Source organism: Pseudorasbora parva, chromosome 16 (genome assembly GCF_024679245.1).
Source record: "Pseudorasbora parva isolate DD20220531a chromosome 16, ASM2467924v1, whole genome shotgun sequence".
NCBI classification, from domain to species: Eukaryota; Metazoa; Chordata; class Actinopteri; order Cypriniformes; family Gobionidae; genus Pseudorasbora; species Pseudorasbora parva.
The window spans coordinates 18,997,831-19,574,546 of NC_090187.1; the positions used below are offsets into that span (position 1 = coordinate 18,997,831).

At 39.4% G+C, this 576,716-nt stretch overlaps 9 protein-coding genes and 3 pseudogenes across 12 annotated transcripts; 4 read left to right on the forward strand and 8 right to left on the reverse strand.

Annotated features, from left to right (window-relative positions):
- Nucleotides 1–12,807: 12,807 nt before the first annotated feature.
- On the reverse strand, nucleotides 12,808–232,192 carry tcf25 (transcription factor 25 (basic helix-loop-helix)). 2 transcript variants are annotated; one of them, XM_067419910.1, is made up of 19 exons: nucleotides 231,891–232,192; nucleotides 216,615–216,716; nucleotides 216,397–216,453; nucleotides 184,185–184,309; nucleotides 184,027–184,092; nucleotides 174,473–174,555; nucleotides 154,761–154,891; nucleotides 154,539–154,638; nucleotides 112,531–112,624; nucleotides 112,191–112,283; nucleotides 111,329–111,434; nucleotides 83,477–83,636; nucleotides 74,737–74,824; nucleotides 74,444–74,602; nucleotides 73,211–73,301; nucleotides 66,201–66,280; nucleotides 65,589–65,664; nucleotides 60,709–60,774; nucleotides 12,808–13,686 (listed from the first exon to the last, which is right to left on the reverse strand). In XM_067419910.1, the coding sequence occupies exons 1-19, from the start codon at nucleotides 232,053–232,055 to the stop codon at nucleotides 13,528–13,530; spliced, it is 2,001 nt and encodes a 666-aa protein (XP_067276011.1). In that variant the 5' UTR covers nucleotides 232,056–232,192; the 3' UTR covers nucleotides 12,808–13,527. The 2 variants fall into 2 exon arrangements, with proteins under 2 accessions (XP_067276011.1, XP_067276012.1); XM_067419911.1 differs by lacking the exon at nucleotides 60,709–60,774.
- LOC137043752 (uncharacterized) lies at nucleotides 208,855–212,219 on the forward strand (annotated as a pseudogene).
- LOC137043753 (uncharacterized) lies at nucleotides 214,017–214,911 on the forward strand (annotated as a pseudogene).
- A 12,764-nt stretch (nucleotides 232,193–244,956) lies between the features above and the next one.
- On the reverse strand, nucleotides 244,957–260,458 carry cyba (cytochrome b-245, alpha polypeptide). Its single transcript, XM_067419918.1, has 6 exons — nucleotides 260,301–260,458; nucleotides 259,824–259,893; nucleotides 259,587–259,661; nucleotides 259,346–259,429; nucleotides 259,167–259,248; nucleotides 244,957–247,149 (listed from the first exon to the last, which is right to left on the reverse strand). The coding sequence occupies exons 1-6, from the start codon at nucleotides 260,356–260,358 to the stop codon at nucleotides 246,958–246,960; spliced, it is 561 nt and encodes a 186-aa protein (XP_067276019.1). The 5' UTR covers nucleotides 260,359–260,458; the 3' UTR covers nucleotides 244,957–246,957.
- A 109,728-nt stretch (nucleotides 260,459–370,186) lies between these two features.
- LOC137043238 (uncharacterized) lies at nucleotides 370,187–379,584 on the reverse strand. Its single transcript, XM_067419428.1, has 2 exons — nucleotides 379,298–379,584; nucleotides 370,187–371,737 (listed from the first exon to the last, which is right to left on the reverse strand). Exon 2 carries the CDS (start codon nucleotides 371,384–371,386, stop codon nucleotides 370,187–370,189), a length of 1,200 nt encoding a protein of 399 aa, XP_067275529.1. The 5' UTR covers nucleotides 371,387–371,737; nucleotides 379,298–379,584.
- Nucleotides 379,585–396,336: 16,752 nt separating this feature from the next.
- Nucleotides 396,337–408,947, reverse strand: LOC137043623 (uncharacterized; annotated as a pseudogene).
- A 7,738-nt stretch (nucleotides 408,948–416,685) lies between these two features.
- On the reverse strand, nucleotides 416,686–524,955 carry mvda (mevalonate (diphospho) decarboxylase a). Of its 3 annotated transcripts, XM_067419926.1 has the most exons (11): nucleotides 524,751–524,883; nucleotides 517,210–517,272; nucleotides 494,355–494,425; nucleotides 494,114–494,228; nucleotides 493,873–494,019; nucleotides 493,592–493,791; nucleotides 473,574–473,648; nucleotides 470,790–471,008; nucleotides 426,913–427,028; nucleotides 426,710–426,818; nucleotides 416,686–416,900 (listed from the first exon to the last, which is right to left on the reverse strand). In XM_067419926.1, the coding sequence occupies exons 2-11, from the start codon at nucleotides 517,253–517,255 to the stop codon at nucleotides 416,811–416,813; spliced, it is 1,188 nt and encodes a 395-aa protein (XP_067276027.1). In that variant the 5' UTR covers nucleotides 517,256–517,272; nucleotides 524,751–524,883; the 3' UTR covers nucleotides 416,686–416,810. The 3 variants fall into 3 exon arrangements, with proteins under 3 accessions (XP_067276027.1, XP_067276026.1, XP_067276025.1); XM_067419925.1 differs by lacking the exon at nucleotides 517,210–517,272 and having other exon boundaries at nucleotides 524,751–524,955; XM_067419924.1 differs by lacking the exon at nucleotides 524,751–524,883 and having other exon boundaries at nucleotides 517,210–517,450.
- LOC137043754 (uncharacterized) lies at nucleotides 428,445–432,995 on the forward strand. Its single transcript, XM_067420170.1, has 2 exons — nucleotides 428,445–428,707; nucleotides 428,938–432,995. Exon 2 carries the CDS (start codon nucleotides 429,135–429,137, stop codon nucleotides 432,993–432,995), a length of 3,861 nt encoding a protein of 1,286 aa, XP_067276271.1. The 5' UTR covers nucleotides 428,445–428,707; nucleotides 428,938–429,134.
- On the forward strand, nucleotides 433,012–435,518 carry LOC137043290 (uncharacterized). The gene is made up of 2 exons (XM_067419503.1): nucleotides 433,012–435,203; nucleotides 435,434–435,518. Exon 1 carries the CDS (start codon nucleotides 433,074–433,076, stop codon nucleotides 434,982–434,984), a length of 1,911 nt encoding a protein of 636 aa, XP_067275604.1. The 5' UTR covers nucleotides 433,012–433,073; the 3' UTR covers nucleotides 434,985–435,203; nucleotides 435,434–435,518.
- A 6,445-nt stretch (nucleotides 524,956–531,400) lies between the features above and the next one.
- LOC137043629 (uncharacterized) lies at nucleotides 531,401–533,633 on the reverse strand. The gene is made up of 2 exons (XM_067419927.1): nucleotides 531,930–533,633; nucleotides 531,401–531,734 (listed from the first exon to the last, which is right to left on the reverse strand). Exon 1 carries the CDS (start codon nucleotides 533,136–533,138, stop codon nucleotides 532,158–532,160), a length of 981 nt encoding a protein of 326 aa, XP_067276028.1. The 5' UTR covers nucleotides 533,139–533,633; the 3' UTR covers nucleotides 531,401–531,734; nucleotides 531,930–532,157.
- Nucleotides 533,634–535,485: 1,852 nt separating this feature from the next.
- Nucleotides 535,486–538,413, reverse strand: LOC137043626 (uncharacterized). The gene is made up of 2 exons (XM_067419923.1): nucleotides 538,335–538,413; nucleotides 535,486–538,140 (listed from the first exon to the last, which is right to left on the reverse strand). Exon 2 carries the CDS (start codon nucleotides 537,957–537,959, stop codon nucleotides 535,494–535,496), a length of 2,466 nt encoding a protein of 821 aa, XP_067276024.1. The 5' UTR covers nucleotides 537,960–538,140; nucleotides 538,335–538,413; the 3' UTR covers nucleotides 535,486–535,493.
- Nucleotides 538,414–553,182: 14,769 nt separating this feature from the next.
- On the reverse strand, nucleotides 553,183–556,050 carry LOC137043239 (uncharacterized). Its single transcript, XM_067419429.1, has 2 exons — nucleotides 556,047–556,050; nucleotides 553,183–555,050 (listed from the first exon to the last, which is right to left on the reverse strand). Exons 1-2 carry the CDS (start codon nucleotides 556,048–556,050, stop codon nucleotides 553,183–553,185), a joined length of 1,872 nt encoding a protein of 623 aa, XP_067275530.1.
- Nucleotides 556,051–576,716: the final 20,666 nt, after the last annotated feature.

Sequence of the window (576,716 nt, forward strand, 5' to 3'; positions counted from 1 at the left end):
CCGCGGGACGAGCGGTAAGTGAGTGGGTTGGACGCAGATTAATAACACCTGTATCTTGTTCCAGTAATGGGCGTGGAGAGAGGATAAAACGCCAGTGGAACCGGAAGCCTGGGAGAGAGGGAGGCGGACTGTTGATGCGACACCCTGACCCTGAGTTTACCCGGAAGCCGGAAGCACTGTGAACCGGAAGTGATTGTCTATGAGTTTGTCTGAAGCAGACGCTGAGTGTGACACTGAGTTTGATACAGAAATAAAAGAGAGCATCAACAGTCCAACCAAACCCCCGTGTCCTCTTCCTTCCACACACACACGAACTTGTTACAAATATGAATGAACCGTCTTGTTTAATCTTTAAGTTCTGCTAGTCGCACTCGGCTCAGAGAGATAATAGCAAATAAATAATGGCACTGAACGAGCAATAATTCATTAGTTCAAAAGGGCAAACAGTCAAAGTTATTATGCGAGTTAACTCATAAATCCGTCACCGTGAAATAAAGTTGACTTTTACAGCTGAAATGATGAGTGAATTAAGCATGCTTGGAACAATTGCAGAGGAATGTTGTAATACATCACAATCAACTACAAGGAAGGGAGACAACGGCTATATAATTAGGTAGGCTGAGACAAAGTTATTTTTCGCAGCTTGTTTATTAACTTGTTAACAGCAGTTTATTGTGTAATATGATATACGCGGAAGACAAGTAGTTATTTCGATTTTTTTTTTTGCGCACAAAAACAATTTTCATCGCTTAGTAACATAACTGTAAAGCCACTGCAGTGAGATGGACTTTGTAATGACGTTTTTAGTGCCTCTATAGGTCGAGTGAGTAAAAATGTTTACTGAATGTCAATGAAGGCCTATCTGAAGCCTTTCTCAGCCATCAGCTTTCAACTAAAATATCTTCTTTTGTGTTTCGAAGATGAACGAAGGTCTTACAGGTGAGGGTGAGTAATTAATGAGATAATTTGGGGTGAACTAACCCTTTAAGCGCGAGATACAGCTAGTCATCTCGTTGTCATGTAAGGGACCTGTTCATGTTGGACAGACATTTTAATTGCATTTTGTGTCTTTTAAGAGGCACAAAGACACCCTTTACGTTTATGCCCCCAAAGCTGCCGTTTTAGCTGGGGGGGGGGGGGGGGGGGGGGGGGCTCTGGGCATTAACTGTAATAACTCTGTGTTGTTTTTTCTTTTCTTTCTATAGACTGTACTCACAGAGATATAACGATCAAGATAAACTTAAAAATTCGTCGGAGTTGTCCTTTAAGTTCAGAGGTCATACAATAATAAAGATGTTCAGGGGGTTTATAGGATTCAAAGTTAGGTATATTACTTTTAACATAGCTTTGTACTTGTAAATACCTGAAAAAATGAGAAGGGGATAGTCCAAACTTTTGTCTAAGCTGGGCAAAAGAAGCAAATACATTGTTTATGTATAAATCACTCAAGGATAAAATTCCTTTTTCTTTACAAGATAAAAAGTTTTATCTGTCTGCGAGGGAGGGAATGCATGGTTATAGGCTATAGGAGTAAGAGAACACGATTGAGGAAGTTTAAAGACCTTTCTAAGCTGATACCAAATCTTAAAAGAATTTACAGTAGGGGTTACATTTCTTAAATGTTCTAATAGATTTATTTCCTGCAAAAGGTAATGCAGGAAGGGAGGAATTTTGAATATCCCGCTCAATAATGAGCCATGCAGTAATGGTGGTATTCAATACCTCGGGATATGCACTACGGCAATACATTAAGGCCCATCTTCCCTTTTTAGGAAGGACTTCAGTGCCGTTCGTTGTTCTTTTCTCACTTAACTCCAAAGCTTAACTCCAAGTCTTCCAGAGTTGCGGTCAAAGCCGATTCGAAAGAACGCTGCTCGCCAGCTTCTGTGTTTACTAGTAGCACGCAAGCGCAACTCTGCCATCATTATGTTAAGACCCGCCCACCGACTCTATACACCATGTGATTGACCTGACTAGTTTGGTTTTTACAGCTCAGAAGTGTATTGAGAGTTGCTTGACGACACTCGCGGCAGATTACATTTGGTGCTGCCAGGGTGCGTCTAGATTTCTAGGCTAGGAGTTTGCATCCATGAATGCTAATCTTTCCCTGCTGAAAACAGAGGCAACAACTACAGGTGCTGGTCAGAATATTATCAAAAAGTTGATTTATTTCACTAATTCCATTCGAAAAGTGAATAGTAAAAAAATCATTACACACATACTGTATATTTCACATGTTTATTTCTTTTAATTTTGATGATTATAACTGACAACTAAGAAAAATCTCAAATTCAGAATCTCCGAAAATTAGAATATTAAGACGTGTGTGAAATGAAAGAATTTTTAGAAATGTTGGCCAACTGAAAATAATGAACATGAAAAGTATAAGCATGTAAAGCAATCAATACTTAGTTGGGGCTCCTTTTGTCTTAATTACTGCAGCAATGCAATTCGATCAGTCTGTGGCACTGCCCAGGTGTTATGAGATCCCAGGTTGCTCTGATAGTGGCCTTGGGTCTAGCATATCGCATCTTCCTCTTCACAATACCCCATAGATTTTCAATGGGGTTAAGGTCCTTAAACTAGGTACTGGTTGCTTTGGCACTGTGTACAGGTGCCAAGTCCTGTTGTTAAAAGAAATCTGCATCTCCATAAAGTTGGTTAGCAGCAGGAAACATGAAGTGGTCTAAAACTTCCTGGTATACGGCTGCATTGACCTTGGACCTCAGAAAACACAGTCGACCAACACCAGATTCATGGCACCCCAAACTATCACTGACTGTGGGAACTTTACACTGGACCTCAAGCAATGTGGATTGTGTGCCTCTCCACTTTTCCTCCAGACTCTGGGACCCTGATTTCCAAAGGAAATGCAAAATTTACTTTCATCAGAGAACATAACTTTGGGCTACTCAGCAGTCTTTTTTTGTCTTTAGCCCAGGTGAGACGCTGTCTGTTGTTCAAGAGTGGATTGACAAAAGGAATGCGACAGCTGAAACCCATGCCTTGCATACGTCTGTGCATAGTGGTTCTTGAAGCACTGACTCCAGCTGCAGTCCACTCTGTGTGAATTTCCCCTACATTTTTGAATGGGTTTTGTTTCACAACCCTCCAGGGTGCAGTTATCTCTATCCGGTTGTTAAGGCTGACGTCACGCAGCAGCATTTCCAGGTCCACACGCTCTATCTTATACCACAAGAAAAACTACAAATGGTGCTAATATACACACACAATGTGATGTAATACTACAAAAAAAGTTATATTAATAATCTTTTTCTCCATACCAAAATTCCAGATGGCCAGACAGTGATTCATCTTTTAAAAATCATTAAAATATTAATGTCTGTAACGCCGTGACCATAGAGAATGTTGTGTAGACTGTAAGTATTTAAAAAGTTTAATTTTTTTTAATGTTTGATGTTTAATATGAAAAATTAGAGCTTATAAACGGGCGTCAATGGCGTCAAGTGAAATTAGTTGAGGCTTGGACCCAGAAACGGCGTTAACAAGCGGATTGCTTGTACATTACATTCTATGCGTATACATTACATAACATACATTATATTATACAGTCTATTTGTAGTGAATTAATATAATATACAAGTTTCCCTTTATGAACAGATTTAGTGAAATAACAAAACTTTTTGATGGTATTCTAATTATATGACTAGCACCTGTATAAGATTGTGATGATAATCCCCCCTGTCTGAAACAGAGGCTAACTTTCATTTCTAAAACTTTTTTTTTTCAGAGGACAACTTGGTTAACCAAACTCTACAGCAGTTTGATTACTATTCTGATTACAAGACTCCAATCCTAATCTAATCATCTTAACGATTATAGGGGCTCTGAGAATTATTAAAGACAAAAGTTGAGAATTTGACTTTTGACTTACAATAAAGAGAACAGGAACTGGCCTGGAAACCTTGCATAACAGATTAATTAATCTGATGTAATCATCTTTAATTCAAAATACATAAGTGTACTTCACTTAGTTTTAAACATATTCTTAAATTTGCAATCCCACACCACCATCTCCTTTAGCTTTTGGCTTGCTCAGTCGGGGACACAACTTTCAACTAAAGTCTATTACCGATCTGCCCGCATTGACGCTATATAATGATTGAAATTAGCTGGATGACATTACCGTTTTCTCCAGAGCGGCTGTACAGCTAAATCAAATTCTGTTGCATTATTTTCATGCTTAACACTGTGAAGATGCTTTGAAGCAATCAGCATTGAAAAAAGCGCTATATAAATAGAGGTGACTTGAGTTGTCCCGTAGCCACTCCTTTCTTATCTGTGTGTTTGGGGTCGTTGGCTTGTTGGAAGATAAACCTTTCCCTAGTCTGAGATCCAGAACACTCGAGCAGGTTTTCATCAAGGATGTCTCTGTACATTGCTTCATTCATCTTTTCCTCAATCTTGACCAGTCTCCCAGTTCCTGCCGCTGAAAAACATCTCCACAGCACAAGGCATCTCTGCCACCACCATGCTTCAGTGTAGGGATGGTTTTGGCCAGGTGATGAGTTTCTCATGGTATGAGAGTCCTTCAGGTGCCTTTTGGCAAACTCCAGGTGGGCTGTCATGTGCCGTCTGGCCACTCTACCATACAGGCCTGATTGGTGGATTGCTGCAGAGATGTTTGCTCTTCTGGAAGGTTCTCCTCTCTCCACTGAGAAATGTTGGAGCTCTGTTAGAGTGACCATCGGGTTCTTGGACACCTCCCTGACTAAGGCCCTTCTCCCCCGATCATTGTTTGGCTGGGCAGTCAGCTCTAAGAGTCCTGGTGGTTCCAAACTTCTTCATTTTATGGATGATGGAGACCACTGTGCTCATTGGGAACATCAATGTTTTTTTTTTTTTTTTTTTTTTTGTGTGTGTACCCTTCACCAGATCTGTGCCGCGATACAATTTTGTCTCGGAAGTCTACAGATTATTTCTTTGACTTAATTTCTTGGTTTGTGCTCTGACATGCACTGTTAACTGTGGGACCTTATATAGACAGGTGTGTGCCTTTCCAAATCATGTCCAATTAACGGAATTTGCAGCAGGTGGAGTCAAATCAATCTGTAAAAAAAATCTCAAGGATGATCAGTGGAAACAGGATGTACCTGAGCTCAATTTTGAGCGTCATGACAAAGGCTGTGAATACTTATGTACATGTGATTTTTGATTTTTAACCAATTTTATTCAGCAAACAAAAGTCTCCATCTGATGTTAATGTAAACATTTTTGCTAGGAGAAACATGTAAGAAGTTAAAAAGATCTAATTGTAGTTTTTTTCTTTCCTATGGTTGAGTTGTGGCATTCAGAATATTATGAGCGCCTTACTGAGAATGTGACCACTTTTCATTATTAGTCTATTACTAGGGGGTAAGCACTGAAGGTGTAGAGGAACCTACTTGAAATCTTTAGATTTCTTATTATTATTTCACCAGTGCGCATATATGATCTATGATAAATAAATAAAAAACACTAAAATATTATTACACATTATAAATTGGGCATGAACATTTTTAATGTGGAATTGGTAACTGCATAATTCACACAAAACTGGATAATGCATACAAAACATCTATAATTAGCTCACAATGCAGCCCTGAAACGCAACTAGACTACCATGTGAAGGCCTCATTCACTTCACTTTCATTCTGTACAGATGGAAACGTAATTTAAATGATCAGAAACGACTACAATCACTGGATTATGCATGCTAGACAAGTAATTTCGCAGTCATTTTGTAAAAAAAAACAAAAAACGTTTAGATGAAGATAATGATGGTTTCAAGGATTGCGTTCTCTAGCCACTGGACGCAGTTGCCGTATGGATGAGCAGCCGGAATTATGTAATTTTACTCTAATTCATATACTTAAGAATAAGTGTGATTCATAAAGGTTCTTAAGTGTTAAGACTAGGTCTCAGCTCCTAAAGTATTTAAGAGAGCTGAAGAGGTAACAAGATGGGAGCAGAGAGAACACACTTTCCTACGAAAATATATTGTATAAGAGTTAAATGATGGCATTGAGTTGATTATGCATTATTTTCTGTTATCACTGGCTTTGAAACAATCTGTAATGTAAAAAGTGCTATATAAATAAAGGTCACTTAAATTTGATTAAAGCTTGATCATCAAGGTATTCTTTTTGTAACTGATATAGTACGAAATGTAATAACTTTTCCTACTCTAACTACAGAAATGAAAACAATAAAAAAAATTGGCAACAGGAAAACAGCAGTGCATTGGTGATGACTTTGACCCATCAGTCGACAGTAAGCAGGGTCTTAAATAGGACTATTTTGGCACTGACCACAACAAACATACTATACAGGTCCTTCTCAAAAAATTACCATATTGTGATAAAAGTTCATTATTTTCCATAATGCAATGATACAAATTTAACTTTCATATATTTTAGATTCATTGCACACCAACTGAAATATTTCAGGTCTTTTATTGTTTTAATACAGATGATTTTGGCATACAGCTCATGAAAACCCAAAATTCCCATCTCAAAAAATTAGCATATCATGAAAAGGTTCTCTAAACGAGCTATTAACCTAATCATCTGAATCAACTAATTAACTCTAAACACCTGCAAAAGATTCCTAAGGCTTTTAAAAACTCCCAGCATGGTTCATTACTCAAAACCGCAATCATGGGTAAGACTGCCGACCTGACTGCTGTCCAGAAGGCCATCAGGGTAAGACACAGAAATAAATTTCTTTACTAATAGGCTGTTCCCAGAGTGCTGTATCAAGGCACCTCAGTGGGAAGCCTGTGGGAAGGAAAAAGTGTGGCAAAAAACGCTGCACAACGAGAAGAGGTGACCGGACCCTGAGGAAGATTGTGGAGAAGGACCGATTCCAGACCTTGGGGGACCTGCGGAAGCAGTGGACTGAGTTCTGGAGTAGAAACATCCAGAGCCACCGTGCACAGGCGTGTGCAGGAAATGGGCTACAGGTGCCGCATTACCCAGGTCAAGCCACTTTTGGGCTACAGAGAAGCAGCACTTGACGGTTGCTCAGTGGTCCAAAGTACTTTTTTCGGATGAAAGAAAATTTTGCATGTCATTCAGAAATCAAGGTGCCAGAGTCTGGAGGAAGACTGGGGAGAAGGAAATGCCAAAATGCCTGAAGTGCAGTGTCAAGTATCCACAGTCAGTGATGGTCTGGGATGCCATGTCAGCTGCTGGTGTTGGTCCACTGTGTTTTATCAAGGGCAGGGTCAATGCAGCTAGCTATCAGGAGATTTTGGAGCACTTCATGCTTCCATCTGCTGAAAAGCTTTATGAAGATGAAGATTTCGTTTTTCAGCACGACCTGGCACCTTCTCACACTGCCAAAACCACTGGTAAATGGTTTACTGACCATGGTATTACTTTGCTCAATTGGCCTGCCAACTCTCCTGACCTGAACCCCATAGAGAAGATTCTGTGGGGCTCAATCTTCTCTATGGGGTTATTGTGAAGAGAAAGTTAAGAGACGCAAGACCCAACACTCTGGATGAGCTTAAGGCCGTTATCGAAGCATCCAGGGCCTCCATAACACCTCAGCAGTGCCACAGGCTGATTGCCTCCATGCCACACCGCATTGAAGCAGTAATTTCTGTAAAAGGATTTCCAACCAGGTATTGAGTGCATAACTGAACATAATTGTTTGAAGGTTGATTTTTTTTTTTTTTTTGTATTAAAAACACTTTTCTTTTATTGGTCGGATGAAATATGAGATAGGAATATTGGGTTTTCATTAGCTGTATGCCAAAATCATCAGTATTAAAACAATAAAAGACCTGAAATATTTCAGTTGGTGTGCAATGAATCTAAAATATATGAAAGTTTAATTTGTATCATTACATTATTGAAAATAATGAACATTATCACAATATGCTAATTTTTTGAGAAGGACCTGTAGTGGCCCAAAAAAGTGATGTGAAGTTTTTTTTTTTTTTTTAAATGTTCCTACATGTTTTCTTAAACCATCAACAATATTTTTATATTCATATATTTTTAAATATGAAGGAAGAACAAAACACTAAACTTAGTGAAGGTATTTATCTGAAATCTATTTGGCAAAGAAGGAAAACTATAGACACATGTTCTAGAACAACAAAAAAGTTCACAGGTAAAAAAAAAAATTAAAATAGAAAATAATAATAGAGTGCCGAAGTTATGACGTCACTTTGTAGGCCAAAACGCGGAAGGGAGTTAGCATTTTCCGGTTCCCTCGCTCTAAAGTCTATGGGTTTTTTGAATGGGTGTTTGCTAAATTGCCTGAAATGAGGTCTGTGGTTAAGAAAGCCTCTAAATATTTTCATGTTTTGATCTATGACATAAAACACACTATTTCTAACCTGCTTGTGATTTTTTTTTTTTTTTTTTTTACTTTATTGTGTCTTAAAAACGGCGGTTGCTACAAGGGACTACATCCTTTGGCCGGGACTTTAGACGTCATCGTAACAAACAGTTTCATTCACTTTTGAATTCTGTAAGTAAATGTTTAATAAAAATAAAATAACTAGCCCGCATTTCAGCCTCACATTCTTAGAAACTTACCTTTCAGTTAATATACATAGTTATATATTTAGTCCTTTCAAATAGTAGTGTTTCAAAATGTTGTTGTACACAGAAATCTGTGATATTAAGGTAACCGATTACCTTCATTTCTGTAGAGACTGTATTGTTTTGTTTTGTCCCGAGATGGAACCACAAGTCGTCGAATGAAAGCTGCGCTGTTCTACATGTCCAGATTTATAGTGGTTCTCTCCTCAATATATGATCAATCGTCTAAGGAAAATGACATACGATTGTAAATTAATACAGCAATAGCTTATGTCGTTAGTGCTTCTGAGGTGGTAAAAACACGTTTTTTTTCTGGCGAATTAGCAAATGGTATGCAAACATACAATCAAACATAATACAGTGAAAGATAATCTTTAAAGTCTATTTGGGGCACGAGTATCAGGCATAATAGCCTAATCTTAATCACAAAGACAATAATATTACGGTTTATATATAAACTAACAAAATAAAAAACAAATAAATAAAACATTAACAAACAAGAAAACAAATCTCAGAGAGGCACGCATAAACCCAATTAGTTTCTAACATTTTTTGAAAAAAACGAATGGGCAATATTTCTCATGAAAAAGTGGATATGTTCATACACAGCGGCAGCGCAGATCATAATGAGCGAACGTGTTTTTTAAATAAAGTTTGAGGAAGCTTGATGATGACGTAGATCTGTGACTGTGTGCTGTAGTCCGTTTGTAGCCTACCGTTAGCATTTTATATCTGACGGCTTTATTTAGGCTTCAAATGGTATACATGTTGGATTCACTTGTAAAGATTACCTTGATAGACAAAACGTGTAAGGGTCATAACTCTTTGTTGAACACAGATCTTATTTTTTGCAATTGTCCAAAAGTCTATGGGGAAAATGCATAGGCTTTTGATCGAGGGAACCCATGCGCTGCTAACTTCCGGGTTGGCCTACAAAGTGACGTCATGACTTCGGCACTCTATATAATCAGCCAGAGAAATTATGTCCGTACAATTAGGCATGTTTCATTGAGTTATCACAAATAAAAAAATGTACATTTTTTAAAGAATATTTGGCCTTTTTCTTAGGCCAGGCATCACTTTTGAACACTACTTTATTTATGTTTTAATAACTAAAAGAACTAAACTTGAAACAATGCTTGAGCACAATTTCAGTTAATTTTAAATGTTGAGTTCCATGAGAGAGAGGTTCCTCGTATTGCGTAAGGGAAAAACTCCTTTTCTCGAGAATGTGAAGCAAAACTTTATTAATAAAGGTATCTATTTAAAGCGCAGTGCAGCTGCACGGCCTTAGCCCAGCACGAGGAGCGCTCTGATTGGCCGGGCCGCGGCAACTGCAGGAACCTATGGTGAGGCGGCCGAGAGGAGCGAACCAATGGTGGCGCTCCAGAGACCGCCGAAAAAGGGGGCTTATATTAGCATACAGGAGGCTATACAAGACCCTGATTCACCATAGGTGTCAGATTTTATCCCCTTCAGCGACACCGTCACTGACCTCCGGAATCAAGCAATCCAGCAGAACATTCCTGCAGCCCTGAGGACACCGGATTCCCTCCAGGTCTCCATCTTCAGCCACCTGCATTCCAGCTGCGCCATCCGGCATTAAATATCCTTTATTCTATGTGTCTATGTTGAGTGTTATGTGTGTGTGTGTGTGTTGCCACTACAACGCCACTTCTAGAGCTTACAGGCTTGTTCTATGCGAGGACTCTCTCGTTCCGCCGCGCCGTATAAGCGCCGCGGAAAGACAGAGCACTTCTCTCTCTCGTTTGCTGACTAGAGCGCGACCTACGTCATAGCACGCGCTCACTGTCAGAGCATAAGGGCGGAATATGGCTGGAATATGGCTTTTTTCACTCTATCACTTCCAGTCCCCTTTATTCAGGCAGCTGGAAAGGTTTTTACAATGTAGACAAAGTGTCCACTACACAGTGTGCACCCCTACATAAGCGCTGTTAATTCAGCCCCACAAAATCACAAATAAATCCCGCCGCGGCCGGATTACACCATGTAAAGTCAACTAGCCTTATTGCAGTCAACTAGCCTGTGGTCAAACACGCTTGTCTGCACACGCACTTTCAGTCTAGACTAGAGCATAACGGCCACTACACAGTGCGCGCCACTGCACATTGTTTACAACTACACACAAAAGAGCTTTTCTGTGTAGGAAATGTGCCCACTTTACAGTCTGCACTCCTGCACCCAAGCACTTTTCACAAAGCCCACTCTCGCGCACACAATATAAATGTGAGGCGCGGGCCCACTGCAAAGCCTGCACCGCCAAAACCCTATCCTCACAGTGTTACAAGCTCAGTTTTACAGCACAAGCAACCGGGTTAACAGCCTATTACTAAGCTGCCCGCCCCTGAATCTAATGATAAGATTCGCCTTCGAGGGGCAGGCTTATCAGTACAGTCACTGTCATAGACTCAAGACTCAACGAGCGGTTTACGTCATAAGAACCACCACGTCTTGGTAACGTACATAAAATCATCAGGGCAGCCGAGATCATATTCTCTTCACTGCATGGCTAAGCATCTCCTTTTATGGGCAGAGCACAATCTGAGCTCCCTAAGGGTGGCTCACGTGCCAGGTATTCTGAATCAGGGTCCGGACATGTTATCCAGAGGACCCATTCCCCCAGGACACCCTGGCCCATGTTTGGCCCAGACTCCCTCTATATGCTCCCTCCAATCGTGATGCTGCTACAAACCATCAAAAAAGATCAGGGAGACAGTATCCACAGTGCTTTTAATAGCCCCACTTTGGAAGAACCGCACATGGTTCTCCGAACTGATTCAGCTGTCAGACACAGCCCCATGGCCCATTCCGCTGAGGAAATACCTCCTTACGCCAGCGAAAGGGAAGATCTGGCATCCTAGTCCCGAGCTGTGGGCCCTCCACGTATGGCCCATCAACGGGTATCCGGAATCTCTCTGACAAGTTATGAACACTATTTCGGAAGCTAGAGCCCCCGTTATCTGGCAGCTCTGCTTTGAAGTGGTCAGTGGTTTTCTAATCGGTGTGCTGCGCGAAACATCGACGCACACTCATGCGAACTGGCGGAACTGCTCGCTTTCTCCAAGAGCTAATGGACGCGGGCCGTTCACCCTCCACGCTCAAAGTATATGTCTCCGCCATAGCAGCTAACCATGCTCCGATCACGGCATATTCACAAGGGTAAAGTGATCTTATTGTATGTTTTCTTAAAGTTCTTAAATCTGGAGATTTAACCCGCATTGCCCCTTCCTCAGTCCCTATTTGGGACCTCGCCGTGGTTTTATAAGCCGTGAAGGGTCCCCCCTCCTAACCACTTCAGACCATGAGCTTGAAAGCACATATCACTCAAAACTGCTTTTCTGCTGGCTTTGGCCTCGGTTAAGTGAGTGGGTGGCTTACACGCATTCTCCGTGAGCCCTTCCTGTCTTGAGTTTGGGTCCAGCAACTTAAAGGTTGTGCTCAAACAGAGGCATGGTTTTATACTCAAAGTGCTATCAACCCCTTCAGTATGCAGGTCTTTACACTGCTTCCTTTACCCGCGTCTCAGAGACAATAAGACACAAACCTATTCTGCCCAGTCAGAGCATTGAGATTGTATCTAGAGCTACATTGTGTTCCCATACGCAATACGAGGAACCTCTCTCGAAAGGGAACGTATTCGGTTACTTTCGTAACCTCGGTTCCCTGAGAGAGAGAGGGAACGAGTATTGCGTTCCGTGCCGTTTTTGTGCTTCTCAGGTGTCACTTCAGTCGATTTTAAAACCTGACACCTATGGTGAATCAGGGTCTTATATAGCCTCCTGTATGCTAATATAAGCCCCCTTTTTCGGCGGTCTCTCTGGAGCGCCACCATTGGTTCGCTCCTCTCAGCCGCCTCACCATAGTTTCCTGCAGTTGCCGTGGTCCGGCCAATCTGAGCACTCCTCGCGCTGGGCTATGGCCGTGCAGCTGCACTGCGCTTTACATAGATACCTTTATTAATAAAGTTATCTATGGCCGTGCAGCTGCACTGCGCTTTACATAGATACCTTTATTAATAAAGTTTTGCTTCACATTCTCGCAAAGTTTTTTTTGGGAGAGTTTTTCCCATACGCAATACTTGTTCCTTCTCTCTCAGGGAAACAAGGTTACGAAAGTAACCGAGTACGTTTACTTTGATTCAAAGAATTTAGAGAAACCGGGTCTGGTACATGCCTAACAGCCATAGAAAATCTGAAGTAAAATTTGTCTAAATATTACAAAAAAATTAAACAAAAAAACCCTGTCTTTATTTGGTCAATTATTTCAAAATACAGAATATGAATTATTATATCAGTTAATCAGTTATATCAGTTACATAAATCAGTTATTTTGGGTGCTATACATTAGGATGTCTAAGATCTTCAAAAAATAAAAATGTGACCTGCTGTAGTTGAAGCTGTCATAGTTGTCTATAGAAACTGGCTCTTTTCTCAAGACGATCAACCTTTAAAATTACAACGTGTACCTCATCCTTACACAGGATATACCCAACGCCTTACCCAAACATGAAACTCAAAATATAAAGATTTAATTTGACATTGCTAAAACAGTATTACTGCAATTACTAAAACAATTTTGTTTAATCATTTAATTCAGCAACATTGTTTTACTAATGTTTCCTGCTGATTGTCATGGTGTACAAATTATGGTCACTCTACTTTATGGTTGGTGCTTAGATATTATGCTTTCAAGCCTGAAAATAGCAGCCATATTACAATTTTCTGAAGACATGGCTTAATTGAATATGTTTGTCTTCATGTACCAAAAGAAGGGATGTGAAACACAATTAAGTTTGTCAAGTAGCATGAATTAATTGGATCTTTTAATATGTAGGGCAAGCAGAACATTGTTCCTCTTTACTTTACAGTTCCTCTTTATTTCTTCAGCGTCACTTTTTTTTTTCTTTCTTTTTTTCTTTTTTTTAAATCATGCCCTTGATTATCCATCAGTCCCATTCCTCCTCATCTCTGTCATGGTTGTCCTCCCACTGAGGTTCACGAAACTGTATGTTAGCCAACATGTCCCTCATGGCCACCATGAGTCTATTCACTTCCTGGTTCAATTCATGGCCGGCACGGGCAACTTCCTGTCTGTCTTCTGGCCTCTGAACATGAAAAAAAAAAATAGTTAGAAGATGCAATTAGTAGAAAAAAATTAAGTAGATGCAAATTATGCTTTGCCCTTTTCAAATAATGAATAAAGCTGATCATGGTAGTATGGCATAAAACTTAGCTTGCATAACAAGAGGCAAAAAGAGTTCAAAGGCTACATGACTTTGAAGGTATTTTAGTGTTAAAAATGTTTGCTGTAGTCCTTGATAGGATTTCTTAGAATAGTAGAAATAACCACAACTACAGTATTGTTCAAAATAATAGCAGTACAATGTGACTAACCAGAATAATCAAGGTTTTTAGTATATTTTTTATTGATACGTGGCAAACAAGTTACCAGTAGATTCAGTAGATTGTCAGAAAACAAACAAGACCCAGCATTCATGATATGCACGCTCTTAAGGCTGTGCAATTGAGCAATTAGTCGAAAGGGGTGTGTTCAAAAAAATAGCAGTGTCTACCTTTGACTGTACAAACTCAAATCTATTTTGTACAAACATTTTTTTCTTCTTCTGGGATTTAGCAATCCTGTGAATCACTAAACTAATATTTAGTTGTATGACCACAGTTTTTTAAAACTGCTTGACATCTGTGTGGCATGGAGTCAACCAACTTGTGGCACCTCTCAGCTGTTATTCCACTCCATGATTCTTTAACAACATTCCACAATTCATTCACATTTCTTGGTTTTGCTTCAGAAACAGCATTTTTGATATCACCCCACAAGTTCTCAATTGGATTAAGGTCTGGAGATTGGGCTGGCCACTCCATAACATTAATTTTGTTGGTTTGGAACCAAGACTTTGCCCGTTTACTAGTGTGTTTTGGGTCATTGTCTTGTTGAAAAATCCATTTCAAAGGCATGTCCTCTTCAGCAAAGGGCAACATGACCTCTTCAAGTATTTTAACATATGCAAACTGATCCATGATCCCTGGTATGCGATAAATAGGCCCAACACCATAGTAGGAGAAACATGCCCATATCATGATGCTTGCACCTCCATGCTTCACTGTCTTCACTGTGTACTGTGGCTTGAATTCAGAGTTTGGGGGTCGTCCCACAAATTGCCTGTGGCCCTTGGACCCAAAAAGAACAATTTTACTCTCATCAGTCCACAAAATGTTCCTCCATTTCTCTTTAGGCCAGTTGATGTGTTCTTTGGCAAATTGTAACCTCTTCTGCACATGCCTTTTTTTTAACAGAGGGACTTTGCGGGGGATTCTTGAAAATAGATTAGCTTCACACAGACGTCTTTTAACTGTCACTGTACTTACAGGTAACTCCAGACTGTCTTTGATCATCCTGGAGCTGATCATTGGCTGAGCCTTTGCCATTCTGGTTATTCTTCTATCCATTTTGATGGTTGTCTTCCGTTTTCTTCCACGTCTCTCTGGTTTTGCTCTCCATTTTAAGGCATTGGAGATCATTTTAGCTGAACAGCCTATCATTTTTTGCACCTCTTTATAGGTTTTCCCCTCTCTAATCAACTTTTTAATCAAAGTACGCTGTTCTTCTGAACAATATCTTGAACGACCCATTTTCCTCAGCTTTCAAATGCATGTTCAACAAGTGTTGGCTTCATCCTTAAATAGGGGCCACCTGATTCACACCTGTTTCTTCACAAAATTGATGACCTCAGTGATTGAATGCCACACTGCTATTTTTTTGAACACACCCCTTTCATCTAATTCAACTAATTGCCCAATTGCACAGCCTTAAGAGCATGCATATCATGAATGCTGGGTCTCATTTGTTTTCTGAGAATCTACTGAACCTACTGGTAACTTGTTTGTCACGTAGCAATAAAAAAATATACGAAAAACCTTGATTATTCTGGTTAGTCACATTGTACTGCTATTATTTTGAACAATACTGTATATAAACACATTCTTCAATCATGTTTCACAAGAATATATATTCTGAAACACATTAACTAAGCATAAAAAATAAACTTTTTCAGGATAAAGCAGTTTAAAGATAATTTTTAAAAAATCAAAATAAGCTTTAGAGATATTTTTTTTCCGAAAAGGGTTTAAAAAAAGCTTGTTCAAAGATCCATGCACAATTGTTGCACATGCACCTGTGGAACAGTCCTTAAAGGAATAGTTCACTTTAAAATGAAATGATCTCATCCAAGATGTTCAAGTTTTTTAAGGAAAACATTTAAGGATTTTTCATCACAATGTTTTCAACTGCAACCAAAATTTCGAAGGGCCAAATCAATGCAGTTTCAAATGGCTCAGAGTAGCTTCAGAAGCTCTGCACGATCCACGACAAGGATTGGGTCTTATATAGAAAAATCAATCTGCTAATTTCCAGCAAAATTAAAATGAATATACTTTTTTAACCTAAATTGACTAATCCAAACTCCCTTTACCAAAAAACACTCCATCTTTGTCTTCAAAATCTGACATTGTTGCTTTACCTTTTTTGCTAAAGGGCGTATTTATTAGTCTTCGCATGTGCATTTTGTAAACAATTGGGCGGTACTTCTGCCTGTGTAGTGTTATGCCTTGTTTATAGTTTTGCCTGGCTCCACAGCACAAGCCTCCACTGACTGCGCACACTCCTCCTGAAACGGACGAGGCGTTTATACTTGACGCGCTGGCCATTGTGCCATTCTTTGAAACGACAGATGGTGACTCGGAGTAATTTTTCTATAAACCATCAGGAAAAAGCGTTGAGAAGTGGGCTAAATGTACACAGGTGATGATATTTTTTTAATACACTTCACCAAAAACCACACTACAAAAGAAGCGTGTAAAACTCAGTAAAATATATATGCAAACATGTATACAACTAAATTAACGATCTCTTAAATATTTCGTAATTTCACTAACACTTAGTTTCATTAATTATTATTTTTTATTACACGGCTCTGTGAAATACTTGATTCTGATTGGTCAATCGCGCATTCCAGGGGTACGTTATTCCCAGATAACACCTTCCCATCCGGGTACTACGAGTTATCTTGACCGGTACTACTTCTATGCTTAACGCTGGCGCCATCTTGTGACTTAAACAGCCATGGGTTACATTGGAAGACTTCAAGGCAGGTTTCCTTTATAAAGTTTTAAATATGGATATTCTTCTTACACAAACGCATCGATTCAAATCAGAAGGCTCTATTAACCCATCGGAGCCACGGAGCACGCTATTTGACGGACAGCAGCAGTTTTTTTTATGGACTTCAAAAACAACTACAACTACTGCTTGGATTAACGTTAGCCAGGACTTTTTAAATATGACTCCGATTTTATTTGTCTAAAAGAAGAATGTCATATACACCTATAATGACTTGAGGGTGAGTAAATCATAGGCTTGGTTTTATTTTTTGCGAGACTGCAAGATTTTATTTGAGACTAGTAGCCGTGTAATAAGCGGGATAATGTACACCCAGCTGGTTGTTATCGCAGAATAAACCCCTTCAGAGTGATGCATTGCAATCACTCTGATCACTGTCTGGGTTTATTCTGCGATAACCGGCTGGGTGTATATTATCCCTTACATAAACATGGATCTTTATTTAAAAGGGCTCATTTCTGCTTTTGTAGGCGCATTTTGTAACTATAAGCATCTAATTTGCATGTGCAAAGTGGGTGCCAGTATGAGGAGACGTCATGCTCGGATAGATTTGCCTAGAACTCGTTCATCTTTGGATGCGGAGCTGCGCCCGCTGTTACAAAAAATGTGCTGCACACCACCAGGCAAAAAGGCCCAACGCGCACGACCGGCCACTCCGCATTGATGTCATTTTTGCTGCAAGCGCCCTTGTGCTTGTGCGGAGGCGTCAAGTATAAAAAAGGCTTAATGTTTTCAACATTATTGCACAATCACTGGCACGTCGCAGCAGGGAGACCGGACAGAGAAAGGACAGCTGATCGTCCCTGCAGTGGCAAACCATGTGTAACTATATGTCCCCCCTAGATATGCTTGAGAACTTAAAAATGCCTTAGTGGTAGCAGGGCTCCAGACAAAAATTTAAATTAAGGAGCCATTGGCTCCAATAGGAGAAAAAGTTAGGCACCAAATATTATTTTTTAAGTGCCACAAAAGAATAAACACATTTTAATTTTTCACGTGCAGTTTTTAGCTCTTTTTATTTTTTCTCATAAGTAAAAATCTTTTGTCGTCTTTTTTGCCTGTGTAGAACTGAAGCACTAACTTAAAGAGTTACTTCAGTGATTTAGCATTAAGTTTTGTATTTAAACTGGGTCATAAATGTAGTAGAAATGTCAAATTATTTTTGAATTTGGTGCCTTCTAGACTGAGAAAAGACAGAAAATATATTTTGTCTCATGGGGATGAAAAACAACAACTCCAAAAAAGCATGCACTTGCTTAACTGCCCTACGAGGCCACTCCCAAAGCCACTGCAACTGGATTACTGGATCACTGCATTTATTTTCATAACATCAGTTCAGTTATAGAACAGACAATACAATTAAAAACTGAACATGTCTGTTCAATATAGTTTGAGTGAGTCAAATGAGTCACGACACAAACGCAGTAGAAGCAGTGTTGGGCAAGTTAGTTTAAAAAAGTAATTACGATAGTTACTTGTCACAAATAGTAACTAAATTTGTAACCGAGTTACATAATTATAAACGTAACTAATTACCATGGAAAGAAACAGTTACACATTTTTTTTTAATGTTCAAATATGTCAAATAACTTGGATGCTTCCAATATTAAATATGTTAAATGATTGAAATGGACACTAAATAGAATAAATTATCATTATAAAACATTGTTTTATAATGTGCAACCTAAGTGCCTTTTTTAAGTGCAAACCTAAATCTACCAGGTGGCAAAACTCAGTCACTCGTGATCAAAGACAAATTTGTAGAAAGGCTGAACACAAATGGAAAGAAGACTTTTGTTCAAAGACTCTCTAACATCTTATCAAAATGATGCTAAGTCTGCAAAAGCTGCCTATCGTTCAAATTTAATTGAATCTAATCATTCTAACCCAAAGAAGTTTTCTGTCACCATCAGCTCTGTTTCTGTTCAGTTGTCTGTGTTGGTTGATTTTTTTGTATTATTCTATATTTTTACTTGTTATTCTTTTTTTTCTTTTTTTGTTGTTGTTATTTCTTACGGAAGCCCTGAACCGCATGGTGAAAAAAAAAAAAAAAAAAAAAAAAAAATTGATGGTGGGAGAAAAAAAAAATTAAACCTTATCTCGTTATTTCAACATAATAAGTCGTTATTTCAAGATAATACGTTGTCATTTCAAGATAATAAGTCGTTATTTCAACATAATATCTCGTTATTTCAAGATAATAAGTCGTTATTTCAACATAATATCTCGTTATTTCAAGATAATAAGTCGTTATTTCAACATAAGTCGTTATTTCAACATAATATCTCGTTATTTCAACATAATAAGTCGTTATTTCAACATAATAAGTCGTTATTTCAACATAATAACTCGTTATTTCAAGATAATTAAGTCGTTATTTCAACATAAGTCGTTATTTCAAGATAATTAAGTCGTTATTTCAACATAATAACTCGTTATTTCAAGATAATTAAGTCGTTATTTCAACATAATAACTCGTTATTTCAAGATAATTAAGTCGTTATTTCGACATAAGTCTGTATTGTTTAGCTGTGTTGTTATTTCGATATTAGCCAGTAGAGGGCAGAATAAGACAGGGAATCAGTTAACGCATTGTAGTTATTGGCTACTGATACTGTTATGAACTTTTGCAAGTGGTGCTCCAAAATCCCTGAGGTTTAGCCTCTCATGGGAATTTTAACATTAATGCCAGGCATATGCATGCAGGTTAACTCTTATTGAGGTTACATTTATGCTTCCATACTATTACCAAAAGCCAAGGTGGTCATATAGGAGTAACGTTATATACTATCAAAAGCGAAAACTGCCTATGAGCACGCTTTCAAATGAAATAAGTTGTTGAATATTTGTAAAAACAATAATATAAAATCTTAAGATATAAGGCCGGTGACACACTGCAAGCGTGGGGTGATCATCTCGGCTGCGTGGCGTGTCCGTTTTTATCTCGGCTCCCGCCCGCATTTTTATTTCGGCTCCCACCCGCCGAATTACGTTATAATAATAATAATAATAATAATAATAATAATAATAATAATAATAATAATAATAATAATAATAATATTTAAAATTATTATTATTATTATTATTATTATTATTATTATTAAATTGTTGAAATAACCTTATAATAGGTTAACCTAGAGACTTTCAAACATGAAAATGTCATATGTAGGCTATTCGTGTCAAAATGACATATAGCCTAGACATCTTTTCCTATTCTATTTTGCCTGGAAACGCTTCCAACACACTTGTCTCGTGAAAAATAGTCTCTTCTATTTCTAGCATGCAGGCATTTTCCGCGCTGGCTCAAGCTTGTCACGCAGGCAGTGTGCAACCTGTTAACATGGGAGCCGAAATAAAAACGGACACACTTGCAGTGTGTGCTTTATGCTATCACAGCTTTTCAAACTCTTGCTCGCGAGATTTAAAGAGGGCCAGGCTAAGCAATATTTCTTTAAAAAAAGTATAGTCTATATATAAAAGTATTAAATACGCAAAATATATTTAACTTAATAGATTAATGAACACATCGAAAGAAAAAGAAAAACTGTGACAAATAATTCAAATAAGTTGCAAAAACAATAATTTTACAGAAATTTGCATTAAAGGTTTTAGTGACAAACACTGTTATTTTACAGATGTTTAAATTGAGATGTTTTACTTTAATTTTACGGTTTTTGTTTGGCAGCCATAGCTGCCAGTCATTTACCATTTTTTACGCTTTTTTAATAGTACAGTGTTAAATAGTTATTTTACAGATTTTCTTTGTTTAAATTAAGATGTTTTACTTTTATTTTATGGTTTTTTGTTTGACAGTCATTTGATCGTTTTTTATGATTGTAAAAGTGAAAAACTGTTATTTTACAGATTTTTCCTATAATGATCAAACACCTTCAATAAAGTGACAGTAGTCTATTAAAAATTCTGCAGCATAATTGTTTGTAATTTTACATCGTTTTAAACGTAGGCCTAATTCAAAATTACAAAAAAATACTGTAAAAAATGTAGTGTTATTTTCCATAACATTAGGATTATTTTTTCCGCTGTTCAGTCGCACCGGGCCTTACGCACACATATAGCGTCGCATAACTTTGACGCAGCCTGTTAATTATCAAAAGAAAAAAGAAAATCAGTCAGAATACACACACACACACACACACATGTTGTGTTTCCATGTTTTATGGGGACTTATAGGCGTAATGGATTTTATATTGTACAAACCGTATTTTCTATCCCCCTACACTGCCCCTAAACCTACCCATCACAGGAAACATTCTGCATTTTTACTTTCTTAAAAAAAAAAACTCATTCTGTATGATTTATAAGATGTTTTCCTCATGGGGACCAAAAAAATTTCGCCACAAGGACAAGGGTTTTGGATATTGCCATCTTTGTGAGGACATTTTGTGGACTAAAACTTGTGTAGGCCCTCTGCACTGTTATCAAAAGTACATGGGATCAAACGCGATTGAATGTAGAGTTTTGTATCTCGTTATTCTATTAAAAAATCAATAATTGATTTTTCATTCCTATCAGAAATGAAGAACTAATTTTATTGTAAATAGTGGTCAAATATCCAAGATATGTAATATATCTAATACTTCAAATCTCAAGGTTAAAACTGGTTTATGATTTATTTTCAAGATTAAAAAAAAGAAAAATATATATATTTTCATGCCTGGATATAAAGTTGAATTAAATTGCTTGCCCTGTTTTAAAAAAAAAAAAGAAACACCATTTAAAACTTCTTTCTTTGCTGTAGCACCGTTCATTTATGTTCACGTGTGTATGCTTCTCGCATTCGTTAACAACATTAAAATGATAAAATAAATGACCACTCATCAGCAATCTTCTTTTGAAAAAACATCTAAACTTCACAATAAATCGTTATTTAAGTCGTGTCTGTGCTTTGTTTGTTATGATGAGAGGATTTGTAGGCTAGCCTAATTGGAAGATCTGGTAAATGTAAACTTCATTCAGCATTTTTAGTCATAAAACTTGCTTTGATCAATACTGAGAGGATTATTTTCATTATATATCCGTGATAAAGATTTAAAAATGTTTTCTTCAAACTACGCAGAACAATAGGCTATTTATTCAACATTTAAACGCGCGATTAACATTGCGATTGCATTTTCTTTTTGATCCGCCCGTAGGCCTATTAGAGAAATTTAGATCAGCCATAGGCGCAAAGGATGCTGCAGCAAACATTAATAGGAAAAAAAGGGTTAACATTAACATTACTCTGAAACAAGTGCAGTTATTGCCTTCATAAGCTACCATATTTTCTGCTTAACTTTTATTAGGCTCCGCAGGTCGAAAGAAAATTGTTTTTTCACAAAAAACATTCTCTGCAGTCCGAGCGCGATGCACACTGAAGCTCACTCTCGCTCATATCTGAAGTAAATCATTAACACCATCATCACTACTACAGTACATGTGTTTTATTGAACTAAATACATTACAATCGGCTAAAACGAATAAGCAGCAGGTTACTTTTCTGGACAAGAGCGCTCCCGAGTCCATGTTTCTCTCACTGCGGCACAGCTCGGCGCACACACAAAATACCGGCAGGAACAGACATATGGGCAGGCACGCGCATCTCTTAAAGGGGCCACACTATATTCCTACTTGTGCAATATGGTGTGCTCACAGGTCCGCATTACAGCTTTTGAACTGTGCCGTGTTCTGAATTAAACTGCCAGTGTAAAAATTCCCTTTATTTATATTCTTAAAATGAGAGAAATCACTGCTTATTCTGAATTGTTGGCTTAAGAGACATGAACAAGTTCTTTGAAAATCATCTGTGACCTTTGGTACATGTCTAGTCTTCATGCTCTGAGTATGGTTTATAATAAACATACATTTGCATAAAGCATGCATTTTTCTCCATACCCATGTTGATTAGAGTATTAAAAACTTGAAACATGTTCATTTAAGGTAGCTACATTTAGAACTGATAAGAATGTGCGATTAAATTGCGATTAAATATTTAATCGATTGACAGCCCTAAAAAAATATAAACATAAGAATTACTGTGCCACACTATGAACGTTGGTGCGCATTGCTTCCTTGCGTTCAGCTGGAAGCTGTGTCCACTGTATTTTTTGTGGGTTCGCATGAGACCCCCCCATTGAAATAACCAGGACACCCCATTGCCCCCCCAATCAAAATTGTCTGGAACCGCCACTGGCTGCGCATAAAATCACGCACTCTTGTTGTGACCCGAAGAAAATAACCAGATCACTCAATAAAAACATAAATTATATATTCTACCTCTCCCCAGAATAAAATGCTATAAGCCTATAGTCATGCACATATTGTGTTAATATTTGCCAGAAATTGCTGCAAATATAGTGAAACCTGCTTAATTCTATTCAAATAGATTGACAGAGCTGAATTGTTTAGAACTATTGAGAGATATGAACCACGTGACAACGTGGCGGCGAGATCAAAGCGTGTCGCAACTCTCTTTTTATGGCTCTGGGTTGGTCTGGACCACTCTTAAGCTAGGTCTATCACAGTTTACAGTCTACTAGTACTACACGAATGTAATAACCTAAGTAAGCTACAAATACACCCAGTGTTCATTTAGGATAATGGTAAATAATAAAAAGCAAAGATTAGGCCTGATAAATTAAAATCTGCTATGGCGCTGCTGAACCAGACACACTCCCGATCAGCGCTAGCCATATTCCATACACAGATGTCTATAAGAGCTGCTGCTGCTGCTTTATAATTTTATAAAATGTTATTTGATAAAATGCAATTTTGCTGTTAGTCTTGAAATTATATAATAATTTAAGTGAAACTGTTGTGTATCCGCTTAAGCCATTCAAATGCATTGACACAGATAGAAGTATTGAGCGCTCCATGAGCCACGTGTCCGCGCGCGCCGCCGGGAGCGAGAGCATTTTGCAACTCCGCTTTTCAACGCCTCTGGCTTTAACATTATGCCACATTAGCGCCACAACGCTATTTATTGTTTGAATTTCGCATTAAAACTTAATAAAAAGAAAAAAAGCTATAGCTTTGTTTTAATATCAAAAGCAGGTTTGGCAATTTGGCGTGAGATTAAGCTGGGCAGAGTGAGAGTGTGACACGGAGCCTGAAAGCGTGTGTCTCACGCCAAATGCGTGTGTGTGTGTGTGTGTGTGTGTGTGTGTGTGTGTGTGTGTGTGTGTGTGTGATGGGTAGGTTTAGGGGCAGTGTAGGGGGATAGAAAATACAGTTTGTACAGTATAAAAACCATTACGTCTATGGAGAGTCCCCACAAAGATAGTGAACCAATGTGTGTGTGTGTGTGTGTGTGTGTGTGTATTCTGCATTACAACATTTGGAGGTGATTTTGTTGTTGTTGTTGAAATATGATCCCCAGAAGATGCACCTCATGCAATATGAGCCGAAATAATAAATTAATGCACCTGGTTGATGCGACGGCAGCCATAGGCCTATGGCATGGAATGAATACAGATGCGTATTCACTAGCCTATATGTATTTGGATGCTAAACTATTAAACTGAGTATTGGATTGAACAGTGTAACTTTAAAATGTTTGATTGACTGATTTTCTTTTTTCTTTTGATAATTAACAGGCTGCGTCAAAGTTATGCGATGCTATATGTGTGCGTAAGGCCCGGTGCGACTGAACAGCGGAAAAAATAATCCTAATGTTATGGAAAAAAACACTACATTTTTTACAGTATTTTTTTGTAATTTTGAATTAGGCCTACGTTTAAAACGATGTAAAATTACAAACAATTATGCTGCAGAATTTTTAGTATAGACTACTGTCACTTTATTGAAGGTGTTTGATCATTATAGGAAAAATCTGTAAAATAACAGTTTTTCACTTTTACAATCATAAAAAACGATCAAATGACTGTCAAACAAAAAACCATAAAATTAAAGTAAAACATCTTAATTTAAACAAAGAAAATCTGTAAAATAACTATTTAACACTGTACTATTAAAAAAGCGTAAAAAATGGTAAATGAATGAAAAAAAAAATGGTAAATGAATGACTGGCAGCTATGGCTGCCAAACAAAAACCGTAAAATTAAAGTAAAACATCTCAATTTAAACATCTGTAAAATAACAGTGTTTGTCACTAAAACCTTTAATACAAATTTCTGTAAAATTATTGTTTTTGCAACTTATTTGAATTATTTGTCACAGTTTTTCTTTTTCTTTCGATGTGTTCATTAATCTATTAAGTTAAATATATTTTGCGTATTTAATACTTTTATATATAGACTATACTTTTTTTAAAGAAATATTGCTTAGCCTGGCCCTCTTTAAATCTCGCGAGCAAGAGTTTGAAAAGCTGTGATAGCATATATAAAGCACACACTGCAAGCGTGTCCGTTTTTATTTCGGCTCCCATGTTAACAGGTTGCACACTGCCTGCGTGACAAGCTTGAGCCAGCGCGGAAATGCCTGCATGCTAGAAATAGAAGAGACTATTTTTCACGAGACAAGTGTGTTGGAAGCGTTTCCAGGCAAAATAGAATAGGAAAAGATGTCTAGGCTATATGTCATTTTGACACGAATAGCCTACATATGACATTTTCATGTTTGAAAGTCTCTAGGTTAACCTATTATAAGGTTATTTCAACAATTTAATAATAATAATAATAATAATAATAATAATAATTTTAAATATTATTATTATTATTATTATTATTATTATTATTATTATTATTATTATAACGTAATTCGGCGGGTGGGAGCCGAAATAAAAATGCGGGCGGGAGCCGAGATAAAAACGGACACGCCACGCAGCCGAGATGATCACCCCACGCTTGCAGTGTGTCACCGGCCTTATATCTTAAGATTTTATATTATTGTTTTTACAAATATTCAACAACTTATTTCATTTGAAAGCGTGCTCATAGGCAGTTTTCGCTTTTGATAGTATATAACGTTACTCCTATATGACCACCTTGGCTTTTGGTAATAGTATGGAAGCATAAATGTAACCTCAATAAGAGTTAACCTGCATGCATATGCCTGGCATTAATGTTAAAATTCCCATGAGAGGCTAAACCTCAGGGATTTTGGAGCACCACTTGCAAAAGTTCATAACAGTATCAGTAGCCAATAACTACAATGCGTTAACTGATTCCCTGTCTTATTCTGCCCTCTACTGGCTAATATCGAAATAACAACACAGCTAAACAATACAGACTTATGTCGAAATAATGACTTAATTATCTTGAAATAACGAGTTATTATGTTGAAATAACGACTTAATTATCTTGAAATAACGAGTTATTATGTTGAAATAACGACTTAATTATCTTGAAATAACGACTTATTATGTTGAAATAACGACTTAATTATGTTGAAATAACGAGTTATTATGTTGAAATAACGACTTAATTATGTTGAAATAATGACTTATTATGTTGAAATAACGAGATATTATGTTGAAATAACGACTTATTATGTTGAAATAACGACTTAATTATGTTGAAATAACGAGTTATTATGTTGAAATAACGACTTATTATGTTGAAATAACGACTTAATTATGTTGAAATAATGACTTATTATGTTGAAATAACGACTTATTATGTTGAAATAACGACTTATTATGTTGAAATAACGACTTAATTATGTTGAAATAACGACTTAATTATGTTGAAATAACGAGTTATGTTGAAATAACGACTTATTATCTTGAAATAACGAGTTATTATGTTGAAATAACGAGATATGTTGAAATAACGACTTATTATGTTGAAATAACGACTTATTATGTTGAAATAACGAGATATTATGTTGAAATAACGACTTATTATGTTGAAATAACGACTTATTATGTTGAAATAACGACTTATTATCTTGAAATAACGAGATATTATGTTGAAATAACGACTTATTATGTTGAAATAACGACTTATTATCTTGAAATAACGAGATATGTTGAAATAACGACTTATTATCTTGAAATAACGAGATATTATGTTGAAATAACGACTTATTATCTTGAAATAACAACTTATTATCTTGAAATAACGACTTATTATCTTGAAATAACGAGATAAGGTTTAATTTTTTTTTTCTCCCACCATCAATTTTTTTTTTTTTTTTTTTTTCACCATGCGGTTCAGGGCTTCCGTAATTTCTTCCCTTTGATGACCTTTGAGATTCTTCAGAATGAAAAGTGCATTATAAATAAAATCTATTATTATTATCCAGTCTGTTGTGAATCCATCCATTAATGGTTGCTTCTGATGCTCTATTTGAGGATTTTCAAATTCTTCATTGATAAAATTACTAATTTAAGACCTAGTGTCTGCTCTAATTTAACAGTCGCTCCTAGCTTGTCGCCTGCTTCTGTTTTCTGGGAGGTTTTTGAACATATTAACTTCCAGACACTGAAGGACGTGATAGTCAAGATCAAACTGGCACTTTGTCCCTATGATATCATTCACCCAAAAATTTTAAAACAAATCATTGATTCAGTTTGGCCAGGAATGGTCTCTTTTATTAACAAGTGTCTCAAAACGGGTTCATGGTGTATCATGGTGTATCACAATTCTATAGCTTTAAATTCTCTTCTTATATGCTTAGAGATTGACCTTTTCTATTTTTAATGAATTTCTTTTTTTGTGTGTATGTCTATTAAAAGTCTAGGCAATCAAATATTTCTTACGAAGAGATCACTTTATATGATAAAGCTTAAGCTTTTTTTCATAAACATTGATCAATTACCATTACAATTATCTCATAAATATGCTTACAGTGCATGTTCTACGGAGGGTGGGGGGTGGGGGTATTGTGTTGCAGTAGCTTACATATAGCACAAGAAAGCTTGACTTCAAATGGTAAAAAGAAGAGAAAACCGTAATAAAATAAGAACTAATAAGCAAAAACAATAGCACAAATAAATCAGGTATGCCTAGGTCTAACAGTATTCAGGTGAGAAACTGATTTAAAAAAATAAACAAGTTATCAAATTTAAAATAACATTGGATTTTCATTGTAAAAATTAAATACATATGAATCTGTTAAAGTTACACAAGTTACTCAGTAAAGAGCAGCAAGTGATCTTTTGTCTTTTTGTAGTTTGAATAACTGCTGCCCCTTTAAGACCTGACACAAGTGTGGAATAAGCTGGGAAAAGGAGCTATTTTTTATTTTATTTACTTGTATGTCAGAGGTCGGCTTTATAACGGTATGTGCGCACTTCAGATATGAGCGCGAAATCTGCGGGAATTTGTACAATTATGTGCGGATTCAGACCGATCACACACAAACACACTGTCATAAAGAAAAATCCAGTAGAACGAGATGGCACGTTAGTGCTCAGAGGGTTAACCTGTCGGCCGGAGAGGAGAGCAACAGGTGTAAAGAGGAGGTATCTTTTCGGATATTTCATTATCGATGCATATTAAAAAAAAATATATTTTTGACAGCACTAAGTTAGGCCTACTTGTATAACCATCTGAGACAATTTTTATGCACTGAGCTAATGTTTGTAGGTTTTAATTTGCGGATTTGTGGCTACGTTCACTGCCTATTCCACAAATGAACATGCCATAACGGACACTCTAATCTTACATTATCACATTATACATATAAGTAAGTTACTCTGTCACTTATGCAAATTCCTAGCTAGCAGTTAATAGCACAAGTTAAACAAATAGGCGCTAATGTGTAACGTCAGGCTACAGTAAACTACTTAAGTTAGCTTACTTAAAAAAGTCTATGAATTAGTCTTGCTTTCATGTGACTCGAAAGAGCACACTCGAGATGTTTATTTGGCAGTGTGAATACATTTCCATGGCTTTTCCCTGACTTTTAGACAAATATTTATGACCTAAGCTTCCATGAAACGTCCTGTGTATACATGTAAAATAAGAAAAATCCATGTTTAAATGTCAAATCACAGCATATCTTTAACTAATTAATTAACGATAAGCTATGTGGTTTAATACAAAATACAAAAGATGGTTAGAAAAAAAAAAAAAAACCTAGCAATGAATTAAAGGGATAGTTCACACAAAAATGAAAATGTGATGTTTATCTATGTGAGAAATCAATCCATATATATATATATATATGTATTTATTTATTTTTTTACCTCAAATACAAGGCTATATCCAAAGCCTTCATGCAATTCACTTATACATATACCCAGAGCGTGTATATTGACCTTACCGGAAGTGAAGGCTATTGGATATAGCGTTGTGTTAAAAAATGATATAAATACGGCTCGATTTCTCAAACAAACTGATCGTTTTGTGTCTTAAGATATGTTGTCTAAGCATGTGTTTTTTTTTTGCTCTCATAGAATTGTTACCCATTCAATATAACATTCCCTACTTTTGTTCACTAATACAACTTGAAGGAGTGAATGAAGACGAGTGCGTGAAGTCGGACACTGTTGTGTGTAAATCGGCTGTACACTCGTTATTGCGGCGCAACGTGAGACTGAATGACTGCACTCAAACATCTCCACTATGGTGTCGGACAACACTACAAATGGCCGTCCCTTCAAATAATGCCCTATTTCAGGGTATATGGGGTTGATTTCAGATTCAGTCCCTTTCGTGGAGACTAAGCAGCCCAACATCTCCAGAGCAGTCTGTCAGGTGTGTGTGTGTGCGCCCGCAGATCTGTTTGTGACTTTGAGTAGGTGAGTTTGTGTGCACATGTATGTTTGAGTGTGTTTTAAGTACAATTACAAAGCAATTAACTAGTTTTGTTTAACTTTGAAAAAAAATTCGAGTTGCGTTGTGGTAAAAATAGCTACGGGTAACGCCAGCTGATTGCCGAGTGCAACCATTCTACGTCATCAACCTAGAACACAAACAAAATGGCGCTGCCCATGGTCAAATATAAAATCGATTTTTTAAATAACGTAGATCTTTCATGGGTTTTCTACTACATATTTTAGTAAGAGACATAATTTATGTTATATTAAGCCATACAAGTCTCAACACCAGGGGATCCCTTTAAAACAATCGTCATTGTAAAAGAGCTATATAAAAAAAAGTTGATGAGCGCACGCTCATGAACCGCTCACCAGACCAGTTCCGTCTTTCTTTTAGCTGCGCTTACAGTTTTGGCACGATTCTGTCAATGACTGAGTTTTTCAAGCACAAGAAGGAAGGCGGGTCCACCTTTATCTGGAGCCAATCAAATGAGCTGCTCAAACAAGAAAAACCTCAGACGCCAGAACACATCTTTATCTTCATTTGGCTCAGCATTGTTCTTGCTGCCAAAATTTTAAGGGACCTTTAAGAGATGCTGGTTTTGAAAACATAAGTGAAGCACTTTTGTTGCATTTTATAGTGAAATGAGAGTTCAGTGTCTTTAATAAAATCAACTCATTAAGTATTTATCTCTCATCCATCTGCAATTAATTACAAAGTTAATGTTATGTTTTATTCAGGGTTCATACACATTTCTATCAATACATTTCCATGATTTTTCCGTGGCTTTTCCATGAATTTTAGACAAATATTCATGACCTACACTCTTATAAGAAAATATTCTATATAGAACGTTAACCTGTCACGATAAATTTTGCTGGACGATAAATTGGCCAAGAAATTATTGCGATAAGCGAGACCGTTTTCATCTAAAATAATGATAATGGCATAAAAATGCAGGTACACCTTTTCAAAGATCAATAAACTTTAATTCCTAAAGACTATTTAACACTAAAAGACTATTTAACACTAAAAATGGAAAATATTTGAAATAACCACAATAAATGAACAAAACAACCAAAAACAATAAAAGCATGGACTCTCAGTCTGTTTAAAAAATGCATTTAAATAATTACCAAAAAAAAAAAAAAAAAAAAAAATGGAAGAAAACTGCAACGGATGATTGTGTTTTAGGTGCATATTAGGGGCGGCATGGTTCACAAAACCCACTGTTCGGTTCGTATCACAGTTTTAGGCTCACGGTTTTCCGTTCTGTACGGTTCTTGTTGTTTTTTTTCTTTTAATCCAGAAATGTACTTCAGCATATGATATATTAATTATCCACAATTTAGGATACAGTATTAAAAAAATGTTTTATATCATAGCCTAACCATGCATAAACTGAACTTGACCATCTCTGAGGAAAGTGATATTTTGATTCAGCAAGAGAGGAGACTTATGACGCTTTTCATTTATTTGGCAAAAAAAGAACGTGTATTCTGTATTGCTATCTCTACAGGAACGTAATGTGCCTTTTTAGCACACAAAGACTGAACTGAAGAATTAACTTGCGTTTATCAAACTTCAGAGTAGCTTTAAGCCTCGTTTATATGAGTCTGCTCGAGCGCGAGGGTGCCCGCGGCAAAAATTATGTCGACGCGGAGTGCGCGAGACCCCATTTTGCTTGGCATTGTGCACGTCAAATATCGTAACTTTGCGTGTGGCTCTGCAACTCGAAGAGCCATGAGTTCCAGACGAATCTGCTTGCCGAGAATGACGTCTCATCACGACGCACCCGGTCTGCACGTCAAGTATAAACACCTCCCCAAACGGATGTGGCGCGCGCAGTCAACGAGAGACGAGGAAAACAAAAAAGCATCCAAATGGCAATTACTGCGGCCGGAAAAATTAGAGCTCATTTTTTTTATTTTGCAATTAATTGATTTATAGACTATCGCGACAGGCCTAGTAGAAATGTTAAATTATTTTTGAATTTGGTGCCTTCTAGACTGAGAAAAGACAGAAAATGTATTTGTCTCATGATGATGAAAGACTACAATTCCCAGAATGCTTCGCTGCCCTGTGAGGCCATACCCAAAGCCACCTACTTGATTACTGTGACTGAGTTGGAGAAGACACTACAATTAAACTGAACGTGTCTGTTCAATATAATGAGTGAGTCACCGCGCGAGTATCACAGCACTGAGCACTAACTGCAAGAGTGAGATAAATGAGCTGAATGAGCTCTCATGATGAGAGCTGAGGTAATCGCGACTACACTCGCGGCATACATTCACAACACGAGTTCAGTCTGGCGCGTTTCAGTTCATGCCTTTGCAAGCTTAACTTTCATAGAAATTAATTTGAGAAGTTAAAAAAAAGTTTACATTGCTCATCATAGCAACTCACTCACTGCTCTGTTTAAATGAATGCCTGAAGCTGCGAGCTAAGCTGTGAGTGATGTCCCATCCTCCATATGCGGGTTCAAAACATGCAGAAATGGCTCCCTCTGCTGGCTGTAGTCTTTAGCCGTTGGCCAAACATTCCTCCTATAATGCAAATATCGTCAATTTGCGTCATAGGAGGAATTTTTCCAGAAATCTCTTGTCTCAGGGGAAGGGCCCTATAATTTCCCCGATCACGGAATTGCGGATGGAATCATGGAATTGCCATATTAACGCGGAATCTGTATATTAACGCGGAATCTAGTGTTAACGCAGATTTTCCCGGAATTGTACATATTTGTAATGAAATTCTGTTTTGTGTGGGAGGAGAACGTATGTCGGAGGAAAATGCAGACCGGGGAAAGCAAATCTTCGCAACACAACCCCTCCCGTCATTTCAGCTTCCTCTTTAAACAATGAAAGTATGGCGAAGTTGGTCTCTGCTTTTGTCAGCGAAAAAGTTAAGAAACTCGACGCTAACGTCGGTTTCACACTGCAGTGCAGAAGCTTTGCATATGAAGAGCGGGAGACGCGCACCCACAGCATTGGTTGCGAGCAGCTGCCTGAATTTGAGGCTTATGTATTGCAAATACAGACAAATATTGTCCATTCTGCCAGATTTTCCGGTGTTCTGCTCGACCCCTGTCATTCTCGTGCTTTGATTTATGATAGGCACATTAGGCAGCATATCTCTTGCAAATGCAAACGTGTTCCCCTCTGTTCCAAACACATATGCATAAAAAAAAATCTGAATTCCCAAAAAAACTTTAAAAAAAATGGAATCTGCAAAAATTAAAACGGAAAAAACGAAATTTGCAAAAATGACAACGGAAAAAACGGAATTTGGGAAAAAAAACGGAATTTGGGAAAAAAAACGGAATTTGGGAAAAAATAAAACAGATTTTATAGGGCCCTACATAACAGGGGGATATGAGGGGGTAAACGAACAATCATTTGAATATACTCCAGGGTTTCTACTGATACCAAGCCATATGCTAATCGCTGAAGTAACCCTTTAAAAAGGGTTCTATATACAGGGTATATACAGCAATCCTTAAGTTAAATTTACTACTTTTAATACCTTATTTACTGCCTTCAGAATATTTTTTAAAACCATCACGACACTGAATTGCAAGTGTTAATCAGCGACCTTTCTATTATTTACACAGATTTTGACATATAAAACATACAAAAAAGAATAGATTTAGAATCGACACCAGGAGGAAATCTGTTATAAGTTATCATTCAGACACAGTAAAATAGATCTCAACATTCACAAAGGTTGGTTAAGGAGAAGCATTACTGCATACACATTTGATTTCAATTAATAATTGGTAATTCAGCAATTAAATTTAGTGTTTTTTTTCCAACAACAAAACCTGAGGCAAATATTAAATTTCTATAACTGTGATAAGTTGTGGAATTTAACAAAATACTAAAAACTAGTGCTGTCAATCGATTAAAAACTTTAACTAGATTAATCACACATTTTTTCTGTGATTAATCGCAATTAAAAAGAAATGTTTTTGTACGTTTTTAATATATATTTTTTTTAATAAAATAATGTCACAGTTAATCAGATTAATGTAGAAACAACATAAAGAAAGTATATTTTAAATACTTGTTTAAATGGCATCTTTTTATGAATGAAGGCCACTATTACTGATATTAATACAGCTACTGATTATTATTATTTTTTTACATTTATTATTAGGCTTCAAAAATATAACAGTTTTTAATTTAAGTAAACTTAAAACAAATGATAACATAAACCCATAATAAATGTTATGTTTACTCCAGCCCTTCCTGTCTTAACAGTTAGGAAATATACAGAAATGTAATAAAGTTATCAAAGTTATATGCAGTCTGCACTGCATAAACTATAAATTAAATAGTTAATCCTTATTAAAGCTACAAAAGTTATTTAGTCAAGAGCAGCGAGTCATTTTCTCTGTTCCCTTTGGTCTTTAACTTTGCTGACAGGAAGCTTTATTGGCTGCTGTCCCTTTAAGAGCAGACAGACAGACGAAAGATCTTTGATTATGTGCCCAGATATGCTAAAGCCCATATTTAAACGAACTAATGCAAACGCAGATAGAATTTCAATCAGAATAGGACACCTGATAGTCTGAAAAAATAATACCTAATTTGGAAAAAAATAATACCTCTGAGACCACATTTAACACTTTTAATGGCCTTAAATTTGACAATTTTGATTTATCACTTTTTAATACTTTTTAAAACCCCGCGGACACCCTGATATAGAACCTTTTAGGGGTTCCAAATAAGTAGCGATGATTTAACTTAAAGGGTTAGTTCACCCAAAAATGAAATTAATGTCATTAATGACTCACCCTAATCGATCAAAGATTCAGGTCGCCAATGTTACGTGATTTCAGCAGTTTGGCGCTTCAGAATTTTGCTGAAATCACATGACATTGGCGACCCGAATCATTGATCGATTCACTGATTCATTGACTGTTTGATTCTTTTTGGAGGCACATGGGGGAGAAGACAATGCTGAATAAAATCGTAGTTTTTGATATTTTTGGACCAAAATGTATTTTCGATGCTTCAAGAGACTCTAATCAACCAACTGATGTCACATATGGACTACTTTGATGATGTTTTTATTAGCTTTCTGGACATGGACAGTGAAGTGGGCATTGACTGCATTATGCTCTGGGACAAAAATTTAAAATATCTTAAACTGTGTTCCGATGATGAACGAAGGTCTTACAGCAGTGGAAAGACATTAGGGTGAGTTATTAATGACATCAATTTCATTTTTGGGTGAACTAACCCTTTATGGTTATATATAGAACCTTTTCTTCTAAGAGTGTAAGCTTCCACGAAACATCTGTGTATACATGTCAAATAAGAAAAATCCCCGATCAAATGTCAAATCACATCATATCTTTAACTAATTAATTAAAGGTGCACTATATAGTATTTATGCAGTAAAATATCCAAAAACCACTAGGCCGGTGTTATATATTTTGTTCAGTTCTACAATATCCCAAATGTTTCCAACTATTTGTAAATTGTGAGAAAATTGCTATTTTAACTAAGGAACGGGACGTTTCAGCTTAGCGTCTGAGGAAGTCGCCTGTCAACTGCGTCATATCTGCGCTACCCTCAGTTTCTGGTTTTATTTGGCAGGAGTGCTTTACTCTTAGCAGTGTGAACAAGTGAACGCAGGGAGTAACATATAATTTTCAACACAAATAATGTATCTAAAATAATAAACAGAGCTGCATTACCTCATAATCATAACCGGAAGAGCGGATCAGTATAGGTGCCCGGCGAATGTGTCCCGTCCCGTCATAATAAAAGTCCCAGTGTTCGCGAGCCGTGTGTTTGTATAACAATTGCTCCAGCGGCCATGCTCAGCTCCACAACACTTGGTCCTACTCATAACCGCATGCATGAACGTGATTTCTGCCCAATTCCTATTTTCCACCAGCTGTGAGGTGAAGACCACATGTCCCAAGATGCTGTGCTCAAACTTTGCGTCATCAAACTACGCATTTGTTTTGAATAGGCACCCTCCAGTGGACAGAAAGTTGCATTGTGCACCTTTAATGAAAAGCTATGTCCTTTAATACAAAATACCCTAGCAATGAATATGAATTAACTGTCCAGTAACACTGACAGTAACTTTACAAGGTGGCAGTGTCAGAAACAAACTTTTGTAATACAAAATTGGGTAACCAAGAAGATTTTAAAACAGCTTTGCTTCCTATTTACCATTCATCTCATTGTAAAACTATCAATCATTAAAAATCTTTAAATCATCATTTTTATTTTTTATTTCTGCAATTTACACCTATACAATCTCTGCCAGACATTCCCCCATGCAAGGGTCAGAAATTACATTTTCCATTAAGGCAATTCATTTTCAGGAGCATTTATAAGTGCAATTTGTATTGATTACCTGTGTTATCATTTGTCAAATACATAAATTTAACCAATTACTTAAATCAATCAGAATACTATATAGACCAGTGGTTCTCAAAGTGTGGGGCTCCCTTAGGAGGCACGGGACATAAAAAAAAAAAAAAAAAAAAAAAAAAAGGCCAAGTTAACTGACGTCGCATGGAAGATGGATTCCATGGCTGGGTTCACACAATGGTGTCAAATTCTCGTCTATTGGATTCTTGAACATTTTGAATCCACTCGCATGTCCACAGCGAATTGGACGCACGTTTAAAACGAGCATTTGAAGCAGAATAGACGCACATTCAAGGCACTCCAGGAGCTGCGTCTGGATGATGGATGAGATATTTACATCTTTTACAGGTTGCTCCATAAAGAAGCTATATAAAGCTTAAGCGCCTGTCTCGCGTTCAAGTTCGATTTGGGAGAACGGATTCCCGAAGACGGGAGGACACAAGTTCACTGTCACTCTATATATTTTGCATATTTTAGGCTACAATAAAACGAAATGTCATAAAACACCACTCTGCCTCTTTTCATTTAATTAAAAAACATTAATAGCCACACAAATGTAGTTCAGGCAACACATATTGATCATTTTCACTGCATATATTTATAACAAACGAAATATAAAACACAACCCTACCTCTTTTCGTTTACATAAAAAAAATATGAAACATTAATATGTGGTTTAGGCAATAAGTGTGCATATATATGATTATCACAATAATAAAATTAAATATGACATAAAACACAACCCAGTCTCTTATGTTAAATGTCAGTTTGTGTGATCAATAATAGCCATTATAAAAGTAGGCCTATAAGTAAAATTGCTCTAACAAGGACAGTTAAAGCATATGTGCGCTATATGCCTGATCAGTTTTAACGGCAACACAATTGTAATTTCAAAATGTTTAATTTCACTGAAAAAAGTAAGTCAATTTTCATGATTTTTTGGTTTTGTTGTGAAATTAAATAGATGGGGGGGGGGACATTTTTTCATAGGTTGAAAGGGGGCGTGACAAAAAAAGTTTGAGAAGCACTGATATCAATAAAATGTGATCTTTACACGTCAATAAGTTTTCGGTACATATCCTAATGTCAAGGATGGATTATTGTTCATAAGAAGAGGATCTATGATCTCTGGAAGCATCTCTTTTAATAGCCTAGTTGGTGTAGGGTCAAGCATACATGTTGTTGATTTTGATGATTTAACAAGTTTAGCCAATTCTCCTATAGCAGTGAATGAGTGTATTTTTTCCTCAATGACACTACAATGCTCTGTCTGATGTGACACTTTAGTAGACAGCTGCATGGTTATAATTGTATTCCTAATATTCCTTATCTTACTAGTAAAAAAGTTCATAAAGTCATTACTGGTGTGCTGTTTACAAACGTCAGAAGTTGAAGGTTTATTTTTGGTTAATTTAGCCACTGTATCGAATAAATACCTAGGGTTGTGTTTGTTCTCTTCTAAGAGAGACAAGCTAAACTAATATCTGATGATAAAAAACTATGACGAAAATCTTTTTCGTTAACGAGACAGGACTAGAATGATAATAGAAGATGTGAAATTACACATTAAACAAGAAAGTAATTTAACATTAGGAAGCATAGCTTTAGTATTCATTGTTATGCTGACGATACTCAGCCCTATATTTCTTAAAACTGCATTCTACCATCTTAAAAATATATATCTAAATTACGGCACATGCTTTCAATGCAAAATGCTGAACAGTTAGTTAATGCGTTCATGAGCTCAAGGCTAGATTATTGTAATGCTCTACTGGGTGGTTGCCCTGCTTGCTTAATAAATAAAATGCAGCTGGTCCAAAACGCAACAGCTCGAGTTCTTACTAGAACCAGGAAGTCAACACTGCACTGGCACCCTATTAAACATTGCATACATTTTAAAATCTTACTTATTGAACAAGCTCTTAAAACATTATACTCCATCACTTCTATTGTGGGCTCAAAACTCTGGCCAGTTGATAATACCTAGAATATCTAAATCAACTGCAGGCGGTCGATCCTTTTCCTAATTTGCACCTAAACTCGGGAACAGTCTTCCTAGCATTGTTCGGGAAGCAGACACACTCTGTCAGTTTAAATCTAAACTAAAAACACATCTCTTTACTATGTCATACACACAGAACATTTTTAACTTAAATTATTTAGATCAATTGACTATTGTTAGGCAGCATTAACTAGGTCAGCTGGAACCGGGAACACTTCCCATAACACCTGATGTACTCGTTACATCATAAAAAGAGTGGCATCCACACTAATGTTAGTCTCTCTGTTTATCCTGAGGTTTACACCAGTCAGTCGGATCCAGGCCATATCCATATCAGATGGTGGACCTGCACCTGGACATGACCAACACATTCCTGGAGTGTCTGCTGAGACCGTGTCAATTGGCGTCTCCTCTGAATTTGCCTAAAAGACACGTCATCCCAAATAAAACAGTCTCCGGCGCAATGACTCCATTCCTTTAAATATTCATATTTTTGTGTAATCAATGTGTCATCCTCAAGGATTATCTTTTTACATCATGCCCTGAAGGAGTTTTGGTTCCTTGCTACTGTCGCCTTTGGCTTGCTCAGTTGGGGACACTAAAAGTTCAATCTAAGTTATTCAACTAAATGTCCAAATAAAATTATTACTAAATTACCTGTATCAACTTTATTACTGATCTTCCCACATTGTTGCTATATGATAAATTGAAATGAGCTTATCATTTCTCCAGAACGACTGTACAGTCGAATCAAATTTTGTTGCATTATTTTCCACTGTGAAGGTGCTTTGAAACAATCGTCATTGTTGGGAGACGGAGTGATGGCGCAGCTGTGTATGGCTTGCCGTCCTCTTCTGTTGAGTTTATCGTTGTTTATTTTGTTCATATTAATTGCAATTCAAAATGTGTCATCGCTGCTGGTTTATGATCGCCTGACACTGTTAAAGATCCGTGACTCCGTGAACAATTTGCCCGTTCACGGCATCAATGAATATTCATTGTCATAAGTCGCCGTCACCTCTCCTAGCATCTATCCCGGCCTATCTACGGTGGTCTATCTTTCCGTTACCACGGAATAAATGCTACAAGAGACGCGGAAAGAGAGGAGTCCTCGTTAACTTCAAAGTAGAGGGCTGCATTGGGATTGAGTCCCGCCGGGACCCAACGCAAATTTCGCGGGAGCGGGCGGTTTGAATTTTGCTACGGGTGGGAATTGGCGTCTAAAAAAACACAGCGGGATAGGGAGGTTGCCTAGCGCCATGATGGAGATGATGTCATTAGATGATGTAGAAAAGAACCTCAAACGAGGTATTTACAGCACAAAAGCAAGGAAAGTCTGACATTTGGAGAAGTTTCTAAATTGTTTGTGATAAAGAAAGAAGGAGCTGGACTTTGTTCATTGTGACAAATGTGCAAAAATACTCATCTACAATGGGCACAAATCCGGCACGTCTAGGTTGAGGCGACACACCTGCTCTGTTCTCCCCGGTCAAAGTTTTCATGTAGCCTAGTTTACCATATGTATGTATATGTATGTATATATATGTATATACAGTCTTGTTCAAAATAATAGCAGTACAATGTGACTAACCAGAATAAACAAGGTTTTTAGTATATTTTTTATTGCTACGTGGCAAACAAGTTACCAGTAGGTTCAGTAGATTCTCAGAAAACAAATGAGACCCAGCATTCATGATATGCACGCTCTTAAGGCTGTGCAATTGGGCAATTAGTTGAAAGGGGTGTGTTAAAAAAAATAGCAGTGTCTACCTTTGACTGTACAAACTCAAAACTATTTTGTACAAACATTTATTTTTTCTGGGATTTAGCAATCCTGTGAATCACTAAACTAATATTTAGTTGTATGACCACAGTTTTTTAAAACTGCTTGACATCTGTGTGGCATGGAGTCAAACAACTTGTGGCACCTCTCAGCTGTTATTCCACTCCATGATTCTTTAACAACATTCCACAATTCATTCACATTTCTTGGTTTTGCTTCAGAAACAGCATTTTTGATATCACCCCACAAGTTCTCAATTGGATTAAGGTCTGGAGATTGGGCTGGCCACTCTATAACATTAATTTTGTTGGTTTGGAACCAAGACTTTGCCCGTTTACTAGTGTGTTTTGGGTCATTGTCTTGTTGAAACAACCGTTTCAAGGGCATGTCCTCTTCAGCATAGGGCAACATGACCTCTTCAAGTATTTTAACATATGCAAACTGATCCATGATCCCTGGTATGCGATAAATAGGCCCAACACCATAGTAGGAGAAACATGCCCATGATGCTTGCACCTCCATGCTTCACTGTCTTCACTGTGTACTGTGGCTTGAATTCAGAGTTTGGGGGTCGTCTCACAAACTGCCTGTGGCCCTTGGACCCAAAAAGAACAATTTTACTCTTATCAGTCCACAAAATGTTCCTCTATTTCTCTTTAGGCCAGTTGATGCGTTCTTTGGCAAATTGTAACCTCTTCTGCACATGCCTTTTTTTTAACAGAGGGACTTTGCGGGGGATTCTTGAAAATAGATTAGCTTCACACAGACGTCTTCTAACTGTCCCAGTACTTACAGGTAACTCCATACTGTCTTTGATCATCCTGGAGGTGTTTATTGGCTGAGCCTTTGCCATTCTGGTTATTCTTCTATCCATTTTGATGGTTGACTTCCGTTTTCTTCCACGTCTCTCTGGTTTTGCTCTCCATTTTAAGGCATTGGAGATCATTTTAGCTGAACAGCCTATCATTTTTTGCACCTCTTTATAGGTTTTCCCCTCTCTAATCAACTTTTTACTCAAAGTACGCTGTTCTTCTGAACAATGTCTTGAACGACCCATTTTCCTCAGCTTTCAAATGCATGTTCAAAAAGTGTTGGCTTCATCCTTATATAGGGGCCACCTGATTCACACCTGTTTCTTCACAAAATTTATGACCTCAGTGATTGAATGCCACACTGCTATTTTTTTGAACACACCCCTTTCAACTAATTCAACTAATTGCCCAATTGCACAGCCTTAAGAGCGTGCATATCATGAATGCTGGGTCTCATTTGTTTTCTGAGAATCTACTGACTTGTTTTCTGAGAATCTACTGACCTGGTAACTTGTTTGCCACGTAGCAATAAAAAAATATACGAAAAACCTTGATTATTCTGGTTAGTCACATTGTACTGCTATTATTTTGAACAAGACTGTATGTATATATATATATATATATATATATATATATATATATATATATATATATATATATATATATATATATATATATATATATATATATATATATATATATATATATATATTGCAAAGCAGTCTGTTGTTATGTGCAAAGTTTTTGATAAAAATGAAATTATATTTGAATGTATTGTGTGTTTTTTTTACATGCAGGCCAGGGAAACGAAACAAACAACCCCATGAATCTCTTTAATAATATCAATACAAATAGGCCTACATGTTTTTTTTTTTTCCTGCGGGTCGGGAGAAGACAAAATCAATGCATTTCTATTAGGGCCGGGACTTTAACGCGTTAATTAAGATTAATTAACTATGGGACTTTAACGCGTTAATTAATTACGCAAAAAAAAAAAAAAAAAAAATTAATCGCACTTATTTTTGCCCCGCGGAACGTTTTTCAATGAATGAGTTTTGACGGACCGATTATACTGGAACACCAACTAGCGCTCATGAGTCACGACAACAACCATGACAACAACAAACCATAGTGAACATGAACGAAGAAGCTGATGAGACCGCTTTGCTTGGCCCCGTGGATGGGAAATTTAGTTTTAAAAAACGAAATGATGGAAGCGTTGACAAGAGCATGGTTGTGTGCAAGCTATACAACAGGGGTATCCAAAGTCAGTCCTGGAGGGCCACTGACGTCCTGCAGAGTTTAGCTCCAGCTTGCCTCAATACACTGCTAAAGTTTCTAGTATGCCTAATAAGACCTTAATGAGCTGGTACAGGTGTGTTTAATTGGGGTTAGAGCTAAACTCAGCAGAACAGTGGCCCTCCAGGAGCAGGATTGGACACCCCTGCTATACAACAAGGAATTAGCGTATCACCGCAGCACATCGAGCCTCAAATATCACAAATATGCTTTTGCTACACTTAATGGCAAACATTGCACTGGTCTGCTGGACTGAAATAAATAAACAATATTTTGTTGATTAAGCTTATGTATTCAGTCATTATTCAATGGTATACTAAAAATCCATGTGAAAAATTACTTCTCATTGTTCTCAGGTAAAATATTTATATGCGATTAAAATGCGATTAATTTCGATTAATTAATTACAAAGCCTCTAATTAATTAGATTAATTTTTTTAATCGAGTCCCGGCCCTAATTTCTATTATTGTGCTGGAATAAATTCTCAGAGTTTTGCGGGTGCGGGCGGGAGTGGGCATACATATTGCGGGAGCGAGCGGGAGTGTAACATACGTTGCGGGAGCGGGCGGTAATGGTCAGAAATTCGGCGGGCGTGGGCGGGAGGGGGATGAAGAAAACTTCAAAGCTTACCAGGCTTCCTCCGGTGAACATGATCCTCACTGTTCACGGAACGGATTACCATCGAATCACGGCATGTTTTACTACTGCCGCTCTCTGAATTACTCCCACCGCTGGCTCACGCTGGCTATCCCTGATGCCTGCTGCTCACTTCCGCGTTGCTGGCCTGTCAGGCTTCAGAGACTGGGCTGTGTGCTGGAGCACCTCCGCCCGCTCAACCGCACTGCACTGCAGTCTGAGAGCTGCACAGCAGTACTTATGGCTCTCCTAAACACCCGATCGCTCACAAATAAGACTTTTTTTCTGAACGACTTCATCTCCACAAACGATCTGGATTTTCTTCTGCTGACTGAGACCTCGCTGAAACCAGGTGACAACAGCACTATCACTCAACTCCTCCCCCCCGGCTATTTCTTCCTCAGCACTCCGCGAGCATCTGGCCGCGGTGGTGGTCTGGCCTCTGTATTCAAGCACACATATAACTGTTGCATAATTCCATCAAATAACTTCAGTAGCTTTGAGCTTCAACTATTTCTTATTGAGATAGGGCCCCATGTTCTATGTGCAGTTGTCTATCGTCCACCACAATTTAATAAGGCTTTTATTCAAGAATTTTCTGAGCTCCTAGCTGAGCTCATGCCAAATTATGACAATCTATTGATCTGTGGTGATTTTAACATTCATGTTTGCTTACCATCTAACCCAATGGCAAGGGAGTTTCTAAGCCTTCTTGACTCTTTTAATTTAATACAATCAGTTAATGGTCCCACACGTCACTTAGGACACACTCTGGACCTCATTATCTACCATGGTCTCCCTGTGTCCCTCACTAAGATATGCCATACTTCCATCTCGGACCACTTCCCTATTATATTTGATTTTGTAACCCCTCCCAGAACGAGGTCTATTACTCCTGCCTGTCTCCGCCGTGTCATTACGCCATCCACGGCTGGGCAATTTACAGCTGCCTTCATGAACACTAGCTTATATACCCAGGTTGATCTGGCCTCTCCTCTATATCCGGATGACCTGATTTACGTTTTTCATTCTTCCTGTTCAGAGATTTTGGATTCTATTGTGTCTTTTAGGCGTAAACCCGCCAGCACTGCACTGGAACCCTGGCTAAACGACACCACCCGCACCTTTAGGCGCTGCTTAAGGCAGGCCGAACGCAGGTGGAGGAAAGATAGACTGCATGTGTCACTGGATATACTAAGAGACAGTTTGGCTAACTACCAAAAGGCTGTTAAAGAAGCCATACGTCAATATCTGTCTAACATTATTTCCACCAGCTGCAATCGTCCAAGGACTTTATTTGACACAATAGAGTCTGTTATAAATCCACCTTGCAATGTCCTGAGCAAGGTGTCAGAATCCATCTATGAAAACTTTTTGAATTATTTTATTGAGAAAGTGTCCTCTGTTAGGCAGAATATGAACAGCACTTTTTACATCAACGCTGACCCTTCTGTTGTCTCCCCTGCAGTGTTTGAACGATTTGAACCTGTATCTTTATCACGCCTTTCTGAGGTGGTGCAGGGAATGTCACCCACCAACTGCCCCCTCGATATTGTTCCAACCAAGGTGCTCAAACAGGTCTTTGATACTGTTGGGCCATGCGTCCTCTTGCTTATTAACAGCTGCCTCAGATCAGGGACTGTCCAAATTGTCTTCAAGCACCCAGTCGTCAGACCACTGTTGAAAAAACCCAACCTGGATCCCGACATTTTGTCTAATTTTAGACCTGTTTCTCATTTACCATTTTTATCAAAGGTCCTAGAAAAAGTTGTTCTATCACAGTTACAGCCTTTTTTAGAAAATAACTCCATTTTAGAAAAGTTTCAGTCCGGTTTTAGGTCACGACATAGCACTGAGTCTGCGCTGCTGAAAGTCCACAACGGCATCCTTTTATCCCTTGATGCCAAAAGATCTGTGCTGTTGGTGATGCTCGATCTAACAGTAGCTTTTGACACTGTGGACCATTCAGTCCTTATCATCCACCTTGCACAACAGGCCGGCCTCAAGGGTTCAGTCCTGCAGTGGTTTTGCTCCTACTTGAACAACAGGAGCTTTCAGTTATGATCGATGAATTTTCGTCGTCCACTGCTCCTCTGTCCTCTGGAGCGCCACAAGGATCCATTCTTGGCCCTGTTCTATTTTCACTGTACATGTTGCCTCTTGGTTCCATTATTGCTAAGCACAATCTTTCTTTCCACCTATATGCAGATGACCTCCAGGTCTATATGCCTGTGCTTCCAAATGATGGCTCAGCTCTAGACTCATTGCATAGTTGCCTGTCTGATATTAAACAATGGGTTTCACGAAACTTTCTTCATCTGAAAAAATATATATCAATATATCATCAAGCACAACCCCTCAAGTTAGTGATGCCATAAAGAATCTGGGGGTGATTTTTGACAGAGATCTAAATTTTAACAAACAAATTAACTCTGCAGTAAAAGCAAGCTTTTTCCAGCTGTGCCTTTTAGCCAAAGTAAAGCCTTTTCTGTGCCGCAGTGATCTGGAAAAGGCAATTCATGCTTTTATCAGCTCACGCATTGTAATGCACTCTACATTGGCATCACACAGTCTTCACTCCATCGTCTCCAACTGGTACAGAATGCAGCTGCTCACCTTCTAACCAGTACATCTAGACACAGCCACATTAGCCCAGTTCTCTGTTCCCTCCACTGGCCCCCGTTTCGGAACCGTCTTGATTTAAAAAATTTAATGCTTGCCTTTAAAGCTCTTAATGGCCTTGCGCCACCTTATTTATCAGAGATTTTAAGTGCCTACCGACCTTTACCTGTAGACCTGCGTGTTCTTACAGACCTGGCCCTGTTCAAGTTCAGGTTAAAAACACATTTATTTAGACTGGCCTTTACTACACTGTAGCACTATAGCACTTAAAATTTTATTGTTGTATTTTGTGTATCTGTTCATTTGGTTTTTGCTTAATGTATTAATACATTATTTATTGTAGATGTCCTTCTGTTTTAAATGTAAAGCACCCTGGTCCTCCTTTTGGTTGTTGGAAGGTGATATACAAATAAAGTTTGATTGATTGATTGATTGATTGATTGATTGATTGATTGTAAAATCGCTATAAAAATAAAGTTGACTTGACTTTAAAACTTGCTGGCGATCATGCATTGCACACGTCTCAAAAATAAACCAGAACTCAATAGTTTAGGATAGTTTACAAAATCAAATGATTCAGAAAAAAGTTGCCACTGAAATGACCTGAATTCACGCTATAGTCTTTTTGAAATCCTAATTGCATTGCATTGTTGTTTTAAATCTAAAATATTTTACTTATAACATTCATCATTACCAATTATTCAGTTATTTGCATTTACTGAATACTGAATTGTGTTCAATGTCACAATATTACTGTTTTTTTTTAGCATGAGACTTCTTTAAAAAAAAAAAAAACATTAAAAATAGTAGACTGCAAAAATGCTCTTCTTACTATTTTTGTCTTGTTAAGTCTAAATACCTAAAATTTCTTCCTTCAAATGGAGATGCATTTACTAGATAAATAAAATTACATAAGATATTTTTTTCTTGTTTTGTTGAAAATAAAATCAAAATGAAGTGAGTTTTTGCTTAAAAAAGCTAAAACATCTGCCAATGGGGTTAGAAAAATAATCTTGTTTCTGATTGAAATCTTCTGTCACAAACCGAAATAAGATAATTTGTCATCCCCATTGGCAGATCATTTTGCTTGTTTTAAGCAAAAACTCACTAAATTTAGATTTTTTAGAAAACAAGAACAAATATCTTCTGTAATTTACTTATCTAGTAAATGAATCTTGATTTTTAGTAAAGGTCTCTTGCCTTTTTGTGCTTTGGAAATGTAATATTTGGCAGAATAATTGTGACATCGACCTTTTTCCCATGGGAAGTGTCCAGTATACGATGTCCAGAGTAAGTGTGTCCAAAAACAAGCAAACTGGTAAAAAAAAAAAAAAAAAAGCTATAGAACCTTTGTTGTTTACATCCTGAAATCTACTAATCACGAGGGGGCTGTCCTGTTTATTCAATGAACTATCCGCATCTAGCGCATTATTCAATGAAATGTGACGCATCTATGTATTTAGTAGAGTGTCTGGAATCAAATGAGATCAGCCCAGGAAATATCTGATGGAAACTAGCCACGCAATTTTAGAAAAGATTGAAAGATGACAGGCTATTCTGGTGATGCATGATTATGCATAGGCAAATCTGTTTGGTAAAAAAAAAACACCAATGGGAAAGTCTCGTGGTGTCATCTAACAAGTAGCATTTGCAATGACGAATACGCCCATGTGTGGATTAGCATAATCTTGCGTGCATTACATAGTATTTTTGTTTGCGTAACCATTTGATTCCTGGAAAATTACGCACATGCCCCTTGTAACGTACAGAAGTTTTCCCACACCTGCTCACTAGCGCTCTCTGTAAACATTAGCCTGCTATGGATCCACACGTCGAGGACAGAAGTTATTTTCTCCTGCTGCTGCATTGGAAAAAATTGCAGCGAAGCAGTGATGGAGAAAATGTGGAATATTCAGAAGAGAGTGCTGTATCCAGCATTGACTTTGAAGAGGAGGATATATTTTTGGAAGGTCTCGATCCTGTTTTAGATTGGTAACGTTAAGTGTCTAACGTTACATTTAATGAGTTTTTGTTGTCTAGTTTTGAGTAGGCAAATAATGTAAAGCAAGTAGTTTTGTGAGAGAAGAAAATGTTTTGTGGTATCTGAATGCAGTCTGAGTCTTTAGCTGGTAACCTTAATGTAAATGTTTCAATAAGGGAAACAATAGTGTGTATGGAGGTAGATCACTGTATGTGAATGATTCTTTGAATTTGAATAGAAAATATGTAAGCTGGTGTTAATGTGCTATCTGGGCAACAATATAGTGGGTATGAAGGTAAATTGCTGTATGTGAATGAATCTTTAAATTTGAATAGAAAATCTGTAAACTGGTGTAAATGTGTCACCAAGACAACTATAGAGTATATATATATATATATATATATATATATATATATATATATATATATATATATATATATATATATATATATATATATATATATATATATATATATATAAATTTGACCAAAATTATGGCAATAAAACTGACAAAATGCATGAATCTTGTTTGGTATTACAAAAAAAGGCTGGTTCAGTTGTGTGCTATCTATCTTTAATAACACGATCGCTTGGGGTGGGAAATATGACCAACATCTTAAAAGTAAACCACAGCAATAATTACTTTATATAAGTACAAAGTTTTCTAGTAATTACGTAATCAAGTAATCGGTCAGTAATAAAATGTATAGTTATAAACAAATGACAATAGGACAAATAAATACAACAAAGATGCATATCTACATAGAGGAACACTCCACTGTTTTTAGAAATACGGCTTATTCAACTTCTTTAGACATTTAGATATGTGGGCAAATGCATTTGTCTCAGTGCATACATTGTTTTAGTTTGGCTAGCTTAGCTTAAAATGCATTTCCCCACATATCTAAATGTAAAAAAAAAGTTGAATAAGCCCCATTTTAAGCCCCAAAAAGTTGGAGTGTTCTTTAAGTGTAAGTGCTGTTTTCCCATAGACAGTAAAATAAAGTGTTTTCCCCGTCTGTGTTGTTGTTAAGCTAACGCTATATTAGTTTGCTTTCAATTTGAGAACTTACTAATGCACAGATCCAGTGCTTACTGACACGTCCCAAACTTTTTAACTCAAATCAGGATATAGACATATGCATAATGTGTATATTTGATCGTTCAAGAGTACGTTAACCTAAGGCTAATGAGCCTAGAAATAACATTCAATACACTCGCGCGAGCGCTGACAGGCAGCAAACACGCAGCCTGACATCGGAGTTTACATCGATTGCATCGATTGACTTCCTGCTTCGCTACTTTTCGGACGCTCTTGCTTACTGCTCCGCACTTTGCTCTATCGCTTCTAGGGCTGGGCGATATGACGAAATATATCGTCTGGACGATAGAAAATGTCTATCGTTTTATATAAGGCTCTATCGCTTACGCCACGATAAGGCGTTTATGGCAGAATTTTACCTCAAGATGCATCTCACGCCACGGCTTGCCCATGCACGCTGCAATACATAAACAAACGTGGAGGAAGACGGTAGTAGACGCGGTTCAGACCAGGGTAATTCTCAGAGTAATTATGCCAGCGCATAAGCGGCATAAGCGCTCAAAACAAACTTCAGACACAGACGCTGCAACGAGCTTTTACACGTGGCACACCATACAGCCATATATTGAAATATTTTAATGGCAGGTGTTGGGATGGCGAAAACTAAACATTTTCTTGACCGACCACCGAACCTCATTAGCCGGTTGAAACCGGTTAACCGATTAGTTTAAAACATGCTGCGCTATTTGAAATAACAGCCGCGAGCCGCGCTCCCTCTGTCTCTCTCTCGCTCTCTCACACACTCACGCGCTGCTGCCTCCCTTCCACTCACGTCACTTTTTTTAAATCCCCCACAGCGCGAAACACGAGTCCCGCAAACGCGCCGCAGAGGAGCTTGTTTGTAATCAGAGGACAAATGGCTCCTTAGTTTCGAAATGGTTTAGGTACAAGGTGATCGCGTTGTAAATAAAGGCGTTTTTACCAGCGTTAGAAGCTCATTTGAATCATTGCCGCGGCTCATTTAAGAAAATGACAGCTCCGAAGAGACGCCGCTTTAGTTCGAGGTAGTGCTAACAATAATAAAGAAAGACGATCAACACCTTATGTGTTACCACTGAAATGAAGATGTAATATATTTCCAAATGTAAGCCCATCTTAAGCGAAATGCAAGCTTCATACTGTCGTCTGCCCTGACTCTAACCTCGAGTGTTTACTTTTTGCAAACCTTGTGAGCGCGCAAACCCAAACGCTGTGACCTCGCGCCAAATGTTTTTATTGGTTTATTAAGTACAAACAGGCGAGTTATGAAAAATTGAGTGCGAGGGATATGTTCAATCACACAAAAAGATTTTGGAATGAGACGGCCAACTGTAGTAGCGTGTAGTAGCGTCCACTGTCTATAATAGCCTAATTTAGAGATCACTTTTTTATTTGTTTTAACCGACAACTTTGATCGGTTAACATTGATACGGTCAGCCATCGGTCAAACGGTCATCGGTTAACATCCCTAGGCAGGTGTTAACTTTACCAACAGTCTTGCTTTAAAAAAAGGTTCTAAATAAAATAAAAATGTAGTCCATACTACCTTTATTTGTTTTGTATATCATTTTGTGATGCCGAGCACTTTCCCAGAGAAGCAAACAGGAGGCTCGAATCCGGTATTCAGACACCCAATGGGCTGTAGTTTTATTTCCTGAATGTATACAACCTAAAACACACGGTATAAGGAGGTGTCTTAACTTTCCCAATATAACAAAACGCCAGAGGGATCAAGACCAGCCTAACTCAACGCCACTCAACTAACTTCCTCACGCGTCCCGCCCCTTATACTATTTTCCTCCGAGACACCTCCCCCCAACAGCAGGTGAATCAAGTAACAATCATAAGGGAGAATCATAATCAGTGTCAGCGCCACAATTTCAAACTGCATTTCCACATTGCAATTTTGTATAGACTATTCATAAACTGAATTAACAGAAAAATTGCTATATCGTTATGTATATCGTTATCGGGATATGAAATTTTGGCCATATCGCCCAGCCCTAATCGCTTCTATATTTTATCTCATAATTTTAACTTCAGAAAATCAACACAGTGCTCAAACAACAAAGCTTGACTTCAACGATAAAACTAGAAACTCTGTTGACTGAATTACTACAAAAAAGTGGAATATTTCATCCGACCAGCCTCCACACTGCCATCAGCTTATATTCCGGAAGGGAAAACACAGCTGCCTACTATCGAAAGGATAAGAAAATGCCTCTTCTAGCTAAGGAATCTTCTTGCTGCACAAACTGCCACAGACTTTTACAAAGGATTGCAGTTCTTGAAACAAAGTTATTTGCGGAACCACCAAACCGGACGAATCACACAGCAGAGCTTCATCACGAACGCCCTCTGCACACAGCCAGTGAGTCCCATAAATTTAGTGCTACTCAACAGATAGAGAAACAAGAAACTGATCAACACATTAATCAATGGCAAAAACAGGGGACAAGACCCAAACGCACTCGAGACATCAGATTGTCACGAGCTTCATATATTGCTGTTGTTGCATGCTCTACCCCAGACACAAGGATTGCAAACACTAGTTTCCGACCACCATCGATACATCTCGAAAACAGATTTGAAGTATTAATGAATGTGGGTGAGGAATCCCCAAACGTGATGAATATGATCGAACACAGATTGCATCAGCCCACAGCTAACACTAATGCTAACAGGCGCTCAAGGTCGAGCAGACAGCGTCGCTCAGCTCAGAGAGCAGCCGAGCCAAGGACTCTGATAGTGGGTGACTCTACAGTCAGAAACATTCGCAGCAGAGATACAACTACATGCTGCCTTCCACAAGCAACCATTTCTGATGTAAACAGGGAAATTGAGAACATTCTGATGAAACATAAGACTGCAAATCAACTAATCATTCATGTGGGGAAGAACGATATTCAGAGAGAGCAGTCAAAACTCATGAAGTCGGACTTCAACGAACTTTTTGAAACACTTAGAAAACTGAAAGTTCAGCCGTTCATCAGTGGACTGTCAGCAAGAGGAACAAATAGGTTCTCAAGGTTGCTTGGGCTTACTACATGGCTGCAAAAAAACTAACATAAATGGAGTGAACTTCATTGATAACTTCAATCTCTTCTGGAGTCAGAGACAACTGTTTACATCAAATGGCCTCCATCCAAACAAACTTGGTGCAAGTGCTAAAGGACAATATTTATTTTTCCCTTCATCATCCTTCAGCTGTGTGTTTTAACCCACTCAACTTGAGTATGGATGACCACTGGACTTCATTTCAGCTCCTGAATGGACATTCGGTTGACACATCCCAAAAGGACAATGATAAAACCATGCAGCCACAACAATTGCTCAAGGACACACTCCCAGCTGAGCCCTGCCCACAGAGCTCACCACAGACGGACTGTGATGGATTAGAACTGTTCCAAGATTCAGCACCCAAAGATGACTTTCTTGAAAATGGACAGCAAAGCCAGGACAACATACTTCAGCTTCCGATAACACCAGAGCAACAGCCCCTCTCACCGGACATGTCATTCCTCTCTCCAGCATCCCCGCATCTGGGCTACTCAGAGAAAATGGAGGAACTAATTTTTGTTGGAACTAGACTATCACACAATTGCTGCAAGCCCCCAGATGTCAACCAAAAAGCGTCGAGCTCCACAACCACCAAAGCCTGTGGGCCCAGCTGCCCCTCCTCCAGTGAGATTTCTTCGGTCACAACGCCAGGGCCCATACCATCCTCCATCTGTTGTAGGTGAACCAAAAACATCTGATTCCAGCTCTCAGTGATGGGTTTTGGGTCCCCACTATGATAACAGTAACTTTATCAAATGTTTACAAAACAAGTGGGAACTTTATCTCTGTTCTGTTACGTGAAAGAAAGTCTAAGGCCTTGTCAAGCCGTTTAACAAACCAATATAATCTGCTGCCTGTCACTTGTCAAACTAAGACTAATGTGGGTGAAAAAATGAATACTGTTAAGTTAGCACTTTTAAACATCTGTTCACTTAAGAACAAATCATTTCTAGTCAGTGACTTAATAACCACAAACAATCTAGATTTTTTGCTTCTAAATGAAACGTGGTTAGAAGAAAACTGTAGTGCAACAGTCCTAAATGAAGCAGCCCCTCCTAACTTTACTTTTATGAGTGTTTGCAGAGCAGTTAGGAGAGGTGGGGGTGTTGATGCTCTTTTTAAAGATGTCTTTCAATGTAAGCAAGTGTCATTTGGTGAATATTTGTCTCTAGAATATCTGTGTATTGTGTTACAGTAATGCTGTACACAGTAAATGCTGTACACAGTACAGCATCTTAAAACATCAACCTGCACCCTTGACGCACTCCCCACTTCTTTTTTCAAAAGTGTGTTTAACTGTTTGGAAGCAGAAGTGGTGAACTCCTAACTTCTCTGTGGGACTTTTCCAACCGCCCTTAAAACTGCAATAGTTAAGCCTCTTCTGAAAAAGAGAAATCTGGATAACTCCATACTGAGCAACTACAGACTAGGGCTGCATGATTTGGGGAAAATATATTATTGCGATTATTCTGGATAAAATTGCGATTTAAAATGCGATTATTGTTATAATATTTTTTTTTTACAAATGTAAAGTGTGCGTATATAACATTTTGTGTTTTTATATTAATGTGACTAATAATAATAATTATGATTATTATTACTGCAAAAATATTTTAAAAAATAAGAAGTATTACCATTACAATAACATTTTCATAATTACAAATAAAAAGAGTATGTCAGAATAAATATAACAATATAATACTAATACTAATTATTATTATTTTTGTAATATTTTACAGAAAACGTATTTTACAAAAAAAAACTGCTGGGTTACCTATTAATATGCAGACAGCCTATAACTAAAAACATTAGAAAGGTCTAAGCCTAAGGAGTTACTGTAAAAAAATAAAATAAAAGATATATGTGTGTGTGTGTGTGTGTGTGTGTGTGTGTGTGTGTGTGTGTGTGTGTGTGTGTGTGTGTGTGTGTGTGTGTGTGGTTTATCTGTGATTTCAATTTCTTAAAGTCTGTCTTTAATATGAAAAATTAACCTCTTGTGCATCCACTGTGGGGGGATAAACTCATGTACATTGAAGAAAAACATGGATTGTCCAATAAATTTATAATTTTTTAAGTTTATTAAGTTTTAAAATGTATTAAGTATAATTTTTTCTTATTATTGATTATCCAAAGTTTTTAATTCATACTGAAAGCTAGAGGGCGCCCTTGAGCGGAAAACGCCAACATTTGCCTCAGAGAAGTAATGACATTCTGTAAACAGAAGATAAGCTGTGTCCCAAAGTGAAGTGCGCGCACTTCGAAGGCCACATTTCATGAGCGACTTCAAAATGCGCCCTTCGGTTCTCAGGCAAAGGAAGGGTACAGCAGATGGGACCTTCCCATAACTTCGCAGCCTTCCCTATCCCAGAATTCATAGCACACTGGTGACTACAGGATTTGACTGGTCCGCATTCCCGCGGCACTCGATCAGATTCCAGTTAAAGACGGTAGCGGTCAGTAACTCAAGTGTAGCCTGGGTACTATTGAACACAACAGCGCAAGCGCTAGAAGTAAATAAAAACGTTCAACGTTAGTGCATTCACACAGTTCCCAGTTCCCTGCCATGAGCAAGATAAACTTTAATTTCCCAATTTTTAAATGCTATTTATTTCTCAACCATTATCTCAAGAAGAGGAATCAGTCCATTATCACCCTTTTCTCTGTTTCTTTTTTTCCCATACACTTTCTTTAAATAGCCTTCAAAATATAATCTGCGTGGGGCTGTATTTTCGTCCTGCTCCCGCTATTCCGCACCGCACCATTCCGCTCGCGCAAAATTCACTCCGTGCTCACCCGCTATAAATTATTTTATTCCCGACCCGACTGATCCAGCTAAATTTAGATTGTTTCCAGAATCCATCTTTTAAATTTCCCTTACAGAAAGAGAGACACTGGATAGGAATTGTCCGTGCAATCATTTATTTTTCTTACAGCCTAGGCTGCCTATGTTAACACCGTAGCTAAAACAAATATCACAGAAAAATAGGCTAAATCAAATGTGACATCTGTCACTCAGAATTATAAGAAAAAATACAAACAAACGAAAACTGCTGACTTAGATGCTAAAATAAAGTTTTTTTTAATATAAATGAATGAATGAATGAATGTTCACTGACGACGGTCAACGAAACATCGATCCTCCAAAGGCTGAATCCGACACAGAACAATTTAAATGGCTAGCTTATTATTTTTTATGCAAGTTATTTGTAAATTAAACGAACTGCTGTCTATTGTTCATTTTCGTTAACTTCAAACGTAGGCTAAATTAAAGAGAAGTGGTTTTTCTATAGCCTTCTATAAGTAGTAGTATATGCTCCATTTCTCTTTTAAAATCTCCTCACGAACGTCCGCTGTCAGTTGTCAGAACCTGCTAGTCCATTAACGGCGCTTTGGTTCATTGTTGCCAAGTCTGGAATGGGGCTGCATTTATGCTACTGTTGCTTTGGGGTGTTTGTAGCCTATAGTCCACAGGTTAAGTTGTCTTTACTTAAGCAATATTTCTACTGCCCGCGCCCCGCATTTTGGGATATTTTGGCCCATTCTGGCTGTGATTCCGATAATTTTGAATAACAATTGGAGGGGTTTTATTATTCAGACCTGGCAACCTTGTCCCTCGGTTCGCCCTTCGTGCCGCTTCGTGCACTTTGAAGGCGTGGCCTGGTCTGGCCTTCGAAGTGCATGGCCTTCGAAGTGCGCACCCTTCACTTTGGGACACAGCTATAGAGACGCTTTGATTAAAGATGACGACAATAAACACAACTGCAGCAAAATGTGGTGTATTTGAGTTCTTCAAGACGTCAAAGGTATTTCCATAGTAATAAAGTGTATTATAATGCAGTGCTGATTGACATAGAATACTATAAAATAACGCATCGTCTGCCTCACTCTATGAGAAGCCACATCAGCTCACAAACACTCGACTGACGATATGAAGTGAGGTAAAACATGTTATTAAACGCTGTCTTTTGCTTCACTAGTTTATGAAGATGTTTCACTTGTGTTGCTTTTTCAAACGCACATTATAAACGACTCAAACTCGCAGTCTTTCAGACGGAGCAGCGTTGATCACAGAGCCGCTCTTCGCCAACACACTGGGCATTTATTTATTTAATTTAAATCGCAGCCTTTGAGCTTTCATAATCGCACACAAGCCAAATCGCGATTGCGGTTCGATTTCGATTAATCGTGCAGCCCTACTACAGACCAATCTCAAATCTTCCCTTCATAGGCAAAATCATTGAAAAAGTTGTTTTCAATCAACTGAACGAATTCTTAAACTCAAACATTTTCAATTTTGGATTCTTTGACAATTTTCAATCTGGTTTCCGACCGCATCACAGCACAGAGACAGCGCTCATAAAGATTATAAATGATATTCGCTTAAATACTGATACAGGCAAAACATCAATTCTGGTTCTACTCGACCTCAGTGCTGCATTCGACACTGTTGACCACAACATAATAATAATAATAATGCGTTCGATTTATATAGCGCTTTTCAAGGCACTCAAAGCGCTTTACATTGAAGGGGGGTATCTCCTCAACCACCACCAATGTGCAGCATCCACCTGGATTAACATACTTCTTAGCAGGCTGAAAAACTGGGTCGGGCTTTCTGGGATGGTCCTCAAATGGTTCAGATCATACTTAGAAGGGAGAGGCTATTATGTGAGTATAGGTGACCATAAGTCTAAGTGGACGTCCATGACATGCGGAGTCCCACAAGGGTCAATTCTAGCACCACTCCTGTTTAACCTGTATATGCTGCCACTGAGCCAAATAATGAAAAAGAACAATATTGCTTACCACAGCTATGCTGATGACACCCAGCTCTACTTAGCACTATCACCTAATGATGACAGCCCCATTGACTCCCTGTGCAAATGCATTGATGAAGTTAAAGCTACACTGTGTGATATTTTCTCCCATCTAGTGGTGAAAAGGTATATGACCATCCAGTGAATAATTGTTTCTGCTCCTCTCAATTTCGATTTCGTTTCAACTCCTACGGTGGCCGATTTAGTCATGGCTTTCAGTTCGACCTCTTCGGTGAGTGTTGCGTCAACTCAAGTGATGAGGTAATTTTTGAAAACTATTATAATTTGCAGTTATTTAATTTACCAAATGATCTATGATCAAGTTAATCTATGTAAAATGAATAATAGAACTGAATAATAACCAGTTCATTGCTAACATCAGCTATCAGGTTCCCAGACGAATGCAAGCTCTTAGTTAAGTAACTTTTATCAGTGCTATCATTATTCTGTATATTGTACAACACCACTAGCGTAAGGCAAACAAATTATAATGCAATTAAAATATTAATCTCATGTTATCCGTCATAGAACACGGATTTATGTTATAAGGTAAACAATACTTTTTCATCATTGACGCGAGGAAAACTATCCTAGACGTCGTTCTAGTGTTATGCACAGCACACCATGATATAATTAGCCAAGCAACAATAAAACTTCCAATATACACAAATAGGCTGAATTAATATTACCTGTCGAGAAGAAAGCAGGCAATGTCGGCGTTCTTTTTAAAATCGTTGCTCCTCATGAGCTCTTTCCATCTTGGAAAGGCCACTCCAGTATTTACTTTTTTGTCTTGTTGATTTGCCTGTGGCGTTGCCGTCTTAATTCTCTTTTCCGCTTCCTTGGCGACTCTGATACAAATCCCGCAATGTTACTAGGTCCCCGACCGGGGTCGAATTCGGTAATCAATTCCGGGACGTGGTTGCTTTTACACAGAAGGCGACCCGGCAATGTTCCAGGAATATTGCGGGTCCGACGTGCAGTGTGAAAGGGGCTTAAGAGTGATCCTCCATCATCATATAGCAGCCTCAAGCAATCCTCCTCTTCACATTCGACACAGTGCCATCGAGTGTAAAAACGCGAAAAGCGAAGCTTGAATTTACGGGTATGTCCCTCTTTGGCAAATGTACTTTCAAGATGGAGGAGCAACATGGCGACCGCCATCCGAACCCTCAACACTTATGTATTTTCAATGGTATATTATAAAATTATGAGAATGCATTATTACTTGAAAGAAGTAAATATACATTAATGAGCACATATATTTTTGAAAGAACTAAGTGATTTTAGCTAAGAATAAACTAAAAAAGTTACACAGTGTAGCTTTAACAACTGTATGTGCCAAAACTATCTTCAGTTAAACAAAGATAAAACTGAAATCACTACATTTGGAAACCAAGATGAAATTCTCAAGGTGAAAGCATATCTTGAGGCTAAAGGCCTGATAACAAAAAATAAAGTCAGGAATCTTGGAGTGATTTTGGAGTCAGACCTGAGTTTCAGTAGTCATGTCAAAGCAATAACTAAATCAGCATACTATCATCTGAAAAATATTGCAAGAATTAGATGCTTTGTTTCCAGGCAAGACCTAAGGCATCTTTACACAGCAAACGCGGCACAGAAACCGATTCTGAAGCGGCATAAAATCCCAAAAACGTGCATTTACACAGACCGTTTAATCCTTCTCTGAAGCGGCATAAATGCATTTACACAGGAATTAAAATCGCGGGTCACAATGCGTTGAACATTATTTAAAACTACCGTTTTAACAAAGTGTTATAAATTAATTTAAAACAAATAATACAAATGTATAAAAATAGACCTAAAATAAAAATACGAATTTTAAATCATTTTTTTCTGCCTTCTATAAAGCGCTTTTAATGTTTGGCATAATTCTGTAGGTCTACTGTACTTCTGCAATTCTTCTATTGTAGGCTACGGTATAGTTATTTTATATTTGTTAATAAAATTGTACCTGATTGACAACGCTATAAAGAAAGTATAGCCTACATTATTACGGGTAGAATACCGCATATTAAAAGTGGTCCAAAGTTTTTTTCAAAGAAACAAAGTCACTTTAGAGCATTCACAACATGTAGACTAGGCTACAGGGGCGTCGCATCCGTGGGGGATACACCCACTCTTTTCTCGGCGACAGGTTTCAACACCCGCTCTTTTTCTGCAGTTTTTCTGCTGTTTTGCACAAACACTATAACCTACTGCAGTCGCTCCTCAGTTTCTCTGGTCGCTCTGTGTCTGCACTCGCTGCTGTTTCGGTGCATAGGACGGACCTGTCCGTGGTTGTTCTCCGTGGTTCTGACCAAAGAAGAGCGATCTGGAATCTCCATTATAGCACCAGGCTGCATAGGCTACCCCATCTCTCTGAGCCCATAGACTGTAAAAGTGGTCAGGATTGTAATATTTCCCCAAAACGAAGTTTAGTTCTCAGCTCGTATAACATGAACCCGAATATTTGACAATTCTGTCTAATTGTAAACAGAAAAACGTTACACACGTCAATCCATTACCGACGATTTTTGTTCGCGTCCTTATTAAATAGGCCTATAGCCTACAGAGAGTTAGGCTATTTAATTAAAAAATAATGTTATAGGCTAATATTTAAACATAGCCTAACTATGACATTATAGTTTTCTTTAACCTTTTGTCCAACGAAATTAAGCGCCGACGCATTTTGTTCCTTCATGACAGCGGGAACAACTCACTCTGTAATTTTTTGCCATATGATACAGATAGCCTAGGTGATATACATAATTATAAACTATACATTTTCTACTTTTATGTCACAATAACAACAAAGATTCTGGGAATATTGTTTATGCACTTCAAAATTTCCAAACGCTGTCTTAATTCATTTTTTTATTATTAGGCTAATAAAAATTGTTTAAAAGCATTTCTAAATTCAGTTAATATTTCCACACAAAAAAAAAAAAAAAACGATTTTTTTGAGCCAAAATAACGAAATGGTAAAAACTACCACCATGCAAATTAAATTTAGCCCTTCTCTGGCAGTTAGGCTACAACCCGATGGGTCACGAACGGTAATAAGCTAAATGTTCTAAATAAATATGCACATAGCCTAATAATAATGATAATTAAAAAATACACAACTTTAAATAAACTCAAATATTCTACAATGTTGCTTATAGACAAATTAGCCTACAACCATAATGATTAAGTAGCTATAGCCTATTTCAAGTTGTTAGGCTGCACTATGCCTAAGGGAAAAATTCAAACTTCAGTCTATTTTAACGAAATGTAGGACAGCAGATAGAATATATCAGAAAATATCAAATCTAATATAAAATATCGTTCTCTTCAAGAGATTATAATTCTGGGTTGCAGTGACGCCGACTGGGTTAAGCATTTACTGTTTCTGAGGGGAAATGTTGCAGTGCGTTGATTTGCCAGTCTCTTCAAAGGAAGATTACAAACGGCGAACACTACAGTGGTTAGCTTGACGATGTGAGTACAGAAAGCATTTACTTGAATTCCTAGATGGTTTGTCTCCTTGCTGCTTCTTGATTCTCGCGCCTAGTGAGCTGGCTGACAGGTGGTTGTCATGACAATGATGTAGTTTAAGGCGGCACAAGTTCGCGTTCATTTACACTGAATCAAAACCGCTTCTATGTCGCCTTTGATACTAGGGGCCGAGGTGGGTCAGACCTGGCATATTTTAAGTCTGCTTTAATGCGGCATTGCGTCTTTACACAGAATTTTGAGCAGACACAGACCCGCGTTAGACCCGCCTTAACTCGGCTGTGTAAAGATGCCTCTAGAGAAACTTGTTCATGCTTTCATCACCAGTAGGGTGGACTATTGTAATGGCCTTCTCACCGGCCTTCCCAAAAGGAACATTAGACAGCTGCAGCTCATACAGAACGCTGCTGCCAGGATTCTGAGCAGAACCAGAAAATATGACCATATCACACCAGTCCTCAGGTCTTTACACTGGCTTCCAGTTACATCTAGGATCGATTTTAAAGTACTACTTGTTTATAAATCTCTCAATGACCTAGGACCTCAATACATTGCAGATATGCTGATTAAATACAAACCCAACAGATCACTCAGATCAGCAGGATCAAATCAGTTAGAAATATCAAGAGTTCACTCAAAGTGAACTACAAGAACCATCAGACTCAGCTGAAGAATAAAATCTGTTTTATGCGTCTGTGGGGTACGATCAGAAAGAGGCTCGTGCCAATAACACGAAAGCTGATTGGCTGCAATATAAGTGGCATGCTTGTCTAATTTGTAGTTGTAATAGAGCGAACAATAGTTTGTCTAGCGAAAGAAAGAACAACAAACACCACGGAAAAAACACACACACGTGCGCGCGTGTTGCGGGAGGCGAGAGCATTTCAATGAGGTAACGTTACATAGACTTAGGAAAATTAAGACCTGTTTAACATTATTTAAGACCTAGAACGCAATGCTTCCGCGAATTTAAGACTTTTTAAGGCCTTACATTTTGATTTTGAAATTTAAGACTTTTTAAGACTCTGCGGGGACACTGTGTCATTATTCTAAACCTTTAAATAAATCGAAGTGAACAATCGAAGACTTTGGTAAACGTCTTATACATTACCAAGTGATCACTTTTGTGTTCTTTTGGAGCTCTTTAAAAAATTGCACATGCATGCAACTTTATAACATTTAGGGATGGAAAATATACCAGAGCAAATATATAAATTGTGCTTTGTCATATTTAATGAGAAAATATGTGGAAATGATCAAACAAACGTGTTATACCTCTTGGTAAAAGGTGGTTACCACGTGTCCCTTTGGAGTCTCCAAGTGGCCTTTTTGGAAAGGTGCCTAGACATACGCAGAACTAAATGCTGGTAAAAAAGTAATTTTTGCTTGTATCAACTTCAAATTTGAAACATACATTTACAAGACATGTGGCTTTAGTTTGCATGTGTTTCCTGTTTCCAGGTCCGTATATATTTCTGCCTTGTGTATTTTTCTTTTTAATAAACAGATAACTTTTTTTTTTTTTTAAATCCATTGTGTTTTAGCTTATTTATCTCTCTACTAGTAATTTTTAGAGTAATTACGAGTCTTTCCTAGTAAACTGTCAAGTGTCAGCTTTCAAATGATACCTTTGATTTGTATATAGTCAGAAGGACTCATTAGCAGCAACAATTTTATTTTGGATATGTCATTTTGCACTCCCTTGCCAAAATGTAGGGTGACTGATAAGGGGTTAAAATATAATAGGCCTTTGTAATGTGCCTTTGTTGACTATATTCTAAATTAACTACAACAACATATATTTCCTTTGTCCTGTTGCTTAGCTCCGTCTCAGTCACATACCTGAAGCTCTTTTATTATGCAGCTCATTATGCGGGTCTTTTGTTCTCTCAGGTGTGAAACTGTAATATTTATGATCGTTCATGCCTCAATGTATTACACAAATCAATGTATTGTATTATGTGAATTAGCAGGCTCAACAATTCTCACACAAGTTTGAAGCAAAAACTCTAGGCAACCACACCAATTAGTCTAGTCTTGTGGTCGCATATCTATTGTGTTTTGAGGCTTAAATTAAAGAAAAAAAATTGGTAACACTTTGCGGTAAGGGTACATGAATTATCATGAATTCATGCATTAATTAATGCATGACTTATGCATTACTACATGCATAAATATCTCAAATCATCAGGAACTAACAGGAATTCAACGTCTTTCATTCATGACATGGATAAACAACACCTTAATTAAAACATTAACTAAGGTGAGTAAATCATCCTACATTATGGTTTATTACTCATGATCATGATGTTCTCTATGTTTAAAAATTGGTCTAATTCATGCATGTAAGACTACTTTCGAAACCAGAATTTATGTATGTTTGAATTTATTTATGTAATTTGTGTATATTTTACCTACTATGATGTAATGTTGTTGCTGTAGTTGCAATGTAACATTTTAGAATGGACCCCAGGAAGGCTGATTACATAGACTTTCAAGCTATCGGATCCATTAAAATAAACAAATAAATGAAAATAATAATAATACTTACTCTAGTTGTGTAATGTAAGTGTGAACTTGTGAATTATTAAAGGAACATTCGAAAATCAACGTTACCTTATGCTCAGGCTAGACCAGTAAGTTATATAAACTAATGTGATTAACTAAAGTTTTTTATTAATCATGATCTCTGAGTTAGGCATGTTCATTTCTTTCTTCTTCATAGTAGCCTGCAGGTAAATGGTCAGACCCCAAAACTGGCCACAGGCTCAGCAGATAGCACATGAATTCTGTTGACATTATAATACAGTAGTCATCATTAACTAAGCATTAGCTTCTCATGACTTCATCATGTTTGTGGCCCCTCAACTAAAGTGGTGACATGGTCCTTTGAAACAATGATGATGTGTATTAATGATGGCATTGTGAAATGACACGGATATGTATATGAAAGTTCAAGCCTTTACACACAGTTATCGTAAGTTTTTTCATAGTTTAATGTGAAGTACAGATGAATATTAAAGTTGATGAATTCAAGTTCACGTAAACTCTTCCCTCCCTCTGCTACGGCGTCGGGTTATGACAGTCAACTAAATGATGACTCAATATTTCTGTTATTATACTTAAAATAGTTTACAGAAAAGGCTTAACAAACTATTGCATAGATAAGCTATATTAAGCCTACAGTACACATCAATATCTCTTTCCCTTGTGTGTTTCTTTTACTGTCTATGGTTTAATGGTGTGAAGCGTAAGCTTTGCCTCTGCACCTGTGCGCAATATGACTCCATGTTGCTTCAAGCACATCATTTGCACAGGATGCGTATTAGCGCATGCGCGCTTTGTGCTGCTCTATATTGAAGTCTTTCATATTATAATACTATTGCTCAATAAAAGATTATCATTTCTTTTTCAGTCCTGTATATAAATATATTTTTTGTAGTTTATTTATTTATTTTGAATAAACAAAGGCACATTACAAAGGCCTATTATGTTTTAAATTATCAAAAGATTTGACTACACTGAAAAAATGATCTTCTTATTTGGAATTTGTTTCTTGTTTTCAGTCCAAATATAAATCAAAATTAAGTGAGTTTGTGCTTAAAACAAGCAAAATGATCTGCCAATCGGGTGACGGAAATAATCTTCTTTCTGTTTGGGACAAAAACAAGAAACAAGATTTCAATCAGAAACAATATTTTTCTTACTTCATTGGCAAATCATTTAGCTTGTTTTAAAGGGTAACTAAACCCTAAACCAACTTTTTTTAGTTTATGATCTGTAAGACTGGGGCTTTATTAATGCTGTTTATTGATTAGAGTAAATATTTTGACATTTGGGTATAAAGTGTTTTAATATTATAATATATGGTGTAAAAACGTCTTAGTGCTGCCCTCTTAAGGTTGAACGGTGGCTACAGCAGTTGAATTTTCATATTGGACGTTGTGGTACTTCGTGACGTAGGATGGTACTTCCAACGGCTCACTATCCACGCCCCTGGCACGAGCTCACCACGCCCTAAGAAATGTTTTCCGTGATCACATGATGAGAACGGCTTCAGTCCAGTATGAGCGCTCATGTTAAATGAAGTAGAAACATTATGAATGAAACGTTCTCTTCACTTGCTTTTAACATCCTAATGAAGAAAATACAGATAAATAATGCAGTTGTAAGTACATGTTAAGCTTTTCTTCTGATATGTTTGCCACCCGTCATGTCTACAGATAATTTTCATACTTCAGACGCTTTCAAACAAACCCTGACACGCAAATGGTTGCCGTGGTAACGAACAACAAATCCGTAACGTGCTAGACTGCTGGCGTATGTAGTCTAACTTTTATTTAATGCATGAGGAATATTTAATATGAGGAAATCTGTTGTAATAGGCTATTAGGTTTGAACTTATTGGTCCTGCGCTTTTTTAGTGGCATTCAGTATAAGGATATGGCTGTTCAGTGTTCATAGATTAGTTAGTGATCTCATTCTCTCTTGCGCTGCTGCTTCGCTAGCATTAATGAATGAATGAAAGCATCGTAGGCATCGGGAGTTAACGCAGTTTGAGCCAGCGGCTCGATTGATAAGGCTCTGTGTCTACAGACATTTCACCCTCCTCCACTTCAGGTGAAGGTGGTAGAGAAAAGTCCTCTAGGCTACTTTAGATGACCGCTCTGTTGCAAAGCTGATGTCCTCACTCCAGTTACTATCCATCTTTGCGAGTCTGACAACTGTCAAACAAGTTGTCACTGCGGGTCTCAGGTGCACAGACCCCCCCCCCCCCCCCCCCCCCCCCAGCCCCGCCCTCGTCTCGTCCCCTCTGTCTCCGCTGGGCTCTGCCCACTTTTGCAGCATTTTTCAAATATTGCCAGAGGGCGGAGTCAGGCTGTGAACAGGGGGTTAATTACCCTTTAAGCAAAAACAAATTGGATTTTATTTTCAACAAAACAAGAAAAAATATCAAATGTCATTTTACTTATCTATCTAGTAAATGCATATTGCTTTAAGAATGTTTATGTATTTAAACTAAACAAGACAAAAATAGTAACATAAGATACACCGGACTGAAAAAAGAAATGATAATCTTTTATTGTGCTAAAGTATTTAATAATATGAAATACTTCAATAGGCAGCACAAAGCGCGCATGCGCTAATGCACATCCCGTGCGCAGAATGATGTGCTCGAAGCAACAGGGAGTCATAGCGAGCACACGTGCAAAGGCAACGCTTCAGCTTCACATTAAGCACAAAGGAAAGAGATACTGATGTGTACTGTAGGCTTAATATAGCTTATCTATGCAATAGTTTGTTAAGCCTTTTCCGTAAACTATTTTAAGTATAACCAAAGATGTGGATTTGAAGACATTAAAAGGCTATTCATGCATTTATTTTCTCAAGATTAGACTACTTTATTATGGTGTTCAAACTAAAATCTTGGACAAATTACAGTAAATCCAAAATGCGGCCGCAAGGCTAGTGACAGCCACTCACAAATATGATTATATTACCCCATTAACCTGGTATTAACATCGTTGCACCAGTTCCTTTTAGGATTCATTTTAAGATTTTTTTTATTTTTTGTTTTAAATCCTTACATGGTACAGCCCCTCCATATATTACTAACTGATTCAGGAGCAGAAGTCAAAGGGACTTATACAATGTTTATTTATTTGTTTATTTATTTTATTGTTTATTTTTACAGGGACAATGCACAATTAATAGTAATTGCACCAGAGTTAGCTAACAGCTAATTTACATCTGCTGTCCCTGGGCAGGTAAACAAATAAAATAACTTACAATAACATACACACATACAAAAATTTTTTTTTTTTTTACATTAGCTTTGCGACGCAGGCCTGCAACACAGTTTTCATTCACTTGGCTACTTTTAGGCAAGTGCGAGTCAGGGCTAACAAATAGTCTCGGACCTCAAGCACGAGGTCAAAATCAATTGCGTTTCCACTGTCGGACCAGTAGCTACGCAGCGCTACCCTAAAACTCATCCTTAGAGTACACAACCTCACCAGCTGACTGAAAAATAGCTAGATCGCAAATTGAGCATGATATAAGTGTTTCTGTTCAAAACAAGTTCTGCTTGACATACTGTGGATATTCACTTACTGTGTATAATACACATACTGTGGATACACACATTCACTCACCTGCAGGTTGAAGTTGGGTAGCAGTGAACGGAAAAACAAAGACAATGTGCTTTCATTTGAGGCCCCCGTGTTCTGCCTGAAATCAGACATATTTTAATAAATCAGAATGAAAAGTCAAAATATGTTTTTAAAATAAAACCTGTTGGTTAAACCTGATGCATTTTATTTACTAGCAAGCAATGCTGTTAGAATTTGTTAGATTACTTAAGTCTATCAATTTAAATAAGCTAATTGATGATAATCATTCTGCCATTTTCTTAAACTACTATTCCTGATGGAATGCTAATCTGTAGACATTTTGTTTATATGTAGGATGACCTGTGTAATAGAGCAAAATATTTAGTAGTGCATAGATTATACATTAGTGCTTATCACTTATTACCTAACAATAATAGAAAAAAACATGATAATGTAATATGATTTCAAAAACCTGAAAGAATTTCCAGCAAAAATAACTATATTCTAAACGTGAATTTTATTTCAAATCTCCAACCCACGTATTAAAACAGTGGCAGAGAGAGAGAGAAACATTTAAATGTGTCATTCATAGAGGTTATAAACCCATGTATATTTGTTCATTTATATGCATATATAAACCCGTTATTAAGGTACCTTTCTGGTCTGGTGTAAGACACAAGGGAATCCAAAGGAGGGAGAGGGTCAAAACCCATTCCTGGCTGTGTGGTCACTTCCTGAGAGAGAGAGAGAGTGAGAGAGTGAGTGAGAGTGAGAGAGAGAGTGAGAGTGAGAGAGAGAGAGGGAGAGAGAGAGTGATATATATATATATATATATATATATATATATATATATATATATATATATATATATATATATATATATATATATATATATATATATATATATATATATATATATATAATACCAATTAAGGATCTTTTCACATTTTATTGCTAATACTTTTGGCAAATTTTTAATTGTGTTGATATAATGCCTCTATATTTGTGACAATATCCAACGACTGACCATGCACACAGACTTCAACATTTAGCATGCAAAACACAACAATGGTAACATTTTTTTTTTTTTTTTTTACACTTAATAAGACCATTACAAGTTCATTTGCTGTCATTATTGGGGTTATACTTACAAAAGACAGCAAATAAAATGGTAAAATAAAGCCAAAAATAATAAAACGGAGTTACGATTGCCCTGTGATTAATTTATTCATGCTGCAATGCATTCTGGGAGTACACTTCCTCAGCTCACAGATAGAATGATGTCCTTGAATGGTTTAAGTAAGATCAACTTGATACAATTAAGCTTACTTAATTGAGTGTTAAGTTCAGCTTACTTGAGATTTTTAAGGCAATCAGTTTCCACACATTCTTCTAGTAAAATGAACAAGTAGACATTAAAAGAACTAGTTAAAATAACTATTTTGTTTGAGTTCTGCTTACAAACCCCAACTTATATATGTAAGTTGGCTGAACTTTTGAAATTGAGTTACTTGTACTCAAGTTTTATGGTAACCCAGGGCTCTACATAACGCCCATTTTGGGCGCATTTACGCCTTAAAATTACTGCGTGCGACTGTGAAAAAATATTTAGGCGCACCGGTGCGAGTGACCCGATCTATTCTCATGAATGGATGTGTAATACAATCGGAATAAAAACTACAACACTGAGTGAATCAACACTGACTGAGAAACTGATAGGCTACATTTCCTACTTCAATCAACTGCTCAGTCTGCAATCAGTCAGCAGAAGAAGTGCAAAAACATGTGCAACGGACTACACTTCAAACAACAATTGTTTGCAAAGTGAAACCATAGACAGAGTGAAACGTGTGTGACGACGCAGCCATGCGCACTTTACCAGACGCCTCGCGCGGTTTATTTACAGCCAAATCAAAATGAACTGGAAATACCACATTTGGATTATCATAAACAAGCTCAGAAATTAGCGGATGCTTAGCGGTATAAATGCCATCAAACAATAATGTATTATTAATACATTTAAAAAAGCCATTGAGTTAATCTTTATCACTCATGCTGTTTAAAAAAATACTAAATGTATATAATGAGCAAGTGTATCATGAAGACTTTTTCCAAACCGGGTTTTCTCTTATTCTGAATCACTGTACACACAAAATAAGTTATTCCCGCTGCGGATTAGCACAATATCTGCGTGACTCGTATTTTTTACGGTCTCTATGGACTCACCACAAACAGAGAGAAGTAGATCTGGCTGCAATGTTCTTCCGCGAGGCGCATGCGGTTCTGTTTATAAAGCGCCAGAGCGCCAAAAGTTACGGCTTGCTATAGCTCCGAGTATTGGCATGATTGCATGTGTGATACTGATCTCGTACAAAAATCTAATAGACAAGTTAATATTGAGTAACAACGTTTTAGCCACAACACTGTCTATTTGTGAAAATCAAAGCCACACCAGAACTGATTCGCATCTCCAAGCGATTCGATTCAAATGAATCTGTTTTGAATTATTGACTGAACTATTGACTGAGAATGACTTGCCGCCACCTACTGGCGGTTTTATTTTCATAATTATACTTTGCATGGACTTTTTATTTAAAATATTAAACTTTTAAAGTTTAATTTGTACATATTTCTAAATTCAAAAACTTATATGTAAAACAGTCATACAACAATAACCCATGCATTAATGCATTAAATGCATAGGTGTTTGATTGTATGAAGTCCAGTTCTGCTTTTTGTGTGTGTGTGCGTGTGTGTGTGTGTGTGTGTGTGTATTTGTGCCGTACTCTCAGAAGTTAATGATAATATTATGTCAGAATTATGTTGAATTTAAGAAATTGACAGATGATGCATACATTTAATAAGATTAGAAAACATTTCTCTTATTATGGTAAAAATGACCCTGGACATTAAAGGACAAATATCGTCCTGTAATGGGAAAGTTATAATTGGAATGTGTTTGATGGATTAGAATGTGCTCCTAAATTTTTGACTGTGCTCCTAATTTTTTTTAATTAGGAGCACAAGTGCTCCTCAAGAAAAAAGTTAGCGTAGAGCCCTGTAACCTCTACAAATACACAAGTTAACTCTACAAAGTAGTAGTAAGTAGTAGCAAGTCAAAAATGATGACCTAATTTGCTTGAAAATTAAGGGCAAACAGTTTCCACAGCTTTTCTAAGTAAAGTCAACTTATTACTTTTTACAGTGTAGGTTGCAGTAATAAAGGCGATACCTATACCAGCATCTGGGTAGCTTCTTTGGAAAGCTATTGAGATTTCCATTCTTCCTTAGAAATGGTGAGACCCTTTTGAGGCAAAATCATATTTCATATTTGCATAATATTTAGGGGAAAGCCATAATTACAAGATTTAAAAAACAACAACTTTTTAACCAGAACAGCAGACACATTGTGAAGGGCTTTTTTCCTCCTCAATTGGCAAGTTTCTATCCAACAATTTTTCATGTGAATTTTGAATTTGCATTATAAAAATTAACTAAGTTTAACCCACAGCTGCAGAACAATTTTGAGTAAATTAAGCTCTCCTAGATCTAAACTTATTTTGCATGTATAACAAAATAACACTATATAAGTGATCCAGTACAGTGTAACAACTTAAGGAGGTCTTTAACTGCTCCAGGTCACCAAATTAATTTAGACTCCAGGTAATGCATGTAAGAACTGATGGAAACATGTAACAATAAAGGGGGTCGCACACCGGACGCGGAGCTCGGCGGAGCTCGGCGGCGCGCCACGTCTTTAAAATTCGAACACATTGTTTTCAATGAGTGTACGCACACCGGTGGCGGCATTCGGCGCCTGTCCGCGGCGACTCAGGAAGTTGTTCTAAATCCTGCCGCGCCACAGAGCGCCATTTCAAGGCTTTATATTAAAAGTATATTATCGTTAAGGTATACTGATTTCAACCTTTGCTACAAGACACATTTGTTTTACATTCTGAGTTCAACAGCTTGAATAAAGTCTAAACATATTTTGGGGAAATGTATAATAAACGTAGCCTTTTAAAATGTGCGCGTCTGGTGTGCGATACCTGAGACGCTGCGTGGCGCGCCGCCGAGCTCCGCGTCCGGTGTGCGACCCCCTTAAACCGGCAAACGCAATTAACCAGTAGAAATTTGTCAACCGGTAGAGATAGTGGATTATCACATCAACTAAGGTTACACTTCTTTGATGTTGCTGTGAGAAAGCTTATCGTTTACACGTGTTAATCACTGCAGTTTAAAAACATGATTGAAAAAAAACGCAAACTTCAAGCAGATTTAAATGCATCCAGACAGAGCGAGCTAGTGTTTTGCATGAAATAAGGACATATATATCACAAACGCAGACTCTTTTAAGACCCAGGAAATTGTAAAGATGTTTTCATCTCATGCAGCAGAAGTAGAAGAGGTTCTGTAACATGAGAGAATAATATGAGCTGTAAATCTCCTGCTGACACAGTGCACACTTTATTTAGCATCACAACTGAAGTAACATTTGAAATACTCAGAGTCAGAAACGGACATTATTATTTTTTTAAGTCACTACAAGAAACCACCTGGTTTATTATTAAAGTAAACGCAGTTTACTTGCGTTGTCAGCTTACTGGTTTGCACGTAAACGGGGAAAACTGGTTAATTCAATAAGCAGATATTTGTGAGTTATCAGCTTACTGGTGTGCATGTAAACGCACTCACTGTGTGCTGAAACACTGCCTCAACAGTTAAAATATGTACGCCTGCTTCTTTAGCCACACCCATTGGGCACGTTTACATGCCCATTCTTAAGCTGATTATGCCTAATAAGCCGACAATGAACATGGTCATGTAAACGCGGTAACCCGTTTTCTTTTATCAGAGAAAGGTCATAAACGGCTTAAGGCGGCATAAACTGGTCGGGACGGGTAGTTTTTTTGCCTCTTACCCCGATTTCACACTGTATGTAAATGCATTAATCTGCTTTCTGTCGGCTTATTGAAGTGCGCATGTGTGAAATAGCAGCAGAAATAGAAGAGGTTCAGTCAAGTTCTGCATCTGTAACTGCATGAGGGAATAATATGAGCCGCAAATCTCTAGCTGACACGGTGCATGCTTTATTTAACATCACAACTGACGTAACATTTGGAATACCCCAAGTCAGATTTTTATTATTTTTAGATTATTATTTTTTACATAACTACCAGGAAATAACCTGGTTTATTAAGTCATGTAAACGCAGTTTACTGGTTTGCATGTAAACAGGGAAAACTTTTTATTTTAATACACTGATATTTGTGAGTAATCAGCTCACTGGTGTGCATGTAAACATGCTTAAAGTGAACATGTATTTGCAGGTCAACAGAGTAATTTATGTCTTGAGTTAACATAGACAGAGTTTAATTGAACACACACATACAGGTCCTTCTAAAAAATTGCATATTGTGATAAAGTTCATTACTTTCCATAATGTAATGATACAAATTAAACTTTCATATATTTTAGATTCATTGCACACCAACTGAAATATTTCAGGTCTTTTATTGTTTTAATACTGATGATTTTGGCATACAGCTCATGAAAACCCAAAATTCCTATCTCAAAAAATTTGCATATTTAATCCAACCAATAAAAGAAAAGTGTTTTTAATACAAAAAAAGTCAAACTTCAAATAATTATTTTCAGTTATGCACTCAATACTTGGTCGGGAATCCTTTTGAAGAAATGACTGCTTCAATGCGGTGTGGCATGGAGGCAATTAGCCTGTGGCACTGCTGAGGTGTTATGGAGGCCCAGGATGCTTTGATAGCGGCCTTAAGCTCATACAGAGTGTTGGGTCTTACGTCTCTCAACTTTCTCTTCACAATATCCCACAGATTCCCTATGGGGTTCAGGTCAGGAGAGTTGGCAGGCCAATTGAGCACAGTAATACCATGGTCAGTAAACCATTTACCAGTGGTTTTGGCACTGTGAGCAGATGCCAGGTCGTGCCGGTAATATGAAATCATCTCCATAAAGATTTTCAGCAGATGGAAGCATGAAGTGCTCCAAAATCTCCTGATAGCTAGCTGCATTGACCCTGCCCTTGATAAAACACAGTGGACCAACACCAGCACCTGACATGGCACCCCAGACCATCACTGACTGTGGGTACTTGACACTGGACTTCAGGCATTTTGGCATTTCCTTCTCCCAGACTTCCTCCAGACTCTGGCACCTTGAGTTCCGAATGACATGCAAAATTTGCTTTCATCCGAAATAAGTACTTTGGACCACTGAGCAAAGGTCCAATGCTGCGTCTCTGTAGCCCAAAAGTGGCTTGACCAGGGGAAAGCGGCACCTGTAGCCAATTTCATGCACACGCATGTGCTCGGTGGCCCTGGATGTTTCTACTCCAGAATCAGTCCACTGCTTCCGCTGGTCCCCCAAGGTCTGGAATCGGTCCTTCTCCACAATCTTCCTCAGGGTCCGGTCACCTTCTCTTTGTGCAGCGTTTTTGCCACTTTTTCCTTCCCACAGACTTCCCACTGAGGTGCCTTAATACAGCACTCTGGAAAGAGCCTTTTCGTTCAGAAATTTCTTTCTGTGTCTTACCCTCTCACTTGAGGGTGTCAATGATGGCCTTCTGGACAGCAATCAGGTCGGCAGTCTTACCCATGATTGCGGTTTTGAGTATTGAACCAGGCTGGGAGATTTTAAAAGCCTCAGGAATCTTTTGCAGGTGTTTAGAGTTAATTAGTTGATTCAGATGATTAGGTTAATAGCTCATTTAGAGAACCTTTTCATGATATGCTATTTTTTTTAGATAGGAATTTGGGGTTTTCATGAGCTGTATGCCAAAATCATCAGTATTAAAACAATAAAAGACTTGAAATATTTAAGTTGGTGTGCAATGAATCTAAAATATATGAAAGGTTAATTTTACATGGAAAATAATGAACTTTATCACAATATGCACATTTTTTGAGAAGGACCTGTATGTTCGCCTGCACATCCTTAATAGCCGTTAACACACCACTAATTAATGTATGAAGGTCATGTTTGAGGGTTTTGAGGAATTTGATGGCTTGCATAATATCAACGCTGGTTACATCATTCATCTGCGTGCTGTCCGTGTCCACCAACATGGCGCCTCCTTCACTGTGTTCGGGTTCTGAGACACTGTCCTCGCTAGCTTGAAAGTACAGAGTTAAGCGATTTCTTTGATATTCCCCTTGGCATGTTTAACTTACAATGACATTGGGTTGACTTTAAGTAGTTTTAGAATAGAAGTTGGGCAGATTTTGCAGCGATAATCTGAAGTTCAGTGAAGGAGCGGGGAGAAGTGCTGCCATTCAGCACGACGCCATAACCGCCGTAGATCATTTGTAAGAAAAATACCGGCTGGCAAGACAGCACACTGCAAGTGTGCAATCAAGGGAAATGTGCAATGAAGACTACACGTTCTTGTAATTCGCTTCAACCTTTCCAAACTTTATAAACTAACATAACGTGTGTGTGTGTGTGTGTGTGTGTGTGAGAGAGAGAGAGAGAGAGAGATCAAAAAACGCATTTCAAAGGACACGCAGCATCAAACGGACCTACGGTTAAAAACTAAGCTCAGAATCGATTATGAAATCCACCCCTAGTTTTGATTATTGCATTCTTACTGCCATTCAATGAAGGTGTAGCTAGTGTGGTATGTCTCTTACTAGAGGAAGAGTAGCTGTTGCCTCCTTGATCTCAGACATCAGCACATGTCTATGGATGTTTCTGGGAGCACTCTGGTATCTTTGCTTCCTCCTGTCCAGTAAAGACAGACAGAAAAACATCAACATTCTCACCATGTCTTTCCTGTCAAAGATTCTTACACATGCATAAAAAGAAAGGCACCCAACACAAAAAGTAAGCCATGTTGGCTCCTCTTTGCTGTTACTTAGCCAACAAGAGGCTATTTTTGCTGCCTCCCTCATACTGCAAACTGTTCTCTTCTCTTTTACTATAATTCAAATGGCTGTAAACATTCTTTATATTGACTAGGTAGGGAATCCTCTACGACAACTGGAAACAGCCATCCTTTTTCCCAACACTGTGCCAAGAGATTCTGGGGTATGTGGTGCTCTGTCTTTCAAAGGCTTGGCCCCATACTTTTTTCCATGAGATCATAAGTTTGATCAGGATGATGATCATCATCTCAGACCTCAGAACCAAATATGGCATTAGGGTTGTTTGGACAACCTGGTGGAACCACAGCCTTACCCCAGGTTTACCTTCATTTCTCATGATTGGACCTTATCCCAAGGATGTCCCTCTCAAGAAAGCTTGCAGCCACACCGGGATGCTAGCTCCACAGCCCTTGATCTTTGTATTTCCTCACCCAGGTACTGTACTTCTTCCCAGATCATTGCACTCCTCACCTTGGTCTCTGCCTACCCTCATTGTAGGAAATGTGAAGTTTGAGACCATTTCTGCCTGTACATGGTATTCCAATAACATCACATAGCATCAGCAAGCTTGTGCAACAGAAGTGTTCGCTGCCTATCTTGATCTTTTAAGTAATGCCAGCATATCTGACTTGTAGTCCCTGTATGTCATTGTCACGCTGCAATTTATTATTATTATTATTATTATTATTATTATTATTATTATTATTATTATTATTGTTGTTATTAATAATAATAATTAAAAAAATATGATTATTACTACTACTATTCAGAGTAAAATACTGTATGTGAAAGCCATGATGTCAGATATCAATGGAGCCAGAGAAAGACATTCATGATCATATTCTCCTGATCAACATGACCTTTCAATGAAGATGGAATCATCAGCACCTCAATTACAGTAAAAGTGTAATCTGGTATTGAAAAGGTAAAATAAAAATCAGCACATCAACACATTATAAAAAAGGCACAAAAACACATCTGCGTTCATTGGTTTCTTACTTGTTTTGGCAGTCCTCCACATAAGGGTCGTGTGTGTCGACCCTCTTTATCACTTTTCTGACATTCTCTTCCAACCAGAGCATCTGTCCGGCCTCTTTCCACAGGCTGTGACAGCGGCCCACATACAGGGACACTAACTCTGAGAGTGCAGGAGGCTGCCTAAAGGGAGCAGAACAAGTAAATACAAAACTGCATTCATGCATGCTGCAATGACTGTGTCAATTAGATACCTTTGGATCTGACTATTTCAAACACATGAATAGAGAGTGTGTGCATGAGATAGAATGATTTACCCAGTTTGGGTTGAAGGTCCAAAGAATGCATGAGAAGACACTGCAGCATCAGGCTGAACTGTGCACAAGTCCAAAAGGGGCATCAGTGCTGCAAAATACATCACACAACCTTAAAACACACTGAGATATGCAGCCAACAAGCCTGAGGGATAATACCAGAAACAGGGCACTGAAAGGGCTGTCACACTTGGGTTGGGATATAAAAGGATATAATCCTAGCAGTATTTGCAACAAGTATTTATTAAACAGAACTGAAAATACTACGAAACTACACAACCACAGTACACACAAAGTAGAATGAACAACTGAACAAAGAAAACTGAGGACAGAGGTATAGTGAACTAAATTAATAACAGGTGAACTTAGTGATTAACTGGCACACAAAAGGAAACTGGGGCTGTGTTTGAACTCACCCACTATACCCTCATTCACCATTTCCTACATTACTTTTCACATTACACCATATAGTCCACTTGAAGGAGTGATTGAAAACAAGTGAGTGAATTCTGACACTAATTGCACCTGAATGGCTGTCACTTTTGCATTGTTTGTGCTTGGCGTTTAATAATCATTTGAAATTCAACCTGATGCACTGTTTATATATGCTGCGTCTTTGGCATGCTCAAGTTCATAATTTTAAATGTAGATGCGCTCAAAATGAGAGACAAAATAGTTTTTGTTCATCTTGCACTGTCCCTGTTTGCCATGAATGTATTTTTTTACACCACTGCTCTGTATTGTTTTCTTGTGTAAACCCAAGTATACACTACCGTTCAAAATAGGGGTGCTCCGATTGATCGGCAACCAATCTCAATCGGCGATAATCGTTTTTTGGTTTACTGATTGACAGTCTCTAAAGGCCGATCTCATAAACCGATCTCATGCTGACGACACAAAGACGCGCGCCTGCCGTGAGAGCTAGTGCATGACATGCAGCAGCATAGTCTCATTCTCTTTCTGGTGTGAGTAAAATAATTATAATGCTGAAGGTGAGAGACAATTCATATTTCTGAATTAAATAACAAGTCATTTGAAAACTTTCTGTGAGATGTAAGTTCACAAACAGCACGAGTAAATCACCAAGTGCTCTCTCTTTCCCTCTCAAAGTACTCAATGGCTTCACATAAGCACTTCGCATCTGCACTAAAATCGAGCTGCACAGTTGACACAGGATTTGCCACTTGCTCAATCGAGGCAGTGCCGCATTGTCACTAAAGTTTAACATTTGCATTCATTTTTAAGTCTTGCCAGTGTTCAATCAGCACTCATGAGCTCTCCAAGAGACCGTGATCTCATGCACACCTTACACACACACACAGAGGTCATCTCAAAAAAAGCTTGCGAGTACAAATTGCGCTGCAATGGTCAAATACACACAAAAATGTATGTACTAAATTAGAGAGACACACAAGCTGAAACGTCAAGACTGGTCCAAGAAATATCTCAAGACTGATTTTTCTAAGTTTTTATGGACTGATGAAATGAGAGTGAGTCTTGATGGGCCAGATGGATGGGCCCGTGGCTGGATTGGTAAAGGGCAGAGAGCTCCAGTCCGACTCAGACGCCAGCAAGGTGGAGGTGGAGTACTGGTTTGGGCTGGTATCATCAAAGATGAGCTTGTGGGGCCTTTTCGGGTTGAGGATGGAGTCAAGCTCAACTCCCAGTCCTACTGCCAGTTTCTGGAAGACACCTTCTTCAAGCAGTGGTACAGGAAGAAGTCTGCATCCTTCAAGAAAAACATGATTTTCATGCAGGACAATGCTCCATCACACGCGTCCAAGTACTCCACAGCGTGGCTGGCAAGAAAGGGTATAAAAGAAGAAAATCTAATGATATGGCCTCCTTGTTCACCTGATCTGAACCCCATTGAGAACCTGTGGTCCATCATCAAATGTGGGATTTACAAAACAGTACACCTTTCTGAACAGTGTCTGGGAGGCTGTGGTTGCTGCTGCACGCAATGCTGATGGTGAACAGATCAAAACATTGACAGAATTCATGGATGGCAGGCTTTTGAGTGTCCTTGCAAAGAAAAGTGGCTATATTGGTCACTGATTTGTTTTTGTTTGGTTTTTGAATGTCAGAAATTTTTATTTTTTTGAATGTTAAGATGTTATATTGGTTTCACTGGTAAAATAAATAAATAATTGAAATGGGTATACATTTGTTTTTTGTTAAGTCGCCTAATAATTATGCACAGTAATAGTCACCTGCACACACAGATATCCCCCTAAAATAGCTAAAACTAAAAACTAAAACTTCCAAAAATATTCAGCTTTGATATTAATTAGTGTTTTGTGTTCATTGAGAACATGGTTGTTGTTCAATAATAAAATTAATCCTCAAAAATACAACTTGCCTAATAATTCTGCACTCCCTGTAGTTTTGGTGTATTCTCGCGGTGTGTGTGTGTGGAGGAGTTAGCATTTGTTTGGTCATTGCCACGTTGTGAGTGAGCATTTGTTGGGGGCGTGGCCAGCGAGGTAATAAAAGCCTTGTGTGTTTGTAGCATTAGGCTAGAGGTGAAGCATCGATTGACTGATAGACAACTACTCTGTAAGTGTCTGTAACTTCTCATTTGATTGTTTGTTCATTTGTTGTTGGATAAGTGTGTCTGTGTAGTGCAGTGGTGTGTATTATTAGTTTTGGTGTATTCTCGCGGTGTGTGTGTGTGGAGGAATTAGCATTTGTTTGGTCATTGCCATGTTGTGAGTGAGCGTTTGTTGGGGGCGTTCCCAGCTGCTTTCAATAACGATACTCAGGTGAGTGTAATTAGCGTGATAGTCAGCGGCAGCGGCAGCGGCAGTATGAAGCCCTCCTTGTGTGAAGAACGACGAGTGTAAATTCTTCAACTCTTCCCTGTGCAAGACCGACGAGTGTAAAGACTTCAACTCTTCCCTGTGCAACTCCTCCCGAGCAAGGACCCTGACAAGGCACTTGAGTATCATTTTCCTTTTCGGTTTTCTTATTTCTATCTAGGGGTGGGCGATATGGCCAAAATTTCATATCCCGATATAGCTCATTTGATATCCCGATAACGATATATATAACGATATAGCAATGTTTCTGTTAATTTAGTTTATGAATAGTCTATACAAAATTGCAATGTGGAAATGTAGTTTGAAATGATATAAAAAACAAATAAAGGTAGTATGGACTACATTTTTATTTTATTTAGAACCTTTTTTTCAAGCAAGACTGTTGGTAAAGTTAACACCTGCCTAGGGATGTTAGCCGATGACCGTTTGACCGATGGCTGACCGTATCAACGCTAACCGAAAGTTGTCGGTAAAAAAAAAAAAAGTGGTCTCTAAATTAGGCTATTATACAGTGGACTAAACGCTACTACAATTAGCCATCTCATTCCAAAATCTTTTTGTGTGAAGTGAACATATCCCTCGCACTCAATTTTTCATAACTCGCCTGTTTGTACTTAATAAACCAATAAAAACATTTGGCACGAGGTCACAGCGTTTGGGTTTGCGCGCTCACAAGGTTCGCAAAAAGTAAAAAGGCTAAAACACTCGAGGTTAGAGCCAGGGCAGACGACAGTATGAAGCGTGCATTTCGCTTAAGATGGGCTTACATTTGGAAATATATTACATCTAATTTCAGTGGTAACACATAAGGTGTTGATCGTCTTTCTTTATTATTGTTAGCACTACCTCGAACTAAAGCGGTGTCTCTTCGGATCTTTCATTTTATTAAATGAGCCGCGGCAATGTTTCAAATGAGCTTCTAATGCTAGACAAATGCCTTTATTTTCAACACGATCACCTTGCACCCAAACCATTTCGAAACTAAGGAGCCATTTGTCATCCGATTACAAACAAGCTCCTCTGCGGCGCATTTGCAGGACTCGTGTTTCGCGCTGTGGGGGATTTAAAAAAAATTACGTGAGTGGAAGGGAGGCGGCAGCGCTAGGACAGTGCGTGTGTGTGTGTGTGTGTGTGTGAGAGTGTGTGAGTGTGTGAGTGAGTGAGAGAGTGAGAGTGAGAGAGAGAGAGAGAGAGAGAGAGAGAGAGAGAGAGAGAGAGAGAGAGAGAGAGAGAGAGAGAGAGGCTTGCGGCTGTTATTTCAAATAGCGCAGCATATTTTAAACTAATCGGTTAACCAGTTTCAACCAGATAATGAGGCTCGGTGGTCGGTCAAGAAAATGTTTAGTTTTCGCCATCCCTACACCTGCCATTAAAATATTTCAATATATGGTTTGCCACGCGTAAAAGCCCGTTGCAGCGTCTGTGTCTGAAGTTTTTTTTGAGCGCTTATGCCACCACTATGGCATAATTACTCTGAGAATTACCCTGGTCTGAACCGCGTCTACTACCGTCTTCCTCCATGTTTGTTTATGTATTGCAGCGTGCATGGGCATGCCGTGGTGTGAGGTGCATCTTGACCTAAAATTCTGCCGTAAACACCTTATCGCGGCGTAAGCGATAGAGCCTTATATAAAACGATAGACATTTTCTATCGTCCAGACGATATATTTCGTCATATCGCCCAGCCCTATTTCTATCTGCCCTTTTCTCTGATCTGTATTCACCATGTGCTTTCAAATCTCAACTATTACTACTAGCACTCGTAAATCACGCTCTGTACGTGTGAGACGCCGCAATCCTAATAATTTGCGCAGTCTACAGAAATCCTCTGCTACTTTACTCTCTATTCCAATTGGTCTCTGGAATTGCCAGTCTGCTGTAAACAAAGCAGACTTTATTTCATCTATTGGGACTCATTCTCAGCTCAGCCTCATGGCCCTAACTGAGACCTGGATCAAACCAGAGGACACTGCCACTCCTGCAGCCCTCTCAACCAATTTAACTTTTTCACACACCCCTCGGCCTATTGGGAGGAATGGGGGTACTGGTTTGCTCATCTCAAATGATTGGAAATTTGAACCTTTATCTCTATCGGCCAGTTCATTTGAATCACACTCAATCACTATTGCTCACCCTGTTAAAATCCATGTGGTAGTGGTCTATCGTCCTCCAGGTCACCTCGGTAACTTTGTGGAGGAGTTGGATGCGTTACTTTCTAGCTTCCCTGAAGATGGCACTTCTCTGATTCTGCTTGGTGACTTCAACATCCATCTTGATAAACACCTAGACACAGACTTCAGCACTCTACTGACTTAATTTGACCTTAAGTTAGTATCTACTACGGCTACTCACAAATCAGGTAACCAATTAGACCTCGTCTACACACGCAACTGCTCCACGGACAACACTTTAGTTACTCCATTACACACCTCAGACCACTTTCTCATCACTCTTAACCTCATACTGACTCCTGATACAACACGCACTCCTATACAGATTAGCTTTCGGCGTAATCTACGCTCACTTTCTCCCTCTCGCCTATCCACTATGGTTTCATCTTCACTCCCTCCACCTGCTCGGTTCTCAGCACTGGACGTTAACAGTGCTACTGACACTCTTTGCTCCACTCTAACATCCTCCTTAGACATTGTTTGACCCCTTTCATCCAGACCAGCCCGCCCCACCCCATCTGCGCCCTGGCTGTCTGATGTTCTCCGTGAACATCGCTCTGGACTCAGAGAGGAAATGGCGGAAATCTAAAAACTATACTGACCTTACCTTGTATCAGTCTCTTCTCTCTTCTTTCTCTACAAATGTCTCCACTGCTAAAACAACATACTACCACAACAAAATCAACAATTGCTCTGACTCTCGCACACTCTTTAAAACATTCTCCTCTCTCCTTTGTCCTCCTCCTCCTTCATCAACTCTTACAGCTGATGACTTTGCTTCATTTTTCACAAACAAAACATCTCTCATCAGCAACCAGTTCTCCTCACCACAAACTGACATGCACATCTCAACAACTAACGAACACGCTTCCATCCTTCTCTCCACTCTCCGAGGAAGATATTTCTAAACTCATCCTTTCCAATCACCCTACTACCTGTCCACTTGATCCTATACCCACTCACCTCCTTCAGGCCTGTTAGCAATCGCACTCGCGATCAGAGACATAATAAGACCAAGGTGACAGGAATCCCAGTTGAGGTGAATTTATTGTGCAGACAGTGCAAATCCCACAGCGAAGTCAAAACAAAGAACTATGTACAAACATTAAAAAAAAAAGAAAATAACAAAATAACTTGGAAAACTATAAGTCCTTTGTTGGCAAGTTGCAATTAGTATTGTTTGAGTAACAAATGTTCTTGAGCAGAAGCTTTTTTCTTTCTACTTTGCGTCAACTCCACTCAACCCAAACTGATCCTCTAGACTCAACTTCACTCTGCCCTCCATGTACAAACTCCAGCAGCCATTTATAACCTAGGCCACACCCTGGAGTGTACCATTCTAGGAGGTAAGTTTTATGTCTCACATATGTCCTTCTTATCACCCTAAGTACATAAACATCTATCCATGATTAAGTTACACTATAATACAATACAATAATACAACACATGATTTACCAAAGATTACCATTGTTTTACAGGGATACCGGAATACCCCCCATGACATCACATAACATGTTCTCTCCCATTCAGACAGCATGTCCACCATGTTTAAATACTCCATTTTTAAAACAATACAGGTTTGGTCACTTGTGTCCGGTAAGTCCTATTTGTTATTGTGCTGACTGTATGACCCCATCTTGAATAAAGACTTAAAATCAGACAACTGTGTATTGTGGTTATTTATAATAACAATGAATGAACAATGTTAACATCTACTTTTACCCAAACACATTGTACATGTATCCACTACACATTACAAACCAATGCACATTGTACCCCCAAATATCTTAACCACATGCAACACAAAGAATTTAAATATTTGCAAACATTGCACAAGTCAGAGCATGTAAGGTATCAGTGTCAATAACCAGACTGTGTTAATGCTGCAACAACCTAGGCCTATGTGTGTGTTAGATATTTGGTATGTGCATGCACATGCAGTCCATTCATGATCACGGGATTACTCCGTGACAAGGCCATTTCTTCTTCAATCACTCCTGCACTCACTCACATTGTCAACACTTCGCTTCACACAGGAACCTTTCCCACAGCATTTAAGCAGGCTTGGGTAACCCCACTGCTTAAGAAACCCTCTCTGAATCCAGCACTTTTAGAAAACTACAGACCGGTATCCCTTCTGCCTTTCATTGCAAAGACACTTGAGCGAGTTGTGTTCAATCAACTCTCTGTGTTTCTTGAACAGAACAACCTCCTGGACAACAACCAATCCGGCTTCAAAAGTGGCCATTCGACTGAGACTGCCTTGCTCTCGGTAACTGAGGCACTGAGACTGGCAAAAGCAGCTTCCAAATCCTCAGTGCTCATCCTGCTGGATCTGTCTGCTGCTTTTGACACAGTTAACCACCAGATCCTCCTGTCAACACTTAAGAAGACGGGGATCTCAGGAACTGCTCTCCAGTTGTTCAGGTCTTACCTCTCTGGTAGGTCCTACAGGGTGTCATGGAGAGGTGAAGTGTCTAAGTCACATCATCTAGCTACTGGGGTTCCCCAGGGCTCAGTGCTTGGACCACTTCTCTTCTCCATCTACATGTCATCATTAGGCTCTGTCATTCAGAAACACGGCTTCTTCTATCAATGCTATGCTGATGACACTCAACTCTACTTCCCATTTCAACCAGATGATCCTACAGTCAGTGTTCGTATTGCTGCCTGTCTGACAGACATTTCTGACTGGATGAAGGAGCATCACCTTCAACTCAATCTTGCAAAGACAGAATTACTTGTTTTCTCAACCAACCCAGCACTTCATCAAAATTTCTCCATTCAGCTTGGTTCATCAACCATAACTCCATCCAGGACAGCCAGGAACCTTGGAGTTGTGATTGATGACCAGTTAAACTTCACTGACCACATTACTGCAACAGCCCGGTCCTGCAGATTTGCCTTATACAACATTAGAAATATTAGACCCTTCCTATCAGAACAGGCTGCACAACTCCTGGTTCAAGCTCTTGTTCTCTCCAGACTGGATTATTGTAATGCTCTTCTGGCTGGGCTTCCAGCATGCACTATCAAACCCTTGCAGCTGATCCAGAATGCAGCGGCGAGAGTGGTCTTTAATGAGCCGAAGAGAGCTCATGTTACGCCTCTCTTCATCCGACTGCACTGGTTGCCAATGGCTGCTCACATCAAATTCAAGGCACTAGTTCTCGCCTACAAAACAACCACTGGCTCTGCACCAATATACCTAAACTCGCTTGTTCAGACTTACACACCCTCCAGAAGCTTGTGTTCTGCGAGTGAGCGACGCCTCGTGGTTCCATCCCAAAGAGGCATGAAATCGCTCTCACGGACATTTTCCTGGACCGTTCCCACCTGGTGGAATGACCTGCCGATCTCAATTCGTGCGTTCGAGTCTGTAGCCATTTTTAAAAAACATCTTAAGATGTCCAATTGCACCTGACCAATAAAGAATAGCTCTTAACTATCCATTAATTTTTGTTTGTTTGTCAAAAAAACAACAACAACTGTGTACTGTGCTAATTAACTGAGACTTCCTACAGGCCTTGTTTGTTTCGTTGCTTCTATTGCTCTCCCCTTTTTTGTAAGTCGCTTTGGATAAAAGCGTCTGCTAAATGATTAAATGTAAATGTGTGTGTGTATATATATATATATATATATATATATATATATATATATATATATAAAATCCATGTCATGACCCCCTTATTCAGTTCAAAGACCCCCAAATAATGTGGGAAATATGTAATAAAGTGATTTGAAACTCACCACCAGGAAACATGATTAGAGCGTTTTGCAGGAGCACATTGGATTTCTGCTTTAGTTGTTGATTCTCCACAGGTGAAATGTCTTCCTGTTGGCTCAGGTGATAGTAGGAAAGAGCCACGGAAAGGGAAAAGTTAGGCAGCTGGGATAGATTTCGATGAACCTGAATCAGAAGTACAGAAAAAGTAAATGTGATGAATAGTAGTGTGAAAAGTGTATTGTTTTGGCACTGAGAAAAAATATTCACCAAAAAAGGAATTTTTGTGGTGTGACAAAGATGTTGAGAAGATATTCCTAGTAACTTTAAAGTAAGTACACAGATAATTAACGTCAGATTTTTAAAAGACTTAAAATAACCTGGTTTGCACATCTTAATTTGTTCATTTCCCCCCCCACTTTTTATTTCAAACGGGGTCCTGATCACTCTGTCGGGGTTTATTCTGCGATAACAACAGGCTGGGTGTACATTATCCCGCTTATTACACGGCTACTAGTCTCAAATAAATAATTATTAGACACAAAATATTGTCTTGAGATTAAATATTTTATTAGCTCTTACGCAAAGCTTCCGCGAAGAAAAACAGTTCCAACCTGCCTTAAGCCTTTATCTATTGCTGAAGATTTTGCCATATGCCCTTGCTAAGTATTGAAAATTAATGCTGAAAGGGTTAGTTCACCCAAAAATGAAACCAAGCCTATGATTTACTCACGCTCAAATGATCATAGGTGTATGACATTCTTCTTTCAGACAAATACAATCAGAGTTATATTTAAAAAGTCCAGGCTAACGCTAATCCAAGCAGTAGTTGTAGCTGTGTTTGAAGTCCATAAAAAATGCAGCTGTCAGTCAAATAACGTGCTCCACACGACTCCGATGGGTTAATAGAGCCTTCTGATTCGAATCGATGCGTTTGTGTAAGAAAAATATCTATATTAAAAACGTTATAAAGGAAACCTGCCTTGAAGTCTTCCATTGTAACCCACGGCTGTTTAAGCCACAAGATGGCACTAGCGTTAAGCATAACATAAATAACAAATATAAATAAATAACATATAAATAACATACTGGTGGAATGCGCGATTGACCAATCAGAATCAAGTATTTCACAGAGCCGTGTAATAATGTTAGTTAATAAAAATACAGCTATTCACGTTAGTTCACAGTGCATTAACTAATATTAACAAGATCTGAATAATGTATTAGTAAATGTTGAAATTAACATTTACAAAGATAAATAAATGCTTTATAAGTTGCAGTTCATTATTGGTTTTTAACTAATATTCTTAACTAATGTTAACTAATTAACCTTTCTGTAAAGTGTTACCTAAAAAAAAAAAAAAAAAAAAAAAAAAAAACACTTTTCCCCATTTTTAATTTTAGGTCATGTTACTTTATTGTTTTATTATTATGACACATTTTACTTTTATTAAAAGTCTATATAAAGCCTATATTATCCTATATAAAATGGCATTTGTAGAAATTTACATTTTCCAAAATTTAAAAAGGCTTTAAAAGTATTGTTAGTTAATGCTGACTATTGTGTGTGATAGTGTTAACCTTATTAAAGTGTTCCAGGCAATAAACATGCAATGCTTCCATGTAGAGGAAATATCAGGCACGTTTCCAGCTAATCCTAAACTAACTTTTCTTTACGGAATAGAAAGAAACGCCTTCTTTGTTCTCTTTATTGGGAACATTTTCCTTATGATGATGATTCTGAAAGTAAACGCGCTGGTGTTGTTGCTATAGTATTGGACGCAACTTCAATGCGCCTCTGATTAATAGATAAACCACACGCTCTTATTTCAGTGTTGGTAATGTTGTAATTACTTTGGCAGTTCGCTTCGTATATTCAGTTAAACAACATTAAGTTACATTTCATGTATTATTCATCAGAACTGTGCGTATGCATTTTAGACACTTACAACAGTGTTTGCTCCGGCCATGCAATAAATGTGCTTCCTTGAATAAGCGGGGTTGTATTTCAAATGCTCAGGTATGACCCATTTCCCTAAAACTTCAGTATTTTATTTGATATAAATGAGCTATAATACGAATTCTGCCCGAGCAATCCATTGAAGGCGGCAAAGAGCGCGTGTCTGTGAAGGAGATCAGCTGTGAGGGTGCGGATGACGCAGCTGTCGTAACAACTTCTCAATTAATTCACGCACATAGTAGATATAATCAAATGTTTATTTTAAAGCACTAAATCGCGAATTAATCACGATTCATCCGATTCTTAGCATTATAATAGGGATATAATTTTGACCTAATATCGTGTTGGTCCCCGTTTTGCGAGCCAAAACAACCATGACCCGTTAAGGCATGGACTCTACTAGACCCCTGAATGTGTGCTGTGGTATCTGGCACCAAGAGGTTAGCAGCAGGTCCTTTAATACCCCTTTTCCACCAAGGCAGTGCTGGTGCTAAATCGGAGCCAGAGCCTAGTTTCAAATCGGTTCTTTGTGTTTCCACAGCCAAAGCACCAGCTCTGAGCCAGGAAAAGTGGTTCTTAAGTAACACCAAAACATTGCTGGGCTAGAAGTAAGAACCGCTTGCGTCACCGGCTGGGGGCGGCGTTACCGTGACCAACAAGATGAACACAAACCTGTGACCGCCATTTTTTCAATAGCAGCTAATCGAGCTAACAGCTGCTGGATTGTAATCTCTGTCTATACAAATCATGGAGAGCTGCACAAATGCGTTGGATTTGTGGCGTTTTAATGCTGATGTAGGATCATTAAGCCATGAGCCACTGAGGGAAGGCTTGTTCGAGATGCATCGGAGCGCGCTGTGCAGACTGATTGCGTATGACATCAAAGTACAGCGAGCGCCAACGACTCCTTATGCTTTTGAATCGCTCACGCAGTATTTGGATCATATGTGGGTTGGTCTGCGCAGCGTCAATGCATTAGATAGAACACGCCTGGAAATTGTGTGTGTGTGTGTTTCCCGCTGCCTCGCTAGCAGTAGAGTCCTGCAACGGGTCGGGTACCCGCGGGCATAAAAGTGGCTTAAACAGGTGGATTGTGACATAAATTATAAAATACACGGGCGGGGTGCGGGCGGATAATTAATTCCGTGCGAGCGAGTAGAAGCGCGGATGAAAAATATGTGCAATATTTTTCTGTGGCGAGGCGGAGGAGCGAGCGAGACCGGGGCGTGATGGCGAATGAGTGTCACCTGTGAGCCACACCGGTCTCAAATCCTCTCACGAGGGAGCTCGGCGGCATATAAGGACGAGAGATCACCAGACCTGGTTTTTACGTTGAGTTGTGTTTGTTTTATTATGTGTGTGCGTGGCAGATGTCCGTGAGGGGCCGCGTTACTTTCGCTTTGTTTGGTTAAGTCTTTTAAATGTTCGCCGGTTCTCGAAAAACGATCAAAACAAAAGCCCAGATGGAGCGAGCGTTGCAGGATTAGCAATGGATGAAGTAAAAGTAAAGTTGGTGAGTGAAGTATATAAAATTGTTGACAACGAGTCTATAAAGGCACTTTAGCCTGTTTCTTTAGCCCATTCATGATGCTGTTGATGTTGAGAGAAGTGCAATATAAAAAAAAAATAAAGCATTTTAATTGGAATGATTTTAGTGTGTGTGATTTATTGCGGACACGGATCGGGTAAAGTGCAAATATTAACGGGTCTGGGATGGACCCGTGCAGGACTCTGGTATGACGTAAGACCTGGCTCTGTTGTGGCTCTTAGCATGTGGAAAAGCAAACGGTTCTTAGAAGGCTCTCAAGTCGAACCAACTTAGAACTGACACTAGCACTGGCTCCGAACTAGCACCCGGTTCATTCTGGTGGAAAAGGGGTATAAGTCCTGTAAGTTAAAAAGTGGGGTCTCCATGAATCTTACTTGTTTGTTCAGTACATCCCACAGATGCTCGATTGGATTGAGATCTGGGGAATTTAGAGGCCAAATCAATACCTCAAACTCATTGCTGTGCTCAAACCATTCCTGAAAAACGTTTGCTTTGTGCCAGGGCGCATTATCATGCTGAAAGAGGCCAAAGCCAGCTGGGAATACCACTTCGATGAAAGGGTGTATATGGACAGCATAAATGCTTAAGTAGGTGGTACGTGTCAAAGTAACATTCACATGGATGGCAAGACCAAAGGTTTCCCAGCAGAACATTGCCTAAACATCACACTGCCTCCACCAGTTTGCCTTCTTTCTATAGTGCATCCTAGTGTCATGTGTTCCCTAGGTAAGTGATGTGCACGTTTCATCAGACCAGGCCACCTTCTCCATTGCTGTTGGCACTTTTACTTGCCAATTTTTCCTGCTTCTAACACATCAAACTTGGAGGACAAAATGTTCACTTGCTGCCTAATATATCCCACCCACTAACAGGTGCTATGATGAAAAGATTGTTATTTACTTCACCTGATCTGTGTATATCAATGATGCGTGGGTCAATGTATAAACAACCCACACCCGACCAACGTTTTCAACTAACAACTCGCAACAAGTTTGCGCAACTCGGACCGCAAAAAAGAAAATATTGTAGGCTACCCTACCCGCTTCCTGACCCGCATTTTTCAAAAGTAGTAAATGCTCCCTGGCATAGCCTAATATCCATTAATCCAGCCTGTGGAGGAAAGAAATGTTTCAGGCCCTGACATGGTGATTAGAGGTGCAGCGGCGAGAGCAGGCAGTTCTTGAGCCGGCCCATCATTTTCTATTCCAGATGTAGCCTGACAAGCCAGACCCACATCAAGATGTTTGGTCTGGAAACTCATCATTGACACGGCTCAATCCGAGGGGCGGGATAAACAGTTGTCTTTCAAACTCCCTCTGCACGCGATAGGATAGCGCTACCACCAACCAGAGGTGAAACAGAGCTTGTTGATAGATTAAACATTCGCCATATCCGGTCAACAAAACTCCGAACATCTTCCCTTTTTAAGAATGACTTCAGTGCCGTTCTTTGTTCTTTTCTCAGAGAATAATTTAACTCCAGAGTCGCGGTCAAAGCGGATTCGAAAGACCGCCGTTCGCCAGTTTCTGTGTTTACTAGAAGCAGGCAAACGCAACTCGGCCGTCGTCATTATGGCCATGTCCACCGACTCTATACACGATGTGATTGGCCCGGCAAGAGTTAGGCGAATACAGCTCAGAAGGGTATTGAGAGTTGCTAGACGACACTCGCAGGCAGATAAAATTTGCTGCCGCTAGGGTGCATCTAGATTTCTAGGCTAGTCTAGATGCATATTATTGATGAATGTGATGTTTATGTTTCAACCCTGCATGGAGAATTCATCAGCAAGTGAGAGAAAAGTGAGAGAAACAGAGAAAGCCCACTATTGGAAAAGTTTGAAAGCTCTTAGGAGCGCAAAGTCGCAAACTGTTATTTTTCTAAATGCTGTATAATATAGCCTAGTTTTATGTAATAAAGGCTTGACTAAATTCATTTATTTCATTTAGTTTTCTTAACAATTAAGACGCTGCCTGTGTTTATCCAGTCTAATTGAAGTGTGCGTCTCTCCCCCGACTTTCCCAACAAAAATCCAGCCCTGGAGTGTATACGCCAAAATAGGGCTGGGCAATAAATCGATAATTATCACAATATAATTTTCCTCAATAAAACGATAACAACAGTTTGATAAATTATTGATATAATGCTTACGTGCTATGCGTAATGCTGCGCATGCGTATTAGAGAGCAGGCATCTGAGTGCTGCAAAGACGGTGTTGTTTACAGTCAGTGGCTGACAGGCTTGGAGGATCAGAGTGAAGTGAAGCAAGAAAAATGAGAGGGAGTGAAGACAACTCAGCACTCACGACCAGCTCGGAGGACACAAAAAACAGTGTGACGTACGTGGACTGCTTATTATAGGTTCATAATTAAATTATTGTGCTTCTTCAAAGTTCTACCATATAACAATGAGCCCAATACAGCGGTAAATTTACATTAACTACATTCACGCACAGGATTATCACCTTGTTAGTTGTAGTGAGTGACGTACAACAATTTAACGTTACCAAACTATAATCACGTAAACATCGGACTTGTACATCGCTATCATAATGGTTTATCTTTGGTGATGCATTAATGACTCAGCATCGCCTGTATCAAAAGATAAATAATTTCATCCAATGTTGAAAATGAATAAAATAGACAGCCCTTACTGGAGTTCCACATCTACTGAACTTTGCTCTCTCCTGACCAGCCCACTGTCGGTGAGGTATGTGCGTGTGTGAGAGATGCACGGTGGACCAATCCACTTTTGCCCATTTGCGTTTTTAGTGTTTTACTTAGGGTTGTGCCGATGGACATATCACGATGGAGAAACACCATTGTGATGCCCCGCCCCCGCCACGCTGCGAGTCAACACAGAGTAGCTATGTGAGCGGAGTGGAGCGGCAGCAATTTCCCCTCCATGCACTTTCTAAGCATTCAAGAATCCCTCCGCTCTAGCTCCGCTCCGGGTTCACCATCTCCCGCTCCCCGCCTCGCTCACTGCATTTACATTTACATTTAATCATTTAGCAGACGCTTTTATCCAAAGCGACTTACAAAAAAGGGGAGAGTAATAGAAGCAACGAAACAGACAAGGCCAACAACCTGTAAGAGCTGTAAGAAATCTCAATTAATTAGCACAGTACACAATTGTTTTTTTTTTTTTTTTTTTTTTTTTTATAGACATCTACAACAAAAACTCACGTACGCAAAATGCCGAACACTAGATTTTGATATAACTGATATCAGAAACACCGCTCCGTCTTTGCTCCGAGGAAATTTGCGGCTAATAACTGCTAAAGTATTTTAGTAAGCTCTGAAATATCACTATAAAGTTCGTTTTATAACCTGCATTAATTGAAAAAAACATATAACAAATAAACAATAGGAGATTAAGAGCCTAGTTTCAACGTGGTTGGAACATTTGTGTGCATTTTCCCCCCACTATGCCAAACTGGCTTTATCAAAAGTTAACTATCATTGATGCTTTTTGCAGTGCAAATTTGTTTGTATGTTTGGAAAGATGAACGTTTTCGTCAGTTATTTTATCTACGGATCAATACAGATGTCTGCTCATTCAAAATCATATAATAGAATATAATAACTTAGGCTATGGCTACTAATAACTGTATGCAGGTATAAGCACTACAAGATGTTTTTGAATGCATTAGAGAGAACGATTAGTTTGTGTGTGAATAAGTGCTACCTGTTTAAAATGTGCTTTCACCCGAACATATTCAGTATGAGGTAAAAAAAAAAAAAATCCCTTAAACTTTAACATCCCGCTCATGCCCATCGCCGTGATCATCTGTATCAAGCTGGTTGTTTACCGTGAGCTCTGAACACTGCACTATGCTTATTTAAATATTTTCGTTTCTACTCATATTAGGCTACATATTCCTCATGTCTGTGAGGCAAGCCTGCTGAGTTTCAGATTATTTGAGACGTGCTCCAGTTCATGATCATTGAAAGCGATCGATTTCCGCGACCTCATAGTCTAGGCTACTTATTTGCTTCTTATTAATTAAATGCATGCAATTGGCCAAAGAAACCTTTATTAAAATTAAGAGAGAATTTGTACAAAACGAAAGAGAGGCTTTTTACGAAACAAAACCACCAAAATCATTTCTGACCCACTCGCATCTTTGCACTTATTGCCTATCATAATCAGGTGAAATTAAAAAATAATATTAGGCTATAATATTTAAGCATAAATTAAAAACATTGTTTAATGGCTAAGCTACAGATTTATGTCATGTCTGAGCTGGATTTGAACGAACATCATTTTACCGGCGGGTTCATGAGCGCGCGCCTGCGGATTATTGAGCTGATCACACCGGCTCCACTCCGCTCATTAGTCATTACAGGCTCGTTCTCGACAGCCCACGTATTCAAAAATGGTCGGGTTTAAATGGGGCTCGGGCTCATATACAGTTAATGTGTCGGGCAGGGCCGGTCTCTCAGGTGCATTGGCTTGGGTAGGGTCGGTCTTGATTTTTTTTAACCGATTTAATCTGTAGTTCGAAAAAACGAAAACGAAACGAAAATATTCGTTTTTCGTCTCTCCCCCCCCGGACGATATCATCGTCCATCGCGATGTTTTACTGTACACATCGTCAGCTGCCGATTTAAGTGACATCGCCCAACCCTAGTTTTACTACTTACACAATTAAGTATATATAATGATATTATTTATATATAGTGTAGAGTAAAAAATTGCTGACCACAGTTAAGATTTTAATAAATAAATCTACCTCAGTTTTAATAAATTGTTCACCTGTTTGGGAAGTGTTCGTCATCTTTTGACAACAAAGGATAGTTTACAACCACAGTTAACTGTCTATTTTCTACATCTTTCACTAAGGAGCAAAAATATGCCTTTAAACTTTAAAGAAATAAAGATTTTACATTTATCGTGATATTTATCGATATCGACTGATATGGAAAATTATATCGTGATAATTCTTTTGGGCCATATCGGCCAGCCCTTTGCCAAAATGAGTTTTATGCACGCAGTTTTTTACGTGCATATGATACGCACTTTATGGCGTATTATACGCAGAAACCACTCATACCACCACCCCCATCCTACCCAAGAGCATGTCATATACATACCATAAAGTGCGTATCATATGTATGCGAAAAACTGCATAGCATATGCTTGTCAAAACTTCTTATGGCGTATACATTCCACGATTGCACACTCACTCATACTATTGATACGCATGTGATCGTGTTGGACATTACTGAGCTATATGCGTTTATAAAAGGATAGCCTATTAAAATGGTACAACAGCATTGCTCCGTTCAACGTGTTGGGAAATCGGGCATTTTGTCCTGCGTCATCTTTATTTCAAACGACCTGACTGACCACGGCCAAAATATCATTAAAAATATTTTTGGATGACCCGTAACCGCAGGTACCCGCGGGTGACCGCAGGCAGCCGCTTATTTTGGATCAACCCACGCATCAACTGTCGCCTTTGGCTTGCCTTGCTCAGTTGGGGACACTAAAATTATGATCAAAGTTATTCAACTAATTATACAAATACAATTTATGAATTAGGTTTTATTTCTATAAACTATAATACTGATATGCCAACATTGTCGCTATATGATAAATTAAAATATGCTGATAACATCACTGTTTTCTCCAGTACGACTGTACAGCCAAATCTAATTTTGTTGCAATATTATCCTGTTTGACACTGTGAAGCTGCTTTGACACAATCATGATTGTAAAAGCGCTATATAAATAAAGTTGATTGATTGATTGATTGTTCACTGGTGTATATATAGTTTTGACAGGTTTTAATATGCTCAGACATTTGTTTTTTTCAGTTGCTTATAAACATTCTAATGGCAAAAATGTAATTATACTGTATTCAGCACAAACTGGGCTATCATAATATGAGAGCAACACGTATGTACATGCTTGTATTTGAGAGAATAACGTTTGTGCATGGTTGTTGAAAAAACTAAATGTAACTCACTGAATTAAGGCCTCACAACACACAATAGACACGTCCACAAGACTGTTGAATAATGTGTGTTGTTGCCTTGGAATTTTGCTTCAAACTGATGTAAGAATCATTGTGCCTACTCATGCACATAAAACAATATATTGATTTACATTTTGAAAGACACTTCTTTACAAAGGCCATACGCGAAGGGGTGTGAATGATCATGAATAACTGTGTGTTGGAACTGCCGCTGCCCAAAGCGTCAAAATTCGCTCTGGCTGCCCTGCCAACGACCGAATGATTGGTCTTTTTTTAAAAACTTTATTTAAATAGACCACAAAGCAAACAAGCATGTTGATCGGCACACTGACCACAAGTATAAGTCAAAGTCATGAAATCGTTTAAATGTGAAAGTAAGAATGAATTGCATTCCCGCTGAAAAACAAGTGTTCTAACGCCTATAAAATAGTGTTGCGCGCCTTCTTAACAAATTACACATCACTATAAATGATCACGTCATAAATGATAGGGAAACCCACACAGCAAAGATCAACTTCTCTTACATTTTGCTTGGGGAACTAATGTGGTCGAAACCAAAGTTTGCAGGCATGCGTTCCCTGGATTTCTCTCAAGCAGAGCACTTCTATATTCCAATTGGTTGTCGCCAGCTGGCGCTGAACCGTGTCATAGCTCATTACCATAAAGTTGACCTGATTTTAACTCTCCTCGATGCCCAAATTGTCCACGATGCGCTATGTGTCATCAGCGCTCGCCGCCGGCTCCCATAGTAAATTAATGACTTCCGGCCACTTTGACGCTCTCGCCACCGGCGGTGTGAACGCACAGTAATGCTGTGAATCACACCTGAGACAAAAGAACCCATAATGAGCTGATAATTACCTGCATAATTAATGAGCTTCAGGTATGTGACAGAGAGCTAAGCAACAGGACAAAAATATTTTAATAATATATTATATATATATATATATATATATATATATATATATATATATATATATATATATATATATATATATATATATATATATATATATATAATATATAAAAATGAATATTTTAAATTATTAAAAGATTTGACTCCTATTTCTAAAATTCTAAGTTTTTTAAAGAAGTCATGCTTTAAAAAAAAAAAAAAACAGTAATATTGTGATATTGAATACACTTGGAGTATTCAGTAAATACAAATAACTAAATAATTGATAATTATGAATGTTATAAGTAAAATGTTTGGGATTTAAAACAACATAATACAATACAATGCTATTTTGATTTCAAAGAGTTTAGGGTGGATTCAGGTTGATTAAGACCTGTGAATTCAGATTCATTTTTGTAAACTATCCGATGCACACAGTACTCAAATATCATTTCGAGCTTCCATTTATTTAAGCATGATCGCGCCAGCACTTAGGCTATTGTCTCCTATATTTGCTTTTTATTAAATAAAAAGCAAATATATAAAAAATGTTGATTAAAAATAAGATACAATTTATTCAAAACGAAATTAATTTTATTATAACCTTTATTTTACCAGGAAAAAAAGCACACCGAGATTAAGAATCTCTTTTAAAAGAGCGTCCTGGCCGAGAGTGACAGCAACAAATCTCACGTGGGATTATCGACTCACCATCCCTCCTCATACTCCTCGATCTATCAGCTGCTTTCGATACAGTGGATCATGGCATACTCCTTAAGCGGCATCAAACCACTGGACTCCCCTGGCACTGATTTAAACTGGTTTAAATCTTACCTCACTAACAGATCTGCAAAAAAACCTCTGCAAGACATCTTTCTACCATCTCATAAATATTGCTAAACTTTGTCCAGCACTAACTTTTACTGTATTACTGTAATGCACTTCTCATCGGGATCCCAAACAATAGCTTGCAGAGACTGCAGTGTGTTCAGAATAGCGCAGCAAAGAACCTGTTGATAGTTCGAAAATTCGATCACATCACAGCCATTCTCCATTCACTTCAATGGCTTACTGTTTCCACCAGGATTGAATATAAGGTCTTCAAACCCACCAGTGCAAACCCTCCCTTCTAACCCACCAGTGCATCTACTGAAATGTCCCCTTCTATCTAAAGAACTACTTACACCTTCAACAACAGCTGGATCCCTTCGTTCAACAAATTCAAACCTCCTTCATCTTCCCTCAGCACTATGGGTGATCAGGCTTTCTGTTCTGCCGCTCCTCAGATTTGGAATGCCCTACCCGACCATCTGAGGGCACCTCAAGCTCTTGAGACTTTTAAAAAAGGTCTTAAAACATTTCTTTTTGGGAGAGCTTATGTCTTTTAGCTATTATATCTATTAGTATTTTCCCTTTATTAAATGATCTTAACTGTAGCACTTTGAAATTTGATCTAAATGTAAAGTGCGATACAAATAAAATGTATATTATTACTCATAGTAAAAAAACACCTGCTCATACGTTATTCTAAATATACTTAGAATATACTGAATATATTTAGAAAGGCAACACTTGAGAGTTTACAGCTGAATACTCAGAATTACTCAGACAGTTATTAATATAGAGATATCTGTGACCCGTCTGTGAAACCCCGGTTAAAGTCGCAAAATTTAATTATGAGATTTTGATCGTCAAAGTGCCAAAATGACGAAAATAGGTAATTTGTGTTTATTGCTGTAAATTATCAATTATACCAAGGGGTTTGCGAAACAATACTCAATTTTTAATTCATAACATTATAAATACTGAAATTAGTGATTTTATTGACACTACACTTTATACTTTTGCACAAAAAAAATATCGGATGCGGGCTCCCTAAACATCGATTTTAATCATCTCAGGGAGTTTTCATTACAACAACACCAGCTGATTCGTATGATAGATCGGTTCAGGAATATTTTAACAGAATGTTCTTTACATTATGTAGAATGATTTTATGTAGAAAACAGTGAATCACAAAAAAAATGACTTTAGGAGGGTTTTCTCAGGCAGGGTCACATATAGGCTTAAAACAAAAATAAAAACATTAAATATTTTAAATATTTTTCTTCATGTATAAAAATATTATGTGAATGTAGTATAACGACTTATAACTACAGGGTATATACAGCAATCCTAAAATAAACAAAAAATTATGGCATTTTTTGTACCGATTGAAAGATTTAGTGGACTGTTTACATGAGACGTTATCTAAACCGATCTGGTGTTTACATGTGATGACTTTCAATCGCAATCATTTTGTGACGTGCAGTTTGTCTGCCGCATCAAAAATGTTACCACTGTTTTCTCCACCAGCTGGAATGTGTTAACTGTAGCCATAGCAATTCTTAACGGCCACCAGGACTAATACCGTATTATATAAGCTATTTATTTGTTGTAAAGTCTAATCATCTCAGAGAAAAAAAAAATTCTTCTGTCAGGCGCAGTTAAAGTAAAAACTGCCTGGGGCAATATACACTGTATCATTATTCCCCTCAGAAAAATTAGCTTTCCTCTCTTGTCAAATTGAAAGCGGCGCGCGTTGTCACGTCATGTAAGGACGCACATTTAAAAGTAATCGGTCAGGTCGTTTACATGGTGAAAAATAGACTGTACTACAACTAAACTGAAGGCACAAGTGTGGATTTTTTTTTAGATGCTTTTATCAAATACGTTTGTTGGCCTGAAGACACGTTTGCAGTCTTTTGTCTAATGTCTGGGAAGGAGAACAGCTCAATTAATGCTTCAGTGTGCTCACTCGACCATCGTTTCACACTTTTGAATATATGAGACATAATCCTCATTATTCTTTTGTTATGAATCATTTGTTTTTTTAACAGCCATTATTCAAATTCATTATAACATGTATGCCTGCCTAAATGACACATTAACAGTGAAGTATTTCATTTAGTAGTCCACATTATCTAGTCTTTTTTTAAAATTAAAATAAAAACTAAACTAAAAGCACATTATGTGAATTATTGTAACGAATAGACAAAGCTCCTGGTCCATTAGATGCATTAGAGCTTCAGTTAGCATCAAGCTACATAACACAAATTAAATTATTAAGATTACACCTTCATTCATGTCACCTTAGACCACCTTCGAGTGTCTGTATTAAGCCCTGTTTCCACCAAAATTACCCGGAACAATTTGTACCAGGAACTTTTTTAAAGGAACTTTTCTCCCCCCAGACCTGAAACTGTCTGCGTTTCCACCGCGATCTAAAGTTCCAAGAGATTAGGCAAATTAGTCCGGTGATGTAGGACTGCGCTCGACTGCTCCTCCAAGTCACTGACGGACAGTAATCATCTTTGCGCGACCGCAAAAATAAACAAAAAATGATGGCATTTTTTGTACTGATTGAAAGATTTAGTGGACTGTTTACATGAGACGTTATCTAAACCGATCTGGGGTTTACATGTGATGACTTTCAATCGCAATCATTTTGTGACGTGCAGTTTGTCTGCCGCATCAAAAATGTCACCACTGTTTTACTAACCCAGTTGGAATGTGTTAACTGTAGCCATAGCAATTCTTAACGGCCACCAGGACTTATACAGTATTATATAAGCTATTTATTTGTTGTAAAGTGTAATCATCTCAGAAAAAAAAAAATCTTCTGTCAGGCGCAGTTAAAGTAAAAACTGCCTGGGGAAATATACGCTGTGTCATTATTCCCCTCAAGCTAAAAATTAGCTTTCCTCTCGTCAACATGAGCGCGGCGCGCGTTGTCACGTAAGGACGCACATTTAAAAGTAATCGGTCAGGTCGTTTACATGGTTAAAAATAGACTGTAAAAAAAATGAATAACGAGTATGGAAGAGATTCAAGCTGTGCTGCTTTTGCTGGTTATGTATAGGTTTACTAAAGAGGTAATTAACAACGACAGAAAAGAGCACTAATACGCAGATTCAGCAGCATGCAGCATATTCAGAAAGCTTGTAAAGCTAGATTTAAAATGACAATGTATATTTTTATCAGCTATTACGGACATTGCACGTGAGATGGCTGAGACTAATACGCGCCATCAGACAGAGAGCAAGACTGATATTTACTGAACATATACCGAACCCTTGCAAAAGACTTTTAAAAATGCCGGTTGAAATAAAATGGTAAACCAATCAGCATGTTCAGCGCCCAAATCCCGCCCTCGAAAGTTCCTGAACTTTGAAAAAGTACTACCTCGCGAGCAGGGCCGTTTGGAGGGGGAAATATTTACCCGGAACTTCATTTAGACCCTGGTTCCTGCGGTCAAAACACACAAAGTGAAGTTCCTGGTTCCTGGGTAGAGTACCTGCGGTAGAAACGCGGCTAAAACCGTGAGACCAACGGTTATAGTTAAACACCGTCAATAGAACTCTATAACCACCAAAACTGTGTTATTAAAGTATTTTTTACAAACATAAAAAAAAAAAAGATGCACTCCTGGGGGAAATTGTATTAGCTGACGAGTGAAACGGAGGGCGGAGTTAGTGGTGCTTTGGAGGCTGCTACTGCTGGAGATGATTCGGGAGAGGTCTGTGCACCACCCCCTACCAAAAAGAGAAGAAATCTTGGGGATCTCCTTCATAAATGGAGGTCTGAAATCTCTGCCCCTTTACCAATCAGCGTGCGCTGACACAGAGTTAACCCGCTATCTCCAAGAACAACCAATTCACTCTATGGCTAATCCACTAGCATGGTGGAGAGACAATGAAACGCGCTATCCGCTCTTAGCAAAATTGGCATGTAAATACACCAACATGCTTCACCATGTACACGACCTGACCAGATTACTTTTGAATGTGCGTCCTTATATGACATTCACTGCGTGCCGCTCACATGCACCAAGCTATAATATTGACAAGAGGGGGATAACCTTTTTATTCCATAAGAAGTTATGAAGATAATGTTGGCATAATGACACTGTCCCTAAACCTACACATGTAAGCAACCAATCAACTACTTCAACTCCGCCTGACATTAGAATTTATTTTTTTCTGAGATGATTATTACACTTTACAACAAATAAAAAGCTTTTATAAAACCGTATAAGTCCTGGTGGCCGTTGAGAGTTGCTATGGCATCCATAAACAAATTTCAGCTGCTGGAGAGGACGGCGTCGACATCTGATGCGGCAGACAAACTAAAAACTGTGATGATTGAATAGTGGCACTTTATATCGATTAAGTTAATAACCTGCTGTTTCAAACATTAAGTTAACAATTTATGGACTCAGCTGTGGCCTGAGTCCGGTTTATGACTGTCAGACTGTTAATGCATTTTTTATTCAAACTAAGTTGTCCTACAGACCACTTTAACATTTCAATTATTTCAAATACATGAAACATGCGTCTTCATGAATAACATTACATGAAAATCGCGCTGACCATATTATTTACAGAACGTGTCAGTGCGCTCTTTGCAGAAGCAGAACATTCGTGCATGGCGGGCCATCTCTACCCAAAGCACGTCAGCCAGGTGTGTAGTGTTTGTGTGAGTGAGTCTGCTGCCTGTTGAACAGAGGGTCGCAGGAAGAAGGATCTGAAGTGCCGGTGCTTCGGCTACAAAAAACCCACCGCACTGATCCAAAACCAGCCCAATTTTTATCCACCCGCCCAAACCCATTTTTGCCCACAAATTAGATTGCGAAACCGCCCAATTGGGCGGGAAACCTCCCATTATGGCAACCCTGTATCTGATGCATATCATTAAGAAAATACCCAGAGAGAGCTCTTGGCATGTTTTAACTCTTTTAGATCAAATAATTAACTGTTCACTGTTCACTCTTCGATCTGTGTGAACACAAATGAGCCAGTACAGACAAGAGAGAATGAATGTGCGTGTGATAATCTATTCAAAATATCGTTCATAACGGATCGATTACAATGCACTCCTGACATAAATTAAGAAATGAATGTCACTGCAACCCAGTTTAACATAAACAGTGTTTAAATATCGAAGCTGGAGTCTTTAATCAGTCTGATGATACTGAGTTTTTCCAGTGCTTTGAACATGCATGTTTTAACGTGCATAGAATGTTGACATCAGTAATCTGAGGCCGTATACGATCTTTGAATGGTAAGTCAACTAGCTCTTAAAACATTATACCCCCTCACGTCTATTGCAGTCTCAAAACTCTGGCCAGTTGATAATACCTAGCATATCAAAATCAACTGCAGGCAGTCGATCCTTTTACTATTTAGCACCTAAACTCTGGAACAGTCTAGCATTGTTCGGAAAGCAGACACAATCTGTCAGTTTAAATCTAGACTAAAAACGCATCTCTTTATTATGGAATACACATAGAACATTTTTACATTCTGTTTAACTTACATTATTCAAATCAATTGAATGATTGTTAGGCTGCATTAACTAGGTCAGCCGTAAACCGGGAACACATCCCATAACACCTGATATACTAGTACATCTATGCCATGTTAGTCTCTCTGTTTATCCCGAGGTTTACTGCAGTCGGCTGGATCCGGGCCGTGCCCGGATCGAATGGTGGACATGCGCCCAGACATGACCAGCGCATCCTGGAGTGTCTACTGAACCCGTGTCAGTTGGTGTCTCCTCTGAATTTGCCTCACCGGCATGTAAATACAAAAAAATAAACCCGTCTTCATGATGAATCTGATCAGCGAACAGTTCAGCAAACTGCTGAAATTACGTGACATTTGCTACCCGAATCTTTGATCAATTCACTGATTCATTAACCGTTTGATTCTTTTTGGAGGCACATGGAGGAGAAGACAATGCTGAATAAAATCATAGTTTTTGATATTTTTGGACCAAAATGTATTTTGGATGCTTCAAGAGACGCTAATCAACCAACTGATGACAAATATGGACTACTTTGATGATGTTTTTATTAGCTTTCTGGACATGGACAGTGAAGTGGGCATTGGCTGCATTATGCTCTGGGACTAATATATAAAATATCTTAAACTGGGTTCCGAAGATGAACAAAGGTCTTACGGTTGTGGACAGACATTAGGGTGAGTCATTAATGACAATCAATTTCATTTTTGTGTGAACTAACCCATTAAAAGGACATATATTTTCTCTTGATAAGGACAGTGCCGTAACTTTAACCTAGTAATGACGGACCCCGGTGCAACCACAAATACTATATAGGCTTAATGTAATTAAGACATACAGGTCCTTCTCAAAAATTAGCATATTGTGATAAAGTTCATTATTTTCCATAATGTAATGATAAAAATTAAACTTTCATATATTTTAGATTTATTGCACACCAACTGAAATATTTCAGGTCTTTTATTGTTTTAATACTGATGATTTTGGCATACAACTCATGAAAACCCAAAATTCCTGTCTCAAAAAATTAGCATATCATGAAAAGGTTCTCTAAACGAGCGATTAACCTAATCATCTGACTCAACTAGTTAACTCTAAACGCCTGCAAAACATTCCTGAGGCTTTTAAAAACTCCCAGCCTGTTTCATTACTCAAAACCGCAATCATATAAGACTGCCGACCTAACTGCTGTCCAGAAGGCCATCATTAACACCCTCAAGCGAGAGGGTAAGACACAGAAAGAAATTTCTGAACGAATAGGCTGTTCCCAGAGTGCTGTATCAAGGCACCTCAGTGGGAAGTCTGTGGGAAGGAAAAAGTGTGGCAAAAAACGCTGCACAACGAGAAGGTGACCGGACTCTGAGGAAGATTGTGGAGAAGGACCGATTCCAGACCTTGGGGGACCTGCGGAAGCAGTGGACTGAGTCTGGAGTAGAAACATCCAAAGCACAGGTGTGTGCAGGAAATAGGCTACAGGTGCCACATTCCTTAGGTCAAGCCACTTTTGGGCTACAGGGAAGCAGCACTGGACTGTTGCTCAGTGGTCCAAAGTATTTTGTTCGGATGAAAGCAAATTTTGCATGTCATTCGGAAATCAAGGTGCCAGAGTCTGGAGGAAGACTGGGGAGAAGGAAATGCCAGAATGCCTGAAGTCCAGTGTCAAGTACCTACAGTCAGTGATGGTCTGGGGTGCCATGCCAGCTGCTGGTGTTGGTCCACTGTGTTTTATCAAGGGAAGGGTTAATGCAGCTAGCTAGCTACCAGGAGATTTTGGAGCACTTCATGCTTCCATCTGCTGAAAAGCTTTATGGAGAAGAAGATTTCGTTTTTCAGCACAACCTGGCATCTGCTCACAGTGCCAAAACCACTGGTAAATGGTTTACTGACCATGGTATTACTGTGCTCAATTGGCCTGCCAACTCTCCTGACCTGAAACCCATAAAGAAGCTGTGGGATATAGTGAAGAGAAAGTAGAGAGACACAAGACCCAACACTCTGGATGAGCTTAAAGCCGCTATCGAAGCCTGGGCCTCCATAACACCTCAGCAGTGCCACAGGCACTGAAGCAGTCATTGCCTCCATGCCACACCGCATTGAAGCAGTCATTTCTGCAAAAGTATTCCCGACCAAGTATTGAGTGCATAACTGAACATAATGATTTGAAGGTTGACTTTTTTTGTATTAAAAACACTTTTCTTTTATTGGTCGGATGAAATATGCTAATATTTTGAGAATTTTGGGTTTTCATGAGCTGTATGCCAAAATCATCAGTATTAAAACAATAAAAGACCTGAAATATTTCAGTTGGTGTGCAATGAATCTAAAATATATGAAAGTTTAATGTTTATCATTTCATTATGGAAAATAATTAACTTTATCACAATATGCTAATTTTTTGAGAAGGACCTGTATATTCAAGAAATGTATTAAAACAGAAAGAGCTATAGCTTCAGCCTTACTCAAAGGCAGAGGAAACAGATCAGCAACGCACGTCAATCCATTCCAGACGATCTTGGTTTGTTTCTTATTTAAAGCAACACTGGGTAACTTTTGCTCTCGGGGTCCCCCTACAGTTGGGAAAAAATAATGTCCTCAACTACTGTCATAAGCTGTCATCCTACAACAGGGGATGCCATTGCGCGTGTATTTGTTGACATGACAACCCTGATAGCCCTGATAACCCGCGGACCCCATATGTCTATTTAATGGTAGCGGGTGCGGGGCGGGTTGTAAAAATATATACAGTGGTGCGGGGCGGGCCAAAAAACTTCATAAAAGCGTCCCCGCGGGTTGGTGCAGCACTAACAGTTACCCTGAACACTGCAGGAGGAGTTCACATGCAGGTGTTCTTCTGGCATCGCGTGTGAAATGTCTTCATCCCAGGTACAGTCAGTGGCATATGTTTCAGCATGTCATATGAATATAATTTCATGGGTTCATGGGTTTTATTTTTTTCAAACGCCAAATAATCGCGATGCTCTTGTTTACAAGCGTCATTATAGTAGTCTATTGGTTACCGTTTTACAGAATCTATATGATACTTCAATTTAATGTTTGAGTGGTAGGTAATCACCATAACAAGCATGACAGCATCGGTCGGGCACGCCTCCTTCAGCTCACGCCAACGAGCTGGTCCAGTGTTGATCCTTGTCCTGCCTTTAATCACATCACTTTTTCGTTTCCTCTTATTGCGTTCCTCCAACAAAACCTTTTCTTTCTTATTTGTCTGTGCTGCTTCGGACATGACTATATTATCCGACGAACAAAGTTGGGCTTGCACGTCCGAATTTAAAGACGTGTGGGTGTTGGTGGAAGTATCGTATATGCCGTAAACAGTCAAATTTTTTAGTTCTTTTTGTTCTCGTGTTACTACCCGAAACCCGAAGTTTAAAAGTATGATTAAAAACGATACAGACCCCATCAAGCTATGGCAGACGTGTCATTTAACCTATTGTAAGTCGATGTATCATCACAAGAGTCTTGAAAATATATTATGAAGGTTGAAAAGTTACCTGGTGCTGCTTTAATATCCAGGCAATTAATTGCTGAAATATCGATTAAAATAAAAATACAATTTATACAAAACTAAATCATTTTTTTTAAGAAAGACTTTCTAGAAAATAAAACTCGAAGTGGTCAAAATCATGTGACTCCCCATCTCAAACATATTGTGAATCTTAGGCTATATCTTACTCATGCTACTCATGCTAAAAATAAAAATATTACTAGCTAACTTAGGCCTGAAGATAGCCTATTTAGTTTCGTAGTTAGGCTGTTTTCTTTAACCCATCACCGATAAAAGCGCCAACGTTTTCTCATTTTTTCCTTCTTCCTTTAAGACAGCGGAAACAACTCGTCATTTTTAGCTATACAGATAAGTTCAAGACATAATTATAAACTGTCTACTTTTATTTGTGGACTCACTAATTATTTTGCAAGCACTCACTCCAAATGCTGTCTTCATTTAAAAAAAAAAAATGTGTTTATTAAATGCCATTTTTTTTCTTTTCCAAAGCATTTCTAAATTCAGTTAATATGTCCAACAAAAGAAATGTCTAGCCAAAATAACAAAAGTAGTAAAATACAAAAAATAAAAAATAAAAAAACATTTGAGTTACCATGCAAATGCCAACATTTCGCTCTCAACCTGGTGCGCGTAAAAGTCGATCATTCTTTACAGATGACGGTTTGTTTGGAGAGAAGACTAGACAGACTTCTTTATTAAACTCATAAAAGACAATAGAATTACAGGAATACTGGATTCTAAACACATAAATGCCACATTATCATGAAGACCTTGAAGCAGATCTGACACACACATACACACTTCCGTGCCGCTTAAGCATAAAGGGGCTTTCCTTGCCATTGATGCTTGGATAACACACACGTGGGGGGTGGGATATACAAACCTACCAAGTGCCATCATTTTGGAATGACATATTGCGAGAGGAAAATAATACGTTTTAGTCGCATAACTGCAGCTATGGAAACGCTGTCATTTCGCAATAGTTTTTTATCGACATTTAAGAAATATCGCAAAAGTTTTTCGCAAATCTGTAATGGAAACGCAGCTACTATCGCCTTTGGCTTGACTTGCTCAGTTGGGGACACTAAAATTTTGATCTAAGTTATTCAACTAAATATACAAATAAAATTAATTATTTATGTCTTATTTAATTATATAAACTATAATACTGATCTGCCAACATTGTTGCTGTATGATACATTGAAATGAGCTGATAATATTACTGTTTTTCTCCAGAGCGACTGTACAGCCAAATCAAATTTTGTTGCAATATTGTCCTGTTTAACACTGTGAAGCTGCTTTGAAACAATCATCATTGTAAAAGCGCTATATTAATAAAGTTAATTGATTGATCGTAAAGAGGAAAGTCAAAAATAGGACATTTTGCGTCCATCCTACCTGGTTTTGTGAATGCAAAGCCTGTGTGTCTAATCTGCAACAAAGCTACACATGGCTTTTTGTAAAGAATTTAATATCAGACGGCACCACAAGAGAGAAAAAATAGCGCCTTTTTGCTGGTTGTCTTGTCAATATTTTTTTATTTTAGAAAAAGGAAGCTGAATTTGAGTTGATATGTTCATGTATGTTGGGGCTGAAGCTCCACGATGTAAGCAAATGTTTCAATGGTCCAACGTTCGTTTTTTTCATACCACACATCTCATGACGGCTATTTTAGAGACGAGTCTAGCGATCCATTCCACTGGACTCTTTTGAATGTCTTTCAGAACTTCTTAAATTAAAAGCTCTCAATTCATCCCAAAATAAAACATCGATGCAAATACGTTTTCACACTTTTAATTTCTTGTTTGCACCGACCGCTCGAACTCGGGTCATACCGCATGAGAGTCTGGCGCTCTAACAATAAGGCTAAAGGCTGATTGCTTTTGATAAGGCACCACTAAAGCGTCTCTTGACATGAGGGACGTTTACTTGTACAGCGCTCACTTATCCGCCTCCGTTACCCTATCATGACATATATTTCAGAACCAGTATCAAAATGCGGGCCAGATATTATTGCTGGTGTGCCAATATTGGCCCACAGGCCGCAGGTTGCCGACCACTGGTCTAGGCCTTTTTTTCTGCCAAATAAAGGAAATCTAGGCCTTTTTTTCTGCCAAATAAAGGAAATAATGGAGCACGCAATTTAAGTGCTTTGTTAGGAATGAAAACTGGTAGCATTTGAAATGGGTATAGAAGGCAGGATAAAATATTAATTTTGACCAGGTGGAGATGACCTAATTGAGATGAAATAATATTACACCATCTATTTAGATCTAATCTCATTTTAGTTAAAATATGGACAAAATTGCTTTTATATAGACTTTCCAGCCTCTGTGTAATCTTTATACCCAAATACACAAAACTTGCAGGAGACCATTTAAATGGGTGAGAGACTAGAAGGTTGTGGGAGTGTGACTTACTTAATGGCATTGCATCTGACTTGAAAGATTTATTTTAGACCCAGAGAAGGAGCCAAAATTAGAAATTGTATCAATGTCTCTAATGGCCGTAGCCACAGGCCGCAGTGCGACCAGCAGTAGCGACATTGGGCATCCTTGCCTGGTACCACCCACCTGCTAAAGTAAACTTAGGGGATTTAAGACCATTAGCAATGACTCTCGCTGTGGGGGAAGAGTACAGTTTCCTAACCCATTTAATAAATGCATCACCCAAGTAACATTTCTAGAGTATAGAAAATAAATATGGCCATTCGACCCTATCGAATGCCTTCTCAGCATCTAATGAGATGACTAATCCAGAATTTGCATACTGATTTGAATATTGAATTATGTTAAAAAGCCTTCTGCTATTATGAGCTGAGGATCTGCCATTGACAAAGCCTGTCTGGTCAGGATTAATTATTTTGGGAATAATCGATTCAAGTCGGGTGGCTAATATCTTCGCCACAATTTCTATGTCAACATTAAGAAGAGAAATAGGGCAATAAAAACCGCACTCCTCAGGGAATTTACCTTTTTTTTTTTTCTTTTTTTTTTTAATAAAAAAAAAACCACGTTGGCTTCTGTCATGTAATACCTTTGGGGTTCTATTGTCTATTGAATACGGTTAAAATACCTTAATGAATTCCAATGCAAAGAGGCAAATTTAGAGTCATTTTGTGGCTTAAAATATAATAATTTTCATTTGTAATCCCATGGTTTACTAGCCTGACAAGCCAGACCCACATCAAGATGTTTGGTCTGGAAACTCACCATAGACAGGGCTCAATCCGAGGGGCGGGATAAACGGTTGTCTTTCAAACTCCCTCTGCACGCGATAGGATAGCGCTACACCAACCAGAGCAACGAAGGTGAAACAGCTCGTTGAAATATTAAACATTCGCCGTATCCGGTCAGCAAAACTCAGAATACATCTTCTCTTTTTAAGAATGACTTCAGTGCTGTTCTTTGTCCTTTTCTCAGAGACAGAAAAAAAAAGCCTAACTCCAAGTCTTCCAGAGTCGCGGTCAGAGCTGATTCGAAAGACTGCCGTTCGCCAGTTTCTGTGTTTACTAGAAGCACGCAAACGCAACTCAGCCATTGTCATTATGGGCCCACCTACCGACTCTATACACGATGTGATTGGCCCGGCAAGAGTTAGGGGAATACAGCTCAGAAGGGTATTGAGAGTTGCTAGACGACACTCGCGGGCAGATTAAATTTACTGCCGCTAGGGTGCATCTAGATTTCTAGGCTAATGATTTTTGACACATTTTGTGCCTGTATGGTAGCCTGACAAGCCAGACAAGCCAGTCTGGAAACTCACCATTGACAGGGCTCAATCCGAGGGGCAGGATAAACGGTTGTCTTTCAAACTCCCTCGCCGTGCAAGCAATTGGATAGTGCTACAACCAACCAGAGCAACGAAAGTGGAGCAGAGCTAGTTGGAAGATTAAACTTTCGCCGTATCCGGTCGGCAAAACTCAGAACACATCTTCCCTTCTTAGGAATGACTTCAGTGCCGTTCTTTGTTCTTTTCTCAGATAAAAGCTTAACTCCAAGTCTTCCAGAGTCGCGGCAAAGCCGAATCGAAAGACCGCCGTTCGCCAGTTTCTGTGTATACAAGAAGCACGCAAGCGCAACTCTGCCGTCATTATGTTAAGCCCCGCCCACTGACTCTATACACGATGTGATTGGCCCGACCAGCGTTTACAGCTCGAGGTGTATTGAGTGGCTAGACGACACTCGCGGCAGATTAGATTTGCTGCCGCTAGGGTGCGTCTAGATTTCTAGGCTACCTGCATGACTCTTTAATAATAAATATACATGTATCTATACTAGATTTCCTTAAATGTGAAATTTTAAAACAATACCTTGTATCCTAATAGTTTAACTTTATTATACTTATATAAGCACATAAGTGAATATTATTAAGGCAAACAAATATAATTTAACCCAAGAAAATTTTAAAAGAGTTCTTACAAAAGCAAACTTATTTTCCCTTATAATGTACAGTAGGCTATATGAATTGATACTGATAGAAATTGATAAATTTAACAAAGTTGCATTTTGCATTCAGCAAAAATCATTAATCAAGTGTGTTTTTTCTGGTAATTATGACATTTAACCAATATTTGAGATGTGTGAAACACTATTTGACTACAATGGTATTAGAAATGATCTCAGAAATAATTTATGTAAAAAAGACTATGTTTTAACTAAAACTTGACTAAGATATATTGAGTTTTCTTTTGACTAAAACTAGACTAAAATGACAAGACTTAGTTGACTAAAACTTGACTAACTAAAAAAGAAATGACTGTGGACAGGTGGACAAAATTTCTCTCAGAAAAAAAAAAAAAAACAGAAAAAGAATTCAGCTAGAAACAAAATTCGGCCCCACTTTATAGTGCCCTTAAGTACTCTGTACTTACATCAAAAAATAAGTACAATGTACTTGCTGTGTTCAAATTGTATTGCAAAGAACTTTTGCTGATATTGAGTTGGGATACGGGTAAAGTTAGGGACAGGTGTGGTGGTGTGGGTAAGTTTAAGGGTAGGTTTAGGTGTAAGGGAAGTGCCAACTGTGTAATTACAATGACTAAAGAATGACTAAATATATCAAACTAACAAGGGCATTTAAGACCAAGACTAAATTAAAAATAGGTGACAAAATTAACAGTACAACAGAATAACCTCGAGATACCAAATTGCAGGTTGGCAGTTGGAACAGACGTTGAGGAGAAAATAGAGGGATGAACGAATTTGACTAATCTTATTTCTAAAGGAGGTCATGAAATAGTTACGTTGTTGTTCTGTTGACCCAATGAGTGGAGCAATTTGAGGTTTAAGGAGATGATTTAGTGGAATAGTATATATATATATATATATATATATATATATATATATATATATATATATATATATATATATATATATATATATATATATATATATATATATATATATATATATAGCAGAGATTTAGGTTAAATTCAATGTGTAAAGGTTAAATTCCAGTGAGCCTGGGCTTTCTTTTTAGTCATTGGCTTCAGTGAAGGACACAAGTTGAGCATTTTGGTATCAGCTGCTTTACATCTGCTAGGACTATTGATGCATCTGTAAGCATAAATTACTTTACACATAACATCACTCACGGATTTATTACAGTTTTTAAATGTGTTTGTCACTCCTGAAACTGCACTATACGTGGACATTGGTCCTCTTAGAAGCATGTCAAACAAAAACTTTCTTCAAGATGCAAATGGATTATATACAAAAAGCGAGCAAAGAACACAACTTTCTAGCACAACTTACTGAGCTCATTCATGGGAAAACTCCAGTTATAATGAATTAATTAAAACTACAACACTGCACAATGAATCCCCCGTTTACATTTACATTTGCAAGTGTGTAGAACTAGTAAACTTGAGCTAAACGAAAGAATTGCGTGTTTTGAGGTATATTGAGTGGATTTTACAGTTAACACCTTTGACTGGCCATTGCTTTCAACAACCATTCCAAGTATTGACTACAAAACTTAATGCATCAAAAAAATTGGTAAACAGAAATATTTCCCTTTGTAATTAGAAACCAGAGCACACTGGGGTTGCACTGACTAGTCGACTTATCGTCTAGTCGACTTTAATGCTCTGCCATGACGCTTTAAGCTTGACGTTGACTAGTCGCTGGCCTATAGAGGGCACAACAGGATAAGCAATTTCCTGACACGCAGGCTCTGTTTTCAACAATTAAAAATGACAAATGAATGCATACTCCGAGAGCTCTCCACAAGACATGTTTGATTATACCATCTGGATGCTCAAAATTGATCGGGAGAATGCATGCTTATTGTACACAAGTTAATCATCGTGCTAAACTAATGTGTGCTGCATTGTAACGCGCACACATAGCCGATCACACATCACGTGGAGATCGCGCGAGCCTCACACAAAACCATTCAGTAGCGCAGAAATGTATCAACACTGTTTTGTGATTTAGGAATAAAATAGCGTAGAAACTGATAAGTTCTAGCATATATTTCTTGATAATAAAACTCACAACTTCACTAATAGTAGAGAGACATAACAGGTAGAATTAATTCACATGCAATCACTCACTAATGCATTAATATACATGTAATCTTTATTGTGCTACTTTATTTGTATCTTATTCACAACGAGCAGAAATCTCTGAGAAATACAATGACCATAAGACAAAAGAACTGATACAAAAGCTGTTATGTAGGACCAATAACCTTATGGGCAGTGCTATGTCATAAGCTATAGCTGTCCTGTGCTCAAGAAAATCTGTGTTCGCGTCTCAGCTCAAGGTTCAGGCTTATTTGTCTATTAATGACGTCATCAGCGACTAGTCGACATCGACTCGACTTTCATCACATAAATGTCGACTTTAAAAAAAATGGAAGTCGTTCAACCCCTAGAGCACACACACATACACAAATACACACAGAAGCTTAAAAAGCAGTCTTTGAGCAAGTTAGTGTTGTCAAAAGTACCGACCACGATACCAAATCGGTACTGAAATGTTAAAAATGTGATGGAGCGGAATCGTAAACACCTCTGACTGGCCATTGTACTCACAAGCTCATTGATGTCTGTGATTGGCTACTACGATCAGCGCTTCACAAACATGTAAAAATACATCAATGACACTTTTCACAGTGTGCTTGCACAGATACACACAGAGCGTTTGAATGCAGGTGTCTATCAGCCTACCGGTCTGCTGGTTGACGGCTGCTTGTGATTTCAAACGCTCCTGCTTTCAAAACGCTTTCAAACACTTCTGTGTTCTTTCAAACACTGCTGTGCATTGATCCTCGTAGCCAATCACAGGCACATCTGATGAGCGTGTGAGTACAGCCAGTAAGAGGCATATATGATTCCAGCTCAACAGTGCTCGAAGCGTCACATTTTTAACATTTCAGTACCGATTTTGTTTCGCGGTCGGTACTTTTGACAACACTAGAGCAAGTATGAGCAAGTACAGAATTAAGTTGGTATTATTGGTATTGTAAAAATGCTTTTCCACCGCTTAACACATTTTTTAAAACTCTTCAGACTTACACAAATACATATTCTAAATTCGAAATAAAGTTGATAAGTTTTTATTCCTGACATGATGAAAATGCTTTTGGCTTGAATTAAGTTGAGTTCTTTACCTCCCATTCCTCATAGAGACGGATGAGGGTGGTGTACTCGCGACAGCGCAGGCACAGGAAGTCAAAGAGCAGCAGCATGCAGAGAGGGTCATTATCTGGATCCAGACTGAAAGCGTTAAAAAAAAAATCTGACTGTTTAACACTCTAAAACATCTGACTGGTTGAATGTGGTGGTACCATGGTACAGTCAGTGCCATGCACAGGGGGGTGGCCTGGTGGCTAGAGCCACTGCCCCTCTGCCCTCATTGGCTGAGATGCCCCTCTTAAAATTGAATTAGCACTAAAGGTTTGCAATTCAATCTCTACATTAAGATGATACTCAACCCTCTTATAGGGCCCCTTTTTTGGTTTGGGCCACTACCCCTCAAAATGTCTGTGCACGGCCCTGGGTACAGTGCTGTTGTCAGATGGTATAACCACAGTCTCAGTGTCTCAACAAACACAAACAGCACCATTTCAGACATTTTAGTTTTCCTTGATAAATATAATTAATTATAAATAGTACACTATACTACACAATATAGATTTGTTTTATGGCTAATGATGAGCAATGAATATGATATCACAAAATACAATTTAAAGATGAGTAGAGTAGTAAAGAGTAAAACATGCATAACAAATGCTGAAATTAAATGTATATTTCAAAAAATATGTATAATCAGAAAGCATTCCAATTGATGTGAAAAAAAAATGTAATATCATTGAACTTGATAAAAATACATCTGTAAAATAAACCGATTTATACTTTAGTTGGCAACTTAACATATGTTCAATTTATCAGATGTATTGTGTTTGGAACTCTGGATAATGGATTTTGTATTATGAATGATAAGTTCAATCACATTCTAATGTGGTCTGATACCTCAGAATCAGTTTGCAGTACTCTAGAGCTGTGCGGGGACAACCTCTCTTCTCCAGAAATATTACATGCTTGAACAGCACCAAGTAAAAAGCCCTGCAGATACAGAAAAGAGTGAGAGAGAGAGAGATTTTGTCAGAAGTTTATCATGGTGCTCTAAGGTTCTTTAACCACTTCAGCTCTGCAGCATATTTTGAATGATGATGATGCAATATTGGACCCACGAATCCAAAGTTGAATTGGTTTAAGAAAATCTTGAAAATATACAATGGTATTCCGAAAAACATTAATACATGTAATAATAAAGCAGATCTTAAATTACATTTTTCCAAATCGGTCTCACCTGTTCTCTGGTCTGCGATAGTCCAGTCGACACATGCCTGACGTCAGGCTGAAGACAGGGTGGAATGAACATTCAAAACTATACAATGCCCTTTCTGCAGAGATGAACAAAACAAATAAATGCTGTATATACATACATACATACATATATATACATACATACATACATACATACACATATACATACACACACAGACATACATACGCCCACCTTTTTTAGGATTATTAGGAACACCATACTAATACTGTGTTTGATCCCCTTTCGCCTTCAGAACTGCCTTAATTATACGTGGCATTGATTCAACAAGGTGCTGAAAGCATTCTTTAGAAATGTTGGCCCATATTGATAGGATAGCATTTGCAGTTGATTGAGATTTGTGGGATGCACTTGGGTTGAGATCTGGTGAGAGTGGGGGCCATTTTAGTACAGTGAACTCATTGTCATGTTCAAGAAACCAATTTGGAAATGACTCAAGCTTTGTGAAATGGTGCATTATCCTGCTGGAAATTGCCATCAGAGGATGGGTACATGGTGGTCATGAAGAGATGGAAATAATCAGAAACAATGCTCAGGTAGACTGTGGTATTTAAACGTTGCCCAATTGGCACTAAGGGGCCTAAAAAGTTCCAAGAAAAATCCACTACACCATTATACCACCACCACCAGCCTGCACAGTGGTAAAAAAGGCATTATGGATGTTCTCATTCTGTTAACGTCAAATTCTGTTTTACTGGTATAAGTGTGTTGCACCATTTCTGTCATGTTTTAATCTCAATATGTCTTCAAATCCAGTGTGAAGTCAATCAAACTGTCTTGTTTACAAACAATTATCTTGCTATCTTTGGCATGTTTATTGCTTGTTTAGCTGCAAAAGGCAGGGCTACAGAAGCAGGCGTACACATTTATCTGTAGAGGCGGTGTTTCCCCCTTCTAATACGTCAATGATTTGATTTGTAAAGAAAATTAAAAATAAAATAAAATGGTCAAATACACAACAGTGGTCTGAAATAAAAATAAACAACAACAAAATGTAACCGTGTTCGTAGATGGGAAGGAAGGAGGCGGGAACCGGCGAACATTAAATTACTTTAAATACAAAAATAATAAACAAAACGAAAGTAACGGGGGCAGCCCCTCACGGACGACTGCCCGCACACACATAAAAAACAAAACTCAACGTAAAGTCCAGGCCTGGTCCTGTCTCGAGACAGTGGTGTGACTCGCAGGTGACGCGCTTTCGCAATCACATCCCCGGTCTCACTCACTCCTCCCATGTCTCTCGCTCGTTCACCTCGCCACATCACCCCTCGCAGGCCGGGGGGTACACCTGAGACGTCGCCTTCTCCTACCGAGGGGCCCAATCTCCGCATCTCACGCGACTGGGATATGGAAAGACCAGACGAAAGAAGCGGGAGACTGAGACCGAGCGACAGGACGAGAGAGTGGAGAGAGGAAAAAAAAAAATATGTTCCGGTTCCCAGACACACTGCCGCTCGGTCCTCAGTAGCCTAGAGGCTCTTCCTCATGGTGCCATGCGATGGTGCTGGATGCCCAGTGGACGGCCCGGCGGTGGCTCCTCCGCTTGAGGGAGTCGGCAGCAAGCTCCGCGTTCCCTGCTCCTCCCCATTACGGCAGACGGCAGCAAGCTCCGGCCCACGGCGAACGTCAGCAACTCCTCCACTCCCTCCAGGACGGCCACCACCTCAACCCACCAGTCTTTGCTCGCTCCAGCACCACTGCCTCGCGGTCTTTCCTCATCCGCGCTGCCTGAACTCCTCAGCACTGCGTTTCCCCTTAGCCATGAGGGCTCTTCGACAGCATGTCCCTCCTTCCTCCGGGTTTCGGCACCAATGTAATGGGGTTCGTAGATGGGAAGGAAGGAGGCGGGAACATTCAAATACTTTTTAATTCAAAAACTCAACATAAAGTCCAGGCCTGGTCCTTTCTCGTCGTTGACTGGTGTCCCTCATGAGAGGACTCGAGACCTGTGTGACTCGCAGGTGACGTGTCTTCGCAATCACGTCCCCGGTTTCGCTCGCTCCTCCCATGTCTCTCGCTCGTTCACCTCGCCACACAAAATAAATAGACAGAATAATATCTAAATTAATTTAGGCTCTACATAAAGCATCCTTCAGTTTACAGTCTACATACATGTACCATTTTAATTAGATCACCTCTCATTTATTTATTTCTCAAACACGTTCATGAATTCCATTTCAATCACTATTCCCTGATTTTTACTCGAAGAACCTTCTTGTTAAACCCATTTTCACTCATACCTTTCCAGATTTCCACATACTCAAACCTTTTTGTCAAACTTGCTATTTCCATCAAACCCATTTTTTTACTCATCATACTCAACTCAAATTAACATATAAAATAACAATAACCAAAGATAAGAACAAAAGTGATCTGTTGGGTTTGTATTTAATTAGCATATCTGCAATGTATTGAGTCCTAGGTCATTGAGTAATTTATAAACAAGTAATAGTACTTTAAAATCGATCTTAGATGTAACTGGAAGGCAGTGAAAAGACCTGAAGACTGGTGTGATATGGTCATATTTTCTCAGAATCCTGGCAGTGTCTGGTGAGGGGGGCTGTTGCTCTGGTGATATCAGAAATATGTTGTCCTGGATTCGCTGTCTATTTTCCAGAGTATTGTCCTGGGTGCTGAATTTTGGAGCAGTTCTAATCCGTCACTGTCTGTCTGTGGTGAGCTCAGGGCTCAGTTGGGAGTGTGTCCATGTTCAGTGGTTGCTGTGGCTGCATGGTGTTATCATTGTCCTTGTGGGATGTGTCAACCACCTGTCCATTCAGCTGCTGAAATGAAGTTCATACTCTGTACAGGTGTGTTTGTGTGTGCCATCCAGGGTGAGTGGGTTGGCACACACGGCTGAAGGATGATGAAGGGAAAAATAGATATTACCCTTTAGAACTCTTGCACCAAGTTTGTTTGGGTGGAAGCCATTTGATGTAAACTGTTGTCTCTGACTCCAGAAGAGATTAAAGCTGTTGAGTAAGTTCACTCCATGATGCAGATTTTTGCAGCCATTTATTAAGCCCAAGCAACTGTGAGAACTAGGGCTGCACGTTTTCAAGTTTTTCCATTAACCGTTAACCGAGGCCCTTAGCGCTTAATACTCGGTTAACCACAGTGTGCGTCAGGGTTATTATTTTTAGTTTATTAATTTGACGACCACCATCTTCGTAGTGAACTCGCCTATTGAGAGAAATGCACATCATGGATTACATAATCAGAGAGTAGCCTATTTCTTTTCGTTTTAAATTGTTAAAAGACATTTCAAGCTTTCTTAAGATATATTTCATGTCTTATGTCTCACGACTTATGTCTTTTTTCATTTTCATGACGCATTTTTTGACTGATGCGACTTATACTCACTCCGGAGCGACTTATAGCCTGAAAAATGCGGTAAGAACTGCATTGCAATACTTGCATTTTCCCCCGTCACTCTCAATTTTAAAGTGGTCCCACGTTGTACTTTTCTTTGCCCGCTTCATGTTAGAAAGCTGGTCATGACTTCTTCTTGTGGATATTACAAATGTCTGGGAGCTCTCTGGCGGTCTCTAGTAGTGCAAAAATATATTACAACTAAATTCAAAGCACGTCATTGACGCCACTTAACCGAGCAAAATGTTTCACTCGGTTACGCAATTTTTAACAGTTAATCGGTTAACCATGGACACCCCTAGTGAGAACCTATTTGTTCCTCTTGCTGGCAGTGGTCCACTGATGAACAGCTGAACTTTCCATTTTCTAAGTGTTTCAAAAAGTTAATTGAAATCCGTCTTAACCTCTTAACCTGTGGCCCTATTTTTTTTTAGAATTTTCTGAAAACGACATACCCAAATAAAAAGAACCACAGTTCTTAAACCCTATGTTCTAAATCAGTGGTTTTCAAACTTTTTTAAGAGTGGCCCTCTTTTTTTCTTTTCTTTTTTGTCACGACCCTATATAGGCCTACAACCATTTACATTAAAATAAGTCAAGCCAAGCATAACAATACACAATGGGCCATTTGACTGTATTCTCCATTAAACCACTAGATGGCACAAATATTCAGCTCAGCACTTTTCCACACAACAGTTTTTGATCCTTGATGCGTTTGCAACGCAAAGTTAATTCTGCACTAATTTAATAGCAAGGCCTATGGAAAGCTCATTAACTGGTTAACAGTTAACCAACAAGAGTTTTGAGATAGAGAGAAAAACAGGTAAGTCACGTACAAGTCACATTTGATTGCATTCAGAAATAATACCAGTAAATAAAGCAAAATAATGTACATTACAAACATTTAACACTACAAACAGGTTATTTTAGTTCCCCTTACTCTACAACAAATCCTTCAAATTTAACTATATTCAGAACTATATAAAGCCAAAACGAAATAATTGAATGAGGAACTGAAAGTAACCAGCGTTGGACTACGTGTCTAACTCTCTCATTCGAGTACAAATGTTTCCATATTTGTGATGTATTTGGATGCTAAACCATTATTTATTATTGGCTACTTAACTCGCGTTCAATATTGATGGAAAAAAATCATCCTCTTCACATGCGCAAAAATGTGCTTGAGAATAGAGCACTCCTATTAGATTGGCTATTTTATTTTGATAATGAACTGTCTGCGATGCCAAGTTTGCAATGACATTGCAGCATGTTGTGTGCACGTGAGGCGTTTGTGCGAAAGAGCAGAGGAAACAAATAAAATCTGTAATGGTCATACAGATAATAAGAGAAGGACATTGTTCGAAATTGCAAAAGTGTTTACTTACATTGTGCTATTGTAAAATAGCCTAAAGAAAACAAGATTTGCTCTCTGTCATCTGGGTTTCAATTTCGTGAACTTGTTTGGAGGAGTGTCGCGCCTCATGATAATGAACCAAAGTCCGCAGCACCTGTCGCACATTTCTTTTTCTTTTCTTTTCCTTATTTTGTTTTTTTGTTAATCTGTTAATTATTTAAGTCAAATATATTTCATGTATTTATTCCTTTTATATAGGCCTACAGGTACTTCTAAAAAGATTAGCATATTGTGATAAAGTTCATTATTTTCCATAATGTATAACTTTTATAACTTGGTTTAATTTTAGAATTTGGGTTAAGAGATTTGAGAAAACCTTTATGGTAAACGAAATAACCATAGTGAGAGTCTGATTCTGATTCATCGTGACTAAGATATTTCTGGGAGAAAGTGAATTCACATGGGTGATTAAAATATTTCTGGGAGAAAGTGAAATCACGCCAAAGGGTAAAATATTTCTGGGAGAAATTGAGACCCATTAGATGCCGCTTGGGAAGCGTCCGACCCGTCTGTCCTGGGTGAAGGAGCAGCTCTGTACGAGACGTCCTACAGATTAATAGCGTGCACGTGAAAGATCACAGAAACAGACTATCAATATGGGGAAATCTCAAAGCAAGCTAGCAGAATATACACCGGTATTTTGACAAATGAGAATTTATATGGCCAAAAATGCATGCAAGGTATAGGGAAGTAAAATGTGACCCCGTCTGTGAAACCCCGGCTAAAGTTGCAAAATTTAATAAGATTTTGATCGTCAAAGTGCCATAGCCATAAAAATGACGAAAATAGGTAACTTGTGTTTATTGCTGTAAATGATAAATTATACCAAGGGGTCTGAGATACAATACTCAATTTTTAATTCATAACATTATAAATACTGAAATTAGTGATTTTATTGACACTACACTTTATACTTTTGCACCAAAAAAATATCTGATGCGGTCTCCCTAAACATCGATTTTAATCATCTCAGGGGGATTTCAGTGCAACAACACCAGCTGATTCGTATGTTATGTAATTCAGGAACTTTTTTTTTACCATTAGGAAGAGAAAGACATTAATATCAATCGGCACGAGCTGCAATCAGGTCATTGCGACTTAAGCCGGGTTCAGATGTCTGGCGAGATATTTCCGTTTCATCGCCAATATTTTAATATTTTCTTCTTTTATTTGTAGCTCAAAATTGTGCCAATAATAACCATCTTAATTTAAAGTCAGTACGCACTTTGCATCGTGGTTCATCTCACATCTGATGACGCATCTTAAATATAGGTTGTAACTTGAAAATAATGCTTTATGTATGTTTCTGTCGATCGATACACGTGCTGGCTCCTCAGTTATACATTACAACAACAGCGATAATAAAAGAAAAACGTGGGCAAACGGTCTCTCTTAGTAAACTTTGTTCAATGCATGTGAGTGCTGCCGTATCTTCGAATATGAATAGGGGTGTAGAGCCAGAAGACGCGATTGAGAACTCACATGCGATCGCGATGTGAGAAGATTTGTCTCTGTGCGGTCACCCGAAAGCGCGCACATGTACGTCTCTCAGCGATTAACTATTGAGTTCTCTTTCAAGTCTTGCGCTTGAACGGACAAACTCACACAACAAGTAGCCTATGTCAACATGTCCATTTACTGTTGAATTACACCACAGTCGCCGCATATATTGCAGGAGACCTACTGGAGCCAGAATGGATCCGAGATTCACCCAGAAAACAGTGAAGTTTGGTGGGGGAAAAATCATGCTCTGGGGTTACATCCAGTATGGGGGTGTGCGAGAGATCTGCAGGGTGGAAGGCAACATCAATAGTCTAAAATACAAAGAAATCTTAGCTACCTCTTATTCCCAACCATAAAAGAGGCAAAATTCTGCAGCAGGAAGGTGCTCCATCGCATACTTCCATCTCCACATCAAAGTTCCTCAAGGCGAAGAAGATCAAGATGCTCCAGGATTGGCCAGCCCAGTCACCAGACATGAACATCATTGAGCATATGTGGGGTAGGATGAAAGAGGACGCATGGAAGACGAAACCAAAGAATATTGATGAACTCTGGGAGGCATGCAAGATTGCTTTCTTAGCTATTCCTGATGACTTCAATAAATTGCATGAATCCTTGCCAAACCGCATGGATGGAGTCCTTCAAGCTCATGGAAGTCATACAAGAGATTAAATTTGGATATCACAGCACCACAACTTAATTTGCTGACATATTTTTGTATTTGCAGTAAATTTGTTCAATTTCTGTATAGGCGACAAAACTTTTGTTTTGCCAAAATTTGACCTTTCTGTCTTGATTAAATGATAAATATTTTTTCTATGAAAATTATTTATTTCAGTGCATTAATCATCATTTGGGAGGGTTTTAGCTTTTCATATGAGCTATTTCTAACACCAATTAATAAAAAGTCAGGTTAATATCAGGTATTTCTAGAAATAGATAAGCGACAAGACTTTTGTCAGGGACTGTAGTCCTTTTTGCCATGAACATAGCAAATACCGAACCATACAGAAACCGTGAACCTGAAACTGTGAACCTAAAACCTAAAACTGAATTGTGAGCAATCTGTACCGTTACACCCCTACCGTAACGAATGCGAGGGGGTGCCACAAAATTTAGCACATTTTCAAAATGCGCCATGACTGAAAAAAGGTTGGGAAACACTGGATTAATGAATTAAGTTATCTAGGCTATTTGACATGGCAGCACTTAAACGAGAGCAGGAACAGAAAATAGCTAATTGCTTAAACAGCTTTTCCGATATTAATCTCGGTGGAATTACCCCGAATAATGATATACCCGGGTTTATTGAAGAAAGTGCAGGTTGAGGGTACATGAGGGTAAATAAATGATGACAATTTTCATTTTTGGGTGAACTATCCCTCTCTTTATTTTTACGCCAGTACTGTACTTAATGTAGCCCAGTAAAATAATTTAAGTTAGAGATTTTCTACTGAAATGTAATATATTAATTGTTTTATATATTAATGACATGGATATTTAATTTTATTAATAAAGTTATACAAATAATTTCAATTAATTGACTTGGTAATTGTTGCTACAATCAAGATTGTGTACCCCCAATTCGTTTGAATGTTTTTGTGCTTTTTGGACATACGCATCATAATAAATAGGCCTGTTTTACAAACCTTTAAGAATTTTCCCATAAATGTGTCATATATCACTGAAAATGGGAGAATCTCAGCTTTAATGTGGTATATGTCTCATATTCAGGATAATTATGCATCAAATGTGTTGCAGTTTTAAAAAATAAGCTTGTGTTTACATTGGAATTTCTCAAAAACATGATTTTCTGAGCCTGAAATTCAGCAAATCTTTAACATAGCCATACACAGTTAATATTAGAGATATCAAGGTTATATTTTAACAGAATGTTCTTTACATTATGTAGGATGATTTTATGTAGAAAACAGTGAATCACAAAAAAATGACTTTAGGAGGGTTTTCACAGACAGAGTCACAAATAATTTGATTATGATTCCCAAAAGAGGGAATAATGTGTGTCACCAGACTGAGAGTCTGTTGAAGAGGGGAGATAAATCGAAGAGCTGTTGTGGGAAATGTGTGTGAGAAACGTGAAATGTGCTATGTGAAGCAGATAACAGGGAAAGTGAAAGTGTTGTCTCATCACACAGAAGCCACAGCTGTTTAAAGATCACTGGAGAGTATGAACTTTGATTAAGCTATGGATAACAATTTGTGTTAACTAAATTAGCTAAAAATTTGAATGAAATGATCAGTGACATGATCAGTAACATGATCAGTCCAGTAAAAGATTGAGACGAGAGAGAGCAAATGCTGTAAGCAGCTCTGCTCTGAAGCCCACAATTTAAAGATATAAGCAGAACTTAATAAGGAAATGAGCAGCAATGTTTTAATTCTGTTTAAGAAAAGTAAACAGCAACTTAACAGGCTATAAATAAATTGAGAACAAGAGAAATTAAAATTTCTAGATGTTAGAGCTAATTCATGGATTTTAAAATGGCTGTGGTGTCATTAAACCCCGGAGGAAAAATCCCAGTAACAGAGGGATTGTATAATTGGATAACCAAATGTGATATTTGTTTTGAAAAAGCAGATGCAAGATACAATTAATAGCAAGGCATTGCATGTTTTAATGGACCAGAGCTCTTCTCTGACTGTCCGAGCAGTCGCTGCTTTAGGCACCGCTTTAAAGACCGGAAACAAGACTGAAAAAAAAAAAGCAAGGTTCCTGAAGTACAGAGAGGGTTTTAATTGTGGTCAGCAGGACCATTTTACACATAACTGTGTACATGCACCCATAAAGTGTTGTGGCAAATGTGGCAAATGAAGCCACCAGACTAAATTCTGTAATGAAACCCAGCAAAAAGAAAGAAACAGATGAAATTTACACTCTGTCTAAGAAAATAATGAGATGATGATAAGGTTCATAAATGTAATTATTTTTGGGAAGGAAGGAACTGTGATAATTTTGAGGTAAAATTAAAGACGATAAAACGTTGTAAGGATATGATTTTGTAGAGAGTTTAAATAAAATAAAATAAATAATAAATATGTTCTTGCTCTTCTCACTTTTGCAAAACTCTAATAATGCTTATTGGAATACTGGTTGTTGTTGAAATAACTGTAGGTAGGTTAATATGTTGGAAACCAAAGAAGCTGAAGTTTTGGTTTCAAAAGATAAGCTTGTGCTGAGCTAATAAAACAATTCGCTTCTCTGAATCTGCCCCCACCATTTCATTTCTGACTGGTGCTGTGGCCTAACTTGAGGAACAGAGACTCAATCTGGAGTGGAAATCGATAGATTTATGCAAATACAAAATTATGATTATTTGAGAATGAGACTTTAGTCTAAGGATAGAGTTAAAAGGAAAAGGACGTTTTAATTTGAAAACAATTTTAATTCCTAGCCAGATCTTACGCTGAGCTAGTGTGAAGAGTGAAACGTTTATGAGAATGCAGTGTGCCAGCCCTGAAGGCCTCAGTCTCTCTCTCTCATTCCAAATCAGCTCACACCTGATATTCGGGCCAGTGTCACAAGATAAAGGCACAGGGCAGGAGTTTTAAAAAATCATAGAGACAATGATTTGGTAAAAATAAATGATTGCCATTAACAGGGCAATGATAAATATTCATGATGAAACAAAATGTGATGTTTTTCAAATTTAGACTTTTAAATTAACTGTAATTTGAGACTAATGTGTTATATGACCAGTAACGTCCGTGTCTACTCTTAGCCACCACCATGTACAGAACTGATGGCCTTGGTCACAGATGTAGTTGAATATTAAATTGTTATGGCTAGATGCACTATGTGTAATTCTAAGCACTGCTATGTTGCAGGTTTGAAGAGGTACAATGGATTTTAGTGATTAAGTTGTGTTGTAATAAACCTGTCTCCATGTTTTACCAATAGTAAGCAGACCAAACGGCTCTAGTGACTCTTGAATGCACTTTCCCCAAAGCTCCAAAACACTTCAGATCCTGTTGAGGGTCAAAGATCTCAAGCGGGGAGTGGGCATGAGGTGGTTTCCCAATGACAGGTAAGATTCTGTGTGGCCTGACGCAGAGCAACCTAAGCCAGGGTTTTCATCGTAGACACTCGGACCCTGCCCAAAATAAGTTGGTGGGGTCCATCTGAGGTGTGTATGAGAGTTGAACGGATGTCTGTGTGAGGTAATTAGACTCATTGTTTGGGGGGGCCACGTGTTTTGTAGTGGCCAAGAGCCCAGACAGAGATACAGCAGTCTGCCCCAAAGAAAGGTTCCTCTATACCGCTCACCCAAAAAAACACATCCATGGTGTGTTTGAATGCCAGAGACCACCCTAAAGGGATGGTAAGGGGCATTCAAGAGCCAGCTGAGAACATGAGGTGATTGTCATTAACTATTGTGGAGATCAGAACAAAATTATTAATTGATATCAGTAAAACTGTGTGATATTGAACTAATATGTCTCTATCATAGTTTTAAATTCTGTAGGTTATTAGATATTCAGAGGATAATTTGGAGACATGGTGATGGCTTTGAGATGAGGACGGTTTTGAAGTTTAGAGAGAAGGTCTGGAAAACAAAAGGTATTTAAACTAAAGATAACTTGAAAGAAAATTTCATAGAATTAAATATTATAGTTTGTTCTGAGTAAAAGTCTCAGAGGCTGTTGAAAAAATTATCTGTGTAAGAGACAGAGTGAGAGAGAGGCTGGTTGTGGTGGCAGGGATGGCACAGTGACTGTTAAAACTGAGACAAAACAAAAACAATGGCATCAGCTGACTTGTTACAACAACCCAGCTGACTTTTCTAAAGACAACTTAATAGTGAATTTGAAACTTGTTAAGAGACCAAGTAAAAGCAAATTTTGAGAATGAGCAGTTGATATTTATGTGTCCTGATTGAGTGTAGTGTTTTAGCACAACAGATAATTAAGTTAAAGGAAAAAACTTTGAGTGAGTCAGATAAAAAGATGATCCAGAAGAACATTAGGATGCGCTTTAAGTGGATTAATATCCAGCTCTGTCTGTTAAGGGTAGTTGACTACTTTTGTCATTTATGTTGAATTACATCCTGGATTAGTAAAAGTTATAGACTTGAAGCAGAGACAAAGTGAAAAATTGGCTGAAGTCACTACTGAAATTATCCAGAGAGTCCATCACATTTATGAAAGACTGGAGGGCGAACAAGAGAATAGAACCTCTAAAAAGTTGTATTTGTATGCTTCCTCAGAAGGGAAGGAAGACATTTGATTAATATAGAGAATTACAATTAATGTAAAAGAAAAAAATAGGGCTGTTAGGCTTTCTGTGTGAGTGGGATTTTATATGAGGACAATAATATTTTGGTTTCTGCAGAGCAGAAGAGATAAGTGAAACCTAAACAAGAATGATCACATGGTGCAGCCACGGACTAAGAATTTGATAGAGGAATAATGGGACAAGAGAAATAGCCCCAAAGATTAATAATGACAAATTTGAATACTTTATAAAGACCATAAAAATGTGTACGTTCTTGGTAAAATTATACAAATTTTGGTGTAAGTGCTAAGTTGGTCTAGTGAGGATTTAATGATAAGTATCACTGTTAGATGACAGGAATCAAGAGGTTTAAGATTTTGGTAATTTGGGGCATACATCTAAATCGTTTTAATGGATGAGACATTAAAAGATAAAGGGTACTTTTTAAAGGAAATCCTAAATAGATTTAATGTTTTACTAATAACAGGGGGTTAAAAAGTGATTTTGAAAAATAATTGGATAAAGAGCTGATTGAATGTTTTTTCAACATTAACACATTTAAATCATAAATGTTTGAGGATGTATATCAAGTACAAATTAAATTTGGTAATAGAAGATAGAACCAAAATGGGCTTACAAATGGCGCACAACCAAAACTGAATGTGCAAAGTGAATTGGGGAAAAATAGAACACTGTCATTTGATAAAGATGTTATGATGCCTGACAATTGAAATTGGACGTCAAATGTCGAAACAGAAAGAGATCAATTCTATAAAAAAAATTTTTTAAAAAGAGTGGTTTGAGAAAGGGACACACTGATACTTGATCAAGTGGGGGTGTTCGTGAAAACCACTGCTCAAGTAACAGACTGGAGTTGATAATGCAATATACAGTGAGAAACTAGGGGAATATAGATCTGAATGTAAACAAGAAAACCAAAAGATGTTTTACGAGACAAAGTGCTTAGGTGGATTATCATCTATCTTGTTTTTGTCAGCTAGTTTGAGTTGGACAACTATTGTGTATTGTATTGTGTACCCCCAAGGGTCTGTTATGATTTTGATTAATTAAGAGAACCATTGATTAATTGTTTCTTCATTTATGTTTTTCTAAAGTGTGTATTTGGTCTCTTTGTAGACTGAGGGTCTTGCCTAGGGATGTGTGTTTGGATGTTGGGGGTAGTGCACACCCCTAACATGTCGAGATTGCAGAAACAGTGTTTTGAAGACTTAGTCTGGGTTTTTAGATGTGAAATATGGATTTGAAACACAAAAGAAACCAGATGAATATTGCCTGTGATACTGTCTGTACCTCTCCCTGAGGGAGAGCACGTTATCAGTATGTTTTGGGAAACTTTTTGAGTAGAGTTCGTGGCCCTGACAGAAACATGCAAAACTGCTTGAGGGTAAAAGAATTGCATTATGTGGTCGGATGTGCGCATGATTTTGGGGCGCTGAAGATTGCCAGAAGCGCGCCAATCTTAATGTTTGTATTGCGTTTTCTCTTCTAGACAAAATTTTCTTGCCTGTCCAGGTTGGTTTCTGTAAATGCGCACCGAACGCTAATAAAGATTTTATTTAAACAGGAAATGAGAGAGCAGACGCTGCGGCCAAGGCCGCGGCAGCAACGAAGTCAAAGGAACCAGAACATCTTTTACTATCTGAAATAAACACAAATGCTTTGACTTCTTTACAGAGTGTGAAGACCTTCGCGACCACAGCGGAGAAACAGTGTGGCTGTACCATCCAATATGATGTGTGGTTGAGGAGGATGGCAAGTCTTGTTTACCTCGATACTTTTTTCAAAATTATGCTAAGTGAAAATGGCTAAGATGGTATGATAAATGAAAATATGATAAATTAACATTTTTAAAGTAGATGCGTAATTCGTAACACACACAGTGACTATGTTTACATGGACAGCAGTAATCTAATTATTGACCTTATTCTAAATAAGACAATATTCTGATTAAGGTGTTTACATGATTTGCTTTTAGAGTACTCCGTTCATGTTCCCGTTTTAAATGTTCTAGAACAGATCGATTATGGCACGTCATTACGCCCCCATGCCACGCTACGTTCTCCAACATCCAATCATAGCGTGACTTTGGCAGGTCTGTTAATTTTATGGGCTCAGGAAACCCGCTGTAACTTCACCTGTGGGTGTCGCTGTTGGACAGTGTTACTTTACATTAAGAAGTATTAAAATCACTTGTTTTTATAATGTTTTATATACATTTACGTTAATTTATTTTTATAACATTATGTATTGTCTCTTTCTGGTTTTTTTGAAGACACTGCCCCTCTTTCCTCCTTATTGACAGCCTACATTTATAATAACAGCTTTGATTAATGATGAAAAAGGTTTAAAAATCGTAAATGTTTGGATTGTTTTTCCTGCCGTCGAGCCACAGGCGTTTACTAAATGACTCATCTGGTTCGCGATTACAAATACAAACTTATTGTATTTTACTTTTACAATCAGCATAATTATTACAACAAAAATAAAAAAAATATTGAGGGGGCAGTGTTGTTCAGAATGAACAGTCAAGCAAAACACGCCACCCATAGCTAGACATGTGCCGATTTTCGATAATGCGATTTATCACGATAATGAATATGCACGATATTGTTATCGTGGGCACTTTAAAATATCGTAAATAATAATTTATTAACAATTTATAATTTTTTTTATAATGCATTCAAGAATACTTTGCCAATCAACCGTATAAATGCTCAACACCGCTGTATTCTGCGTCAAAGGGACACGCGCTCAGATATAAACAAGCCCAACGTGCGTTTGCACATGACTGAATGGGTGAAGGAGACGCGCTGCTGAAGTGCCGCCCAGTGACAGCAGAGGGCGCTGATGAACTGCAGAATGCGGCTGTTACCCCGGGAACCCCGCAAACAAACAAAAACCGCGTGTAGTTTTTAAAACATCCATTCGTTTTTGTAATCTCAATGTTGTTCATCAAGCACCAAATACTTAATAGGCTATTTATTTTCAAACTTAAACATTTTTATGTTTTAATCTGGACTACAACATGCCCTAATAATTAGAACGTTCTGTTATTGTTCAGTAAAACTTTGAGATATGACTTCATTAGTTAACATGTTAATTCATTATTACCAAACTGACAATGAAAAATACTTATAAAGAATGAATCATTCTATGTTAATTTCTTAGTTACTGTTTAATAACATTAAAATCAAAATCAAAATAACTTTGTTAATGGACCTAAGATAAAACTAACAATGATTAGTATTTCTTAACTAACATTACCAAAAACATTATACTTTCTGTAACAAATGCAGCTATTGCTCAATCTTAGTGAATGCATTAAATAATGAGACCTTATTGTAATTTGTAAGCCTACCTGTTGTTCTTTATAGCCTAATTTTTTTGCAATTTAATCTGTTTGAAAATTGTACTTCTACAGCTCTGAAAAAAATCAAGAGACCACTGACACGCTGACACATCTGATGCGCGTTTAAAACACCAACAGAGAAACGGTATGAATACAGAACACTTCAGTGTATGTTGCCAAATCATTATAAAGTAATTGATTTGTTGACTAGATGCTTTATCAGGGGAAGAACAGTAGTAAATGTACTTAGTCGTCGAGGCTGACAGGACGCTAATATTAGCAGCAACGGTTACCTCATGCATTTAAAACGATGTAACTGAGAAACTTTTTTTGATGTGAGAAACTATCATGCATCCAACAGAAATATAAACGCATTAGATGTCAATACATGTTGTTATTTTGATAAGAAAACCGGCGTGTTCTAAAGAAACTGATTGGATTTGTTTGGATTTATATGAAATGATAACACTTAATATAATACAATAGTATTCAATTTGTAACATTAAGTAAGGTTAATAAATGCTGTAGAAGTATTATTCATTGTTAGTTTTATCTGTTAACCTTTTTATGCACTATGAACTAACATGAATGATTAAGGTACAATTGTATTGCTCGAATATTAATATATGCTGTAAAATGTACATTACATAATGCATTTAGTTCATGTAAGCTAAATAAATACATCCTTTTTAACAAATGGGATTTGCAGTCTGTTACCTGGCATTTACATACATGTTTCTAGGTTATAGCTTAAGAAACATTTATTTGTAATATTTTAATGTTTTAGTTTTTTTAATTTTCTGTAGAATTTTGTTTCCGTTAGAACTTCTCATTTTAATATTTTCATATTTACATATGAAATTTAACACATTTTCATGGTTCAGTACTTTTTTTTTATTTCTTGTAATAAAGTTCAGCACTGCTTTTTTTACCTGTTATTTTATGTATTATTATTATATTTTAATCCAACCTAGCTATCGGTATCGGTAAAATCCACTATCGGTCGACCTCTACTAAATATGTTTTAACAATGGGGAATGAGGAAGTGAATTAGTTTAGATGTGAACAGCAGAAAAAGGGGGAGTTTGAAAAATGTTGGGACTGTCATGTTTTGAAATTCCAGATTGCAGCAGTTAAATCACAAACGTTATTGATCATATGAGAATGGCAGTGAAGGAACCTGTCGAAGCTGATGACACATGGTTTGGGTGGATAGCAAGCCTAGAGGGATGTTAGGATACACTGTATTGCATATCATGGGTGTAATTGTTTGATATTGATATGCTTACCAGGGATTTAAATGTAGGACTGGTGAGAAGACTGGTGACATCAATAGTATCACCTCAAATGGCTAAGGTGGCAGTAAATCACGAATATGAAAAATTGATGGACAAATTTTATGATATGACTGACGACTTAGATGGGCCTTATGACGAGAACCCTAAAGATTAGGGAATTACTTTGCTTAATTTTTCTTCTGACTTTAGACTATACTATGCTTGCTACAAAAATAGAGACTCTCTCGCAAAAACAGCCTATGCATATTTTCTAACTTCTTTCACAGATTTAAGAGGGTGACCACTTATGCAAAAATCGATGAAGGGTATAAGTGTGATCTGCTTGTATTATTGATTGTATTTTATTTCAATATTCATATTTTGTCATTTTTATTGTTGTTTTTATTTAACTAATTTTCTTTGATAGCATTTAACATTAATCTTTAGATTTGAATTTAGTTTAATTTTTTTAATAACATTTTATCTTTAAAGTTTTTACCATTATTTACATGCTTTAATTTTCTTAGAAGTTTATCAACATGTGATAAAAAGGGGGTAGTTTCTTGGTATAACCATACGTTTACCTTCCCAGGGTGTGAGATATGCAGTACATGACATACGTGTACTATGAGCTATACATGGCCTACATGACATCCTGACTTAAAGTGGGGTGAAATGCTGTTTCATGCATACTGAGCTTTTTACACTGTTAAAGACTTGGATTTCCATCCTAAACATAGACAAAGTTTCAAAAACTAATGTTGGACGTTTGATGGAGTATTTCTGTGTTAAAAATACTCCTTCCGGTTTCTCACAAGTTTCGGAGATTTTTTTTCGAGTATGGCTCGGGTTGATGTTAATAGATCGGAAGGTCCTTGTATGGGCCGTACAGGCTTTTCTCCCGGTAGGGTGAACCTGCTCTAGGTTTCCTACCTGCGCGCGTTAGAGCGAGAGAGGAAATGCACGCCCATAAACACTCTCACACACCCGCGCTCCACTTTATTCCTATGGGTGAATTCAACGCTTCAGCACAGCATTCCGGGAAGGCAGCGCTGCATTTGACCCGATTTGAATGCAGAAATGACGGGAAGCTTCACAACATCGCTTCAGTCGCGTCGCAAAAGTGGATCTCCACCGTTCACTGCTGTCAGAACTTATACCAAATCACACCAAAGAAGTGTGTTTTTGACAGAGCGGTCCCAGCGATAAAGGTTCGGTCCTGCTTTGGAAGCAGCCGGTGAGTAAAACTGCTTCAAATGTCTATGCTGTTGGCTCATCGTGTGAGTAAACATCAGTAAACGACACGATCACGTGCTTCGTCATTCAAATGCGCTAACGGACTCTATTGTTGTTCTATGTAAGTTATAACGTTACACTAGTCTGACGTGCAAAACCGTTTTGCTTGCTACTGCTAAGGTTTAGTCGCATACAATAGTCCATTACCCTAATCATGTCCTCATAAACTGCGAGTAAAGACACACAAATGTTGACAGGCCACTAAATACAGTTACATACCACAGAGACGGACGTCCTGCTGTTGCTATCTCTCCTGTTCAATTTATTTCAGCCTCCGAATGATTCTGGATCATCATCTGTATTAGCTGAGCTCGATAGCCATGAGTTTCTCCACGCTTGAGGACGTCACCGCTTTGCGTGCTTGTCATTCTTTAGCTCCGCCCACACGATACGCCTCCAGTAGGGCTGTAACGATACACCAAACCCACGATTCGGTTCGCATCACGATTTTTGACCCATGGTACGATACAAACCTCGATATGGGGGGGACAAAACTGTTTTATTCTGTACAGTATTCTGTAGCCTATTTTGCCGTCAATACCATATATCTGTATGGTCAATAGGCTACTGCCAACGTTTTCTTTGCGGTACCAATAGGCAATATATATTTAACATGAAGTATAGGGCCTCCTGTACATCAATACCAACAAAAGCGCCGCGTCAGACACACTTCTGGTGTGCAAAGAAAGAGAAAACGCCACGCAGCCGCCCCGCAGATGACACGCAACAGAAACGCCACGCTCACACCACGTTGCCAGCCGGTTGGGGAAGCTTCTTGAAACACTTACGGCAAATTGTGTGGGTCAACTACACGATTGCCATCCTTGTTCTCCACCGGGTAGCTGAAATGTTGCCATACTGCTGACTTAAAAGTTGGACCTGGACAGGAAGGATAATTCTGGGAGTTGGAAGGGGTGTGTCGCGATTCTGCCTTCTCACATCGCGATACAGGTTCGTGGACCTGCGTATTGCGATTTCGATTTCATATCGCATATCGTTACAGCCCTAGCCTCCAGGCGCTCATTTTTTTTTCCGGAAAGACTCGGTACAGCCCATATATCTTTTATAAATATAATAAAACTAAAGACTAGCTAAGACTAGTTATTTTAGATAGAGTAGCATGCAATACTACTCTATAGGTACTCAAGATTGACATGAGACTGAGTGTTCCACCCTCCCTTTAAACAACGGCCTGTATGGAAATGTACTGAAGGGGGAGGATGCTGCCAAAAGTATAAAGAGATTGCAACTTATGTTATTACTTCACTCAAACAGAGATCAAGTTAGAAGCGACCAAACACCTCCACGTGTTCCCTATTTAAATATAGTTACACGAATAGTTGAACGACCTAGTATGTTGACATAAAATAAAACATGGCGCTTTTCTAATAGGGATTAAAAAGGAGAACTATAACGTATGGCGAAATAGCACTTCTGAGAGTACTTCAACTCGGTGCAGTAAAAAGTCCTGGCTGAAACATCCTCCCTCACATCCCGGTTTCCCTGTTTACATCAGAAGCTGCTCTCTGAGCTGAGTGCCGCTGTCTACTCGACCTTGAGTGCCTGTTAGCATTAATGTTAGCTGCGTGCATCTTTAATCTGTGTTCGATAGGTCCTGGTAGGGTCCATAGCGGGGCTATTAAAAGCATTGGGTGTTTGCTCCGTGATCCTCCTAATTACCTGAGGTATCAGCACGATCGGGAGAAAAGCATACTGGGGAAGTCTGGGCGACTCATGGGCCAGCGCATCCCTGTGTTTGGAGAAATATATTGGCCAATAAGTGGTCTTCTGAGGCGAAAATGTCTACTTTTCCAACAATTGTCTACTGAAAATGTCTACTACCAACAATTTAATCAACTACAGGCACTTTGTGGGTAATGGCATTACAAATGAAAATTATTATTTTTCCGGCCACAAAATGACTAATTTGCCTCTTTGCGTTGGAATTCTCCATTTGAACCTTAATTACTATACTAATTGTAATATAAATAATATAAACTATATAATAAATAATTAATAATTATTGCACAAATAGTATTTAGTACCAAAATACTCAAAATATTAAATAAATATTACTAAACTAAAATATAGTTTATTTAATAACATTTATTTAATTGAAAAATAGTTAAGGCGTACGGTCACATTTGACTATGATAGTAAGGAATAGCTATAAGGAATATACCGTAAATCCTCTAATAAAGGCCTGGGCCTTTATTTTACTCAAGCGCATCGTGGTCCAGGCCTTTATTGGAAGGAGGCCAGAATTAGAGGCAGGCCTCAATTTCTATTTGAGCAAATCAAACTACCAGTAGAATGAATAAAAATGAGATTCTGCGTCTATTTCAACCTATAAAATACTCGGTTCATTTTTTGAAAACGTACAGTTACCATAACATTGAAGAGGAGGAGGTATGCATTATGGTATGCATAGAGAACATTATGGTATGCATACAGAACATTAACAACAAATACCGGTAATTCAGGCTAAATTCCAGTGTAGAAATATGGTAACAAATACGTAGCAAACATAGGCTACCAGAAGTGCATTGTAAACACTTAACCATACACGGTGATAATTAGGTTATTGATTCATAACAAAAGGCAACAGACACCTTATCGCTCCAAAGTTTAACCATTCCTGTCTCGTTTGGTTTGAAGTAAAAAGAAAAAAATCCTCCAATTCTGTTTAATCCTCATCCTCCTCAGTTTCCTACTCCTCCTCTTCATCTCTTTCTGTAAACTCCTCATCTCTGCGCCAGCCTCTACAACAAGTTCATTATTGTACAGCTCCTCTTCGTCCTCCTCATGTTCCGCTGCGCGTTTGTCATCCCCGCGCAGGCATTTGAAAAGTCTTAACGTTACTTGCGGCCTGATGGATGGGTCTCTCTTCCATGTCAACACGATTGTTTAAAGCCCTTTTTATAGAATTTTGCATTGCTGCTGTTTCTCTATCACACAACTGCAAATTACAGGCTAAGTGAATAGGTAAACACACTTCATCACACTTCACAGGCGCGAGCCGCGTCACACACATTAGACAGCCTATTGCCTTAACACAGCTGTCAATCAAACATGCAAAAAAAAAAAAAAAAGACTGTAAAAAACTTTTTATTTATTCCAGTATTTGAGATGTTATAATAATTTTGTAATTATGTTAAAATAATTTAAACAACTTTTATTTACCAAATATTATTATATTTGTATAATAAACTGAGGGGGCCTGTCATCATAGTGGGCGGGCCTGGGCCCGTCAGGCCCATCCGCTGGCTATGCCCCTGAACGTTGGTTCTAATAACAGCCCCGGCCGCTATTAGAGACCGGCCTTTATTTACCTTTGGGGACAGCGAGACTGGCCAATGTTTGAGACCCGGCCGCTAATGGAATACAGGCCAATATTAGAGGATTTATGGTAATACAAGAAGAGCATAACATTACAATGTTGCATCTCCATCACTCCATTTTAAAATGGCACTGTAAATGCGGTTGATGTAATAATCAATGCTAAGCTGTACTAATTACCAAAAATTGCTGCAAATACCTGTATAGTGAAGCCATTGTATGTTCAAAAGTATTGATTGACACAGCGCTGGTTTGTTAAGAACGATTGAAATCGGCATGATCACGTGAGTGAGTGAGTGCGTGAGTGAGTGCGTGAGTGCGTGAGTGAGTACATGGTGATCATAAAGGGATGGACATGGTCAGAAACAATGCTAAGGTAGCCTGTGGCATTTAAACAATGCCCAGTGGGCACTAAGGGGCCTAAAGTGTGCCAAGAAAACATCTACCACACCATTAACACCACCACCAGAAGCCTGCACAGTGGTAAAAAAGCATGATGGATCCATGTTCTCATTCTGTTTACACCAAATTCTGACTCAACCATCTGAATGTCTTAACAGAAATGGAGACTCATCAGACCAGGCAACATTTTTGCAGTCTTCAACTGTCCAATTTTGGTGAGCTTGTGCAAATTGTAGCCTCTTTTTCCTATTTGTAGTGGAGATGAGTGATACCCGGTGCGGTCTTCTGCTGTTGTATCCCATACACCTCAAGGTTGTGTGTGTTGTGGCTTCACAAATGCTTTGCTGCATACCTCAGATGTAATGAGTGGTTATTTTTAGTCAAATGTGCTCTTCTATCAGCTTGAATCAGTCGGCCCACAAGGCATTTAACAAACAAGGCATTTTCGCCCAAAGGACTGCCGCATACTGGATGTTTTTCCCTTTTCACAACATTCTTTGTAAACCCTATTTGTTTTACTAGGGTTGGTTGTACGTGAAAATCCCAGTATACTCAGACCGGCCCATCTGGCACCAACAACCATGCTGCGATCAAAATAGCTTAAATCACCTCTTTCCCATTCTGACATTCAGTTTGGAGTTCAGGAGATTGTCTTGACCAGGACCAAACCCCTATGCATTGAAGCAACTACCATGTGATTGGTTGATGAGAGCTAAGGTAATCGCGACCACGCTCGCAGCATATACATTCACAGCACGAGTTTAGTCTGGCCCGTTTTCAGTACATGCCTTTGGAAGCTTAACATATATCTCAAATATATTGATATAGTCAAATATTGTCATCAGAGGAATTTTTTCCTCATCAGAGGAATTTTTTCCTCATCAGAGGAATTTTTTCCTCATCAGAGGAATTTTTTCCTCATCAGAGGAATTTTTGAGCGTCATCAGAGGAATTGTTCTACAAATAAAATGCATAAATGCGTTGTCTTAGGGGGACATGGGGGGACACAATCATTTGAATATACTTTAGACTAAGACTAAATTAACATCAATTATTGTTGACGAAAAAAGACGAGACTAAAATGTTATGCATAAAATAAAAACTAAGATAAAATCTCTCTTCATTTTTCTCTACAATCTTCTCTACTTTTTCATCACAGGACAGAATAGCTGTTATGCCTTCAAAATAGTCTGAAAGAGTTTGCGCTTCTGTTGCTGACTGCGGCTGCAACACGAAACTACATGGAACAAGAACTTTGAAGTTGGAGTTGCCAACTATCCCGCTCACACATTTTGTGTGAGGGATACGCTTTCAGGCTCTGTCTCACGCTCTCCTTCTGGCCAAGTAAATCTCACGACAAATTTGTAAAGTGTTAAAACGAAATTCAAACAATAAATAGTGTTTTGGCGCACAACTCTTTCCCCGCCAGTTTTTAAAAAAAAAGTTGCCAGCCACCGCCAGGGTTTTAGACCATTTTTACCTAAATTTAATAGCCCATAGAATATTTTGTTTTATGAATATCTGAGCATGCAAAATATAAAAAAAGAGATGACCCTCTTCTTTTAAACAAAAAAAAGCAACATTTTGAACAAAAAGCTGAGAAAATATTTTTTTTGTGAAAGACTGTTTCCAGATCAGATTCAGAGCAAGGATCAAACACAGATGAAGTAGATCAAGCCCAGCAAAACCCCTAATGCTAACACAATCCTGTAGCCTGTCCTGGGTCCACATTTCATTCACTAACTTTAGGCAGTTTTGATTCATATGATGTTTAATGATGATGATCATGTTATTTTTCACATGCATATTACTACATACTATCTCTTGTTTTACTACCTCTTACTCACGTATGTTTTGATCAGGATAAAAAAACAGTACTCATTACTAAAACAGTACTAAAACAGTACTCAGATTCAGTACTCATTCAGAAGATGCATAATAGCACCCACTTAGCGTCTGACAGTGAAAACGTGTTTTCTCATAAATAATTAAAAATTCGGTGTTTGGTGGGGAAATAGTCAAAGGTGCCCTAGAATGAGTTGAAACTAGGGATGTCAACGATTAATCGATGATCGATTAATTGTAGATAAGACATTTGATCGATAAGACTTATCGATCATCGATTAAGCAGGGTCATGCGCGTGCGTGAGGAAACGGGAGGAAAAATGATGCGAGCGCGCCCGAGTTCTATTTCGAACCATTTTACTGCTGGAGTTACACCTTCATCATGACTGCAAGCTTGCTTGTGCATTCGCAGCCTTTTGTTTTGTGCAAATGTAAGTTGTAATATTGTGTTTATTTTGTGCAGGCCAATCTTTAGCTGATTTATCTCATAAGTATGCATTTGGTTAATAATTAACGTTAGAGGAGCGGTAGTAAAAGCGTGGCGGTGATCAGCTTCAGCGTGCAGCTCCAACAGCACTAATAATGACTGATTGGGACTGTCATATTACACCACATTAATGAGAAAACTATTGTAGCCTAATAAAACATTGTGATTGTTAATTATTTGGGTTTATTTGCCGTGTGTTTTATTGCGTTGATCCAGGAAGAGCGCATGCACAACATCACGCATTCTGACTCGCGCATGTAACTTAGTTCAAGTTCACTTGTGCATTCGCATCAGATTGTGCTGAAGTAATTTGTAATATTACATTTATTTTGTGACGTTATATATGTGATCAATCATATAGGATGCGTTTCTTTTAGCGAAATAAAACGCACTAACAAATGGCTTCAGTCAGTGATGGCTACCGGTTTTCATTCAGTGCTTTGGCTTTAGCGCATACAGAGCAATGCATAATAACGATGATTGGGACAGTCATATTATATAACAGAAATGAGAACACTATTTTAATAAATGGTTGTAAAGTCATTGGGTTTAGGTGCCGTGTTCAGAGCATTGTTCCTAGAGCGCGTGAACACCACGCGTCTCCCATTCTGAATATGAATATCAGCAACTCAACTCAAGTACACTTGTCCATTCGCATCATTTTGTGAAGATATATAATTTGTAATATTTATAATTAACTTTATATATATCTGATTAATCTCATATAGGAAGCTTTTTGTTGAGTTAAATAACGTGCTAGCAAAGTTTCAGTGTACCTTACCAGTGTTGATTCAGCGCATCGGCTTCAGCTCGCGCAGTTCAAACAGCAACGCACGACTAATAATAACTTTGATTGGGACTGTCACATTACATAACATTAATGAAAACAATATTTTAATAAATCGTTTTGAATTAACTGGGTTTAGGTGACGTTTCAGCACGTTGCTCTTGCAAGTGCGTCCACAAATTCTGAATAACAGATCTGAGGCGGCGTTCGTGTTACATGTTGTATTCGGTTATTAAATAAGTAATTTAGTTAAATTATAAATAACATCGACTAATTTTACAATCCCATAGCTCTTTGTTTAGATAAAAAAAATCCTTCTCATTCATTTGGTGAAGAACATGGCGTTTTGAGCAGCACTGCACATAGGCCTACTGTCATGTTGTCGGCTATAAGCCACTGCTGTAGACGCATATTTCAGTATTATGGTTAACGATTAATCGATTAATTGATCGTTAATTTAAACGACGATCGATCATGGGAATTTGTGAAAATTGACATCCCTAGTTGAAACAATGTTAAACTGTTCTCTAATATCTACATAGAGGGTATGTGGCTTATTTAAGGGCAACAATTATCCAGATACAGTTTTACAGGGCCATTTACAACCCTAGAAATTGTCCCTAGGATATAATGCTCAGTTTTTGCCCTATTTGGAACAGTCATGAATATTAATGTTGAGCTCTGCTCTGATTGGCTTATTTCAGCAGCTCACAAGTTCAGTTGTTCAGCGAAGCAGTGTGAAAACTTCAGTTCAAACTTCAAAAACACACTTCAGTTCTCAAAAATATAAATCTATATTTTAAACAAAATGAATAGAAGCCTTGTCAAATGACTCTTTTTAACTTATATGGTGAAGAAGGTGATGTTAGCTATAAGGATTGAGTGATTGATCTGTGAGCAACTAAACTAACATAGTATGACATGTATCTACAGTTGTATTTTGTAATACAAAAAACTATTAACCTGTCATTAGACACTATTTAGCTGTGTATGGTACTTGGAGTTTCCTATCGTTACTGTACTGGCATCTTGCGTTATCTAGACAATGTCTCTAAAAAAACTTTAAATTCAATCTGAAATTGTTTAGACAGTCAATAAGTGGATAAAATCACTACTTATTGCTTGCAGGAACATAGTTGGAATTGCCCCTTTCTTCAGTTTTAGACGCAGAGTGAATCTTGATTGATATCGTCCCAGGTTAGAAAAACTGTCCTCTTTGAAATGGGCAGAGTAAACAAACGATTTTGATTTAAATTGATGTGGTATTTGATTATAATAAACATCAACCATATAACTGTTGACATTTTTTATCTGTGGGAAGGGTATGAAAAGTCCTCACGTCTCCTGCACAGCCTAAGAACATTTGTGATCACGATTTGCCACTTTCGCGATCCTCGGGTGACGCTTCTTTACCTGCAGAACTCCTGATAAACTGGCTGCGTAGTTCTGCCTGACAATGGACATGGGCTGGCATATGCAAATGTTGGGGGTGTACATATTAATGATCCCAACGATTGCATCACAGTTGGTGTTTGTGGCAAGGGGGGCGTGGTTCAGCGAGGTCTGCAGCGGGAGAGAGAGCCGCGGGACGAGCGGTAAGTGAGTGGGTTGGACGCAGATTAATAACACCTGTCTCTTGTTCTAGTAATGAGCGCGGAGAGGGTATAAAACATCGATGGAACCGGAGACCAGGAAGAGAGAGAGATCGGACGGTTGATGCCAAACCCCCACAGAGACTGAGTAACCGGAAGCCGGAAGTGCCGACCCGGAAGTGATCGTGTGTTTATGTGAATCCACACCGCAGTGTGTGTTTTGAGTTTTGAGTTAAATAAAAGAGAAGCATCAACCGTCCAGCCGACCCCCGTGTCCTCTTCCTTCCTCATACTATCGAACTTTGTTACAGTGTTATGTTGAGATTTGCCTATTTTTTCATGGTGTTTTTCATGCACAATATTCACATAAGGAGGAGGAGGCAATGGCGTTTGAGACTCACAGTATGTGATGTCTATGTACTGAAATCTCATTATTTCACTATGGCAAGGTTAAATACATTTTCAATTAAATGTTCTATATCTTAGTTCAATAATATTTATTGAACCTTTTGAGGAGATCTAGTAAAAACTATTTGTGCAATAATTATGGTCCATTAATGAGCACCTAAAATATTTGTATTATTTACATTACTATTGGTGTATTGATTAAGGTTAAAATAGAGAATTCCAATGCAGAGGCAAATTTAGAGTCGTTTTGTGGCTGAAAATATAATCATTTTAATTTGAAATCCCATGGTTTACCGACCGACCGATGACATTTGTGTATTTGAAACCTTTCTAGTGTCAAGGCGTGCAGACAAATCAACAAATAAGTGTTCTCCACCCAAACAAATATATTTCTGTATGTACACAATTATACAGAAAATATTAAGCATGAACATTTTTCATGAAATTGTGAAGCGTACATTTCATACATTTCCTGATGATCAACGTTTTGACCAACGTTCACTTAAGACTCTTGGAGATCTTGGACAAACAATGACATTTAAAGAGCTACAGGACAGCACAAATAATCTATTTTGAGATTAAGGGCTCTATTTTAACGATCTGGAACGCAAGTGTCAAAGCGCGAAGCGCAAGTAACTTTGTGGGCGGGTTTTGGCGCTGTTGTTATTTTCCCGGCAGGATAAATGGCTCTTGCGCCCGCGCGCAAATCTAAAATGGGTTGGTCTGAAGTAGCTTCATTATTTATAGGTGTGGTTTGGGTGTAACGTGAATAAACCAATCAGAGCGTCATCCAACATTCCCTTTAAAAGCAGGTGCGCAAGTTCCATTATGGGATTGCTATTATTATGGCGTATTTACCAGGTGCACGCCAGGAGCGGTTCACCCCGAACGAAACAAAAATATATTGCAGTATATTGGGAAATTTCATGTAATACATTAGGCAATATATTCACATATATGGGATTTAATATTTATATTCTCCAATATATTACAATATATGAAAGCGGCAATCATTTGTATATTTTGCAATATATTACAAGAATATATAATATATTGTAGGCTATAATACCATCAATATATTATTCCATGTATTTACAAAATATTATAATATATTTCAAAATAATATATTGGTAAATATATTTTCCTTTCGTAAGGGACAGCCGAGGAGACTGATGTTCTTGTAAGAGTGTTGTATGGGAATGGGAGAACCCCACCCAAAATAGCTTCGGTTAAACAGTTTCAGTTTTTCAGTCGATTTTTTTTCCTGGTTTTTGACAGACAAACCAATTTGTCAGATGTCCAATTTATATATATATATATATATATATATATATATATATATATATATATATATATATATATATATATATATCTTGCCACTATTGGGCAAACAGGTCTGATCCTTAATTACTACAATTAGCCTGAATATTTTTGTAAGCTAGATTTATGCCTATTTTTTCACATCTTCACAGCACACCATAATGATTTCAGTCATCTTATGTGTTGATATTTTTTTGTGTAACAATTTATGATTTGCAAAAATAACTGTTGCATCTGTGTAGATTACATGAGCAAAGTGTATGCGCGTTGTACATTATGGTCAAGCATGCGCCCTTAAAATAGCATAATGAACAACGCGCAACTGACTTTAGAATAGGTTTTTTCTGGTCAGTGGCGCAATTGTTTAATGGAACAGCAAAATAGCACCAGGGATTGTTTGCGCCGGAACACGCCTCCTTTTTTGCGCTGAACCGCCCAGGGAGCGCAAGTTCATTCACTAGTTTAGCGACGTGCTTCTGTGGAGGGAAAAGCGCGCTTTGCGCGGGTGCAAAATAGGAATGACACATGCGTCGGTGTACAAAGTCAATTGCGCTGGGTGCAAGATAGGGCCCTTAATGTTACAGATTTTTATATTAAATGTTTTTTTGTTGTTTTTTTACTTAAATCAAGGCTGCCAACTTCAGATGTTATTGAACTAAATACTGTGTTTAGACTGCATGGATGTTTTATATTACTTATTTGAATGAATTAAAAGAGCCGTTTCATGTCTATCTTTGAATCACTTAATATAGGTTTTAGAAAGTAATTAGTAATAAGTAATGAAATACTTTTTGGAGAGATTAATTTGTACAATAATCTAATTACACTATTGAAGATGTAATTTGTAACTAGTGATTAAATACTTTTTTAGAGTAACTTACCCAACACTGGCTGTAACATAACAAAATGTGGTAAAAAGTGAAGTGCTGTGAATACTTTCCAGATACACTGTATACACAGAATTAGTTTTTCAAAATATTTATCTTTGTGAGACATTTGAGAAGTGAGAAGTTAACATTTGGTTAACTGTTGGTGAAAAATATCTGATGTGTAACATATTAAATCCATACATTACAGTAGGTCTTAACATATAGACATCTGACACAATGTTAATCAAACAATTGTTGTATCATGGAAAAAAAGCTGTATATTTTATTCCTATATATTTTTGACTTGATGTGTGCCAAATTTGGTGCTTGAAAACACTGATGTTATATTTTCTCATTAAAATCAGGTGATTTCCTTTAACTCAATAGAATGTGTGGTAATACCAATATGGTGGTGATAATTCGTAATACTGAATGATTCACAGTATTTTGAAGTGACCAGCAATGACAAGGCCATGCATCCTGCTATATCGCATTATGTCAGCACATCTAATCTCCAGTAGTTTGTTGTTGTTCCATCTCATTTGTTTCTTTTGTGCTTGTTGCGGAACCTTGCGCAAACAAAATGGTGCAAAAAAATGTGCATGTGTGACCCTGTACTACATTTTTTGTGGAGTTTTTGTGTATTTATTTTTACGAGTGGGCTGTTTTGTATTTTTGCAATCTTTTAAATTAACTTATCAGAAGGTAAACTTTTACATAACTAATTATCCTAACTGATAAGCTCCATTCTCTCATACCTACTTGTGCATATGTATTTCGTGTCACTGACTTTAACTGTGCTTCTTAACTCTTCCCACGCCAAACACAGAATTCTCCGTTATTTGTGAGAAAATACTTCCCTGCAAAACAGAATTTTCAGTGTTTCCGTGATTCCACCAAATTGTGACCAAATTGATGTGGTGTGGTCAGCGTGACATGACAATGACATGCACTGTTTGGTGTCAATATGTCAAAAGATTGCAGAGTTACAACATTAAGTGTCATTTTTGCATCATGCCTCAGCTTCGTCGCTGTGGTAAACAAAAACAATTTCATCTATTGATGTGAAATCCATAACTTTTTGTCGGGATGGTCTGAATGTGATACAAATCAATTCTGGTGAAAATTAGACAAACGGCCTAGGAGGAGTTCAAAAAGTATCTTATAGTAACTAATAACAAGATGGAGGAGAGGAAGTCAGAGTCCTGCACGGGTCCATTTCTGGAGACCCGCCCTCGCCCGTACCCACAAGGTTTAGCACCAGATCCGACCCGTGACCGGGGAAAATATCAAAATTAAAACCACACCCGCCCAGACCCGTTAATATTTGGCCCGTTACCCGAACCCATAAGCAGGTGAATACTGTGAAAAACACTGGCTTGAAAATTCTCAGGCTCCTTCAGGGCATTGTGCCAATGACATATACTGGGTTTGCAATACGCCAGTGTCCTCATAGACTATCATGGCATCTAGGATGAAGACAAAGAATGCACATTTTCATCTGACTAATGTTTGGGTGTGTATATTGCCAGTTTCATGTGTTTGTCCCCTGGTTTAGTGCAACCAAGTGGTCAATTGTTGTGATTTTTTTCATGTGATCTCAGACTGATCTCACACACGTGACCTTAATTTGGTGAAAATATCTTACTCTGTTCACAAGTTATAGCCATTTTATTAAAAGAGGTCCCGGTCACATCAAACCTCGCGCCCCTTAGCGACCATTAATCAAAATGTTTTTGTTTTTTTGATAATTATTGATATTCTCTCTCCAGAGAACATTTCTGCAGTGGTTTGGTTCCGATCAGTCAAATAACCTGGGAGTAATTAGCAAAAGTAGTTTTTACAAAAAACAAAAAATATCTCGAAATTGGCAAATCCGAGGAATGCATTTTTTCCGTCTTGAGCCAAGGATTGCAGTGATATAAGACACTCAAGGCTATGCCTTATGGTTGAGGAGTTATGAGCTGTTTTGTACTTTTGATCGCTGTTTTGTACTTTTGATCGCCGTTTTGTACTTTTGATCACTGTAGCCGTCAGGCCGATCGGGGCGGGCTTCTGTGACATCTGCAGTCGTTGTGAATACTACCAGCAATGAAAGTTTCAAGTCTCTACGATTTATGGTTTGGTCTGCCCAAACAGTTTTAGCTGGAGAATGATACATCATAGGGAAATGAACAGTTCCAATAGGGTTTCAGCCTGACAGCTGACTTTAATTGGATTTTACTACCCCTTACTATCAACATTTTGACATTTGGGGCTCGCGGAGGTTTCCGAACTTCTGACACTGGTTTCGTCTCGATTGGACTAGTGGTTCGAAGATATTGGCTAATTTTTTTAAAGCGCTAAATTACAATGGTGCACAAACCATAAGCCGAAAACTGGCACATGTGGTATTGTTGGAATCTGACGAGACCACTTTTGTCATTTTTGGACAAACAGTTCAGCAAAAAAGAGCAAAAATAGCCATTTTTCCTATCTCCGGACAAGTAGGTGGTGCTGCGCCAGAATGCAGCATGTTGCCTCAAGATATGCTTGTGCCAACATGTACCAAGTTTGGTCTAATTACAATAAAGCATTTTAGAGATACAGCCTTACCTCCATTTTCGCAAGCGCTACATAAATTTTTTTTAAGCGTTTATCAGAAATGATTTGAAGAATCAACTTGAATTCCATAACTTTTTGTTGGCACTAGCTGAAGATGATCTGGTTAAATTTTCGTGCAAATCAGACGAACTGTCTAGGAAAAGTTCGAACTACGCCATTGTTTAGGATAGGCGCCCTCCAGTGGATGGAAAGTTGCATAGTGCACCTTTAAGGTTCAAAAGTTATTACCATAAACATGAGTGCAACTTTGGACAGGTGGTGGCGCTAGAGGGAATGAGTTAGAGACACAAAAATTGGTGTATTTAATGTTGGGACTGCCCTCTATCAGAATGTCAAATCGTTACATCTTTCCTGCAAACGGTTCTATGGGTTCCTATAGACTTCAATGGTGGAAGAAAAAAGTGCGAGAGCGGATACAATAGGTGACTCTGCACCGTCGGTGCTTGGCCCCTAAATATCTCACTAAATATCTCACTTCCTGTTGGTTTTTCAGATTTGGCGCTCAGACACTTTTTTGTAGGTACTGGTCTATTGAAATTGAGAATTTTCATACTCATTCATGAAACGGCACGAATGACGCTTAATTGCAATATTATATGTGGCACTATTGAACCATTTTGCCTAATTCTGAGACCCATATTAGAAATAAATTTTCACCACTACTGATGCGTGTGCAAAATTTCATGAGTTTTTGTGCATATTAAGGCCCTCAAAAATGTGATTCATTTGGGAGAAGAAGAATAATGGGCTAGGCACTTATAATAGGGTCCTCACACCCAAAGCCCTAAATATCTGACTTCCTGTTGGTCGGAGCTAATGACTGTAAATTAGAAAGTTGTCCAGCTCAAAGATAACAATATACAGGTCCTTCTCAAAAAATTTGCATATTGTGATAAAAGTTCTTTATTTTCCATAATGTAATGAAAAAAATTAAACTTTCATATATTTTAGAATCATTGCACACCAACTGAAATATTTCAGGTCTTTTATTGTTTTAATACTGATGATTTTGGCATACAGCTCATGAAAATCTCAATCTCAAAAAATTAGCATATCATGAAAAGGTTCTCTAAACAAGCTATTAACCTAATCATCTGAATCAACTAATTAACTCTAAACACCTGCAAAAGATTCCTGAGGCTTTTAAAAACTCCCAGCCTGGTTCATTACTCAAAACCGCAATCATGGGTAAGGCTGCCGACCCGACCCTGTCCAGAAGGCCATCATTGACACCCTCAAGCGAGAGGGTAAGACACAAAGAAACAAAAAAAAGAGTGCTGCATCAAGGCACCTCAGTGGGAAGTCTGTGGGAAGGAAAAATTGTGGCAAAAAACACTGCACAACGAGAAGAGGTGACCGGACCATGAGGAAGATTGTGGAGGAGGACCGATTCCAGACCTTGGGGAACCTGCGAAAGCAGTGGACTGAGTCTAGAGTAAAAACATCCAGAGCCACTGTGCACAGGCGTGTGCAGGAAATGGGCTACAGGTGCCGCATTCCCCAGTCAAGCCACTGTTGAACCAGAAACAGCGGCAGAAGCGCCTGACCTGGGCTACAGAGAAGCAGCACTGGACTGTTGCTCAGTGGTCCAAAGTACTTTTTTCAGATGAAAGCAAATTTTGCATGTCATTCGGAAATCAAGGTGCCACCCTAGTGAAAAAAAGTATACTTTATTGTATTTCAAATATATTCTCTTTTCCGATAGTACATTAGAAATATACTTACAAAAAATGTACCATTTCTAAATATATAAAAAATATATTAGCATCATATTTCACAATACAACTTTTAACACACTTTAAAATAATTGTATTTTAGTATATTTTCTAAAAATAAATTTTAGAAAAATATACTTTAAATGAAAGTTCAGTGTACTTTTGTAAAGTGTACTTATTTGAACATTACTTTAAAATATATTTTTTATATATTTTAAACTTATGCTCAAAATTGTCATTGTTAACAATGCACTAAAAGTATATTTTAAAAATACATAATTAATATCATTAAGCTGTATAAAAAGTTATAAATACTGTTTAAGGTTATTTATTCATGCTTAACTGTTCAAGCTTAAGCATTAATAAATAAGTGATAAATTATTATTATATAAATAAATTATTATATAGACTAAAAGCCCATTTTTAAATATATGCAGTGTATGCTATAAGCCCTACTTTAGTTGTGATTTAAGTGTAAATATGTTTAATAAGTTTACACTGGCAAAGAAGAATCCAACAGCACACTTAAAATACAACGCAAGAAAATATGAGTTAAATAGTTGTTTCTTATCGGAATTCAAATGTCTCTTCATTGATCTGTGACCAATCAGATTGTGTTGCTCAATGCCTGCAGCCAATCAGAGGTAGAGCTCCTGACATACTCGTCTGTATGACGCTCACTCGCGGGAGGTTTGCAGCCTTGCAGGTGAAGTACAATGTTGCGTTACATTAATTATTAAATAAAACACTGAGAGCGGAAAGTACATTGCTCATTCTTCGGACCAGTTCAATTACGCCACATCACAGCCTGACCTTGATGGTGACGATAAACTGTTTTGGAATAAAATGGCCAAATGTTACGTGATCCCGAAAAGCACTGGAAAAAGTCCTTCTGTTTGGAGGTAAGTAAGTTAATATGTAATGTCACTAAACGTGAATAAAAAGTTGAATGAACATGCACCTGACCTTATCTCGTATATTCTGTTAACAGATTGCGTTCTTCACGAGTGTTTGCTGTCAACTGTCCCTGTGTAAGCGGCCATCAGACGCAGGTGTACTGAGCAGCTCACCAGAAAATTGAATATAATGTGTAATTTATACATACGTAGAGATGGTCAGTGGAATTAGTTCAATGATATGTTTTCCAACATCTTCCAGTGTTAATTTAATGAAAAACATAGTAAGTTAATTTTGTTAAGCTTTGCTGAAACCATGTGAACCATTTATAAAAATCGTTGGGCTTGTTTAATGAAATGTCTCTTCATTAGTTATGTGTGTTAGATTTGATTAATTTATTGTAATGTCCTTGAAAACAAATGCATTAAACATTGGGAAAGTAAGTCAGTAAGTAATTCATTAAAATGTAAGGTAGCACATTAAAATACTGTATTGTGTGACATTATGTAATTCAAAGTATACAATGTACAGCTAAGTAATAACACACTGTATTGTTATTGACTACAAAGTGTATATTTTTAGTCATTTGAATGAGTCAAGGTAAATAAAATATATATTATAATCATAGTATATTGTTTGTGTGTTCTGAATATACTGGTAATTAATTTGTAATTTATTAAAACACAAATAAAGTATGCTATAACACAAAGTGTACTTATAATACAAATAAAGTGTACTATAACACGAATAAAGTATACTTATAATACAAATAAAATATACTTAACACAAATAAAATGTACTTATAATACAAATAAAGCACGTTTAATTTCACTAAAGCATGTAATTAGTCACTATACTTAAAGTGTACTAAGTATACTTACAGTTGTTCCAATTTAGCACACAAAAGTATACTAAATACACTTAAAGTTGTGCTTTAACACTTTTTAATTACAACTTAAATATACTTAGTACAAAATTAGTTGTGTCAAAATAGCACACTTCAAGTTAACTAGTCATTAACACACTTCAAGTATACTGAAAATGAGTCTGGCCGCAAGTATACTTGGTATACTTTTTTTTCACTAGGGAGGGTCTGGAGGAAGACTGGGGAGAAGGAAATGCCAAAATGCCTGAAGTCCAGTGTCAAGTACCCACAGTCAGTGATGGTCTGGGGTGCCATGTCAGCTGCTTGTGTTGGTCCACTGTGTTTTATCAAGGGCAGGGTCAATGCAGCTAGCTATCAGGAGATTTTGGAGCACTTCATGCTTCCATCTGCTGAAAAGCTTTATGGAGATGAAGATTTGGTTTTTCAGCATGACCTGGCACCTGCTCACAGTGCCAAAACCGCTGGTAAATGGTTTACTGACCATGGTATTACTGTGCTTAATTGTCCCGCCAACTCTCCTGACCTGAACCCCATAGAGAATCTGTGGGATATTGTGAAGAAAAAGTTGAGAGACGCAAGACCCAACACTCTGGATGAGCTTAAGGCCGCTATCGAAGCATCCTGGGACTTCATAACACCTAAGCAGTGCCATAGGCTAATTGCCTCCATGCCATGCCGCATTGAAGCAGTCATTTCTACAAAAGGATTTCCGACCAAGTATTGAGTGCATAACTGAAGATAATTATTTGAAGGTTGACTTTTTTTTTGTATTAAAAACACTTTTCTTTTATTGGTCTGCTAATTTTTTTTAAGATAGGAATTTTGGGTTTTCATTAGCTGTATGCCAAAATCATCAGTATTAAAACAATAAAAGACCTGAAATATTTCATTTGGTGTGCAATGAATCTAAAATATATGAAAGTTTAATTTTTATCATTACATTATGGAAAATAATGAACTTTTATTACAATGTGCAAATTTTTTGAGAAGGGCCTGTATATACATAGTTTGGTGACTGTAGATCCAGTGTAAAGTTTACACAGTCAGTGATGGTTTGGGATGCCATGTCATCTGCTAGTGTTGGTCCACTGTGTTTTCTAAGGTCCAAGGTCAAGACTGTTTACAAGTAAGATTTAGAGCACTTTATGCTTCCTGCTGCTGACCAACTTTATGGAGATACAGAATAGGACTTGGCACATGCCAAAGCAACCAGTGCCTGATTTAAGGATCATAATATCCCTGTTCTTTATTGGCCAGCAAACTCTCCTAAACTTAACCCCATAGAAAATCTATGTGGTATTGTGAAGAGAAAAATGTGATATGCCAGACCCAACAGTGCAGAAGAGCTGAAGGCCACTATCAGAGCAACCTGGGCTCTGATAACACCTGAGCAGTGCCACAGACTGATCGACTCCATGCCACATGCCACATTGCTGCAGTAATTCAGGCGAAAGAAGCCCCAACTAATTATTGAGTGCTGTACATGCTCATACTTTTAATGTTCATACTTTTCAGTTGGCCAAAACTTCCTTTCTTTCTATTGGTCTTAATATTCTAATTTACTAAAATACTGAATTTTGGATTTCCTTAGTTATCAGTTATAACCATCAAAATGAAAAGAAATAAACATGTGAGATATATCAGTCAACGTTATCAATAAATATATTATAAAAGTTTCACTTTTTGAATGGAATTAGTGAAATAAAGCAACTTTTTGATGATATTCAAATTATATGACCAGCACCTGTAGTTTGATGTGTTGCCATGGCAACAATATTTACAATATCAAGAACTGCTTACCAGCTTTATATCTATGTTTTGACATCATACTGAAGTTTGAAGTAAATTTGTGTAAAAATAATGTGCTACAACTTTTACTCACATTAGTCACCCCCCACCCCCACCCCACCCAGACCTGCAACTGTCTATCTAAAGTTCCGTGAAGATTAGGTCCGGTGATGTAGCAAATTAGGTCGGTGATGTAGGACTGCGCACGACTGCTCCTCCAAGTCAGTGACGGACAGTAATCATTTTTGCGCAACACTAGCCGCGTTTACAAGCACACTTTTTTTTTGTCATTCCGATTGAAAGATTTAGTGGACTGTTTACATTAGACGCTATCTAAACCGATCATCATTTTGTGACGTGCAGTTTGTCTGCCGCATCAAAAATGTCAACGCTGATTTCTCCACCAGCTGGAATGTGTTAGCTGTAGCCATAGCAACACTTAATGGCCACCAGGACTAATACAGTATTATACAAGCTATTTATTTGTTGTAAAGTGTAATAATCATCTCAGAAAAAAGTAATTCTTCTGTCAGGCGCAGTAAAAGTAAAAACTGCCTGGGGCAATATACGCTGTGTCATTATTTCAACATTATCTTCATAACTTACTAAATAAAATGTCACGTCATGTAAGGATGCACACTTAAAAGTAATCGGTTCAGGTCGTTTACATGGTGAAAATAGACATTAAAAAATTAATAACGAGTATGGAAGAGATTCAAGCTGTGCTGCTTTTGCTGGTTTACTAAAGAGGTAATTAACAACGACAGAAAAGAGCACTAGCATATTCAGAAAGCTTGTAAAGCTAGATTTAAAATGACAATGTATATCATTATCAGCTATTACGGACATTGAACATGAGATGGCTGAGATGAACGCGCGCCATCAGACAGAGAGCAAGACTGATATTTACTGAACGCAGAACGAACCTCGCAAAAGACTTTTAAAAATGCTGGTTGAAATGCTGAACCAATCAGCATGTTCAGCGCCCAAGTCCCGCCCTCAAAAGTTCCTGAACTTTGAAAAAGTACTACCTCGCAAGCAGGGCCGTTTGGAGGGGCAAATAATTACCCCGAACTTCATTTAGACCCTGGTTCCTGCGGTAAAAACACACAGAGTACCAGACCAAAGTTCCTGGTTCCTGGGTAAAGTTCCTGCGGTGGAAACGCGGCTAAAGTTTGCAGAATTTATATCACTTCCTGTTTCCTTTTTCTCGCCATAAATTCGTCTCCTCCCCACGGCCAAACCGTTTGAGATATCAAAAATCTGCTCGCAATTAAGCTTCCTCAATGACTTGACCTCATGCTGATCGAGTTTGGCAACGATCGGGTATAGCTGACTTCCCAAAATAGCAGACTTCCTGTTGAGCTGACGTATAACAGACCACGAAAGTTGTTCAGCCCGATGAAGTCTATATGTGTAGCGAGATTCATAAATCTATGTTCAAGTTTGGACCTAGGAGTTAAGCTTTTCTTTGAGAAAAGAAAACAATAAATGGACCAACAATAAATGGACCAACAAATGGAAAACAATATATGGACCAAGTTTTCAGACCCCAGACGCTGTCGAGCCCCCCTGCTATGCCAGATTACCAGCTTTGGTCTGGCCCTAATGGCCTTAGATTCCGTTGTGTGTGCAGAGTTTCAAGAGTTTTGAGCATGGTAAGGGCATACAAAAAGTGCCCGAATATTCAGGGGGAAAAAATATTGTCTTTAGAAGAACAATAGGGCTCTTCACCCTTTCAGGGCTTGGGCCCTAATAATACTATAAAGAACAATATGGCTCTTTGCCATTTTAGGGCTTGGGGCCAAATAAGAATTCTAACTAAAACAATAGGGCTCGTCGACCGTTCAGGGCTTGGGCCCTAATAAGAAAAAACGGAGCAACAGTTTGATTTATATAATGTTTAATGTTGATGATTGCGTTATTAGGGCCAAAGCACAGAATGTGTGAGGACCATATTGGTCCTCACACATTCTGTGCTTTGTGCCTAATAACGCAATCATCAACATTAAACATTATATAAATCAAAACTGTCTAATGTTACTGAATAAAATGTTTTCACAGAATAAGATTTTTATTGTTCCGTGACGACTGTCTCCGGTACACATGACAATAAAGTTTGAATTGAATTGAGTTTTTTATCTGTGAGAAGGGTAGAAAAGTCCTCATGTCTCCTGCACAACCTGGGACAAGACGTGTGTCCATTAAAGAAGCTTTTTTACCTGCAGTCCCGATTATTCGGCTCCGTCAGTTCTGCTTGACAATGAACATGTTTGGACATAAGCAAATATTGCAAGTACAAGTACATATTAACGATCCCCAACGCTTGTGTCACAGTTGGCCTTATGTTGAGAATCACTTATTTTTCTGTGGTGTTTTTCATTCACGAGATTTAGATATGAAGGAGGAGGCAATGGTGTTTAGGACTCACAGTATGTGATGTCCATGTACTGAACTCTTATTGTTTGCAAGGTTAATTACATTTTTTATTCTAGGGCACCTTTAAACGTTCACTGTATCCGGTCGGCAAAACTTTAAACACATCTTCCCTTCTTAAGAATGATTTCAGTGCCGTTCTTTGTTCTTTTCTCAAAGAAAAGCTTAACTCCAAGTCTTCCAGAGTCACGGTCAAAGCTGATTCGAAAGATCGCCGTTCACCAGCTTCTTTGTTTACAAGTAGTACGCGGAATCTCCGCAACTCCGCCGTTATTATATTAAGCCTGCCCACAGACTATACCCAATGGTCCTCATTTATCAATCTTGCGTAGAAACGGGCGTATATGTTGGCGTAAGATTATGCTTACACTCCTCTCACCGCCTGATTTATGAAGCTGTGTGCACTTCTGCAATCCAGGTGTACGCAATACCTGCCCTTGATAAATGCCGTGGCTGAAAACAATCGTCATTAGAATAGCACGCCCCTATATATTCAAGTCTCCGCCTCCCCCACGCGCTCATTTTACACCATGGACAAACGGAAGACGGCAAAAGAACATACTTCTCCGTGGAGATTGGGCGCGTCTCAATCATTTTACTAGTCCAGGGCACGGATTAGGATATAAGTCAATGGGCTGACTCCTGATCAGTTGCCTGACTACTGAACTAGTGAGATGATTGAGACGCGCCCAACGAGCCGATCACCAGGGAAGTGGGGAGTTTAAAGAGTGGGATTAAAGGCACCCACAAAAACAAAATATGGACCTAAATTACGAGTACTGTTAATAGTGTGGGGGTTGAGAAGCGTACTCCAGCAGTTTAAATAGCTGTTTGGATGAGAAATAATCAATGCATTATTTTACAGAACATGTTTTGAAACAATTAGCATTTAATTTCGTATCACGGCACATGTAGGCTATTGGGTGTACGATATAGTGATGATGACGTGATGTGGAGTACCATTCATTCACATTAATAATAGCATGACAATTTGTAAGATTCTTATTATTATTTGGGTATGATTTTTATTATTAATGACGCTTATTGTTATTTATAAGAAGAAAGCCATTATTATTAATTTTATTATTATTATTTAAAAGAAAAGAATGTCATTATTATTTTGTCAGTCTGAATTATTTTCAGTCCCAGTCCGTGCGCAGCTGCCGGGCCTAACCCTGAAGCGTCAGGTAAAGCACACATGCCTACAAATCAAATGCTTTGGTATAGTCACACAAATTAAACATTGAAGTCCATGTTGCACAAAAATAAACACTGAAGTTAATAATTAATATGTTGTTGTTTTTTACAGTGGGTCATAATATAGCATATCTTTGTCAGTGCGTTTTGTGGTGTTATTGTTTTCCTGCACATTTCCGCTCTAACTCAAACGTGCGTACACCATCTCCTTAGCTGGCGTAGTATTTGAGCGTGCCTTACGCCAACGTCCATATTGATAAATCTCAAAGTCACCTTAAGGTTGGGTGTACGCAAGGTGTACGCTGGAAATTTGGTGTACGCACTTTTGATAAATGAGGGCCAATGTGATTAGCCTGACAAGAGTTTGGTTTTTCCAGCTCGCAAGTCTATGAGGAGTTGCTAGACGACACTGGCTAATTCGATTTGCTGCCACTAGGGTGTGTCTAGATTTCTAGGCTAGATTTTCTCAGCTTTTTGGTTCAAAATGTTGATTTTTTTAATTAAATGTTTAACCCATATTTAAGTATTGATAAAAAAGGAATGCATGAAGCTAGAATAAGACAATTATCAAAAACCTTGGTGGTGGCTGGCAACGTTTTTTTTTTAAACGGTGGTGGGGAAAGAATTCCAGATTGGCTGTGCTCAAATATTTTAAATTAAAAAATTTTTTTTTTTTTTTATTTATTAAGTGTAGGGCTTCTCTGTAAAAACACTGTCTCACAAAGGTCACTGGTAGGCATGTGCCGATATCAATTTTTCATGTTGCGATTAATTGATGAAGTTTTATCACGATATACGATATCACGATATTGAAATAAGTTGCAAAAAAAAGTGTTGCCATAGCATAACAGCTTTAAGAACTATTTTTGTAAGAACAAAAATAACTGAATATTTAAATACAATAATGCACCAAAAATATATACAGCTCTGGAAAAAAAATTAAGAGACCCCTCTTGAGAAATCAATGTTAAGTGGTCTCTTGATTTTTTTCAGAGCTGTAAATGTACAATTTTCAAACAGATTAAAGTGCAAAAGAATTAGGCTATAAAGAACAACAGGTAGGCTTACAAATTACAATAAGGTCTCATTATTTAATGCATTAACTAAGATTGAGCAATAGCTACATTTGGTACAGAAAGTATAATGTTTTTGTTAATGTTAGTTAAGAAATACTGATCATTGTTAGTTTTATCTTAGGTCCATTAAAAAAGTTATTTTGATTTTGATTTTAATGTTATTAAAAAGTAACTAAGAAATTAACATAGAATGATTAATTCTTTATAAGTATTTTTCATTGTCAGTTTGGTAATAATGAATTAACATGTTAACTAATGAAGTCGTATCTCAAAGTTTTACTGAACAATAACAAATAATTAGAACAGTTCTAATTATTAGGGTATGTTGTAGTCCAGATTAAAACATAAAAAGGTTTAAATTTGGAAAAAAATAGCCTATTAAGTCTTTAAGTATTAAGTATTTGGTGCTTTGATGAACAACATTGAGATTACAAAAACGAATGGCTGTTTTAAAAAACTACACGCGTTTTTTTTTTTTTTTTGCTGGTTTCCGGGGTAACCGGCTGCATTCTGCAGTTCATCAGCGCCCTCTGCTGTCACTGAGCGGCACTTCAGCAGCGCGTCTCCTTCACCGGTTCAGTCATGTGCAAACGCACGTTGGGCTTGTTTATATCTGAGCACGTGTCCCTTTGACGCAGAATACAGCGGTGTTGAGCATTTATTCGGTTGATGGGCAAAGTATTCTTGAGTGCATTATAAAAAAATTATAAATTGTTAATAAATTATTATTTACGATATTTTAAAGTGCCCACGATAACAATATCGTGCATATTCATTATCGTGATAAATCGCATTATCGAAAATCGGCACATGTCTAGTCACTGGTCTCATTCAGCACATCAGAGAATTTCCTCACCAATGAGATCTCTGGCTGTCTCTTGATCTTCCTGCATGCGACATACATCTGACAGCTGGAGGAGGGAATCAATATGATAAGGGTTCAGCTGCAGGAGAGCCTGAAGGGAAAAAAAGAGAAATAGAGCATCACATACATATTTCTCTTGTGCGCATTAAAGAAATTAAAATAAAAACATCAAATCAAATCAGTCCGTAGCTAATAACATTAGAATAAAATTACCACAATGTTGTTGGGGTCCATTGACTCGACCGCATCAAAAAACTTGAACTGGACTTGCTGATATTCACGATTATGTTCAAAGGTGAAGTGCTGAATGCCATCTTTAGACTCCACTAGGCTCATGGAGATACCTGAGGGACACAACTACTGTCAGCTATATTTCGCATTAAAGGGTTAGTTCACCCAAAAATGAAAATTGTATGTTTATATTCTTACCCCTTTTTGTCTTTGTTCCTTTAGTAGAACACAAATGAAAATGTTTAACTCCAACCATTGTCATACAATGCATGTCAATGTTTTTTTTTTGTTTTTTTTATAAGAGCCACTATGAGAGTAAAAAACACATGCATACAAATCCATATTAAACCCTGTGGCTCGTGATGATACATTGATGTCTTAAAACACGAAACGATCGGTTTCTGCGAGGAACCAAACAGTATTTGTTATTTTTTTACCTCATAGCAGACAATTTTATCTAGTGTTCCATCCGTCAGTACTTCCGTCGAATAAGGTCAAAACCCGCTGCGATCATAGAAATATGTACATAGATGCCTCTCAATGAGGCATCTATATTTATGTACTATATATATATATATATATATATATATATATATATGTATGTATATATATATATATATATATATGTATATATATATATATATATATATATATATATATATATATATATATATATATATATATATATATGGTATATATATACATATATATAGTACATAAATAATATATACAATATATTATATATATATATATACAATATATACACACACTGATGTATGGGAACACTAGATATAATTTGTCTGCTGTGAGGTAAACAAATACTGTTCGGTTTTTCCGTACCAATCGATTCGTGTTTTAAGACATCAATGTATCATCAGAGCTGCAGGGTTTAATATGGATTGATATGTATGTGTTTTTTACTCTCCTGTAATAATCATACACTGTTTGTTAATAGGCCAGAGGAGAATTCGCACCCCAACTGAGCCTGGTTTCTGCCTAGGTTTATTTTTCTTCGTCATGCCCTGATGGAGTTTTGGTTCCTTGCCACTGTTGCCTTTGGCTTGGCTTGCTCAGTTGGGGACACTAAACTTATGATCTAAGTTATTCAACTAAATATACAAATAAAATATATTTATTTAATAATTAAATAATAATTATTTATGTCTTATTTAAATCTATAAACTATAATACTGATCTGCCAACATTGTCGCTGTAAGATAAATTGAAATGAGCTGATAACATCACTGTTTTTCTCCGGAGTGACTGTACTGCCAAATAAAATTTTGTTGCAATATTGTCCTGTTTAACACTGCTTTGAAACAATCGTCATTGTAAAAGCGCTGTATAAATAACATTGATTGATTGATTGATTGATTGATGGATTGATGGATTGATGGATTGATGGATTGATGGATTGATGGATTGATGGATTGATTGATTGATTGATTGATTGATTGATTGATTGATTGATTGAGGCTCTCATATATTAAAAAAAACATTGGCATGCATTATATGGCAACGGTTAGATTTAAAAATCTTCATTTGTGTTCTAGTGAAGAAACAAACAAACATACAGGTTGGATGCACTGGGGGTAAGCAGATAAACATCAAATTTTCTTTTTTGGGTGAACTAACCCTTTAATGGGGTTAAGAGTACCAAAATGTAGTTATTGTGTGAGGAGAAACAATGGATTATGACATAGATATACACTAGCTAACAATATGAACACTGTGCTCAGATCACAATACTGTAAAGACACTAATATCTTCATCTGTGTCTTAAGATTAACAAAGGTCTGACAGGTACCCAACGACATTAGGGTAAGTAATTAATAACAGAACTTTCATTTTTGGGTGAACTAACCCTTTAAAAAAGTGAAAAGACAATATATAAGTACCTGTCAGTAAATTACAATCATTTGGATTTGGATTGTAAATACTCATGTTTAGTAAAATACATCATGGAATCAAACAAAATTGTAACTTCATAAAATGATTTATTTTTCACTTTTGCCAACAGTGTTTGAAACATTTTAAATTTTCAATATTGAGTCCATAAAACAAATAACAGCTTAACATCCAACAGCCTCCTCTCTGAACACCTCCCTCTCTCTCACTCACACACTCGCAATTTTTTCCCCACCCATTTAACATTGTAGAATATTGTGTGTGTGTGTGTGTGTGAGTGTGTGAGTGTGTGTGTGAGGGATGGAAATTAACTTTTTTGTCCACCGGCCACTGTGGCTGGTGGATTTCAAAATCTACCAGCCACTCAATGTTTTTACCAGCCACTTTCTTGTTTTTAACCGACAATGTGTAACTGCACGTGAAAATTAATACTACAAGCTCTACAATACTTAAGCTGTTTATTGACATTTTTTCACTCTTATACACACACAAACCATGAACTGATATACATTTCATTAAATGAGTAGGGCTCTATGTTCTCTCTTTTTTTTTTTTTTTACCTGGATGTGGCATTTGGATGATTCGTGGTCTTTTATGGCTTCCAGTTTTAGGTTTTTAGTACCAACAATGAAACTACTAGTTTTGGCATCTCCTGAAGCGTGTTGACGACATACCGAGCAGAACATTGTCAGTAGGGATGCACCGAAATAAAAATTATTGGCTGAAACCGAAGCACTAAAAGAAATTATGCCAATTATCCATTGCATTTATGGCTAATGCTATGACTGAGAAACTTTACTTAAAATTGCATTAATTAATATTAAAGTTTAAAATAATAAATTAATTACAAATTATGCAAATATTTATTTAGCACATTGCAACATCAAACAGTATAAAATAAAATTCAAAGTAAAATGTTTAACTTGACCTCACTCATGTGTACATTAAATAATAATGTACAGGTCTACTAGCCTACAGAAATGTAATAAAGTAATCAAATGTAAAATAACTGCATATTTAACTGTTTAAATGAAAGATTATTCCTTATTAAACTTACAAAAGCTATTCAATCAAGAGCAGTGAGTGATGTCCTTATTGTTTGTTTGACATTAAACATAGCAGTAAAAGCTACTGCCCCTTTAAGACCTAATAGAGGGATATGCGTCATCTTTCACGACTGTATAAAGTTCACTTAAGGCATATTCAGACTATGTCTACTAGAATTCTCATCAAGATGAACATGTTGGCATACTTTTTGTGTGAGTTTGTCCGTTTAAGCACAAGACTTGAAAGAGATCTCAATATTTGTGCGCTGTGAGACGGGTGCGCGCTTCCGGATGACAGTGACGGATCTTCTCTCAGCGCGCGCGAGTATTCGCGTCTTCTGACACTACATCCGGGTAATGACGGCGAAAACGACTGGTCATATTCGGACATACGGCCGCACTCGCATGCACTGAACACAGTTTATAAAGAGGGGAAACAGTATGCTATTTTTATTTACCCGCCACGGTGGCCGGTAGGTGAAGCGAGTTTATCCGCCACAACTCAAAATCACCCGCATTTGGCTGGTGGCGGGTGCTAATTTCCATCCCTGGTGTGTGTGAGTGAGTGTGAGTGTGAGTGTGAGTGTGAGTGTGAGTGTGTGTGTGAGTGTGTGTGTGTGTGTGTGTGTGTGTGTGTGTGTGTGTGTGTGTGTGTGTGTGTGTGTGTGTGTGTGTGTGTGTGTGTGTGTGTGTGTGTGTGTGTGTGTGTACTTGTCTGCCTATCTAACAGGGGACCTTGGCGTCGTTACACACTCACCAACAGGGGACCTCTGAGCCAAGTGGGGACATTTTTCAAGTCCCCTGTTGGTCATGCTTTAAATCATGTGAAAATGAAGTAAAAAACTAAAAGAAACCTCTGGTGATTTTTTAAATATTTGACCAAGTAGGGACCTACATGTGTGTGTGTTTAAATTAGTGTTGTCACGATACCAAAATTATGACTTTGATACGATACCAGCCTAAAATATCGATATATCGATACTAAATCGATACCACAGTAAAAAAAAATAAATAAATAAATAAGATGCTTAATATGACAACAGAACTTGTTATTATTCATTGTTATTTTTACTAAAAATTCATGTGGCCAGCATGTTCCTTAGGGTTGGGCATCATTTTGATTTGAACAATTATTGATCAATTGATCAATTACTATTAAAATTATCTCACAAATTTTTGCTATCTCAATGTATTTTTTACGATGGGGTAACATAATTGTGTTGCAATAGCTTACACACAGCACAAGAAAGCTTGATTTCGAATGGTAAATTGAATTTAAAAAGACGAGTATACAGTAATAAAATAAGAACAAATAAACAGATTACAAACAATAGCAAAAATAAATGCAATAGAATAGAAGATACAAATTAAATAGACTGCTTTATTTTTTCAGGTAGGTCTAACATTTAGATAAGAAACTGAATAAAAAAATGCATAGTAATTACATTTAAAACAACATTGGATAATGTTCTTTGTAAAAAATTCAATAGCGTACAGATGAAACTATTAAAGTTACACAAGTTGATCAGTAAAGCGCAGTGTGATCGTTTGTCTTTTTGTAGTTTGAATAACAAATGACTGCGGTCCCTTTAAGACTAACGGACGCATGGATCCTAAACACTGTTCCTGTTACTCGTTCTTCCTGAACTGTTTGTGACTGTGTTTACGTTAATCCTCTTCCAGATGTGCACTGATAATTCTTTGAGTGTATTTGACCAATAATAAGCTGGAAAAAGAAGCAAATGTTTGCACTTGTATCATGTCAGAGGCGGCTTTATTACGGTAGGCTATGTGTGTGCGCTTCAGATGTGAGCACGAAATCTGCGGGGATTAGTAGAATTAATTTATGTGCAATCCCGCGAGAAATTCAGACCGATCACACACTAACACACTGTCATGAGGAAAAAGTCCAGCAGAACGCGTGTTCGCCGTGCTCAGAGGGTGCTGAGTGAGAATATGCCGGTGTGTGTCAATTCGCTTTCGGTCGGAGAGGAGCGCGCAGCTGGTATCGATACTGTAAAAACTGAGAATCGTATTGTTTCAGATATTCCAGTATCGATATATATCGAAATATCGATATTTTTGACAACACTAGTTTAAATCATGTTAAAATCAAGAAAAAACAATTTTTAAAAATTTTGACCAAGTGGGGACCTAAGAGTGTGTGAGTGTTTAAGGCCATTCTCAGCAGCTCCCCTGTAGGCTGGAGCAAGAACTGCAATGGCCCTTAAACACACATCGTTCACACACACACACTCCTCTATTGTTTGAATGGCCTGCTGTCCTCTGACTCTACAGCTGCTGTTTAACAGGCTGCTTACTAAAGGAACAAACATCATGTAGATTATATCTCTTTACTAAATACCCTGACTAGTTTTGAACTTTGCATTACTTTAAAATTAAATACTACAGGATCCAAGAAAAAACTATTAAAAAATCTAAACAACCAGGATGTAATTAGAAATACATCTGCAATCAAAATGTGTGTTGCTTCAGTTTCAACAAATAAATATTGTAAATACCATCCATCATGGCCGTGGACAGACCGTAAAACTATTAAATTATTAAGGGATCTCATTTAATGCTTTTGTAAATAGTTTATTGTTTCTGTGTGTGTATATATATACATATAACATTTTAATGACAGTAGCCTATATTTATTGAAAAATAATGCATTCTTATATTTATCAAAATAAACGGTACGGTAAATGGTACAAACTTTGCATCTAAAGTTCTTTTAAACAAGTGTTAACATAGACATTATTAAAAACATTTTATTTTAGCCAAGTATTTTTAAAAATAATGTGTGACTTTTGACCCATGTAAAAGGCCCATGTTTTACCGCCTTATACATTTATGAGTTTTTTTTAATTAACCACTTTTGATTTATTTATGATTTACAAAATGACTCAGGTCCCCTGTTAGAATCCAGTACCTGTCCTGTAGACCCGTTCGCAATTTGGTGTTGGGGGAATTTCTCATTTGAACTGAGTTAGTGGGTCCCTAGACATGAAAAATCACAGAGGTGCTCGTCCGCCATAGTGCCACGAATGACGTAGTGGTCAAATCAAATATGGCCGCCATCGGATGATGATGAAAATCCAACTTCTATGTTTCTGAATGTTTATACAGTTGTAATACCTCCATTTAGACTTACTATTGTATGTGGAATTAATTACTGATATTGTTATGACCATAATGGGTGAATTTTGACCTTTATCAGGCATGGTCAAGGTAATTTTCCTATTCAGAAGACTTTGGCCATAACTTGGCCATTATTAGGAATAAAAGCCAGATGCAATAAGTTTAATTCTACTAAATCTGACATTTAACATTCATTGCTAATATTTTTTTAACATTAAGGATCATCTTGTCATTGAAATATCAAGGTCAACATATTTTTTTTTATAAAAAAATATTTTTTCTTTATAGTCACTTATTATTGTTTCCCTCAATGATTTGTTTTAATTATAACAAGACATGAAGAGACGAAATGTAACAATTATAAACATCCCCTTTGAAGTTTTAGTTTAATTGGGTGTTTGTACAATGATATAAAATAAAACAATTGGGTGCAAATAAAACTATGTAGCAATAGCCTGACAAGATGTTGGGCCTGGGAACTTCCCATTGGCAGTGCTCAATCTGAGAGGCGGGATAAACGGTTGTCTTTCAAATTTACTCTGCACGCAATAGGATAAAGCTACAACCAACCAGAGCAACGAAGAAGGTGAAGTTGAACTAGTTGATAGATTAAACTTTCGCTGTATCGGCAAAACTCCGAACACATCTTCCTTTCTTAAGAATGATTTCAGTACCGTTCTTTTCTCAAAGAGAAGCTTAACTCTGAGTCTTCCAGAGTCGCGGCCAAAGCCAATTTGAAAGACCGCTGTTTGACAGCTTCTTTGTTTACAAGTAGCACGCGGAACCTCCGCAACTCTGCTGTCATTATATTAAGCCCGCCCACCGACTCTTTACACAATGTAATTGGCCTGACCAGAGTTAGTTTTTTACAGCTCACAATTCAACGAAGAGTTGCTAGACTACCCTGGCTGCAAATTAGCTTTGCTGCCACTAGGGTGTGTCTAGATTTCTAAGCTAAAGAAGCAATAAAACTGATACAAATGACATCATATCAAATTAACTAAAAGTGCACCATATAGTCTGATTTCTCTCAAAGTGTACTGTATGTGTTCATGCATGTTAGTGGGATGGGTTTTTACAGGATGATTTTTCCATGGCAGAATATGGTGCATGAAACTTCAGCAGCACAACAGCCACATCGGCGATTGTCACACTTGCCTGCACACTTACAATGTGAGCAGACTTGGTGGTATGGGCTTCAGACATTTTGATGGCAGGGGTGTGCCAAAGTTGCAAGCAAGTGGCATGTCGTATGAACCAGAAAAGCCCCTCGTTGGATGTGGCCTCTGATCCCACTACTTGTGGAAGGGAGAGCATCAATTCCAGAACTTCCACTGGTGTAGATTTCTATCCTGAAATCATCAAATGTCTTAGCTGCATCTTGCTCTGTCAAGGTGTCTGCCTCTTCAAAGTTGGCTAAGTATTGCACTGGGTCAGAAGCCATAGCAGCATGTTTAGTCCCCACGTTGCTCATACAGTCATCTCCAGTCAGAATATGTCCTTTAATCACTGTCTTTGACAGTGACGCATCAAGATGATAGCATGCTCACTGTTGATCAATTGGTGTGATGCTCAATAGTGAGATGAAGTGAGAAGTATCTTTTGATACTCCTGGTAAAATACAAGAAAAGTTAAATCTTGTCCTCTTATTTTTTGTGAACTCTGTCTAGTATTGTATACACAATACACAGTATAAGGGCAGACTATAAATGTAGTTAGTTCGCATGTACATGTCTTTTGAGATTCTTCAGAATAGGAAAATGACTATGACCATGCCATTTTAAGGGGGGGGGGGGATGCTGTTTCATTCATACTGAGCTTTTTACACTGTTAAACACTTGGATTCCCATCCTAAACATAGACAAAGTTTCAAAACTAATGTTGGACGTTTGATGGAGTATTTCTGTGTCAAAAATACTCCCTCCGGTTTCGGAGAGTTTTTTTCGAGTATGGCTCGGCTTGACGTCGACAGAGCAGAAGGTCCTTGTATGGGCCGTACGGGCTCTTCTCCCAGTAGGGTGCGCGCGCAAGTGACTAGAGCGAGAGAGGAAATGCACGCCCATAAACACTCCAAACACTGCGTCGCAAAGTGGATCTCTACAGTCACTGCTGTCACAGGACTTCACCAAATCATACCAAAGAAGTGTGTTTTTGACGGAGCGGTCCCAGCGATAAAGGTTCGGTCCTGCTTTGGAAGCAGCCGGTGAGTAAAACTGCTTCAAATGTCTGTGCTGTTGGCTATCGTCGTGTGAGTAAACATCAGTAAACGACACGATCGCGTGCTTCGTCATTCAAATGTGCTAGTGGACTTCATTGCTGTTCTATGTATAACGTTACACTAGTATGATGTGCAAAACCGTTTTGCTTGCTACTGCTAAGGTTTAGCCCCTTACAATAGTCCATAAACCGAATCAAACTGCGAGGAAACACACACATATCCTGCTGTTAATATTTCTCCTGTTCAATTTATTTCAGCCTCCGAATCTGATTCTGGATTATATCTATTAGCTGAGATCGATAGCATGGGCTTCTCCACGCTTGAGGACGTCACCGCTTTGTCCGCACTCGTCATTCTTTAGCTCCGCCCACACGATACGCCTCCAGGCGCTCGTTTTTTTCCAGAAAGACTCGGTACAGCCCATATTTCTTTTATAAATATAATAAAACTAAAGACTTTTCGGAGATATGAAGGATGCAATACTACTCTATAGGTACTCAAGACTGACATGAGATGACTGAAACTGGGTGTTTCACCCCCCCTTTAAGGTCAAAATCACCCAATATGGTCATATCAATAGCAGAAATGAATTCCACATACCATAATTAGTCAAAATAGAGGTATTACATGTGTATAAACATTCAGAAACAAATATGTTGGATTTTCATCATCATCCGATGGCGGCCATATTTGATTTGACCACTACGTCATTCGTGGCACTATGGCGGACGAGCACCTCTGTGATTTTTCATGTCTAGGGACCCACTAACTCAGTTCAAATGAGAAATTCCCCCAACACCAAATTGCGAACGGGTCTACAGGCCAGGTCCAGGATTAAATCACGACGCCTGTGTGTTTGCTGTGACATTTCTTGCCATCACAAACACACTAGAGCTGCAACTAACGATTATTTTTTCTGTTGACTAATCTAACGATTATTTTTTCGATTAGTCGACTAATCTAACGATTAATTTTTTTACCCTTTGAAATTTTTCACAATTCTGTGGCACCCCCTCACATAAGTTACGCTAGAGGTGTAACAGTACAGACTGCTCAAAGTTCGCTTTGTATCGCGGTTTTAGGTTCACGTTTCAGTACAGTTCGGTATTTGCTATGTTCAGGGGAAAAAGGACTACTGTCAAATGAAAATAAAGAAAATAAGAACAGATAACTTAAATAGAAGCAGCAGCACAAATAAATACTATTAAGCAAAGATGAGCATAAAATAAACAATGCTTTTCAGGTAGGTCTAACATTAGTTTTTAGAGAAATGGAATGAAGTAATCAAAAGTAAAATAACCACACATTTAACTGTTTAAAATTAAAAAAATAATAATCCTTATTAAACTTACAAAAGCTATTCAGTCAGGAGCAGTGAGTGATGTCTTTATCTTTTGTTTGACATTAAACAGACAGCAGTGAAGGCTACTGCCCCTTTAATCAGACCCACGGATAGTCGTCGTATTTTCTGTATAAAGTTCACTTAAGGCATAGAGTAGGCTATGACATTTTGACATATTTTTTGTGAGTTTGTCCGTTTAAGCACAGGATTTGAAAGATAACTCAATATTTGCGCGCTTTGGGACGAGTGCACAGAGACAGATCTTCTCATTCGCGTCTTCTGGCTACACGGGGGTGATGACGGTGAAAATGACTGCTTATATTCGGACGTACAGCAGCACTCGCATGCGTTTTATAAAGTTTACAAAGAGGGACCGTTTTGCCCACGTTTTTCTTTTATTATCGCTGTTGTTGTAGTGTACCTGAGGAGTCAGCACGTATCCATCGACAGAAACATACAAACAGCATTATTTTCAAGTTACAACCCATATTAAAGATGCGTCATCAGATGTGAGATGAACCGCGGTGTAAGTGCGTCCCGGCATCTTTTGCTCGGGATCCCGGTTGGGAAACACTGGTCTGTATTGATTGACACCGCGCTGGTTTGTTTAGAATTATAATGAGCGCCATGACCGCGCGCTGCCGCGTGATGAAGGCGTGTCGCAATTCTGTTATTCAACTGCTCTGGTTTTAAAAGCTATGTCACACTAAATGCGCCAAAATGCAATAAAACTTGTTTTACGGTCGATTCAACCCACGTGTGTGTGTGTGTGTGTGTGAGAGTGAGTAAGAGATGCGCAAAAGGGCGGAGAGAGAACTTAAGGAAACGCAGCTAAACGAATATGCGTGCGTCTTTTAAATAGCGTAAAAATGAATGAATGACGAATGTGGCGGCCGTTATTGATTATGTGGCAGTCCGCCACAAATTAGTCTATGTGTGGGAAACACTGTTTGGCCTCTGTTTAAAGTATTCCCATACTTTTGATATTCGCTGTCTAGGTTTTTGTGATAGAACCAGGAGCAGAAGCCAACATTACGCGAGATGAACATCTGACACGACGCGTCGACGCATTTCACGAACGTCGACGTATTTCCGTAGTCGACGTCATCGATAACGTTGACGCGTCGTTGCAGCACTAAAACACACTGTAAAGATTTAGAGTTTTTCCAGCAAAACCTGAGTTTAAAGGGTTAAATCAAGCAGAAATAGCTCTCTAATGTATTAATTGCAGGTCAATATTGAATAGTGATTATGTTCCACACACACTGACTCAGGTCCCCTGTTAGATAGTAAATCACGACGCCTGTGTGTTTGCTGTGACATTTCTTGCTGTCACAAACACACTGTAAAGATTTAGAGTTTTTACAGCAATACCTGAGTTTAAAGGGTTAAATCAAGCAGAAATAGCTCTCTAATGTATTAATTGCAGGTCCTTATTGAATAGTGATTATGTTCCACACACACGGACTCAGGTCCCCTGTAAGAAAGAAAATCACAACGCCTGTGTGTTTGCTGTGACATTTCTTGCTGTCACAAACACACTGTAAAGATTGAGAATTTTTACAGCAATGCCTGAGTTTAAAGAGTTAAATCAAGCAGAAATAGCTCTCTAATGCATTAATTGCAGGTCATTATTGAATAGTGATTATGTTACACACACACACACTGACTCAGGTCCCCAGTTAGATGGGAAATCACGACGCCTGTGTGTTTCTCTCCTCAACCCCCACAACCCCCCCACACACAATTTACATTTCAATAAGGGAAGACTTGAAAAACCAGTTTGTGAACCACAGGCCAATAGAGCTCAAACTACCAATGTGGCAAAACCCTTCCCAAATAAACTAGAGAAGATGTTGGGATTTGCCCTGCCAAATTAAACTAAATTACAGTTTTTACAATCGCTAGGACACATTTCTCAATACTTTGGTCATTTTCAAAACTCTTCACACAGTTCTCCAAACCAACTTTCTGCTTCACAGCAGTTATTTCACATTCAAAATCCACAAAAACCAACAAAACACTTAATTCATATCTCAAATCAAGTGCCAATGATCCACAGTTTAGCTTGCACAGACTGGAGTTGTGATCACTGTCTGAAGAGTTTTGAAAAAGTGACCAAAATTTGTTTGACAAATTTGAGAGTGCCAGAGACTTTAACTAAGGAGAATATTCTGAGCACAATGTGCGATGTTATTGAGATCTTTTATGAAACTTTAGAGGTGACAAAAGTGAGAGTTCCAGAGTATCTAGCTGAAGAGACAAGTCTGAGCACAGCGTGCGATACTGTTGAGATCTCTTCTGAAACTTTAGAGGAGACACATATGAGCAATCCAGTCTCTCTAGCCAAGGAGAAAAATCCGAGCATAGTATGTGATGTTGTTGAGATGAAACTTTAGAGGACATAAACATGAGAGAATGTCATTTTTTGTCTCGGGATAAACATGTGAGAAGCAGGAGACTTAAGCCCCTTTCACACTGCACATCGGACCCGGAATATTCCCGGAACATTGCCGGGTCGCCTTCTGTGTGAAAGCAACCACGTCCCGGGATTGATTACCGAATTCGACCCGGGTCGGGGACCTAGTAATATTGCGGTATTCGACCCGGGACGAGCGCTGTGTGAACAAAAGCCGAAACTAATGCCGCAACGGATGTGACGTAGTGATGACGTAGTTATCGTGCGACTCCTAGAGCTTGTTTTTTTCTATAATACAACCCTGTAGTGCCAGAGGAGCTAGTCGGTGTTTTAAACGCAGAGAGTTTTCGCACACAAATTAAACTTAAACACGCAGAAATGTGCGCAAACTGGACACAAGTTGAGACCACGGAGCTCCTTACTCTCCGCGCTGAAGATGAGATCGTTTGCCAGCTCAGTGGAACGGTACGTGACGCGGTCGTTTATGAGCACTTCATGAACCAGAGTACAAACAGTCGACAGCCCCACACCAAAAAGACAACCGATTGTGCGGTATTCGCCAGGGGTAGCATACCACCGCAAAACAATAGCCAATCTACGGCGTGGTTCAAGTGGCTTTCTCCAGTTTGTAGACTTTAGTCTCAGACTTCGCTCAACAAGTTGCAGAACAAACTCGAACGTGGTGCGTGACATGCGAAAGTGCTGACGCCACTGATCGGCGGTGAAGTTTTCGAGGACATTAGTCCAAAACACAGCACCTTGAGGTCTTTGTAGCATCCACATTCTTCTATCAGAAACACCCAGTTGCATGAGCCGTGTACACAGAGTGGTAGCTTTTAGCATCCGATGGCGCCTCTGTGCTCTAAGTCTCGCTGCTTCACTTTGTTTCCTACTCTCAGCAAGCTTTTCTTCCAGCGTACGCGTTATCGCATTAACTCTTCGGAAAGAAGTCAATATAGAAAAACATAAAGTAATTTGGGCATTTAGCAAAAACAACAATGCCGCCAGTTGCTGGTCAACAGCCATGTTTACAAAGCAATGAGATCACTTCTGTTTTGCCTTTCTTTATTCTTTGGCGCCAATCTTTTTCGACTCGTACATTATACGTCACATCCGGACGTCACGTGTCAACTCGACCCGGGACCGTTACGGGTTGTGTGTGAAAAGCGCACATATTACGGTATTTCGCTGGCAGTGTGAATGGGCCAAATCTAGCGACCCGGGAACAAATGCCGGGTCGCATTATCCGTGTATTTGCCGGAATCGCAGTGTGAAAGGGGCTTTAGTCTTATGTCTCAATTTGATGTTCACTTGATCTCATTTCTGTCTAGGAGAAAGATGTGAGTTGAGAAAGAGATCTCATGTTTGATTTTCCTTTCCTCTAGGTTGGCCTTTGGCTCACAAACTGAGTTTTCAAGTCTTCCCTTATTGAAATGTAAATTGTGTGGGGGGGTTGTGGGATCTACTGTGTTTGTGGGCCCAGTTTACAGCAGTTAGTTCACCCACAAATTAAAATTAGCCCATGATTTACTCACCCTCAAGTCATCCCAAGTGTATATGACATTCTTTTTTCAAATGAATAAAATCTGAGTTATTTAAAGTTATATTAAAAAAGTCCTGGCTCTTCCCAGCTTTATAATGCCAGTGCCTTGTTGGTCCATAAAAGTGCATCTGACCATCATATAACTGATCCACACAGCTCTGGGGGTTAATAAAAGCCTTCTGAAGCGGTACATTTGTGTAATAAAAATATCCATATTTAAACATTTATAGACTAAAATACTAGCTTTCGGTTTTCAGTGCTACACGAATCAACTTGTGCTTAAAGGACAACTCCGGTGAGAAATGCCCCTAGGGGTCATTAACAGATGGTTACCGAGTAGATCGTTCTCTGGAATGCGTTTTCATGAAAATCGAATTTAAAGAGTTTTATCTCTAAAAACAGATTAGCTTATAATGCTTGTCTATGGGGCATGGAATAAGTGAAATTAAATCACTAGTTAATACCACTAACAAGGCTCAAAATAGCCTCACACTAACATGGTAGCATAGTGCATTACGCGTTTGCAGACGGCAGCCATCTTGGAAAACAGTCTCGACGAGTCGAGCCACGAACGCTGTGCTAAGTGAGCTGGTCGATAGCAATTAAGTTTGTGAAATCTAATTACATAGACTTTTTTATTTTTATTTATTTATTTTCTCTGTCCCGTTCAGTGCTTTCTTCCAGAAACGGACCATATGAGATTTCAAGTCAAAGTTCATCACTTAAATCTGTTTTTAGAGATAAAACTCTTTACATTTGATTTTCATGAAAACGCATCCCAGAGAACGATCTACTCGGAAAAACCACCATCTGTTAATTACCCCTAGGGTCATTTCTCACCGGAGTTGTCCTTTAAAGAGTAACCCTTCTTCACCCATGAATCCTTGACGTATGTGCACTGACAAATGCAGAAGAGAGAAGATAGAGCTAAACAAAACTTAGCGTCAGGGGTTACTCTTTTCATAATAACGCAATTTCTTTCAATAAAAATAGTTATTTTAGTCTATAAAGTTTAAAATATGGACATTGTTCTTACACAAACGTGCCCCTATGCTTCAGAAGGCCTTTTTTGCTTTAGTAGCCTCTTCATTACTCACGTGCTATATGCATAAACATCTGAAGCACACGCCCCAAAAGCTGTATCTCTGACAGTCCACGAATGCTAAACTGAGCTATCCTTCAGGACTTTTTGCTCTTAAGTGGACAAATTAATACAAAATTATTTCAAAAAATAGGAAGTATACCAGTAAACATAGTTGCTTATGTCATATAGAAACAATTAAGTGAACATACACTTTGAGAAAAAGTAACTTTAAAAATGATTAACTAATAAAAATTAGTTAATTTAGACTTTTTTTTTTTTTTTTTTTACAGTGAGGACAATACAGTGTTATATTACAACTACTGACAGACCGTCCTGAAAAGCACTGTTTATTTCATGTGGATCATATCTTTTGTATTTATTTGTGCTTTCACTTGTAATGTGTCTGGGCTAGTGGTTTAGATGTGCTCTTGAAATTGGAATAGAGAATAGTGTGTGTTGAGTTTGCTGCTCAACCCCCCACCAGTAATTTACATTTCAATGCATGAAGACTTTCACAGGTGATACAAAGAAGGTCATTACCAAAGCTGTTACCTACGTCCTAGACCAAATACCCCACCAAATTAAATTCAATTACAATCACTAAGACACATTTCTTAATATTTAGGAGAACTGAGTGAGGAGTTTATAAATTTACTAACCAACTTTCAGCTTCACAACAGTTAATTTTACATTTACAAATCAACTCATTCTTACAGAGCACTAGCAGCACAGGTTTACATCCAACACTAACATCAGGAACATTATACAATTAAAATGTCTTTACAAAACTAAAATGACACTGTACTGCTTATAATTCACTGCATGCTTACATTACAGTAAAACTTTATTCCTAAGTTTTCTCTTTTGAATGGATGGTAATGGTCTAACACTTGTGTCGGTGTTCAGTTTCATCAAAGTTGCTTTGATAGTGTTTGATTTTTTTTAGCAGGATAAATTGCATTACAATATTACTGTATAAATGTTGCAAATTGCTGTCTCTTTCAGTTTTGTATTATGTTATTGTTTTGTCCATAAGTTTAACACTTTTGAAAACAGCATGTAAGGATGTGCAAATTGGCCTGTAGAACAAAGTTTGGATTGTGTTTGTGTCAAACTGAGAAATTCAGGTAAATTGAAAGATGTTGCCATTGAATGCATTTTGTGCTAAAGCAATGTTGATCCACAGTTAAGCTGTGATATACAATTTTCTTTTATAAAAAAAAAAGTCACTTTTTCAAAACTCTTCACACAGTGATCACAACTCCAGTCTGTGCAAGCTAAACTGTGGATCATTGGCACTTGATTTGAGATATGAATTAAGTGTTTTGTTGGTTTTTGTGGATTTTGAATGTGAAATAACTGCTGTGAAGCAGAAAGTTGGTTTGGAGAACTGTGTGAAGAGTTTTGAAAATTACCAAAGTATTGAGAAATGTGTCCTAGCGATTGTAAAAACTGTAATTTAGTTTAATTTGGCAGGGCAAATCCCAGCATCTTCTCTAGTTTATTTGAGAAGGGTTTTGCCACATTGGTAGTTTGAGCTCTATTGGCCTGTGGTTCACAAACTGGTTTTTCAAGTCTTCCCTTATTGAAATGTAAATTGTGTGTGGGGGGTTGTGGGGGTTGAGGAGAGAAACACACAGGCGTCGTGATTTCCTATCTAACAGGGGACCTGAGTCCGTGTGTGTGTAACAATCACTATTCAATAATGACCTGCAATTAATACATTAGAGAGCTATTTCTACTTGATTTAGCCCTTTAAACTCAGGTATTGCTGTAAAAATTCTCAATCTTTACAGTGTGTTTTTGACAGCAAGAAATGTCACAGCAAACACACAGGTGTCGTGATTTCCTATCTAACAGGGGACCTGAGTCAGTGTGTGTGTTCAACATAATCACTATTCAATAATGACCTGCAATTAATACATTAGAGAGCAATTTCTGCTTGATTTAACTCTTTAAACTCAGATATTGCTGTAAAAACTCTAAATCTTTGCAGTGTGTTTGTGGTGATAAGAAATGTCAAAGCAAACACACAGACGTCGTGATTTACTATCTAACAGGGGACCTGAGTCAGTGTGTGTGTAACGTAACACTATTCAATAATGACCTGCAATTAATTCATTAGAGAGCTATTTCTGCTTGATTTAACCCTTTAAACTCAGGTATTGCTGTAAAAACTCTAAATATTTACAGTGTGTTTGTGATGATAAGAAATGTCACTGCAAACACACAGGCGTCGTGATTTACTATCTAACGGGACCTTATTACCCTAAAGAACAATTTCTGTTGTCCAGTCCTTGATTTATTTTATTTTTTTAATTGGTGCAAGAAATCAAATCTCACTCTTAACATCTCAAGAACAAAGGATTTTGGGGGGGATTTTAGAGAGCAGACATTATATTTTAATAGGCAGCTAATACAATCAGGCACAAATGTAAATAAGTTGGTGTACTTGACAATAATCTTAAATGAGAGATGTGGACTGATCATATACTGTAATTATGAAGACACAACAAAGAATGAATTTCTTAAAGAAATGACTTTTCTGTAATGTATTAGGTATTATGCACAAGAAGACTTGTGGACTAACTAAGTGTAGTGTGTTTCTTGATGTTACATATTGTAACTTCATTGCAACTGTGTAATGAAAATATTTAAAAATAAGCTTCAAAATAATTGGCATTAAAGTATATTTTAGGTTACAAATAAATACTTCTCAGTACGTTCAAAAGAACAGTTATTATAAAAAGACATATTACTTGACACATTATATAGTCAGTACGAAGCTTAACTGCATTTAATATAAATAAATAAAAACAATGTTATTTATTTGTAAATGAAATGTAATGGTGGAGATGGCATATATATAATGAAGACAGACTTGACTGCCAGCTCACTTCACATTCACACACACAGCTCCACTGCAGACTATGGAGGTCCCCTGTTGGATAGGTAGACATCGGTCACACACACAGCTCCATTAGAGTCTATGGAGATTCCGTTGGATAGGTAGACATCGCTCAGGTCCCCTCTTGGCATGTTTTTAAAAAAAATCTTATTTGAAGTTATATTATGAATAAGGAACTTAAAAGAAAATGTTTTATGTCATTGTTGTTTCTTCAAAATGTCTAGAAACACAGGTCCCCTCTTGGATAGTGTAGAGTGATAGTCGCCTCGTGTGTGTGTGTGTGTCTGTGTGTGTGTGTGTCTGTGTGTGTGTGTGTGTGTGTGTGTGTGTCTGTGTGTGTGTGTGTCTGTGTGTGTGTGTGTCTGTGTGTGTGTGTGTCTGTGTGTCTGTGTGTCTGTGTGTCTGTGTGTCTGTGTGTCTGTGTGTCTGTGTGTCTGTGTGTCTGTGTGTCTGTGTGTCTGTGTGTCTGTGTGTCTGTGTGTGTGTCTGTGTGTGTGTCTGTGTGTGTGTCTGTGTGTGTGTCTGTGTGTGTGTCTGTGTGTGTGTCTGTGTGTGTGTCTGTGTGTGTGTCTGTGTGTGTGTCTGTGTGTGTGTCTGTGTGTGTGTCTGTGTGTGTCTGTGTGTGTCTGTGTGTGTCTGTGTGTGTCTGTGTGTGTCTGTGTGTCTGTGTGTCTGTGTGTCTGTGTGTCTGTGTGTCTGTGTTCAGGTGGCAGACTTAGGAAAAGTAGCCAAGTCTCGTACCACTCAGATCAGGAGAAGTGTTTTTTATTTTTTTAATAAATCAAAATTATTTTGCCCACATTTGTCCCCAACACGGTATGAGGCTAGTTGGCTACTTTTGCTATTACTACTAGGGCCGGGACTTTAACGCGTTAATTAAGATTAATTAATTACGTGACTTTAACGCGTTAATTAATTACGCAAAAAAAATTAAAAATTTAACCGCATTTATTTTTGCACCGCGGAACGTTTTTCAATAAATCAGTTTCGACGGACCGATTTTACTGGAACACCAACTAGCGCTCCGGAGTCACGACAACAACATGGGTGCGTCTCAATTAGCTCCCTAGTTCAGTAGTCAGGGCACTGATCAGGGAGTCAGCCCATTGACTTATGTCTTGATCAGTGCCCCGACTAGGGAACTAGGGAGCTGATTGAGATGCAGGGCATGAGTGAACATGAACGAAGAAGCTGATGAGACTGCTTTGCTTGGCCCCGTGGATGGGAAATTTTGTTTTAAAAATGAAAGAATGGAAGCGTCGTCAAGAGCAGGGTTGTGTGCAAGCTATACAACAAGGAGTTAGCGTATCACAGCAGCACATTGAGCCTCAAATATCACAAATATGCTTTTGCTAAACTTAATGGCAAACATTGCGCTGGTCTGCTGGACTGAAATAAATAAACAATATTTTGTTGATTAAGCTTATGTATTCAGTCATTATTCAATGGTATACTAAAAATACATGTGAAAAATTACTTCTCATTGTTCTCAGGTCAAATATTTATATGCGATTAAAATGCGATCAATTTCGATTAATTAATTACAAAGCCTCTAATTAATTAGATAATTTTTTTAATCGAGTCCCGGCCCTAATTACTACATTTGCTAACTGGCTTTCTGGCCGTGATTTTAATGTTGCATGTCTTGTTAATGTGTGTAACGTTCGTCTTTTGCAATCTTGCGAATAATTGTTTAAGCCGAAAGCGACGACCCTCAGTTTCCCTCCGGCTGACATGTTGATGTGAAATCTAATCTAAGTGGGTTTGGTGTGCGTAAGGTACGTGAGGGCATGACTGATGGTAGTGTCGTGATTCAGTCATGACAACGCTTTTCCCAGCCTGCACTTCAGCTGGGTCAATTTTTTTTTTAGAAATTTAGAAATTTTATATTCAAAATGAAAACATGATGTGATTAACACTCAAGTCATTCAAGTCATTGTGTCTCAAGTCAAGTCAAGTCTCAAGTATTTTCTTTTTTGTCAAGTCACAAGTCATAAAAATAGCGACTCAAGTCCAAGTCACAAGACCCCATGCCTGGAACAAACATTCTGGGAAAATTAGATAATTTGGGAAAGGTCTGACCTGGTCGACTGAAGCGGGGCCATGGTTCTTTATAAACAGTCATCCAAGTGCAGCGATGAAACTGCCTCTGTCTCTGTTTCGATCTGAATGTGAACACAATCAAAAAAGACATTCAACAGAAGAATTATACTTAGAACTTTCACACTATGATGCACTATGATGTTGTGGTTGCTATAGCCATGACATCAACAACACTTGGCCACTTCATGCATTTCATTAATTGGATAGCCAATTAATAGTCTCCATGTCATGAAAAGACCAGATTTGATAGGTCCTAGATCTTCTAATCGTAATCTGGCTAATTTGGTTCTACAAACAAATTTGTGGGTGGGATTAAAATATGTGAATTAAGTTGTCTGAGATTACTGCGAATTCTAAAGTTCCCTGAAAAGGGCAGATGCATTGATACTCAAAACCAAAATCATTGGCTGGCATCACGACAGCAATGTAGTGACATCATATAACTTGACAAGAATATAACTTGACAAATATCTGGATCTTTATATGGATACAGCCAAGCAACCAAAATGACATAAAATTTATAATAGATAAATGAAATGTGCAAATGTTTTTTTTGTTTTTTTTTGTGATTCCAACAATTTATATTAACAATTGAGTATTTGTACAGGCTTTACATTTTTATTTCAATGTTGTAATTATTGCTTTTAAAGCAGATTTGTTACGTGACAGCATTATACTAAAAACATAACAGTATTATCCATCTAAAGTTTCTTTAAAGTTTTGCATGTAATTTGCTGCTTCGAGCCACTCCCATAATAGCTGTCATGGTTCAAATTAATGCACACACGGCATAGACTAACTGGTCTAGGTAATTTAAGTAATTAATCCTAAATATATCAGAGTTAAAATGACTGTGTCTATATTATGATAGACTACACAACCTTATATTATTTTAAATGTATTTTTAAATAATTATTATTGTCCCTGGTTCACATTAGGGTGAAAAAGCATCAGTGGCTAGACAGACTTTAAGAATCACCTCTGCTTAAATATATGCAATCTAATCCTGTTTACATGAGATAAGCCTGCTCCTGAGCAGGTTTAAGTTTACGGACCAATCCAGGATTAGCTTCAAAGAACCGAATAATACAAGATCAAGTGAAATCGTCAACCATCAAATCCAGCTAACCGAGTTAGCAACGTAAGAAAAACGAGCCCCAGTTGTATATGCTCTTCAAAACGTATTTGAGATGTATTGCACCCAATCAGTTAAACCACTTCAAACGATGCGACTCGGCCAAGTGCAAATAGATCTGGTTGTTCAAGGAACATACTGTATTTATTTATTTATTTATTTACTTAAAATGTTGGGAGGAGTATTATTTAAAGACATTTAAAGAGAGTATGTTATATCCAGAAACCACATCTATTGTAACACGCATCCATAGATATAGTCAAACACAGGCACAAACTGCCTCAACACATAACTGTCGGTCCATGCAAATTGGAAGCAGACAGGAGAGTTCAGCTGTGACAGGGCATGCACAAATCGACTCTAAATTCTGGATTTTAAGCTATGCTGCAATATAACCATTGTTATAATCCCTTCATGGGCCAGACATGAAGGGCCCACAAGTCAGGACGGGGATGCCAGATTTTCCCTTTCGCCTGCATGAGGAGGTCACTTGTCAGCGTTATTGGCCACAGGGCCGTGTCTGACATCTGACTCAGTTGCAAGAACCATAACTGATTTCTCCAGATAGGGGCTATTAAAAGCACAGTGCATTTGCTTTCCCTGATCTTCTCGATGGCCTGAGGTAACATCAAGATTGGAGGAAAAGCATAAGAGGGTGACTGGGCCAGTAGTGGGCCAGCGCATCCCTGTGTTTGGAGAAATATGTTGGGCAATGAACATTGTCTTCTGAGGCGAAAAAGACAACTTATCCGGACATTGCCTCTGGACAACAAATCCGGACTGATTCAGAATGCCTGGCACATGAGCCGCTCTTAGCAAGCTCAAGTTGTGATACGCCTATATAAGGAGCTGTTTTACCACTGTGTACAGATCACAAGATCTCAGGCCACCTTGGTGATTTATATAGGCTAACACCGACATGTCTGTTCTGACCAGGACATGGTGGTGTTTTATGTAATATGTGTTTTAAGCTATTAACGATAGTGTGACCGCTTTCATCTCTAGACAGTTTATGTGAAGGCTCTTCTCAGAGTCTAACCAGAGGCCGGAGATTGGCCTGCCCTTGTGAAAGGCGTCCCAACCCAGGTTGGATGCATCCGTCAAGTAGACATGGGCCGATTTTCGATAATGCGATTTATCACGATAATGAATATGCATGATATTGGTATCGTGGGCACTTTAAAATATCGTAAATAATAATTTATTAACAATTTATAATTTTTTTATAATGCACTCAAGAATACTTTACCCATCAACTGTAAAAAAGCTCCACACACGCTCAGATATAATATGAGAAGCACATGAACGAGTGAAGGAGACGCGCTGCTGAAGTGCCGCTCAGTGACAGCAGAGGGCGCTGATGAACTGCAGAAGGCAGCGTTTACCCCGGAAACCCCGCAAAAAAAAAAAACGTGTGTAGTTTTTAAAACAGCCATTCGTTTTGTGTAATCGGCTATTTAATATGCTATTTATTTTCAAACTTAAACATTTTTATGTTTTAATCTGGACTACAACATGTCCTAATGATTAGAACTTCTAATTTTTTGTTATTGTTCAGTAAAACATTGAGACATACGACTTCATTAGTTAACATGTTAATACATTATTACCAAACTAACTATGAAAAACACTTATAAAGAATTAATCATTCTAAGTAATGTTAATTTCTTAGTTTATGTTTACTAACATTAAAATCAAAATAACTTTTTAATGGACCTAAGATAAAACTAACAATGATCAGTATTTCTTAACTAACATTAACAAAAACATTATACTTTCTGTACCAAATGTAGCTATTGCTCAATCTTAATTAATGCATTAAAGGTGCACTATGGAGCTTTCCGTCCACTAGAGGGCGCCTATTCAAAACAAATCGTAGTTTGATGACACAACGTGTGAGCGCAGCATCTTGGGAGATGTGGTCTTCTCCTCACAGCCGGTGGAAAATAGGACTCGGGCAGAAATCACGTTCATGCATGCGGTTATTAACGTTACTGTAGTCTAAAGCAGAGCAGGACCGAGTGTTATGGACCTGAGCACAGCTGCTGGAGCGATTGTTAAACAAATACCCGCCTCGCAAATACCGGGACTTTTATTATGAAGGGACGGGAGACATTCGCCGGGCGCCTGCACAGATCCGCTCTTCCGGTTATGATTTTGAGGTAATGTAGCTCTGTTTATGATATTAGATACATTTAAGTGTGTTCAAAACAATGTTATGACTTTACTCTGTGCGTTCACTTGTTCACACTGCTAAGAGTAAAGCGCTCCTGTCAAATAAAAGCCGAAACCGAGGGTACCGCAGATATGACGCAATTGACAGGCGACTCCCTCAAATGCAATGCTGCAACGTCCCTGTCCTTAGTTAAAATAGCAATTTTCTCACAATTTACAAATAGTTGGAAACTTCTGGGATATTGTAGGTACTCAACTGAACAAAATATATAACACCGGCCAAGTGGTTTTTGGATATTTTACTGCAAAAATACTACATAGTTCACCTTTAAGTAATGAGACCTTATATTAATTTGTTACCTGTTGTTCTTTATAGCCTAATTCTTTTGCACTTTAATCTGTTTGAAAAAAATTTTTACAGCTCTGAAAAAAAAAAATCAAGAGACCACTTAACATTAATTTCTCATTGATTTCTCAATGTTAAGTGGTCTCTTTTTTTCCAGAGCTGTATATATTTTTTTGGTGCATTATTGTATTTAAACATTCAGTTATTTTTGTTATTACAAAAATTGTTCTTAAAGCTGTTATGCTATGGCAACACTTTTTTTTTGCAACTTATTTTAATATCATGATAATATTGTATATCGTGATAAAACTTAAATTAATCGCAACATGAAAAATTGATAACGGCACATGCCTACTGTCAAGTAGAGCTGAAAAAACGAATCGATCAAAATCAATTATTAAAATGGTTGTCAACTAATTTAGTCTATTATTATTTAGTCCATCTATTAGTTGGTAAATAAATTTTATTTGCCCTAAGCGCCTCATTTCATGCAGATTTTAAATCCGCGGTGACCAAAGTGTGGCAGTAATGAGCCACTGAAGGCTTTACTCAGCCAGTACAGCAGGAGAAGTAGCGAATAGCCAATAGCTGGCCTTATTTTATGTAACGTGCTTCACGCACAGCGTCTCTCTGCAGCATTCAAAGTCATGCTCTTGACGGGTGTGCGCGCGTCTGGGTCCTCAGCGCAAAACGGTCATTGTACAGGTTATCCTCTGATCTATAGAGGACAGTAGTTATATCGTCATCTGTAAATGCTACTAATTCACACGAGTATTTCCATTTCACATTAAAACGTGTTCTGACAGTGTTAAACTTCACTGAACGAACGAGCGTGTGCGTGCGCGTATAACACAGAAGAGAGACCATTAATATTCAGCGGGAAAAAAATTATTTATCTGAAATATCTGCTATTGGATACTAAATTTATGTTTAAAAGTCAACATATGACAGTAGTAACTTTAAAGGGATTACAGCATGACATTTAAAATGTAAGATGTTTCTACAGGATAAAGAAATGACAGTAACAGTTACTGTGTCCATAGAGAAAGAGTGTGTGTGTGTTCCTGCAGAACCTCCTCCCTGGTAGCACTGAATTTGTGTTTTTGTTTTGTTTTTAATATAATTTTAATGTAGGGATTTACTTATGCTTAGTAACTTTTATGCAAATAATGTAGGCTACAGCACTGATACACCCTTATGGAAATTAACCATGGTTTTAATAGATAGTAAAACCATGTTTTTATTATAATAAAACCATGCTTTTGCCGTATTGATTACCGTTTACCACTGTCAGTTTTGGCATGTGTTCATTTTGTTACAGAGAGGAAAACGTACAGTACATTCTATCGAATAGCTTCTCAGCAGCGCGGGTGATGTCAGGATGTTAAGCGAGCTCTCTGTTTCAATGTGTTTCCCGAGTATTAGATAATAACTTGGCCTATTTTGCAAACAAAATGATTCTTGTCGATTTCCTTAGTGGCTTCTTTTTAGCTGAAGCCAACATGAGTCCACACTTCAGCTCTGTATACTGCAGGAGCGGAATAATGCTATCGTCTTGAGAGCTTGGTTTGCTAATGTAAAAACTATGCACGCACCTTTACCTTGCGCTTCTCCGGCTACGCGTCAGATATACGTTCTGAGATAACACTGCCATCTAGCGGTTGGGTGTTATACAGTCTGTGGTTTAAACCGAACACAAAGCCACAAATCTTGGATGTAAATAAATAAATATATAAATATCGATACAGCGTTTTTGAGAATCGATACAGTATCGCCAAACATAATATCGCGATATTCACGTGTATCAATATTTTCTTACACCCCTAGTTTTTAATACAAAAAAGTCAACCTTCAAATAATTATGTTCAGTTATGCACTTAATACTTGGTCTGGAATCCTTTTGCAGAAATGACTGCTTCAGTGTGGCGTGGCATGGAGGCAATCAGCCTGTGGCACTGCTGAGGTGTTATGGAGGCCCAGGATGCTTCAATAGCGGCCTTAAGCTCATCCAGAGTGTTGGGTCTTGCGTCTCTCAACTTTCTCTTCACAATATCCCACAGATTCTCTATGGGGTTCATGGTCAGAAAACCATTTACCAGTGGTTTTGGTGCCAGGTCGTGCTGAAAAATGAAATCTCCATAAATCTTTTCAGCAGATGGAAGCATAAAGTGCTCCAAAATCTTTTGATAGCTAGCTGCATGGACCCTGCCCTTGATAAAAAACAGTGGATCAACACCAGCAGCTGACATGGCACCCCAGACCATCACTGACTGTGGGTACTTGACACTGGACTTCAGGCATTTTCTTCCCCCCAGTCTTCCTCCAGACTCTGGCACCTTGATTTCCGAATGACATACAACATTTGCTTTCACCCGAAAAAAGTACTTTGGACCACTGAGCAACAGTCCAGTGCTGCTTCTCTCTGTAGCCCAAAGTGGCTTGACCTGGGAAATGCGGCACCTGTAGTGCATTTCCTTCACACGCCTGTGCACGGTGGCTCTGAATGTTTCTACCCCAGACTCAGTCCACTGCTTCCACAGGTCCCCCAAGATCTGGAATCGGTCTTTCTCCACAATCTTCCTCAGAGTTCCTCTTCTCGTTGTGCAGCCTTTTTTGCCACACTTTTTCATTCCCACAGACTTCCAACTAGGGATGGGTACCGAAACCCGGTATTAAACGGGCCCCGGGGCTGAATTTTGAAAGACCGTTGTATCGATAAGCTCGGACGTTATCGGTTCTGCTGTCGGTACTTCTGAAAATGGACGTGACGTGACGTGACGTGACGTGACGTGACGTGACGTGACGTGACGTGACGTGACGTGACGTGACGTGACGTGACGTGACGTGACGTGACGTGACGTGACGTGACGTGACGTGACGTGACGTGACGTGACGTGACGTGACGTGACGTGAGAAAGAGAGAGAGAGAGAGAGAGAAAAAAAACGACAGCCCACGGAGGACAGAACTAAACATTCAAATATAGCCTAGTTTCACTTTACACTAGATTGTGATAATGTGATTTTATTTTAGATTTGGGCTTCTTTGGCAAAGATTATAATTTTGATATTTATATCTAGCGCAACTTAATTCCCCTTGCAGCAGTTGCCTACGCTGTCATTTCTCCCTATAACTCCAACGTAATGACAGAATCAGCACGATCGGTGATTGTTGTAAAATACAGTCTAGCTACTGTTGGTAAATTGTGGGACGCATTTAATAATAAAAAGAGCGATTAAAAGCACAAAAATGTGTGCAAGAGATTGTTCCCAAGTCAGCGCGAGCTCCGAAACAGCCCGCACTTTCAGTTTCACACTCGCGTCTAAACAATCTAATGTACTCAAACATCTATGTCAAAATGACCGGCTTGGAGAGTCTCTTAAACACAGTTTGTGTCTAAAATGGACGTTGTTATTATGGATAGTTGGGAGAAAATGTAGTGCATCTATTATCAGTCGCCTATAGATCTGCACGTCTGTCTTAAAGAGGCAGCAGTGTAAATAAACATGCTGATGAATTACAGCGAATTAAACAACCAAATGCAAAGATAAAATCACTCACAGCTCTTGAATGAATAACTTCAGCTTTAATAAGCATTAATTTATCCTATCTATGATAAACTATGCAGTGTTATTTTACATTTGATTAGCCTACTAGAATTCTTCCTGAAATTAAAGCACTGTGCACGCCTATATAATGTGTATCTTTGTTAATTGTGTATATGTATATATATACAGTCCCTGACAAAAGTCTTGTCGCTTGTGTACAAATTGACCTAAAGTGCCGCTGAAATATATTTCTAATCAAGATTTTTTTTTTTACAAGAAATGGCTCATTTTAATCCCACCAGCTTTTGTGATAATGTTTCATTGAAAAACTAAACTTTCAAAAAGTATTCTAATATTCACAGCTTGGTAAAGCCCATTGAGTCAATTTTTGCAAAGACATAAGTGTTGTCACCTTGAGCTTCACCTGTGACTAATAATGGATCAATTAGGTCTCAAGTGTGTATAAAAAGAACCCCAGTACACTAGACCTTCACATCAACTGCAACTAGACTTCTGCAAACATGCCTAAGATTCACCCTGAGACTAAAGTTTTGATTATCAAGATTCTGAAGACCAGATCCACTGCTGATGTGGCAGACACCTTCAATGTGTCTCAGCATCAAGTACAGAGGATAAAAAAAAAGATTTGAAGAGACTGGAGACGTTTTTGACAAGCCCAGGTCAGGCAGACCCCTCAAGACAACTGCTCGAGAGGACCGTTTGTTGGCTCGAAAATCCAAGGACAGCCCATTTTCCACTGCAGCAGAGCTCCACGAGACCTGGTCACCTGAAGTCCCTGTGTCAACCAGAACAGTTTGTCGGATTCTGTCTCGAAATGGCCTCCATGGTCGAATCAGTGCCCAGAAGCCAGCACTAAACAAAAGACAATTGAAAAACCGTGTGGCTTTTGCCAAGGCCCACAGCCTGCTAAAAGGATGGACGCAGGAAAAGTGGCAGAAGGTGGATTTTTCAGATGAATCTTCTGTTGAATTACACCACAGTCGCCGCAAATATTGCAGGAGACCTACTGGTGCCTGAATGGATCCGAGATTCACCCAGAAAACAGTGAAGTTTGGTGGGGGAAAAATCATGGTCTGGGGTTACATCCAGTATGGGGGTGTGCGAGAGATCTGCAGGGTGGAAGGCAACATCAATAGTCTAAAATACCAAGAAATCTTAGCTACCTCTTATATTCCCAACCATAAAAGAGGCCAAATTCTGCAGCAGGACGGTGCTCCATCGCATACTTCGATCTCCACATCAAAGTTCCTCAAGACGAAAAAGATCAAGATGCTCCAGGATTGGCCAGCCCAGTCACCAGACATGAACATCATTGAGCATATGTGGGGTAGGATGAAAGAGGACGCATGGAAGACGAAACCAAAGAATATTGATGAACTCTGGGAGGCATGCAAGACTGCTTTCTTAGCTATTCCTGATGACTTCATCAATAAATTGTATGAATCCTTGCCAAACCGCATGGATGCAGTCCTTCAAGCTCATGGAAGTCATACAAGATATTAAATTTGGATCTCACAGCACCACAACTTATAATTTCTGTATAGGCGACAACACTTTTGTCTTGCCAAAATTTGACCTTTCTGTCTTGATTAAATGATACATATTTTTTCTGTAAAAATTATTTATTTCAGTGCATTAAACATAATTTGGGAGGGTTTTAGCTTTTCATATGAGCTATTTCTAACACCAATGAATTAATTAAAAGTCAGGTTAATATAAGGTATTTCTAGAAAATAGATAAGCGACAAGACTTTTGTCAGGGACTGTATTATATATATATATATATATATATATATATATATATATATATATATATATATATATATATATATATATATATATATATATATATATATATTATTATTATTATTTTTTTTTTTTTACTCAAAAAGTACCGATAAGAATACCGTTAAAGTACCGGACCGATAAGCAGTATCGTTAAGAGTAGTAATACCGTTAAAACCTTAACGATACCCATCCCTACTTCCAACTGAGGTGCCTTGATACAGCACTCTGGGAACCGCCTATTCATTCAGAAATTTCTTTCTGTGTCTTACACTCTCACTTGAGGGTGTCTAATGAACTTTTATCACATGCTAATTTTTTGAGAAGGACCTGTAGACTTTCGACTATCGTTATGAAAACTGTGAAGTTGTATGTAGTCAAGCACAAATGAAACAAACTCAATTGGACATATACTCTCAGATAAACTGTAACTTTGGAAAACTAATTTGAAAAAAAAAAAAAAAAATATATATATATATATATATATATATATATATATATATATATAAAAACTGAAAATATTACCTCTGGTCTCCCAGAACGGCCCGCGCTCCAAAATACCTCTTCAACTCGGTCTCTGGATTCAGATTCCTTTAAAGCCCAGAAGAAAAATAGATAATTTGAGATCAAATATGTCTTACTACATTTGAATGGCACAGAATGATGACATGAATGCATCTCACCTGTGTTCCACGTACAACACAGGTCTGTGTTCAGAGGCACTGTTGTTTGTGCTCCTATGCGACAGACCTTTGGTCTTCTCCACGGATTCTAAAATAGCATCAATATCTCCCGCACCCAAATTGTCCTGCAATCACAAAAATACACTAAATTAGACATCATAAACATGTGAGAAATATCTACAGCATCATTTTGATTGTGATATTGCTTTTATAAACCAGATCAATAAAGGTTAATAACATACATTTCAGACATTTTTTATTTTATTTTGCCAAAGACCAGTGTTTCCTACATATAAACTAATTTGTGGCGGTCCGCCACAGAATCAACATCAGTCGCCACATGTTGCATTTCGTCATTTTTTTACGCTATTTAAAAGATGTACGCATATTCATTCAGCTGCATTTCTGTGGGTGCGTGCACTATGTGAAAGCATGTGCCGTAATTTAGATACATTTTTAAGATGGTAGAATGCAGATTTACAGATGCTAGAAACATGGCTTTCAAATGAAAGATTGGTATCAAAGAGCACACCCAGGGTTTCATTAGGGCGTGAAGAAATGTAGAGCTGAGTATTGTCAGCATAACAATGAAAACTAACGCCATGCTTCCTAATGATATCTCCCAGTGGTAGCATATACAGGGTGAAAAGCAATGGTCCTAACACTGAGCTTTGCGGTACTCCATACTAGGCCTGCACGATATTGGAAAAAATTACATTGCAATATTTTTTTTCCCAACGATATATTTTGCGATATTGAGAGCCATCAATCCAGGCTAAAGTCAATAATTACCGTTCCGTGATATGAATAATTTCACTAATAAGCAAGCTTCATTACAAGTGACAAAAATAAATGTTGGAAAGTATGTGTAAACATGAAACTAAACCTCTAGTAGGTGGCAGCAGGTGACCGTCTTAATGAGTGAGTCACTGAGTCGTTCATTCAAACGATTCATTCGAACGCTGAATCGTTCACACTTGTTGCTGTGAGTGAGACGTGTTACGGGTCTGTTATGAACGATTTTCACTGCTGAAATAGAACAACAACACTAAATATTGCATCTAAAATGTAAGTGAGTAAGTGAATGTTAGTTGTTTATGGAACTGTCATATGAAATCAGTGTCATTTTCAGTTGTGATGGTATTCAGGAAAACGCTCTAGTGTTGTAATTTCTCCTCAAGAGGCTGCACGAGCGTGAACAGCACGACCTTATTATCGTCAGTTCATTATATATTATCCACAATCGATCGCCACTTACACTAAATAAATGCACAAACATTCTTGCATTTTGGTGATTCGCTAGTTTTTTTTTGTTTTAATCAGGCTCTTGTCCGTCAGTCAAGTAAAATTCTCTTTCACTTGTCCCTTCAAAACACCCACACGTCCCGTACAAGCGTTAATGTCGAGCCCTGCTTTATATTCGTTGTAAAGATCTTTGTGGTGCCGTTTTAAGTGATCAGACAAATTGGTGGTGTTTTCTTGTTTTGTGGCCACAAGAAACTCCATGCAAAGTGCCTCTTTTTGTTCAACATCCTCCTTTATGTAGCCAAAATAGTCCCAAAAAGATGATTTCTGGTACAAACCTTTTTTTTACCTCTTCAGATCCTCTTCGGTGCGCATTTTAGCAGTGAATGTTTGGCCGTGAGCGGTGAGCAGCGGCACAGCGAACCAATCACTGTGCAGGCATGAGGAACGTGCATGTCACTCCAGCAACAAACTCGTGTTTACTGTGTGCTTCCTTAATACACCATGGGCTACAACCATAGACCATAAAAAAATACTACTACCCTTCACATCGCATGTTCCGGCGATGTGACTATCGCACACGCGCACATTGCGATGTCGATGTTAAAACAAAATATCGTTCAGCCCTACTCCATACTGAACTTGTGATCGGTGTGACATCTCTTCATTTACAGTTACAAACTGAAAACGGTCAGATAAGTACGATTTAAACCATGCCAATGCAATTCCACTAATGCCAACATCATTTTCGAGTCTATTCAATAACTAGCCACTGTATCGAGGTCGAGTCACCTGATATCCAATTTTAGTCGGCCATCTTGAATTATGTGCCAAAATGCTGTATTCTATGAACGGATTGTTACGAAACTCAGTATGGGTCGTCACCACGATGCCCTGAAGTACCCTGAGAAGTTTCAAAACAGCGCCACCTAGTGGAGTTTTTTTTTTTTTTAAAGTGCTTATAACTTTGGGTGTGGTTGACTTATTTTCACGGGACTCATCTCATTAGACTCCTGAATCGTTGCAGAGTCCAACGATACCACACTTGCCAGGTTTCGGCATATGGTTTGTGCACCGTTGTAATTTAGCGCTTTAAGAAAATTAGTCCATATCTTCGAAACCACTGGTCTGATCAAGATGAAACCAGCATCAGAAGTTCAGAAACATAGATCGCTAGGCACAATCGCGAGGCCAAATCTCAAAATTTTGAGAGTAAGGGGTAGTAAAATCCAATCAAAGTCAGGCGTCAGGCTGAAACCCTATTGGAACTGTTCATTTCCCCATGATGCATCATTTTCCAGATAAAACTGCTCGGGCAGACCAAACCGTAAGTCGTAGAGACTTGAAACTTTCAGGGCTGGTAGTACTCACAACGACTGCAGACGTCACGAAGCCCACCCCGATCGGCCTGACGGGGGGCGCTACAGCGATCAAAAGTACAAAACGGCTCATAACTCCTCAACCGTAAGGCGTAGCCTCGAGTGTCTTATATCGCTGGAAACCTCGAGACGGACAAAATGCATGCCTCGGATTTGCTCGCCCTTCAGGCACCAATTTCGAGATATTTTGTTTTTTGTAAAACCTACTTTTGCACATTACTCCCAGGTTATTTGACTGATCGGAACCAAACCACTGCAGAAATGTTCTCTGGAAAGAGACTATCAATAATTATCCCCCCAAAAAAAAACATTTTGATTCATGGTCACTAAGGGGAGCCAAAATGTTTGATGTGACCGAGACCTTACTTAATAAAATAGCTATAACTTGTGAACAGAATGAGATATTTCCACCAAATTAAGGTCACATGTGAGTGAGATCAGTCTGAGATCACATGAAAAAAATTGCAACGATTGATCACTTGGTGGCACTATAACAGGAGGAAAACACATGAACCTGGCAATATACACACCCAAACATTAGTCAGATGAAAATGGGCATTCATTGTCTTTATCCTGGGTGCCATGATAGTCTATGAGGACACTGGCGTATTGCAAACCCAGTATACTTCATTGGCACAATGTCCTGAAAGAGCCAGAGAATTTTCAAGCCAGTGTTTTTCACAGTATTTACCTCCTTAGACTCCTGAATCCTTGCCGAGTCCAATAATACCAAACATGCCTGGTTTCACCTTATGGTTTGTAAAAAGGTGTACTTTAGCACCTAAAAAACCTTTGCGAATGTAGGAAACAGTTAGTCCAATCAAAACAAAACCACAATAGGAAATTCTGAATTCTTACATAGGTAGAAACAAAGCCAAATTTTTTGAAGAAGAAAAAAATCCAATCAATGCAGCCCATGCTCTCATAAATATAATTTGCTATAACTTTAAAAGAAAATTAGATATTTACAACAAATTTGACATATATTTATGGACCCCAATTAGGGCTGCAGCTATCGATTCTTTTTGTAATCGATTAATCTACCACTTAATCGATCGATTAATCGATTAATCGGATAATAATTACTTTTTCTTTATTAAAGAGCAATAAGAGACAATAAGACGGGTATCTTAAAATTAACATCTAATTTGTCTTCTTTTTAGAAAAATTAAGTTTTATTGCTGAAATTGCATACATTAATAACTGTGAAACTAAACAATTTTAATGCATACAATTGCCATATTATATTAAATAAAAATCTATTTCAAATTACTTTAAAAAGGTAAACATAGTTCAATCTAAAACTAAACCTACAACCAATAAATCTAAATAGTAGTAATATAAATAACAATAATGCCAATATAAATAATATAAATATTCTATAAATTCTATATAATATAAATATTCTAATATTCTATAAATATTCTATAAATAATATAAATAACTAAACATTGTATTTATGTTGTGCAACTTAACTTTCATGTATCAGCTTCAGCTCAGGCATGACATAAGCATTTACTGTCTTATTTACTCCTTTACTGGAGCAAAACATATTGGACAGGTTAACTTGGAATAAGAGATGTGCGGATCAGCTCTATCGTCACCGAATCAGCTGTTAGAAGCAAACCATCCACCCGCAGGGGCTCCCAAGATGGCAGCGTTGTAGGAGGACGTGTGCTTGTCGCTCTGCGAGCAATTTCGAAGGGTTTATGATATTACTGCCATTTTTTAAAATAATTTGATGGCAGAACCTTGAAAATTAGGGGAGAGAAGAAAACAAAAACGGAAAAACGATCATATAGCAAGACGTAGTAATTGTAGGCTACCACGAATGCCCAAGTCTAAAAAGAAAAAGAGAAACTTTGAAAGGTCAACGATTTCTCTACACGTGCCGCTAAACATGGACGATAACCAGTCTCAAGAGTCGGTAGCCCAGAATCCTTTGAGTGGAGACGAAATGTGCTGGTATGAAACCACCCGAGAGCCACTGTCAGACACCGGGCTGTTTCCCATTTTGGCGGTGGAGACACCAGAGAAGCCTGCCAAGAAAAGGAATCGTGAAGCTCAGTCAGGTGGGCAAAACTGGGAGATGGCTAAGGCTGAACTCATGGAGGCGATACGAGCCATGACCAGCAAGCAGGATGAAACACTCCGGAGAGTCTCTGCTATAGGCATAACCACTGAAGCCACTTCCAAACGTGTTGAAGAGCTGACGACAACTGTCAAACAGCTGTCACTGGATGTTCTACAACACAAGCAAACACTGGAGAAAATAAAAGTTGCCAATACAAAGCTCCAAGAAGAAAATAAGCACCTGAGAGAAGCTGTTGCCGAGTGTCAACGCTATAGCAGAAGGTGGTCGCTTAAGATGCACGGCGTAAGGGAGTCAAGAGATGAAGACATCAGAGGCAAGATAATCGACATCCTTGGGAAAATGGCACCAAAGCTTCGTGAAGACTTGAAACAAGGCATTGACATCGTCCATCGCGTGGGAAAACAGAGATGACGGCGCTGCGAGATCAACTATAGTTTTGTTTGCCTTGCGTCGCCTTCGTGATGCCGTCTGGAAAGAAGCTAAAAACTCTCAGTATCTGCAAGAGAATCGTCTCAGGATTACCGAAGCTCTTTCTCCGGAGGACAGAACGGCTCGGGAGAAGCTCTGGCCTTTGATCAAGAAGGCGCGTGAAGAAGGGAAAAAAGCTTCATTCCGAGGTGCTTCGGCTGTCATCAATGGAAAAGTTATTGACTGTCCGGAATAGCCTCGTTGGCTGAGCATCTTCTTTTACCAAGCCATAGGTAGGCTATGAACACTTTGCCAGCGCCCGAACTGATTGAGATGGTTGAGCACTTAATACTAATGCTACCTTAACAGATTTTGCTCTTTTTTTCTCTTTCTTCTCTCTCTCTCTTTTCACAACTATATATTATGACTTGTCAATGTCGGGCTCTAAGTTCATGTTGGTTTCATTTACTAAAAGGGCAGTCGTCTCGAACATTCTTGTTTCTAAGTTGACGACTACTTGTACAACAGGGTTCTGCTATTTTAAGGCAGGTTATCATCACCTTCTTGTAAGGTCGTTGCATACTTTTTGCGTTCATTAGCACTTTCAGGTAATCTCTGTTCTATATCTCTGTTCCTTATGGACTTTTTGTTTAAACGTTTTAACGTCTTGTCTTTAAATGTGAGAGGTATTCGGGACTTAACAAAAAGGAAAGCATTATTTTTATTTTGTAAAAGGTCTGAAGCTGACTTGATTTTATTACAGGAAACGCACTCTTGTGACTCTGATACAAGGTTCTAGAAAGCTCAATGGGGTAATGTTGTTTACTTTAGTCATGGCTCTAATCATTCGGCGGGTGTCTCAATTCTTGTGCATGGTTTCAAGGGGGATATTTTGGAAGTTGTGCCCTCTAGTGACGGAAGATGGATAACAATAGAGGTTAAACAGGACAATACAGTTTTCATAGTTTGCAATGTATATGGATTTAATTCACACTTTGACAACAAAAACTTATTCAATTCCATTACTGGCAAGCTAAGGAATCAGAGGAAAATACGTGAATGCCTTTATAATTCTTTCTGGGGATTTCAATGAATGTCCCGACGAAATGGAGGATAGATACCCACCTAGAACGGCTCGCTCCTCCCAAGGAAGTGATTTAATCTCTTCTCTGTGCTCAGACCTATCCTTAACTGATGCATGGCGTTTTTTTAACCCAGGCATCCAAGATTTCACCTGGAGTAATAGAAGTCTGACTTTGAAGTCGAGAATTGATTTATTTTTAGTTTCTTCTTCTGCTCTTCATTTTGTTAATGAGGTTAAACATGTTTATGCTCCCCTTTCGGACCACAAATTAATTATTTTAAAACTAGGCTCCATTGACCCGCAATCGGGCATAAGAGGTTATTGGAAATTTAACAATACACTTTTGAATGACGACTCCTTTAATGAATCTGTTAAGCTTATAGCGAAAGAGATCTTCGAGATTGACATTAATAATGGACATAAGAATAAGTGGGAGTACTTTAAGTACAAAATTAGACAATTGGCTATAAAAAGATCTAAGGAAATAAAGAAAGAAAAATATGAGGCGGAACATATCTTGATGAATAAGTTAACTCAATTAATGTCAAAAGGAAACATTAACCCAGAAGAAGAAATTGAGCTAAAAGCCATCCAAATTCAGATAGACCAAATATATACAGAAATGGCAAAAGGGGCATTTATTAGGTCAAGGGCTAAGTGGTTGGAAGAGGGTGAAAAGAACACCAATTATTTTTTTGCTTTAGAAAAAAGGAATGCTAAAAGAAATTCTATAACTGAGCTCTACATTGATGGCACCCTTTCTAAGGATCTAACTGTCATTTCTAAATTTGTTAGCTCGTTTTATAGTAATTTATATCAATCTAATTTTAACAGAGAAAACACTGTACATTTTTAAAAATTCAGCACAATATCCCTATTATTAGTGAAGATTATAACGCATCTTGTGACGCTGATATCTCTTTAAATGAGGTTAAAAATGCTTTGTTTGCTATGAAGAAAGGGAAATCTCCCGGGATAGATGGGCTAGGTGCGGAGTTTTATATTCATTTCTGGGAGCTTATTCAACTCCCTTTAATGCACATGTTTAGGGAGTGTATTGATCAAGGGGAAATGACCACAACAATGAAGCAAGGCATCATCTCCTTGATCCCGAAACCTGGTAAAGACCCTCACTTAATTGATAATTGGCGTCCAATCACATTATTAACTATAGATTATAAAATTCTGGCCTCTGTATATGCAAATAGATTAAAATCTGATTTAAATTCAATAATAGCAGAAACTCAAACAGGATTCATGAAAAACCGCCACAGCAATAACATAAGGCTTGTTAGCATATAATATAAGGCTTTATATTATAATATAAGGCTTATATATATATAATATAAGGCTTTATAATATAAAGCAATAACATAAGGCTTGTTTTAGACTTGCTTGACTATGCTGACAATGTTGATTCTGACGCCTTCGTTTTGTTTCTTGATTTTTACAAAGCGTTCGACACAATCGAACATCCCTTTTTAATACAAGCCATCAAGGCATTTGGTTTTGGAAGCCCTTTCATCAACATTGTCAGCATGTTCTACAAAGATATAAACAGTTCTGTTATAATTAATCAAAATACTTCTCCACGATTTCAGATTAATAGGGGGGTCAGGCAGGGGTGCAATATTTCTCCCTTTTTATTTATCTTAGTAACCGAACTACTAGCTATACACTTAGTTAAAGAAGCTCATTTTGAAGGAATAAAGATTTTTGGAAAAGAAATAAAGATCTCACAGCTGGCGGACGACACCACCCTTTTTCTGAAAAACAAGGACCAGTTGAGCATTGTCTTTGAACTGGTGGAGAAATTCTCTTATGCGTCTGGTTTAAAGCTTAATCGATCCAAGTGTGAGCTGTTGCCACTTCATTGTTGTGATGATTCTACTATTGATAACATTCCAGTTAAACAGAATGTAAAATATTTAGGTATCATGTATGTAAAAATATTATAGTTAGACAGAACTTAAATTTTTCAAATAGGATACAGAAAACCAAATTAATTTTCAACTGCTGGTTACAAAGAGACTTGTCCGTCTTGGGAAGAGTATTGCTCTCCAAGGCAGAAGGACTTTCTCGCTTCGTTTACCCTTCTTTGTCTCTATTTGTAAAGGACTCAACTGCTAATCAAGTCAACAAGACTTTCTTAGATTTCATTTGGAAGAACAAATCTCATAGGCTTAAAAAGAATGTTCTCTCTAACCCAAAAGAAAAAGGAGGTCTAGAGGTTTTGGATTTTATAGATGTGGTCAACACGTTCAAAATTAATTGGTTAAAAAGGTGCATTCGAAATCCTGATTCTATCTTTTTCTTCATTCCGAACTTTATTTTTAATAAGCTGGGTGGGCTCTCATTTCTTCTAAAGTGCAATTTTCTACCTAATAAACTGCCTATCAAACTGTCCAACTTCCATCAACAGTCCCTCTTGGCCTGGAAATTATCCTTCAGTCACAACTTCTCACCACACAAGTCTCTCCTTTGGAGCAACAGTGACATTCTTATTAGGAATAAATCAGTATTCTTCCCTAAATGGTTTGATAGAGGAATTAACCATGTACTCTGCTTATTTGATGATTCTGGCACCATGTTCTCTTATGAACAATTTATGGAGGTTCATGATTTCCCAATACATTTTAAAGACTTTAAATCTATCACTGATGCCATCCCTGTCGGAATTAGACAATTAATTAAAAATCATCTGAGCTATGGAAACAAAGATATCAGACAGCCTTCACTTATGTTGGATGGTGTAGAACTGTCTGATAAAAAATGTAACAATAAGCATATTCGCAGACATCTGCAAAGTGGTGACTCTGTTAATCCAAGGGGGAAGTTTTATTGGAATTCCTTAATAAGTGAAATAAATTGGAAAAAAACATGGTTAATTCCTCACAAATACTGTATCTCTAATAAAGCTAAAGAGGTCCATTTTAAACTTTTGCATAACATTTACCCTACAAATTGTTTTATTGCTAAGTTTCGAGATATTGACACATCCTGCAGCTTTTGTAAACAAGACACTGAAACCATTCCTCATTTATTTTTTAATTGTCCAGTTACCAAAAGGTTTTGGGAAGATTTGGGTACTCACTTTCTCCAATCTCAAAATATAACTCACTCTTTTACCCTGAAAGATATTATTTGTTACTTTTGTTTCCCAAAAAATGGCACTCTGGAGTTTGTATTAAATTTTATAATCTTAAATGCTAAGTTCTTTATACACAAGCAGAAATTTAATAAGTCTTCCTTATATTTTAAACTTTATATTTTGGAACTTAATATGCTTCTTAAATCACTCAAGCTTGTTAAGAACAAGAAGAATGGAAAACTTCTGTATAAATATTATGACCTATTTCCCGAATCCTCTTAATGTTCTCTTTTTTCTACCTCTATGTATGTTTGTTTTTTTGTTTTTGTTTGTTTGTTTTGTTTCCGGTATGGTATATCTGTATTAATATTTGTTTGTATATTGTTGGTTTTGCACCTTTGTACCCAATATCACCTTCATTAAAAAAAAAAAACATCCACCCGCACCCGATCGTCACATATTAGCTACACTGAAGTAGGTTGCTAAACAAAACAAAAAAAATTATTTATTTTGGCAAAATTACATTTACATAAACCAGGGTCGACAACCTATACATCACACGGAGGAATAACCGCTAGAACGTGATCAAACGCGAGATATGTTTAATTCAGATAAAGTAGGCCTACATCACACATGCTGATCTTTTGAGCTAATCATTCATCATTGTAACACAGCTTGCTTTAAGTTAGTAGCTATAAATATGATTAAAGTGTGATATTTAAATTACACAAATCAATGAAAGCACGCAGCTCTGAGCTCTGAAAGCACGAGCGCTGCTAATCACACACACACACACACGCACACACACGCACACGCGCGCGTTACAGATTGTTCTGATATTTGTTGCGCCTAGTATTGAGAACATCTAATGGTGCATTTCGAAGATATTATCAAGTAGGATATATAAAGTCTCATTAAAGATTTCACACACATCACAATGACGGTGATCCATGTGCAAAGCTGCAAACTCCATCGAGTTCATGTGTTTGGAGTTGCTCGTATCTCCTCAGCTGACGCGTGTACTGCCGCAAATGAAACTTAAATGTTCAGCGTCGCATCCTGAAGCTCAACACACAGTTTTCTTCATTTAAAAACAGCGATATTAAATGATATTACCAGTGCTGATGCCCGCCCGCTCTCTCTCTCTCTCTCTCTCTCTCTCTCTCTCTCTCTCTCTCTCTCTCTCTCTCTCTCTCTCTCTCTCTCTCTCTCTCTCTCTCTCTCTCTCTCTCTCTCTCTCTCTCTCGCATTGCGGTCTTTGGATCTCGACATGAGCTGAAAACGAAAGTTAAAGAACGACACGCATTCATTGCGTTTTAGCGTGATATGAGAGTTCCGCGTCTTTATTAAAATCAACATATTAACGATTTCTCTCATCCACCTGCAATGTTTGGGATGTTTACGCACCTGAACCGCGGATATAACCGCAATCCGCTCATACTCCGAGTCCTTACACAAAAAATGTCTTTCTCCAATATCTGTGTGTAGTTAAATGGACTAAGCGAAGCGTCGAGGCAGATGATTTTGCCTCGAGGATTTTTTTGATTCGATTAACTCGAATTACTCGATGAATCGTTGCAGCCCTGACCCCCATTGAGTACACCTAAAAAATCTATGATATGTTATAACTGTCAAAAAACATATTTTTCCTTAGTTAAATTACCCATGAATGCTCTTTCCCATCTATGATCTAAGTTTATTTGTTTATTTGGATCCCCATTAGCCAATACCTAGGCAGTGACTACTCTTCCTGAGGTCCCAAAAAGTAAAAAATACAAAACTACATTAAAGCTGCAAGAGCAATGAAAGGGTCCTCGCAACCCAACGTAATCATTTGTATTTGCCACACTTCCTGCTACTGGGCTGTATTCTGATCAGAGGGTGGACCTGTGCCAGGACATGACCAATGCATCCCTGAAATGTCTGAAGAGAGTGTGTCAATTAAACTCTGCCCTGTAAATGCAGACTCGAAAAGACATCCTTATAAACCTGTCTCCGACACAACAACTCCAATCTATCAAATAATCTTATGAATATCTATTTATCTAAAATGACTTTTTAACTGTAATGTTGCCAGTTTAAAAGGTAAAAAATAATCATACACTGATATACGCAAAATAATAATCATACACTGTTTGTTCGTCGGCCAGAGGAGAACTGGCACCGGCTGAGCCTGGTTTCTCCCAAGATTTTTTTTTCTCCATCCTGGCCCTGAAGGAATTTTGATTCCTTGCCATCGTTGCCTTTGGCTTGGCTTGCTCAGTTGGGGACACCTACATTTCAACTATATTACCGATCTGCCTGCATTGACACTACATGATAATTGAAATTAGCTGGATAACATCACCGTTTTCAACAGGGCAGCTGTACAAAATCTGTTGCATTATTTTCCTGTTAACACTGTTAAGCTGCTTTGAAACAGGACTTGTTAAAAGCGCTATATAAATAAAGGCAACTTGACTTGACCAGCTAGTGGCACTATGAATAACTAAAATTTTGCCGAAACATCAGACTTTGTCAGGATACCACGGACACGACGTTCAACAAAACTCAAGATCTTTGAAATTTCAATATTAGCATTTTTTATTTTTTAATACACAAAAGCATAAAACAGTAAACAACATAGGACAACCAAGGACACATCACACCACAAAAAAAAAGGACTGGATTGCCTCAGTGAGCGAATATATATATATATATATATATATATATATATATATATATATATATATATATATATATATATATATATATATATATATATATATATATATATATATATATATATATAAAACAATATACACCGTTGTTTTATAAACCAGATAATTCACCACAGGAGAAGAAAAAATAAGTAAAATAAAATAAAATAAAATGGAGGGGTTACTGAATATATCATCGTTACACTTCCAAAAGTCTCAAGATAGGTCCCCAAGTGTCTTCAAATCTTTCTTGTGAGCAAAGCTCACCAACATGTAACTGTTCCATCTGGAGAATATAAAGCATCTCATTTAACCATCTCAGGAAACAAGGGGGATTTGGAGATCTTTGAAATTTAACACCACTAAGGCTATTAACTATTAGACTGACCAAATATGTTGTTGTTTTGGTTCAATCTTAATGAGCAGTTAAATCACAGTTTACTCTTGCCCACAGGTGACAATATAACTGACTAAATATTGACATGTAGACCACCATCAGTGCTTGGGCCCTAACTAAATCAACAACAACAAAATGAAACGTACAAATCCCATTAAATTTCCCTTCCTTTTAAAACTCATTTTACTTCTTAGAATATGTAATATCTAATAGTAGTTCATTCCGATATCAATATTTTCATTCTGATCAAGACGAAACCAGCATCAGAAGTTCAAAAAAAACATAGGTCGATAGCTATACACTAATGCCTAAATGTCAAAATATTGATAGTAAGGGGTAGTAAAATCCAATCAAAGTCAGGTGTCAGTCATTTTTTACGTGTTTTTTTCATACAACTGTTTCTAACTCCAAAACACCAAACTCGACACACATATGTACGGGCTCACTCTGAGGATAAAAAATGGTGGGATTCTGCCTCTTGGTGGCGCTAAAATAGAACAAAACATGACACTTCATTGACTTCAATGCAGTATCAGGGTATAAAATGCTTATGCTATACTTTATGAATGTATTAGTGTATAATTACAAAACTCAGTATGTGTCTACTGCTTCATGCTCTGAAGTAGGCCTGCACGATATTGGAAAAAAATTACATTGCAATATTTTTTTTCCCAACGATATATATTGCGATATTGAGAGCCATCAATCCAGGCTAAAGTCAATAATTACCATTCCGTGATATTAATAATTTCACTAATAAGCAAGCTTCATTACAAGTGACAAAAAGAAATGTTGGAAAATATGTGTAAACATGAAACTAACCCTTCAGTAGGTGGCAGCAGGTGACCGTCTTAATGAGTGAGTCACTGAGTCGTTCATTCAAACGATTCATTCGAACGCTGAATCGTTCACACTTGTTGCTATGAGTGAGACGTGTTATGGGTCTGCTGTGAACGATTTTCACTGCTGAAAAATTTAACAAAAACACTAAATATTGCATCTAAAATGTAAGTGTCTAAATGAAAGTTAATTAGTTGTTTATGGAGCTGTCATATGAAATCAGTGTCATTTTCAGTCGTGATTATATTCAGGAAAACGCTCTAATGTTGTGATTTCTCCTCGAGAGGCTGATCGAGCGTCAACAGCGCGACCTTATTATCATCAGGTCATTATATATTATCCACAATCGCCACTTACACTAAATAAATGCACAAACATTCTTGCATTTTGGTGATTCGCTAGTTACTTTTTGTTTTAATCCGGCTCTTGTCCGTCAGTCAAGTAAAATTCTCTTTCACTTGTCCCTTCAAAACATCCACATGTCCCGGATAAGCATTAATGTCGAGCCCTGCTTTGTATTCGTTGTAAAGATCTTTGTGGTGCTGTTTTAAGTGATCAGACAAATTGGTGGTGTTTTCTTGTTTTGTGGCCACAAGACACTCCATGCAAAGTACCTCTTTTTGTTCAACATCCTCCTTTATGTAGCCAAACTAGTCCCAAAAAGATGATTTCTGGTACGAACCTTTTTTTTTCCTCTTTCCTCTACGTCGCGCATTTTAGCAGTGAATGTTTGGCCGTGAGCGGTGAGCAGCAGCAGAGCGAACCAACCACTGTGCAGGCACGCGAAACGTGCATGTCACTCAAGCAACAAACTCGTGTTTACTGTGTGCTTCCTTAATACACCATGGGCTACTACCATAGACCATAAAAAAATACTACTACCCTTCACATCGCATGTTCCAGTGATGTGACTATCGCACACCGCGATGTCGATGTTAAAACAGAATATCGTTCAGGCCTACTCTGAAGGTACTCAATAAGTTTTCGGGCAGCGCCACCTTATGCTAATAACTTTTTATTCAATTAGCCTATTGTAATGAGACTGGTCATAATACATTCATTGGCTCCTGCCGAGAACATAGATACCAATTTGGTCCATATTTGGCAAACCTCTCTAACCTCTATCTCGTTATTGGTTAAAAACCTACTTTTTTAAACTCGTCCTAGACCGTTTGTCCAATTTTGACCAAAATTTAATCGTATCGTCTTCAGACCATGTGAACAAATGGCCCCACTTTATATTAGGTGGCCTTAACTTCTATGTACTTACATCAAAAAGTAAGTACAATGTACTTATAGTGTTCATATTATATTGCAAAGCACAATTACTAGCTGCTTGCAGCTATATATAGGTGCCAAGCCCCTATTGTATCTGGTAGTTTCCCATATTAGGCCATCCTTAAAAATATTCTTTTTTGCCGTAACCCGACCGACCCTGTCAATTTAGTGCCGACTCAATTTTTTTTTTTTTTTTCTTTTAGTCCGACCGACTTGCCGACTTTTTACTCTACAAACAACTAATACAAAAGTAATAAAATAATATAAATTATATTTTAGTAAGTATTATAAATATATAAATTGTCTGGGCCTACATACAAACGAAGGCTACGTTCTTTCTTTTATAGAAAAACCCGTGACGTCATCTGTTTACACAATGGTTAACGGATGTCACACACTCACACTATGGCCTGTGCGTTCATTTCGGCTCATACTCTCATTCACTGTAACGTTAGACTATTAAAGCCCTGTCGGAGATTTCGCCGCATTTTGTGACAGGAGTCAGGACCATGGACACGTTACACACACCAGGCAAGTGCACTGCAGAGGGGAGGGCTTTGGGGGTTTGAGCCCCGGCCCTTTTTGAAAATTAATCAAAAGTGCCCCCCTTAACATTCATCATTACTATATTGTGGCTAATAAAACAGAATTTGAATTATAATTAATATAACGACGTGTACAAAACAGTAACAAATGGCGGAAAAGCCGTTTATCTTGTCTCTGGCAGTCTGAAATGTCGTAGTCATAACGCGTTGCTATGGGTAGCGTGTGTTTTGCTCGACTGCGCGCAGTGCGTGCTGGGAGCGGCGGCACTGGTTGTAACTTGAAAAATAATGCTTAATGTATGGTTCTGTCGATGGATACACGTGCTGGCTCCTCAGTGATAGGCTACACTAAAACAGCGATAATAAAAGAAAAACGTGGGCAAAACGGTCTATCTTTGTAAACGGTATTATTTAGTGCTGATATTAGATAGGTCAGCGGCTGCTGTCTGGCTCTTGTGTAACGATCGCTGCGCCGCTCGTGTGTGTGTGCATCTGTGAGAGTGAATCACAGTTCACCTTAGTAGTTTAACTTATGTGATCTAGTTTACTAGTTTGAGGCGGCTGGTCCGGTCCTATGGCTGTTGGAAGAATTAACAGATCAGAGAATAAAAAAAAAAACACTTTAAAGACGCAGTGTCTCGTCATGTTTTTGTCTACCGTATATGAGAAGGTTGTGATATGATTCTAGAGAAGTACAGATGCTGCAGTGTACGAGCATAATAACATTTTCGTGCGACTGCCACTAGGGGGCAAACTCCGACAGTCGTGTCCGAATGTTGTGTGCAGTGGAAAGGCGGCTTAAGAGAACTGTATACAGTCAAGAAAGACGAGCATATCCCTGTATTAGGTCTTAAAGGGGCAGTAGCTTTTACTGCTGTCTGTCAAACAAAAGATAAGGACATCACTCACTGCTCTTGATTGAATAGCTTTTGTAAGTTTAATAAGGATCAATTTGTAATTTAAACAGTTAAATATGCAGTTATTTTACATTTGATTAATTTATTAAATTTCTCTACCTAAAAACTAATGTTAGACCTACCTGAAAAATCTGAAAAGCATTGTTTATTTTATTAGTATCGTTGCTCAATAGTATTTATTTGTGCTGCTGCTTGTATTCAAGTTTTTTGTTCTTATTTTCTTTATTTTAATTTGACAGTAGTTCTTTCGGTCCCTGAGCATGGCAAATACCAAACCGTACTGAAACCGTGAACCTAAAACCGTGAGACAAACCGAACTGTGAGCAATCTGTATGGTTACACCCCTAGCGAACGTATGTATGGGGGTGCCACAAAATTAGAACATTTTCAAAGGGTGGCATGACTGAAAAAAGGTTGGGAAACACCGATTTAGTGAACGACAGCAGGAAAAACAATCCAAACAATCACGATTTTTAAACCTTTTTCCATCATTAACGTTAATCAAATCCATTATTCTTAATGTAGACTGTCAAGAAGGAGGAAAGAGGGGCAGTGTCTCTTCAAAACAAACAGAGACAATACATAATATTACAAAAAAAAAATAAAGTCTGAAAAAATATGTTTGTTTACTGTAATATTTACCAGTAAAGTGTTGGTTATAGCTACTTATTAATTGAATTCATAAAAACAACTTTTTGCTTTTTAATATTCAAATACACTAGTCTATATCACCAGATGCGTTGGTCTAGCAAGAAGTGCAAGCCACTTTTCATTGACACAGATAGTTGCGTGTTCTGAGTCAACACAATCGAGAGTAAAAATAAGAAAACATATCACGGGAAAATACTAAAACGGGAAGACAGCGGGAAAAGAGCTAAAATACGTGAGAAACCCGGAAAAAAAGGGAGGGTTGACAGCTTTGAGTCAATGACAGCTAGCTGGTGGTTGGAACCTTTTCTTAAAGAATGCACCTGAAATTTATGCAATAAACATGCTTTTGACAAATATTTCAATTTGTTTGTGGTCTATATATCCTGCAATTAGCCTATGCGCCCGAAGGCACGGCTTTCACAACCCAGTCAGTGACGTCACGATATGCCAATTTGTTTAAATTCATACCTACGTAATCACCATTACCAAAAATGTACTTTTTTTTTTTTTAATTTGAAAAAAAAATAGACCTACCTACCGACCCTTTATTTTATTTATTTTACTGTTACTGCAAACCAAAATATTTTTAAGGATGGCCTTATTATTATTATTATTCCTCCCCTATGGGAGTCAATGGCAGCCCTTTGAACCGTAAGTAGGAAAAGGATGAAATTTGGCACACTTTTAGAGACGGTCATCAATAATAAATGGACCACATTTGGAGCCTCTAAGACCAACTCCATAGCGCCACCACCAGTTCAAAAATTCAACATTTAAACTGTTATAACTTTTGAACCATTTATAATAGAGAAATGAGACTTAGTACATCTGATTCCTCTCTTCATGCTAATCACAATCAATATTATACATTAATGTGATATTTTTCTTTTCTTCTGGCTCTGCACTGCCATTTGTCCAATTCTTACAAAACTTGGCAGAGATGAGCTTTCATCCAAGTCACAAATTAATGACGAAACAGAATTTGACCTACTGGGGGGGAAAAAAAGTTGTCACAAACTTAACAAGGCTAAGCCAGAATGGGTTCTGAGGCTGTATCTCAGCCAAACATTGATCAATCAAAACGAAACTTGGTCCACTTCAGCAGACCCATACTCTTAGGATCCATACAGAGATTGGGAACTGCACCACCAACAAGTCTTGAGGCCATTTCTGCTCATAACTTCTGGAGACCTACTGGTGAAAAAAAGTTCCCACAAACTTAACAAGGCTGAGCCAGAATGGTTCTGTGGCTGTATCTCGGGCAACCATTGATCAATCGAACCAAAAATTGGTCCGCTTCAGCGGACCCATACTCTCAGGATCCATGCCGAGTTTGGGAACAGCACCACATATGGGGTCAAATCAAGTGTTTATTAAGCTTTAAACCATGTGAACTATGTAAAAAAAAAATCATGATGAAAAAACATACATCCAAAATATCCAAATATTCCAAAACAAAACCCAAAAGGGCTTGGCCCCTCAACTGCTGCTAGCAGCTATATTTTAGCCTATATTTCATCAACAAAACATTACTCAGGAGCTAACACTTAGTTTAGTTGCTTACAGATCGCTCACTCAATCCTTCTAGCTAACGGCATTTACAGGCATCCATCGTCAATTTTTACCACAAAAAAATAAAAAGTACTGTACAAACAAATTTGTGCGCACAGTACTCTGTTTAGAGTTTGTGACTCAAAGTGAACAATATAATTGAAAAATCATACGGTGATGCATTACAGTGATTAAAATGTGTTTAAAATGCTAAAAACAAAAGTTGTGACTGCTGACGATACGAGTTAACAGGTAAAGTTAATGTTATATGCTAGTTCACATGTAGGCTTAAGTTATAGTACTGATGTTACATTTTGCAGGTCTTACTGAAAATAAAGACTAAACTTGCCAATCAAAAGCGTCCATTTTGAGAAACAACCAATCTCTAAACAATTGGTTGTTCCTCAAAACCTTTATCTTCGTCAGAAACAGGATCAAACATAAGGTTGGATACATAATCTCTCCATGATGAATTGTATAGATGTGTTTCTGTAACTGAAATAAGCCGCACAGTGAAACAGACAATCAGAGCCGAACTCTACATTAATATTCACGACCCAAAAACAGGCAAAAACAGACCATTTAATTCTAGGGACAATCTAGGGCACATTTAATAAATAGACTGAATTAGGGGTGTAACAATACACCCGTGTCATGATTCGATATGTATCTCGATACTAAACTCACGATAAGATATGTATCCCGATATTTTAACCCAAAATGTTTTTTTTTTTTTTTTATTTTGTACTTTTTTATTATTATATATTATTATTTGTTTTATTATCAGGACCCACAAATATTCCCCCATTGCATTATAATATTATATTCAACATTATATATAGCTGTTGTATGATTCTCTGTAATAAGATTAATAATGTAATAATGTCACTGAAACTCTTTAATTTTTTTCCCTCACGCACTATTCACGCTTTCAATGCAGGCAGCACCTCTCCCCATGCCTGATATGCTTTGCCTCTCCCGCTATTAATGCAGTATGTTAGAATGAACCATCTAAATACTTTGAATATACTACTAAAACTAAATGTGATCTGCTGATTTAAATGATGTTTGTGTTTTCACTAGGGAGTGTTGCTTTAAGTGATGTCTGTGCTCTCACTGAGGAGCACCGTTCAGGCAGTGCATGCACTTCAGATGATCAATGCAATCTGTCACAGCTCTAATCGCAAGAAAGCTCGTCAGAAAGCTTGTCAGAATGGCCGCTCTCAAACTGTAAACGTTTAGTTCATCCAAGAATTTTAATTCTGCATTTACTCCCTCTCATGTTGTTTTTGCACGCCACGCAATCATTTGAACGTCCGTGTTTACTACAGTATGTGCGCCGTGTTAAATATATGTTCATCACAAAGCCATTGTGTCTCTTCAGAATTTGGATTTGGAAAGATTTGGATTAGACACACAATTAGTTATTTTTACATGCCTTTATGACAATTTTTGCATCTTTTAAGTTTGAGAGGAATGGACTTTAAAAACGGAGGGACATAAATCCCTCAGGTTTCATAAAGAATATCTTGTTTGGAAGTTAAATAAAAAATTTAAAAAAATGACATGATGGTGAGTACATGATGACAGATTACATTTGTGGTAGCCAACATTTGTTCATTTGTGTTTGGGTGAATTATACCTTATAAATATGCCTACTACAGCAAGTTAATCCTTGGATAAAACAACTATATCGCAAATCATATCGTTTCCATCAACGATACAGTCATATTTTTATATTGCGATATATCGTTTAACGATATATCGTTCGTTACACCCCCTACTGACAATTCAAACAAGATCGGGCAAAAAAGTAACTTCTTTATTCTTTTTGTGTTTAACTGACGCTTGTCATTTGTTCAGAGACTGTAGTGTTCTTTAATGTATTGAAAATTTCCATAGACATTTTAAATGTTCTTCCACGTTTTGGCAGTTTGTTGTTATATAGGGTTAGAATTTTAAAATGCTTGAAGTGCCCTCAACGGTCTCATAGCCTGCGCGTTCACGGCAGGCATTGTGATGGGGAGGAGCTGTGGAGGGAGGTCTGTAGCGCAGCAGAGAGCAAGGGGGAGTGACCTGTGAGTTGTCCGTGTTCAAATGTCAACGTTTTCTAAAAAAACTTCCTAATGCAGTTTTAAGACTTATTGTTTCAAGTCACACACATACACACACGCATAGATTTAAATTTATAAAATTATAGTTGCTAAGTTTTAAACAATAGTTGATTATTTAGTTGATTTTTCAGTCTTTGAAACCATCAACCACCCCTTCCAATGGATGAATTTATGCTACATTTTTTGAGAATGTGTTTTGAAGTTAAAAATTGAAGCTGTTAAAAAAAAAAAGTGAAACAGGGCCGCTAAACACCGCGATCAACGTTTTTTTTTATTAAAAGAACATTTTTTTAGTTACATATAACGTGCAACATTTTCACATATAGCCTAACTTTACAAATTTATATGATAAAGATATGCAGATTTTTGAAATGTTATCTGAACATTCTGAAAAGTAAAATGGATTTCTGAAACCGTATGAAACTATATGCTTTAAAATTATAAAATGTGAAAAGTTTTTAAGATTAAACGCTGGAGTCATGGAGGTTGTTTTTATAAAAAAAAATCTTTTCTTATACATTTGGGCTGGTAAACTGCAATTAAGGGGTATTTTTTTATTAAATAACTTTTATTAAATGCATTTGAAGAAAGAAAATTTTCACATGTAACTTTAAAACTTTAAAGCAGGGTCTTACTTCTCAAGCTCCTTCAGGACATCGTTGCTCATGACCCATACCAAGTTTTGTAAAAAATCTGTTCATGCATTCATAAAATACAGCATTTTAGCACACAATACAAAATGGCCGACATCCAAAATGACGTCCCGAATCTAATCTAACAAGACCAATATGATTTTGGACCAAATGGTTCAGAATTTCTAAGCAAAAATAGCCATTTTTCATATCTCCGGACCAGTAGGTGGTGCTGCGCCAAAACACTGCAGGTTGCCTCAGGTCATGCTTGTGATGAGACGTATCAAGCATGGTTTGAATATATTTTTATATATAATATTTTAATATTTAATATTTTGATTCTATAATAATGTTATCAATTCTGTGATATAAATCAACATTTCCCCCCCAAGAAAGTATCTAATTTTAAGCCGCGAGTATCAATGCCCAAGTCCCATTCAAATCCCCAGTGTTTACCCCCGTCCACGTTGCAGGAAGCGCGATTTGGTCAGCCAGCCGATAGTGTCGCTGTAGAGCAAGTCACCCGTACTACTAACTTTACAGTCTACCTCTTCCTGTTTACGGAGTCAGAGGAAGAAGATTCAAGAAAATTACTGCGAATAATCCAGCACCTTCAGACACATTAACACATTATGGTCACTATAATACTTTGAGAATAAAAGAGGTTAAAAAACAATGCCATTGTTTTTTAAAAGGCTTGTAAGCTACAATAAATTAAACTAATGTTCTCAACACATCTTCGATTTATTTTGTCCAGCATTTGCAAGCTATTGACCTGGGGTCTCCAAACTCAGTCCTGGAGGGCCACTTTCCTGCAGAGATTAGCTCCAATTGCAATAGAGGGAACGCATCCACGTCACTTTCCCGCCGTAACACGCCCCCTCAGCCGGGGCTGAGTGGCAGAAGAGCTGCTGCGCGACTGGAGTTAATGAAGGAAAACACGAGTAGAGCAAACGATCCTTACAATTTACCAAAGATTCAGTGATCCATGGATAATGATATGCAGCCAGGAATCGTGTTTTCATGACATTTTTAGGAGCCTCATTTCGACAAGAATGTTTATAACTGTCATTCATCACATTTTTCAAGTGAATCCCGCATGTATATGTGGATGTGTCAGTGTTTTGAAGCGTGTAGTGGTGGTAATATACTTTATATTCACTAAAAGCTGTCACTCATTCAATAAACGCAATCTCAAAAAGTTCCGCAGTGATGTTGGTATACAATGAATCTCTTATTTTCACATTGTCTGCACTTACAGAGGATGGTTGCACGTGTTTAACTGAACTCCACACCTGGACAAACGCTCGATCGGTTAGTGATTCCAAATTCAACACCTGTGATTGTTCCCAATTCCATTGTAGAAGTCTACAAACATGTCTATGATTGGCTACATTACTCAATGAGGCGAAAACAAGTTGGAAATGTAATCATTTGATGAGTGTAAACCAATGCTGCCTCTCAGTCTTTCTGCCCCTCAGCGGGGCGTAATCACAGTCACTCCAGCTGACGATGACTTCACGTGCATTCCCTCAATTAAACACACCTGAACCAGCTAATCGGTGTATAACTAGAGCCTTATAATACACTGATTAGCAAGTTCAGGTGTGTTTAATTGGGTTTGGAGCTAAACTCTGCAAGACAGTGGCCCTCCAGAACAGAGTTTGGAGACCGCTGCTTTAGACGCTCTGTCCAGTCAGAGACAAATATTGTGTAATTGATGTTTTTAGTTTTCAGTTCAATGAATTCAATCCAAGTAAATGGAACACTCACAAGATGTCACTAAAATCCCCATCCCCTTTAACCTCTTAACCCTCGCCCTGCTTTAAAAAATAAATTAAAAAAATGACATACCCCAAATAAAAATGTCTGCAGCTCTTAAACCCTATGGTCTATATCCATAAATGTGGTCTTATTTTAAACTAGACACTTTAAATGATGTTACCCAAAAGTCATAATAACTCAGTAGTATAGGGACAGATTAAAACAAGGGGAAATATGCATGTAAGTGACTCACGTTTTTATTTTTTTATTATTCCCTTATGGAAAAAATATGAGATTTTAATTTTAATGCCCTGAAAATAACCTAAATATAAAACTGAATGTCTGATCATGCTTTGATTAAAATTTGAGGACGATTCTCTCAAAAATGTAGCTTCTGTAAGCTTTTATGTCAAAAAAGACTAGGCGTCCTTTCAATAAAGTCAAATTATATTAGAACATTTGTGTAATAGTAAAGAGTAGTTTTTATTCAAATAAATCTGCAATAAACTGCTAATTATAATCCATTTGCAGTCCCTGATAACTAAAACAACTATTTACAGAATTTACAAGAGTAAAAAAACTCATTTAGTTGATAAAAACAGTCTCTAATTTAGTCTGCGCATTGTATGGTAAAGTGTGTGCGGCGCTTACACTGGCAGGCGGTGGATCCCTTGAGACGCTAGAACAGCTGTATTCAACAATGCTTCTTACGGCATCTCTTTCAAACACTATGCAAAATATTGTCTTTTGATTCGTTACTACATCCATCAATCAAATCTATGCTGGCTATGCATTGACTATGCATTGGCTAGGGATTGACTGGCTTATCCAACTAAAAGGGCCGACGAGTTTGACTGACAGATGTATCACCCAGTGACGAGCTCCCTTTCTATTTATGTATCCTAGTGAGCTTTTGATTGAAGGAGAGAGACCTGGGAGGGTTTAATATGACTGGAACAGTCCACAGTACAGGGGAGATTGTCAAAATAAGGCTTACAATCGCTATTTCATTGAAAATGGACATGATTGATTACTCTTAACGCAAAACGCTTATGCAAACAACGGAGGATTTTTAGTTTTTTCCCCTTATTTTTTCGTTGTTTTGGATTAAAAGTGGGATGCATTTTGAAGAGTGGACTCTTACACAGACATGTATGCTGTTGTTTTGTGGATTCGTCCGGTCTGATCTGAACGTCAGGAGATGAAAGATGAGTACCGCGTTCATTATGCTAATGTTTAAATAGCCACTGCTTTAGCATTTAATTTAACCCTTTCCTCTCTGGTGTATTTATTACAAAAACGAGTTCAGAACATGAATCTTGAGTGTTTTAGATTTCAAATGATGCATAGTTTGTGATAGTTGATTGAACATTTTGTATAAAACAAAAGTAATTATAAGTAGAGACACGCCCACTTGCCCACGATCCGGTGTGGATTAAGAAGTTAAAAACTACAAAGTTAAATTCGTGTAATTGTGACCCTTTGTAATAGACATGAATGTTTTAATTATTTTCTTTCTTTAAGTGGTTTTCTTTATGTTCATTTTAAACTTTATCATTTACAACGCGTCATGCATTACTGCCGCGCACTGCTCTAAGGGCACCATAAGTCCTCATAACTGTATTATTTCGGGGACATTATTTATTGTTGCATGTTCTTAAAACATGTTTGTGTAGAACAATTCTGTGATCGTGGAAATCAGGGCCCTAATATTAGCAAAACAGCTAGTAATGACTGGTCAGTTTTATGGCTGTCTTAATTACATTACATGTAAATGCTGATTCATTTTTACATTAATTACATTAATTTACATTGTCAATAAATTACCTTCATATGTAAGTTTTGGCCACTGCCTGACATCATTTACCCAATGTTCCCTTTCACCAGACATTTTATTTAATGTGCAGGATCCGCTTTCATTGAAATGTCATTAGACATTGGCAAGTGTCACACAGTCACGCACTTTGCAGGCATGCAGTAATGGCGGCAGGCAAGATGATGGCGCCCATAAAGTTTGCGGCAGATTTGTGTATAGGGTCCTCACTCCGTCGGTGCTCGGCCCCTAAGGCCAGTTTCACACTGCACACGTTAGCTGCTGCGTAATCAACGCATATTTTTTTCCGGCACCCATGTTAACAGATTAGAGCCAGTCACACCCCACGTAGAGGTGGCGCAGCAGCGCATCGCAGTAGCAGAGCAGAAATGGCAGCGCGGAAATTGTATCGGCGCAGAGTCTATGGCGCTGACAAATTCCACTATAAAATCATTTAGTGAAGTGTTCCGTGTGTTTCACTATCACCATATGACATCCAGTGCTGTAAAAAAAAAAAATGGGGGGAAAAAAAAAACCTTGAAAACACATCACTGACAAAAGTTTTTGCCCAAACTTCAACAGGCCATTTAAATTATTAAAACTAGCGCTATATCTTAACTTTGAAATTAGTTTTATTATGCAAACTACCAATATACAGTTCGTTATATGCATGTGTGTTTAGGACAGAGGGGAACACCGTTTCATTTGCACCAGATACATGCTTCCCACCATAAATCAAAGCACGATAATGACAGATGTCAGGAGGAAAACACCGGAAAATGTGAAAGAATGGACAATACTCGCCTGTATTCGCAATAGACACGTCGTGGTTCAGCTGCGCGAGACTAACTGTAAATGTACTTTGTAAATGTAAATTGTAATGAGTGTAAATGTACACTGCTTGCGCGTAGTGTGAAGTCGGCGTAATAATGCTTCATGAATAATAAAACAAAGATGATTAATAATAATAATAATTCATTACATTTATATAATGCTTTTCTAGGCACTCAAAGCGCTTTACATAGAAGGGGGAATCTCCTCAACCACCACCAATGTGCAGCATCCACATGGATGATGTGACGGCAGCCATATTGCGGCAGAACGCTCACCACACACCAGCTGATTGGTGGAGAGGAGACCGAGTTATGAAGCCAATCAGGATATGGGGATTATTAGGAGGCCATGATGGACAGGGGCCAGTGGGCAAATTTGGCCAGGATGCTGGGGTTACACCCCTACTCTTTATCGAAGAACATCCTGGGATTTTTAACGACCACAGAGTCGGGACCTCGGTTTAAAAGCTCATCCAAAAGATAAATAAATAAAGAAACATAAAAAATGTACATACAGTACACGAGTAAATACAAAAAAAAGAGTTCGTTGTTAGTTGCCAGCAGCACAGCAGCTCCAGCAAACTCAAATCCAGTGTATGAAGTAGAAACAATGCAACCTCTGTATCCGTTTTCAGATCTTCCCGCTTAGCTGTCTCCAGAACTGGAAAGCTTTTCTAATATTTACATCTTTTCTAATATTTATAAGTCATCGCCCTTCATTTTGCAGGGATATTGTCTGCTTGATTGTCCTGTCTGCTTGATTGTTCCTGATCGATTGCTCCTGTCTGCCTGCTGCTGCTGCCTGCCTCAGCGTTTGTTGCTCCGTATAGCTGCGTTTGAATCTCTATTTGATACATTTTCTTTGTTATCTACACTGCTAAATATAACTTACTCATCACCATATAGTGTTTAATATAGCCAATCAAGTTAAACTTGACATCACTAGCTTTTAAGCTAAATCACTACCACGCGTTAGCTTTTCGCTAGCCTGGTTGCTTTCCATCCTGGCATCCGGGTCTCCTGTTTTCTGAGTTCATTAGACAACTGTGGTGATTTGGATTATTAAATAGACTCTATCAAACAACTGTGGTAAGTTTTGGATTCATCAACAAATACGGTAAGCCATGTCTTCTCCTGTCATTGTCACTTGCACTGCATGCTACATGTTTAGCATATCTATCTCCGTTGGTGAACAGGGCTTCACATGTGAAAAATGTAAGGAATTAATCAGGCTGACGGAGAAGATTTCAGATTTAGAGACACGCTTCCAAGCTTTATGTGAGAGTAGTGAGAATGTAACAGCTTTAGATACTCCTTTGGATGCGACTAGCTTAGTGAACACTCATTGTTTGGTTCCAGCTGAGCCCGCGCGGATCAAAAAAACACTCTTCCGTTCCAATTAGAACATCAAACAGGTTCTCCCCACTCAGTGACGCATCCACTGAGGATCCTTTTGAAAGTGCCCTAGTTATTGGCGATTCTATTACACGGAACGTGAAAATAGAGACACCAGCCACCATAGTCACATGTTTACCGGGTGCCAGAGCGCCTGACATCAAAGCAAATTTAAAAGTGCTGGCTAAAGCTAATCGTAAATTCTCTAAGATTATTATTCACGTTGGCACTAATGATGTTCGACTTCGCCAGTCGGAGATCACCAAAATTAACATTAAAAAGGTGTGTTAACTCGCAAGTACGATGTCAAAGGCTGTATTTTTCTCTGGCCCCCTCCCTGCTAAAAGGAGTGATGAAATAGTAGATTATCATCACTCAATGGCTGGTTGTCTAAGTGGTGTCTGCAAAATAATATAGGGTTCATAGACAATTGGAAAAGTTTTTGGGGCAGGCCTGACCTGTTGAAGATAGACGGCATTCATCCCTCCTGGGCTGGTGCTGCTCTTCTCTCTAGTAATTTGGCACATAGTCTTAGAGCTAAACCTTGACTCACTAGGGCCCAGGTCAGGAAGCAGACAAACTGGCTAAACCAACCGTCTGCTAGCTGTCTCACGTCACCAAAGTCAGCTAAATCCCAGAACATAGAGACTCTTTCACCTAGATATTATCACATAGAGACTGTGTCTGTTCCCCGAATTAGTAAATACAAAAAAACCATCAAACCATTCAACAGTAAAAATTTAATTGATGTCCAACAAATAAACAACCGATATAATACGGATAAACAATTGATAAAGCTTGGGTTTCTGAATATTCAATCCCTTTCTCCAAAAACTTATTGTTAATGATATGATTATAGATCATAACTTAGATGTGCTGTGTTTGACAGAAACCTGGCTAAATCCTGACGACTACATTACTTTAAATGAGTGCACCCCCGAGATTATTGTTATAAACATGAGCCACGTCTGAAAGGTAAAGGGGGAGGTGTTGGTGTAATTTATAATAATATTTTCAGTATTACTCAGAAGTCTAGTTTCAAATATAATTCCTTTGAAGTTTTGGTGCTTTATGTAACATTGTGTAGTGTAAATGATAAATCCCGTTTGACATTTGTGCTGGCTACTGTATACAGGCCACCAGGGCACAATACAGACTTTATCAAAGAATTTGCTGGTTTTGTATCAGAGTTAGTATTAGCTGTAGATAAAGTACTAATTGTTGGTGATTTTAATATCCATGTAGACAATGAAAAAGACGCATTGGGATTGGCATTTAAAGACATTCTAAACTCTATTGGAGTTAGACAACACATAGATCTAATAATGTCACATGGAATAAATGTTGATAAAGTTAAAATTCTGCAGCAGAGCGATGACATCTCAGATCATTACCTAATATCATGTATACTTAATTTACCTAAGGCTGCAAAGCCATCCCCTCGCTTCAAATATGGCAGGACGAGAACCGCTGCGACTTAAGATTGCTTTGTACATAATCTTCCTCATCAGTTCCATCTCCTCAGCATTTCAGATAGCCAAGAGGAACTTGACGTTGCAACAGAAACTATTGACTCTCTCTTTACATTAGACATAGTTGCTCCCCGGCGCTTAAAGAAGATTAAAGCAAATAATCCAACGCCGTGGCACAACGAGCACACTCGGGCCCTTAAAACAGCAGCCAGAAAAATGGAGCACAGCTGGAAGAAAACAAAACTGGAGGTTTTTCGCAATTTGTGGAAAGAGCATGATTGCATATAGAAAGGCCGTAAAAACTGCTAGATCTGCTTATTTCTCTACTCTTTTAGAAGAAAACAAACACAACCCTAAGTATTTATTCGATACAGTGGCTAAATTAACAAAAAATAAAGCTTCAACTTCTGATGTTTGTAAATAACACAGCAGTAATGACTTTATGAACTTTTTTACTAGTAAGATTGATAATATTAGGAATAAAATTATAACCATGCAGCCGTCTACTACAGTATCACTTCAGACAGAGCATTGTAGTGTCACTGAGGAAAAATTACACTCATTCACTGCTATAGGAGGAGAAGAATTGGCTAAACTTCAAAATCAAAATCAACAACATGTATGCTTGACCCTATACCGACTAGGCTACTAAAAGAGATGCTTCCAGAGGTCATAGATCCTCTGCTTATTATTATTAATTCATCCTTGAAACTAGGATATGTACCGAAAACTTTTAAGTTGGCTATAATTAAACCACTTATTAAAAAACTTGATCCTAAAGAATTAGTCAATTACATGCCAATCTCGAATCTACCGTTTCTATCAAAAATACTAGAAAAGGCAGTGTCTTCACAATTATGTTCCTTTTTAGAAAGAAATGGTTATGTGAGGATTTCCAGTCAGGATTTAGACCGTATCATAGTACTGAGATTGCTCTAATTAGAGTTAGAAATGATTTACTCTTATCATCTGATCGCGGTTGTATCTCTCTATTAGTGTTACTCGATCTTAGCGCTGCATTCGATACTATCGATCACAATATTCTTCTGAATAGAATCGAAAATTATGTTAGGATTAGTGGAACTGCATTGGCATGGTTTAAATCGTACTAATCTGACCGTTATCACTTTATAGCAGTAAATGAAGAGATGTCACACCGATCACAAGTTCAGTATGGGGTACCACAAGGCTCAGTGTTAGGACCGTTGCTTTTCACCCTGTATATGCTACCACTGGGAGATATCATTAGGAAGTAGTGATGTCCGGTTCGCGAACGAATCGTTCTTTTTAACCGGATCTTTATAGTGAACCGGTCGAACCAGTTCACCAAATCGAACTGAATCGTTCTAAACGGTTTGCGTCTCAAATCAGGGCTGATCCCACAAGTTACTGTAGTTATTAACTTTCTGACATCAGTGACTGTTGTGTCAATTCATGATTACAAGCTATACTGAGCACTCCCAAACTGCAGGGGTCAACCATGCAACCGGAGCTGTTGGAACCAACTTACAGGAAGTGCTCTGGGGGACCATATTAACTGTGCACCCACAAGGAGAGCATCTGCATGGCATTGAAATGCTTGATAAAAGCTTGCTTGGTTCTCTTACTCATTCCTAAAAGGAGATACTAATGACCACAGCTCCTGATCATCCAAAGACGCAACTGGTAGGACAGTTTGATCCTCAGAAATGCTTGGGAAAATGTAACGTTAGCTTGTGTGGACGCTACCGCACTACTTGGTCAACAGAAGAGCTTCGTTACTGAAAAGCTATTTCATTGAGAAAACAGCGACGCTACCACCACGCTACTGAAAAATGTAGTTAAGCTAGTAGCGTCACTACTTGTAGCGACGCTACTGCCCAACACTGCTAACACTTGATGACTGCTCTGTCAAGCCCTCGTCATCAGTGAGGAAACTGGGTGTGCTCTTTGATACCAATCTTTAATTTGAAAGCCACATTTCTAACATCTGTAAAACCGCATTCTACCATCTTAAAAATATATCTAAATTACGGCACATGCTTTCAATGCAAAATGCTAAACAGTTAGTACATGCGTTCATGAGCTCAAGGCTAGATTATTGTAACGCCCTACTGGGTGGTTGCCCTGCTCGCTTAATAAACAAACTCCAGCTAGTCCAAAATGCAGCAGCTTGATTTCTTACTAGAACCAGGAAGTATGATCATATTCGTCCAGTTCTGTCAACACTGCACTGGCTCCCTATTAAACATCGCATACGTTTTAAAATCTTGCTTATTACTTACAAAGCATTAAATGGTTCAGCTCCACAGTACTTAAGCAAGCTCTTAACACATTATACTCCATCACGTCTATTGCGGTCTCAAAACTCTGGCCAGTTGATAATACCTAGAATATCTAAATCAACTGCAGGCGGTCGATCCTTTTCCTATTTAGCATCTAAACTCTGGAACAGTCTTCCTAGCATTGTTCGGGAAGCAGACACACTCTGTCAGTTTAAATCTAGACTAAAAAAACACATCTCTTTACTATGGCATACACATAGAACATTTTTAACTTTCATTATTCAAATTAATTGACTGATTGTTAGGCTGCATTAACTAGGTCAGCCGGAACCGGGAACACTTCCCATAACACCTGATGTACTTGTTACATCATAAAAAGAGTGGCATCTATGCTAATGTTAGTCTCTCTGTTTATCCCGAGGTTTATCCCGGAACCGGGCCGTGTCCGGATCGGATGGTGGACCTGCGCCTGGACATGACCAAAGCATCCTGGAGTGTCTGCTGAGCCGTGTCAATTGGTATCTCCTCTGAATTTGCCTCACCGGCACGTCATGCTCAAAAAACCCGTCTCTGGCACAATAATTCCGATCTTTCATGTTTTCATACTCTTGTGTAATCGACGCACCATCCTAAATAAACCTGTCTCTTGCGTGATACCCTGCAATTTTGAATAATCCGATCTAATATGATTTCTGACCTGTAAGGTTGCCAGAATAATAATCATACACGGAGTGTTAATAGGCCAGAGGAGAACTGGCACCCCGACTGAGTCTGGTTTCTCCTAAGGTTTATTTTTCTCCATCATGCCCTGATGAAGTTTTGGTTCCTTGCCACTTTTGCCTTTGGCTTGGCTTGCTCAGTTGGGGACACTTAGTCAACTTGCTCAGTTAGGGATCAAATTATGATCAAAGTTATTCAACTAGTTATACAGATAAAAATGTATGAATTAGGTTTTAATTAATTCTATAAACTATAATATGGATCTGCCAACATTGTCGCTATATGATAAATTAAAATAAGCTGATAACATCACTGTTTTCTCCAGAACAACTGTACAGCCAAATCTAATTTTGATGCAATATTATCCTGTTTGACACTGTGAAGCTGCTTTGACACAATCGTGATTGTAAAAGCGCTATATAAATAAAGTTGATTGATTGATTGATTGATAGATATTCTTAACAGTTTTTTTTTTTTTTTAAGTCTCAAAAGCATCTCTCTTTCAAGTCTTTCTTCAAATCTCCCTCTTGCTCATTCTCTCATACAATGTCATACTCCCCCTAACAATGATTTCTTGCTGCTGTTTTCTCACCACTGTTATTTCTGTTGTGAGTTTATTTTGTTATTGAGAGGAAAGCATGCAGTACATATTTACATATTGTATAAAAACGACACTCAACAGTGCCAATGTTGTCTGGATGTTAAATAAGCTCTCAGAATCAACGTGCTTCCCACGTATTGGATTTTAGCATTGCTTATTTTGCAGACAACATGACTTGTCGATCTCCTTAGTGGTTACCTGGTATAATTTTATGGTCTTGTGAGCTGGGTCTGCTAACACTAAAAATACTCCCTTGTGGTTTTCCCCAACACAGTTTACGTTCTGAGATAACTACCATGTAGCAGTCAAGTTTGAACCAAATACAAAGCCACTGTACAATGCACTGTAGAAATTTTAAACAACAAGGAGCTTATTCTGAAAGTGAGAGGATTTTTTTTCCCTGAATTTAAATACATAGTCCCACCTTTCCATTCTCAGCTGGTGCCTTTTTCTTCTTCTTCTTTTTGTTTGCCTTCTCATTCTATAACAAAGAACATTAAACATAAAACTAACAAATTTGAAAATAATGAAGATTAAGTTAAAACATTATCAAATGTTTACAAAATTGTATTTAACAAAACTCCTGAACCAGATGAAGTAATATGTACGTGGATGAAGGTAATGTATAAAGGTTCTACACACCTTCACAGCATCTTTATCAAGTGGAGCTCCTTGATGTCCATTATTGATTCCTTCTGCCAGCTCCTTATCTGACAAAGATGGGTCCGCATCAGCCTCACCTATCTGACACACAGACACCAATACAGACTATATAACATGAAAGCTGCATCATGACTCATGACACACAACATAGTAAATACTAAATGATCTTTGAGGAGCAGTAGGCACGACAGCAGTATGACAGGGTGTTTGAAGTAATTTAATTTGGAGAAAATCATTTGTTCAATTGTTGCACAATTTTTACAGGGCTGTACATGTCGCACAAGCTACAAAAAAATTGGTCTGTGCACAATACAGCATGTATGCGAGAAAGCTACTTGATTGCATGAAGTGAGTTTTGTTGTTTGCTTGTTTGTGTGAATTTATTCTAGGGCTGCAGTCAAAGTGATCGCAAAGGCTGCTGTATCTACATGTTAAATATATGATCGTTTCATGGTGACCTGGAGCCCCGTGATTATTAACACATATGTGCATTTGAAAAAGTAACGCACCAAACATCTTTCTACGGAAGCTCTGAACGGCCATGGATAATATTTTTTTTCTGTCTTATGCCGTTCATTTTCTCGTGATCTTGAGATAACAAAAGTTCTCTTCTCGTGATAATGTAAGGCTGGAAAAACCTAGTAGATGCCGGAATGTCTAATCGCTCCTCACGATACAGTATTATATGTGTTTGATATCATTTGAAATGTCTCAGTGCGACTGGTACAAATATCTCTACTCCACAGAAGTACACTAGAACAGCATAAATGTTTTAAGGGTTTAAAGATATCTTTCCTTGGTGTATGGTGGGTGTGGCTTTCAGCCATTTGGCCTCTCTTCTAATCAAGTCTATGGGATCAAGTCTAAGGACTTGATCAATGCAAATTCCTATTGTGAACTGGTGTTTCCATTTGAAAGAGTTTCAAATGGTTCTGGGTATGTATCTGGTTCTGGGTATTTAAGGAAATGTTGCAAAGAGCTCAGGGCTCGATACTGTACTCAGGTCAGCCCGTAATGCTGGACGTTTTAACCCATGCAGCATTATGTAACCTTGATAAGTCAGGTATACATCTCATTCTTTACTTTAGAGTATTTGATGTGAAGTATACCTTTAAATTGATTATGTAATTGACATTATACATTTACCTGATTGTTAATAAATTGTTAAACTTTGATTGATTCTGACTTGCTCTGGAATAATTCAGGTTGGATATAATTTCAACAAAGGGTTAAATGGAATAATTAAATGTGTACTTAAACTATTAAATATAAATGACCAAATAACCAATTGGCATTCTAACCTAAATTCTAAATTATGATTAAATGGAGTCAGATAACGAGGAATTGGAATAAAATCCCTTTTGCCCCGCTGAAAAGACGAACGCGCAGCGACCTTCAACTGCCGATCATTGGCCTCCATTGGGACGATTTGGGCAGCCTTACAATAACGACAATTTTCTCATGATCTCAAGAAAACAAAGGTTGTCGTGATCACAAGTTCATATTTTCTAAGTTACACAACTGAGCCAACAGGTAGCAGTATAGAACCAACTAACTGATGCGGTGCGGTATAGCATATCCACCATACTGTGTTATATTGGTCTAGATTGAACTGCAAGATTCTTGAAGACCTTTTGTGATCACTATAATTTGTGCATTAAGCAATTAATTTGTAACTAATTTGTAAATTAATAACTAATGTTTGCGTTCAGTGTGATACTAAACTTACTGGTTAATCATTTTGATGTCACCTTTTTGTGCATCTTTAAGATGCCATTTTAATCAGCAGCCTAAATAACCGTTAGTTTGCCACATTGTGTCACTCAATGCATCACATAAATGTAATGTATAGCCTTTGTAAAGATGTGTATAACAATTTAATTCAGTGATACTGTGTAATTAAAACTATTGTATTTTGTACATTTCTTTGTAGCAAACCACATACACAACTTCTCAAACAACATGTCAACTAGATTAAACGTGTTTTTATAAATATGGAGTACTGCACCTCTTTTTAATGGAAAAAGGCTAGAAGGAATGCACGATACACGTCACAGTCTATCCTACAGGATATTATAACAAACAAATTATGTATCATGTAATGCAATTTCAAACGAATAAGGAAAATAAAATGGATTGAATCGAAACTAAACGATTTTCACTTTCGATTTTCAGTGGGCACTCCCACTGCTTTTTTGATTATTTAAACATGTGAATTACACAAATAAAATTATGCGAAGCAAAGATTTTGCTGAAAGATCCAGTGCACGGTTTATTACCCGTTGATCAGATGCGAGTGAAAGATGGGTTCGTTGCTACAGCATCAGTAGACTACGGGTGCAGTGCAGTATTTCAGAATGAAACTCGTGATCACAAGAAAATTGTCAGCACAACTTGTTATCTTGAGATCTTGAGAACATTAACTTGTGATCACGATATAAGACAATTCAGGGCTTCAGTATCTTTCCATACTTGTAATGAGAAGTTTGTAAAGGTGTGCCTAAAATGTTTCCTAGGTCGCACAATGTCCTTGCATCCGCTCAGCTGCCTCCACAAACCAAGCGTTTTTTTTCTCCTTTGACGTAACACACACACTCATGGTTTAAACCAATAAGAGACAGAGATTAGGCGGGTCTTTGCCTCTGATTGGCTGTGGTCCAGACTCTGAACTGATATTCCATTTACATTTAATCATTTAGCAGACGCTTTTATCCAAAGCGACTTACAAAAAAAGGGTAGAGCAATAGAAGCAACGAAACAAACAAGGCCAACAACCTGTAAGAGCTGTAAGAAATCTCAATTAATTTGCACAGTACACAACTTTTTTTTATATAGCCAGCTACAACAAATACTCACGTACGGAAAATACAGAACACTGGATTTTGATAGCTATGATAACAACCCATTAGGACTAAGGCTGATGCCCCAACTGTTGTCGTTAATGCGGATTCAGTGGCCCAATGGGTTGGTTTTGTATGGCATTCTAGCTAAACGCGCAGCAATAGCTATCGACAGCAAAAACTCACGTACGCAAAATACAGAACACTGGATTTTGGTAGCTATGATAACTATGTAACATACCCGCCTGAAGGCACAAATCCGGATGAGAGACGTAGATATGATCAGTAAGTGCTATTCTGTATTGGTCAAGTGCAATAGGAAAAGTGAAATTGGAAAAGATGTGTCTTAAGATGTTTTTTAAAAATGGCTACAGACTCGGCAGCACGAATTGAGATCGGCAGGTCATTCCACCAGGTGGGAACGGTCCAGGAAAATGTCCGTGAGAGCGATTTCATGCCTCTTTGGGAAGGAACCACGAGGCGCCGCTCATTCGCAGAACGCAAGCTTCTGGAGGGTGTGTAAGTCTGAACAATTGAGTTTAGGTATATTGGTGCAGAACCAGTGGTTGTTTTGTAGGCGAGAACTAGAGCCTTGAATTTGATGCGAGCAGCCATTGGCAACCAGTGCAGTTTGATGAAGAGAGGCGTAACATGCGTTCTCTTCGGCTCATTAAAGACCACTCTCGCCGCTGCATTCTGGATCAGCTGCAAGGGTTTGATAGTGCATGCTGGAAGCCCAGCCAGAAGAGCATTACAATAATCCAGTCTGGAGAGAACAAGAGCTTGAACCAGGAGTTGTGCAGCCTGTTCTGATAGGAAGGGTCTAATCTTTCTAATGTTGTATAAAGCAAATCTGCAGGACCGGGCTGTTGCAGTAATGTGGTCAGTGAAGTTTAACTGGTCATCAATCACAACTCCAAGGTTCCTGGCTGTCCTTGATGGAGTTATGGTCGATGAACCAAGCTGAATGGAGAAATTTTGATGAAGTGCTGGGTTGGTTGAGAAAACAAGTAATTCTGGCTTTGCAAGATTGAGTTTAAGATGATGCTCTTTCATCCAGTCAGAAATGTCTGTCAGACAGGCAGCGATACGAACACTGACTGTAGGATCATCTGGTTGAAATGAGAAGTAGAGTTGAGTGTCATCAGCATAGCAGTGATAGGAAAAGCCATGTTTCTGAATGACGAAACCTAACGATGACATCTACATGGAGAAAAGAAGTGGTCCAAGGACTGAGCCCTGGGGAACTCCAGTAGCTAGATGATGTGACTTAGACACTACACCTCTCCATGACACCCTGTAGGACCTACCAGAGAGGTAAGACCTGAACCACTGGAGGGCAGTTCCTGAGATACCCATCATCTTAAGTGTTGACAGGAGGATCTGGTGGTTAACTGTGTCAAAAGCAGCAGACAGATCCAGCAGAATGAGCACTGAGGATTTGGAAGCTGCTTTTGCCAGTCTCAGTGCCTCAGTTACCGAGAGCAAGGCAGTCTCAGTCGAATGACCGCTTTTGAAGCCGGATTGGTTGTTGTCTAGGAGGTTGTCCCTTTCAAGAAACATAGAGAGTTGATTGAACACAACTCGCTCAAGGGTCTTTGCAATGAAAGGCAGAAGGGATACCGGTCGGTAGTTTTCTAAAAGTGCTGGCTTCAGAGAGGGTTTCTTAAGCAGTGGGGTTACCCGAGCCTGCTTAAATGCTGTGGGAAAGGTTCCCGTGTGAAGAGAAGTGTTGACAATGTGAGTGAGTGCAGGAGTGATTGAAGAAGAAATGGCCTGAAGGAGGTGTGTGGGTATAGGATCAAGAGGACAGGTAGTAGGGTGATTTGAAAGGATGAGTTTAGAAATATCTGCCTCGGAGAGCGGAGAGAAGGATGGAAGCGTGTTCGTGTTAGTTGTTGAGATGTGCTTGTCAGTTTGTGATGAGGAGAACTGTTTGCTGATGAGGGATGTTTTGTTTGTGAAAAATGATGCAAAGTCATCAGCTGTAAGAGTTGATGAAGGAGGGGGAGGAGGAGGACAAAGGAGAGAGGAGAATGTTTTAAAGAGTTTGCGAGAGTCAGAGCATTTGTTGATTTTGTTGTGGTAGTATGTTGTTTTAGCAGTGGAGACATTTGTAGAGAAAGAAGAGAGAAGAGACTGATACAAGGTAAGGTCAGTATAGTTTTTAGATTTCCGCCATTTCCTCTCTGCCGCCCTGAGTCCAGAGCGATGTTCACGGAGAACATCAGACAGCCAGGGGGCAGATGGGGTGGGGCGGGCTGGTCTGGATGAGAGGGGGCAAAAACTGTCTAAGGAGGATGTTAGAGTGGAGCAAAGTGTGTCGGTAGCACTGTTAGTGTCCAGTGCTGAGAACTGAGCAGGTGGAGGGAGTGAAGATGAAACCATAGTGGATAGGCGAGAGGGAGAGAGGAAGCGTAGATTACGCCGAAAGGTAATTTGTGTAGGAGTGCGTGTTGTATCAGGAGTCAGTATGAGGTTAAGAGTGATGAGAAAGTGGTCTGAGGTGTGTAATGGATAGGGATGGGTATCGTTAAGGTTTTAACGGTATTACTACTCTTATCGATACTGCTTATCGGTCCGGTACTTTAACGGTATTCTTATCGGTACTTTTTTTAGAGAATCGGAGATTTATATTATATATATATATATATATATATATATATATATATATATTATATATATATATATATATATATATATATATATATATATATATATATATATATATATATATATATATATATATATATATATATATATTCTAGTAATCAAATGTAAAATAACACTGCATGGTTTATCATAAATAGCCTAAATTAATGCTTATTAAAGCTGAATTTATTCATTCAAGAGCTGTGAGTGATTTTCTCTTTGCATTTGGTTGTTTAATTCGCAGTAATTCGTCAGCATGTTTATTTACACCGCTGCCTCTTTAGACAGATGTGCAGCTATATAGGCGACTGATAATAGGCAGATGCACTACATTTTCTCCCGACTGTATCCATAATAACTACGTCCATTTTAGACACAAACTGTGTTGTGTTTAAGAGACTCTCCAAGCCGGTCATTTTGAGATAGATGTTTGTGTACATTTGATCGTTTAGACGCGAGTGTGAAACCGAAAGTGTGATTTGCTCGTCTCGTTGCGGGCTGTTTCAGAGTGCGCGCGCTGACTTGGGAACAATCTCTTGCGGACATTTTTGTGGTTTTAATCGCTCTTTTTATTATTAAACGCATCCCACAACCAACAGTAGCTAGACTGAATTTTACAACAATCACTGATCGTGCTGATTCTGTCATTACGTTTGAGTTTAAGGGAGAAATGGCAGTGCTGCAAAGGGAATTAAGTTGCGCTAGACATAAATATTATTATTATAATCTTTGGAAGCCAAAATCTAAAATAAAATCAGACTATCACAGATCTAAAGTGTAACCAGGCTATGTTTGAATGTTCAGTTCTGTCCTCGGCTGTCGTTTGTGTCTCTCTCTCTCGCTCGCTCTCGCTCTCTCTCTCTCAGGTCACGTGTATTTTCAAAAGTACCGACAGCAGAACCGATAACGTCAGACCTTATCGATACAACGGCCTTTCAAAATTTAGCCCCGGGGCCCGTTTAGTACCGGTTTTCGGTACCCATCCCTATTAATGGAGTAACTAAAGTGTTGTCCGTGGAGCAGTTGCGTGTGTATACGAGGTCTAATTGGTTACCTGATCTGTGAGTAGCCGTAGTAGATACTAACTTAAGGTCAAATGAAGTCAGTAGAGTGCTGAAGTCTGCAGCTAGGTGTTTATCAAGATGGATGTTGAAGTCACCAAGCAGAATCAGTGGAGTGCCATCCTCAGGGAAGCTAGAAATTAACACATCCAACTCCTCCACAAAGTTACCGAGGTGACCTGGAGGACGATAGACCACTACCACATGGATTTTAACAGGGTGAGTAATAGTGATTGAGTGCGATTCAAATGAACTGGCCGGTAGAGATGGTAATGGATCAAATTTCCAATCATTTGAGATAAGCAAACCAGTACCCCCACCCCTCCCAATAGGCCGAGGAGTGTGTGAAAAAGTTAAAGGGGTACTTCAGCGCTGGGAAGATGAATCTGTATTTAAACTGGGTCATCAATGCAGTAGAAATGTGAAATTATTTTTGAATTTGGTGCCTCCTAGACCGAGAAAAGACCGAAAAATGTATTTTTGTCCCATGGGGATGAAAGACTACAATTCCCAGAATGCTTCGCTGCCCTGTGAAGCCATTCCAAAAAGCCACCAACTTCATTACTGTGACGGAGTTAGAGAAGACACTACAATTAAAAATTGAACGTGTCTGTTCAATATAATGAGTGAGTCACTGCGCGAGTATCACAGCACTGAGCACTAACTGCACGAGTGATGAGAGCTGAGGTAATCGCGACTACACTCGCGGCATACATTCACAACGCGAGTTCAGTCTGGCGTGTTTCAGTTTATGCATTTGCAAGCTTAACTTTCATAGAAATTAATTTGAGAAGTTAAAAGACTTACATTGCTCACCATATCTCTGTTTAAATGAGTGCCTGTAGCTGTGGGCTGAGCTCTCCCTGCAAGCTGAGTATTATCTCCCCATCCCCCATGTGCAGATTCAAAACATGCAGAAATGGCTCCCTCTGCTGGCTGTAGTCTTTAGCCTTTGGGCAAACATTCCTCCTATGATGCAAATATCGTCAATATGCATCATAGGAGGAATTTTTCCAGAAATAAAATGCATAAATCTCTTGTCTCAGGGGGATATGAGGGGGGAAAGCACAATCATTTGAATATACTCCAGGGTTTCTACTGATATAAAGCCATATGCTAATCGCTGAAGTAACCCTTTAAATTGGTTGAAAGGGCCAATTGTGGCAGTGTCCTCTGGCAGTGTCCTCTGGTTTGATCCAGGTCTCAGTTAGGGCCATGAGGCTGAGCTGAGAATGAGTCCCAATAGATGAAATGAAGTCTGCTTTGTTTACAGCAGACTGACAATTCCAGAGACCAATTGGAATAGAGAGTAAAGTAGCAGAGGATGTTAGGATATAGCGCAAATTATTAGGATTGCGGCGTCTCGTGCGTACAGAGCGTGAATTACGAGTGCTAGTAGTTATAGTTGAGATTTGAAAGCACATGGTGAATACAGATCAGAGAAAAGGCCAGATCGTAATTAGAAAAGAACCGAACACCAATAATGAAAGGAAGATGATACTCAAGTGCCTTGTCGGGGTCCTTGCTCGCGAGGAGTTGCACAGGGAAGAGTTGAAGTCTTTACACTCGTCGGTCTTCACACAAGGAGGGCTTCACACTGCCGCTTCCGCTACCGCGGGCTATCACGCTATTTATACTCACTTGAGTATCGTTATTGAAAGCAGCTGGGAACGCCCCCAACAAACTCACTCCCAACGTGGCAAAGACCAAACAAATGCTAACTCAACAAATGCTAACTCCCACACAAACCGCCAGAATACACCAAAACTACTGATACACACCACCACACCACTCGAAAAAACACTTATCCAACAACAAATTAACAAACAATCAAAAATGAGAAAAGTTACAAAAACTCACACAGTATTTTTCTATCAGTCAATCAATGCTTCACCTCTAGCCCACCTCTATTCCTGCTCCTAAGCACCAGAAAGCCTCTATTCCTGCTCCTAAGCACCAGAAAGTCAAACAGCATCAGCAAACTAAACACGACAGTTTGTGAGTCCATTTTACTGAAAGTAGGTGTGTGAGTGTGAGTGAGTGAGTCCTAAACTACGTCATTGTTAAGACAACCGCCTGTCAGTGTCAGCTCAGATGGCAGAAGAATCAAAACATCTAGGAATATACGTTTTAGGCTAATTTAAAAAAAAAAAGTCTTACGTTATTACCATTAAAGTAAAAGAGTCCTATACTCACGTTGTCAAGGAAACCACCAAAACAAAATCGTTGATGTTCGTTTGTAATCTTCCTTTGAAGACACTGCATACTGCAAAAAATGTTTTTCTTACTTAGTATTTTTGTCTTGTTTCTAGTCAATTTAAAAAAAAATCTTACATTAAGAAACATTTACTAGACAAGTAAAAAATTGTCGTCTTGGGAAAAAAATAACTCAATTAAGAGTTTTTGCTTAAAATAAGAAAAAATCTGCCAGTGGGGTAAGTAAAATAATATTGTTTTAAGATAGCAAAAAAAAAATTTGAGTAATTTTTTCCCAAAACAAGACCCTTACTTTTGCTTGTCTAGCAAATACTTCTTCATGTAAGAATTTTTCAATGTTTGGACTAGAAACAAGACAAAAATACTAAGAAAGAAAAGCATTTTTTTGCATTGTAACAACTCCCTCATCTACGGTAACGCTTAACGTAAACCCAGTCGGCGTCACTACTGTGATTGTGCAATGTTTTATTATATTCCAAATATAATCTCTTTGAGAACGATATTTGCTGATATATCTGCAGTCCTACTTGAACGCTAAAGTTATTACCCATAATTATATATATATATATATATATATATATATATATATATATATATATATATATATATATATATATATATATATATATATATATATATATATATAGTGCTGGGCAACGCAAAAAAAATGTAATCACAATTAATCGCATGATTTTCTGTAATTAATCGCAGTATGGGCTAATAAATTCAATAATGAATACAAAAGTGCTGCTAAATGAACAAGTGTGCAATAACATATGGTTTGCAAACTCTTTAAACAAATAAGGTGATTTTTACAGCAGTTAAAAGTTAGTAACAGTTACAATATTTCTTGTAAATATCAACTTAAAACATTAATTTAATCAAAATAAATTAAATTGGTGGTATACATATTGATTCTGTAATAATATTCTCATCAGTGTTCTGTCAGCTTTTATATAGGCCTACTTAAATCTGCAAATTTGTGATATTCACCCCAGGGCGTTATTTAATTTTATAAAGGCCTTTTTTTTTAATCTTATTAAATGTATGCATCATCTTTCATGTTAAATTCTTACATTTGATTAATAAATTCAGGTATAATAGTAAAAACACTATAGGCTGTTACCAATCAAATTAAATAATTTAAACTGCAAAAAATACAGCTGCAATAAATAATGTTAATAAGATTGATGTTCTAAATAAAACATGAAATCATACTTTTAAACATAACCGCCAATAGGGGGCAGCAAGAGATTGTCTTCATAAGTGAGTCATTGAGTCTATTATTCAAATGATTCATTCAAAACACTGAATCATTTAGTTACAAAACACTGCGCTGAGTGTTGCTTTCCTCTGGAACTATTTTTGTCGGTGAAATCATGGGTGAAATGGAACAAAAAAGGTTGTTTGGATCTAAAATGTAAGCAACTTGATATTAATTAGGCTACTTTCTTTATTGAACTAGGCTACACCATTCATGCTTCACAATTCACGATTGCAAAGTCGACTTGTGCTATTAACAATATCATAAATCATAAATATCAACAACTACAAAAAAAAACAAGAGTTTTACCCCAGTATGTTTCTTTGGTGAGTTCATATTGCTGCTCGCTTGTTTTGATTTCTCCACGAATGTCTCTCACAAAGAGACAGGCAGCGCGAGCCTGCCCTCAACGCGACTTGTTAACGTACCAGAGGCAGAGACACACTCATCAATCGCTGTTTACATTGAATAGAATAAAAACAACAAAAAAATCTGAATCATTCTCGCGCTTCTGGTTATTTGTCCCAGACAAAGAATGTCAAGCCCTTGGCTTAGGCTACAGACAGCCCTGTATTCTCCCATGACCAATGGTTTGTCTGTATGTGTATTCAGAGGCAGTGAGCAACGGCCTTTCAATAATAAATAACTACGTTAATGCGCAATAAAATAATTATCGGCATTAATTAATTAATGCGTTAACTTGCCCAGCCATAATATATATACATATTACAAAATTACAACATACACATATTATATATCTATATATATATCTATATATATATATACACATGTATACATATATGTGGTGAAGGGGGCGTGGTTCTGCGAGGTCTGCAGCAGGAGAGAGCGCTCAGAGCGGAGCGGCAGGTAAGTAGGTCAACCAACTGATGTCACATACGGACTACTTGGATAATGTTTTTATTCCCTTTCTAGACATGGACAGTAAAGTGGGCATTGACTAAATGCTCTGGGACTAAAATGTAAAATATCTTAAACTGTGTTCCGATGATGAACAGAGGTCTTACGGGTGTGGAACGACATTAGCGTGAGTCATTAATGACATCAATTTCATTTTTGGGTGAACTAACCCTTTAAGCTGTCAACACTGGAAACTCCGACAGCACTCCACTTCACATATAAAACCATTTTATTAAACTGTATAAATAAATGTATTTTATTCACAAGTTTCGTGCTTGTTTGTTCGTTTATTTTTTATCCGTTGCACCGATTTCTGAATATTGCTTTAAAATTATACATGCCACCACTTTGTGCACTCTTACGATATCTGCGATGTAACTGGAAAACAAACTAATAAACAGTGTTGCCACAGTTACTTTGAAAAAGTAATCTGATTACTGATTACTCCTTTAAAAAGTAACTTAGTTACTTTTAAAATCAAGTAATCTGTAAAGTAACTAAGTTAGATTACAAGTTACTTTATTAGTAACATTCAGCAGTTGCCGACAACACCGCTGCCACCTCAAACTAGAAATGACAACCGTTTTTGGCAACACACTTTATTGCATTTATGCCCGACCCTGACGGCCCGACTTTTTTACGCCCCCTTTTTTAGGCTTCTCCTTCGTTTTATATTTATTTTAATAATTAAAATGAACAATGAGATGTGCTGGTGGAAACAACTTGAGACCATAGCTTGCGCCACTGTCAAGATATGGCTCGCGCAGGGTTAGAGTCTGTGTCTTCAGTGCAGCTGCTAGAGTTATGGCCTTTTTACAACTGGTTCCTTCATTCGTTTTCTCTGACCAGCTAGACCTATCTATCTGATAGCGAAATGACCAGGAGTAGGCCTAAATGCCTTCCGAGAGTCTTTCCAGACGTATTTAATTCCAATCACCCAAACAAACCAATTCAGAAGGTGCATGAAAGCATTTCAAACTAAACCGGACAAATGTAAATGTATCTGGTTGTTTAAACCAAATGTGTAAATTTTACTCCTGGCAAATAATTAAAAAATAAATGTGTGAGAGCGTGTTATGTTGTAGTCAGATAGATATGATGGTGCTACTGCAACATCGCTGCAAATGAGTAAAGCAAGCCAACTAGGGCTGGGACAACGCGTCAACGTCATCGATGACGTCGACGCAAAAAATACGTCGACGCAAAATATGCGCGTCGATTCGTCAGACTCAAAATAAAGATGGCGGCGCCGGAGAGTAGTAGCAACCATAGATGTACATAATAAAGTATATTATGTAATTAAGTATATTATTTATTATGTATATCTATGGTTGCAACACGAGTGGCTCCTCAGACTTTCAGAAGTGCAAGGCTTGCGGGTTGGCCACAGTCTATGGGGTTGGCGCGCGGTGCGCACGGAGCATCACAGGCATGCGCGCACGCGTTTTGTTGTCACGGCTACATAAACAAATTTCTGCACACAGGAAGACAGATGTTTTGGTAATATTTGATGTATTTTAATCACAAAAACAAACGTTTGCATCAAGTGAAAGCATCGGACACATTGGCTACGTTACCTACATAATAAGCTGTTTTAAATGTAAAATGTTCAATGTCTAATCGCGCTGATGTGACCGAGGGTATCCATCCTCTAAGTGAGCAGTTTCATCCCAGGACTATTCCGGTTTTAAACGGAATATTGGCGCCCATAATGCACTCTACATGTAACTGTTTTCACTGTCATGCCGCGGATGCGCGTGGCGTTTCTGTTGCGGGTCAGCCACGGGGCTGTGTGGCGTTTTCTCTGCTTTTGCACACTAGAAGCGTGCTAGACGCGACGCTGCTGCTGCTATTGATGCGGAGGGAAGCCCTATTCCTAATGTTAAACATAAATAGCCTACTGATACAGCAAAGACAACGTCGGGAGTAGCCACATATCTATGGTATTGACGGCAAAATAGGCTACAGAATATTTCGTTCTGTTGACAGTTGCAATATTTCAAAATCGATAATTGTCGTTTTTTATTACAATTAGGCCTATATCTGCATTTATGTAAACCTACAGACTTTCAAACATGAAAATGTAATTTAATAATATGTATTCGTGTCAAAATGATATATAAACATCTTTTCCTATTCTATTTTGCCTGGAGACGCTGCCAACACACGTGAAAAATAGGCGCTCTTCTATTTCTAGCATGCACGCGGTTTCCGCGCGTCACAGGCAGTGTGCAAACTCCAACCTGTTAACAAGGGAGCCGAAACAAAAACGGACACGCCACACAGCCGAGACGCTCACGCTTGCAGTGTGTCCCTGGATTTGATTAACCAACTTGTTGAGATTTAATCGATGGGCATAGCCTGTAGGCTGAGTTGCATACATAGAAAAATCGTATAATATGTTTCTTTGTTGTAGGTTAATACTTAGTTATTTGTGTGTGTGTGTGTGTGTGTGTGTGTGTGTGTGTGTGTGTGTGTGTGTGTGTGTGTGTGTGTGTGTGTGTGTGTGTGTGTGTGTGTGTGTGTGTGTAGCCTACTTTATGTTTTCAAAGTTTTATTGAATGCATTGCTCTTGTATAGTCTTACTTTGGAATTTTAAGAGCAATAAACATATATTGCAATGTTAAGGAATTCGTTTTTTCATTCAGATAATTAAATCAACATGTATAAATTGCTATTAGGCAATTAATGGGGAGATAATCGGTAATCGAATCGAATCGTAACCGAATCGGACAGGAAAAACGAATCGTTAGATTAATCGATGCATCGAAAAAATAATCGCTAGATTAATCGTTTAAAAAATAATCGTTTATCCCAGCCCTAAAGCCAACGCATATGGCCGTAAATTAAACTTTAAAATAAGTCACACAAAACACAATCATCTTCAATATAAATTAATAAGACTAAATGATCTTACCAGTGCTTAGGTCGCTCTCTCTCATATTGCGAACTTTGAATTTGAAATGGGCTGCTGAATAAAATGCTGGAATCTTTTGCTTTGATGTGAACTCCGTTAAATGAGCATATACCGCGGGAATTGAAGATCGGATTTATATTAATTTTGCTGAAGTGTAAGGTAGGCTATAAGACAACCTGCATGTACTTTTTTTTTTTTTTAGATTGTGTAGCCCGTTTCGGGTTTTTTGAGCGCCGTTGCGAGCAGTAGGCTAATCTATCAGCCTGCCTCAGCTTGTCAAAAACGCCTTTGTGGTGTTATAATAACTAGCCTACTTTGTTTTTAATGTCAAAGTAGTTATATTTTCGTTTCGTTCATTTAGAAAAATGTTTAGAGCAATGTTTTGTTTGTTAAATAAAGTTTTATTTTTTTTATGTGATGACCCAGTGAGTTAACCGCATGTTTAATAGCCTAGTCTCTCAAACCAACTTTTGAATTGTCTTGCCTATATAAACTTTAATTTAACAAACAAAATATTGCTCTGAACATTTTTCTAAATTAGGTTAATAAAGAAACGAAAAATAACTACTTTGACATTAAAAACAAAACTGAACTATTTTAATGGCTGCAACAATGTAAAAAAAATTTTTTTTTAAATAAAAAACAGGCTCAGCCGAACTCGGGCTGAGAATTTTGATAAGCTGTCGGTTTTTACTAAGGAAAATGACTAAAATAGTAACTCACAGTGACTTGGATAAGTAACTTTAATCTGATTACTGGTTTGGAAATAGTAACGGGTTAGATTACTCGTTACTGGAAAAAAGTTACTATGTAACGCGTTACTGGCATCACTGCTAATAAAGAACACCAGTTTTTAATTTACATGTTGATTTTAATTCCCCTATTGTTATATAATAAACCGTATTTAGTTCAATTACATCAGAACTAACTAATTAAATTACAGGAAGAAAAAATAGAGTAATCGCTTACTTTTTCAAGGTGAAAGTAATTATATTACAGTAACTATTTACACCCAACACTGCTTGAGAGGGCGTTGTTGTCCACTTTTTAACTAGAAAACTCGTTTTTACGAATTACGAAAACGTGAAGACAGCATGTTGAAAAGGTTTCACGTTTTGTGAACTACACGCATGAAGCATAATATGTTGACGACAAACACTAAATCACACATAATTACTATGGTATTTTGCACATTTATTCCAAAAAGCTTTAGACTAAATATCCTGGTACGTAAGTTAAGTTCCATGCCACTTCAGGCACATTCAAGTAACTTAACGTTCCCATTAAGTTATCATGTAACGTTAACGTTAGTAATCCTTCAATACCACATCAAAGTACCATCTGATCCCACCTCAGTACCATATAATCATAAATGCCAGATGTTACCAGCTCAAATATGTTGCTGATGTTCTTCTGCGTATGGGCTGTTTGTGTGTTACTCTTCATCTGCTCGTCTACATCTGTGTCATCTTCCTCAGTAAGTTTCAGCGCGTGTAAAGCGGCCTGAGCGCGCTGCTCGCCCTTCAGCCTACGCAGAGCACGACTCGACATGATGAAAGTCAAATCAACTCTAATACTCAGCTATCAATAATCTCGAGCCCAGATATATCGGATATATCATAAACTTGTGGCTGTTCTAGAGCAGACGCTGTAGTCATTTGGAAACATGTGACGTCACCTTAAACGGAAGTGGGTGTATTAAAAAGTTGGCGACCCGGATATATACCTTGTACTATTGATTTATACCATTTTTTTACAGTCTATGATTTATACCTATGATTTATACCTTGTTTTACCCTTTGGTTTTTCCTAATTTATTATTTTAATTATTATTTTTATTATTATTATTATTATTATTATTATTATTGTTGTTGTTGTTGTTGTTGTTATTATTATTATTTAAACAGATGTAATGAATCCTTTTAAAAGTAAGATGGGTTACAATCGGTTACAATAATACGAGAGAACGGACCTTTCACAATTCATCGCAGAATATGAACCCTTTTTCTTAATAATTCCACAGTGTTCTGGTGACGTGGACTATGAATTAATATAAACAACAAAAAGTTACAACTGCTTCGGCCAAATTAAGACGTCAGATATGAGATAGTACCATAGTACTCGCAGCTTATGAGCATGCTTTTGAGCCACCGAGCGCCCTCTGCATGTCACAATTAAGACTGTAGCTTTTAGTACAGCTATTAAATATTTTTGACTCTCCGTCACCCTGTTTTTGTCTCAAGTTTTCTTCTGTGAGAGAGCCTGGCTATGTTCTAAATGGCATACTATCATACTTTTACTATTTTTGCAGTAGTATGTAGCCTATACTGCATGTGCACATTACATGGAATACATATGGAATTGGCCTACTATTTGCCAGCATCTACAAACTAAAACTAAAGAACACTGAAATTAGTATGGATGGAATCTGCATTCAGAATGGAATACCATACAACTCTTAGAGGTGTGTGTACGCATGGTTTTATAAATAAGATTTTTTTTTTTTTTTTTTTTTTTTTTTTTTGCCGAACACAATTTATTGATCTGCTATATCATGTTGGAACATATGTCAGGGATGTAGTGTTAGAGGTCATTTTACATTTTTTATAACAAGGTTTGGAAGGAAGGAAAATTACCAGGATGTTGGAAGCAAGCAGTGTACCCATCAGGAAACCAGGAAAAGATTCCACCAATCCATCTAAATATAGACCAATAGTATTGACATCTCACATGTGTAAAATTATGGAACATATGATAACAGACAGATGAACATATTATTCAGAAGCAGATGTATCTGAGCGACAAGTAATAATCACACTTGGTCCGACTACGCCACCGGGGCTTTAATACTACACATAAGATAATGAATAAAGAACAGGGAAAAGAACAGCTCAAATGGTATCTTAACATCAGAACCCCCAATTTCTATTATATAAGGTCAGCCAAGCCTGCGGGGAGAAAAGAGAAGTCACTAGGCCAAAGACCCACAGCCTGAAGAGCACACATTACACGTGCATAAATGTACACAAACCAACAAATGTAGAAGTAGCAGTGCATACTGCAAATAACTACACTCCCAATATCCATGCAGTTCTGGAAACCTCACACCACACGCAGAAGACCCCAGAAGAAAAGCACTCCCACACAGGTTGGTTCCTAAAAAAGAGAGACATGGTGTTAAAACTCCTTTCAATGTACACACATAAACCCATAGCGGTTGATACAATTGATATACAATTGATTTAAAAAAAAACAGCTTAACTTATAAAAAATAAATAAATAATAAGCAAAAAAGCAGTGCCTAGACATCAAAGGGTCGATATGCATAAAACTCCACAAAGAAATCTGTCAAACAGAAAAACACAAACAACACTTAAAAATCAATAAAAATAAACAGTACAAACACAAAATAAAACACCTGTCACGGCGCAAAGCTATCAGCATTGTGGCCACTCAAAACACACAAAAATGATAAATATACCAAACCTAATACCAACATACCCCTGCCGTAATCCAAGAGTGGACTAACAACGTGGCGCATAGAGTCAATCAATCAATAAATCAACTTTATTTATATAGCGCTTTTACAATGACGATTGTTTCAAAGCAGCTTCACAGTGTTAAACAGGACAATATTGCAACAACATTTGATTTGGCTGTACAGTCGTTCTGGAGAAAACAGTGATGTTTGCTTATTTTAATTTATCATAGAGCTACAATGTTGGCAGATCAGTATTATAATTTATAGAATTAAATAAGACCTTTTTCATTTTTATTTGTATATTTAGTTGAATAATTTGAATAATATTTTTTGTCCCCAACTGAGCAAGCTAAGCCAAAGGTGACAGTGGCAAGGAACCATCAGGGCATGATGGAGAAAAATAAACCTTGGGAGAAACCAGGCTCAGTCGGGGTGACAGTTCTCCTCTGGCCTATTATCAAACAGTGTATGATTATTATTCTGGCAACCTTACAGGTCAGAAATCATATTAGATCGGAATATTCAAAATTTCTGGGTATCACGCAAGAGACGGGATTATTTAGGATGGCACGTCGATTACTATACTTAAGTTCCCGAGATGGGCGTGGCATAACCGTTAAAAATGGCAGATGGGAGACGAATTTCTGCTGTGCCAGGTGTTTTATTAGTTTTTATTCCACAACAATTTAATTGTCTTGTCTTGTCGTTAAAGTAGTACATATTTACATAAATTCATAATCATTTGAAGCATATTTGTGTATTTTAAACACATCGAAAATCGCATCTAGTTGACCATCATTCCAGAATAGTGGGCAAGCTGACTATATAGATAGTGTAGTAAAAGTAGCTATTCAATAGGATCATGTATGGCTGAAAACTATTGCCATTTTAGTCTTTAAGCAGCCTTTATTTTCTTTATTGTCCTACATTATGCATTTATTGTGAATATGATTAGCCTATAAACTATATGTTTTTGTGTTGTGCTGTGCTGTTATGCCAGTGATTCTATCATTTTCTGGGACCGGGAAATGACTGTAATGGTTATAGTGTTAAAATAACATTTTCCAAAGACGCACAAAAGTATGAACCTGGCGTCCTCGATTCTTTCCGACAACAAAGCACCTGAAAACAACAAGCTCGTAATCACGACTTTTAAGGTGGGAAGAAGGAAACTTCCGATAGCACGTGAAGGCAGCATTAGTGTGGATGCCACTCTTTTTATGATGTAACGAGTACATCAGGTGTTATGGGAAATGTTCCTGGTTCCGGCTGACCTAGTTAATGCAGCTTAACAATCAGTCAATTGATTTGAATAATAATTAAAAAAAACAAATTATATGTGTATGCCATAGTAAAGAGATGCATTTTTAGTTTAGATTTAAACTGACAGAGTGTGTCTGCTTCCCGAACAATGCTAGACTGTTCCAGAGTTTAGGTGCTAAATAGGAAAAGGATCGACCGCCTGCAGTTGATTTAGATATTCTAGATATTATCAACTGGCAGAGTTTTGAGACCGCAATAGACGTGATGGAGTATAATGTGTTAAGAGCTCGCTTAACGGGGGGGGGGGGGGGGGGGGGGGGGGTGAAACACTCAGTTTCAGTCAATCTCATGTCAATCTTGAGTACCTATAGAGTAGTATTGCATCCTACATATCTCCGAAAAGTCTTTAGTTTTATTATATTTATAAAAGAAATATGGGCTTTACCGAGTCTTTCCGGAAAAAACTGAGCGCCTTGGAGGCGTATCGTGTGGGCAGAGCTAAAGAATGACGAGCGCACACAAAGCGGTGACGTCCTCAAGCGTGGAGAAACCCATGGCTATCTCAGCTAATACAGATAATGATCCAGAATCATTCGGAGGCTGAAATAAATTGAACAGGAGAAACGGCAACAGCAGGACGTCCGTCTCTGTGCACTGTAACAATTTGCTGTAGTTTTTACAGCAAAATTTGACAGAATATTACTGTTTAAGCATTTTACAAGATGCAGCTGTAGTACGCAATGTATTATGGGTAAATAATTGTTTTACAGTTGTAAACTGTATATTTCCATATCAACTGTAATTCATTTACAAGAAGGATGTATTGTTTCTGTAGCTTATACGTTTTCACAATAACTTACTGTGCTGTGGCATTATGGGATAGCGCGGGCATCGTTCAAATTTGAAATCCATGTTGACTGGAGCAGCGCGCAACCATTGAAGATGAGTCATTATTCATAATTCCTGGTAAGTCCTAGAAGTATACTCTTTTATATGTATTTAATTTAATGTATAAGCAATATCATGTCACAATATCTTGCTAACACGACATATAGAAGTTACATGTAAAAGTTGTCAACGTCAATATGTTTCCCCAACACCCCGTAGTGTTTAACTACATTTTAAAGTAAAACCCAATCCGAACGACTGTCATAGTATCTTTCTTTTGAAATAACTGACGAACAGTAAAATATGTGAAATTTCTACTTGGTTGTTCCCTTGTGTTAACTGTCCCATATCGATCTCAAATTAAAACCTACATGTAAATGAGAAATTGTGTTTCCACCATAGCAATAACATTCTGCTTCTACTCTATGCATCACTGTAAAAACTGTATAAAGATAAACATTATGCATTTTTCGGGAGTGTATTTTGATCACATAATAGAAATGCATTAAAAAATTCACACTATCTTTTTATTTGTTTTAGGTGCAAAGAACAGCAGATGATGTGGAGAAAAGTTTGACATTACACGTTTCTGAAACTTATTATATAGGTAGGCAATTGTAAATCATTATTAATTCTATTGTAAATCATTTAATAAGCTATTGTATTTTAGATTACATTTTATATTGAAATACTACTGTTATATTGTAGGTTACATTATTGCTTTTATTTATTCATTTCAGGTGAACCCCGCAGATGATGGCTATTCAAGGGTCAGGTGGTTGTGACTTCGCATGTGACTTCCTCAGCTTTGTGGCTGGATTTATTTCAACTTCAGTCTGGTGTCCCGGGAGCAGGCATTTTTGCACACTTGAATCTTTTTTCAAAGGTAACATGCTTTACTTGACTACTTTTATTTCTAAAAAAGGTCACTTGGTTTGATTACTGGTACATTTAAATGTGTGTACTGTACGATAAACAGTTAGATCCCCAAAAATGTAAATTCTGTCATTAATTACTCTCTCTCATGTCATTCCAAACCCGTTAGACTTTTGTTCATCTTTAGAACAAAAATTAAGATATATTTGATGAAATGTGAGATCTTTCTGTCCCTCCATTGACAGTCAATAACTATCCCTTTTTAAACCTTAGAAAGGTAGTAAAGACCTCATTAAAGTATCCATGTGACTTCATCGGTTAAACCTTAATTTTATGAAGCGATGTAAGTGTAAGTTTGTTTGTGTATAAAAACATAATTTACCACTTTAAATTCATGTAACAACGTCCGCTCTCGTGTCAACACAACACGCATGCATGCGTTGAGGTGCTCTCGTGAACATGGTTGGAAAATAATATTTTGTATAATATTTTATTTTTGCACAAACAAAGCACTCGATTTGCTTAATAAAATTCAGGCTAAACCACTGGAGTTATGGATTACTTTAATGATGTCTTAACTCACTTTCTGGACCTTGAAAGTGGTAGTTGTGTAGACTGTCAGTGGAGGGACATTAGCTCTCAGATTTCATCAAAAAATATCTTCATTTGTGTTTTGAAGATGATCAAAAGACTTATGGTTTTGGAACGACATGAGGGTGAGTAAATGAAAACATTTTGAATTTTGGGCTAAACATTTAACAGTACTTCATACATTAGTAGTGCAACAAATGCTGATGTATTGTATTTGTGGCATTTTGCGTTTATTTTTTTGAGCTAGTTTTATTCCTTTTTTGAAAAAAAATCTAAAGTTTTTTTCTTATATTTTTGTGCAGATGTTTTGTTGGAATCACATCACTCACTGCCTGGAGCCAAGACAACAACCACAGAGGCAAAACAAGTGGAAAGGACTGAAGAGAGGAACAAGTCAACCCTCATGTGTTGCTCATGAAGGTTAATGAACTTTAAGTATGTGTATATTAAGTTGTCTTTTGATGAAATATTCTTAGTTTAAAAGAAGATAAGCTCAAACAACAGAATTTGTGGAATAATGTTGATTTTAGCATTTTATTTTAATGCTTTTCTTTAAAAAGAAAAGACTTTCCAGTGAATTTCAATAGGATAAAAACTTTTTGATTGACTTTCATTTTTATTGAAAGTTAATATTCTATTCAAAATATGTCTTAAAATGGTTTTAGTTATTTTTACTTTGTTACTTTGTGGTTATTTTGTAATACTATGTAATTTTTATAGTAAGATTTTAACAGTTTTGGAAGACTGAAATTGTTGCCTATCAATGCCAGTTTTAATAAATGCACTGCCTTGCTGCTAGTTTTAATAAATATTTACTTGTGTAACACCCTTGACTTGTTTTTTTTTCCATTGGTAAATGTATTCAGATAGTGTTTATTCTGCATTTAAATCAGTAATTCAGTTTACTGTTAAAATGATTATTTTCATTATTTTTTAATGTTAAACTATTACAAACATCATCTTGGATGGGGGTATTTACAGGATTTTATTGGCAACTTTAGTTGCCAGGTAAATACTGTACTTTTGTGAAATTACAAAAAAAAATGCTGTAAAAATATTTACAGGATTTTATTGGCAACTTTAGTTGCCAGGTAAATACTGTACTTTTGTGAAATTACAAAAAAATGCTGTGAAAATATTTACAGGATTTTATTGGCAACTTTAGTTGCCAGGTAAATACTGTACTTTAGTGAAGTTACAAAACAATGCTGTAAAAAATATTTACAGGATTTTATTGGCAACTTTGTTGCCAGGTAAATACTGTACTTTAGTGAAAATACAAAATATTGCTGTAAAATAAAATACAAGTTTAATTCAATTTTACTGTAAAAAAACACTAAAAATTACTGTATTTCACATACACTAATTAGCTGTAAACTGATTTGCAGTATTATACTGTAATCAATTTTACAACAATAAATAACATTTTTACAGGATTTTATTGGCAACTTTTTTGCCAGTAAATTCCTGTAAATTCTACAGTACATTTTTTACAGTGTATGTATTGCGTCTGAACTCAGTGTGTTTCTCTACTGTCCACCACAGTAACCTCAGCTCAGTGTGTGTGTGTGTGTGTGTGTGTGTGTGTGTGTGTAGGCTGTGTGTATATATTATATATTATTATTATGATTAATGTTCATATATGTATTATTATTTATGTTCATAAATAAAACAATAAAACAAATCTGAATCTGATCTATATCTGTAAGATATGGAGAAATAGAGAGATATTATATATCATGTATATAATGTATATGTTCAGTTGTTGCATGATTTATTGTTATAATTTTATCATTGTTATTTATTTTATCATTAATATTTTATTAAAATGTATTATTTTGCTATATCTAGCCATCTGCACATAGCCTACTATGTATGTCTTTTTATTTTAGTTCTATTATTATTACTAATATCTCTAAATATATTCAGATGTTACAAATCATTTTCTATTGTTTGAATGCCTTGGCAATACAAAATGTATTTTTTGTCATGCCAATAAAGCTTCTTGAATTGAATTATAGAGAATGTGTGTGTGTGTGTGTGTGTGTGTGTGTGTGTGTGTGTGTGTGTGTGTGTGTGTGTGTGTGTGTGTGTGTGTGTGTGTGTGTGTGTGTGTGTGTGTGTGTGTGTGTGTGTGTGTGTGTGTGTGTGTGTAGTTGTATATACAAATCCCACCTTCTTTATTAGAATTAATTAAACGGTTTCATATCTCAATAACATTTAACTATTTATCTTGGCATGTTATTCATATACAAAACATTCTGGTATTTTTACCCTAACTCTTTTCATTATCAAGTAAACCCATAATCTATTCATTTTAATAACATCATAAGACTTGACATTCTTGCTGAGAATATTAAACTTTTATTTATATGTTAATGCATGCGTGTAACCATAAAGAATATACTAAAATAACAATATAAACAACCAAATAAGATATATAACTTACAAATAAGTTATAAATAAATAATATACAGTATACAAATAATTTAAAACTATTGCATTGTAACATTGCAATTGCGATGTGAAAAGTCAAAAGCAGTAACCTAACCTTGTTAGGAAAGTAGTCTACATACATAAATCGTTTTCCAAAAATTAACCAATTTACAATGTGTTGTGTTTGATACTATATATTATCACCAGGTATAAGTAATTAACAGATTCACCGTTTAGTTTTTTATGCATGCTAGTACTTCATAAGTATAAGAAACAATATTATTAACCGCATTTCCTGTTTGCCGTCAGACTTGACACCACTAACCAATGAGAAGAGTTGCGGGCGGGACGAGTCGTGCAGTCCCGCTTCAGGTGCAACCCCGCCTCAATCGACATCATACTTTGGCACTAACCAATGAGAAGCGTTGTGGGCGGGACGACACGTGCACCCCTACCCCCACATGCCGCCCCGCCTCGATCTGCAGGCTGCAGCCAGGTGCTTCTCGCTTGTCTTGCGAGAAGTGAATCTCAGTTCCACAGCGTGTGATTGGCTGTTCACTGCTGATGTCACTGTTAAACTCCTGAACTCAGGATAAAAGCCTGAGTGGACAGAGAAAGCTAATGATCAGCATCATGGGACCAACAAAGCCTTAATACAATGGTTTGGTTTTGTCAACTCAAAACTAATCCTGTAACCCTGAGTTTGTTAAACTACCTTCATGGTACAGGCCCCAGGTTAGTGTAATGTCAGTTACCATGGTGATAAACACAGATAAAAACCAATCCACCTTCTTGAGCCAAAAAAACTGAGTTTGCTCAAACTAATCTCAAGCTTACCTGGGTAACAACTGAAACCAGCTTTGTGCAACAGGCCACTTAACTCTCAGTTGATTAACCCAAAATTTGCTTACTCGAGGTATGCTGGAGGCCTGGATTTAAAGGGTTACTTCAGCGATTAGCATATGGCTTTGTATCAGTAGAAACCCTGAAGTAAATTCAAATGATTGTGCTTTCCCCTCTCACATCCCCCTGAGATTTATGCGTTTTATTTCTGGAAAAATTCCTCCTATGATGCAAATTGATGATATATTCATCATAGGATGAATGTTTGGCCAAAGACTAAAGACTACAGCCAGCAGAGGGAGTCATTTCCGCATGTTTTGAACCCGCCCATGGGGGATGGGAGATTACACTCAGAGCTCAGCTCGAGGCTGCAGGCACTCATTTAAACGGAGCTATGGTGAGCAATGTAAGTCTTTTAACTTCTCAAATTAATTTCTATGAAAGTTAAGCTTGCAAAGGCATGAACTGAAACGGGGCAGACTGAACTCGCTTTGTGAATGTATGCCACGAGTGTAGTCGCGATTGCCTCAGCTCTCATCACGAGAGCTCATCAGCTCATTTATCTCACTACTGCAGTTAGTGCTCAGTACTGTGATACTTGCGCGGTAACTTACTCATTATATTGAACAGACGCGTAATCAAGTTGGTGGCTTTGGGAATGGCCTCACAGGGCAGCAAAGTAGTCTTTCATCCCCATTAGACAAAAATACATTTTCTGTCTTTTCTCAGTCTAGAAGGCACCAAATTCAAAAATAATTTCACATTTCTACTACATCGATGACCCAGTTTAAATAGAGATTCATCTTCCCAGCGCTGAAGTACCCCTTTAATGCTGTGTTTTGCTTTGTTTTATTGTGTATGCACGGTAGTCGTTCATGAGGAGGCTGCCGTTTTTACTTTAAGTTTATTTATTTATTTATTAGACTTTGTTAAATGTTTGCGGTTTCTGCCACCTTCTTCCCATAACAACGAACTGAGTTACACAGACCTTCCCACTGACTGCTCCAAGCTGGTGGAATGACCTACCCATCTCAACCCGAGCTGCTGAGTCTTGAGCCATTTTCAAGAAACTGCTGAAGACACTTTTTTTTTTCAGCAATACTTGACCCATTAAAATTAACACTTACTATTTTATATCTATTTAATAAAAACATTTTTACAAAACTTGCTACACCTACAGTGCTGAACTAACTGTGACTGGTCACGACACTTGCATATTGTTGCTCTGCTGTTGGTTTGATTGCTTCTAGCTCTGCTCATTTGTAAGTTGCTTTGGATAAAAGCATCTGCTAAATGATTACAGTAAATGTTTTACGATGTGGAGAGAAATATTTTCATCAATGTGCAGTACTAGACTTGTGTGTTGTGTTTTGTTCATGTACTTTGACTATAATCCATGGGGGGGGGGGGGAATCCAGACTATATCATTATAAAAATATATGTAATTAAAAAAAGAAATTGTACACGTCTTTAAGTTTGAGCAGCACAGCAGTGTGTAAGTGGTTCAAACAGAATCAGATTGCATGAACCATGTGTGTGCCATACGATTTTGTTCGATAATTATTTGGATTTAATTTCAAACTGTGTTCTGCTATGTGTGTAGTATTTTGCAAAAATGAGCCTTGTTTTTAAAGTTTGATAATGAAATTCTGCTGAAGGCTCAGAATGTTCAAAACCTTGAAAGCTCATTACATATAGCAGAACTAACATTTCAGAGCATTGTAGTTCAATGGTCACAGTCAGGTCTTTCCATTCATCTCTACAGAGCACTTTATTTATTCACATGTCAGTGAAATTCACATTAGACACAAGCATTTCCTCGTTGTACCTCATTTAATCAAATAAGTGGTTAATTTGTTCATAAACAACAAATTCAGTTGTTCATAAAATTAAAACTAAGTACAATGAGGTTTAATTTTTTAAGCAAGATGAACTTCCTTGTGAGTAACAGAACATTATTAAAACAAAGTGTTTTATCAGATTGACCCTTTTCCATCACATAATGACTATTGTGCATTTCTTTGGTTATGAACACAGGTCCTTCTCAAATAATTAGCATATTGTGATAAAAGTTCATTATTTTCCATAATGTAATGATAAAAATTAAACTTTCATATATTTTAGATTCATTGCACACCAACTGAAATATGTCATCTCTTTATTGTTTTAATGCTGATGATTTTGGCATACAGCTCATGAAAACCCAAAATTCCTATCTCAAAAAATTAGGATATTTCATCCGACCAATAAAAGAAAAGTGTTTTTAATACAATAAAGTCAACCTTCAAATAATTATGTTCAGTTATGCACTCAATACTTGGTCGGGAATCCTTTTGCAGAAATGACTGCTTCAATGTGGCGTGGCATGGAGGCAATCAGCTGAGGTGTTAGCTTCGATGGCGGCCTTAAGCTCATCCAGAGTGTTGGGTCTTGCATCTCTCAACTTTCTCTTCACAATATCCCACAGATTCTCCTTGGGGTTCAGGTCAGGAGAGTTGGCAGGCCAATTGAGCACAGTAATACCATGGTCAGTAAACCATTTACCAGTGGTTTTGGCACTGTGAACAGGTGCCAAGTTGTGCTGTAAAATGAAATCTTCATCTCCATAAAGCTTTTCAGCAGATGGAAGCATGAAGCGCTCCAAAATCTCCTGATAGCTAGCTGCATTGACCCTGCCCTTGATGAAACACAGTGGACCAACACCAGCAGCTGACGTGGCACCCCAGACCATCACTGACTGTGGGTACTTGACACTGGACTTCAGGCATTTTGGCATTTCCTTCTCCCCAGTCTTCCTCCAGACCCTGGCACCTTGATTTTTGAATGACATGCAAAACTTGCTTTCATCCGAAAAAAGTACTTTGGACCACTGCGCAACAGTCCAGTGCTGCTTCTCTGTAGCCCAAAAGTGTCTTGACCTGGGGAATGCGGCACCTGTAGCCCATTTCCTGCACACGCCTGTGCACGGTGGCTCTGGATGTTTCTACTCCAGACTCAGTCCACTACTTCCGCAGGTCCCCCAAGGTCTGGAATCGGTGCTTCTCCACAATGTTCCTCAGGGTCCGGTCACCTCTTCTCATTGTTCAGCGTTTTTTGCCACACTTTTTCCTTCCCACAGACTTCCCACTGAGGTGCCTTGATACAGCAATCTGGGAACAGCTTATTCGTTCAGAAATTTATTTCTGTGTCTTACCCTCTCGCTTGAGGGTGTCAATGATGGCCTTCTGGACAGCAGTCAGGTCGGCAGTCTTACCCATGATTGCGGTTTTAAGTAATGAACCAGGCTGGGAGTTTTTAAAAACCTCAGGAATCTTTTGCAGATGTTTAGAGTTAATTAGTTGATTCAGATGATTAGGTTAATAGCTTGTTCAGAGAATGTTTTCATGATATGCTAATTTTTTGAGATTTTGGGTTTTCATGAGCTGTATGCCAAAATCATCAGTATTAAAACAATAAAAGACCTGAAATATTTCAGTTGGTGTGCAATGAATCTAAAATATATGAATGTTTAATTTTAATCATTACATTATGGAAAATAATGAACTTTTATCACAATATGCTCATTTTTTGAGAAGGATCTTTATAGTGCATTCAGGGGCGTGTTCTTCGTATGTGGCTAACTCAGTTAGCTGGACGACTAGGCTTGATCTCGAATTGTTTGGTTCTTCGAAGCTCATCCTGGACTTAGCAACAGGTCCATTAGCTTAAACCTGCTCGGGAGCAGTCTTATTTCATGTAAACAGGATTAGATTGCATCTTGGATTAGAAATCATCCCCCTCTCCTGATTGGCTTCATCACTCGATCTCTTCTCCACTAATCAGCTGGTGTGTGATGAGCGTTCTGCCGCAATATGGCTGCCGTCGCATCATCCAGGTGGTGGTGGTGGTGGTGGTTTGAGGAGATTCCCCCCTTCAATGTAAAGCGTTTTGAGTGCCTTGAAAAAGCGCTATATAAATCGAAAAAATTATCTTGAGGTGATACTTAAAATCTGTCCCAGCCACCGCTACTTTATTACAAGAGTTCATTACTGAACCAGGGGCAATAATAATATAAAATAATAATAAATACAAAAGTTTATTTGAAAATAATATTTTAATGTTGTGTAAAATTTGTGTATAATACTATAGACACAGTCACTTGATTGAGAGATTTGTGAATTGTGATGGAATGATAACCTTTATAGATTTATTGGAGGTTTACACACATTGTGCAGTTAATCTTTTTTTTTTCTCGACAATATAAAGTTGTATTAGGAGTAACAGTGGGAAGGAAAGGAAATTTTAAAAAAATTAAATACAGAGGCAAGAAGTTATATCATTTTAAAAAAATCCTTGTATAGTTCCACAAGTTTGACAGTGTCCTAATTAAGTGCCCTTTAAGTGTCCTAATTAAATAGTTTAAGTCACAAAGGTAATTATTCAATTTGGGTATTAATGATGAAAAATTACATTTATGAATATAGTATTTTGCCATCAAGATACATACATTCCCAATGTACTCTATACTATGATTGTAATGAGAAAAATAACAAATTATATCACAAATGGTAAAATCAATGACAAAACTGGAATTAGAAGCAAGACATTTTGACAAATCAGAGCAGAATTCTTTGATAAAGGGGCACTTGAAGAAAAGATGATCCACTAACTCAGTATTGGAACTACAAAATTTACAATTCAAATGAACATTACCAATTTTAGAAGTAATCTCCTTGGTTGAGTAAATGTTATGTAGAATTTTTAAATGTAATTCTTTAACTTTAATTGGTACACAAAATTTATAAGGTAATAACCATGCTTTTTCCAATTAACTTATCTATTAAAGAATTCCACAAAAAAAAAAATCCCCTTGGAGTGATTCTTTTTCTTAACTGAAATACATTTCTTTATAGATGTATTACTTCATTTTGGGTCATGAATGCTCTTATCTTCAATCAGAAAGCTAAAATTGGACAAAATTATCTCATTAAATGACCAAGTCCTTTCGGTATAGCCTTTACCACTGTGAGAAATTCTCTATGTACCACAGTGAAATTGTATTTGGAAATGAAATCATAATAAGAATAAACATCCCCTTGAATATTACAGAGATAATCAATGCCCTTTTCATGCCAATTTTCAAGGAAAATCGATTTGTTCTTAACCAAGATGTCCTCATTATTCCATAGCTTCACTGTGCAGTTAATCTTTGTCGGTTATTAATGTGAGTGATGATGGATAATATGGGAGTGGCTTGATACAGCTCAAGAGAAGCAGATAATTTGATCTTGACTGTTAAGAAACTTTAATTAATATTGTCACATAACAAATCTGCTTCAAATTGAATTAAAAATGAAATTACAACATTAAAATAAAAATGTAAAGTGTGTACAAATATTATAAAATCGTGAATATAAATAATTGGGAATCATGTTCATCAAAACAGTGCACTTTTAATGTATCTAACTTTTATGTTGGTTTGGTCGTTTGTCTGTTTCCTTATAAAGGTCCAGAAATTATGAAGAACCAAATTAGCCAGAGATCAGTTATCAGGATTAAAAGATCTGGGATATGTCAAATCATCTCAGATGTATTAAGCGAGGTACGAAGAACGGGCCCCAGGAAGAAAATTTTTCCTACATTTTGAAAACGTTTATAAGCCACACAGAATTAGGTTATATGCACAAGAAAAAAAAAAAAGGAAATGAAACTTAGCAACATTTTAACTTTAAATGACAAACTGAATGAAGCAAATTCTGAGTAACAAATGAAGTACAATTTGTAAGTACAATTGAAGACATAACTATATACACTACTTAGTAAAACTATTAATTGTCCTTCTTGATTATATTAGATGATAAAAACTGTTCTCACATAAAAACCGCTCCTCTTATCAGTGACAATAAAAAAAATTAAATATATGAAAGTAACTGGGATGTATCAAATTGATCAAGAGGTACATACCCTAATCATTTCTAGTCAGTGCCCTATCTGTCTCTCTCGCTCTCATCTATCTATCTAAATGCTTCATATTACAGTTACTTGTTGCTGAAGCCTATACTTGAATTATAGGTAAACGTTTTTCACACTGCATTTTTATTCATTGATAGTCACAGACATGGGATTGTCATATGCAGCAGTCTCTAGGTTATCTACTTTCTTTCGGCGGAGTTCGGGAGGAGGTCGAGGTGGAGGGTTTTGAGGAGGTTCTTTGATGCTCTCCCCAATGCGCTTTGGTGGCTCTTTCCGGGGCAGTATTGGCTCCCAATGCTCTCCGTGAATAGCTGCCTATGATACCAGTTCAAAATCATACAAAAGGCTGAATTTCATGTGAATACTCTCTACACAACCAAATGCATCCAAACATTGAAGTTGTACCAAGACAACTTCTGCAAGTGACAGTTCATATGAGTCTAATGAAGTGAAATACACTGTTCTAAAATAATGTGGGATGGATCATCATATTACACTATCATCTGTCAGCATCATTTGTCAGCACAAAGAACCATATTCATTTTTTTTAAGATTAAGTTCACTCAAAAGGGAAAATACTCATATATTTTACATCATTCACGTTTTCTTTCTTCAGTACCCTAGTGAAAAAAGTATACTTTATTGTATTTCAAATATATTCTCTTTTCCGATAGTATATTAGAAATATACTTACAAAAAATGTACCATTTCTAAATATATAAAAAATATATTAGCATCATATTTCACAATACAACTTTTAACACACTTTAAGATAATTGTATTTTAGTATATTTTCTAAAAATATACTTTAAATGAAAGTTCAGTGTACTTTTGTAAAGTGTACTTATTTGAACATTACTTTAAATATATTTTTTATATATTTTAAACTTATGCTCAAATTGTCATTGTTAACAATGCACTAAAAGCATATTTTAAAAAAACAATTAATATCATTAAGCTGTATAAAAAGTTATAAATACTGTTTAATGTTATTTATTCATGCTTAACTGTTCAAGCTTAAGCATGAATAATAAGTGATAATAAATTATTATTATATAAATAAATTATTATATTGACTAAATGCCCATTTTTAAATATATGCAGTATATGCTATAAGCCCTACTTTAGTTGTGATTTAAGTGTAAATATGTTTAATAAGTTTACACTGGCAAAGAAGAATCCAACAGCACATTTAAAATACAACGCAAGAAAATATGAGTTAAATAGTTGTTTCTTATCGGAATTCAAATGTCTCTTCATTGATCTGTGACCAATCAGATTGTGTTGCTCAATGCCTGCAGCCAATCAGAGGCAGAGCTGCTGACGGTCCTCGTCTGTATGACGCCAGGGTTGCCAACTCTCACGCATCTGGCGTGATTCTCACGCTTTCAGGCTCTGTGTCACGCTCTCACTCCGCCCAACTCAATCTCACGCCAAATTGCCAAACCTGCTTTTGATATTAAACAAAGCTATAAGCTTTAATTTTTTTAAATGTGTTTTAATGAAATTCAAACAATAAATAGCGTTTTGGCGCTAATGTGGCATAATGTTAAAGCCAGAGGCGTTGGAAAGCGGAGTTGCATGCTCTCGTCTCCCTGCGGCGCGCGCTGGTCTCGTGGCCCATGAGCGCTCAATACTTAGCGCTGTGCCAATGCATTAAAATGGCTTAAGCGGATACACAACAGTTTCACCATATAGATGTTTGCTGCAAGTTTTGGTAAACAGTACAGCATAGTGTTAGTGTTTATTGATTATTAAGTCAGCCATATTTACAGGATCGTTTTTTTATGGAGAGTGAATAACATTAATGTTATTCTTGTATTTAGCCCTCAGGTATTCCTTACTAATAGGCATAGACTGTAAAAAAATACACTAATAGGTCACACTCATACTCATTAAATGATATTTATTGAATATTTTGAGGAGATCTTTTGGTACTAAATACTATTTGTGCAACAATTATTGTCAATAAATGACCACTTAAAATATTTTTCTTCTAATATTTGTATTTCTTCTCAAATTTATATAACAATTAGTGTAGTAATTAATATTAAAATAGAGAATTCCAATTCAAAGAGGCAAATTAGAGTCATTTTGTGGCTAAAAAATATTAATGTTTATTTGTAATACCATTAGGTGCCTTATGGCTCTTTAATAAATATACATGTATCTAATCTAGTTGCTCAAAAATATATTGCAGTCTTTGCATTCTAATAAATATTTAGATATGATGATCAAACACTAGATTTCTTTAAATGTGAAATTTCAAAACTTAAATAACTTGCATCCTAATCTTTTTAATGAATAATGATACTTATATAAGCAGTCACAAGTGAATATTAAGGAATGGCACATATAATTTGACCCAAGAAATCTTTAAACTAGTGCCAAAACAAACATATTATTATGTACAGTATATATACTAGATATAAACTGATACTGAATCAAGATCAAAAGCAAAAGCAAATCTCACTCCAACCTGAACTTAAAAGTTGGCAACCCTGATGACGCTCACTCGCGGGAGGTTTGCAGCCTTGCAGGTGAAGTACGATGTTGTGTTACATTATTTATTTAATAAAACACTGAGAGCGGAAAGCAAATTGCTCATTCTTCGGACCAGTTCAATTACGCCACATCGCTGCCTGACCTTGATGGTGACGATAAACTGTTTTGGAATAAAATGGCCAAACGCAGGGCCGTTTCTAGCCTTTCTGGCACCCTAGGTGAGATTCATATGTTGAACCCCCCCCCCCCCCCTTTTTTTTTTTTTAAACTACAACTTATTAAGTAAATATGACTTCCATATTTCATGGGCATATTGTACATGCATTAATCGAATAATGTAGCTAGGTTTATTATCACTGAGATCACAGATTTTGGGGGGTTCGGGGGAATGTTCCCCCGAGAAAATTTTGATTTCTATGATCTACATATGTGTATTTTAAGATGTTCTGAAGGCAAAAAATAGAAAAAAAAAAATTAGATAACAATAGCTTGAAAACCATGTCACTCGGCGCCGCTGCGGATTGAAGAACACAGTGAGTGACACAAAGACTAAAAGACGGGACGAAGCAGTAGCCGAAGCCTTGCGCCAGTTTCATATGTTTTAAAGGTTAATCTCATATTTTTTTAGGGGGGGCTGATGCATAAGTTCATAAAAAAGGGCCTAGTGACGCCCATGGTTATGACAGTATTAGCCTACTTGATCAATTTACACTAAACAGCTATCTCTGATGTAAAAAAAAAAAATTCAAATTAACTGCTATAATGTTCTGCACCTGAAATGAGCATGGCGTGTGGTCCGTCCAGTACTAATATTCAGTACTAATATTTCGCTTTCTTTTTTATATTTCCTCTTTTTTCTTTTTACGATACTGAGCCCGTGATGGCTCTGACCTTTTCATGATGATGAAACTAAGGGTGCTTTCACATCTCTAGTTCAGTTCATTTGGTCCGAACCAAGGGCAAACAATTATACATTGTTGCATTTTTCAGATTTTTTGGTTCCTTTTCACACCACACTGATTGCTTTGGTCCGAACCAGTTGAAACGAACCAAAACGCAGGCACGTGACAACATCCACATCACTCATTGGCCATGGCGTATTTCCTAAACTGCTTTTCGATTGGTCAGAATTTACGTGTGGGAAAATTCCAACAGAAGAGGCAAAGCCAGCAAACTATAATAACACTATGGAGACGACTGCGCGGGCCAGTTTTGTCCCTGGCCATAATCTACTACACTCTGTGTATTTACCACAGTATGCAAACAAAGCATTTCTATAATGAAGCGCGGATGCGACATGAAAACAACGCTCTAATGCACTGCAGACGGCGAGCGCACATCACTCGTCACTTCAAGCGGAGGCGTGTATTAATTATTAACTCTTGACATGCTTCAATCTTCCGAAAATATTGCCAACGATCTATCAGGTAATAATATCATGCACACAATGTCAGCGCAGCTAACTACGGCAGCTGGTTCAGTCCAAAAATGATCAGTACTTTTGCAGTTGGTTCTGTTCGAGGTCGGATCACGTTCTCACCACAAACAAACCGCTCCAGAGTTCGTTTGAGGGTGCTTTCACACCTGCCTCATTTAGTTCGGTTGAATCGTACTAGAGTTCGTTTCCCTCTTTGGTGCGGTTCGTTTGGTCAGGTCTGAAAGCAGCAATCGCACTCGGGTGCGCACCAAAAGCGGACCAAACAAGCGTACCGAGACCTCCTTGAAGAGCTGGTCTCGGTACGATTTCAAACGAACTCTGGAGCGGTTTGTTTGTGGTGAGAACGTGATCCGACCTCGAACAGAACCAACTGCAAAAGTACTGATCATTTTTGGACTGAACCAGCTGCCGTAGTTAGCTGCGCTGACATTGTGTGCATGATATTATTACCTGATAGATCGTTGGCAATATTTTCGGAAGATGGAAGCATGTCAAGAGTTAATAATTAATGCGCGCCTCCTCTTGAAGTGACGAGCGATGCGCGCTCGCCGTCTGCAGTGCATTAGAACGTTGTTTTCATGTCGCATCCGCGCTTCATTATAGAAATGTTTTGTTTGCATACTGTGGTAAATACACACAGTGTAGTAGATTATGGCCAGGGACAAAACTGGCTCGCGCAGTCTCTCCATAGAGTTATTATAGTTTGCTGGCTTTGCCACTCCTGTTGGAATTTTCCCACATGTAAATTCTGACGAATCAAAAAGCAGTTTAGGAAATACGCCATGGCCAATGAGTGATGTGGATGTTGTCATGTGCCTGCGTTTTGGTTCGTTTCAACTGGTTCGGACCAAAGCAATCAGTGTGGTGTGAAAAGGAACTAAAAAATCTGAAAAATGCAACAATGTATAATTGTTTGCCCCTGGTTCGGACCAAATGAACCGAACTAGAGATGTGAAAGCACCCTGAAATCGTACCGATACTTGTTTGGTCCGCTTTTGGTGCGCACCCGAGTGCGATTGCTGCTTTCAGACCTGACCAAACGAACCGCACCAAAGAGGGAAACGAACTGTAGTACAATTCAACCGAACTAAATGAGGCAGGTGTGAAAGCACCCTAAAGCACGCTGTAAAGAGTAGACATATAGCGTGGCCCCTTTAAGAGTTGCGCGCGCTCCCTGCAAACGAAGTCTGCATTTTGTGTATGTGCGCACTGAGTCTTGAGCTCCCATGTGTGGGGATTATTTTCTGTTTTCTGTTGCTAACAGTCAGTTATTTTGTTTAATTAAGTAATGCTGTGGACGACGGAAACGGAGTTTGTGATGAGAGTTCAGCGGGGAATAAAGTGCGATCTGTTTGATGTTAATCGCCTCCGTGTTTGCAGATCCAGTTACATTAAGTGAGCTATCCGCATTTTTCACTCGGACACAAGCGTTACAACGCCACGGATGACGACGTTCCCTGCCGCCCTCTACATGATCTCATTTCATTACAGCGGGGCCACTATCACCATGGCGACTTCACTCCAATAATCGCAACTAATCATAATGCCTTGAAATAGCAAAAGTACGAAATATTAATAATAAAATATATATGAAATAACTAAAAAATCTTGTTGGGGCGGGGGCTCATTGGCGCCCCCCCCCCAGCTGTTGGCGCCTTAGGCGACCGCCTAGTTTGCCTATGTCTAGAAACGGCACTGGCCAAACGTTACGCGATCCCGAAAAGCACCGGAAAAAGTCCTTATGTTTGGAGGTAAGTAAGTTAATATGTAATGTCACAAAACGTGAATAAAAAGTTGAATGAACATGCACCTGACCTTATCTCATATATTCATTTAACAGATTAAGTTCTTCACTGTCAACTCCCTGATGATGTGTAAGCGGCCATCAGACGCAAGTGTAATGAGCAGCTCACTAGAAAATTGAATATAATGTGTGATTTATATTTATGTATAGAGATGGTCAGTGGAATTAGTTCAATTATATGTTCCCTTTCGAGAGAGGTTCCTCGTATTACGTATGGGGAAAACTCCTTTTCTCGAGAATATGAAGCAAAACTTTAATAAAGGTATCCATGTAAAGCGCAGTGCCGCTGAACGGCCATAGCTCAGCGCGAGGAGCGCTCTGATTGGCCGGGCCACGGCAACTGCATGAACCTATGGTGAGGCGGCTGAGAGGAACGAGCCAATGGGGGGCGTTCCAGAAGCCCGCCGAAAAAAGGTGCTTATATTTGCATACAGGAGGCTATATAAAGCCCTGATTTCGCCATAGGTGTCAGATTTTATCTCCTTCAGCGATACCTTCGCTGACCTCCGGAAGAAGCAACCGCCGTCGAAAAGGCACCAGCGGAACCTGCAGCTGAGGACGACGGACTCCCTCTCCGCCTTCTCTGCCGTTCCAGCTACGCCATCCGGCGATCGTATCCTTTTAAACTCCGATACCACTCTGTCCTCGTCCAAGGAGCCAAAGTTTTGACAACGCTGTGGCTCACTTTGACGGGAAAACGGCCCCATTTCCATGCATAAGGAGGGACACGGGCGCGTAGCCAACGCTGGAGGGGACGCATGTGTAGCAGTCCCAGCCTGAGCACTGACGATGCCGAGGCCATAAAGCCGAGCATTCTCTGAAAGTGTTTCAGGGGAACGCGAGTTCCGGCTTTGAATGAAGTCGCCATTTTCTGGACGGATAGCGCGCGCTGTGACGTCAGCCGCGCGTTCATGAGTCTCGAGTCTAGAACAAAGCCCAGAAAAGATATCTTTTGAGTGGGTGACATCGAGCTCTTGGCGATATTGATCCTGAGACCCAAACAGTCTAAATGGTTGAGGAGCCAGGATCTGTGTGTTAGTAGTTCTGCTCGAGACTGGGCTATCACTAGCCAGTCGTCGAGGTAGTTGAGCACCCGCATCCCTTTCAGCCTGAGCGGGGCTAATGCCGCGTCCATACATTTCGTAAACGTGCGGGGCGCCAGGGATAAGCCGAATGGCAGGACCGTGTACTGATAAGCCTGCCCCTCGAAGGCGAATCTCAAGAATGGCCTGTGGTGGGGGGCTACCTGCACATGAAAGTACGCATCTTTCAGATCTATCGTGAAAAACCAGTCCCCAGGGCGAATGTGCGCGAGGATCTGTTTCACCGTTAGCATTTTGAACGAGCGAGTCATTAGAGCTTTGTTCAAATGCCTTAGATCTAGGATGGGCCTGAGCTCTCCGTCCTTCTTCGGAACGAGAAAGTATCGGCTGTAGAAGCCCGACTCGCTTTTGGAAGGGGGAACGGGCTCCACCGCTCCCTTCTTTACCAGTTTCAAAATCTCGGTGCGAAGCACGTGACTGACGCTGCTTCTCACCGAGGTCTCGACCACGGCGCGAAAGCGCGGGGGCCTGCGAACGAACTGTAGCGAGTAGCCCCTTTTTACTATGTTCATAACCCAATTTGATACCCCGGGCATGGCTTGCCAGGCCTGAGCCCGACACGATAGCGGCTGGAGCCGGTGCGGATAAGGGTCGCCTACTAGAGGGAACTCGGTAGCGCTGCCATGTTGTGCTTGAGACATAGAGGGGGTAGTGCTTATGTGTGGCGGCGTGCACTGTGGAGTGGGCGCCGGGACATTTATAGCATGGGTGGGAGGGGTGAATGAGTGTAGGAGTGCAGACTGATGTGTGGGCACATTTACTACAGAGAAAAAGCTCTTTTTGAGATTTATTTGGGTCGCCGTGATAACGGCGTTTGTGTGCAGGCGAGTGCGTTTGACAACGGGCTCGTTGGCTGCTAAACTGAGGTCGGCAGTCACCTGAGTGCAGGGAACTGGGAGACCGGGAGGGAGAGATGGGGGTCCGGCCGAGGCGAGACCTGACCATCTCCTTTTTATCCCTGCGGCTAGGACGGCTTCGGAGGCTCGGGGTTCAACACAATCCTGGGTCGAGGTCCCCGGCGTTCAGGCCGACTGCTGCGGTTCGCGGAGCGGGAACGTTGGCGCGGTCCAGAAGAGGAGCGAGGCCGGGAAGGTGGCTCTGCCGGCTTAGCGGGTTGAGAAGGCGGGGGTCTACCTCGAGAGCGTCCCTGGCCTGAAGACGAGCTGGAGCGCTTAGGCAGGAAATGCCTCATAGCCTGCGAAGCCTTCTGCGCTTCAGTGAAACGCTCCGCGAAACCCACGACTGACGGGCCGAAGAGACCGGTAGTGGAGATGGGGGCGTCCAAAAAGGAGGCTTTGTCCGCGTCCTTCATCTCGGTCAAATTCAGCCAAAGGTGCCTCTCTAAGACCGTCAGGTTAGCCATATTTTTCCCAAAGGCTTGTGCAGTGACTTTAGTGGCGCGAAGGGCCAAGTCCGTCGCGCTGCGGAGGTCCTTCAAAACATCGGAGTCGGGGACAGACTCATCCAAGGAGCGGAGAAGTCTGGCCTGGAACACCTGAAGGACAGCCATGGTGTGAAGGGCCGCGGAAGCCTGGCCAGCGGAGGCATATGCCCGGCCAGCGAGAGCAGAAGTGGTGCGGCAGGGCTTGGACGGGTGCTGAGCCCTGGACTGCCATCCTCTGGAGGAGGAGGGCGGGCAGAGGTGCGCGGCGACAGCCTCCTCGAGGGGTGGAAGAGACTCATAGCCTTTTTCCTTAGCGCCGTCGACAACGGAGAGCGCTGGGGAAAAGGCGGATCTGGCGCGAGCAGAGTACGTTTACGAAATGTATGGACGCGGCATTAGCCCCGCTCAGGCTGAAAGGGATGCGGGTGCTCAACTACCTCGACGACTGGCTAGTGATAGCCCAGTCTCGAGCAGAACTACTAACACACAGATCCTGGCTCCTCAACCATTTAGACTGTTTGGGTCTCAGGATCAATATCGCCAAGAGCTCGATGTCACCCACTCAAAAGATATCTTTTCTGGGCTTTGTTCTAGACTCGAGACTCATGAACGCGCGGCTGACGTCACAGCGCGCGCTATCCGTCCAGAAAATGGCGACTTCATTCAAAGCCGGAACTCGCGTTCCCCTGAAACACTTTCAGAGAATGCTCGGCTTTATGGCCTCGGCATCGTCAGTGCTCAGGCTGGGACTGCTACACATGCGTCCCCTCCAGCGTTGGCTACGCGCCCGTGTCCCTCCTTATGCATGGAAATGGGGCCGTTTTCCCGTCAAAGTGAGCCACAGCGTTGTCAAAACTTTGGCTCCTTGGACGAGGACAGAGTGGTATCGGAGGGGCGTGCTTATGGGCACAGTCACGAAGTTGAAAGTGGTCTCGACAGATGCCTCCTCTCGGGGGTGGGGAGCCCTGCACGAGGGCAAGCCGATCTCTGGCCTGTGGGCAGAAACAGAAAAGCGGCTGCACATAAACTGTCTAGAGATGAAAGCGGTTGCCTTATCGCTGAGAGCTTTCCTTCCACATATAAAGAACCACCACGTCTTGGTTCGTTCAGACAACATGTCGGTGGTAGCGTACATAAACCGCCAGGGTGGCCTGAGATCATATTCCCTTCACCGCATGGCGAAGCATCTCCTTTTATGGGCAGAGCACAACCTGAGCTCCCTGAGGGCGGCTCACGTGCCAGGTATTCTGAATGTGGGTCCGGATATGTTATCCAGGAGAACCATTCCCCCAGGGGAATGGTCTCTTCACCCGCAAACGGTTCTCTTAATTTGGAACACCTTCGGCAGAGCGAAAGTGGATCTCTTCGCCTCAGAAGACAACACTCACTGCCCAATATTTTTCTCCAAACGCAGGGATGCCCTGGCCCATGTCTGGCCCAGTCTCCCACTGTATGCTTTCCCCCCGATCGCGATGCTACCACAAACCATCAAGAAAATCAGGGAGACAGCATCCGCGGTGCTTTTAATAGCCCCGCTCTGGAGGAACCGAACGTGGTTCTCCGATCTGATCCAGCTGTCAGACACAGCCCCATGGCCCATTCCGCTGAGGAAAGACCTCCTCACGCAGGCGAAGGGGGGGATCTGGCATCCCAGTCCCGAACTATGGGCCCTCCACGTATGGCCCATCAACTGGTATCGGGAAACCTCTCTGACAGAGTTATGAACACTATAGCGGAAGCTAGAGCCCCCTCGACGAGGCGGCTCTATACTCTCAAGTGGTCAGTGTTTTCTAACTGGTGTGCCGTCCGAAATATCGACGCACGCTCATGCGAAATAACAGAAGTGCTCGCTTTTCTCCAAGAGCTACTGGACGCGGGTCGTTCCCCCTCCACGCTCAAAGTTTATGTCGCCGCCATAGCAGCTAACCACGCTCAGGTCGCGGGACATTCACTAGGGAAAAGTGAGCTCATTGTACGTTTTCTTAAAGGGGCCAGGAGATTGAACCCCCCTCGCCCCCCTTCGGTCCCTATTTGGGACCTCGCGGTGGTTCTAGACGCTATGAAGGGTCCCCCCTTCGAGCCTCTCCAGACCGCGACCATAAAGCTTTTATCATTCAAAACTGCGTTTCTGCTGGCTCTGGCCTCGGTTAAACGTGTGAGTGACTTACACGCACTCTCAGTGAGTCCGTCCTGTCTCGAGTTCGGGCCCAACAACTCCAAAGTTGTTCTTAAACCGAGACATGGTTTTATACCCAAAGTGCTTTCTACCCCTTTTAGAGCACAGGTTATTACTCTGCTTCCTTTACCCGTATCTCAGGGTGAACAGGACGCGAATCTACTCTGCCCGGTCAGAGCTTTGAGACTGTATCTGGAGCGCTCCTCCCCCTTCAGGCAGTCGGACCAGCTGTTTGTCTGCTTCGGCGGCCGCACTAAAGGTTGTGCTGTCACGAAGCAAAGACTCTCACACTGGATAGTGGACGCTATCTCGCTGGCATATGAGTCTAAAAACCTGACTTGCCCTATAGGCGTTAAAGCCCACTCCACTAGAGGCATGGCCTCATCTTGGGCTTGGTCGTGTGGCATTTCTTTGGAAGATATCTGTGCGGCGGCAGGCTGGGCCTCTCCGTCCACTTTTATCAGATTCTATAAATTGGAGGTTCCAGCTCTACAAGCAGGGCTTCTCTCCATTTAGGCTCTATCTTGACCCTGGTAAACAGATTGCCTTTAGTTTTGGCCTGTACACATCAGTCCTTAAGCACTTTTCATTTATCATAAGATCCGACTATGTCCGATCAGCCGTTCAAATGAACCGACTCTTCCGGTTCTTCATCCCCCCTTATAGCCGCCTCTTCGGTGTCTCGGGGGTTATTTACATGTGCTTTGGGTATACTGGGTCAGTCAGCACACACGGCGCTTTACATTGTGTTCCCATACGTAATACGAGGAACCTCTCTCGAAAGGGAACGTACTCGGTTACTTTCGTAACCTCGGTTCCCTGAGAGAGAGGAACGAGTATTACGTTCCGTGCCGTGTTTATGCTTCTCAGGTATCGCTTCAGTCGATCTAAAAACCTGACACCTATGGCGAAATCAGGGCTTTATATAGCCTCCTGTATGCAAATATAAGCACCTTTTTTCGGCGGGCTTCTGGAACGCCCCCCATTGGCTCGTTCCTCTCAGCCGCCTCACCATAGGTTCATGCAGTTGCCGTGGCCCGGCCAATCAGAGCGCTCCTCGCGCTGAGCTATGGCCGTTCAGCGGCACTGCGCTTTACATGGATACCTTTATTAAAGTTTTGCTTCATATTCTCGAGAAAAGGAGTTTTCCCCATACGTAATACTCGTTCCTCTCTCTCAGGGAACCGAGGTTACGAAAGTAACCGAGTACGTTTTCCAACATCTTACAGTGTTAATTTAATGAAAAACATAGTAAGTTAATTTTGTTTAGCTTTGCTGAAACCATGTGAACCATTTATAAAAATCGTTGGGCTTGTTTAATGAAATGTCTCTTCATTAGTTATGTGTGTTAGATTTGATTAATTTATTGTAATGTCCTTGAAAACAAATGCATTCAACATTGGGAAAGTAAGTCAGTAAGTAATTCATTAAAATGTAATGTATCAAAAAGTTGTGCTTTAACACAATTTAATTACAACTTAAATATATTTAGTACAAAATTAGTTGTGTCAAAATAGCACACTTCCAGTTAACTAGTCATTAACACACTTCAAGTATACTGAAAATGAGTCTGGCCGCAAGTATACTTAGTATACTTTTTTTTCACTAGGGTAGATATTAAACTGAGAATGTGAATGTTTCACAAAATGAGATGTTATATGGACTATAACATCATATGAGTTTGAAAACATGGGTGAGTAAAATTACATAATTTTCATTATGGTTGAACTGTTCCTGTAACAGTCTGAAAGTGAAAAAGGGGATTTTATAAGAGGAAGCAAATGAGCATGAAGCAATAAGATGTTCTTTTTGTGTCATATCTTCTTTTAGTTTCTGTTGCATTCACATTTATTCAGTCACGATGTTTATCTGGAGTTGAGATAATTCAGTAGGCTATACTGAATTATTTTGAAGGAACTTACCGAAAGGTAGATTACACTGGCAATTGCTAAACACACACTTCCCAGAACTGTGGCTAACATGAACGCTCCAGGAACACACAGCCTGCAGGGTAACACACACAGAACAATGCTGTCTTATGTCCACAACAATTAAAGTTCAACATGTACAAGTGAAAACACTTGAAGAACAGGACACTTACGCAGCGTGCAACAATGCTCGGATGTAATAGTTTCTGGTCAGGGGTCCAAAAGCCTTTACACACACTGTAAAGCAGTACTGACCGCTAAAAAAAAAAAGTATTATTCAAAGCACACAAGGAAGTTTTCACTACACAAATGACTCAGTCCAAAAAAAAAATTCATGGTGTGGTGAAATAACCAGACTACTTCCTGTAAATAGTTACAGTTTCAAACGAGGTCAGATTGATATAAAACACTTACGTTCTCTCAACACTGGTGCCTTTGCCCCGTTTGCTCCGCGGATATTCAAGCAAACACACAAACACACCGGCAGCACTACCACCGTCAAGGATATATAAACTAGAAATACACTTGGAAACTTTACCAATAAAATGTTATCAACAGAAAGACTAAAAGAACACACGAGGAAAAGAAAATGAGGGCAAATCAAAGCCATTTAGGCTATAGAACAGTTCCATGCAGATTCTGTAAGGATACATGCCGAACGCGGCGAACTGCCAGCCTCTGAACTGACCGGCAACTCCGACGATTCCACCAGTCGCATAAACTGCAACAGGAATAACAATTTAATGTCCTCATGTTTCTTTATAGTCACACAAGCCTGCATTAACTGACTTTTATTATTATTATTATTATTATTATTATTATTATTATTATTATTATTATTATTACTATTATTATTATTATTTAATAAAAAATTGTAGGGAATATACAAATTTAAACATCAAACAAACTTCTTTGTTTTAAAAATATATAAATAAATAATGACTAAAATACAATAATAATAATAATAATAATACATCACGGAATGAACGATCAGTTGTATATGCCTACGTTAAAACCATAGTTAAGATGTCAAACATTAATGTAGCACAAGCATAGCTAACTTCCTCGTTTAAATGTTTTAGACAGTCAGAAAAAGAGAATGACATATAGAATGGAGTGTGTTCTTACTGAGTCCAGCAGCCAGAGCTTGCTCGTTAGCCCACATAGCCCACTCAATCTTCCCCATGATCACTTACGTGCGTGCTGATACTAATACATGAAGTTTATTTTCAACTTAATTCTATAATACAAGTGGGTAGTCGTCGGTATTTCATAACCCCACCCCTTTCATTTCATCACTTCCGCTTTTACATTGCGCTGCGGCTGTTTCATCATGTAGTAAAGGCTTTTTTGGGAGATGCGCCTGCCTATGGCAAGCCGTTTTGGCATTAAATACACCTTCCCATACTAGTCATAAATCAGTTTTGACTACCCTAGTGAAAAAAAACTATACTTGCGGCCAGACTCATTTTCAGTATACTTGAAGTGTGTTTAAACAGCACTAGGTAACTTTTCAACCTTCATAATCTATTTTCAAGACTCTTGTGATCAGTGGTGTAGTCTACGTGATACGCAGGTATACGCCGTATACCCACTAGGAAAGGACAAGGATTTCCGTATACCCACTTAAAAAAGCGTGAGGATACGTAACAATATCGTTTTGTGACAGAACTCTAATTCATAATTCACCACGTCTGTGTTGCGTACACAGACTGTGGTTGCGATTGCGAATCACTAACGTTTTTGGACCATTGGGGCTTCCGTGGCCTGTGACCTTGATCTGACGTCACCTACCAAGGAAAATCAGTTGCTTGGCGGTCTTTTTTGGCGCAAGTTTGAAATTAACTAATGCAAAAGAAGATATGAAACGAAAGTAGACTCTTTGAGTGTTTTCGGAAGCCTGCCCTTAGAGCTACAGCAGCTTTGCGTGACACTTCAGCTGTAGCAGATGACACGGACGTTACAGAAAATCCAGTGCGACTCGCAATTTTGACCAATCACCGCAACTTTTCTGCACTTTGATCAACTATTCGCTGCGTCCTGATGTTTACACGAGCACATCTCTGCAGTCTGAGCGCGATGCACTGAAGCTCACTCTCGCTCATATCTGAGGTAAATCATTAACACCATTACCGCTTACATTACATGTTTTATTGAACTAAATGCATTGCAATCGGCTAAAATGAATACGCAATTTACTTTTCTAAACAAAAGCGCTCCAAGTCCGTGTTTTTCACACTGTTCGTGTGAATCGCTGCACATTCTGCACACACACACAAAATACCGGCAGTTCAATGGGGGACGCGCATCTCTTAAAGGGGCCGCGCTATATTCCTCCTCCAGGTATGGTGTGGTTCTGGTGCGCTCCCAGGTCCGCATGATAGCTTTCACATTACCAATTGTTCATAAAAACTGTGCCCTATTCTGAACTAAACTGCCAGTGTAGAAACTCCGAAACTCAGAAGACAACAATCTTCAAGATACAGTAAAGCTCCCATCTATAACGGATTGGCACCTCAAAATAATATGTGTGTGTGTGTGTGTGATGGGTAGGTTCAGGGGTAGGGGTATTTGTGTGTCTGTGTGTGATGGGTAGGTTCAGGGGTAGGGGTATTAGTGTGTCTGTGTGTGATGGGTAGGTTTAGGGGTAGGGGTATTTGTGTGTGTGTGTGTGTGTGTGTGTGTGTGTGTGTGTGTGTGTGTGTGTGTGTGTGTGTGTGTGTGTGTGTGTGTGTGTGTGTGTGTGTGTGTGTGTGTGTGATGGGTAGGTTCAGGGGTAGGGGTATTAGTGTGTCTGTGTGTGATGGGTAGGTTTAGGGGTAGGGGTATTTGTGTGTGTGTGTGTGTGTGTGTGTGTGTGTGTGTGTGTGTGTGTGTGTGTGTGTGTGTGTGTGTGTGTGTGTGTGTGTGTGTGTGTGTGTGATGGGTAGGTTTAGGGGTAGGGGTATTAGTGTGTCTGTGTGTGATGGGTAGGTTTAGGGGTAGGGGTATTTGTGTGTCTGTGTGTGTGTGTGTGTGTGTGTGTGTGTGTGTGTGTGTGTGTGTGTGTGTGTGTGTGTGTGTGTGTGTGTGTGTGTGTGTGTGTGTGTGTGTGTGTGTGTGTGTGATGGATAGGTTTAGGGGTAGGGGTATTTGTGTGTCTGTGTCTGTGTGATGGGTAGGTTTAGGGGTAGGGGCATTGTGTGTGTTTGTTTGTTTGTGTGTGTGTAGTAGTGGGTAGGTTTATGGGCAGTGTAAGGGGAAAGAATGTACAGTTTGTACAGTATAAAAACCATTATGCCTATGGAGTCCCCACAAAGATTGTGAACCAGGTGTGTGTGTGTGTGTGTGTGTGTGTGTGTGTGTGTGTGTGTGTGTGTGTGTGTGTGTGTGTGTGTGTGTGTGTGTGTGTGTGTGTGTGTGTGTGTGTGTGTGTGTGTGTGTGTGTGTGGTAAACAGAATACAATTTTATATCTCCTTGTTATTTCAGATGATGAGAGAAATGAGAACTTCTGACCAGCCTTGTCGACAGAAAGGCTTGGGAATTTAAAAGCAAGTATCCTTGGTTAGAGTGGAGGCAGGAGGGACAGTACGTTAGGTAGATAACAGCTGATAAAACCTCTGTTTCAGGTACCATTTTCATATAACATTTAAGGCTAAATGTAGCTCTTAAAGGTAGGCTATAGATCACCCAAAAATGTAAATTGTTATAATTTCCTCACCCTCAATTTGTTCCAAAACTGTCTTCTGTTTAATGCAAAAGATGATATTTTGAGAAATGTTGGTAATCAGACAGTTGGCAGCATGCATTGACTTTCATAGTCTTTTTTTTTTTTCCTACTGTGGATGTCACTGGGTGCTGCCAACTGTCTGATTACCAATATTTATACTTAAATGTTATATGAATATGTCACCTGGACCACAGGTTTCTCTTAAAATGAGCAAAATAATCTGCCAAAGGGGGGAGATAAATAGTCTTAAAATAAGTCTTAATTCAAACAGAAAACAACATAATTTTTTTTACCCCAATGGCAGATTAGTATCTTATTTTAAGCAAAAACCAAAAACAAGACAATAATTTTTACTTGTCTAGTAAATGTTTCTAAATATACAAATTTTATATATATTTTGACTAGAAACAAGACGAAAAATACTAAGAAAAGCATTTTTTGCATTAGTGAGTGTGGTGGTGCCTGTTGTGTGTCGCTCTGGGATGGGTGTGTATGGGGGCGGGGGGAAATCACAGTATACTCACTACAAAAATCTAGACTACACCACTGCTTGTGATGATACATTGACTTACAATAGGTTGAATGACACGTCTGCCATAGCTTGATGGGGTCTGTATCGTTTTTAATCGTACTTTTAAACTTCGGGTTTCGGGTAGTAACCCGAGAACAAAAAGAACTACAAAATTCGACTGCTTTACGGCATATACGTCACTTCCACCAACACCCACACTTCCTTACATTCGGACATGCGAGCCCAACTTTGTTCATCGGATAATATAGTCATGTCCGAAGCAGCACAGACAAATAAGAAAGAAAAGGTTTTGTTGGAGGAAAGCAATAAGAGGAAACGAAAAAGTAATGGGATTAAAGGCAGGACAAGGATCAACATTGGACCAGCTCGTTGGCGTGAGCTGAAGGAGGCGTGCCCGACCGATGCTGTCCTGCTTGTTATAGTGATTACCTACCACTCAAACATTGAATTGAAGTATCTGTAATCTGTAAAATGGTAACCAATAGACTACTATAATGACGCTGTAAACGTGAGCATCGTAATTATTTGGCGTTTGAAAAAAATAAAACAAATGCACGCGCGATGGCATCCCCTGTTGTAGGATGACAGAGCTTACGACAGTAGTTGAGGACATTATTTTTTCCCAACTGTAGAGGGTCCCCGAGAGCAAAAGTTGCCAAGTGCTGCTTTAATGACAAGTTAACTTGAAGTGTGCTATTTTGACACAACTAATTTTGTACTAATTTAAGTTGTAATTAAATTGTGTTAAAGCACAACTTTAAGTGTATTTACTGTACTTTTGTGTGCTAAATTGGAACAACTTTAAGTATACTTAGTATACTTTAAGTATAGTGACTAATTACATGCTTAGTGATATTAAATGTGCTTTATTTGTATTATAGGTATATTTTATTTGTGTTAAGTATATTTTATTTGTATTATACAAAATTTTGAGCTGCAAAAAATACATTTGCACATAATTGAAAGTGATATCCTAATACTTTTAATTGTTTTCTATAACATGGGCTTTAAAGAAGGTCATGTGCTGTGTTTTCAAAGATCACGTATGACACCTCTTTAAACTAATTATTTATTGATAGAATTCAAATGGATAAAAAAAATAATTTCACATGATTTTACAAAAGTGGCTGTTTATAATAAACTTCCATAAATTATATGCACGCATATTACTCTTACCTGACACTGATATTAAAATCATTGTTGCGGTCTCTGTGATTTGGCTTAATTTATTTTTAAGAGAAGTGTAAGGATAATATAACTTCAGCATTTGGACAGTATTCTGCACTCATATTGAAATTGACATTTGACATCATCTGACATAAAATTAATGAATAAAATGTAATTGATCTCAGAGATGTGACTGTTGTGTTCCTGGTCATAGCAGCACCAGTTGCTGCAGTTAATGAGGTGAATTCAAATGACTTTGACATAGTCCCTTTATTTAATTTTTTTTCCATATTAAATGCCTATTGGCCTGCTATGCACAGTTAAGCCGATGCCACCGGGGTGGCGGTGCCCCCGGCTTGGGCCCGTCATCGCTGCTCGCAGCTTTAATAACAATTAAAGTTGTTTTAATAATAAAAAACAACTACTTTGGGCATGCCATGGATGTAACAAAACCATCTAGCCAATACAATCTTGTAATGTAAAAGGTTTTCTAAATGTTGTAAAAAAAAAATAGATAAATATTAAATATTATAATAAAAATAATCAATTAAACAGGAACAAGTGTTTTGTTTTTTTATATTCATTTCAGATTAATCAAATGTAATAGTTTTGGACAAAATTAAAAACTTTAACCTGATTTAACTTAACTTATCTGTTCATATTAAATGAACACAAATATTTCAAGCTGGTTGAACATCATCCATTGTTGTTAAGATAATGTGGCGTAATCACGTGGAACCACTGTCCACGATTAAATCATGTTCAACCAATGTGCTATTTTTTTTGAGTGGTAAGAGATAACAAACTTTAATATTGTTAATATCATTGATACTTTTTCCTCTGAATTTTTCTTTTAATAGTAATATAATAAGTGTATTATTGTACAAATAACTGTTTTAGTTCCTTTGGCATTGCTGGCCTTTATTAATTTGCCAAAGGTTTGTCTTCCTTCAGTTTCCAAGAAATTTGATCTTCCTATTATTTATGTTAAAGTCTTTGATGAATCTAATACAGAAGTTGATGAGGAAGCATTCGAATATCTGCTGACACAACCAGACCTTGGTGTCCTTGAAATTGTGATCCCGGGTACAGGAAGTCTTAATGGTAAATTGTTTGACATGCTTGTCAAGTGTTGTTTATTCTCAGCAATGTTCACCAATTTGCATAGGCTAATGTGTCTATTGGACTAATTCTCAATAGCGGTGTACCATGCTATCAAAGTAGCTTGAATAGATAATAAGATCATTCATATGATTTATATTTAAGAGTCTTTAAGCTCAAGCTCATACTTAGGCGATACTGATGACACGTCAATGTTGATTAGAGGTCCTCGTGAAAAAAATCAAACTGATGAACGTCGCCTTGCCCAAGTAAGGATTACCAATCTTGCCACTGAATTACATCTATATAGAATGACTTAAATAGTAAAGATATTTGAAGCTACATATATATACTTGTCAGTGTTTAATTTCTAATTTCTGCTAAATATTACATAATTTCTCCCCTCCAGTTGATTGAAGATATCCTAAAGAGCAGCCAAAAGACGTGACATGGTGAAAATCTTGGTAGCACATTTGACAAGTGAACATAGGTAGGTTGTTCATACAGTAGTTTGTAAATGATATTTAGGATGTTATGGGTTGTAATTAGTTTGTGTGTGTAGAACAAGCCCTTCCCGACGTTTGAAGGAAGAATATGCAAAGGGAATCATCTCCCTATTCCCATACTTGGCTGACCCCAGAAGCAAGCTTGGTTATGTAAGAAGAAGTAGCTGTTCTCTCTCAAGTGTTTTGTAAAGATTATCTGCATTATAATTGATGTGGCATTATTTCCATGCAGAAGATGGAAGTGGATATTTGTCGTGGAGAATAAAAACTCGGCAGAAAGAAGCATCAGAGGGACGGATGAAACGCCCACGGCAACCACAAACAGGTGCAATATTTGATGTTTAGTTAGTGATTTTATTAGCTTGGCTGCAAAGCTTGATTAACCTTTTTTATTATTAACATAAAACTTGCTTATTTTACTCATCTTAGCATTTGTGACTTTCTTTGAAGTATTTTTTTGTTCCAAATTGTGAATGAGGTCAACACTAGTTACATAGCATCTCTACAAAATATAATTACTGTTCTTTTTAAATCCAAACTTAAATGTTACTCTGAGATATATGCATGTTTTCCATGTTATTTCATGTCATGCATCTAGTTTTGGTATGAATGTGTTGAGCTTTGGAAAGAAAGGGAACTACAAATGTGGTTTTCATATTGTCTTAAACACTTTTAGGTGGACCAACTGCTGACAGGGATCCCTACAAAGAAGCTAGCTGGTTGAACGATGAACGTCAGTGTTAAGAAGCAATTGCCCTGATGAAGCACGCAGCTGACGAGGCAGTGGTAAAGGAAAAGATGAGGTTAACACTTGCCTATCGCCAGAAGATGCTGCATGACCCTAAAGAGTCATCGGATATTCTATCTATTTTCCCGCGATTCCTGGATATATCAGGCTTGGTATGTGAGACTTTAATTCTTTAAACATGAAAACATACAATATGAAATCAAGTGCTATTGGTTCCTACTGGGGTACCTACTTTAATTATCTTTTGCATTTTGTACAATTGATCAAGATTTTGGACTTTTATTTGGTGATGCGACCTCCGCAAAGTTGTTGGAGAAGTGGTCAACCAACATGAAACCAAAGGTTATTGCACAATGTCGTGGCCTCACACAGACTAGTGAGCTCCAAGACCTCACCCAAAATGCTGAAGCCAGTGAAGTTGAAGAAGGTAACTACATTGTGCTATTCCTTTGATTATTTAAAAGGAAGTTTATTCAGATCTATAGAGTTTCAATTGTGGTCACAACTTTACCCATTAGACATGCTTCATGATTCATATGCAACACAGGCTTGCAAATGTGTAAACTGTCAGAATAAGATCTTTTTTTTCCCCTGTCTCTTCAGGTTGGGACTGCGACATGTCTTCTGTTCTGATGCTGGTTCACCTTTTGCCACCCTCAAGTCAAGGCCGCAAAAGACCGGGAAAGATCTCAGCTAGACAAGCATGTGATTGTCTTGTGAAATTCATCAAGGTGATGCTACTGATGGAGCAGATTAAATGACACCAGTTCTGTCACGTCACAGACAAGGGAAAATGGTGCGAGGACTCATGTGCAGGAGAAAGATGATTTAATACAAAATAAAACATAAACTCAAAACAACAACCCACGAGGGGGAAAAACACATAATAGAATAATAAAATATAAACTTAAACAAACCAACAGAATCACGGGGAGGACGGAAGACGCAGACATTACACAAGGATCCAACACAGACTGACAAACACAAGGAGATTATAAAGGGAACAAACAAGGCAGATAATGAGGGAGAACAGGTGGGGCAAATTAACCAATAATCAGATAACAAGAAGGGCGGGGTTGACAGTAGACCGGAGACAAAAACCCAAATGTGCACACAAGACAGGACAGGCATATGACATTACCCCCTCCTTAAGGAGCGGCTACCAGACGCTCCACTAGGGACGGGCGGGACAGACCAGGGCGGGACGGGAGGGACAGACCAGGGCGGGACGGGAGGGACAGACCAGGGCGGGACGGGAGGGACAGACCAGGGCGGGACGGGAGGGACAGACCAGGGGGGCACGGGAGGGACAGACCAGGGGGGCACGGGAGGGACAGACCAGGGGGGCACGGGAGGGACAGACCAGGGGGGCACGGGAGGGACAGACCAAGGCGGGACGGGGAAAACAAACAAGGAAGGAACAGACAAGGGAGGGGACAACAAGGGAAACATGAGGAAAACAAAAAGTTCAGGAGACCATGGTGGCCCACAAAGTTTAGACACCCAGGGAGGCGTGGTCAGAGCAGGGTGCCGGTTTTGCGCGGGCAGGGCAGGGCGCCGGGGCGGCGCAGTCAGAGCAGGACGCCTCAGCGGCGCACGGAGAGCAGGACGCCTCAGCGGCGCAGGGAGAGCAGGACGCCCCAGCGGCGCAGGGAGAGCAGGACGCCCCAGCGGCGCAGGGAGAGCAGGACGCCCCAGCGGCGCACGGAGAGCAGGACGCCCCAGCGGCGCACGGAGAGCAGGACGCCCCAGCGGCGCACGGAGAGCAGGACGCCCCAGCGGCGCACGGAGAGCAGGACGCCCCAGCGGCGCGAGCAGAGCTGGACGCCTGGGAGGCGTGAGCAGAGCTGGACGCCTGGGAGGCGCGGTGAGAGCTGGACGCCTGGGAGGCGCGGTGAGAGCTGGATGCCTGGGAGGCGCGGTGAGAGCTGGACGCCTGGGAGGCGCGGTGAGAGCTGGACGCCTGGGAGGCGCGGTGAGACCTGGACGCCTGGGAGGCGCGGTGAGAGCTGGACGCCTGGGAGGCGCGGTGAGAGCTGGACGCCTGGGAGGCGCGGTGAGAGCAGGACGCCTGGGAGGCGCGGTGAGAGCAGGACGCCTGGGAGGCATCTCCGGCCCAGCGGCGTCCACCGGAATGCGATCCACCAGCACAGGGACCACCGGAACACTAGCCACCGGAACAGAGACCACCGGCATCGGGACCACCGGAACACGATCCACCGGTACAGGGACCACCGGAATACGATCAGCCAGTATTGGGACCACCGGAACACAATCCGCCGGCACTGGGACCACCGGAATACGATCCGCCAGCATTGGGACCACCGGAACACGATCCGCTGGCACTGGGACCACCGGCACAGGGACCACCGGCACAGGCACGGAGGGAGACTTCCTTCTCCTCCTCCGTTTCAGGACCACCGGAACACGATCCGCCGGCATCGGGACCACCGGAACACGATCCGCCGGCATAGGGACCACCGGAACACGATCCACCGGCACAGGGTCCACCGGAAGTGGATCCACAGGTACCACCGGACTCCGGAGAGGGGCCCTCCTCCGCTGTCCAATGAAATAATCCACAGTCACCTCGAATGTTGCCCCCTCCAGTGCCCTCATTACAGTCCAATCGAATGGTTTGTCGAGGGCATAATTGAAGAGCTCCTTAAGAGTCTCATCTCTGTATCCCAGTCCCTCTGCAGCCCTCTTAAACTCCTGTGCAAATTCCCTCAGATCAGTTCCTTGTTGCCGCATAGCTCTAAGGGAGCTAAACTGGACTATACGGTCCCAGAGGGGACAGAAGATAGCAGAGGGAGGGGATTGTGGTGACCTCTTTCTCCGCTGAGTCCTCATATTGGTTGGATCCTTCTGTCACGTCACAGACAAGGGAAAATGGTGCGAGGACTCATGTGCAGGAGAAAGATGATTTAATACAAAATAAAACATAAACTAGGGATGGCTGACGCGAACCTGACGTTCCCTGTAAGGCCTCTAATTCACTGGCCTGTGTTGATGAGCTTTTCAAAGCTCACTTTGTCTTTGGCACCTCATACTGCCAGGAACTGACCAATGTGTATAGCTTTCCACAAACCACTGTCTACGACATAGATGTCGAAACCACCAAGGTGAATCCTAGAGTTTCTGAGTTAAGAGCTAGAATGTTCCAGTGAGCAGATAATTAGTTTCATTTGTAAAAGGGGGCATGATAGTGCCAATGCCATTATAAGGCACTTTAAGTTAGTTCATGGCCTTTGTCCAGGAAAAGGTCTAAAGTTAAAATGTGCTCAAAGAGGATGTTCACATGTTTACCATAGTTTTTCTGGATTACGAAAACATCTCAGTAAGTGTTGTGCAATTGGCAGCTCATGCGCCGATTATAGTGAAAGCTCATCCACTGCTAATTCCATTTCATTAGGGGATGTTGGTGTTTTATCCAACCAAAATTCACCATGTGAGTCTGTACTCCTAAAAACAAATATAGTAAACAGTTGTGCAACAGTAGTGGCTGAACTTAAAGTCGCTGGTGTCGCAGAAACAACTATTAAATATCTTGTCAATTCTCTCAAAGAAGTTATGGGAGACATTCATAGTCAAACTCAAGAATCTGTGAAAAACAGTCTATCTTTAGAGGAGCCTCTAAAAAGTGTTGAGTCTCAAATTGATCAGTGTTTTGAAAAAATGCAAAATCCTTTTGTGACATTAAACAGTGAGAGCAAGAGAATGCAGTACTTTTCAGATAAATGGGGAAAAATAGATCCTGTTGAATATGTTCTTGGAACAAGATTCGCTACACAGCGTAACAGAACCACTGGAACGTTTGCCCAAACCATTGTCAAGGATAAGTTTGCATATATACCAATTCTTGAGACATTGCAGTCCATTTATAAGCACCCTAACATTAAAGATATGATGATGAGAGACTCTCAACAAAAAACAAATTTTCTTTATGACATACACGGAGAATTGAGAATTCTTGTGGAGAATTCTTTAACAATCATGCTCTCTTCTCAAAACAAAGACATGCAGTTCAGATCCAGCTATTTTTTGATGAATTTGAATGCTCAAACCCCCTTGGATCAAAACGAGGAATCCATAAATTAGAAGCTATCTATTTTACCTTAAGAAATATTTACCCTAAATATAACTCGAGTTTACTAAATATCCATTTAGTCTCTTTATTTCATGCCCAAGATATCAATACTTATGGTTTTGATAAAATTCTAGAGCCTCTTGTCAAGGATATCTCAACACTTGAAACCAACAGAATTCAGATTCCTTTATTTAATCACACAGTTCATGGAACCATTGTCCAAGTTACTGGTGACAACCTTGGTGTCCATTCTTTATTTGGTTTTGTAAAATCGTTTAGTGCTAGGTACTGTTGTCGCTTTTGCCTACTAGAGAAAGAAGACTTTCAGACAGAGTTCACTGAAGATAGACCAAAAATGTCAGTGTGAACTAAAGAACTTCATGCTGAATACTGCCAGGGAATGCAGAGTAACCCCAGTCTACCTGTCACAATTCACCAGTGTGAGTGCCCGTGATCACCACCAGAGGGCACTCCACCCCGGACTGTCACTCCATCACAAACTAAATTACCCATAATCCTTGGACTCATTAGCACTCACTGTTTACACCTGTGTCTCATCACCTCATTACCTCTGCCTATATATACCTTGTTCACTCTGTTATTCATTGCGAAGTCTTGTTTAGTGTCACAGCTGCATTTCTGAGCGTTTCCCTGTTTTCATGTATCTTGGTCTTTGATTTCTTGCCTTCTCCGTGGATTACCCTTTTGCCTGTTCCTTCTGTTTTGTTTGCCTTTTCGGACTGCTTGCCTGTGTATGACATTTGCGTGTTTTATGGACTACGACTTTGGATTACCCTTCAATAAATACTGCATTTGGATCTCCAACCTTCTGTCTCAGAGCAGTTCGTAACAGAAGACTTCGACACCATGGATCCAGCAGTATGTCTCGTCCGTCTATGCCAGGGAACTCACTCACTTGAGGACCACATCATAGACTTTCTGAACATTGCAAACTTCACCAACCTCCCGGACTTTATGTTGTTTGACTTTTTTTGCCATGGACTCAATAAACAGTTACAAAGCAAACTTTGAGTTCCTTGATTATGCCCTTCAGGTAAGCGGCTCTGCTTTCACAGTGGGTGTCATGGAGGAGGATTGTGACATTTCCACTGCACCTGCTGTGCCTGTGTCCTCGGGCAAGATGGCCGCCGAGCCAGTGTCCTCTGACAAAATGGCCACCGAACCTGTGTCTTTGGACAAGATGGCTGCTGAGCCTGTGTCCTCTGACAAGATGGCCGAGCCAGTGTCCTCTGACAAAATGGCAGCCGATGCTGTGTCTTTGGACAAGATGGACACCACTCCAGAACCTTCAGGCATCATGGACCTCAATGCAGAGTTTCGGGTTGTAATAAACGGCACACATGAAACCAGTAAGGTGGTCCCAATGCAAGTGAGACTGGCATCCAGCCTGGAGGACTCACCGCTGATGTCAGTGCATGCAAGTGGCATCCCTAGATCAGCGCCATCCAACCCACAGGCCTCTGCGCTCTCAGACCTTCCAGAGCCTGGTGTCTTCTCAGCAGACCTTCCAGAGCCTGGTGTCTTCTCAGCAGACCTTCCAGAACCTTGCGTCATCTCAGCAGTCCTTCCAGAACCTTGCGTCATCTCAGCAGTCCTTCCAGAACCTTGCGTCATCTCCGCAGACCTTCCCGAACCTTGCGTCATCTCAGCGGACCTTCCAGAGCCTCGCGTCATCTCCGCAGACCTTCCAGAGCCTCGTGTCTTCTCAGCGGACCTTCCAGAGCCTCGTGTCTTCTCAGCGGACCTTCCAGAGCCTGGTGTCGTCTCAGCGGACCTTCCAGAGCCTGGTGTCGTCTCAGCGGACCTTCCAGAACCTCCAGCCACTGACCAAAGGCCAGAGAGGGCCCCGGCCCGTGCCCCGAGTCCAGAGAGGGCCCCGGCCCGTGCCCCGAGTCCAGAGAGGGCCCCGGCCCGTGCCCCGAGTCCAGAGAGGGCCCCGGCCCGTGCCCCGACTCCAGAGAGTACAGTTTTACAGTTTATTGGTTTTATTTTCAGACTAAAAAGCAAGTATATATTATATATTAGGGTAAATATATATTAGGGTAAAACATGTGTAACTAGAAATGGAGTTAGTTATTCTTTATATTTCACTCATAATTGATGATAAACTGCTCTTGAGGGGAAGTAAATTGTGGCAGAGTAAATTTAAAGTTCCTCTTTAAATTTACAGAATTAAAAAGTAGCAGAGTTCATTTCTGGTAACTCTAAACTGAGTAAAATAGTACGAGAGTTGTAATTTATACTCTTTTTAGAGAGGGACCAAATGTCATCTGGCATAAAGTATTTTCTTCAATTTGAGTAAATTTTACTCAGACAAATTTACTGTGTACGGGCTCTTCTCCCGGAAAGGTGCGCGGACGCGTGACTAGATGCACGCTGCCCATAAACACTGCTCTCAAGGTGCAGCAGATCAACTAGTCCGTGCAACACGTCTGTCGCGCTGCGCGCCACTCTCCACTTTATTCCTATGGGTGACATCAAGCGACTTCAACGCTTTAGCACAGCATTCCGGGAAGGCAGCACTGCATTTGAACCGATTTGAATGCAGAAATGACGGGAAGCGTCACAACATACGCTTCGGTTGCAAAAGTAGATCTCCGCTGTCAGGACTTCACGAAATCAACAGTTAACTTACCAAAGAAGTGTGTTTTTGACGGAGCGGTCCCAATGATAAAGGTTCACGGTCCTGCTTTGGAAACAGGCGGTGAGTAAAACTGCTTCAAATGTTGACAGGCCACTAAATGCAGTACATACCACAGAACGGCCGTCCTGCTGTTGTTGCTTCTCCTGTTCTATTTATTTCAGCCTCTGTATCTGATTCTGGATCATATATGTATTAGTTGAATCTGAGAGCCATGGTTTATTTAGGGTAACGTTTTCATCTCCACGCTTGAGGGTGTCAGCTTTCAGAAGCTCTCCTGCAGTAGCTGCGCGCTCGTCATTCTTTAGCTCCGCCCACTGAATATGCCTCCAGACGCTCGTTTTTTTCCGGAAAGACACGGTACAGCCTATATTTCTTTTATAAATATAATAAAACTAAAGACTTTTCGGAGATATGAACAGAGCCGGCCCAGCCACTAAGCGACCCTTGCAATTGCAAAGGGCCCCGTGGCCTGCAGAGGGCCCCCTAGAGAGCGCACGCACCTCACCTCATCTGTTTGGGGAGGTGTTTATTGGTTATTATACTCGAAGCGCAGACTGGGTGCAGGCGTGATGAGACGTCATGCTCGGCCAGACTCGCCTCGAGCTTCTTCGGTTGCGGAGCCGCACGCAAAGTTGCGAAATTTGACGTGCACACCGCCAAGCGAAATTGGGTCTCGCGCACTCCTCGCGTCAAGTATAAACAAGGCTTAAAGCTACACTGAAGTTGGCCGTTTGATAAATGCAAGTTAATTCTTCAGTTCAATATTTGTGTCTAAAAAAGGCACATAAGTTCCTGTAGAGATAGCAATACACATTCTCCTTTTTTTTTGCCAAATAAATGAAAGCATGTCATCAATGTCTTTCTCTTGCTGTATCAAAATCTCACCTAGCTTTCCTCAGAGATAGTCAAGTTCAGTTTGTGCATGATTACATGATATAACAATTGTGTTAATACTGTATCCTGAATTGTGGATAAGTAAGCTATATATCATATTATGCTGAAGTAAATTTCTGGAGTGTTAACAAGTAAAAGCAAAAACAACAACAACAACCGTACAGAACTTAAAAACCGTGACCCTAAATCCGTGATACGAACCGAACCGTGGCTTTTGTGAACCGTGCCACCCCTGTAATGTGTACCTAAAGCAGTTTTCATCAATTTTATTTATTGCTTTTGGTATTTATTCAAGTGTATTTTTTGTTAACAGACTGAGTCCATTGCTTTTCTTGTTTTTTGGTTGTTTTGTTAATTTATTGTGGATATTTAAAATGTTTTCCGTATCAGAGTCTTTAGAGATAAAAGTTTATTGATCTTTAAAAAAGGTGTACCTGCATTATTATTCCATTATCATTATTTTAGATGAAAATGGGTTTAGAACGAAAAATCGTATCATTTATCGCAATAATTTCTTGACCAATTTATTGTCCAGCAAAATTTGTTATCGTGTGCTGTTTTTGCCTTTTAAACTCTGGTGTCAATTAAAAATGTTTCTTTGATGGTCAGTGAAAATCACTTTATCAGTCTTTTTATTCAGCAAATTCATCCGTGTGTGTTCATTGCACTGCACTGCCATTCAGCTCAGTGGTATCATCATTTTCCTGTTAGACATCAAACATGGAACTCAACTCAAGAACTCAAGGTCTTTTATTGACGTTCTGTACATGTTACCACATAAGAACGAAATACGTACTCAGGACCAGCAGCGTAAAAAAAAGATAATTATCATACAGTAGGCTACATAGAATAATTAAAACATAATTTAATAGACTACAAAATTTTAAAGTAACATAGTAGATATATGTACAGTATAGTTATAAGGTAGTCATTGCTTTTCTTTAGGCCTTACTTAAAACGGTCAAGGGCCTCCAACCAAATTTTGCTTAGGGCCCCCAAAGGTCTAGGGCCGGCTCTGGATATGAAGGATGCAATACTACTCTATAGGTACTCAAGATTGACATGAGATTGACTGAAACTGAGTGTTCCCCCCCTTATGAAATATGCGTTCATAAAGGGATCATCATTTCAATGATTAAAACATTAAGATCAACTCTGTTCTTCACATAAAGATATCGTATGACTTCTGTAGGAGCCATTTATACTCACTTTAAGACAAGTTAATTTTATTTCCTATTTTAGCCACTAGAGGGAGCATTGCACTAGGCGTAGCACTTCACTGAGAGTTGAGTATATTTACAGGTGTGGTAATTTAGTTAGACAAGGTGTGGATGGCGGGGAACACATGGTTCTTACCATAGCCGTGAACACCCTTTCCACCAACAGCACAACAAAACTTGTTTATAGCCACACTCAAGAGCCATTCGATGGAAAATACTATTTTTACTTTTATAATAAAAGCAAAAAGAAAGCTAACATCTGAGCTTGGATTCCTGTTGCTATGAGTTGAGAACACCACGCCATCCATGCCGAGGCTTACAGGATAGCCTCAACAACTTCAGAAAACTTTGAATGCAACATGAGCTAATACTTTTATACTGTTTTTGGTCAGTTTTTGCAATAAAAGTAGCCTATTTATATTTATAAAATCATGTCTACTTTTACAAATTTAAAGAATTAAATGCGTATTGATCTGATGCATTGGGATATGCATCAATACATTATATAGGCTACTCATCATTTACTAATGGTTTGGTCTGCATTTCCCGAAACCTTCTTAACACTACGTCATTCTTAAGTTATACCTTAAGGTATCCCTTAACATTAATATGTGTTTCCCGAAACGAACTTAGTTAAGAATACCTTCTGTAAGTCATACTTTCGTAAGGTTGGTCTGGGCCACTCTTAGCTATACCTTATCACTATTAACAGTTCATTCCACTAGTGGCCACCACTGTGCAAAAAGCTTCTTTATATGTCAGTCTATACGAATATAATTCCGAAGTTGTAATATGAGCCAGATCTCACGAAAATGCGTATACATAGTACGAGTTTGCAATCTCGTGGAATGTATACACCAAAATGAGTTTTGGCATGCATATGGCATGCGGTTTTTCGTGTGGATATGATACACACTTTATGGCGTATTATACGTACGAACTCCCCACCCCACCACCCTAAACCTACCCAAGAGCGTGTCATATGCACGCCATAAAGTGCGTATCATATGCACGCAAAAAACCCCATAGCATTTGCACGCCAAAACTCATTTTGGTGTATCCATTCCACGAGATTTCACACTCGTACTATTTATACGCATGACCATGAGATTGTGTTGTGTAAGATTGTGACAGTGTTCAATTAGGCTAGTTGAATTGTTTTTTTGTTTTTTATGCAAGGATTAAAATTGTCATTACAAACACTAATGGTTGTTAGCTTTTTAATGATATTATTCAAAGGTACATAAGCTGGCAAACCATTAGACAGGAAAAGCTTAGGAGCCTATTTAAATGGAATGATTGTGGAGGGGAGTTTAATCAAACTTTGGCAGCGAGGCAGCAAATAGAATTGTGCTAAATCAAAGATGTTTAGTATATGTTCACTTTCACTATATTTCATACGTGAAAACTTTAGTCCCCTGGCTACCATGTCAGAAGCTGCTGTTAAAAATAAATTTCACCTACCACGACAGCAAATTCAGCAGCTTTTAGATTTTGTTGGACCAAACAAACTGGACAAACTGGACGGAGCTACCCGCTCAGCCCTGAAATCAGCTGCTGGCGGCTCTCCTCTTTCTTTCTTTTTTCTAGTAGAAGCTGATTATATGTTTTGCGTGTTGCGTTTTTATTGACTAGGCCATCTAATAATATAAATTAGTTATTTACTCAATAATGTGATGCAGCTGCTGCATGGGCAATCATCCCTGGTTGTGGAGTAAATCAAGACACTATGGAAAATATATTGTAATAATTTAAATGAAGCGTGATGCTCATGATGCGGTTGAGCATGAGATTGCTGGTTCGTGCACTCATTTCAGAATTATGTAAAATTTAGGTGCAATTTTGTATGATAAATGAAAGTTCAACTATTTCTGAAGTGCTTCTTTTATAAAGAACAATTTTTTTCGCATAATGCAGTGAAACAGCCTCTGCATAGAGTAAATAATCGAGCCATCGATATAAGCCAATTCAGCACCGCGGCCACGGACAGCACCTGCTAACGTTGCACTTAAGAAGGTTTACCTTAGGCGACCTACTAAGGTATAGTTCGGGGAACACACCTAGAAATGGTATACCTTCAGTTAAGTTATACCTTTTACAGTCTTCGTAGCGCGCTAAGAGACAACGTTATTGGGAAATGCAGCCCAGATCATCATTTGTTCATGATTAAAAATGTATTGAGATAATGGTATATTGACATTTCGGTGATTAATATTATATTAACTAGTAACTAAACCATTTACTAAGGGTCTGCTTGATTATTTTATGAAATGTTTTTTTTTTTTTTTTTTTTTTTTTTTTTTTTAAAGATAGGCCTAACTTATGACAGATTCTTGCGTGCAAACTCATTTTGGCGTACATTCCACGATTGCACACTCATACTATTAATACACAGTCTCATGTGATTGTGTTGGAATATTACATCATTGAATAGAAGTTACTGGCGAACAAAGCCCAGGTTGTACTATTAAATGTATAAAAAAATGCACTTGAAATTCAAGTAGTATGTTTTTATTACATTTGAATTGTACTAAAAGAATACTTAAGTACACTTTTAATACATTTAATAATATGTCTTTTTCACCTGGGAGTGCAGAAGTGAGAATGCATTTTTTCTTTACAATCAAGCCTGCAAATGTCTTAACCAAACAGAGAAAGAGAAGAGTTTAAATGCCACCCTACATCATCTTCAAGTGGATGATCACTTCTTTGAGTATGACTTGCATTTTCTGCAACTGAGGGCTTGCAATTCAGACACTGTAATGTTTGAAGACTTCTTTATCACAAGATCTGTGAAAGTGAAAAAATAATTTATATAAAATTAACCAATGATTATTATACCACTGATGTTGTTATTTGAAGCAATAATGCAACCTGTGTATATCAGGGTAGGTTGTATGGTGATAATAGAGTGCTGCAGGTGTGACATTACTTTATAAGCCAAAACATGGAAGCCAGTTAGCATTTTACACTCCCGGTTCTCTCGTAGCGAAGTCAACGTGTTTTTTTAATGCTATTTTGTTCAAATGGCTGAAATAAGGTCTGTGGTGAACACAAGCTCAAGACACTTTCTTGTTTTATTCTACAAAATAAAACACATCAGTATCACCCCTGCGCCACTTTATTGTGGTTTATTTAAACCTATATTTCCCATGAATGTGTATACTGTGGTCATGAAAACATGCATGCTTCACCTCTTTTGCAGATATTTAAGGAAAATAGAAGTTGTGCAAAATGCTGCATGCTAGGACGACTATGACAAGTGACCTGTGGCTTTACCGAAAATAAATAATTAAATAATTAAATAAGAGACAGATTTGACTCAAAGGAAGCACAGAAATGAGCCATTTGGTGCCAGTTGCTATCATTTTCCTATCAAGACTTCTATCATTTTCCTAATAAGACTTAAAGGGTCATGATTCGGATCGCCAATGTCACAAGACTTTAGCAGTTTGGCGGTTTGATATACGATCCGAATCGATTTACTGATTCATAACGGTTCAAAGCTTTGTTTTGAAATCCGCCCATCACTATACAAGTTGTTTTGTTTGTTTTTCCCGCACAAAAACTAAATTCTCGTCGCTTTATAAAACTATTGTAGAGCCGCTGTAGTGAGATGGGCTTTGTAACGACGTCTTTAGTGCCTTTATGGGTCTTGAGAGAGGAAATGACATTGTTGCCAATGAAGGCCTTTCTGAGCCATCGCATTTCAACACTAATATCTTCATTTGTGTTCCAAAGATGAAGAAAGGTCTTACGGGTGTCGAAATACATAAGGGTGAGAAATTAGTGACCAAACTTTCTTTTTTGGGTGAACTAACCCTTTAACGAGTCACCCTCCATTAGGCCTGATTCAAAATCTCTACAACAGAGGTGATCATGCGATTAATTCATACTTACTACACTGTAAAAAATTGTGTCGTAAAATAACGGTAATCTACTGGCAGCTGTGGTTCCAGCAATGTACTGTTAATTTACAGCCCTCTACTGTTTATACACAGCTCTCATTTTTTACAGTATTTTACCGTAATAATACCATGAAAGGTAACTTTTAATTTGGAAAACTGATCGCTTCAAACAGTTCTCATTTTAAAACTAGTATTTATAGGTGTTTGTATCGTAAAACTTCATTTGAGTCATTACACATGTGTAAGGTGTAGTAGTGAAAGAATTTAGAAACATGACTTTAACTTCAATCTTTGCAGTTCGTTGTGAGCAATAGCACACACGTATGTGATAAATTACTCAACAAACGGCTCATAACTGCATCAGCAAACACAGTCACTGCCGTTAAATAAAGCATCAGGCAGCATATCATCAATATTTCTCTGCTCATCCTGGACTGAAGCACAGGCTCTACTCTTCACAGCAATGGCAACCCACAAAACTAATGAATTCAACTAAAAGATCTCTTCTATATCATCTTGTGCAACAACACATAAACACAGGTCATTTTAATATTTACTCTCCTTATCAGTTACTGACGTTGCACAACTTTTTTCTATTAACTTTCACTAATATTTCAGTGAAAATATCTTGATTCATCTGGTAAATCTGACTGTTACGTTTTACAGTATATTACTGTTTTTCCCTGATTTAACGGTAATCTACTGGCAGCTCTGGTTCCAGTAAAGTGCCGTTTTTTTTACAGTACTTTTCCGTAAATGAATTTACAGTTTCTTACTGTTAATTTACGGTTCCCACTGTGGGTTTTTTCATCTAACCCCTTTAACCCTTTTAACCCCACAGCAAAATCTTCAGTTTTAAATGAACACTGAAGAGTGTACACACTACAGAGTGTTGGAGTAATTGAAGCATTGATAAAGTTAATGAGATAATTAAGAGATTAATTAAGTGATAACTGAGAACACCTGTTAACAAGAATCACTGAAGGACAGAGAAACACAAGAACTACAACTGACTTCAGCCACAGCTTTAGATGAAATCAACTGAAGATAAAAGAAGAAATTACATCTCTGAAGAGAATTGAACAACTCCACAAACAGCATTACCAGCTTCACACATTACTAACCAGACTGACTTTATTTCAGTCAGACGTCTACAGAAGCTCTTATTGAGAATTATCAGATCTTTAGGTGTTGATTTTTGCTTCAGTTGGGCTCTTGGCCCTTGACTCTGTAATGATAGTCTTTCTTTGTCTGCTATAACTGTGTGTTTCTTAAACACATTTATTGTAGCAAAAAAGGCAAGAAAAAAATGGTCAGAAATGATTGAAAATGTTTTGCTATAATTGTAATAGGATGTTTAGTTTGTTAATCTTGTCCAGTGTTTTTCCCTAAACAAACCCATTCTTTTAAAAACACATATCAACTCTTATTTTATGTTATTAAACTGGGACCCTTCTGAAATTATCAACCACTGATTAGGAATTAGTTATGAATGATTTATTAAGTCATAATTTTAACAGATTGTTAGCTCTCTGCTGTCATATAGACTCGCATAGACTTGAAGAATCAGCGTATGAATCTCAACAATGGTGACAATCAATAAAAAAAATGAACAGATCAACTCTGAACATCACAAAACACTACTTAAAGTCAACACAACAACAGCAGCAAAAATAAAGGCAAATAGTAAGAATTAAAGAAAATAACCAGGCTATTCAGCAGCATAATTTATTCGTGCCGCAATGCATGCTGGGAGTTTTGAGTGTCACCACGGCTGAGATTCATACGCCGATTCTTGATGTCTGTGTGAGTCAGATTGATTTAGATGTTTTGACCAAAAGCTGTTCCCATGCTCTTCAAATTATCTGGTTGTTGCAATACTGATGTTATAAAATTATTGGGTTCAAGTTTTACAAAAAATTAGGCATCAGCTATATGTTTATAGATAAGACTAGTAAATTATTAGTGAATTAAACCATTATTAAATAGTCAACATGACTAACTGATGTTTTTTTCTCAGCTTTGCTTGCTAAATCAAATGTATTGAAAACACACCGTTACAGCAGCGAGAGAAAAACTAATGTTATTGTGTCAATGTTCAAGAGCCCAACTAAAGCAAACACTGATCACCATAATGGTAACGTCAGAAGAAACAATAAAACAACATCTGATAATTCTCAATAAGAGCTTCTGTAGACGTCTGACAGAAATAAAGTCAGTCTGGTTAGTAATGTGTGAAGCTGGTAATGCTGTTTGTGGAGTTGTTTAATCCTCTGATGAGATCTTCACAGATTTAATGTCTTCTTTTATCTTCCGTTGATGAAATCATGTTTCTCTTTCCTTCAGTGATAACAGCAGGTGTTCATCAGTGTCTGAATTCACTCTCTTCTTTCCTCTCTCTCTGTCGAGTGGTCTATATCAGTGAACTAGTGTAGGGAATAGTGAATAAGGGGATAGGGAGTGATTTTGAACACAGCCTCTGAGTGTCGACTTTAAGTGTGTTAATTCACAGTATATTACTGTTGGCTATTTTCTCGAAAATGACAAATATTACCCAGAATGCATTGTTTTCAACAGTATATTACTGTTTTAATGGACAACAGCATTTTACTGTCAAAATGTGGCCGTTTTTTTACAGCATTTTTTTACAGTGTAAGTAATAACACATTGTATTGTTATTGACTACAAAGTGTATATTTTTAGTCATTTGAATGAGTCAAGGTAAATAAAATATATATTATATTCATAGTATATTGCTTGTGTGTTCTGAATATACTGGTAATTAATTTGTAATTTATTAAAACACAAATAAAGTACTATAACACAAAGTGTACTTATAATACAAATAAAGTGTACTATAACACGAATAAAGTATACTTATAATACAAATAAAGTGTACTATAACACGAATAAAGCACATTTAATATCACAAAGCATGAAATTAGTCAATATACTTAAAGTGTACTAAGTATACTTAAAGTTGTTCCAATTTCGCACACAAAAGTATACTAAATACACTTAAAGTTGTGCTTTAACACAATTTAATTACAACTTAAATATATTTAGTACAAAATTAGTTGTGTCAAAATAGCACACTTCAAGTTAACTAGTCATTAACACACTTCAAGTATACTGAAAATGAGTCTGGCCGCAAGTATACTTAGTATACTTTTTTTTCACTAGGGCATGATAGAGTGGAAGTAATATGTATGCCCAGAAACCGGAAATTGTCGACTATCTCCACAGGTGAATCAAACAAGCAGAGAGGAAGAACTTGTGCATTCATAAACCACTCTGCTAGTTTTGATTCACCTGTGGAGATAGCCTATTACTTACCTCCAAACAGAAGGACTTTTTCCGGTGCTTTTCGGGATCACGTAACGTTTGGCCATTTTATTCCAAAACAGTTTATCATCACCATCAAGGTCAGGCAGCGATGTGTCGTAATTGAACTGGTCCGAAGAATGAGCAATGTACTTTCTGCTCTCAGTGTTTTATTAAAGGGGGGGTGAAACACTCAGTTTCAGTCAGTGTCATGTCAATCTTGAGTACCTATAGAGTAGCATTGCATCCTGCATATCTCCGAAAAGTCTTTATTTTTTAAATAATTATATAAGAAAGATGCGCTGTTCCGAGTCTTTCCGAAAAAAGCTGAGCGGGTGGGGGCGTATCGTGTGAGCGGAGCTAAATAACGTGTGCGCGCTGCTGCTATTGTGTTGAGTGGAGTGCGTCGTAAAGCTGTGTCATCCCTAACAGCGGGAAAAAAACTTTATTCAAAATAAAAATATGGCTTTTAATCAGATACAGCCATACATCTATGATCCGGAATCAGACCCAGAGGCTGCAGTTGAACAGGAGCAGCAGCAAAAACGACTAGAGCAGGACGTCTCTAGTGGTACAAGTTATACACTAACTATATAATATGCTTAGCGACTTGTGTTATTTACATATTTATACTTGAATTATATCGTCGTATTTTTGTCTTTGAAGGTGTACATGTGGGAAGTGCAGTTGTGCATGTGTGTGTGTGTTCACGCGTGGTTTGTGTAGACAATTGTAACGTTATTAAGCGGACTGGTTTTGCAAGGCAGGCTAAGTTAGTGTTTACATAGAAAGACACGGAATAGTAGCGCATTTGAATGAAGAAGCGCGCTTATTTAGTTCAACATATTTCCCCACTCTTTGTGTATTGTTGTTTGGAGTGCTTTTACAATACACAAACATAAAGTTACACTCTCATGACCCAAATGAAGATTCTCTTCTTTATCTCTCCTCATAATTTTTTTTTTTTTTTTTAATTTGAATAAGGAACATATAACAAACATAGCATAGTCATACAGTATATCACAAAAGTGTGAAGCATTAGTTCGTAGCAGGGGACCCAATAATTTTCTCATAATATTTTAAACATGTTAATGACTTATTATTTTTTAACAATTTCAAAGATGATATAAATGAGTCTAATTCCGCTATAAACATCTTAAAGTTTGGGGATGAATTTAAATACTTTTGTTTATGAATATGAAACTTTGCCAGCAGTATAAATAAATTAACAATGTATTCAAGATCTTTGTTAACATTGTTTTCATAATATACAATAATATCCTTTAATGTAAAATAATAGTTAATCTTCACTAAATTAAAGATAGAATCTGCCAATTTCCTCCAGAAACTTTGGATAATTTTACAATCGAAAAACAAGTGTGTCAACAGCTCTCGCTCACTTTTACAAAAAGAGCATAAATGATCAATATCAACATATCTTGAAATTAAAGATTTAACAGGGTAGATGGTATGCAAAATTTTAAAATGTATTTCTTTAGTTTTATTATTAATACAATATTTAAAGGGTATTAACCAAGCTGTCTTCCAATTAATATTATCAATAATGGAGTTCCAATTTTTTTTCCCTCTAGGTACTATTTTATTTTGTTTTTGAAAAATAGTGCAAATATGTTTGTTGTTGCATTTTTTATCAACCAATTCAACTCCGTTTAATATTAATTTTGGGTTTGTCATTATTGTTGAATTATATTGAATATGACTTCTAACAAGCTGAACCAGAGTAGGGGGAATAGCATTGACAACCAAATTAAATTCCTTAAAATGCACAGGGAAACTATGGGTTTGCATGAATTGTTCATAAGTTAAAATATTACCACAACGATCAAACATATTCATAAGATGATTAACATCCCTGTTAAACCAATTCCTTAAAAATAAGGATTTATTGGCAACTAATATATTAGCATTATTCCAAATAAAGGAAGTGTGAGGGGAAAAATTGTGAGTAGCAAATTTTCCAGGCTTAAAGTACTTGCTGGTGATATTTGGACAATTTGAAAGGGAGTTTAGAGATATTATAGTCACAAGTTAGCACAAATTCTAGACCACCAATTTGGTTAAAGATACTATGTGGAATGTGGTTCCAAAGGGAGTTACAATTAATCAAGCATCTTTTAAGCCAATTGACTTTAAAAGTTATATTAACATCTTCAAAGTAAAGTATCTCCAGCCCCCCTTCAGCTTTTTTATTAGTAAGAACCCTTTTCTTAAGTTTTTGGAATTTGTTTTTCCAAATAAAAGAGTAGAACAAATGATTGATATCTTTACAATAAGAATCTTTAACATATAAAGATAGAGAGGGATAGACAAATCGAGATAATCCTTCTGCTTTAGATAACAGGACACGACCATAAACAGAGAGATCACGTTGTAACCAACAGTTTAACAACGCTTTGGTCTTTTTTAATCTAGAGGAGAAGTTTAAGCTTTGTCTTTCTATAACATCTTTTGTTACATGAATTCCTAGGTATTTAACTGAGGGTTTCACTGGAATTTCATTAATACATTTATCATTTAAACTGTGTAAAGGAAGGATTTCACATTTGGATAAATTTAAAGTTAAACCAGAAGCCTTAGAGAAATTATTGATGAAGGAGACAGCATTAGGAACAAAAGATACATTTAAAAATAAGGTTGTGTCATCAGCCAGTTGGGATATCTTAATTTCTTTACCAAAAATGTTGAGACCTTGAATTAGTTCATTATTAACGATACCAATGGATAATAATTCGACAACCAATAAAAATAAAAAGGGGGAAATAGGGCAACCTTGACGAACTCCTCGATTAATGTCGAATCTTTTAGAGGTGGAAGTATTAAGTATTACAGAACTATTAATATCATTGTAAAACATTTTAACTACATTCAAAAAATTATTTCCAAAACCAAAAAGCGTCATAGTTTTAAACAAAAATTTGTGTTCAATTGTATTGAACGCTTTATAAAAGTCCAAAAAGAAAATGACTGCACCTTCATCAACATTCTCAGCATAATCTAGCAGGTCAAGCACAAGTCTAATATTATTAGTTATATGTCGACCTTTTAGAAAGCCTGATTGATATTCACTAATAATTTTATTTAAACCTTTCCGTAATCTATTAGCAAATACTAAAGTAATTAATTTATAATCAATAGTTAGAAGAGAGATCGGTCTCCAATTTTCTATGAAATGTGGGTCTTTATCAGGTTTAGCAATTAACGAGATGATACCTTGTTTCATAGTAGTAGACATTTCACCACTACTAATACATTCATTATACATATTATAAAGAGGAGCCTCAATCAGTTCCCAGAAATGTAAATAAAATTCTACTGTCAACCCATCTATACCTGGTGCTTTTCCTTTTTTCATTCCAAGAAGGGCATCTTTAATCTCGGAAGTTGTTATATCGGAATCACAGAACTCTTGAAATTCTTTATCAATAGAAGGGATATTTTGAATAACTGTTTGAATGAACTCTTCACAATTATATAGATCAAATTTAGAATTATATAGTTCTTTATAAAATGAAAAAACAAAGTCAGAGATTGTTTTGGGATCTGAACAAAGATTATCATTGATTATCATATATTTAATGCTGTTAAAGCATTTCTTTTAAAATTTCTTTTCTCGAGAGCAAAAAAATAACTTGTATTTTTTTCACCCTCTTCAAGCCATTTTGCCCTGGAGCGGATAAAAGCACCTTTAGCTAAGTCTAAATAGATTTGGTCAAGATAGGATTGAATTATAACCAATTCAGCTTCTTCCTCCTTTGTGAGGTTTTGCTTCTGTTCTAAATTCCCCAATTTATCCAGTAATTCTAACTCTTTTTGTCTGTTATTTTTTTTATTTCTTTGCTACGTTTAACAGCGATCTTTCTAATGTTATATTTGAAAAATTCCCACTTATTTTTAAATCCTTCATTTAAACCTCCCAAAATATCAATGGCATTTTTTTAACACAGTTATTAAAATACTCATCATTAAGAAGATTATTATTAAATTTCCAGTACCCTCTGAGACTAGCGTTCCCTTGTGTGCCTGTAAGCGTTAAAGAAATAAGCTTATGGTCAGTTAAAGGTGCATAAGAATGAAATATTTCCTTAACATATTGTAAAGCAGAAGAAGAAATTAGAAACAAGTCAATTCTAGATGGTAAAGATTTGTTCCCTTTCGTTCAGTCACTCCGACGTAACGTCAGTGACTGACGAATGGGGGTTTCGCTTAGAAGCCTGTCATCTCCGAGACTAGAAAGCGCCCAATGGCAGTGCCAATGCCATGGGCATGCGAGATTTGAATGCGTAACTCCGCCTACCCACGTGGGTATATAAGGAAGTAGCTGGCATCATCGCATTATGTTTTAATGCTTCGGAGCCAAGGGTTACATACCTTTCACTCCTACAAGCCTTCTGAGTTAAGTCAGTTCTTCGAGACGATCAGGATCTTCCAGTCGGTGTTGGTGTTCGGCGCGTTCCAGCGGTCACATACTTCCTGCCTGCTGGTCAGACGATTGGTTTCCAGTTGGTGTGTGGTCCCCTGGGCGCTTCGGCATCGACTGCGAGGTTAATCCTCTCACAAAAGAGCTCACACGTGGCACGTCCTTTTCAGGATGTCTCGCCCGTGTGCTTCTGGGTGTGGCCGGTCTCTACACTCCTCTGATGGGCACTCGCACTGTCTGGCATGCTTGGGCTTCCAGCATGCTCAGGCGGCGCTTGTGGATGAGTCATGTTCTCACTGCGGGAACATGGCCATCTCCGTGTTGCGGTCGAGACTCAATGATCTCCGTGCGGCCGCCGGAGTGAGACTCCCCTCCGTCACCCCCCGATCTGACGTGTCCGCGGCCTCGGTCTCATCCGGTCCGCGGGGCGTCTCTTCGGCTGGTGGCCAGGGTGACCTGAGGGTGATGGTGTGGAATACAGCTCCGACGCTCACGCCTCGGCCCACACCCCCCTCTGTTGCACCGGTACCCGCGAGCGTTGCGATGGAGCCCGCGGCCTCGGTCTCGGCCGGTCCGCGGGTTTCGTTCGGCGCTCCAGAGGAGGATGAGATGTCGGTGACCGCATCGCAAGGTGGGCTAGAGTCCTCCGAGGATGAGGATTCGGCTGTGCTGCCGCCTCCGGGCGCGCCAGCATTGTCCGAGTCGGACCCGGAGTTGACAGCCATGCTTGCCCGGGCTGCCGCGGCGCTCGGTCTGGAGTGGAACCCTCCACCCCGGCCTGAGCGTTCGCGGTTAGATGATTGGTTTTTGGGTGCGCCACGACAGGACAGCCGTCCTGCCGTGCCCCCAATTCCTTTCTTCCCGGAAGTGCATGAGGAGGTTGCGCACTCGTGGAGGGCCCCCGTGTCTTCTCGCGAGCGTTTGGCAACCTCTTCCGCCTTCTCCGCCCTCGATGGGGCGGCGGCTAGAGGGTACACTGGGGTCCCCCCAGTGGAGCGTTCTGTGGCGATGCAACTGTGTCCCCAGAGCGCCTCCTCCTGGCGTGGCGACCCTAAGCACCCCTCCAAGGCCTGTAGATTCACATCTTCAATGGTGTCGAAGACCTACAGAGCTGCGGGGCAGGCCGCCGCTTCTCTGCATGCCATGGCAACCCTCCAGGCCTACCAGGCCAAGTTGCTGTGCGACATGCACGAGGGTGGAGCCGACCCAGGGCTCAGAGATGAGCTGCGTGCCGCGACCGACCTCGCTCTCCGGGCGACGAAGGTTACCGCACGCTCCCTGGGCCGGGTGATGTCCACATGCGTGGTCCAGGAGAGACATCTATGGCTCAACCTGGCCGATATGCGGGACGCCGAGCGGACTCGTTTCCTCGACGCCCCCATATCCCAGGCTGGGCTATTCGGCGGTGCGGTCGAGAGCTTCGCCCAACAGTTCTCGGCCGCCCAGAAGCAGACTGAGGCTATTAAGCATATACTGCCCCGGCGGCCCGCTGCTGCACCCCAAGCCCCGCCGGCACAGTCGCCTCAGCTGCCTCGCCGCCGAGGGCGGCCTCCTGCGGTCCCCCCCGCTCCCGCGCGGCCACAGCAGCAGCCTTCACCCGGGCCGCGCCGCGGAGCGCGCCGCAAGAAGCCGCCCCAGTCCGCGCCAGCCCCGCGGCCCGCTAAACGCCAGGCCAAGCGGCGCTCCTGACGCGGACAGCTCAGAGATGGGCAGTTCTTTCCAGGAGACGGCAGCAGGGCCGCTCCTTCCCCCGGTGGAGGGCCGGGGGAGAATCTTTCGTTCCGCTGCCGCCCCCCGGGGTGGCAGCACCCTAATGTGGTTAAAGAAAGAACTGACATACCCATCTCTGAGCACACAGAGACCGGTGACGGCAGTGTGCGCCGCCCCCGGGCCACGCCGCTCTCGTCCCTCTCTGTCGCCAGCCCCCTCTCAGAGCAGACCCCAGTGGAACGCGAGTCCTTCCCTGGTCTCCTCTGTCAGGGCGCAGCGGTTACCGCCGCCCCGACACCGGGCCGCTACGCCACCCGAGTCCGGGCCGGTAACGCTGCCTCGCTGCCCCACCGAGGGTACGCCGGTGATCCGCATGACCCCGTTGGTACACTCCCTGGCAGCGTGGCTACAGCTGCCGGGACTGTCCCGCTGGGTCGCACGGACCATCCGGCTCGGCTACGCGATTCAGTTCGCGCGAGCTCCTCCCCGCTTCCGGGGTGTCCGGTACACCGTGGTGGGGTCCAGTGCCCCAGTCATGTGTGCGGAGATCGCAACCCTACTGGCGAAGGGTGCGGTCGAGCTCGTCCCTCCAGCCGAGATGAAGTCCGGCTTCTACAGCCCTTACTTCATTGTACCGAAGAAATCCGGTGGGTTACGACCGATCCTGGACCTTCGCGTCCTGAACCGATCCCTTTACAGGCTTCCGTTCAGGATGTTGACTGCGAAACGCCTTTTCGAATGCGTTCGTCCATGCGATTGGTTTGCAGCGATCGACCTGAAGGACGCGTACTTCCATGTGTCCATCCTTCCGCGACACAGACCGTTCCTACGGTTTGCGTTCGAAGGGCGGGCATATCAGTATGCTGTACTACCATTCGGGCTAGCTCTGTCCCCTCGCGTCTTCACGAAGATTGTCGAGGCAGCCCTTGCGCCACTCCGGCAACAAGGGGTTCGCATCCTGAACTATCTCGACGACTGGCTCATACTGGGCCACTCTCGGGACCGGGTGTGCGAACACAGAGACCTGGTTCTCCACCACTTAGCTCGTTTGGGCCTTCGGGTCAACTGGGAGAAGAGCAAACTCTGCCCCGTGCAGAGGATCTCTTTTCTCGGTATGGAGATCGACTCGGTCACCATGTGCGCGCAGCTTACCGGCTTGCGCGCGCAGTCGCTGCTGACTTGCCTCAGGCAGATAGAGAGCAAGCGTGCGGTTCCACTGAAACTGTTTCAGAGGCTCCTGGGGCATATGGCATCTGCAGCCGCGGTAACGCCGCTCGGATTGCTTCATATGAGACCGCTTCAGCACTGGCTTCGCGATCGAGTCCCGAGATGGGCATGGCGGTCTGGCACGCTCCGGGTCCCAGTGACTCAGGCCTGCAGACAGACACTCACCCAGTGGTCGAACCTCAGTTTTCTACGGGCAGGAGTGCCCTTAGAACGAGTTTCCCGGCATGTTGTTGTATCAACAGATGCGTCCACCACGGGTTGGGGTGCCATGTGCAATGGACATGCAGCCGCCGGCTCTTGGTCAGAGAGCCAGAGCCGCCTGCATATCAATTGCCTCGAGTTGCTGGCAGTACGGTTCGCCCTGCACCGCTTCCGAGCGTTGCTGAAGGGTCAACACGTACTAGTCAGATCGGACAACACGGCCGTAGTAGCGTACATCAACCACCAGGGCGGTCTACGCTCCCGCCGCATGTCTCAACTCGCCCGCCATCTCGTTTTATGGAGTCAGAAGCGCCTGAGGTCCCTTCGTGCTGTCCATATCCCGGGGATCCTGAACCGTGCAGCCGACGAGCTCTCACGGGTTCAGCCAATCCCTGGGGAGTGGAGACTCCATCCCCAGTCGGTCCAGCTGATTTGGGATCAGTTCGGGGACGCACAGGTAGATCTGTTTGCCTCCCACGACTCGTCCCACTGCAGCCTGTACTATTCCCTGACCGAGGGCACGCTCGGCACGGATGCACTGGCGCACAGCTGGCCGCGGGGCCTACGCAAGTATGCGTTTCCCCCAGTGAGCCTTCTTGCACGTGTTCTGTGCAAGGTCAGGGAGGACAAGGAGCAGGTCATTTTGGTCGCCCCGTACTGGCACGGCCGGACCTGGTTCCCAGAACTAGTGCTCCTTGCGACAGCCCCTCCCTGGCCAATTCCTCTGAGACAAGACCTACTCTCTCAGAGACGGGGCACCCTGTGGCACCCGCGTCCCGATCTTTGGAACCTCCACGTGTGGCTCCTGGACGGGACGCGGCAGGTTTGAGTACCCTACCACCTCCGGTGGTGGCTACCATCACTTCCGCTCGGGCCGAGTCCACGAGACAGGCCTATGCGTTGAAGTGGAACCTCTTCGTCAATTGGTGCTCTTCTCGCCAAGAAGACCCCTGGAAATGCCCGATCGGGTCTGTGCTCTCTTTCCTCCAGGAAGGGTTGGATCGAAGGCTGTCTCCTTCCACCCTGAAGGTTTATGTGGCCGCTATCGCCGCCTACCATGACCTCCTGGATGGGAAAACGGTAAGTAAGCACGACCTGGTCATCAGGTTCCTGAGGGGTGCGAGGAGACTACATCCTCCTCGTGCTCCTCTCGTACCCTCTTGGGACCTCTCAGTAGTTCTAAGTGCTCTGCAGAGGGCCCCATTTGAGCCTTTGCGGTCAGTAGATGTTATATCTTGTCTATGAAGACAGCGCTCCTGACCGCACTGGCCTCCATCAAGAGGGTAGGGGACCTGCAGGCATTTTCGGTTGACGAAGCGTGCCTGGAATTCGGGCCGGCCGACTCTCACGTGATCCTGAGACCCCGGCCTGGATATGTGCCCAAGGTTCCCACCACTCCGTTCAGAGACCAGGTGGTGAACCTGCAAGCGCTGCCTTTGGAGGAGGCAGACCCAGCCTTGGCACTGCTCTGTCCAGTACGCGCCCTTCGCGCTTACGTAGACAGGACGCAGTGTTTCAGGACCTCAGACCAGCTCTTTGTCTGTTATGGTGGGAAGCTGAAAGGGAAGGCTCTCTCAAAGCAAAGGCTGTCTCACTGGATAGTGGACACCATTGTTTTGGCTTACCAGCAGCAGGGACGCCCATGTCCCCTTGGGGTCAGGGCCCATTCCACCCGGAGTGTGGGCTCCTCTTGGGCTTTAGCACATGGCGCTCCGCTGACAGACATCTGCAGAGCTGCAGGCTGGGCGACACCAAACACATTCGCCAGGTTTTATAACCTCCGAGTGGAGCCTGTATCCGACTATGTACTCGCCTCTACAAGTGGCCGGTAATGGATTGGCTCAGGTGTCTTCGCTTGCTCGCCATTCCACTCCACGGACTGGATACGTGCGATATTCTTCTCAGGTGAGTTCCCCGAGAGCCCTGAGCTCCTCCAGTACTGACGACGCCGACGCCAGTAAGTCTGCCCTTAGCCCAGACACTCGTGTCCGGCCAGGTGCCCCATGTGCATGGTTCCCCTCCGGCGACCCCCACATGTGTATTTCCACCGTAAGCCTCCCTGAGCGGGTGTATTCCCTTGGCAACCTTGCCACCTCCTGGGGTTAAAAATCCACCTTCGGCTGGTACCCCAGTGATCTTCCGTATGCAGCCCCCCGGGGTCATACGTGTATCCCTAAGTCCTCCCTACGGGTAGGCATCTTGGCGCATATCTCCTCCTGGAATATGCCTCCCAGTGTACCTTGGTATTCCTGCGTTAAGTAGAGGCCTTTGACCGTCCTAACTTGCATCAGGGTTCTCACGCTTGCGCAGGGCACTGGAAGACAGCCGAGTGGCGTTATTGCATTGGGACCCCCATTCGTCAGTCACTGACGTTACGTCGGAGTGACTGAACGAAAGGGAACGTCTCGGTTACGTATGTAACCCTCGTTCCCTGAGGAGGGAACGGAGACGTAACGTCCCGTTGCCACATCCGCTGTACCGCTGGAACGGAGTTCAACTTGGCTCCTCAGCAGGTAAAACCTAATGCGATGATGCCAGCTACTTCCTTATATACCCACGTGGGTAGGCGGAGTTACGCATGCAAATCTCGCATGCCCATGGCATTGGCACTGCCATTGGGCGCTTTCTAGTCTCGGAGATGACAGGCTTCTAAGCGAAACCCCCATTCGTCAGTCACTGACGTTACGTCTCCGTTCCCTCCTCAGGGAACGAGGGTTACATACGTAACCGAGACGTTCTTGTTTGACCATGTGTATTCTAAACTCCCGGGGTTGTAGAATCGCCAAGTATCGCTAAGCGATAAACTGGCACACAGAGATGTCAGATTAGATTGTGCGTCACGTTGAGAAGAACGAGGAGGATATCTATCATTCAAATTATCCAAGCATTCATTAAAATCTCCTGAAAAAATAACATATGAAGCTTGGAAAGTATCAAATTTACATTGAATAGTATCAGAAACCTTTGCAAAAAAGGACTTTTTCAATGCACTGGAATTATGACCGTACACTGTAAAAAAATGCTGTAAAAAAACGGCCACATTTTGACAGTAAAATGCTGTTTTCCATTAAAACAGTAATATACTGTAGAAAACAATGCATTCTGGGTAATATTTGTCATTTTCGAGAAAATAGCCAACAGTAATATACTGTGAATTAACACACTTAAAGTCAACACTCAGAGGCTGTGTTCAAAATCACTCCCTATCCCCTTATTCACTATTCCCTAGACTAGTTCACTGATATAGACCACTCGACAGAGAGAGAGGAAAGAAGAGAGTGAATTCAGACACTGATGAACACCTGCTGTTATCACTGAAGGAAAGAGAAACATGATTTCATCAACTGAAGATAAAAGAAGACATTAAATCTCTGAAGATCTCAGCAGAGGATTAAACAACTCCACAAACAGCATTACCAGCTTCACACATTATTAACCAGACTGACTTTATTTCTGTCAGACGTCTACAGAAGCTCTTATTGAGAATTATCAGATGATGTTTTATTGTTTCTTCTGACGTTACCGTTATGGTGATCAGTGTTTGCTTTAGTTGGGCTCTTGAACATTGACATAATAACATTAGTTTATCTCTCGCTGCTGTAACGGTGTGTTTTCAATACATTTGTTATAGCATACAAAGCTGAGAAAAAACCATGAGTTGGTTATGTTGACTATTTAATAATGGTTTAATTCACTAATAATTTACTAGTCTTATCTATGAACATGTAGTTGACGCTTAATTTTTTGCAAAACTTGAACCCTACAATTTTATAACATCGTTGCAACAACCAGGTAATTTGAAGAGCATGGGAACGCTTGTGGTCAAAACATCTGAATCAATCTGACTCACATAGACATCAAGAATCGGCGTATGAATCTCAGCCGTGGTGACACTCAAAACTCCCAGCATGCATTGCGGCACGAATAAATTATGCTGCTGAATAGCCTGGTTATTTTCTTTAATTCTTACTATTTGCCTTTATTTTTGCTGCTGTTGTTGTGTTGACTTTGAGTAGTGTTTTGTGATGTTCAGAGTTGATCTGTTCATTTTTTTTATTGATTGTCACCATTGTTGAGATTCATACGCTGATTCTTCAAGTCTATGCGAGTCTAAATGACAGCAGAGAGCAAACAATTTGTTAAAATCATGACTTTATAAATCATTCATAACTAATTCCTAATCAGTGGTTAATAATTTCAGAAGGGTCCCAGTTTAATAACGTAAAATAAGAGTTGATATGTGTTTTTAAAAGAATGGGTTTGTTTAGGGAAAAACACTGGCCAAGATTAACAAACTAAACATCCTATTACAATTATAGCAAAACATAGTCAATCATATCAGACCATTTTTTTTTCTTGGCTTTTTTGCTACAATAAATGTGTTTAAGAAACACACAGTTATAGCAGACAAAGAAAGACTATCATTACAAAGTCAAGGGCCAAGAGCCCAACTGAAGCAAACACTGATCACGATAAGGGTGACCAAATATTTTCTATTAAACATCAACACTTAAAGATCTGATAATTCCAAATAAGAGCTTCTTTAGACGTCTGACAGAAATAAAGTCAGTCTGGTTAGTAATGTGTGAAGCTGGTAATGCTGTTTGTGGAGTTGTTCAATCCTCTGATGAGATCTTCAGAGATTTAATGTCTTCTTTTATCTTCAGTTGATTTCATCTAAAGCTGTGGCTGAAGTCAGTTGTAGTTCTTGTGTTTCTCTGTCCTTCAGTGATTCTTGTTAACAGGTGTTCTTAGTTATCACTTAATTAATCTCTTAATTATCTCATTAACTTCATCAATGCTTCAATTACTCTAACACGTACACTCCTCAGTGTTCATTTAAAACTGAAGATTTTGCTGTGGGGTTAAAAGGGTTAAAGGGGTTAGATGAAAAAACCCACAGTGGGAACCGTATATTAACAGTAAGAAACTGTAAATTCATTTACGGAAAAGTACTGTAAAAAAACGACCCTTTACTGGAACCAGAGCTGCCAGTAGATTACCGTTAAATCAAGGAAAAACAGTAATATACTGTAAAACGTAACAGTCAGATTTACCAGATGAATCAAGATATTTTCACTGAAATATTAGTGAAAGTTATTAGAAAAAAGTTTAGCAAAGTCAGTGTAAGACTGAAAAAACTAGTATATGCCGAAATGTCTGAATGAAGAACAAGGACTCTCTGAGAAAATAAAGGAAATTAGCATCTGAGCTTATTCATAGAGTTAGAGTCTCTGTCCGAGACGACATCACACTGAGTGAATCATCTATGAATGACTCTAATTTACATGCCTTTCCTTTCACATGAAACTTCCCCCAAACTACTGCTCCCACAAACTTGAGATCACCTGAAATGCACCAGAAATCTCTTTGTTACAATGTCAATCCTCACAATGCAGTATTATATGTGTTTGATATCATTTGAAATGTCTCAGTGCGACTGGTACAAATATCTCAACTCCACAGAAGTTAACCAAAAGATAATCAATGTTTTAAGGGTTTAAAGATATCTTTCCTTGGTGTATGGTGGGTGTGGCTTTCAGCCATTTGGCCTTTGCATCAATACAAGTCTTGATCAATGCAAATTCCCATTGTGCACTCGTGTTTACATTTGAAAGAGTTTGTGCATTTGTTTCTGGGTATTTAAGGAAATGTTGCAAACAGCTCAGGGCTTGACACTTTAAACCGGTCAGCCCGTAATGCTGGATGTCTCGAGATAGCCAGCATTATGTAGTTTTCAGAAGTCAGGTATACATTTCATTCTTTACTTCAGAGTATTTGATGTTATATATGGATTACCTTTGAATTGACTATGTAATTGGCTTTATACATTTACCTGACTGTTAAATAAATTGTTACACTTTGATGGATTCTGACTTGCTCTGGAATTATTCAGGTTGGGTATAATTTCAACAATGGGTTAAACGGAATAATTAAATGTGTACTTAAACTATTAAAAATGAATGACCAAATAACCAATTGGCATTCTAACCCAAATTCTAAATTATCATTAAATGGAGTCAGATAACGAGGGATTGGAATAAAATCCCCTTTTCCCCGCTGAAAAGACGAACGCGCAACGAACTTCACCCGCCGATCGTTAGCCTCCATTGGGACGATTTGGGCGGCCTTACAAAATGGTGACCAGCCTCCGTGATGTTGCAACTCTCTTACGAGCAACGTCTTTTCAGCGAAGTATTCGATTTTAAAATCAACAAGAGGTTTGAACTTCTCTTTCTTCAGCTGTTCTGGTAAGTAAAATTCTTTTTGCCTTTTTAGAAATGTTTAGGGAAAAACAGACGCATCCCATATAGACACATTAATAGAATGGGTCGGAATACCCAATGTTAGACCGGAACCGCAATCCGGTGGGGTTTAAGAATTTAGATACAATCACATATCAGGGACATGATAGCGACAGCGCAGTAGAGGAATTGAAACTCGTGTTATGGATTTTAAAATATTTCTTTGTCGGCGTAGACCTACAACAACTAAACCTAAATTGGAAAAACATCTTCCAAACTATTTCCTGAGACTCGATAAGCATTTGTAAACTAGAGCGTTTTTAAAATCAGCTAAATGCTTTCTCCGTTGTTTTATTAGCTGCAACAAACTAGCAACACACGATGAGAACGAGCAAACAATAGAATGAGAACTCTAAGTATGTAAACAACTGGAATACATTTGTGATTTGATAAATAGCAAAGTTTATATTTGTTTATGAAAAGCAAAGTAGGAAAACAGGCTGATGTAACATTTAAAAGTTAAGAACTTTTTGTTTGATCAGAATTGGCTATAAATATTATTGCTACGCAGCAAATTACTCGTGACTAGAAATGATTAAGAGGTGGTAAGAATTTAAATCTAAGAGATTGATACACAGAATGATAGTGATGTTGTTACTGTATTTTTGTTAAGAAACCTCATGATGTTTCTGAGTGGCTCAGCGAGCACACGGGGCGTACCACGCCCACTCGGAGAACAAAGACTTTCTCTCTATGTTCAATGGGAGCGTTTAGCCAAATAAGTAACACCTAAATCTATCACATTTTGTAAATTCAGTTAAAATTGCCACTGTGCACTGAGCAGATTAGTCTGTAAATAGACTAAATCAAGCAATTAGGCATTTGTAATCTAAAAAGAGATACAACGAATGTGCTTGCATCAGTCTTGAACCAGTCTTTCATATTCAAATGTATTGGCATGAAAATAAAATCCGAAACCTCACTCAAAACAGAATTCAAGCAGGAATTTGACTGCACTCAGCATGTGCTGCTAGTTCATTGGATGTTAACACCAACAGAGTCGCTCATTGGCCTTAAGCCTGACTGTTGTTGTGCAAGCAATGTACATGCCAGCCAGTTGTGACTGCAGGGCCCAATCAAAATCATTATCTTTAAGACACTTTGATAAATATGTTGTTGCGTTCGATTTAATTTTGATTTACTCTGAAATTATTGATTTTAGTGCATTGGGATGTATTGTTACCGCAAATCTGTCAGGTTAGTAACGGACTGGAGTTCAGTTTTTGGGTGGAGCTTTGAGGCACGCCGACTGAGATTTTAGAGTTCCGCCTAACGCTTGGTATTAGTTCGTATGCATTTTCAAATTTGTAATTGTACTAAACACGTGCGCATTGAACACACGATAGTTGTTTGTGTTAATAAAAACACCTAGGCTATTTAAGTTTATTCTTTAAAACACAAGATTGCTTTACTGTAAGTGTATGAAACACTTAGGATAAAGGTTGTAGATGCTATATGCATTCTAGACCATGTATCTTGAGAAAAACTGAATAAATGTGGTTCTTTGTTGAATTTGTTTGTCTCCCAGGTGGAGCATAGGATTGCCATGTGGCTACAGTGTTATTCAATTGCATTAACCATGAAAATGCTATAACGTATGTTGTGTTAATAACTCAGTGGATCATGTACATCCATGACACCACAAGACTACGCTCAGGTTAGTAACATTGACTAGAACACAGTTTTTCGGTGGAGCATAAAAGCACACCAGGCTGATGTTTTAGAGCTCCGACTAACACATTGGCGTTCAGATACGTAGACTTGGACTGCGGGTTGAACGACTAAAGACGTCTTCCGTTTAGAACAATAAAAAATTGTTAGACCAATCTAAATAGGGCAACCCTAATTCCTGATTGTTGTAATATTGCTCTAAATTACGTAGACGTGGAAAACCACGGCATGATTATAGAAAGTCACCATTAGAGATAGTAAGTTGGTCACTTGAATCTGTGGTGATGGTCATGGGCCTCTGATTGAAAGCAGTTTGCATTAATTACGAGAATTCAAACCCAAGGGGACTGAAAAAAAAAAATATCTTGGAATGATCAACGTGTAGCACGGGCGTCCAAGATATCAGTCGTATGGCCTCTACTGACGACCAAGACTGACGAGTTTGTGAATACTCATGTTATCGGAATCTTGGTTTACTGACTATAACGCAATATAAAAGATTTAACCTCTGTCTACTTGACCAAGACTGATAAGTTTGTGATTATGGGCCCGCATACTGGAAAGTGCGAAGACCCTGTGACTCTAAGAACCTAATGAATGATTTCAATAAAGTAAAGAGTTAAGCAGAATAATCAGACGTTTATTCATATTTATAAAGTATTAGAAATAATTAAAACGTTTACATTATTGAGTCAGATAAAATATTGAGGTAATGCATAAAGAAATGTATTGGATTTTAATCTTAAGTTGCATTGGGTTAATTCCCAGTGCCAAAAGGGAGGGGTTGTGCTGTTATCTTTTGCCTTTACAAGAACACAGCTATATGTGTGGCACTGATAATCGCAAACCAATTCACCCTTCACCACAGAAGTACCTCAATTTTTTTTTTACAGGTCACAGAGACCTCAAATAATCAAATGTGTGTGCGACACCGTAAAACTAAATTCAAAACAGACAACACCAAAACAGGTGAATCAATTTCTGCCCACAGATCTGACTGTAAAGAGAGCAACTGGAAATAAAGCCATGGGAACCAACCCATCGGAATTCATGACAATATGAGCGATAAAAGCTCTGATTAATCCAGAAAAATTCCCCAGCAGAACTGGGGTCTCTAATGCTCACAGCAGACTGTGAAGGCTCGACTGTAAGAACAGTTTTAAGGTGTCACACACTTTACTAAAACAACAGCAACAATTCAGACCTGGCCGATGAAACTCTGTTTCATGTGACAGCCAGGATGAAAATTGCATCAGGCATAATAGTGCCATTCAAATAAATCCACACCTGACTGTGAAGCTGTTGACAATGTCAGAATTAACTGTGATTCTCTGCATTATTTTTGTCTCAGGTTTACAACTGCAATTCCTTGTAGGATGGACACCAAGATGGGGCTAACACCCCCATCAGAGCCAAAACAATGTGATTGTCAGAGCAACTTGAAATGATGGAGATGGGTGCGAATACACTTGATGGGGCCATTCACACTTCACAAACTGTATACATAACCTCCCAGTGTAGCACTGGAACTAAATTATGCAACACGGATTGTTATTGATAAGTCTCCACCCATCTCCCAGACACGAACGCAGAACACACACCTCCTTCACCAGACCCTCATATCACCATCACCTAAAACAGATCAAATCTATCCAGGTTGTTCACTACACATCATAGATGGCATAGAGTCCAAAAGTGTTACTTCACTAAAGATCTATTGTCCATCTTTTCACACCAACAGATCCAAATAGCTTCACACACACAGGACAGTAGAGTTGGTCACATGATGACAATCTAACGAAGACACACACACACACACACACACACAGACACACACACACACACACACTCACACACACACACACACACTGTGACAAGGAATACACAATCTCCATTATTGTATGACTAAACATATTTAGATCTGCCTTAATTGCATTGGAAGATTCCTGAAAACACACAGTGGTTATTATATATATATGTATATCTTCATAATTGTGATTGAATATTGAATATTATTGATGATGTTATTATTATATGCATATCATCTATTTAAATATATAAACTGCACTGACTTTTTGCTGCATTTCCTTAGGTAATTCAGACCAAGAATACTTAAATTCCGCTATCACTTTATCCCAGTGACAGTGAAGAATTAGGTGATTAAATATATTTAATCCACCCCACCAATTATGACCTTAAAAAACATTTGAGAGAAGGTGTACCAATCGCACTGCTGACGTGAACCCACATTGTTCTTCCTTTTATGTTTTCTTGCATTATATGTTCTTATGCATTTCTTTACGGCTTCAAGTTCATCAGTGTTCAGTCGTTAAGTGGCCATTAAGACTCTTTTCAGGTGTCAACTACGGAGAAGCCTTCCACCTATTGAAGGCAACCCAGTGAACCACACCATTGGAGGTGTGAGGATTACACAAGGAGAGTCAGATTATCGGGAAGGTGCTACAGAAGCAGAAGCTTCCCCATGAAGAAGTGACATGTTAACTGAACATTCACCAAGGTCCGAGACTGACTCTATGAACATGCTGTGCTGAACTACAGGTAGAACACCTGAACACATTCACCCACCAGCTGAAACTCAAGCTACACACACCTGGTGAGACGGTGTCCTGCAGGTGAACAAAGAGCCTTCCGACAGTCTCTACAGCTGCTAACATTACAAAGACAATTTCTACATCTCAAGGATTACAAACCAACATCTAACTATGATCCCATAGGACCACCAGAGTTTGACCCAACGGGATCAAGAGGTGGAATCTGTAAGGCTGGAAAAAGCTAGTAGATGCCGAAATGTCTAATCGCTCTGAGAAAACAAAGGAAATTAGCATCTGAACTTATTCATACAGTTAGAGTCTCTGTCCGAGACGATATCACACTGAGTGAATCATCTATGAATGACTCTAATTTACATGCCTTTCCTTTCACATGAAACTTCCCCCAAACTACTGCTCCCACAAACTTGAGATCACCTGAAATGCACCAGAAATCTCTTTGTTACAATGTCAATCCTCACAATGCAGTATTATATGTGTTTGATATCGTTTGAAATGTCTCAGTGCGACTGGTACAAATATCTCAACTCCACAGAAGTAAACTAGAACATCATGAATGTTTTAAGGGTTTAAAGATATCTTGTCTTAGTTTGGTGGGTGTGGCTTTCAGCCATTTGGCCTTTGGATCAATACAAGTCTTGATCAATGCAAATTCCCATTGTGCACTCGTGTTTACATTTGAAAGAGTTTGTGCATTTGTTTCTGGGTATTTAAGGAAATGTTGCAAAGAGCTCAGGGCTTGACACTTTAAACCGGTCAGCCCGTAATGCTGGATGTCTCGAGATGGCCAGCATTATGTAATTTTCAGAAGTCAGGTATACATTTCATTCTTTACTTCAGACTATTTGATGTTATATATGGATTACCTTTGAATTGACTATGTAATTGGCTTTATACATTTACCTGACTGTTAAATAAATTGTTACACTTTGATAGATTCTGACTTGCTCTGGAATTATTCAGGTTGGGTATAATTTCAACAAAGGGTTAAACGGAATAATTAAATGTGTACTTAAACTATTAAAAATGAATGACCAAATAAACAATTGGCATTCTAACCTAAATTCTAAATTATAATTAAATGGAGTCAGATTAACGAGGAATTGGAATAAAATCCCCTTTTCCCCGCTGAAAAGACGAACGCGCAGCGCCCTTCACCCGCCGATCGTTAGCCTCCATTGGGACGATTTGGGCGGCCTTACATCAGTAACTGATAAGGAGAGTAAATATTAAAATGACCTGTGTTTATGTGTTGTTGCACAAGATGATATAGAAGAGATCTTTCAGTTGAATTCATTAGTTTTGTGGGTTAACGTTGTGCTGAAGAGTAGAGCCTGTGCTTCAGTCCAGGATGAGCAGAGAAACATTGATGACATGCTGCCTGATGCTTTATTTAACGGCAGTGACTGTGTTTGCTGATGCAGTTATGAGCTGTTTGTTGAGTAATTTATCACATACGTGTGTGCTATTGCTCACAACGAACCGCAAAGATTGAAGTTAAAGTCATGTTTCTAAATCATTTTACTACTACACCTTACAAGTGTGTAATGACTCAAATGAAGTTTTACAATACAAACACCTATAAATACTAGTTTTAAAATTAGAACTGTTTGAAGCGATCAGTTTTCCAAATGAAAAGTTACCTTTCATGGTATTATTACGGTAAAATACTGTAAAAAATGAGAGCTGTATATAAACAGTAGAGGGCTGTAAATTAACAGTACATTGCTGGAACCACAGCTGCCAGTAGATTACCGTTATTTTACGACACAATTTTTTACAGTGTAAATATTACAAAGAATAAACACAGTGTTGTCCAATTTCACAGTCAGAATGATCCATCTCCCATTATCACGGTCCACAACAGAGTTAAGAACGTCTCCTTTAAATCTGTTCATCAAAATCATAACTCCTGCTGAATGTGACATGCTGTGACTGAAAAAAATAGTGTTTCCCCACTGAGAATTCCAAAATCTTTCATCCATGTCCGTAGAATTGGTCTCTTGACAGAAAATAATGTCAGCATCAGTCCGTTTAAAGAACAAAAATAAAGCCTTTCGCTTCGTGATTTCTCGAATGCCCCTTACATTCAAAGATGCTATGCTCAAAGAATTGAACTTAAAGTCCATACTAAGAACAACACAAAAACAAAAAATATAAAGAAACCAAAATAAAAAACAAAACAAAACCTATTTTAATTCACAACGTACCAAGCTTCAAGACCTGTGTCTTGAAGCTGAAATTGACTAAATCCGAGAACTCAGAAATGCAGCAGGCAATAACATTCCGTGAAAAAAAAGAACTTGAAAAAAAAAGGTTTGAAAATGCCTCTTGTGGTTTTTCACTCAGATTTTAATCAGTCATTAGTTTCAATTCTTTTCCCCTCGATGTACGCATAGGACCACGGAAAATTGCTCTTTTTCCTTCCTCTCGTGCCTTTTTCACCTTTGGCCACACTTTCTCTCTTGCCGCTTTGTCTTCAGGAGACAGCAACTCAGAGATGCGAAGTGCGTTGTCCAGTAAGAATTAGGAGTTTTTGGCAGCCCTCCAAATTTCGTCCCGGTAATGGCGCATCGAAAAGAGAATGACAACGGGGCGCTTATGAGACGCATTCGATGGTGTAGATTTACGACCAAGGCGATGAACCACATCAACCACCCGATCAAGCTGGTCGTGAATATCAGGAACAACCATGGCAAGAGCATTAATAGTTATCCTTCTGACGTCCTCACCGTCAACCTCTTTCAGGCCATGCAGTTTGAGAGACCAACGCCTAGTGTAGCGCTGAGAATCAGAAATATTAGCCTTCAAAGACACGTTTTCAGCCTTAAGCGTTTGAATTTCTTTCTCCATCACGGATAACCTTTCATCGTGAGTGTTAACTTTGACGATGAGCTGTTGCACCGAAGTTGTTAAACTGTCCACCTTGGCCGAAGTGAGCTCAATAGTTCTCTCAATCGCCGAAATCTTTAAATTAGTTTGATCGAATTTCAGGCTAAGCGCCTGAATAGCTTCAAGCACTTCCGAGGTATTCTCTGATTCAGATTTGGCACCTGCTCTATTCCTTTTTTTTGCCGGAGAATCATTTTTTTGGGGTGTTTCAGGCAGACGAGGAAAATCATCCAGGCAGCGAGACTCCATAACGGACTCACCCGTAAGTTCCATCTCGTTAGAGTTTTGAGGAGGGGGGTGTTGTTTTTGACTTCTCCTTTTGCCCATTTAAATGGTCTATTTCTTCAATCTCGTTTAGTCGCAAGAGGTATCTTCATAAGTGTGTTCAGATTTAAATTATACAGGCTATAGTTTCCTGCTGCAAATTCCAAATTTACCGAAGACGGAAAAAAAACATGTCTGTCTAGAAGGACGCCATCTTGGCCCCCCTCTCCTCAGAATAAAATGCTACTGTAAAGCCTTGGCGACGTCAATTCACATATTGGGCCCTATCTTGCACCCAGCGCAATTGACTTTGTACACCGACGCATGTGTCATTCCTATTTTGCACCTGCGCAAAGCGCGCTTTTCCCTCCACAGAAGCATGTCGCTAAACTAGTGAATGAACTTGCGCTCCCTGGGCGGTTCAGCACAAAAAAGGAGGCGTGTTCCGGCGCAAACAATCCCTGGTGCTATTTTGCTGTTCCATTAAACAGTTGCGCCACTGACCAGAAAAAACCTGGTCTAAAGTCAGTGGTGCGTTGCGCGTTGTTCATTATGCTATTTTAAGGGCGCATGCATGACCAAAATGTATAGCGTGCACAACACAAAATACACTTTGCTCATGAAATCTACACAGATGCAACATTTATTTTTGAAAATCATAAATTGTTACACTAAAAAAAATATTAACACATTGTGGTGTGCCACGAAGATGTGAAAAAATAGGCATAAATCTAGCTTACAAATTATTCAGGCTTATTGTAGTAATTAAGGATCAGACCTGTTTGCCCAATAGTGGCAAGACATATATATATATAAGGACATCTGACAAATTGTTTTGTCCGTCAAGAACCAGGAAAAAAAATCGACTGAAAAAATAAAAAACTGTTTAACCGACGCTATTTTGGGTGGGTTTCTCCCATCCCCATACAACACAACTTCTCTGTCTTTCACTCCCTTACGAAAGGAAAATATATTTACCAATATATTAGTTGAAATATATTTTAATATATTGTAAATATATGGAATAATATATTGATGGTATTATAAAATATATTATATATTCATGTAATATATTGCAAAATATACAAATGATTGCCGCTTTCAATATATTGCAATATATTGAAAGATATAAATATTAATTCCCATATATGTTAATATATTTCCTAATGTATTGCATGAAAATTTTCGCTCCTGGCGTGCGCCTGGTAAATACGCCATAATAATAGCAATCCATAATGGAACTTGCACACCTGCTTTTAAAGGGAATGTTGGATGCCGCTCTGATTGGTTTATTCACGTTATGCCCAAACCACACCTATGAATAATGAAGCTACTTCAGACCAACCCATTTTAGATTTGCGCCGGGCGCAAGAGCCATTTATCCCGCCGGGAAAATAGCAACAGCGCCGAGACCCACCCACAAAGTTACTTGCGCTCCACGCTTTGACACTTGCATTTCATATCGTTAAAATAGGGCCCATTGTGTTAATATCTGCCAGACATTGCTGCAAATAGCCTATAGTGAAAAGGCCTGCTATATTTAAACAGATTGACAGGACGGAGTTGTTTGCAACTTTCGAGAGCAAAACTGACCAAAACGTGATTGGTTGGAGCGAGAACGTGCTACGATTGGTCAGCACCAGAGCTGTTGAAAAACAGAGTTACGACACTCCCATAGACTGCCATAGGAACTGAGGAATGCGGAAGTAAAGCGTGCACGGAGCGACCAATAGTTCCAAACAGGACTTCCGGGCAAGATGGCGGACCGGGTGCACTTCATGTTTTGAGCTCTCTAGGCTTGTCCCAGATTTTTGCAATTCTTTTGCTATCCAAGCTACCATTTTTTTTTTCATGTGGAAGGATAAATAAAAGGGAATTAAAAAAAACAAAAACGGAAAAACAAACGAAAATAACTTGCTCCATGACGACGAAGAAAACTCTTGCTGCATCCCGATGCTTCGACACAACTGATGACCATGATTACGTCGAAAAGATGATAACAGACCCCAGCGAGAAAACTAAAAGAAAAGATCCTTTCTCGCCATTGAAGAACACACCAACAGCTAAAAAGAAGGACACGGGGACCGAAGGGAAAGAAGGTATGATTGCAGTCTTAGAAGCAATAAAGCAGCTAACAACGAAGGTAGATACATTAAGTACCCAGCTGCAGCATAACTCCAACATGTTGATGTAGCGTCTGTGGTCTCTTACAATGAGGATCAAAGAGGAACCCAATGTTGATTGTAAAAAGGGGGGGATAGCTTTTAGCCGCATGTAAATTAAGAGCCACGCCACAGAGTCTGGGGGAAGTGACAACTTCGGCAGTTTTACGACCCCGTCCAATAACACAGGCCCTGATCGGGTCACACGACTCGAACCCTGTTTCCCCCCCCTTTTTCATTCCCCAGACCGAAAGGCGCCAAGGCTCCTGTCAATACACAAGGACTCACACACACACACACACACACACACACACACATTCCTTATGAAGCTTTAATTAAGACTATTCTAGACTGTATACGAGGTAGCTTTGTGTATATGCATGCTCCTTGACTCAGGCCTACTCAGTCATGGCATAGAAACAATGTAAGCTCATTTTAAATGCTTGTATTCCTGTGTAAAATTGTATCTCTGTTTTAATATCTCCCAGCCATAAGGTGTTTGATACCTAAATATTCCTATTTCTTTGACTCACTCAATGATGCACAAAATGGGATTGTGAAATGTATCATTAATATGTTTAGCCGACTTGGGAGTAAAACCATACAAAATCAACACCCCCTTTACGACACCTCAGGAACATGCAAAATAGGCCATAAAATGAGACAAAGAGAACTTTTCCCGCTACCGAATTCACCCTCTGGATTGGGTGAATTAGCCAGAAGGGGGCGTGGATTAATTCTCTTAAAAGACCAGTGGAGGCCACAATCTACCCTCTTGACTTCCCCTCTTCGCTTCTGAAACTTCTTCCCGGCTTGACTTCTGAAACTCTCCTCTGAACTCTTCTCTTCTGGAAACTCCTCTTCAACAATCCTTTGTTCCTCGTTCCATCAACTTAAGCCACAGGCTTCTTCAGGAGGTAGACCCGAAGCGCCGCTAAAGGAAAACTACGTCACCTCCCGACCTCGGAGAGAACTACCTGAGACGCAGAAATATATACACACACACACAAGCGAGAAGCCAAAACGAAACCAAAAGAAATGCAAGTATTCTTCTTCTTATAAAATTTAAACTGCTGTAAAGAAGGTGTGTATTGTCCCGTTGGGACAAGCTCCGTGAAGGTCGTAGTTGTTGAACTGAAGGAAAGTTGTGTTTTTACCTCTAAATGCTTTGTCTCATCTCTCTCTCTCATCTCTCTCTCTCCCCCATCTCTCTCTTTTATCTCTCTCTAATTTCATTCTATTCATTATTCTCTTTTATGTATTCTTTCGTTAATACCTACATGTCTACTTTCTTGATGCATATTTAGTGTGTACTCTCTGTGTGAATCGTAGTGTTATTTTTAGTCTGTGTTTATTAAACCTCCAAAAAAACATTTAATGAGTTGGGTCTGTTGTTCTCCCACATACACAAAGTCAATGAAACTTGCGATCTAAGTTACCTAACTGCTTATGCTACTATGTTAGTAAAGTAAACTGTATGACCATTTGAAATATTGAACTTGTCCTGATCAGTAAAGTTAATGTTTCTTATGCGCTCGTAAAGCAGTGATCCCTTATGGAGAATTGAGTTGAAAAGTCTATAACTAATTTGGTGGACGAACTTAGTAGGATAATTTCAAGCAATTTCATAAAGGGTTACTTGTATTTAATTAAACAATTTTCCCTATCGGGAAATTTTTAATACGTAATGAATGACGGGCAAATTATATTCATAAATTCATGAATATTGAATATTGAACCCCTTTTGAGTTAATTATTCCCCGAGACATTAAACTCATAAACTCGTTGTTGTTACATATTTTATGGTGGAGAAAAATGCGAGCAAGTTTCAAACGTTTGTGTATGTGTGAATGATATTCATATTCTATTCATTGTGTATTTTTGGAGTATTAATAACCTGCACGCGCGTTTTTGTTTCGTTTTGTTTTGGTGTTGTTTTGTGAATTGAGCGGTACGCGCAAGGCGAACCCAAGCATAAACAGATGCTGAGAAATGTTGAAGTAGCCGGATTATGTTAATGAAAATATGAACGGTACAAAAATCCAATTTTGAAACGAAAAACTGCAGCCGTGGGCGCAATAGGGTTATCCGCGTGATTTCCAAACGAATGTATTGTAGAAAATCCATACATTTGACTCGAGCAATATATTATGTGTTCCATCAAAATAATGAGATTTTGATGATGTCTGTAGACACGTACGTTGCGTTATCCCGCTTGATCTGAACTACAAAAGTTTCTATCTGTGCGGAAGATTGGGACAGGACGAGACTCTCCTGTACAATATAAGGGGCCTCAGAATAATTATTAGATCGTTAAGATAAACGATAACTCCTGGTTTAAGTCTGGCTTAGCTAACCAAAGACTTGAGACCTAAAACATTTGAATCAGAGATGCTGAAAACCGTCAGCCATATTGATAAATGTCTATTGGAGTCCATGTAAAATGCGTGAATAGGCAGACGGAAAATTCCTGCATTCACCCGTCTTGTTACGCGTGCATCTAGAGCACCAGTCATTTGTAAATGATTTGCAAGAGCCAGTAAAGCGAAGAACGCCAGGGCGACCCAGAAATTGCAACGCCGCTTGCAAACCGCCAGAGGGCGACTCAAGAATTGCAACGCCGCTTGCAAAACGCGAAGGCGACTCAGAAATTGCAACGCCGCTTGCAAACCGCCAGAGGGCGACTCAAGAATTGCAACGCCGCTTGCAGCACGCCGGAGGGCGACTCTAGAACCAGACAAAGCCATCTGGTGAGCATTTCCGCCTAACTAACTGTAGTCTAGGGCGGGCGCAATAGCGCCATCGTGTGGATAAATTCGGATAGTTTCACTCTCCGTTATGTGATTCTGCCTTAACAAAATAAGTTTGAGCCTATAAATTGTTTATTGCTTACTGTTGTACACAGTTTCATTTATACAATTTTTCTAGCAACAACCAAATCTCCTTTCTCGCTGATTAAACACCCTTATTCGAATTTGAAGTTTAAAAAGAAACATAACTTCCTCTAACCCAAAGTGAAATTAGGTTTAAGTCACAGACAGTCCAATTGGAAGGAAGGACGCCACCGTGTGGCTATACCCTGTTAAGTCAGCGCAACACTAAATCCCTACGCCCTTCCTGATTAATTCTTTTATTTGGATAACTCCCATTTAGAGATTAATCGTTATAGGGTAGGATTTTTGATTGGCTTTCTTTTATTTGATTTTCCTTACAGGCTTAGTTAAATTTTATTTAAACTTGCTTTGAATTTAATTTGAATTAAGTTGAGCTTCTAATTTTTATTTTTATCTCATTTTTTTTTTTTGTATTTAATTTATAATTTTATTTTAATTTTTAATTTTTAATTTTTAATTTTTAATCTTAATTTTTAATTTTAATTAATTTTTTGATTAAAAATTATTATTATTAATTTTTTTTTTATTTTTTTTTTATTATTATTATTATTATTATTTTTTTCCTCTCTCTGCAAAAGTTTTCTTTTCCCCTCCCATCGGGAACAAAGCTCAGTCTGGTAATTACAAACAGTATCAAAGGTGCTTTTTGTTTTATCACTACTTGACAGAAACTTTTGCCTTTTTGCTAAATTGCTCTTGATATTTAAACTTCCACTTCCTTCTCACCTACAATCAAAAGGCCTTTGATCCGGTGAACAGGGGAGCTTTTAATTCATTTTAATTCCACCTGTTTACCCTCTTTGTGTATCCATTGTAGGGCTCACGCGTCCGAGGTGCATTGAGAATCGTCACAGGCTGGTCTCCGGAGGGGGGGGTGGCCCGACCGACGTAACCGACACCGGCTGTGTGTGAGTCTCGGTTTCTTGTATCTCTGTCCGCGGCTGCGGCACGCAGTGGCGACATCAGCAATTCGACACTCCAAAGAAGTCAACCAGTCCAGCTCACGCACGCAAGGCAATCTCTGGGACTAATCCCTAAACCGGGGCCTGAGCGGGGCCACTCTTGAAAAAGAGGGTTCTGGGGACGTTCCGATTTTGCTGCGCGGGCTGGCGGTTGATGGACTGGTGTGTCGGGTTGTGTTTAAAGTCATAAGCTGTTTGAGTGGGCGCAACGCGACACAGAGTGGCAGGGGACCGGGGACACGGCAGTGGGTGTTTGGAAGCGTTTGAAAGGCCAACCACACCGCTGGGTTTCCACTTGAGCGACCTCAATTCACCCCGGATGAGCTAAATGGGACAACCCATAGTACAAGCCGAATTTTAGTATATCTTGAGCATTAAGCCTATTAATTTTCCCTAACACTCCCGGCGCGCACGCTGACATTCCTTTCATTACAGACCAATTCATCTTGTGTTTGTTTCCACTGTGCTCTTTCCTATCCTCACTGTTGGACTATCACGTTTGTGTTTCTTTCAGTTCACCAAGAGACCCCAAGGAGAATTAGATAGTCCCGGGACGACCGAGCAGCAGTTCACCAAGTGACAACCAGGGCTACCGCCCACCTAATTGTCTGAATGGTCTAATTATCTAACTGTCTACATCAGTTAGCCAAAATTCCCAGCTATCCGTACGATAGCTCGTTAGCTTAGAACAAGCTTGCATTGGCTCTCTCTCTGTGTGTGTGTGTGTGTGTGTGCTGTGTTTCTCTCGTTCGCAGTAATGTCCCGTGCCCCCAGCCCTGCCGTCCCGTGGGACCGCCTAACGACATGGCTGGAAGCGCTAACGGCCACCAGTCAAGGAAGTCTGGGGCAGCTGAACCAGGGACAACTGGACACAGAGCTAGACCAGCTGATGACACACGACCCCACGCAGAGCTACTCCAACAAGGAAGTGGCCAAGATCCTCGGAAGCCTCGCCCACGTCCTCATCGCACAGGCACGGCTAAGCGAAGGGAGCTACGCCAACCTGGAACAGGAGGCAGCAACGCTAAAGCTTCAAGCCGAGGAGGCCCGGAGAGACCAAGCCCTCACCCAGCTTCGTCTAGATCAGCTTCTGGACACAGAGAAAGATGACGAAACAGACAAAGAACAAAGAAAAGAAATAGAAAGACTTCAAGAGACCCTGGAGGAGCTCCGTCGTGACACCGACCGACGAATACAGTCAGAGAAAGACGCCAGGAAACACCTCGACGAAAAGCTTCGGCGTGGCGAATCCCTCCTGGAAAGAGCCCATGATGAACTTAAAGACAGAGACATTAACGCTAAAGTCTGTGCAAAACATTTGCAGTCGGCACAAGCCGAGATCGACGAGCTCATCCAGCAAAGACACGAGCTCAAAGATGAACTTGACATGGTGCACAGAGAACTGAGACAATCATATAAAGTGCAACGTGACCGGAAGGGGGAAACACACAACACAGAGTTTCCCCTGACCGATTACTCCGCACCTTTGCACCAAGAAGCAAGAACTACGAAGGGGGATGACAGCCCCCTGTGTAAAAGATCACCTGCCAGTCTCCACGAATCCCCGTCAGCAGCAGAGGAAAGGACGCCCTTCCAGGAAGTCAAGGTCGACAGCCACAAAGCCTCAAAGAACCTTGACAAGCTGGCCAGAAATATTCCTACCTTTCTTCTTCAGCCCAGACCCGGCAGGAGGACACGACGTCCACGCATACTTAAAAGACATAGACTTTTACTTGCAAACTGTCGCTCACGCGAACAACTGGGACAGACTGTACCTGCTCAGGGCCACGTCTAATCGTGACGTACGCAGCTTTCTGGATCGACAACCAGAGGCCATCAAAGCGGACTACTGGCATCTACGACAAGCTCTAATTCGTGAGTACTCCGATCCCGAGTCAGACCAGGGGCTCATCACTGCCATGGAACTCAAGCAAGCCCGACTCGAGACCTCACAGAACTTTTATAACAGACTGCGATGTGCTTACTTCGGGGCACGTAACGACCCAGGCATGGAGGAGGACATCAACTTCAAAACTCTTTTCCTCCGAAACCTGCACCCTACCATCAGTCACCACCTGGGGGTGCTGGCGTGCCCGCGCAGCATGGACATGCAACAGTTAAGAGACTTGGCTCACAAAGCTTATGTCAAACAGAAAACCATTTCTGAAAAGACTGTAAAACAGCCCACCATCTGCCCTGTCTCTGAGCACCACCCAGAGCTAACCCTAGAGGGCGCCCAACAGAACCACAGTTACCGACCCGTCAACAGAGAGTCCAAACCACTCCACGCCAGCAGAGGGCAGCGTGGTCATAATGGCGACCGGCCACGGTACCAGAGCGATCGCTCTGAAAGATCCTGGGAACCGCCTCGCCCCTTTCACAACCAAAAGGGGGTGGGCACCTGGGAAGCCGGCCGACAACCCAGACGGAGCCGAAACGAACCTCCGGGTCCACCCAGCCCAGAAAGCCAGCGACGAGGCCACCCTCGACGGGACAATGGCAGGCCCAGACCTGAACCCACGTCTGGCAAAGAAAGTGCAGCTGCTTCTGAGGTCACAGAGCTCTTAAAAACCCTGAAAGAGTTCCTCCGACAGAAACCTCACAAGGAAGACAAGAAGGACGGACCAGGCACAGCATGACTAGACATGATACCTGAAATCAACCTGCCTGACCCTCCTGCAACTGAATCATCCACCCTGAACACTGTTCCCCAACCACAGACTAATGAACTAACTTTTGCACCCCCACACGTCAGCAGCACACCCACACAACAGCTGACAGCAACAGCCTCTGATCAAGACAGCATCATGGGGCAGGCCAGCGTACCAGAAAGCGCTGTTTTGATTATTTGCACGCATAATGAGACACTTGACACATATCCAGACGGCTTATTAAGCAACACACAGGTCCCCACACCAAGACTCCTGGGAAACCTAATCGAGAAGGGGATGGCTCGAAAACTCTATCTGACTATCACTATGGAAAGGGAATTTAAGCTCGAAGCCCTAGTTGACACTGGCTCCGACCTCACGCTTATATCCGCCCAACTGTTTGAAAGACTCAGATTTGAAGCACAGAGGCAAAATCGCACCCTTAACCTTCACACTTGTAAGCTAAATGTGCAGTCGTATAGCCAAAACGACATCCAGCTCAAGCACGTAGCTTCCATCCACCTGACAATTGGACCAATGAGCCTGATACATCCCGTCTATGTCTCCCCTATGAACGCTTATCCTTTTCTCATCGGAAAAGACCTGCTGGACCGCTTCGAACCCGTATTGGACTTCAAACAGCTGAAAGTCTGGGCTCAAGTGCGTGACCCTCTGCCCCTTCAGACACACACATTGTCTGAGCAAGACTGTCAAGTCACAGAGGTCACGGGAACTCCCGCAGAGCCAGACTGCCAGGTCACAAAGGTCACGGGACCCCCTGCAGCACACTGTGACAACCCAGCCTCAGCCCCAAAGCCAAGTGCAAGTTCGCTACTCTGCACATTTCAGCTAACCAAAGACTCTGATGCCTTCTGCCCCCGGGTCATGAATGACCTACAGCTGAATGACATCACCACCACAAACATTATTCTCGCACTATGGGCCGATAACTCAGCCATTAGTCTCTCACTGTTCAAGTCACTCAGTGAAAAGGCACCACACACTCTTTACGCCAGCAAGCGCACCCGCTTTCCTTTGAACTCATACCCCTCCTCTATGGAGTCCGCCAAAGGAGTCTGTGCGTTACACCTGAAATGGAACCACAGGTGCCGTACCCATTATTTTCTGGTCCTGCCGGACCCGCCCCACGATGTTTACATCGGAGCAGACATTCTGATTCGCCTCCAGGCTCATGTGGACGTATGTAACGAAATGGTATGGGCTCCATTAACGTCACAGCCACCCTTTCCCATCAGCCTTGACAATCTCATGTCGGGACAGACCATCCCTGAAGTCTGCACGCTTGTCAGTGAACAAGGAACTGCAATACCAGCATACACCAAAGGGGTCGCTGTGCGGCTCAACATGCGATGTGGTCAAACCTTAAACCACACGCTGAGTCTCTTCCAACCCTCACCCGAGTGTGTGGAACTCGGACTCACACTTGAAGCCACACCCCTCACTGAAGTGTCATCTCGTATTGTTTACATCCTGTTCAACAACTGCACAGCAATTGACATCAACATCCCAAAAGCCTTTCGACTGGGATGGCTAATCAGCAATGACTTTCATGACTTTGAACTTGTGTTACCCATCATTGGGCCCATTCCGCCCGCACTGATACCAGCAGAATGTACAGACAACACCCTGTTCACTGTACCCTTCAAGTTCATCGCCATAACATCTGTCATGCCGGCGGCCAAAGACCAGGTCTGCCGAACGGAGCTGACAGAGGACAGTCACCTTGTAATATACACAGTCTCCCAACAGCCTGTCATGGAAACGGATGAACTAGCTGCACCCCTCCATACCAAACTGCCTGATGACACCCAGGTGGAGGAACCGTACCCCGGTTTTGAGTCTCAAGTGCAACAAATTCTACAAGACGCTAACGCGCTCCAAAATGAGACAGAACGTCAGGGACTCAGACGAGTCCTCTATAAGTTTAAAGAATCCTTTGCCAAAGACTCATTAGACTGCGGGCTCACAAACCTCCACACGGTGCGCATCCCAACACAACCTGGTGCGCCTCCCACGTTTGTCAAGCAGTACAAGATCCCAATCGCTTCATACGAACCAGTGCAGAAGATTATCGAGTCCATGCTCGACAAAGGTGTCATCCGTCCATGTAACAGCACCTACTCCGCCCCAATTTGGCCCGTGCTCAAACCCAACGGCACTTGGCGCCCAACAATAGACTATCGGAGATTGAATCAACAGGTGCCGCTCTCAAGGTGGCCAATGACTCAGTTGGAACAAGAAATACCCCGAATAAGGGGGGCCACAATCTTCTCTACACTTGATGTGGCCTCTGGATTCTGGACCATCCCAGTGCATCCAGAAGATCAACACAAGCTGGCCTTCACATTTGGCAACCGACAATTCACCTTCAACAGGTGCCCGTTCGGATATGCTAACTCACCAGCTGAGTTCAACATCTTCCTTAACAAAGCCTGCCCGGATGCCAGAGTAAGAGGCAACTTAATCTACGTAGACGACGTTCTCATGAAGAGCGCCACGGTGGACGACCACCTGAAAGAAATAGACTATGTTTTGAACCAATTATCCGCAGCCGGTGCCAAGATTGCCCTCCACAAGGGACAATGGTGCCGAACCAAGGTCAACTACGTTGGCCTGCTCATCGGATCCCAAGGCATTGAACCTCAATCTAACCGAATTCATGCCATTCAAAACATCAAGCCCCCTGCTAATGTCTCTAAGCTACGCAGTTTTCTTGGGGTATGCAATTACTCCCGACAATTCATCGAGAACTATTCAGACATTGCCAGACCGCTCACAGCCCTGCTAAAGAAAGACTCACCGTTTGTCTGGACAGAAGCTCAGGAACATGCCATGGCAGCACTAAAAAGACATTTATGCACAGCCCCATGCCTTGCTTACCCAGATCCACAGAAGGAATTCTACCTGGAAGCCGGGTTTTCCGACCACTGTCTTAGTGCTGGCCTTTATCAACGACATGACCAAGACAAAAAGGTGGTCGCATATGCCAGCAAAACGCTTCTCCCACCGGAGTGCAAGTTCTCGGACTGTGAAAAAGCTCTGTTCTGCACGGTGTGGGCCATACAGCGGTTCTCCAACTACATTGGGGCACAGAAGGTTATCATAGAGACTTGCCACCAGCCCGTAATGTTCCTCAATAGCCAACGCATCCGAGATGGCGTAGTCACTAATTCACGTATCGCCACATGGCTGATGGCCCTCCAAGGCCGCAACGTTGAGGCACGATATGCACAGAACCACAAGTCTGCGCTGGGTAATGGCCTGGCTGCATGCCAGAACTGCTCCGATGACACGCCTACAGCTGCCGCTGATGAACAAGAACCCCAACAACAACAACTCACCTGTCACAGGTACTTTGAACTGAACGCGTGCCAGGACATGCCCACGGCCTACGTCGATGGGTGCTCCTACAACCACGACGGCACCCTCAAAGCAGGTGCAGGTGTGCTATGGGTGAACGATCAGCCGTGCCCACCACGACACTTCATGCTGGGCCCCCAGTCATCGCAATATGCAGAAATAGCAGCCATTCTCATAGCCTGTCAGATCGCGTCAGCCCATAACTTCAAAGAACTACTCATCTGTTCAGACTCTAACTACGCCAGGCTCAGTTTCATTTGCCACCTTCCAACCTGGAAACAAAATGGTTTCAAGACCGCTAACAACAAGCCAGTCAAGCACCAACACCTGTTCCAGGAATGTGACAACATCACAAGTACACATGAACTGACGGTGTACTGGAAAAAGGTCAAAGGCCATTCGAAACTACCCGGCCCCGACAAAGACTTAAATGACCAGACCGATGCCCTCGCAAAGATGGGCACACTACACGGCGAGATGTGGGAACCTCCAAACCCCACACCCAGCCCCGCCGTGGCAGTGCTAACCCGCAGCAAGCAACCAGCACCTGCCACGATGGCCGCCGCACAGTCACTAGCGCTCACGCCGCAGATTTCACACAACGACATTGCGGAAATGCAAGCCTCTGACACGGCAATTAAGACAATTTTCGACCACCTCTCTGACCCCTCCGACCACCCACTGCATGAAAAGTGGGATTTTCGTCAGTAAGCGGCACTGTAGATTGTCGTGGAAGATCAGGTTTACGACTGTACACGGCAGTTTGCAGGCGACACCGAAAACTGCCGTGAATTGTCAGAAATTGATGTGGGCCTTGCTTGGCAGTTGTTCCCCCCAAGACCCCCCTTCCCTTAACTCCAGGGGAGGCTTTAACATGTAAATGAACATGCTGTGAGCTATACAAATGCAAATCAGGGTAGCAGGAGTTTCAACCCATGTGACATTTTTCTAAAAGGTATTAACTTCCTTCTAAGAAAATCTCTTAGATAGATCAGGCTCAGTATAGCCTAATTGTAAAATCTTAAACTTAAGCTTGAATTTATATATTTGATGAAAGTATTCTAGATTATTTATTGTGTGTCATTTGCAATCAGTCCCCGTGAATTCAGTGCGACTCGCAATTTTGACCAATCACCGCAACTTGGACCGCAACAAACTTTATATATCATATATCATTGCCTGTCAAAATTAACGTGTTAACACAAAAATTAATTTTAACGGCACTACATATATATATATATATATATATATATATATATATATATATATATATATATATATATATATATATATATATATATATATACATACAGGGGTTGACATTAACTTTTTTGCTCACCGGCCACCGTGGCTAGTGGTTTTCCAAAGTTACTAGCCACTCAGCATTTTCACATTTTCACTGGCCACAATTTTGCTGTTTGGAAATTACATTGTATATGTTTAAAGTTGACTTTGGCATATATAAATTACTTGATTTTGAATCATTTTACTTTATTTAGAAGATTTAAAACCCTTTCAAACTTTCAAATGCAGAATGACCCCCCAAATCTTGTATATCAGCTGGGATGTGCAGGTGGGCAAGGGGTGGGCAATATAATAGATTATAATAGAATACAATAGGCTAATATGAGAAAGGTAATATGACAGGCTATGAGTTATTTTAGTTAGGATATATATATATATATATATATATATATATATATATATATATATATATATATATATATATATATATATATATATATATATAATTTAAAAAAATACCCTAAGCAAATTACAAAAACAATAGTTATTAAAAATAAAATAAAAAATCCGATACTAATACGACACAATGTAATTTATTGAATGTAATTGTCATTGGATACGACTTTCATCGAAAAGAATGTAACAAAATGTGGGCGTGGTCTGTGTTGTGAAATGAAACCACATTAAAAATTCCCTTAAACTGCGTTTGAAACATACAGCAAAGCAGCGACAGAGGAAAACACAGAGCCTGATATTATGCAAACATTTACCAATAATGTGGAAAGCGTTTTAAATCTGTTCAATGGAAAATCCGCTGTGACGAATCTGTCCTCGTCTAACATCTGCTGTAAATCCAGGTAAAACTAGCTGCGTGCACGCGCCCGTCCCCAGATAACATGATCCCCAGTTGATCCGTAACACCGGCGGGAAGAAACAGCTGAATGCAATCAGTGGGCTATCTCGTCAGCTTGCTCAGTTTGCTGCCGATTTTAACGAGCAGTTAACTTTAGTAATCTCCAGGTTGCTGTCCATAGATGATAGGTTGCTTGCTTTGGAGTCGAAAAACTGTGTGGAAGATACTAACTTTAAGAAGAGAAGACGAAGACCAGTCCTAAGATTGCGGTAAGACTGTTATCTAAGCTAAAGTAACCTAAAGCAAAGCTTTTTAAGTAGCACAAGCTGAAATTAGCCTTGTAAAAGAACAAATGTAAGTTGCTTTATAAAAGTGTTTTCTTTTTCTGGTCATTTTACAGGAAGCAGTACGCCGTCTTCACAACTTCGTCATAACACTCATTTAATTGTTTTCCAGCTGCATGTAAGACATAGAGACAGTACAGTACGCAGGAGCTTCAGGTACAAACATCCAGTTCTTGCATCGCAAGCAAAAGCTGTGAAGAGTTCAGCTCGGTGTCGATTGAGAAGAAAGAGGGTAAGATTTATTAGATTAAATCCGTTTTTGGTCAGTGTGACTATTTTTCAGGTCCATTTTACGCAGTACATCGCGCAATACTGATTGTCTTTATTGTTTGTTTTTACAGCTGCTACAAGCAAGAAAGAGTGTGTTAGCTGAGGATGAGGTGGGCCTTTGGAAGTGCGCTACCATAGACCAGATGTCTGATGAGGAAGACGGCATCGTTCGCGCGGTGTCTGGATGGACTGTTTGACCAGCCAGGAGCTCGCCGATCTCTGTGCCACGCTGCAATCGAGATTAGAGGCGATTCCAAAGAACAGGGCAACGCACGACAGACGTCTGAAAAATGGACTTAAAACAGACAGAATGGCGCTAGTTACCTACAGCTCTGAAGCGGAAAACAGAGACTTCATGGTGCTGTAGGATTTTGGGCTTCTCGTGAGCTTCCTATTGTTGTGTGGGCAGATCTCAAACGTTTTGCATTTGGTTGTGTGTTTGTTCTAATAAAGCTCTTTCTTTGAATAAACTGCACGTCCCTGGCATATTTTCCTTTCCTCAATAAATGAATGTCCTTGATGGTTATAATAGCGTAGTCCATAGGATAACAATGACATGAATATAAAACATAATAGCATATCACATGAATATGAATATATACAATTGAAAAATAATATGCAAATCATAATTATATATATGTGTGTAAAATTATTATAATTTGGGGGTTTAAATTTATTAATTTATTACCCAGGTTGACCAATAGTAACAGATCTGCCAACCAATCACGAGTGATATTTCTTGTTTCAATGTAGTAGTTTCAACCAATACTGAGTGAGGAAATTCAAGCCATTCCGGCAAGGCGCCGCCCAGAGCTGCTATTCATATGCTAATTAGAGCCATTAGCGCCGGCGCCAGCATGTCTCCGCAAGCTCCACATACGTCATGGTTCGTTTCCGTCAATATGTGGCACAGACGAACGCGACGTTCACAGGCTGTAAACTGACGTTAATTGTCGAAAATCAGGGAGATTTCCGGCCGTTTACGGGGACGAAAATCCCACTTTTCATGCAGTGACCCTATCTCTGACTCTGACCTCTCCGAGGATTCAAGCCTCAAGCAACTATACAACTCCAAACACATGATGCGTATACAGGACGACATTCTGTGGTTTGCACCCGATGGCAGCACAACGCCACGGCTTGTGGTGCCACGATCGCAAAGGGGGGTGATGCTAATGTACGCCCACGACACACCATGTGCGGGACACCACGGCACCAGAGCCACGTATGACACACTGAAACAGGTGGCATATTGGCCCGGCATGCAGCGAGATGTTGCGGAGTACGTCAGAGAGTGTCTGGTTTGCTGTCAGTTCCAACCGGCAAACCCGAACCACAGAGCCCCACTGCAACGCAGAGGAATCACGTTTCCATGGTCAGACCTACAAATCGACTGGGTAGGACCCCTGCCCAGGTCCACAAGAGGCAACAAGTACTTTCTTACAGTGGTGTGCCAGTTTACCAAGTGGGTGGAGTGTCTACCAGCACCCAACGACACCGCCCAGACCACAGCATACCTCCTGTTAAACCACGTTTTCTCACGGTTCGGATTGCCACTGAAAGTCAACTCAGACAGAGGCACCCATTTCACTGCCGAGATCATGCAACAAATCTGGAAATGCCTGGGGATACAGGCTAGACTGCACGTCAGTTACCATCCAATCGCATCAGGGCAAGTTGAACGATCGAATCGCACAGTAGTCGCCATGCTGAGAAAGTACGTGTCTGCTAACCAAAAAGACTGGGATATGAAACTCCCCCTCGTGCTGATGGCCCTCAGAGCCACCCCGCAGGAATCAACACGGGTATCCCCTTTTGAACTCATGACTGGGCGGCAGATGACTCTGCCACTACACCTGCTGTACCAACCCGGCGACTCCAACCTGGTCACCGCGTACACCACATTCCAGTACCTCGATGAGCTCCATAGACATTTAAAAACAACTTTTGCCTTTGCTCAGCAACACTTGCAAAAGAGCGCTGAAGGTCAGAAAGCCTACTACGACCGCAAAGCCTCACACCAAGAACTGGAGGTGGGCAACAAGGTCTGGTATTACAACTTCAACCCGCCACCTTTGACAGGCTCCCGACGATTGTCAAAGAAATTTCTGCCCCACTGGACGGGACCCCATGAGATTATGAACAAACTCTCTCCCGTCGCATACCAGATTCAGCTAAACCAGGGACAAAGAGAACCAGTTCTCAAATGGGTTCACAGGAACCAGATCAAGAGACATGTGGCCACTAACAGAGAAAGACAGTTAGGGGCCAATGCAAGCTGAACACAACCGCCGTCCCCGAAACGAGAAGACTGTCCCACCCACCTGGGACAAATCTCACTGACACACACTCTCTCTTTCTCTCTCTCCCTCTCTCCCTCTCTCTCTCTCTTGCCTGTAACAGGATGCCACTGTGGATCCTGCTCCTGTGCCTCCAGACAATCAGAGGCCAGCCACCACCAGACATCATCACACCGGGTCCAGCCTCGGGCATCGTACTGAGAGAGCAACCTGGACTTCTGATCACCAACTGCCGAACCCACACTCAGAAGGTGTATGTCCGACTTGACCCCCGCAACGTCTACAACGCACACTACCCCCGTACAGTAGCCCAGTACAGCTGGGCCGGTGCTCGCTGGACAGAGGACTCTCTCCGCCACGCCGATGCTGATGTCACGCACATGCTAAAACAACTAGAGAAGATGACCGTCACCCAGGCAGAATTAGGTGGACACAACCGCCGCCCCAAACGGTTCCTGGGAGCACTGCTCGGAGCCGCTGCCGCCGTCGGAACTCTGTTTAACATTGGTATGTCCAGTGTCAACGCAGTGAACATCGCCACAGTAAGACGACATGTGGCTGAAATCCAAACTGAACTTCCACAGCTCAAAGAGCAACTCACCACACAGAGTGCCGCTCTACAGACTATCGGCAAGACGTTGAGAGGAACTGTGGTAATTCTAAACACCCACAGTGTCCTGTTGAACCAGACCGTGAACTCCATGAAACAGTTATTCACCGTCTTCCAAAATGACTTTGCCCAAACACAGCTAGTTACCGCCTTAATGACGGACATGTTACGGGAAATAAGCTCGTCCATCGACAGCTTAGCCATGGGTAGAATCCCACCGTACCTGATACCCTTAAGCCTGGTGCAAAACGTGTTGGCATCTGCGATCAACGCACCCACTGACCCGCTGCAGATACACCTGGCCTACTCGTTGGGAAGCGCCATTCCCCTGTATGTGGATCCCGAGCAGAAAGAAATGGGTTTCCTCCTTAATTTACCCATCATCGAGTCGAGCCGAATCTACCGACTCAAAGACATTATTAATGTAGGCTTTTGGAAAGGTAACACCCACCTCAAGGTGCGCACTCCTCAGGTAGTCGCGTACCATGACAGCGACACACAGCTGTACCTAGCCCCAAACCTACACATGTGCACCCTGACCAAAGACATTCATTATCTCTGCCCAAGCAAACCTTTCCTCCGAGACAACACGGAGGGAATCTGCGGGTTGCAACCTATGCTCAGCAATACCCGCTGCCCCACCGACGCAACGCCTCGTACCCTAGTCACCGAGACGCAAGCAGAGATCGTAGGTGACAGGTGGCTCGTCAACACTCCCGTGCGCACCGCCACACTGATCTACGACCAACACGACACTGCGACTCGTATCAACCTGCTGGATCAGAGCATGTGGGTCCAGGTACCACGAGGAGCCATCCTCCACCTGGACGACTTGGCCTTGTACCACCTCCCGAGCGAAGAATACCAGTCGGAACTGGAAATCCCCGCCTTCTTCAAGGACCACAACTTCACCCTCGCTCCCGAGTTAGAATTGTGGATTGAGAAAGGGGGGCCCCAGCTCATTGACATTGCTCCCCTTGATACAGCCCTCCAAGCATTGTCCCGAATACCCATCCTGAATAACTCTCCTGTGGTCCAAACCTGGACCGCAGCTGACACTGCGCTATGTGTCTCTATGATCTTCGGCAATACCCTAACCCTGGGCATCGCTTTCCTCCTGTACAGAAAATTCAACCAGATGAGAACCTCCACAGCCAAGCTCACAACGGCCGTGTCCGGGGGTCTCCGATGGAAACCCCGGAGGGAAATTACAACGCCCGGAGCAGAGACGGACCTCATCGAGCTGGCGCCCCAGCCGTAACAAACACCTGCTCCCGACTGCCCGACTCACCTACCATCCATCCATCGTGATGGGAGGCTGTCCGAGAATAACCTCAGGAACCGAAGGCTGAAGAAAAACAACAATTAAGAAACCACTAGCCACTTGACCCTCATGATCCACCTGTCATCCGACCAAAACGATAACTGTCATCCGACGATGTCATACGGACTTCGTCAGATGAAAAGGGGGAACTGTAGCGTCTGTGGTCTCTTACAATGAGGATCAAAGAGGAACCCAATGTTGATTGTAAAAAGGGGGGGATAGCTTTTAGCCGCATGTAAATTAAGAGCCACGCCACAGAGTCTGGGGGAAGTGACAACTTCGGCAGTTTTACGACCCCGTCCAATAACACAGGCCCAAATCGGGTCACACGACTCGAACCCTGTTTCCCCCCCCTTTTTCATTCCCCAGACCGAAAGGCGCCAAGGCTCCTGTCAATACACAAGGACTCACACACACACACACACATTCCTTATGAAGCTTTAATTAAGACTATTCTAGACTGTATACGAGGTAGCTTGGTGTGTATATGCATGCTCCTTGACTCAGGCCTACTCAGTCATGGCATAGAAACAATGTAAGCTCATTTTAAATGCTTGTATTCCTGTGTAAAATTGTATCTCTGTTTTAATATCTCCCAGCCATAAGGTGTTTGATACCTAAATATTCCTATTTCTTTGACTCACTCAATGATGCACAAAATGGGATTGTGAAATGTATCATTAATATGTTTAGCCGACTTGGGAGTAAAACCATACAAAATCAACACCCCCTTTACGACACCTCAGGAACATGCAAAATAGGCCATAAAATGAGACAAAGAGAACTTTTCCCGCTACCGAATTCACCCTCTGGATTGGGTGAATTAGCCAGAAGGGGGCGTGGATTAATTCTCTTAAAAGACCAGTGGAGGCCACAATCTACCCTCTTGACTTCCCCTCTTCGCTTCTGAAACTTCTTCCCGGCTTGACTTCTGAAACTCTCCTCTGAACTCTTCTCTTCTGAAAACTCCTCTTCAACAATCCTTTGTTCCTCGTTCCATCAACTTAAGCCACAGGCTTCTTCAGGAGGTAGACCCGAAGCGCCGCTAAAGGAAAACTACGTCACCTCCCGACCTCGGAGAGAACTACCTGAGACGCAGAAATATATACACACACACACACAAGCGAGAAGCCAAAACGAAACCAAAAGAAATGCAAGTATTCTTCTTCTTATAAAATTTAAACTGCTGTAAAGAAGGTGTGTATTGTCCCGTTGGGACAAGGTCCGTGAAGGTCGTAGTTGTTGAACTGAAGGAAAGTTGTGTTTTTACCTCTAAATGCTTTGTCTCATCTCTCTCTCTCATCTCTCTCTCTCCCCCATCTCTCTCTTTTATCTCTCTCTAATTTCATTCTATTCATTATTCTCTTTTATGTATTCTTTCGTTAATACCTACATGTCTACTTTCTTGATGCATATTTAGTGTGTACTCTCTGTGTGAATCGTAGTGTTATTTTTAGTCTGTGTTTATTAAACCTCCAAAAAAACATTTAATGAGTTGGGTCTGTTGTTCTCCCACATACACAAAGTCAATGAAACTTGCGATCTAAGTTACCTAACTGCTTATGCTACTATGTTAGTAAAGTAAACTGTATGACCATTTGAAATATTGAACTTGTCCTGATCAGTAAAGTTAATGTTTCTTATGCGCTCGTAAAGCAGTGATCCCTTATGGAGAATTGAGTTGAAAAGTCTATAACTAATTTGGTGGACGAACTTAGTAGGATAATTTCAAGCAATTTCATAAAGGGTTACTTGTATTTAATTAAACAATTTTCCCTATCGGGAAATTTTTAATACGTAATGAATGACGGGCAAATTATATTCATAAATTCATGAATATTGAATATTGAACCCCTTTTGAGTTAATTATTCCCCGAGACATTAAACTCATAAACTCGTTGTTGTTACATTGACTAGCATAGCCAAGGCAGTGGAGTTCAATGCGGCAGAAATTAAAGACTGCAAAACTCAGTTGCAATCTTCTGTTCGTGAAGTGTCAGCTCTGAAGAAGGACAACGCGGAGCTAATGGAACGCGTCCTAGACCTCGACCGATACAAACGCCAATGGAATCTCAGGATTCGTGGTCTAAAAGAGAAAGAAGGTGAAGACATACGTGAGGTGGTTACTAGTTTATTGGTGAAAATCTCCCCATCATGGTCTTCGATCATCAACCACATTGTGGACACAGTTCACCGAATAGGTAGACATGAAGAAAACAAAACAAGACAAGTCATTGTACAATAATGTTAATGACTTATATATGCTAATAGATTAAAAACGTTTTTACACAAAATAATAAGTGACTCCCAATCCGGTTTTATAAAAGGGAGATCTATACACAACAACATCCGTCTAGTGCAGGATCTTTTAGATTACAGACATCTAATAAAGGATGATTCATTGATTTCTACAAGGCATTTGATTCAATTGAACACCCCTTTATTTTTGATTGTTTAAAGTTGTTTGGTTTTGGAAATAAATTTAGGAATATTATAAAATCCCTTTATGATAATTCCACTAGTTCAGTTTCACTAGTTCAAATTAAATTAGAGAGCTCTGTAATTCAATTATAGAGCTCTGCAATTACACATATCCTTAATGTGTATTTTTACTAGTAATAAATCATTTGAAGAGCTCTGTAATTCAATTGTTACTAGTAACAATTCAATTAGAGAGCTCTCTAATCGTAATTGTTACTAGTAACAATTGAATTACAGAGCTCTATAATTGTAATTGCTCTTTTAGCAGAGCTTTTAATTGACTTGCTACTTCTTTATTTTATTTTATTTTATTTTTCAGTTTTATTTACTTATTGTTGTTGATTGTTTTTTTTGTTTTTTTTAATTCTGTAGCACTTTGAGATTTTGTTTAATATAAAGTGCATTATAAATAAAATGTATTATTATTATTTATTATTATTAGTAACAATTGAATTGCAGAGCTCTATAATTGTAATTGTTACTAGTACAAATTAAATTAAAGAGCTCTTTAATTGAATTGTTACTAGGCCTAGTAAAAATATAATTACGACGAGTAACGCTGGAACGTTTTTATGCTGAAACGGCCTCCCATAAAACAGCCAATAGTTCCAGCACTGAACCCCATTCATTTCAGTGTATCTCAAGCACACTCGCTGGCAAATTGATGGAATTACTGCATATTTTGAGATTTTATGGCATTATTGACTTCTCAGGAATATTGATAAAATATGTATTTTATGACGCACGTTAGAGTTTATGTTTATTGTTATATAATAGATCGTTAGACGCTAACTGCAGTTAGATAACGTGAGCGGTGCTGCTAAAACTAGTATATCCAGATGTTATCTGTCATATTTGAACAGTTTTTAGTCTCTGAGATCTTTCTGTCAAATGTGTTCCTATGAAGTCGACCCATTTAAGGAAGAACGTAGTGCCTGATATGAAGATTGAGTTGAATTAAATTGGTTGCCCTGTTTTGATTTGAAACACTATTTAAAGCTTCTTTCTTGTGTAAATTCTGTATATGCTAGCATCATTTATGTATATTCACCTGTTGTGTATGCTTCAAGAATCATAAAATAACATTGGTAAGTTAAGAACATTAAATTGGTAAAAGAAATTACCACCCCACATGGAAAGAACCTATATAAACATATATTATTCAATATAGGATTTGATATAGGTTTTTAATATATGTGACATATATAAAATTGGCCGTTTTCCTATATTATATGTACATGCACATATGTACGCACATATATGTAGGCTACACATATACCTATATATATATATATATATATATATATATATATATATATATATATATATATATATATATATATATATATATATATATATGCACTTATATGTGTGTATAGGCCTATATGCACCTATATGTTCAACTACACTGTAAAAATGTAATTACGGTATATTGACGTTAATTATAATTTATTAAACTGTGGAAAATGGATCAATTATGTCAAATTACACATAAAACAACAAATTTTCAATCAAATTTATTTTACAAACCTGCTCTGTCCATCTACAGTAATTTAATTTTAAAATATAGGTTTTTCATGTACTAAAATAACTAAGATATCATTTATAAAAATGCAGTAAGCACAGCAATTCAAAAACATGTTTGCATATTCACTGTATTAATCTTTATTTTAAAAGAACCACTCACAACTTCAACCTCTAAATTAAGTAGACCTGCTTGTACATAAATAGCAACCTTTACAGCCAATTTTTTGTTAAATTTACAAAATATAGTACAGAAACTGCATATTTACATTGTTAGTCAATCAATCAATCAACTTTATTTATATAGCACTTTTACAATCACGATTGTGTCAAAGCAGCTTCACAGTGTCAAACAGGATAATATTGCGAAACAATTAGATTTGGCTGAGCAGTCGTACTGGAGAAAACAGTGATGTTATCAGCTTATTTTAATTTATCATATAGAGACAATGTTGGCAGATCAGTATTATAGTTTATAGAATTAAATAAGACCTAATTCATACATTTTATTTGTATAATAAGTTGAATAACTTTAATCATATTTTTAGTGTCCCCAACTGAGCAAGCCAAGCCAAAGGCGACAGTGGCAAGAAACCAAAACTCCATCGGGGCATGATGGAGAAAAATAAACCTTGGGAGAAACCAGACTCAGTCGGGGTGCCAGTTCTCCTCTGGCCTATTAACACACCGTGTAAGATTATTATTCTGGCAACCTTACAGGTCAGAAATCATATTAGATTGGAATATTCAAAATTTCAGGGTATCACGGAAGAGACGGATTTATTTAGGATGGGGCGTCGATTACACAAGAGTATGAATACATGAAAGATCGGAATTATTGCGCCGAAGAAGGGTTTGGAGCATGTCGTGCCGGTGAGGCAAATTCGGAGGAGACACCATTTGACACGGCTCAGCAGACACTCCAGGATGCGTTGGTCATGTCCAGGCAGGTCCACCATCCGATCCGGACAGTGCCCAGATCCGGGATAAACAGAGAGACTAAGATTAGCGTAGATGCCACTCTTTTTATGATGTAACGAGTACATCAGGTTTTATGGGAAGTGTTCCCGGTTCCGGCTGATAGTTAATGCAGCCTAACAATCAGTCAATTGATTTGAATAATGAAAGTTAAAAATGTTCTATGTGTATGCCATAGTAAAGAGATGTGTTTTTAGTCTAGATTTAAACTGACAGAGTGTGTCTGCTTCCCGAACAATGCTAGGAAGACTATTCCAGAGTTTAGGTGCTAAATAGGAACAGGATCGACCGCCTGCAGTTGATTTAGATATTCTAGGTATTATCAACTGGCCAGAGTTTTGAGACGTGATGGAGTATAATGTGTTAAGAGCTTGCTTAAGTACTGGGGAGCTAAACTATTTAGTTTAAAGATTTTAAAATGTATGAGATGTTTAATAGGGAGCCTGTGCAGTGTTGACAGAACTGGACTAATATGATCATACTTCCTGGTTCTAGTAAGAACTCTACCTGCTGCATTTTGGACTAGCTGTAGTTTGTTTATTAAGCGAGCAGGGCAACCACCCAGTAGAGCATTACAATAATCTAGCCTTGAGCTCATGAACGCATGTACTAACTGTTCAGCATTTTGCATTGAAAGCATGTGCCGTAATTTAGATATATTTTTAAGATGATAGAATGCGGTTTTACAGATGCTAGAAACGTGGCTTTCAAATGAAAGATTGGTATCAAAGAGCACACCCAGGTTTCTCACTGATGACGAGGGCTTGACAGAGCAGACATCAAGTGTTAGACAGTATTCTCGGTTACTTCTTGTGGAGCTTTTCTGTCCAATAATTAAAAATTCAGTTTTATCTGAATTAAGTTGCAGGAAATTACTATTCATCCAATTTTTTATATCAGCTCTGCATTCCGTTAATCTTGTGAATTGGTAGGTTTCGTCAGGGCGTGAGGAAATATAGAGCTGAGTATCGTCAGCATAACAATGAAAACTAACGCCATGCTTCCTAATGATATCTCCCAGTGGTAGCATATACAGGGTGAAAAGCAATGGTCCTAACACTGAGCCTTGCAGTACCCCATACTGAACTTGTGATCGGTGTGACATCTCTTCATTTACTGCTACAAACGGATAACGGTCAGATAAGTACGATTTAAACCATGCCAAAGCAGTTCCACTAACGCCAATATAATTTTCGATTCTATTCAGAAGAATATTGTGATCGATAGTATCAAATGCAGCGCTAAGATCGAGTAACACTAATAGAGAGATACAACCACGATCAGATGATAAGAGTAAATAATTTGTAACTCTAATTAGAGCAGTCTCAGTACTATGATACGGTCTAAATCCTGACTGGAAATCCTCACATATACCATTTCTTTCTAAAAAGGAACATAATTGTGAAGACACGGCCTTTTCTAGTATTTTTGATAGAAACGGTAGATTCGAGATTGGCCTGTAATTGACTAATTCTTTAGGATCAAGTTGCGTTTTTTTAATAAGTGGTTTAATTATAGCCAACTTAAAAGTTTTCGGTACGTATCCTAATGTCAAAGATGAATTAATGATATTAAGCAGAGGATCTATGACCTCTGAAAGTATCTCTTTTAATAGCCTAGTCGGTATAGAGTCAAGCATACATGTTGTTGATTTTGATGATTTAACAAGTTTAGCCAATTCTTCTCCTCCTATAGTAGTGAATGAGTGTAATTTTTCCTCAGTGACACTACAATGCTCTGTCTGAAGTGATACTGTAATAGACGGCTGCATGGTTATAATTTTATTCCTAATATTATCAATCTTACTAGTAAAGAAGTTCATAAAGTCATTACTGCTGTGTTGTTTAAAAAAACGTCAGATGCTGAAGTTTTATTTTTTGATAATTTAGCCACTGTATCGTATAAATACTTAGGGTTGTGTTTGTTTTCTTCTAAAAGATTTGAGAAATAAGCAGATCTAGCAGTTTTTATGGCCTTTCTATATGCTATCATGCTCTCTTTCCACAAATTGCGAAAAACCTCCAGTTTTGTTTTCTTCCAGCTGTGCTTCATTTTTCTGGCTGCTGTTTTAAGGGCCCGAGTGTGCTCGTTGTACCACGGCGTTGGATTATTTGCTTTAATCTTCTTTAAAGGGTCATGAAACCCCCTGCTGCAGCGGTGTTTTTTCACACCTTCGATTTGAAAAGGCTTGTTAAAAGGGGAGTGGTCGACTGTGAAAAGGTGGGATGGTATTGTGTGAAAAGAGGGAATGGTTTGCATAAATAGGGGAGTGTCAGTAGGTGCATTAAGATTAGTGATACCAACAGTTACAGCGGTTCTGAGACATGTTCTTGGTTCACATTGGCATTGTTTACCACAGTGAGATTAAATGAGGGATGAGTACAGCGAATGAGAGAGCTATGAGTGGCGTGCAGCAGAGATCACTAATCATTCAGCTCTTCAAACCAGCATAATTCAGTGAGAAATGAAAATAAATGTTATTCTGCATGACGAAATATTTATCAGCAAACGTGATAAAACTATATTTGTCCAAATATGCACGCTGTTTGGCAAGATGAACAACGCGCCGACGTGATAAGAGAACGTGAACCACCCAACATGCGATGCGACAGAGATGTGTAATTCTAGATCGGGGTAAAAGCGAAGGGGTTTGAGGCTTCATAGTCTCGACCGTGCATCTGAAGCACAGAGCGACGCGCGCTGGGTTGCCGTGACGATCCGCGCGGTCACTCGGCAGCTAAATCTATATTTGTCCAAATATGCAGCACACTGTTTCACTAAGAGCCCAAACATATGCGGTTTAGTGCATGGCTGTGACCACAAATAAAACGGAGAGGACGTGGCTTTTGTTCATTGGCCTACAGATCGTTTATTTTGCACTCCTGACATAAATTAGATAGTCAACACTTGAAGGTTCGGCGTGCGATTCCTCAGGTTAATTTTACTTTACCGAGCCTTTGTAGCAAAGGCTTCCACAGACGGTGCCGGTTACAGCTCGCTCGGCGCCCTTTACGTTATTTCGTATCAGCACAATGCCTAGCTTTCCTCCGTGACTCTTCCGCATGCTGCTTCCAAAACTTCCCCTCCATGTCTCTACAATAATGATGGAAGACGAGCCTGACAGAAGTGACTGTCTCATGCATATGACAACTAAATTATCTTGTATGCATACTACAGCGCAGGGATTGGACTGAATGAGCTTTATGTCATGAATATATATCGAGAATTGCTCGGAGCGGTCGACGTCAGCATGTGCCCAGCAGCCCATACTTGGGCCGAAAAAGCCGCGCCGACGTCAGCATTTGTGACGTTGCTCCGACTAAGCTTTTCAAACTGGAAGACAGAAATCGCTCTGAAAAATGCAAAAATAACTATTTTCTCATATAAATACAATTAATGAGTACCCTTAGTGTTTTCAATGATGTGCAGCCTATACATATCTGTTTACATCTCAAAAAAAGTGTTTTGGGGTTTCATGACTGTGGTGTGGCAAGCAGCGGGGCGAGGGACCGCGAGAGCGGGCCGGTGATTAATGTTAACGAGTGCCAGCTGCGTGGCACACCGGTCTCGTCTCGCGGCATGTGACGGGAGCATAAAAGGAGGAGCATGGCAGCGGAAGAGGAGAGAGGACCAGGCCTGGAATTTTATGTTATGTTTTGTTTATGTGTTTGTGGGCAGTCGTCCGTGAGGGGCTGCCCACGTTTTATTTTGTGTGTGTTTGCGGGCAGTCGTCCGTGAGGGGCTGTCCGCGGTTTTACTTTCGTTTTGTTTATTTATTTTGAGTTAATAAATGTTTGAAACGTTCGCCGGTTCCCGCCTCCTTCCTTCCCATCTACAAACCGTATTACATTGGTGCCGAAGCCCGGGAGGAAGGAGGGACGCGCTGTCGGAGAGCCCTCGCTGCTGAGGGGGATCGCGGTGCTGAGGAGTTCGGGCAGCGCGGATGATGAAAGACAGCGAGGGCTGCCCGAGGCGATGGTGCTGGAGCGAGAAAGGTGGGACAGAGACCTCGCTGCCGTGCCCCTGGGTCGAGGTGGGGTGGCTGCCGTCCGAGAGGGAGCGGAGGAGTCGCCGCGCTTGCCGTGGGCCGGAGCCTGCTGCCATCCGCCTGAGAGGGGAGGAGCAGGGAGCCGGGGCTCGCTGCCGGGTCCCTCGGAAGGAGGAGTCACCGCCGGCCGCCAGGGGGCGGAGGAGGATCGAGCTGCCCACCAGGCGTCCAGTGCCATCGCACAGCACCGCGAGGAAGAGCCTCTCGGCGGGCGGAGGGCCGAACGGCAGTGTGTCTGGGAACCAGACCAGAATTTTTTTTTCTCTCTTTCTTTTTTTTCTTTTCCCTCTCTCCCCTCTCTCGTCCGCGGGCTCCTCGTGCTCCCGTCTACATTTCTCTCGCCTCTCTGTCCTTACCCCCAGGTGCCGCGGCCGCCGTGATCGGGCCCCGGGGAGTAGAGCGCAGTCTCGGGAGTGCCCCCCGGCCTGCGAGGGGCGATGGGGGTATGTGGTGTGGCAAGCAGCGGGGCGAGGGACCGCGAGAGCGGGCCGGTGATTAATGTTAACGAGTGCCAGCTGCGTGGCACACCGGTCTCGTCTCGCGGCCATGTGACGGGAGCATAAAAGGAGGAGCATGGCAGCGGAAGAGGAGAGAGGACCAGGCCTGGAATTTTATGTTATGTTTTGTTTATGTGTTTGTGGGCAGTCGTCCGTGAGGGGCTGCCCACGTTTTATTTTGTGTGTGTTTGCGGGCAGTCGTCCGTGAGGGGCTGTCCGCGGTTTTACTTTCGTTTTGTTTATTTATTTTGAGTTAATAAATGTTTGAAACGTTCGCCGGTTCCCGCCTCCTTCCTTCCCATCTACAAACCGTATTACAATGACCCTTTAAGCGCCGGGGAGCAACTATGTCTAAAGTGCTAGTAAAGAGAGAGTCAATAGTTTCTGTTGCAGCATCAAGTTCCTCTTGGCTATCTGTAATGCTGAGGAGATGGAACTGATGAGGAAGATTATGTACAAAGCAATCTTTAGTCGCAGCGGTTATCGTCCTGCCATATTTGAAGCGAGGGGATGGCTTTGCAGCCTTAGGTAAATTAAGTATACATGATATTAGGTAATGATCTGAGATGTCATCGCTCTGCTGCAGAATTTTAACAGTATCAACATTTATTCCATGTGACATTATTAGATCTAAAGTATGATTAAGGCGATGAGTGGGTCCCGATATGTGTTGTCTAACTCCAATAGAGTTTAGAATGTCTCTAAATGCCAATCCCAATGCGTCTTTTTCATTGTCTATGTGGATATTAAAATCCCCAACAATTAGTACTTTATCTACAGCTAATACTAACACCGATACAAACCCAGCAAATTCTTTGATAAAGTCTGTATTGTGCCCTGGTGGCCTGTATACAGTAGCCAACACAAATGTCAAACGGGATTTATCATTTACACTACACAGCGTTACATAAAGCACCAAAACTTCAAAGGAATTATATTTGAAACTAGACTTCTGAGTAATACTGAAAATATTATTATGAATCACAGCAACATTGTTATAAACATGAGCCACGTCTGAAAGGTAAAGGGGGAGCCCTTTACCTTTCAGACGTGGCTCATGTTTATAACAATAATCTCGGGGGGTCTCATTTAAAGTAATGTAATCGTCAGGTTTAAGCCAGGTTTCTGTCAAACACAGCACATCTAAGTTATGATCTATAATCATATCATTGACAACAAGCGTTTTTGGCGAAAGGGATCGAATATTCAGCAACCCAAGCTTTATCCATTGTTCATCCGTATTATATCTGTTGTTTATTTGTTGGACATCAATTACATTTTTACTGTTGAATGGTTTTGATGGTTTTTTGTATTTACTAATTCGGGGAACAGACACAGTCTCTATATGATAATATCTAGGTGAAAGAGTCTCTATGTGCTGGGATTTATCTGACTTTGGTGACGTGAGACAGCTAGCAGATGGTTGGTTTAGCCAGTTTGTCTGCTTCCTGACCTGGGCCCCAGTGAGTCAAGGTTTAGCTTTAAGACTATGTGCCAAATTACTAGAGAGAAGAGCAGCACCAGCCCAGGAGGGATGAATGCCGTCTATCTTCATCAGGTCAGGTCTGCCCCAAAAACTTTTCCAATTGTCTATGAAACCTATGTTATTTTGCAGACACCACTTAGACAACCAGCCATTGAGTGATGATAATCTGCTAACTATTTCATGACTCCTTATCGCAGGGAGAGGACCAGAGAAAATACGGACTTTGAGATCGTACTTGCGAGTTTACACACCTCTTTAATGTTAATTTTGGTGATCTCCGACTGGCGAAGTCATTAGTGCCAACGTGAATAATAATCTTAGAGAATTTACGATTAGCTTTAGCCATAACTTTTAAATTTGCTTTGATGTCAGGCGCTCTGGCTCCCGGTAAACATGTGACTATGGTGGCTGGTGTCTCTATTTTCACATTCCGTGTAATAGAATCGCCAATAACTAGGGCACTTTCAACAGGATCCTCAGTGGGTGCGTCACTGAGTGGGGAGACTAACATTGTTAGACTAACATTGTTAGTCATTGTACATAACACATAGGCCTATGTCAAGTTACTTCCGTTGTAGAAAATACAAGCTTAGTATAAAATTTAGAATATGCAAAAATATCTACATTAAAAGAATGATCTTTATATTTTTATACTGTAACATTTTAGCTATTATGTTATACATGTACAATTACATTTTATCCAAAGCAACTTACAAATGAAGAGTATGGAAGCAGCAATTAGTGCTGTGACAATTTTTAGTTAGTCTAGCGGTTTACCATTTATTTTCTTTTGAGTCAATTTTAGCTATAGATGATCAAATCACTAATATAACACTATTTTTTATTTTCCAGAAATTGCTGCAAATATAGTGAATCTACTGTCTTTCCTGCTTAATCCCATTCAACTGGATTGACAGCGCGGAGTTGTTTGGAACTATTGAGCGCTCTATGAACCATGTGACACCGTGGCGGCGAGATCAAATAGTGTCGCAACTCTCTTTTTCTATGGCTCTGGTCAGCACGATATGGCCGTGATCTGATTGGCTTAAGTAGACAGTGGGTGGAGTCTACGTAGAAATGTTTCAAAATCCACGTGCTGTGCTGCGATCCACAAATGTGCAAGATGAGATCCACAAATGCAGAGGAAGCGATCCACAAATGCAGAGGAAGCCATCAACAAATGCACAGGAAGCGTGTAACGAATGTTCGTGGGGGTGTGAAGGAAGAAGACGGGGTCGGCTTTGACTGGGACTCGCTCTCTTTATTCAGTCTTGTTCAAAAACAAATAACGGTCACACATGTGTGTGTGTGTGTGCAAAACTCAGTTTCTCCACGATATGGATCGCTCCTTCTTTAATTCACTTTCTTTCTCAGTGTCTTTCAGTTCCTCTCAGTTTCTCCCAGTTTCTCTGCTGTGCACGCGAAGTCCCAGTCCAGGTCTCTCTCTCTCTCTCTGTACTGCTGGGGTTTAAATGCTTTCTCTCCACGCCAATTACTGCAAACAGACACAGGTGTTAGTGATCTGCACTTGACCTACTTACTCATCGCTCGGCTCCGCCTCCTCTCTCCCGCTACGGACCTCGCGAAACCACGCCCCTCCTGCCACATACCCCCACCGCCCGACTCAGGCCGGGGAGCCATCCAGCCTGCAGCCCCCCCCCCCCCCCTCCTCCTGGAGAGGAAGTCAGCCACAACCATCTGAACACCCGGCCTGTGGACCACCTTGAACTTAAACGGCTGTAAAGCGAGATACCAACGGGTGATCCGCGCGTTGGTATCTTTCATGCGGTGGAGCCACTGCAAGGGGGCGTGATCCGAGCAGAGGGTGAACTCTCGTCCCAGGAGGTAATAGCGAAGGGTGAGGACGGCCCATCTGATGGCCAAACACTCCTTCTCTATGGTGCTGTACATCATCTCTCTCTTAGAGAGCTTACAACTGATGTACAGCACCGGCCGCTCCTCCCCCTCCACCTCCTGGGACAGGACTGCGCCCACGCCCCTGTCCGAGGCGTCAGTCTGTAGGGAAAAAGGGAGAGAAAAATTAGGAGCTTGTAAGAGCGGCCCACCACACAGAGCAGCCTTTATCTGGGTGAAAGCCTGCTGGCACCGCTCCGTCCACTGGACCGTATCTGGTACTTCCTTTTTAGTTAAATCAGTCAGCGGGCTAGCGAGGTCCGAATAGTTAGGCACAAACTTTCTGTAATATCCCGCTAGCCCCAGGAACTGTCTAACCTCCTTTTTGGTCTTGGGCCTTGGACAGGTTGCAATCGCTGCCGTCTTATCAATTTGGGGACGCACCTGTCCATGACCCAAGTGGAAGCCCAGATATCTTACTTCCACCCGCCCAATCGCACATTTCTTAGGGTTTGCCGTGAGTCCCGCCCTTCTCAGCGACTTCAGGACAGCCCGCAAATGCTGCATATGTCGCTGCCAGTCTGTACTGTAGATGATGATATCATCCAAGTACACAGCGGCATACGCAGCATGCGGCCGGAGAATTCTGTCCATCAGACGCTGGAAGGTTGCGGGCGCCCCGAACAAGCCGAAAGGAAGGGTGACGAATTGGTGTAATCCGAACGGCGTGGTGAAAGCGTTTTTTTCTTTAGACATTGGAGACAAGGGGATCTGCCAATAGCCCTTTGTTAAATCCAGTGTCGAATAAAAGCGAGCGGTTCCTAGCCGATCAAGCAGTTCGTCAATCCTCGGCATTGGGTACGCATCAAATTTTGACACCGCGTTCACCTTTCTGTAGTCTACACAGAACCGGACCGAGCCGTCAGGCTTTGGAACCAAAACTATCGGGCTCGCCCAATCACTGCTAGACTATTTATTAATTATTACGCCCATATCCAACATAGCCTCTAATTCTGCCTGAACTACTTTTTTCTTGTGTTCTGGCAAACGATACGGCCGGCTGCGAATGACCACGCCCGGCTCCGTCTCAACGTGGTGCTGAATGAGGTCGGTGCGACCCGGTAGGGGCGAGAACACGTCCGCAAAAGCTGCCTGTAACGTTCGTATGTCGGTGAGCTGCGAGGGTGAGAGGTGATCCCCCCCCGGGGCCAGAACGAAAGATTGAGGTTTTTGAACCGCTTCTGGCCCGAGATCCTCCTCACCGCTCACTACCGTCGCTAGCATCACTGACTCCGCCTCTGACCACTTTTTTAATAAGTTGAGGTGGTAAATTTGACGTGCCCCGTCCCTATCGGATCGTACCACCTCATAGTTGAGGTCTCCCACTCGCCGTGTAACCTCAAAAGGCCCTTGCCACTTCGCGAGTAATTTTGAACTGGAAGTGGGGAGTAATACCAAGACTTTATCTCCCGGTGCGAATTGACGTAACCTAGCTCCCCTGTTGTACAGCTGCCTTTGTCTGTCCTGGGCCTGTAACAAATTCTCCATTGATAGCCGCCCCAACGTGTGGAGTTTTGTTCTCAGGTCCAGGACATACTGAATTTCATTTTTTGCCGCGGAAGGTCCGTCCTCCCAAGCCTCTCTAAGGACATCCAGCACCCCCCGAGGCTGGCGCCCATAGAGAAGCTCGAAGGGGGAAAACCCCGTGGAGGCTTGCGGGACCTCGCGTACAGCAAACAACAGAGGTTCTAGCCACTTATCCCAATTTTTGCCGTCCTCGTGAACGAACTTACGAATCATGGTCTTCAACGTGCGATTAAACCGTTCCACCAGACCATCTGTTTGTGGGTGGTAGACGCTGGTGCGAATCGATTTAATGCCCAATAATTCGTATAGTTCGCGGACGGTCCGTGACATGAACCATGACCGTCCGTGCCTTGGTCGGTGAGAATCTCTTTCGGGATTCCCACCCGGGAGATTAAAGAAAACAGTGCGGCCGCCACACTCTTCGCCGAAATAGTGCGGAGGGGCACTGCTTCCGGGTATCGCGTTGCATAGTCCACTAGGACCAATGCAAAGCGATGCCCTCGTGCAGATCGTTCTAATGGCCCGATGAGGTCCATACCAATTCTTTCGAAGGGGACCTGCACTAGTGGAAGGGGGCACAATGGTGCTTTTGGGGTGGCTGGTGGATTCACCAACTGACATTCACGACAAGACGCGCACCACCTGCGCACAGTCTCGTGAATGCCCGGCCAAAAGAAGCGGGCCATTAGACGGTTAAGTGTTGCTTTTTGTCCTAAATGCCCTGCCATCGGATTACAATGAGCTGCCTGGAATAGCATTTCCCGACGGCTTTTAGGTATTAACAACTGGGTTGTATCCATTTTTGTCTGGGTATCTTGGGTCACCCGATACAACCTATCTTTCAAAACTGCAAAATACGGATAGGTGAGTGGTTGTCCCGGTTGGAGGAGGTGGCCGTCGATGGAACGGACCTGCTCAAATGCATTTTTCAGCGATTCATCTTGGGACTGTTCCAGGGGAAAGTCATCGCGATCTGTGAGAGGAGCCATCTCCAGACCACTCGGTTCCCCTGAAACAGCTTCCCGAGGTCCCGAATCCACCTCTCCCAACTGAGCGACCGCCTCCCTCCGCTGCATATCTTTCCCCCAAGAGGCATCCGCATATAACTGCCCTAATAATTTATGGAATGCTGGCCAATTGGTTCCCAGAATCAACGGATGCTGGAGATGCGGGTTAACTGCAGCCTCCACACTATGCTTTTGTCCCCGAAATTGAATAACGACTGGCACTAAAGGATACTTCACCACTTCCCCGTGTACACACCTCACCGTAACCGTGCGGCTGTTACCCAATGCCTTGGGTTGTATCAGGCTTTGGTGGATGGAGGTCTGGTTACAACCTGAATCCACCAAAGCCTGATAAGTACCCCCCTTGATACTCACAGGTATTAGGTACAATCCAGCTTGATCGAGGGCAGCTTGCGGCGCGTCGGGGACCCGGACCAGCGCGCCCACCTCCATGATGGGGCACTGATCAATGAAATGTCCAGGATCCCCGCAGCGCCAACAAGCTGGCCCAGACCTCACCGCCGCCCTAGTGGCCGGAAGCAGGTCAACAGATTGGCGTGGAGAGAGAGCGGGATTGGAGGGAGAAGAGACAGTGTCCGCCGCTGTCGCCCCTCCCCTCGGTGCCGGGCGGGGAGGTGGCCGAGGCTCCCCAGATCCACCCGTCCGCCATCTTGGGGCCGGTTTGGGCAGCACTCCCCCGCGAGACCTGGGAAAAGGGATAGGGCGAGAGAAAGGGGGATTGTTAGCAGGAGAGAGAGAGAGAAGCAGATGGTAAGTGTTCGCTGACCCCGAGGCACGCCACCAGCTGATCCTCCGCCAATTGGATGGCCTGGTTCAGCGACGTCGGGCGGTGGCACTGGACCCATTGCGCGGTCTGTTTGGGAAGCCGCGCGACGAACTGCTCCAGTACCACTCGATCTATGATGCCATCGACGTCGCTTCCACCTGCCATCAGCCACTTGCGGCAGGAGTCCCGGAGCTGGTGTGCGAAGGCGAAGGGCCGGCCCGAATCTCCCGGTCGATCCAGCTCCGGAACAGCTCCCGGTCTTCATGCTGAGCGCGAAGGAGGACTTTAAAGCGCTTTTCGTGGTCCTCCCTCACGGCCAGCAGGTTTTGATGTTGCTCCTGGTGAAGACCGGCAAGCGACTGGACGATGTCCGCAAATGGCGTCTTCGGCGGGGTCTGCATGGCAGCGGCGATCTTCTTCCTTCCCGGGTTTCGGCACCAGTGAAACGAATGTTCGTGGGGGTGTGAAGGAAGAAGACGGGGTCGGCTTTGACTGGGACTCGCTCTCTTTTTTCAGTCTTGTTCAAAAACAAATAACGGTCACACATGTGTGTGTGTGTGTGTGTGCAAAACTCAGTTTCTCCACGATATGGATCGCTCCTTCTTTAATTCACTTTCTTTCTCAGTGTCTCTCAGTTCCTCTCAGTTTCTCTCAGTTTCTCTGCTGTGCACGCGAAGTCCCAGTCCAGGTCTCTCTCTCTCTCTGTACTGCTGGGGTTTAAATGCTGTCTCTCCACGCCAATTACTGCAAACAGACACAGGTGTTAGTGATCTGCACTTGACCTACTTACTCATCGCTCGGCTCCGCCTCCTCTCTCCCGCTACAGACCTCGCGAAACCACGCCCCTCCTGCCACAAAGCGATTCACAAATGAATGCAACTTATGCAAGGCAGAGTTGTGTGTTTTTGACATGTGTGGGCTTTTTTGTTACTCACAAATGTCATTGTATTTATTTGTGAATCTAATGCATTTTTGTGAAACTCCTGCATATATTTGTGGATCTCATATATTGATTTGTGAAATTATTTATTTTTTGTGAATCGCTTTACATTTATTTGTGGATAACAATATATTTGTTTGGAATAATGCAACAATATTACCCCCATAGTTCAGCAGCTAGAACTTGGGGGTAAATAAGAGATTATGGCCCTTCACACCATTTGACATGATGTCACTGAATTAAAGGGGCAGTCCATCAATCTGCTGCTTTCCACACCTTCCAAGTCCACAGGAGAAGTACAGCCTCACCAATGTGTTTACTGCTCCTCTACTTACATTAACTGAGCAAACTTATCCCATCAAGAGGCTCCAGCGATGCTATTACCACCTCAGAGGGATTCCTCTTCCATCCTTTGATAATGTGCAGCCCCTTCTTCTAATTGGGTCTGACTACCCCAACCAGATAACAGGGAAGGAGCCCATCAGAATAGGACCAGCTGGTGGACCAGCTCGGTTGGGTTCTCCAGGGACCAGATGGACTTCTTCCACATCAGGTACCTTCACAACAGTGCTTATTCACTTCCCTTACCCCAATTCGAGATCCTGTCTACCAACATGTTGAGCGACTGTGGCAACTGGACGTCCTCCCATACTGCAGTGAGAAGCTACAGTGCAGTGACACAATCTTAAAAGGATCAAGCGGCTGTGAATATGCTGGAGACAAGAACACAACGGGTGGAAGTTAATGGTATCTGGCGTTACGCTACTCCACTCCTTTGTGCATGGGATGGCCCACCTTTGGAGTCAGTCTTGTCCAGCCTCAGGAACACCGAGAAGCATCTCAGCAAAGACACAGAGAAAGCCAAAGTGTATGAAGCTGAAATACAGAAACTCCTCAATGCAGGGTATGTTGTCAAGGTACCACCGGAGAATCTGCAGCCGAATGAGGAGTCATGGTTCATACCATATCACCTTGTACACCACAATGGCAAAGACCAGCTGGTTTTTAACTGCTCCATTGTGCATCTGGGTTATCCCTTAACCAGCAGCTGCTTCCTGGTCCCATTCTTGGTGCCTCATTGCTGGGAGTTCTCCTTCGGTTCTGGCAGTATACAGTTGCCATTAGTAGTGACTTACGCGGTATGTACCACCAGGTGTGACTCCTACCCGAAGATAAACCCCAGCTGAGGTTTATTTGGAGGAACATGCATAGAGAGGATTCGCCTGACATCTACAAGTGACAAGTCTTGACTTTTGGCACGACCCGCAGTCCCTGCTGCGCCACCTTTGCTCTACAGACACATGTTTGCTGCCAGCAGCCTGGAAATGAAGAAGTGCTGCAGTCCATTAGAGCGAAGCTTTTTTGTAGACAACTGTCTACAAAGTATTGCCACTGCTATGGAAGCTAAGCAACTGATTGACAAAATGAAAACTTTTCTAGCCTCAGGGAGCTTTGAAATAAGACATTGGGCTTCTAATGTCCCTTCAGTCAACCAGCACTTGCTTTCAACTGCTCGTTCAGAAAGCATTGAACTGTGGTTGCAGCAGTATAATTCTGATCCTCTGGAACCAGCTCTGGGTTTGATGTGGCACTGTCTAGAAGATCATCTGGGCTACCGTCATTATGCAATGGGAGAGCACCCTCCAACCATGACACACATCTATGAGGTCTTGGCGTCACAATATGACCCCCTAGGGTTTATTATTCCATTTACCACCTGGGCCAAGATTCTTGTCCAGAAACTCTGGGCCAAACCAAGGAATTGGGATGATCCGAAACTTCCCAAAGACTTGCTATAGAAGTAGAAAATGTGGGTTGCCTGACCTCAGTGAGATAAAGCTGCCAAGATGCTACATACTTTCAAACTTTGATGTGGAGAAATCAAAAAGTAGCTTGCATGTGTTCGGTGATGCTTCAGAGGTGGCAAATGGATCAGTGGCTTACCTCCTGGTTGAGCAACATAGAGAGATCCATACCTCCTTTGTCATGGCCCGCTGTAGGGTAGCCCCCAAACGGCAGCTGTCAGTGCCACGTCTCGAACTATGCGCGGCTCTGACCTGTGCCCAGCTCGCCAATCTCCTCACTCAGGAACTGACCATCGCGATAGAGGAGGTAACATTATGGACTGACTCTACAACTGTCCTGGCCTGGACAGGTTTTCGTTGGGACGAGATTGGCGGAAATCCAAGAGTTGATCGAACCTCACTCATGGAGGTATGTGGATTCCTCCAATAACCTGGCAGATGACATTACGAGAGGGAAAATGCTTAAAGAGCCGGTGAATCCAGGCAGGTGGAGTCAGGGTCCAAAATTCCTCCATGAACCACCGGATCGCTGGCCAGTTAAGCCCTTGACGGAGGCGCAAGAGGACATCTCACTCTGAACACAACTGCACCAGAGTCTCAGTGAACGCACACTGAGACTCATCAATCAATCAACTTTATTTATATAGCACTTCTACAATCACGATTGTGTCAAAGCAGCTTCACAGTGTCAAACAGGATAATATTGCAACAAAATTAGATTTGGCTGTACAGTCGTTCTGGAGAAAACAGTGATGTTATCAGCTTATTTTAATTTATCATATAGCAACAATGTTGGCAGATCTGTATTATAGTTTATAGAATTAATTCAAACCTAATTCATACATTTTATTTGTATAATTAGTTGAATAACTGATACGTGTGGGAGGAAGGTTGCGGAAACTGGATGGCTTACGTCAAGCTGAGATCCAACCAGTAGTTTTAGACCCCCAGCATAAGGTGTCTAAACTTCTTATAAAGCACTTTGATGAACACCTTCTCCATCCAGGACCCGACAAGGGTTTTCGTCAAAATGTGGATCCTGAGAGGCAGACAAGCAGTAAGGCAACATCAGAGAGAGTGCGTGGAGTGTCAAGTGGAGAGCCAAGCCGACTGTGCCTATCATGGCTGACTTACCTTTAGCCCGCCTGCGACTGTACCAATCGCCTTTTTACTCAACTGGAGTTGACTGCTTTGGTCCCTTCATGGTGAACATTGGCCATCACACTGAAAAGCGATGGGGAGTCATCTTCAAGTGCTTGAAAACCAGATGCATTCACCTTGACCTCCTCAATAGCATTGAAACGCATGCATTTTTGATGGCACTTAGACGCTTCATAGCCCGCAGAGGAACCCCATCCGAAGTCTTCTCGGATCAGGGGACCAATTCCCGAGGAGCTGAAACCGAGCTAAGGGAAGCATTCAAATGAATGGAACCCAAACTGCAAGAGTTGCTGGCTGGTTATCAGATCAACTTTAAGTGGAATCCTCCCGCTGCACCACACTTGCATGTGCATGGGAAAGAGGGATCAGATCAGTGAAGTCTGCCCTGCTGGTGGTTGTGGGGAGCCAGTCTGTTCCATAGGAAGTACTACGCACAGTACTGATCGAAGTAGAGGGCATTCTCAACAGCAAACCACTGGGATATGTCTCATTCGATGTAGCAGACATAGACCCGGTTACCCCTAATATGCTTCTTATGGGGCGGCGTGATGCTTCACTCCCCCAGGTAATCTATACTCCTGAACTGCTATCCAAGCACCGCTGGCATCATTCTCAAACCATTGTTGACCACTTTTGGTCATCCTATATCCGGCATTACCTCCCAAGTCTCCAGACTCGCCAGAAGTGGTAGCGAGAAACCCAAGACTTAACTGAGGACATGGTGGTGATGATTCGCCGCTGTTAGTCCATCTCTGTGACTTGGTACATGTATAACATGTCAGTAGTAAGCTAGTGTTGATGTTTATGTAAAGCAACGTTATTAGACATAAACTGATGTATGTTTTTATTCTGTTTATTTCAGAAAGTCCACATTTAATACCTTTTGTATATTATGAGACTGAGTACAACTGGATGATGACAATGCATGTGGCCAAACATTATATAACGATTTGAACAGTTTCCTGTCTCCTGTCACGCTTCTTACCGGAGCCCCGTAGTGGATGAGCATTCGACTAACTATACACAAATACAGCCCGCAACAAATAAATTTTAAATCTTTAGGCTAAGCATTGTATTTGGCCTTATTTCTGGTGCTAAACAATGTCATCAGTGCATGTCAATGTCATGTAAACATTTATTAACCTATAATCTTTTTAGTCAACTTTTTTACTGGGTCTGCCTTGATTCTGAAGCATTATTCTTGTCCATCACACATTTATTTTCATGTTCTCGGGCCGAGGGTTAAATTCCATTTTTTTTAACACAGACGAGCAGTTTGCAGTCTTTATTAAACATTACACTTCAGGTCCATTTTGCAAAATGATTCAGGGAAAAATCACAGCGCTAAATGCATGCTTGCTGGAGACATTTTAACATATGCTTCCAGATGTATATCTCACATCGATTATTGGTGGAAAATTTCCTCACATCACATCCCTACACAACAGCAGATTTGACTAGGAGCAGGTACTATTGAGATATCTTAAAATCAAATTGTTACTAGTCGAAATTGAATTAGAGATATGGGTGGCAAAAAAACAGCACAACAAGAAGAGGTGACCGGACCCTGAGGAAGATTGTAAAGAAGGACCGATTCCAGACCTTGGGGGACCTGCGGAAGCAGTGGACTGAGTCTGGAGTAGAAACATCCAGAGCCACCGTGCACAGGCGTGTGCAGGAAATGGGCTACAGGTGCCACATTCCCCAGGTAAAGCCACTTTTAGGCTACAGAGAAGCAGCACTGGACTGTTGCTCAGTGGTCCAAAGTACTTTTTTTCGGATGAAAGCAAATTTTGCATGTCATTCGGAAATCAAGGTGCCAGGGTCTGGAGGAAGACTGGGGAGAAGGAAATGCCAAAATGCCTGAAGTCCAGTGTCAAGGACCCACAGTCGGTGAGAGTTTGGGGTGCCATGTCATGAAATTTTGGAGCACTTCATGCTTCCCACTGCTGAAAAGCCTTATGGAGATGAAGATTTCGTTTTTCAGCACGACCTGGCACCTGCTCACAGTGCCAAAACCACTGGTAATGGTTTACTGACCATGGTATTACTGTGCTCAATTGGCCTGCCAACTCTCCTGACCTGAACCCCATAGAAAATCTGTGGGATATTGTGAAGAGAAAGTTGAGAGACACAAGACCCAACACTCTGGATAAGCTTAAAGCCGCTATCGAAGCATCCTGGGCCTCCATAACACCTCTGCAGTGCCACAGGCTGATTGCCTCCATGCCACGCTGCATTGAAGCAGTCATTTCTGCAAAAGGATTCCCGACCAAGTATTGAGTGCATAACTGAACATAATTATTTGAAGGTTGACTTTTTTTTGTATTAAAAACACTTTTCTGTTATTGGTAGGATGAAATATGCACATTTTTTGAGATAGGAATTTTGGGTTTTCATGAGCTTTATGCCAAAATCATCAATAAAAGACCTGAAATATTTCAGTTGGTCTGCAATGAATCTAAAATATATGAAAGTTTAATTTTTATCATTACATTATGGAAAATAATGAACTTTATCACAATATGCTAATTTTTTGAGAAGCAGGACTCTTCCCAGTATTGTTATGGTCAATAGCTCTGTAGGTGGCCACATATCTGCGGAGGTCCTTTTTCCAATCTAGGCCTTCTGCCTGAGCAATCCGTATGCGTGTCAGTATGGACACATTCTGTCTCTCCACCTCACCATTTGCTTGTGTGCACTTGTTGCTGAATGCCATTCGTCTCACAGAATTGTTGGAATTGAGCAGACATAAACTGTGGATCACAATCTGATCTGAGGGTAAATGGCAGACCATGATGGCTAAAAACCTCCTCCAAACAGTCTATGATTGAATCAGTTGTGGTAGACTTGAGTATAGCATACTCATAATAGCGGCTGTAATAATCCAATGTAACTAGTAGGGACTCTCCTGTGGGCAGAGGACCTAATATGGCGGTGGCTAGATCCTGCCAAGGGCCTTCAGGTAAGCAAGTCATTCTCAGAGGCTCTGGATTATCGGGTCTCATCACAAGTTGGCATGCCTAGCATGACCTGACATGCCTTTCTGCATCTTTTTCCATGGCAGGCCACCATAATTTTCTTCGTAGGTTCTGCTTGGTGCCTACTATACCCAAATGTCCTTTGTGAGCTAGATTTAAAGCTCTTGCTCTGAGTGACTGTGGTAGTACAATGCGTGTACCTCTTAAAACCAAGTGTCCGATCACACTTAATTCACTGGCAGTGTAGGCATATGATTTGCATTCATCAAAACAACCAGTTTGTATGGCATGTCTGACCTTTCTTAACTGATCATCGACCCCTGATGCTTTTTCCACAGCTTGTGTCGTGAGTGCGCTTCGAGTAGCATTTATGGCCACAAATCGCACATACTCCTCAGCTCCATGTTTGTGTGTCTGTTTTGCTATCTTTCCACAGACCAGACGGGAAAGTGAATCTGCTATGTTTTGCTTGCCGGGAATGTGGACTACACAAAAGTCATATGGTTGTAGTCTTAACACCCACCTCTCAATGCACGCACATGGCTTTGACCGCAGCCCATAGATAATTTCAAGTGGCTTATGGTCAGTGACCAAGTCAACTTTTGGCCATATATGGATGGATGGAATCTCTCACATGCCCATACTAGGGACAATGCTTCACGTTCCGTCTCTGAGTATCTTTGTTCGCATTCAGTTAAGCTGCGACTGGCATACAGGGACATTTTCTCTCATTTTTGTTCTTGAACCAACACAGCTCCAATGCCTACCAGACTGGCATCTGCAATGACCTTGGTCGGCGCTCTCTTATCAAAGTAAGCCAGGGTTCCGGCTTCGGCTAGCCTCTGTTTTAAAGCTTGAAATGCCTGTCTTTGTTCAGCAGCGAACTTGAATGGAGTATCCTTTTTTGTTAGCCGCCTTAGTGGTTCAGTGATGGATGCAAATTGTGGAATGAAACGACTACTATATCCCACCATTCCTAAGAAGCTTCGTACCTCTGATGCATTCTCTGGTTCTCTGGCCTCGATCACTGCACAAACCCTTTCAGCTGTTGGGCCAATCCCTTTTTCTGACAGAAGCATTCCCATGAACACAAGCTTATTCATATTGTATTGACACTTTTCCTCATTGAGTGTCAGTCCACAATTCACAAGCCTCTGTAAGACAGCATGTAGTCTCTTATCATGCATTTGCTGGGTTGGAGCATGTATAATAATGTCGTCAGAGATATTCTCTACTCCCTCTATACCGGCGAGAGCTGATGCAACTTCATGCTGATATTGCTCGCTGGCTGATGACACTCCGAAGATAATTCTCTTGTACCGATATGTGCCATTGTAAATGCCAAACGTGGTAATACCTCTGAACTGTTGCGTTAGCTCTAGTTGGTGGTAACCCCACTTAAGGTCAAGCTTACTGAAAATGGAGGAGCCGTTCATACTCTGAAGGAGCTCATCTACAGTTGGAATAGAGTATCGGCCCCGAAATATGGCTTTATTTGCCTGCCTCATATCCAAGCATAGCCTAATATCTTTGTCAGTTTTAGGTACAATTACCACTGGATTTACCCATGGGGTGGCGCCAGAAACTGGTTCAATGATGTCCATCTCTAGAAGCTGTTAAATCTTATGTTCCACTGCTTCTCTCAAGTGAAGTGGAGTTCGGCGTAATGGTTGAGCTATTGGTGTCACGGTGTTATCACATGCTTATCTGTTTGGTGTTAAATTTTCCAACTCCCCTAATCAGAACTGGATACTGTTCTCGAATTCGGCTTGCCACGTCACTGATTGTAGCTACATTGACCCCGACTTACAGCCGTTTAGTAGTTTAGTAGTGGTCTCTTTACCCAGTAGTGGCTCTCCTTTTCCTTCAATCACCGTGAATTCAGCCTGGGCACTCCGTTTTCCACATTTTATTTAACACGTGAAAGCTCCTTTTATGGGCAGGGGTTCTTCAGAAGCATAAGCATATAGCTTTTTATCTGACTTGTAGGAGTGCCACACAATTCTTCTGCTCTTCAATGCCTCCCATGTAGTTTCATCTATTATATGACTTGTGGCCCCGGAATCAATCAACATGTCCAACTCTAGATTACTCCAACCCAACTCTGCTAGATTCACAATCTTTCACCACAAATGCATATTGATTATCAGCAATTTTGTTAATTTCCCCACTGACATATTTTGCTGTCTGTTTAGTTGCATTTTTGGTTTTGCACATTTTGGCAAAGTGATCAACTCCTTTGCATTTTCTGCATTCTTGGCCCCTTGCCCGACAGGTTGGGTCTTTGGCCATATGATCCAGTCTCCCGCATCTACAGGTCTTTTTTTTTTTAATTGCATATTGTGAAGTTAATTATTTTCCATAATGCAATGATAAAAATTAAACTTTCATATATTTTAGATTCATTTCAGACCAACTGAAATATTTCAGGTCTTTTATTGTTTTAATACTGATGATTTTGGCATACAGCTCATGAAAACCCAAAATTCCTGTCTCAAAGAATTGGCAGGCCAATTGAGCACAGTAATTCCATGGTCAGTAAACCATTTACCAGTGGTTTTGGCACTGTGAGCAGGTGCCAGGTCATGCTGAAAAACGAAATCTTCCTCTCCATAAAGCTTTTCAGCAGTGGGAAGCATGAAGTGCTCCAAAATGTCCTGATAGCAAGCTGCATTGACCCTGCCCTTGATAAAACACAGTGGACCAACACCAGCAGCTGACATGGCACCCCAAACACCCCAAATGTGGGTCCTTGACACTGGACTTCAGGCATTTTGGCATTTCCTTCTCCCCAGTCTTCCTCCAGACCCTGGCACCTTGATTTCCGGATGACATGAAAAATTTGCTTTCATCCGAAAAAAGTACTTTGGACCACTGAGCAACAGTCCAGTGCTGTTTCTCTGTAGCCCAAAAGTGGCTTGACCTGGGGAATGCGGCACCTGTAGTCCATTTCCTGCACACGCCTGTGCACGGTGGCTCTGGATGTTTCTACTTCAGACTCAGTCCACTGCTTCTGCAGGTCCTTCCAAGGTCTGGAATCGGTCCTTCTCCGCAATCTACTTCAGGGTCCGGTCACCTCTTCTCGTTGTGCAATGTTTTTTGCCACACTTTTTCCTTCCCACTGAGGTGCCTTGATACAGCACTCTGGGAACAGCCTATTCGTTTAGAAATTTCTTTCTGTGTCTTACCCTCTCGCTTGATGCTACGTTCACATCAAACGCAAATTGAGCGTCAAAATCGCGTCTACCGCATCTCGTTTGACACTTGAACATTTTGAATCCATCCGCAGCTAATTGGACGCGCTTAGAAATCGAGCATTTGAAGCGAAATAGACAAGCGTTAAAGGCACTCCAGGTGAAATATATTAAGAATTAACAGCCACACATGTGGTTCAGCCAACGCACTACCTGGATTATCTTCACTGTCTGCATGTATATTTAAATAAAATATAAAGTTATGAAACTTGACTTTGCCCTCAGTCAAAATGATTTGGTAGGCAACAGTATATTAATCGGACCAAAGGTCGCCCATTAGATGTACACAAGACGAAGTATATGTCATGTTTAAACTCTACATAGACTTCTGAGCCAGCGGCAAACGCCAGAAGGACTGGCCGAGGAAAGGCTGCTCTCGCTGGGGTTAACGAGCGCTGAGCGCCCTGAGACCGCCTGGATCTCACAACTCCAAAAACGCAAGAGTGTTCTTTTTAAATAGGCTCTGTCTATGAGTAAAACATCCTAGGTAAACCACATATTTTAGCTTGAACAACTACATTATCAACTGAAAGGCATTAAAACTACATTCAGTGACAGCATATCAGTATTTTTTTTTTAATTTATATGCAGGGTTTCTCATCACGTGGCAGCAGCAAGCAGGCTCCTCATTGGTTAAAGGAATAACGCCGGAATTAACGCCAAAGTTCAAATTTTTTTAACTCGTGCATAGATGCGAATTCGCTTCAAACGCGTGAATGCACAAAAGCACCACTCGTGCAAGATGCTCAATTCGCTTCAAATTCGCGTTATTCACACGAATGAGGTGGAATCGCGTCCATCGCACCACACGAAACGCGTCTATTGCGCCGAAGGACCTCCAGACGCGAGTCAACGCGCCTTTCCATTGACTTAACATGGAAATCATTCGCTCCAGATGCTCTATTTGTGTTTGGTGTGAACGTACCTTTAGGGTGTCAATCTCTAGGGTGCCTTCTGGACAGCAGTCTGGTCAGCAGTCTTACTTACCCATGATTGCGGTTTTGAGTAATGAACCAGGCTGGGAGTTTTTAAAAGCCTCAGAAATCTTTTGCAGGTGTTTAGAGTTAATTAGTTGATTCAGATGATTAGGTTAATAGCTTGTTTAGAGAAAATTTTCATGATATGCTAATTTTTTGAGACAGGAATTTTGGGTTTTCATGAGCTGTATGCCAAAATCATCAGTATTAAAACAATAAAAGACCTGAAATATTTCAGTTGGAGTGCAATGAATCTAAAATATATGAAAGTTTAATTTTTATCATTACATTATGGAAAATAATGAACTTTATCACAATATGCTATTTTTTTGAGAAGGATAGTATAGCACTGTCACTGTCTTTCTCTCTTTTCTGCCCCTTGTTTTGAAAGTCTCTTTTGATATTTTCCCCCTTTTTTCACAATCCGATGTACTGATTCAATTTCACTTTCTGACTGACTGACATGCATGGCAGACATTTGGACGTGTAAGCATTAATGTTAGTTCTAGTCCTTCTTCTAACAGTTTTCTCCGGATGTAATCAGAGCTGCATTTGCTCAAAACTGCATCACATAGCTGATTAGCCCTGTCAATGCCAAAATCAGTCTTTTGCAGCTTGTCTGAGTCTCGTGACGAACTGTTCAACAGTCTCACCTTGTTTTTGCGTGATCTGATAGAAAGACTGTCTCGCCAGTGCCGTGTTTACTCGGGGAACAAAATAGGCATTTAAAGCGGCCACAGCAGCGTCATAATCTTTTGCAGTTCCCGTATCCTCCAATGTTGCAAATATATCTTGCAAATCTGTGCCCTCATGATGAAGTAACAGTGCCCTTCTCCGTTGTTTCGTCGCGTCATTTGCACTTTTTCCTAACAGCAATCCTTTTCCATCCGCGAACAGTTCAAATGCCGACAGCCATCTCGTCCAGCGTGGTCCCAGTATCGCAGGTTCACTGTAGCAATCGAACTTCTGCACTGATTCGGCAGAATCCATTTTCTGGTTTGAAATAACTCGCGATCAGATTTAACTTGGTAATCATCTACTTTCTGTCCTCGTCGCCATTGTTGTCTCCTTACTTTAACTAGCTAAAGACATCGAATTTAATCAGAATGGAGACCGACTGCTCGTGAACTCAACTTGTCTCTTTACTCGTGCATATTTAAGTCATCATGACATCACAAGTATTACACGTTGTACACGTTGTCCATATATTATCAAGATGGCGGATATATTATCAAGATGGCGCCGCCGTGTTCGGTCGCCATTCAGGTCGCTCCTTTGAGACTTTGCTTTTATGTATTATTCTACACTCTTTTGTTCTCAACTTTTACTAATCAGCCTTGGTCTGCTATGATAGCAAAACACTTTTGGATATAAAGCCGCCACCCCGATGCGGCTTTCATCGTCGCGGGTGATTTTAACAAAGCCAACCTTAAGAAAGTATTGCCTGACTTTCACCAGCATGTCTCCTGTCCCACACGAGGAGCAAACACACTGGATCACTGCTATTCTCTGTTTATGAATGCCTACAAGGCTCGTTCACTTCCAGCCTTTGGTAAATCGGACCATGCCGCCATTTTCCTTACACCTGAGTACAACCAAAGGCTCATTCAGGAACCCCCGGTGAGGCGGGAAGTTAAACGCTGGTCACCTCATTCAGAGATCAAGTTACAGGCAGCTCTTGATGACGTCGACTGGGACATGTTCCGGGCGAGTTCATCGGACGTCAGCGAGTTCACTGATGTGGCGCTCTGCTTCATCAACACACTGACAGAGCAAGCCACACAAACAATAACTATAACGTCCTTCTCAAATCAGAAACCGTGGATGGACAGTTCAATCCGCGCTGCAGTGAACGCATGCACTGCCGCATACAACTCCGGTCTACTAACAGGGAATATGAGTGATTATAAATCATCCTGTTATGCTCTCCGACGCGCTGTTAAAGCCGCAAAGCTCCGTTATAGGGATCGCGTGGAGTCTTATTTCCAGCTCAACGACTCCCGGCGGATGTGGCAGGGACTGAGGACCATCTGTGCTTTTGGAACTAAATCCTCTGCAGAAGTGAGAGCTGATCCTTTGCTTGTGAACAAGTTAAACTCTTTCTACGCTCGCTTTGATGGCAAACCGCCGAGTGACGCGTCAGAGAGAATCACTCAGAGCTGCAACAATCACGTGATCTCTGTCTCGGAGGATGAGGTTCGTAGGACACTCAAGCGTGTGGATGTTAGGAAAGCTGCTGGGCTGGATGGCGTTTCAGGTCGTGTTCTGCGGTACTGTGCTGATCAGCTCGCCGGACTCTTCACATCCATCTTCAATGAGTTCCTTGCTACATCTGTGGTCCCAACCTCCTTCAAAAAATCCACCATCATCCCTGTCCCTAAGAACATTAAACCCTCTTGCCTAAATGACTATCGCCCAGTGGCTCTCACGTCTTTAGTCATGAAGGTCTTTGAGAGACTCATTGTAATACAGTTCGTAGATGGGAAGGAAGGAGGCGGGAACCGGCAAATGTTCAACAAACTTTATTAACTCAAAATAAATAAACCAAACGAAAGTAAAACCGCGGGCAGCCCCTCACGGACGACTGCCCGCAAACACACAGAATAAAACGTGGGCAGCCCCTCACGGACGACTGCCCACAAACACATAAACAAAACATAACATAAAATTCCAGGCCTGGTCCTCTGTCGTCTTCCGCTGTCCTTGCTCCTCCTTATATGCTCCCGTCACATGGCCGCGAGACGAGACCGGTGTGCCACGCAGCTGGCACTCGTGAACATTAATCACCGGCCCGCTCTCGCGGTCCCTCGCCCCGCTGCCTGTCACACCACACTCATCAAAAACAACATCTGCTCCTCCATCCCTGACACCTTGGACCCTCTTCAGTTTGCCTATCGTCCCAATAGATCGACTGAAGATGCCATCTGTCACGTCCTTCACTCCTCCCTCACACACATCGACAGCAAGAATGGGAACTATGTAAGACTGCTATTTATTGACTATAGTTCAGCCTTTAACACCATAGTTCCCATTAAACTAACTACCAAACTCCTGGATCTCGGACTGAACTCTTCTCTCTGTCACTGGATTGAAGATTTCCTCACTGGCAGACCTCAGGTGGTGAGAGTAGGAGAGTTCACCTCCACGTCCATCACAGTGAGTGTGGGAGCTCCACAGGGCTGTGTCCTCAGTCCCCTGCTCTACTCTTTCTACACACATGACTGTTTGTCCACACACAGCTCCACACTGTAAAAAAATGCTGTAAAAAAACGGCCACATTTTGACAGTAAAATGCTGTTGTCCATTAAAACAGTAATATACTGTAGAAAACAATGCATTCTGGGTAATATTTGTCATTTTCGAGAAAATAGCCAACAGTAACATACTGTGAATTAACACACTTAAAGTCGACACTCAGAGGCTGTGTTCAAAATCACTCCCTATCCCCTTATTCACTATTCCCTACACTAGTTCACTGATATAGACCACTCGACAGAGAGAGAGGAAAGAAGAGAGTGAATTCAGACACTGATGAACACCTGCTGTTATCACTGAAGGAAAGAGAAACATGATTTCATCAACTGAAGATAAAAGAAGACATTAAATCTCTGAAGATCTCATCAGAGGATTAAACAACTCCACAAACAGCATTACCAGCTTCACACATTACTAACCAGACTGACTTTATTTCTGTCAGACGTCTACAGAAGCTCTTATTGAGAATGAACAGATGATGTTTTATTGTTTCTTCTGACGTTACCATTATGGTGATCAGTGTTTGCTTTAGTTGGGCTCTTGAACATTGACACAATAACATTAGTTTTTCCTTTCGCTGCTGTAACGGTGTGTTTTCAATACATGTGTTATAGCAAGCAAAGCTGAGAAAAAACCATGTGTTGGTTATGTTGACTATTTAATAATGGTTTAACTCACTAATAATTTACTAGTCTTATCCATAAACATGTAGTTGACGCTTAATTTTTTGCAAAACTTGAACCCTACAATTTTATAACATCGTTGCAACAACCAGATAATTTGAAGAGCATGGGAACAGCTTGTGGTCAAATCAATTGAATCAATCTGACTCACATAGAGATCAAGAATCGACGTATGAATCTCAGCCGTGGTGACACTCAAAACTCCCAGCATGCATTGCGGCACGAATAAATTATGCTGCTGAATAGCCTGGTTATTTTCTTTAATTCTTATTATTTGCCTTTATTTTTGCTGCTGTTGTTGTGTTGACTTTGAGTGTTTTGTGATGTTCAGAGTTGATCTGTTCATTTTGTTTATTGATTGTCACCATTGTTGAGATTCATACGCTGATTCTTCATGTCTATGTGAGTCTAAATGACAGCAGAGAGCAAACTAATTTTTGAACTCATGACTTTATAAATTATAACTAATTCCTAATCAGTGGTTGATAATTTCAGAAGGGTCCCAGTTTAATAATATAAAATAAGGGTAAATGTATGTGTTTTTAAAAGAATGGGTTTGTTTGGGGAAGAAACACTGGACAAGATTAACAAGCTAAACATCCTATTACAATTATAGCAAAGCATCGTCAATCATTTCTGACCATATTTTTTTTCTTGGCTTTTTTGCTACAATAAATGTGTTTAAGAAACACACAGACAAAGACAAAGAAAGACTATCATTACAAAGTCAAGGGCCAAGAGACCAACTGAAGCAAACACTGATCACGATAATGGTGACCAAATATTTTCTATTAAACATCAACACCTAAAGATCTGATAATTCTCAATAAGAGCTTCTGTAGTCGTCTGACAGAAATAAAGTCAGTCTGGTTAGTAATGTGTGAAGCTGGTCATGCTGTTTGTGGAGTTGTTTAATCCTCTGATGAGATCTTCAGAGATTTAATGTCTTCTTTTATCTTCAGTTGATTTAATCTAAAGCTGTGGCTGAAGTCAGTTGTAGTTCTTGTGTTTCTCTGTCCTTCAGTGATTCTTGTTAACAGGTGTTCTCAGTTATCACTTAATTAATCTCTTAATTATCTCATGAACTTCATCAATGCTTCAATTACTCTAACACTCTGTAGTGTGTACACTCCTCAGTGTTCATTTTAAACTGAAGATTTTTCTGTGGGGTTAAAAGGGTTAAAGGGGTTAGATGAAAAAACCCACAGTGGGAACCGTAAATTAACAGTAAGAAACTGTAAATTAATTTACGGAAAAGTTCTGTAAAAAAACGGCACTTTACTGGCAACCAGAGCTGCCAGTAGATTACCGTTAAATCAAGGAAAAACAGTAATATACTGTAAAACGTAACAGTCAGATTTACCAGATGAATCAAGATATTTGCACTGAAATATTAGTGAAAGTTAATAGAAAAAAGTTGTGCAAAGTCAGTAACTGATAAGGAGAGTAAATATTAAAATGACCTGTGTTTGTGTGTTGTTGCACAAGATGATATAGAAGAGATCTTTTAGTTGAATTCATTAGTTTTGTGGGTTACCGTTGTGCTGAAGAGTAGAGCCTGTGCTTCAGTCCAGGATGAGCAGAGAAACATTGATGATATGCTGCCTGATGCTTTATTTAACGGCAGTGACTGTGCTGATGCAGTTATGAGCCGTTTGTTGAGTAATTTATCACGTACGTGTGTGCTATTGCTCACAATGAACCGCAAAAAGTGAAGTTAAAGTCATGTTTCTAAATGATTTCACTACTACACCGTACACATGTGAAAGGACTCAAATGAAGTTTTACGATACAAACACCTATAAATACTAGTTTTAAAATGAGAACTGTTTGAAGCAATCAGTTTTCCAAATGAAAAGTTACCTTTCATGGTATTATTACGGTAAAATACTGTAAAAAATGAGAGCTGTATATAAACAGTAGAGGGCTGTAAAATAACAGTACATTGCTGGCAACCACAGCTGCCAGTAGATTACCGTTATTTTACGACACAATTTTTTACAGTGTACATAATATGATTTTACAGTGTTGAGTGTTGTAGCCAATCAACTGCATTTCTATAGAAAATAATAACCAATTAATTTACAGTGAATGAGAATCCTCTCAGTATCGATCAAAACAAATTTCATACAGTCTCAAAATGCTGAATTAATTTTAGTGCAAGTTTTTACAGGAATTGTCATGCTATCTTCAAATCTTCTCACATAACAGACAGCACAGACATGATTTAAATAAAGATTTATCGTGTAGTCAGATATTTTTGTTTTTCATTAGACTTTGTAATGTTCCTTAATTAGCCTATGTATTTAACATTCCAGTACAAAAAAGTAAGAAAAAATATTACTTTAGTGGTATAAATCGGACTAAATATAAAAATTAATTAAAATAGAAAAAAAGGCTAATGAGCCAATAAGTGTTCCTCTTCCGCCATCTACTGGCTGTTTTATTTTAAAATTTTAAAGTTAACGTCCTAAATTATGTTATTTTGATACTCGAAGCATACACCCCAGGTGAATATAAAGGAATGATGCTAGAATAGAGGCTGTATATAATTTACCCAAGAAAGGAGTTTTAAATGGTAGTTAAAAAAACAGGGCAATCAATTTATTCAACTCTTTACATTCAGACGCTAGAGACGTTATTCCTTGAATGAATATTAACGCATTTGACAGAAAGATTTCAGAGAATCTAAAAACTGTTGAAATGACAGATAGCATCTGGATATAATAGTTTTAGCAGTGATCTCACGTTAGAAACTGAAGATCTAGCTTATATAACAATATACATCAACATGCTTCATAAATTTTTTTTCCCAATATTCCTGAGAGGCCAATTAAGCCATAAAATCTCTAAATATGCAATAATTTCAGCAATTTTCCAGCGAGTGCACTTGAGATAGCCTACACTGAAATTTAAGGTGTTTATTGCTGGAATTATTGGTCACTCGTGATACACGCTCTGCATTCCTCAGTTCGGAAGTGTCCTAATCACTGATCTATATAGAGTTATATAGATATATAGAGTCAGATATATAGAGAGAGTTATAGATATATAGATATATATAGATATATAGAGTTGGATATATAGAGAGAGTTATAGATATATAGAGTTATATAGCTATATATATTTTTATTATAAATAAAATCTATTATTATTATTATTATTATTATTATATAGATTTATATAGATCAGTGGTCGTAACTGTTTTTCGGCACTGGCCAAAACGTGATTGGTTGGAGTGAGAACGTGCTACGATTGGTCAGCACGATATGGCCGTGATCTGATTGGCTTAAGTAGACGGTGGGTGGAGTCTATGTATTTGTGGATTGTTTTGAGTCTAGACGCTAGAAATGTTTCAAAATCCACGTGCTGTGCTGCGATCCACAAATGTGCAAGATGAGATCCACAAATGCAGAGGAAGCAATCCACAAATGCACAGGAAGCAATTCACAAATGAATGCAACTTATGCAAGGCAGAGTTGTGTGTTTTTGACATGTGTGGACTTTTTTGTTACTCACAAATGTCATTGTATTTATTTGGGAATCTAATTCATTTTTGAGAAATTCCTACATATATTTGTGGATCTCATATATAGATTTGTGAAATTATTTATTTTTTGTGAATCTCTTTACATTTATTTGTAGATAACAATATATTTGTTTGGAATAATGCAACCCCCATACTGAACTGCTGCTGGAAGAACAATGCTCCGCTGGGCCCCATCATCCAGGATAGCATATGTTGGTACAGACCTCTTGCCTTTCCACAGTAACACTGGGACAACTTTCAGGTAAACACATCCTGTTGAGCTAGGGGAAGTAAGATATGCTCTGCGTGGAACTTGAATTACCTCAGTTTGGTAGCGCTGTACCATTTTAGATGATAGACACTGTGCCTCTGCCTTTACTTTCAACCAGTCAGCGAAGTCATGGAGGTTATACGGATTGAGACTGTCGGTGCTCAGTCTGCCTCGTAACTGGAGGTGTTCAATAAAGCTATCCCTGTAGTGCTTGGGTAGTCTGTTGACATGGCCTGTGCAAGTGAGTTCTTGTCCCTGTGGCCCCTCCAGTGACATCAGCATGCCTACTAACAAGTCAACATTGAGTGCAAAACTCTGGAAAGCCTTTGCATCTCTAGCTCTAATATCAGGCGAATTCAACAGGGATGCGATTTCACTTTGTGCCAAATGATGAGGTTGGCCATACTGATGTTGCAATGCTGCCATAGCTGCTGCATAGGGCGCAGGATGATGCCGGCATGCTTGGGCAATTAGCCTTGCTTCCTCCAGGACTAATTGTTCCATTAGAACCCTGTATTTATAATGTTCAGTAAGCTCAGTGTGAGGATTGAGAAGATTGTCAAAAGCCATCTTCAGATCAGAAAACTCTCTCTCACTGTTATTCATAAGCTTAGATAATGTTGGGATTGGAACTGGCTGGAGCGGGAGTGATGCAGGCGTCAGCTGATAAACAGGGGTTGGAGGTGATGGCGGGTACATTGCTGGAGAGCCATACCAGGTCTGTCCTGGAATATAAGTAGAAGGCTGAGTGACATAATACCCTGTGACTGGTGGTGGAGGTCGATAAGGGTCTGGCACAGAAAATGACTGTTGTTGTAGTTGGCATGGCATGGCACAGTAGTCTGTGACTGATAGGCAAATGGAACATGAGTTGTGCGAGCTGTTGTAATTAAAGGTTAGCCTGACAAGCCAGACCCACATCAAGATGTTTGGTCTGGAAACTCACCATAGACAGGGCTCAATCCGAGGGGCGGGATAAACGGTTGTCTTTCAAACTCCCTCTGCACGCGATAGGATAGCGCTACAACCAACCAGAGCAACGAAGGTGAAACAGAGCTTGTAGATAGATTAAACATTCACCGTATCTGGTCGGCAAAACTCAGAACACATCTTCCCTTTTTAAGAATGACTTCAGTGCCGTTCTTTGTCCTTTTCTCAGAGAAAAGTTTAACTCCAAGTCTTCCAGAGTCGCGGTCAGAGCTGATTCGAAAGACCGCCGTTCGCCAGTTTCTGTCTTTACTAAAAGCACGCAAACGCAACTCAGCCTTCGTCATTATGGCCCCACCCACCGACTCTATACACGATGTGATTGGCCCGGCAAGAGTTAGGGGAATACAGCTCAGAAGGGTATTGAGAGTTGCTAGGCGACACTCGCGGGCAGATTAAATTTACTGCCGCTAGGGTGCGTCTAGATTTCTAGGCTAATTAAATGTAGCTTCACTGATGTAACAGTACGTGGCAACGATGTGGTAAGCTGACATGACGGACGAAAATCTAGCGTACTCTAAAACGTTTGCTGAGGCAGCGTTGTATGTGGAGCAGATAACGGTGAGACACCAGGATGTGGGATATGTAACATTAGGTGTAGTTTGTGTCATGTGCCATGGCGCTGACTGTGGAGAATTGTCTCTGGTTGTCACAGCATCTGGGAATGGCTAGCCTGAATACAAGATGGGGATAGATGGCACTGCAGTAGCTTTAAGTCTGACCATAGGTGGTGAGATAGTTCTAGCCTGTTCTTCATCATGTAGTGAATGTGAAACAGTGCCACTCCTGAGTGACCCACGTTCAGATTGACTGTGATATTCTTGTTGAACTATTTGTGAACTAAAATGCCTAAAATATCTTTCTGCACCTAGCTGTCTTGCACGAACACCAGATCTATTATCAATGCTGCCCACATAACCTGTAGCATGACCTGCTCCATACTGCACCAGGGATAACTCACTCATGGGAAGCTGCTCCACAGTCGAGACTGGCGCGGCCTGTCCACTGAGGTTTAGCTGTGCTGTTGGATGATCCATCCTTGGCTGGTGGTATGAACTGTCATACAGCGCAGGGTCTGGTATGAGAGATTTAGGTAATGTGTGGTCATAAGCTTGCAGACGTGTTGAAAGCTGACGTACTCTGGCCTGTGGTCGAACAGGTTGTGTAGTATTATGTAGAGTAATGTTGGCTCTGTTGCTCCAAATTACCTTAATGAGTGTAGCGATCCGGCTCGAAGGACCATCTGGTGCGGACTGTATTTGTGTATAATTAGTCGAATGCTTATCCACTACGGGGCTCCGGTAAGAAGCATGACAGGAGACAGCAAACTATTCAAAACTTTATATAATGTTTGGCCACATGCATTGTCATCAACCAAAACAAAAAAAAACTAAAAACTAAAAATATGATTAAAGTTATTCAACTTATTATACAAATAAAATGTATGAATTAGGTCTTATTTAATTCTATAAACTATAATACTGATCTGCCAACATTGTCGCTATATGATAAATTAAAATAAGCTGATAACATCACTGTTTTCTCCAGTACGACTGTACAGCCAAATCTAATTTTGTCGCAATATTATCCTGTTTGACACTGAGAAGCTGCTTTGACACAATCGTGATTGTAAAAGCACTATATAAATAAAGTTGATTGATTGATTGATTGATTGATTGATCATCCAGTTGTACTCAGTCTCATGATATACAAAAGGTATTAAATGTGGACTTTCTGAAATAAACAGAATAAAAATATACATCAGTGTATGTCTAATATAACGTTGCTTTACATAAACATCAACACTAGCTTACTACTGACATGTTATACATGTACCAACGTCACAGAGAGGGATTAACAGCGGCGAACATATGCTCGCGAATTACCGTATATAACTAGATAACACAAGGCAAAATTCGATTGCACAAGCTGAATAATTAACTTACCAATGTAATGAACATGCATCACTTATAACTGTGTATTATTAAATCAACTTACATTCAATCACGCACATTAACACCTGTAGAAATGGCGGAGCAAACGGCTGGTGAAAGTGAAAGTAAACACGATATCAGAATAGCAGAAACTAACGCCACCTGGTGGCATACACAATAAGATCGTTCATAATAAAAATCTGTCCTTCCTGTGTACTCATACAGGGAATTTAGAACATTATTCTTTTGGAAATAAAGGCTAACCACATTTAATCGACAGCATGCATATCTCAACATTATTTATTACTTTAATATAAGATAACAACCTTATTGAGTCTTCTCTTCATATAGTCTATGTCACTTTTACACATGTCCCAGCTACATTTTTATTTTCATACGTTTGATGTCCTTCTGTAGCCTGACAAGCCAGACCCACATCAAGATGTTTGGTCTGGAAACTCACCATAGACAGGGCTCAATCCGAGGGGTGGGATAAACGGTTGTCTTTCAAACTCCCTCTGCACTCGATAGGATAGCGCTACAACCAACCAGAGCAACGAAGGTTAAACAGAGCTTGGTTGATAGATTAAACATTCGCCGTATCCGGTCAGCAAAACTCCGAACACATCTTCCCTTTTTAAGAATAACTTCAGTGCCGTTCTTTGTTCTTTTCTCAGAGAAAAGCTTAACTCCAAGTCTTCCAGAGTCGCGGTCAAAGCTGATTCGAAAGACCGCCGCCGTTCGCTAGTTTCTGTGTTTACTAGAAGCACACAAACGGAACTCGGCCGTCATTATGGCCCCGCCCACCGACTCTATACACAACGTGATTGGTCTGGCAAGAGTTAGGGGAATACAGCTCAGAAGGGTATTGAGAGTTGCTAGACGACACATGCGGGCAGATTAAATGTGCTGCCGCTAGGGTGCATCTAGAATGCTAGGCTAGTCCTTCTGTATAAAGGAGTTTAAAATTACCAAAGAAGCAAAACGTTTAACTGAAATCAAGAACAACAAGACTAACAGTTTTTACTCACAGGCCATTAGGCTTGTGTGAATGACACACACCCACTGCCCCTTCCACCTACACTACAGGCTGCTCTCTGATCTTGTAATGATTTATTCCACCTTGCATACACATAAATGCACACACACACACACACACACACACACACACAAAAACACTTAGAAACACAACATAACATAAGTACTGACAACCTACTACCTATGTGAATTTTGCACTGAACATATGCATACATACACATTGTTGTTATATGTTTCTTGGTTATTTATGTTACTTGTTATTTGTTTAATTGATGTTTAATGCTGCTGGGAGGATTCACAGAATAAGATTTGACAAATGTGACAACTGTCTCCGGTACACATGACAATAAAATTTGAATTTAATTTTATTAAACAATTCTTAAACAGAATGGCAGATGACAACGGTTTCCAGGATTGGTTAATAAAAAGTTTAAGGTGTGGCTTAGCTAAGGCATATTTGCATGCATGTTTAAGATATCTGAATTTTGACTAGTCAGAATGGTAATTCCAGATATCTACATTAAAATTCTTCCTAGTCACAAAGCTAAATGCAGATATCTCCAAAGAAAGATGTCTCTAGTCAAAAATCATACAGAGATATCCATAAATAAATTGCAGATATCTTTAAATGAGTTTTGACTAGGAAGAATTCCAATTCAAGATATCTTTAATTATAATTTGACTAGTAATAAATTATTTGTAGATATCTACATATGTATTTTAGATATCTTTAAAAAAAAAAGATGAATTAAAGATATCTCTAATTTAATTATGACTAGTACAATTGTAATTTGAGATATCTCTAATTAGAATTATGGCTAGTATAAAATCAATTATAGGTATCTTGAATTACAATTTCTACTAGTCAAAACTAATTTGAAGATATTCAGAAATATTTTCCAATGTAAGTCAATGGAAGAATATGACTAGTAAATATAGCATTATAGATATAATGAATGTCTATTGTGACTAGTCAAATTAACATTGTAGATATTGTTACGTTCCCATTTTTAGATTTCTAGGGGAGAAAGGGAAGTAATGTTTTTAAAGAATATTTAATAGAAACAAAGAAGGTTTAAATGTTCTCAGTCCCAGCACTCACTACACAATATAAGATTTAAATAGATTTATTTACAATAAATGAGTGAAAACAAATACAGTGCCAAAGGAACAAACAAAACACAATCCAACATAAGGGAAACATGTTCAAGAGCGGGTGCAGCCAAAACAAAGAAACAAAAGATTACTAACTAGTGGTATAGGATCTAAGTAACCTGCACAAAATAAATACAAATAAACAACAACACGCTTACCTTACTTCACTACTAACAAAAACAGGAGAGAATGAGAACAAAAGAAAAATGGCCCCCGTCTCCCTACTGCTTCAACATAGCAGGCAACGAAACTTAAAAGCTGGGCACACAGCCACAACACATTTAAGTTTGGTTTTAAGTTTAAGCTTAACACATAAAAGCTGCACACTACAGCAATGACACCAATTTAAGCTTAAAACACAACAAGAGCAACACTCTGGGACTGGCAACATCAGAACCCTCTCATGCTCCTGGGAGAAGGAATCTCTCTCTGGACCTTTCTCCTGTTCTGCTTAAATACTGGCTCCTCCTGACAATGATGAGCAGCTGGTAGATCCAATCACCTAGATTAGAACAGGGAGGAGCACAGGAACTAGGGCAGAACACACATCACAAAAAACTACAATTGCCAGCAGGCCGTTGGGTCCATTGGCAAGAACACAGTACAGCAATAAATGACACAAACACCATAACTATAAAACATACACATACGTCCTGGGACGTAACACCCCAACCCACAAGTCACAAATACCACTGTATTTTGTAATCAATGCAAGGTCAGTAAAACAACACTTACAGTTCACCTCGAGCACCACGGGTAAACTGGCTAAAATTCTCGTGGTGGAAAACAGATAGAGACCAAACACCTGGAGCAACCATGACACGAACTGATTAGTTTTTCACCAATGTACATGCACAAATCTTACACCTCAAAAGCAACCACATTCAAATTACAGAGCAAAGTCTGCGAATTGTCCTATGAAATTTTCTGCCACATTTTGAAAGGGATTTTACCCAAAGGAGGCTGGGACAGTGCAAAAATAGGACAGTCTACTGGGTGATCTACACCAGCAACATGCTCATATAACACTACTGCACGCAACCCATTTGGATTCACCTTCAACTGACAAAGTTGGTAAAAAGTATAGGAGTACTAGTTTCAATGCTTGTACACAGTAAGCAGTGGTCAGATCCATCTCAGGACACTGCACAGTAGCCAAAGGTTCGCTCCCAGCCATTACAGGCTTCTGTTTAACCTGAAGAACAGTGGGAATGATAGGAGTGTCTAGTTTGGGAATTTTACACTCAGACTCCAACAAAGGGATAACAGAGTCTGAAAAATCAGAAGTGTCCACGAGTTTCTTGACTTGAGAACAAAGGACCAGATCACTAGGAACCATACTGGAGGACCTGGTAACCAGAGCTGCTGGACCACAAGAGTCAGGGTTATCCACCATGGTCGAAGAAGAGAACACCTTGCCACCTGCGAGGTTGTTCCCTAAAATGACACTGATACCCTCCACAGGCAGTTCAGAACACCCTGCTATCTTGACAGAAATAATTCAGAAGTTAACCATACCAAGTGTACAGGTACTTGCACACAGCTTTGTCCAACACCTCGAACAAAGACACTTGTACCCGTTTAGGATTCTCCTGAAAACAGGATTTGACTGTCAAGCATCAACGACTGGGCAGCTCCTGTGTCTCATCAAAATAATGTGAGGGGGAAAGTCAGGAGAGTAAAACAGTTTCAGGGAATACAAAAAAGTTGGTGATTAGATGGATCCGATAGTAAGGAACATGTATGGGTGGAACCAGACTGCACCAGAGCAACACTCTTCACTTTAGCACAGTTACATACCTCCACGCCATGCACTCAGCTATCATATGACTGGGGTCAAGACAATGAAACCACACACTGTTCCTGGTTATGTCTTAAACACTGCTTATGACCTTTTTCGACCTTTCCCCTTCAAAAAGTTCTCTCAGCACTGTCAGTGGTCAGAAACTTACTCTGCACTACATTGTTAACCAGGTAAACAGTTAAACAACATCTCACCACCCCAAAACTAAACCAGTCAAGTAAAGCATACGCTCTATGAACAAATTTCACCAAATTTCATAAATGCGAGCCCAATTAGGGGGGAAAAAAGTGCTTTAGACGAGCCCCCAAATGTTACGTTCCCATTTTTAGATTTCTAGGGGAGAAAGGGAAGTAACGTTTTGGGGGCTCGTCTAAAGCACTTTTTAGTGCTTATCCCGGACGAGCCCCCAATTGTTACGTTCCCATTTTTAGATTTCTAGGGGAGAAAGGGAAGTAACGTTTTTAAAGAATATTTAATAGGAACAAAGAAGGTTTAAATGTTCTCAGTCCCAGCACTCACGACACAATATAAGATTTAAATAGATTTATTTACAATAAATGAGTGAAAACATAAATACAGTGCCAAAGGAACAAACAAAACACAATCCAACATAAGGGAAACATGTTCAAGAGCGGGTGCAGCCAAAACAAAGAAACAAAAGATTACTAACTAGTGGTATAGGATCTAAGTAACCTGCACAAAATAAATACAAATAAACAACAACACGCTTACCTTACTTCACTACTAACAAAAACAGGAGAGAATGAGAACAAAAGAAAAATGGCCCCCGTCTCCCTACTGCTTCAACATAGCAGGCAACGAAACTTAAAAGCTGGGCACACAGCCACAACACATTTAAGTTTGGTTTTAAGTTTAAGCTTAACACATAAAAGCTGCACACTACAGCAATGACACCAATTTAAGCTTAAAACACAACAAGAGCAACACTCTGGGACTGGCAACATCAGAACCCTCTCATGCTCCTGGGAGAAGGAATCTCTCTCTGGTCCTTCTTCTTCTTTAGGATTTAACGGCAGCTTGCATCCATTAGTGTTGCACTACTGCCATCTTCCGGTTTCACTTTCCTGTAATATCCATTACATCATATTCTTTTCATCAGACCTGTCGTTCTTAAAAAAATTGAAAAAACGTCCTCTTCTTTGTTAATTCGCCCCACTTTCCAGTATTTCCTTCATTCCTGTCTCTTTTCCTAATTCTTCAATCATTTCTTTTCTTTGTTCATCATACTGTTTGCAACTCATCAGCACATGCTCTGTAGTTTCTGCAACCTGACAATACCCACAAAAACCCGTTGGATGCTTCCTTATAATATGTAGAGTGCTATTCAAATTACTGTGACCTATCCTTAATCTGGTCATAACTATTTCTTCTCTTCTATTTCCTCCCCTATTCTTCACATCTCCAACTTTATTTTGAATATTATACAAATGTCTCCCTTTAATTTCCCTGTTCCACTGACTTTGCCATTCTCTAATGGTTTCTTTCCATATAATACTCTTCCCTTCTGATTTTGACAACTTAATATTTCTTTCAATACTCTCTTTTTTAACAGCTTGTTTGGCTAACTTGTCCACTCTCTCATTACCCACAATGCCGATATGCGCTGGAATCCAAATCAGTTGAATCTTACTACTTTTTTCCCTTATTCTTGTGTATATTGTCAATATTGTATACAGTAAGTCCTGATGACTATTTGACTTGCCTATCCTGAGACTGTACAATGCTGATAAAGAGTCACTTCCAATTAATGCTTTACTTATTTTGTTTTCCTCAATCCATTCTAATGCCATCATAATAGCGTATAATTCCACTGTATATACACTCAGATCATTGGTAGTTCGTCTGCAAATCTCACTTCTTTGATTAAAAATGTAAACTGCAGATCCAGTTTTCCCTGTTTCTGGATCCTTTGATCCATCTGTATAGATCTGTATGTAATCTTTATATTTATTTCCTGTATATCTATAAAATTCAGCTGCCAAATCTATACTATTGCTAGCTGTTTTGACTTGCAGTAACTTAAAATCAACTTCCATGATTTCTAGATTCCAAACCGGGATATCAGGCCATGTTACAGTTGAACAAATCTCCTTTTCATACACTCCCAAGTCTTTAGCTGCCGCATCTCCTATCCACCCAAAACTTAACTTTTGTGCTCTCTCCCTTTCCCAGTTATCTTGCAGTATTCTTTTGATAGGATGACTATTTCCATGTCCTTTTATATTTATCCAATAATTTACAAGCAACTGTTTACGTCGTATGTTCAATGGCATTTCTCCTGCTTCAACTTGAAGAGCACATACTGGTGATGTTTTTACAGCTCCTAAACATAATCTCAGTGCTTTCGCCTGCATTACATCAAGCCTCATTAGTACAGATTTGGCTGCTGATCCATATGCCACACTTCCATAATCCATCCTTGATCTTATTAAACTTAAATATATATACTTCAGCGATTTATAATCTGCTCCCCATTCTAGTCCTGTTAAACATCTCATTATATTTATTACTTTCTTACACTTGTCCTCCACATTCCTGACATGCTCTACCCATGTTAACCTTGCATCAAAGTGTACTCCTAAAAAGCTAAATGTTTTAACTTTCTCCAAATTACTTCCATATAGTTTTAAATGGATATTGTCCTTGATTTTCTTCCCTGTAAAAAACATCACTTTAGTTTTCTCTATAGAAAATTTAAAACCCCACTTTATTCCCCACTTCTCAACCTGCTGGATCCCTTCTTGTACTTTTTTAACTATATGTTCTACATTTCTTCCTTTTTTCCAGATTGCCCCATCATCCGCAAACAGTGATCTTCCCATCCCTACTGGTATATTTCCATATATGTCATTTATCATTATTGAAAACAAAGTGGGACTTACTACACTTCCCTGAGGTGTTCCGTTCTCTATTATATATTCACTTGATAAGTCTGCCCCTATCTTGACCTGAATTTTCCTCCCTTCAAGGAAATCCTTTACCCAGTTAAATAGTTTCCCACCAATTCCCATATTATGCAATTTAATCAATAATCCCTCTCTCCATAGCATATCATATGCTTTTTCTACATCAAAGAATACTGCCACTACCATCTCTTTATTTACTTGTGCTTTCCTTATGTCATCTTCCAAGCTTAATACTGCATCCATTGTATTCCTCCCTCTTCTAAATCCACTCTGACATTCAGCCACCATACCTCTTTTTTCTACAATGTACATTAGTCTCTCATTTATCATTCTTTCCATTAACTTACATACATGGGATGTTAAGGCAATAGGTCTATAACTTGTTGGTTTACTAGAATCTTTCCCTGGTTTTCTTATAGGGACAATAATTGCTTCCTTCCAATTCTTTCGTAGTTTCCCTTCCTCCCACACTTTATTGTATAGCATCAACAACTTCTTCTTTCCCTCTTCGCTTAACTGTTTCAGCATGCTATAGCAAATGTCATCTTTTCCTGGGGCAGTCTTCCCAGTTTTGTCCATTGCTCTATTTAACTCTCCCATATTAAATATTTAATTTAGTTCATCCTCAACATTTCTCACCTTCCTTAGTGCCTCTATATTTTCAGATTTAGTTTTTCCTCTACCTTTCTTCCCTTCTTCAGATAAATTATTAGAGCTGTGCACTTTGACAAATGTATTTACTAACATTTCAACCTTTTCCTTATTCGTCACTGCAATTTCATTTCCAGTACTCAAGACTGGGTAATTCCATTCTCTCCTGTCTCCACCCATCTTTTTAATCATTGTCCACACCTCTCCAATCTGAGTTGTATTCCCAATTGAGCTACAGTAATTCCTCCAATATCTTCTTTTTGACTGTCTTACTGTTTTCCTTACTATTGCCTGATCATGCTTATATTGAATCATGTGTGTAAAATTATGAGTCCTTTTCATTATTTTAAATGCTTTATTCCTATTTCTGACTGCTTCTTTACATTCTTCTTTCCACCAAGGTACTGTTTTCCTTTTAACATTACCTTTACTTTTTGGAATGGATTCTATTGCTGCTGATATTATACCTTGCTTTATTTTATTTTCAATTGTTTCTATATCCTCATTATACTCAACCTGATTCATACATTTATCACTTTCTTTCTGAAATTTTTCCCAATCAGCCTTCTCAAATATCCATCTTCCTCCTCTTTCTTCTGCACTTTTAGATATAGAAATATTGACTTTACATAATACTGGATAATGATCACTTCCTACTGTTCCATCTTTATATACACTCCAATTACATATAGCTGCCATACTACTGGAAACCAGCGTAAGGTCAAGTACAGACTCCTTCCCAGTAGTAACCTCTATCCTTGTTTTACTTCCATCATTTAAACATACTAAGTTGTTCTCCTCCAATAAATCTTCTATTACTTGTCCATTAGCATCAGTCTTCTCACTACCCCACAATGTATTATGTGCATTAAAATCCCCACACCACACAATATTACTTCTATTTTGTCCCTCTATTTCCTCAAGCTTGCTTATCTCTAATTTCCTACACGGATTGTAATAATTTATGACTACAATCTTTTTTCCTTCACCCCATGCTTCTATTACAACATATTCTTGTCCATTCCCTGTACCTAACACCCTGTGCGGTATCCCCTGTCTTACAAACGTAACACATCCTCCTCCACTACTATTTTTCCTATCTTGTCTAACTGATTCATATCCATATATGATAAAATCCAAATTAGGCTTTAACCATGATTCCTGGACGCAGATAATATCTGGCTTTACTCTTCTACTTTTAACAAATTGTTTAAAATCCTGCCCATTTGCCATCAAGCTTCTTGCATTCCATTGCAGGATTAGCATTACTACTATTAACCTACACATGTTGTCTCTTGACTCGACTGTACACTGAGTTCATCCCTTACTTCTTCCCATTTCAATCCTGTCATACCCATATGATGTATTGCTGCTTTAACAATAATCTGAATTCTTTCAGTTTTAGACCTGATTTCAGCTGTAGCATTTATCACCCCTGCTATGAATATCACTATTTTCTTTCTTTCCTCCTCCCATTGTTCCTTCTTTTCTTGTTGGCACTCCCTTACCTCCCTTACATGTCCTCTGCTCTGCTCTTTTTCCTGCTCAGTTCTCTTAACAGCCTCAACATACGAAAGTTTTTCTTTTGTTTTTATCTGTTGTATTTTAACTTCCTTTCTCATCACTTCACATCCCCAAAATGCCACACTATGACTCCCTCCACAATTACAACACTTTGGCCTTACTTCCTCACCACACTTTCCATACTCATGATCACCACTGCACCTAGCACACCTTCTCTTTCCTTTACATACCTTAGCCATGTGCCCAAACTCCTGGCAGTTATAGCATCTCATTGGTTTAGGTACATATTCCCTTATGTTGTATACCATAAATCCATAATACAGCTCTTTTGGTACATCCTTTGTTTCAAACTCAACCAACACAGACTCCGTTTCTATTTTTTCAATTCCTCTTGTCATTCTTACTGCATTTTTAACTGACCTATTCTGCCTTTTCAAGTTCTCCACCATCTCTTTCATACTTACTGTACGTGGAATTCCATATACCACTCCCTTACTACCACCTGTTCTTTTTTCACCCACTCTTGCTACTTTTACTACCTTAACTTTTCCAATGCAACTCATCTTCTTTGCTTTTTCCATCTGCCTTTCATTACTACATCCTATCAGTAAATTTCCATCTCCCAAAATCCTTGCATATTTTACTTCTCCTACCTGTTCCTTTATTATTTTGGTTAACTTAATCGGATCAATTCTCTTAACTCCTCCTTCTCCCTCAAATCGCACCACTACATTAAATAGCATGCTTTTGGGATCCTTCCTTTCATCTTCTCTTTCCTCACTTTCCGTCCCATTTGAGCAAGCATCTCCTTTTTTCTTTCTTTTACGACTAACTGCCTTCTTATCCCTGCGCACTCTCCCTACCTCCTCCCAATCACTTTCCCTCCTCTCATCACTGCCATTCCCCTCTATTCCACTATACTCCATATCATCTTCTTGCCTCCCTGCCATCCCAGCGAAATGATTAGCTTAATGACCGACTAGAAGCTGTGAGAGAGCACCGCTTACGGACCTATACAGGCCGTCGGCCGATGCACTCCCACACCACTCCCCAATCGACTCACCAGCCAACAAGATCGCACTTCGTATTCCAGATAGAGGGGAGAAAAAAGGGTCCAAAAAAAACTTGTATCCTTTCGCCGTCCACTAACAGTTTCTGCTGCTCTACTCCAGCTACTCACACTCCTCTCTCTGGTCTTCTTCTTCTTCTTCTTTTAGTTTTTTGGCAGATTACATCATTTGTGTGATTGTATACCGCCACCTACTGTACAGGAGTGTGTAGACTAAAGTGTTGCAGTATTCCTTTGGTTATACATGGAAAAAAAAAAAAAAATAAACTAAACCATCTTTATATTCTTCTTATTAAATTACTATCTTTAAGGAAAATAAACAAGGTCCTAATTCTTTCACTTTGCATTCCTTGTTCCCCAAGAATATCCTCAATGTTATCGTCCATTTCTTTCCACCTTTGTCTCTGTTCACTGTACCTTCTACATCTAAATAAAACATGTTTCACATCTTCCTGTGTTTGGCATTCTGTGCATAAACCATTTCCTTTTCCTATCAACTTCAGTGTTGCATTCAATCCAGTATGTCCCATTCTTAGTCGTGAGTATATTATTTCTTCTTTCCTATTTTTCATATTAATTCTTTTTCCTCCAACTTTTTTCTGATTATTGTAATATTGTCTAGCCTTAGGTTCTGTATCCCATTCCTGTTGCCATTTTTTTGTTATTTCCATCTTTATTTTTGCTTTCGCTTCTCCTTTCCCTATTAGAACATTAATTTCTATTTCTTTATTTTTTAGTGCCTTTTTAGCTAAATCATCTGCCTTTTCATTACCTCTAATTCCAATATGTGCCAGAACCCAACAAAATTGAACTGTTATTCCTAGGCTTTGGATATTTAACAATATATTTCTAATCTCTGTTATTAAATCATCTCTGCCTGAAGCTCCACTTTCTAAGCTCTGCATTACAGCCAGATTTTAATGGTTTTATTTCTTCAATCCACCTTAATGCTGTTATTATTCCAGTCATTTCAATTGAGTATACTGAAAGGAAATTATTTAATCTATATTTTAAACTTTTTTTAAATTCAGGAATATAAATTCCTATACCACAATGACCATTTTGGTCTTTTGATCCATCAGTGTAAATATTAATAAAACCATAAAATGAGGAAATCAAATATCTTTCACTATAACATGCAAAACTCTGTTCATCTGAATGTTCTCTCTTTTCTTTCAATAATTCTATGTTGACTTCTGGCATTGGGAGCATCCAGGGAGGAACTTCACTCAGAGCTATTGCAGGACTAAACTCTAGCTCTTTAATGCCGTACTGTTCTACTAAATGATGTATGTTCCATCCAAACCCTTTTCCCAGTGTTTGATATTCCCAACAATCGTTTAATACTGATATTGCTGGATTATTTTTACTCCCCAGCAATCTAATCCTATATGTCAATGCCAATTTAGTGAATCTTAATGCAAGTGGGGCTTCTTTGGTCTCTACTAGTATAGCACTTGTTGGAGTTGTTTTAATAGCACCTATGACCATTCTTAACGCTCTAAACTGAATTCTTTCTATCTTTGTTAAATTTGTTTGGCATGAAGTGCTATATACTATACAGCCATCATCTATAACTGACCTGATTAATGCTATATATATATCCATTAAAGATTGTTTATCTGCACCCCAGCTATGTCCAGTAATCATTCTCATCATATTTATGACTTTTTTACATTTAGTTTCAATGTGATTAATATGATGCTTCCATGTACATTTTTCATCCAGCCAAATTCCTAAATATTTAAATTTCAGGACTCTCTCCAGAGTTTGTTTGTAAATATACATTTTGTGATTAACGGCAACTTTCTTTTTTGTAAAGAACATAACATTAGATTTTTGTATAGAAAATTTAAATCCCCAATTGACTCCCCATTGTTCTAATGACTGAATATTTTTTTGCATGATTGTTGTTATGTGCTGAATATTTCTGCCTCTTTTCCATATTACAGCATCATCCGCATACAGTAAACCTTCACTTTTGGGTTCTAGTTTTACAAATATATCATTAATCATCAAGTTAAATAAAATTGGACTGATCACACTTCCTTGAGGGATTCCACTCTCGACTGTAAACTCATCTGAATTTTCGAATCCTACTCTAACTCTAAAAGTGCGTTGTGAAAGAAAGTCCAATATATAATTGTACATTTTCCCCCCAATTCCCATTTTATCTAATTTGATTAATAGTCCTTCACTGTAAAAAAATGCTGTAAAAAAACGGCCACATTTTGACAGTAAAATGCTGTTTTCCATTAAAACAGTAATATACTGTAGAAAACAATGCATTCTGGGTAATATTTGTCATTTTCGAGAAAATAGCCAACAGTAATATACTGTGAATTAACACACTTAAAGTCGACACTCAGAGGCTGTGTTCAAAATCACTCCCTATCCCCTTATTCACTATTCCCTACACTAGTTCACTGATATAGACCACTCGACAGAGAGAGAGGAAAGAAGAGAGTGAATTCAGACACTGATGAACACCTGCTGTTATCACTGAAGGAAAGAGAAACATGATTTCATCAACTGAAGATAAAAGAAGACATCTCTGAAGATCTCAGCAGAGGATTAGACAACTCCACAAACAGCATGACCAGCTTCACACACTACTAACCAGACTGACTTTATTTCTGTCAGACGACTACAGAAGCTCTTATTGAGAATTATCAGATGATGTTTGATTATTTCTTCTGACGTTACCATTATGGTGATCAGTGTTTGCTTTAGTTGGGCTCTTGAACATCGACACAATAACATTAGTTTTTCTCTCGCTGCTGTAACGGTGTTTTCAATACATGTGTTATAGCAAGCAAAGCTGATAAAAAACCATGAGTTGGTTATGTTGACTATTTAATAATGGTTTAATTCACTAATAATTTACTAGTCTTATCTATAAACATGTAGTTGACGCTTAATTTTTTGCAAAACTTGAACCCTACAATTTTATAACATCGTAGCAACAACCAGATAATTTGAAGAGCATGGGAACAGCTCATGGTCAAAACATCTGAATCAATCTGACTCACACAGACATCAAGAATCGGCGTATAAATCTCAGCCGTGGTGACACTCAAAACTCCCAGCATGCATTGCGGCACGAATAAATTATGCTGCTGAATAGCCTGGTTATTTTCTTTAATTCGTATTATTTGCTTTTATTTTTGCTGCTGTTGTTGTGTTGACTTTGAGTAGTGTTTTGTGATGTTCAGAGTTGATCTGTTCGTTTTTTTTATTGATTGTCACCATTGTTGAGATTCATGTGCTGATTCTTCATCTCTATGCGAGTCTAAATGACAGCGGAGAGCAAACTAATTTTTGAACTCATGACTTTAAATTATAACTAATTCCTAATCAGTGGTTGATAATTTCGGAAGGGTCCCAGTTTAATAACATAAATTAAGAATAAATGTATGTGTTTTTAAAAGAATGGGTTTGTTTCGGGAAGAAACACTGGACAAGATTAACAAGCTAAACATCCTATTACAATTATAGCAAAGCATAGTCAATCATTTCTGACCATATTTTTTTCTTGGCTTTTTTGCTACAATAAATGTGTTTAAGAAACACACAGTTATAGTAGACAAAGAAAGACTATCATTACAAAGTCAAGGGCCAAGAGCCCAACTGAAGCAAACACTGATCACGATAATGGTGACAAAATATTTTCAATTAAACATCAACACCTAAAGATCTGATAATTCCCAATAAGAGCTTCTGTAGACGTCTGACAGAAATAAAGTCAGTCTGGTTAGTAATGTGTGAAGCTGGTAATGCTGTTTGTGGAGTTGTTTAATCCTCTGCTGAGATCGTCAGAGATTTAATGTCTTCTTTTATCTTCAGTTGATTTCATCTAAAGCTGTGGCTGAAGACAGTTGTAGTTCTTGTGTTTCTCTGTCCTTCAGTGATTCTTGTTAACAGGTGTTCTCAGTTATCACTTAATTAATCTCTTAATTATCTCATTAACTTCATCAATGCTTCAATTACTCTAACACTCTGTAGTGTGCACACTTTTCAGTGTTCATTTAAAACTGAAGATTTTGCTGTGGGGTTAAAAGGGTTAAAGGGGTTATATGAAAAAACCCACAGTGGGAACCGTAAATTAACAGTAAGAAACTGTAAATTAATTTACGGAAAAGTTCTGTAAAAAAACGGCACTTTACTGGCAACCAGAGCTGCCAGTAGATTACCGTTAAATCAAGGAAAAACAGTAATATACTGTAAAACGTAACAGTCAGATTTACCAGATTAATCAAGATATTTGCACTGAAATATTAGTGAAAGTTATTAGAAAAAAGTTGTGCAAAGTCAGTAACTGATAAGGAGAGTAAATATTAAAATGACCTGTGTTTATGTGTTGTTGCACAAGATGATATAGAAGAGATCTTTTAGTTGAATTCATTAGTTTTGTGGGTTACCGTTGTGCTGAAGAGTAGAGCCTGTGCTTCAGTCCAGGATGAGCAGAGAAACATTGATGATATGCTGCCTGATGCTTTATTTAACGGCAGTGACTGTGTTTGCTGATGCAGTTATGAGCCGTTTGTTGAGTAATTTATCACATGCGTGTGTGCTATTGAACCGCAAAAAGTGAAGTTAAAGTCATGTTTCTAAATTATTTAACTACTACACCTTACACATGTGAAAGGACTCAAATGAAGTTTTACGATACAAACACCTATAAATACTAGTTTTAAAATGAGAACTGTTTGAGGCAATCAGTTTTCCAAATGAAAAGTTACCTTTCATGGTATTATTACGGTAAAATACTGTAAAAAATGAGAGCTGTATATAAACAGTAGAGGGCTGTAAATTAACAGTACATTGCTGGCAACCACAGCTGCCAGTAGATTACCGTTATTTTACGACACAATTTTTTACAGTGTTCTCTCCACATAGTATCATATGCTTTTTCTATATCTAAAAACACAGCCACCATTACCTCTTTCATGATAAATGTTTTCTCCACTTCATTACACAACTTTATCAAAGCATCTACTGTAGATCTACCTTTTCTGAAACCAGTTTGGTAATCTTTGAGTAAACATTTCTTCTCCAAAAAATAATTTAGTCTGGCCACTATTATTTTCTCCATTAACTTCCCTAAGTGTGATGTCAGTGCTATAGGTCTGTAATTCTCTGGATTGCTTGGGTCTTTTCCTGGCTTAGAAAATGGAAGAATAATTGCCCTCTTCCATATCTTTGGAAGTTTGCCCTTATCCCATACTTCATTAAATAATTCTAGAACCTTATTCAGCATTTCATCTGGTAGTTTCCTAAGCATAGCATAACATAAATTGTCTGTTCCTGGTGAGGAGTACCCAGTGTTATTTAAGGCCATTTTAAGTTCTGTTATAGTTAATTCAGAATCTAGTATAGTATTCGTCTTTTGCTTTGCATTTAGTATATCTTTATTTTCTTTTAATATTTCATCTTTTCTCTTTTTAAAGATTTCATCTAAGTGGTTACCTTTATGAATGTCAGCAAACTTTTTACCTAACATATTTGCTTTATCAACATCTGATATGGCATGATTTCTTCCATCAACTAACACTGGTATTTGTGACCTTTTATATTTTCCTGTCATTTTCTTTACCATCATCCACATCTTATCCAAAGTTGTTTCTCTCCCAATTGTAGAACAAAACTGTCTCCAAGTTTCTTTTTTGGCTTCTTTAATTACCTTCCTTGCCATAGCTTTTTTCTTTTGATAATCTACCAAGTTATCCATTGTTAATGTTTTGCGTAAGTTCCTAAATGCTTTATTTCTATCTGTAGTTGCTTCTGTGCATTTTTCATTCCACCATGGTACATTTTTTCTTTTGTTTTGGCTTTTGCTGATTGGAATACTCTGACTTGCTGCATTTAGAATGATGAAGCTCAAATAATCATTCTTTTTATCTATATTTTCATCCAATCCACATGAGGAATTTTTTATTTCCTCATTAAAACATTTTTAAAAAAATTCCCAGTTAGCTTTCTGAAAGCACCATTTTTGACGTATATTATTTTGTTGTATATATATATTTGTCTCTATTTTGCAGAAAATTGGGAAATGATCACTACCAATATTTGTATTTTGATCTACTTCCCATTCACATCTGTTAGCTATTTTCCTATCTACAAGTGTTAAATCTAAGCAAGATGTTTCATTTCTATATATATTTATACGTGTGCCAGTACCATTGTTTAAACATACCAACCTTCTATTATCCATCATTTCTTCCACCACTTCTCCATTTAAGTCTGTACTTCTACTTCCCCATAACGTGTTATGGGCATTAAAATCCCCACACCATATTTCTTTATGGCCTTTTTTATGAATGTTTTCCATTAATTCATTTGTTAATGTTTTACAAGGATTGTAATAATTTATAATTATCATTTTACCATAATTCTCATTATTAAACACCTCAGTCACAACACATTCATACTCTTCATCTATCTTGATTGGGCTGTATGCTATTCCTTCCTTAATCAACGTCAAACATCCCCCACCTCTATCTTTTTGTCTGTCACATCTTATACTATTGTATCCATTTAACACAAAATCTAGTTGTGGTTTTAACCATGTCTCTTGAAGGCATATAATATCGGGTTTGCTTGGTAATTTACTAACATATCTTTTGAATTCTTGTCCATTTGCTACTAAACTTCGTGCATTCCACTGAAGAATAGATAACACCATAATCAATTCAACTATTTTGTGTTCCTTCATGATTAATATTTAAGATTTCATGAACTTCATCAGCCTTTGCTATGATCCCCAAATAATTTTTTGCTGCTTCCACAACTGATTTTATCCTATCACTTTTCCTAGTGTGCTGTATTGTAACATTAACTATTGAACAGATAAATGCAACAAAACTGTTCTTATTTACCAGCATTGTCTCTTCTGATATTTTTCTTTTATATTCATTTACTTCTGGGGTAATGTTTATGCTAGCCTGTTGAGTTTGCTCCTTGGCATGTCTTCTGTCATTCCCTCTATCTTTATCCATATTTTCAGTATTCTCTTTCCTTCTACCCTGTTCTGGTGGATAGGTAGGCCTCTCACTGTTTCTGTTGTTATCATTGACTTTTTTAAGTGCCTCTGCATATGATATCTGATGTGTAATCTTACATTTCTGAATTTCTCTTGCTTCCTTTTGTTTTTCACAACCACCATAAGCTGCACTATGTTGACCTCCACAATTACAACATTTTAATTCAGCTTTTTCCCCACAGTTACCATACTCATGCTCCCCTCCACATTTAGCACACCTACTCTTGCCTCTGCATTGAGCCGCAACATGACCAAATCTTTGACATTTAAAACATCTTAATGGGGGTGGGATGTATTCTCTCACTGGATAACTCATATATCCCAATTGAACTTTATTAGGCATTTCTGCCTTAAAGTATAGTAGGATTGACAAACTGTCATTTTTCTCTTTTCCTTTAGTCAGCCTTTTTGCATCCATTAAGGTACCTCCTTTCAAATTGGTCTTGATTTCTTCAATGGAAACTGATATTGGTATTCCTGTTATCACTCCTCTTGCTTTTGCTGCTGTACCTGGTATGTGTGAAGTAATCTTGATCCCATTTAGTGTCTCTTTGCTTAAAACTTGTGCACGCTGTTCTTCTGATGCTGCAAAAATAAGCAATCTACCATTTCCCATGAACCTAGCATGAGTAATTTTGCCTATTTCTTTCACAATTGCTTTAGTCACATGTATCGGATGTAAATCAGGCCCTCCATGCTGGTCAAACACTACAACTACTTTAAATGTTTCACTTGGTATTTTATTACCATTAATCCTTCTAGGTCTGCTTTCTTCAGTTTTGCTTCGTTTGACAGTATCTACTGACTCCACACTACTACTGGAGTCTGATCGTTGTCTAACTTGTTTCTTCTTTCTTACTTCTTCCCAAAACATCTCATCATCTTGATCTGCTCTCATAGGATCTAAATCTTTGAAATCCTTTACATAACCATCGGAATGTTCTGCCATTTTTCCACTCTACATTCACTGTACAGTAATGTTTTTACCGGCTCCTTGTGATTCGAATTTTGAACGATTCCAAGCTCCACTCCGTCCCTCACACTCCCGTCAATGCTCCTGCTCCTTCTCCTCTCTCTGGTCCTCTCTCCTGTTCTGCTTAAATACTGGCTCCTCCTGACAATGATGAGCAGCTGGTAGATCCAATCACCTAGATTAGAACAGGGAGGAGCACAGGAAATAGGGCAAATTTTATTTATTTCCATTCGAAAGACCTGTTTATCAAGCATTTTTACTTTAATTATATACATGTTTATATTTATTTTTTATAAATATGACAACAATCACTTTACCCACAGAGAGATCGCACTGTCCGGTAGGTCTATAATATATCACATTAACATTAGTTGCCAAGAAATAAAATAAAATAAATACAAAGGACATAAAGTCCAGTGCTTTTAAAGCATTACATGTTTTCATTGCTTTTTTGTTTTTGCTTGTTCCAAGAGGTTTACATATCATTTAAAGTCATTTACAAAATGTGAAAAGCTTGGCTTACATTGATCCCACTTCTTTGTATATTGTATTTTCCTAATAAAATCAATAATTGTATAATATGATGTTTAATTAAGAAAGTTCGAGAGGAATACGTTCAAATGATCTATCCAAATCATCAGGCTTGTTTGAGAAGCGCCTTGCTTCTCCTGAAATACAGTAAAGGCGATACTAGTCTGCTGCAGTGAGGGGCGGAGTAAAAAAAGGGCAGGCTTCTTTATTCTCTTTTTTAGCCTGTACGCGGAGGATTCGCAAAATTCAAGTATCATAAACACATTAACATAGCATGATATATTCCTTAATATAGGAATCTGTATCTGTCTGTTGTGGGGCAGAAGTTTCCTCTTTTAAACTTTCTCTGTGTAACGAAACTGTGTGTCTCGCTCCATGGGGGAAATTAAAATGTTACCCTGGATGACTTGAGAGTGAAACGATCTTGGTCCCCACTCTGGTGCTTTGAGTCTCAATTATGCACAATGGTTTATCTTACTCTATAGTATAATATACTACAGGAATAGATAGGTTGGGCTTCAGGTCGTTAAATCTCAACATACTTCCTGAAGTATAAACATGCAATAACACAAACGCACCCCCCCCCCCCCCCCCCCCGCATAAGTGAGACGCCCCAACTCCAAGGTAAGTAAAAAAAATTTAAACCTTCAGCTGTATTGTTTTTAACAATTATTTATTTTCCCCTTCCTTAGGAAACTGTATTTTTGCTGGAAGGATATTTTTCAATAGGATAAAATAACAAAAAGTAACAAAAAGGGAAGTAAATAGACTTCAGGTTTTCTAGTTAACCACTCAAATATTTAACACTTTCAAAAAAGACTCTTGTAACAGCTTATATATAAATTTCCCAAAATGAATTTCAATGTCTATGCACCAACTGATTTACAAACAACACTGGACATTTCAAACTCTGACGACTCTTATAGGTCAAATCAAACGACTCAGTTGAAACAACTTAGTTCAAATGACTCAATTCAAATACCTCAGTTCAAGTGACTCGTATGAATCTTCTTATGAATCAGTGTATCATTCAATTTCCAATTGACTCAGTTTTCACACAAAGTTCAAAATGACAACTGAAACCCTGTTCATTCAAACACTCAGTTCAGTTCACTCTATATCAGTAAAATGTCCGTGTGTGTGTGTGTGTGTGTGTGTGTGTGTGTGTGTGTGTGTGTGTGTGTGTGTGTGTGTGTGTGTGTCGAACTGTTATACCAGTCTGTGGCAACGATAACTTTGATGAGATGACTTGCGATGACTTTGCGATGACATTGCGTTGACTTCCGATGACATGATTAGTGATGACAAGATAACAGCTGAGACAGGACAGTGAGATGTCGTGAGGATGGCAGGGTACTATACAGAAAAAATGAAAAGTTTCAGTGCGGCCTAGAGAACTCAGGGATTTTCTGGAACGAAATGGCGTGGCCTAGAAAAACTCAGGAACTTTCTGGCACAAAATGGCGTGGCCCAGTTCAGCTCACCCACGGTATGCCCGGGCCATCAGGTCTGATTCACACAAAAAACTTCCATCAAAAACAAATCTTGATCGTTGGCGATCGTCAGTCTCTTCAAAATACTAAAACATTCAAAAATAATCACTCCTTCAAAAACGATTGTTCAGTTCACGGGCGCACGGGCGCACTCTCGTGCACTAAAAGCAGATGAGTTGCGAGCAAAAAGCAGATGAGTTGCGAGCAAAAAAAGAAAAGCAGATGAGTTGCGAGCAAACACTCGTTACCTGTATGAGTACAGGGAAGCCTGTATCTTGGCCTTCTCTGAAACTTGGCTTAATGATACTGTGCCAGACTCTGAAGTTTGTCCTGAAGGATTCAGTTTAGTACGTTTGGATCGATGCAGCATGGCTACAGGCAAGGAACATGGAGGGGGCGTGTGCATCATGATAAACGACAGATGGTGCAAAACAGCTGTGGTAAGAAAAAAAATTTGCACTAAGGATATTGAACTTTTGTCAGTTTCCATGCGCCCCTCGTATCTTCCTCGTGAATTCCCACAAATATTTGTGACTGTTGTCTATATACACCCAAAAGCAGACATGAACAATGCAGCAGACATTATTTTCAATATCACCCAAGAGTTGGATAAAATCTCACCAGATGCGCCCAAGTTTATAACTTTAATAACTGTACCCTCAAAAAATCTCTGTCTACCTATTCACAGTATGTCACTTGTCCTACACGAAAAAATAAAATCATTGATTTGTGCTACGGCTCCATCCCTAAGGCATACTTATCCAGTGCCAGGGCTCCCCTGGGTGGCTCAGATCACAACACTATCCTTTAAAGACCCACTTATAAACAGGTTTTGAAAAGGGTCAAGCCTGTGGAAAAGCAGATTCAGGTGTGGGATGAGAACAGTATTGAGAAGTTGAAAGGATGCCTGGAGTGTACATCCTGGACTATTTTCGAGAACTCTTCAGCTGACTTGCACGAACAGACAGAAGCTATCTCGGGCTATATAGACTTTTGTGTGAGTGCGGTCATTCCAACTAAGATCATCAAGGTGTACCCAAATAATAAACCGTGGGTGACGAAAGAACTAAAGGACATATTAAATGAGAAAAAGAGAGTTTTCAATTCAGGAAGCTTACAGAACAGAAAAGATATGCAAAGGAAGGTTAACAAGGAGATCTACAAGGCCAGGTGTCAGTACAAGGATAAGATGCAGAGTACCCTGACTGCGGGAAATTCAAAGGCTGCATGGACTGGTATAAAGTTGATGGCCAACGCTCCCTTTAAGACAGGGAAAAAAATTGATTTTATAGATGACCCATCATCCCTTGTTTTGGCCAACAACTTAAATGAACATTTTACCCGCTTTGAAATAAATGGAAATGAAAATATCTCTGCCAGGCAACAGATTGTGATGGAAGATGATGGGATGGAGAGCACTTTGATTATCAAAAAGGAGATGGTCCAGCGTGTGTTTGAGAGGACTAACGTACGGAAAAGCCCGGGACCGGATAACATTGGAGGCAGAGTGTTGAAGTACTGTGCTGTTCAATTAAGTGGAATTTTCTGTTCCCTCTTCCAACGTTCAATAGACACCCAGGTTGTTCCACTACTTTGGAAAACAGCAGTTGTGTATCCCCTTCCAAAAGTCTCCCACCCATCCTCATCCAAGGATTACAGGCCCATTGCCCTCACCTCTATTTTAGTTAAATCACTTGAGCGGATCATTAAAACATACATCATGAATTCCTGTAGACATGCTCTCGACCTTCTACAATTTGCTTACAGATTTGGGAGGGGGACGGACGATGCCATTGTAGTGCTCTTAAATTATTTGTATACACATCTGGAGGGTTGTAAAACACATGCTCGTATTTTATTTGCAGACTTTTCATCAGCATTCAATACAATCCACCCACAAATTTTAGCGAACAGACTGAGAGACAATTTCCAAATAAAGTCAACACTAATTAAATGGATCTTGGACTTCCTGAGTGGCCGGCCACAAAGAGTAAGGGTGGGGAACACATTATCTGGGGTCCGCTTCAGTTCAGTTGGGACACCACAGGGTAGTGTCTTGTAACCACTATTATATATATTGTACACTGACTGTTGTCTTAGTAGTTACCCTGGACATTATATAATCAAATTTGCAGATGATACTGCTGTGATTAGTTTATTGGAGCAAGGTGAATCTGAACATGGTCCGGTGTTGCATGAATTTGTTGACTGGTGTAAAATCTCCAATTTGTATTTGAATGCGTCCAAGACTAAAGAGTTGGTCTTTGATTTTAGACATGGGGCTCCCTCACCTACTCCAACACTGATTAAAGGAGAGGAGATAGAGATGGTGACGGAGTATAAATATCTCGGTCTTATCATTGACCATAAATTAACCTGGGATCAGTGTGCGGATGCCGTTTTTAAAAAGGGTCAACAACGTTTATATTTTCTTAGCAAACTTAATTATTTTAATGTTGATAACAAAATGCTGTCTCTTTTTTATAAGTCTTTTATTGAAAGTATTCTCTCTTATTGTATTATATGCTGGTATGGACATTCAAAAATCACCCATAGGAACAAATTGGGGAAGATTGTTAAAGCCTGTGGAAAAATTATTGGTACACAACAGGTAGATCTGTACCAACTATATCTGATGAGATTGGCACAGAAGGCAGACAAGGTTTGCATGGATACCACCCATCCACTTTCAGTGGAGTTCAAGCCTCTCCCTTCTGGTCATAGATATAGATATCCTAAGGTTAGAACAAACCGAGCTAAAAACTCATTCATTCCAATGGCAATAACACAATCGAATAAGGTATGGGGGAGGAGTTTGACTGGAGAACATATGTGAAAGTTTTTTTTTTAATTTTTAAAAAAAAAAAAAATTATTATTATTATTGTTTTTATTATTATTATTATATTGTGCATGTGGATAACGTTTGTATTGTGGATTGTGTTAATATGTCTGTACTGCATAACAAATTGCCTCTCTGAGGACATTAAAGTTTTCTAAGTCTAAGTCTAAGTCTAAGTCTAATAAGTGCACTTAGAGATTTGCAGGAAGAAATGTCTCTCGCTCGCACATCACAGTTCAAGGCTGACCCAAAAAGCAGTAGGACTCTCAAAAAAAATTGTAGCCAGAATAATGCCAAAAATAAGTGTTCTGAATAAATCTCACGGCTCTAGAAACTCTCTCTCTCGTGCTCTCAGCCAGTCTCCAACACCGTTCACCCTCTGATGACGCAATCGACCTAACTTCTGCTTTAACTATGCACGATAATGTTAATGCACTAAACTCGCTAAACTTAAACTGTGCACCACTGTTTTATATTACAGAAAATGTTGACTCCTTGTACAGCAATCATATGGCGTGTCTGTCACTCAACACCTCTCGCTCCTTTATTTTATTTTTTATTTTTTATTGCATTTTCCAACAAAACATACAATAATATGAAACATTAAACAAACAAACAAAACAGAAAAATAAATAAATAAAAGTAAAAACATAAACATAAACAGAAGTTGGGGATACACATTTCAGATCTTACATTGTACAAGGTAAATTATTACATTTTGCTAATTACTTTTTTCAATATGAGAGATGTTTTAATACACTTCGTATATCTAGTGTAAGGCTGGAAAAACCTAGTAGATGCCGAAATGTCTACTCGCTCTGAGAAAACAAAGAAAATTAGCATATGAACTCATTCATACAGTTAGCGTCTCTGTCCGAAACGACATTACACTGAGTGAACCATCTACGAATTACTCTAATTTACATGCCTTTCCTTTCACATGAAACATCCCCCAAACTCCTGCTCCCCCTCATATTGAGATCACCTGAAATGCACCAGAAATATCTTTGTTACAATGTAAATATAATACTGTATCGTGTACACTCACGATACAGTATTATATGTGTTTGATATCATTTGAAATGTCTCAGTGCGACTGGTACAAATATCTCTACTCCATCTTTCCCTTTAGGGTCTAATTTCAATTTGGCAGGTTTAATCAGTTTTTAAGCAGACATCTTGAAATTAACAGTTTAGTGGACAGCACATTCCAGGGCCCAGTTTATGGCCGGGCCCCTCTTTGCCACATTTTGATTGGATCTTGTTGGACTAGCACAAACAAGATGTCCAACGTCATCAGATAAAGATGCTTGGACAACAGCCAGACAACGCTTTGAGGGCAAGAATAAGACCTCTAGTACCAAGCCCAGGAAGGACAGGACTTCTCATTGGTCCACATGCAGTTTCTGCCCTTCACCCACCTAGAGACTGATATCTAATGTCCTGGTTTGTGACGGCCATAAACATTCATCAGGACCTCAGCAGTAGTGGGTGAAACCAGGGGCGTTTTAAGGATTTTTATTTTAGGGGGGTTCAGCCCCCAGTGAGGGTAGGTCTGTAGAAAAAATGGTAACACTATTTAGTTTAGGGTCCAAATTGCGCTATTAACTAATAGCTTACAAGCATACCCAGAAGATATTGGCTGTTTATCATTACTTATAAAGCAAATATTAATACCTTACTGCATGGCCATACTGTACATGCATTAATCATACCCAATAATGTAGGCAGGTTTATAATAACCAAGATCCCAAATGTTAGGGGGTTCTAACATGGTCCCCCGAGTAAATTCTGATTTCTATGATCTACATATGAGCATTTTATGATGTTCTGAAGGCCAAAAAATTTGATAACAATAGCTTGAAAACCATGTCACTGGGCAGTAAATTATTTGTCTTTCTTATGTCCACATCTCTCTTTTTCTCTGTTTTTATCTTGCCCTGTCTCTTCATAACGCTGAGCTTTGACTTTTATTTTCCATTTTCGTCAGTGAATAAAGTGAACATATGGTTTACATATTAACATACTGATATTTATGTTTCATGAATAATTTTCTTAGACACGTTAATTTACTGTTTATCAAAGTTTTAAGTTTATTAAAATCACAGTAGCCTATGAACATTCATTAAGCTACTAATCTTATGCCCAATACAGGCTGAAAAAGCTGATGTTTTTTAAAATTTACTGAATGTTACAAATTATATTAACTTACAATATATACACATTCATTATTAAACTTATGCCTAATCTGATGAAAATGGCTTTGTTAATATTTTCTGTTCATTAAGGCCTACATTATGAATCACATAGGCATATTTCCAGTTAAAAATGTCTAAAAATTATACACAACAAGTTTATTCATTTGACTAAATATTTTTTTCTTTTGATTAACATTTCTGACTTAAAGCAGAAGCTGTCAAACATGAATGTTTAATTTAGCTGCATTTATCTTACTTGACGTCGAGTTGCTCTGCTAAAATTTGTGCTCAGCCGTTCCTTTGTGACCATAAAGCCCGCCTACTCTGATTTGATTGGTTTTTATCAAATATTTTGACATTGACAAGCGGTGACAGACCAATGACGCTCAGATTTACACACACACACACACACACACACACACACCTCTGCTTCTGACGTGCGCTGCGCTCTGCTAAGAGCCGCTGCGGATTGGAGAGACGGACTAAAAAACTAGCGACGCCTATGGGTGAAACAAAGAAAGACCAAAACTGATCCACCCAAATCCATTCACAACTATGTTTGGAAACCTTAAGACTGATGTAAACTACACACATCCATTTCATACTTATTCAGAGAAATAAGTTTCCTTATCTCGAGGGAACTTCGAGCTGCGTCGAAACGCTAGGGGACGCCTCTGCGTACCATGTCATGAAGCACTTGTGTAATCAGTCCAATAGCGGGACGATACGTCACGGGCGGGTGATGTCATCGACCAGGAAGCTATAAAGCATACCCGGACCAAACAGTCACTAGCTTCTGTCTTCACAAAGCGCTCTGTGTGATATTGTATGTCCATTTATTGTGTGTGTGCCAAAAAAAGAGAAAAGAGAATGTCTAGTCAGTTCAGGCGATGTGTTACTCCCTGCCCTCGTTTCATCATGGGTGGGGATACACACGACCTGTGTAATGTGTTTGGGGCTTGAGCATTGCGAGAGTCTCCCAATGCGAACACTGAGATCACGCCGGGCACTCTTCGAGGAGAGTGCTTTGGCTCGTGGTCCTCAGGGCTCGGGTCCCGCTGTTGCCGAGGTGCAGCGAAGGCTCGCGTCCTGGGGATCGCAGTTAGATCTAGTGGCGGGGTTAGAGACGGGTGATCCCCTATCTCTGCCCTTACCCGCTGGATCTCAAGCCTCAGCTCGAGAGTTGGACGCACGCTCTGCGGTTTCTTCCGCTCGCGCTGAGGCACAAGATCAGCTGCAGCACTCCAGTTCCGAGGAACTGGATGTTGTAAGCATAAATGAAACTGACGAGTTACTTCCACCATTACACACGCACGCACAGGAGGAGCTTATGGAGATTGTCACTCGCGCCGTTGCCAGATTAAGTTTAGACTGGCCGGCCGAGCGCTCTGAGTCACACAAACATACAAGCAGGCTAGAAGAGAGATTTTTACCGTCATATACACAACCTCCTAGGCGGGGCTTGCCATTTTTCCCAGACCTCAACACAGAGGTGTCGAGGTTCTGGGCTAGACCAGCATCAGCCAGAGTCTTTAACCCGTCCACATCTGAATATTCCAATATAAATGGGTTGAAGGCTCATGGTTATGCGGCGATGCCGCGGGTGGAAGAGACGCTCGCAAGCTATCTCTCCCCGAGTCGGCATTGTCGCTGCAAGCCCCGCAGCCGCCCACCAAGTCCGTGAGAACAGCATCAGCGCTGGTGGGCAGGGCGTACTCGGCAGCAGGGCAGGCGGCCGCCTGTTTACATACGGTGGCCGTCCTGCAAGCATATCAAGCTGATCTGTTGGGGGATATTAATGAAGAAACAGAGGAAGTGGGGAGAGAAACGATCGCCGAAATTAGGTGGGCGGCAGATTTGTCTCTTCGTGCCACCAGGGAGACGGCCACGGAGAGACATTTATGGTTACATTTGTCAGATATTAAAGAACGTGACAAAAAGTTCCTTATGGATTCGCCCGTCTCGCCTACTGGCCTCTTTGGTGACGCTGTAACAACAGTCGTCGACCGTTACCAGGAGGCCAGGAAGCAGGCGGCGGCATTTCAAAAAATTTCTTCCCCGCAAATCATATCCCCCAGGGGCTGCCGGGCAGGGGCAGCCCCAGCCGAGTACGTCCTCCTCCGCAGCGCATCGAGCACAACAAAAAGAGAACGGCGGACCGGGCGACGCGCTCAGTCGGGACCTTCCCGCGGTAGGACGGATTTGAGGACCTTCCTTATCGCTAGGAAGGCCTCGGCTAAGAAGTCCTGACGCCAAGAGCGCAGGACTTCCGATGGCAGTCCCCTCCGGGAAAGTGCGGCTCGCCAAGGCCAGTCTGCCAACCCTGCCACCATCGGTGCTTCAGGGTGCGGCGGTCCCCGGCGAACGCATATCTCCATGTCCGCCCAGAAACGTAGCGGCTTGGGGATGTTCGCGCCCTCTCGGGAGGGCCCCTGGGCGGTCAGTTCGGTTGCTACCTGCCGGTTATCCGTTACAGGACACCGGGCTGACCACACAGGAAAATCCAGAGACCAGCCTCGAGAGGCTGGTTCCCTTAGTAGATTTTCTGGCAGTGTGGAAACTTCTGCCGAATGTCTCAGAATGGGTCCTGCGTACAATAGAAAAAGGGTACAGAATTCAATTCGGGTTACACCCACCCGTGTTCAACGGGGTTACTGCCTCGGTAGTAAGCCCCGAGCAGGCTCTGGTAATGTAACAAGAGGTACAGACTCTTCTGCGAAAAGAGGCTATAGAACGGGTCCCTCCCCACTGCAGAGAGTCTGGGTTTTACAGCCGGTACTTCATAGTTCCAAAGAAGGATGGGGGGTTAAGGCCTATCTTAGATCTGCGTCATCTAAACAGAGCAGTAAAAAGATTGAAATTCAAAATGCCCACAATAAAACAGATCGTGTGTCACATCAGGTCCGAGGACTGGTGCGTCACGATAGATTTAAAAGATGCGTACTTCCACATCTCCATCCTTCCGCAGCACAGACAGTTACTCAGGTTCGCTTTTGGGGGAAAAGCGTACCAATATCGAGTGCTGCTTTATCGCCCCGCACTTTTACGAAGTGCGTGGATGCAGCTCTGGCTCCGCTGCGATTCCAGGGCATCCGCGTGCTAAATTACATCGACAATTGGCTAGTGTTAGCACAGTCGAAACAACTGGCGGTTCAGAATCGAGATGCTGTTCTCGCCCACATGAAGGTGTTGGGGCTAAGGTTGAACGAAAAGAAAAGTATGTTGGCACCACAGCAGAGCATTACTTTTCTGGGGGTAGTTTGGGACACGAGAACGATGTCGGCTCGGCTATCTCTGCCCAGGGTAAAAACGATCCTGAATACCGTCAACCAGATAAAGCTAGGCCAGTCACTCACTGTCAAACACTTTCAAAGAGTGTTGGGTTTGATGGCAGCAGCGTCCAACGTGATACCTTTTGGCCTGCTGTAGATGAGACCCTTACAGTGGTGGCTCAGGACCAAGGGGTTCTCCCCGAGGGGAAACCCTTTTCGCTTAATCAAGGTCACGCGGCGCTGCCTACGTGCCTTGGTGAAGTGGAAAGATCCTTGGTTCCTTTCCCAAGGTCCAGTTCTGGGGGCTCCTTGTCGTCGCGTAATGCTAACGACGGGTGCCTCCCTAACTGGCTGGGGAGCGGTCATGAGTGGCCGCTCGGCCCACGGTCTGTGGAGGGGCCATCAGCTCTCCTGGCACATAAACCAGCTGGAGCTGATGGCTGTGTTTCAAGCACTCAAACACTTCCTCCCAGACCTGCGGGGCCGCCATGTGTTAGTTCGGTCAGACAACACTTCGGTGGTCTCGTATATAAATCACCAGGGGGGATTGAGATTGCGTCGGTTGTGGAAGCTCACGCATCACATGCTATTATGGGCCCAAGGCAAGATGCTCTCGCTCAGGGCGATGTACATCCCGGGGGTCCTGAATGTAGGGAGGAGGATTAGACTGTGACAGAGCAACCAGGTTCTGAGTCTCTTCATCCGAGAGACAAACAATTCATCAATTTCTGAGTCTGTCCACTGAGGATTAGACTGTGACAGAGCAACCAGGTTCTGAGTCTCCTCATCCGAGAGACAAACAGTTCACCAAGTTCTGAGTCTGTCCGCCGAGGATTAGACTGTGACAGAGCAACCAAGTTCTGAGCCTTGGGTTAAACCAGAGACAACACAAGATCCAAGGATCTGAATCTACAGCTTGTGAGGCAGTGACAGGTACAACAACGTTCTGAGCCTCCAGCCTGTGAGGAAAGAGACATTAACCAACTCCACGTTTTAGAGTTTTAGTCCAGCGAGACGACTACAGCACGTCCCCAGTCTCCATGCTAAAGAGACCAGAGCAGATTGACCAACTTCTGAGTGTCTGGTCCAAAGAGACAGAAGACACACAGAGACATTTGCAACAAGGTTAAGCTCAGGAGAGCAAACCTTCACTTCAAGGTTCCTTCGTCTGCGTGTTCCAGATTAAGGACCTTCTGCATCTACTTCAGGGCCTCATCTGCGTGTTCCAGATTTTAGGACCCTTTGGTGCCCCAGGAGATCAGCATCCCACAGACCTTCGTGTTCAAGGCTGTTGAAACGGATTCCAGTTACTTTCTTCACTGCATTGTCTCCCAGCAAAACCATTGGAAGAAGTCATCACCATCGGACTGCTTACTCAACCACGTGGAATGTAAATATCACTTAACCAAACCTCTTTCTAGAGACCTTGGCATTGTTGTATATTATCAGTATATAATTTTGTAATTTACATTACAAGTAATATAACTGATGCTAGTTAATAACAAATAATCTTTTGTTTATTTGTTTGATACATAAAAAGGTTCTTCACCTTAATTTCAGAGAAACAACAGTTTATCTTTCCATAAGATAACGTAAGGGGGACTTCCGGTGGCGCGAAATGGAATAGACGCATTCTGTGACGCTCTGCATCACCTACCCTAAATATCTCACCTAGATCATTCATCTGTGAAAAAACAACAGCAAACCAGTCGCGCACAACTCCTCGGATAATGACAAAGCCAAACAAAGCTAAAAAAGGCGACAAAGGCGCAGAGGAAGAAGAAACAAAGACGATGAAAGCTAACGAAGGTGCTGGGGCAGATGCTAGCACGAGCTCCTCTGCTCCATTAGTTAGTAATGATGACCTCCTGATTGCTATTAATACACTCAACGCCAATATGGACAAGAGGTTTAACGATATTTCAACCTCACTCTCCACAGTAAAAAATGCTGTTGACGAAGTTGTCGTGCGAGTGGAAGGAATAGAAAAGCAATCGAATGCACATGAACAGCGAATTGAGGCCTTAGAGCAGCTGTGTTCAAAATTGACTACGGATTCGTCACAACTGTTTGCAAAATTGGATGACCTGGAATCTCGCTCTCGTCGCCAAAACATTCGAATAGTGGGTACAAAAGAAAAAGAGGAACAAGGACAACCTACCAGGTTCGTCGAAATGCTGCTTCCGAAGCTCTTGGGAGAGGAGCATTTTCAAACACCGGTACGAGTGGACCGGGCGCACCGTAGTCTTAAACCAGCGACTAACGGCAGGCCGAGAGCAATTATTGCTAGGCTTCATCACTATCAGACCAAGGAGCTTGTCTTGCGTTTAGCCAGGCAGATCCAACCGTTGATCTATATGGGCACACGGGTGTCAATCTACCCAGACCTGACAACGGATACCCTGAAAAAGCGACAGGTGTTCAACAGCCTCAGAGAGAAGTGTAGAGCTATGAAGATTCGGTGTGGTTTCCGTTTTCCGGCAAGATTCATTGTAACGGCGGACGGCACCACGGCGACATTCGAGAACCCAGAAGCGGCTAACGAATTTCTGAAGGACAAGGTGGCTAACTGGTCTGGCGGCAGCTAATCATTCAGAACTTTTGAATCATCGATGTGTTCAGCTATTTGGATGATCCATTAGGCAGATGAATGACTAACTGAACTTGTGTAAGATACCAGACAAATTTTTGGTGAGATTTTTGGTAACTTTTTTTTTTCTCTCTCTCAATAAGATATACAGAGGGAGGTTGGATGAAACTTATTTTTGTTTCTGTTATGGTTCAGCGTCGCAAGATAACAAATGGGAACCTACATGCACAATACCTTGATGTTAGGTTTGAGCGAAGCAGAGGGTAAAAACGGACTTGATGGGAGTGTGGGAGAATGTTCTTCGAGTTCGATGAGGGACTATGCACTAATTATTATGTCAGCGTTCTTAAGTTATGTTATATAATTGTTGTTTTAAGGGCACTTTATCGCAATCATTTACTAAATGGTTACAACTCTGAATAACTCGGCAGAGGGGCTGGTTAGACTTCTAAGCTGGAATGTACGAGGCTTAAATAGCCCAATAAAAAGGGGGAAAGTATTTACACTCTTAAAGACATTTAAAGCAGATATACATTTTCTCCAGGAAACACATTTGAAAAAAATTGCACAGAGATATTTAAAGCCAGTTTGGGCCTCCCAGGTATACCAGTCCAACTTTACAACAAAGGCTAGAGGAGTTGCCATCCTCATTAGGAAGAACTTTCCATTTATACATAAACAAACAATTTCAGATCAAAACGGCAGATATATTGTGGTTCAAGGGATGATTAATCAGATTCCAGTTACACTTGTCAATTTATATGGCCCAAATTTTGACGATCCTTCATTTTTCACTAAAGTAATTGAAACCATTCCGAATCTGCATGACACAAATGTCATCATTGGGGGAGACTTTAACTGTGTCTTAGACCCAGCTCTTGACAGACAGCCAAGTCAGTTAACTGTATCAAAGTCTTGTACAACTATTAATAATTATATAGAAAACCTTAATATAGTAGATATTTGGAGATTACTTCATCCTTCAGACAGAGATTTTTCCTTTTTCTCTTCTGTGCATAAATCTTATTCGAGAATTGATTATTTTTTGATTGATTCTAAATTAATATCTATGGCTGTTGCCTCAAAATATCATAATATGTTAATATCAGATCACTCCCCGCTTTCATTGGATTTAAATTTAGGCATAGTTAAAGGTGAATTTACATGGCGAATGAATAATAACTTATTAAAGGACACGCACTTCTGTGATTATCTTAGGGAGAAAATTGATTTTTTTATTTCTACAAATGACAGAGGTGATGTTCATGATACAACTTTATGGGAATCTATGAAAGCTGTGTTGAGAGGAAATATAATAGCATATGAGGCCGCAGAAAGAAAAAAGGAAAAAGGTAAATTGAAAGAAATCGAGGACGAATTAGCACAATTGGAGGAAGAATATAGAGCCACTCAAAATGCTGAAGCACTTAACGAAATTATAAAATTAAAATATGAATATAATGCATTTATGTCAAAAAAAGTATTAAAAATGCTCAATCAAATTAAACAAAAATACTTTGAGTTAGGAGACAAGCCACAAAAGCTGCTGGCTCGTCAGTTGAGACAAGCTCAAGCATCCCGAGCTATACACTCAATTAGATCAAGTAGTGGTAAACTCATAAACGATCCAACTGATATAAATAAATGCTTTGCTAAGTTTTATGAAGATGTTTATAGGTCTCAGGACAATACAACTGCAAATACTGCAGCTAACTTCTTAGCCAATTTGAACCTTCCTAAATTAAGTGAAGAGGCAGTTAAAAATCTAGATACAGACATAAGCCTCAAAGAGATTGATAAAGCCATTTTTTCTTTTCAAAACAATAAATCTCCTGGCCCAGATGGGTTAACCATTGAATTCTTTAAAAAATTCAGTGATGTAATTTCCCCCCTTCTTTTACGAATGTATAAACATAGTCGGGACATTTCTGAACTGCCTCTGTAAACTCCACCTGTTTGGCCCAACGAAGGAATCCAACAGCTGGTCGAAGGAATACTGCGTGTTCGTCTTTTCGGGCGCTTCTATAAAGGACACTGTAATTTATTAAAGTGTGAAGATCCAATTTTAAATCTGACTCCATGTTTTAATTTAATCTGACTCTAATTGTATGTAGTTTCCTTGAGTTTGTTACATTTATAAATTACGGCTGATCGTATGATTAGTTGTGATTTAATTTAGATCTTTGATCTCTCTGAGTATCTCTACTTCTCACTATCTTCGTTCATCAAGGGACAACTCTTAGAGATATGTTTCGCGAATTACATTCTCAAACACAGACGAGCCGGTTCTGATATTAGTCAGAGGATTGCAGAGTGAATATTTTACCTTTAAGTGGTTGCGTCTGCTTACTCATCTTAAAGCGTAATGGGAATAATAATCACAGGAACTGCAACTTGCTAATACAGTGATAGTCAGAAATCAGATTATCCCTAATGCTGTGCTCCATGCTCCAGTCATTGAGTCCTGCTGTTTGATCTACGCCGAGACAACGTTTGCGGAAATACCAGACTCCGTTTGATCGTACTAAAAGAAGCGGCCTTAGAATAATACAAGATTAATCAAAGTTAATGTTTATTTAGCCAGGCAAAATCAACAAAATATAGTCAAATTAAAAGACAATGATACATAACTGATCAGCATACAATGTTACTCAAGTATAAAATAGTATAAACATAGTTTCAAAGAGTCATCATTTTACCTGGCTTCTAGAAACACACGGGAACAGTGTGGGAAGTTCTGGATACAGATGCTTCCTTGAGCGGTTTGCTCCTTTCCCTTAAATACTCCCCCAGATCAAAGAACAATAAACATTTAGCACCCAAATATTTATGCAGATCTTGGTTCTTTTCTCAGACCCAAATGGTCCCACCTATCCTTGAGGCCTGACAGCAAATGTTTATCAAAAGATCTTTATGAGCATCTCCTACAACAGAGGAACAAACCCAGTTGTCCTTCTTTTACGACCTGTTTTACTAGAGCTGGAATGTCACCAGTTCCCCTGATGTGAGAATGAAACCTGTTTACCAATCACACCAAAAGTATTTGTATTGACCATACAGAAACAGCTTGTGGCAGTATCTGTGATATTTGCATGTGACCCAGAGGGTGAGAGGGTCATGTCTCGGCAGGGGTGAGGAAATAGGATTGGGCCAGGTGCAGTCTTGTTTACTCTTGCATTCAGATAGTGAAGTTTTATTGTCTTTATTGCAGCTTTAATCCCTTTAGTTTGTTCTCAGGTGAAATCCATTCTTACAGTTCCGCCCTTGGTCCCTTGGAGCAGAGACAGAGCAGTCTCCGAGGGGCCACCACCAGGGATTTCTTTTTTTTTTTTACAGCTGCACTTTCCGTAGGGCTGGTATCTGTAATGGGCTGAGTGCAATGGCCATGTTGGTTGAAGTGCGCATTGCTCGAAGAAGACATCTGAAGTAGGGCTGCAGCTATCGATTCTTTTTGTAATCGATTAATCTACCACTTAGTCGATCGATTAATCGATTAATCGGATAATAATTACTTTTTCTTTATTAAAGAGCAATAAGAGACAATAAGACGGGTATCTTAAAATTAACATCTAATTTGTTTTCTTTTTTAGAAAAATTAAGTTTTATTGCTGAAATTGCATACATTAATAAATGTGAAACTAAACAATTTGAATGCATACAATTGCCATATTATATTAAATAAAAATCTATTTCAAATTACTTTAAAAAGGTAAACATAGTTCAATCTAAAACTAAACCTACAACCAATAAATCTAAATAGTAGTAATATAAATAACAATAATGCCAATATAAATAATATTAATATTCTATAAATTCTATATAATATAAATATTCTAATATTCTATACATATTCTATAAATAATATAAATAACTAAAAATTGTTGTGCAACTTAACTTTCATGTTTCAGCTTCAGCTCAGGCATGACATAAGCATTTACTGTCTTATTTACTCCTTTACTGAAGCAAAACATATTGGACAGGTTAACTTGGAACAAGAGATGAGCGGATCAGCTATCGTCACCGAATCAGCTGTTAGAAGCAAACCATCCACCCGCAACCGGTAGTCACAACTTCAAATCCTCCGTGTTAAGCGCGATGCTATCGTCACATATTAGCTACACTGAAGTAGGTTGCTAAAAAAACAAAAAAAACTTATTTGGCAAAATTACATTTACATAAACCAGGGTCGACAACCTATACATCACACGGAGGAATAACCGCTAGAACGTGATCAAACGCGAGATATGTTTAATTCAGTTAAAGTACATCACACATGCTGATCTTTTGAGCTAATCATTCATAATTGTAACACAGTTTGTTTTAAGTTAGTAGCTATAAATATGATTAAAGTGTGATATTTAAATTACACAACTCAATGAAAGCACGCAGCTCTGAGCTCTGAAAGCACGAGCGCTGCTCATCACACACACACACACATACAGCTTGTTCTGATGTTGTTGCGCCTAGAATTGAGAACATCTAATGGTGCATTTCGAAGATATTATCAAGTAGGATATATAAAGTCTCATTAAAGATTTCACACACATCACAATGACGGTGATCCATGTGCAAAGCTGCAAACTCCATCGAGTTCATGTGTTTGGAGTCGCTCGTATCTCCTCAGCTGACGCGTGAACTGCCGCAAATGAAACTTAAATGTTCAACGTCGCATCCTGAAGCTCAACACACAGTTTTCTTTATTTAAAAACAGCGATATTAAATGATATTACCAGTGCTGATGCCCGCCCGCGCTCTCTCTCTCTCTCTCTCTCTCTCTCTCTCTCTCTCTCTCTCTCTCTCTCTCTCTCTCTCTCGCATTGCGGTCTTTGATCTCGACATGAGCTGAAAACGAAAGGTAAAGAACGACACGCATTCATTGCGTTTTAGCGTGATATGAGAGTTCCGCGTCTTTATTAAAATCAACATATTAACGATTTCTCTCATCCACCTGCAATTTTTGGGATGTTTATACGCACCTGAACCGCAGATATAACCGCAATCCGCTCATACTCCGAGTCCTTACACAAAAAATGTCTTTCTGCAATATCTGTGTGTAGTTAAATGGACTAAGCGAAGCATCGAGGCAAATGATTTTGCCTCGAGGATTTTTTTGATTCGATTAACTCGAGTTACTCGATGAATCGTTTCAGCCCTAATCTGAAGTAGCAGCACTGACAGAGTGTGAATAAGAAGATGAACACACTGGCCATGGCACATCCACGGAACATCCAGTCCCACCATGTGTACGCATACTGTGCTGAACGCGTCGAAGAACTATACAGGATCTCGGCAGTCTTTTTCGCCAGATTTGCCTCCACTTGTGCTTGGTTGAGATGGTATTCAGTCTGCAGGATCATTTCTTGTACTAAGTCCATTGTGTTGACCAAATCTTGTGTGCTTTGTTCATAAAAAGTGTCCTCCCACCACGGGGAAACATCCGCGTCCATTGGTACCCTTCCCAGGATGTTGATCTGACCCATTGAAAAGTCCTCTTTCACTTCTAAACAGAAAGTGTGGTTAGCAGGGCAGGTCAGACCTCAGTAGGTGAAGGAATTCATCTCACTGACGATGCACCACTGTGTGTGAGACACTTGAACAGCATCAGAATGTCCATGTAATGACTGGACGTTAACAAGCCTAGAGTCATTGGCAGAAAAAGGCTGTAAAGTGTTGCAGGTGCAAATAACGTAACTTGATGTTTCATGACAACAACTGCGAGTGGTAAACAAGGTTTCAATGCCCCTTAAAGTCATATACCCCGTAAGATAGTCCCATTTTATGATCTGATCCTTCACTACAACGCCAATAGAGCGTATGGTAGTGGAATTTAAGTAAACTTGATCTGGGTGAATTAAAGGGAAAGTGGCAAAGAACCCAATACAGCCAGTACATTCATTTCCAGTATACATCATTAACGTTGATAATAATTCAGAGTATTTAATATTTTTCATTTTCTCTGATGCAAGCCATCTATGCAGATCTAAGATTTCCATAAGATCATTTAGAACATGTCTAGGTGTTTTATAGAGACGAAGATCTAAAATCTCTTGTCTCGCTGCAGTAAACAAATCCTGTGCATACAACCTACAGGCTAAGTCATGCTCGATGGTACGGGTCTGATTAAAAATTGTCTGGCTGGTCGTCAGAAGCGCCTGCGCCTCAGATCTGACCGCTTTAATAATATTTTCATTACTATTAGTGATGTGTTGAAAACCAGTGGCCACCTGATTTGCCAACCATGTTGAAAATTGAGATTGACCTGTTATTTTGTAATTGTTGGATATAGAATTTACTGAACCAAAAAGGCCTGCTATATTTCCAAAAAGGTCTCGTTTAGTGCGAACAGGTGGAATTTGGACTGCAAGTCTATTTTTGTAATCAGAAACTAAATCATCGATGCGTGACTGTAGCCATGTGTATGTTTTGTCATTAATATCACAGTGCTTTTCATAGGCAGACAAAATATTAGAGATGTTATACGTCACATGTGTTATCACAAGATTGACATCATGAAGCAAAGTCTTATTCACATTTCCTTTGATCAGACCACCTGGAGGAGTGGGATGTAATTTTGGACACTGTGTGGGTTTCCTGTATCCACAGGTAGTCAAATTAAAGCAATGGTGTAAAGTCCATGAGCAATTGTGAGGGCTAGTAAAATTGTCCAGATTTGCCTCACATTTTCCCACACAGTATGTTCCTTCTTTCCGACTAGTCCAAACAAATGTTTTTACAATACTGCTCGGTGTCCGTTTTGTCAGATTGAACAGAAGTTCCGTAAACTTCAAATGTGTGTCGTTATGTGATGTTGTGTGAGTGCACCTATATGTTGCTGGTTCCAGATCCGTACTTGAATAACATTTTTTAGGATCTGTGCCATAATTATTCTTCTCATAAAATGTGTGCAGTTTACCAATTTCTGAATCTGGGAAAACTTTAAGTTGCTCCCAGGCCGTAATGTTGTGGTAAAATCGGGGTGCATGTGTGTAACCAGTGAGGTTTTGGTATGGGAGATGGGTAGAACCTGTGCTACAGCAGATTTTTGTGAAGCAATTTGGTTCCGGTGCTAATCCGGGGGGCCATGTGACTATTTCTTTGTATGTGATTGAAGTATAAGATGTGAATGGCCCCTTGTTATATTTCCATACCCATCTCTCGCATCCTAGGGTGTGTGTGAGTGTGATGCGTTGTCCCAGTTCGATGCAGGTTGGTCCGGATACCAACCTGGCGTCCGGACTCCATGGAATTGCAGTGATTGTCCTGCGAAGGAAGAAGATCATAATTAATTCACTGGACCTTTGAATGGTTTACACTGGGACATGTGGTACCATCTTAATTTTCCTCTGATGGTCACGGCCACGCAGCTGTTGCAAACAGCTTTAATTTCATAGGGCCCGTGCCATCTAGGGGAAAATGCGTTTTGTTTCACAAAGACGCGTACCATCACCACATCCCCTTCTGAAAATTTTCTTTCAGTGATTGGGTTAAATTGTGCATCATTTGACAGGTCTGACTGTTTTTGTTTCAGTGCAGCCTGTGCGTGCAACACCTTCAATCTTTCTTGCAATTTCACCAACACAGTTTGCTGAGTCGCAAGCATGAGGGGCCCCAGATCTGCTGGGGAAATTTCTGGATCAATGGGTAACTTCATCACCCTTCCAGTCATAAGCTCATATGGGCTAATGCCTGTCGCTTTTGATGGGGTTGCTCGCAGCACAGTCAGAACTGTGGGTAAGACATCAATCCACCTGTTTTGGTGTTGTGCTATCTGCTTTGCAATATTTTCTTTTATGGTGCGGTTAACACGTTCAACATTTCCCGAACTTTGTGGCCTGTAAGACACGTAAAGTCTTTGCTTGATGTTTAGCATTTTGCACATGTTTTTCATCACTTGTCCAGTAAAATGAGTCCCCTGATCAGATTCAATTTGAATTGGTGCTCCCCAAAGAGGGATGATTTGGTTCGCTATCACACGTGCCACAGTATTTGCCGTGTTATTGCGAGTGGGAATTGCTTCAACCCATTTCGAGAATTTATCAATTATAACAAGGCAATACTGATACCCCCCTTTGGTACTGGGTAGCGGACCAATGAAATCCAATTGTAAGGATTCCCAGGGCCCTTTCTGTGGTTCTGGCCTACGTAGGTTTGTTCGGCCTGGTTTTCCCTGGTTAATGGTAGCACACACCATGCAGGTGTTGCACCACCTTTCAATGTCCGCCATCATTCCCTGCCACCAAAACTGAGTTTGTATCAACTGTGCTGTTTTTGTTGCTGATACATGCGCATAATCATGATATAATTTGATTATTGGTTTTTGGAGGGCTTCCGGAACGACAAATTTCCCATCTCGGAGTACTATGCCTTCAATTACGTTCACCATCTGATCATGTTTCAAGTGTGGCACAAGTTCTCCCTCAGAGACCCACAGCTCTTGTTGATACTGTTTGAGGTCAATGGGTGTGACTTGGGCAGCACTTGCTACAGAAGCAGAGGATGTCTCTTTTTGCCACTGGTCGCCTTTGACTGCGGCCAGCTTAGCCAGTTGGTCAACAACATTATTGTTTTCCTCGTGCACATCTGGATTTTTGCTTATGTGTGCGCGTACTTTCACAATGGACATGGGGTTTTTCCGCGCTTGGACTGCTTTCCATATTGACGTTATGGTGTTGAAATGTTTTATAGGCGTTCCAGCAGAAGTGAGGAATTTTCTCAATTGCCATTGAGCCATAAAATCTGTTACAACCCCAAACGCATACCGACTATCTGTATACACGCAAAGTGGTTCAGGGTGTGCCTTAATTGCTTCTAGCAATGCAATGAGCTCGGCTTCCTGTGCGGATACGTTAGACGGTAATTTAAACAACAATTGTTGTCCAGCATCTGTGTCTGGAAGATTGGGGGCCCACACTGCACATCCAGCATAAAAATGACCATTCTGACAGAATCGTGAACCATCTATGTATACAGGTGCTTGGCCTGGTAATGGTTGGTCATGAACAAGGCTTTGTGCCTCTTTTACAGGCTGGCATGTGTGTGGATTTCCCTCAACATCCCCGAGCAGATGTGGCAAAATTTGTGTGTTTTTTATGGTAATGTCACGCGCTTGAATGTCGGCTAGCCATCTCGCTAATCTTTGGGAAGAAACTCCCTTGATTCGGCCCTGTACCAACATTCGTACAGGCGTGTGCATTGTGTGTACAACAACAGGTTGAAAACCGACAATGGGCTCTGTTGTTTTTAGCATCCAATGCACCGCTAGCACGTGCTGCGTACATGGGTCGAATCCTTGCTCGACCAGAGATTTTTTCCGACTGTAATACTCGATTGGACGCAGTTTTCCCCCATATTCCTGAGCTAAGACTCCACTTAGTGTTATTTCATGCGTGTCTACTTGAATGTGGAAAACTTTGGATACATTGGGCAATCCAAGGGCAGGCGCGGCGCACAAACGCTGTTTTAAATCACTAAATGCTTGTTCATGCTCGTCAGTCCATTCAAGGACATCATTTGGTTTTGTTTTTCCTTTTAGAAGCGAGTACAACGGCGCAGCGGTGTTTGCATAATCAGGGATGAAGTCTCGTAAATAGTTTGCTGTTCCCAATACTTTTTGTAACGAGTTTAAAGTATGTGGTCGAGGCAGTTCGGCGATGCATTTCTTTCTATCGTCTGTTAAGGCTCTGTGGCTTTTCGTCAGAGTGTACCCTAAATAGTGTACCTCTTTTAGTGCAATTTGGGCTTTTTCTTTGTTCATTTTAAAGCCTGCGTCACCTAACCTTTGTAACACCTCGTCAACCAGCTGCAAATGGTTCTCAATTTGTTTTCCTGTAGCTATCAAAATGTCATCCACATAGTGAATGACCTGGCCAGTCCCTAGTAAGGGACCGAGGACATCTGCCACAGCTCTGTGGAAAATGGCTGGGCTGTTGTGTAGGCCTTGTGGCATCCGCTCCCAGGTATACTGCATTTGATTTACAGTAAATGAAAATTTCCATTGGTCTTCTCGTTTAACTTTAAGAGACCAAAAACCATTTTTGATGTCAAGCACTGTGAACCATGAAGCATCGGTTGAAACTTGTGATAAGATGGTAGCTGGATTTGCCACTATTGGTGTCGCTTTAGGTAGAACTTTGTTAAGACGCTGATAATCTATGCACAGACGCCATTTTCCATTAGGTTTTGGCACTGGCAAGCACGGTGAATTCGTAGTGGAACTGCATTGTCGAACTATTCCTCTTGCCTCAAGCTATCTCATGAACAGCGACCTCTGCCTCTGGCTTGATGCGGTACTGCTTTTGCGGGGGAGGGGGCTCTCCCTCGATGCATACCTCAAAGTCAACAAGGCCGCAATCGTGCTCATGATTAGCCCAAACATTGCTGTGTTTGCTGATGAGAAGTTGAATTGGATCTGTACTGGACATGGACATAATGTTTGCATTGCCTTTAGGCAAACTTCCCTTTGTAGTTTTATATGTTTGTAGTTCAATTTGTTTTTCAAAAACAATGAATCACAAATCCATGCTTTCTCATAATGTCCATTCCCAGCACAGTTCCTTCACTATTGTCTGGTAAATACCAGAATTGTTCTGTTAGCACTACCACGCCCAAATCAAGTTTAACTGGTTGTGTTTGCGTTGCGGTCATCAAAGTATCGCCTATGCCTTTAATTTGAATAGTTCTCGTGTTTAGGGGTAACGGAAGGTTTGTACAAGAGCATGCGGCTCCAGAATCAATGAGAATGTTAACTAACCGGCCTCCGAGATTAGCTCTTATTTTGATTCGGTTACCGCTTGTGACAACGCTTCCCATAGCAACGGAGGCCACGCACCCCTATTGGGGCCTTTTATGTTTTTCTATCAGGGCAGCGAGCTCTGTTTGGAATGCGTCATCTTGGGTCAATTTTCTTTCTTCAGATTGCTTTGCGCTGTTTTCTGAAGTGTTATTCTTTGCAATCAAATCCCCTAAACGCCTGAGTATTCCATTGTCGTCCTTAGAAGGCGTTTCCTGATTTAGTTTGCGTTTTAATTGAAAACAAGTTTTGATAGTATGGTTGTTTTTCTTACAAAACTGGCATCGAGGTTGAAATTTAGGGTCAGGATTTTTAGCACCTCTTCCTTCGGTTAACCATTGTGTTGTTGCCACAAAACGGTTTTGTTTTGTTTTAGTCTAGCCTCTATTTTGGAAGCCCAATCCACCAATGACCGGTAGGTATTCTCTGGCGGATCGGCTCCGTGAACTAATGCCTGCTGTATATGGGGACCGGCGTTATTTTTCAGGAGTTGTAATAAAACTTCCTGATCGCGTTGTGCATCCTCTAAACCTGAATGCTCTTTGTATGTCACCCATAAACGTTCAGCATAAATTTCAAATGGTTCTTTGTTAGTCTGTTTAATCTCTAAAATCCTATTCCACTCAGCGTGTGTTGGTCCCCTTAACTCTAATAAAGTTTCCTTTAATCTTTCATACACGTCGTCGTCATCCTCATCTTCCTGTTTGATTATGATTTCTCCATTTCTTAATTCACTGGGAATTTTTGGTTTTAGCTCGTCTGGAATGGTAAGAAGGGCTACTTGCCAAACATCTCTGACCTCTAATTTGTACACCGATGCCTGTAACATTAAGTTGTCCCAGTAGGGTTGGAAAGGACCTTTTCGTGGCATCATTCCCACAACTTCTTTGTGTTTAGTGCATTCTTCGCAAGTTAAAGGGCGGCTAATGGTAGTGACTTCATCATCTGCATTCGTCATTGTTTTAAGCACAGCAATTTTCACCGGTTTTCGGAGAACCGAGCCTGATTTAACTCGAGTTATTATGGGACTGCGTTGTTTTCGCTCATCGGGTAATTTTTGCTCTTTCGCGGGTCCTGGAGAAAGCTCACGCTCTCTCAGGTCCAGATGGCCTTGCAAACTGCTCGACACAAGTGCAACATCATCTTCGTCACTATCGCTATTTTGCCCGTTAGCGTTGCCCGTTTTACGGCTTATCGCCGCCACTACCGCAGATACAGGAAATCCTGCTGATTCGCAGCAATTCTCAAGCGCGGATGTGTAATCTTTATCTAATTTAAGCTTCTTTTCAAGCTTTTTCATTTGTGATTTGATCGCGCTGCCCTGTCTTGCCCATGTTTGTTTATCATACACAAATGCTTCGACCTGCGCTCTTAGCTTTTTTAACTCGTCCGATCGTTGCATTTCTAGCTCTTTTATATTGGCTATTACACGTTCGTTTTCTGCAATAGTTGCCAAATCATTTCGACGCAGCAGATAAACGATCGCGACCAGAATTTTCTTAAAAGGAGCCTTTTTTTCCAATTTACGGCCCTCAGTCTGGTACCAAGCTAGAATTTTCTCATTGTTCCACTCAAAATCTACACCTTTGTTGCGCAAGCTAAGGAGGAGATCTTTAATGTTCACTCCAAGCGTTTCCATTATCTCCTTATCTACACTCAAACTGCCGCTTCCCTGATAAGCCATGTTGTTTTCTAATAACCTTAAACACCACCGGATTTCTACGGTCTCCGGTCTATTGTGGGTATACCGACCCGTTCAACAAATGTGTCTATATTGGGTGCGTCTAGGCTTTCCCTCAACACTTTCTAAAAGGTAAACAAAAATGGACTTACCAGGACATTTGTAGACAGAAAAGTAGAACTTCAAACCTCATGCTCACTCGGGTGGATCTGAATTGTCGCGCCAAAAGACGTCACTCGCCTGAGACTGGGAGATCACGTCGGGGTCACCACTTTGTAAACTCCACCTGTTTGGCCCAACGAAGGAATCCAACAGCTGGTCGAAGGAATACTGCATGTTCGTCTTTTCGGGCGCTTCTATAAAGGACACTGTAATTTATTAAAGTGTGAAGATCCAATTTTAAATCTGACTCCATGTTTTAATTTAATCTGACTCTAATTGTATGTAGTTTCCTTGAGTTTGTTACATTTATAAATTACGGCTGATCGTATGATTAGTTGTGATTTAATTTAGATCTTTGATCTCTCTGAGTATCTCTACTTCTCACTATCTTCGTTCATCAAAGGACCCGATATCTCTTAGAGATATGTTTCGCGAATTACATTCTCAAACACAGACGAGCCGGTTCTGATATTAGTCAGAGGATTGCAGAGTGAATATTTTACCTTTAAGTGGTTGCGTCTGCTTACTCATCTTAAAGCGTAATGGGAATAATAATCACAGGAACTGCAACTTGCTAATACAGTGATAGTCAGAAATCAGATTATCCCTAATGCTGTGCTCCATGCTCCAGTCATTGAGTCCTGCTGTTTGATCTACGCCGAGACAACGTTTGCGGAAATACCAGACTCCGTTTGATCGTACTAAAAGAAGCGGCCTTAGAATAATACAAGATTAATCAAAGTTAATGTTTATTTAGCCAGGCAAAATCATCAAAATATAGTCAAATTAAAAAACAATGATACATAACTGATCAGCATACAATGTTACTCAAATATAAAATAGTATAAACATAGTTTCAAAGAGTCATCATTTTACCTGGCTTCTAGAAACACACGGGAACAGTGTGGGAAGTTCTGGATACAGATGCTTCCTTGAGCGGTTTGCTCCTTTCCCTTAAATACTCCCTCAGATCAAAGAACAATAAACATTTAGCACCCAAATATTTATGCAGATCTTGGTTCTTTTCTCAGACCCAAATGGTCCCACCTATCCTTGAGGCCTGACAGCAAATGTTTATCAAAAGATCTTTATGAGCATCTCCTACACCAGAGGAACAAACCCAGTTGTCCTTCTTTTACGACCTGTTTTACTAGAGCTGGAATGTCACCAGTTCCCCTGATGTGAGAATGAAACCTGTTTAACTAATCACACCAAAAGTATTTGTATTGACCATACAGAAACAGCTTGTGGCAGTATCTGTGATATTTGCATGTGACCCAGAGGGTGAGAGGGTCATGTCTCGGCAGGGGTGAGGAAATAGGATTGGGCCAGGTGCAGTCTTGTTTACTCTTGCATTCAGATAGTGAAGTTTTATTGTCTTTATTGCAGCTTTAATCCCTTTAGTTTGTTCTCAGGTGAAATCCATTATTGGAAACTTATTGGAAAAATAATGGCGAACCGTTTAAAAAGTCATATTTGCACCATAATACACCCAGACCAGACAGGCTTCATGCCTGGTAGATGCATGTTTTTTAATTTGCGCCGCCTCTTTAACGTTGTATATGCCAAACACTGCACAGACACAGCTGTTATTTTCCTTGATGCACAACGTGCCTTTGACCAAGTTGAATGGTCATATATGAGGTCTGTCATAGATGCATTTGGCTTTGGGCCTGTCTTTAGGCGCTGGATCGATACTATATATGCCCATCCTGTTGCATCTGTAATCACTAACCAAAATGTGTCCTTACCTTTTAAAATATGCAGAGGAACAAGGCAGGGATGCCCACTTTCGCCTTTTTTGTTCGCACTTATTATCGAACCTTTAGCTGTAAGTATTAGGGAACACCCAGAGATTTTTCCTATAAACATTAAAGGTATCCCCCATCATCTTTCACTATATGCGGATGACATTTTACTCTACATCTCTAACCCTCAAAAGTCTGTCCCTTCAGTTTTGTCCTTGATTAAAACATATGGAACATTCTCAGGCTTTACAATTAACTGGGAAAAGAGTGAATTACTGCCCATTACAACAAAAACTGACCCACAATTTCTGAAATCCATACCTTTTAAAAAAACATATAATTCCTTTGTATATCTTGGAGTTACAATTACTAAAGAACCCAAAGATCTGCTTAAGATAAACTGGCAACAAATGTTAGATCAGTTAAAGAAAAATATTGAATTCTGGAAGACACTGCCCATGTCAATGGCAGGGAAGATTAACTCAGTCAAGATGGTGGTACTGCCACAATTCTTATATATTTTTCGAGCACTCCCTTGTTTTATCCCACAACGTTTTTTTTAAACAATTAGATGCGATAATTGTGCCTTATTTGTGGGATTATAAAAATGTGAGAATATCTAAAAAGCATTTATGTAAAACTAAAAGGGAAGGAGGTTTTGGCCTGCCACAATTTAAATATTACTACTGGGCAGCTAACTTAAATATTTTAACATGGTGGAAAAAACAACCCCTTGACACAGATAGTGATCCATCCTGGCTTAGAATGGAACAAGCATTTTGTAATAAGACATCTCTTATTGCTCTTCTTAATAGCCCTACTAAAATTGGCCCGGCCTTATATGATAACCACTTTATTATAAATAATGCACTTAAAATTTGGAAACAGATCAAAACCTATTTAAAGGCTCCCAACATGTATCTAGACAGTCCTATATGTAAGAACCACGCTTTTTCTCCTGGCTTGCTGGACTCTGGTTTTACACAATGGGAGAAGAATGGCATACAAAGCATTAAAGATTTGTATGTAGATGGGACATTTGCCTCATTTGAGCAACTAAAGAAGGTATTCAATATCGAAAGCTACAATTTTTTTAGATATTTACAAGTTAGAGATTTTGTTAAAAAACAGATGTCGAATTCTAACGTGATGATTCGACATGATACGCTTGAAGAAATTAATAAGTTCAATCCTTTACATCGGGGAGCAGTGTCATATTTCTACAATATTCTATTAAGACAAGATGCTGTAGATACAACTACGGTTAAACAGGCCTGGGAGACAGAATTGGGTCTAGAGATTGATCCAGAGAGTTGGAAAGAAGGCCTTGAGAACATGCACATGTGTTCAGTTAATATAAGGCATAATTTAATTCAGTTTAAAACCTTGCACAGAATATATTTATCCAAAGTGAAATTACACAAAATTTTCCCAGAAGTTTCTCCACTCTGCAATAGATGTAAAGTAGCAGAGGGATCTCTAAGTCACACACTACGGTTGTGCCCTAAGTTACAGGAATATTGGGAAAATGTATTTGATTGTTTTTCTAAAGCATTTAAAAAGAATCTTGAACCATGTCCACTTTCAGCTATTCTTGGAATATCTAGTAATCTAGGGATGTTTGATATACACGAGAGACAAGCTATATTATTTGGTATGATAATTGCCAAGCGGTTGATTTTACGAATGTGGAAAACTGATTTTGTGCCTAAATCTAAAATATGGGGTAAGGATCTTGTAAACATGCTTGCATTGGAGAGATTGAGATACATCAATAATGACAAATCTGAGGTATTTGATCAAACCTGGGGACAGGTCCTAGAACATCTTGCGGTGATTGATGTAGTAGATTCAGCCAAGGACCCCTGTTAAAGCCGTAATGGAGTGTAATCTGTTTTTCATTGATGATGTATTTAATGCTGTGCCTAAAGTTTTACTAGACAGCTGACAATAGTCAGGATAATGCACTTTCATTCTCTTTTTGTAGTGTACACAATCATTATTACCATTGCCATTCTTATGACTCTACAACATGAACAAATTTGTATCCTGTTTAAGCATTACCTGACCAGTCATAGGATAACTTGTCTCTGTATGCATTTGTCCCTCAAAGGTTTTGTTGTTTTGTTATAGGTTTATTTATTTTATTTTAATTTTTTCCTTTTTATTGTCACTGTTCTGTTTGTTCTGTAGAAGTAAAACACTAAAATAAATGTGAAAAAAAGATAACGTAACTCTTCTATAGCCACACTTAACTTACTCACATGTATTTTATGCATTTAACACACTTTATTCCTTTATCATTCACCATATTCATGTAGTAGTTGTGTTAATTGTTCTGTTTATTTTTTGTTAATAAAATCTATTTTATTACAATTGTGTCTTCCTTGTGCTGATAAAACAGAAAAGGCTCTACAAGTTAGAAATCTCACCAATCTTTCAGATAAATCAGCTGAACAACTCTCCCCCCTTTACATTCATTATAAATGACTGGGCAGCCTCCTGTTCTGAGTGTTCTCATTCAGCCAAGGTAAAAGACCTTGACTAGTGTCCCAAACTAAGAGGGGGGAAGGTGGTCATCTGATGTACTCATAACCACACCTTAAGTGACGTGTGATCCAAAAATCACAATGTCAGCGGTGATGTGAGTACCAATCACTATCTTACTTAGTGTCCTTGGGTGGACAAAAGTAAAAATCACTACATAATTGGCGTCCCTGGGTGGGCTAACTTAGAATGAAATGAGCCTTCTGTTTTGTTAACACAAGTTAATACACTGAAAGATAAAAAAGGAAGTAACTTTAGCAGGAAACTAAGTCTTTCACCAAGTCAGAAACAAATTGCATCGCAACGAGTGGTTATCTCTAAGATGTTTGGTGTCTGTTTGTTCAGTATATTGCCAATTGTATTCTGATGGTGGTTTGGAAAGTGGGAAATGCATTGATAAACTTTAAAGACACCTTTCGGAAAAGGCTAAAGGTACCCTTTCAATAGACACTCCTGGTTCTGAGTCTGTCTGCCGAGGTTAGGCTGTAACAGAGGAACCAGGTTCTGAGTCTCCTCATCCGAGAGACAAACAGTTCACCAGGTTCTGAGTCTGTCCACTGAGGATTAGACTGTGACAGAGCAACCAGGTTCTGAGTCTCCTCATCCGAGAAACAAACAGTTCACCAAGTTCTGAATCTGTCCGCCGAGGATTAGACTGTGACAGAGCAACCAAGTTCTGAGCCTTGGGTTAAACCAGAGAGACAACACAAGATCCGAGGATCTGAATCGACAGCTTGTGAGGCAGTGACAGATACAACAACGTTCTGAGCCTCCAGCCTGCGTTAACCAACACTATGTTCAGAGTTTTAGTCCAGCGAGACGACTACAGCACGTCCCGAGTCTCCATGCTAAAGATACCAGAGCAGATTGACCAACTTCTGAGTGTCTGGTCCAAAGAGGCAGAAGACACACAGAGACATTTGCAACAAGGTTAAGCTCAGGAGAGCAAACCTTCACTTTAAGGTTCCTTCGTCTGCGTGTTCCAGATTAAGGACCTTCAGCACCTACTTCAGGGCCTCATCTGCGTGTTCCAGATTTTAGGACCCTTTGGTGCCCCAGGAGATCAGCATCCCACAGACCTTCGTGTTCAAGGCTGTTGAAACGGATTCCAGCTCCTTTCTTCACTGCATTGTCTCCCAGCAAAACCATTGGAAGAAGTCATCACCATCAGACTGCTTAATCAACCACGTGGAACGTAAATATCACTTAACCAAACCTCTTTATAGAGACCTTGGCATTGTTGTATATTATCAGTATATGATTTTGTAAATTACATTACAAGTAATATAACTGATGCTAGTTAATAACAAATAATCTTATAATATAACAAAACAAATAACAAATAATAATCAAATAATCTGCTCTGCAGTAGTTCACAGCACGTGTTCAGTCATGCCTTTGGAAGCTTAACTTTTAATAGGAATTAATTTGAGAAGTTGAAACACTCACTTTGCTCCGCACCGCTCCGTTTACATGAATGCCTGCAGCTTCGAGCTGAGCTGTGAGTGCAATCTCCCATCCCCTATGTGCGGGTTGACCAAGCGGAAATAGCTCCCTATCCAACTCTGCCCACATATAAGTGTGATGTCAGAAATCTGCTCTGCAGCTAATTACATTGGTTACAGTGATGGGTAGATTTAGGGATCACTGTTTGGCGTAGGAAATTAGTATTTAATTTATTTAAAAGAAGTGTATGTAAGATTGTGGCCAAAACTGGTACTGCAATCACTATCCCCGCTCCCCCTCCCCCTGACTCGAGGTTGTCATATTGGCTTTAGGATCCAGCAGGAACGTTTGTATCTGCAGCTGTGGATGCATCTATCCGGATGCCGAAACACTACTGACTTTGTGAATGGTTGATAACAGGCCAAAATACAACATGTCAGCATCAACATCAGTTGAGGGATGCAACAATTTTTAAATGACAATATCCTGTCTGGACTACTTTTGTCAGTAATATAAGTATTTGAAATTAACATGATTTCTTAATGTCTAGTGACATAAAAGGCCAAACATTTGCACATCCAGCCAGAGCAGCAGCACATTACAAAATTGTTTATTTACCTCAAACTGTCTTTGCAGAACACAATCCTGGCTCCCTCTGTCTCTCCAACAATTTCTTCCGCCATAATCTTTTTTTCTTTTTCTCCACAAATCAGCGCACATACAGTTTGAAGCAAACGTTGTGCAGTTTATTATTTTAAATAACAATTCAAAGTCTCGCGCGAGAACTCCGGTCTGACGCACGTGTGATCTCGCGTTGTTTACTTGGCACATCGCACGTGTGTTTGGGAAACGTAGTTTGCGCACCGGAGAGAGAGAGAGTTGTCGGCAATTCTTCCTCTTGTTCAGTCATGCAGTGTGAACTCCTATGTCGTCAAACCATCGTGCAGTGTGAACACAGCAGTGACTGAATGATACCCCAGATAGTCATGCAGTGTGAATAGAGCAGTGACCCGACGAGTTTGAAAATCGTGCAGTCTGAACTGGGCTTATGTGAAGTCGTTTTTTACTATTGTAAGTTAATGCAGTTAAATAGAGGACAATTTTTTTATATATATTTTAAGAAACTTGTAGCATATTCATAAACTCATTATTCAAACGTTTAATTGAAAAATATGCATCATTTATTTGATATACGTGGTTGCAAAAACATTTAGTTAAACATGTTAAGTGCTATTGTTTTTTTTAAAAATGTTGGCTGAAATTTCAACGACAGTCAGCAATATATGCTTTAAAATTGTATATGCCATCTATGCATCTTCCTGATAAAAAATAAAACAAAAAAACAAGTTTATCATTTTGAATAGAGGTTGATAATATTTAACATCCCTTGGTGTAGAAAATAAATATTCAATAATTTGATCATGGAGCCACATTATATGGGACTGAACCATATAGGGCCTTTAAAATTAAAGTTACAAAAGAAAAGTTTATTAAGAATGAGAATATAGAAAGATATTGACAGAATAGTTCATTTGTGTTAACAGAAAAAAAAGATACATTTCTAGTTTCAACATCATTTGTTGTTCAGAAAATATGAGACCATTGAAAATGTGTACCAATTTTTAAGCCACATTGAGTTACCAGTAGGTACCAGTAGGTTCAGTAGATTCTCAGAAAACAAATGAGACCCAGCATTCATGATATGCACGCTCTTAAGGCTGTGCAATTGGGCAATTAGTTGAATTATTTGAAAGGGGTGTGTTCAAAAAAATAGCAGTGTGGCATTCAATCACTGAGGTCATCAATTTTGTGAAGAAACAGGTGTGAATCAGGTGGCCCCTATTTAAGGATGAAGCCAACACTTGTTGAACATGCATTTGAAAGCTGAGGAAAATGGGTCGTTCAAGACATTGTTCAGAAGAACAGCGTACTTTGATTAAAAAGTTGATTAGAGAGGGGAAAACCTATAAAGAGGTGCAAAAAATGATAGGCTGTTCAGCTAAAATGATCTCCAATGCCTTAAAATGGAGAGCAAAACCAGAGAGACGTGGAAGAAAACGGAAGACAACCATCAAAATAGATAGAAGAATAACCAGAATGGCAAAGGCTCAGCCAATGATCACCTCCAGGATGATCAAAGACAGTCTGGATTTACCTGTAAGTACTGTGACAGTTAGAAGACGTCTGTGTGAAGCTAATCTATTTTCAAGAATCCCCCGCAAAGTCCCTCTGTTAAAAAAAAGGCATGTGCAGAAGAGGTTACAATTTGCCAAAGAACACATCAACTGGCCTAAAGAGAAATGGAGGAACATTTTGTGGACTGATGAGAGTAAAATTGTTCTTTTTGGGTCCAAGGGCCACAGGCAGTTTGTGAGACGACCCCCAAACTCTGAATTCAAGCCACAGTACACAGTGAAGACAGTGAAGCATGGAGGTGCAAGCATCATGATATGGGAATGTTTCTCCTACCATGGTGTTGGGCCTATTTATCGCATACCAGGGATCATGGATCAGTTTGCATATGTTAAAATACTTGAAGAGGTCATGTTGCCCTATGCTGAAGAGGACATGCCCTTGAAATGGTTGTTTCAACAAGACAATGACCCAAAACACACTAGTAAACGGGCAAAGTCTTGATTCCAAACCAACAAAATTAATGTTATGGAGTGGCCAGCCCAATCTCCAGACCTTAATCCAATTGAGAACTTGTGGGGTGATATCAAAAATGCTGTTTCTGAAGCAAAACCAAGAAATGTGAATGAATTGTGGAATGTTGTTAAAGAATCATGGAGTGGAATAACAGCTGAGAGGTGCCACAAGTTTGTTGACTCCATGCCACACAGATGTCAAGCAGTTTTAAAAAACTGTGGTCATACAACTAAATATTAGTTTAGTGATTCACAGGATTGCTAAATCCCAGAAAAAAAAAATGTTTGTACAAAATAGTTTTGAGTTTGTACAGTCAAAGGTAGACACTGCTATTTTTTTGAACACACCCCTTTCAACTAATTGCCCAATTGCACAGCCTTAAGAGCGTGCATATCATGAATGCTGGGTCTTGTTTGTTTTCTGACAATCTACTGAACCTACTGGTAACTTGTTTGCCACGTAGCAATAAAAAATATACTAAAAACCTTGATTATTCTGGTTAGTCACATTGTACTGCTATTATTTTGAACAAGACTGTATATACATATATATATATGTATATATATATATATATATATATATATATATATATATATATATATATATATATATATATATATATATAAATATTTATTTATTTTTTTATTTTTATTTTTTTCTTCTTCTTAATTTATGATTGCCTTTCTTCAGAAACAAAATTAACAAAATCCAGTAAAGTGTCTGAAATTTGGTTGATGGTTTGACACAGAATGACCCAAATACGTTTGTGTGAGAACCTTTTATACGCATACATAACTGCAGATGCTGAAATGACATACACTGTGTGGTATAGATTGTCCCTTATTTTCTTTACCAGAAGTTGGAAACCCTACTCAAAATACAATCAAAATAGTGTCAATTTTTCCCCAATAATTTAATAAAAGTGTTTTGTTTGTTTTTCAGTTAAAATATCTATGTAATACATCTCTAAATATTGTATTTTGGTAGCATAGTCCAGTGGTTTATAGTCTTTGAGTGCCTCTTAATCTGGGGACCGGGGTTAAAATCCCACAAAGATCACATTTTTCATGCTTTCAAAATCTTCAATATCTATGATTCAGAAGTTTCAATTGCCCCCGGTCTCCCCATGCTGCATTCCAGACTGTTTGGAATTAAAACATTTTCCCCACCTCATTATTGGAAATAACAAAGGAAATGTATAGCCTCGTTTCCCAGAACAATTTGTACCAGGAACTTTTTTTACAGGAACCTTTCTCCCCCCAGACCTGCAACTGTCTGCGTTTCCACCGCGATCTAAAGTTGAAAGGACGGAGACGGACAGTCTAAAGACGGACAGTAATAATTTTTGCACAACACTAGCCACGTTTACACACTTTTTTTGTCATTCCGATTGAAAGATTTAGTGGACTGTTTACATGAGACGTTCTTACATTTGATGACTTTCAATCGCAATCATTTTGTGACATGCAGTTTGTCTGCCGCATCAAAAATGTCAACACTGTTTTCTCCACCAGGTGGAATGTTAACTGTAGCCATAGCAATTTTTAACGGCCACCAGGACTAATACAGTATTATATAAGCTATTTATTTGTTGTAAAGTGTAATAATCATCTCAGAAAATCTTTTTATTCTTCTGTCAGGCACAGTTAAAGTAAAAACTGCCTGGGGCACATTATCTTCATAACTTACGAAATAAAAAGTTTACCCCTCAGAAAAATGAACTTTCCTCTCTTGTCAACATGAATCACATCATGTAAGGATGCACACTTAAAAGTAATCGGTCAGGTCGTTTACATGGTGAAAAATAGACTTTAAAAAAATTAATAAAGAGTATGGAAGAGATTCAAGATGTGCTGCTTTTGCTGATTATGTATAGGTTTACTAAAGAGGTAATTAACAACGACAGAAAAGAGCAACATATTCAGGCAGCTTGTGAAGCTAGATTTAAAATGGCAATGTATATTATCAGCTATTACAGACATTGAACATGAGATGGCTGACACGAACGCACGCCATCAGACAGAGAGCAAGACTGATATTTACTGAACGCAGAACGAACCTCGCAAAAGACTTTTAAAAATGCCGGTTGAAATAAAATGCTAAAACAATCAGCATGTTCAGCGCCCAAGTCCCGCCCTCGAAAGTTCCTGAACTTTGAAAAAATACTACCTCGCGAGCAGGGCCGTTTGGAGGAGGAAATATTTACCGGAACTTCATTTAGACCCTGGTTCCTGCGGTCAAAACACACCAAGTACCACACAAAGTTCCTGCGGTGGAAACGCGGCTTATGTAAGATTGTGGCCAAAACTGGTACTGCAATCACTTTCAAATGACTGTAGAGCAGTGTAACCCCTCTCCCCCTCCCCCTGACTCAAGGTTGCTAGATAGGCTGCAGGATCCAGCAGCAACGTTTGTAGCTGCAGCTGTGGTAACTAGAGCAGAGCTGGCAACCCGGATGCTGGAACACTACTGACTTTGTGATTGGTAGATAGGTGGAGGGTGGTTCTTCAGGCCAAAACACAACATGTCAACATCAACATCAGTTGAGGGCTGCAACAAAAACTTTTAAATGACAATATCTTGTCTGGACTACTGTTGTCAGTGATAAAAGTATTGAAATTAACATGATTTCTTAATGTCTAGTGACATTTCAGGGCCATGTTATAATTAATTGAAATACATTTCTTACATACAGTTCCTTTAAGGAATGCCACATATAATAAAGTCAGACACTCCAACTGTGAACATGCGGTGAAATCCGAAGGCTCAGAAAGGCCTCCATTGGCAACTGTGTAATTTCCTCTCTCAAGACCCTAAAGGTACTAAAGACATTGTTACAAAGTCCATCTCACTACAGTGGTTCTACAATAATTTTATGAAGCGACGAGAATAGTTTTTGTGCGCAAAAAAGAAGAAAAAAAAACTTATATAGTGATGGCTGATTTAAAAACATTGCTTCCTGAAGTTTCGGAACTTCATGAATCTATGTATCGATTCATGATTCGGATCGCATGTCAAACCGCCAAACTGCTTTGGCGATCCGAACCGCTGATTCGATACACTAATTCATAATGGTTCGAAGCTTCACAAAGTAGTGTTTTTAAAAAGCAGCTTTATATACGAGTGAAACCATATACATGCATGTATTTATGGGTGCTTCTCAATAGAAACAAAGATAAAAATCCCTTAATGCAGATCAGACAAAAACAACAAATCTTGTCATTAAAAATAATTATTTTAATTGGAGTAAATGTACTCTTTACACAACTATTTATTAACTTACAAAGTATCTTTATTTATACAAAGTATCTTTTTTTCTCGATCTACAAGGATCTTTAAGTTTAATCTGAAATTGCACTCTTCTTGGGAAGCCCGTCAACACCCAACAAATGATGGTTTGGATCCTCCACCACACATGGTCCTGGACCAGCCTAAAAACAAGTTACGCAGCAATTTTGATAAAACAGGTCATGCATACACCCTTTTTTACTGACACAGAATTCATTAAGGGCCTAGTGTTACATAAATATAGTGAGGCAAACGAGGTATTTTTTCTCTTTAAAGAGCTTTTAGATAATACATTAATGTGCCTTACATTTAATGTAGTTTTCAGACATTAGGGTGTTTTCACACTTTGAAAACACTTTGAAAATTGTGCAGTTTGCGTAATTTTTGGCCCATATATGAACACTCCAAACGATCTCAGACCCTTTTAAAGCGAACCGAGCCAAGACCATCTTGGGAGATGGAACACAAACCGCTCTGGGCTTCGCAAATTCCAGTGTAGTTTGGTAATCAAATGCCTCCGTCCAAATCAGCTCTTCATCATGGCTGCTTCTTCTGGCAAATCTCTACAAATAATTTGTTCACAACTTACACTTGTTTATTGCAATTTCAACCGCTTCCAAACAGTGTGAGAGAGACTCACCTTGCCAGTTTAAAATGGTGTTACAAGTAGTGATCGACCGATATATTTTTTTTATAACGATACCGATTATTTGGATGTTTATGTGCCGATAACCCGAGATATAGAACCGGTATTTATTTATTGTGTTATTTCTGTTTTTTACAATTACAGCAACAGCACTGAACTGAGCTTTTTAAACACTGTAATTTTTTTGCGGTTTCACTCCCTTACATACAGAACAAAAGACATCTACATCAATAACATAGTCTGAAAAAAAATGCTTTTTTTAAAATACAGTGCAGTCTTTTTAACATTAATGCTGTTTCCCCTTTTTATTTATAAATACAGCCATATTAACAACAGGCAAAATACATTTATAAAGTCTAATATTTTCAAATGGAGAACATAAATGAGAGTTGAGTCAAATCCCCATAACTATGAGCATAAATATAAGCATTCATTTTAAACTACAGTTTTAAAAGGTTTATGTGTTTAATAGACTAAAGATTGAATACTCTCTGGAATTGTAATTATCCTGGCCCCAGTTATATTGTTTACTTTGTCAATGCTGACACCTAGTGGTCACTTTAAGAATTCTGTCACTTTTAGTTAAAGCATCAGCCATTTTGGATTTCGGAGCTCATGGTGCAGTGTATAGAGGTGCATCCACGTCCATCCTTTTCGTTTCGCTCTTGAACAAGGCACAATCTATAAGTTTAAAAGATTAAGCTATGCAAAAATACATGACTGTGTAATTTGATAAGATAGGCAAATGTTGGAGATCTATTTACATGTGATGTGATAAATGTAACTTGAGGAACGTAATTGTGATGCTAGATTGTGTATTTACTTTAACATCGTATGTTCTACGTTTTGTAAAGGCAATTTATATGCATCTTACATTTCAGTGAATCTTACATTGGGAGAAGGGACTGTAACATTGTACAAGATAGTGTTTTCTCAATATCATTGTTCATTTGTGTTGCAGTTTCACAAATTGGTCTTCAGTAAACAAAGTTGGACCCTGACTTCCGTCTATGACCTTTCCTGGGACTTTGTTTAACTCGCTGCCAAAGCAAAGTTCAGAAAACGCAAGCTGAGGGCAGAAGAGTAATAGCTATGATGTATTCGCGGGTTTTTTTCTTTTTCTTATCTCATCTAGTATGGTATTAAAATTAATGTTTGTGTATGACTATGAAATGCTGATGACAGCGCTGTTTTCATCTCTGTGTTTAACTTACGAGTAATAATAACGAGTATGGAAGAGATTCAAGCTATGCTGCTTTTGCTGATTATGTATAGGTTTACTAAAGAGGTAATTAACAACGACAGAAAAGAGCAGCATATTCAGACAGCTTGTAAAGCTAGATTTTCAGTCATTTCTGCACCTATCTCTCATTTCATCAACGCATCTCTTACCTCTGCTTCATTACCTCTATCACTCAAAACTGCAGCTGTTACCCCCGTTCTCAAGAAACCCAACCTTGATCCCTCAGTTTTATCTAATTATCGTCCCATTTCAAATCTCCCCTTCATAGCCAAATTACTGGAAAGTACTGTTGCCTCCCAGCTTCAGTCTTTTCTAGTTGAAAATAATATTTTCGATCCTTTTCAATCTGGTTTTCGCCCTTTGCATAGTACTGAAACTGCTCTAGTTAAGGTACTTAATGATTTGCTTCTCTCTGGTGATTGTGGTTCTCTGTCTATGCTTTTGCTGCTTGACCTTAGCTCTGCCTTTGATACCATCTCCCATCAACTACTCATTCTGCGCCTTTCGGATATGGGTTTTTCTGGTGCTGCTCTTTCCTGGTTCTCCTCCTATCTCTCTGACAGACTGTTCTACGTTTCTCTTCAGAATTTCCTCTCACCCACTGTCCCCCTGAAGCAAGGTGTCCCTCAGGGATCCGTTCTTGGGCCACTATTATTTATAATCTATATAATACCTCTTGGTGAGATCCTACGCCGTCATGGTTTTAACTATCATTTTTACGCTGACGACATTCAATTATACACTACCTGTACATCCACTTTATCATTCACAACTGACAAAATCTCTGCTTGTGTACATGAAATAAAACATTGGCTTCATTCAAATTTTCTAAAACTCAACATGGACAAAACTGAGATTATTTTCACTGGACCTTCATCACTCACTAATAAAATTCCCACCAACTTCACCTGTGAGACTGCTGGCACTCTTATCAAACCATCTACTACTGTTAAAAATCTTGGTGTAATTTTTGATTCCTCTTTATCTTTCTACTCTCACATTAATTCCGTCACCAAATTAGCATTCTTTCATCTACGTCGCATCGCTCAGCTCTGTCCCTTTATCAGTATCTCTGATGCTGAAACACTCATCCATGCGTTTGTCACATCACGTCTTGATTACTGCAATGCACTTTTAATTGGCCTACCAGCTTGCTCCATTTCAAAATTACAATATATTCAGAACTCTGCTGCCAGACTACTCACCCACACCAAACGTTCTGCTCATATTTCCCCAATTCTGCATGACCTTCACTGGCTTCCTGTGTCTTACCGTATTAAATTCAAAATTCTTCTTCTCACTTTTAAGTCTCTGCACGGCCTTGCTCCCCCTTACCTCTGTAACTTGCTTCTCCCCTTCAAACCTACTCGCTCTCTACGATCTGCTGATTCCAACTTTCTCGTTGTCCCTCGGCATCGCCTTGCTTCAATGGGGGGCAGATCATTCAGTGTAATAGCACCCAAATTATGGAACTCTCGACCCCGATCACTCCGTTTTGTTGCCACTATCTCTGATTTCAAATCCATGCTCAAAACACACCACTTTTCTGAATGTTATAGGTCTTAGAATTTTTTTTTGTTTTTTTTCCTCCACTCCGATTTCTCAATTATTGCACTTCCACTCTCAATTGCCTAATGTTGTTCTGTCTACTCTGTTTGTCAATTGGCTTTATTGTTGTTTGTTTATTGTAAAGTGTCCTTGAGCTCTGGAAAGGCGCTATATAAATAAAACGTATTATTATTATTATTATTAAAATGGCAATGTATATTATCAGCTATTACAGACATTGAACATGAGATGGCTGAGACGAACGCACGCTATCAGACAGAGAGTAAGACTGATATTTACTGAACGCAGAACGAACCTCGCAAAAGACTTTTAAAAATGCCGGTTGAAATAAAATGCTAAACCAATCAGCATGTTCAGCGCCCAAGTCCCGGCCTCGAAAGTTCCTGAACTTTGAAAAAGTACTACCTCGCGAGCAGGGCCGTTTGGAGGAGGAAATATTTACCTGGAACTTCATTTAGACCCTGGTTCCTGCGGTCAAAACACACAGAGTACCACCCAAAGTTCCTGGTTCCTGGGTAAAGTTCCTGTGGTGGAAACGCGGCTTATGTAAGATTGTGGCCAAAACTGGTACTGCAATAACTTACACATCTCGCGGAGATAGGCCTAATAATACATTTTCACGGAGCTGTAATTAATTAGATATTTATTATATAAATGTTATATAGCAGACGTTAATATAATTTAAGGAGTTTTAAACGAGTCGGTCTAGTTTAGCCTACAGTAACGTTAGCCTATATGCTGGAGCAGCAACTCAGTGAGGGAACGGCTGAATGCGACACTGAGCATAAACACACAGAAAGAAAGAAATTTGAGAGGCGGTGTTAACATTAAGTGACATGGCATCAGACGCACAGGAGCCAATGGCATATGTCAGTATAAACATAGCCAGCGAAAAGATACACCATAACTTACTAAAGTTGAGAAACATCAACGAGTGATGTATTTGACATTTGTTTGCAAGTTAGACAGTAGCAAAAACAGTATTTGATAGTATCAGAGTCAGATATATTAAGGGTAATTTGTAAATACTCTGATTTAAAAAAAATATATGTATACATAAAATGTTATTTATACATAATGTATATTATATAAATGATTTTCTGATATTAGCCTAATATAAATAATTATTCTCCAATAATTTGTTTTAGTTTTTTGCATACTTAGGCCTACTCAGTTATGGATTTAATATTTCACAACTAATTTTATGGAATTATGTAATAAGAAATAAACACATTTTTACAAATGTGAACGCATTCCTTCTGGTTTTGCCTAAACGTTTCACCATGGCAGACAGCGGCATGTGTAGGCAACTGGACGTGACAGAACCCTATGGACACAATACACAGCGACATGTTCCATGACAGTGTCACTGCTACATGATGCCACTATCCACTGACAAGTTTAAGTGACACATGCCACTACACACTGACACAAGTTTAAGTGACACATGCCACTATCCACTGACACGAGTTTAAGTGACACATGCCACTATCTACTGACACAAGTTTAAGTGACACATGCCACTATCCACTGACACAAGTTTAAGTGACACATGCCACTATACACTGACACAAGTTTAAGTGACACATGCTACTATCCACTGACACAAGTTTAAGTGACACATGCCACTACACACTGACACAAGTGTGTCAGTGGCCAGTGGATACATGCCACTATCCACTGACACAAGTTTAAGTGACATGCCACTATACACTATTTCACTTAAACTTGTGTCAGTGTATAGTGGCATGTGTCACTTAAACTTGTGTCAGTGGATAGTGGCATGTATCACTTAAACTTGTGTCAGTGGATAGTGGCATGTGTCACTTAAACTTGTGTCAGTAGATAGTGGCATGTGTCACTTTAACTCGTGTCAGTGGATAGTGGCATGTGTCACTTAAACTTGTGTCAGTGTGTAGTAGCATGTGTCACTTAAACTTGTGTCAGTGGATAGTGGCATGTGTCACTTAAACTTGTGTCAATGGATAGTGGCATGTGTCACTTAAACTTGTGTCAGTGTATAGTGGCATGTGTCACTTAAACTTGTCAGTGGATAGTGGCATCATGTAGCAGTGACACTGTCACGGAACATGTCGCTGTGTATTGTGTCCATAGGGTTCTGTCACGTCCAGTTGCCTACACATGCCGCTGTCTGCCATGGTGAAACGTTTAGGCAACTCCAGAAGGAATGCGTTCACATTTGTAAAAATGTGTTTATTTCTTATTACATAATTCATTATGTATGAATAACATTTTATATATACATATATTTTTTTTAAATCAGATAAAGTATTTACAAATTACCCTTTATATATCTGACTCTGATACTATCAAATACTGTTTTTGCTACTGTCTAACTTGCAAACAAATGTCAAATACACCACTCGTTGATGTTCCTCACCTGTAGTAAGTTATGGTGTATCTTTTCGCTGGCTATGTTTATACTGACACCTAGAGGAGAGCGTGCAGCATGATGCAAAATTAAAGGTTTACAGTAACAGATGCGACTGTTAATGCGATATTTGTAGAGACTTATGATGAATGGTTTGTTCGTGCTTTCTAGGACGTGCAGTTTGCATGATCAACAACATTGGCATTATATAAAGCATTCAGTGGCACATTCAACTCAGATACTGATTGTCACAAACTGACACATATTAGTAACTTTAACAAGTTAGACTAACAAGTAGATTAACATTTATTTGGGAGAAAAAGATCACGAAAATAGGATATTTATTTTGGCTTTTGTCACAAAAGCGACATGTTCCGCGACTCGGTGTCACTGCCAGTGTCAGTGTTTCGCGAGTGTCAGTGACACATGTCACTATCCACTGACTCATGCCAATAAGAACCGGAAGTGCCACCGCATGTGTCACTAAGCGAAGTGGTATATGTAACTATCCACTGACACATGCCAATAAGAACCGGAAGTGCCACCGCGTGTCACTAAGCATAGCGACATATGCCATTGGCTCCTGTGCGTCAGATGCCATGTCACTTAATGTTAATACTGCTACTGACAAATTTGGTGCTTTTATTTCCAACATGCTCTCATTCATGGCTGTTTTGTTTCAATCATGTGAAGTTACGTCTTTATTGTGACATGACGGATTACCTGACGACTCTGTCAGTGAGTTTGTCTGTCAGTGAGTTTGTCTCTACAGCGCCAAGTTTAAACTACATAATATCATCTCATAACATCTTATTTGTGCATATCTCAATTGTGCATTAATGTTATGTTAAACAAAGTTTATTAATTAAGGGATGCAGGTTATTTTACTTTTGAACACCGTTGTTGACTCATCCTCCCTCAGACAGTCCGTTAATGGTATGCAATTCTCAAAACGTCCACAAGATGCCGCCATTTATCGGGAAATCCGATACCCGATTATGGCAAAATGCTTAAATATCTGGAAAAATATCGGGAATCCGATATATCAGTCGATCACTAGTTACGAGCGCCTAAAGCGCGGATGCACAGAAGCCAGCTGTCACTGTACTACTAAACGGAATCTTTAGCATCTTATTGCATTTATTTTAAAGTGTCAAAAACACAAGTTTCACATGAACAGGTGGTTTTGTCTTAAGTGAATGTAAACATCTGCATTACTAGCCTAATATAAGAATTAGTGGAGTACACAGTGAAGAATATGCAGTTTTATTTTTTATTATTCCATTCTGCTTTTAGGCATAGCCTACCTATATTTTACCTGGAAAATTTAAAGCAGATTATTTAATTGCCATCTTTCTTTTATAACTGTATTGTTTATTTTTGTATGCTGATGTTATCATTGCCTTCTGCAATAAACATGAATCAAGGAAAATTATTAAAAATAAATGTTTTTACAAAAATGGGTGTGATATAGCTAGTGCAATAATATGTAGAATTAAAAAAAATATTATATATATATAATACACACACACACAGTGCCTTGTGTATTCGCCCCCCTTGAACTTTGCGACCTTTTGCCACATTTCAGGCTTCAAACATAATGATATGAAACTGTAATTTTTTTTGAAGAATCAACAACAAGTGGGACACAATGATGAAGTGTAACGAAATTCATTTAATATTTCAAACTTTTTAACAAATCAAAAACTGAAAAATTAGGCGTGCAAAATTATTCGTCCCCCTTAAGTTAATACTTTGTAGCGCCACCTTTTGCTGCGATTACAGCTGTAAGTCGCTTGGGGTATGTCTCTATCAGTTTTGCACATCGAGAGACTGACATTTTTGCCTTTTGTTTATAGAATTTAATTCTATAAACTATAATACTGATCTGCCAACATTGTCGCTATATGATAAATTAAAATAAGCTGATAACATCACTATTTTCTCCAGAACGACTGTACAGCCAAATCTAATTTTGTTGCAATATTGTCCTGTTTGACACTGTGAAGCTGCTTTGACACAATCGTGATTGTAAAAGCACTATATAAATAAAGTTGATTGACTGATTTATGTTTTTCTTGATTCATGTTTATTTTATTGCAGAAAGCAATAACATCACACATTAATAAAATAATTGAAGAAAGATGCAAATTAAATAAACTACTTTAAATTTTCCAGGTATTTTTTTTATGACTAAATGCTGTTGAATTAAGCTGTTTATCTTTTTAGACCAAAAATAATAATAATAATAATAATTAAAAAAAAAAAAATATATATATATATATATATATGTGTGTGTGTGTGTGTGTGTGTGTGTGTGTGTGTGTGTGTGTGTGTGTGTGTGTGTGTGTGTGTGTGTGTGTGTGTGTGTGTGTGTGTGTGTGTGTGTGTGTGTGTGTGTGTGTGTGTGTGTATAAATAAAATATTGCAAAGCTATATCACACCCACCTTTTGTAAAAACATTTATTTTCAATAGTTTTCCTTGATTCATGTTTATTTTATTGCAGAAGGCAATGATAACATCAGCATACAAAAATAAACAATACAATACAATTATAAAAGAAAGATGCCAATTAAATAAACTGCTTTAAATTTTCCAGGTAAAATATAGGTAGGCTATGCCTAAAAGCAGAATGGAATAATCACATGAAAAAATAAAACTGCATATTCTTCACTGTGTACTAATTCTTATATTAGGCTAGTAATGCAGATGTTTACATTCACTTAAGACAAAACCTAGCCTGACGTGGTCATACTCAATTCTAGTCAGAATATGAGTCTGAAACTGCTCCATTGGGCTGTGATTATGAGGCGTGTTTCAACCGAACCAGGAAAGACATCAATTGGATAGACCTACAACCAATCAGAGCAACGAAGCGACGCATTGTCAAATGTCAACAGAGCTCAACTGCACTGTGTTGCCAAGTCCGCGGTTTTTTCCGCGGTTGATTTATATGTCCAAGGGTTGAAGCGACTATAATGTAATATATAGACCCATGAGTGCGATTTTTAGCATGCAATCTTGCCAAAATAACACATTTTACCCCCCAAACACCATTTTCGGGGGGAGAACCCCCCGAGAAGCTATTGTTTAGGGCTAGTAGTTGGCGGATTTTGTTGTAAAAACTTGGCAACCCTGTCTGCACACGCGCTGGAAAAAAACGATCTTAGCGGGTGTTGTAAAAAAATAAAAGAATTTATTGATACACAGAGTACTTACCCAACATGATCATCATCTTTGAGAAAAATTGTGAATGTGATGCAGATACAAACAAGCTCTCCGTTTAGGATTCGAGTAAATATAATCCAAGCCCCTTTGATGACGTGCATTACGTTCCTGTTTATCATCTGTCCGTCTAAAGCCTGCCCTGATGATTTCATTGGTCCGAACTGTTTCTGTTCGGGGATAATTACTCCTCTATGGAGCGATGCCAGACCAAATTGCCTGACCTAAAAATATTGTGGGCGGGGCTAGGTTCGGCTGGGATCCAGGCTAGACAAAACCACCTGTTCATGTGAAACTTGTGTTTTTGACACTTTAAAATAATTTCAGTAAGATGCTAAAGATTCCGTTTGGTAGTACATTGACAACTGTCTTCTGTGCATGCGCACTTTAGGCGCTCGTAACACAATTTTAAACTGGCAAGGTACGCAGCCGCTTCTCTCTCTCACACAGTTCGGAAGCAGTTGAAATTGCAATAAACAAGTGTAAGTTGTGAACAAATAATTTGTATAGATTTGCCAGAAGAAGCAGTCATGATGAACAGCTGATTTGGACGGAGGTATATGATGACCAAACTAAAATGGAATTCGCGAACAGAAAAATCAAGTAAGCCCAGAGCGGTTTGTGTTCAGACTGTTTTTAGCAAACCGTACCATAAGATGAGATCGAACCGTACTCAGACCACCTCTTGAGATGGTCTCGGCTCGGTTCGCTTTAAAGGGGTCTGAGATCGTTTGGAGTGTTCACATATGGGCCAAAAATCACGCAAACTGCGCTCAGACCCCTGAAATGGACCAAGTGTGAAAACACCCCGAGTTTGGTTCTTTTAAAGAGTTCCAAAGTGTGAAAACACCCTCAGTATAGTTTTCAGACACTTACCTTAGTGCTGATTATGTAGTGTATGCCCTTTGGAGTGGACTCTATAGTAAGGTCTCTTTTCAGCTCCTCAGAGAGGTCAGCTGAACATACAGGAAGACCTCTGACAAACCTGCAAATTAAAGGTATAACTTGATGTGCTGTAAAGAGTTACAGTGTTTGTTTTAGTCTCAATATTAACAGTATGGCTGATTTTAACAACTTACTCTGATCCATTGGCTTCTGAGGGAAAGAAATGACGAATCACCTGTACAAACTCTGGTACATGCTCTTGCAAGGTGTAAATAACAGCATTAGGACCGGCATCAAAGGTATATGCCACCTGAAACAAGACAAAAAATGCAATTATATCAAAACAAAGTAGTATGCTGAGATTTAAATAAAGATATGTAAATTAGACTTAATATTAGTATTCAGTGCAACGTGTAAGGTTCATTTTAAAACCAAACCATTCCTCACAGTATCAGAGTCAACAGGTTAACTATACTACTCTACTAAATCAAACCATACCATTCCATGTTAAAGGATCTTTTAGGTTTTTTTTTAAGTATTTTAATAGCAACTTGTTTGTGCAACAAACATACATCTGTTGTACTTTTTTTTTTTTCTGTTACATTGTCTCCTTCAAATTACTTGCTATATCTGTTTATTAATATAATGTGTTGACACATAAAAAATGTGTCAGAGTTACATATTAGTCCAGTTGGGTAGTGCGCATATTAAATAATACCATTACCAAGGTGATAAAACCACCAAATTTTACATGAAGCTTATTTAGGACCTCCTGAATGATTTCAGCCTAGGAGCCCAGCTGAAAAAGTTAAATTTAGTGTCAAATCACATTATAAAAAAACTTTTTTTCTTCTTTTTTTTTCTCTCAAATAAAACTTTTAGGGTAATGGCCTTTTAACACCACTGAATAAGCTTCTTTTTGTTCATTTGTGCTCAGGCTAGTAGATCTTAAAAATTATAAGTGTAAAATAGAGTGCTAAGACACCATATACCTTAAAAAAAAAAAAAATTTAAATCAAAAAGCCCTGTATAACAGGCGGAATTATAAAAAAGGCGGCAAAAATATTTAAAGCTGCAATCCGTAACTTTTTGCTCTCTAGTGGTAAATGAACAGAACTGCATGTGTCTTGTGGAAGCAGCGGCGTAGCACCCAATTTTGGGCCCTGGGTACAAACTATCTTGCTGGGGCCCCGTACCATGTATGTGTATGTATAGAAAACTGACTTCTAAGGGCCCCCCCTGCCTCAGGCCCTGGTTACTCGGTACCCTTTATCCCCCCAGTCCGACGCCCCTGTGTGGAAGAACATTGCAGCTAGGGCTGGGCGATAAATCGATTTTATGGATTAATTCGAGTTTTTAGTTTACGACGATTTTTGTGAATGAAAATCGGTTTTCTCTTTCAAATCCGCCGACGCTCCCGTAATGGCTCAGCACTCCCCGCGCGCGTTTGCCACAGAGGTACACAAACAACAAGGATAGCGTCAACATTCAGTTTTTCACAGAACAATTAACAATACCCCGCTGCAAAGTGTGTTTGAAGTCTGAACGGAACCGCGCTAGGCGCTATAGCCTACTCATTTAAAGCTGCGCTGACACGAACGCAGCGCGAGCTCACACGGGCCAATCTCGTGACAGACACGATACACAGCGCTGGTGATCCAGTGAGAGACCGTTTAAATCAACACACCATCGCTACTGTGATCTAGTGGAAGCGGTCGGCGCACAATTCTGTTATAAACCACGGATATCAGATGAGATCAAACAGAGCTGAGCGAAGGTCAGGGGTTTCAGTAACAAATCACCAACATTCACTGTGCAAAAGGCTCAAGTGATGTGGATCGGGCCAGAGCATGTACAGCGAGTGTTCGCTCAGACCACGCCCCCTTTCAAACATGTTGCAACATGTCCTGGCTTGCAGAGAATGCGTCAGTTTAGTTTCACTTTATAAGTAAAGCTTCAGGTTGTGTTCGTGTGCGTCAGTGACCACAAGTAAGTTATAATTATATCACATATGTTAATATAAGTAATTTATAGTTGAGTTTTACAGTCAGTGACAGCCTTTATCTCTGTTGTACTGTATGTGTAGCTTGTATGCTATTTTGTATTGTAGTTTACATTTCAGGATATGTTTAGCACTGTTGATTTAAGTAGCTAGGGAGAGTTATTAGCCTCAATTGTGCTTATGATAGTAAATATCTATGTTTATTCCTTTCCTTTAGAACCATACTTACACTGTAAAGCACCAAAGAGAATAGTGCCTGTGCATCTGTATGTTAAATGATATATATTAAACCCTTCAATGAATATCCCTGCCTTCCGTGTCCTGACTAGACACCCCATATTGGTGACAAATTTCCATAACCAGTAGAGCCCCATTACAATTTATGGTCCTTCGAGCCGGAGTAGAGTCAATGATATGGCAACCAGAAAAGAAGGAATCAGCCTACCTGTTTCACCTGTGCGCCCCAAACGCTCAGTGCAACGCCCAAGATATCTGGATGATTTTTTAGTTGAATATACAGATCAGAATAGCTTAGCACAGATGCACAGGCACGAAGAGGAGAGGGAGCTACTCAGTCCTGCTAAAAGCATATCTTCAATGCCACCAATGCAGAATGCAAATGAAGCCATTGTTCATCAGGTTTTGGAGACAGCGCGGCAACAGAGTGAAACGGCCAAGAAACAAACAGAGCTTTTGGAGCTTCTCCTGCAGCACCATTCCCCTCAGACCTCAGCTCAGTGGTCAAGGAGGTCATCACGGCATCAGACCCCAGTACGGCAACTCCATACAGAGAGAGGAGGTGAGCCACAGCCTTTCCCAGTCCTTACTCCTCCTCACCACCATAGAACTGAGGATCACCCAAGTGTAGCTGCAGAGTTAACCCACCAGCTAGAACAAGTGACACTTCCTCCACCTCTCAGCCGAGTCATTCAGCCCCCTCCGCCCACGCTCGACCCACGCTATGATGTTCAAGCTATCAAGCAAGAAACTGAACATGAACCACCCAAAAGGCCATCCCAGGGCCTACAGCAGTCAGCAGGTGCCTCATCACATGGCTCACTCTTATCTTACCCCATATCAGGTAATTGTAAGCCCAATGCAGCCACACTCGGCAGCCAACATGAGAAAGTTAGGGAATCTCAGTTGGGAAATCCACATCTGGTGCCACCTGAGCCTCAAATCTATCTTCCACATGTTGCCCCTCCCAGATCGCTGCATGTGAATCCAGCTCTCGAACAGATTAGGCCTTCACCTGTGCACCAGTCGATACATCAGCCTCCTTATGTACCCCAATCCTTCTACCAAGGGAACCCAGCCATGTTGGCCCATTATCCCTCCTATGGGTATCAGTATGCACCCCCCAATATAGAAGGCCCAACATTTCCTGACTTCACCAAGGAGGATAGAGCTCAATATGTGGAGCTACGCCTTTCCCTTAGCACACTCCTTCATCCTTCTCAGTCCGAGCACTATAAGTATGCAATCTTGCTGAAGCATGTCAAGGTGCCACCTGCACATCGCCTTGTGCTAGCTCATGCAGAATCTAATATGCCCTACTCTGAAGCTCTGAAATCACTGGATGAACGCTATGGACGACCATATCAGTTTGTGCTGAAGGAGATAGAGGACATGGAACGCCTACCCCCCATCCGTGATGATAGAGCTCTTGATGAGTTCTCCATCAGAGTGCAGTCGCTTGTTGGGATGCTGAAAGCTCTCAGAGACGAAGGCCATGAGGAACTCCACTGCGGATCCAATGTGAAGCGCCTTCTAAGCAGGCTGCCCAAGCACCAGCAAGACAGATTTCGTCGTCAACAGTATAGGAAGGACCCGGATAAGCTGAAGCTAACGCTCACTGACTTTTCAGAGTGGCTGAAGGCAGAGGTCAGATGCCTGGACATTGAGCCTTCACTTCAAACTCACAGTGAGAAGGATAAGAGAGAATTCAAGCAGCAGAAATCCAAGGTTAAGATTACTACTGTTATGCATGGGACAGGTAATTCCAGTAACCATCCATTCGACACACCCTCCCAAGCAGCTCATTCTAACCGGATCCAAGGGAAGGGTAAGATATACTGCCCTTACTGCGAGGCAGAACACTACCTCAGCCAATGTGAGAGTTTCGCTAAGCTTACTAAAGCAGAGATGGTGGACTGGATTAAAGTCAAGAGAAGGTGCTGGAGATGCGGACGATCTCACCTAGCTTCTGCCTGTGACCTCAAGAAGCCGTGTCGCTTTTGTAAGTCGAAACACCTTTCCATTCTTCACGAGGTCAACCAGAGGAGTGAGAATGAGCCTACCATCACATCGACAGCAGAGACTCACTACCTGGATCAGCCAAATAGATATAGCCATGTGCTATTAAAGATTGTCAGAGTCAATTTGCAATACCAGGATAAAGTGCTTGACACGTATGCAGTTCTGGATGATGGCTCTGAGAGAACCATCCTGCTTTCGTCTGCAGCACGCCGTCTGGGAGTACAGGGTCAAGCAGAAGACCTCACACTCCGTACTATCCGACAAGACATCAAGATACTGTCAGGCTCACGTGTGTCTTTCACGATCACTCCAGCTTCCCAACCAACAAAGAGGTTCTCCATTCAAGGCGCATTCACAGGTGAACACCTAGGCCTCTCACAGTACAGCTACCCAGTTACCCAGCTCCAGAGAAGATATCGACATCTACGAGGTCTGGCAATCCCAGCTATCGATGGAGCACAACCAACCCTCCTGATTGGATCGGATAATGCTGATCTGATCGTTCCGATTGAGCCAGTGCATCTCGGTCCCCCTGGTGGTCCTGCAGCAGTCAAGACTAAGCTCGGATGGACACTTCAGGGTCCAGCAAAATACTTACAGCAACAGCTTCCCTCCACACGGTGCTTGTTCACCACAGTTTCCTCCCCTTCTGTTGAGCTGTTCAGTCAAGTTGAACGGTTGTGGCAGTTAGATACACTGCCTTTCAAAAGTGAGAGATTGGTGACTAGATCGAGGCAGGACAAGTACTCAGTGGACCTGTTAGAGTCTGAGACCATCCGTGTAGAGGTAAATGGAGTGCATCGGTACGCTACACCCCTTCTACGAGTCCCAAACATGCCCAAGCTGCAAGTTTCAAAGGAAGTTGTGATGAAGAACCTGCGAAACACAGAGAAGAGGTTAGTACAAGACCCACTGCGTGCATCTACCTACCAGGAAGAGATCAAGAAACTGGAGATTGCTGGGTACATCACCAAGATTGACTCCTGCGAGGCGGACTCATCAGAGGAGTCGTGGTTTCTGCCTCACCACATGGTCAGACATAATGGAAAGGAACGGATTGTCTTCAACTGCAGCTTTCAGCTTGGCAGACAAAGTCTGAATGATTACCTACTTCCTGGTCCAGCCTTAGGTCCCTCACTCCTTGGAGTCCTCCTGCGCTTCAGAGAGCATCGAGTCGCAGTAAGCGGAGACATTAAAGGGATGTTTCACCAGGTCCGCCTGCTGGATAGAGACAAGCCCTTGTTGAGGTTCCTTTGGAGAGATCTAAAGACTGACAAACAACCATCAGTTTACCAGTGGGAGGTCCTGCCATTCGGGACGACGTGCAGTCCCTGCTGCGCGATCTTTGCTCTTCAGAAACACGTCACTGAGACAAGTCAACCAGGGGAAAATGTCCACCACAGTGTAGAACAGTGTTTCTATGTCGATAATTGCCTGCAGAGTCTACCCACCGTAGTAGAAGCCAGGAACCTTGTGACGAGACTTAGGACCCTTCTAGCTGCAGGTGGCTTCGATATTCGTCAGTGGGCCAGTAACCAGCCAGAGGTGATTCGCAACCTTCCTAAGGAGGCCAAGTCTGACAGCAGCAAAAGATGGGTTTCTCAGACGCATGGTGAAGCTCAAGAGATGACTCTAGGACTCAGTTGGCACTTCATGCAGGACACACTCCATTACAGGCATCGCCCGGTTGCCCCAAGCAAGACAACCATGCGAAATATCTATAAGATATTAGCGAGCCAGTATGATCCCCTAGGTCATATCCTGCCCTTCACCACAAGGGCCAAAGTTTTGGTCCAGAGACTGTGGACCAAAGACCGCGACTGGGATGACCCAAACTTACCGGTCGACCTCCTGCAAGCTTGGACTACATGGGAAGAAGAGCTCCCTCAGCTCCCGATGGTCAGTCTCTCCCGGAGTTACTTCCCACTGGCTGTGGATGTAAGTGCCATCACCCTCGAACTTCACGTCTTTTGTGATGCGTCAGAGTCTGCTTATGGGTCAGTTGCTTACCTATGAGGTGAGGATCCTCATGGCCAAGTCCAAGTAGCTTTTGTGCTGGCACGCTCAAGAGTGGCACCGAAGAAACAACAGTCAATGCCACGCCTTGAGCTCTGTGCCGCCCTTACCGGAGCTCAGCTTGCCCAGATGATCCAGAGAGAGCTCACCCTTCAGTTGAGAGACACAGTGTTGTGGTCTGACTCCACCACAGTACTTACCTGGATACAGTCAGAGTCCTGCAGATACAAGGTGTTTGTAGGGACTCGTGTATCTGAGATTCAGGAGCAGACGGATCACCGGTCATGGAGGTATGTGGACACACAGAATAACCCTGCCGACGCTATCACCAGAGGGATGACACTCTCCAACCTAGCCAAGCCAAATCAATTCAGCCAAGGTCCTGCCTTCCTTCAGCTACCACGTGAGAGTTGGCCAGCCACAACTTCTTTCGTGGAGGTCCAAGATGAGACAGAAATGAAGAGGTCTGCGTTCTGTGGTATTATGTCAGTCATTACTGCTTCAGAGATCCCAGCCGCTGAAGACCACTCTACCTTTGAAGATCTCCTTGAGGCCACGACTAGGTCACTGCATGGGGCGGCCTCCCAGTCAAGCGCCCTTAGTGCAGATGACTATGCAGAAGCAGAACTCCGAATCCTTCAGAGAGCACAGTATGATAGCTTTCCAGACGAAGTTAAGTGCTTAAAAACAGGGAAAGCACTTCCATCCAGCAGTCGGCTCTTGTCACTTGCTCCAGAGTACGACGTCTCTAGGGGCCTTATACGAGTAGGTGGTAGATTGCGCCGTTCTACCAGTCTGGAAGAAGATGTCGTACACCCAATTGTGCTAGAACCTAAGCACCATATTACCAAACTTATCATACGACAGTATGACAACAAGTTACTCCATTCTGGATCTGAGAGGGTCTTTGCAGAGCTCAGACGCAAGTTTTGGATCCTCCAAGGCCGTGAAGCTGTGCGTCGTCATCAGAGATCCTGCCCGGAGTGCCAGAAATGGAGAGCAAAGCCGGTTATTCCCAAGATGGCAGATTTGCCCCCTTGTCGTCTCCGCCTCCTGAAGCCTCCATTTTATTCAACAGGAGTAGATTGCTTTGGTCCGTTCCAGGTCAAGCGAGGTCGGAGTACTGAAAAGAGATGGGGAATAGTTTTTAAGTGTATGACCACCAGGTGTATTCACTTGGAGGTGCTGCCCAACATGGATACCGACTCGTTCCTTATGTCACTCAGAAGGTTCATCGCTAGACGGGGAACTCCCTTCGAGCTTCTCTCTGACTGTGGGACCAACTTCCGTGGAGGGGAGTGTGAGCTCAGAGCAAGTTTTGAGGTCATGTGCAAAGAGCTGCAGACCAAGTTGTCTAAGCACCAGATCCGTTTCCAGTTTAACCCCCCAAATGCACCTCACTTTGGTGGAGCCTGGGAGCGGGAAGTTAGATCCGTTAAGGCTGCGCTCTACGTTACTCTTGGAGCACAGACAGTGACCGAAGAAGTCTTGCAGACAGTTCTGATTGAGGTAGAGGGAATCCTCAACTCCAAGCCGCTGGGCTATGTGTCGACAGATGTAGCCGATGTGGATCCCGTAACCCCTAACTACCTCCTCATGGGGCGGCCTGACTCTTCACTTCCTCAAGTGGTGTACCCTGAGTCTGAGATTCTCAGTCGGAGAAGATGGCGGCACAGTCAGGTGTTAGCTGACCAGTTTTGGACCCATTTCATACGGAACTACTTACCTTTCTTGCAGTCAAGGCAGAAATGGGTAAAGGATACAGAGAACCTCACTGTTGGTACAGTGGTGATGGTAATTGACCAAAGGTTACCTCGTGCGTTGTGGCCTGTGGGAAGAGTCACCAAGACCATTAGGAGTGTTGATGGTAAAGTTAGGACTGCTGAGGTGCAGGTGGACAAGAGGACCTACACCAGACCAGTGGCCAAGCTCATTGAGCTGCCGGCCATCCCGGATGATGTCTCGACAACAGTTCCGGTGGAGAGTTGAGCCTTTCTAGAAGATAATTCACATCGTGAATTATGGGGCGGCTGTGCAAAAGGCTCAAGTGATGTGGATCGGGCCAGAGCATGTACAGCGAGTGTTCGCTCAGACCACGCCCCCTTTCAAACATGTTGCAACATGTCCTGGCTTGCAGAGAATGCGTCAGTTTAGTTTCACTTTATAAGTAAAGCTTCAGGTTGTGTTCGTGTGCGTCAGTGACCACAAGTAAGTTATAATTATATCACATATGTTAATATAAGTAATTTATAGTTGAGTTTTACAGTCAGTGACAGCCTTTATCTCTGTTGTACTGTATGTGTAGCTTGTATGCTATTTTGTATTGTAGTTTACATTTCAGGATATGTTTAGCACTGTTGATTTAAGTAGCTAGGGAGAGTTATTAGCCTCAATTGTGCTTATGATAGTAAATATCTATGTTTATTCCTTTCCTTTAGAACCATACTTACACTGTAAAGCACCAAAGAGAATAGTGCCTGTGCATCTGTATGTTAAATGATATATATTAAACCCTTCAATGAATATCCCTGCCTTCCGTGTCCTGACTAGACACCCCATATTGGTGACAAATTTCCATAACCAGTAGAGTCCCATTACATTCACCATGGTTTACTGTAGTAAAACCACATGGATTTAATGTTGTTGTTGTCATTATTTATCTCAGGATTCGTACAACCTTTTGAGATTAAAATTCAAGCACTTTCCAATGGTTTTCAAGAGCTTCACACTTATTTCCAGCACTTCAAAGCTCTAAATATCCGATTGTAATGTTATTTTTAATGTGATGGTTTGTAAAACTAAAAGTTTAAAGGGGGTCTTGTGAAAGAAATAGTGGAATGTTTTTTTTAGTTTATTTTTTTTAAAATCTGTAATCCATTTTGTAGCATTTTTATTTAAAAAAAGATATGAAATGCCCACCACTATAACCAGCAGAAGAGCACTTATTGATTTATTAGCGATTTCCACTCCCTAATGTATGGAGAAAAGTACGAAGTCACAGTCTCAGGAAAACAGTCTCTCTCTTATATTGCGATCTTTGAGTTTGAAATGGGCTGCTGAATAAAATGCTAGAATCTTTTGCTTTGATGTGAACTCCGTTAAATGAGCATATACCGCGGGAATTGAAGATCGGATTTATATTAATTTTGCTGAAGTGTAAGGTAGGCTATAAGACAACCTGCATGTTCTTTTTTTTTTTTTTTTTTTTAGATTGTGTAGCCCGTTTTGTTTTTTTGGAGCGCCGTTGCGAGCAGTAGAAGGCCTATAAGCCTGCCTCAGCTCGTCAAAAATGCCTTTCTGGTGGTATAATAAACTAGCCTACTTTGTTTTTGATGTCAAAGTAGTTATATTCCGTTTAGTTTCTTTATTAAGTTCATTTAGAAAAATGTTTAGAGCAATTTTTTGTTTGTTAAATTAAAGTTTTAATTTTTTTATGTGACGACCCAGTGAGTTAACCGCATGTTTAATCAATTTAGTCTCTCAAACCAACTGCTGAATTGTCTTGCCTATATAAACTTTAATTTAACAAACAAAAAATTACTCTGAACATATTTCTAAATTACGTTAATAAAGAAACGAAACGAAATATAACTACTTTGACATTACAAAACAAAACTCTTTTAATGGCTGCGACAATGTAAAAAAAAAAAAAAAACACAGGCTCCAGCCGGACTCGGGCTGAGAATTTTGATAAGCTTTTTGATAAGCTGTTGATAAGCTGGTTTTTACTAAGGAAAATTACTAAAATAGTAACTCACAGTGACTTGGATAAGTAACTTTAATCTGATTACCTGTTTGGAAATAGTAACGCGTTAAATTACTTGTTACTGGAAAAAAGTAGTCAGATTAGAGTAACGCGGTACTATGTAACGCGTTACTGACATCACTGCTTCTACCCTAGGCATGACCATAACCGTGTCTATTAAGCCCGCGATGTTACTATATACAGACGTATGGGGGCTGAAAATGTGCGAAGACACGGGCTGCTTCCACGATCTCGACACCTCAGTGTGGAGATCCGTGAAAAACGGCAAGCTCCGCCTTGGAGGCTGAGCAGAGCGAGGGGGGAGAAAGCGTTCGTCGAGCCTGCTTTTAACTGAGGCTCGCTCATTGTGCTCATGTGGCTAGTCGATATTTAATTTGGCCACTGCTCTGCTCAAAACCTCCATAAGCTCCTCACTAGCAGGGGTCTGAAGTGGCGAGTCTTCAGCCCCTACATCGACGCTGCAGACATCCACCTCCTCAGAGGAAGACAACTGCAGCGCCGCGGCCGCCCCCCAGGGGGGAGAAACCGCAGCGCGGGCTCCCGAACCCAGAGAAGCGGCACCGGATCTGGCGGGTGAAGGCAGAGATAAGGTGGAGCCCGTCTCAAACCCCTCCATCAGATCCAATTGCGATCCCCACGACATGAGCCGCCGCTGAGCCTCGGCAACAGCGGGACCCGTGCCGTGGGGAACACGACCCGGGACGCCCTCCTCGAAGAGCGCCCAGCGGGATCGCAGCACGCGAAGAGGCAGCGCCTTACAATGCTCATAGCCGGCACCCTCGAGTGCCGACTGCGCGTGCTGCTCTCCCAAACAAACAACGCACATCAAATGTGTATCCCCACTCGTGATGTAACGTGAGTAGGGAGGAACTTGTGATATCGTGTGAGTGGACAAGATAACACAGAGCGCTTGTTGAAGGCAACAGAAGCTAAAGGCGTGTTTGCCGGTGGGCTTTATAGTTTCCGGGTCAGTGACATCACCCGCCTATGACGTTCTGTCTCTCTATTGGACTGATGATATACGTGCTTCACGACGCAATCACGCAAAGGCGTTCCAAGAGCGGTGACACAGCGGGAGTTTCCTATGAACGGGAAATGTAGTTAAGCTAGTTGGTCGCTACTGCCCAACACTGACAAGGTGAACTGATGACACAGAGTGCGCGTGTGACAGAGAGAGAGCTTGCTTCTGTTGTGTGTCATTCAGCGCGATTCCGCCTATCCCGCCTCACTTACTGCAAGTTGATCGATAAAGAATTGTAATAAAATTGTATTTTGTGACACGACGGCCTTGGCATTTCATTTGGCTGTAGGCTGAAATTATATTCAACCCGCCAAAGTGGCTAGTGGGAGTGGCTGCCGTACCCGCCACAGCCAAAATCTACCCGCATTTGGCGGGCTGGCGGGTGTTAATATCAAGCATTGGGAGTAACCATCCTGAAAATTCAGCTTTGATCACAGAAATAAATAATCATTTATAGTATAATAAATTGAAAACCAAATATTTTAAACTGAAATAATATATCACAATATTTTTTAAAAAGTCTGTATTTTTTATCAAATAAATTTAGCCTTGATGAGCAGAATTTATTTTTTTTTAAAACATTACAAATAGTAATGTGTCCAAACTTTCGGCCTGTACTGTAAATGGCATACAATTTTAAATCGCCACGTGCAGGCCCGGATTGGCTAATCGGGAGCACCGGGAAAATTCCCGGTGGGCCGGTCTGTTTTTGTGGCCGCGAGGGCCGTTGTTGTCATGGCACTTGGTTGAACTATGGATGCTGTCCCTATTGGCTGCCTGCACTCACACCAGCCCCAGTTTTTAATTTTACTGCAGTCCCACTCTTTTTATTTATTATTTTACCACAGTCCCACTGTTTTTGACTTAATATTTTCTCGCAGAGTGCAGCCTGCAGGTTTAATGATGACGTGATTATATTTTGACTCCCTGGCCCCGCCCCCGATACGGCGCATTGAAAGTTGCTCAAAATAAAAAAGTCAGATAAAAATGGGTAATAGGAAGCGCAAAGGCGGCGCTGAAAAGGCCAGAATAAAAAAAATAAGAAGGCTCTGGAAACAATGAAAAAAAAAACAAATGATGACGACGAGGTCGGTAAGTAGTAATTATCACGTTAAGGTAGTTAGGAGCAGTGCAAGATGCGACAGCGCAAAACAATGCTGTCTGCAAACCACGTTCATGTATCAAACTTTTTCTTAGCCTTTCAGCAGCAGCCGCCTCTAGTCCGTTTTGCTGCTAATAGTGAAGAGCAAGGCCCAGTAACGTTACCAAGCTCCAGTCATGAGCCCAACACACCAGAATGGGCAGGTAGGATTGTCATTCAGAAGAACTAATAGGAAGAGCCCTGCTCAATGAAACATGCCCTGAGATAATAATGATGACCTGATGATTCAGCAATACATTAATGAAACTGAGTGACTTGATTTGAAACCTTTGTAAAAAGGGGGTATTTGTGTTAAGAAATAAATGTAACAAATTTAATTTAGTGTCAGAAAGCGAGCGAGGACCCAGTTGTGAAGAGATTAGCTCTTACTGTGAAACACAGATAAACTGCTATTGTACCATATTGAATAAGCAAACATTATCACTGAATTTTTTTCCAGTTCAAATATCTAAATATTCTTAATTCAAGATACATTTACTAGACAAGTGAAATGACATAAGAAATTTGTCAAAAAACTCTAAAAATCTTTTCTTCATTTCAATGTTTGGATATTTATGAATACTAATACTTTAAAAAAAGAGATTGATACTGTCCTGTTATTTACGGTTCTAATAAATCTTCACTGTGAAGCAAAACTTAAGCTACTGTTTTTGCACTGAATTGAAAATTATATTTTTCAAAAATACAAAGATTTATAACTTAAGGCTCTAGAGAATAGTGTACCTTTTTAATCTGTGTACCCCAGATTTATATTCTGAGGTTGGAATCACATTATTTTAATATAGTCTGTCGTGAACTAAAGTGGGCCGGTGTAAGGCATGAAACTCCAGGGCTGAAAATGAGTCTCAATCCGGCCCTGGCCACGTGAGAACACATTACATTAAAATATCCACTTCAATAAGCTGACAGAAAGCAGGTTTAATGCGTTTACATGTTAAACGAAATCGACGTAAGGGACAAAGACCTAGCAATGATGATCAGTTAATGCCTAATGCACTTTGAAGCCTGGCAAACAATCATGCTAAATTAAGTGTTTCCAGCAGATGGCACCGCGAGCTTGTGCAGTGCTAACAGAGTACAGACAATTTATGCATGTATTAGAAAATGTAATATTCTGCGGTCCGTTTGTAGTAATTGTTTAAGGCAATTTGACGATTGCAGTTAAATTATACAGTATAATGTATAATTGTACGATTATACAGTAGCCAGCACTTACCCCCTTTCATAAAGCGCGCGTGCCTCTGACTCTGGTCGCTATGGTTGATTTGACGGGAGTCACGCGCGTGCCACATGGACACACAGGACTGATTCGTCTTAGCCAATCACGTTGAGAGGAAAATGAATAAACACAATGTATCGACGGCAGGTTTAGGGAAAATAGAGCAGTAAAAGTACAGATACAGCACTTAAAATGTACTCAAGTAAAAGTAAAAGTACACTGTTTTTAAACTACTTAAAAAAGTACAATTCCTGAGAAAAACTACTCAATTACTAGACTAGACTTCTAGACGCACCCTAGTGGCAGCAAATCTAATCTGCCCACGAGTGTCGTATAGCAACTCTCAGAAACTGGCGAACGGCGGTCTTTCGAATCAGCTTTGACCGCGACTCTGGAAGACTTGGAGTTAAGCTTTTAGAACAAAGAACGGAACTGAAGTCATTCTTAAAAAGGGAAGATGTGTTCGGAGTTTTGTTGACCGGATATGGCGAATGTTTAATCTATCAACAAGCTCGGTTTCACCTTCGTTGCTCTGGTTTGTTGTAGCGCTATCCTATAGCGTGCAGAGGGAGTTTGAAAGACAACTGTTTATCCCGCCCCTCGGATTGAGCCCTGTCAATGGTGAGTTTCCAGACCAAATCCACAGTTTAGCCCTCATAGATTTCGGTTGTACTAACTGTGTGGAGAGTTTTGCAAAAGTGACCTAAATGTATTAAGAAATGTGTTCTAGCGACTGTAAAAAAAAAAAAAAAAATGTTGTGAAGTGCTGTCATCCAGAATACATCCAGTTAACAGTAGAACAAAAATGACCATTACAATAGCCATGAAATTGACATAACTCAGCTTAATGTTTTTTTTTTTTTTTACTTTGTCCCTCAGAGAAAGAGCTCAAGAAGCGGTGGGATTCGTTGCAAACCCAGTACATGTGTTACAAGAAACATGGACTCTCAGGAAGTTCTGGAGCTCAGAAGCTGGGTAAATACACACGCGCACACACACACACACACACACACACACACACACACACACACACACACACACACACACACAATTTCTTTTATTTTTTTCTTCTTTTTTTTCATTTGAACAAATTAACATTTTGCTTTTGGTAAAGTGGCCACTGAATGTTCAGATGGGTCTATTTACAAGTAATTCAACAAATCAACTTCCACAATGTGCATCTGAATAGATCCATTTAGCCAATTTGGGTTTAAAACAGGGTATTGTTTTAGCTATGCCCTGTTATTGTTATGGGTTATTGGTGAACAAGTGTAAGAATCTATTGTATCACATCGTTCACATTTTGATTGTTTCTTTAAGGAACCTTTGTCTGAAAGTGAGTCCTGTTCACCCTCAGATGGTACCAACAGTGACACCTAGATTAGCACCCGTTAGGAGCACAGCTTCATTAAGGCTGAGCTACGGCCCAGTACACCCTTGGCTGAATCTACCTATATAACTTTTATAGCTATTCTCTATATAGCTATTTGTGCCCATTGTACTGAACATTGGAAAATAAAAAACTTTGACTTTGGGTACTTGCATGCACAGTTCTTTATGTAAAAAAGGATCACAAAACACAAGATGATGCAGAATTCTAACCCTTATTTTGCAATTTGACATCTTACTAGCAGGGTAAATAAACACATCTATATTGATGTTTTAATTTAAGAATAAATAGATTTTCAATTAATAGAGACATATTTTCATTATGTGTTACTTCCACAATACAATGTTATCAAAGTGCAATATCTGTAAACTAATAGTTAGCATGGTTACTGTCAATTAAGTTCAGTGTATGGTTTAGTGTTACATTATTTTCATTAATGTATCCTACATAATATCTACATAATTCCAACCCCTCTTACTGACCACAAAGCAATTTATCTCAATATGCAGATATCTACTCATGACTGTCCAGCAAAGTCATCTTATTGGAAATTAAATAATTCTTTATTGAAAATGGAATCAGTAAGAATAGAGATTACTCGTTTCATCAAACATTATTTCCAAAAGGATAATATAGCAAATATATACTGCATTAATTGGGAACTTTTTAAATTTGAGGCTTCTAAATATTTAAGACATGTTGGTAGTCACCTTTCTAAAATTAATAAAGAACAGGAAGATAAAATTAAAACTGAAATTATCTCACTCTTAAACAAAGGATCTAATCATTTTCAGATATAGATAAAATAAATATGGGAGATTTACAAAACAAGTTGGACAATATATATAGAAAAAGGGCTGAAGGATATATAATAAGGATATAAGGTCTAGAAAAAAGTGGCTAGAGGAAGGCGAACAGAACACTTTCTACTTCTTTAGGCTAGAAAAAAATCAGGCTACATTAAATACCATTTATCAATTACAAATTAATAATAAAATATCAAAGGACCCTAAAGAGATATCAGAGTATTTCTTGACTTTCTACCATAACCTATATTCATCACAATTTGATGCTAAAGCGTTTAGGGATTTTCTAAATTCAATGGGAGAGATTAAAAAGAATAATAATTTAGAATTTTTCTTTTTTTTAGTTTTTTTGTGAATGTTTATGTAATTCCAATCTCCCATCTACTATGACTCAAGGTTTGATTACCCTTATCCCTAAGCCTAAAAAAGATTTGACACTTATTGATAATTGGCGGCCAATTAATCTTTTAAATAACGATTATACATTAATTGCAAATTAATATTTGCAAAAAGAATTAAAAATGTTCTAGACTCTATTATAGATGAAACCCAATCCGGTTTTATGAAAAAATAGACATTTCAAATAATATAAGATGAGTATTAGATATATTATAATTTATATTTTTCTTAGATTTTCGTAAAGCATTTGATACTGAAGAACATATTTTTTTATTTTCTTCCTTAAAGGCTTTTGGATTTGGTGATTTTTTTGTGCAGCAGTTGAAACCCTATATAATAATGAAAATTGTTCAGTCAGAATTAAAAATGGAACTACATCTAGATTTGAAATAAAAAGAGGTATTAAAAAGGGTTGTCCCATATCTCCTTATCTTTTCCTGCTTGTAACCCAGTTATTATCTGTGCATGTTAAAAAAAGTATTCTTAAAGGCATCCTGATTGCAGATAGAGAAATTATTATAAGTCAGTTATTCTTTCTATACTGAGAAAAGACAGAAAATGTATTTTTGTTTCATAGGGAGGAAAGACAACAAATTACCAGAATGCTTTGCTGCCCTGTGAGGCCACCAAACCCACCGCTACTGAATCACTGATCACTTTCCCACCACCGCGTTCATCTTCATAAAATCAGTTCAGTTAGTGAACAGACACTACAATTAAAAACTTTAGCTGCTGAGTGAGTGTCACATATGCAGCAGGAGTAAGATTACACTCATCGTGATGTATGAGCTGAGGTAAGAGCTCTCATGAGAGCTGAGGCGCTCGCGGCAGTAGTTCTCCATGTGTGTTCAGTCTGGTGCGTTTTGAGTTCATGCCTTTGGAAGCCTAACTTTTAATAGGCATTCATTTGAGAAGTTGAACTTACTTTGCTCCACTGGCCGCACCTTTTACATGAATGCCTGCTCATGAGCCGTGAGTGCGATCCCACTCCCCATTGAAAACATGGGGAAATAGCCAGAGTGTCACCGGAGTAATTTTTCCAGAAATAAAATGCATAAATCTCTTGTCTCAGGGAGATATGAGGGGGAGGAGCACGATCATTCAAATATATTCCAGGGTTTCTACTGATAGAAAGCTATATGCTAATCACTGATGGCTGTTAAAGACTGTGATTTAGTAAATATTTGTAACATTCCTATAAAAAATAAAGTAACATACTTAGGAATTATTTTAGTTAAAGACCATTTAGAAAGATGCGCTCTGAATTTTAAACCCATAATTACTAAAACAAAAAAGAAACTCAACTCCTGGCTTCAAAGAGATCTCTCCCTAAAGGGGAGAGTTCTCCTTACAAAGGCTGAAGATATAGCCAGACTGACATATGCCTCTTTAACATTATATCTTGATTAAAAGTGAGAACATAGATAAAATGCCGTTTGATTTTCTCTATCTATAAAAAAAATCTGTCATTATGAATACATATGAAAATGGTGGCCTTACTTTTTTAGATTTAACCGCTATGAATCACACTTTCAAGATTAATTGGATTAAGCATCACCTAAAAGATACCTATTCTATCTGGAACTTTATTCCTCATTATGGTTTTTCAAGTGTTGGTAGTCTCAATTTTATTTTGATATTTGACTATATATACTATATATGTGACTATATGTGACTATATATGTGACTATTTGTTTTGATATGCAATATAGATACAATCCCAGCACAGTTATCTGCCTTTCATAAACAAATGCTCCTACCATGGTCATTAATTTATTTATTTGGAATAATAGAAAAATTCTATACAAATATCTTTTTTTAAGAACTGGTTTGACAGTAATATTACATTGGTTAGTCAGTTATATAACGAAGAAGGAATGCTTTTTTCTTATGACATTCCTTTTTATAAAATACCAATTACTCCAAGAGAGTTTTCAATTGTTTTTGGCAATTTCAATGTAGTTTATGTTGGTACTATTTGTTTTTCCTCAAATTCCAAGAATAATAATATAGCTATTCATACTCTTTTCCAGAGAGAAATTGTTACGGTACCTTATGTTTTGTCTCATTGGATCTCTTTACTAAATGGAAAATTGATTTGCTGGAAGAAAGTATGGCAATTACCACAGAAATATCATCTAAGAAATAAGATTAAAGAAGTTTCTTATAAGCTTATTCATAGATTTTATCCAGCAAGTCCTTATTTACAGAAATAAAATAAAATAAAATAAAGAGATAAATGTGATTTGTATTTTTTGTGACAAATATGAGGAAACCACCTTGCACTTATTTTGGCACTGTACATGTACAAGGTTTAAAAAATGTATCAACGAAAATATTCAATGTTCAAAGACCTCTTGCACTCTCTTGTGAGAAAATGTACTCTTTGGTTTTACTGACTATTCTGAACAAGAAGAACATTACTTTTACTTAATTTATTTAATTGTATTATTAACCAAATTTTACATCCATAAGTGTAAATTCACCAGAAAGAAACCAAATTTCTCATTTTTACTGACTGAAATGTATATTTACAGTATCAGAGACTCTCTGAATATGAAAGCTTTAAGAACTTTGAAAGTTTGTAAATTTACATTTATTTGATGTTTATATGGATGTATGTATTTTCTGTTTTTGCTGTGAATTTATTTCCCCTGGCAACTCTTTTTGTTTATTGTAAATTGTAATTTCTTTTATTTTTTTTATTTTATTTTTTTAATACTGTTTCTTGATACATTATGTTATTGTTCTTTGCATTAATAATAAATAAATAAAACTATTTTGGGAATGATGAAGCTGCTAGCAATTTTGCTTCACATTCTGCTTCTTGGCACAAATCTTGCCACCTCTATATTTTAACAATTCAAAGCATATGAAAGCTGCAAAGACGAACATACAGAATGCTGTTGAATCTGGAGGGGAAAAGCCAATGATACGCAAACGACTGGATGTTTGAAAGTGCTTCTTCTGTGAGGGTGGCATAGATCAAGGTACTCTCCACGCCCCCCGTTGCGAGTGCGACACATACTATTCAGTCTCTTCTATAGTTAACCTAAAAACTTTGCTGGGATTTCTCTGTAAATTAAATTGCGAATATAACTAATGCATATATGCTATTAATAAATACTGTAGTCTGGGTCAGAGACTTGACATGTTAGTCTGTAAAAATACCATGTCAGACAAGCTAATTGATCTTGAAATTGTTAGCCTCTTGTCTTTTTTACACTATACATTTAATGTAATGCCTTGTTTTCTGGGTTTCCTTCCAAAACTCTTCATAAATTACAGTTGGTGCAAAATGCAGCTGCTTGAGTTATTACCAAAACTTCCATTCCTAAACATAGTGAGTGGAAGTAAACATAGTGAGTGGAAGACTCACTGGGGGAAACGCATACTTGCGTAGGCCCTGGGGCCAGCTGTGCGCCAGTGCATCTGTGCCAAGGGTACCCCCGGTCAGGGAATAGTACCACTGGCAATGAATGGGTCGAGTCCGGAGTGGCAAACAGGTCTACCTGTGCGGCTCCGAACTGGTCCCATATCAGCTGGACATGGGGGTGGAGTCGCCACTCTCCCGAAGGTGAGTTATTACCAAAACTTCCATTCCTAAACATAGTGAGTGGAAGTAAACATAGTGAGTGGAAGACTCACTGGGGGAAACGCATACTTGAGTAGGCCCTGGGGCCAGCTGTGCGCCAGTGCATCTGTGCCAAGGGTACCCCCGGTCAGGGAATAGTACCACTGGCAATGGGTCGAGTCCGGAGTGGCAAACAGGTCTACCTATGTGGCTCCGAACTGGTCGCATATCAGCTGGACATGGGGGTGGAGTCGCCACTCTCCCGAAGGTGCTGGCTGCCGAGAGAGCTTGTCGGCTGTCTGGTTACCAGGCACGCCAGGGACATGAATGGCCCGAAGCGACCTCAGCTGCTTCTGACTCCACAGGAGCAGGTGGCGGGCGAGTTGGAACATGCGACGGGAGCGTAGACCACCCTGACGGTTGATGTGCGCAAAGGCCGCCATGCTGTCCATACGGACCAGTAAATGTTTGCCACGTAGCAGCCACTTGAGGCGGCGCAGTGCCAAATGTACTGCTAGCAACTCGAGGCAATTGATATGCCAATGCAGTTGAGGTTCCGTCCACAGACCTGCAACTACATGCCCGTTGTACGTGGCCCCCCAGCCCGTGGTAGAGGCATCCGTGAATAGCACACCATACCTGGACACTTGTTGTAAGGGCACAGGAGAAACGTCGTGTCTGACCAAGGACTGAAAGTTTGACGGCAGTACGGAGTCACTGGGACCCGGTACTGGCCGCTCTGCCATGCCCACCTCGGGACTCGGCCATGAAGCCAGTGTTGGAGCGGTCTCATATGAAACAATCCGAGTGGTGCACCGCGGCTGCAGATGCCATATGGCCCAGGAGCCTATGAAAAAGTTTCAGTGGGACCGCTGTCCTGCCCTTGAATGTATTCAAGCAATTCAACACCGACCGGACTCGCTCCTCCGTGAGACAAGCAGTCTGGCTGACTGAATCCAGCTCTACACCGAGGTTAGAGATTCTCTGAGTAGGACAGAGCTTGCTCTTCTCTCGATTGACCCGAAGGCCCAAAAGGCTGAGGTGACTGAGCACCATGTCACTGTGTTTGCACAACTGCTCTCGAGACTGGGCAAGAATGAGCCAGTCGTCGAGATAGTTGAGGATGCAAACGCCGCCTTCTCGGAGTGGAACAATGGCTGCCTCTGCGATCTTCGTGAAGACGCGAGGCGACAGGGACCGCCTGAAGGGTAGGACCTTGTACTGGTATGCCTTTCCCTCGAACACAAAGCGTAGGAACGGTCTGTGTCGAGGGAGGATAGACACATGATAGAACGCATCTTTCAATCCTGGGGACGGATGCATTGAAAAATGCGTTTCTGCGTCAACATCTGGAACGGGAGCTTGTGAAAGGCCCGATTCAGGACACGCAGGTCCAGGATTGGCCGTAACCCTCCCCCTTTCTTGGGCACGATGAAGGATTTAGGGTTCAGGGTTCTTGGGCTGTAGAACCCTGTCTTCATCTCGGCTGGAGGAACCGGCTCGATCACGTCCTTCACCAGTAGGACCTCGATCTCTGACCGCAAGACTTGGGCATCGTTGCTTCGTACTGAGGTGAAGAGGACACCTTTGTACTTGCGTGTCCGGCGGGCAAACTGAATCGCATAGCCGAGTCTGATGGTAAGGATGAGCCAACGGGACGGTCGAGGGAGCTGTTGCCACACTCCCAGGGACTGTACCAGCGGGACCAACGGCACCACAGACATGCCTGGGGTGGGGCAGCGCAAAGGAGTGCTCTGGCTCGACTCGGGAGGCCCGGAGGCGGCCCGAAGTGTCGCCAGAGTACTCCTGGTGCGGGCAGGGAGTGGGTGAGAAGGCCCGGAGGCGTCCTCTAAGCCCACTCGGCTGCCTGCTGCCCGGAGGCAGAGAGGTAGGATGCTCAGACCCGACTCGGGAGACCCATGGGTGGCCCGTAGTCTTGTCTGAGTGTTCCCGGGTGGGATAGAGAGTGGGTGAGAAGGCCTGGAGGCGTCCTCGAGGCCCACTCTGCTGCCCCCTGGTGAGGGCAGGGGAGGGAGGGAGAGACAAAGGCCGGAGGCATCATGAACTGCCACCCTGGCCACCCTCTTGGGGCCCAGGGAGATAGGAAACTGCTCTTTTTGTGAAAATGTGGGTACCGCCGAGCTCCGGAGAGCTGGCGGCAGATGTAGACAACCAGCTTATCTGCCAGGTTCAGCCACAGGGGGCGTTCCTGGACCACCAGTGTGGCCATCGCCCGACCCAGGGAGCGTGCACTGACTTTCGTCGCTCGTAGAGCAAGGTCCGTCGCCGCAGGCAGTTCCTGCATAACTCCCTGGTTGGAACTGCCCTCGTGCAATTCCATTCCCTGGTAGACCTGCAGGAGCACCATGGCATGCAATGCTGATGCGGCTTCTCCACAGGCTATGTAAGCCTTGCCGGTTAGCCCGGACGAGGACTTACACGCCCGGGAGAGGAGACGCGGGGCACCGCGCCAGTCCGCAGCGGCCTTGGGACACAGGTGCATCGCCACCGACTGCTCGAATGGGGGGATTCCCACGTAGCCCTTCATCGCACCGCCATCAAGGGCAGTGAGGACTATACGGCGCTATACGGTGCTGCCCATGACTTCAAGATCTCCTGATGCACTTCAGGGAAGAAAAGCACCGGGGCGGGGCGCTGAGAACCAGCACGGGCCGTCCCGAGAAACCAATCATCCAACCGCGAAGGTTCGGGACACAGTGGAGGGTTCCACTCGAGCCCTACGCTTGTGGTGGCCCGGGAAAGCATAGCTGTAAGCTCTGGGTCCGACTCGGGCAACCCTGTCACATCCGAAGGGGGCAGAGCAGCCGAATCCTCATCCTCAGAGCCCATTAGCTTGTCCCCTGATGCTGCGACCGACATCCTGTCTTCCGCCGGAGCCCCAAAAGAGACGGCTGGCACTCTGCGCGAGAGGTCAGCACGCCCTTCCGGGAACTCCACCAGCACAGTGGAGGGGGGAGGGGCCCGAGGAGCCATCTGACCCGTCGGGTTAGCCCTGACCGTCACCCTCAGGTCCCCACCCAAGTCATCAGTCCTCTGCTTAGGCGCAGAAGGACCGCTAGACCGGGGGATGCGCAAGGATACTCCACCTGCTTTGAGGTATTGGAGTCTGGACCTCAACACTGCGATGGTCATGTTGCCACAGTGAACATGACTCATTCACGAACGCAGCCTCAGCGTGCTGAACGCCCAAACACATGAGACAACGAACGTGACCGTCAAGCGGGGGACAAGAAGTGACCGCACCCAGAAACACACGGTTTGAATGACATCTTGAAAAAGACCCGGGGTCAAACCGTGTTGCTCTTTTAGGATGGAAAACTGCTCTTTTAGATGTGCTGAAGCAGATGACCGCGGTCAGCAGTGCAAGCCTGTGTGTGACACCCAGATTTGGAAAACGCCCAGCGAACCAACAAAGCTCTTTTTGAATGCAAACAATTGCAACTGTCGATCACTCGCTGAAGCGCTGTTTCACCCACACTGGCAGTTCTCCTTCTCCCACGAGACTCAATTCTTATACACTCTTCGTAGACACAGCAATAGTACTGTTCGGCTCCGAAGTAGAAAGCATTGCTCTGCCATTTCACTTCCTATTTATACCCGCGCTGCGGGGCGGAGCGTGGAATGTGCGGATCACATGCCAATCTCTGATTGGCTCGTTTTTATACACTCGAAGTGGATAGGTCTCTGAGGTCAGATCCCAAATCATCGGTCAAGTTCTGACGTACGTCGAACGTGACCGACTGAAAGGGAACTGTTTTGTCTATTAAAACGAAATCCATAACTATTTGTCGGCATTAGGCATTTTTTCGTGTTGCGATTAATTGCTGAAGCTTTTATCACGGTATACGATATTATCACGTTATTGAAATATGTTGCAAAAAAAAAGTGTTGTCATAGCATAACAGTTTTAAGAACTATTTTTGTAATAACAAAAATAACTGAATGTTTAAATACAGCAATACAATGCATCAAAAATATATACATTGATTTCTCAATGTTAAGTGGTCTCTTAATTTTTTCCAGAGCTGTAATACAATTTTCAAACAGATTAAAGTGCAAAAGAATTAGGCTATAAAGAACAACAGGTAACAAATTACAATAATCTCTCATTATTTAATGCATTAACTAAGATTGAGCAATAGCTACAGGTACAGAAAGCATAATGTTTTTGGTAATGTCAGTTATATAAAGTTATTAAAGGTAGGGCAGGTAGGAATTGGTTAAAAAAAAAATTCCAAACTTGTTTAAAGTTTCTTCATATATCAATACATAATTAAAATGTAAGTACTCTGAAAAAGAAAGTATAAAAATTTAGTGTCTGTAGACCTCTCATGACTGTTTTAAAGACAACTCATTATTTCCATTCACTCCACCTTCTCCCTTCTGGGCTCTTTCCAAAGCCAGCGCGTCTCCTTCACTCGTTAATGTGCTTCTCATTTATATCTGAGCGTGTCCCTTTGATGCAGAATACAACGGTGTTGAGCATTTATATGGTTGATGAGCAAAGTATTCTTGAGTGCATTATAAAAAATGTAATAATTGTTAATAAATTATTATTTACGATATTTTGATGTGCCCATGATAACAATATCATGCATATTCATTATCGTGATATATCTCATTACTGAAAATTGGCACATGTCTAGTCTGCATGGTCTGAAGACGATACGGTTCAGTTTTGGTGAAAATCGGACAAACCGTCTAAGGTGAGTTTGAAAAAGTAGGTTTTTAACAAATAACAAGATGGAGGACAGATAGGTTTGCAAAATACAGCAAAATTGGTTTGAAATTTAGGTGTCCCCAACTGAGTAAGCCAAGCCAAAAGCAACGGTGGCAAGGAACCAAGACTCCTTCAGGGCCAGAATGGAGAGAAAAAAAAATCTTAAGAGAAACCAGGCTCAGTCAGGGTGCCAGTTCTCCTCTGGCTGACGAACAATGTATGATTATAATTCTGGCAACATAAACAGTTCAGAAGTCATTTTAGATAAATATATATTTGTAGAATTATTTGATAGATTGGAGTCGTCGTGCTGGAGATGGTTTATTAAGGATGTCTTTTTGAGTTGGCATTTATAGGGCATAGTTTAATTGACACGCTCTCTGCAGACATTTCAGGGATGCATTGGTCATGTCCAGGGCGCAAGTCTACCCTATGATCAGAATACAGCCCAGTAGCAGGAAGTGTGGCAAATACAAATTATTGATGTAGTCCTCCTATTTTTATATAATTAAATGCATATTGTACAAAGTGCTCTGTGTTCCTAAAACCACAACGTGGTGTTGGCACAGGTGCAAGGGTCTTTCATTGCTGTTGCAGCTTTGGTGTTGTTTTGTATTTTTAACTTTTTGAGACCTCAGAAAGAGTAGTCACTGCCTAGGTATTGGCCAATGGGGATCTAAATAAAATCAGATTATAGATGGGAAAGAGCATTCATGACAATACAGGTAATTTAACTAAGGAAAAAAGTTTTTTTTTTTTTTTTTTTTTTTTTTTTAACAGTTATAACATCTCTCTGCTTGCTTGTTTGAGTTGTCCTCAAAGGGAGGCCATTAATATATGTGTCAGAATTGTTGTAAATATCTCATTTTGTTTAAAAGTTATAGCCACTTACATTTATGAGAGCATGGGCTGTACTGATTGGATTTTGCCACTTCCTTTCAAAATGTTGGCTTTTGGTCATTATTGTTTTGTAAATGTTCCGCATCTCCTGTTGTGGTTTTGTTTTGATTGGACTAACTGTTTCGAAGACATTTGCAAATGTTTTTTAGGCACTAAAGTACAACTTTTCACAAACCCTAAGGTGAAACCTGGCATGTTTGGTATTATTGGACTCAGGAGTCTAAGGAGGTAAATACTGTGAAAAACACTGGCTTGAAAATTCTCAGGTTCCTTCAGGGCATTGTGCCAATAACTTATACTGGATTTCCGATACACCAGTGTCCTCATAGACTATAATGGCACCCAGGATGAAGACAATGAATGCCCATTTTCATCTGACTAATGTTTGTGTGCATATATTGCCAGTTTCATGTGTTTTTCCCATGTTATAGCGCCACCAAGTGGTAAATCATTGCAATTTTTTTCAAGTGATCTCAGACTGATCTCACACACAAGTGACCTAATTTGGGGGAAATATCTCTGTGGCAAGCAGCGGGGCAAGGGACCGGGAGAGCGGGCCGGTGACGAGTGGGAATGAGTACTGTAAACATCAATTGCCAATTTAGGGGATATAAGACAACCATACCATTGTGCTTGAATTTAAAAATCATTGTTTTTTAAGCATTTTTCATTGATAATGATATTCTTCTAATATGACGGTACAACGTTTTTTTCTGAGGGATCCTAGGCCAAAATGACACTTATAGACCCTAAGGGAACACCATGGAAAATTTAGCGCTTATATCACCTCGCTAACTGTATTTTCACTATGCCACTGGACTAATTAAGCATTAAGCCTTTTTATATTGATAGAAACAAACAATGCTATATCATGTATAGATAAAACTATGCACATTATTGTTGTTGCACATGAATAATTGTATATTACTTTTCATTGTTAAAAAAAGAAAAGAAAAAAAAGATGTTTTAATCACATTTGCAGTCATACATGTTAATTTTACTAATTGCAGTCTTACATGTCATATGGCCAATTGAACATTTACCTGAACTTTAGCTTTACATTTTCTAAAAAAAAATAATTTTAATTTGAGATGGACAATTAAGAATAAAATCAATGAGGGTACTTCTAAAAAAATTTGTGAGTTACGGTGCTCTAGTAAAGTCTTTACTTTTACAATTAGAATATAATAATAATAATAATAATTATTATTATTATTATTATTATCATTACTATTATTATTATTATAAGGACATTGAAGGACATCCTGGGATTTTTAATGTTTCATTTTTTGCTCTGGCAGAGGACAGATGTCAATTGCTGCATCGGAGAGAGGGAAATATGGAGGGTCAAAAGGGCCAAAAATGAGACAAAAAAAAAAAAAAAAGTATCATTGTTTTCCCTCTCTCACTGCCCTCTGCCCTGCACGCACGAGGGTAGTCCCAGCCAAGGGGTTGTTCAGGAACTGCGTGCGGTGTTGGACCTCGCCCTAGGGGCGATGAAAATCACTGCGCGCTCCCTGGGTCAGGCGATGTCCACACTAGTGGTCCAGGAACAGGGGGCTAACCCGGCAGATATGCGTAAGGAAGGCCTGTCTGTCGGGCTGGCCTCCTCGGCGACGCCATCGAGAACTTGGCCCAGCAGTTCTTGGTGGCCCAGAAGCAGTCGGAGGCGTTGCACCAGGGTGCCGACGCTTGTCGCCAAGGGCATCCCCTCCTGCGTCCGCCTCCACCTGCTAGAGCCGAGCAGCAGCCTCCACTGGAGGAGCAGGGTGCCGGGCGCGAGGGAGGCGCCCAACCCGTCCAGGGCCCCGCTAACCGGCAGGCAAGCGCAAGGGGACGCGGCCCAGAGACGGACAGGCTGGGGAGAACAGGAGCTGCTCGGGGGGAGGTGATATTCGTATCCCTCCCCCACCCCCCCGGAGGAGGACCGGGGGGCCCTGACTGGTTAACGTTCTGCCACTGGCTCTCCGGAGTCCAGCGGTACCCACATATCCAGAGCAGTTTCCTCTCGCTCTGGGCCTCAGAGGGCCAGGTTGGAAGTGTGCGACGCCCCCGGGCCTTGCTACTTCCTTCCTCCCCTCTCTCGCCAGGGGGCAGTAGTGTGGGCATCGAGACCGCCCCTGGGCTTTCTCACCCACACTCTGCCCCAACCTGGAGTACTCAGACAACACTCCGGGCCGCCTTCGGGCCTCCCGAGTAGGGTCTGAGTGCCCCACCCCCCTGCCTTCGGGCAGCAGGCAGCAGAGTGGGCTTCGAGGACGCCTCCGGGCCTTCTCAACCACTCCTGGGAAGACTCAGACAACACTCCGGGCCGCCCACGGGCCTCCCGAGTCGGGTCTGAGCATCCCACCTCTCTGCCTTCGGGCAGCGAGCAGTCGAGCGGGCTCCTAGGACGCCTCCGGGCCTTCTCACTCGCTCCCTGCCCGCACCAGGAGTGCTCGCGCGACACTCCAGGCCTCCCGAGTCGAGCCAGAGCTCTCCGTTGCGCTGCCCCACCCCGGGCATGTGTGTGGTGCCGTTGGTCCTGCTGGTACGGTCCCTGGGAGCGTGGCTACAGCTCCCTCGACCGTCCCGTTGGCTCATCCGTACCATCAGACGCGGCTACGCGATTCAGTTCGCGCGCCGGCCACCCAAGTACAAGGGCTCTTCAGTGCGAAGCAGCGATGCTCAAGTCTTGCGGTCAGAGATCGAGGTCCTACTGGCGAAGGACGCGATCGAGCCGGTTCCTCCAGCCGAGATGAAGTCAGGGTTCTACAGACCCTACTTCATCGTGCCCAAGAAAGGGGGTGGGCTCCGGCCAATCCTGGACCTGCGCTTCCTGAATCGGGCCCTGCACAAGCTCCCGTTCCGGATGTTAACGCAGAAACGCATTCTTCAAGGCATCCGTCCCCAGGATTGGTTCGCAGCGATCGACCTGAAGGACGCGTACTTCCATGTCTCCATACTCCCTCGACACAGACCGTTCCTACGCTTGCGTTCGAGGGGAGGGCATACCAGTACAAAGTCCTGCCCTTCGGGCTGTCCCTGTCGCCTCGCGTCTTTACGAAGGTCGCGGAGGCAGCCATTGTCTCACTCCGAGAACGCGGCGTTCGCATTCTCAACTTTCTCGCCCAGTCTCGGGAGCAGTTGTGCGAACACAGGGACATGGTGCTCAGTCACCTCAGCCTGTTGGGCCTTCGGGTCAACCGAGAGAAGAGCAAGCTCTGTCCTACGCAGAGAATCTCTTACCTCGGTATGGAGCTGGATTCGGTCAACCAGACTGCGCGCCTCACGGAGGAGCGAGTCAGGTCGGTGTTGAACTGCTTGAATATGTTCAAAGGCAGAACAGCGGTCCCACTGAAACTTTTTCAGAGGCTCCTGGGGCATATGGCATCCGTAGCCGTGGTCACGCCAATCGGATTGCTTCATATGAGACCGCTCCAACACTGGCTTCATGGCCGAGTCCCGAGGTGGGCGTGGCAGAGCGGCCAGTACCGGGTCCCAGTGATAGGTCTCTGAGGGCAGATCCCAATTCGTCGGTTCAGTTCTGACGTACGTCTCCGTTCCCTCCTTCAGGGAACGAGGGTTACATACGTAACCGAGACGTTTTATACATTTATTTTTTTATTCAAACTCAGAATAATATATTTTATCCTTTAATGCAGGCCAAAGCACAGCATTGAGAGGTAATCTTTTTAGACAGAAGAGTGGCTCGCTCACACACACACACACACACACACACACGTCTGGTTCACTTCACTATCTTTTTGGGGACTCATAGACGTAATGGTTTTTATGCTGTACAAACCATATATTCTGTCCTCCTACACTGCTCCTACCCCAAAACCTACTCATCACACAACTTTCTGCATTTTCACCTTTTCAGAAGAACTCATTCTGTATGATTTATACGCTTTTGTACCCATTGGGAAGTCCCCATGAGTCTGTGTGCATTCAGGTTTAAGTCCCACCAGGCTAGAAAACCATTCACACACACACAGAGGCAAGGTTTTTTGCTTGAAAACTTATACAATATTGCCCTCTACTGGTCATTTAAGTGAGAGCATAAGTGTTGGGGAAAAAAAAACATTGGGACCTCAATTTAGGTCCCTACAGTGACCATGAGTCTGTGTGCATTCAGGTTGAAGTCCCCACCAGGCTAGAACAAACACACACTCACACTCACACACACACTCACACACACACACACACACACACACACACACACACACACACACACACACACACAGTAGTAATGCTGAACTATGCTGCAGGCAACTCATATCAGCACAGCCCATCCCCCATCCACAACACCCACACACACACACACACACACACACACACACACACACACACACACACACACACACACACACACTCCTGTCTGGTTCACTATCTTTTTGGGGACTCATAGACGTAATGGTTTTTATACTGTACAAAACATATATAAAAAAACAAAAAAAACAGTGTGATATATAGAATAACCAGCAGGTGGGAGTATAGCCTTATTTATGAACCAGTTACTTATGTCCCTCTTTTGTCTTTTTTAGGCTTTTGCTAAGGGAACACCGTTTGAGATATCCAATAACCGTTCGCATTTTAGCATCTTCTGTATATTTACTTCATGTTGTCCGAGTTTGGAGGAGATTAAATTAATCTCTTTTGAGGAGAAGGTAAGAGCTCGCTTTCCACATTTTGTTATCTTCCAACCATATTATCTGACTTTCTGTTGGTCAGAGCTAATGACTGAAAATTAGAAAGTTGTCCGGCTCGAAATGTACAATATATATACCAAGTTTGGTGACTGCAGATAAAACTAACCCCCCACTTTGGACAAAAGTGACACTTCCTGCTGCCAGTTGGTGGCACTATAACTTTGACTCACAAAAGTCATATCCATGTGATCAGCCTCTTACAACGAACACACAGCTGAAGTTTCATCAAAATGAATTCATGTATGCAAAAGTTATAACAAACTTCCTGTTCAGGGTATATGCAGGAATCCTGAAGTTAATTTCAATACCTTTTTAAGACTTTTTAAAGACCTTCTCAAAATATTTTAAGACCTCATCGCACTTCAAGTTCTAATCGGCAACAAACCTTTAATAAACAGTTGTAGTCGAATGTAGACTTAAAATCTCTATCGTAGGCCAATTTTGTATTGTTTATATTGCATATCTGTTTTACAACGTATGGAGGGCGACACATCACCTAACTGCGCATTTCGCAAAATACATGACGTCACCCATGGACAGCGCTTGCCCGGGATGGAAATTAACTTTTTTCAAAGTCTACCACTCAATGTTTTTACCAGCCACTTTTTTGTTTTTAACTGACAATGTGTAACTGAATGTGAAAATTAATACTACAAGCTAGGGCTGGACGATATGGCCAAAATTTATATCACGATATATTTCTTAATTTTGGTCGATACGATATAATTTCGATATCGATATGAACTATATAAAAGCTTTAGAAAAACTACCAAGAACTGCCACAAAGGATTTCTGTACCTACAAACTTCTGACAAATTAATTTGCCAAGTCTATGAAACCTCCTCCTATAAAACTATATAATATTTTAGAAATAAAAACGGTACAAATAAATTAATGTTCACCTTTTATTTGTATTTAGCCTTTATAAGAACAAGAAATGTGAAATCACCGTCAAATAAACATAAGACTCTCACTTCGCAGACGCAGTTTATTGAGCATTTTCTTTTAAGTTTTAAATTTCAGTGAAGAACGATTCATAGCGCTATATTCTCCTTTTATGCAAAACTATAGACCTTTATCTACTGATGCACAAAAAATAAATAAAATAAGACTCAATTCAGTGGCCTATTTGTGCTCTGTTTGAGATGAGTGCACGCTGCTTTTTGCAAGGCTTTAACAGGAGAAAATGATACATTTTCGTGAAGCCATGTCTGACCGTCTTTCACAAGCTTTGAAAGGTAATTTAAACAAGAATTAACGCATTGGTGTTAATACATGACATTGTGTGCAAATGTGGAAAGTAATAAAACAAATGTGCCACTTGCCTCTTATATAAATAGTCTACATGGATTATTTTTAACGCTTGGCATCGTATTATTAGACATTAGATTAATGCATCTATGTCGATGTATTGTTACACCCCTAGTCGGCACCTCTCCGGCACAAGTTTAATATCAGCCCCATTCGCACGGGATTCGTATTATCTGGGGACCTCTGGTGATTTGTAATAATTGCAGAGAATGTCTGTGATCTTAATCCCGTGCGAATCGGCCATGTCTGTAATTTGTAAAGTAAAAATTCCCCCGCAAATTAGCCTATACCATATTTCGCCGAACACCGAGGTCCTGTGATAACATTAGTCCCGTGCGAATCGACATCTCTGTGATTTGGCCAGGATTAGGCGGATTGTACTTTTTGCAAGCTTTTTTTCTCCCTGTGAGCATTTCTATCTTTATCTTTCACGAAGAATAAAGTCTGCATTCATAATGCGCACCGTTAATTCCCGTGCAGCCGCGCCCACACGGATTATACTTTCACTTTAGAATGAGTATCAATTTGAGAGTAATCTGATTGAATGGTGTGTTTAATATTAAAATCAATACTGTTCTGAATGAAAAACATAACAGAACAGTATAGTACAATGACAATCTTGTTTAAATAGGCGCTTTTACATTTAGTTTTGAAACTGAATCTTCCGCCGTAGGCTATATTGTCAGCTTCCTACTCGTGATAAATGAAATCTGATTCCTACCGCTGGTCTGAGATCAGTTCATGGCGTCTGTTCGCTAACTGAACGAAATTATATTTATTTATTAGGCTACTGTAAAATAATCAAAACGATATCGATGCCTGTTTATGATTTCATACAGCTATCTATAACGAACATCATATCCGGGAGAAGTCAGTAAATTCGAGTAAAATCACAGGCTTTGCTTATCCCGTGCGAATGCGCCAGGCAAAACTCAGATGTGGGGGAGTCATTTCTCAATCACAGAGGTCCCTAGATAATACCAATCCCGTGCGAATAGTGCTTTAGATAGCCGAACCACTTCCACGCCACTAAAGAAAGTTAGTCTTTCTTCTCTTATCAACTATTTATTTCTCCTTACTTGTGGAAGCTCGTTCAGTCACATTTGTGTTGCGGTCAGGGAAGCTCTCTTTGTAGCTAAAACGTGCCGCGTTGGATCTATCAGCCTACTACTGCTGAGCACTGGCTGCGTGTCCGTGGTGTAGGCCTACGTCATTACGCAAGAAGCCAATCGTGTTCTGCTCATAGACCGTAAAAAAATATGGACGACTCGACATCATCCGTTTCCGCTTGCCATATTTGAAGCTTTCAGGCGGGGGTGCACGGCGCTGACATCTTGGGACCGAGTCTGCGCAGTAGCGATTTCGGGACCGGAGTTGCGCAGTAGAGCGCAGGAAGTAGAGCAGGAAGTACAGCTGCGATATCAAAAGCCCGCCCACACTCTCGCAGATGCAGAACAATTAATTATGTTGGTGTGAAATAAACAGTTATGGAAATGTAGAAATTAAAGCTAAAGCTCTAATCTGCTCCCAAAAATTTCGAAAAAAGTCCGTTAGTGCCTCAGTGACAACTTCACTCAGAGAAGCCGTCAGTCTCAGCTGTCAATCATGACGTCACACCCCCCGTTTTTATAGCATCAAATAATTAACTCAAACTAAACTTATTTTTAAAACGAACACCTGAAATGAAATCATCGTGATGATAACTGCCTTCAGTGACATAAACTAACTTTGGGGAAACATTTTTAAAGTGTAATTTTATTATTTAGTTTGCCTCGCGTCCATTAGAAAACACAGAGGAGCGGCTATACTGGGACCGGTCACCGGGGGGCGATCGAGGCGCGAAAGCTTCAGTAAATGAGAGGGAGACTGCAGGCTTGGTTCTGCTCTTTCTGATGGCATGCGCCCTGAACGTCAGTCATATCGAAATATCGGAAATGTGTTTAAAAATCATATCACCGTTATTGAAAAAAATTATATCGCGATATATATTGATATTGAATTATTGTCCAGCCCTACTACAAGCTCTACAATACTTCAGCAGTTTATTTAATCTCAAGTCTCAATGAAATACTGACATTTTTACTATGATTTGTGGTCTTATGGCTTCCAGTTTTATGGTTTTTAGTCCCCAGAATGAAACTATTCGTTTCGGCAACTTTGAAGCGTGTTGACAACACACCGAGCAGAACATTGTCAGTAGGGATTGGGAAGCACCGAAATCAAAATTCTTGGCTGAAACCAAAAAAGAAGAAACCAAAGTCGAAAACCGAAAAATAAAATTCAAACTGAAATGTTTAACTCGACCTCACTCATGTTCATTAAATAATAATGCACATGCCTACTGGCCTGCAGAAAGGTGCAGAAATTGAATTAAGTAATCAAATGTAAAATAACTGCATATTTAACTGTTTAAATGAAAGATTAATCCTTATTAAACTTACAAAAGCTATTCAATCAAGAGCATTGATTAATGTCAAACTAAATATAAGGACATCACTCAGGCAGCAGTAAAGGCTACTGCGCCTTTAAGACCTGATCCAGGGATATGCTCGTCTTTCTCGACTGTGCATACTATACAGTCCTCTTAACGCATATTCAGACTATGTCTGCTAGGATACTCATCAAGATGGACATGTTGACATACGTCTTGTGTGAGTTTGTCCGTGTAAGCGCAAGACTTGAAAGAGAACTCAATATTTGCGCGCTGTGAGACGAGCGCGCGCTCTCGGATGATGCACAGCGTCTAATCTTCTCTCAGCGCGCGCGAGTCTCACAGCGCGTCTTCACGCGAGTGATGACGGAGAAAACGACTGGTCATATGCGCACATACGGCAGCACTCGCATGCATTAAACAAAGTTTACAAAGAGGTGAAACAGCTTACCCGCCATAACTCATAAACTCATAAATCAGCCGCATTTGGCTGGTGGCGGTGCAAATGTCCATCCCTGGCGCGTGCGCTCCGAGCCGATCTCAGACTGAGCGCTCCATTGTTTTTTAATACTTACGGGGATGAAAATAAATATATTCATAAATACTTTTTGGAGTCAAACTCTTTTGACAAAGCTTGAACAAAATACTTTCAAAATTTAAGACTTTATAAAGCCGTCATAAGACTTTTTAATACTTTATGGGTCTTAATTTTCCCAAAATTGATTTATCACCTTTTAAGACTTTTCAAGACCCCGCGGATACCCTGCTGTTTCTCGCCATAAATTCTCCATGGCCAAACCGTTTGAGATATCAAAAAGTTGTTCGCAATTTAGCATCCTCAATGTCTTGACTTCATGCTAACCGAGTTTGGTGCTGATCGGGTGAATCATCTAGGAGGAGTATGTTAAATTCCAGAGCATGCGTTTTCCAAACAACGCATAATAGCTCACTTCCTGTTGGAAAGTTGTTCGGCCCGATGAGCTCTATATGTGTACCGAGTTTCATATATGTACGTGCAAGTGTGTTTGATTTATAGACCACGTTTTCAGACCTGTCTGAAAGGGGCACTGTCAAGCCCCCTGCCACGCCCGGGTACCAGCTAATTTGTGTTTGTCAGACCGACTGAAGCATCTAGAAAAGCACAACAAGAAAAGATTCAACAAACTTCTCATTTTTACCATTACTTTATCGACTGATTCCTGTTTTTCCCCTGCCTCTGTCCACCTCTTTCAGACAGACTGAAGCATCTAGAAAGGCACAACAAGAAAAGATTCAACAAACTCTTCTCATTTTTACCATTACTTTATCGACTGATTCCTGTTTTTCCCCTGCCTCTGTCCACCTCTTCGGCTGATAGAAGAGTTGGTTGATGACTAGTTTGGACAAAACAGATATATTTTAGATTAGATCTTAGATTCAGTTTAAAAAAAACTGGATTCATTATCCTGGACAGTATGATAGCAGTATCTAATGCTATACTACGACCTCCTTACAATTTGTTTTAGAAGTAGATAAACATCATCTGTGTTTGGTCATTTGGTGTCTTTACAAGAGGTTGTAAGACACTTAGATAGACTCAACCGCAGATGGCATGTCCACAGGCCATCCACTGTCCATTCACTGACCCTCTGATGCATATTGCACACAGAAATACATTCAAATGAGCACTGATCTGTGTAGGAATATGTATATTCCAGCAGCAAGTTGACACAACAATGCATTCCAGAGACCTCCTCTCCTACATCTGAACCGATCGTAAAACTAATCAAGGATGCCCAAACGGCCCAGAAACAACAGCTCTCCCCCTTTACCTGTGTTAACTCAAAACCAGGACAAGGATAATACAGGATATAATACAAGTGTAACTTTCTTCATGAGGTTATGCCCGCTGTTACACTTTGTTCTACAAGTGTAACAGCGGGCATAACCTCATGAAGAAAGGACTCATTTATTACCGACAGACATAAATTTAAATCGTTATCGGACAGAGTCGCTAAAAGCTTCGGATAAAAGGCTCGAAGTCAACGCAAACATTAGACAGACCTCCATTTTTTCCACTTCCTTCCTCGACCCGCGCATTCCAAAGGCTCTTTGAACATCACACAAAGACCTCATACCAATGCAGAGACAAGGAAAACCTCAGATTCAATAATATGAATGAATCCACCCAACGACGCCTTAAACATATACTAAGGTATTATGTATATTTTCATGTAACTTGTGAAGTTTGTCTGTACGCTAGATATGTATCACATATGAATCTTTAATATCTTCTACTCCCATCATGGAAATGGCAAGCTGTTTGGTGTCTATGTGATGTATAATTGATTGTCATCATTTTGTGTCAAGTTGTGTAAAATGTACTGTAATCACAATAGGAAAGTTGGTTTCTTAAAAGTCTTCAACCAGATATTACACGCACGAAGCATGAACAGGAGAATATCTCAACAATATCTCATTGTCCGGAGGGACCATTGTCAGGAGGGACCTTGGGGCCCGTTTAAAACTCCCGGGAAAACAAGATATCGTTGCTTTCTATTTTGCTTTGTGGCTATACTGACTGCCATGGTTTTGCGGTGACTTCTGCTTTGACCGTGCGGGCCTTTCCTTCCTGCACGCAGTGTCTTCCGAGCTACCCAGAGCTCTTCACCACACTTCGAAACTCTGTTTGAACCTAGCCGAAGAAAACTTCCTGGAGTCTGTGCAGCTGCACCACAGAGACTCCCGTCATGTAGCAACCAGCTAACGCCATCCAGGAACCGGCTTTTACCCCGCAAAACCAACTACCCGTCCCTCTGAACACAACAACTGACTACCAGCCGAGCAACGCCGTCCTAAGAGGAACCCCTGCTCGTAGGAGCATTCAAACGCAAGTACATGACTCTTCATTCAGACTGAACTGGTAAAAATCGTATCTAAGCAAACAAACTAAGGTTGACCTACTAGTACATTGATTTTCAAGTTGCGGCTAAGAAATCATGTCTGAATGAGACATTGGGACTTCACTCCTTTCCATTAACAAACATCCCTTTCCCAGTAACTGTATGAATGTGTTTTCGTTAGTTTGTGTGTTTAGAATAGTTCAATAAACTTTTGTTTAACTTTTGTACCTTTTTCATCTATATAAGTGTCTATAAATTACTGCCTCAAACCGATTTTGTTACCTTAGCTCACAAACAGTGAACATAAAATTTATATTATTGCCGTTGTAATGGGTAATATCCCGATTCAAGATTGATAATGTACTCTAATTTCAACGTATCGCTGGACGAATAGTTGATAAAGTGTTAAATATTAATTTTGAATCATTTAAATTTGTGAATGTCACTCAGAAAACAACAGTTTTACAAATGTCAAGGACTGAACAAAAAGGCTACCTTTGTTCCGAATGATGTAACTTTTTCTTACTTTATCATATCATGAAAATTTGGTCCAGATGCAGGACACATATAGGTGGACATCACCAAAAAATGATTTTTATGATACCTTATTTCCGTCCTGAGTTATTGCATGTCAAATAATAAATATTTATAAAATTATTAAAACAATACTATTTTTGTCTTTTATCAGCAGTTTCTCAGCATTAGATTGTCCAAATGTAATCAAAATGTATATTTTCTAAAAATATAAAAAGTTTGCTAACAAATAATATCTACCGTTTGACTCTCCTTGCTACAGTTTTGGAGTTATGAGTCTTTTAAGTATAAATGTCAAGAAATGAACAAAAATGCTAGCCTAGAAATCTAGATGCACCCTAGCGGCAGCAAAATTAATTTGCCCGCAAGTGTGGTCTAGCAACTCTCAATTCTTATCTGAGCTGTATTCCTCAGAATCTGGACGGCCCAATCACATCGTGTAGGTAGGCTATAGAGTCGTCGGGCGGGGCCATAATGACGACGGCCGAGTTGCGTTTGCGTGCTTCTAGTAACACAGTCTTCTAGTAAACACAGAAACTGGCGAACGGCGGCTGTCTTTCGAATCAGCTCTGCCCGCGCCTCCGGAAGACTTGGAGTTAAGCTTTCCTCTGAGAAAAGAACAAAGAGCGGCACTGAAGTCATTCTTAAAAAGGGAAGATGTGTTTGGAGTTTAGCCGACCGGATACGGCGAATGATTAATCAGTCAGCGAGCTCCCCTTCACCGTCGTTGCTCCGGTTGGTGTACCGCTATCCTATCGCGTGCAGAGGGAGTTTGAAAGACAACCGTTTATCCCGCCCCTCGGACTGAGCCCTGTCTATGGTGAGTTTCCAGACCAAACATCTTGATGTGGGTATGGCTTGTCAGGCTACAAAAATGCTACATTTGTTCCCAATAATGTACCTTCTGAGTACTTTATGTTATCAACACAAAATTTGATCCAGATGCAGAACACATATGGGGAACATCACCAAAAAAGAATTAGGCTTCGACCATATTTCCTACCTGAGTAATTGCATATCAAATAAAAAATATTTGTAAAATATTAAAAATATATATTTAAAAAAAGTATTTAATAAGCAGTTTCTCAACACTAGATTGTCCTAATTGTCCTTATATTCTAAAAATATAAAAAGTTTGCTAACAAATGATACCTACCATTTGACTCTCCTTGCTACAGTTTTGGAGTTATGAGTCTTTAAAGTTGTGCATGTCACTCAGACAAAAAAACTCTAAAAATACCCTTAGGGGTTAATATGCATTACGGTTCCTTTGACTGTAATTCAATACCCCTTTGAGTTATTTGATCCGAATCAATTCCTTACATCTGTTTGGCTGGTTTAACTCAACTTTAAAGAGTAAAGGGAACATTGGTTTCATCCTCCACCTGGAATCAAAAGTTGTGTTTACAGGGTACTATGTTGATATCTTGAGTAGAGCCCTGCACGGGCCTCAAATCTAGGCCCTAGCCCGGCCCTGGCCCGAGACACTGAGGCCCAAGCCCAGCCCGTGTCCAACAGCTTATCAAAATTCTCGGCCCAAGTCCGACTGGAGCCCGTGTTTTTTATTTTTTTGTTTGTTTGTTTTTTAACATTGTTGCAGCCATTAAAATAGTTCAGTTTTGTTTTTAATGTCAAAGTAGTTATATTTCGTTTTGTTTCTTTATTAAGTTAATTTAGAAAAATGTTTAGAGCATTTTTTTGTTTGTTAAATTAAAGTTTACATTTTTTTAAGTGACGACCAAGCGGCCGGCCGACAGTTAGTTAACCGCATGTTTAATCGATTTAGTCTCTCAAATCAACTCTTGACTTGTCTTGCCTATAATAAAATCCACAGATATAAAACACTTCAAGCATCACAATATTAGTTAATTTCGCCTACTATTACCACCACAGTAAAAAGCATTTTTGACGAGCTGAGGCAGGCTGATTCTACTCGCGGCTCTCGCAAACGAAGCTAACCAATCTAAAAACAAATAAAAAGAAAAAAAAGAACATGCAGGTTGTCTTATACCTCACACCGGCTCTGCAAAATGAATATAAATCCGATCTTCAATTCCCGTTGTATATGCTCATTTAACAGAGTTTACACCAACGAAAGCAAAAGATTCAAGATGCATTTTATTCAGCAGCTCATTTCGAATTCAAAGAACACAACATAAGAGAGAGCGACCTAAGCGCACTGGTAAGATCATTTAATCTCATTCATTCTTATTGAAGATGATTGTTTTTGAGCATCTAAGACTTATTTTAAGTTTCATTTACAGCCATTTGCGTTGGCTTGCTTTACTCATTTGCGGCGATGCGTGCCGCATTAGCGCCATCATATCTGACTACAACATATAGCCCATAACACGCTCTCACACGTTTATTTTTTAACTGTTTGCCAGGAGTTAAATGTATGTGGTTTAAACAACCAGATAGGCTACATTTAGGCTGGGGACACACTGCAAGTGTGTCGTGAGCGTCTCGGCTGCGTGGCGTGTCCGTTTTTATTTCGGCTCCCATGTTAACCGGTTAGAGCTTGCATACTGCCTGCGTCTCACGCGCGGTCCGAGCCGCGCGGAAAACGCATGCATGCTTCAAATAGAAGAGACGCCTATTTTTCAAGCGACACACGAGCGTGTTGAAAGCGTTTCCAGGCAAAATATAATAGGAAAATATGTTTATATGCCATTTTGACACGAATACATATTAATAAATGACATTTTCATGTTTGATAGTCTGTAGGTTAACATAAATGCAGATATAGGCCTAATTGTAATAATAAAAAAACAACATAGCCTAATTATCGGTTTTGAAATATTAAACCTGTCAATACAGAACGAAATATTCTAGCCTATTTTGCCAATACCATAGATATGTAGCCTATTGTCAATAGGCTACTGCCGACGTTGTCTTTGCTGTAGGCCTATCAATAGGCAATATATTTATATTTAACATGAAGTATAGGGCTTCTCTGTACATTACAGTGTGATACGCTGTGTTTGACAGAAACCTGGCTAAAACCTGACGATTACATTACTTTAAATGAGTGCACCCCCCGAGATTATTGTTACAAACATGAGCCACGTCTGAAAGGTAAAGGGGGAGGTGTTGCTGTAATTTATAATAATATATTCAGTATTACTCAGAAGTCTAGTTTCAAATATAATTCCTTTGAAGTTTTGGTGCTTTATGTAACGCTGTGTAGTGTAAATGATAAATCCCTTCTGACATTTGTGTTGGCTACTGTATACAGGCCACCAGGGCACAATACAGACTTTATCAAAGAATTTGCTGGTTTTGTATCGGAGTTAGTATTAGCTGTAGATAAAGTACTAATTGTTGGGGATTTTAATATCCACGTAGACAATGAAAAAGACGCATTGGGATTGGCATTTAGAGACATTCTAAACTCTATTGGAGTTAGACAACACGTATCGGGACCCACTCATCGCCTTAATCATACTTTAGATCTAATAATGTCACATGGAATAAATGTTGATACTGTTAAAATTCTGCAGCAGAGCGATGACATCTCAGATCATTACCTAATATCATGTATACTTAATTTACCTAAGGCTGCAAAGCCATCCCCTCGCTTCAAATATGGCAGGACGATAACCGCTGCGACTAAAGATTGCTTTGTACATAATCTTCCTCATCAGTTCCATCTCCTCAGCATTACAGATAGCCAAGATGAACTTGATGCTGCAACAGAAACTATTGACTCTCTCCTTACTAGCACTTTAGATATAGTTGCTCCTCGGCGCTTAAAGAAGATTAAAGCAAATAATCCAACGCCGTGGTACAACGAGCACACTCGGGCCCTTAAAACAGCAGCCAGAAAAATGGAGCGCAGCTGGAAGAAAACAAAACTAGAGTTTTTTTGCAATTTGTGGAAAGAGAGCATGATTGCATACAGAAAGGCCATAAAAACTGCTAGATCTGCTTATTTCTCAACTCTTTTAGAAGAAAACAAACACAACCCTAAGTATTTATTCGATACAGTGGCTAAATTATCAAAAAATAAAGCTTCAGCTTCTGATGTTTGTAAACAACACAGCAGTAATGACTTTATGAACTTCTTTACTAGTAAGATTGATAATATCAGGAATAAAATTATAACCATGCAGCCGTCTATTACAGTATCACTTCAGACAGAGCATTGTAGGGTCACTGAGGAAAAATTACACTCATTCACTACTATAGGAGGAGAAGAATTGGCTAAACTTGTAAAATCATCAAAATCAACAACATGTATGCTTGACCCTATACCGACTAGGCTATTAAAAGAGATACTTCCAGAGGTCATAGATCCTCTGCTTAATATCATTAATTCATCTTTGACATTGGGATATGTACCGAAAACTTTTAAGTTGGCTATAATTAAACCACTTATTAAAAAAACGCAACCTGATCCTAAAGAATTAGTCAATTACAGGCCAATCTCGAATCTACCATTTCTATCAAAAATACTAGAAAAGGCAGTGTCTTCACAATTATGTTCTTTTTTAGAAAGAAATGGTATATGTGAGGATTTCCAGTCAGGATTTAGACCGTATCATAGTACCGAGACTGCTCTAATTAGAGTTACAAATGATTTACTCTTATCATCTGATCGTGGTTGTATCTCTCTATTAGTGTTACTCGATCTTAGCGCTGCATTTGATACTATCGATCACAATATTCTTCTGAATAGAATCGAAAATTATGTTGCCGTTAGTGGAACTGCTTTGGCATGGTTTAAATCGTACTTATCTGACCGTTATCAGTTTGTAGCTGTAAATGAAGAGATGTCACACCGATCACAAGTTCAGTATGGGGTACCGCAAGGCTCAGTGTTAGGACCGTTGCTTTTCACCCTGTATATGCTACCACTGGGAGATATCATTAGGAAACATGGCGTTAGTTTTCATTGTTATGCTGACGATACTCAGCTCTATATTTCCTCACGCCCTGACGAAACCTACCAATTCACAAGATTAACAGAATGCATAGCTGATATAAAAAATTGGATGAATAGTAATTTTCTGCAACTTAATTCAGATAAAACTGAATTTTTAATTATTGGACAGAAAAGCTCCACAAGTAGTAACCGAGAATACTGTCTAACACTTGATGACTGCTCTGTCAAGCCCTCGTCGTCAGTGAGGAACCTGGGTGTGCTCTTTGATACCAATCTTTCATTTGAAAGCCACGTTTCTAGCATCTGTAAAACCGCATTCTATCATCTTAAAAATATATCTAAATTACGGCACATGCTTTCAATGCAAAATGCTGAACAGTTAGTACATGCGCTCATGAGCTCAAGGCTAGATTATTGTAATGCTCTACTGGGTGGTTGCCCTGCTCGCTTAATAAACAAACTCCAGCTAGTCCAAAATGCAGCAGCTCGAGTTCTTACTAGAACCAGGAAGTATGATCATATTAGTCCAGTTCTGTCAACACTGCACTGGCTCCCTATTAAACATCGCATACATTTTAAAATCTTGCTTATTACTTACAAAGCACTAAATAGTTTAGCTCCCCGCTACTTAAGCGAGCTCTTAACGCATTATACTCCATCACGTCGATTGCGGTCTCAAAACTCTGGCCAGTTGATAATACATAGAATATCTAAATCAACTGCAGGCGGTCGATCATTTTCCTATTTAGCTCCTAAATTGTGGAATAGTCTTCCTAGCATTGTTCGGGAAGCAGACACACTCTGTCAGTTTAAATCTAGACTAAAAACACATCTCTTTACTATGGCATACACATAGAACATTTTTAACTTTCATTATTCAAATCAATTGACTGATTGTTAGGCTGCATTAACTAGGTCAGCCGGAACCGGGAACACTTCCCATAACACCTGATGTACTCGTTACATCATAAAAAGAGTGGAATCTACGCTAATGTCGTCTCTCTGTTTATCCCGAGGTTTATCCCGGATCTGGGCCCTGTCCGGATCGGATGGTGGACCTGCCTGGACATGACCAACGCATCCTGGAGTGTCTGCTGAGCCGTGTCAAATGGTGTCTCCTCCGAATTTGCCTCACTGGCACGACGTGCTCAAAACCCGTCTTCGGCGCAATAATTCCGATCTTTCATGTATTCATACTCTTGTGTAATCGACGCCCCATCCTAAATAAATCTGTCTCTTCCGTGATACCCTGAAAATTTTGAATAATCCGATCTAATATGATTTCCGACCTGTAAGGTTGCCAGAATAATAATCTTACATGGTGTGTTAATAGGCCAGAGGAGAACTGGCACCCCGACTGAGTCTGGTTTCTCCCAAGGTTTATTTTTCTCCATCATGCCCCGATGGAGTTTTGGTTCCTTGCCACTGTTGCCTTTGGCTTGGCTTGCTCAGTTGGGGACACTAAAAATATGATTAAAGTTATTCAACTTATTATACAAATAAAATATATGAATTAGGTCTTATTTAATTCTATAATACTGATCCGCCAACATTGTCGCTATATGATAAATTAAAATAAGCTGATAACATCACTGTTTTCTCCAGTACGACTGTACAGCCAAATCTAATTTTGTCGCAATATTGTCCTGTTTGACACTGTGAAGCTGCTTTGACACAATCGTGATTGTAAAAGCGCTATATAAATAAAGTTGATTGATTGATTGATTGATTAATAGCAGCAGCAGTGCCACGTCAGACACGCTTCTGGTGTGCAAAGACAGAGAAAACGCCAGGCAGACACCCCACGCAGCACATCTCATTGTTCCTTATAATTAATAAAATAAATGTAAAACGAAGAAGCAGCCTAAAAAAAGGCCCGAAGCCCGGCCCGGGTTTTAGGTATGACGTAAAAATTGGCAAGAAGCCCAGCCCTAGGGGCGTAAAAAAGTCGGTGCCCGTCGGGCTCGGGCATAAATGCAGGGCTTTAATCTTGAGCTCTTTCAAGAATTAAATAAATTAGCAAGAAAAAGCAAGAGTAAGATTAAATATCTGAATATTCAGATGTATTGTGCTCACCCTGGTCTCTCCATAGTACTGGTTGTAGCGGTGCACAAGGCTGATGATCTGGTGTGATACGTTGTTCAGGTAGAATATGGGTGGGTAGGTGTCCAGGCAGGTGGCATGGAACTGATTACTGTCTTTCATGGTCAGCTCACCAAATGCTGGGAAGTCTCGGTGCCGAATAACCCTAATCATCTCCTCCATACGACAGGGCACCACAACATCTGCTCGGTACTGTGGAAGAATATAGTAGGTGAACTTATATACCTACAAACCTATGCAAATTAAAGAAACCTAAATGACCTCACTTGTATTCCACAGCTAGATTGTAAATTAAGAACAGATGTAAATTAAGATTGCAAAAAAAAAAAATGCAAGTTATATACAGTAGTAGCTGCTTACAGTACTTAAATTGTTTTTTATCACTCGGAGGCATTTTTGTTCTCTTCAGTTCAGTGGATGAAAATGGTGCTTTATTTGCTAATCTTACATTTATTTGTACTTTTTTTTACCCTTCCCCCCAACAAACAAACAGAAAATTGAATTGGATAGTTAAGTGCTAGTCTTCATTGGTCAGATGCAGCTGGAAAAGATGTGTCTTAAGATGTTTTTTGAAAATGGCTACAGACTCGGCTGTTCGAATTGAGATTTTTACTGAAAAAATTGAGGCAGGTCATTCCACCAGGTGGGAACGGTCCAGGAAAAGGTTTGTGAGAGTGATTTCATGCCTCTTTGGGATGAAACCACAAGGCATCGTTCACTTGCAGAACGCAAGCTTCTGGAGGGTTTGTAAGTCTGAACAAGCGAGTTTTGGTATATTGGTGAAGTGCCGGTAGTTGCTTTGCATTTATTTTGGATGTTGTTAGTAACTTTAACAATCAAAAACTATTAAGTCTGATTCATATGAAATATAATTTGTGCTATCAAGTGTTTTAGCATTTACTTACAAATTACACACTTTACACATTAACTAATTTATTTTTGTAAAACTTATAATTATACAAGTTTAACTTATATTTATACAAGTTCACATATGTGTGGATCTCATTCTATTTATCTGTGAATTATTACATTTTTTGTGATTCTCTTTATATTTATGTGATGTGTACATAATGTGATCAAAATCTATGTATCAGGAAATATGCAAAAACTCTAACTCCATAACTAACCCTCTGCCCGTGTCCACTGGTTTACCCCTAGACACTCCAAGTCTCCTTTTTCTCATTGAGTAAAATTAAGTTTTGTGTGGAGCCTCACTTCCTCACTATTTCCTGCTAGCCTTCTGCCCATGGGTCCCTTACCACTCAACATCACCAATCAATCAATGTTTATTTATAGAGCACATTTAAACAACCCAGGATGACCAAAGTGATGTACAAGGTATAAAAGAAAACAAAGTAAAACAAGTAAATAAAGAAGTAAAAGAACAAGAACAGGCACACAAATAAAAAATAGCCAAGATAGCATACTAAGCAGTGTTAAAAGCTAATAGAAATAAATATGTCTTGAGATAAGATTTAAACATATTAAGAGAAAGAGCAACCCTAATATAGGGAGGAACAAAGTTTGGGTCCAGCAGTAGCGAAAGCATGATCGCCACAATTTTTAAGTCTAACTCTAGGTACTGTCAGTAGGCCACGGTCACATGATCTCAAGTCTTGTGTTGGGCTATACCAGTGATTGAATTTCTACTCTCTCAGAGAGTTGTTTTCCATATGGTTTTGACGATCGTATCTCCTTGGTCCTGGCTAGCGTGTGGTCATCTAGTGTAGCTTTTTTACAGCAATTTGTGAGGGCTGTTTGTCTCAAATTGTGCAAGGCAATGAGACTTATTCATATCTGGTCTTTTTCTGGTTAGCATGATCTTCATGGATTTACACACAGTTGCAGCTGTATCATTTGAACTGTTCTTCTCAACAAGAGATTTTTCTACTCATGAATAATGTAAAAATGGAGGATTGCACAACTTCATATTCATTCTCTTGGACAGGCAACAATTTATTAGCATTAATAAACAAATCTCACTCTGTCACTGTTTCCTGTGGTGTATATCAAAGATCCGTTCTTGATCTACTTCTATTTCTAATCTATATGCTTCCTTTTGGTGAGATCATCCAGCATCATGGTCTTAATTTCCATATGTACTATCTATCTTACATTTCAGCCCAATACTGTTTTCCCTCCCACTTCCATCACTTCCTGTTTACAAGATCACAAAGTATGGATGGTTCAAATCTTCTTAAAACTAAATATTGACAAAACCGAATATCCTTTTATTAGTAGGCTCTAAATCCCTTGTCTTTTCCCAACATTATTCATATAGTTCATCTATCACCCACTATATGGAATCTAGGGGTACTATATGATTCCAAATTATGCTTTGAACTACATATCAGCCAGCTTGTTATATCCTATTTTTCCAACTTCGCAAGATTGTCCGTTTACAAACTTTATAAACTCAATTTTAAAGATGCCGAAACTGTTTTCCATGCTTTTATAACCTTGCGTCTGGACTTTTGTAACTCTTTGTTTTGTGGCCTACCCACTTAAAGCCCTTAATAGCTTACAACTAGTTAAGAAACGTGAACAAAAACAAAATCAGCTCACATCACTGCCATCCTTCAGTAACTGCACTGGCTCCCTATTGTGTATCTCATTTAGTTTAAAATACGTGTCCTAGTTTCTAAGGCTTGCCATAGACGGAGTTCTGAGAATTTATAACGCTCTATAGATCAAACAGCATTATTGCTGAAATACACCCCCTAGTAAAAACAAACAGAAATGATGAAACATTTGTACCTTCAGAAGTTGACTTGTTTCCACACTAGTGTGCATTCCAGACGTGCTCCCAACAGTTTTCTGCTCAGCACTCACCTAAGAGAAAAAGTTTTCATATCAGATACATAAATGAGTAGCTGACAAATAATGATAATAATAATAATAATAATAATAATAATAATAAATACGTTTTATTTGTATTGCACTTTACATTTGGAACCAATCTCAAAGTGCTACAGTTAAGATCATTTAAAAATTGTAAAATGCTAATAGATTTAATATTTAAAAGTCATAATTTCTCCTAAAAAGAAACGTTTTTTTGTCCTTTTTTTAAAAGAGGTGCCCTCAGATTAGACCCATCAGTATTAGACCCATTAGTACCTATCAAAATAGATCTCAGAGCGAAAGTGCATGTTTTAAGATGCTATAATTGGTCACTAGTGAATTTTCACTACATTTGGAGGTGGAACTAATTTTCTTTGTATTAAAGTTTCTGGTAAATAAGTAGATCCAGCGAAGTACATTTGATGTTTAATACAATGTTTTTAAATAATAAATTGTTAATCTATGTATACGTGACATATCCATGTACATGTGACAGATATCCTATAACGAAATAAAAAAAGAGTCGCTGGCCAACTCAAAAGTGATATTTCTGCAAATTATTGTAATTAAGCACACCACTGTATTCATTTCAGTTGCTTTGACTGTGTATTTACTGCAACTATTTTTTTATATAAAATAAAAAAACCTCTCTCAAAACCGCTCTGTTCCATTCGGTTATGTGTTATCCAACTGTTTTAAATGCCAGATTCAAGTGGCCATGTGTACAAGTCAGACTGCAAAAAATAAATAGATAAATAAACATACATGACCATGTGAATAAAAATTCCGTAACACTTAATAATTACGTTCAGTTTTAAGTCATTTATAAGTGGTTAATTAATGATGAACTAATCATTTATAAAACATTCATAAATGATTATCAAGTGATATGCTAACATTTAATGTATGTTTTGTACAATTCCGTTACAAGTCATTTACAAGTGATTAGTAAATGTTTAAATAATAATTTATAAAACATTACTATGCATTCATAAATGATTAATTAGAGATATGTTCATTATTTTACATATATTTAGTAGATTTAGTTATATATGTAATTTACAATTGATTAGTTAATGATAAACTAATAATTTACAATTTATGATTATGTTCATAAATGATTAAGTAATATGCTAACAATTTGCAAATCTGTCATAAGTTATCTTTAAAAAAAACAGCATAACATAAAATAATCAAACAGATCATTAGTAAATAGTTATTAAGTTACTGGTAAATATATTATTAATCACTGAAATGTCAGTGTACCATTATCTCAATAAACAATTGATAGTTATAAAAAAAATGATCAAACTAATAGTAAATAATGAATATATAATTCATCGATGCATCATTAAAGTTGTAAGCTGGTCTGTTAAAAGACAAAAATGCATTTATGCTAAAGCAATTTTTTTTTAAAGAATGATAAATTACTAGTTGTCAAATTAATAAACATTTTAAAGGGGTGATGAATTGAGAAATCAAATCAATTGAGAAAACTTTCCCTTTAGCTTTTCATCGGCAGCTCCGAGGCTGTGGAATGCCCTGCCGGACTACCTGAGGGCCCCACAGACTATTGATGTTTTTAAACGAAACCTTAAAACATATATTTTTACACAAGCTTTCGAATAAATGTGTTTTATAGGTTTTATTGTGTTATATGTATATATGTATATATATATATATATATATATATATATATATATATATATATGTATGTGTATGTATATATATATATATATATATATATATATTTATATATATATATATATATATATATATATATATATATATATATATATATATATATATATATATATATATATATATATGTGTGTGTATATATATATATATATATATATATATATATATATATATATATATATATATATATATATATATATATATATATATTATTTTTATTTTTTAATTTATTTTATTTTTATTTTTATTTTTAAAAGTGGCTATTTACTACCACTTGGTGTTTTGTAGCACTTTGAGATTGTAAAAATGTAAAGTGCTTTACAAATAAAATTCATTATTATTATTATTATTATTATTTTGATATATAAAAGGTCATGGTAATATAAGATTATCCTGTAAGTTTCAGAGCTGAAAACTTCCTTGTTAGTCAAAGAAAAGCTTTAATAGACACCAAAACGATCGTGTGCTTTATCCTGATGTCGTCCAGTAACGAATAATAAGAATAATAAGCACGTGGGGGCTTCCGGTTTCACGATGTAGTGACAGGTCACACGGTGTCTGTGCTCCGACATTTTTGCTTAATTATTACTTTTTAAAGCTGTCTTTTCTTATAATTTGGACGGGATACAGTGTCTTTGGTGATTAGGGAACAGAGTAGGGCTGAACGATATTCTGTTTTAACATCGACATCGCGATGTGCGCGTGTGCGATAGTCACATCGCCGGAACATGCAATGTGAAGGGTAGTAGCCCATGGTGTATTAAGAGAACGGTAGCACACAGTAAACACGAGTTTGTTGCTGGAGTGACATGCACGCTCCTCATGCCTGCACAGTGATTGGTTCGCTGTGCCGCTGCTCACCGCTCACGGCCAAACATTCACTGCTAAAATGCGCAACAAAGAGGATCCGAAGATGTGGAAAAAAAGGTTCATACCAGAAATTATCTTTATGGGACTATTTCGGCTAGGAGGATGTTGAACAAAAAGAGGTACTGCATGGAGTGTCTTGTGGCCACAAAACCAGAAAACACCACCAATTTGTCTGATCACTTAAAACGGCACCTCAAAGATCTTTACGACGAATACAAAGCAGGGCTCAACATTAACGCTTGAAGGGACAAGTGAAAGAGAGTTTTACTTGCCTGACGGACAAGAGCCGAATTAAAACAAAAAATAACTAGCGAATGCCCAAAATGCAAGAATGTTTTTGCATTAATTTAGTGTAAGTGGCGATCGATAGTGGATAATAATATATAATGAACTGACGATAATAAGGTCGCGCTGTTGACGCTCGTGCAGCCTCTCGAGGAGAAATTACAACACTTAAGCGTTTTCCTGAATACCATCACGACTGTAAATGACACTGATTTCATATGACAGTTCCATAAACAACTAATTAACATTAACTTAACAGTCACTTACATTTTAGAAGCAATATTTAGTGTTTTTGTTCTATTTCAGCAGTTAAAATCGTTCACAGCAGAACTATAACACGTCTCACTCATAACAACAAGCGTGGACGATTCAGCGTTTGAATGAACGACTCAGTGACTCACTCATTAAGACGGTCACCTGCTGAGGTTTAGTTTCATGTTTACACAAACTTTCGAACTAGGGGTGGGCGATATCTCGATATTTAAAATATATCAAGATATTTTTTCAACTCTATATGGATTTGGACAGATCGTATATATCGATATATTGTTTATATTTAATTCTGATTCCGCCACTTTGCTTGTTTGCCTTCCCTGTGCTGTGCTCGGCCCCACTCGCGTGCCTCCCGCCTCTTACTTTTATTCCCCCTCCCCTCGCGTGTTGTCTCAACTTGCTTCCGCAACCAGGTGAGGATTAGTTATCATGTTGACAAGCGCGAACGTTGTTCAGGACTCAGTTTAGAGACCATGTTTTCCTTCTAACACAACTGCTTGCTAAAATTCATGAAGAAATATTAATGTTCATCATAGCTCAAATCGCAAGTTTCACCCACAGTCAGGTGATTGACACGGTGCGAAATGCGGTCCCAATCATGCCAGTTTATTTTGTGTCTAACTGATCGCATGGTTTTCGAATTTTATTCAAAATGATCGCATATCATTTGCAGTGGTGGAGGAAGTACTGAATCTCAGTACTTAAGTACAAGTAACCAGAAATATATTTACTTTAGTAAAAGTAGAAGTAATACAACGACAACCCTACTTAAGTAACAAGTAAAAAGCACCTGATTTTAAATGTACTTTAAGTATTAAAAGTAAAAGTACTTGCATAAAAATGTATTCTCTTAATGTCTAATTCTAATAATTAAAAAGAAGAAAACAGTATGAGCGGTGGCATTTTAATTGAGTTAGTTTTGGGTTAATGTAATTGTTCTTACCATCTGTTGCCTAGTTTACATTCTGACTTACAATTCTGGTTATCTGCAAAGTTAAATGTCATTTTTCTGAAGCAACATTCTCATCCGCTTTGATGTATTTAAATCTTCATATTTATGATATTTTTACCTTTTATAAAGGACATTTTCCCCTAATCTTATTAAATATAGGCTTTGCTTCAGCTTTCCCTTTATATTCTTAAATTTGATTAATAAATTAAATTAGCATAAGATACAATAGGGTTGTTACCAATCAAATTAAATAATTAACACTGAAAAATTACAACTGCACTAAATAATGCTTTGAGATTGTTTTAACAAAAAAAAGTTAACTAAACCACCAGTAGATGGCGGCAGGTGAATCCTTATGAGAGAGTCATTGAGTCGATTCGTTCAAACGGCTGATTCGTTCATAAACGAGGCAGTCGTTTATGAATAGGGCATTGAATCTTTGATTCAGTAACGCACTGTTGCTGTGCAATACGTTATGGTTCAGATGTGGAATGGAAATCTGATCTTGGAAATATTTTCGCTGCTGAAATAGAACAAAAGCAATAAAGCAATCAATAAAATGTAAGTGACTTGATGTTAATTAATTGTTTATGGAACTGTCAAATTAAATCAGTGTCACATTTTCTGTCGTGATGGTATTCAGGAAAACTACACTCGTTGGTCCTGTCATGTGATGTTTTTTTTAACTGTTATAAAATATAAAAACTAAACATTTTGAATTTTTAATGCAGTATGTTACTGAGTTTCTTTGTGTGAGCGGGGCTGATTTGTTTCCATTTCTCCTCGAGAGGCTGCGCGAGCCTCAACAGCGCAACCGTCAATTCATTAGCCTATAACGTACATTATATATTATTATCCGGGCAAGCCTTAATCTTGAGCCCTGAAACTGATCAAAAAATGTAATGAAAATGTAACGAAACGTTGTAGAAATGTAGTGGAATAGAAAGTAAAATATTTGCTGCAAAATGTAACGAAGTAAAAGTAAAAAGTATGCACTATTTATTCTACTTAAGTAAAGTACAGATACGTAAAAAATGTACTTAAGTAAAGTAACAAAGTATTTGTACTTCGTTACATTCCACCACTGATCATTTGAAAACATTTAAAAAGTATTGCAATATCATTACTATTATTATTTTGTCAGCTTTATCACGGGATTATGATTATTAGGTCTATTCATGTTTTAACCAAGAGGGAAAAACACGACAACCTGGGTGTCCTGAGACACGCGGTGCTCTTCTGTAAGTTGTACTGTATCATATTATCATATAGCCTACCTTCTGACGTTCATATTTCTTTCTGTAACTGGAAAATAAGTGAAATTCAGCTCATGTGTAGCCTACATGATCCTCATAATGAGTTTGAATTTTGTCAAACTCATGACAAACATCACTGTTTGAATTTTGATACAAATTTAACAGGAAGTGGTGTTATGACAAAATCAGTTTATTTATATCTCAGTCATGCCCCCATCTTTCTGCAAAATGCTTACTGTTTACTTTAAGTGTAAAAAAGGGAGTCTTTGATTCATCTTTTGAAAGCATCAAATAAATGAAAAGAAGGCAATATTATTTATTTTCTTTTACAGTTAAATTATTATTATTTATGTAATCAGGGAAGTTTTTTTTTTTAAATGTCGCAAAAGCACTTTGTTCCTACATGAACTGACTACCTCTTTGCACTTCAACAAATAAAAAAAAGAATTTGTGGTATTTGGCATATTTGTTTTTGCTGTAGTTTTTAGGGGGTTATTTTTCCTGTAAAGATATCGATATATATATATCGTATAGAGATATAGCAAAATATATCGAGATAAATTTTTTGCTCCATATCGCCCAGCCCTATTTCCAACATGTCTTTTTGTCACTTGTAATGAAGCTCGCTTATTTCTGAAATTATTAATATCATGGAATGGTAATTATTGACTTTAGCCTGGATTGATGGCTCTCAATATCGCAATATATATCATTGGGGGAAAAAATATTGCAATGTAATTTTTTTCCAATATTGTACAGCCCTAGAACAGAGCTAATACAGAAATGGGCAAAAATACTAAGCCTGGCAATGCTAAAAACCAAGAAACTTCGAGCAAAGAGGACGACGCATCTGACATGGAGGCGGCGCCAACTTCTTTAACGGTAGAAGTGCTCGTGTCAGAGCTCGAGAAGTCGAGGTGAAGTTTGTCGGACGAATTCACAGCTTTGTTGAACTCTTATTATCCCCTTTACAAACATCTCTGGAGTGCATCCATAGCACTTTGGCCGTGCACACCACCACCATTTCGGAGATGGAGACCACTTCGTTAAAGTCTAAATTAACGACAGCTTCGGACTTAAATGCAACGCTTGGTTCTGTGGTGGACGATCTGGTTTCCCGGTCGAAATGGCAAAATTTGCGGGTGGTGGGTCTCCCTGAGGGAATTGAAGGCAGAAACCCAAAAGAATTAGTCACTGACATTTTCTTTAAAACTATGAAAGACGTTCTGTCAGCCCCCCTGAAATTGATCGCGCTCATCGAAGTCTGGCGCCTAAGCCCTGTCAAGGCGATCGACCACGGCCGATCATAGTCCGATTCCACAGGTTTGTGGATAAAGACACTGTACTGCGCTGGGCCAAGGAACACAAAGATATATCTTGTCAAGGTCATGCCATAAAGATCTACAAGGACTTCAGCACGGGAGTCGCCAGGAAGCGCGCAGCCTTCAACAGAGTAAAATCAAATCTGTACAAGAAGGTACATGTGTAGTGGCATGTGTCACTTAAACTTGTCAGTGGATAGTGGCATGTGTCACTTAAACTTGTGTCAGTGGATAGTGGATAGTGGCATGTATAAGTGACACTGTCACGGAACATGTTGCTGTATATTGTGTCCATAGGGTTGTGTTACGTCCAGTTGCCTACACATGCTGCTGTCTGCCATGGTGAAACGTTTAGGCAACTCTAGAAGGAATGTGTTGACATTTGTAAAAATGTGTTTATTTCTTATTACATAATTCCATAAAATTAGTTGTGAAATATTAAATCCATAACTGAGTAGGCCTAAGTATGCAAAAAACTAAAACACATTATTGGAGACTAATTATTTATATTAGGCTAATATCAGAAAATCATTTATATAATATACATTATGTATAAATAACATTTTATATATACATATATATTTTTTAAATCAGATAAAGTATTTACAAATTACCCTTAATATATCTGACTCTGATACTATCAAATACTGTTTTTGCTACTGTCTAACTTGCAAATAAATGTCAAATACACCACTCGTTCACAGGAAAAGGTCGAAGTACAGCCTGCGAGCTAGCTGGATGGACGCTTTTTCAAAAAGCGTGTTCAACCGCCACGCAGGGGCTTGCCGTTTTTCCCAGATTTGCACAACGAGTTGCAAATCGTGGGAAAAACCGTACTCGGCACGCCTATCGAACCCCCCGGTGCTAGATTTCGGGTGTGTCATGGGCGCGTCAGAGGCTGGTTACGGGACGCTGCCTCACGTCGAGGAGGCACTAGCGAGCGATTTGTCCCTGAAAGCCCCAGTTTTGCCCACCAAGCCATGCAGGGACAAGTCGTCCCTGGTGGGCAGGGCATATCGAGCGGCCGAGTGTGCTGGTAGTTGCCTGCACACCATGGCGGTACTGCAGGCCTACCAAGCAGAGCTCTTAAAGGAGCTCAATGAGGGAGAGGGTCCGTCCCCGGACGATATTACTGAGCTTCGAAAAGCCACCTTCACGTAGAGCGCTCGCTTCATCGCAAAGTCTGTCTGTAGTATGAGACGGTGCCTTCTTATAGCTTCCGCGTATGCAGTCACCTACTACGTCCTGACGTAGCACCAATCAGATTGGTGGCAGATTTCATTCATACTTCAGAGACCTCACGCCGAGGGTGTTCCCCAGAGTGTCGTCACTTGACGGCGCAGTGTCTCGTTCCCTTTCTGGAACAAGTGTTATATACATAACCCAAGACATTTTTCTGTCAAACTAGTCAGTTGGAATGTTCGAGGCTTATGAGGGCCAGTTAAGCGATCTAGAGTGTTCTCTCATCTTAAGAATCTGAACTCTGATATTATTTTTCTCCAGGAAACACAACTGTTTCCGTTTCAGTACGGTTTGGTATTTGGTGGTGGTGGTGGTGGTGGTGGCTGAGGAGATTTCCCCTTCTATATGTAAAGCGCTTTGGGTGTCTAGAAAAAGGCTATAAAATTTTAATGAATTATTATTATTTGCCATTCTCAGGGAAAGACTGTCAAAATAAAGAAAATAAGAAGAAAAAAAATTAAATACAAGCAGCAGCACAAACAATGCTTTTCAGATTTTTCAGGTAGGTCTAACATTAGTTTTTTAGGTAGAAAATTTGAAAAAATTAATCAAATGTAAAATAACTGCACATTTAACTGTTTAAATTAAAGATTAATCCTTATTAAACTTACAAAAGCAATTCAATCAAGAGCAGTGAGTGATGTCCTTCTCTTTTGTTTGACATTAATCAGACAGCAGTAAAGGCTACTGCCCCTTTAAGACCTAATATAGGGAAATGCATCGTCTTTCTCGACTGTATACAGTTCACTTAGGGCATATACAGACTATTTCTGCTTGGATACTCATCAAGATCAACATGTTGACATACTTTTTGTGTGAGTTTGTCCGTTCAAGCGCAAGACTTGAAAGAGAACTCAATATTTGCGCGCTGTGAGACGTGTGCGCACTTTTGGACGAGCGCACAGAGACAGCTTCTCACACTGCAGAGTTTTCAGACCTGCCAACCTTGAAGAAATTTGATGAGTACTACCCCCCCCCCCCCCAACGCGGGCCCCCAGCGCGCACCGACAGCCCACCGCCAATGTGCGCTTCACCGCTGCCCACCTGCCAGTGAGAAATCTGATACCTCATCTATGATAAATCTATGAACTCCATAATACATAATATGCACATAATATACTTTCACCAATTAAGATTTATTAGTTACTCCATAACCAAATACAAGTAGACCATAAATGTTATACAATTACTCCAATAACTCCCAACATCGAATTGAAAACAAACCTTGCATCACAACCCATTCCATCATTGTGTTCATGATATTATAAACAAAGGCTGGTGATGGTGAATCATCATACACAAATAGAACCAAAGACAGCCTAAACACAAAGAGCAAGACATAATAACATCTAGCATTCATGCACAAACTATTCACAATAGCAAAAGTGTTTGTTTTCCAGTAGATGGCAGCAATCTTCCACTAAACTATGGCACATTTCATATTTTCACTATGAAAACTGAGAAAAGTAGATTTTCTTTTATTTGAATTTGACATAAAATGTTGCTATTATATACAGTAAATATTGTTACTAATGTACAATGTAAATTTCATTTAATATTTAATCAAATTATATATGAATTTAAATTAATAAATTAATTTAATTTAACACAACTAAACAACTGTAGAGTAAAAACATTAAAATATTTACTGATATGCATTTAAATAAAACTCCCATTTTTTGACAGTTGATCCTTCTTGCAAACGTAGCCTAATGGAATTGACTAACGTTATGGCCTACAGTAAGCCTTTAAATAAGAGTTATTGAACTGTTTACACTGCCATATACAAAAAAAAGAGCCTGTACTGCAAAGGAAATAAAAATGAACGCAAAAAACCTGACTACCTCACCAAAGCATGAGCTATTGGCTAACATTGTATCCCCAGAATATCATCAGAAAACTCCGTCTCCGATCGGCGCACAGGGACAAAAATAAATAAATAGCCTAAATAAAACGCGCATCAGCAAACCTGACCTTACCTGAATAGGCTACTGTACAATTTTATCATTGTAATAAAAGACGTAATTTGGCACATAATTTCAACATGCTGTTATTTAGCCCACTGCTAATTAATGCCTATTGCAAAAAGAAAGAATTCTTGAATAAAATAAGTCATTGACATTATAGGCTATTAACGCACTGTCATGTCAGGGTGACGACTAGGACGAGCCTGAAGAAATTAAACCAGTAATTTTGACTGAATGGTAAAGAGAGCATGTCTTTTTCAGGCAGATAGTGCAAATTATTTTATACCAGCAGGCCAAACAATCATACAAGAAACAAGCTATGGAGCAACGATATTAAAACGCTTCCTCTATTCATTCACTAAAATTCGCTGCAAGTCCACCGCACAACAGTGCAACGTGCATGTTCACATTTTTAATTGTCCATAACAACCCCAAAACTCTCCTGCTTGCCTTGCACATCTAATTAATGGGCAAAGTTTTCCGACTATGTTTCTTTCCTTCTTTTTTTTCTTTTTTTTTTTTTTTGCTGTGGATGTTATTGAGCTTATAGAAGTTTAGCTCTTGCTCTTCTGAACATCTCGCGCTGCCATTGCCCGATGTCATTTGATATAACTCCATAATCTGTCTATGTTTTAAATGCCTTTTCCCCGAATGAATGGCTACAATGACTGGCTGTTTTAAAATATAACTAGACTAATATCATAACAAAATAACCCAGGCAGTCTCATCTACGAGATGGAGGCCTCCAGCTGGTCTCATAGCTTGCCTAATATTGTTACCAGGCGCTGTAACAATATTTAACAATGTATTTCATGTGATTGGTTCAACTGCCACCCGCCCTTAATTTAATTTAAATATAATATTCCGTCACGTCATCGGCCCGATCCGCGGCTGCTACCGTCAACCGCGCATCTCTATGAGGCGGTTCAGCCGTGGCATGTAAGCCTGCAGTTATCCGACCGGCCTGCTAGAGTCCCTGAACACGTGCGGGCGCGAAGCATTTGACTAGGAGGGGCAGATGCGGAGGGTTAAAATGAAGCGCTCTGATTGGGCGAAAGCTTTACACACTGTGGCTCAGCAGCAGAATCAACGTCATGGATTGCAATTTGCACTGAAACCGGCGAAATGCGAGATGCAACAAAATGTGTACCAAGAGAGCAGCGAATCGTACAAGCGTACTTAAGAGTCTAAATGCGTGCTGAGTACGAAAAATGCGTACATGTTGGCAGGTCTGAGATTTTATTCGCATCTTCTGGCGAATATGGGTGATGATGGCGGAAATGACTGGTCATACGGCAGCACTCACATGCATTGAACACAGTTTACAAAGATAGACCGTTTCGCCCACGTTTTTCTTTTATTATCGCTGTTGTAGTGTAGCCTATCACTGAGGAACCAGCACGTGTATCCATTGACAGAACCATACATAAAGCATTTTTGCAAAACATAAGTTACAACCAGTGCCCGCTCCCACCACGTGCTGTGCTGCGCGTAGTCGAGCAAAACACACTCTACCCATAGCAACGCGTTATGACAACGACATTTCAGACTGACAGATACAAGATAAACGGCTTTTCCGCCATTTGTTACTGTTTTGTACACGTTGTTATATTAATTATAATTCAAATTCTGTTTTATTGTCCACAATATAGTAATGATGAATGTTGAGATTGGCACATTTGATTAACTTTCAAAAAGGGAAGGGGCTCAAACCCCCAAAGCCCTCCCCTCTGCAATGCACTTGCCTGGTGTGTGTAACGTGTGTCCATGGTCCTGACTCCTGTCACAAAATGCAGCGAAATCTCCGACAGGGCTTTAACGTTAATAGTCTAACGTTACAGTGAATGAGGGTATGAGCCGAAACGAACGCACAGGCCATAGTGTGACATCCGTTAACCATAGTGTAAACATAGATGAGTCATGGGTTTTTCTATAAAAGAACGAAGGTAGCCTTCATTTGTATGTAGGCCTAGGCAATTTATTTATAATACTTACTAAAATATAATTCTTATTATTTTATTACTTTTTTTATTAGTTGTTTGAAGAGAAAAAAAAGAAATTGGTCGGTCTTAAGGCAAATTTACAACCGGCAAGTCGGTCGGACTAAAAGGAAAAAAAAGAAAACAATACTGAGTCGGCCCTAAATTGACAGGGTCGGTCGGGTTACGGCAAACAAGAATATTTTTAAGGATGGCCTAAGTCTGAGTGGAAATCTATGAAATGCAGAGTCCCACAAGGGTCAATTCTTACACCACTCCTGTTCAAACTGTATATGCTGCCACTGAACTAAATAATGACAAACAACAAAATTGCTTACCACAGCTATGCTGATGATACCCAGAACTACTTAGCACTATCACCTAATGACTACAGCCCCATTGATTCCCTGTGCAAATGCATTGATGAAGTTAACAACTGGATGTGCCAAAACTGGATGTGCTTCAGTTAAACAAAGACAAAACTGAAATCACTACATTTGGAAACAAAGATGAAATTCTCAAGGTGAATGTATATCTTGAGGCTAAAGGTCTAATAACAAAAAATCAAGTCAGCAATCTTGGTGTAATTTTGGAGTCAGACCTGTGTTTCAGTAGTCATATTAAAGCAATAACAAAATCAGCATACTATCATCTGAAAAATATTGCAAGAATTAGATGCTTTGCTTCCAGGCAAGACTTAGAGAAACTCGTTCATGCTTTCATCACCAGCAGGGTTGACTATTGTAATAGTCTTCTCACCGGCCTTCCCAAAAAGACCATTAGACAGCTGCAGCTCATACAGAATGCAGCAGCCAGGATTCTGAGCAGAACCAGAAAATATGACCTTATCACACCAGTCCTCAGGTCTTTACACTAGCTTCCAATTAAATTTAGGATCGCTTTAAAAGTATTATTACTTGTTTATAAATCACTAAATGGGTTAAACTAACCTAGGACCTCAAAACATTGCAGATATTCTGATTAAATACAAACCCAACAGATCGCTCAGATCAGCAGGATCAAGTCAGCTAGATACCAAGAGTTCACTCAAAGGAGAGTCTGCTTTTAGCTATTATGCAAGCCGTAGTTGGAACCAGCTTTCTGAACAGATCAGATGTGCTCCAACAGTAGCCCTACTCAAATCCAGACTCAAAACACATCCGTTTAGCTGTGCGTTTATTGAATGAGCACTGTGCCACTGTACGTCCAACTGACGCACCTTATCTTATCTATACATAATCTTTTTATAACTGCTTTAGTTTACCTTTGTTCTTATCGTTGGTTATTATTTTATCTATCTATCTATCAACACACACAGATCCTTCTAAAAAAAATGCATATTGTGATAGTTAATTATTTTCCATAATGTAATGATAAAAATTAAACTTTCATATATTTTAGATTCATTGCACTCCAAATGAAATATTTCAGGTCTTTTATTGTTTTAATACTGATGATTTTGGCATACAGCTCATGAAAACCCCAAATTCCTGTCTCAAAAAATTAGCATATCATGAAAAGGTTCTCTAAACGAGCTATTAACCTAATCATCTGAATCAACTAATTAACTTTAGACACCTGCAAAAGATTCCTGAGGCTTTTAAAAACTCCCAGCCTGGTTCATTACTCAAAGCCGCAATCATGGGTAAGACTGCCGACCTGACTGCTGTCCAGAAGGCCATTATTGACACACTCAAGTGAGAGGGTAGGACACAGAAAGACATTTCTGAAAGAACAGGCTGTTCCCAGATTGCTGTATCAAGGCACCTCAGTGGGAAGTCTGTGGGAAGGAAAAAGTGTGGCAAAAAACGCTGAACAATGAGAAGAGGTGACCGGACCCTGAGGAACATTGTGGAGAAGCACCGATTCCAGACCTTGGGGGACCTGCGGAAGTAGTGGACTGAGTCTGGAGTAGAAACATCCAGAGCCACCGTGCACAGGCGTGTGCAGGAAATGGGCTACAGGTGCCGCATTCCCCAGGTCAAGACACTTTTGGGCTACAGAGAAGCAGCACTGGACTGTTGTGCAGTGGTCCAAAGTACTTTTTTCGGATGAAAGCAAGTTTTGCATGTCATTCAAAAATCAAGGTGCCAGGGTCTGGAGGAAGACTGGGGAGAAGGAAATGCCAAAATGCCTGAAGTCCAGTGTCAAGTACCCACAGTCAGTGATGGTCTGGGGTGCCACGTCAGCTGCTGGTGTTGGTCCACTGTGTTTCATCAAGGGCAGGGTCAATGCAGCTAGCTATCAGGAGATTTTGGAGCGCTTCATGCTTCCATCTGCTGAAAAGCTTTATGGAGATGAAGATTTCATTTTACAGCACAACTTGGCACCTGTTCACAGTGCCAAAACCACTGGTAAATGGTTTACTGACCATGGTATTACTGTGCTCAATTGGCCTGCCAACTCTCCTGACCTGAACCCCAAGGAGAATCTGTGGGATATTGTGAAGAGAAAGTTGAGAGATGCAAGACCCAACACTCTGGATGAGCTTAAGGCCGCTATCGAAGCATCCTGGGCCTCCATAACACCTCAGCAGTGCCACAGGCTGATTGCCTCCATGCCACGCGGTATTGAAGCAGGCATTTCTGCAAAAGGATTCCCGACCAAATATTGAGTGCATAACTGAACATAATTATTTGAAGGTTGACTTTTTTTGTATTAAAAACACTTTTCTTTTATTGGTTGGATGAAATAACCCAATCTGAAAAAAATAGCATTTCATGAGCTGTATGCCAAAATCATCAGCATTAAAACAATAAAAGATCTGAATATATATATATATATATATATATATATATATATATATATATATATATATATATATATATATATATACACATATATATATATATATATATATATATATATATATATATATATATATATATATATATATATATATATATATATATATATATATACACATATATACATATATATACACACACACACACATATTATATACAGGTCCTTCTCAAAAAATTAGCATATTGTGATAAAGTTCATTATTTTCCACAATGTAATGGTAAAAATTAAACTTTCATATATTTTAGATTCATTGCACTCAACTGAAATATTTCAGGTCTTTTATTGTTTTAATACTGATGATTTTGGCATACAGCTCATGAAAAATATATATATTTGAGCTGGGCAAGTTAACGCGTTATTATCGCGTTAACGCATTAATTAATTAACGGTGACAATTACTTTATCGCGCATTAACAGTTATTTAGTATGTAAGAATTCAAAATAATCAAAGATATTTGATATTTGACTTTGAACAAAGACATTTGTTTTACTGTGTTCCACCCCCCTCTCTCTTATCAGTGGGGCCGTTTGGGATTCATAAAGACAAAGAGATGTTGAAGGCCTGTAGGCCAAATGTGTGCCACACCTGTAGTACAGTGGGGGAAGTTTGGTCTGATTGGTTAGTTTGAATGCCTCAGGGTTTCAGTCACATGGTCAAGGGATAGATAAAAGAAGATTGCAACTGTTGCTCTGGGTCTTTTGCTCTGGCTGTCGCTTCTAGGGGCCTTCTTTGCTCTCTCTTTTTCTCTCTCTTTCTATCTTTTTTATCTCTCTCTATCTCTCCCTATCTCTCAGGTAACATTCTATACATGCTGGGTATGATTAATAGTATACGTTTTTATCATCCCATTCATCTATTTTGTAACCATTTTAAGTGTAACCATAACCGGATTTTGTCATTCAATTCTTTCAATTATAAATGATTTGCTAACTACTGTAGTTTTGATTTGGTATTGACTTTGAAGTGCTACCTATTGCAATACAATATAGTCACATTAAAGCAACGCTCTCCCACATATTTTGCTATTGTAACTGCGCTTATTTCGGTCATTGGTATAAGTTGCAGTGGGTGGTTATAGACAAGAAATGTACAGTTTTCTACCATCTTGCTGATAAAGTTTCTTTAGTCGTTCGGCAACCCTACAGTCAGAACCACTATAGGCGATTCACCCTTACAATTATTATTGAAAGGCCGTTGCTCACTGCCTCTGAATACGCATACAGTTAAACCATTGGTCACAGGAGAATACAGGGCTGTCTGTATCCTAAGCCAAGGGCTTGACATTCTTTGTCTGGGACAAATAAAATATAAAATTAACCAGAAACGCGAGAATGATTCAGATTTTTTTGTTGTTTTTATTATATTCAATGTAAACAGCGATTGATGAGCATCTCTGCCTCTGGTACATTAAAGGGTTACTTCAGCGATTAGCATATGGCTTTGTATCAGTAGAAACCCTGGAGTATATTCAAATTATTGTGCTTTCCCCCCTCATATCTCCCTGAGACAAGAGATTTATACATTTTATTTCTAGAAAAATTCCTCCTATGATGCAAATTGACGATTTTTGCATCATAGGAGGAATGTTTGCCCAAAGGCTAAAGACTACAGCCAGCAGAGGGAGCCATTTCCGCATGTTTTGAACTCGCGCATGGGGGATGGGAGATAACACTCGGCTTGCAGGGAGAGCTCAGCTGGCAGGCACTCATTTAAACGGAGCTATGGTGTGCAATGTAAGTCTTTTAACTTCTCAAATTAATTTCTATGAAAGTTAAGCTTGTAAAGGCATGAACTGAAACGCGCCAGACTGAACTCGCGTTGTGAATGTATGCCGCGAGTGTAGTCGCGATTACCTCAGCTCTCATCACTCCTGCAGTTAGTGCTCAGTGCTGTGATACTCGCGCGGTGACCCACTCATTATATTGAACAGACACGTTCAGTTTTTAATTGTAGTGTCTTCTCTAACTCATCATTAATAAAATAAGCATCATTAATAAAAAAAATCATAATAATAAGAATCTTACCAATTGTCATGCAATTATTAATATGAATGAATGGTACTCCATCACATCATCATCACTATTCGTACACCCCAATAGCCTACATGTGCCGTGATACAGAATTTTTTTTTTCAAAACATGTTCTGTAAAATAATGCATTGTGATAATTTCTCATCCAAACAGCTATTTAAACCGCTCGAGTGCGCTTCTCAACCCTCTACACTATTAACAGTAGGCCTACTTTTAATGTAGGTCCACATTTTGTTTTTGTGGGCGCCTTTATTCCCACTCTTTAAACTCTCAAATAAAACAATTTCGCTTTTTTCCACTTCCCTGATGGTCTTGATTTGGCGCGTCTCAATCATCTCACTAGTTCAGTAGTCATGGCACTGATCAGGGAGTCAGCCCATTGACTTATGTCCTAATCAGTGCCCTGAATAGTGGACTAGTGAGATGATTGAGACGCACCCGATCTCCACGTCGGAGAAGTTTCGCTTCTTTGCCGTCTTCCGTGTATGCATGGCGTGAAATGAGGGCGTGGGGGAGGCGGAGACTTTAATATATTAAAGTAATTTATCAAGGGCAAGTATTGCGTACACCTGGATTGCAGAGGTGCACACAGCTTAATAAATCAGGCGGTGAGAGGAGTGTAAGCATAAGATTGATAAATGAGGGCCAATGAGTGAAACCAAAAAATATAGTTCTGATGTGCAGCAAAAGTTTGTTGAGCTTCACAAAATAGAAAGAGGCTGTAGGAAAATAGCTAAAGCATTGAAAATCCCCATTTCCACCATCAGGGCAATAATTAAGAAGCTTTATTTAACTAAAGATGTTACAAATCTGCCTGAAAGAGGACGTCTGTATATTGTCCTAATGCACGGCGAAGAGGAACGTTCGAGGGCACAAAGACTCTCCAAGGATCACAGATGGAGAATCGCAGATATTAGTTGAGTCTTGGGGTCAGAAAACCTTTAAAAAAAAAAATCAAACAACCCCTACATCACCACATGTTGTTTGGGAGGGATTCAAGAAAAATCCTATTCAGGTGTTCTCCAAACTCATCAGGCATTATAGAAGAAGACTCAGAGCTGTTATCATGGGAAAAGGAGGTTGCAAAAAGTATTTAATAAAAAAGTACCAACAATTGTGTCCAACGTGTTTTGAAGAAAAGCATTAATTTCATAATGTGATTTACCCCTCATTTTCAATTATTTTACTTTAATAAAAGGGTTAGATTTTTGTGAATTTTTTAATAAAAGGTCAAAAGGATAAACAATGCAGATTTATTTTTTACAGCCATATTTGATCTATATCTATCTATCTATCTATCTATCTATCTATCTATCTATCTATCTATCTATCTATCTATCTATCTATCTATCTATCTATCTATCTATCTATCTATCTATCTATATATACACACATACACAACACTAATGTTTTAAAGGGATCCCCTGGTGTTGAGACTTGTATGGCTTAATATAACATAAATGATGTCTCTTACTGAATTATGTAGTAGAAAACCCATGAAAGATCTACGTTATTTTAAAAAATCGATTTTATATTTGGACCATGGGCGGCGCCATTTTGTTTGCGTTCTAGGTTGATGACGTAGAATGGTTGAACTCCTCAATCAGCTGGCGTTACCCGTAGCTATTTTTACCACAACGCAACTCGAAAATTGTTTCAGAGTTAAACAAAACCAATGAATTGCTTTGTAATTGTACTTAAAACACACTCAAACATACATGTGCACACAAACTCACCTACACAAGTCACAAACAGATCGGCGGGCGGGCACACACACCTGACAGACTGCGTTGTGTCTCAATCGAGAAGTTGGGCTGCTCAGTCTCCACGACAGGGGCTGAATCCGAAATCGACCCCCTATACCTTGAAATAGGGCATTATTTGAAGGGACGGCCATTTGTAGTGTTGTCCGACACCATAGTGGACATGTTCGAGTGCAGTCATTCAGTCTCACGTTCCACGGCAATAACGAGTGTACAGCAGATTTACACACAACAGCTGTCCAACTTCACGCACTCGATCGTCTTCATTCACTCCTTCAAGTTGTATTAGTGAACAAAAGTAGCGAAAGTAATTTGTGTCTTAAAAGTGAAAGTTTAAAGATTGAGGTTAATTCACTGAGCGTGCTCAAACTTTAATGCACAAACCCCATGCATCATCACCAAAACATCCTGCCTCTCTTCCTCACGTTAACTTATCCCATCATCCTACCTAGATATTTCCCTCTGCTGGATACATTAGGCATTACAGTTAATCTACTGCATATCAACAGTCTATCTATGATATCAACACAGGGAATAGTGATGTATGCGCGCACGCAGTGCGTGTGTGTTCGCGCCGATCTGTTCGCGCCTCATATGTGTGTGTGTGTGTGTGTTCGCGCCGATCTGTTGGGGTGTGTGTGAGTCTGTGTGAGCGAGAGAGTTTGTGTCCACATGTATGTTTGGGTGCGTGAAGTCGGACAGCTGTTGTAAATCGGCTGTACACTGCGGTGAACGTGAGACTGAATGACTGCACTCGAACATGTCCACTATGATGTCGGACAACACTACAAATGGCCGTCCCTTCAAATAATGCCCTATTTCAGGGTATAGGGGGTCGATTTCGGATTCAGCCCCTGTCATGGAGACTGAGCAGCCCAACATCTCGATTGAGACACAACGCAGTCTGTCAGGTGTGTGTGCCCGGCCGCTGATCTGTTTGTGTAGGTGAGTTTGTGTGCACATGTATGTTTGAGTGTGTTTTAAGTACAATTACAAAGCAATTCATTGGTTTTGTTTAACTCTGAAACAATTTTCGAGTTGCGTTGTGGTAAAAATAGCTACGGGTAACGCCAGCTGATTGAGGAGTTCAACCAATCTACGTCATCAACCTAGAACGCAAACAAAATGGCGCCGCCCATGGTCCAAATATAAAATCGATTTTTTAAATAACGTAGATCTTTCATGGGTTTTCTACTACATAATTCAGTAAGAGACATTTATGTTATATTAAGCCATACAAGTCTCAACACCAGGGGATCCCTTTAAAGAGGGTTTAAATCTCAAATATTAATCTTATGTATATGTGTGTGTGTGTGTGTGTGTGTGTGTGTGTGTGTGTGTGTGTGTGTGTGTGTGTGTGTGTGTGTGTGTTCATAACCTTTGTTTTGAAATCGGCCATTCAATATAATACACTACACTATACACAAAGGATTCCTGTGAGATGTGTGTCTGCTAGCATTCTAAGGGTTAAATCCACACACTCACCACTAGGATCAATACTCTGAGCTCTGGCCAGTATGACTCAGATTCCACTTGTTCAGCAATACTGTCTTTTCCATCTGACCGTTCCCCCATCTTCCACTGGACAAAACCACCGTACAAACTCCTGCATGCACTGCCAGAGCCTTGTCGCGCCACTGCAGACAGCTCACCCTCCACACCGAACAACTGTGACAGTGTGTACACTAAAACAACCCAAGTTTTCACATTATCACCAGGAGCACAGAATATCACACATTTTACGTCATTTTTATTTTTTTACTTACCTAGACAGGCATAGCCTGCTGCAGAGGATGCCAGGCCTGCAGCAGTGGGGAAATTATTCATAGAGCAGATATGGACCTTATGGGACACTATGCTGACATCAGAAGTTGGATCACCAGTATTCCTTCTCTTGCGAGCTAACCGTCGAACTGGTGAATTAAAATTTTACAGTTTAATATCAAAATGACAGCTACTGTCATTCAGTGCCTAGTAATGTTAATGTTCAAAAAGTCAGGGACATACTTTCCTGAAGACATGACTGCAACCTGGGGCAGCTGATATCCTCCTCCTTGCCATTCAGCCAGATGCGATCTTGCTGGAAACTTCTGCTGCATGCAATTGTTGTAGTTGTTTTAAGCTGGAAAACAATTATAGTATATAATGGTTACCTTGGCATTTTAGTTAATAATCTGGAGCTCTAAAAATGCATTGTGGTACAGTGACAAATGCTGACAGGGCTACTTATATGGGGACTATCACTCACCTGTTCCTGATGCAGTGTCACACTGAGGGATGAATTGATTGGCAGAATGAGATCTTCATCACGTTTCCCCCCTGATTCAATGGCAATAAGTAATAACTCAACAAAACTCAACATGTTCAGTAATCAATATTATAAATATTTACAGAAGATACAGTTTCCCCAAAAAGTAGTAGCCACTTAATTCACATTTACAAATGTGCGACTGTCACTGCATTGTATTACTGTTTTTTAAAATAGCTTAGTCACTAAGGCCCCGTCCACACAGAGACGCGTTTAGCTGTATATGTATAAATTTTGTACCGTATCAGCGTTTCGTCCACACGGATCCGGCATTTTAGAAGCATGAATCTGATATTTTTCGAAACCGTATGTTTAGGGTTGGGGTAGGTGTAGGCATTAATAAAACACATCTGTTAAGTAGCAAATGTATTTATTGTTGTTTTATTGCTATATTTATTGCTTTATTGTTTATTTACTGCTATACCCCTTCTAGGCACAACTCTTCTCCGTTTTTAGTGTATTTCTGTGGCAGAATTACAGCCCCACACACTGGCCTGGCATGCAAACTACATAGTTTTTAGTCAGTTTTGGTAATCTCGTGTGGACGCAGATATTTCTTGAAACGAGGGGGAAAAAAAGATTGGATTGGGAAAGCGCTGGCTTTGTGTGGGCTGGGCCTAAAAGTGGAACTTGATGCTGTAAGGATTGGTTTTACTGCCAAGACAAAAACTGAGATCCAACGCCCTGCAATAAAGCAATAAAACTCTTTCTGCGAGATCCTCTCCAGATTAGTGAGTGTGACTTCCCTGCCCTTCTCCCCTTTCCATCCTTCCCTCCGCTTCCCCTTATTCAAGTCACGGAATGCAGATATACTACAGATGATGTATTTTGTGAATCTATTGTTTTATCCCTTTCATGTCTGTGAGTCTTTTTAAAGGCCTCACTGCATTAACTAGTATGATGAGAAAGATTGAAACGTTTGAGAATTCTGTTCTCCGCTTTGAATGGTCTCAGAAAGAGATCTAAAACATTTCCCCCGAAACCAGGTGTTGTGTTGCAAATATTTACAATCATTTGTTTAGATCTGAGTATTTAAGAAAGGGTAGCAGGCTGCCATTTGGGAACATCCCATGCCATGTTGTGTCCGTGTCATAATGGCACTCTTACACATGGTATGTATTGTGCCAGATATCATGAATCTTTGAAACTATTTTCATATTTTTTAAGAGGTTTGATTTCCTTCTCTTTCTTCAGCTTTTATGGTAAGTCCATTCTTATTTGCTTTTTAGAAAATGTTGGGAGTATATACTGAATACTGTATAAATCTGATTGGGGCTTGAGAATTAGACAACAAAATTGCTTATCAGGGACATTTGCTTTGCTGCAACCACATTGCATCACATAAAAAGAGCAAATGGTCATGCTAACTACGTGTAAATTAAATCTTGTGAGTAGATGAGTTAAAACGTATCAATGAAAGTATCTCACTGGAATCCTTTGTGTATAGTGTAGTGTAGTAGCCTAGAAATCTAGACGCACCCTAGCGGCAGCAAATTTAATTTGCCCGCAAGTGTCGTCTAGGAACTCTCAATACCATTCTGAGCTGTGTTCCTCAAAATCTGAACGGCCCAATCACATCATGTATAGAGTCGGGGGGCGGGGCCATAATGACGACGGCCGAGTTGCGTTTGCGTGCTTCTAGTAAAAACAGAAACTGGCGAACGGCGGCGGTCTTTCGAATCAGCTCTGACCGCGACTCTGGAAGACTTGGAGTTAAGCTTTTCTCTGAGAAAAGAACAAAGAGCGGCACTGAAGTCATTCTTAAAAAGGGAAGATGTGTTCGTAGTTTAGCCAACCGGATACAGCGAATGTTTAATCAGTCAGCGAGCTCTGCTTCACCTTCGTTGCTCTGGTTGGTGTAGCGCTATCCTATCGCGTGCAGAGGGAGTTTGAAAGACAACCGTTTATCCCGCCCCTCGGATTGAGCCCTGTCTATGGTGAGTTTCCAGACCAAACATCTTGATGTGGGTCTGGCTTGTCAGGCTAGTAGTGTAGTATATTGATGGGCCGATTTCAAAACAAAGATTTGAACGGTTATGAATCAGCATATCGATTCAGGATTCGGATCGCCAATGTTGTCATGTGATTTTAGCAGTTTGACACGCGATCCGAACCGTGAATCAAGATGCTGATTCATAACGGTTCAAAAATTTTGCTTTGAAATCTGCCCATCACTATACAAGAGTAATGCAGCCTCCATTCTTTGTGAAAGATAAAGATAGAAATGTGCACAGGAAATAAAAACTTTGCAAAAATAATATACGATCCGCCTAATCCTGGCCAAATCACAGAGATGTGATTCGCAAAGGACTATTATTATCACAGGAACCTCGGTGTTCAGCGAAATATGGTAAGTAATTTGCGGGGGAATTCTTACTTTACAAATTACAGACATGGTCAATTCACATGGGATTAAGATCACGGACATTCTCTGCAAGTATTACAAATCACCAGAGGTCCCCAGATAATACTAGTCCCGTGCGAATAGGGCTTAAGACGAGACGATGACGAGACTGCACCAATGTCCAAAATGCTGACTAAGGACATTTTCAAAAAAGTGAAAAAAGAAAGTCCGCACCAAGGTCCGAACCAAAGTTCGTGTTTTGATACATCGTATGCATTTGGTTCGTTTTGGTTTGCTTTCACATTGTAGTTATGTCAGCGCACCAAAGCACTTGCGTCCTGTCGTCATCATCTATGTGGGCTGCATCTTAACATTGATTGGTTTGTTAGCAGACGTGTGTCTGATGTCAGTGTGTAGTCAATTCAGCGGGTAACTTTGACAAGAATGAATAAACAGACGCATATCGTTGCCAATACTGTTAATATTATGGCATTACTATCTGCAGCACCAACTATACTTGAGGCAAATTCACCAAATGAACGTCCTCGTTGTGCAAACATTTTTTCGGCGCCGACAGGAAAGGAGGAGAAGACAGGCTTTTTAGCCAAACAATGTTTTGTTTTATATTTATGTTTAAATATTATAATGTTATTTTTTAAATTTCATCTAGACTATATTGATTATGAAACGTGCACAGATGTGCAATATATGTCAAAGACATCGGGTCAGAAATGATTTTGACCACTTCATTAAATTTTGTTTTGTAGAAAGCTTTGTATAAATTGTATCTTAATTTTAATAAATGTTTCATCATTTGCCTGAATTTAATAAATAAGCTTTAATAAATATTATAGCAGACAAACCATGACGGAGCGATCATTTGCGTTGCTCATGAACTGGAGCGGTCTCATAAATAAACCGAAACTCAGCATACAGGCTACTTGTCTCAGACATTATATTATATTATCAAGCAGATAATAAAGCAGAGCACGCGGTTCACGCACGTGAGCTGACTGGCTACTACGCTTCTGTTTAAAATGCTGCGCGCACCATCACTGTGCTGTGCTGTTTATTCACTAATCCTACACCAGAACTTCCTGTAAATGGTCTGAAAGTCCGAACTTTATAGAAAATGCTTTCACACAAGAAACGAACCAAACCTTTGTTCAGTTTGGTCCGGACCGGACCAAATTTCGTCTGTTTGGTCCAGACCATGTTCCGAGGGAGGTTTCACACCTGTAATTTTGGCTCGTAGCAAACTGAAAAGTCCGAAAATCTGGACCAAACAAGGTAGGTGTGAAAGCACCCTAAATTAACATCCATTATTGTTGACGAAAAAGGACGAGACTAAAATGTTCTGCATAAAATAAAAACCAAGATAAAATCTCTCTTCATTTTCCTCTACAATCGTCTCTACTTTTTCATCACGAGACCAGAGCTCTGACTCACGCTCTCACTCTGCAAAAAAAACTCACAAATTTGTAAAGTTTTAATACGAAATTCAAACAATAAATAACGTTTTGGCGCACTTAAAGGTGCCCTAGAACCAGTGGTGGCTACTGGTCTGTCAGAGAGGGGGAAGCTCATTTTCGGCCAATTGTCTTATTTATTTAAAAGTAAATTCTGCCCTACGTTCCTTTTCAAGAAAATGGTCTTTTACCCTGTGAATGAATGAACATGAATGAATGAATAAAAAAATATTAAACTCTGTAAAACTGAAACAAGGAATGTGGTGTATAATTGTGTGAAATGTATGATGAAAATGAAGCAATTTCGCCAAGCAAATATCAAAGAAATAGGTTGCAGCAGTTTTTATTTCGACTGAACTTGAGAAATTCGCGATGGGACTGAGCGCGAATAGCTTCAGTGATTCCTTATAGTACAATCGCTGTCAGTCAAATGGAGATGCAGACCCTCCAATCATCACGCAGAAGCTCGGAGTCCGGGCCAGCCCACTCCCCATTCACTCCCAGAGACGCTGAGCGTCCGTGGGCGGGACATAATCACAGCGTTTATCCAATGACCGTCTAGTTTCGAAGCGCTGAAAAAAACCGTTCAAAGCAGCCCCATTGAAGTCAATGGACGCTGGGCTTCAATAGGGAAATGCACTGATGCTGCGGGAATGTATGAGAAGGAAATCGAGTCAGCCGACCTGCTATATGCAAGGGGGAAATCTAGCACTCGGAAAGCGTTCCACCCCTAGCCATTGCTAACCAAGCCATCACCTGCTGTTAGCATCCCATTGACTCACATTCATTTTTGAGTCACTTTGACAGTGAATAACTTTACATCTGAGACGTTTAAAGACTCCATTTGTCCATTGTTTATTTCTAAAGAAACACGACAATGCATAAAAGGCTCCGTTACCTTGTATCTTACACTATCGCCCCGTAGAAGCTGTTTTTGTAAAAATAGGCTAACTATTGCGTCATAACCAACGCGACTCTGTCGCACAGTTGAGAAATTACCGTATAGACCTGAGGAGACGCTCGCAGGCAATCTTCTACTGTCTATGAGACAGTCGGGGGGACGTGTAGACATAAAGTCTGATAAAGTCAAGGGGGAAGAATAGGGAGAAGCCCGTAGTGAGCCAAAAGCAACGGGAGAAAATATTTAAACAACGTGATTCAGCTTTCACTTTCCACAACTACTAGAAGACCTACAGCTGTCAGACAGGAGGCTCACGTCACATCTACGTCGTCAAGCTCAGTCTGAGCCTGCGCAGTTCGCTCAGCCATCAGGAAGTGAGTGCTCCTATACTGACATCACTTAACGCCGTAGAAGGCAATGGGATCCCTCCGTCCATTTCTTTTACTGTCTATGGCTATATGTAACTGATTCTGAACGAACTCGTCTTTGAGATTAACGTTTTCTAACGCATTTTTAGTCAATACAATGTTAATATAATAGTACATATTTGACCATTATATTTTGTGACATTATAAGGGAAGCCGAGCTTCCCTTGCAGTCTTAAAGAAATCGCCACTGCCTAGAACAGGGATTCCCAAAGTGTGTAATGGCGGTCTGGTTTTTTTAATGAGATTTTCCATACAATAAAAAAAAAGACAAGATGATCGCGGAAGATTTGGTTTCAAAGTGAAATGTAAAAGTGCCTATTTAAGTGAGTTTGTCATTGTGTGTTGTGTTTTTAATTAGGAATAATAGGCTAATGAACCCACAGTTCAAGCAACCTGCCCCCGAATAGGCGCTATTCAAAACCGAAACTAAAATCTGCTTGGCTGCACTTGCGCGGTTTCAGATCATGCATATGGAAGCTTAACTTTCATAGGAATTCATTGAAAGTACTCGCTTTGCTCTGCTCCGTTATTAATGCCGGAGCAGCCGTGTGCATATGTTCCTTTCGGTTAGATAGAATTAGTGATTTAAAAGCCCAGTCGGTGATACTGGTGTTACACGTTAATTAACCGGTGGGAATTTCCACACCGTCACATCTATGCGTGCCAACTCGTTTTTCATTCATTCCATATTATATATATTATAAATATGGCTGAAATCAGGAAAACAGTCAAGTGGGACGTTTCATGATAAAGTTAGTGACGAAGGAGGAGAGGGACCAAGAGAGAGTGAGGATTTGGAGACAAAAGAGACAAAGAGAATTGAGAAACTTTTTATGTTTGATCTCTTTGTTAATTTATTATGTTGTGGATCGTGTGTAGGCTAATTTTATTGTCGCACTTGAAAAGTTTCAGATTGATCCTCGTTTTTGTTTATTTTATCTATCTCGGACCTTATTCTCTTTAATGTTGTGGATCGTTTGTAACTTCATTGCAATTTAATTAAATGTACTGTCATTTTAATTTCCATAACCGTTGTGTTATGATGATGATTATGCTAGGTCCACAGTCATTGAATAGGCCTAGCGGCCTATTGCTGCAATTCTTTTATGCGGCTGAAAATAACCGTGCTTTCTGTTACTGAGCCTGTGTCTGTCACATCCTCTTAAAAGTGGAAGCTTGTGCATAGCTTTGTTGCATTATATTGAAACTTTTTTGTTATTTTCATTCGTGTTCTGGTTATTTGCGCATGATTAAACATGAGTCTTTATATGGCGATCAAACAAAGCTTTGTTGGTTTTTTGTTTTGTTTTTTGAAGTGGGTATTGGGGGTGCGCCCACCCGTTCGGGACATAGAAGGGGGTGCGCAGGTAAAAAAGTTTGGGAACCGCTGCCCTAGAATGAAACATTTAATTAACCTTGCCATTAGGGCTGCACGATTAATCGAAATCAAACCGCAATCGCGATTTGGCTTGTGTGCGATTATGAAAGCTCAAAGGCTGCGATTTTAATTAAATAAATAAATGCCCAGTGTGTTAGCGAAGAGCTGCTCTGTGATCAGGAGTAAACGCTGCTCCGTCTGAAAGACTGGGAGTTTGAGTCGTTTATAATGTGCAACAGGAGTCAAACAAGCGTTCATGCATTTTGCAAGCGTTCAAGCGTTCATGCACTGCATTATTATACACTTTATTATTATGAAAATACCCTTGACGGCTTGAAGAACTCAAATACACCATATTTTGCTGCAGTCGTGTTTATTGTCGGCATGTTTAATCAAAGCGTCTCTATCTTCTGTTTACAGCGTTAGCTTCACATCATGAGCTGTGTCTCATTTCGTTAAATTTCGAAGGCTGCGTCCTCCAGAGGACACGTCCTGTGTAGGATGCAGTATACGGAGTGTCCTCAATCAGAATTAAGCGAGACGTCCTTTGTAGGACACACAGGCAGGAAGTATCACGTTGCTATGCCAACACATTCAGCCTCGTTGCGCTCTCACGCCAGTTTATATGAATGAAAATTATTTATAACTTGAAAATTACTATGAAATGTTTCTTGTCTTGACAGCAATGTACTGTTCTAAACGTTTAAAAAGCACTAAAGCGTTGTAATCCCGTTAACAACTATCTGTTTGAGGTAATAGAGCTTAAAAATAAAAACAAGCTTGAACTTACATTTTAAACACCACACCTACGCTTGCACGTATATCTGGCAGTGGTGCCGTTTTTTCATATAATATAAAAAAAATATTTATGATGGTTGTTAACGGCGACGCAAAGAATTATGGGTTATCTCCAGCCGCGAAAGGCTACACCTCATGCACACTCCGAAATCCTGTGAAAGAAGGACGCATTCGAAGATCGCATTTGAAGTGTCCTACTCACTTTTTTTAAATGAGATAGCCTTATGATGTATGCACCCTTCAAATGCGACCTCCGGAGGACGCAGCCTTCTAAAAATGAGACACAGCTATGGATTTTCTGAAAACTAATGTCAATTACTTCTCTGAGGCAAATGTGGCGTTTTCCGCTCGAGGGCGCCCTCTGGCTTTCAGTATGAATTAAAAACTTTTGGGTCATCAATAATAAGAAAATAATGCTTAATACATTTTAAAACTTAATAAACTTTAAAAAATTTGTTGGACAATCCATGTTTTTCTTCAATGTACAGGAGTTTTTTCCCCCACTGTGGATGCACAAGAGGTTCATATTTCATATTAAAGACAGACTTTAAGAATAACTCCTTAGGCTTAGACCTTTCTAATGTTTTTTAGTCATAGGCTGTCTGCATATTAGGTAACCCAGCTGTTTTTTTTGCGTGTGTAAAATAATTTTTCTGTAAAATATTACAAAAAATAATGATAATAATTAGTATTAGTATTATATTGTTATATTTATTCTGACGTACTCTGACGTACTTTTTATTTGTAATTATGAAAATGTTATTGTAATTGTAATATTTCTTATTTTTAAAAATATTTTTAGCAGTAATAATAATCATAATTATTATTATTAGTCACATTAATATATAAACACAAAATGTTATATACACACACTTTTCATTTGTAAAAAATTATAATAACAATAATCGCATTTTAAATCGCAATCGTAATTTTACCCAGAATAATCGCAATTATATATTTTCCCCAAATCGTGCAGCCCTAATGTAAAATAAAAAAACAGGGCTGTGAGGCTTTTATGTGACTGGGATTGAGATGAGGACAATAATATTTTGGTTTCTGCAGAGCAGCAGAGATAAGTGATACCTAAACAAGAATGCTCACATGGTCGATCACAGCCACGGACTAAGAATTTGATAGAGGAATAATAGGACGAGAAATAGCCCCAAAGATTAATGATTACAAATTTGAATACTTTATAAAGACCAGAGAAATTTGTACGCTCTTTGTAAAATAATGACAACATTAGGGTAAGTGGCAAGATAAGGCCTAGTGACATTTAATGATATTTTTTTATTTAATGATAAGTATCACTGACAGATGACCGTAATCAAGAGGGTTAAGATTTTGGTCATTTGGAGCTAACGCCTAAATAGTTTTAATGGATAAGACATTGAAAGAGAAAGGGTACTTTAAAGGAAACCCTAATCAATAGATTTTGAACGTTTTACTAAAAACATGGGGTTAAATGAGCTTTCTCCCTATTTGATAGCAGGAGAGTGTCTCACTCACCAATTTCTAAAGAAAACAAACAGGCCTGGGCTGAAGTGAGGGTGTTTGTAAAAGCCACTGTTGAAGTAAGTGACTGGAGTTGATAATGTGATATACAGTGAGAAACTGGGGGAATTTAAATCTGAATGTAAACAAGTAAACTGAAAGATGTTTTACAAGACTTAAAAGTGCTTAGGTGGATTATTATCTATCTTACTTGTTTTTGTCGGCTAGTTTGAGTTGGACAACTATTGTGTCTTAAACCCTAAAGGGTCTGTTATGATTTTGATTCATTGAGAACTACTGATTGTTTTTTTCTTCATTTATGTTTTCTAAAGTGTGTATTTGATCTCTGTGGAGACTGAGGGTCTGGCCTAGGGATGTGGGTTTCCAATATGCAGAAACAGTGTTTTGCAGATTTAGCCCGGTTTTTAGATGTGAAATATGGATTTGAAACACTAAAGAAACCAGATGAATATTGCCTGTGATATTGTCTGTACCTCTCCCTGAGGGAGAGCACGTTATCAGTATGTTTTGGGAAACTTTTTGAGTAGAGTTCGCAGCCCTGACAGAAACATGCAAAGCTGTTGGAGGGTAAAAGAATTGCTTAATGTGGTAGGAGGTGCGCCTGATATTGGGCCGCCGAGGATTGCCAGATGCGCGCCAACTTTAATGTTTGTATTGTGTTCTCTTTCATAATCTCGTTTCGAGATTCACCTATGGGAAGGGCATCTGTAGCTGACCTCTGCAGAAGCCTCCAATTGCACCAAGTCTGACAAGACAGGCAGGAGTGCACAGCCAATGCCCAGTAAGGCCCCACCCCTTACCTGCGGGCATATATAGGCTGCATACGCTACTGCACATCAGTTGACATTCGCTTCTCGCGATCTCTGTACTGACACAGTTCGGTTAGATTTGCGCTGCTCACTTATTGTCTGCAGGAGGAAATATCGCCCAGATCAGCCTCCACCGGGCATGACAGTTCGATTATGCCACATTCTGTGTCTGCATTCGGAGCCGCTCGCGTTCTCGTCCGTCTCTCGCTCGTGTCTCTAGCCTATTACGGGCCTGCCCGGCCGCGTGTGGGTCTCATATCGCCGTTAAGGATTTTCACCCTTTCTGTGTGGTCTGCTTGGGCCTCAAGCACACAGAAGAGGCAATAGAGCCTTCATATTGTGTCTTCCCAGGAAGACGGACCCACGCCAGGCGCCCCCTGTGCGTTTGCCTAACCCCCCGGTCCCGGGACGTAATTTTAATCAGGTCAAGCAAAAGCCTCGAAATAAGCTTCTGGGCTCTCTTCCTGCCCCAGAACCCCTGTCCAAAGGATGGAAGGTTCCTGCTGTAGGGTGCCTCCCGTGGCTGCCCAGCCCATGTGTTTAGTGGACGATGTGTGTTCCCCCTTGTTCAAGGGGACTGTTGTGAGGAAAATTTCAAAAGCAGTGTTACCACACCGCACATACTGTGTTCCCCTCACCCAAATAATAAAGGCTTCGGCCCCAGTGTTTCCCAGAAAACAAAACACACACAGAAACACAAAAAACACAATAAATCTAACGAATCACATGAATTTGTCACAGCGAGATACCCTCTCAATGCAGGGAAATACCCTTTTCTCTCGTAATTGTGAAACTGCACGTGTCGTCCCTAGTTTCTCCACTAGAGGGTGCCATTGCATCACAAATAAGCCAGCTAGGCATGCTCGAAGCCAGCACGGCCCGAGTGGGCATACACACGAGCTGTGTGTCAGCCTGGCTTACTGCAGCACCACCCAAATGGATATTGCGCATGATATTACAGGGCTATCGTCTGCAGATTGCTATGAAACCCCATGTTTCAGCAGCGTTCTCTTTTCTCGCACAGAGGAAAGCACGGCCCACATCCTGAAGGAGGAAATCTCCTCTCTTCTATACAAAGGTACGATTCAGGTGGTACCCCACAATCTGATAAACCAGGGTTTATTTTCCCGTTATTTTCTGTACCCAAAGAAGGACGGTTCCCTCTGTCCTATTCTGGACCCCAGGGTGTTGAACAAACAATTGAGTAAAAACAGATTCATAATGTTAACCCATGGTTCGCTCGCCCGTCATGAAACAGAACGACTGGTTCACATCGGTCGATCTGAAAGATGCTTTTTTCCACATAAGCATTTATCCACCACACCGGAAATTTCTTCGTTTCGCCTATCAAGGTATTTGTTACAAACTCACGGTGCTTCCGTTCGGGCAAAAATTAAGCCCCCAAACTTTCTGTTTGCGTGTGGAAGCGGGCTTCACTCCCCTGAGAATGTCTGGTCTACAGATCCTGACATACATATGCGATTGGCTCATCATAGCCAATTCGAGGGAAAAGGTGTTGCAGGACACCTCTCGTGTGCTCGTGCACATCCCATCTCTGGACTTCAGGGTGAATGTGAACAAGAGCAACTTTACGTATGTGGCTAGGACCAGCGCATTCCGGAAGAGTGACCTAGATAGTTCGTAGGGCTGGGACAACGTGTCGACGTCAAAATACGTTGACGCAAAATATGCGCGTCGATTCGTCAGACTCAAAATAAAGTTGCCGGCGCCGGAGAGTAGTAGCAACCATAGATATACATAATAAAGTATATTATGTAATTAAGTATATTATTTATCATGTATATCTATGGTAGCAACACGAGTGGCTCCTCAGACTTTCAGAAGTACAAGGCTTGCGGGTTGGCGCGGCGCGTACGGAGCAAGCACAGGCATGCGCGCCTGTGTAAAGAGCGCTTGCTCCGTGCGCACACGCGTTTTGCTGTCACGGCTACATAAACAAATTTCTGCACACAGGAAGACAGATGTTTTGGTAATATTTTATGTATTTTAATCATAAAAACAAACGTTTGCATCAAGTGAAAGTATCGGGCACATTGGCTACCGACATAATATGCTCTTTTAAATTTAAAATTTTCAATGTCTTATCGCGCTGATGTGACTGAGGGTATCCATCCTCTAAGTGAGCACAGTTTCATCCCAGGACTATTCCGGTTTTAAACGGAATATTGACGCCCGTAATGCACTCCACATGTAACTGTTTTCACTGTCATGCCGCGGATGCGCGTGGCGTTTCTGTTGCGTGTCAGCCACAGGGCGGCTGCGTGGCGTTTTCTCTGCCTCTGCCCTCTAGAAGCGTGTCTGACGCGGCACTGCTGCTGCTATTGATGCGGAGGGAAGCCCTATACTTAAAGGATTACTTCAGCGATTAGCATATGGCTTTGTATCAGTAGAAACCCAGGAGTATATTCAAATTATTGTGCTTTCCCCGCTCATATCCCCCTGAGACAAGAGATTTATGCATTTTATTTCTGAAAAAATTCCTCCTATGATGCAAATTGATGATTTTTGCATCATAGGAGGAATGTTTGGCCAAAGGCTAAAGACTACAGCCAGCAGAGGGAGCCATTTCCGCATGTTTTGAATCTGCGCATGGGGGATGGGAGATTACACTCGCAGCTCAGCTGGCAGCTGCAGGCACTCATTTAAACAGAGCTATGGTGAGCAATGTAAGTCTTTTAACTTCTCAAATAAATTTCTATGAAAGTTAAGCTTGCAAAGGCATGAACTGAAACACGCCAGACTGAACTCTCGTTGTGAATGTATGCCGCGAGTGTAGTCGCGATTACCTCAGCTCTCATCACTCCTGCAGTTAGTGCTCAGTGCTGTGATACTCGCGCGGCGACTCCATGCGCGCTGGAATCCGTTTAATTCCGGGGGGGCTGAAAGTTAGGTCGGAAAATGTGTGACGTCATTATGTTGTCGGTGGCAACCAGACAGGTGTTGTAGTAGAACCCCCCTTTACTGTCAAAGAGCACAGACGGACCCACCGCCCCAGATTATTGTTGTTTAAAATTAATTACTTGTTAAAACGCGATCATACCATGGGTGTCGGAAGCAAAACTGTGGGTGGTCTCAGAATTAGTTTTTGCTGGAGTAACGTTAGATACAAATATACTATTTGTTATTTGTTTGAGTTATTTGCCCTGCCTTTTGCCGAACTCGCGCTACTCCCTTTTCACATCACAGATCAGAAAGGCATTTTTTTCAATAAAAATTTAAAAAATAATAGAAAAGTGAAAAAAAAAGAGTCAAACACCTAATACGTTTTTCTCGGTTAGGGGTAGGTAAACAGACGTGTTGAATTAGTGACGATAAAAGTGAGAGCGTCCAATATCATTGGTCTTTAAAAGTGGGTGAGTCTTGTCCTCACGACACACAATGGTTCCGACGCCAATGGATCATACACAGACACACGTTAATCATCACTCATAAAGCATTCTTTTTATTTGTGTTCATAGGCTACATACATCCAGCATCTGCCAGGGCTTTAAGTCCCTCATGTGCGCATATTTGGAGAAATAATGATTCATAATCACGTTTGTAAAATATCATGTGTCCCGACTTCAGCAGACTGGTGAGAGTAGGCTAAGTTACATGTTAACGTCCAGCTCACAAACCTCGCGGATGTCTGAACAGAGTTTTGTGTCGGTGTCAAGGTCATGTAAACGTTGTTTACATACTTTTTTTTTTGAGAAGATTTCCCAATTTTACTTTTCTTAACCGTGTTAGTAGTAACGTAACTCAAAAAAAGTCTACAAATACGTTTCTGCTGCTTATTGCTAACCATGACCAAACGAGAGTGAGCGAGGTGATGATGGTGACGAAAGCACTTCCTAAGGAATTATTAAAATAATTATTAATTAGTTTATATCTTATCCACGGCCCATTATTTTAATCCCATTAAAACACAGTATGTTATGTCAGTCTATTTTAATTTATTTTATTTCATTTCATGTTTTAAATACAATACAATTTTAGTCCACAGCCCCCAACAGGGGGGCTGATGCTATAACGAGGGGGGCTGCAGCCCCCGCAGCACCCCTCTTCCCGCGCTACTGGGCGACTCACTCATTATATTGAACAGACACGTTCAGTTTTTAATTGTAGTGTCTTCTCTGTTCTCTAACTCAGTCACAGTAATCAAGTTGGTGGTTGGGAATGGCCTCACAGGGCAGCGAAGCATTCTGGGAATTGTAGTCTTTCATCCCCATGGGACAAAAATACATTTTCTGTCTTTTCTTAGTCTAGAAGACACCAAATTCAAAAATAATTTCACATTTCTACTGCATTAATGACCCAGTTTAAATACAGATTCATCTTCCTAGCGCTGAAGTACCCCTTTAATGTTAAACATAAATAGCCTACTGATACAGCAAAGACAACGTCGGCAGTAGCCTATTGACCACATGGTGTGTGTTTGCTCATGTGATAACAGCAACGTCATACGCACATGACGACAAGGAGATTACTGTTGTGCGTAGAGCGAGTTACTCCTCCCACTTTTGCTAGTTTAACTGAGATGTCTTATCCCGTGCGAAATTGGACATTAAAATTATAAACGTCCTTAGGCTGCGAGCTGAGCTGTGAGTGCAATCTCCCATCCCCCATGTGCGAGTTGAAAACATGTGGAAATGGCTCCGTCTGCTGGCTGTCTTTAGCCTCTGACCAAAAATTGGATTTTTCCAGCAATAAAATGCATAAATCTCTTGTCTCAGGGGGATATGAGGAGGGGAAGCACAATCATTCGAATATACTCCAGGGTTTCTACTGATACAAAGCCATATGCTAATCGCTGAAGTAACCCTTTACATGGTTTATACTAACAGAAAAGTCCACATATATTTGGCCTATACTTGTACTCAATCTTTTGATCAAGATATACTTAAAGGGGGGGTGAAACACTCAGTTTCAGTCAATCTCATGTCAATCTTGAGTACCTATAGAGTAGTATTGCATCCTTCATATATCCGAAAAGTCTTTAGTTTTATTATATTTATAAAAGAAATATAGGCTGTACCGATTCTTTCCGGAAAAAACCGAGCGCCTGGAGGCGTATCGTGTGGGCGGAGCTAAAGAATGACGAGCACACCCAAAGCGTCCTCAAGCGTGGAGAAACCCAAGTATGCTATCGACCCATGTATGCTATCAATCGGATTCAGCTAATACGTGATCCAGAATCAGGCTGAAATAAATTGAACAGGAGAAACAGCAACGGCAGGACGTCGGTCTCTGTGGTATGTACTATTTAGTGGCCTGTCAACATTTGTGTGTCTTTACTCGCAGTTTATGAGGACATGATTTGGTTTATGGACTATTGTATGCGACTAAACCTTAGTTGTAGCAAGCAAAACGGTTTCGCACAACAGACTAGTGTAACGTTATATAGAACAACAATGGAGTAACGTTAACCTTAGGCGCATTTGAATGACGAAGCACGCGATCGTGTCATTTACTGATGTTTACTCACGCGACGACCCAACAGCATAGACATTTGAAGCAGTTTGACTCACCGGCTGCTTCCAAAGCAGGACTGAACCTTTATCGCTGGGACCGCTCCGTCAAAAACACACTTCTTTGGTATGATTTGGTGAAGTCCTGTGACAGCATTGACCGTGGAAATTAGGGATGGGACGATACACTTAAACTCACGATACGATGCACCTCGATATGCCAGGGATATGATACGATACGATATCAAAATATATTTTTTTCTTTCCAAATCTGTGATTTTTTTTTTTTTTTACCACCCAAGTAATGTACTTAAACGAAAGGTAGGATTTTTCTCTTTTTTTGCATTTTGGTTCTATGTTGTTTAAAAAAAAAGGAGAATTTTTAGAAGTCCGCGACCACATCTTAAACAGGGGTGCCAATAATTGTGGTGGGCACTGTAGGGATGTCAATCGTTTAAAATATTGAATCGCAATTAACTGCATGATTGTCATGAGTTAACTCGCGATTAATCGCAATTTAATTGCACCTTTTTAGCAATTGTAAATGTGTCTTAAATTAAGTTTAAATTAAGTTTTTAATATTCTAATCAACATAGGTATGGACAAATATGCATGCTTTATGCAAATGTACATTTATTATTAGTGAAACCATACTTATTCAATAATAATCAATACAGCATGAAGACTAGACATATCAAAGGTCAAAGATATGTTTATCTAAGAAATTGTTCATGTTTCTTAAGCCTAAACTTTAAAATAATGAGTAAGTAGTGATTTCTCACTTAGTTTTTACACTGGCAGTTTAATTCAGAGCAGGGCACAGTTTGTATGAAAAATTGTTAATGTGTACCAGTGAGCGAACCAGAACCACACCATACCTGGAAGAGGTCCTTATTACACGAGTGGAATATAGTGTGGCCCCTTTAAGAGATCCGCATTCCCTGTTGAACTGCCGGTATTTGGGTATTTTGTGTGTGCTCGCCGAACTGCCGTTATTCACGTGGACAGTGTGGAGAACACGGACGACTCGGAAGTGCGCTTGTTCAGGAAAGTAACCTGTGCATTCGTTTTAGCCGATTGTAATGTATTTAGTTCAATAAAACATGTGTACTGTAAGCGGTGATGGTGTTAATGATTTACCTCAGACATGAGTGAGTGAGCTGCAGTGCATCGCGCTCAGACTGCAGAGAATGTGCTCAGTGAAAAAACGCCCTTTTCTTTCTGGAGTCTAATAAAAGTTAAACAGAAAATATGGTAGTTTATGTAGGCAATAACTGCATTTTTGGTTTAGAATATTAATGCTAATGTCAACCATTTTCTTTCCCTATTAATGTTTGCTGCTACATCCTTTGTCTGACTGCTCTCACTTTTTCCAACTACGGGCTATGCCTCAGATCAAACAGAAAATGCACGCTGCGTTTTGTTATGTCTGCCCCACACACACACACACACACACATAATACACTAAATTATTTAACTTGTATACTACGCAAATCATGCAGCAGAGCCATCTATCTTTATTTCGCGATCCATTTTTTTCGACCTCGATGCGTTTCGTCACGTTTTGTATCGCGATATTTTGTCAAACGATATTTCGTCCCTTCCCTAGTGGAAATCCGCGATGTTGTGAAGCTTCCCGTCATTTCGCCGTTCAAATTGGTTCAAATGCAGCGCTGCCTTCCGGGAATGCTGTGCTAAAGCGTTGATATCACCCATAGGAATAAAGTGGAGCGGTAGCGCGGCACGTCATAAGTGTTCACGGACGAGTGAATCTGCAGCTGAGCAGTGTTTACGGGCGTGCATTTCCTCTCTCGCTCTAGTCACGCGCGCGCACCCTACCGGGAGAAGAGCCCGTACAGCCCATACAAGGACCTTCCATTCTATTAACGTCAAACCGAGCCATACTCGGAAAAAACTCTCCAAAACTTGTGAGAAACCGGAAAGAGTATTTTTGACAAAGAAATACTCCATCAAACGTCCAACATTAGTATTTGAAACTTTGTCTATGTTTAGGATGGGAATCCAAGTCTTTAACAGTGTAAAAAGCTCAGTATGCATGAAACAGCATTCCCCCCCCCCCCCCCTTAAAAGTATAATTAAGTATTCTAGCTATACTTGGCTAATAGTTGTATTTAATGAGGTAGTAGGCTATTAAATACTTTTTTCACACAGTTTTAAATACTGTCTTATAACTAGGGCTGTGTATTGCCAAGACTCTGGCGATACAATACGTATCACGATACATGGGTTACGATACGATATATTGCAATATTGTAAGAGGGCAATATATTTCGATATTTCTTTTTTGTGTGTTTTTGTTTTTTATAATTTAAAAGAATAAAGAACACAACCATAAGCCTGAAACACGAGACAAAGTATTTTATTTAATTAATACAGCCTATAATTTATATCACTAATCATATGCAATGTGCAATCTAAGTTAAGGGAAATGTAAAGTGACTGCAGGATTCTTTATGTGTATATGTTTTAAAGGTTCACAGTATAGCAGTGGCTATTTAACAACAGAAAGTGCAGTCCCTTTCATGACTGAATGACTGTTTTATATTTCACACAGAATGCGTTTTTGCAGCGAGAGGCGCCTTTTTGAATGGATTTCGGTTGGCAGAGAGCGTTATGCGCGCTGCTTATGCGCCCTGGGCGCCTCGCGTTTTTGAAGGAGCGCTCCGAGCGCATGAAGTTGAAAAAAAGTCAACTGAGCAGAAAAGCGCGCAACATCATCGCGCTTATGTTCTGTTGTCCAAACGAATGAATGAAGAGGCGGGCCTTCCGTTGTGTTGACCGTTACATTGATTTGACTGACAGTACAGGTGATTCGGGGTTGCCTAGAAACATTAAAGCGCACTGCTCATTTTTGAATGAAAAAACGCCGACCAAAAAAGGGAGTGCAGTGCGCCTCACGCTTTCGAACCTGAAAAACGCGTTCTGTGTGATCGGGGCCTAAAGCTGTTTTCTATAAAGCAGTCTATTGTATAAAGTGCTATTTCAAGAACTGAACTGCAGAGCTGGTGCATCCATATCCACATCACTATTATCTTTCGTACTCCTGCCACCGCTGTCAGTTTTGGCATGTGTTTATTTTGTTACTGAGAGGAAAACATGCAGTCTATTCTATCGAAACACTTCTCAGCAGCGCGGGTGACGTCAGGATGTTAAGCGAGCTCTGTTTCAATGTGTTTCCCGAGTATTAGATAATAACTTGGCCTATTTTGCAAACAAAATGTTTCTTGTCGATTTCCTTAGTGGCTTCTTTTTAGCTGAAGCCAACACTTCACTGAGTCCACACTTCAGCTCTGTATACTGTAGGAGCGGAATAATGCTATCGTCTTGAGAGCTGGGTTTGCTAATGTAAACACTAGTGATGCACGCACTTTTACCTTGCACTTCTCTGGCTCCGCGTCCGTTATACGTTCTGAGATAACACTGCCATCTAGTAGTTGGGTGTTATACAGTCTGTGGTTTAAACCGAACACAAAGCCACGAATCTTGGATGTAAATAAATAAATATATAAATATCGATACAGCGTTTTTGAGAATCGATACAGTATCGCCAAACATAATATCGCGATATTCACGTGTATCAATATTTTCTTACACCCCTACTTATAACTTACTATTGTAGAAGGTGCTATTACGCATGCTCTAGTACAGAATCACTACTGAATCAAAACACAGAATCAAAATACAGGTGAAGGAGAAACAAGTGGTAAAAGTTGCTAATGTAAATGTTTACCCAATCAAACATTTAACTAGCCTGGCTCTGCCCTCCTACGAACTTCCGCTCAATTTTCATTTTCCTTCAATACTACGTCTGGGACTGCTGTGTAGTCTTAGGTTTTCTCCGAACAAATTTTTACCGGTCCAATCTGTAAACAGAGGGAGTGGCTGAGAACAATGACGATGTCGAGTGCTAGTTTGAGATGTAGTTCAGTAATGGCGGCGGTGAAAGATGAAACTAAACCATTCATTGCATTGTGGCACCGCTGCCGAATATCCAGATGTTAAAGCTGGAGCAATAAAAGTCTTTGCTGGGGTTTGTTGTTGGCCATGTTGTGGCCCTCCAACAGGGTAAATTCGGGAAAAGTTTGATTTTCCAGATCGCTTCGTTAGTGATGAAGGAGTTGGCTGAAGCTATTCGAACGGTAACTGTTTCTCGTGGGGTCAGAAGGTATTGCCATCATTTAAGTTACAGGGACTGGTCAGTTATTTTATTGCCGTCCGTCTCTCACCACCCGCGTAAAAATCCCCGGCCGAGTTACCTACTGCTTTTGACAAATGCAAGGTCGTGTTGATGTAATAGCTGTCCGAATCCTGAGTTTTCAACCATATATCACTTCAAAATTAACTTTTTGTAATCATTTTTGACCACTGCAGAACACCATACGGTTGCTTTGCTGTTATTAGGATGCATTTATAGACTTGTATTTCCTTAAAATGCTGGCAAGTATTTAGAAGAGCAATACATTTCATCACCGCTCAAACAAATTAAAGGGGTACTTCAGCGCTGGGAAGATGAATCTGTATTTAAACTGGGTCATCAATGCAGTAGAAATGTGAAATTATTTTTGAATTTGGTGTCTTCTAGACTGAGAAAAGACAGAAAATGTATTTTTGTCCCATGGGGATGAAAGACTACAATTCCCAGAATGCTTCGCTGCCCTGTGAGGCCATTCCCAACACCACCAACTTCATTACTGTGACTGAGTTAGAGACACTACAATTAAAAACTGAACGTGTCTGTTCAATATAATGAGTGAGTCACCGCGCGAGTGTCACAGCCCTGAGCACTAACTGCAGGAGTGATGAGAGCTGAGGTAATCGCGACTACATTCGCGGCATACATTCACACAGGAGTTCAGTCTGGCACGTGTTTCAGTTCATGCCTTTGCAAGCTTAACTTTCATAGAAATGAATTTGAGATGTTTAAAGACTTACATTGCTCACCATAGCTCCGTTTAAATGATCCTGTCTGCAAGCTGAGCTCTCCCTGCCAGCTGAGTGTAATCTCCCATCCCCCAATGCCGGATTCAAAACATGCGGAAATGGCTCCCTCTACTGGCTGTAGTCTTTAGCCTCTGGGCAAACATTCCTCCTATGATGCAAAAATCGTCATTTTGCATCATAGGAGGAATTTTTCCAGAAATAACATGCATAAATCTCTCGTCTCAGGGAGATATGAGGGGGGAAAGCACAATAATTTGAATATTCTCCAGGGTTTCTACTGATACAAAGCCATATGCTAATCGCTGAAGTAACCCTTTAAAAATAAAAGCACTTAAACATTTGAATTGGTCCGTTATTTATAGCAGCATTTATTATCATACCAAGCATATGACATCTTATTTACAGCATATAATGATGTTACGGACCACGTGAGCGCCGCGTTCCCCATCACAAAACTCTCCTCTCCACCGTGGCGTGAATAAATCACAATCCGAATGCACGAGTTTTAGGTTTTATCCTATAGTTTTATTACTGAGGTGGCATGCACATGTCCACTTTTATTTTGTCGGATTTCCATGAGTGAAACAGGCGAAGGGCGCATGACATAAGTCACAACCAAACGTTAGCGATTGGTTATGGCAGATCCAGAGTGGCTCAGGGCAGATCCAATAGTTTTAAACCTCAACAGGGTGCCTGTCTTCACGGAAATAAACCCTTGTCAATGGAGAGCTGCCAGACTCTATGTACAAATGAAATGTACGAGAGTCTGGTAAAACCAGGCTAACATTAAAAAGCATATAAATCCAAACTGCCAACCGTTACAGAATGAAAAGTAACACCTAAATAGGAACATAGTAGTTTACTTAAAGGGTTAGTTTTACCCAAAAATTAAATTTATGTAATAAATGACTCACCCTAATGTCGTTCCACACCCTTAAGACCTCTGTTCATCATTGGAACACAGTTTAAGATATTTTAAATTTTAGCATATGCAGTCAATGCCCACTTTACTGTCCATGTCCAGAAAAGGAATAAAAACATCATCAGAGTAGTCCATATGTGACATCAGTTGGTTGATTAGAATCTCTTGAAGCATCGAAAATACATTTTGGTCCAAAAATATCAAAAACTCAGCATTGTCTCCCAGGTGAAAAAGTCGTACTATTAAATGCATTAAACATGCATTATAATATATTTCTATTGTACTAAAAACATACTTAAGTACATTTTTAATGCATTTAATAGTACGGATTTTTCACCTGGGCTTCTCTTCCAAGTTCCTCCAAAAAGATTCAAACAGTGTGAATTGATCAATGATTCGGGTCGCCAATGTCACGTGATTTCAGCAGTTCGGATCGCATCAAACCGCTGAAATCACGTGACATTGGCGACCTGAAGCATTGATCGATTCACTAATTTATTAACAGTTTTAATCTTTTTGAAGAAACACGGAAGAGAGGACAATGCTGAATAAATTCATAGTTTTTGATATTTTTGGACCAAAATGTATTTTCGATGCTTCAAGAGATTCTAATCAACCAACTGATGTCACATATGGACTACTTTGATAATGCTTTTATTCCCTTTCTGGACGTGGACAGTAAAGTGGGCATTAACTTCATATGCTAAATATAACTAGTATACTAAAATATAACATTAAACTGTGTTCCGATGATGAACAGAGGTCTTGCAGGTGCGGAACGACATTAGGGTGAGTCATTAATGACATAAATTTCATTTTTGGGTGAACTAACCCTTTAATGTGCTATAAGTGTGATTTTATGTTCACTTTGGTCTACTGAGAGAATACTTAAATGTGTACTTTCATAAACTAAAAAAAAAAAAACAGTGCAACAAGTATTAAAATAATAAACTATTAGCATACTTATTTGTACTACAAGTGAACTTATGAGAAACGTAGCTGTGAATTTGTCAATACTCAAACTGATGCTTACTCATTTCCCTCACTCCATCCTCCAGCCTGTGACCCAGAAATAATTCAAACTCAGCCATCTTAAAGGGAACCTCAGTTCTCTAATTGCACCACAAGTAGGTGAGGAAAAATGACAGAGTAAGTTTCCTGAGGAGTCATGACTTATGAGCAAGGATACACAGGTGTATCCTTCCCTCGCATCCTAAAGATGTGGAGATAAGACGAGCCAAAAGGAAGCCACGAAAGGAAACGAAGGTGCACAAATAAAATTTAAAAAAAGAAGCACCCTAGTTGTGCACTTAAAAAGTTTACTGTTAAACTTATAATACACTTAAATATTTAGCCTACTTTATATACTAAAAAGTGGGCCAATTTAGTCTCAAACATTATTGAAACACTTACAAGTCTACTAATAGTACATTGACATTAGTATACTAACTACGTAAAGTATACTTAAAAAATATACAACATTACTTAAGCATAATTAATAAAATAAACTTAAAGTGTTGCTATTACTTTTTTGTAAAGGGAACTAAACTGAATCATGACATGATTATCTTTCTAAAGCTGGTTTGCAGCAAAAACTGGAACTTTTTATGTTTAATTGTCCTGTTTATAATTGTGATGCTGCTTTGAATTATTGTGAGCTCTTTGAAGACACTGTGTGGGCTATATAAAAGTTTACAAAATGTGAAATGAAATGGTAAGGATAAATAAAACATTAGAACATATAATAGCAATCACAAGTGATTATTTAATATTACGATTAAAAGACATGCATACTTACAGTATTTGATGATCGCAATGTTCACTGGTGCCGTGCAGGTGACCATAGCAAGATTTTGGTGCTCTTTTTCCAGCATATTGATAAAATTATTTAGAAAAAAAAAATGACAAACTGATTATTTAACAAAAACAAGTTACGTACTTATACAACGTGCACTGCATATCAGCTACAGATTGACAGGTCCTTCTTCTTTTAGTTTTATGGCGGACGGTTGCCTGAAACAACCAAACAACCGTGAATTTGGATTGGTTGACGCTGAACACGAGGATCCGCATTTGACCAATTAGAGAGATCTCCGTACAATCCTATATAAAGTGAACCAATGGTTGGGATCAGACCATGGTTTTACGCAGAGAAGGTCAGCGGAATTGTCGAATAGAAAGCCAGATCATCCGCGCATGCCCAGTATCACCGGTCCACAAAAATGAATCAATAGTGGAGAAACGAAGCTTTACGAAACTATGAATCAATTGATTCACTTGTTCGAAGCTCCCGAAGCGCCACACGCTGGTGACGCCTGCTGGTCATAATACAGTAAATTCAACAAAAATTCAGCCAAAACATACATCAAAAATAAATGTATATAAACTTTAAAAGAAGATTATCAGAAAGCCTAGATCATGAGTATAGGCATATTAATAGACTTACAAAGTACATTTAAAAAAGAACAAGTTGGGAACATAATTAAATTTCATTTGGTCAATTTCACACATTAAAAATAATTTAACTATATCGAAGCCTCAAAGTTATGCATTAATTCCATGATTTTCTCATATATGAACTACTGCCTCATCAGGTGGGACTATTACATTCAATAGAAATATAATATAACTTTGAAAATAATGGATAAAAAGTTTATAATGCATGCATCTTTGAAAAATTAAACTATATATGATCCTTTAGATATTTGACTTAAAAAATGTAATGGGTTAATTAGACAAAATTGCAATTCATGTAGGCCTAACCGTACCTACTACTATATGGGATAGTGCAATATGGCATAGAAGAAGTGCTTTTGGGCATTTAGCCTTTTCTTAGAGACTTTTTCCACATAGACAATCATAATGACTGTATCTGTTCCCCGAAATAGATAATATAGAGGCTGTATCTGTCCACCAATAAATATAAAAACTAAATACATTAATGCATAAATTAATTAATTATTACCATTTAAGGGTGCTAATTTAATTGATTTCCAACAAATGTTAAACAAATATAATATGCAAACAATTGATATAACTCCCTTTTTTTAATGGAAAAAATATCCCTTTCTAATCACTTTTTGTAAATGGTATAAATCACAAATCATAACCAGACATGCTCTTTTTTTTCTGGTTAACCAAGTTTGTGTGATGAGTACGTGTGAACCAGATTAATCCATTCGTATTCAATCAGATTTTATTTATTCAGCAAACATATGCAGTTAATAACCATTTTAAATACTACACCATTCTATAGAATGCACTGAACAGTTTCACCTATGCCTCAGAACAATTTAACCTATGTAATGAATTAATATCAGTTTCAAATGTGTATCCTAAAATTTGGTTTACTATTGTTCACAGATCTCTCTCTCTCTCTACAGCTTGCCTCCCTGTAAACATGATGTGGATGGACGATGACCACTTTTAATCCATGACATCACAAATGGAGCTCTCGTTTGGTGGTCTATTAATGTCAACAAAAAGAAGAGAAGCTTTTTGACTAAAACTTGTAACAAGACTTGGTCTTTGTGTAATTTACAGTGCCTTGCGAAAATATTTGGCCCCCTTGAACTTTGCAACCTTTTGCCACATTTCAGGCTTCAAACATAATGATATGAAACTGTAATTTTTTTAGAAGAATCAACAACAAGTAGGACACAATCATGAAGTGGAACGAAATTTATTGGATACTTCAAACTTTTTCAACAAATCAAAAACTAAAAAATTGGGTGTGCAAAATTATTCGTCCCCCTTAAGTTAATACTTTGTAGTGCCACCTTTTGCTGCGATTACAGCTGTAAGTCACTTGGGGTATGTCTCTATCAGTTTTGCACATCAAGAGACTGAAATTTTTGCCCATTCCTCCTTGCAGAACAGCTCGAGCTCAGTGAGGTTGGATGGAGAGCGTTTGTGAACAGTAGTTTTCAGTTCTTTCCACAGATTCTCGATTGGATTCAGGTCTGGACTTTGACTTGGCCATTCTAACACCTGGATATGTTTATTTTTGAACCATTCAATTGTAGATTTTGCTTTATGTTTTGGATCATTGTCTTGTTGGAAAACAAATCTCCGTCCCAGTCTCAGGTCTTTTGAAGACTCCATCAGGTTTTCTTCCAGAATGATCCTGTATTTGGCTCCATCCATCTTCCCGTCAATTTTAACCATATTTCCTGTCCCTGCTGAAGAAAAGCAGGCCCAAACCATGATGCTGCCACCACCATTTTTGACAGTGGGGATGGTGTGTTCAGGGTGATGAGCTGTGTTGCTTTTACACCAAACATAACGTTTTGCATTGTTGCCAAAAAGTTCAATTTTGGTTTCATCTGACCAGAGCACCTTCTTCCACATGTTTGGTGTGTCTCCCAGGTGGCTTGTGACAAACTTTAAACAACACTTTTTTCTTCTTGCCACTCTTCCAGAAAGGTCAGATTTGTGCAGTATACGACTGATTGTTGACCTATGGACAGAGTCTCCCACCTCCGCTGTAGATCTCTGCAGTTCATCCAGAGTGATCATGGGCCTCTTGGCTGCATCTCTGATCAGTCTTCTCCTTGTATGAGCTGAAAGTTTAGAGGGACGGCCAGGTCTTGATAGATTTGCAGTGGTCTGATGCTCCTTCCATTTCAATATTATCGCTTGCACAATGCTCCTTGGGAGGTTTAAAGCATCTCCACAACAGTATCTCGGACATGCCTGGTGTGTTCCTTGTTCTTCATGATGCTCTCAGTGCGTTAAACGGACCTCTGAGACTATCACAGTGCAGGTGCATTTATACGGAGACTTGATTACACACAGGTGGATTGTCATTTAGGTCAACATTGGATCATTCAGAGATCCTCACTGAACTTCTGGAGAGAGTTTGCTGCACTGAAAGTAAAGGGGCCGAATAATTTTGCACACCCAATTTTTCAGTTTTTGATTTGTTAAAAAAGTTTGAAGTATCCAATAAATTTCGTTCCACTTCATGATTGTGTCCCACTTGTTGTTGATTCTTCACAAAAAAATTACAGTTTCATATCATGTTTGAAGCCTGAAATGTGGCAAAAGGTCGCAAAGTTCAAGGGGGCCGAATATTTTGGCAAGGCACTGTACTGCTGAGAATCCCCTCTCACATTCTGCAGCGGTTTTGCTTGCAGTTAGGAGTTTCTTAAAGGTTTCTCCCTTCTGTGTCCCTTGCAACTTAGTCTCAAAATTCATATATGTGCTTGTAGATTAAACAAAAGTAGCGTGGCCAACTTGTGCACCTCAGGTTTCACAAAAAGGACAAGTTGTTCTCTCTACTTGGAACAGTATGACATTTCAAGGGGCTTCAATAACTCAACAAGATTGTCACGTGGCAGACATTTTTTGAAGTTCTCAAATACTGCTTTAAAAACTGAGGCCTATATTTATCTTCCCCTCGCTCACAAGTGATGTCCAGACCTTTAAATTGGCGGATGAGATACTTTGTTCAGTCTGTAGGTTTACCTCCCTGGACCTTTAGTGCTTGATGAAATTCACTGAGCTCTATGATCTAACTCTGCAACGGCTGCTGTCAACAAATGTGATCTTCTCTGCAGCTTGAGAGAGAGGCTCCCCAGATCACATGATGACACTGTCTGATACAATTAAAAGGTTGAATTTTGATCCAAACCATCATGTTGGTTGAAATTGACATTTCAATGTTTAAAGGGGGGGGTGAAATGCTGTTTCATGCATACTGAGCTTTTTACACTGTTAAAGACTTGGATTCCCATCCTAAACATAGACAAAGTTTCAAAAACTAAGTTGGATGTTTGATGGAGTATTTCTGTGTCAAAAACACTCTCAAAAAGTCTCAAAAGTTTCGGAGAGTTTTTTTCGAGTATGGGTCCGCTTGACGTCGACAGAGCGGAATGTCCTTGTTTGGGCCGTAAGGGCTCTTCTACCGGAAGGGTGCGCGCACACGTGACTAGAGCGAGAGAGGATATGCACGCCCATAAACACTGCTCTCAAGCTGCAGAACCACTCGTCTGTGCAACACTTCTGTCGCGTTCTCCACTTTATTCCTATGGGTGACGTCAAGCGACTTTAACGCGCCCGCATATCATTCCGTGAAGGCAGCGCTGCATTTGAACCGATTTGAAAGCAGAAATGACGGTATAAGCGTCACAACATCACGCTTCAGTCGTGTCGCAAAAGTGGATGTCGACGGTCACTGCGGTCACATAACTTCACCAAATCAACAATGTTACCAAAGAAGTTTGTTTTTGATGGAGCGGTCCCAGCGATAAGGTTCACTGTCGTGCTTTGGAAGCAGGCGGTGAGTAAAACTGCTTCAAATGTCTATGTTGTTGGCTATCGTTGCGTAAGTAAACATCAGTAAACGACATGATTGTGTAACGTTACAGTTAATTTATCAATGGAGCATGCGATCTATGGTGTGTGTTTAAATACACTTGTTTAGCTGACTAATATAGGTGTCAGTTTGTTTATTGTAAAAATACCCAAACATAAACCTAGGGGACGTTAACACAAAGCGTGCTTCTTCATTCCAATGCGATACTCCATTGTTGTTCTATGTATAACGTTACACTAGTCTGACGTGCAAAACTGTTTTGCTTGCTACTGCTAATGTTTAGTCACACAATAGTCCTTAAACTAAATAATGTCATCATAAACCACGAGTAAACACACACAAATGTTGACAGCCCACTAAATACAGTGCATACCACAGAGATGGACGTCCTGCTGTTGTTGCTTCCCCTGTTCAGTTTATTTCAGACTCCGGATCTGATTCTGGATCATATATTTATTAGTTGAATCTGATTGATAGCCATGGTTTATTTAGGGTAGCGTTTTCTTCTCCACGCTTGAGGACATCACCGCTTTGTGCACGCTCGTCATTCTTTAGCTCCGCCCACACGATACGCCTCCAGCCGCTCGTTTTTTTTCCGGAAAGACTCGGTACAGCCTACCTTTCTTTTATAAGACTTTTCGGAGATACCGGTATTAAAGGATGCAATACTATCCTATAGGTACTCAATGACATGAGATTGACTGAAACTGAGTGTTTCCCTCCCCCTTTAAAGTGTGTTAGATCAGCAATGATTAAAGTCGACCGCACACATGGGTGGAGACAGTGACATTGAACACCAGTGATTTGTAGTCAATGAGCACAAGATCATACAAGTGTGTCTCTCTGCAGAACACTAGTGGGTGTTTCCCATTCAGTGGGGCAGTTTCAAACACATTACCCAATTTGCTCTAATCCACTGAGGGCTTGGTTTAGGGGTGGGCCTTCATGATTTTAGCAAGTCTGCTGAAAAATGGTTGGAAAACATCCATTGCAGTTTGCAAATGGCCACTGACTGGTAAACACATTCCATGCTTTACCAAGAACTCAGAATAATTACAGATTGAACCATTTTTATTAAAAAGTTGAGATATAAAAATAAAAAAATTAAACCAACTATCAAAGAAAAGACAGTTATGTTTATACAGTAGGTCCTGATTATTCTAAATTATATATCAGTAAGGTGTAAAATTGTGTTTAAAAATGAGGGACCACGCTAATAACATTTGCCCATGAAAAATAGATAACTTGATAGGGATTTTAATTATAATTACAGGTTAATAAGAATTTTAAACCACCTAGTTTGGAGAAAATAAAATTAGGGGGCAGATTCCAGATATAGGAGGGCTTATTAATACAGTTCTTTATTCAATTTATTTTAAAGGTGTTGTTTAAAGTGGTAAACTCTTTAAAAAGAAAGTTTAAACCCCCACTCTCAATGGTATTCATAAGTACAGATTTTCCAACAAAATGAGTTTTTCATCCAAACAAAGTTGAGCAGCATTGTATACATCTGAACATACTGAACTATAAAGATTTTTATAATAGCTGGCACTAAAATTCCCTATATTCTTTGGATCTTTCGCAATTTTTCCAGCAACACATAACTGCTCAATTGTTGTAAGAGTAAAATTCTGTGTTCAAGTTTAAAGAAATATGCAGAATTAAGTTCTTATTCTTCAAGTCATCTTTTCCTGTATCTTATATGAGCACTTGACGCCTTCGACAAGTATCATCTAATTTAATTAAATAATCTAATTTAGTCTGCAAAACTGCAATTTCAGATTTTTCCTCCAAAGACATATAATTAAAGTTACAGGCTTGAGATAATTTCATGATCAGGCTGTCCTCAAGAACTATTCTTTCCCTTTTAGTCGGTCACGTTCAACATACGTCATACAGAATCAAAATACAGGAGAAACAAGTGATAAAAGTTGCTAATGTAAATGTAAAACAACGCAATCAAACATTAAACAGAATATAAATCCAAACTGCCAACCATTACAAAATGAAAATTAACACCTAAATAGGAACATAGTAGTTTACTTAATGTGCTATAAGTTTGATGGTATGTTCACTTTGGTCTACTGAGAGAATACTTCAATGTGTACTTTCATAAACTAAAAAAATAAACAGTGCAACAAGTATTAAAATAATAAACTACTAGTATATTGATAAGTTCACTTGTAGTACAAATGAGAAACGTAGCTGTGAATTTGTCAATACTCAAATTGATGCTTCCACAATTCCCTCACTCCTCCATCCTCCAAGCCTGTGACCCGGAAATCAATCAAACTCAGCCATCTTGATTGGCACCTCAGTATTCTAATTGCCCCACAAGTAGGTGAGGAAAAATGACAGAGGAAGTTTCCAGAGGAGTCATGACTCATGAGCAAGGATACACAGGTGTTTTCTTCCCTCGCATCCTAAAGAGGTGGAGCTAAGACGTGACAAAAGGAAGCGAGGAAAGGAAACAAAGGTGCACAAATAAAAAAATAAAAAGCACCCTAGTTGTGCACTTAAAAAGTTTACCGTTAAACTTATAATTCATGTAAATGTATACTTTATATACTAAAAGGTCGGCCAATTTAGTCCCAAGCAGTATTGAAACACAAGTTTACTACTAGTACATTGACATTAGTATACAAACTACGTAAAGTATACTTAAAATATATACTTGAACATTATTAAAGCATACTTAATAAAATAAACTTAAAGTGTTGCTATTACTTTTTCGTAAAGGGAACTGAACTGAATCATGACACGATTATCTTTTTACAGCTGGTTTGCAGCAAAAACTGAAACTTGTCTTATGTTTGATGTTTACATAATTATGTTTAATTTTCCTGTTAAATATTGTGATGCTGCTTTGAATTGTTATTGTGAGCTCTTTGAGGACACTGTGTAGGCTAAAAAGTTTACAAAATGTGAAAATAAAATGAACATAGTAAGAATAAATAAAACGTTAGAACATATAATAGAAATCACACGTGAATATTTTATATTACGATTAAAAGACTTACAGTATTTGATGACCGCAATGTTCACTGGTGCCGTGCAGGTGACCATAGCAAGATTTTGGAGATCTTTTTCCGGCATATTACTAAAAATTGACAAACCGATTATTTAACAAAAACAAGTTACGTACTTATACAACGTGCACTGGCACTGCATATCAGCTACAGATTGACAGGTTCTTCTTCTTTTACTTTTATGGCGGATTGATGCTTGAAACAACCGTGATTTTGGATTGGTTGACGCTGAACACGAGGATCCGTATTTGACCAATTAGAGAGATATCCGTAAAATCCTATATAAAGTGAACCAATGGTTGGAATCAGACCATGGTTTTACGCAGAGATGGTCAGCGGATTTGTCGAATAGAAAGCCAGATCATTCGCGCATGCTCGGTGTCATCGGTCCACAAAAATGAATCAATAGTGGAGACACGAAGCTTTACGAAACTTTGAATCAGTTCATTTACTTGTTCGAAGCTCCCGAAGCGCTACACGCTGGTGACGCCTGCTGGTCATAATACAGTAAATTCAACAAAAGTTCAGCCAAAACAAGCATACATCCAAAATAAAGACGATTATCAGAAAGCCTAGTTCATGAGTATAGGCATATTAATAGACTTACAAAGTACATTTAAAAAAGAACAAGTTGGAAACAGAATTAAATTAAATTTGGTAAATTTTAGACACATTAAAAAGATTTTGACTATAACGAAGCGTCAAAGTTATACATTAATTCCATAATTTCACATATATGAACTACTGCCTCATCAGGTTGGGACTGTTACATTCAATAGAAATACTCTATAATAGGCTTTGAAAATAATTGCTAAAGAGTTTATAATGCATGCATCTTTGCTCCCTTTTCAAAATCGAGGGAGAAAGGGTCCAAATTATCTTCCCTTGTCTACTTCACGAAATGGAATGCACTTCAAAATGGCGGCGGAATTCTTTTTTTTATTTTTTTTTATTGAACAGAAATCATATACAAACAGCATGGCAATAACACAAATTTTCATAGTAGAAAATACAGATCAGGTGCTTAAAATAAATAAAATACATCCATAGAAATTAAAATAAAATATTAATAATTAAAATAAAATAAATGGGGCTAGGTTTTTTTGTAGATCATATTCTTCTATAATGGAATAAAGATTGATTGCATTTTTCTTTTTCATAAATTTTAGGGCTTTTGTGTACAAGTTGAACTCATTATGAAATGAGTAAAACCTTGGTTTCACCTTTAAGAACTTGCATTTGTGTATATAAAATTTTCCCAGCATGATGATGTTATTAACTAGGAAGTTGTCTTTGTTATTATCCATTACAATTCCAAAAATAATGTCTTTTACAGTGAAATCTTTAAGGTGAGATACCTTTGGAAAAAGCCAGTCATAAACATCCGACCACAAAGCCTCCACAAAAATACAATGAAAAAATAGATGGTCTGTGGTTTCAATGCCGTCACAAAATAAACAATTATTACAGTCAAAACCAAATCTAAGTCGAAGGTATTCTTTGGATGGGTATATCCCATTTAAAATTTTAAAATGAATTTCTTTTATTTTGGGGGGTAAAGGAAATTTTAAATATTTAGTTCTAAGTATGGGAATGGTTTGTTTTGAGAAATTTTTTGCAAATGAATTCCTATAAGCAATTAAAGGATACGAAATGTTGTTAAATCTATTTCTAATAATTTTGTTCGAAAGTTTACTTTCTTTAAAATCACAACCTTCAATTAAGAGAGATGTAAAATTCGGGGCCATAGGGATTGAATAAGAGAGAATTTCTTTAAGTAGAAAAATAATAGAGTTGGGGATAGCCTTAGTAATAGAATCAAATCTCAAATATTTATCCAACTGCTATTATAATTGCAGGTGGTGACTTTAACATGGTTAATGATGAATGGCTTGATAGATACCCTTCCAAGTATCATCACAGTTCATATAACCCTGTTTTAACTGACTTCTGTCGTACCCATGATTTATTGGATCCCTGGCGCTTTAAATATCCTTACACCAATCAATATTCCTGGTTTAAACCAAACAGTGCGGCGGAATTCTCCAGAGGGGAAGTGCTTAGGGAAGTTTGCAAGTGCGTGTGCGTGTCTAAAAGTGGAGTGGAATGCAGCATGACTTGTTTTTTGTTTTTTTTTAGGTCATTTCTCTCATTTTGTTGGTTATTAGGTATTTGTGAGGCAATGTCCCAACTTTCTTCCAGGGAATATCATTTACAAAAGCATTCCGGTATGACATATGGCACAGAAACAATCTCCTCTTTAAACAAGACACTAATTTACGTATTGTTTTTTTTGTTTTTTAGATGTAGAAAGGCACTGTTTACCAACAAATGTCTTGCACAGATCCACTGAGTGACAAAAGGATGAAAGATTAAATCCTTTATAAAGCATAAGAACTCCTTGTGGCACTGCATCAACCACAATTGCAAACTCTTTTGGAATAACAGGAATTCCATGCTTTACCAAGAACTCAGAATAAGTACAGATTGAACCATTTTTATTAAAAAGTTGAGATATAAAAATATATATATTTTTTTTAAACCAACTATCAAAGAAAAGACATTTACCAATAGTCCATATACAGTAGGTCCTTTTTATTCTAAATTATATATGAGTGAGGTGTAAATTGTGTTTAAAAATTAGGGACCACGCTAATAACATTTGCCCATGAAAAATAGATAACTTGATAGGGATTTTAATTATAATTACAGGTTAATAATAATTTTAAACCACTTAGTTTGGAGAAAATAAAATTAGGGATCCGATTCCAGGTAGAAGAGGGCTTATTAATAAAGTTCTTTATGCAATTTATTTTAAAGGTACACTGTAAAAAATTGTGTCGTAAAATAACGGTAATCTACTGGCAGCTGTGGTTCCAGCAATGTACTGTTAATTTACAGCCCTCTACTGTTTATATACAGCTCTCATTTTTTACAGTATTTTACCGTAATAATACCATGAAAGGTAACTTTTAATTTGGAAAACTGATCGCTTCAAACAGTTCTCATTTTAAAACTAGTATTTATAGGTGTTTGTATCGTAAAACTTCATTTGAGTCATTACACATGTGTAAGGTGTAGTAGTGAAAGAATTTAGAAACATGACTTTAACTTCAATCTTTGCAGTTCGTTGTGAGCAATAGCACACACGTATGTGATAAATTACTCAACAAACGGCTCATAGCTGCATCAGCAAACACAGTCACTGCCGTTAAATAAAGCATCAGGCAGCATATCATCAATGTTTCTCTGCTCATCCTGGACTGAAGCACAGGCTCTACTCTTCACAGCAATGGCAACCCACAAAACTAATGAATTCAACTAAAAGATCTCTTCTATATCATCTTGTGCAACAACACATAAACACAGGTCATTTTAATATTTACTCTCCTTATCAGTTACTGACGTTGCACAACTTTTTTCTATTAACTTTCACTAATATTTCAGTGAAAATATCTTGATTCATCTGGTAAATCTGACTGTTACGTTTTACAGTATATTACTGTTTTTCCCTGATTTAACGGTAATCTACTGGCAGCTCTGGTTCCAGTAAAGTGCCGTTTTTTTACAGTACTTTTCCGTAAATGAATTTACAGTTTCTTACTGTTAATTTACGGTTTCCACTGTGGGTTTTTTCATCTAACCCCTTTAACCCTTTTAACCCCACAGCAAAATCTTCAGTTTTAAATGAACACTGAAGAGTGTACACACTACAGAGTGTTGGAGTAATTGAAGCATTGATAAAGTTAATGAGATAATTAAGAGATTAATTAAGTGATAACTGAGAACACCTGTTAACAAGAATCACTGACGGACAGAGAAACACAAGAACTACAAGTGACTTCAGCCACAGCTTTAGATGAAATCAACTGAAGATAAAAGAAGACATTACATCTCTGAAGAGAATTGAACAACTCCACAAACAGCATTACCAGCTTCACACATTACTAACCAGACTGACTTTATTTCAGTCAGACGTCTACAGAAGCTCTTATTGAGAATTATCAGATCTTTAGGTGTTGATGTTTAATAGAAAATATTTGGTCACCATTATCGTGATCAGTGTTTGCTTCAGTTGGGCTCTTGGCCCTTGACTCTGTAATGATAGTCTTTCTTTGTCTGCTATAACTGTGTGTTTCTTAAACACATTTATTGTAGCAAAAAAGGCAAGAAAAAAATGGTCAGAAATGATTGACAATGTTTTGCTATAATTGTAATAGGATGTTTAGTTTATTAATCTTGTCCAGTGTTTTTCCCTAAACAAACCCATTCTTTTAAAAACACATATCAACTCTTATTTTATGTTATTAAACTGGGACCCTTCTGAAATTATCAACCACTGATTAGGAATTAGTTATGAATGATTTATTAAGTCATAATTTTAACACATTGTTTGCTCTCTGCTGTCATATAGACTCGCATAGACTTGAAGAATCAGCGTATGAATCTCAACAATGGTGACAATCAATAAAAAAAATGAACAGATCAACTCTGAACATCACAAAACACTACTTAAAGTCAACACAACAACAGCAGCAAAAATAAAGGCAAATAGTAAGAATTAAAGAAAATAACCAGGCTATTCAGCAGCATAATTTATTCGTGCCGCAATACATGCTGGGAGTTTTGAGTGTCACCACGGCTGAGATTCATACGCCGATTCTTGATGTCTGTGTGAGTCAGAGTGATTCAGATGTTTTGAAGCTGTTCCCATGCTCTTCAAATTATCTGGTTGTTGCAATACTGATGTTATAAAATTATTGGGTTCAAATTTTACAAAAAATTAGGCATCAGCTATATGTTTATAGATAAGACTAGTAAATTATTAGTGAATTAAACCATTATTAAATAGTCAACATGACTAACTGATGTTTTTTTCTCAGCTTTGCTTGCTAAATCAAATGTATTGAAAACACACCGTTACAGCAGCGAGAGAAAAACTAATGTTATTGTGTCAATGTTCAAGAGCCCAACTAAAGCAAACACTGATCACCATAATGGTAACGTCAGAAGAAACAATAAAACAACATCTGATAATTCTCAATAAGAGCTTCTGTAGACGTCTGACAGAAATAAAGTCAGTCTGGTTAGTAATGTGTGAAGCTGGTAATGCTGTTTGTGGAGTTGTTTAATCCTCTGATGAGATCTTCAGAGATTTAATGTCTTCTTTTATCTTCCGTTGATGAAATCATGTTTCTCTTTCCTTCAGTGATAACAGCAGGTGTTCATCAGTGTCTGAATTCACTCTCTTCTTTCCTCTCTCTCTCTGTCGAGTGGTCTATATCAGTGAACTAGTGTAGGGAATAGTGAATAAGGGGATAGGGAGTGATTTTGAACACAGCCTCTGAGTGTCGACTTTAAGTTTGTTAATTCACAGTATATTACTGTTGGCTATTTTCTCGAAAATGACAAATATTACCCAGAATGCATTGTTTTCTACAGTATATTACTGTTTTAATGGACAACAGCATTTTGCTGTCAAAATGTGGCCGTTTTTTTACAGCATTTTTTTACAGTGTATTGTTTAAAGTGGTAAACTCTAGAAAGTTTAAAGCCCCCTTCTCAATGGTATACATATACTGATTTTCCAACAAAAATAGTTATTTTTTTCATCCAAACAAAGTGTAATGTATAATTTTTTTATTTATTTTTTGAAAGGCAGTGTCAACTCTCAAGAAAAGAGTTGCGCATGTTAACCTCAGCTTTGGCTAGTCAAATTCTGCCTTTTAATGACAGATATAGCCACATATAAAGTTTCTTCTGTGTACTTTCAATTATTGGATTCAAATGTAATGAGCATCTTTCTAATTCAATCTTTGTTATAATAATACTTAAATGTGAAACCTGATCTTTAATTTGAATATTACACATTTCTGACAAATTACACTCTTTGATAGACATCAATTCACATTTTGAAAGGTTAAAAAATAAGCCTGATGCTTTGGAGAATTGCTGGATATACTTTAGTGCTAACAGAATTTGGTTAGCATCATGCAAAAAAGTGTGGTTTCATCAGCCAACTGACTGATGAGTATCTGTTTGTCAGTAATAGTGATGCCACAAAGACCACTATTAGAAATAAAAGAAGAAAATATCTAGGAAACTAGTAAAAACAAATAAGGGGATATTGGACATCCCTATCTGTATACCATGTGCCAAGTTAAACCTCGGAGAAGTACCATATTTTAATTTGATTGTACTATTACCATTGTAATACAAAGTTCTTATGGCCTATGGAAAATTATTCACCAAGACAACATTTTTGCAATGATTTAAAAATAAAATGATGTTCCACTGAATCAAAAACTTTATTAAAAAAATTCCAGGAAAAGAATATAACTATTATGTTCCACCACATCTGCATAATCAAATAAATCTAAAACAAATCTAATGTTATTTGTTTTGTGTCTGTTCTTCATAAATCCAGATTGAGTCTCATCTATAACGTTGTCCAGGCATTCTTTAAGCCTTTTAGCAAATATAATAGCAAAAAATGTATAATCATTGTTAAGGATTGTGATGGGCCGCCAATTGTCTAAATTAGTAAGATCATTCTTTGGTTTAGGAACACCCTGCGTTAAAGTAGGAGGTAAAACTTATTTATCAATACTCTCTTTAAAACATTGGTAACACTTTACAATACACTAATATGCATAATTCATGCTTAATTCATGCACAGATAATCATTAGTTAATGTATTGCTAATGGTGAACCCATTTATTAATGATTACTGCATCGGCAACTAATGAAGATTCTACATAATTAATAGATTAAGTAATCATTAAATTGTTATTAGTTAAATGTGTCATATGTATTAATTCCTTAATAACATATTATATTAACTAATAGTATACTGTCCTCACAATGCGGGGCTCTGCAAGGCTAGACAGTCAGCTAACATGAAGAATGACTCCAATAATGCTTCAAGGTGTAACTTTTCTTGATTTAATTGGAATTCCTCTTTATATTGTAAAACTGAAAATATAGAACACACAAAATACATATTTCAAAATACATACGCACTAATAAAAGACTAAACACAAACAAAAACTGCTGCCAGTTATTTACATATTTTTGAATGCAGCAATGACACTTTCAGAATATGAATTTACATGCTTTAATGCATGGAAGTGTTCTTAATATGATAAAAAATACTTTTTGATCACTTACAGACAATTAGTATCCCAGGAACAGTGGAAAGAAACAATTTAGATGCATCATCTCTCAAGCCGTGTGCTCTGGATGCTTCCTACTTTCAACTAAACAAAATGGCTGAACAGCCACTAGATGGCATTGTTGCTCAAACAATAACTTCAAAATAAAAGTTCTCAAAGTCATAAGGCAGCACACTCCCCGCCTGGCACTATAATTCAGTGCCACCATAGAACTTTAACATTATTAACAGTCTTCAGTAGTCTTTTCTTGCGACAGAAGAACTATGATTTCTGTAACTGGCCTTAAGAAAGTTTTAACAGTTCCTTGTTTCGCAACTTTCACTTCCACTTTGCGTATTTTTGCATCTTGACTTGGTATTGTGTTAACAACGAGTCCCACAGGCCATTCATTTCTTTGTACTTGACTGTCTTTAAGCAATACTACATCTCCAACTTTAATGTTAGGCCTGTTCTCGGTCCACTTTCTGCGGCTTTGTAAGGAAGACAAATACTCTCCCCGCCATCGCTTCCAAAAGGTATCTGCCAAACATTGCACTTGCTTCCACTGTTTCTCATGCAGGTGTGACGTATCAAAGTTTCCACAAGAGGCTGCCAAGGCACTCATCTTTTGAGTTAGAATCATTGCTGGGGTAAGAACTGTTGGATTTTCAGGGTCTGTAGACACTGGTAGTAATGGTCTTGCATTCATGATAGCCATTACCTCTGCCATTAAGGTGCTCAAGACTTCCTGAGTAAGTTGACCGGGCCTGGTCTTTAACAACATGGCATCTAAAATGCGCCTGCTCAACCCAATTAATCTTTCCCATGAGCCCCCCATATGTGACGAATGTGGGGGGTTGAACAGCCATGTACACCCTTTCTCTTTCAGGTAATTTTGCAGGGATGGATCATCAGTGTCCAATTTTAGTTCTTTACATGCACCCACAAAATTTGTTCCTCTGTCGGAACGAAGCAGTTTGGCTGGGCCTCGGATAGAGAAGAATCTCCTCAATGCGTTGATAAAGCTGGATGTGGTCATGGATTCAATAAGCTCGATGTGCACAGCTCTGGTAGACATACACGTAAAGATTACTGCCCAGCGTTTGCTTTCAGCACTACCTCCTCTTGTACGTCGTGTGACAATCGTCCAAGGACCAAAGATGTCAAGTCCAACGCTAGTGAATGGCGGTTCTTGAGCAAGTCTGTCCGCAGGTAAGTCTGCCATTTTTTGACACTCTAAGCGTCCTCTGAGCTTACGACACGTTACACATTTATGAATGACTGCGGACACTACACGTTTGCCTCCAATAATCCAAAACCCTGCAGCTCGGATGGCTCCTTCTGTTATATGACGCCCCTGGTGTGCTACTTGCTCGTGGTAAAATCTCACAAGAAGCGTAGAAATGTGATGTGCTCGTGGAAGAATGAGAGGGTGTTTTTCTTCTCTGGATACATCTGCATAGGCTATACGTCCTCCAATTCGGAGTAACCCATTTTCATCCACAACCAGGTTGAGCTTTTTGAGTGGGCTTTGTTTTGAGATTGGTTTTCCCTTCTGTAGACATATGTATTCCTATTTGAATACTTCATGTTGAACAGAACCAATAACTACATTTCTAGCTTTGGCAAGATCTGTGACACTGCATGGATCTCTGTACCGTTGCCATCTTTTGTGACCTGATTTATTTGATTCTTGGAAGGATTTAGTGACATGAATACGTTTGGCCAACGTGTGAATGAGAGCCTTCCAGCTAGAAAAATGCATGAAGCGATGGCAACCCAACTCTGTCTTTGAGACTTTGGTTAGCAAGGTCACAACATTTGGACAGATCTCATCATCTGTGTCAGGATTTACGAGGGAGAATGTGTTTCCCTCAGAATGTTCTTCTTCTTGGACTTGAGATAGAAAAGGTGGTCCTGATAGCCAGTTTGTGTGTCGCAGTAGAATTGCTGGCACAGGCCTTGTGGCATGATCTGCAGGGTTCTTCTCAGTGGAGATGTAGAACCATTGGTCAGGGTGTGAAGATTTCCTTATCCGAGACACCCGGTTAGACACATACACATAGAACCTCCTGGTAGTGTTGTGAATATACCCCAGCACTATCTTGCTGTCTGTAAAGAATTTGACCGCATCAAAGGCAATGTCCATCTCATCTCTGAGCAGATCATACAGTTCGACAGCTAACACAGCTGCACACAGTTCTAGCCGTGGAACTGTATGCGCAGGTCTTGGTGCCAGCTTAGATTTTCCCATGATAAAGCCAACATGACATTGCCCTTCAGGGTCAATGGCTCTTAGATAGGCGACAGCTCCAATCGCTATTGTGGAGGCATCTGAAAAGATACAAAGTTCCTTTCTCTTTGTTGAGGTTAGTGAAACTGGAATATAGCACCTTTGAATCTTGATGTGTTCAATGGCATCCAGCGATGTTTTCCACTTGTTCCATTCTGAATGTTTTTCAGATGGAAGTGGCGTGTCCCACTCATGCTGTTCAAGTGTGAGTTCTCTGATGATAGCTTTACCCTGCATAGTTATGGGTGCCACAAATCCTAAAGGGTCATAGATGCTGTTGAGAGAATGCCCCTTCTTGTGTAGGGCTTTTCGTCACAAGAGATCTGAAATGTGAAGCTGTCGGTTTCCAAATTCCATGACAGTCCCAAGCTTCGCTGGACAGGGAGGGAATCTGCACTAAGGTCAAGATCTTTTATACTCTTTGCTCTATCTTCCACTGGGAAAGCTTTCATCACTTGCTTGTTGTTAGAGGAGACTTTATGTAGTAACAAATTGTATTCAGCGAGCATTTCTCTGGTTCTCGTCATAATATCAATTGCCTCTTCAGGAGTAGCTACCGAGGCAAGACAGTCATCTACATAGAATTGTCTCTCCACTAACCTTTTGGCATCAGTGCCATGTTCTCTCTCACCCTCTTGAGCTGCTTTTCTCATGCAGTAGATGGCTACAGCAGGTGATGGGCTGTTACCAAAGACGTGCACTTTCATCCTGTAGTCTACCACATTCTTTTCCATGTTATTGTCTTCATACCACAGGAATCTGAGGTAATCGCGATGTTCCTCCTGAACGACAAAACAATAGAACATTTGTTGCACATCTGCTGAGAAAGCTATCGGCTCTCTCCTAAAGCGAAGAAGGACCCCCAAAAGAGTGTTATTTAGGTCTGGGCCACGAAGCAGCACATCGTTCAGGGACACTCCTTCATATTCGGCACTTGAGTCAAACACAACTCTTATCTGATCTGGCTTTTGAGGGTGATATACTCCAAATGTTGGAAGATACCAGTGTTCCTTGCCACTCTCCAAGGGTGGAGCAATTTCTGCATGATCATTGTCCAGCATCTTCTGCATGAAATCTATGAAGTGTAGTTTCATGTCTGGTTTCATTTCCAATGTTTTCTGGAGGGAGTAGAAACGCTTCTTTGCTTGTTCTTTGTTACTTGGTAGGTGACGTCTCGGAGATCGAAATGGCAGAGGTGCCACAAAGCTGTTCCCTTCATCTCGGTATACTGATTGGTGCATGATATTTAAGAACTGTTTGTCATCCACAGACAATGTTGGTTTGTCATCATCCTTGGATCCTTGAAACACTGAAGAACCTAGACTGTCTGTACTCACAGAAGGGCTTGTATCCTCCATACAGGATAAATTGTGCAGACTTTGATGCAGTGGTGTGGAACTGAAATTTTCCTTTACTTGGATGTTGTTTGGACAAGGAGTAAAGATAGATGCACGACCATTCAGAAGCACATTTGCCTTGAAGACACTCAAGACTGGTGAATTTGTGAACTGTTCCTAAACAGACTTCACCCACAATGACCCAGCCTAAGTCAAGTCGTTGAGCAAAGGGAGCGTTGTGGGGCCCATTTATTTGCTCATGTACCTTATGTACTCTCAGCATGTCCCGTCCTAACAACAGCAGAATAGGAGCATTGGGATCCACAGCTGGAATTTTATCTGCCACTGGCTGGAAGTGAGGATGGTGCTGCGCTACCTCAGGAGAGGGAATCTCCGACCTATCATCTGGTATCAGGTCACATTCTATTAGAGTAGGGAGCTGAAGTTGAAGTTTCCCATTCTTAGGCTCAATTATGAAGTTGGTAGCCCTTCTACCTGATGTTTCTGTCAACCCTGAGCATGTTTTCAATGTGTAAGGGCTGGAGTTAGACTTTATGCCAAAGATGTCGTAAAACTCAGTCTTTGCAAGAGAGCAGTTGCTTTGTTCATCGAGCACTGCATACATTGTTACTGCTTCCTCATTCTTACCAGCTGGATAAACTCTGACCAGGCAGATTTTGGAGCATGAGCATAGACTGTGTGGGTCAGCCTTACCACAGATTTCTGTGCATTTTGATGTGACAGAGAGGGATGCGTCCTCAATTGTTTTTTCTCCATCCCTTTCCTCTGCTGCAGCAGCTGTTTCTGTTGAAGGGGGAGGACCTGGATGCATGGCTGAAATGTGCTTTTCACTTTTACATTCCTGGCACTTAATGTTCACTTTGCAGTCTTTGGCCACATGCTGAGTTGTTCCACAACCCCTAAAACTTCTGCACTTTTTCAGAGGGTGGGGCTTTCTGTGTATTGGGCACTGTCGTTCAGGGCTTTCAGCTCTTTTGTCTGTACCACTTGTCTTTTGAATAAGTTCCGCTGGAATTTCTGTCTTGTGCACATGTACAGGGACTTTCTGCCTCAGAATTTTCTCTGTCTTAAAGAACTGACTTGTGGGTGGAGGAAGGAAAAAGCTAGGGTCATTTCTGATTTTTGCCTGCTGTCTCACAAATCTAGAGAAAATTACAAATGGTGGAAATGGTACCTTGTACTCTTCCTTATACCTAAATCCTTCAGTTACCCATCTCTCCTGCAGGCTGTATGGCAGTTTTTCCACTATCGGTTTCAGTCCACGGGCTGTATCCAAATATGCAAGTCCAGGGAGGTACCCCTCTATCTTAGCACATTCCAATTCCAATAGGATATCTCCCAACTCTCTGAGTTTGTGACTATCTTTGTTGCCCAGCTTTGGGAAGTCCTCTAGCTTTTTCAACAATGCATGCTCCACCATCTCGGGTGCTCCATAACTTTCCTCAAGTCTTTGCCACAACATGTCAAGGCCTGATTTAGGATGAAGAATATGCACAGAGCGAATTCTTTTTGCCTGCTCTGATGATTCAGGTCCTAACCATTTTGTCATCAAATCAAGTTCCTCTTGGGCTGTCAAGCTAAGATCCTTGGTAGCAGTCTTAAAATATGCTTTCCATGACCAGTAATTTTCAGGATGGTCATCAAATTTTAGCAGACTGGAACTCACCATTTCTTTACGGATCAGATACCTTGTGAGGTCAAACCCAGTTGAAAGGTCCTGTGGAAGCTCTTTTTCGGTCTTTACAGGATATTGCGACCATTTATGGAAGTATGCTTGATCCGTCAGTGTGTCTTGTAAGGTATGATCTATTTTTGATGTGAACTGGCCAGCAGGTTGCCATCTGTGTCGAATATCCACTTTTGGTATTTCTGAATACTCACTCACTTTCCTGAAGTACTCTGGTGATTCAACTTTGACTGGGATGTCTTCAAGACATACCTGTGAAAGCTTCTGCACATAATCACTAGTCCGTTCAGCTGGGGTGAGGGGTTGTTCAGGGACTTGGGGTTCCTCTACTAACTCTCCACTTTCAATTGCTTCTTCATAAGCAGCAGCCTCTGCTAATGCAACAGCAACTGCCTTTTGACTTTTGAGAAGATGTAGACTTGCTTCTAAATCAGCTTTTTTCTTTATCACATCTGCTTCTTGTTCGGCAAAGGATAGATGAGCACGGGCCGCTTCAGCCTTAGCTCGGGCTCTGATGGCTGCAGAACCAATAGAAGACTGTCTGCTTCTTTTTGACGATTTTGATGATTTTGAATAAGTTGACTTGCTATCAGTACTTCTTGCAGACATAGCTCTTTCTGATTGTTGCTCTTCAGTTTCATTTTCTTGTGCTGAATAATTAGTTTGATTGCTTTTTAACTGGTACTGTTTCCGTGAGCGTAGACTCATTGCTGATGCGCAGTATTTTCTTGTGCTTGAACCTGTTGTGTTCTTGTCTTTTTACTATACTGTCCTCACGATGCGGGGCTCTGCAAGGCTAGACAGTCAGCTAACATGAAGAATGACTCCAATAATGCTTCAAGGTGTAACTTTTCTTGATTTAATTGGAATTCCTCTTTATATTGTAAAACTGAAAATATAGAACACACAAAATACATATTTCAAAATACATACACACTAATAAAAGACTAAACACAAACATAAACTGCTGCCAGTAATTTACATATTTTTGAATGCAGCAATGACACTTTCAGAATATGAATTTACATGCTTTAATGCATGGAAGTGTTCTTAATATGATAATAATACTTTTTGATCACTTACAGACAATTAGTATCCCAGGAACAGTGGAAAGAAACAAATTAGATGCATCATCTCTCAAGCCGTGTTCTCTGGATGCTTCCTACTTTCAACTAAACAAAATGGCTGAACAGCCACTAGATGGCATTGTTGCTCAAACAATAACTTCAAAATAAAAGTTCTCAAAGTCATAAGGCAGCACAAATAGTGTAAATTAATGTGTTAATTACCACAAGGGGTCAAAACCATGCATTTCAACTTCCAGTTGTCTGCTTCAATTAATCATTAGCTAATGATTTATAAAGGGTTCATTATGTTTTGTTTTTACTTGTAGAGAAAAATCTTTTTTTTTTAATTGTTGTCCAGAAATGTGTTGAATGCGCATTGAAGAAATAAGTGCTTTTTGCAATGCATTACATTGCATAAAAAACTTGCTGTGCAGTGCCTTTGCATTGCATAGAACTCCTTGTGCACAGAAGAGATAATTGTTATTGCATTGCATTGCATACAAAAACACGCTGTGCATCGAAGAGTGGTTTTGCATTGCATATAACTCGTGCATTGAAGATAATAGCGCTTTTGTATATACAAATTCGTTTTGCAACGAAGAGATAATGCTTTTGCATTGCATACGAAAAACTTGTGAATTGAGGAGATTAGTGCTTTTGCATTGCATTGGATACAAAAATTTACTGTGCATCGAAATGATCGTGCATTGCATAGAACTCGCTGTGCACTGAAGATATTAGCTCGTTTGCATTGCATATAAGTTGCTGTCCAAAAACTTGTGCATAGAAGACTTTTGCATGCATTGCATACTTTGTGCATTGAAGAAATTAGTGCTTTTGAATTGCATTGCATATTAGAACTCGTTGCGCATTAAAAAAAAAAAAAAGAAAGAAATACAGGCTTTTGCATTGCATAGGACAAAACTTGTGCAATGAAGAGATTAGTGCTTTTGCATTGCATTGCATACGGAAAAACTCATGCTTGACGACTTTTGTATTCATTGCATACAAAAATCCTTTATGCATTGAAGAAATTATTGTTTTTTATTGCATTGTATAGGAAAACACTCGTGCAATGAAAAGATTAGTCCTTTTGCATTGAATTGCATACAAAAACTCATTTGCATTGAATTGCAAAAAAAGAAATGTGTTCAATAGGTTAAATATGGACTACACTTAGTTTGAAAAATACATCAGAATGAATCTGTATATAAAATTACATTTACTAACTAATATAATTCAAACCAATATATTCCATCTGATGTTTTATCAGAAGTTCAAATGTGACATTCTGAAAAAAAAATTCTGCCCCTGGATTCTGTGAAATTGAACTTTCTATTCAAACTAATTGATTACTTCTGATGGTTCATCAGTGGTTCAAGGATGAACTTTGGAACTTATTTTTTGCCAAAGAGTCTTTGACTTGAACTTTCTACATATACTATTCCTTCTGATGTTTTATCCGTATTTCGGGGATTACATTTTTAAATTTAAAAATAAATTTAAAAAAATCTGACCCTGGTTCCTATGCATAGGTATAACGTTCTATGCATACTACTGATAAAACATCAGGAGTCAACTGGTATGCATAGAACGTTCAAGTTCATAGTATCCGGGGTCAGATTAGTGTTTCTTTTTTTTCTCAAAAAAATGTCATGCTTGAACTACTGATGAATCTACAGAAGAAATCTATTAGTATAGAATGTTCAAGTTCAAAGACTCTTTGGCAAACAATAATTTGAAAAGTTTCAAAATTTCAAAAGTTGAAAAAGGTCAGAAAAAAATAGTTCAAAAAGTCATGATTAAACTTCTGAAGAAACACCATAAGTCATACATCTGTTTATACATTTTAAGTTTGAAGACTCATTGGCCAAAAATGTTTTCAAAAATTCTTACTTGAACTACTATAGTATTGAACTATATTAGTATAGAATGTTCAAGTTCAAAGACTCTTTGGCAAACAATAATTTCAAAAGTTTGAAAATTTCAAAAGATTCAAAAGGGTCAGAAAAAAATAGTTCTAAAAGTCATGATTGAACTTCTGAAGAAACACCATAAGTCATACATCTGTTTATACATTTTAAGTTTGAAGACTCATTGGCCAAAAATGTATTCAAAAATTCTTACTTGAACTACTGATGAATCTCTTACTCTGTATAGAAAGTTCAAGTTCATAGACTCTTTGGCAAAAAATAAGTTCAAAAGTTCATCCTTGAACTACTGATAAAACATTAAGTGTCTATTTGTATGTGCCGTAAAATAACGGTAATCTACTGGCAGCTGTGGTGCCAGCAATGTACTGTTAATTTACAGCCCTCTACTGTTTATATACAGCTCTCATTTTTTACAGTATTTTACCGTAATAATACCATGAAAGGTAACTTTTCATTTGGAAAACTGATTGCTTCAAACAGTTCTCATTTTAAAACAAGTATTTATAGGTGTTTGTATCGTAAACTTTTTTCATTTAAGTCATTTCACACTTGTAAGTTGTAGTAGTAAAATGATTTAGAAACATGAATTTAACTTCAATCTTTGCGGTTCATTGTGAGCAATAGCACACAAGTATGTGATAAATTACTCAACAAACGGCTCATAATTGCATCAGCAAACACAGTCACTGCCATTAAATAAAGCATCAGGCAGCATATCATCAATGTTTCTCTGCTCATCCTGGACTGAAGCACAGGCTCTACTCTTCAGCACAACGGTAACCCACAAAACTAATGAATTCAACTAAAAGATCTCTTCTATATCATCTTGTGCAACAACACATAAACACAGGTCATTTTAATATTTACTCTCCTTATCAGTTACTGACTTTGCACAACTTTTTTCTATTAACTTGCACTAATATTTCAGTGAAAATATATTGATTAATCTGGTAAATTGGACTGTTACGTTTTACAGTATATTACTGTTTTTCCTTGATTTAACAGTAATCTACTGGCAGCTCTGGTTCCAGTAAAGTGCCGTTTTTTTACAGTACTTTTCCGTAAAGGAATTTACAGTTGCTTACTGTTAATTTACGGTTCCCACTGTGGGTTTTTTCATCTAACCCCTTTAACCCTTTTAACCCCACAGCAAAATCTTAAGTTTTAAATGAACACAGAAGAGTGTACACACTACAGAGTGTTAGAGTAATTGAAGCATTGTTGAAGTTCATGAGATAATTAAGAGATGAATTAAGTGATAACTGAGAACACCTGTTAACAAGAATCACTGAAGGACAGAGAAACACAAGAACTACAACTGACTTCAGCCACAGCTTTAGATGAAATCAACTGAAGATAAAAGAAGACATTACATCTCTGAAGATCTCATCAGAGGATTAAACAACTCCACAAACAGCATTACCAGCTTCACACATTACTAACCAGGCTGACTTTATTTCTGTCAGATGACTACAGAAGCTCTTATTGAGATTTATCAGATCAGTGTTGATGTTTAATAGAAAATATTTGGTCACCCTTATCGTGATCAGTGTTCGTTTCAGTTGGGCTCTTGGCCCTTGACTTTGTAATGATAGTCTCTCTTTGTCTGCTGTAACTGTGTGTTTCTTAAACACATTTATTGTAGCAAAAAAGCCAAGAAAAAATTTTGTCAGAAGTTACTGGCTGTGTTTTGCTATAATTGTAATAGGATGTCTTTTACCCTTATTTTATTAAACTGGGACCCTTCTGAAATTATCAACCACTGACTAGGAATTAGTTATGAATGATATATAAAGTCATGATTTTAAAAATTGTTTGCTCTCTGCTGTCATTTAGACTCACATAGAGATGAAGAATCAGCACATGAATCTCAACAATGGTGACAATCAATAAAAAAAATGAACAGATCAACTCTGAACATCACAAAACACGACTTAAAGTCAACACAACAACAGCAGCAAAAATAAAGGCAAATAGTAAGAATTAAAGAAAATAACCAGGCTATTCAGCAGCATAATTTATTCGTGCCACAATGCATGCTGGGAGTTTTGAGTGTCACCATGGTTGAGATTCATACGCCGATTCTTGATGTCTATGTGAGTCAGTTTGATTCAGATGTTTTGACCACAAGCTGTTCCCATGCTCTTCAAATTATCTGATTGTTGCAATACTGATTTTATAAAATTATAGGGTTCAATTTTACAAAAAATTAAGCATCAGCTATATGTTTATAGATAAGACTTTTAAACTATTAGTGAGTTAAACCATTATTAAATAGTCAACATAACCAACTCATGCTGTGCTTGCTATAACAAATATATTGAAAACACACCGTTACAGCAGTGAGAGAAAAACTAATGTTATTGTGTCAATGTTCAAGAGCCCAACTAAAGCAAACACTGATCACCATAATGGTAACGTCAGAAGAAACAATAAAACATCATCTGTTAATTCTCAAAAAGAGCTTCTGTAGTCGTCTGACAGAAATAAAGTCAGTCTGGTTAGTAATGTGTGAAGCTGGTAATGCTGTTTGTGGAGTTGTTTAATCCTCTGATGAGATCTTCAGAGATTTAATGTCTTCTTTTATCTTCCGTTGATGAAATTAACTTTCTTCTGTTGATGTTTCTCTTTCCTTCAGTGATAACAGCAGGTGTTCATTAGTGTCTGAATTCACTCTCTTCTTTCCTCTCTCTCTCTCTGTCGAGTGGTCTATATCAGTGAACTAGTGTAGGGAATAGTGAATAAGGGGATAGAGAGTGATTTTGAACACAGCCTCTGAGTGTCGACTTTAAGCGTGTTAATTCACAGTATATTACTGTTGGCTATTTTCTCAAAAATGACAAATATTACCCAGAAGGCATTGTTTTCTACGGTATATTACTGTTTTAATGGAAAACAGCATTTTACTGTCAAAATGTGGCCGTTTTTTTACAGCATTTTTTTTACAGTGTAGGCTCCTAAGCCTTTCCTGTCTAATGGTTTGCCAGCTGATGTACCTTTAGATCATATCATTAAAAAGCTAACAACCATCAGTGTTTGTAATGAAATGTTTATGACAATTTTAATCCCTGCATAAAAAATTAAAAATAAATAAAAAACAAACAAATAAACAAAACAAAACAAAAACAAAAACAATTCAACTAGCCTTATTGGACACTGGGTGTATATTGCAACTTCGGAATTATATTCGTATAGACTGACATATAAAGAAGCTTTTAGCACAGTGGTGGCCACTAGTGGAATTAACAGTAAATAGCGATTTTAAAGATTCCTTGGCCAAAAATGAATTCAAAATTTCACTCTTGAGCTATACTGATGATTCTATTACTATGTATAGAAAATCTTTATAGAGATGTATAGAGAATCTTTGACAAAAAAAGTTCAAAAGTTCATCCTTGAACTACTGATAAACTATTAGGAGTCAATTAGTATGCATATGAAGTTCAAGTTCATATATTCCAGGGTCAGTAAAAGTTCAAGTTCATATATTCTAGGGTCAGAAAAAAAATAGTTCAAAAAGTTATGTTTGAACTTCTCAAGAAACACCATAAATAATGCATTTATTTCGAGGGCAATGCATATACTGCATATACATATACAATGCATAATGCATATACAATATACTAGTTGTATATTGTTGAGATTAGTGTTTTTGTATTGCATTGCATTGCATTGCATACAAAATTCTAGTGCAATGAGGAGATTAGTGCTTTTGCATTGCATTGCATTTAAAAAACTCGCTGTGCTTCGACGAGACAGTACCTTTGCATTGCATAAAAAGCGTTCTGTTAATGAATTAGCGCTTTTCCATTACATATAATATTTCGCTCTGCAATGAAGAAATTATTGCTTCCCTATATCAAGGGAACTTCGCACTGAGTCGAAACGATGAATTGGGGAATGTTCCCTAAGCATAATCGCATCTGAAGTATGAATGAAACTTGTCCAATCCTGATTGGTGCAACATCATGACGTAGATGTGACGGCATCACCGGAAGCTATAAAGGGATGTCCGGCGCATAGTAGCGTCAGTTATCGCTCTTAAGCAGTAACGCTCTGTGTATATTGTCCTGTCTATTTATTGTTGTACCTCTTTTCTAGCAGTAAATAAATATATATAGAGTTCTAATGGCGACTAAGAGCACTGAGTTCAGGCGGTGTGTGCCTCCGTGTCCTCGATTTATGTCGGGTACGGACACACACTCGCTGCGTGTTCTATGTTTGGGTGTGCAGCATGCCACAGCGGCTCTCGAGGGAGCCGCTTGTGAGCATTATGAGAGGCTCACACTCAAGGTGCTTTGCTCACGGCTGGCCGTTTTTAATGACGGCGGTCAGCCCCGTGAACCCCGTGGTTCGGGACCCGCAGTCGCCGAGGCGGCTCGGCGTCTCAGATCATGGGGTTCACAACTGGATTTGTCAGCGGAGATTGAGACTGCCGAGGCACTTTCTTAATCATCCACTGACAGTCCAGATGACCGTCCTCCCCGTGTGGAAGCCCGCGCTGCGGCTTCTACCCCCGGGGTGGGCGGTCCGATGCTCGTGCTCTCTGGTTCTGAGGAGCCAGATGAGTTCGACATCGAGGCGGGGGATGAAGATATATTGTCGCCACCTGTCAATGAGGAGTTAGTGGAGGTGTTGACCCGTGCTGTGGCCAAATAAAATATTGAATGGCCACAAGAGAGGCAGGAGATCCAGCCACCCAGCAGGCTGGATGATCGCTTTCTCTCTCGCCGGGCTCCAACACCTCGCCGGGGCTTACCATTTTTCCCGGAATAAGGTCCTGGAATAAGCCTTATTCAGCACGTGTATCCAATCCCCCGGTACTAGATTACTCTAACGTGCTGGGGGCGCGCGAGGCTGGTTATGGGACGATGCCGCTGGTGGAAGATGCTCTCGCGAGCTATCTTTCGCCCGAATCGGCATCGTCTCTTAAAGCACCGGCACTGCCCACCAAGCCATGCCGGGAGACATCTGCATTGGTGGGCAGGGCATATATGGCGGCTGGGCGGGCTTGTAGTTCCCTGCATACACTATCTATTTTGCAGGCATACCAGGCCGACCTCCTCAAAGAGCTAGATGAGGGAGAGGGTCCCTCCCCTGAAGACATATTAGAGCTCCGTAAAGCTGCTGATGCATCCCTCACTGGTTGGGGCGTGGTCATGGAAGGCCGCTTTGCGAGAGGTCCGTGGGAGGACCGTCATTCCTCCTGGCACATAAACTGTCTGGAGATGATGGCGGTCTACAAAGCTCTGAGGAGTTTTTTCCCGGATCTCCGCGGACACCACGTTCTGGTCCGCTCGGACAATATGGCAGTCGTGGCGTATTTGAACCACCAGGGGCGGTTGAGGTCGCGCCCTCTGTGCAGACTGGCTCATCTCATCCTCCTCTGGTCACAAGAGAAATTGTTATCACTCAGGGCTTTGTACATCCCAGGGATACAAAATCAGGGGGCAGACATACTGTCGAGGCAGGGGCTGAGGCCGGGGGAATGGCGGCTCCACCCAGAGGTGGTGGAGCAGATATGCGAAAGGTTCGGCCCAGTGGAAGTGGATCTCTTCGCGTCTCGAGAGACGTCCCACTGTCCGCTGTGGTTCTCCCTCACTCATCCAGCCCCATTGGGGCTGGACGCCATGGTACAGACGTGGCCGAGGCTGCGTCTGTAGGCATTTCCCCCTATCGCTCTGCTCCTCGGGGTCCTGGAGAGAGTTCAGCAGCAGGGAGTCAGTCTTCTTTTGGTGGCTTCTCGTTGGCCGACTCGAGTATGGTTCTCAGACATCATAGCTCTGCTGGTGGGTCACCTTTGGCAGGTCCCTCTGAGGAGGGACCTTCTGTCACAGGCGGGGGGCACAATATTTCACCCCCGGCCAGAATTATGGAGCCTGTGGGTCTGGCCCCTGAGGGGGCCAGGTACCAGGAGGCGGGACTACCAGCAGACGTTATAGAGACCTTACTCAGCTCTAGGGCTCCCTCAACTAGGAGATTGTACAGCCTCAAGTGGAATGTCTTTGTCACTTGGTGTAGAGAACGTGAGGTGGATCCAGTTAACTGCCCGGTTGCTTCAGTGCTGGAGTTCCTCCAAGATCGTTTCTCTGCAGGGCTTACCCCGTCTACACTCAAGGTGTAAGGCTGCCATTGGGGCTTTCCACACTCCTCTGGGTGATGGGCAGTTGGGTAGGCACCAATTGGTTTTACGATTCCTCCGCGGTGCTAGGAGGAAGAGGCCTGTAGTTAGGACCAGGGTTCCTTCCTGGGATCTGGCGGTGGTTCTCGAAGGGTTGGCTGAGGCTCCCTTTGAGCCACTCGAAACAGTTGAACCTAAGTTTCTGACCCTTAAGGTAGCTTTCCTTTTGGCTATTACATCTCTGAGGAAAGTGGGGGATCTTCAGGCCTTGGCTATTATGCCGACTTGCCTGGATTTTGCCCCCGGGGGAGTAAAAGCTATCCTGCACCCTAGACCGGGCTATGTGCCTAAGGTGCCTTCTAGTGTGGTCAGATCTTTAGTTCTACAGGCTTTCCATCCTCCGCCTCATGTGACGGCGGAAGAAGGGAGACTTTTTCTATTGTGCCCCGTCAGGGCTCTTAGAATATATATTGAGAGGTCAGCACAGTGGAGGAAATCTGAACAACTTTTAGTATGTTTTGGTCCGCCTAAGAAGGGTTTGCCTGCAGCTACTCCCACTATAAGTAACTGGATAGTGCAGGCGATTGCCTCGGCATATCAGGTGCGCGGTCTGCCTTCACCTATAGCCGTAAGGGCACATTCCACCAGGGGCATGGGCTCCTCGGTGGCTCTTCTTTCGGGCGTTCCAATGCAGGAAATTTGTGAGTTGGCCGGTTGGGCCACTCAGCATACTTTTATTCGATTTTACAGTCTTCACCTCCCTGCGACTCCCGGCGCCAGGGTGCTCCAGTCCTAATTGTGCCTGGGTTCCAGCTTCACATTAGGGCAGGCGTACCCTTGGTGTGGCATAGTGGGTACTCGTTCCCCAATTCGTCGTTTCGACGCAGTGCGAAGTTCCCTCAATATAGGGAACGTCTCGGGTTATGTATATAACCCTTGTTCCCTGAGAGGGAACGAGCACTGCGTCTCGTCGCCACACTGCGTATCGCCTGACACCGTTCTGCTTCATCGCGATAATTGACGCTTCTATGCGCCGGACATCCCTTTATAGCTTCCGGTGATGCCGTCACATCTACGTCATGACGTTGCACCAATCAGGATTGGACAAGTTTCATTCATACTTCAGATGCGGTTATGCTTAAGGAGCATTCCCCAATTCGTCGTTTCGACGCAGTGCTCGTTCCCTCTCGGGGAACAAGGGTTATATACATAACCCGAGACGTTTTCCATTGCATTGCATTGCATACGAAAAAAACTTGTGCATTGAAGACTTTTGCATGCATTGCATACAAAAAACTTTTGTGCATTGACGAAATTAGTGTTTTTGCACAGCATTGCTTTAAGTCGCTGTGCACTGAAAAAACATTTGTGCAATGAGATTGGTGCTTTTGCATTGCATTGCATACAAAAAAACTTGTGCAATGAGGAGATTAGTGCTTTTGCATTGCATTGCATAAAAAACTCGCTTTGCACCGAAGAGTCAGTTCCTTTGCATTGCATAGATCTCGCGCAATGAAGATGTTAGACCTTTTGCTTTGTATATAAGAATTCGCTGTGCAGTGAAGAGATTAGCTTTTGCATTGCATTGTATAAGAAAACACTTTTGCAATGAGGAGGTTAGCGCTTTTGCATTGCATTGCATAGAAAGCGTTGTGGATTTAAAAATTAGTGCTTTTCCATTTCATATCATCTTTCGCTGTGCAATGAAGAGATTAGTGCTTTTGCATTACAATCCATTGCATACGAAAAAACTCGTGCATTGAAGACTTTTGCATACATTGCATACAAAAACCTTTTGTGCATTGAAGAAATTAGTGTTTTTGATTGCATTGCATTTAAGTCGCTTTGCACGAGAGTAAGTGTTTTTTGCATTGCAATGAATACGAAAAAACATGCAATGCGATCAGTGCTTTTGCATTGCGTTGCATTTACGTCGCTGTGCACTGAAGAGCAAATGTTTTTGCATTGCTTTGAATATTAAAAAACTTTTGCAATGAGATTAGTGCTTTTGCATTGCATTGCATACAAAAAAACTTGTGCAATGGGGAGAGGTTAGTGCTTTTGCATTGCATTGCATTGCATAAAAAACTCGCTTTGCACCAAAGAGACAGTACGAAAGCATTGCATAGAAATCGTTGTGGATTTAAGAATTAGTGCTTTTCCATAGCATATAATATTTCGCTGTGCAATGAAGCGATCAGTGCTTTTGCATTGCATTGCATTGCATTTGAAAAAACTCGTGCATTGAAGACTTTTGCATGCATTGCATACAAAAACCTTTTGTGCATTGCCGAAATTAGTGTTTTTGCATTGCAGTGCTTTAGTCGCTATGCACTGAAAAAATCTCGTGCAATGAGAGTGCTTTTGCATTGCATTGCATACAAAAAAACTTGTGCAATGAGGAGATTAGTGCTTTTGCATTGCATTGCATAAAAAACTCGCTTTGCACCGAAAAGTCAGTTCCTTTGCATTCCATACATCTCCTGCAATGTTAGACCTTTTGCTTTGTATATAAGAATTCGCTGTGCAATGAAGAGATACGCTTTTGCATTGCATTGTATAAGAAAAAACTTTTGCAATGAGGAGTTTGTTGCTTTTGCATACATTGCATACAAAAACCTTTTGTGCATTGAAGAAATTAGTTTTTTTTGATTGCATTGCATTTAAGTCGCTTTGCACGAGAGTAAGTGTTTTTTGCATTGCACTGTATACGAAAAAAATGTGCAATACGATTAGTGCTTTTGCATTGCGTTTCATAAGAAATTTGTGCAATGAGGAGATTAGTGCTTTTGCATTGCATTGCATAAAAACTCGCTTTGCATCGACGAGACATAGAAAGCGTTGTGGATTTAAGAATTAACGCTTTTCCATAGCATATAATATTTCGCTGTGCAATGAAGAGATCAGTGATTTTCCATTGCATTGCATTGCATACGAAAAAACTCGTGCATTGAAGACTTTTGCATGCATTGCATGCAATGCTTTTGTGCATTGAAGAAACGTGCAATGAGTATGTTAGTGCTTTTGCATTGCATTGCATAGAAAGCTTTGTGGATTTAAAAATCATCACTTTTCAATTGCATATTTTTGGAGATTAATGAAGAGATTAGGTCTTTTGTATTGCATTGTATTGCATACGAAAAAAACTCGTGCATTGAAGACTTTTGCATGCATTGCATGCAATGATATTGTGCATTGAAGAAATTAGTGTTTTTGCATTGCATTGCATTTAAGTCACTTTGCACGAGAGTGTTTTTTGCATTGCAATGAATACGAAAAAACATGTGCAATGCAATTAGTGCTTTAGCATTGCGTTTCATAAAAAAAAACTTGTGCAATCAGGAGATTAGTGCTTTTGCATTGCATTGCATAAAAACTCGCTTTGCACCGAAGAGACTGCCTTTGCCTTGCATAGATCTCGTACTATGAAGATATTAGCGCTTTTGCTTTGCATATGAGAATTTGCGGTGCACTGAAGACAAAAGTGCTTTTCCATTGCATTGCATACGGAGAAACTTGTGAAATGAGGAAATTAGTACTTTTGCATTGCAGTCCATGAAAAAAAACACTAGCTGTGTGTGCATCGACGACACGGTGCCTTTGCATTGCATAGAACGCGTTGTGCAGTGAAGAATTAGCGCTTTTGCATTGCATATAAGAATTTGATGTGCAATGAAGAGATTAGTGCTTTTGCATTAGTATATATAGAAAGTTCAAGTTCAAATACTCTTTGGCTACAAATAAGTTCAAAAATTCTTCATTAAAAAAAGTCAAGTTTGACCTTCTGAAGAAACACCCTAAAGTCATACGTCTGTGTTTATACGTTTTAAGTTTGAAGACTCGATGGCCAAAAATGTATTCAAATACTTACTTGAACAACTGATGAATCTCTTACTATGTATAGAAAGTTGAAGTTCATAGACTCTTTGGCAAAAAAATAAGTTCAAAACTTCATCCTTGAACTACTGATAAAACATTAGGAGTCTATTGGTATGCATAGAAAGTTCAAGCTCATACAGTATTGTTCAAAATAATAGCAGTACAATGTGACTAACCAGAATAATCAAGGTTTTTCGTATACTTTTTTATTGCTACGTGGCAAACAAGTTACCAGTAGGTTCAGTAGATTCTCAGAAAACAAATGAGACCCAGCATTCATGATATGCACGCTCTTAAGGCTGTGCAATTAGTTGAATTAGTTGAAAGGGGTGTGTTCAAAAAAATAGCAGTGTGGCATTCAATCACTGAGGTCATCAATTTTGTGAAGAAACAGGTGTGAATCAGGTGGCCCCTATTTAAGGATGAAGCCAACACTTGTTGAACATGCATTTGAAAGCTGAGGAAAATGGGTCGTTCAAGACATTGTTCAGAAGAACAGCGTACTTTGATTAAAAAGTTGATTAGAGAGGGGAAAACCTATAAAGAGGTGCAAAAAAGGATAGGCTGTTCAGCTAAAATGATCTCCAATGCCTTAAAATGGAGAGCAAAACCAGAGAGACGTGGAAGAAAACGGAAGACAACCATCAAAATGGATAGAAGAATAACCAGAATGGCAAAGGCTCAGCCAATGATCACCTCCAGGATGATCAAAGACAGTCTGGAGTTACCTGTAAGTACTGTGACAGTTAGAAGACGTCTGTGTGAAGCTAATCTATTTTCAAGAATCCCCCGCAAAGTCCCTCTGTTAAAAAAAAAGGCATGTGCAGAAGAGGTTACAATTTGCCAAAGAACACATCAACTGGCCTAAAGAGAAATGGAGGAACATTTTGTGGACTGATGAGAGAAAAATTGTTCTTTTTGGGTCCAAGGGCCACAGGCAGTTTGTGAGACGACCCCCAAACTCTGAATTAAAGCCACAGTACACAGTGAAGACAGTGAAGCATGGAGGTGCAAGCATCATGATATGGGCATGTTTCCTACTATGGTGTTGGGCCTATTTATCGCATACCAGGGATCATGGATCAGTTTGCATATGTTAAAATACTTGAAGAGGTCATGTTGCCCTATGCTGAAGAGGACATGCCCTTGAAACGGTTGTTTCAACAAGACAATGACCCAAAACACACTAGTAAACAGGCAAAGTCTTGGTTCCAAACCAACAAAATTAATGTTATGGAGTGGCCAGCCCAATCTCCAGACCTTAATCCAATTGAGAACTTGTGGGGTGATATCAAAAATGCTGTTTCTGAAGCAAAACCAAGAAATGTGAATGAATTGTGGAATGTTGTTAAAGAATCATGGAGTGGAATAACAGCTGAGAGGTGCCACGTCATAAAGTCTGCGTGGAATGTTTAAGTTCAAAGACTATTTGGCCACAAATAGGTTCAATCGGTCATCTCTGAACCACTGCATCAGAAGGAATCTATTTATATGTATAGAAAGTTCAAGTTCATAGGATCAAGGTACAGAATCTTTTTTTTTTTTTGTCAAAAATCTCATCCTTGATATACTGAAGAAACAACAGAAAGTCATACGTCTGAAAAGAAGGTTCAAGTTTAAAGACTAATTGGCCACTAATAAGTTCAAAAGGTCATCCCTGAACCACTGCATCAGAAGCAATCTATTTATATGTATATAAAATTCAAGTTCATGGGATCTACGGACAGAATTTTTTTTTTTTTTTTTTTTTTGTCAAAAAATGTCTTCCTTGATATACTGATGAAACAACAGGTAGTCTTAAAGTCTGTGTAGAATGTTAGAGTTCAAAGACTAATTGACCACAAATAGGTTCAAAAGGTCATCCCTGAACCACTGCATCAGAAGCAATCTATTTATATGCATAGAAAGTTCAAGTTCATGGGATCCAGGGGCAGAATCTTTTTTTTTTTTTTGTCAAAAATCTCATCCTTGATATACTGAAGAAACAACAGAAAGTCAAACGTCTGTAAAGAAGGTTCAAGTTCAAAGACTCTTTGGCCAAAAATAAGTTCAAAGGGTCATCCTTGAAGAAGTAATAAAACATCAGAAGGAATCTATATGTATAGAAAGTTCAAGTTCAAGGAATCTAGGGGCAGAATATTGGGTGGTGGGGGGTGGGGGGGTGTCAAAAAATGTCTTCCTTCACCTACTGATGAAACAACAGGTAGTCATAAAGTCTGTGTAGAATGTTCAAGTTCAAAGACTAATTGGTCACAAATAGGTTCAAAAGGTCATCCCTGAACCACTACATAAGAAGCAATCTATTTATATGCATAGAAAGTTCAAGTTCATGGGATCCAGGGGCAGAATCTTTTTTTTGTTTGTCAAAAATCTCATCCTTGATATACTGAATAAACAACAGAAAGTCATACGTCTGTAAAGAAGGTTACAAGTTCAAGACTCTTTGGCCAAAAATAAGTTCAAAGGGTCATCCCTGAAGAGCTAATAAAACATGAGGAGGAATCTATTCATATGTATAGAAAGTTCAAGGTCATTGAATCTAGGGTCAGATTTTTGTTTTTTGCCAAAAAATGTCTTCCTTGACCTACTGATGAAACAACAGGTAGTCATAAAGTCTGTGTAGAATGTTCAAGTTCAAAGCCTATTTGGCCACAAATAAGTTCAAAAGGTCATCCCTGAACCACTTTATCAGAAGCAATCTATTTATATGTATAGAAAGTTCAAGTTCATAGGATCCAGGGGCAGAATCTTTTTTTTTTTTTTTGTCAAAAATCTCATCCTGTGCAAATACATCTAATGATGCTACTGGACACATCTTCAGTGATGTTCCTGGAATCATTGGGTGTTTCGGGTCTTTCAACATCATACACCCTCATCCAGGCGACCCAGCTGAGGCTGATCAGACCCCAGCTTGTGTCCAGTTGGCAAATCTAGCTACTTTGCCCCCATGGATCTCCTCTCTTGAGCCAAAGCCATCTTGAGGCTTTCTCTGCTGCTTCGGTGATGTTGTAGATGGCTTTTCTCCTCCTCCCTCCATCAATGCCTAACAGACTGAAGGCTCTGCACAAGGATCGGGCCGCAAATCCCCTACTTCCGACTTCAACTGGGAGACACCTTGCTCTCCATCCTGCTTGCCGACACTCACTGACCAGTCCCTCATACTTGGTGAGCTTCCTTTCAAAGGCCTCTTCCAGGCGATCTTCCCAAGGGACTGTTAGCTCCAACAGAACCACTTGTTTGGTGGACTCAGACAAGAGAACAATGTCTGGTCTTAAGGTGGTGGTTGCAATGTGGTTGGGGAACTTGAGTTGCTTCTCCAGGTCCACCAGCAGCTGCCAGTCCCTTGCAGTGGCCAAGATGCCTGCAGATGTTTTTGCAGCTGGTCTTGGCTGTTCTCCAGCTCTGATGAAGATGATGGCTTTCTTACTTCTGGAGAGACAGGAGCGCTTGGCCCACTCGACTCCTGCAGCAATGGCTTCAGCGATGGCCTTCAGCACCTGATCATGTCTCCACCTATATCTCCCCTCTCCCAGTGCCTTTTGGCAGCAACTCAGGATGTGCTCTAGTGTTCCACGCCTGGAGCACAGTGGACATGCTGGTGACTCCACCTTGCCCCATATATGAAGGTTTGATGGGCTGGGAAGCACATCATAAACCGCCTGGATGAGAAACTTGATCCGCTGTGGCTCTGCCTTCCACAGCTCTGCCCATGTCACCTTCCTCTCAATCACATTCTCCCATCGTATCCAGGCACCCTGTTGCCTCATTCCCACTGTCCTGCAGGTTCTCTCCTCCTCGACCACTGCTCTCACCTCCTCCTGGACTAGGCGACTCCTTTCCTTCCCTTTGGTGGTGTCAATATGGGGAGTTGAAAAGGAACCCAGTCCAGCCCTGCCTCTTGTTACCACTCCTACCAGCCTGTTGTGATGTAATCGTGCTTCTGCTTGTTGAACCGCCCCCTCAGCCTTCCACTTCCGGCCAGTCCTAACTTCAATTCCAGCCTTTGCCACCTTTGCATCTCTTGAGTCTCTATATTGCAACACTTCCCTGGCTCTCGTTACCTTGAACTCTTCTTCCAAGGACTTGAGTGGCAGTTGCAGTTTGTTGCGCTGCCCATAGAGTGCGATGCTACTTAGACTTTTTGGAAGCCCCAGCCATTTTCTGAGGTGGCTGCTGACCTTCCTCTCTAAGGTTTCCACAGTCGAGATTGGCACTTCATAGATGAGGAGTGGCCACAGGATCCTGGGAAGAATGCCATGCTGGTATAGCCAAGCTTTGAACTTCCCTGGCAATCCAGACCGATCCACTGACTTCAGCCATCCATCCAGCTCAGTGCACGTTGACTGGATGGATGCTGCGTCCCTCAAGGTGCTGTCAAACACCTTGCCTAAGCTCTTAACAGGCTTCTCTGTGATGGTCGGGATAGTTGTCCCTGCCACACTGAAACGGGACTTGTCATCTACCTTTCCTCTTTTAAGCACCATTGATCTAGACTTTGCTGGTTTAAAACGCATCCGTGCCCACTCCATTAGCTTTTCGAGACCCTTTAGAATCCATCGGCAGCCTGGTACTGACTCTGTGGTGACAGTGAGGTCATCCATAAATGCTCTTATCGGTGGCTGCCGTTGAGCTGACTTCGTCTTGGGCCCCCTGCACTCTGGTTCAGCAGACTTTATGAGCATGTTCATGGCCAGGGAGAACAGAATTACGGAGATGGTACAGCCTGTTATGATACCGATCTCAATCTTGTGCCAGCCTGATGTCACTGCCCCTGACGAGGTTCTCAATCCTTGATATACTGAAGAAACAACAGAAAGTCATACGTCTGTAAAGAAGGTTCAAGTTCAAAGATTCTTTGGCAAAAAAAAGTTCAAAGGGTCATCCTTGAAGAAGTAATAAAACATCAGAAGGAATCTATTTATATGTATAGAAAGTTCAATTTCATGGAATCTAGGGTCAGACTATTGTTTTTTTTGCCCAAAAATGTCTTCCTTGACCCACTGATGAAACAACAGGTAGTCATAAAGTCTTCGTGGAATGTTTAAGTTCAAAGACTATTTGGCCACAAAGAGGTTCAATAGGTCATCTCTGAACCACTGCATCAGAAGGAATCTATTTAAATGTATAGGAAGTTCAAGTTCATGGAATCTACGGTCAGAATTTCTTTTTTTGTGTGTGTGTCAAAAAATGCCTTCCTTGACCTACTGATGATACAACATGTAGTCCTAAAGTCTGTATAGAATGTTCAAGCTCGAAGACTATTTGGCCACAAATAAGTTCAAAAGGTCATCCTTGAACCACTGCATCAAAAGTAATATAGTTATATGTATAGAAAGTTCAAGTACATGGGATCAAGGTTCAGAATTTTTTTTTTTTTTTTTTTGTCAAAAATCTCATCCTTGATATACTGAAGAAACAACAGAAGTCAAACGTCTGTAAAGAAGGTTCAAGTTCAAAGACTCTTTGGCCAAAATTAAGTTCAAAGTGTCATCCTTGAAGAAGTAATAAAACATCAGAAGGAATCTATATGTATAGAAAGTTCAAGTTCAAGGAATCTAGGGGCAGAATTTTGGGTGGTGGGGGGGGGGGGGGGGTGTCAAAAAATGTCTTCCTTGACCTACTGATGAAACAACAGGTAGTCATAAAGTATGTCATAAAATAGGAATCTATTTATATGTATAGAAGGTTCAAGGTCTTGGAATCTTGGGTAAGAATTTTTTTTTTTTTTTTTGTCAAAAAATGTCTTCCTCTTTGAACTTGTCATTCCTTGACCTACAGATGAAACAACAGGTACCCATAAAGTCTGTGTAGAATGTTCAATTTCAAAGACTAATTGGCCACAAATAGGTTCATAAGGTCATCCCTGAACCACTGCATCAGAAGCAATCTATTTATACGCATAGAAAGTTCAAGTTCATGGGATCCAGGGGCAGAAAAAAATGTTCAAAAAAAATCATTTTTGAACTTCTGATAAAACTTCAGAAAACCTATACATATGAATTTAAATTTAATTTAAACTCTTTGCCCAAAAATATATTCAAAAACTCATACTTGAAGTAAAGATGAAACAGCCAATAAAAGGAATCTATTAGTATGCATAGAACATTCTACTTCAAAGTTTGAAGAAAGAAAAATCTGTATTAAAAAATATGTGAACTTTCGATAAAACATCAGAATGTATCTTTCCGGAAATTTCAAGTTCAAGGGCAGTTTTTTTTTCGTGAAAAAGTCAATTTGATCTTCTGGTTTACATCAGAAAGTCTTTAAGTCTATATTTACAAATACATTTCAAACACTTGTTGGCCAAAAATAAATTCAACAGATCTTCCTTGAATAACTGATGAAACATCAGTATGAATCTTTTAATATAGATTCATACTGATATTTCATCAGTTGAGAGATAGAAGAGATAGTGTATTTGCATTTGCATTTGCATTATAGATAATCGAGCTCATTGATTCCTTGAAGTTCAAGCAGGGTCTCAGGGACTCCTGCTTAGTACTGGAAATGGAATGGAAAACCTCCATTTATCATTTAACTAGATTAGTGCTAAAATCTAAACAATACTAAGTTTAAAAGCACTTATCTATTTAATGCAGCACGAGTTCTTTTACTGAAAACCCTCTAATCTCTTCAATGTAAAAAGAGTCAATGCAATGCAAACGCACTAAACTCGTCATTGCACAGAGAATTATTATATGCAATGCAATCTTCAATGCACGAATTCTATGCAATGCTCAGCGCTAATATATTCATTGCACCCTGAATTCTTATATGCAATGCAAAAGCGCTAATATCTTCAATGCCCAACTCTCTAACAATGTAGTTATCTCTTTTAATGCACAGTAAGATCTTGTATGAAATGCAATGCAAAATCTTCAATGCACGAGTTTTTTCGTATGCAATGCAAAAGCACAAATCTTTTCATTGCACCCTGAATTCTTAAATGCAATACAATGCAAAAGCGCTAACATCTTCAATGCGCAACTAGTTCTTATAAGCAATGCAATGGAAAAGCACTAATCTTTCTGCACGAGTTCTTTATGCAATGCAATGCAATAAAAGCACAATTTATTCAATGCACAAATAGTTTTTGTATGCATGCATGCAAAATCTTCAATGCACGAGTTTTTCGTTATGCAATGCAATCCAATGCAAAAGCACATCTTTTTAATGCAATTTATGCAATGGAATGCAAAATCAGTTATTTCTTCAATGCGCAACAAAGAGTTCTTATTTGCAATGCAATGCAAAAGCGCTAATATCTTCAATGCACAACAAGTTTTTTGTATACAATGCAATGCAAAAGCAGTAATCTCCTCAGTGCACGTTTTTTCGTATGCAATGCAATGCAAAAGCGCTAATATCGTCAATGCATGACGAGTTTAATGCAATGCAAAATAATTAATCTCCCAGTGCAATGCAAAAGCGCTATCTTCAATGCACAACGATATATTTTATGCAATGCAATGCAAAAGCACTATCTTTTCAATGCACAGCAAGTTTTTTGGATACAATGCAATGCAAAAGCACTAATCTCCTCAGTGCACAAGTTTTTTCGTATGCATTGCAATGCAAAAGCGCTAATATCTACAATGCATGACGAGTTCAATGCAATGCAAAATCATTAATTTCCCCAGTGCAATGCAAATGCGCTATCTTCAATGCACAACGATTTATTTTATTTTATGCAATGCAAATCACTATCTTTTCAATGCACAGCATTTTTTTTGTATAGAATTGCAATGCAAAAGCACTAATCTCCTCAGTGCACAAGTTTTTTCTTATGCAATGCCATCGAAAGCGCTATCTTCAATGCATGACGAGTTCAATGCAATGCAAAAGCATTAATCTTCCCAGTGCAATGCAAAAGCGCTATCTTCAATGCACAACGATTTATTTTGTGCAATGCAATGCAAAAGCACTATCTTTTCAATGCACAGCAAGGTTTTGTATACAATGCAATGCAAAATCACTAATCTCCTCAGTGCACAAGTTTTTTCGTATGCAATGCAATACGAAAGCGGTATCTTCAATGCACAACGAGTTATTTTATGCAATGCATTGCAAAAAGCACTATCTCTTCAATGCACAGCAAGTTTTTTGTATGCAATGCAAAAGCAAAAGCGCTAATATCTACAATGCATGACGAGTTCAATGCAATGCAAAAGCATTAATCTCCCAGTGCAATGCAAAAGCGCTATCTTCAATGCACAACGATTTATTTTATGCAATGCAATGCAAAAGCACTATCTTTTCAATGCACAGCAAGTTTTTTGGATACAATGCAATGCAAAAGCACTAATCTCCTCAGTGCACAAGTTTTTTCGTATGCATTGCAATGCAAAAGCGCTAATATCTACAATGCATGACGAGTTCAATGCAATGCAAAATCATTAATTTCCCCAGTGCAATGCAAATGCGCTATCTTCAATGCACAACGATTTATTTTATTTTATGCAATGCAAATCACTATCTTTTCAATGCACAGCATTTTTTGTATAGAATTGCAATGCAAAAGCACTAATCTCCTCAGTGCACAAGTTTTTTCTTATGCAATGCCATCGAAAGCGCTATCTTCAATGCATGACGAGTTCAATGCAATGCAAAAGCATTAATCTCCCCAGTGCAATGCAAAAGCGCTATCTTCAAGGCACAACGATTTATTTTATGCAATGCAATGCAAAAGCACCATCTTTTCAATGCACAGCACGTTTTTTGTATACAATGCAATGCAAAAGCACTCTCTCCATTATTGCACAAGTTTTTTCGTATGCAATAAAATACGAAAGTGCTATCTTCAATGCACAACGAGATATTTTATGCAATACAATGCAATGCAAAAGCACTAATCTCCTCAGTGCACAAGTTTTTTCGTATGCATTGCAATGCAAAAGCGCTAAATGTCTTCAATGCATGACGAGTTCAATGCAATGCAAACGCACGAATCTCTCCATTGCACAAGTTTTTTCGTAAGCGCTATCTTCCAATGCACAACAAGTTATTTTATGCAATGCAAAAGCACTATTTCTTCAATGCACAGCAAGTTTTTTGTAAGCAATGCAATGCAAAAGCACTAATCTCCTCAGTGCACAAGTTTTTTCGTATGCAATGCAAAAGCAAAAGCGCTAATATCTTCAATGCACAACGATTTATATTATGCAATGCAAAAGCACTATCTTTTCAATGCACAGCAACTTTTTTGTATACAATGCAATGCAAAAGCACTAATCTCTCCATTATTGCACAAGTTTTTTCGTATGCAATGCAATACAAAAGCGCTATCTTCAATGCACAACGAGTTATTTTATGCAATGCAATGCAAAAGCACTATCTCTTCAATGCACAGCAAGTTTTTTTGTATACAATGCAATGTAAAAGCACTAATCTCCTCAGTGCACAAGTTTTTTTCGTATGCAATGCAATACGAAAGCGGTATCTTCAATGCACAACGAGTTATTTTATGCAATGCATTGCAAAAAGCACTATCTCTTCAATGCACAGCAAGTTTTTTGTATGTAATGCAAAAGCAAAAGCGCTAATATCTACAATGCATGACAAGTTCAATGCAATGCAAAAGCATTAATCTCCCAGTGCAATGCAAAAGCGCTATCTTCAATGCACAACGATTTATTTTATGCAATGCAATGCAAAAGCACTATCTTTTCAATGCACATTAAGTTTTTTGTATACAATGCAATGCAAAAGAACTAATCTCCTCAGTGCACAAGTTTTTTCGTATGCATTGCAATGCAAAAGCACGAATCTCTCCATTGCACAAGTTTTTTCGTATGCAATGCAATACGAAAGCGCTATCTTCAATGCACAACAAGTTATTTTATGCAGTGTAATGCAAAAGCATTAATCTCCCAAGTCCACAAGTTTTTTCGTATGCAATGCAAAAACTCTATTATCGCCAATGCAGGACGAATTCAATGCAATGCAAAAGTATTAATCTCCCCAGTGCACAAGTTTTTTCGTATGCAATGCAATGCAAAAGCGCTGTCTTCAATGCACAGCAAGTTTTTGTAGATTTTTCCTATGCGATGCAAATCAATGCAAAAACGCTAATATATTCATTGCGCAACGTGTTCTTATGTATAATGCAATGCAAATGCTCTGATTTCTTTAATGCACAAAGGGTTTTTATACAATATATGCAAAAGTTTTCAGTGCACGAGTGTTTTTCGTATGCAATGCAAAGCAATGCAATACAAAAGCCCTAATCTCTTCAATGCACAAAGAGTTAATTATATCATTGCATTTAACAGGAATCCACATTCGACCTAGAGGATTGAAGTGCATTGAAGTGGATTCTGACTAAATCCTATTCCACACCAGGTTCAAGAAATATATTCTTAGGGCTTTCGCATTGATTTGCATCGCATAGAAAAAATCTCCTGAAATGCCGCGATTAGTGCTTTTGCATTGCATTGCATACGAAAAAACTTGTGCAATGAGGAGATTAGGGATTCTGAATGTGTGAATGTTTTAGACACAGACTTCTTCTGATATTTCAGCAGAATAGGAAAAGTTCAAGTTCATGGGATCCAGGGTCAGAATATTTTTTTTTGTCAAAAAAAAATTCTTCCTTGACCTACTGATGAAAAAACAGGTAGTCATAAAGTCTGCATATAATGTTCAAGTTCAAAGACTATTTGGCCACAAATAAGTTCAAAGGGTCATCCTTGAAGAGCTAATAAAACATCAGAAGGAATCTATTTATATGTATAGAAAGTTCAAGTTCATGGAATCTAGCGTCAGATTTTTATTTTTTTATTTTGCCAAAAAATGTCTTCATTGACCTCCTGATGAAACAACACGTAGTCATAAAGTCTGTGTAGAATGTTCAAGTTCAAAGACTATTTGGCCACAAATAGGTTCAATAGGTCATCCCTGTACCACTGTATCAGAAGCAATCTATTTATATGCATTGAAATTTCAAGTTCATGGGATCCAGGGTCAGAATCTTTTTTTTGTCAAAAAAATATCATCCTTGATCTACTGAAGAAACAACAGAAAGCCATAAGTCTGTAAAGAAGGTTCAAGTTAAAAGACTCTGGCCAAAAATAAGTTCAAAGGGTCATCCTTGAAGAAGTAATAAAACATCAGAAGGAATTTATATGTATAGAAAGTTCAAGTTCAATGAATCTAGGGGCAGAATTTGTTTTTTTTTTTATTTGTCAAAAAATGTCTTCCTTGACCTGATGATACAACATGTAGTCATAAAGTCTGTATAGAATGTTCAAGCTCAAAGACTCTTTGGCCACAAATAAGTTCAAAAGGTCATCCTTAAACCACTGCATCAAAAGGAATCTATTTATATGTATAGAAAGTTCAAGTTCATGGGATCCAGGGTCAGAATCTTTTTTCTTTTTTTTTTGTCAAAAATCTCATCCATGACATACTGAAGAAACAACAGAAAGTCATAAGTCTGTAAAGAAGGTTCAAGTTCAAAGACTCTTTGGCCAAAAATAAGTTCATATGGTCATCCTTGAAGAAGTAATAAAACATTAGAAGGAATCTATATGTATAGAAAGTTCAAGTTCAAGGAATCTAGGGGCAGAATTTTTTTTTTTTATTATTTGTCAAAAAATGTCTTTCTTGACCTACTGATGAAACAACGGGTAGTCATAGTGTCTGTGAAGAATGTTCAACATCAAAGACTAATTGGCCACAAATAGGTTCAATGTGTCATCTCTGAACCACTGAATCAGAAGGAATCTATTTATATGCATAGAAAGTTCAGGTTCATGGAATCTAGGTTCAGATTTTTTTTTGTCAAAAAATGTCTTCTTCTACCTACTGATGTATAGAATGTATAGTCTGTATACATATATGTATAGAATGTATAGAATGTATAGTCTGTATAGAATGTTCAAGCTCAAAGACTATTTGGCCACAAATAAGTTCAAAAGGTCATCCTTGAACCACTGCATCAAAAGGAATCTATTTATATGTATAGAAAGTTCAAGTTCATGGGATCAAGGTTCAGATTTTTTTTTTTTTTTTGTCAAAAATCTCATCCTTGATATACTGAAGAAACAACAGAAAGTCATACGTCTGAAAAGAAGGTTCAAGTTCAAAGACTAATTGGCCACAAATAGGTTCAAAAGGTCATCCCTGAACCACTGAATCAGAAGCAATCTATTTATATGTATAGAAAGTTCAAGTTCATGGGATCAAGGTTCAGAATCTTTTTTTTTTGTCAAAAATCTCATCCTTGATATACCGAAGAAACAACAAAAAGGCATACGTCTGAAAAGAATGTTCAAGTTCAAAGACTAATTGGCCACAAATAGGTTCAAAAGGTCATCCCTGAACCACTGAATCAGAAGCAATCTATTTATATGTATATAAAGATTAAGTTCATGGGATCCAGGGTCAGAATCTTTTTTTTTTTTTTTTTGGTCAAAAATCTCATCCTTGACATACTGAAGAAACAACAGAAAGTCATAAGTCTGTAAAGAAGGTTCAAGTTCAAAGACTCTTTGGTCAAAAATAAGTTCATATGGTCATCCTTGAAGAAGTAATAAAACATTAGAAGGAATCTATATGTATAGAAAGTTCAAGTTCAAGGAATCTAGGGGCAGAATTTTTTTTTTTTATTATTTGTCAAAAAATGTCTTTCTTGACCTACTGATGAAACAACGGGTAGTCATAGTGTCTGTGAAGAATGTTCAACATCAAAGACTAATTGGCCACAAATAGGTTCAATGTGTCATCTCTGAACCACTGAATCAGAAGGAATCTATTTATATGCATAGAAAGTTCAGGTTCATGGAATCTAGGTTCAGATTTTTTTTTGTCAAAAAATGTCTTCTTCTACCTACTGATGTATAGAATGTATAGTCTGTATACATATATGTATAGAATGTATAGAATGTATAGTCTGTATAGAATGTTCAAGCTCAAAGACTATTTGGCCACAAATAAGTTCAAAAGGTCATCCTTGAACCACTGCATCAAAAGGAATCTATTTATATGTATAGAAAGTTCAAGTTCATGGGATCAAGGTTCAGATTTTTTTTTTTTTTTGTCAAAAATCTCATCCTTGATATACTGAAGAAACAACAGAAAGTCATACGTCTGAAAAGAAGGTTCAAGTTCAAAGACTAATTGGCCACAAATAGGTTCAAAAGGTCATCCCTGAACCACTGAATCAGAAGCAATCTATTTATATGTATAGAAAGTTCAAGTTCATGGGATCAAGGTTCAGAATCTTTTTTTTTTGTCAAAAATCTCATCCTTGATATACCGAAGAAACAACAAAAAGGCATACGTCTGAAAAGAATGTTCAAGTTCAAAGACTAATTGGCCACAAATAGGTTCAAAAGGTCATCCCTGAACCACTGAATCAGAAGCAATCTATTTATATGTATATAAAGATTAAGTTCATGGGATCCAGGGTCAGAATCTTTTTTTTTTTTTTTTTGGTCAAAAATCTCATCCTTGACATACTGAAGAAACAACAGAAAGTCATAAGTCTGTAAAGAAGGTTCAAGTTCAAAGACTCTTTGGTCAAAAATAAGTTCATAGGGTCATCCTTGAAGAAGTAATAAAACATTAGAAGGAATCTATATGTATAGAAAGTTCAAGTTCAAGGAATCTAGGGGCAGATTTTTTTTTTAATTATTTGTCAAAAAATGTCTTTCTTGACCTACTGATGAAACAACGGGTAGTCATAGTGTCTGTGAAGAATGTTCAACATCAAAGACTAATTGGCCACAAATAGGTTCAATGTGTCATCTCTGAACCACTGAATCAGCAGGAATCTATTTATATGCATAGAAAGTTCAGGGTCATGGAATCTAGGTTCAGATTTTTTTTTTTGTCAAAAAATGTCTTCTTTTACCTACTGATGTATAGAATGTATAGTCTGTATACATATATGTATAGAATGTATAGAATGTATAGTCTGTATAGAATGTTCAAGCTCAAAGACTATTTGGCCACAAATAAGTTCAAAAGGTCATCCTTGAACCACTGCATCAAAAGGAATCTATTTATATGTATAGAAAGTTCAAGTTCATGGGATCAAGGTTCAGAATCTTTTTTTTTTTTTTTTGTCAAAAATCTCATCCTTGATATACTGAAGAAACAACAGAAAGTCATACGTCTGAAAAGAAGGTTTAAGTTCAAAGACTAATTGGCCACAAATAGGTTCAAAAGGTCATCCCTGAACCACTGAATCAGAAGCAATCTATTTATATGTATAGAAAGTTCAAGTTCATGGGATCCAGGGGCAGAATCTTTTTTTGTTGTTGTTAAAAATCTCATCCTTGACATACTGAAAAAAACAACAGAAAGTCATACATCTGTAAAGAAGGTTCAAGTTAAAAGACTCTTTGGACAAAAATAAGATCAAAGGGTCATCCCTGAAGAGCTAATAAAACATGAGAAGGAATCTATTTATATGTATAGAAAGTTCAAGGTCATGGAATCTAGGGTCAGATTTTTGTTTTTTTGCCAAAAAATGTCTTCCTTGACCAACTAATAAAACAACAGGTAGTCATAAAGTCTGTGTAGAATGTTCAAGTTCAAAGACTATTTGGCCACAAATAAGTTCAAAAGGTCATCCTTAAAGCACTGCATCAGAAGGAATCTATTTATATGTATAGAAAGTTCCAGTTCATGGGATCAAGGTTCAGAATCTTTTTTTTGTCAAAAAAAAATTCATCCTTGATCTACTGAAGAAAGAAAAGAAAGTCATAAGTCTGTAAAGAAGGTTCAAGTTCAAAGACTCTGGCCAAAAATAAGTTCAAAGGGTCATCCTTGAAGAACTAATAAAACATCAGAAGGAATCTATTTATATGTATAGTAAGTTCAAGTTCATGGAATCTACGGTCAGAATTTTTTTTTTTTTTTTTGTCAAAAAATGTCTTCCTTGACCTACTGATGATACAACATGTAGTCATAAAGTCTGTATAGAATGTTCAAGCTCAAAGACTATTTGGCCACAAATAAGTTCAAAAGGTCATCCTTAAACCACTGCATCAAAAGGAATCTATTTATATGTATAGAAAGTTCAAGGTCATGGAATCTAGGGTCAGATTTTTGTTTTTTTGCCAAAAAAAGTCTTCCTTGACCAACTGATAAAACAACAGGTAGTCATAAAGTCTGTGTAGAATGTTCAAGTTCAAAGACTATTTGGCCACAAATAAGTTCAAAAGGTCATCCTTAAAGCACTGCATCAGAAGGAATCTATTTATATGTATAGAAAGTTCAAGTTCATGGGATCCAGGGGCAGAATCTTTTTGTTTTTTGTCAAAAAATGTCTTCCTCTTTGAACTTGTCATTCCTTGACCTACTGATGAAACAACGGGTACTCATAAAGTCTGTGTAGAATGTTCAAGTTCAAAGACTAATTGGCCACAAATAGGTTCAAAAGGTCATCCCTGAACCACTGCATCAGAAGCAATCTATTTATATGCATAGAAAGTTCAAGTTCATGGGATCCAGGGGCAGAATCTTTTTTTTTTTTTTTTTATCAAAAATCTCATCCTTGATATACTGAAGAAACAACAGAAAGTCATGCGTCTATAAAGAAGGTTCAAGCTCAAAGACTCTTTGGCCAAAAATAAGTTCAAAGGGTCTTCCTTGAAGAAGTAATAAAACATCAGAAGGAATATATTTATATGCATAGAAAGTTCAAGTTCATGGAATCTAGGGTCATTTTTGGGGGGGTGGGGGTGTCAAAAAATGTCTTCCTTGACCTACTGATGAAACAACAGGTAGTCATAAAGTCTGTGTAGAATGTCCAAATTCAAAGACTAATTGGCCACAAATAGGTTCAAAAGGTCATCCCTGAACCACTGCATCAGAAGCAATCTATTTATATGCATAGAAAGTTCCAGTTCATGGGATCCAGGGGCAGAATCTTTTTTTTTGTCAAAAATCTCATTCTTGATATACTGAAGAAAGAAAAGAAAGTCATAAGTCTGTAAAGAAGGTTCAAGTTCAAAGACTCTTTGGCAAAAATAAGTTCAATGGTCATCCTTGAAGAGCTAATAAAACATCATAAGGAATCTATATGTATAGAAAGTTCAAGGTCATGGAATCTAGGGTCAGATTTTTGTTTTTTTGTCAAAAAATGTCTTCCTTGACCTACGGATGAAACAACGGGTAGTCATAAAGTCTGTGTAGAATGTTCAAGTTCAAAGACTAATTGGCCACAAATAGGTTCAAAAGGTCATCCCTAAACCACTGCATCTGAAGCAATCTATTCATATGCATAGAAAGATCAAGTTCATGGGGTCCAGGGGCAGAATCTTTTTTTTTTTTTTTGTCAAAAATCTCATCCTTGATATACTGAAGAAACAACAGAAAGTCGTGCGTCTGTAAGGAAGGTTCAAGCTCAAAGACTCTTTGGCCAAAAATAAGTTCAAACGGTCATCCTTGAAGAAGTAATAAAACATCAGAAGGAATCTATTTATATGCATAGAAAATTCAAGTTTATGGAATCTACGGTTAGAATTTCTTTTTCTTTTTTTTCTTTTTTTGTCAAAAAAATGTCTTCCTTGACCTACTGATGATACAACATGTAGTCATAAAGTCTGTATAGAATGTTCAAGCTCGAAGACTAATTGGCCACAAATAAGTTCAAAAGGTCATCCTTGAACCACTGCATCAAAAGGAATATATTTATATGTATAGATTGTTCAAGTACATGGGATCAAGGTTCAGAATCTTTTTTTTTTTTTCAAAAATCTCATCCTTGATATACTGAAGAAACAACAGAAAGTCAAACGTCTGTAAAGAAGGTTCAAGTTCAAAGACTCTTTGGCCAAAAATAAGTTCAAAGGGTCATCTTGAAGAAGTAATAAAACATCAGAAGGAATCTATATGTATAGAAAGTTCAAGTTCAAGGAATCTAGGGGCAGAATTTTTTTGTTTTTTGTCAAAAAATGTCTTCCTCTTTGAACTTGTCATTCCTTGACCTACTGATGAAACAACGGGTACTCATAAAGTCTGTGTAGAATGTTCAAGTTCAAAGACTAATTGGCCACAAATAGGTTCAAAAGGTCATCCCTGAACCACTGAATCAGAAGCAATCTATTTATATGCATAGAAAGTTCAAGTTCATGGGATCCAGGGGCAGAATCTTTTTTTTTTTTTTTTTTTTCAAAAATCTCATCCTTGACATACTGAAGAAACAACAGAAAGTCATACATCTGTAAAGAAGGTTCAAGTTCAAAGAATCTTTGGCCAAAAATAAGTTCAAAGGGTCATCCCTGAAGAGCTAATAAAACATGAGAAGGAATCTATTTATATGTATAGAAAGTTCAAGGTCATGGATTCTAGGGTCAGATTTTTGTTTTTTTGCAAAAAATGTCTTCCTTGACCTACTGATGAAACAACAGGTAGTTATAAAGTCTGTGTAGAATGTTCAAGTTCAAAGACTATTTGGCCACAAATAAGTTCAAAAGGTCCTCCTTGAAGCACTGCATCAGAAGGAATCTATTTATATGTATAGAAAGTTCCAGTTCATGGGATCAAGGTTCAGAATCTTTTTTGTCAAAAAAAAATTCCTCCTTGATCTTCCTCCTTGATCTACTGAAGAAAGAAAAGATAGTCATACATCTGTAAAGAAGGTCCAAGTTCAAAGACTCTGGCCAAAAATAAGTTCAAAGGGTCATCCTTGAAGAAGTAATAAAACATCAGAAGGAATCTATATGTATAGAAAGTTCAAGTTCAAGGAATCTAGGGGCAGAATTTGTTTTGTTTTTTTATTTTTAAAAAAATGTCTTTCTTGACCTACTGATGAAACAACGGGTAGTCATAAAGTCTGTGTAGAATGTTCAAGTTCAAAGACTAATTGGCAACAAATAGGTTCAAAAGGTCCTCCTTGAAGCACTGCATCAGAAGGAATCTATTTATATGTATAGAAAGTTCCAGTTCATGGGATCAAGGTTCAGAATCTTTTTTTGTCAAAAAAAAAAATTCATCCTTGATCTACTGAAGAAAGAAAAGAAAGTCATAAGTCTGTAAAGAAGGTTCAAGTTCAAAGACTCTGGCCAAAAATAAGTTCAAAGGGTCATCCTTGAAGAACTAATAAAACATCAGAAGGAATCTATTTATATGTATAGTAAGTTCAAGTTCATGGAATCTACTGTCAGAATTTTTTTTTTTGTCAAAAAATGTCTTCCTTGACCTACTGATGATACAACATGTAGTCATAAAGTCTGTGTAGAATGTTCAAGCTCAAAGACTATTTGGCCACAAATAAGTTCAAAAGGTCATCCTTAAACCACTGCATCAAAAGGAATCTATTTATATGTATAGAAAGTTCAAGTACATGGGATCAAGGTTCAGAATCTTTTTTTTTTTTTGTCAAAAATCTCATCCTTGATATACTGAAGAAACAACAAAAAGTCATACGTCTGAAAAGAAGGTTCAAGTTCAAAGACTAATTGGCCACAAATAGGTTCAAAAGGTCATCCCTGAACCACTGAATCAGAAGCAATCTATTTATATGTATATAAAGATTAAGTTCATGGGATCCAGGGTCAGAATCTTTTTTTTTTTTTTTGTCAAAAATCTCATCCTTGACATACTGAAGAAACAACAGAAAGTCATAAGTCTGTAAAGAAGGTTCAAGTTCAAAGACTCTTTGGTCAAAAATAAGTTCATAGGGTCATCCTTGAAGAAGTAATAAAACATTAGAAGGAATCTATATGTATAGAAAGTTCAAGTTCAAGGAATCTAGGGGCAGATTTTTTTTTTTAATTATTTGTCAAAAAATGTCTTTCTTGACCTACTGATGAAACAACGGGTAGTCATAGTGTCTGTGAAGAATGTTCAACATCAAAGACTAATTGGCCACAAATAGGTTCAATGTGTCATCTCTGAACCACTGAATCAGCAGGAATCTATTTATATGCATAGAAAGTTCAGGGTCATGGAATCTAGGTTCAGATTTTTTTTTTGTCAAAAAATGTCTTCTTTTACCTACTGATGTATAGAATGTATAGTCTGTATACATATATGTATAGAATGTATAGAATGTATAGTCTGTATAGAATGTTCAAGCTCAAAGACTATTTGGCCACAAATAAGTTCAAAAGGTCATCCTTGAACCACTGCATCAAAAGGAATCTATTTATATGTATAGAAAGTTCAAGTTCATGGGATCAAGGTTCAGAATCTTTTTTTTTTTTTTGTCAAAAATCTCATCCTTGATATACTGAAGAAACAACAGAAAGTCATACGTCTGAAAAGAAGGTTCAAGTTCAAAGACTAATTGGCCACAAATAGGTTCAAAAGGTCATCCCTGAACCACTGAATCAGAAGCAATCTATTTATATGTATAGTAAGTTCAAGTTCATGGAATCTACTGTCAGAATTTTTTTTTTTTTTTGTCAAAAAATGTCTTCCTTGACCTACTGATGATACAACATGTAGTCATAAAGTCTGTGTAGAATGTTCAAGCTCAAAGACTATTTGGCCACAAATAAGTTCAAAAGGTCATCCTTAAACCACTGCATCAAAAGGAATCTATTTATATGTATAGAAAGTTCAAGTACATGGGATCAAGGTTCAGAATCTTTTTTTTTTTTTGTCAAAAATCTCATCCTTGATATACTGAAGAAACAACAAAAAGTCATACGTCTGAAAAGAAGGTTCAAGTTCAAAGACTATTTGGCCACAAATAAGTTCAAAAGGTCATCCTTGAACCACTGCATCAAAAGGAATCTATTTATATGTATAGAAAGTTCAAGTTCATGAGATCAAGGTTCAGAATCTTTTTTTTTTTTTTTTTGTCAAAAATCTCATCCTTGATATACTGAAGAAACAACAGAAAGTCATACGTCTGAAAAGAAGGTTCAAGTTCAAAGACTAATTGGCCACAAATAGGTTCAAAAGGTCATCCCTGAACCACTGAATCAGAAGCAATCTATTTATATGTATAGTAAGTTCAAGTTCATGGAATCTACTGTCAGAATTTTTTTTTTTTTTGTCAAAAAATGTCTTCCTTGACCTACTGATGATACAACATGTAGTCATAAAGTCTGTGTAGAATGTTCAAGCTCAAAGACTATTTGGCCACAAATAAGTTCAAAAGGTCATCCTTAAACCACTGCATCAAAAGGAATCTATTTATATGTATAGAAAGTTCAAGTACATGGGATCAAGGTTCAGAATCTTTTTTTTTTTTTGTCAAAAATCTCATCCTTGATATACTGAAGAAACAACAAAAAGTCATACGTCTGAAAAGAAGGTTCAAGTTCAAAGACTATTTGGCCACAAATAAGTTCAAAAGGTCATCCTTGAACCACTGCATCAAAATGAATCTATTTATATGTATAGAAAGTTCAAGTTCATGGGATCAAGGTTCAGAATCTTTTTTTTTTTTTTTTTTGTCAAAAATCTCATCCTTGATATACTGAAGAAACAACAGAAAGTCATACGTCTGAAAAGAAGGTTCAAGTTCAAAGACTATTTGGCCACAAATAGGTTCAAAAGGTCATCCCTGAACCACTGAATCAGAAGCAATCTATTTATATGTATAGAAAGTTCAAGTTCATGGGATCCAGGGGCAGAATCTTTTTTTGTTGTTGTCAAAAATCTCATCCTTGACATACTGAAGAAACAACAGAAAGTCATACATCTGTAAAGAAGGTTCAAGTTAAAAGACTCTTTGGCCAAAAATAAGATCAAAGGGTCATCCCTGAAGAGCTAATAAAACATGAGAAGGAATCTATTTATATGTATAGAAAGTTCAAGGTCATGGAATCTAGGGTCAGATTTTTGTTTTTTTGCCAAAAAATGTCTTCCTTGACCAACTAATAAAACAACAGGTAGTCATAAAGTCTGTGTAGAATGTTCAAGTTCAAAGACTATTTGGACTATTTAATAAGTTCAAAAGGTCATCCTTAAAGCACTGCATCAGAAGGAATCTATTTATATGTATAGAAAGTTCCAGTTCATGGGATCAAGGTTCAGAATCTTTTTTTTTGTCAACAAAAAAAAAATCATACTTGATCTACTGAAGAAAGAGAAGAAAGTCATAAGTCTGTAAAGAAGGTTCAAGTTCAAAGACTCTGGCCAAAAATAAGTTCAAATGGTCATCCTCGAAGAACTAATAAAACATCAAAAGGCATATATTTATATGTATAGAAAGTTCCAGTTCATGGGATCAAGGTTCAGAATCTTTTTTTGTCAAAAAACAATTCATCCTTGATTTACTGAAGAAAGAAAAGAAAGTCATAAGTCTGTAAAGAAGGTTCAAGTTCAAAGACTCTGGCCAAAAATAAGTTCAAAGGGTCATCCTTGAAGAACTAATAAAACATCAGAAGGAATCTATTTATATGTATAGTAAGTTCAAGTTCATGGAATCTACGGTCAGAATTTTTTTTTTTTTTTTTTGTCAAAAAATGTCTTCCTTGACCTACTGATGATACATCATGTAGTCATAAAGTCTGTATAGAATGTTCAAGCTCAAAGACTATTTGGCCACAAATAAGTTCAAAAGGTCATCCTTAAACCACTGCATCAAAAGGAATCTATTTATATGTATAGAAAGTTCAAGGTCATGGAATCTAGGGTCAGATTTTTGTTTTTTTGCCAAAAAAAGTCTTCCTTGACCAACTGATAAAACAACAGGTAGTCATAAAGTCTGTGTAGAATGTTCAAGTTCAAAGACTATTTGGCCACAAATAAGTTCAAAAGGTCATCCTTAAAGCACTGCATCAGAAGGAATCTATTTACATGTATAGAAAGTTCCAGTTCATGGGATCAAGGTTCAGAATCTTTTTTTTTGTCAAAAAAAAAATTCATCCTTGATCTACTGAAGAAAGAAAAGAAAGTCATAAGTCTGTAAAGAAGGTTCAAGTTCAAAGACTCTTTGGCAAAAATAAGTTCAACGGTCATCCTTGAAGAGCTAATAAAACATCAGAAGGAATCTATATGTATAGAAAGTTCAAGGTCATGGAATCTAGGGTCAGATTTTTGTTTTTTTGTCAAAAAATGTCTTCCTTGACCTACGGATGAAACAACGGGTAGTCATAAAGTCTGTGTAGAATGTTCAAGTTCAAAGACTAATTGGCCACAAATAAGTTCAAAAGGTCATCCTTGAACCACTGCATCAAAAGGAATATATTTATATGTATAGATTGTTCAAGTACATGGGATCAAGGTTCAGAATCTTTTTTTTTTTCCAAAAATCTCATCCTTGATATACTGAAGAAACAACAGAAAGTCAAACGTCTGTAAAGAAGGTTCAAGTTCAAAGACTCTTTGGCCAAATATAAGTTCAAAGGGTCATCCCTGAAGAGCTAATAAAACATGAGAAGGAATCTATTTATATGTATAGAAAGTTCAAGGTCATGGATTCTAGGGTCAGATTTTTGTTTTTTTGCCAAAAAATGTCTTCCTTGACCTACTGATGAAACAACAGGTAGTTATAAAGTCTGTGTAGAATGTTCAAGTTCAAAGACTATTTGGCCACAAATAAGTTCAAAAGGTCCTCCTTGAAGCACTGCATCAGAAGGAATCTATTTATATGTATAGAAAGTTCCAGTTCATGGGATCAAGGTTCAGAATCTTTTTTGTCAAAAAAAATTCCTCCTTGATCTTCCTCCTTGATCTACTGAAGAAAGGAAAGATAGTCATACATCTGTAAAGAAGGTCCAAGTTCAAAGACTCTGGCCAAAAATAAGTTCAAAGGGTCATCCTTGAAGAAGTAATAAAACATCAGAAGGAATCTATATGTATAGAAAGTTCAAGTTCAAGGAATCTAGGGGCAGAATTTGTTTTGTTTTTTTATTTGTCAAAAAATGTCTTTCTTGACCTACTGATGAAACAACGGGTAGTCATAAAGTCTGTGTAGAATGTTCAAGTTCAAAGACTAATTGGCAACAAATAGGTTCAAAAGGTCCTCCTTGAAGCACTGCATCAGAAGGAATCTATTTATATGTATAGAAAGTTCCAGTTCATGGGATCAAGGTTCAGAATCTTTTTTTGTCAAAAAAAAATTCATCCTTGATCTACTGAAGAAAGAAAAGAAAGTCATAAGTCTGTAAAGAAGGTTCAAGTTCAAAGACTCTGGCCAAAAATAAGTTCAAAGGGTCATCCTTGAAGAACTAATAAAACATCAGAAGAAATCTATTTATATGTATAGTAAGTTCAAGTTCATGGAATCTACTGTCAGAATTTTTTTTTTTTTTTTGTCAAAAAATGTCTTCCTTGACCTACTGATGATACAACATGTAGTCATAAAGTCTGTATAGAATGTTCAAGCTCAAAGACTATTTGGCCACAAATAAGTTCAAAAGGTCATCCTTAAACCACTGCCTCAAAAGGAATCTATTTATATGTATAGAAAGTTCAAGTACATGGGATCAAGGTTCAGAATCTTTTTTTTTTTTTGTCAAAAATCTCATCCTTGATATACTGAAGAAACAACAAAAAGTCATACGTCTGAAAAGAAGGTTCAAGTTCAAAGACTAATTGGCCACAAATAGGTTCAAAAGGTCATCCCTTAACCACTGCATCAGACGCAATCTATTTATATGTATAGAAAGTTCAAGTTCATGGGATCCAGGGGCAGAATCTTTTTGTTTTTGTTTTTGTCAAAAATCTCATCCTTGACATACTGAAGAAACAACAGAAAGTCATACATCTGTAAAGAAGGTTCAAGTTCAAAGACTCTTTGGCCAAAAATAAGTTCAAAGGGTCATCCCTGAAGAGGTAATAAAACATGAGAAGGAATCTATTTATATGTATAGAAAGTTCAAGGTCATGGAATATAGGGTCAGATTTTTGTTTTTTTGCCAAAACATGTCTTCCTTGACCTACTGATGAAACAACAAGTAATAAAGTCTGTGCAGAATGTTCAAGTTCAAAGAATATTTGGCCACAAATAAGTTCAAAAGGTCATCCTTGAAGCACTGCATCAGAAGGAATCTATTTATATGTATAGAAAGTTCCAGTTCATAGGATCAAGGTTCAGAATCTTTTTTTTTGTCAAAAAAAATTCATCCTTGATCTACTGAAGAAAGAAAAGAATGTCATAAGTCTGTAAAGAAGGTTCAAGTTCAAAGACTCTGGCCAAAAAAAGTTCAAAGGGTCATCCTTGAAGAACTAATAAAACATCAGAAGGAATCTATTTATATGTACAGGAAGTTCAAGTTCATGGAATCTCTGGTCAGAATGTTTTTTTTTTTTTTTTTTTTTGTCAAAAAATGTCTTCCTTGACCTACTGATGATACAACATGTAGTCATAAAGTCTGTATAGAATGTTCAAGCTCAAAGACTATTTGGCCACAAATAAGTTCAAAAGGTCATCCTTAAACCACTGCATCAAAAGGAATCTATTTATATGTATAGAAAGTTCAAGTACATGGGATCAAGGTTCAGAATCTTTATTTTTTGTCAAAAATCTCATCCTTGATATATTGAAGAAACAACAGAAAGTCATACGTCTGTAAAGAAGATTCAAACTCAAAGACTCTTTGGCCAAAAATAAGTTCAAACGGTCATCCTTGAAGAAGTAATAAAACATCATAAGGAATCTATTTATATGCATAGAAAGTTCAAGTTCATGGAATCTAGGGTCGTTTTTTTTTGGGGGGGGGGGGGGGGGTCAAAAAATGTCTTCCTTGACCTACTGATGAAACAACAGGTCATAAAGTCTGTGTAGAATGTTCAAGTTCAAAGACTAATTGGCCACAAATAGGTTCAAAAGGTCATCCCTGAACAACTGCATCAGAAGCAATCTATTTATATGCATAGAAAGTTCAAGTACATGGGATCAAGGTTCAGAATAATTTTTTTTTGTGTCAAAAATCTCATCCTTGATATACTGAAGAAACAACAGAAAGTCATACGTCTGAAAAGAAGGTTCAAGTTCAAAGACTATTTGGCCACAAATAAGTTCAAAAGGTCATCCTTGAACCACTGCATCAAAAGGAATCTATTTATATGTATAGAAAGTTCAAGTTCATGAGATCAAGGTTCAGAATCTTTTTTTTTTTTTTTTTGTCAAAAATCTCATCCTTGATATACTGAAGAAACAACAGAAAGTCATACGTCTGAAAAGAAGGTTCAAGTTCAAAGACTAATTGGCCACAAATAGGTTCAAAAGGTAATCCCTGAACCACTGAATCAGAAGCAATCTATTTATATGTATAGTAAGTTCAAGTTCATGGAATCTACTGTCAGAATTTTTTTTTTTTTTGTCAAAAAATGTCTTCCTTGACCTACTGATGATACAACATGTAGTCATAAAGTCTGTGTAGAATGTTCAAGCTCAAAGACTATTTGGCCACAAATAAGTTCAAAAGGTCATCCTTAAACCACTGCATCAAAAGGAATCTATTTATATGTATAGAAAGTTCAAGTACATGGGATCAAGGTTCAGAATCTTTTTTTTTTTTTTGTCAAAAATCTCATCCTTGATATACTGAAGAAACAACAAAAAGTCATACATCTGAAAAGAAGGTTCAAGTTCAAAGACTATTTGGCCACAAATAAGTTCAAAAGGTCATCCTTGAACCACTGCATCAAAATGAATCTATTTATATGTATAGAAAGTTCAAGTTCATGGGATCAAGGTTCAGAATCTTTTTTTTTTTTTTTTTTTGTCAAAAATCTCATCCTTGATATACTGAAGAAACAACAGAAAGTCATACGTCTGAAAAGAAGGTTCAAGTTCAAAGACTATTTGGCCACAAATAGGTTCAAAAGGTCATCCCTGAACCACTGAATCAGAAGCAATCTATTTATATGTATAGAAAGTTCAAGTTCATGGGATCCAGGGGCAGAATCTTTTTTTGTTGTTGTCAAAAATCTCATCCTTGACATACTGAAGAAACAACAGAAAGTCATACATCTGTAAAGAAGGTTCAAGTTAAAAGACTCTTTGGCCAAAAATAAGATCAAAGGGTCATCCCTGAAGAGCTAATAAAACATGAGAAGGAATCTATTTATATGTATAGAAAGTTCAAGGTCATGGAATCTAGGGTCAGATTTTTGTTTTTTTGCCAAAAAATGTCTTCCTTGACCAACTAATAAAACAACAGGTAGTCATAAAGTCTGTGTAGAATGTTCAAGTTCAAAGACTATTTGGACTATTTAATAAGTTCAAAAGGTCATCCTTAAAGCACTGCATCAGAAGGAATCTATTTATATGTATAGAAAGTTCCAGTTCATGGGATCAAGGTTCAGAATCTTTTTTTTTGTCAACAAAAAAAAAATCATACTTGATCTACTGAAGAAAGAGAAGAAAGTCATAAGTCTGTAAAGAAGGTTCAAGTTCAAAGACTCTGGCCAAAAATAAGTTCAAAGGGTCATCCTTGAAGAAGTAATAAAACATCAGAAGGAATTTATATGTATAGAAAGTTCAAGTTCAATGAATCTAGGGGCAGAATTTGTTTTTTTTTTTATTTGTCAAAAAATGTCTTCCTTGACCTGATGATACAACATGTAGTCATAAAGTCTGTATAGAATGTTCAAGCTCAAA

Excerpts from the sequence above, each read along its gene's own strand:
- tcf25 (XM_067419910.1), bottom strand. The coding sequence starts at position 232,055 with ATGTCGAGTCGTGCTCTGCGTAGGCTGAAGGGCGAGCAGCGCGCTCAG. Across the intron at positions 184,310-216,396 it reads CACCAGCTGAGAATGGAAAG|GACAATTTGGGTGCGGGAGA; the intron begins GTGGGACTATGT and ends TTGTGATTGCAG. Across the intron at positions 83,637-111,328 it reads GTCTCTATGAGGAATGGGAG|GTTCATCGAAATCTATCCCA; the intron begins GTAAAGAACTCA and ends CTTCTGATTCAG.
- cyba (XM_067419918.1), bottom strand. The coding sequence starts at position 260,358 with ATGGGGAAGATTGAGTGGGCTATGTGGGCTAACGAGCAAGCTCTGGCT. Across the intron at positions 259,894-260,300 it reads AGCTCTGGCTGCTGGACTCA|TTTATGCGACTGGTGGAATC; the intron begins GTAAGAACACAC and ends TTCCTGTTGCAG. Across the intron at positions 259,249-259,345 it reads CGAGCATTGTTGCACGCTGC|GCTGTGTGTTCCTGGAGCGT; the intron begins GTAAGTGTCCTG and ends GTTACCCTGCAG.
- LOC137043238 (XM_067419428.1), bottom strand. The coding sequence starts at position 371,386 with ATGGCAGGGAGGCAAGAAGATGATATGGAGTATAGTGGAATAGAGGGG.
- LOC137043754 (XM_067420170.1), top strand. The coding sequence starts at position 429,135 with ATGGCAACCAGAAAAGAAGGAATCAGCCTACCTGTTTCACCTGTGCGC.
- LOC137043290 (XM_067419503.1), top strand. The coding sequence starts at position 433,074 with ATGCCACGCCTTGAGCTCTGTGCCGCCCTTACCGGAGCTCAGCTTGCC.
- mvda (XM_067419925.1), bottom strand. The coding sequence starts at position 524,826 with ATGCCGGAAAAAGATCTCCAAAATCTTGCTATGGTCACCTGCACGGCA. Across the intron at positions 494,229-494,354 it reads TGACACTGCATCAGGAACAG|CTTAAAACAACTACAACAAT; the intron begins GTGAGTGATAGT and ends ATTGTTTTCCAG. Across the intron at positions 493,792-493,872 it reads AGCAGGCTATGCCTGTCTAG|TGTACACACTGTCACAGTTG; the intron begins GTAAGTAAAAAA and ends GGGTTGTTTTAG.
- LOC137043629 (XM_067419927.1), bottom strand. The coding sequence starts at position 533,138 with ATGGCAGACTTACCTGCGGACAGACTTGCTCAAGAACCGCCATTCACT.
- LOC137043626 (XM_067419923.1), bottom strand. The coding sequence starts at position 537,959 with ATGAGTCTACGCTCACGGAAACAGTACCAGTTAAAAAGCAATCAAACT.